General features: G+C 45.2%; 4 protein-coding genes, 2 long non-coding RNA genes and 1 pseudogene across 20 annotated transcripts in view, besides 38 other annotated features; 4 read left to right on the top strand and 3 right to left on the bottom strand.

Moving 5' to 3' along the window:
- Window positions 1–97,459, bottom strand: part of MYHAS (myosin heavy chain gene cluster antisense RNA) — a 242,409-nt gene extending 144,950 nt beyond the window's left edge. Inside the window, exons 1-2 of the long non-coding RNA NR_125367.1 lie at window positions 97,384–97,459; window positions 74,353–74,443 (exon numbers count right to left, since the gene is read on the bottom strand). This is a non-coding gene — a long non-coding RNA (myosin heavy chain gene cluster antisense RNA). The remainder of the gene's footprint in view (window positions 1–74,352; window positions 74,444–97,383) is intronic.
- Window positions 11,032–37,328, top strand: MYH4 (myosin heavy chain 4). Of its 2 annotated transcripts, NM_017533.2 has the most exons (40): window positions 11,032–11,054; window positions 11,255–11,303; window positions 13,807–14,049; window positions 14,175–14,318; window positions 14,993–15,149; window positions 15,883–15,910; window positions 16,005–16,119; window positions 16,948–17,040; window positions 17,190–17,253; window positions 17,403–17,501; window positions 17,623–17,726; window positions 19,537–19,675; window positions 20,270–20,388; window positions 20,490–20,639; window positions 21,170–21,340; window positions 22,862–23,171; window positions 24,036–24,106; window positions 24,690–24,777; window positions 24,860–24,977; window positions 25,296–25,419; window positions 25,514–25,650; window positions 25,781–26,036; window positions 26,706–26,948; window positions 27,263–27,439; window positions 27,659–27,804; window positions 28,085–28,175; window positions 28,261–28,650; window positions 29,139–29,265; window positions 29,696–29,814; window positions 29,942–30,138; window positions 31,544–31,727; window positions 31,808–31,973; window positions 32,071–32,195; window positions 32,465–32,773; window positions 33,375–33,578; window positions 35,229–35,354; window positions 35,445–35,615; window positions 35,692–35,796; window positions 35,892–35,987; window positions 37,064–37,301. In NM_017533.2, exons 3-40 carry the CDS (start codon window positions 13,846–13,848, stop codon window positions 37,214–37,216), a joined length of 5,820 nt encoding a protein of 1,939 aa, NP_060003.2. In that variant the 5' UTR covers window positions 11,032–11,054; window positions 11,255–11,303; window positions 13,807–13,845; the 3' UTR covers window positions 37,217–37,301. The 2 variants fall into 2 exon arrangements, with proteins under 2 accessions (NP_060003.2, XP_016880165.1); XM_017024676.2 differs by lacking the exons at window positions 11,032–11,054; window positions 11,255–11,303 and having other exon boundaries at window positions 13,648–14,049; window positions 37,064–37,328.
- Window positions 28,859–30,058: an enhancer, noted in NCBI's record as "CDK7 strongly-dependent group 2 enhancer chr17:10353850-10355049 (GRCh37/hg19 assembly coordinates)". NCBI's record gives its function as "activates an origin of replication core promoter dependent on BRD2, BRD4, P300/CBP, MED14 and CDK7 cofactors, with strong dependence on CDK7, by STARR-seq in HCT116 cells {active_cell/tissue: HCT116}" and the evidence as "EXISTENCE:reporter gene assay evidence [ECO:0000049][PMID:35650434]".
- Window positions 32,553–33,752: an enhancer, noted in NCBI's record as "CDK7 strongly-dependent group 2 enhancer chr17:10350156-10351355 (GRCh37/hg19 assembly coordinates)". NCBI's record gives its function as "activates an origin of replication core promoter dependent on BRD2, BRD4, P300/CBP, MED14 and CDK7 cofactors, with strong dependence on CDK7, by STARR-seq in HCT116 cells {active_cell/tissue: HCT116}" and the evidence as "EXISTENCE:reporter gene assay evidence [ECO:0000049][PMID:35650434]".
- On the top strand, window positions 58,641–90,269 carry MYH8 (myosin heavy chain 8). The gene is made up of 40 exons (NM_002472.3): window positions 58,641–58,661; window positions 58,885–58,928; window positions 60,334–60,573; window positions 61,561–61,704; window positions 61,790–61,946; window positions 64,883–64,910; window positions 65,011–65,119; window positions 65,207–65,299; window positions 65,412–65,475; window positions 66,107–66,205; window positions 66,296–66,399; window positions 66,551–66,689; window positions 67,863–67,981; window positions 68,072–68,221; window positions 69,644–69,814; window positions 71,003–71,312; window positions 71,427–71,494; window positions 73,612–73,699; window positions 73,784–73,901; window positions 74,194–74,317; window positions 74,414–74,550; window positions 76,006–76,261; window positions 78,806–79,048; window positions 79,140–79,316; window positions 79,400–79,545; window positions 79,632–79,722; window positions 79,812–80,201; window positions 80,922–81,048; window positions 81,705–81,823; window positions 81,951–82,147; window positions 83,605–83,788; window positions 83,873–84,038; window positions 84,137–84,261; window positions 85,150–85,458; window positions 86,139–86,342; window positions 87,381–87,506; window positions 87,590–87,760; window positions 87,945–88,049; window positions 88,614–88,709; window positions 89,988–90,269. The coding sequence occupies exons 3-40, from the start codon at window positions 60,364–60,366 to the stop codon at window positions 90,135–90,137; spliced, it is 5,814 nt and encodes a 1,937-aa protein (NP_002463.2). The 5' UTR covers window positions 58,641–58,661; window positions 58,885–58,928; window positions 60,334–60,363; the 3' UTR covers window positions 90,138–90,269.
- Window positions 78,883–80,082: an enhancer, noted in NCBI's record as "BRD4-independent group 4 enhancer chr17:10303826-10305025 (GRCh37/hg19 assembly coordinates)". NCBI's record gives its function as "activates an origin of replication core promoter dependent on BRD2, P300/CBP, MED14 and CDK7 cofactors, and independent of BRD4, by STARR-seq in HCT116 cells {active_cell/tissue: HCT116}" and the evidence as "EXISTENCE:reporter gene assay evidence [ECO:0000049][PMID:35650434]".
- Window positions 87,434–88,633: an enhancer, noted in NCBI's record as "BRD4-independent group 4 enhancer chr17:10295275-10296474 (GRCh37/hg19 assembly coordinates)". NCBI's record gives its function as "activates an origin of replication core promoter dependent on BRD2, P300/CBP, MED14 and CDK7 cofactors, and independent of BRD4, by STARR-seq in HCT116 cells {active_cell/tissue: HCT116}" and the evidence as "EXISTENCE:reporter gene assay evidence [ECO:0000049][PMID:35650434]".
- A 10,125-nt stretch (window positions 97,460–107,584) lies between the features above and the next one.
- Window positions 107,585–179,726, top strand: MYH13 (myosin heavy chain 13). The gene is made up of 41 exons (NM_003802.3): window positions 107,585–107,612; window positions 109,332–109,382; window positions 116,049–116,264; window positions 118,088–118,231; window positions 118,317–118,473; window positions 120,403–120,430; window positions 120,520–120,631; window positions 122,764–122,856; window positions 125,444–125,507; window positions 125,598–125,696; window positions 125,808–125,911; window positions 129,897–130,035; window positions 133,793–133,911; window positions 134,975–135,124; window positions 135,219–135,389; window positions 136,482–136,791; window positions 140,190–140,263; window positions 140,354–140,441; window positions 147,400–147,517; window positions 148,369–148,492; window positions 150,068–150,204; window positions 152,470–152,725; window positions 156,327–156,569; window positions 158,883–159,059; window positions 160,095–160,240; window positions 160,348–160,438; window positions 161,412–161,801; window positions 164,566–164,692; window positions 164,780–164,898; window positions 167,237–167,433; window positions 167,834–168,017; window positions 168,515–168,680; window positions 169,364–169,488; window positions 170,761–171,069; window positions 171,154–171,357; window positions 173,527–173,652; window positions 173,962–174,132; window positions 177,093–177,197; window positions 177,300–177,395; window positions 178,888–179,022; window positions 179,626–179,726. Exons 3-41 carry the CDS (start codon window positions 116,061–116,063, stop codon window positions 179,638–179,640), a joined length of 5,817 nt encoding a protein of 1,938 aa, NP_003793.2. The 5' UTR covers window positions 107,585–107,612; window positions 109,332–109,382; window positions 116,049–116,060; the 3' UTR covers window positions 179,641–179,726.
- On the bottom strand, window positions 139,133–188,772 carry LOC107985004 (uncharacterized). Of its 2 annotated transcripts, none has more exons than XR_007065617.1 (5): window positions 188,678–188,772; window positions 162,724–163,093; window positions 162,042–162,136; window positions 160,079–160,199; window positions 139,133–139,527 (listed from the first exon to the last, which is right to left on the bottom strand). It is a non-coding gene; the product is annotated as an uncharacterized LOC107985004 (long non-coding RNA). The 2 variants fall into 2 exon arrangements; XR_001752791.3 differs by lacking the exon at window positions 139,133–139,527 and adding an exon at window positions 155,250–155,748.
- Window positions 151,681–151,899: a silencer, noted in NCBI's record as "fragment chr17:10232009-10232227 (GRCh37/hg19 assembly coordinates)". NCBI's record gives its function as "represses an EF-1alpha promoter that drives an FKBP-Casp9 reporter gene in an ReSE screen in K562 erythroleukemia cells {active_cell/tissue: K562}" and the evidence as "EXISTENCE:reporter gene assay evidence [ECO:0000049][PMID:32094911]".
- Window positions 170,659–171,173: an enhancer, noted in NCBI's record as "H3K4me1 hESC enhancer chr17:10212735-10213249 (GRCh37/hg19 assembly coordinates)". NCBI's record gives its function as "activates a minimal SCP1, AML or CMV promoter by ChIP-STARR-seq in primed H9 embryonic stem cells {active_cell/tissue: H9 hESC(primed)}" and the evidence as "EXISTENCE:reporter gene assay evidence [ECO:0000049][PMID:30033119]".
- Window positions 186,645–186,939: an enhancer, noted in NCBI's record as "tiled region #3410; HepG2 Activating DNase matched - State 9:DNaseU". NCBI's record gives its function as "activates a minimal TATA promoter and a strong SV40 promoter by Sharpr-MPRA in HepG2 cells {active_cell/tissue: HepG2}" and the evidence as "EXISTENCE:reporter gene assay evidence [ECO:0000049][PMID:27701403]".
- Window positions 187,274–188,473: an enhancer, noted in NCBI's record as "P300/CBP strongly-dependent group 1 enhancer chr17:10195435-10196634 (GRCh37/hg19 assembly coordinates)". NCBI's record gives its function as "activates an origin of replication core promoter dependent on BRD2, BRD4, P300/CBP, MED14 and CDK7 cofactors, with strong dependence on P300/CBP, by STARR-seq in HCT116 cells {active_cell/tissue: HCT116}" and the evidence as "EXISTENCE:reporter gene assay evidence [ECO:0000049][PMID:35650434]".
- Window positions 188,725–189,019: an enhancer, noted in NCBI's record as "tiled region #11916; HepG2 Activating non-DNase unmatched - State 24:Quies, and K562 Activating DNase matched - State 3:PromF". NCBI's record gives its function as "activates a minimal TATA promoter and a strong SV40 promoter by Sharpr-MPRA in HepG2 and K562 cells {active_cell/tissue: HepG2 | K562}" and the evidence as "EXISTENCE:reporter gene assay evidence [ECO:0000049][PMID:27701403]".
- Window positions 221,329–221,878, bottom strand: RPS27AP1 (RPS27A pseudogene 1; annotated as a pseudogene).
- Window positions 229,127–229,176: a silencer, noted in NCBI's record as "silent region_8200". NCBI's record gives its function as "represses an Ori minimal core promoter by ATAC-STARR-seq in GM12878 lymphoblastoid cells {active_cell/tissue: GM12878}" and the evidence as "EXISTENCE:reporter gene assay evidence [ECO:0000049][PMID:35858748]".
- Window positions 268,918–269,636: an enhancer, noted in NCBI's record as "H3K27ac-H3K4me1 hESC enhancer chr17:10114272-10114990 (GRCh37/hg19 assembly coordinates)". NCBI's record gives its function as "activates a minimal SCP1, AML or CMV promoter by ChIP-STARR-seq in primed H9 embryonic stem cells {active_cell/tissue: H9 hESC(primed)}" and the evidence as "EXISTENCE:reporter gene assay evidence [ECO:0000049][PMID:30033119]".
- Window positions 269,637–270,356: an enhancer, noted in NCBI's record as "H3K27ac-H3K4me1 hESC enhancer chr17:10113552-10114271 (GRCh37/hg19 assembly coordinates)". NCBI's record gives its function as "activates a minimal SCP1, AML or CMV promoter by ChIP-STARR-seq in naive and primed H9 embryonic stem cells {active_cell/tissue: H9 hESC(naive and primed)}" and the evidence as "EXISTENCE:reporter gene assay evidence [ECO:0000049][PMID:30033119]".
- Window positions 274,289–275,488: an enhancer, noted in NCBI's record as "MED14-independent group 3 enhancer chr17:10108420-10109619 (GRCh37/hg19 assembly coordinates)". NCBI's record gives its function as "activates an origin of replication core promoter dependent on BRD2, BRD4, P300/CBP and CDK7 cofactors, and independent of MED14, by STARR-seq in HCT116 cells {active_cell/tissue: HCT116}" and the evidence as "EXISTENCE:reporter gene assay evidence [ECO:0000049][PMID:35650434]".
- On the top strand, window positions 281,985–569,985 carry GAS7 (growth arrest specific 7). 13 transcript variants are annotated; one of them, XM_005256831.5, is made up of 15 exons: window positions 443,934–444,157; window positions 446,354–446,480; window positions 460,694–460,814; window positions 498,707–498,787; window positions 510,829–510,914; window positions 521,336–521,389; window positions 533,608–533,697; window positions 537,355–537,470; window positions 540,391–540,465; window positions 546,347–546,425; window positions 553,822–553,950; window positions 554,992–555,115; window positions 560,886–560,965; window positions 562,492–562,590; window positions 563,250–569,985. In XM_005256831.5, the coding sequence occupies exons 3-15, from the start codon at window positions 460,703–460,705 to the stop codon at window positions 563,361–563,363; spliced, it is 1,239 nt and encodes a 412-aa protein (XP_005256888.1). In that variant the 5' UTR covers window positions 443,934–444,157; window positions 446,354–446,480; window positions 460,694–460,702; the 3' UTR covers window positions 563,364–569,985. The 13 variants fall into 13 exon arrangements, with proteins under 13 accessions (NP_958839.1, XP_011522346.1, XP_047292911.1 ...); NM_201433.2 differs by lacking the exons at window positions 443,934–444,157; window positions 446,354–446,480 and adding an exon at window positions 281,985–282,383; XM_011524044.4 differs by lacking the exons at window positions 443,934–444,157; window positions 446,354–446,480 and adding an exon at window positions 365,997–366,149.
- Window positions 299,493–300,035: an enhancer, noted in NCBI's record as "NANOG-H3K27ac hESC enhancer chr17:10083873-10084415 (GRCh37/hg19 assembly coordinates)". NCBI's record gives its function as "activates a minimal SCP1, AML or CMV promoter by ChIP-STARR-seq in naive H9 embryonic stem cells {active_cell/tissue: H9 hESC(naive)}" and the evidence as "EXISTENCE:reporter gene assay evidence [ECO:0000049][PMID:30033119]".
- Window positions 306,463–307,288: an enhancer, noted in NCBI's record as "H3K27ac hESC enhancer chr17:10076620-10077445 (GRCh37/hg19 assembly coordinates)". NCBI's record gives its function as "activates a minimal SCP1, AML or CMV promoter by ChIP-STARR-seq in primed H9 embryonic stem cells {active_cell/tissue: H9 hESC(primed)}" and the evidence as "EXISTENCE:reporter gene assay evidence [ECO:0000049][PMID:30033119]".
- Window positions 308,116–308,941: an enhancer, noted in NCBI's record as "H3K27ac-H3K4me1 hESC enhancer chr17:10074967-10075792 (GRCh37/hg19 assembly coordinates)". NCBI's record gives its function as "activates a minimal SCP1, AML or CMV promoter by ChIP-STARR-seq in naive H9 embryonic stem cells {active_cell/tissue: H9 hESC(naive)}" and the evidence as "EXISTENCE:reporter gene assay evidence [ECO:0000049][PMID:30033119]".
- Window positions 308,942–309,768: an enhancer, noted in NCBI's record as "H3K27ac-H3K4me1 hESC enhancer chr17:10074140-10074966 (GRCh37/hg19 assembly coordinates)". NCBI's record gives its function as "activates a minimal SCP1, AML or CMV promoter by ChIP-STARR-seq in naive H9 embryonic stem cells {active_cell/tissue: H9 hESC(naive)}" and the evidence as "EXISTENCE:reporter gene assay evidence [ECO:0000049][PMID:30033119]".
- Window positions 323,213–323,432: an enhancer, noted in NCBI's record as "active region_11730". NCBI's record gives its function as "activates an Ori minimal core promoter by ATAC-STARR-seq in GM12878 lymphoblastoid cells {active_cell/tissue: GM12878}" and the evidence as "EXISTENCE:reporter gene assay evidence [ECO:0000049][PMID:35858748]".
- Window positions 352,624–353,341: an enhancer, noted in NCBI's record as "H3K27ac-H3K4me1 hESC enhancer chr17:10030567-10031284 (GRCh37/hg19 assembly coordinates)". NCBI's record gives its function as "activates a minimal SCP1, AML or CMV promoter by ChIP-STARR-seq in naive H9 embryonic stem cells {active_cell/tissue: H9 hESC(naive)}" and the evidence as "EXISTENCE:reporter gene assay evidence [ECO:0000049][PMID:30033119]".
- Window positions 360,073–361,031: an enhancer, noted in NCBI's record as "H3K4me1 hESC enhancer chr17:10022877-10023835 (GRCh37/hg19 assembly coordinates)". NCBI's record gives its function as "activates a minimal SCP1, AML or CMV promoter by ChIP-STARR-seq in primed H9 embryonic stem cells {active_cell/tissue: H9 hESC(primed)}" and the evidence as "EXISTENCE:reporter gene assay evidence [ECO:0000049][PMID:30033119]".
- Window positions 361,206–361,733: an enhancer, noted in NCBI's record as "H3K27ac-H3K4me1 hESC enhancer chr17:10022175-10022702 (GRCh37/hg19 assembly coordinates)". NCBI's record gives its function as "activates a minimal SCP1, AML or CMV promoter by ChIP-STARR-seq in naive H9 embryonic stem cells {active_cell/tissue: H9 hESC(naive)}" and the evidence as "EXISTENCE:reporter gene assay evidence [ECO:0000049][PMID:30033119]".
- Window positions 362,264–362,793: an enhancer, noted in NCBI's record as "H3K27ac-H3K4me1 hESC enhancer chr17:10021115-10021644 (GRCh37/hg19 assembly coordinates)". NCBI's record gives its function as "activates a minimal SCP1, AML or CMV promoter by ChIP-STARR-seq in primed H9 embryonic stem cells {active_cell/tissue: H9 hESC(primed)}" and the evidence as "EXISTENCE:reporter gene assay evidence [ECO:0000049][PMID:30033119]".
- Window positions 362,794–363,323: an enhancer, noted in NCBI's record as "H3K27ac-H3K4me1 hESC enhancer chr17:10020585-10021114 (GRCh37/hg19 assembly coordinates)". NCBI's record gives its function as "activates a minimal SCP1, AML or CMV promoter by ChIP-STARR-seq in primed H9 embryonic stem cells {active_cell/tissue: H9 hESC(primed)}" and the evidence as "EXISTENCE:reporter gene assay evidence [ECO:0000049][PMID:30033119]".
- Window positions 365,278–365,337: a silencer, noted in NCBI's record as "silent region_8199". NCBI's record gives its function as "represses an Ori minimal core promoter by ATAC-STARR-seq in GM12878 lymphoblastoid cells {active_cell/tissue: GM12878}" and the evidence as "EXISTENCE:reporter gene assay evidence [ECO:0000049][PMID:35858748]".
- Window positions 372,820–373,361: an enhancer, noted in NCBI's record as "H3K27ac-H3K4me1 hESC enhancer chr17:10010547-10011088 (GRCh37/hg19 assembly coordinates)". NCBI's record gives its function as "activates a minimal SCP1, AML or CMV promoter by ChIP-STARR-seq in primed H9 embryonic stem cells {active_cell/tissue: H9 hESC(primed)}" and the evidence as "EXISTENCE:reporter gene assay evidence [ECO:0000049][PMID:30033119]".
- Window positions 411,712–412,211: an enhancer, noted in NCBI's record as "H3K4me1 hESC enhancer chr17:9971697-9972196 (GRCh37/hg19 assembly coordinates)". NCBI's record gives its function as "activates a minimal SCP1, AML or CMV promoter by ChIP-STARR-seq in primed H9 embryonic stem cells {active_cell/tissue: H9 hESC(primed)}" and the evidence as "EXISTENCE:reporter gene assay evidence [ECO:0000049][PMID:30033119]".
- Window positions 419,108–419,609: an enhancer, noted in NCBI's record as "H3K4me1 hESC enhancer chr17:9964299-9964800 (GRCh37/hg19 assembly coordinates)". NCBI's record gives its function as "activates a minimal SCP1, AML or CMV promoter by ChIP-STARR-seq in primed H9 embryonic stem cells {active_cell/tissue: H9 hESC(primed)}" and the evidence as "EXISTENCE:reporter gene assay evidence [ECO:0000049][PMID:30033119]".
- Window positions 420,700–420,799: an enhancer, noted in NCBI's record as "active region_11729". NCBI's record gives its function as "activates an Ori minimal core promoter by ATAC-STARR-seq in GM12878 lymphoblastoid cells {active_cell/tissue: GM12878}" and the evidence as "EXISTENCE:reporter gene assay evidence [ECO:0000049][PMID:35858748]".
- Window positions 432,615–432,784: an enhancer, noted in NCBI's record as "experimental_47688 CRE fragment used in MPRA reporter constructs". NCBI's record gives its function as "activates a minimal promoter by MPRAs in K562 erythroleukemia cells, with activity observed for the introgressed 17:9951209 variant allele {active_cell/tissue: K562}" and the evidence as "EXISTENCE:reporter gene assay evidence [ECO:0000049][PMID:34662402]".
- Window positions 433,283–433,462: an enhancer, noted in NCBI's record as "active region_11728". NCBI's record gives its function as "activates an Ori minimal core promoter by ATAC-STARR-seq in GM12878 lymphoblastoid cells {active_cell/tissue: GM12878}" and the evidence as "EXISTENCE:reporter gene assay evidence [ECO:0000049][PMID:35858748]".
- Window positions 446,356–446,855: an enhancer, noted in NCBI's record as "H3K4me1 hESC enhancer chr17:9937053-9937552 (GRCh37/hg19 assembly coordinates)". NCBI's record gives its function as "activates a minimal SCP1, AML or CMV promoter by ChIP-STARR-seq in naive H9 embryonic stem cells {active_cell/tissue: H9 hESC(naive)}" and the evidence as "EXISTENCE:reporter gene assay evidence [ECO:0000049][PMID:30033119]".
- Window positions 446,856–447,357: an enhancer, noted in NCBI's record as "H3K4me1 hESC enhancer chr17:9936551-9937052 (GRCh37/hg19 assembly coordinates)". NCBI's record gives its function as "activates a minimal SCP1, AML or CMV promoter by ChIP-STARR-seq in naive H9 embryonic stem cells {active_cell/tissue: H9 hESC(naive)}" and the evidence as "EXISTENCE:reporter gene assay evidence [ECO:0000049][PMID:30033119]".
- Window positions 453,538–454,042: an enhancer, noted in NCBI's record as "H3K27ac-H3K4me1 hESC enhancer chr17:9929866-9930370 (GRCh37/hg19 assembly coordinates)". NCBI's record gives its function as "activates a minimal SCP1, AML or CMV promoter by ChIP-STARR-seq in primed H9 embryonic stem cells {active_cell/tissue: H9 hESC(primed)}" and the evidence as "EXISTENCE:reporter gene assay evidence [ECO:0000049][PMID:30033119]".
- Window positions 454,043–454,548: an enhancer, noted in NCBI's record as "H3K27ac-H3K4me1 hESC enhancer chr17:9929360-9929865 (GRCh37/hg19 assembly coordinates)". NCBI's record gives its function as "activates a minimal SCP1, AML or CMV promoter by ChIP-STARR-seq in naive and primed H9 embryonic stem cells {active_cell/tissue: H9 hESC(naive and primed)}" and the evidence as "EXISTENCE:reporter gene assay evidence [ECO:0000049][PMID:30033119]".
- Window positions 498,940–499,441: an enhancer, noted in NCBI's record as "H3K4me1 hESC enhancer chr17:9884467-9884968 (GRCh37/hg19 assembly coordinates)". NCBI's record gives its function as "activates a minimal SCP1, AML or CMV promoter by ChIP-STARR-seq in primed H9 embryonic stem cells {active_cell/tissue: H9 hESC(primed)}" and the evidence as "EXISTENCE:reporter gene assay evidence [ECO:0000049][PMID:30033119]".
- Window positions 521,578–521,771: a silencer, noted in NCBI's record as "fragment chr17:9862137-9862330 (GRCh37/hg19 assembly coordinates)". NCBI's record gives its function as "represses an EF-1alpha promoter that drives an FKBP-Casp9 reporter gene in an ReSE screen in HepG2 liver carcinoma cells {active_cell/tissue: HepG2}" and the evidence as "EXISTENCE:reporter gene assay evidence [ECO:0000049][PMID:32094911]".
- Window positions 554,608–555,534: an enhancer, noted in NCBI's record as "H3K4me1 hESC enhancer chr17:9828374-9829300 (GRCh37/hg19 assembly coordinates)". NCBI's record gives its function as "activates a minimal SCP1, AML or CMV promoter by ChIP-STARR-seq in naive H9 embryonic stem cells {active_cell/tissue: H9 hESC(naive)}" and the evidence as "EXISTENCE:reporter gene assay evidence [ECO:0000049][PMID:30033119]".
- Window positions 568,925–569,094: an enhancer, noted in NCBI's record as "experimental_47676 CRE fragment used in MPRA reporter constructs". NCBI's record gives its function as "activates a minimal promoter by MPRAs in K562 erythroleukemia cells, with activity observed for both the introgressed and non-introgressed 17:9814899 variant alleles {active_cell/tissue: K562}" and the evidence as "EXISTENCE:reporter gene assay evidence [ECO:0000049][PMID:34662402]".

Below are 570,654 nucleotides of genomic sequence, written 5' to 3'. Positions count from 1 at the left end.
AGGTCCTTTAAAGAATTAAAAATAAAACAGCAATTCCACTTCTGAGCGTACAAAGGAGATTAAATCAGTATCTTAAAGAGACACCAGCACTCCCATATTTACTGCAGAATTATTCACAACAGCCAAGATATGGAAACAACCTAAGTGTCTATCAATGGGTGAGTGGATAAAGAAAATGTAACACACACACATACACACACAAATGTTATTCAACCATATAAAAGAAGATAATCTTGCCATTTACAATGACATGGATGAACCATAAGGACATTATGCTAAGTGAAATAAGCCAGTCTCAGAAAACCAAATACCACATGATCTCATTTATATGGTGGAATCCAAAAAGTTGAACTCACAGAAGCAGAGAGTAAAACAGTGGTTGCCAGGGGCTGAGAGTGGGGGGAATCAAAAAGATGTTGGTTAAAGGGTAAAAAATTTCACATATAAGAGAACTAAATGCTGGAGATCTAACATACAGCATGGGTAGTGATGGATGTGTTAATTTAATTGATGTAATCATTACACAATGTATATGTATAGCAAATCATCAAGCTGTACACCTTGAAAATATACAATTTGTCAATTAAATATTTTAAATTAAAAAAAGAAAAAAATAGATGTCACCAAAAGGAAATGGGCTCACGTTTATACTGCCAAGCCATCTTGCTCAAAAGGAAATGGACTCACATTTACACTGTCAAACCATCTTCCTCCTTCCAGTGAGGAGGTGTCTCCTCCAATTTAAGGCCATCTTCTCTGCTTGGCACTAAATCTCCCTCCCTCCCTCCTTTCTTTTTTGGAAGATTTATATAATAGACTACTTCTCTTTCATTTTCATCCCCAATATCTCCCACTGTACTGGATCCTTTCTTAAACTCTCTCTTGATCCTATTTCTTTCTCCAGATTTTGTCTCACTTCTCAACTTTACAACAAAGTGTCTGAAAAGAATTGTGTATACACGCTGTTTTCATTTCCTCACCTCCCACCTACTCTTTAATTCATTTCAAAATAGTTTTTGCTCCCTCACTGAAATGGATCTCACTATGATTCAGTGATTCATTTGTTGCTAAATCAAATGGACACTTCTCAAGCCTTAACTAACATAACCTTCCAATTACATTTTATACATCTGACAATTCTTTCTTTCTGAAATTGATCTCTTCACCTGATTTCCAAGACTTTTTCCTGCCCTGGTTTTCTTCAGAGCTTTGGCTATCTAGTCTCTCCTTCTCTCTCCTTTGTCAGTTCAACTTCCTCTCTATAACCTTCAAGTGTTTATGTGAGCTCAATGTGATATGACTCAAGGTCCCATCTTAGACCCCCATCTCTTCTCACTTAACATTTTCTCCCTAAATGATTTCATCTACTCCCTTAGCTTCTATTGCCATTCATAACCTATGAATTCCAACTTTATATCCCAAGCCTAATTCTCTCCCTTGAGAGTCAGACTCAATCTCACTACTAATAGGCACTTCAAACGCAACACAGCCAAGACGAATTCATGACCTTACCCTCCTCTCTTTAAAACTTGCTTTTGTTCCCATACCACTCTATCATAGTGGATGGCAACATTATCTACATAGTTGGCTCAAGCTAAAAGCTAGGAATCAGCCTTGAAATCTACATGTCCTTCATTCCCCCATATCCAATCAATCATTAACTTTTTTTTACTACTCCTAAACATCTTTCAAGACCATCGATTTCTCTTTATCTTTACTGTCATCTTCCTTGTCCAAACTACTATCATCTACTGCCTGGTCTTCCACATACCTATTCTTACTTCACAAATCTATTCTAAACTGCAGGCAGAGAGAGCTTTTTAAAAATAATAGGCTGATCACAACACTCTGTAGCTTAAAACCATCCCTTTGCTCTTAGCATAAAGGCCAAAACCCTAAAGAAGTCCTTTCGCACCTTGGAAGCTTCGCCTTGTGATACTCTTCACTTCCTAGTCCCTCCAGAACAGTTAAGATGTCCCTGTTATATGATATCATCATTTATTACTTATAATAACTATAATAATGTCTTTCTCTCTGATTAAAATACAAGCTACATGAGTGTAAATTGGGGGTCTTACTTGTTCATTCTTGTATCCTTCCACTTGGGATTGTGCCTTGAACAGTTTATGCTCAATACTTGTATTTTGAAAGTATAAGTAAATGAATGTCTCCAATTTTTACCCAACTTTCATGCTTTCTGTAGGCATCAAAGTATTCACTTTTATAAATTCTATGATACCCAGGTAGACTGAAGTGCTGCCTTTCCCATATTTTAATATCACAGTCATATTCTTCTTTCTCCTGTTGTAATGCTTTTTCCTCCTCTTTGCAAGTCCACCCTACTCATCCTTCAATGTTACCAGCTTCAGAAAGCATTCCCTAGTAGGAAGGAGAATCTGTCTGTAATAAGCTAATATTTTCCCCCTTTCAGTTATTACTTCCTATCTTACATCTCCTATTGATTTACTCCATCCTGATTATCTGTCCTGTTCAGTTATTGCATCCAGTCTTATGTCTCCTGCTTAGTTATTGCATCCTGTCTTAACTTTCCAATCCAGATATTCCACTCTTTCTTATTTCTCCTGCCCTTTTATTGCATCCTATCTTATCTTTCCATTTCACTTACTGCATCCTGTCTTATCTCTTCTGACCAGTTACTCCTGCTTGTCTTATCTTTCCTATTTAGTTATTTCATCCTGTCTTATCTTTCCTGCTCATTTACTACATGCATCCTGTCTTATCACTCCAGTTCACTTACTGTATCCTGTCTTATCTCTCTTTTTCATTTATTGTGTCATGTTACCTTTCGCATTGAGTTATTCCATCTTGTCTCTTCCACTCATTTTTGTAACCTGTCTTATCTCACCTGCTCATGTACTGCATCCTGTCTCACCTCTCATATCCATTTATTGCATCCTGTCTTCTCTCTCTTTCTCTCTCATTTGTTGTACCTGTCTGATCTCTCCCTGTCATTTATTACATCCTGTCTTGTCTTTTTCATTTATCACATCCTTTCTTCTCTCTCCTCTCCAATCCCTGTATCTTGTCTTATCTCTCCCATTCAATTATTATATCCTGTCTTATCCCTCCTGTTCAGTTATTCCATCCTGTCTTATCTTTTACCTTCAGTTATTGCATCCTGACTTGCCTCTCCTCTTCAATTATTGCATCCTGTCTTATTTCTCCTGTTACTCAAGGCAAATCCAGATTTCAGATTGATACATTCATTTTACTTGTTCAAAGAAAAATATCTGTATTTATCCACATTTTACTTCTGCATTTTCCCCAGCTACAACCTATGTTTAAGAAACAATTATTTTTTTCAATCTTTTCTCTTAGTTTCAACACTGTCAAAATCAACAGGCTACTGTTTACCCAGTAAAATTTATAAAAATCCAAAGTACTCACAAACAACTAGTACATGAAAAAGAAAACATTTAATCCATTTTCCCAACATAACTGCCTCTTATCTTTTTACAGTTATCTTTCATTGCTATCCCACAACTTGGAAACAGAGTGTATTCTCTTCCTATCTCTAATGCCAACTCTACAGGAGATGCTAGCTGTTGGCAGGAACAGCAGTGACTTCCCGGTACTTCTTTTCTTGATTAAAGGTATCTTAGCGCCATACCCAAAACTTGAACACAAATAAAATTCTTGAAAGGAAGCATGACTTTTAACATAAAAGTCTACCTCCTGGAGCAAGATGCCTAAGCAAGTCTTGCTCTCTAACTGGAACTGAGGAAGAGGTGAGAATTTAAGGAAATCGAAGATATAATTAAATTTGTCCACTGATTTATTTGTACTACTGTTCATCAATACTTGGAAAATCAGATTCTCAAATAGTAAGTATTAATGTTGCCTGAGCAGTGGAGCTAGCATATGATTTTTCATACCTTAGGGTAGAAATGTCAGATAACAACAAGGAAGGAAAATAAGAGTAAGCCACACAAATAAGTATCGACCCTTGGGAATCCAGGTCCTAAATAATAACACAGAATAACTAGAAAGAGTTGAAAGATTCTATCTCTCCAATTTTTTTCCCACTGAGACTTGCTTGCCCAAGAAAATGTGTGCCTCTGAGTTATTATAACATCACATTTACACTTCTCTATTCATACAATGGAAGAAGTAAGAGGAAAGGTGTAGACAGCCAGGAGGGGTAAGTGGTGAGTGAGCAAAACTGTTTCGTGTATTGGGGCCAAATGATGAATATGTCACCAAGATAGAAGTTTTGAAAAACAGGTTCAAGTCTCTACTTATATCCTGTAGTAAAGAAAACATAAGTCTCTATACGTTTCTATCTTTCAGAGTCATGTAATTTCCATATTTCTATGTGTCATGATTTTAATTTATTTGTGGCATCCTGGTTTTGAATATGTCTGCTTCTGGTGGATAAGAATTATGGTATGTTCAACAACTGGATACCATAACATCACATGAAGTTCCCATACATGTAGGTTTTCATAAAGTGTAAGTCATTTTACAGGAGGTCCCTCACTTATTATCCTGTTAGCTTTTTACTTCTGGCATTGCCTTTACTGTGTCAATAAAATACCACATTAGATAAATATAGAATCTTTGAGTTGGAAGGGCCCTTAGAGGCCATACAGTAAAAGGATAGGCAAAGCACCAGGCATGGTGGCTCACACCTGTAATCTCAGCACTTTGGGAGACTGAGGCATGTGGATTGCCTGAGCTCAGGAGTTCAAGACCAGCCTGGGAAACTTGGCGAAACCCTGTCTCTACCAAAAATACAAACAATTAGCTGGGCATGGTGGTGCGTGCCTGTGGTCAGCTACTCAGGAGACTGAGGTGGGAGAATCGCGTGAACCTGGGAGGCAGAGGTTGCAGTGAGCCGAGATAGTGCCACTGCACTCCAACCTGGGTAACAGAGTGAGAGCCCATCTCAGAAAAAAAGTGAGGGGAAGGGAAGGGAAGGGGAGGGAAGGAAAGGAGAGGCAAGGGGAGGCAAAGGGAGGGGAGGGGAGGGGAGGGAAAAAAGGATATGCCATGGTCTCTGGGATAAACCTGCCTGAGCTGAGCACTAACTCTACCACACACCAGAGTTATGTGGCCTGGGCAATTTACTTACTCAGACTGTGGCTCAATTCCTTTTCAGTATATGGTAATAATAGTACTTTCTACTCTTCGGGTTTGTGTGAGGATAACATGAAGCAATGTATATCAAATGTTTAGAATACACACACGGTTTGTAGTAGGCATTCAAAATACGGAGCTATTTTTTTCTCACTCACTTCCCCCAAATTTTCCCTACCTGGAATGCTCTTCATTTAGATTTTTGCATGGCTAATTATTTCACATTATTCAAGTCACAGCTGAAAGAAGCCTACCTCTTGTGGTCCTCTCCCCACATCAATCTCTATCTCGTTACTCTAATTTATACCTTCCATGGTCTAGCACTTGGAATATGAAATTCTTCTTTAAGTATTTTTATGAGCATATTGTCTCCACTACCACCCCCATCAAAATGTAAGTTCTATCAGAGCAAGCACTTTGGTTTTTAAACCATTGTATATCTGCTCAATAAATACCAATTGAACGAGTGAATACTAACATGGAAAGAAGCTCAAAATACAGTATAATGAAAAAAAAATCCGTGTAATACAATCCCATTTGTATAATACAATCCCACTTGTATAACACAATCCCATTTGTATAAACACCATCCGTATAATACAATCCCATTTGTATAAATATATACACTATATATGTGTGCACAAAAATGTGTTTGCATGTATAGAAAACGGCCTCTGGGACTCCCCAGAGTTTAGATTCAGCACATAGTCATCCTTGACTTAATCATCATCACTATGTGTGTACCTTCTCCAAAACCTCAATTTCAATCATACTATTCAGCCTCTGCACAAACTTGCATAAGGAGAAGCAGATAATCTAAATAGGACTATATCTATTGCAGAAGTTGAATCAAGAATTCCCTAAAAAAGCACCAAGCTCAGATGGTTTCACTGGCGAATTCCACGAAACATTTAAGGAAGAAATAATACTAATTATCCACAATAATTTCAGGAACATAAAAGCAGAGAAAATATTTTCTGACTCATTCTTTGAGGCCAGCATGACCCATACCAAAACCAAATAAAGATGTTATGAGAAAGAAAAAATACACACCAATATCTCTCATAAACATAGATGCAAAAATCCTCAACAAAATCTTAGCAAATCAAATCCAACAGTGTATAAAAAGAGTTACACATCTCAACCAATTGGGATTTATTACAATCAATCTCTATCCAATACCTTCTGTTCTTCCAGCTCACCTACTCCAGATTTTCATCCCTACAATTTCTTTGATATCATCAAGACCTTCTATCCATTGATGCCCCTCCACTTTTTCATTGTTCTGGTGTGTCCCCTCATATTCTCACTTCCTTCCTTATTCAAGCTTAAATTTTATGGAACATTATTACAATTACACACTTGAAAAGATTCTTAGCTCCCTTGCCCATCTCTCCCTCTATTGCACTTACCCGATAAACTCTTACCTTGGTTAAACCCAAATATTCATCTTTTCTGTGGACACATCCAAGCAAACAAAGTTGTGGGAAAAAAGCATGTAACTTTGCTAAACAGGTCTCACTTTAATTTCATGATTATCTCTCAGTACTCTGGGGACATGTAGTATACCTTTCACTCTCCAAAATGAACACTTCACATCTTCTCTCTATATACCCACTACATCTCCTCCCCTGCCTTCCACTCAGTCAATGACTTTGCTGCGTACGTCACTGAGAAAACAGAAGCAAGCAGAATTCCTTCCTAAAATTCTCAATGGCTTCCCATATCACTCAGATTAAAAGCCAAAGTCCCTACTGTCCCATAAGTACCAACTCCCTCATCTTTTCAGCATCAAATCTACTAAGCTAAAACTTGCCTTCACTCTCAGTCTTCTTTCCTAATACACAAAGTGTTCCTGTTCCCATCAGAGTCCAACCCTTCCATTTAGCCTCTGGATTCTAGCCCCTCCATCTTTTGCATTATCAATTTGTTTAACTCACAGAATTTTTCTCCCCAACACAAATATATTTAATCTTGCCCATCTTTTAACAATATGCTTAGTTTTTCCTATCTTGACCCCATGTCTGCCTCCAGATACCACTTCATTTATTTGTTATCCTTCTCAACAATCCTTTTTTTCTCTAATCATTATTATAAGTACTTGTCCCTAGGTGTTGAATCACCCCCAGGATTTGGGATCTTAGGGGCCCCAGATATTGGAGAACAGAGAGAACACTGTGTCCTTTCCAAATTATTGACCCACAGAATGCATGTGCCTTCTAAAATGGCTGTTTTAATCCACCATATTTCGGGTAATTTGTTATGCAGCTATAGTCACTAGGACACAGTCCAAGCCATTACTCTATTCCATCTGCATTGTGGCAATGCCTATCTATCCTTGGCCCTGCTGCCCACTGTTGGCCTACCCTTGATGCCTGCAGTCTACACTCAACATAGAAAGCAGAGTGATTTTTACATTCTGTCAGATTTTATTGCTTCTCTTCCTAAAATTCTCACTGGCTTCCCATATTACTCAGATTAAAAGCCAAAAAGTCCCTATAGTCCCATAAGGACCTACATTACCTGACCCTTCCTAACTCATCTCCTGCCACTCTCCTCTTTGCCCATTTTGCTCCTGTTACAGGTTTTCTTGCTGCTTTTTTAAATTGACAAATAAAAATTATATATATTTACACATATCATGGTGTACAACATGATGTTTTAAAATAAGTATACATTCTGGAATAGCTTAATTCAACTAATTAACATATGCATTACCTCACATACTTATTTGTTGTGGTGATAACACTTAAAATCAACTTTCTTACCAATTTTCAAGTATACAATACATTGTTATTAATTATAGTTATGATGCAGTACAATAGATCTCTTGAACTTATTCCTCCTAACTGAAATTGTATATCGTTTAATCAACATCTAATTCCTTCTCCCAACCCTCAATCCCTGGTAATCACTATTCTATTCTGCTTCCGTGAATTCAACTTCAGATTCTACTTATAGGTGAAATCATGTTGTATGTGTCTTTCTGTGCCTGGCTTATTTCACTAGTATAATATTCTCAAGGTTCATACGTGTTATCACAAATTAGACACTTTAGGCATACTCCTACTTTAGAGACTTGGTACTTTGTGCTCCCTCTGTCTGAAAATTCTTCTTCCAGATATTCATATGGCCTGCTCCTTCACTTCTCTCAAACTTCTACTCAAATGACACCTTAATACAGAAGCCCATCCAGGTCACTCCCCTTGGTGCAGTATTCCCTTTACTCCTTACTCTGCTTTATTGTTCCTTTTATAGTAGTTAATACCATCTGACATACTACATATTTACTTGTTTATTTGTTTATGTATATCCACCCCTGCTGACTGAAATTGCCATAAGGGCAGGGCTTTGCCAGTTTTTTGCATTATCCCCTGTGCTATAACAACAGCTGACACATAGCGGACACTCTGTAAGTATGTATTGAGCAAACAAGTGAGTCAATGACCTACCCACATGATGAAATATAACTATGTAGAATGTAATAAAAGTAGTTGACTTGAAAGTGACTATACAACCTCTTTTCAGTAGTGATGGCCCTTTGGAGTCTCAGAGAAATTTAAAAGAAGACAAACACCAGTCTGACTTGCTGAATCTTAAGGGTTTTTTAAATTAATGTCATGCTGCCACACTGGACACTATAGAAGCTAAGACATGAACATCTCCAACCTAGGTCCCAACTGTATTTTTAAACAAAATTTTTAAAAGAAAAAAAATAATCTTGTTCATTAGACATTTCCTATCTACCATCTGTCTTCAGCTCTTTACTACCACTTTAACTCCCTGGGTATATTTGGGAGAAATACCAGCAAGCCATTGTGACCTTCATCTCTAGTGAAGAAATGTTTGCTTCAGCTGCCCCTGGTGACACTATCCTAAGCAGTTTACATACGTGCATGTATGAATTACATAAGATTGCATATAATAAAGTATACATAATCTCCCATATGTGATATAATAATATAATTTCTGATACCTATATATATAAAATCTAATTTAATTCATACAACCCCGTAAGGTGAAGGCAGTATTTGATTTTCACCACATTTATGTTTTTAATAGATAAGGAAATGCAAGGTTATAGAAGCCTATAATATTTCCTAATCTGAGGAAAGTAGAGAGCGAGCAGCTTTTACACAGACTGCTTAAAGACAGTTTCCAAAATAATTCTCCTTATTTAGATTGGAGCCATTCTTCCCACTCATATCTAATCACAAAGAACCATACAAATACAAAAGCCTTCGCATTAATCTCCTGTGTTTTCTATGTAGACAATCCTTTAAGAGGCAAGTCTAAGGGAAATGTGTACTCCCTCACCCAGTGCTGCTTCTCTTCTCTCCTTGTCCAAGCTCTGCAAGGTTCTCTGATCCACTCCTGGTGGCCCATAATAGGGGTCCCACTAGAATATTATGGTCTTGTTTCAGAGCTTTCAAAATCTGAGTGATCAGTCTATCTGTAATTGATCAGAGTTTTAACTATTATGTAAAGAGTCCTCACTATCTGTAATCCTATAACTCATCTATGTATCTTGGTCTCATTCATATTTTCTTCTTTCATCTTTCAACTTCAAATACAGTAAATATAATACATACTTATTATGTCTGCAAGTCAGATGTTAAGTTCCAAAAGAAGTAAAAATAAATGAGTTGTGAAAATCTGAGAGAAAAAATAGAACAAGTTTCCTTCTGGCCTAGAGCCTAGCACTTTGGGTAAGTCGCTAGACTTCGGTGAGTTATTTTCATGGAGATTTTGTTTTTAACGCCTGATGACCTATTTCATAGAATTTTATCAAAATAAATTTTTAAAGTATAAAAGATTCAATCTATCAATGTGTCAAAGATAAATTCTAAGTCAACAGAATTATAAAAACAGTGATCTCATTAATTGGTAATTTAAGCCAGCTAATGATAGTTGAAAATATCTCACCAGAGCTCAGTTAGGGTCACACTTAGAGTAGGTATATTTCCTGCCATATTCAGTAACAGCTGTGTATGTAGCAAAACCATCAAAAGCCAATTTATGAGTATTATGGGCATATGTGATGGCCCATCCATCTTTTCAATCCACAGGGAGAATATCGTGGATACCATGACTTTCCTCCCACCTTAAATAAAAATATGTGGTTCCCACCTCATTAGAGCTATAGCTAGTCATGAGAGTCTGCCCATGAACTAGGAATGCATGTTTGTGTCTCCTTCCATTATGCAGAGGAAACATGCATGGAACATCACACAGCATCCTGTTGTTCCTTCAGTGAAAACATACAAGCTGGAGATATCCATGGAAAGTCCTCCAGAAAAAGAACAGAAGTGTTTATATCTATTCTAAATCCCTTATGCCTCCCCCAGTGGTCCATCACCACTGCCTAATCTGAGAATTCACTTTCACCTTCATATTTAGACTTTCAGACTTTAAAAGAATCTATCGCCAGTCTTTCTAAAATCCAGACTGTGGCTAGGAATGTTGTCTTAAAATCCATCGCTCACTGCTTCCAATCATAGTGTCAGGTCTAAAATTCATTCCAGACTCCTTAATGGCTCTAAGAACCAACAAATTAATTAATCCTAAATTCCTCACATCAGACTCATTCTGTTGGACCAATTTTATAGGCAGAGGAGTAAGTGGGAATCTGGCTTTGAATTCTGTGATGAATGATGCAACAGCCAAACTGGAGAAACAGTGTTAGAAGCCCTGAATCCCCATCCCCTATCAAATGCCTATAAAGAACCCTAGATCATCCTCTGTTAAATTATTTATGGGTGTCAAGAAATATTTCTAATTATATCCATTCACAGCCACAGTCAGTGAATATTGTGCAAAGAGATTGCCAAAAACGGTTTTGCCAAGTAGGTTCCCAGCTAGGACAGCTGAGGTGGCTGCTGTGTTTGCAGAATGGTCTCTATAAAAGTGGAGCTGAGATGCCTCTTTCCCATCCTTCCTCAAAATTCTTGAAGGTATGTATATGTGGAAGAACACTTACTTTTACATTCCTGATGATGATGATTTTTCATTTAAGGGATGTCTACTGCTTCCCAAATTTTAATTATTCTTTCCAACATTCTTAAGGACGACATTGTAGACAATATAGTTACTAGTATTTTGTGATTAAATGGGGAAAAAAAAGCATCCCACATTCTCTTTTTTCTTTCAACAGTAGTTGTCTGCTTTGAGCCTGCCACCTTCTTCATCTGATAATACAAGAGGTAAGAATAATTTATTATTACACTCTAAAGAACAAAGGAATCTCTATATTGCTACATCTTAATGAGCTACCATTTTATTTCCTAGTTTAGTATTGGGAATAGGATATCGGGGCAGCTGTTCTTTAAAAATGCCTTCTCATAAAATTTTGACTTTTCAGGCCACTTAATCAAACAAAACTTAATGAAACTTCTCTTTCACATGTTGTTAGAACTACAGAAAGAATGCAGCCATCATATGTAATATTTAATGTGAACTACTACTCCAACTTAACCCATAAAGATATATCAGAGAGACCGCATGATAAAATCAAGGTGTGTTTATCTGGAAGTCGATATTTCTAGGTGCCAATCCAGGCTTTTCACTGATTCTATTTGCCTGGGTCAAGCCAGTTAGCCTTTATGTATCTTGAAATACAGTGTGTTGCAAGTGGAATTAACAAACCTGCATTTAGCGGAACAGGACTCATGTCCCAGTACCGCCACTTATCACCCACCACTATGACACTGAATGACCCTGAACCTTTCTAGGCCTTAGTTTCCTCATCAGTAAACGAGGAGGCTGGATTCTATTGACTGCTAAGGTCCTTCCAGCTCTTGCCAACTGTGATTGACGTCAGTGGTTTTCAAGGACTCCTCCACAGAATCAAAACATTTAATGGAACCCTGCTAATGGAGAATCAAAACTAATGGAATCCTGCTAATTGTTCATGTGGAGACATGTACTTTTAGTATGATGTTAAGGATATATATAATCATGAAAACCTATTCTACACTTAAGAATTATTTTAAATGAGTTTATATTTAACATAGCAGCTATATTCATTTAGAAAAGAACAGAAAACACTGTTCATGTGGAAATGTTCCTTCCTTAAACTTGAGGCAATGATCACTGTGTGGGTGGATTCAAGAACCCCCTGCAACAACCTGAGGCTCTATTGGGGCTTGATCCCCAAGTTGGGAAACAATTAATCTATAATAAGACAGGAGATGGGAAGGGTAGCAATCATCTTTCTGTGTTTCCTGGATACACTGCATTATAGTAACCTCCACGTGGTAGTGTGTTGTTAATTCAAGTTGCCTGGTGTAAAAACAAACACAGAAACAAAATATAATGTAATATAAATAACATTTCTTCTTCAAAGAAAAAAAACCTGACATTAAATGTTCCAATATATATCCCCTGAAAATATGTCTAAGTTTCACAGTGTCATCAGGACACTTTTACAGATAAGACTGATTTTGAAAATAGAGTATGTGGAAATTCCATAGCTAACATTTTAAGTTGAGGGAAAGTTAATGCTGATGACAAAAGATCAAGACTCTGGAAAGCCTACAGAAGGTGGTGGCTATTGCTGTTGTCGCCATCATTGCTGTCATTGTCATTGGCAACCAAGACACTTCTGCTCCACAGAGGTCACCTTCTTTTATTCTGGCCACTCACCCTGTCCTTGCCATCAGGACAGCAGGACTTATTTTATTTTCTCATAATTAATTTGTCAGTAGGGAAAATTTTTTAAGTTCATTTTGGCTTGAAACTTTATACTGGCTATCCATTTCAGAAAAATATTTAGAAGACTGGTTGGTATTTTTAAAAAGAGGAGAAGAAAGAACGAGATTATAAACCTAAGAAAATAAGAATCAGATTTTAAAATATGTTAGGTTGAAATCCAACTAAAAACAAAGAGAAATACAGATCAACACATACAATCACTATAAAATTTTATTAAAAATTAAGAAGTTCCTTTTCTCCAAGAATCTTTTAAAGTTGTTTTTGGTTTAGATACTACTTCTGACTTTCAAACAATTTCAAAACTAATAAAGGAGATTTTAATTTTAACTTAGGGCAAAATTATATGTTGGATATTCAGCTTTCATTGTAGTTATTTTTTCCTTTACTTACCTAATACCTGTCAGTTAACTAGGTGTTTATTTGTAATGATTAGATCTGGACTTATGTCCGGAAAGAACAGGTGTATCTGTCTACATTCAATTTTAGTAAATCTGACATCCAATTTTAATAATTTGGGATGAGAGGAAAATTTGCATAAAGATCTGTATTTGAGTTTTTAAGACAGGTTCATTTATATTGTAAAGCCAGTGGAAACAGTTATTGTCCATTTCTTTGTATCATCACGATGTTAAGAGGGGGAAGTTGGAAATAAGAAAGAAAAGAAAAGTAGCAAGAAAAAGAAAAAATTCTGAACATGCTTGGAGCATCACAAATGTTGCTGATTGAATGTTGATTCCTCCACATTTCTCAACTAAGGTTTACAACATAGAGGATGGAACTTAGGCTTAAAGTATCACAAAAATTAAGCTATCAACATAGTGCTTTCAAATCAATGAGCTGATCTCTCAGCTCCTTGACATAGTATACAGGAGTGGTCCCTAAAGGCAGGGGTGAGGAAACAAGCATGGAAAATTAAGCACATTAATATGAAATCAACAGAACAATTCTCCACCCCAACCCTGAATCATCATTTGGCTCTGTTTCTTCCTCTAGGTATACCTAGTCCAGTACTGCCATCAATAACCTGCAGCCATGAGTTCTGACTCTGAGATGGCCATTTTTGGGGAGGCTGCTCCTTTCCTCCGAAAGTCTGAAAAGGAGCGAATTGAAGCTCAGAACAAGCCTTTTGATGCCAAGACATCAGTCTTTGTGGTGGACCCTAAGGAGTCCTACGTGAAAGCAATAGTGCAGAGCAGGGAAGGGGGGAAGGTGACAGCCAAGACCGAAGCTGGAGCTGTGAGTAAAAACACCTGGAGCTAATTAGACTCTGCCTCATTTTGGGTTAATTTAGGTGATATTTTTTTGACCTGGCTTTTTCTGCTACTTATTTGATATGCACTTGTTTTTTCTTTTCTTAACAGACTGTAACTGTGAAAGAAGACCAAGTCTTCTCCATGAACCCTCCCAAATATGACAAGATCGAGGACATGGCCATGATGACTCACCTGCATGAGCCTGCTGTGCTGTATAACCTCAAAGAGCGTTACGCAGCCTGGATGATCTACGTGAGCACCCTTTCAACGCTATTTCTCACTCACTCCACATTCTACACATGTTAGCTAAAATAAATTAAGGGGTTTCAATACATTTGGCTATTGAACTGTTCTTTTATGACCAATTGTTTGGTTAATGTTGTAAACTCTGATATGTTTTAAAATGTACATGTGGAAAACCATTTACTTAACTGAATTAGTTGAAAAACTGGGCCGGGCGCGGTGGCTCACGCCTGTAATCCCAGCACTTTGGGAGGCCGAGGCGGGCGGATCACGAGGTCAGGAGATCGAGACCATCCCGGCTAAAACGGTGAAACCCCGTCTCTACTAAAAATACAAAAAATTAGCCGGGCGTAGTGGCGGGCACCTGTAGTCCCAGCTACTTGGGAGGCTGAGGCAGGAGAATGGCGTGAACCCGGGAGGCGGAGCTTGCAGTGAGCCGAGATCCCGCCACTGCACTCCAGCCTGGGCGACAGAGCGAGACTCCGTCTCAAAAAAAAAAAAAAAAAAAAAAGAAAAACTGAAGCATTTTGTGCAGCAGCAATGATGGAAGGAGGCAACAAATGAATGAAACTTTATGAGAACTAACACAGTACTTAGGTCCTGCTCTACTTGCCCTTAAACAGTATTTCCAAGATAGATAAACAAGGTGATTGCTGATCGAGGAACCCCGTCCTTTCCCACAGACCTACTCGGGCCTCTTCTGTGTCACCGTCAACCCCTACAAGTGGCTGCCGGTGTACAACCCTGAGGTGGTGACAGCCTACCGAGGCAAAAAGCGCCAGGAGGCCCCACCCCATATCTTCTCCATCTCTGACAATGCCTATCAGTTCATGCTAACTGGTGAGTGAGAATTACAATTTCCATAGCCATTTGTAAAATAGTTGTATACTGATATCAGAAAAAACATAGGGCTAGTATTCTGAGAATAACTGTTCAGCACAAACATGATAACAGAAATAATAAAATTAGGGAAATATATTTAGAATAAAATGTACTAGTTCCAAACATAGAAGAAGTTTTGCTTAGATTTCTATGCTAAGCACTAGTTCCAAAAATAGAGGAAATTTTGCTTAGATTTCTATGCTAAAATCCAAATTAACTAATGCTAGTTCCACCTCAAAATTAATTAAATTTAGGCATCAACTCTGCATTTGGATTATAGATAATACATAATCTCTCCTAAAAAGTAAGTTTTGAAGACTCACAGTGACAAGTTATCACAAGCACAGTACAAAACTTTAAATTGGACATTGACATAATTTTGTACTATGAACCAGGTGACTGGATGGGACACAAAATTGTTATTAATCTGATATTGATAGATTATTCTCATGGACAAAATGGTAAAATGATGCATTACATAGTCTATACATTAGAAAGGTAATGGGATTATTAATTAGCACATCTTTGATACTTATTTTTAGAAAAACCTTATGAGAAGCAAAGCACAAATTCATATAGTTATTTTTGCAAATGGGGAGTTTTAAAAGACAATTTTGAGTTTATAAGTACTGCGTTGACCTATGTGTTAAGTGTGTTTTTCTAAATATTATCTTTGGCTTCTCTTTTACAGATCGTGAAAACCAGTCAATCTTGATTACGTATGTAGATTTCGTTACTTTCTTTCTGTTTTGATCATTGTAGTGGCTACTACTACCTTAGATTCTGACCTTTTCTTCTGTTTGAACTTGATAGTGGAGAATCTGGTGCAGGGAAGACTGTGAACACGAAGCGTGTCATCCAGTACTTTGCAACAATTGCAGTTACTGGAGAGAAGAAAAAAGAGGAACCTGCCTCTGGCAAAATGCAGGTGGGCATGATATTCATCTAAGGACAGAATAACAGATTTTAAAATCTAACCACGTGCACATCAACAGTAGACTGTATACAGAAAATGTAGTACGTATACACCATGGAATACTATGCAGCCTTAAAAAAGATCAAAATCATATTTTTTGCAGCAACATGAGGAGGCCATTGTCCTAAGAGAATTAATGCAGGAACAGAAAACCAAATACAGCATGTTCTCTTATAAGTGAGAGCTAGACATTGAGCATGAATGGGCATAAAGATGGGAAGAATAGACACTGGAGACTACTAGATGGGGAAGGGTAGGAGGGAGGCAAGAGCCAAAAAACTACCTATTGGGTACTATCTATGCTCATTACCTGGATGACAGGATCATCCATACCCTAAATCTCAGTATCATGCAATATACCCATGTACAAACTTGCACATGTATCCCCTGAATCCAAAATAAAGGTTAATTTTTTTAACTGACTGTGGTGCTTCAAAATCATAGCAGCCAATTGCAAGTGATGCCAGAATTTGGAAAATAACTCTTGGAAGAGCTCATGAGAATGAGATGAATAGGGCAATGTATTGGCAAGTATAATAGGCAAAAATTCTCACAATCATTTTTTAGGTGCTTTTCTGGGCCTGGGGGATGCAGAAATCAAGACCACATCACTGGAGTGTCCCACTCCCCTTCCCGATTTACCTTCTTTTTAACTCATTTTAGAAAGCCTTTCCCAAAGTTACAGAATACTGTGCAGGGGCAATGGGGAAGGGAAAGAGGTCAATGGGAAATTATTTACTGCAACTTTTTTCTTTGTCTGTCTTATTCATTTCTCTTAAGGGGACCCTTGAAGATCAAATCATCAGTGCTAACCCCCTACTGGAAGCCTTCGGCAATGCCAAGACCGTGAGGAATGACAACTCCTCTCGCTTTGTAAGTCTCTTGATCTTCATTTTCTTGAGGATCAGCACTGATTCTTGTGTGCATGTGGTGTCAATATTTTTTCCACCTGTTTGGTCCACAGCTAAAGAAATAGTTTCTGATTTTAATGTGTATAATAATCCCTCCTTTTCTTTTTTAAGGGTAAATTCATCAGGATCCATTTTGGTGCCACAGGCAAACTGGCTTCTGCAGATATTGAAACATGTAAGTTAATAAATATTAGTGATTGAGAATCTTTTTCTTTGTGGGTACATATTAGAAAATCTTGTACTTATTTCTGTTGTGTGAAATTTTCAAACACTTAATTTTTCACTGTGGCATCTTCTTTTAAATGAGCTTAATCTGACTTCCAGATCTGCTAGAGAAGTCCCGAGTTACTTTTCAGCTAAAGGCTGAAAGAAGCTACCACATATTTTATCAAATCCTGTCCAATAAGAAACCAGAGCTCATTGGTAAGACACATCTTTGATTTATTTCTACCAAAGAATAACAGCCCTTCTAAGAAGCCTCTCTGAAATGTTTTTGATGACCAAAGCAATGCTGTCTATATACTGTTCTTTTCCATGTGTTCAGAAATGCTTCTGATCACCACCAACCCATATGACTTCGCATTTGTCAGCCAAGGGGAAATTACTGTGCCCAGCATTGATGACCAGGAAGAGCTGATGGCCACAGATGTAAGTAATAGGTACAAAGTAGTAAAAAGTAAATTCATTTTCCAGTGTACAACACTCTCCTCTATTAGGGTGGAAAGCAGTGGCAGAAAGACTATAAATAGGTAATACAACCCTTTGGGCTTTCTTACTTTTGGAAAAAAATTGTAGGATATTTCAATACCCTCCCCCTACATGTGTTAAAAAGCTTTCACTGCCTGTAATAAATGTTGGGTCTTTAGTATTCCTTAGCTAGTAGGCTCCTTTCATTCTATCTTTCTTATTAGTCATTTTTGGTTGATATTTATGCTCCAATATTAATGTTTCTCTGCTATTTTATGCCACACCTCACACCCAAGATTCTGGGAAGGAGCTGCAATATTATTACAACTAAACATGGAACTCCCACTGTTCTTCTACAGTCACATGTAAACATAAGCCTTATTTTGAATAAACCTCTGTGGGCCAATGATATATCCCTCTCTACTCCCTAAGCAGCATTAGAAGAAGTGGGTTGTCTACTTCAAAAACACTCATTTTGGGGACTCCATAAGCCTTTATATTTATTTTTGAAACAACGCACTCTCTCCCCACCATCACCTCTTTTTTAAGGATTATTGCTTTTTGGCTTACTTTCTTTATATGTAAACTTTATGTATATTTCATGCTTTCTTTTGATTTCTGAATAATCTTCCTTATTTTTAACTTTAATATCAGTGGGACTATCCCAATACCCCCAAGTTAGAGTTGACAGTGCTTGCAAAACTGCTTTTTCTATTAAAATATTATTTTCAAGAAGTCAATAATTCATTTGTGTGGCTTTATATTATAAATATCAGCTTTAACTCTCTATAACTTATTATTATCTTTGTATGTCCAAAAGTGATAGGGAGTTAAGAAACACACCCTGGTCTGCGAGGTTAAAAAAATGTAGCAGTCTTGCTCTAAGACTTCCGTAATAATGTCTAGTTTCTGTAAATAGGTAGAGTTAGTGAGCTGGAAGTGGAAGTCAATAATCTGGGGAAAGAGTCTTAGGTAAGAATGGTAAATAAACATATTTTCCTCTGCCTGCTCTGAATCCTGCCCCCATTTATAAGCCTTTTCAAAGCCTATGTGGGCAACTAAAAAGGTAATCAAAATTCGATAGAGAAAAAAGACACAGAAATATTATACTAAATGGCAAAATTCCTTCTTTTCATAAATGTCTCTTCTCTGCATGAGAAATAAATAACTAGGTAAAGTTTGCTACCCCAGGCATCTCGTGGTCGCTGAGCTGTGGCTTGCTATCAGAGAGGCATGTGGAGAAAGACTCACAACCATTGCTGTTCTCCTCATACCCTCTTTCCAACTTTATCACTCATGCCCATTAGCAGGGGAAGGTAGACTGGGATTATGCATTAGGATAGGACAAATAGGAGAAGAAGGAGCAACAGAGAGACTCGTGAGACTGGAGAAAAGAAACAAAAATAGCCAAAAGACCAAGAGGAGCATGTGCCTGAGAAGCAAAGGGGGGCTGGGGTGGAGAAAAGGGGCAAAGCACTGGCCTTGGCATCAAAAGTCATGGCTCTTAGTCCTGGTTCAGTGAGTGTGGACAAGTCACATCATATGCTGTGACCAAATGGACTCATGACTCAAATGGAAAGACTGATGCATACCTCTTCGTGTTGCCATGTGGATCAAAAGGTAAAGCATATGAGTACCTTTTGAAGATGGCAAAGTGCTAGTCAAATATAAGGCAAGGCGTGATGAGAAAAAAGTGGGAGACAGCCCCGGTGTTCTGAGGGATTCTTCCATGGTGCTAATTGGGGATGAGCAAATTCAACTCTTTTGACAGAGTGCTGTGGACATCCTGGGTTTCACTGCTGATGAAAAGGTGGCCATTTACAAGCTCACTGGAGCCGTGATGCATTATGGGAACATGAAATTCAAGCAAAAGCAAAGGGAAGAGCAGGCAGAGCCAGATGGCACGGAAGGTACCACCCCCTGTTGGTATCTTCCACTTGACAAAGCTGACATAGTGAACTTTTCAGAGGCAGGGACCGTGTTTTTACTTTCTCTGACCTAGCTCGTGAAGGGCAAAAGTATTACGAGAAGGAAATTACACACTGCCTGACGTTTTACATTATTTAGCAGATTTGTGATTTCTGCTCATTCCATTATTCATTGGCTTTTCATAAGCTCATATTTGCTATTTGACTAAAACATATTTTATTTCAGGATAATCTGTGTGCCCACAGGCACTGAAAGAAACAGAGATCTGAATATTTCTGTCACTACTCCTCTAGGTTAGGGTTTCTCAAATTATTTTTATCTGTGGTCTACTTTTGCCAGGTTAAATATCACAGACAGCATCGATTCCCCAACCTCCAATTTATCATCACAAGAAATGACTAAAATTAGTGCAAGTGGTGGCAATGCTTTTGAGGCAATATGAACAAATGAAAAGGTTTCAATGACATTTGCACATCTTACTTTTTGAGTGAAACCTTTTTTCTTTGTCATCATCATTTACATTTTAAATTGTGTAAGCCATGGTCAGTTTCACCATTCTCACCTTGTTCACACAGTTGCTGACAAAGCTGCTTATCTGACAAGTCTGAACTCTGCTGACCTGCTCAAATCTCTCTGCTATCCCAGAGTCAAGGTCGGCAATGAGTTCGTAACCAAAGGCCAGACTGTGCAGCAGGTAAACATGACTTAAATTGTCTGATTTATTTGAACCGCAAGTGACTCAGGAGTTCATCACTGTTTTCAATTTAAAAAACTAAACTATCACTTCTGTTGAAGGTGTACAATGCAGTGGGTGCTCTGGCCAAAGCCATCTACGAGAAGATGTTCCTGTGGATGGTCACCCGCATCAACCAGCAGCTGGACACCAAGCAGCCCAGGCAGTACTTCATCGGGGTCTTGGACATTGCTGGCTTTGAGATCTTTGATGTGAGTAGTGAACTGACAGAAAATTAGCCAGTGCAAATCCTCTTGTTAGAGCATACAAAATCACATTTACAAAATGTACCTTACAAAATATACAAATGTAATTCCTACTGAAAGGAGTCTTTGAAAAGATATGAAAAGTAAATAGGTATAAATAGGAAAAGAGAAAATTCTATTCTTTTGAGTCTAGAAGTCTCAAAAGTTGATCCCTGAGAGGTTAAAATAGTCAAAATCTATCCTGGATCCAAGCAGATGAGCATGAGAACACCTTTTTAAAATTACTCTAAGGAAATATTTCAGAGTCCTCATTTAACAGTATTTTGCCTAGTATGCATGATCTCATGCAGTTACTTGGAAAATAAGTATTCAAAGAATCAATTCTACTTTGTTTAGAACTATATAATAGGAAAACAATCTGAAGGTTTATAATTTAATAAACCAAAATGCCTTAAATTCAGAAGAAAATACTAATAGATACTCTGTAGATAGAATACTTGTTATGCGTAATTTCCTATATTTATCTTGTTCTGTAGTTCAACAGCCTGGAGCAGCTGTGCATCAACTTCACCAACGAGAAACTGCAACAGTTTTTCAACCACCACATGTTCGTGCTGGAGCAGGAAGAGTACAAGAAGGAAGGCATCGAGTGGGAGTTCATTGACTTCGGGATGGACCTGGCTGCCTGCATCGAGCTCATCGAGAAGGTTCATATGACTTTTCTAGCTTTCAAAACATGAAAACCAAATTGCTTGCCTCCCTGTGCTTAATCACACTCCCTGTTCTCAAAGAACAAGCAGTGCTGTTTCCTGACACACTCGTATATTCTGATTGGTTGTGAGGTATGTTCCAAGTGATCTGTTATTAATAAGTAGAGCAGTTTGTAGAAAAATGTTTATCACTCACACACATATGGATTCGCATTTATCCCTCTAAAAACTTAATTCTCCCTCACTTTTCTTCCTACACTATTTCATGCATATGGGAGAAAGGGATGAAATTACAGCTATTCCTCTGGGTTGTGTAATTAACCCTGGTGTACCCATGACAGTGTATTGTGCATTTATCATCATCCCTCATGTGTAACAAGGCAGGCTATGTCAACACGTCTTAAAGATTGGAAGGTTAGTCCTTCAACTGTTGCAGTCATTAAGTCTTTCCCCGTTCATGATAACTACTGAATAAACACCAAACCTCTGTATCACTTACCTAGAAAATGGGCCCTGAATTCCCCATTACTAAGGGGGTGAAGCAATAGTTACATCAGATCTAGATATGTTAACACTCATCAAGCAATCGTTAAACACTTCCAAAAGTATCTTGGGAGCTTGTCATATACTTATTGATATCAATAAAGTGTATGTGTGAACCCTACCCTAAGCAGTGGGAAAGGAAGCGTAAATGCAATTGCCACCTAGGAAAACTTAAAATACTCAGGTTAAAATTCACAAAAATATGAAAGATAAGAGTTTAAAAGCAGACTAGGTCTGCACAATTTGGGGAAAAGATACGTTAATCTGGTGATATAATATCTCTACTATTCATGAAAACTTTATGGTCTTCAGAAAAGGCATTTATTTTATTCTCTAGTATTTCAGTTTCTGTATCACCAAAATAGTCTTAGGGGTACAATTTGTGAATTTGTTAAATCATCAATGTTGAATTTTCTTTCAGTCTTTCCTATCAAATACATTAAGAAAAAAGCCAAACTCTTAGAAAGCAAAACCAAATTACTATCACTTAACTCCACAGTGGTAGAGAATATAGGTTAAAGTACAGAATTTTAATGATACAATATAAGATGCAATTTCCTCCTAGGAATGGATCATTTTTAGTCCTTACACATAATCTCTCTTCCCTTCATACTTCTGTCACCTCTAGATTCGAGGTAAAGGAAGTTATATTGTCAGTAGGAAAGAAAGTAGTCAGATATATACATTTATGGAATAAAGAATTCAATTTTGAAGTGATGTTTTCAGAATCTGATTTTATACACTGAACATAAAGTGTGCCAAATAGTTCAGATGTATTTTTTTTAACTGAGTCTTTCTAGCAAGTATATTTCCCATATGTTCTGGGTACATAATGACTGCTTCACATGTCATGCCTATTTAATTTATCATTCAAAGTCTTCTTTTGAAACATTGTATTTTCAGTTTTCCATCAATTACATGGAGCATAACTTTCTGAGGGACTCATCATTATCATCCCTTTTTTCCTATTCTTAGCCTATGGGCATCTTCTCCATCCTAGAAGAGGAGTGCATGTTCCCCAAGGCAACAGACACCTCCTTCAAGAACAAGCTGTATGAACAACATCTTGGAAAATCCAACAACTTCCAGAAGCCCAAGCCTGCCAAAGGCAAGCCTGAGGCTCACTTCTCACTGGTGCACTATGCCGGCACCGTGGACTACAACATCGCCGGCTGGCTGGACAAAAACAAGGACCCCCTGAATGAGACTGTGGTGGGGCTGTACCAGAAGTCTGCAATGAAGACTCTGGCTTTCCTCTTCTCTGGGGCACAAACTGCTGAAGCAGGTCATGTTTAATAGCACTAATATGTTACAAGAGTCACAAAATAGATATACACTGTTCAACAGAGACAAATGTAGTTACAGCAAAACCTGACACAAAAACACTGGCCAATACATGCCTAATGAAAGAAAGTGTATTTAATAACTGTGATACAGTCTTACAGTCACAGACTTTCAGAGCTAAGTGACACTATGGAGCATTTAGCCCACAGCCTGATTTCACTCATGAGAAAACAAGAATCTCAGAGAGGTTAAGTGATTTGCTCAGGATCATAAAACTCATTTCTATCATTTTAATAGTATTGGTTCTTTCAAGGTTCTCCAGCTAGGCTGGAGATAAGGAAATCCTTTGTCAGGGCCCTAGTGCTTGGGGAACTGAAGTTCTGTTCTCTTAAGTGTTCTAAGACCAGATGTGCAAGTAACACCATGGAAGCACAGGCAAATGGGAGCCAGGATTTCCCTGCAGGTGAGCAGAGGCTCACCTACCTGGGACCAAGTGTGCAACTCTGCCTGTTGTCCAAGTGAGGCCTGCACTAACAAGGCATTACTACTCTGTCTCCTTGGCCCTTCCTTCAGAGAACAGACATTGCTGACTTGGAGTAGGGGAGTCCCATCCCCTACCCACATCTACCCCTTACACTCACAATTCTTTTGTTGTTGGTTTTTTCATGAATGACTATAAAGTCAGCCAAATCTTAGACTTTCTTAATCTACAATTGAGGGAGGAGAGATATGGAAAGAATAGGAATGATGCAAGTGAATGAGTGCAAATTTAAATTCTAAAGGGAATTTTGGCAGTCCTGATGTTTATGGATAGTACTTAAAAGGCAGTTGCAAATAACTTTATTTTTCCCATTTTGTTTTTTAGAGGGTGGTGGTGGAAAGAAAGGTGGCAAAAAGAAGGGTTCTTCTTTCCAGACAGTGTCAGCTCTTTTCAGGGTACAGTATATTCTTGAATTACAGATAAATACTTTCATTAAAAAACTAAACCATCAAAACAGAAAATTTTTTAAAAGATATTTATGGTGAAAGTGAATAAAGTAGTACAGTATACTTTTTAGTATACTACTAAAGGTTTTGTAAACTTTTTAAATGGCTTAGGAAAAAAAATTAGCACAAAAAAACAAACTACATATCTCTTCACATCAATCTTTATGATACGTGAACCATTGCCCCTGAGCCCTACATCCAAGAGATCTGGTATTGTACAAATTTCACATGAAATCAAATGCTCTTTTAAAAATAACCACTGTATTCAATTACATCTCCTTCATGTGACAAAAATCGCAATACAAAGTTTCTCTGACTGGTGGTGCTTGAGAATAACAAACTGAAATTAACTGATTTTGTGTAATCTGTAATTTCCTACCTGTGCTCCACTTATATGATTCCTCTCTGTTATGATAATTTGTTTTTCCTTGAGACAGCTCATTAAAATGTGAAATGAAAGACAAATATTGATAGGGACTCTCATGTCGATGCAACTAGAAATGATTTTAAAACTTTTCATATGGTTCCACAGGAGAATTTGAATAAGCTGATGACCAACTTGAGGAGCACTCACCCCCACTTTGTGCGGTGCATCATCCCCAATGAAACTAAAACTCCTGGTAAGACATTTCTGATATCCAGACAAGCTCCAGTGTGTGTGCGATAGACCACGAAGTATGGCATGTGGATTCATTCTCTTAGGTGCCATGGAGCATGAGCTTGTCCTGCATCAGCTGAGGTGTAACGGTGTGCTGGAAGGCATCCGCATCTGCAGGAAAGGCTTCCCAAGCAGAATCCTTTATGCAGACTTCAAACAGAGGTTTGTGTCTCATTATTTTTCCCTTCCAATGTCTTAGTCTACACAAAATCACTATATAATTCCAACATTTTTAAACTTTTCCTTGAAAAATGACATGCAATTATTTGAAAATTGATCATAAAAGAAAGAAGCTTAGGTTTATATTATCATAAGTTTTTCATCATATCTTCCGAAGTTTTAAATAAAGCACTGACTTTTTAAATGGCATTTTGTTCACCAAAACTTAATCTATCATCTTTTCAATGATAGCTACCAAATGTTCTACTGTTTTTTTCAGTGAAGAAAAACCACATTTTTATATTCTTTTTATTCTGACAGATACAAGGTTCTAAATGCGAGTGCTATCCCAGAGGGTCAGTTCATTGACAGCAAGAAGGCTTCTGAGAAACTTCTAGGGTCTATTGAAATTGACCACACCCAGTACAAATTCGGTCATACCAAGGTATCACCAGTCCAAATTTCTATCTGTCATAATTCTATCACTTTTAGACTTTCCTGTAAGTGGAAATAACATATTTAACTTGTTCTTTCATAAGGTTTTCTTCAAAGCTGGCCTGCTGGGAACTCTAGAGGAAATGCGAGATGAAAAGCTAGCTCAACTCATCACGCGCACTCAAGCCATATGCAGAGGGTTCCTGATGAGAGTGGAGTTCAGAAAGATGATGGAGAGGAGGTGAGAGCCCACACACAAGTCTTCCTGCTCCACACTTTCATAAATGAATCCACTGCAGTCATTACTTTTGTTGAGTGATGATCACTTTCCACATTATTCTCCATTTGCATCTTTTTTTCTTTTCCTACAGAGAGTCCATCTTCTGCATTCAGTACAACATCCGTGCTTTCATGAATGTGAAGCACTGGCCCTGGATGAAGCTGTATTTCAAGATCAAGCCCCTCCTCAAGAGTGCAGAGACAGAGAAGGAGATGGCCAACATGAAGGAAGAATTTGAGAAAACCAAAGAAGAGCTGGCTAAGACAGAGGCAAAAAGGAAAGAACTAGAAGAAAAGATGGTGACGCTAATGCAAGAGAAAAATGACTTACAACTCCAAGTTCAAGCTGTAAGTATTATACATTGCAGTTCAGCCACATCTTATTACTTTTAACGTTTTAAAATGAATGGTTTCCACTGAAACATTTGTTCTGATTGTTTGCTGTTCAAAAACACCAAGACTCGGGCATAAAGAAGCAATAGATGCAAAGTCACATATCATGCTGCACACGTTCATATGTGCATTCACACACAGTTTGGTCATCAGTGAGCAAATTCATAAAAATATCAATAGACATTTTCCTTTATTTATGGAACTTTCTCTCAGATCAGATTATTCTTTCTTTAGTGTATTTTTGTGCATAAAATAGAAGTTATGTTGTTTTTATCAGGGCAGAGAAATGGCTAAGTTAATCCCCTCTTAAATGTGAGAAAACTGAGTCCTACAATGAACAAGCGATTTTTCCAAAGTTGCAAAGGTTAGTAAAGTGGCAGATTTTTGCCAAAGGGCTAGTTTTCCTGATTTGGCCTGCCACACATGAATATCTGAAGGAAATTTGTTATTATACTTGATCAGTAGATAACAGTATTAACATTTTGTCTGTTTCATTTTAAAAGTTAGCAACTGGTATACATGTTGACCAAACAGGTAGTCACTGAAATTTCCACCTTATAATAAATTATTGTGTGCTTATAGATATAGCTCAGACAAATGAAAATGCTTAATTTCTCCCTTTAGGAAGCAGATGCCTTGGCTGATGCAGAGGAAAGATGTGATCAGTTGATTAAAACCAAAATCCAACTTGAGGCCAAAATCAAAGAGGTAACTGAAAGAGCTGAGGATGAGGAAGAGATCAATGCTGAGCTGACAGCCAAGAAGAGGAAACTGGAGGATGAATGTTCAGAGCTCAAGAAAGACATTGATGACCTTGAGCTGACACTGGCCAAGGTTGAGAAGGAGAAACATGCCACAGAGAACAAGGTACAAATCATGATCCATTTTAGAATATTTATAAGCACCTTGATACTGAAGTATTTTAATTAAAAATTTAATCTTAAGATGATTGAATATAAAAAATACCACTGTCATAACTATTTCATCTCTTTAGTCTTCACCACCTCAATGTACTTACTTGACCTTTACCTCCTATTTTTTCAGCCATTATAGGCCTGGGTTAGCTCCTGGTTCTCATTTTCCATCTTACGCTGACATTATCCTAAGATACTACAGCATCATGTTTTTCATCAAGATAATACGTTGTCATTGACATTCTGGTCATCTGTTCTAATCTAAAGGTGAAAAACCTCACAGAAGAGATGGCAGGTCTGGATGAAACCATTGCTAAGCTGACCAAGGAGAAGAAGGCTCTCCAGGAGGCCCACCAGCAGACCCTGGATGACCTGCAGATGGAGGAGGACAAAGTCAACACCCTGACCAAAGCTAAAACCAAGCTAGAACAGCAAGTGGACGATGTAAGTGTGAAAAAGAAAATGTTTCCCCTTGCAATGAAATAAACAATTGTGACATGAAACCAGCACTGATAGTCATAAGCCTTTAACGCTTGGTCTGTGAATAAAGTTCTTGTGCTATTTGTTGTATCTTTAAATTTTTTTCTTATGTATCTTTGAAGGCTACTAGCATAGGGTTCAGTGCTTAAGAGCTGAAATAAATAAAATGCATCATAAATTTAGCTTGAAGGATCTCTGGAACAAGAAAAGAAACTTTGCATGGACTTAGAAAGAGCCAAGAGAAAACTGGAGGGTGACCTAAAATTGGCCCAAGAATCCACAATGGATACAGAAAATGACAAACAGCAACTTAATGAGAAACTCAAAAAGTAAGTATGGTATAATTCAGCTATAACCTGCTTGTTGTATGTCAATGCAAATGAAACATACGCTAAAAAGATCTCCAAAATGTTACATCATGACATATGGAAAAAAATAATGACATCTTTGACCTTTTTATTTAATTAAACTAATACAATTATTAATCTGTAAAACATTGTACTACTCACTCCTTCAACACCAGCAGTATAAAAAAAGTCTTAGATTATACATAGAAAAGAAGATTGGTAAGAGAAGTGATTATAAGCTAATGTGTTGCTCTTCTAATAGGAAAGAGTTTGAAATGAGCAATCTGCAAGGCAAGATTGAAGATGAACAAGCCCTTGCAATACAGCTACAAAAGAAGATCAAAGAATTACAGGTAAGTTATAACCTCCACCTTTTCTGGGCATTACAGGAAACAAAACTGACATAAATTCACATTAATGTTGACATATCACAACCAGGCCCGCATTGAGGAGCTGGAGGAGGAAATCGAGGCAGAGCGGGCCTCCCGGGCCAAAGCAGAGAAGCAGCGCTCTGACCTCTCCCGGGAGCTGGAGGAGATCAGTGAGAGGCTGGAAGAAGCCGGTGGGGCCACTTCAGCCCAGATTGAGATGAACAAGAAGCGGGAGGCTGAGTTCCAGAAAATGCGCAGGGACCTGGAAGAGTCCACCCTGCAGCACGAAGCCACGGCAGCTGCTCTTCGGAAGAAGCACGCAGATAGTGTGGCTGAGCTTGGGGAGCAGATTGACAGCCTTCAGCGGGTCAAGCAGAAGCTGGAGAAGGAAAAGAGTGAGCTGAAGATGGAGATCAATGACCTTGCTAGTAACATGGAGACTGTCTCCAAAGCCAAGGTCTTCATTAACTTGTGCCCTTTTCATCTTTATTTGCAACAATTCAAAATGACCAAGTTTATATATGACTATTTTTAGCCAAATTACACAAACATTAGATGGCATCTGAAGCTTAAACTTACTCCTAGTACACATTATTGTATTGAATCACTTAAGTTCTCTTAACTTCTTTGTAGAAAACACTTTAACCTTTGATACTATTACCATGAAAAAAAATGTAATTACAAAAAAGGTTTATCTAAAAACCATACTCTAAATGATGCAGAATTTAAATGATGTTCACACTTTCAAAGAGAATATAATTTTGATAATCATGTGTTCATTATTTAGCCAAATTAAATGCCTCTACTACTTTATAGCCACCATGCAAGATTGATAGAAAAGTAAATAAAAATCAGCCCCTTTCCACAGGTAGTTACAGATCTCTAAATCCCAGCCTCTAGAATAAAAATGTATTGTCTCTTCCTGTTTTCTACCTCTCACCCCAGGCAAACTTTGAGAAAATGTGCCGCACCCTAGAGGACCAGCTTAGTGAAATAAAAACAAAGGAAGAAGAGCAACAACGCTTAATAAATGAGTTGTCAGCCCAGAAGGCACGTTTACACACAGAATCAGGTCAGTAAATAAATAGCATCAACCTTCGGAGAGGTGACGAATGAAAGACAAGCCTTTACCTACCTATCAAATACAAGTAATTTCTCAAGCTCTGTACATTCATTTATCATGTCTTACTTATTCCTCCATCTTTTTATTATGAGACAGTAAAATGCAATGATTCTAAGCGACAATTGGGGAAAAGAATTAAGCTCCCTGGGCTCAGGAGATTTTTTGTGACTCAGCATTACTCAAAAGTTCTCGAATTCTAAAATATCAAAGAAAACTCATACATTTTTTAAAAAGCAAGAAATAACCTTCTCAACATCACTGAAAATCTTGAGGGGTTTTTTCATCATATGAAATAAGAGGGTTACAATGTTATTCCATTCTTTAAATTATTGTTTACCTAGACAACAGAACTAAATCATTGATGTTTTGTCTTCCACAGGTGAGTTTTCACGACAGCTAGATGAAAAAGATGCTATGGTTTCTCAGCTATCCCGAGGCAAACAAGCATTTACACAACAGATTGAAGAATTAAAGAGGCAGCTAGAAGAGGAGACTAAGGTGAGAATTCTCCAGCTGATACTTTCAATCACTTGAACCGTGCAACATAACACACTATTGAACTTTGCATAGAGAATTTCAATGATCAGAAGATAAACTTATATCACATAGTTTTTGGTTGGTCTAGGCCAAGAGCACTCTGGCCCATGCCCTGCAGTCAGCCCGCCATGACTGTGACCTGCTGCGGGAACAGTATGAGGAGGAGCAGGAAGCCAAGGCTGAGCTGCAGAGGGGAATGTCCAAGGCCAACAGTGAGGTTGCCCAGTGGAGGACCAAGTACGAGACGGACGCCATCCAGCGCACAGAGGAGCTGGAGGAGGCCAAGTATGTGCTTTTAGTGCAGGGGAGCAGGAAGAAATAAAAGTAAAGGCAGTGAAGGAAAAATAGAAGAAAGAGAATATTCCGGGCTTGGGGACACATGAAAGACTTCAGCTTATTTTATTATAGGTTGGTGGATTCCACCATATTCTTCTTCTTAAAGCCCAGTGTATGTCCACTGGAGAATGGAATGAGACCAGATCCCTCCACCCATTCTTGTCCAGAAGCATCTTAAATTTCTTTCCACCAAGATGGATTATTAATTATCAGAATATTATTTATGAATTAAATAGAATTAGTATCTTTTAATAGAAGGAAAAATTGAGACATTGAGACTCTCTGGTAAATTATTATGAGTATTACAATTAACAATAATCAGTTTTTCCTCAGATGGAGTATTGAATGTTTATATTAAGGTTGTCATATGCTGTCATTATTTCAACTAACAACCTATATCAATGGATGTATTCACTAATTACACGTACTGTTTGCGGACTACAAGTCATGAGATTTACAGATTTACACATAGAAGGAAAAAAAGCATTATACTCCTAGTGAAAGAAGCCTTTCTAAATTTAATTTATCTCAGTAGTTGTTAGAATTAAACAGGATGAAAGAGTTTGTAGCAAGCATTTCCAGAGAGAGTTCTAGATAAGAGTGTGGGCTGGGAAAGGTCATGAATTACATAGGTTGGTGAAGAGTAGTAGACAAGATTTTAGAGGAAATTTGGGAAATGCAATAATGCAGTAATATTTATTATCAAAGGCCACCAAATCCAGAAAGTTACTGATTCATTGTATGACCTTGAACATATCACTCTGGGCCGCAGTTTCCTCATTTGCAAAATAAACAGAACCATACTAGAAAATGCTTAAAGATACTACTCAATGCTACCATTCCTTGGTGATATGCTTCCTGTTCATGGTTGCCATTTCTTCCTCAAAGTAAATAAAACTCAGCCCTTTTCCACAAGTAGTTACAGATCTCTAAATCCCAGGTTTCAAAAGAGAAATGTACTGTCTCTTCCTGTTTTCTACTTCTCACCCCAGGCAAAGTTCAAGAAAATGTGCCACACTATAGAGGGCCAGCTTAGTGAAATAAAAACAAAGAAAGAGGAGCAAATTTTCACATTGCTCACTCAGCTCTAGTGCTAACTTATATTCTCTTTCTCTCATACACACACATACACACACACAGGTGCTTCGTAAATATGTTTGGCAATACCTGAGATGGATAAAAATAAGAACTCAACAGGGAAAACAGAATTCTAAGAGAGTGAAAATGTTTAGAAAAATTCAACAACTTGTAGACAACTCTTGGGGAAATATGCTTTCCTAGTCAGCAGCTTTATAAAGGGCACTGTGGTGACTCTGAGTCTGCTCTTGGTCACTCATACTGACCCAATTTTCAGGAAGAAGCTAGCCCAGCGTCTGCAGGATGCAGAAGAACATGTAGAAGCTGTGAATTCCAAATGTGCTTCTCTTGAAAAGACAAAGCAGAGGCTACAGAATGAAGTAGAGGACCTCATGATTGATGTGGAACGATCTAATGCTGCCTGCATAGCTCTCGATAAGAAGCAAAGAAACTTTGACAAGGTGGTCCACAGTACCAGCTCCCCTTGGGGGAAACTGACATCATTCTTGGTTTCAAAGGCTTATTTTCTATATACTTCCAGGTTCTGGCAGAATGGAAACAGAAGTATGAGGAAACTCAGGCTGAACTTGAGGCCTCCCAGAAGGAGTCGCGTTCTCTCAGCACTGAGCTGTTCAAGGTGAAGAATGCCTACGAGGAATCCCTGGATCATCTTGAAACTCTAAAGCGAGAGAATAAGAACTTACAACGTGAGTCACTGTAATCATTCTATTTCAAAAATGGTAGGGAGACATCTTTTCAATTTTTCTTTCTACTTAACTGAAATTTGGTACTTTATTATTACAGAGGAGATTTCTGACCTGACAGAGCAAATTGCAGAGGGTGGAAAGCATATCCATGAACTGGAGAAAGTAAAGAAACAACTTGATCATGAGAAGAGTGAACTACAGACTTCCCTAGAGGAAGCAGAGGTACATTTTTCATTTGCTTAGCTCTGCATTATAAATAAATTGAAAATTAATAGCAACTGAGATCTCTATCATGTTGCAAATCTTTAGGGAATAACACAAGTAATTCAGTGAAAAATACTGAATTGTACCTTGAGAATGCAGAGCTAATAGGCTACATTAAGACGTATGATAGTTTATGGGTTTTTTAATGCCTTCTTGGGGAAATTATCATAATGTGAAAGAAATAAAAAGCTCTTTAGGTAACCTAAATAAATGTTGCTTTTATTAAGGCATCTCTTGAGCATGAAGAAGGCAAAATTCTTCGCATTCAACTTGAGCTAAATCAGGTGAAATCTGAGATTGACCGAAAAATTGCTGAAAAAGATGAAGAACTCGATCAGCTAAAGAGGAACCATCTCAGAGTTGTGGAGTCAATGCAGAGTACACTGGATGCTGAGATCAGGAGCAGAAATGATGCTCTGAGGATCAAGAAGAAGATGGAGGGAGATCTTAATGAAATGGAAATCCAGCTGAACCATGCCAACCGCCAGGCTGCTGAGGCACTAAGGAATCTTAGAAACACACAAGGAATACTGAAGGTATGCTGGGGTAAATACACATAGTGTTGTACAGTCTCAGTGCTACTGTGTAACTCAAATTTTAATGTTTTACGAGGACTATGTGTCATAAATCACCTAAGCAACATGGTAATCAGTTCAAAGTTCAAAGTTATACACACACAACTGAAAAAGAGCTTAATTCTGGAAGGCCCAGGACAGAGTTTGCTTTGTTATCTGCAGAGAAGCACTGTGGTGAGGGGTAGGGAGATAGAGGAAGTGATGAAAGAGTTTGGCTACATGCCACTGCTTAAATCACTTCATTAATCTGGACTTCATTTGCTTAATATGTAAAATAGCACCACTGGACTCGCTGAAGTCTAAGGATACTTTCCTGATCCAAAATTTTGTAGAGCTAGCCATGGTATTTTTTAATGATTCAGGGTCTAAAATAATAAAACATCATGTTCTTTTGAGTAGAACTGCAACCCTCAGCTACAAAGAATTTATTATTAAAGGTACTTGCCGATTGCTCCTATCTAATCATACTCTAAGTCATTAAGATCAAAGAGTGTACATGACCATAAGTTTGCATTTGCTTTAAGTGCAGCATGAGTAAGAGGCTTTTTCTCTTTCTGTGTAGGACACTCAGCTACATTTGGATGATGCCATCAGAGGCCAAGATGACCTTAAGGAACAACTGGCAATGGTTGAGCGCAGAGCTAACCTGATGCAGGCTGAAGTTGAAGAGCTCAGGGCATCCCTGGAACGGACTGAGAGAGGCAGGAAAATGGCAGAGCAAGAGCTTCTGGATGCCAGTGAACGTGTGCAACTTCTGCACACTCAGGTGAGGTTCAAGACTATGGTTTAGAAAATGTACTCCCTGAAGCTGAAGATAATTTGAGAAGATAAGCTTGTTTATAAAGTAAAAAGTAATCTTCGTCCCTTCCTGGAGCTCTGGAAAATGTACAGGGTGCTGTAAGGATTTACTGGGACCTAGCTGGTTCACGAGTATATTTATGGGCTGGCATAATCATGTTGAGTTGAAATAATCTGGAATTCTAGAAACTTTTATTTAAAAAGCACAGAAGACCATCTACAAATAAACATACACACAACATTTGTAGCTGTCTTGTCTTATGCAACTCTAAGCTACAAAAAGATAGGCAAATAAAATAGAGGAGAAAAACAAAAAGCCACTAAATAATATTTACGTATCACATATGCACAGAATGCTAACCTCATGGGATACAAAGAGAAGCTCTTTAGTTCAAATTCATGGAGGCCATTATTAATACTAGTTAGCATTTGTTGTATATAGTGAATTTGTTAAATAAATGGTGGTATATCCTCACAATGGCTAATATGTAACCACTGTAGTATGAATTTATTGCCATGGGAAGATGTTTATATTATAGTAAGTTAAAAAAGCAACTTAAAAATAATATAGGCTGTGTGATCTTTTTTCCCGTATAAACATATAGGAAACATCCAGAAAGATAAATAAAAGTTTATCCTTTATCTCTGGTGAGAGCACAGTAATTATTTTTTGTTTCTTGTCTGCTAATTTGTATGTTCTACTATCTTTTACAATAAATATATAGTACTGTATACTTCAGAAAGTTGCACTATATAAACATAACTATTATAGAAGTGTTAAAATTGCATGCTTTATATAATTTTAAAATCAAATTAATATGCAACATTTTTCTTATTAACAGTATCTGAAGTTGACTATTCCAAACACCATCAACTTGCCAAAAACAGAAGGGATTCTTGGCTCATTTTTATCCCAACAAGACTACTATTTTTTTTTTTTTTTTTTTTTTTTTGAGAAGGGGTCTCACTCTGTCACCCAGGCTGGAGTGCAGTGGTGCGATCTCGGCTCACAGCAAGCTCCGACTCCCATGTTCACGCCATTCTCCTGCCTCAGCCTCCCGAGTAGCTGGGACTACAGGCGCCCACCACCACACTCGACTAATTTTTTGTATTTTTAGTAGAGACGGGGTTTCACCGTGTTAGCCAGGATGGTCTCGATCTCCTGACCCCGTGATCTGCCCACCTCGGCCTCCCAAAGTGCTGGGATTACAGGCATGAGCCACTGCGCCCAGCCAACAAGACAACTATTTATGCATTTATAAATATGGAGTCAACCAACATGAGTTAATAGCTAAAAATTACTGATTCATTTTAAATGAGCTGTGGTGTGGTGCTCCATGGTACAGCACTTTGAGTTTTGTGGGCTGTGTTTCATGCTTACAAATGGCAATGGTAATAGTTGAATATGTTTGACATCAAAAATTAAATTTAGAAGTTTGATTAAAGAGCTATATATAGAAAGGAGAAAAGGCATAAACTTAGAATTATCTTCTAATTTGGTTTTTATTCTAAACATTTCTTATGATCAATAATTTTTGCCTGTGTACACTAGGTAAAATGACAATGTGAGTTGTTATAAGTAAATGTGCTTCTCTTCTCTTTCATTAATTTGAAACAGAACACCAGCCTGATCAACACCAAGAAGAAGCTGGAAACAGACATTTCCCAAATCCAGGGAGAGATGGAGGACATCGTCCAGGAAGCCCGCAATGCAGAGGAGAAGGCCAAGAAGGCCATCACTGATGTAAGCAAGATGAGCATTTGTCTTACTGACACATGCATGCTGCCTGCTATCATCAGAATTCATTATTTTCAAAATTTATTTGCTAACTAGGCTGCCATGATGGCTGAGGAGCTGAAGAAGGAACAGGACACCAGCGCCCACCTGGAGCGGATGAAGAAGAACATGGAGCAGACCGTGAAGGATCTGCAGCTCCGTCTGGATGAGGCTGAGCAGCTGGCGCTGAAGGGTGGGAAGAAGCAGATCCAGAAACTGGAGGCCAGGGTAGGTCTCCACAACTTCACTCAATTCCTTGTGGCCAGTTACAGCCAAACTGGTAAACGTCTTTGTTCCCTTCCAGGTGAGAGAGCTTGAAAGTGAGGTGGAAAGTGAACAGAAGCACAATGTTGAGGCTGTCAAGGGTCTTCGCAAACATGAGAGAAGAGTGAAGGAACTCACTTACCAGGTGACCAGTGTTTTCATATCTTCCAGGCCTATAGTTTTCAAGAAAATCATGAGTTGTTTTAAAATAATGGCACCATCTACTTGCACCTCTTTCAGACTGAGGAGGACCGCAAGAATATTCTCAGGCTGCAGGACTTGGTGGACAAATTGCAAACCAAAGTCAAAGCTTACAAGAGACAAGCTGAAGAGGCTGTGAGTATCTCCACAGTGGAAATGAAAGGTTCAGATGCACATCCAGGTTTTTTGGGGCCTAAAGTTTATAGAATTTAGGGGGTTTTCTTTAAATTGGGAATACATAATTAGGTATGAACATGAATATTTAGAATGAGAAAAATGAACCATAAATTACTGGAGCCTTATAGATTTGAGTTTATTTCTTCTGAGACCTCTTTAAGCAATTTTCCAGACATGTTAACATACAAATGTTTCTTAGTTGCAATCCACTTCCCTCCCTATCTAGAACATTCTACAACCCCCAGCACTCATATGGACCTGTGCAAATGAGAGTATGAATTCTAAGCTTCATTTAACTTCATGATAAATCCATCTTGGGACTTTTTTTTTCAATTTGGCTGCAGTTATCTTTTTCATTCTGTTAATTCTGAAACCTTCCTTAGGGTTCTTGGCACCAAATGCCACTACTGCACCTATTTTTTAAAGTTTCTTTTTTAGAAACAAGATTGAATTCAGATCCCTGCTACTTTGTTCTTCCAGTTATCACTGCAGCCTCTTCAGTTTGCCAGAAAGAGAGTCAAGTGAGAGAGAGACTTGAGGAGGGTCATAAGCACATTCATTTACATAGGCGAGTTTGTGGGATGCCTTGCTCTCAAATAACTATGTTACTAAATAATAAAGCCTTTTTCTCTTCTTTTTTTTTTTTTCGAGGCAGAGTTTTGCTCTTGTTGCCCAGGCTGGAGTGCAATGGCACAATCTCAGCTCACTGCAATCTCTGCCTCCTGGGTCCAAGAGATTCTCCTGCCTCAGCCTCCTGAGTAGCTGGAATTACAGGCATCCACCACTACGCTGGGCTAATTTTAGTAAAGATGGGGGTTTCACCATGTTGGCCAGGCTGGTCTCGAATTCCTGACCTCAGGTGATCCACCCGCCTCAGTCTCCCAGAGTGCTGGGATTACAGGTGTGAGCCACCATGCCTGGACAACGGAGCCTTTTTCTTTCTCATTCATGAGGCAAATCCTGAAGTAACAAAAGCAATAACAATCAGGAAATGTCCAATTTTCTTGTTATCTCAAATGCATCTCTGTTCTCAGGAGGAACAATCCAATGTCAACCTTGCCAAGTTCCGCAAGCTCCAGCACGAGCTGGAGGAGGCCAAGGAACGGGCTGACATTGCTGAGTCCCAAGTCAACAAGCTGAGAGTGAAGAGTCGGGAGGTTCACACAAAAGTCATAAGTGAAGAGTAATTCATTCTAATGAAAGAAAATGTGACCAAAGAAATGCACGAAATGTGAAGTTCTTTGTCACTGTCCTGTATATCAAGGAAATAAAATCTTTAGATAATTTTGCATCTAAAAATACATTTGTCTCTTAATTATAAGCTCTTTAGTGCTATTAGAACTAATTCCTTTATTCAACATTTGTGGAGTTCCTAATATGTGCAATCAGAGATAATAACAAAAATGAATGTAGGCAGTGAACCCAACTTTAATGGAAGGTAAATGAAATAAGGTGCTCTGAGAAGACATGAAGGTGACAAACGCACTCTCAATTCCATTCAACCAATTTTACTGAGTATCAACTATATGTCTGGTACAGAAATGGACACGAAAGATGTGACAGTTATCCCTGTCTTTGAGAAGTTCAATCCAGTGTGGAAGACGGCAGTTCAAAAAGATATACGCTGTATGTATGTGCAACATACATACTCTGACATGAGTGTGAAAAACAAATGTGGCAATAACATAGAGTGAGCTGCTAACTTTGGAAATCCAGAAAGGCTTCTCAAAGGAGACTATGAGCTGATTCCTAAAAGAGGACCAGACAGTTATCAGGTGAAAGAGAAAAAAAATTATGATCATTCTAAGAAAAGAAAACAAGCATGAGATTTCAGCATAGTTTTAGCACAGGCTTCATGAGCAAAGGGGAGCAGATGAGGCCAGATATGGAAGATAAGGCCTGATTGTGAAGGGTATGTCCTCATATGTAGTGCTAAGGAACAAGGACACACATCAAATTGGTCCAATTTCTTGAAGAGGAGAATTGACACAATTATGGCAGCAGTATGGAGGAATGAGTAAGGTGGGAAAGATCAAAGCCTTCAAAGACTGTTTAGGAGGCTATTAAAATGGTCAAAATTAGAGATGATGGTGATGGAAATAAACAAGAATGCAGAAGGAAAGCACAGTTCTAACACAGTATAAAGAAAAGGGCTTGAAAGAATGGAAGAAGTTAAACAGTTTCACAGCATTCAAACATCCCAGTTACTTTGTGGTTACAGATTTCATTTCCTTTTGGAAGAAGTTATTTTCCTCTGAACTTTCTCCTTCTACAAGAAAAACAGAACTTTTTAGATAAATCTTTCTGTTGACCTTCTAATTCTACATACAGTTCTGCTTACTTATGAGGAATACTTCACCTAGGCCATGATGAAGATGAAGTTCTGTTTACTGTAAGGTCAACAGAAAGATTTATCCAAAAATCTAACGGTATGTAGAATTAGAAGGTCAACAGAAAGATTTATCCAAAAAGTTCTGTCCATTTTTGCTCCAGAAAAGGAGCCTGACTTTTCTCAGTATCTTGCATATTTTAAGGAGGAACCATAAAGGAAATCTAATTCTTAATTTCAAAAACAGTATTTCCAAAATTTTATCATAGCCATTGCCATAGTGTTCTTTTCTTTGATATTTTCTTAGTTTAAAATTTTGCTTCTTCCAAAAATAAGAGAATACCAATTTATTCTTTATAGTGGTGCTGTCTTTTCAAACTTAGTCTTTTCTAATGGAGGAGCTGCTTTGGGAAATCTCCTTCCCCAATGTGGGAATCCTAACTAGTAGTGAGAAGTTTGCTTCGTAAGAGGAGAATTTTAAAGGGCTAGAAAATAATTATCAGGAATACTTCACCCAGGCCATGATGAAGACTAATGAAATATCCTCCCTAGAGCAAGCATTTATTATCGCTTTTTAATTAAGCTCTGTAGAGTTAATCTACTGACCTCAAAAGCACTGGGCAATTGCTTTATTATTCTGACTCCTAACTTAAATAATTGCTTATGTAGAGAGTCAAGAGTGTATTCTATTACATATGGGTCAATTATTACGGGTTTCCTGATTAAAGGAGCAAGCATATAGAGTCACAGTTATTCTGGTCAATATTCTTCCTCATCTTCCTCACAGACTAGCTGATTTATAGACGTATTTCCTTATCTACTAAAATAAAGCCACACATAATAATCTAGGACAGCTTATAGCACTCTTCAACTTTCCTTTAATTGATACGAGGTATTAGTGAGATTTGGTGACTGTTTCTAATCTAGTGCTGCTGGATCTGAGAACCTAAACAGGATGCATGCAAGGAGAAGGCAGAGGCTGTCTCCAAGAACACACAAGTCTGAATTAGGACAAATAGAGGTAGTTTAAGTTCAATTCCTACCTGATTGTAACACTAACACTTAGTGTGACAGAAAGAAAACGAGACTGGAAAAAGACTTTGAAATGTTAAAAAAAAGCAAGGGACTTCTTCTCTAACTTACAGATAAAACTATTTAAAGTGTACACACAGAGAACTAGGCAAAGATGACCACACCCTAGTGTTTTTGGTAAGTCAAGCATCATGACGCTAATAAAACCTAAAAATCTTGGCCGGGCGTGGTGGCTCACGCCTGTAATCCCAGCACTTTTGGAGGCCGAGGCGGGTGGATCACGAGGTCAGGAGATCCAGACCATCCTGGCGAACACGGTGAAACCCTGTCTCTACTAAAAATACAAAAAAATTAGCCGGGCGTGGTGGCAGGCGCCTGTAGTCCCAGCTACTCCCGGAGGCTAAGGCAGGAGAATGGCGTGAACCCGGGAGGTGGAGCTTGCTGTGAGCCGAGATCGCGCCACTGCACTCCAGCCTGGGCAACAGAGTAAGACATCGTCTCAAAAAAAAAAAAAAAAAAAAAAAAAAAAGAATCTGTAATAAGGCCAATCCCTTTTTTTCTCTATGTTCTGAGAACTTAAAAACCATGGTTACTAGAAGCAAATTCTGTGACTGATACTGGAAATATCATAAATCTTCTTTCCACTCCATTCATAAGTGTTCAAATAACCAAACAGGTGTTAAGAATAGGAGAAATCTCAGGATCCTTCTACTCCAGAGCATTACCTCTTCTATGTGTCTTATATCCAAATCTATTAGAATCTGAATTCTTGGGACCCTAAAGGATGGTCATTTTATTTACTCTCTTATTAATCTGAAGATGTAGTAATTTCAACTAACACCCTGACTAGAGTTATTGGCCAAACAACTAAGAAAGCATCTAAGGAAAGAGGTTCCTTGAGATGTGCCTGAAGAAAAGGTAACCCTGAAGCAGGAAAAGAGGGAAGATTTTTAAATGCCCCTACAAAGGCCATTTAATCACAATTTTGCTGAAGGCTCACCCTGGGCATTAAATTCTCCAGTGTCATTCTTTATGAGTGAAGGGGTTTGTGAACCTCCCTATTAATCAATGGTTCTTAAATTTAGCAAGCACCAGAATCATCTGGAGGGCTTGTTAAAACACAGACTGCTGGGCCCCATCTCCAGAATTTCTGACTCAGTAGGTATAGACTGGAGCCAAAGAATGTGTATGTATTTCTAACAATTCCCTACGTCATGCTGATGCAGGGACCACATTCTGAAAACCACAGCTTTATATTACCATTTTTTTTCACAAAGAAATCAGATGCTGTATTCTATAGCCCCACATTTACATCTATAAATTAGGCTGCAGCTCCTCTGGGCTTGTTTCTTTAGCCATGAAATTAGGAGGTTGAGCTAAAAATAATCTCTAAAATCTAATCTAAATGTTTTTGATTCCAAGTTAGATAGCACTGGCAGTAATAATGATGCAATCATAATATCTTATATCTATAGAACCCTTTGCTTCATTTGTAAAATGCTTTTTCATGTGCAATTTGTCAGTCACTGAATTCTCACAACCATGTGAGATAACAGAATCCTTTGGAAAATGAGGTACAAAGAAGATTGTGCTTTGTCAAAAGTTGTATGACTAATAGATGCGAAAGCCAGACCTAGGGCATGATCATCTAATTCTTCCTTCTGGAAACAATACACTGTTCTGAGTTCCACCATACCCTGACAAGCAAAAGGTTCTGATGACATTCTTCCCTTACAAATAAGGTCAGTAATCTGTCATTTCACCAAAGCAGAGGCTCTTCACCCAGATATCCATGTGGCTTGCTCCTTAATGTCTTTAGGATTCTGGTCAAATTACACCTTATTAGAGAGACCTTCCCTGGCCACCCAGTATAAAAAAACAACCATTTCTCCCTACCCTGCCAGTTATGCTTCTTATCTCCTTGATTTGTTTCATATCTGTCCATGGCACCACTTAACTAGTAATTTATTTGTTTAATATCTGTCTCCTTCTGCTAAAATATAAGTTCCATAAGGGCAGGGACTTTGTTATGCTCACTGTTGAATATCTGATGAACATTGCCTGACATGTAATGGTTGCTCAAGAAATATCTGTTGGGTGAATGAATAATAAGAACTTAACCTGTGCCATGCACAGTGCTAGGTATCTTACACATACGATCCATAAGTAAATCCTAAAGCAGTGTATATTTTAACACCTTTTCCTCAGTAATTGATGGAACTACAAAAAAAATCTACAAGGAATCTTCCACTTCTAGGAAGATAGAGTATTTGTACTTTTCCCTATTCCTCTCATTAAGTACAACAAAAAAACCCTGGGCATTATACATAAAACTTACATAAGAGATTCTGGAAGATGGAGAAAAGATGGAAAAGCCAGGGACCTGATATGGTTTGGCTGTGTCCCCACCCAAATCTCATATTGAATTGTAGTTCCCATAATCCCCACGTGCCATGGGAGAGAGGTAATTGAATCATGGGGGTGGTTACTCCCATGCTGCTGTTCTTGTGATAGTGAGTGGGTTCTCATGAGATCTGATGGTTTTCTGAGGGGTTTTCCTCCTTTTGCTTAGCACTTATCCCTGCTGTCACCATGTGAAGAAGGACATGTTTGCTTCCCCTTCTGCCACAATTGTAAGTTTCCTGAGGGAAAAATGGTTTCCTGGACTGGGTCCAGGGCCCTGCTGTGTGCAGCCTTGGAACTTAGTGCCCAGTGCGCCAGTCACTCCAGCCATGGCTAAAAGGAGCCAAAGTACAGCTAAGGATGTTGCTTCAGAGGGTGCAAGCCCTAATCCTGCAGAACTGTGAGTCAATTAAACCTCTTTCCTTTATAAATTACCCAGTCTCTGATATGTCTTTATTAGCAGCATGAGGATGAACTAATACAGGACCTTAGGACCCAAAGAATGACATAAATTCCCTGAGTTTTCTTTTTGACTTATATGCCCCAGACTTGGAACTGAAGAAGCAGACAATAGAGAAACCCAAGTGGATGAAGATTTTTAAAGCCCAACAAAGGCCTTTCTCTTTAGCCAGAGGACAAAGAAACAGGCAGCCTAGCAAGACAGAAAACTTAGACAATAGCTTTTTAGACAATAGCTTCTCTAGTGGAATCAAAGAAAAGAGAATAAGACTGTGACCCCTCCCCACCCCCAGCAAAAGATGAGTGGAAAGCCTATACTTCTGCCTTTAGGAGGCTATAATAAGATGCCCAACACCTGCACTAGAGGATGATGATGCCAACCAAGCAGGAAAATGGGATTTTCATCCCTGCTGGTCAGTAATGCCCTCCTACTCTATATCAGTAGTGACAACATTGGGATCTTTGACTCCCATGCACTGGGAGTAACAAGGCACCCCTTGTCCTTCCCACCATCAGAGGAGGCCTAGAGGAAAGTCAGCACTTTCACTGTTGCTCAGTAGTAATGAGCTTACCCCCATGCAACAGTAATGAAAAGATACTCCCCATTCAAGTGCTAACAGAAGGGAAACTGGACTTTCAACTCTATCTGGAAGCAGTAAGGTAGCATCACCAGCCCTGCTTCCTGTATTAGTCTGTTCTCACATTGCTGATAAAGGCATACCCAAGACTGGATAATTCATAAAGGAAAGAGGTTTAACTGACTCACAGTTCCACGTGGCTGGGGAGGCCTCACAATCATGGCAGAAGGCAAATGAGGAGCAAAGTCATGTCTTACATGGCAGCAGGCAAGACAGTTTGTGCAGAGCAACTCCCATTTATAAAAACCATCAGATCTCATGAGACTTATTCACTACCACAAGAACAGTATGGGGGAAACCAACCCCATGATTCAATTATCTCCACCTGGCCCTGACCTTGACATGTGGGGATTATTACAATTCAAAGTGAGATTTGAGTGGGGACACAGCAAACCATATCACTTCCCTTATTAGAGAAGTGTAATAGAAAGCCAATTAAAGGGTTTAAATAAGATCCAGATTCCAAGAACAGTACAAAAATGCCCAAGTTTCAACTGAAAATCACTCATTATGCCAAGAAAATCTCACACTGAATGAAAAGAAGATAAATGAGTTAAAAAAGCCAAAACCAAGATGATAGAGATGTTAAATTATCTGACAAAGATTTTAAAACAGACATAACAAAAGTGCTTCAAAGAGCAACTATGAACATGCTTGAAACAAATGGAAAAACAGAAAGCCTCAGCAAATAAAAAGAAGACGTTTAAAAAAGTGGAAATTTTAGAACAGAAAAATACAATAACTGAATTAAAAAGCTCAGTGGGTGGGCTCAACAGGAAAAAGAAGAGGACAGAGAAATCAGTGAGTTGGAATAAGAATAATCGAAATAATCCAACCTGAACAACTGAAAGCAGTAGATGAAAAAAATAGTAGACAGAACCTTAAAACAAATGATCTAACACTCATTAAAGTGCTAGAAGAAGAGGGTGGGGCTGAAAAGTACTTAAAGAAATAATGGCTGAAAACTTACAAATTTGCTAGGAAACATAAACCTACAGATTCAAGAAGGAGTTTATCTACACAAGATAAACTCAAAGAAATCGACACCCAGGCATATCATTAACTTCTAAATACTAAAAGTAAAGCAAAATCTTAGAAGCAGCCAGAGAAAAATGACATCTTGCCTATAGGAGAAAAACAGTTTAGATGACAGGGGATTTCTCATCAGAAATCATGAAGGACAGAAATAAATGGTACAATATTTTTCAGTAGCTGAAAAAAAAAGTCAACCCAGAATCTTATGTCCAGAAAAAATAAGCTCCAGGAATGAAAGGGAGATCAAGACATTCTTAGATTAAGACTATTTTAAGTCTTAAACCTAAGTCTTAGATCAAGACTATGAGAATTGTCACCAGCAGACCTACCCTAAAAGAATGGCTAAAGGAAAGTCTCTAAGCAGAAAGGAAAAAAGTGAATAAAGAAACCCTAGAACATCAAAGAGGAAAAAAATATATAAGCAAAAATAAAAGTAGGTATAAAAGGTTTTTTGTTCTTGAGTTTCCTAAATTATGTCTGATGATTGAAACAAAAATTATATCACCTTCTGGTGTGGTTCTAAAAGTATACAGAGGAAATATTTAAGACAATTACAAACTGGGAGGGTAAAAGGACTTCCAGGGAGGTAAAATTTCTATGTTTCACTTGAACTGATAACATGACAACAGAAGACAGTGATGAGACACACATAATGTAATACCTAAAGCAAACTACTAAAAATGACATACAAAGAAACACACACACACATACACACACGTGCTATAAGGAGGATTGACTTCCAGCATGACAGCATGAGGAGCTCCACCGATCCTCTTCCCAGTGAAATAGGTGAAAATTATCTTAAACAAAACAACATTTAAAGTCTCTGTAAATGGTTCTAAAGAAACAGAAAAGGAAAAAACATCTATCAAGAAAATCCATGCAAATTCAGTAAGAAAGGAAAGGTTCTGTGGTATTGAACCAAAATCACTTCCTGCCTCTTACCATCCCAGCACAGAGAGGTGGGACTCCACTCCAGATTGCTACAGCCAACCACAGGATTTCCTTTCCCTCGAGCTCCCAGTCAGAGGGCTTTCTTTCTAAAAAGCACAAGACATTAATATTTTTCATCTACCTCCAGCTACCCGTTTCTGAGGCTAAGACCCGAGCAAATGTGATTGAAAGGCTTAGGCTCTCTTTTCTGCCCAGCTACCACTCAGGGAACAGAAGCTCTACCCCGGGTGCTGAGAATATTGGGGCCCTGATCACCCTTGACCTGACTTATGAGGTGGAGGTTCCACACCAGGAGAGACAAGCCAAGCGGGCCTTAGGCTGCTGCTCATCCCCACCAAGTGCTCAGTTCCCAGAATGGAGGTGTCAATCAGAAGATTAAAATTGTCTCCACCACCAGCTCCAAAGCCCTGGCTCGGATTTTGCCTGAGGGGAGAAGTGAGTCATAAAACAGAGCTCCTAATCTTTGCCCAAAGGAACTGATTTCATTTGCAACAGAAGGCAGAGAAATTAAAACCCAAGTGCACTTTCAACAACAGGGCACATTGTGGTAAAAACAAATTGCCATGCAATTAAAGATATAGGCTAAACTGTATGCCAGCTAGTTTTTAGGAGAGAACCAGGTAATAAGATAGCTGGGAGAAGTCCCCCTGGGATCAAAACAAATATTAAACACTGACCTCAGAAATTATGTTTTCAAAGGAGGCAGAATTTGATTGGATTAGTTCATAGAACAATTTATGCCCAAAGGAATTATTAAAATCAATAAAGCTATCGGCCACCAAGTAGTGGAGTTTGACATCTGGGTGTGGTCAGAGAAAGAGAGGAAGAGAGCCCTCTCAAAACCACTGTCATCACAGGGTGGCTGTGGGCATACCAAAGCTGCACCTCCCTGAGGAGCAATATCAGAAGCTTTAAACTGTGGGTGGGAAACAAACTTCACTAAAATAAACCAGCCAGTTAAAAACAAATATTCTTGTGCTGACAAGAATAAGTTCCAGTGTTTGATAACAAAGGAGGCTGACTCTAATTAACAACAGTATACTGTATATTTCAAAATAGCTAGAATAAAAAAATGGAAATGTTCCTAATGCAAAGAAATGATAAATATTTGAGGTGATGGATATCCCAAATACCTTGACTGGATCATCACACAGTGTATTCGTGTATCAAAATATCACATGTACTCCATAAATATGTAAAAATATTATGCACTAATTTTAAAAATAAAATTTTTAAAAATAATAAAGGTAATAAAGAAATTGTTTAATAACAAATAAGTAAGAAAATAAAACTGACGATCCCTGGAGAGGGCAACACTACCCAAGGTTGCTATAATACATTATCTAAAATGTCCAGTTTCCAACAAAAAATTATGATACCTGCAAAGAAATAAGAGAGCATAATCCATACGCTGAAAAAAGCAGGCAACAGAAACTGCTTGTGACAGCAATCAATGTTGAATTTAACAGAAAAAGATATCAAACTAGTTATCATAAACATTTTCACAAAAATAAAGAGAATATGATGAAAGATGTAAAGGAAGGCATAATGACAATGTCAGATCAAATAATGTCTATCAATAAAAACGTAGAAATTACTTTAAAAAAAACAGAATTGTCGAGTTGAAAGTATAATAAATGAAATTTTAAAATTCACTAGAGGAGCTCAACAGGAAATTTGAACTGGCAGAAGAAAGAATAAGTGAATTTGAAGAGAGATTGATAAAGCTTATGAAAGCCAAAGAACAGTGAGGGAAAAAAGAATAATAAAAAATGAAAGAGCCTCAAAGAAATGTAGGACACAATGAAGTACACCGATATATACACAGTGAGAATACCAGAAGGAGAGGACAAAGAGAAAGGAGCAGAAAAAATATTCAAATGTATAACGGATGAAAACTCCCTGAATTTATTGAAAAACAATTATCTATACATCCAGATAACTCGATGAACACCAACTAGGATACATGCAAATAGATCTATAGATACATCATAGTAAAAATGCTGAAAATTAAAGACAGGGAGAAAATCTTGAAAGCAGTGAGAGAAAAATGACTCATTACTTGTAAGAGAACAGTATGATTAACAGCTGACTTCTCAGCCAAAATAATAGAGGCCAGGAGAAATAACATATTCAAAGTGGTCAAAGACACACACACACACACACACACACACACACACACACACACACACACATCAACCAAAAAATCTTATATCCAGCAAATCTATCTTTCAAAAGTGAAGGTGAAATAAACAGTTTCCCAGATAAAAACTGAGAGTATTTGCTGATAGCAAACCTGCTTGATAAGAAATACTAAAGGAAATTCTTCAAGCTGATGGCAAGTAACTCCAGACAGGAATTCATATCCACACAAAAAAAGGAGTACCAGAAAATGTAAGTATGTAATTACAAGACAGTATAAATGCATATTTTTTTCTCCTTTCTTCTCTTAACTGACTTAAAAAGCAATTGTATAAAATAATACATATACATTGTATGGTTGGGCCTGTAACATAAAGAAATGTAATATATGTGTAACATACTTGCCAATACAGCATAAAGGAGTTGTGTGGGAACAAAGCTGTATTGGGCTAAGGAAATGACTATAAATAGTAAAATAATAACTTTAACAATGTACTGCTGGGTTTGTAACATTAAAAGCTACAGGTAACAGTAATATGACAAAAATGGGGAAAAATGGAGTAGAGCTATGTAGAAGTAACTTTTCTATATGTCGCTAGAATAAAACTAGTATGAATCTGAAACTGGTTCTGATAAGTTAAGGTTTACAGTATATGGTAAACTCTAGGGTATCTATTAAAAAAATACAGTGAAAGGAGTGGGCATGGTGGCTCATGCCTGTAATCCCAGCATGTTAGAAGGCCAATGCGGGAGGGTTGCTGGAAGCCAGGAGTTCAAGACCAGCATAGGAAATAAAGTGAGAACCCATCTCTATAGAAAAATTTCAAAATAAAATAAAAATATAGTGAAAGAATTACTAAAAAGTTAAAATGCTACATTAGAAAATTTTCAATGCAAAAGGAAGCAGTAAGAAAGAAAAGTGGAACAAAAAAGGCATGGGACATACAAGAAATAATTACAACTATACCAATAACAGCACTAAATGTGAATCAATGTGAATGTGAATTAAGCAGTCCAATCAAAAGCCAGAGATTGTCATAATGTATAAAAATATATGGTCAAACTATGTGCTGTCTACAGAAGCCACAAATATAAGTAAAAAGATGAAAAAATACATTATCTTGCAAACAGGAACCATAATAAAATGGAATGGCTATACTGATAGGAGACAAAACAGACTTAAAAAAAAGTTACCAGAGATAAGGAGAAACATTTTATAATGAAAAAATAATAAAAGGATAAGCCCATCAGGAAGACATAATACTTATACATATATTTGCGCCTAATAGCAGAGGCACCAAAACATATGAATCAAAAACTGACAGAAATAAAGGGAGAAACTGACAATTCCACAATAATGATTGAAGATGTCAATAACCCACTTTCAATAATGGATGTAACAATTAATGAAGATCAATAAGAAAAAAAGGAAGACTTGAAAAACACTATAAACCAAATAGACCTAACAGATATCTATAGAACACACCACCCAGTAACAACAGAATATACATCCTTCTCAAGTTCAAATGTAACATTCTCCAGGACAGACCACATGCTAGGCTATAAAACAAACTTCAGTAAACTTAGAAGGATAGGCATGATACAAAGTATGTTCTCTGACCACAATGGAATGAAATTAGAAATCAATACTAGGAAAAAAATTGAGACAATCACAGATTTGTGGAAATTAAACAACACACTCCTAAATAATCATGTGTCAAAGAAAAAATCGAAAGGGAAACCAGAAAGTACTCTGAGATGAATGAACATGAAGATACAATATACAATATACAAAAACATATGGGATGCAGCTAAAGCAGTGCTTAGACAGAACTTTACAGTTGTAAATGTCTATATAAAGAGAGAAGAAAGAGCTCAAATAATAACCTAATTTTCCACCTAAGGCACAGCAGGTGGGAAAAACAAATGAAATCTAAAGCAAGTAGAAGAAAGGACATAATAGAGGCTAGAGGAGAAATTAATGAAATCGAGAATAGAAAAACAATATAGAAAATTATAGTCCAATATCCCTAATAGATGCAAAAATCCTTAACAAAATTTTGGCAAGTCAAATCCAACAACGTCTAACAATACAATCGTGTGTTGCTTACCAATGGGGATATGTTCTGAAATATGCATCATTAGACAATTTCCTCATTGTACAAATATCACAGAGTGTACTTACACAAACCTAGACAGTATAGCCTACTACACACCTGGGCTATGTGGTATAGCCTACTGCTCCTAGACTACAAACCTGGACAGTATGTTGCCGTACAGAATACTGTAGGTAACTGTAGCAGAATGGTATTTGTGTATCTAAACATATCTAAATATAGAAAAGGTACAGGAAAAATACAGTATTATAATCTTATGGGACCACCATAATACATGCAGTCCGCTGTCAACCAAAATGTCATTATGCAGTGCCTACTATATATGAAAACAATATTAACAACAACAATAATAATAATAAATCATGACCAAATGGAATTTATCACAGGAATGCAAGGTAGGTTTAATATTCAAAAATCAGGTAATTCATAACATTCACAGAATAAAAAAGAAAATCATATAACTATCTCAACAGATGAAGTAAAGCATTTGACAATATCCAACACCCATCCATGAAAAAAAAACCTCTCAGCAAACAAGCAATAAAAGAAAACTTTCTCAATCTAGTAAGAGGCACCTACAAATAAAGCACAGCTAAGATATCTTGCTTAATAATAAAACAGTGAACACTTTCTGTCAAAAAATGGGACTAAAAGAGAGAGGAGAGAGAGAGACACCATGTTCTTGGACTGAAGTCTCAATATTGTAAATCTGTCAGTTTTCCACAAATTGATCTATAGTTTTAGTGTAACCCTAATCAAAATCCTATCAAGCTTTTTTTTTTGGTAGAAGTTGGCAGTTTGATATTAAAATGCATATAAGTATATAAAGTACCTACAGTAGCCAAAGAAGTCTTAAAAAGTAAGTAGTATAAAATTGGAGAACTTACTCTACAGACTTTAAAATTTATTACAAAGCTACAGTAATTAAGATAGTGTGGTATTAGTGTAAGGGTAGAAGAATACTTGAATGGAACAGAATAGAGTAGAATGGAGAGTCTGGAAATAGATCCAATATGTATATAGTGGACTTTTTACTAAGTTGCTAATGCAATTCAATGTGGAAAGAAAAGTCTCTGCAACAAATGATGATGGATCAATTAGACATCTGTATGGAAAAAAATAATAACGCATACACAACAATTAATTCAAGGTAGACAACAGATTTAAATGTAAATACTAAAATTATACATCTCCTAGAAGAAAATATAGGAGAGTATCTTTGTAATCTCGTGCAAAATTTCTTAAACAGAACACAGCAAGCACTAAATATGAAAGAAAAAATGATAAAACTGGTCCTCTTCAAAGTTAAAGCTACTGCTCATCAAAGTACTGTTAAGAACACAAAAAGGCAAGCCACCTACTAAAAAAAATATATGCAATACATATACTGAAAAAATGACTTATAAAGAACACAAACAAAACAATATTCTTTAAAAATAATCCAACAAAAATGGGCAAAACACAGACATTTCATCAAGAGAATATATGAAAGCTTAATAACAAAACTAAAAGTTGCTCAATATCATTGTCTAGGGACATACATTTTAAAACCACAAAGAGATTCCACTACAAACCAACAAGAATGGCTAAATTTATAAAGACTAATGACACTGAGCAACCACATTGCTCATATATCACTAGCGAGGATGTAAAACAGTACAGTTACTAGACACCTACCTCTTGATCCAACAATTCCACTCCTTGTTATTTAACTGAAAGAAATGAAAGATATGTCTATAAAAAGATAAAAAATATATACCAGCAAGAGAACAGATGAATAAAATATGGTACATCCTCACAACGGAGTACTACTCCCCAATAAAAAGAAATGAACTACTGATACATGCAAGAATGTGGATGAATCTAAATAACATTCCTCTTTGGCATGAGTCATATGAAAGGTCAGTTGTTTCCTTTGGTTGAAGAGAATATAATTACAGAGTTTTAGAAAAGGTAGAGATGTCTTAAAGTGGCTGTAATTCATCTGCTTTTACTCACTGCAGAGAGAAAATAGAGGAACTCTTAGGGCAGAGGAAATCTTAGGAATTGTAAGCTAATTTCTGGCAAGGACTCTTAGAGCAGAAGGGTCATTGGATACGGTAACTTAATGTTCACCCTCGGCTTAATTGTAAGTGGATACTAGCGAAGAAGAGCAAGGACAAGGGATGTAAGCCAGACCCTTGGAAGGGCCTTTACTCTAAGTTAAAATAAATGAGTTGTCACACAAGAATGGTAGAAGAGATATCTGTACATTACAGAAGGGTTGAAATATACCAATAATTAGGCTTTAGCAAAATATATCTCCCAGTTTAGTATTCTTATATATGTTACCTATAAAAACTCTTTACTTCATTGTTTATTGTTATTTTAAATAAGATTTTCAGTTTTCAGTATATCTCAAAGAGAACCAGTGGAAAATGCATTATGCTGATCCAAATCTTAGATTAAGGCGAGTTTCAAGTTTCAACCACTGACCACATCATCGGAGCACCACCACTTAACAGGTGGCCACTTAATTAACTTACAAGTAACTGAATTGACAGTTGTTTCCAAAATTTTGCTATTAGAAGAAATGTTAAATGTACACTCTTGAGCATCCTTCCTATTTCAGTGTGCTTCTGCAGGAAAGAAAGTGAGAAGTGAAATCACTGCAATTTTAAATTTCAAAAGATATAACAAATTGCCCTGGAAATTTACACCTTTACTCACAACATATTACATTCACCTCTCTGCACCACCATTTGCTACCATTATTATTTTTTTTTTGCCAACTTGATGGGTAAAATACACTAGCTCTTTGTTATTTTATTTTGTACCTCTTGAGATTGAGCATGTTTTCATGTTTATTAGCCATATGTATTGCCTCTTCCATGAATTATCTATTTCTATCTTTTGGCTATTTTTTCCTACTTGCTTGTATCTCCCTTTCTTTTCTATTTGAAAGAGATGTGTGTGTGTGTGTGTGTGTGTGTGTGTGTGTGTGTGTGTGTGTGTGTGTGTTGAATATAACTTCTTTATTTAAGTTGCTAATAGTTTGTCCAAGCCTGCCACTTGTCTTTCAATTTGTTTGTGTAGATTTTTTTAATCATTGAGAAGTTTTACATTTTGATGTGGTCAAATGTCTGATCTTTTTGCCTTATTAAAGATCTCCCCCTACTCCGACAGTATCAATATATTCTCCTATAATTTCTTCAATACTTCTTTGTTTTTATGCCTAAGATGTTAATTCATCTAGAACTTATTTTTATAAATGGTGTCAGCCAAGGAAGTAATTTAATTTTTTTTCAAATTGTTAAGTCTCAATTTTAATTCACTGAATTGTTCTTCCCTTCCTCTAGTGAATCAGAAATGCACCTTTATCTTATACTAACTTGCTATACATACAAGAGTCCATTTCTGGACTATATTATGTTCTACTCTTATACTTATCTACATTAATTATATATTGTTTTAATCCCATATTTTAAAGATGTGTTTTGATGTCAAGTAGGATGGCCTGTTAATTCATTGGGTGGTAAAAGCTTTTTATTCCTGGAAACTTGCTTTCTTTTACTTAGAACTCCACTACTGCAATTCTCCAACCAGAATAGATGCAATATCTTTTGTCTGCTATTTCCCAGTCTGGCCATTTCTTATAATATCCAACATCCATTCCTGGAAAACAAACCAATAAAAACAAATGTCTGAACAACAACTTATGTGGAATGTTAATAACAGCATTATTTATAAAAGCCAAAAGCTAGGAAGAATTCAAATGTCCATCAACTGGTTAATGGATAAACAAAATGTGGTACCTCTAGACAATGGACTACCACATATACATTCATAAAAAGAAATGAATTACTGACACATAAAACAGCATATAGATGAAATTCAAAAAATTGAATTTCCTTCTAGGATACGAACACACAACAACCAAACACACTCACAAAAGATAAAAAGTTAATAGCTAGATAAAATCTGCCTCCCCAGCAACCAACTTTCTACACCTGGAAGTTTAAAAAATAAAATAATTTGGGAGTTGAAATGAAAATGCTAAGGGAAAGAAGCCAGACACGAAAAATTGCCTATTGTAGGATTCCATTTCTATACGATTTCTTAAGAAGGCAAAATTGTAGAGACAAAAAGCACATCAGTGGTTCCCCAAGGTTTGGGGTTGAATGGGAATTAACAGCAAATGAGCAAAAGGAAACTTTTTGGATTGATAAAAGTATTCTAAAACTAGATTGTGGTGATGACTGCACAATTTTATAAGTTTACTAAAATTCATTAACTGTATAATTAAAATGGATGACATTTAAGGTATGTAAAATTCTACCTAAATAAAGATGTTTAAAAAAAATACCCTGATCTATGAACAAAGCCACAAAAGAAATGTCAACTAATTCTAAAATGAGATATCATACAGGTGACAGTCACTGTTCATCATGCAATCAATCAATCAATAAACTACAGCCAAAAACTGGGAACAACCCAAAAATTTGTCTGCAGTAGAATGAATAAATAATCATATTATCAGACAAGGTAATACTGTACACAATGAATATAAAACACAGTTACATGCAACTTCATGGAAAAATCTCACAACAATAATTTTGGGCAAAAGAAGTAAGATACTAAAAAATAAATTCAGTTGTATTCACATGAAGTTCAAAACCAGCAAAACTAAACTAGGGATGCATATACAAATTTTAAAACATTAAGAAATGCAGAGAAATAATTATCATAAAAATAAATTCATAGTAACCTTTTAAGGAAGGAAAATATGAGTTATAATACAGAAGATCATGAGAGTTTCGTGGGGTATTGGATACTATTTGAATTGTTTTATGACTTACATCCACACACACAAACACAATCACAGGAACCATAATCCTCATTCCCATTGGGCGTACTAGGATATGAACACACCACAACCACACACACTCACAAAAGATAAAAATAATTAACGGCTAGATGAAATCCGCCTGCCCAACACCCAAATTCATACACCTGGAAGTTTAAAAAACAAAATGCTTTAAATAATTTGGGAGTTGAAACAAGAATCAAAATTTTAAACTAATTATAATTAATCAAAACAAATCTAAGGAAATAAAGCAATTGATAAAACTAAAAGAAAATAATAAGCTAGAAAATAAAAGCTATCAGTAAAACTAAATGAAAAAGATAAAACTTTGGCAAATATGATTTAAAATAAAAAGAAGAACAAAATTAATATAAATAATGAAACAGATTACTAAACTGAGATTTTTTATTATAGAGATATGCACAAAAAAGACCCAAAAATATAAAAACTCACACAAAATAAGTAATTTTATAGGAAAATATAAATCATCCAAATGGGCCAAAAGACAAGTAGAAACTCTACAAAGACTAATCAATAATCATAAAAAAAACTCAATAAGAGTAAAAAAATTATATTCCACAAAGGCTAGAGGTCAAAAGAATTCCATGGAGGAACTCTATCAAACCATCATGGAACAGATAATTCACATCTCAAACGCAATGTTATAGAAAACACAAACAAATGGGAAGCTGCTCAGTTTATTTTACAAGACTAATATGATCCTAATATCAAAACAAGAAAATGATAGCACAAGAAAACTTTGACCTAGTCATATATGAACTCAGATTTTAAAATTCCAATAAAAAATTCGAAAACTGAAAGCAGCAGAGAATTAAACAATATTATATCAATAGCTTTTATTTCATGAATTCTAGGGTGGTAAAGGTGAGAAAAACCTACCATATAATTCACTCCATTGATAGGTCAGGGGAGAAAAACAGTAATCTCAACAGATATAAAAAATTTGGTAAAATTCAACCCATTATTTGTAGACATAATTTACATACCATAAAATTCACAATTTAAAGTGTATAATTCAGTGGTTTTTATTAGATTCACAAAGTTATGCAACCATCACTATTAATTCCAGAATGTTTTCATCACCCCAAAAAGAAACTCCATGTCCATTTTCAGTCACTCCCCAATTCTCTTCTCTCCACATCCTCTGGCAATCACTAATGTATTTTCTTTCTCTATGGATTTGCCTATTCTGGGCATTTTAGATCTACAGAATCATCAAATATGGGCCCTTTGTGTCAGGCTTCTTTCACTTAACATAATATTTTTAGGTTCACCCATATAGTAGCATCTAACTTCACTCCTTTTTATGGCTGAATAATATTTCATTGCATTAATAGAGTCCATTATAGGATAAACAGGATTTTGCTTATCTACCTGTTGCCCGATGGACATCTGATTGTTCCCACTTTTTGGCTATTATAGATAATGTTGCTATAAACTTTATGTACAAGTTTTTATATAAACATGTTTTCAATTCTCTCGGGCATATACCTAGAAATAGAACTATTTAACTCATTTTTATGATCAAAATGATTAGCAAACTAGATACAAAGTATACAGTAAATATTATGTTTGGTGAAACATCAGATGCAATCCAATAAAAGTCAAGAACAAGATAAGGATGCCCTTATCTTGCACAGGATATGTACACAAGTATCTCTGTATTAATACTATATTAATACTATTCAACACTGTCCTAAATGTCATAGACAATGTAATAAGAGAAGGGAAAAAAATAACATATAAATGACAAGAGAAAGAAGACACAAATTGTGATTATTTGCGCATGACACATTGAAAATCCAAGAGCATCAAATAAATTATTAGAGGTGGTAAGAGAGTTCGGCAAGAGGGCCAGATAACGGTTAACACAGAAAAGTCAGTAACTTTCTGAAACGCCGTGTATGTTAGGGATTGTGTTTGAATGTAACAAAAAAAACCTGAGTAAACAATGCCTCAAAAAATTAGTGCTTTACTTTTTTCTTCACACAATGAAATTCAGCTCACAGGTGTCAAGGCTAAGGTCTCCAAAAATCTCTTGACCTTTCTTTTAAGGCTATAGTTCTAGCCATTACATCTGTGTTCTACGTAGGAGAAAGATAGAGATAGGAAAGAAAAAGGTAGTATGAGCAAAGTCTACCCTCTTTTAGAAAAGAGCTTTTCTGGAAGCTCCACCCAGCAACTTCTGCTTGCATTTCATTAGCCAAAACAGTGTCATATGGTTACCCTATGCTGAGAGTCTGAATATAATAATATATAGTTTGGCATACTACTGCCACAAACAAAAGTGAAGCTCTGATTATGCAAACTTGTCTGCCACGTGCCAGTAGTAACCAAGTAGAAAGTGTAATAGAAAAAATAATCCTATTCAACATATCAACAGAAAACTCTAAAATTTGTAGGAATACACCGAACAAGGAATATAAGATCATTATGGAAAAAACTTTTAAAAATGACTAAAAAGTATTTTTGAAAAGGACTTGGAATAAACAGGAAAATATATCATCCTTATAAACTGAAAGACTCACTTTTATAAAGCTATCAACTCTTATCAAATTAATCTATTAAATCAATTTAATCAAAATCAAAATCCCAATAGAATTTTCCATAACCTGAAGAACATGATTCTAAAACTCATATAGTAGAAGGTAAAAATTAACAGGACAACTTTGAATAATTAGGGAAAATTGGCCCTACTGGTCATCAAAACCTATGCTATTGGCATAGAAATACGGTACAAAATATGGAATCCAGAAACAGATTACATGCACACGAACACACACACAGCTGGATTACAAATCTCACTATTTTTTAAGCATCAGATTGAAAATACAGGATTACACATCTCACTATTTCATAAGCATTAGCTTGAAAATACAGAAGAATATATGTATGACTCTGAGTTCTTGAGTTAGAGAAAGTTTTTCTTATACAATACACACAAAAAACCAAAAATATAAAAGAAAATTTTTTATAACTCTGACTACCTAAAGATGTAAAACTTCTAGAAGATTGAGATCGCATAGTAAAGATCATTATTAAATCAGGAGAAACTTTTTAGAACTTGTATAAACAAAATTATTACAATCTTAAACCTACGGAATTTTACACAGAAATTTAAAAATGAGTAATATCAAAATAATCCAGTGATAGAGGGAATGGTGAGAATATATAAGAAACAAGACTGACCATGAACTGATAATTATCAGTGCTGGATGATGAATATACTAGGTTCATTATGCTATCCCCTCTACTTTTGCATATGTTTGAAATGTTTTCATATTATTATTTATGTACTAACATGGCAAATGATCCAAGAGTGTAGAATGAAAAAAGAAAGTTTGTAAATAAATAATCATACTATCTATATTTTAAACATCTATATTATATATTATAAATTTTCTATGGCCCAATTTCCTTAGACCAGTTTTACTAATTTATATTTTCCCAGAAAATACATATGTAAATGTACAGAAAAGGTCTGCAATATTACAAACTAAACGGGTATCCGTAGTTACCTTGGGAGAAAAGGGAGATACCAGCATTGTGAGTGTTCATCAAAGGGAAAATTTAGCCTAATCTCTAAGGCTTTAATTTTTATGTAATTACAGTGTAAGAGGTTACACACCTGCATATATTTATCAAACCCATAGGCCTGGAATTGTTCTGCATCCTATCTGTGGTGGTGGCTACATGAATCAATACGTGTATAAAAACTCATACAATCATACAACAAAAGAAGTAAATTTTATTATAAAGTTTAAAAATTTTTAAAAATAAAAGCAAAAAACCTCATAAAACTGTCACTTTAAAAGGGTGAATTTGACTCTATGTAAATTATACCTCAATATATCTGACCTTAAAAAAAGGAAAGAGTTTAATTAAAAAAAATCATAATTTATTTAAAGAATAGGGTATAAATTACATTAGTGATATGATATATTAATTATTAAAGCATATTACAAGGCACACATGTACTATATATGCATCTATAATATGATCCCACTTATACGCCTCTATCTTATTTCTGCATTAGAGATTACAGAGACTTTTTTTACTTACCTGTATTTTTTTCTGTAATAAACATATTATTTTCTACTAATAATGTTTTTCAAAGTTAGATGAGTGGGCACTGGCCCAATGGTGGAGACTCAAGGTAGAATCTCTGCTGTCTAAGCCTGGACTTCAAGAGTGAGCATCTGTAGTGGCCCAAGGGAATGCAGTGGGGGGTTCCCGTGGTAGCAAATAAGGAAACGTGCTTAAGGCCCTGACAGCCGTGTGCCCCGGGTATCTGATCATTTGGCTACCACAGGCGTGCATGAAAGAGTTTGCCAAATTGAATATAGCTCTTAAGAACTTACTCTGAGGCCCCATCAGGCACTGTCAAAGATTCCCTTCCCAGCACACTAGAAAGCATTCTCTGCTGGCAGATCGGTCTCTGTCAAATTATTTATAGGAGATTGGTTTGCATACACAAAATGATATGAATACTTCTAATTATATCCAAACATGACAAATGTCACTACAAACTATGCTGAGGGTTCATGTTGCCAAATGTCTTGCCCTAACAAAGAGGAGGTAGTTGCAGCATCAGCACATTAGTTCCTATATAAGCAGGACTGCCCCTTGTGCCTTATTTCCACCAAGAACCCAGAGGTAAGTGATGAAGGCCTTGGAACTCGAAAAACCCCAGGTGGGGAAAAGAGCTGACCTCGTAGTTATCTGTGAGCATTAAACTGCTCTCTCAATCTTAACTTTTGTCTTCATAGAACCAAGCTTTGGGGTAGGGAAACTTCAATTCTGTAACTATAATAACAATTCTGTAACTATAATATTGGAATTTCGGAGCATCACTAATAAGAAGCTTGTTGTTTTACAGAGTGGAACACTTCTGAACCTGCATTTTTATCTGGAACTCCAGAGGTAAGACTTGGCTTTATTAATTTATTGATGACAGAGGGGATATAGTCTAATGAAGCTGTGAACAATCCTGAATTATACACCATTTCCATGTTTTTGCAGTTATATCAGGAAAGAGTGTTTCCGAGTGAGTGTTTATAAATGCTAGAAAATAACTTTTTCAAAATGTCTTCTTCTCAGAGACTATCCTCATTTGGGTTCCAAGATTCAAAGACCGTTTAGGACAGAATTAGCTTCAACAGTGAGTTCTCAGCTGTGCTTAGAACTGTCCAGTGGCAATAGACTAGTCCATGCCAGTCTTCTTCTATGGCAAAGCATTGAGGACTTAGGACATTTTATAGACATTTTTAAAGACTCCAGAAAGATTTTTACCTAGAAATATAAATATAAATATTTTAGCTACCTTTGATTATTTGTTATTTGTTGTTAGAAAGACTTATTATTATTTACTTAACAGGTCGCAAGTATTACATCCACCGGGTGTTAAATACCATGACTAATTTAAGAGGAATCCTGCCCTTCCCTAAGTAACTTTCTAATTGAAAATAAAGGAAAAACTCAACCAATCTAACATGTCCACATTGCAGAGGCCTATCTATTAATCAGAAGACAATGGCTTACATGCATGTGATGTACTCTTAAAACTTTTTTCTCTGTTTTCTGGGTGGAAAGAAAAGAAACCCATGGAATTTATGTGGGAAGAAGGGCCTTTGTGCTGAAGCTCTCATTCCTCTGTGGTTAGATCTGTTAACTGACAGCTGAAATCTCTCATGTCAAAAAAGATTTTGGAATCAAGGCAATGCTAAGTCTGTTGGGAACAACCCAAATTACAAAAAATCCAGAGTATTAGAATGTATTATGTTCTTCTAACAATCCACTGAGAGATACAACACCAAATATCAACATAAAGATGTTAAAAATAATTATTTGCTTTATGAGAGAAAATGGCCATCTTAAAAGGCAAAGATTTTTTGATAGCTTTGAAAATATGAACCTTCATTTGAACAAGACAAACTTTCTTTTCTCACCATATGATTGTCCTGGCATATGGCATAGACAAACATTATGCAGAAAGAGGAGAGGAAATTAAATAATGACAGTTGCTATAAAACAATCCATCAATAGTTTTAGCTGTAGAGGTTTCATTCTAATTCAATTGTAGGTACCCTATCCCTGAGGATCAAGATATGTGATCTGAAAAGGAAATTCACAGTCCTAAAAATGAAATCTCAAATTACAGTCTCACTCCATACTTGTCCTTTAGACTATGTTAGAACACTGGGGAGTGCCAGTTTGGAGGAATAGTTACAGCACAGGCTATGTTCAACATTTCTTTCATTTCAAATCCTAACTCACATTTGTGACTTCTGCTTTTTATATCTCTCTCTCCCGTTTCTCTCCTCCCTAGGCAGAATCCTTTGCTAAATAAATCGCAGCCATGAGTGCGAGCTCAGACGCTGAGATGGCTGTTTTTGGCGAAGCTGCTCCCTACCTTCGAAAATCAGAAAAGGAGCGGATTGAGGCCCAAAACAAGCCGTTTGATGCTAAAACATCTGTCTTTGTGGCGGAGCCCAAGGAATCCTATGTGAAGAGCACTATACAAAGCAAAGAAGGAGGGAAAGTAACCGTAAAGACTGAAGGTGGAGCAGTAAGTGAAAACAGGGAGAAAATACTCCCCATTTTATTTCTTGGTTCAAAAGTTGAAGCCTAACTTACTGGGAATCTCCAAGCCTGTTGCCAATGCAAACACCCTTCTAGTCAGTGTTGAGACATTAGATGTGGAAGGCAAAAGAAATTCACAGCAGTACCTTCATGTCTTCCCTTCCCAACTTCGCACAGGACCTCACCCCACTATGTATGGCCTTCACCATTTCCCTTCAATTCCCCACTTCCTAGTCTGAATGTCCAAACTTGAGGGAAATGAAAACAAGCTCCTCCTATCAGAAGTTAAATATTTACTTAGTTAAATAATGTATTAATATCCCCATTACTTCCAAAAACATGAAGTTTCTTAATGAATGAAAGAAAAAAATAAAAATTTAGCCTACTAAAATAAGAAAAAAAGGATATAAACTGATAAATCTGGGATAAGAGAATGTGGGAGGAAAAAATCTTTTAAAAAGATAGTGTCCTAGCTCATCATAGGAAACAGGTTTTCTTAACATTAAACTCTGAAATGAATATATTTCATGCCTTTTTTAAGAGGACATTAAATAATATAATGAGAAGTATGTGTGATTATAGTTTTGTACCAAAATATACAGGCAAACATAAACCCTACCTCCAACCATTAAAACGAACTGGTCTTAGCCAGGCGCAGTGGCTCACGCCTGTAATCCCAGCACTTTGGGAGGCTGAGGCAGGTGGATCACCTGAGATCAGGAGTTCGAGACCAGCCTGGCCAACATGGCGAAATCCTGTCTCTACTAAAAATACAAAAATTAGCTGGGCATGGTGATGGGCACTTGCAATCCCAGCTACTCAGAAGGCTGAGGCAGGACAATCACTTGAAGCAGGAGGGCGGAGGTTGCAGTGAGCTGAGATCGCGCCACTGCACTCCAGCCTGGGCAAAAAAAGCAAAACTCTATCTCAAACAAACAAACAAAAACGAACTGGTTTCTTGCTTACTCACCAGACTCTAACTGTCAGGGAAGACCAAGTCTTCCCTATGAACCCTCCGAAATATGACAAAATTGAGGACATGGCCATGATGACTCATCTACACGAGCCTGGAGTGCTGTACAACCTCAAAGAGCGCTATGCAGCCTGGATGATCTACGTGAGTGTCTGTAAACACCTTTTTATTTCATGTCTCTCTCTGAGTAAAAACGAGATCCAAATGATAAATGTTCTGATCTTCCCAGACCTACTCAGGCCTCTTCTGTGTCACCGTCAACCCCTACAAGTGGCTGCCGGTGTACAAGCCCGAGGTGGTGGCTGCCTACAGAGGCAAAAAGCGCCAGGAGGCCCCGCCCCACATCTTCTCCATCTCTGACAATGCCTATCAGTTCATGTTGACTGGTGAGTGAGTGAGGCATCTATTTACAGAAATGTGTAAATAGAATCTTTGCAGAACAGACAGACCTCTTCCGAGCCTCTTTATGTTATGATAATACATTCTAGCCACATGGGGCTTCACTGTTTTCAAAAAACTTTCACAGCTGTGACATCTTATGCTCTTCCCAGCAGCTACCTCCATTTTACAGATGAGTAAAGTGAAGCTCACTGAATTCACTGTCCTTCCCAAGCTAACACAGATAGTTAAGTGGAAGCCTAGCTGAAACAATTACTAGACCACTGTAAACATATTTATTGTTTTCCATATTTTGTTACTTTCCAATTTGGATAGAAAAAAGTGTTCAAACAGACTTTTTAAAAATACCCAGGCTCACAGCAGTCAACGAAAAGAGTTATCAGCCACAGCTGGAAAACTTTGTGAATTCTTATGTTTATTTTTGAATGACACAGCTAATATTGCCAGCCTTTAAGGGTAAAACATGAGTAAAGAAAGCTATGATTTTCCTCCCAAAGATTTGAAGCACTTTCCTATTACAATGAAAGGAAAAAATCTTTTCTGAGAAAAATGTTTAAATTGTATCAAAGTCTGTTACTCCTGCCTTATCAAGGCATAAACAACCAGCTTTGATACGCATTATAGGCCCAAATACAGCATTAAAACCTTTTATCTTCACACACCAAATGCACTGCCTTTGGAAATACTTTCTATTCCTGAGTTTCCTGTTGTTCCATGGAATTTTGGAAACTAAGGTGTTTTTTCTTTCTTTTTGGTTTGTTTTTTTGCACTTGTTTTTAAATTGTCTTTTCGAGGGGGAGAATAAAGAGGAAGGAATAAAATAGGAATCTCCCATTACAAATTGGCCATCAATTCTACAAGGATTCTATGCCAGTAAACTGTTCTTTGATTGTCAACAGAAGCTAACTACCTCCCAGAAATTATCCAAACGCTGGCTCATTTCAGAGGTTTTAATACTCAACAGCTGCATTTACACAGCTATGTACACCACCCCTGTCCTCCCACTCAGCAAGCCCCCCGCTCCCCAGGGTTTGGGGCTGCTCCAAATTCAAGGTTACTTATGGCTCCCAAACATGATTTTTGTACAAAATGGTACAGAGCTCTAGCCTTTGAGCTGGTGAGTGTTATTTTAGCATTGCCAAGAGACCAGAACATTGTTTTCTCATCTGTGCTTCCACTAGATGTGATATAATCTTCCACGGTTTTACTTATACTAGAAAACAAATCTATCTGAATAGGATGCAAAATCTGCATCGACTTCCCTGAAGAGAAGGCTAAAGTTTTCTAAAGTCTATGTCTATATCTACATCTAAATAACATCCAGATTTATATCTATTTTCCCTGAATAGATTTTTAGGTTTTAGAATTCTCTAAAATCTATAATCTAACACTATAGAATTAGAGATTTAACAAATCAGCAAATTGATGTAAATACAACATATCAGTCACATAATTAGTGACATTTGTTTTTATTATTTAGAAATGCATATAAGATTAAAAGGAAAATAAAACAGATGAACACAAATATTCACAATTCCAGACCCCTTCCTTATTTAGTATTGCCAGAAGTCAAACTAGTGACATCAAAAGCTGGGAAGAGGCCAGGAGGATATATTTGACCTTAACTAGCTATGTACTTAATATTAGAAAAGTCACTTCCTCCTTTACAGGTCTCAGTTTCTTTATCCCTTAAATGTAAGAGTTGGCCTAAGCAATTTCTAAGATCTTTTATGCCTTCAAAATTCTGTAATTCTAATTGAAGTATTTATAAATACAATTATAAGATTCTGGGATTTTCTTTAAAATAATTCAGTGAGATTGGGATGAGGTATAGATGATATAAAATTGGCCAAATATTAATAACCATTGCATCTGTATGATGGGCACATGGGGATTCATTATATTATTGTCTCTACTTCTGTATATGTTTGAATTTTCCATAATAAATGTTTTAAAAATTAATCAAATATGTACCTTACACTCGTTAGGATGTTTACTATCAAAAAATCAGAAAATAACAAGTTTTGACAAGAACTGGAGAAATTAGAACTCTTGTACACTGTTAGTGATCATGTAAAATGATCAGCCACTGTGGAAACAGTATGGTAGTTCCTCAACAAATTAGAAATAGAATTACAGTATGATCCCACAATTCTACTTCTGAGTATATCCCCAAAAGAACTGGAAGCAGGGTCTGGAAGAGACATTTGTACAACTATGTTAATAGCAGCATTATTTACAATAGCAAAAACATGGAAGCAACCCAAGTGTCCATCAACAGATGAATGGATAAGCAAAATGTGGTATATACATGCAATAAGATATCCTGCCTTTAAAAGGAAGGAAACTCTGACATATGCTAAAATATGAATGAACCTTGAGGACACCATGCTGAGTGAAATAAGCCAGTCACAAAAAAGACAAATACTCTATGATTCCTCTTACATGAGGTACCTAGAGTAGTCAAATTCACAGAGGCAGAAAGTAGAATGGTGGGCGCCAGGGAATGGGAGGAGTAGGAGATGGGGAGTTAAGAGTTTAAGGGACACAGAGTTTCAGTTTGACAAGGTGAAAAGAATTACGGAGATGAAGGGTGATGATGATTTTACAACTTTATGAATGTACTTACTGCCAGTGATCTCTACACTTAAAAATGGTTAAGATGGTAAATTTTATGTTATGTGTATCTCATCGCAATTAAAAATTAATAAATACAAAAAGGAAGAGATGATTCTTTGCTTTCATTTTCACAAATTTTACACTGAGAAGCAATTGGCTATTTTGGAGGATAAACACAAAATCAAAACCAAAGGTGACATCTTCAAAAAGTTAAAAAGAACAAGCTGTGTTTGATCTGAACTGATTCAATACTCTTCATATTAAATATGCATTTTTTAACGGATGATTTTGAATTCTTTCACAGATCGAGAGAATCAGTCCATCCTGATCACGTATGTGATTTTTTTTCTTCTCTGATTTGCAAGGATTGTCTTAGATGTTGACAATGCAGGCCATAGTTCTCTGATCTCTTCTCTGATTTCTGTTTGACAGCGGAGAATCTGGTGCCGGAAAGACTGTGAACACCAAGCGTGTCATCCAATACTTTGCAACAATTGCAGTTACTGGAGAGAAGAAGAAGGATGAATCTGGCAAAATGCAGGTAGGTCTGATAGCCAGAGTCAAAACCTCTGTCAAGGCTCTCAGACATCTGGAGTCCCAGATGTGAGAACTGCTCCTTCCTTTGCAGGGGACTCTGGAAGATCAAATCATCAGCGCCAATCCCCTACTGGAGGCCTTTGGCAATGCCAAAACTGTGAGGAATGACAACTCCTCTCGCTTTGTGAGTCTCTTGGTCTCAACCCCTAACTTCCAGAGTAGCCACGTCTGAATTATTATTTCATTTGCATCTCTCTTTGTGTTTCAGTTTTCTAATACTAAATATTCTTTTCAAGGGTAAATTCATTAGAATCCACTTTGGTACTACAGGGAAGCTGGCATCTGCTGATATAGAAACATGTGAGTAACAGGACCATTGAAAATCAAAACAGAGAGACAAGTGATTTCATTTGCAGGGATATTTTGCCACCCTTGCTGTGCATGAAGCCTGTTAAAAGGGTAGTCTGCTGCCAGTACTGCCTGTAAGCTAATGCTAGGCTTACCCATAATCCACTGAGTGCTCCCTTTATCTCAATCTCAGACTTGATGATTCTGTAACACATCCTAGAGAAATTCCTGCCTCAGAAGCAACTATGATTTTTTTCCAGGACAAAAACTGGGCTACTTATGGGTTTCCAATACATCTCTGTGGTTTGCTCCTGATCTGAGTTTTGGTAGATGTTTCCAAGGTAGGCCCTCACCACCCAGAGTGAATCCTAGGTGATCCAAAGAAGGAGGGGATATTAGGGATCAACTAAAATACAGAGGTCATGGATCCTTCATGTGAAAAATATATTTGTCCTAGAGCAGGTATGCTTCAGTTGCTGCCCTTAGACAGTGAGAATCACTGTCTATCTGCAATTGGTCATCAAGTTGAAATCTCATTGGAGCCAAATGTAATGCTCCAAATTTGACCAAAGACGTGAGGTTCATTTACTATCTCAGAAGCATTGATACTTTTTTCAAACTCGATATCTATTTCCCTCTCCAGATCTTTTAGAAAAGTCCAGAGTTACTTTCCAGCTAAAGGCGGAAAGAAGCTACCATATTTTTTATCAGATCACTTCCAATAAGAAGCCAGATCTAATTGGTAAGAAAGAACTTAAAGTCATAGATAGAAGTTAATATTTTTATTAACAATGTCTAATGTAAAATGTATGCCCTGAATTCTGTGACCCAGAAATGCTCCTGATCACCACCAACCCATATGACTATGCCTTCGTCAGTCAGGGGGAGATCACAGTTCCCAGTATTGATGACCAAGAAGAGTTGATGGCCACTGATGTAAGTCAAAAACACTAATTTTAAAAATCCATTATGTATGGAAATGACAATAGCAAACTACTGTAGGTGTGGTTACCTTAGGATATGTATAAATTCTCTTATAAGTTAGTCTCTTCAGCCCTAACTTTTGTCCTCTCATTTTTCCTGGTAGAGTGCCATTGACATCCTGGGCTTCACTCCTGAAGAGAAAGTGTCCATCTATAAACTCACAGGGGCTGTGATGCATTATGGGAACATGAAATTCAAGCAAAAGCAGCGTGAGGAGCAAGCTGAGCCAGATGGCACAGAAGGTACCAAATGAAACTTTATCTGGGTTTAATGAGAGAATGTAGCAAAAAAAAAAATCCTATTTTACACTCACATCTCCTTTGTGGCTGGACTTGCGACTTGTGAAGGGCATATACACATTTACACACACTGCATGCTTTCCTCACCCCCTCTCTTCCTTACATCTCCATGTCTCCATCATTTCCATCCAGCCCAAATAAGTCACAAACAAACCCCAATAGCCACTTATAAGCACAAACTATGAGATAGAATGAGATATAATAGTGCTCCTGGTTGGCCTTGGCAACGAAGGTGGGTATATGTAGATAACTGTAGACTGCTCTATTTCAGCACTAGATAGGAAGACCCTAGGAACTGACAGCAGAGAATCTGCCCAAATACAGGGCTGGGGAGAAAGATACCCCTAGAGTCATCTGTAAGCAAGTGTGTATTGTCTGTATATAAATCCATAGACAATATAGGCAGCAAGTAAGAGTTAAAAAAAGGAATTGAGAAAAAAGATCATATATTCTACGTATGGAAAGAGCACGCAATATACAGGATCTACCCCAGAAAGACAGTTATCGCTCCTTAAAGCCTTTCCTGACCACCTCGAATTGACATTCTTTCTTCCTCCTCTAAATGTTTCAGCAGTTACTGGTGTACCTGACATGTGGCATTTATTTACGTTATAGTCACCGACAGAATTTTAGAAAGGGATTCTGTAGGGATCATGCAGTAAATTTTAATCTCCACATTTGTAGATAAAGAAATTAATCCAGCAAGGTTTAATAGGGAGGTGAAAAACTAAGATAAGAATCAAAATATTCTGACTTTTACCCTCTCTAACAGTGAATATTTATCTTATCCTTCCAACTACACCTAATGTGTCTTAAAAACAGGGACTATGGCTTTTACTTACAAAAAACTGCAAGACGGCAATAAATACTACATATGTTTACAGTTGATGAAAAATTTCTTAAAAACTACTTGAAATAAATCACTAAAGATCAGTATAACCAATCAACCATTTACTGGCAACCACATGCTCTAAGGTTAGAAAACCTCATTTGGCCTTTTATAGAATTATTTAAGCTTTTTATTTAAATAATAGATTGAATTGGAGAAAAATGGAAAGATTAGGTAAAAGAGGATATCCTTCATGAAACAACATGTCCTGAACTGTGTCTCTGCAGTCGCTGACAAGGCAGCCTATCTCCAGAGTCTGAACTCTGCAGACCTACTCAAAGCCCTCTGCTACCCTAGGGTCAAGGTTGGCAATGAGTATGTCACCAAAGGCCAGACTGTGCAGCAGGTAAGTGCATGACCTCAATGAATCACACACATCTCAGGCCTTCATGGCATGTCTTTAACAATACCAACAAACATTACTCTATCTGTGAAGGTGTACAATGCGGTGGGTGCTCTGGCCAAAGCCGTCTACGAGAAGATGTTCCTGTGGATGGTCACCCGCATCAACCAGCAGCTGGACACCAAGCAGCCCAGGCAGTACTTCATCGGGGTCTTGGACATTGCTGGCTTTGAAATCTTTGATGTGAGTTATATTAACAAGAATTAAGAAGGAGGCAATTGTGGGCTTTGATATATTAGGTATTATCATTATTCATCCACATTTATAGCGTCCATATTACTTGCTCCAACACTGCACCTAGAACAAAGGTTATCTCCAAAATAGGAGGTAACATAATGTACTACTAATAATAGCTAACGCTCACTGGGCCAGCAGTGTACACTAGGGACTTCAAAACGTTACCATATTTAATCTTCAAAACAACCCAAGGAGTAGCTAATATTCCCCCAACTTATATAGAAGAAACTAAGATGCAGGGAAATCAAAACACTAGCTAAAGATCCCACAGGTGCATAAGACAAATCCAGGACAGCAACCCAGATCTACAGCATTTGATCCATACACAAGGCTTCTTCATAGAGAAGAAAAGGCCCAAAGGTAGAAGCCTAGAGACAGATGATAGTCTGTCTCTCCTCTTCCAGATTTGTCTTACATAAACTATTTTACCTCCAGGGCATCAGTTCACCATCTATAAAATAAAGGAGTAAATTATTACAAAGACCTTTTAGATCTTCAACTGCTATACTATATCAGGTCCCTGCTTTCACACACCTGACGAGGGGGATTTGCTAAATGTCTGATATAAATAGAAGAGAAATTACCCTAATGATTTCACTTTATACACCAAGACCTTTATATTAAAGGTCTTAAGATCAGCTTTCCTTAATAATGTAACAGCCAAAGGTGAAAATGTGAACTTTATTTTGAATTGGAGAGTGGGAGTGGTGAAAGAAGTGAGAATTTCCAATCAACTCCTTTCCCTTTTACCTTTGAATCGAAACCATAACACAGGACCATGGTTGAACTTTTAAAGTATATTCTTGCCCATGCAATCTTAGAGGAGAAAAGGTAAATTCTACCAGAATTCTTGTTCTAACATTGATATCTGGGACCCTCAACAATGCCTGGGATTCATGAGAAAGGCTCACGTGAATAATGATTTTTTTTTTTTTTTTCTGAGACAGGGTCTCGCCCAGCCACCCAGGCTGGTGTGCAGTGGCGCGATCTCAGCTCACTGCAACCTCCACCTCCAGGGTTCAAGCAATTTTCCTGCCTCAGCCTTCCGAGTAGCTGGGACTACAGGTGCACGCCACCACACCCAGATAATTTTTTGTATTTTCAGTAGAGACAGAGTTTCACCATGTTGGCCAGGATGGTCTCAATCTCTTGACCTCATGATCCACCCACCGCGGCCTCCCAAAGTGCTGGGATTACAGGTGTGAGCCACCGTGCCCGGCCAATGATCATTTTTTGAGGGAGCAACGTTAGTTTTAACTGTATCTCATTACTACATTCCACATTTTTTCAATAAAAGAATTTTTTCAGTAATGAATTTTACTACTATAAAACTCATTTGATGTTGGAAATCTCTATTATTTTGTGTAGTTTAACAGCCTGGAGCAGCTGTGCATCAACTTCACCAACGAGAAACTGCAACAGTTTTTCAACCACCACATGTTTGTGCTAGAGCAGGAGGAGTACAAGAAGGAAGGCATCGAGTGGACGTTCATTGACTTTGGGATGGACCTGGCTGCCTGCATTGAGCTCATTGAGAAGGTCGGTTTGGTTTCCAAAGAAGGGCAGACTGTGAGGATCACTTTCCAGAAATCTTAAGCAATTCTAGAAAGTATTACTGTAATCTCAAATGGTTTGTGATCTGAACAAACTGGAAAATTACTATTTAGAAATTACTTCCTCTTTTTAACTTCTACATAAGAAAGATCTGACAGTGTTTACTTTTATTCTGTTCTAACCATTCTTATTCTGACACTGGATCAAATCCAACTTTAACACAGCACTGAAAACTCTATTTGAGATGTTCTGCTTTACTACAACTACTGTCCTCATTAGTTCTTGATCTATCTCCATTATGATCCATGATGTCCACAATAAAAATATTTTTCTATATAAAAATTAATGCACACATGACACAGTTAGTGCTTTCATGAAAGCCAATCTGTTCAAAGTCAAGAAGTCAAACTGCATACGCTACTTCATAATCTATTTTATTTATTTATTTATTTATTTATTGAGACAGGGCCTCACTCTGTCGCCCAGGCTGAAGTGCAGTGGTGCAATCACAGCTCACTGAAGCCTCAACCCCAAGGCTCAAGCGATCCTCTCACCTCAGCCTCCCGAGTAGCTGGGACCACAGGCATGTGCCACTATGCTTAGCTAATTTTTGTATTCTTTGTACAGACGGTGTTTTGCCATGGTCCCCAAGCTGGTCTTGAACTCCTGAGTTCAAGTGATCCTCCTGTCTTGGCCTCCCAAAGTGTTGGGATTACAGGCATGAGCCACTGTGCTCAGCCTATAATCTATTTTAAAGAAATTAAATACCCAAAATATCTTGAATAAAATTTGGTTGTTTATACTGTTTAATTACTGCATAGAGTCAACATCATAAGTCAGTAAGCTATTTTCATAACGAAGAAAAACTCTGACAATAGATTTATTCACTGAATAGGAAAAAAGTATAATAATACATAACATTTTAACATGCGGTGTTGAGGAAGTTTGTATCCAGCTATTCTTTTAATTGAAAGTAATGCTACAGATTGAATGTGAGAAGAATAGTGGAAAAGTCATTCTAGTGATAACAAGGGACTTCTTCGAGCTGTGACCCTGGTTTATTTCATACATATATTTAATTGGGGTGCTCATAATTCAATCAAATGACAGCCACCATGTCTCTATCTTTTGAGAGAAGTTAGGTTGACACCAATGTTACTTTTCTGAATTCAGCCACTGGGCATCTTCTCCATCCTGGAAGAGGAGTGCATGTTCCCTAAGGCAACGGACACCTCCTTCAAGAACAAGCTGTATGACCAGCACCTGGGCAAGTCTGCCAACTTCCAGAAGCCCAAGGTGGTCAAAGGCAAGGCTGAGGCCCACTTCTCTCTGATTCACTATGCTGGCACTGTGGACTACAACATTACTGGCTGGCTGGACAAAAATAAGGACCCCCTGAATGATACTGTGGTTGGGCTGTACCAGAAGTCTGCAATGAAGACTCTAGCCAGTCTCTTTTCCACGTATGCTAGTGCTGAAGCAGGTACTTTCTGTGTCCTTAATCTAAATTAAATCCATTCTCACATAATGTTATAATACATGTTCATATAAGCCTCTGGTATTCTATTCTTATTCACGGGTTTTCTTTTTACCTCAGATAGCAGCGCGAAGAAAGGTGCTAAGAAAAAGGGCTCTTCTTTCCAGACTGTGTCTGCCCTTTTCAGGGTAAAGTACAAATTTAATTTGAAATATCTACTCAGTTTCTATGAATTATCATAATTAAGGATTTAGAAAAAATTATGAGGCAATAAAATGTTAATAGGAATCACTTCAAATATCAGCTCTCGTCAGAGTATAGCCAAAGAAATACTACTCCTGTAGGAACGGATGCTTTACCCATTATTCCTTATTACGATTATCTAATGTATTCAGGATTGCCAAAATGCCCTTAGAAACTTTCTCATTATATAATGAGGCTGATTTCTAAAGAAGTATAGCTAAACTTCAAAGCTGTCCCTGTGGAAGGTCATATTCTTATTCCGCTTTGAATGCTGCCCTTTGAAAATGTTCCTGAGTTCCTCTTTGAGAATGAGCCTCAGATACACTCTTCATAACATCTTTCACCAAAACATATCTTTGTCCTCTGAGGTGAATTTAATTTTTCATTACAGCTGAAAATCATCTAAAGCCAAGCCCAGTGACTTAAATGGATCATTAAGATACGAAATATCTCTTGAGATTAAAGAATAATAATTTCACTACAAAGTAATGTGATTTTCCTATGTAGCTTAAAAACTTGTTCTTATATATGGACTAATAATGGCTTTTTAATCAAAATGTGTATGGCTAAGTCTCATTCCTTATAAAACTAAAATACAGACACGACATACGACCTATGATCTAAACAAGAAAACTACTCTTGTTCTTTTTCTTTCTCACAACCAATTTGCATTATCTTACCAAATAGACTTTTGTTTTATCAACTTGTTTTCATACATGTTTTCAAAATTAGGAACTCACATTACTTATTTTCTTCATTTCCTAATGGTTAACTGAGCTGTGGGAAAAAAAATCTGCCTTCTTGGCCGGGCGCAGTGGCTCACACCTGTAATCCCAGCACTTTGGGAGGCTGAGGCGGGCAGATCACGAGGTCAGGAATTCAACACCAGCCTGGCCAATATGGTGAAACCCCATCTTTACTAAGAATATAAAAATTAGCCGGGCATAGTGGTGCACGCCTATAGTCCCAGCTACTCGGGAGGCTGAGGCAGAAGAATCGCTTGCACCCAGGAGGTAGAGGTTGCAGTGGACCGAGATTGCACCACTGTACTCCAGCCTGGGCAACAGAGCGAGATTCTGTCAAAAAAAAAAAAAAAAATCTGCCTTCTTAAGAGTATATCTAGTCTCAGGTACCCAACACCCACCAACCCAAGGTTATATAGTTTCATAATTTTATTTTATTTTATTTATTTATTTTTTTTTCGAGACAGAGTCTTGCTCTGTCACCCAGGCTGTAGTGCAGTGACACAATCTCAGCTCACTGCAAACTCTGCCTCCTGGTATCAGGTAATTCTCCTGCCTCAGCCTCCCAAGTAGCTGGTATTACAGGCACCCGTCACCAGACCTGGCTAATTTTTGTATTTTTAGTAGAGATGGGGTTTCACTACGTTGCCCAGGCTGGTCTCGAACTCCTGACCTCATGATCCGCCCGCTTTGGCCTCCTAAGGTGCTGGGATTACAGGCGTGAGCCACCATGCCTGGCCAGTTTCACAATTTTAGACTCTTCAAAAATCAAAAGAAAACAAGAGGGTAAGAGGTCCCAGGAAATATTACACTCAAGGAAGGAAAGGCAAAAGTTAGGACAATTGCTAACTTAGGTTACCACTGTAAACTGCTACTGTGAAAATTATTAGCACTGAGAGAGATGAAAGAGACCTCACAAACAATCTCAACTATTCTCAGATAATGCCCAGAGAAAAAATGGATTTTATACAGTCAGGCAGTTCATTAGTGGCATAGCAAAGCCATCATGTTTTGTCTTGTGATTCTCGGTTGAGAACCCTTCCTTGTACATCACAAGGTTACTGAATTGCAATTTGTTTATGAGACAGATCCCTGGTGTTACAAAGGAATACCTTGGAGATGTGCATTCCTTCCAACCACTTTGGCCTTTTTGTTATTTGGCAGGCTAGAACTCTTGAGACCCTCAAAATACAGAGCAATTGAAGCCTCACAGATGCATGCCTAGTAGTTAAAGGACTGTCTAGGTTCATTCCATATAATTACAAAAAACAACCTGAAATAGAACTTTTTCATCAAGTCCTTTCTGTCTGGTTTTCTAGGAAAATTTAAATAAATTGATGACGAATCTGAGGAGCACACACCCTCACTTCGTACGGTGTATCATTCCCAATGAAACCAAAACTCCTGGTAAGACACAGAGAGTGAAATAATCAAACGGGCACAGGTTTGAAAGTTAAATGCCCACTAATAAGTACTGTTCTATATTTTTAGGGGCAATGGAACATGAACTTGTGTTGCACCAGCTGAGGTGTAATGGTGTGCTGGAAGGCATCCGCATCTGTAGGAAAGGATTCCCAAGCAGAATCTTATATGGTGATTTCAAACAAAGGTCAGTCTTCTTTGATGTATTTCATTAACACTGTGAATTAGTATGTATTAAAAAATTAAGAAGTCGAATAATATAGTCTTGTGGTGGTAGGATAATACAACAGGTTAGAAGGATAACAGGAAGCAGGCATGCAACAGAAAATCATATTGTTTTACTATCTGTCCTTAAACGGCAGTTGGATTTTCCACTTTTATTTCTACTCTCAGATGTTTGTTGATATTTCTTTTTGGTGTCATTTTGTTGGCATGTGGTCACATTTTCCTAACCATTCTTTCTTTCTTTAACTGAGCAGATACAAGGTTTTAAATGCAAGTGCTATTCCAGAGGGACAGTTCATTGACAGCAAGAAGGCTTCTGAGAAACTTCTTGCATCTATTGATATTGATCATACTCAATATAAATTTGGACATACCAAGGTATATCGTTATTTATTTACACCTGATCCAAGTACCTTCTGCCATTTCTGCATCTCCTGCAGTATGGAGATGATTTGTGACTCTCTCTTTCTCCAGGTTTTCTTCAAAGCTGGACTTCTGGGTCTTCTGGAAGAAATGAGAGATGAAAAATTAGCCCAAATTATAACAAGAACACAAGCTGTCTGTAGGGGATTCCTAATGAGGGTAGAATATCAGAAGATGTTGCAAAGGAGGTAACAATCATTCAGAATATCAGAATTATAAGGTCCCTTAAGGACTATCAATCAGTCTTGTTCATTCATTAATTCTTTCATTTGGTGGCTAATAGTTCCTCTCACCCAATTCAGAACTCACTCCTACAACACAGCAGCCTTTGCTTCAGCTCTCACACTTGGATTCCTTTCAAAACTTCTCTCCTACCTCCAGCCATCTCACATACAGCCACAGGAATAGTTTGCAGTAAGCAGTATTTTCATCAAGCTAGTTGCTTGCTTGCCTGTCAAGGCCCTCTCTATTCCCCACCTCATCTATCATTTCCAAGCACATAGCCTTTTCCAGCCAGGCTAAACAATTTGCTTATCTACTAATCTCTCATTTGCTTATCTTCTTATCTCATCTCTCCCCTCATCCTAATTTATCTATTTACCAATTTAAAACTTTAATTTCCCCTTTCTGTAACTAATCTCACCCAGTTTATCTACCCAACACTATTGCATTCCCTCTACTTACACACACACTGTGCATTCATTTTTCTTATCTGTAATCATTTAGGCCTGCACTGGAAGTGTTCCTGAGTCTTTCCCATGTGTGAACGTTATGGTTTGTGTCAAGGTATCTGCTTTCATAGAGTTACAAGTCTTAAAAACTGGACCTATAGAGATAGAATTTCCATTTTAACAAGCTTGAAGAAACATACACATTGCTACAAGTAGTCAAACCTAGCCAGTCTATGGCTATAGTTTGCAGTAGGGGTACCTTTTATTACTATTTTTCACTTTATTTCAATAAAATAAATTTTAGAGCTCAACAGATGCTGAATGCCTCGCAAATATTAACAATCCAATTAATCAGTTAAGACTGAGGCACTTGAAAGAATTTGAGATAAGCCAGTGTATTATCTGAAGAAGCTAGCAAAAAAAGTTTATAGAGTGGATAATTCAGTGTTGTTCAAAATAAGAGGAGCAACTTCAAGGAAGAGATGACAAATCATTCGCTCAGTTTAGGTGGGCCATTCAGAAGGCAACCTATGTCATTTCACAGTTCTCATCCATATGCCCACAGACAGGCAGCACAATCAACATGCAATCACCATGCCCACCCTCAAATCACTAATACTGTCATATGTCAAATGGTATGTGCTGATCATACATTCAAAATATTCACCCCTAAAGTCACTCTCTTGGCTAGTTTGATAGGGATTGAGAACACAGAAGATGTGCTCAATATGAACCGTACTCATATTAGCAAAGTGGTTATACTGAGGGCTACTGACCATGAGTGTGAGCGCGAGAATGTGTGTACATGTGTGTGTGTGTGTGTGTGTGTGTAAAGCCTGCATATAATATATAGAGAATGTGACATATTTATTTGTGAGCGGCATTCATTAAAAGGGAAATTTGTGTGTGATAAGTAACAATAACATTGGCTCTGATGGATTAGTCTACACTGATATTTTCATGTCATCGCAGAGAAGCACTTTTCTGCATCCAGTATAATGTCCGTGCCTTCATGAACGTCAAGCACTGGCCCTGGATGAAACTCTTTTTCAAGATTAAGCCCCTCCTCAAGAGTGCAGAGACCGAGAAAGAGATGGCCACCATGAAGGAAGAATTCCAGAAAACCAAAGATGAACTCGCCAAGTCAGAGGCAAAACGGAAGGAGCTAGAGGAAAAAATGGTCACTCTCTTAAAAGAGAAAAATGACCTGCAACTCCAGGTTCAATCTGTGAGTACTCCATATTCTGAATGCACCATGTTACTGAAGCTTTTTTGAAACACACATATACTTTGGATTTACAAATGATCTCTACTTGAAAAAAAATCTCAAGTTGCTGTTTTTAATACCTCATTTATCTTTTAGTATTCTATGGGGAAGAAAAGGCACAATTATTTCCAAGTTACAATGGGAAAAGGAAAGATTGAAGAATTTGTTTAAATAATATCACAAAATTTAACAGCCATGAAGGAAGTAGCTTAAAGCCAATCCCCCAAGTCTCAGTCAAATATTTTACCCCTTTGCCTGGGCTACTTTAGCCCAGCATTAAAAGTATAGCTCTATTTTCTAAATGCAAGTCTATGAGATTGTATTTAAATTCAAACTTATTTATTTCTGTATCTCCTTTCCCCAACCCCCAAGATTTAGCTCAATAAATCTATCTGTATTTAATGGAACTGAACTACCAGCATGTCAGGCAGAGCAATGTGTCCTCCTGATTCTTCCTCTGATACAAATCTCTAGTTCCTAGAGTCTGTTTATTGGTGCAGGAAGGAGGGGCAGTTGGGGTGGGGAGTAGGTTTGGCATGAACACTTTGGTCAAAGGTAACCTCCCATTTCCTTGGTTCAGCAAACCTAACAATATCATAAACTAACCTGTGAAAAGGATAGTTTTCCCACTTTTTTTCAGCAACTTTCAATTTTTCCTTCTGATACCTTCATTTATATGAAGGTTACATTTTTCCAAAAGCACAGGACCATAGCCTCTCTATCTTACCATCTTTTCACAGTTATCATTAGTCAGTGAGTAAATATGTATTGAGTGTATCACTATTAAAAATAAATATATTAAGCAGTAAAGCTCAAAAAAAGAAAAAAGAAAAGAATCCCCCAATAAGTTCCCATTATATTCCATTTAAACGTTTTTTAAACTCAAGAACAAAACAAACACTGGGAGTTAAAAAATATTCCCCAGGCCAAGGTAACCTAATAAATTAGACTGGATTGATTTTTATTTGAATCCTTTCATTAGTCACTTATAAAAACTTTATTGAGCTATACAGTTTCTGAGAATTACATTTTCTCATATATTCTAAAATTCATTTTGATAATTATTGGGAGAGGGGAGAGGGCCACAAATGGAATGGACAAGGCAAATGTGGCATAACTTAGCAACTGGTAAATCTAGGTTCATAACATATCACTGTTCATTCTATTTTTTTTTCCTAACTTGACATATGGGTTTGAACATTTTCAAAATTTCAGGGGCTCAACATAGACTTTCCACATTAACCAGATTTAGAAGGGAATGGGAAAACAAAAGCAAACAAAAACACAAAAGCAGAAAGGGCTAAGAACAGTTCATCAATCTTTCCTTAACTAGAATTGTCCTGGGCATGAGAACCTCTAGCCTAGTCAATGGTACAACTCTCTGAAAATTATGTTGCAGTTTAGGCCTATTGCCCATGTTGTGTATAAAAATGAAACAATGAAACCACAAAACTTAAAGAACATTTTTGTTACACTGGGGAAATCTGAATATAGACTGTATATTAGATAATATTATTGTATCAGTGATTAATATTTTCATTTGTAATAACAGTATTGTAGTTATATAGGAGAATGTTCATGTCCTTAGGAGAGAAATGCTAAAATATGATATCTGCCATTTACTTTCAAATGATTTAGGAGAGTGTGTGTGTGTGTGTGCGTGCACATGTGCCTATATATGTGTCTATGTGTGTGTTTAGAGAGAGAAAAAACAGTAAAATGTTAAAAATACGAGGATTTAGGTAAATGGTATATGGCAATTTATTGTATTATTCATACAGCTATTCGGTAAGTTTAACAGTTTTCAAAATAAAAGTTGGGGTAAAAGTTCCAAAAAATAAAATTCACCTTAAGACTAATGGGTAATTCTGTAAATGGAAATGTAAATTTTGAACAATTATAGCACTGTATGAACTACCAGGAAGGTTTTAGTGTATTAAAAAATACTACATGGAAATGTATTTAAATTATTTTTCTTCTTTTTCTTTCTTCAATACAGCCTAGCAATTATTGGTTTGAGGGGGACAGGGAATGATCAAAACCAAAACTAACCAATTTAACTAAATCAAAATCTTTAAATATTACAGCTGAAAAGCTCTTGGCAATCATTTATTCCAACCCATATATATATATACACAAAATTGAGAATGAAAGGAATAAAGCAATTTGCCCAAAGTCATACATATGCAAACAATATTGGGACAAGAACCCAGGCTTCCTTTTGCCCGATTTAGAGGTCTTTCCACTCTTCTACAAATTATTTTTTAAATAATCAATAGCTCCAATCCAATAACTTTGCAAACTAGTTTGCTTCTAAAGCTATAGTCTCACTTCCAATAAGCTGCATTTCTCCAGACCATGTAATAATGTTCGATTAAATTAAATTTATATTCATACTGAAAAATTCAACAGAATTCAATAAAACACTATTATTTTTGCGCAAAAAAAACACCAAGTTTCAAAATAAGTAACAGACTCTAAGTATCTGAATGAATCTCTCCATAGGAAGCAGATAGCTTGGCTGATGCAGAGGAAAGGTGTGAGCAACTGATTAAAAACAAAATCCAACTTGAGGCCAAAATCAAAGAGGTGACTGAAAGAGCTGAGGAGGAGGAAGAGATCAATGCTGAGCTGACAGCCAAGAAGAGAAAACTGGAGGATGAATGTTCAGAACTCAAGAAAGACATTGATGACCTTGAGCTGACACTGGCCAAGGTTGAGAAGGAGAAACATGCCACGGAGAACAAGGTATCAGTCATATTTTACAATACTGTATAGAGGTTCTGCCACCAACTAAATTGCTTTATAGGAGAAATAATCTCTTTCTTAACCTTTGTAGGTGAAAAATCTTACAGAAGAGATGGCAGGCCTGGATGAAACCATTGCAAAACTGTCCAAGGAGAAGAAGGCTCTCCAAGAGACCCACCAGCAGACCCTGGATGACCTGCAGGCAGAGGAGGACAAAGTCAACATCCTGACCAAAGCTAAAACCAAGCTAGAACAGCAAGTGGATGATGTAAGCACATTTTAAATATCCCTTTGAAAGATTTTTTTAAAAATATATACTTTCAATTTTTACCATATTTACTTTCTTATTAGCTTGAAGGGTCTCTGGAACAAGAAAAGAAGCTTCGAATGGATCTAGAAAGAGCAAAGCGGAAACTGGAGGGTGACCTCAAATTGGCCCAAGAATCCACAATGGATATGGAAAATGACAAACAGCAACTTGATGAAAAGCTTGAAAAGTAGGAGCCTTTTAGAAAAAAACTTCTATGTGATATCATCTTTCAATTCACATGAGTATTAATACGTCTTGCTCTTCTGTCTAAAGGAAAGAATTTGAAATCAGCAATTTGATAAGCAAAATTGAAGATGAGCAAGCTGTAGAAATTCAACTACAGAAGAAGATCAAAGAGTTGCAGGTGAGTCATCTCACCTCTATTTTTTCTGCACACCAAAAAAACACTGAAGTTGAGATGAGTTTATGTTTATGTGCTTCTTTCATTCCCAGGCCCGCATTGAGGAGCTGGGGGAAGAAATCGAGGCAGAGAGGGCGTCCCGAGCCAAAGCGGAGAAGCAGCGCTCTGACCTCTCCCGGGAACTGGAGGAGATCAGCGAGAGGCTGGAAGAAGCCGGTGGGGCAACTTCTGCTCAGGTGGAATTGAACAAGAAGCGGGAGGCTGAGTTTCAGAAACTGCGCAGGGACCTGGAGGAGGCCACCCTGCAGCATGAAGCTATGGTGGCTGCTCTTCGGAAGAAGCACGCAGACAGTATGGCTGAGCTTGGGGAGCAGATTGACAACTTGCAGCGGGTCAAACAGAAGCTGGAGAAGGAGAAGAGTGAGCTGAAGATGGAGACTGATGACCTCAGCAGTAACGCAGAGGCCATTTCCAAAGCCAAGGTACCCAATACTGTCTCTAAATGAAGGTAATCATCTGTAAGAACACCCATTATTCTCTATCACTAAACATTGTTTGCAGGCATTTTACAGCACTACTCAAATATTTTCTAACCAAATATATCCCATTCTATGGTATTTTTTAAAATGCTGGTTATGATCGATTAAGATGATTTTTTTTTGGAGCGGGGGGATGGAGTCTCACTCTGTCGCCCAGGCTGAAGTGCAGTGGCGCAATCTCGGCTCACTGCAAGCTCCGCCTCCCGGGTTCACGCCACTCTCCTGCCTCAGCCTCCCCAGTAGCTGGGACTACAGGCGCCCGCCAGCACGCCTAGCTAATTTTTTGTATTTTTAGTAGAGACGGGGTTTCACCGTGTTAGCCAGGATGCTCTCGATCTCCTAACCTCATGATCCGCCCGCCTCGGCCTCCCAAAGTGCTGGGATTACAGGCATGAGCCACCGCGCCCGGCCTATTAAGATGATTTCAAAATCCACTTTAAGCAAGCGTCAATATCATTGGAATAAATGGTCTCCAACAATGACCAGTTTAGGCACACTATGCACTCGCCATGCCTAAATTCTTGCATGTTCCACAGAGTTGATGTCCTAACTTTCTACTCACACTTGACATGAATTTATTTACTCTACAAATATTTTAAGAATCAAGTTTTAACCTTTTTATTGCATTCAATGTCTCATCTTTCATTGCTACATATCCTGTAGGGAAACCTTGAAAAGATGTGCCGCTCTCTAGAAGATCAAGTGAGTGAGCTTAAGACCAAGGAAGAGGAGCAGCAGCGGCTGATCAATGACCTCACAGCACAGAGAGCGCGCCTGCAGACAGAAGCGGGTAAAGACATCTTCTCTGGGTCCCAACACCATGGACTAAATAAAATGGATTCTAGGGGTTCTAATAAATAGCAATATTCCCACTTTAGAGAAAGATAAACAAATGATCAGAGTTTGCTAAGAAGGTCAAAAAGGAAAGAAGTCAAGACTGAGCAGACAAGTTTACTTACAACACTTCTATGGCAATGCTGCTTTTAAATCTCCGGTTCTAACCAGTGCTAAAAAAATACTTAGAAGCAGATGAAGTGTAGATTAAACACATCACACACAAACAGACACACACACACACACACAGGTTGAGTATCCCTAATCTGAAAATCAAAAATCTGAAATGCTCCAAAATTCAAAACTGAGGGCTGACATGATGTCCAAAGGAAATGCTCACTGCAGCATTTCAGATTTTAGATTTTCGGATTAGGGATGCTGAACTGGCAAGTGTAATGCAAATATTCTAAAATCAAACAAAAATCTGAAATCTGAAACACTTCTGGTCCCAAGCATTTCAGGTAAGGTATATACAACTTGTATATATATATATATATATATATACACACACACATATATACATATATATATACACACACACATATATAAATGTAAAAGGTTTAGGCTTATTTTTATGCCAGTAAAAAATTCCCTTATGTCTATTATTCCTAGGTGAATATTCTCGACAATTAGATGAGAAAGATGCTTTAGTCTCTCAGCTTTCAAGGAGCAAGCAAGCATCTACTCAGCAGATTGAAGAGCTGAAACATCAACTAGAGGAAGAAACTAAAGTGAGTTTTGCCAAGGATTTTTTTGACTAACCAAATCTAAACCTGCCCAGTTAGGCTCTACTTGGGATGTGTAAGTTAAATATCACTGAATACATGAATTTATGTCACTGAACTGCTACTTCTGCAGGCCAAGAACGCCCTGGCACACGCCCTGCAGTCCTCCCGCCATGACTGCGACCTGCTGCGGGAACAGTATGAGGAAGAGCAGGAAGGCAAAGCTGAGCTGCAGAGGGCGCTGTCCAAGGCCAACAGTGAGGTTGCCCAGTGGAGAACCAAATACGAGACGGATGCCATCCAGCGCACAGAGGAGCTGGAGGAGGCCAAGTATGTGCTGTGAACTCTAGAAGAGGAACTCCCAGAAGCAGCTGTGATATTTATGATGATGATAACATAACAATAGCAAAAGCTAACATTTATTGAGTGCATACTGTGTCAAGTATTATATATATATAATGTATGCATGTATATCAGCTTATTTACCTTCATAACAATATTATATTGGTATCATTATTCTAATCCCCATTTTACAGATGAGGAAGTTGAGGCTGTAAGTTGTTAACCAACTAACCCAAAAGTATCTGCTTAATAAATGATACAGCTGGGTTTGGAGCCTGTCATTCTGATTCTACAGCCCACCTTCTTAAGCACTGAGTAGAAGACATACCTCTTAAAACTCATGTTGGAGGCCACCAAACCATACATAATGTTTAGGGTTGGCCTAAATAAAGTGAAGCCTTAGTCTGCATATAGACAAACGGAGACCTTCAAGTAGATCTCCCTGGGCATCAAGCCAAAGGTTTTTCACTACCATAAGGATGTGTACTTGGCACACAACTGAAAATGAACTGAGAATGTAGAGAATTCAGGAGGGAAAAAAAACCTGCCTTTGTTTAAACTGCACGAATTGTCCTGATTTATGTATCAGTTTCTTTCCCAGGAGAGATTGTCCAACTATAATGATTAGAAGAAACTGGCTATTCTCTAGGAAAAAAACACATAAAATGGAATGAAAAGTCTGAGAAAGCAAATGAATATGCTCAGTATATTTCTGGCCAGTAAAATATCTAGTTAACCTCAAATCCATATTGGAGTGAGAATGGATATATAAGTCAAACAACAAGATTGTCCTGGCTAATAATTTTCCACAGTCATACTCAATCAGAAGTCTTGAAAATCCTGAGTTACTTAGGTAGTAAGGCGCATACAATGGCAGCACTAACAGCAGCCTCTTAGAATTCTATAATATTCCCAGGACTTGTTTCCAACTCTTCACCACTTTGGATCTTTCCATACAGTTTACCAATCTAGAAAGCAGTTCTGGCTGCCACCGTTTTGAAAATCATATGCCATTTGCCAGTATAGAAACAGGACCGTGGCCAGGCACAGTGGCTCACACCTGTAATCCCAGCACTTTGGGAGGCCAAGGCGGGTGGATCACCTGAGGTCAGGAGTTCAAGACCAGCTTGGCCAACATATGGTGAAACCCTGTCTCTATTTAAAAAAAAATATACATATATACAAAAATTAGCTGGGCATGGTGGTGCACATCTGTAATCCCAGCTACTTGGGAAACTGAGGCAGGAGAATCGCTTGAACCCGGGAGGTCGCAGTGACCGAGATTGCACCACTGCACTCCAGCATGGGCGACAGAGCGAGACTCCGTCTCTCAAAAAAAGAAACAAAAGAAAAGAAAAGAAATAGGACTGTGAAAAGGGACCAAGGAGGTTATCACTTTGCTTCTGGTCTTGGCCATTCTCCTGACTGCCTGGCTAACTTTTCAGGAAAAAGTTGGCCCAGCGCCTGCAAGAAGCTGAGGAACATGTAGAAGCTGTGAACGCCAAATGTGCTTCCCTTGAGAAGACGAAGCAGCGGCTCCAGAATGAAGTTGAAGACCTCATGCTTGATGTGGAAAGGTCTAATGCAGCCTGTGCAGCCCTTGATAAGAAGCAAAGGAACTTTGACAAGGTGGCCCAGACTGCTTAAACTTTAAGAGTGTTTTACTCGGTCTTCCTTTCTCCTTGGATCAACTCATGATTTATTGCTTTTCAGGTCCTATCAGAATGGAAGCAGAAGTATGAGGAAACTCAGGCTGAACTTGAGGCCTCCCAGAAGGAGTCACGTTCTCTTAGCACTGAGCTGTTCAAGGTGAAGAATGTCTATGAGGAATCCCTGGATCAACTCGAAACGCTAAGAAGAGAAAATAAGAACTTGCAACGTGAGTCCTCACAGTCCTCCCTACTCCATATATCCCTGGGAGGACCTTTCCATGTTGCCATCTTTCTGACCATTTCTCTCCTGTCTGTTCAACCACAGAGGAGATTTCTGACCTCACTGAGCAGATTGCAGAGGGAGGAAAGCAAATTCATGAATTGGAGAAAATAAAGAAGCAAGTAGAACAAGAGAAATGTGAAATTCAGGCTGCTTTAGAGGAAGCAGAGGTACATATTACCTTGTATTATGTTATGGAAAAACAAAGACAAACATCAGTTAAAAAAAAGTGGGGCTAGTGATAATTTAAACTCACAGGATCTTTATGAAGGACAACTTGGCAATAGTTATCAAAATCCTTAAAAATGTAAATACTCTGACCTATCAATTCTATTTCTAAGATTTTATCACCCAAAAGATGTCAAATGGAGTAAAGCTTTAAGGCAAAGATGTGCAATCTAAGAACAAAAGTAAGCAAATCACAGAACAGTCATGTGATGAAATTTTATATAGCCATGAAATATGATTATTTTGGAAAAATATTTTACGGTAGACAGTAATTTTAAAGACACAAATTTGCATATACAATATAATTTTGATTATGTAAAAATATATAGAAGTAGGAAAAAAGACTAGAAAAAATACACCATATTAAAATGTTTTTCTCTTTACTGGGGGAACAACAGCTAGGTTTTCTTTTGGTTTTATGTATTGCCTCCACATTATACAATGAACATTTATTATGTAATCGGAAAAAAAATTAACATTTTAAAACTGATAGTTTCTAGGTCAGGGGCTAGTATATCACACAAGAACATTTTAATTTCTAAAACAGATTGAGAATTTATATTTACTATACATGAATTTAATTATATAATTTTATTAGTATTAATATGAACAATATTTGTATAGCACAATGCACCTTTATTGCAGAGCTGCCCTATATAATCTGTCACTAAATAAACAAAATAATGATTTACCTAGAAGATTCCCAGAACTACTGTATTATACTTTGTAAAATTAGACAAACTGATATTGACAAGAGTTTGGCTCACGAGGGAATATACTCCAAATACTCAGGTTCTTCTCCATTATTAATTGATCACTGTTTTGTTAAGGCATCTCTTGAACATGAAGAAGGAAAGATTCTGCGTATCCAGCTTGAGTTAAACCAAGTCAAGTCTGAAGTTGATAGAAAAATCGCAGAAAAGGATGAGGAAATTGACCAGCTGAAGAGAAACCACACTAGAGTCGTGGAGACAATGCAGAGCACGCTGGATGCAGAGATTAGAAGCAGAAATGATGCTCTGAGAGTCAAGAAGAAAATGGAAGGAGATCTGAATGAAATGGAAATCCAGCTGAACCATGCCAATCGCTTAGCTGCAGAGAGTTTAAGGAACTACAGGAACACCCAAGGAATCCTGAAGGTAAACGGGTCCACATTCGCCTCCCAGATGAAGCAGGGAAAGTACCTGTCTTCCATTTCCCAAACACCTTGTTAAACGATCCTTTTTTTCTCTTAACAAATTATACAGCTGACCGCACAAAGGTAACTGAATTAAATACACATAGAACATATTATTTTTAAGAAAATGTTATGTAGAAGAACAAACAGATGCCTAGGCATTACAGTATGATATGAAAGAAAGTGAACAGACTTGGGCACCAGACAGGCCTGAGGTTGAGTCTTAGTTTTGTCATTTACTAGCTGCCTGATTTTAAGCAAATTACTTAACCTCTCAGAACCTCTGTTCCTTCTTCAAAATAAGAATGAAACTACCCACCTCACTGAGTTACTGTGAAGATCAAATGAAATAACAGATGTCAAGTCCTGATAGAGCATATGGAAACTGCTCCACAAATGACAGACATTAGTGACTCACACATGACACAGTAACCAGTTAATGGTAGAAATAGAACAAGAATCTATGTCTCCTGATAATTCTCTCTCACCCTAAGCAAATGACCTAACCATAATCAGATGCATTCAAATGACAGGCATATGTCATCTTCTGTTCCTGTCACCAGTACAATCTCCCAGTTCATCTCCTGGGATCTTCAAATCCTCTTCAGAACACTTAAGGCCTTTCTGTTTTTCACTTATTAGGAAACCCAGCTCCACCTGGATGATGCTCTCCGGGGCCAGGAGGACCTCAAGGAACAGCTGGCAATTGTGGAGCGCAGAGCCAACCTGCTGCAGGCTGAGATCGAGGAGCTGTGGGCCACTCTGGAACAGACAGAGAGAAGCAGGAAAATCGCCGAACAGGAGCTCCTGGATGCCAGTGAGCGTGTCCAGCTCCTCCACACCCAGGTGAGACCCTCACATCAAACAAATGCTGGTGTACTGGTAGCTGATGCATTCGAATTATAACATGAAAGTACTCAATTTGTATAAATATGTGTATGTAAACATGGATGGGGGATATGCTCAAAAATACTCATTGCTATTATCTTAGGGTAATTGGTGGATTATGGGTGATTTTTTTTTGTTTTTTTGGTGTGTGTTCCTGTTTCTTTCTTGGGGTTTCTACCCCTCACCAAAAAAAAAAAAAAAAAAAAAAAAAAAAAGCTATTACTTTTTTATTTAAAAATAAGATTTGGCTATTTAGATTATTTTGGAAACCATGAGGTAGAATACTATTGAGTAAAGATACCTGTTGCCTCCAAAATCTGAAAATGTTCCATGCAGTGTTTCTCATTGGTAGCACTTAAGCATTTAGCACTGCTGTGTTCACTGTCCCCATGCCTTACAGCTCATTTAGCATTCCTAACCTGCCCAGGCATTAAATGCAGTAGCACCCCCTAGTCATTTTGACAACCAAAAATATCTGCCCCTAAACATTTTCAAATACCTGTTGAGACGATATTGCTTCTCTCTAGAAACACTGAGTTGAAATCTTAAGAACATGTTTTCATAAGACAAATTCAGTGCTCTCCGACAGAACAAATCATAAAAATTCAGAGAGAATAGATTCTTTCAAAGCAAGAAACTCTCAGTGCCTGCCACTCACAAAACGAATCTATTCTTTTCTATTTCCAACCTTCCAGAGATAGAATAACTAGTGATGTCTGACTGAAATATAATTAAAAGAACAATTAACTAATGTATGCCAATAAAGGCATTCTCAAACCTCAGAAGTCCTTATGCATAAATCAGGTGGACACTGGGGAAGTTGGGGGAAAGGAGTTCCTACCTTGCAAATAATTAACATTTTCCACTGAACAAATAATTAAAGTTTAGTGAAATGTTGCCAGCAGATCCCCTGCACGAACCAACAAGTAAGACACTTGTAAAATCCCAAGAGGGCAAACTGCAAATTTTGTAAATTTCCACGACTACTTTTAACAGAATACCAGTCTCATTAACACCAAGAAGAAATTAGAAAATGACGTTTCCCAACTCCAAAGTGAAGTGGAAGAAGTAATCCAAGAATCACGCAATGCAGAAGAGAAAGCCAAGAAGGCCATCACTGATGTAAGATGAACATTTGGCCTACTGACACGTATGCACCTGCTATCATCAAGTTTCATTACTTTCTTAATTTATTTCCTAAATAGGCTGCCATGATGGCTGAGGAGCTGAAGAAGGAACAGGACACCAGCGCCCACCTGGAGCGGATGAAGAAGAACCTGGAGCAGACGGTGAAGGACCTGCAGCATCGTCTAGATGAGGCCGAGCAGCTGGCGCTGAAGGGTGGGAAGAAGCAGATCCAGAAACTGGAGGCCAGGGTGGGTGTCTCAATCTCTCTAAATCTGGGAAGGGAAAAAGGGCACTCTCTCTACCCTTCTCTCTTCCTACACAAGACTCCCATCCTGTCCTGGGGCTGGGAACACCCACCCCATGCCTTCAGTAGGTCTTGGGCTAATTAATATCCCCCAAGACTGACTGCGTAAGTATTTTTCTTGGCTGCAGGTACGTGAGCTTGAAGGAGAGGTTGAAAATGAACAGAAACGTAATGCAGAGGCTGTTAAAGGTTTACGGAAACATGAGCGACGAGTAAAAGAACTCACCTACCAGGTAAAGGGAATAGCCTTCCAGAATATCCACTCTTCCTGCCCAGAAGGAAATTGAAAACCTTATGACTATTTATTTATATGCCACTCACAAACAAATACGCATTAACTTGGTACATGTAAGGAGTAAAGACAGTTGCTTATCACAGACCTATACTAAAACTTAGGGAGGCCTTCAGATTTCTAAAGTTTAGAAAATAGCATGACAGTAAAGAACACAGATTTTAAAGGCAGATTAACTGGGTATTAGTCCTAGTTTGGCCTCTCTTGCTTCTTGAACTTAACACTCTAAACCTCAGTTTCTTCACCTGTAAAATAGAGATAACAGTGTCTATTTTCCCGGATGGGGAGGTAAGGACTGGAGAGGATGTGTGCAATTCTCTAATACAGTACCTGCACAGTGGAAACATTTACCAAGAGTGCTACTGTTAATTCTATGAAGAAAATCTCAGAGTTGATCAAGTTTACCCCAGGCCCACCTGCCATCATGCCAAATGATTTTATTTTAGTACCCAGAGTAGCCTTATCTCTTCGGAATGAATGCAGATTATTTTTTTCAAACTTTCAGACTGAAGAAGATCGCAAGAATGTTCTCAGGCTGCAGGACTTGGTAGATAAATTACAGGCGAAGGTGAAATCATACAAGAGACAAGCTGAGGAGGCTGTAAGTATCTTTAAGCCCTTGAGGAAAGAAGGAAATTTCTTTTGCAGTAGAAAGTGTTTTAAGAGAATGCGTCAATAAGGAAGAAGACAAAGTGAAAATCTACCACTCATTTTAAGAGGGATGATTTTATAAATATGAATTTGTCCCGCCAAATCCAAATTACAGAATAAGACTTCAAAAGATTTATTTATTTATTTATTTTGACACAGAGCCTCGCTGTGTCACCCAGGTTGGAGTGCAGTGGTGTGATCTTGGCTCACTGCAACCTCTGCCTCCCAAGCTCAAGTGATTCTTATGCCTCAGCCTCTCCAGTAGCTGGGACAACAGGCATGCACCACCACACCTGGCTGGTTTTTGTATTTTTAGTACAGACAGGGCTTCACCGTGTTGGCCAGGCTGGTCTCAAACTCCTGGCCTCAAGTGATCCACCCACCTCGGCCTCCCAAAGTGCTGGGATTACAGGCATGAGCCACCACGCCCAGCCGAGATATTTTTATTATTAAGCAATTTGTAAGGGTTGAGGGGGGCAAGTTCTAAACAGCTCACTTACTTGATAGCTACAAATGATATACAGTAGAAATTCTAATTAATACCATCATAAATATTCCTCTCCCTCTAGACATAGAAAAAATCAAGTTCTCAAAAGCCAAACATCAATCTTTTACCCCACCTGACTTCTTCACTCACCACTAGTGTCATCAGTGGGGGCTCTTGCCCCCACATTTGCTGTAGCTAATATAAGAACATGTTAGAAGATTCTGTACCTATACCCTTCCTGGTTATCCCTCCACTCTTCCAGACACATGTGATAGGTAGGAAGTAAATAGGAAGAAAAGGAAAGAAAAAAGGGAGAGGCATAAATGGCAATGAGTCAATTAACAGAGGAGACTTTCTGTCTAGTCCCATCTTTTCCCTTTCTTTATATACTAGAATCAAAATATATATTAAGTGGTATTTCCCCAATTATAATTTGGCCTTACATTTACTTACTGATGTCTATAAGTGTACATAGGTCTCTTCCTCCTTTCCACACAGAACATAAATCATAAAAGGATGTATGGGCTTTATATGAGGCTGTCTCCTCCACTTCAAAACTCTCCTTTCATTCTTTAAAGTAAAAATTGTAGTTGAAGTTATAAACTCTGTTTAGATTTAAAGTCGGATATGCTAAATAGACCATAAGAAGGAAATACCTGATTTGAGGAACTAATCCTGTCTGGTGATAAGTGCAATGAGAACCACACAGTCTAATTCTCACAATTTTATCTCTATTCTTAGGAGGAACAATCCAATGCTAATCTATCTAAATTCCGCAAACTCCAGCATGAGCTGGAGGAGGCCGAGGAACGGGCTGACATTGCTGAGTCCCAGGTCAACAAATTGCGAGTGAAGAGCCGAGAGGTTCACACAAAAATCAGTGCAGAGTAAACACACCTGCCTGATGCTATCAAGAGGCTGAAGAAAGGCACAAAATGTGCTATTTTTGGTCACTTGCTTTATGACGTTTATTTTCCTGTTAAAGCTGAATAAATAAAAACTACAGTAAATGTATACATTAAACCGGACTTTCATTTTTTCACTTGCAAAGCTATTCATGCTCACAGTTCTCACCTAGCTATTAATATCTTAATATTATATATGGCTTTGCAGAGCATTCAATATTTTATACCTTCAGCACCACCCAACAGTCCCTTTCCCACCTCTTCACCCCCCACCAACACACACACAAATATCTTTTGCTGAGCTTGTTTTTATTATATCTCTCTAGATTGTTACAAATTACTAAGAAAAACACTCCCTGAGGCTGCCCTCTGTATGGGCCCATTCATTTACTCCACAAACGATATTGAGCATCTACTATGTGCATCAATATAATAAATCAATAAATAGTGCCAGCCACTATTTAAGTTTTGTGTGAACAAAATATAGTTTCTGCTCTCTAGAAGCTTATATTCCACAACGAAAGAAAAGCAATAAATAAATTCATAACTATGTAATGAGCCAGATTATAAGTACTAATGGGAAATTAGAAAGTAGGAGGGAAGCATTTACTATTTTTTTTTTTCCGAGACAGAGTCTCACTCAGTCGCCCAGGCTGGAGTGCAGTGGCGCGATCTCGGCTCACTGCAAGCTCCGCCTCCCGGGTTCACGCCATTCTCCTGCCTCGGCCTCCGGAGTAGCTGGGACTACAGGTGCCTGCCACCACGCCCGGCTAATTTTTTGTATTTTTAGTAGAGACGGGGTTTCACCGTCTCAGCCAGGATGGTCTCGATCTCCTGACCTCGTGATCCACCCGCCTTGGCCTCCCAAAGTGCTGGGATTACAGGCGTGAGCCACCGCGCCCGGCCGCATTTACTATTTTATAGACAGTAGTCAAGGAAGGCATCTCTGGTAAGAAGACACTTGAGCAGTGACCTGAAGGAGGCAAGAGGGTAAGCCAAGTGAGTATATGGGCGCACAGCACGTCCAGGCAGAGAAAACAGAAAATGCAAAGGCCCTAAGGCAAGGGCAGGTAGGGAATGTTAGGGGGGCAGGGAGGAGGTCAAGCAGGGCAGGAAGAGACTGAGCAAGATGAGACAGTTAAGGCATAAGAGAGGAACTGAGAGACCAGATCATGTAGGGCCCCTTGGCCACTCTAAGGACTTTTGCCTTTACTCAGAGTGAAGTGGGAAAGCTTTGGAGGGTTTTGAGCAGGGTGATATTAACAAACATTTTAAAAGAATCACTCTGGCTGCTGTGTTGAGAATAAACTAAGGGAGCAAAGATGGACACTGGGAAACTAGTTAGGAGCCTACTGAAAAATAAAGGTTAAAAGATGACAGTGGCAGTTGGGCGCGGTGGCTCACACCTGGAATCCCAACACTTTGGGAGGTCGAGGTGGGCAGATCACTTGAGCCCGAGAGTTCGAGACCAGCCTAGGCAACATAGCAAAACCCCATCTCTACTAAAAATAGAAAAAAAGAAAAAAATTAGCAGGGCATAGTGGCACATGCCTGTAGTCCCAGCTACGAGGGAGGCTAAGGTGGGAGAATCACCTGAGCCCGGGAAGTCAAGGCTGCAATAAACCAAGATCGCACCACTGCACTCCAGCCTGGGAGACAGAGTGAGACCCTGTCTCAAAAAAAAAAAAAAACAAAAAAACTAACAACAACAACAACAATAAAAACCATGACAGTGGCTTAGGGCAGAAAAATAACAACGGGAGACAAAGAGAAGTAGATGGATTCCAGATTTATTGAAGGTAGCTAGCATACATAGGATTGTCAGAGAGATTGGATGAGAGACAAAGTGAAAGAATGAACTTATAAAAGAGGGACAGAAAATAAGACCAAAAAAAGGCTTGATGGAGTAGAACCTCCAGAAAGAGAGGAAGCAGCAGAACAAAAATGAAATCTAGACAAAGACTGTACTTTATTCACTCCTTCCTCTACCTTCTAACATTTACTCTCCCCCAACCTCTAAACCCCTATCACCCTCAATCTTTTCATTATAAATTGTGTAGACCGCAATCTCAAATGTGTCTAAGTTAATAACAAAAGTTTAAAACAAAAAAGAGAAAAAAAAAGTTAAATAATCTCCAAAAAACAAAATTTTGGATCAAAGAGGAAATCAAAACTACAATCATAAGAACATGTAGAAAGAAACAAAAGAAAAAATCTTTGTGACCTCAGCTTAGGCAAAGATGTCTTAGATATGACACCAAAGACACAGGCCACAAAAGAAAAAATTGATCAATTGTACATCATCAAAATGTAAAGCTTCTGCTCTTTGAAAAACACTGTTATAGAGAGAATGAAAAGACAAGCCACAGATTGAAAGTATTTACAACTTATATCCCTGATGAAAGATTTATATTCAGAATATATAAACAAATCTAAAAATCCAGGGAAAAGGTAACAACATAATACTTTAAAAGGCAAAAGGTTTAGACAAACATTTCACTAAACATACAGATGATAAAAAGGCATCTGAAAATCATTCAACATCATGAATCATGAGAAAAATATCAATTAAAACACAGTAAGATACCACAACACACTTACTACAATGACTAAAAGACCAAAGTGTTGGCCAAGAGTCATAATGTAAAATGTTACAATGACTTATGAAAACAGTTTGGCAACTTCTTTAAAAGTTAACAAATTATCTATATGATCTAGCCATTCTATTCCTAGGTATTTACCAAAGAGAAATGAAAGCGTATGTCCACATGAAGACTTGTACACAAATGTTTATGGCACATTTATTTGTAATAGGGGCAAAAACCAAAAAGAAAAACCAAAATATCCATCAACAAATGAATGGGTAACAAATTATGGTATATCCATACAATGAAATACTACTCAGCTATCAAAAGAAACCATTAACACTAAAAAGGGTGAATCTCAAGATAATTACGTTGATTGAAAGCAGCAGCCCCTCCAAAAAGTACATACTATATTATTCTATTTATATAAAATTCTAGAAAATGAAAACTACAGTGATAGAAAGTGGACCAGCAGTTGGCTAGTGATGCAGAGGGAGGGTTTGTAGGGGGCACAAAGAAAGGGTGGAGGGGATTACAAGGGAGCAGGAGGAAATTTGGGAGGGGGGTCCATGAACATGTTCATTATCTTGATTGAGATGATGGTTTCACAGGCATCTATGTATGTAAAAACCTATCAAACTGTGCACTTTTAATATGTGCACTTTTAAATGTCAATTATACCTCCATAAATTTAAAATTCTGCATTAGGGGAAATATCACAATTACAGTACTCTGGGAAGATAATTAGTAATTAGAATACTATATGCCAAACTTTAAAGCCAGAGCTATACTTTTTCACAGAAATTGCATGAAGCCTGTTTATCAGTTTGTTGACATATTTACTATGTTGAATCTTCCAATTCTTAACTACAGTCTGTTTCATTTAATTAGATCTTCTTTTATTTCTTTCATCAGTGTTTGGTAGTTTTCAGCATACAAGCCATATATAAATTTTGTTAGATCTATGTCAAACTTTTTTTTTTTTTTTTTTTTTTTGAGACGGAGTCTCACTCTGTTGCCCAGACTGGAGTGCAGTGGCACAATCTCAGCTCACTGCAACCTCCACCTCCCGGGTTCAAGCCATTCTCCTGCCTCAGCCTCCTGAGTAGCTGGGATTACAGGCGTGCACCACCATGTCTGGCTAATTTTTGTATTTTTAGTAGAGGCAGGGTTTCACCACGTTGGTCAGGTTGGTCTCAAACTCCTGACCTCATGATCCGCCCACCTTGGCCTCCCAAAGTTCTCGGATTACAGCCGTGAGCCACCGTTCCCGGCCTGTCTAACTTCTTTCTTTTTTTAAGTGACTGTAAATGGCATTATATTTCTAATTTTGCTGTCTACATGTTCACTGCTAACATACAGAGAAACAATTGATTTTCTCTTTTTTTCTGTTTTTGTTTTTTGTTGTTGTTGTTGTTGTTGTTTTTGTTTGAGACGGAGTCTTACTGTGTCACCAGGCTGGAGAGCAGTGGCTCACTGCAAACTCCACCTCCCAGGTTCAAGTGATTCTCCTGCCTCAGCCTCCTGCGCAGCTGGGATTACAGGCACGTGCCACCATGCCCAGCTAATTTTTGTATTTTTAGTAGAGACAAGGTTTTACCATATTGGCCAGGATGGTCTCAATCTCTTGACCTCGTGATCTGCCTGCCTCGGCCTCCCAAAGTGTTGGGATTACGGGCGTGAGCCACGGTGCCCAGCCTTCTGTTGCATTTCTTAAGATTTAGATCATAATTGCAACTCTGCTATTCTTAGAACAAAGAATGAGTAAATGTTGCAGTTGGGACAAAAGGGACAGATTTCTCACAGTCATATGTGATAACATAATATGACATCCTTTAAGTTTTGCAATGCAATAATAAAATACATCCTTTTTCACAAAAATGCATGACTTCATCAATATTTTTAAGAGCCTTCCTAATCCTTTGATCCTGAATTCATTCTCGGGAAACATCTATTGGGTCATCATTTTTGTCCATTTTCAGTTCTTCAATTGTTAACTAGTTCAACACTGCTGAATGCACGCTGGTCAATGGCTTTGCAAAACTCAAGCCAATTTTTTTTACTACTTTCACTGACTTCACTAAATTCTGCAACTGTTCCAAGATTTCTCATTTTACTTTGCATTCAACTTAAATTGATTATTGCATATTTACAATACATAATGATCAACAAGATCGTTAGTGAATACTTTTTGTTTTCCTATGCAATATCATTATTGTGAAGGCTCCAATAACAGGGACTCCACTGTTGCAAACTGAAAACTATCTTTAGCCTTTGCCCAGAAAGTCTATTCTATAGATTTAACAATTAAAGATATGCATAAGCATTTATGTACACATATATACTTAGCAGAATATTTTAAAGAACAGAAACTTAGAGCACCCTAAATGCCCAATAATAGAAAATTTGTTATATAAATTATGTTATCTTCAAAGCATGGTACACTACGTAACTATTAAAAATCATAATCTAAAAGAATAGTTAATATCATGAGAAAATTTTAAAATGTGTTCTAAAAGCAGAATACAAAACAGTGCTTGCAGACTGATATCTCAATTGTGTATGTGTTTAAGAATACATAAAAATTGGCCAGGCGTGGTGGCACATGCCTGTAATCCCAGCACCTTGGGAAGCCAAGGTGGGCGGATCATGAGGTCAAGAGATCGAGACCATCCTGGCCAACATGGTGAAACCCCATCTCTACTAAAAATACAAAAATTAGCTGGGCATGGTGACACACCTGCAGTCCCAGCTGCTCCAGAGGCTGAGGCAGGAGAATCACTTGAATCTGGGAGGCAGAGGTTGCAGTGAGCCGAGATCGCACCACTGCATTCCAGGCTGGCGACAGAGCGAGACTCCATCTAAAAAAAAAAAAAAAAAAAGGAGCTGGATACCATCCTGGCCAACATGGTAAAACCCCGTTTCTACTAAAAAATATTAAAATTAGCTGGGCATGGTGGCACTCGCCTGTAGTCCCAGGTACAGGGGAGGCTGAGGCAGGAGAAACACTTGAACCCAGGAGGCGGAGGTTGTAGTGAGCCAAGATCGCACCACTGCACTCCAGCCTAGCAACAGAATGAGACTCCGCCTCAAAAAAAAAAAAAAAAAAGAAAGAAAAAAGGATACATAAAAACATGGAAAAAAATGTGAAAGGATTTAAACCAAAATTTAGGTAGAGATGACTTCTATGCTAAAATTTTAGGCAAGATTTAAAATTTTCCTTCAGTATGTTTGATTATGTTTTTCAATGTGTGTACTATTTTTGGAATTCTTTTAAAGGCTCATGTTTTTAAAATAAATAAAAGTAACCTGCCTCTTAAGATTTCATATCCACTTCTCATCAAAGACGTGGATATAACTGACAACAGTAAGGTGAAGAGAGGGTCGTTTGATGGATGAGATCATTAGCACAGCTGCTAAAAGCTGTTGCCTGTCATCCAAGCTCTCTGTAAGGATTAACATTCCAGGACTGACACACAGCAGCTGTCAGTAAGCAAACTTAAATTCTGCCTCCTGGCTGTGGCAGAGGTTTGGGCACATGTTCCACATATCGGTGTCCCTAGGAACCGTCATCGCAGACTCCATCGGTCACATTTTCCAAAGCGAGAAGCTGAAGAATCAGCCGTGGGCAGATGGAAAGAACCTTGCTTAAGGATAGAATTTGCCAGCCTGATTCCTCCCTCCTAGTTCCAAGGGCCACTAAGATGCCGCTTCCGGAGGCCGCAAGAAAAAAGAAAGCCTCTCCATGGTGAAGGAGAAAAACATCTCCCTTGGGGAACACACCCAAAACAGGGCTTCTCTTAGATTCCAATAGGCTGACCTTCACAAGAGGGCAAACTATCTTCTCAGCTCCTCACAGAAACTATGGCTTGTGGCTTTCCTGGGGAAACTGAGGTACTGCGCAGTGTGAAGGCTCAAAGTATGAGAAATTATGTTTAAAACATGGATGGGAAAGGTAGTACCTTCTGAGCAACAAAATCATCACTTTTTCCACTATTTGGAAAAATAATTCAATTGGTACCCACGGATTTGAGTATCTGAACCTGACTTTATATAAGAATATATGTGTAGCCGGGTGCGGTGGCTCATGCCTGTAATCCCAGCACTTTGGGAGGCCGAGGCGGGCGGATCACCTGAGGTCAGGAGTTTGAGACCAGCCTGGCCAACATGGCGAAACCCCGTCTCTACTAAAAGTACAAAAATTAGCCAGGCGTGGTGGCGGGTGCCTGTAATCCCAGCTACTCAGGAGGCTGAGGCAGGAGAATCACTTGAACCCGGGAGGTGGAGGTTGCAGTGAACCCAGATCACGCCACAGCACTCCAGCCTGGCGACAAGAGTGCTACTCCGTCTCAAAAAAAAAAAAAAAAAAAAACAGGAATATTTATGTGTACCACATGTACAACATAATAATATGGCTATGTATGCACTGAAAATTTTCAAACGGGCTTTGTTGACAAGAATTTTAAATTTTCTGTCTGGCCCAGTCAGTCATGGGACTTGCCCTCAAATGCCCTCTCCACACTCAATTTCATACCCTCCCCACCACACAGTCCTTCACGGATCTACTGTCTGGAATTACACAGCACAAATAAATCGCGGGGACGAACAAGGTCCTGCTCACTCGCAAACTCTTAAATGCACACTTACTGGCCAGGTCCCAGTACGGCCTCCAGGCCTGCCGCAGCTACGGCAGGAGTCACTTCTGGCCTTTCCTTCCCACAGACTGACCCTTCCCATGATGCCCTGGGACGCACCGGAAGTGACTCCCCTCCTCTCTGGACAATTGAAAACATCGTTTCTCTCCTGTAGTGCCAGGGTGTCTCCTTCAAAGCACACTGTGGCTGTCTTTTTTTTTTTTTTTTTTTTTTTGAGACAGTTTCGCTCTTATTGCCCGGGCTGGGGTGCAATGGCTCGATCTCGACTCACCGCAACCTCCGCGATTACAAGCATGCGCCACCACGCCCGGCTAATTTTTGTATTTTTAGTAGAGACTTGGCGTTTCTCCATGTTGGTCGGCTGGTCTCGAACTCTCGACCTCAGGTGATCCGCCGCCTCGGCCTCCCAAACTGCTGGATTACAGGCGTGAGCCACCGCGCTCGGCGCACTGCTGCCGTCTTTTGACGCATTATCAGCACTTTGACCCACTCCCTCCCCCCCACAACTAGATCATAGTTGTTGAGAAAACAAACTTTCTCTTCAGTTCCCGAAAAAATGTCTTCATTAGCCTTCTGTTGAATGAAGAGCAGACATTCAATAAATTTTGTTGGACAGAATGAACCAATATTGAGTAGAAAAAGAGCAGTTAACAGATCCAACACTCAACACAGAAAAAGGAGGAAAAAAACAGCCTTTATAACAACAGCTGACATTTGAAACCCGAAGTCCTTACCTTAATTTCCAAGGCTCTAAACCATCTGGCTCTTGCCTACCTCTGCCACTACATTCCCTACTACTGGTTCACTCTGCCCCACTGGCCCACCATCTCCCAGAGCGTTTGCATTTGTTTCCTCTGCCTGAAATACTGTCGCCCTTTGATATTTTCATGGCTTACTCATTCACTTCACTAGGTGTCTGCTCAAATATCACCTCTTCAGAGAAACTTCCCCACACAGCCACTGTTTCCTTATCCTGCTTTTCTTTCCTTCAGAGCATTTATCTTTAATTGATATATCTGTTTGTGACTTTATCTATTTTGTTCTCCAGTACTTAAAATCCTCCCAGCATATGGTAAGGTTTCAACGAATGTTGAATGAATGAATGCATGTTTACCATGTTGCTAGCTCTCTGCTAAGCCCTATGTATGTATTACAGTTTTGCAATTAACAGTTCCAGGTGGGAATTTCATCATCATTGTAGCTTGGATCATTCTAGAAGATCTCAAACTGATTCCATCTATCCTTGTCTTGGTCAGGCTTGTCTTGTCAGGAGGTTGCAGTGAGCCGAGATCGTGCCATTGCACTCCAGCATAGTGACAGAGTGAGACTCCGTCTCAAACAAACAAACAAAAAAGAATACATAAAAACATGGAAAAAATGTGAAAAGATTTAAACCAAAATTTAGGTAGATATTTTGAGGACTTTGCCATGATACCCTCCAACAACCTATCAGGTATAGTGATGAATTTACCACCACTTGCCCAAGACAGTCCTGGTTTTAAAATGGAAAGTTTCAAGAACTCCCTTAGCCCCAAACAAATTGGCATGGTTGGTCACCTACTTTCAGATATCCAGGCTCCTATCTTCCCTGTTTTGTTTTACTGCTATGTGGGGAGGAATGAATCTACACAGAAAATTGGCTACATATACTGGGTAGAATGAGAGGACTAAAAAGACAGTGGACAGGCTTTGGCAGCTGGTGGGCCTCACCAGACAGCAGCATCAAAGACATGAACAACATTGGAGACATTGACTTGGCTCCCAAAGCCCTCTGCCACTGTCAGTGGTTGGTGCGTTCACCGAAGAAAGCTCATGTTTTTCAAAATCACAAGGTTCTCTGTTGACATAGCCTCAACCACTCTCCCCTTTCCCAAACTATCATGTCACATCCAAATAGTAACCTGCCATGCATTCATTAATTCACTTAATTGCCACAAGAACCTCCTGAGTTACTGTTAACATTCCCATTCTACAGGTGAGAAAACTGAGGCTGACAAAGATTAAGTAACTTGCCCAAATTCAAGTAGCTTAAATAGTGAAGTCAGAATTTGTGACCCAGCATTCTGATTGTCAAGGTCCATTCTTAGTGACTGCATTATCATGCAGATTTTAATGATATAAGTACATACTTTTACTGCATCCAACAAGCTTTTTTAGGACACATTAAGACCTCAGTGGTAGTAGTTAAAAGTAATCAATCATGCTTTCCTTAGCTCTAATGAGGTTTTAAGCAGCTGAAGTAACCAAAACACAGCAAATAGACCCCAAGGTAGGAAGCAAACAGCAGGAGATCCTAACTCTCACAGACATGAGTCAAAGCTATGAAGCCAGGCTGGAAAGTCTCCAGTTTACTGAACAGACCTAGCTGGTAGGATTTTTTCTCTGAACACAATGTTCTCAGGTCATCCACACAATCTCTTCATGTTATTTTCGGTGAAGGATGCCTAGTTTATGTGTAATTCTGAGAAGCATGTATAATTCTGATAGCATTAGTGTCTTACAGGATCTTGTAAAGCCAGAAGCAGCTGTCTTCAAGTGAAAATACAAACTGGACTTGGAGTCAAAAGATGTTTGTTTTAGCTCTCACTCTGCCACTTATTAGCCGTATGGTTAGTCATTTATCCTCACCAAGCCTCAGTTTTCCCACCTACAAAACTGTGATAAGTCTCTTTTCTCATTGACATTTAATAATCAATTTAAATAATGCTTTTGATAACCCCTATGAACTTTTTGCTTTGCACATTTTCAGTATATAAATACCAGCAGTGAAGAAGTTTATATATTCTATTTGAAAGAGTTCCAAACTTGCTCTGTTGAGTTTGAGAGTAGAATGGAGAGGGGACTAATTTTATGCTTAGCATGAATTAGATAAACTGTCTAGAACCTCAATTTCTGATTCTGTAAGGTAGGAGTTACTTTAGACAATATTCAAAGCCTCCTTTAGTTCCAGAATCTATATTATCATTCAAATCTTTAGTTAGGCAATTCAAATATGAATGGGGGCCATTCACCAATGTGACTTTCACTCAGAAATTTCTGTTCCTGGCTGGAAAACGTCCTGCTGCTTTTTGAAATTTCATCTGTTACATAAGCCCTGAGATAGCCTGAGTTGTAAGGGGTGAGGTATGATCCCACTATTAGCACAATTAATTGCCCTTTCTTCTCAAGTAGCCTTCTGAGGAGTGACCTCAATCACACTTTTTTTCCTAGTCTTATTTGGCCTTGCTACTGCCTCCTTCTTCCCACTGCGCTATCCACATTGACATTTCCTCTGAAAGCATCTTAAATAGTGATTTGTGAAGAGATGTGTCCCTAGGAAAATCAGAAAAACTTTTTCCTCCTCCTTAACACCTGCTCATTCCTTAATCCCTTCTGCCACCCCCACCATCCTGCTGACATTGCTGTCAGGATCACCTCCCTGGCCAATCCAATGCCCTGTTCCTGGTCCTCTCTTTCTCCAGCTTCTCTGTAGCACTCTTCATGATAGCCTCTCTCTTGAAAATATCACTTCCCTTGACTTATTTTGACACTAATAATAAAGTTACCTTCACTTTTGAGTAGACGAAATGATTTTGTAATAAGACTGAAGAAAATTTCCAGTCATAGAACTCCTCTCAGGTTTGAGAGAGGTGGGCTGATAGTGTGGGGTGGGAGCTGTGGACTTGGGGGAATAGTGATGAAATAGAGATGATGAAACCCCAAAACAAGGAATCTCTCAGAGGTGATGGATATGACTATTACCTTGATTATGGTACATGCATATGTCCAGACTCATAAAATTGTGTGCTTAAGTGTGTATAGCTTTTTGTATATCAATTATGCTTCAATACAGCTGTAAAAAAAAGAAAGAAAAAGATGAGTCCCTTTCCCCCTGAAAAAGGGCCTATATGAATAAAAATAGGTGGTGACCAAACTTGTTTCTAAAGATGAAAGTGGTCTTCTTTATTTGATGACTTTTATGTTGCTGAGTAACCAGAAGAGTAGAAATGCATGTCTATGGCAGAGCTAAATGATTCCACATAATAGAGGATCAACTGAGTACCCTAGGGGTGCAGAGAAATTCCTGAAAGGAAGAAAGGAAAAGACATCCAGCATCAGTGTAAAGAAAAAATGGACTTTGTAGAACAGACATTTCTGATGGAAACAGATAATGTATTCTGAGGTATGTAATATAATCCTCTTCTATGTCTCCCCTAAAATATCTTTGGTAAATTCTGCATTGCTCATTTAGATTTTGGGGGATGGTGGATTATATGCTGAGACCAGGTCAGGGTGGGTGGACATGAAAATGTACAGTTTGGGATGGGATAGAAGCAGACTGCACACAGAGATAGCCACATCTAGATGGCATAGACAGGATTTCATTAGGTCCCTGCATCATTCTCGTGACTTGGACAGAAACAGAAAAATTTTTTCTGATTTTGCAGCTGAAGGGGAAAGACTCCAGAGTTGCTAAGAGAAGGGAGGGGGGCTCACCCCAGTCAGAAAATGGCAGAAGTAAGCTGGGGACTCTCTCAGGTCTTCTGACTCCAGCAAGATCTTACTGCTTCTCACTTGGTATTTGCTTACTTGCAGAATGAACCTCGTTTATTTTTATTTACTTTTTTCCTCCTTTTCTGTTTTCATTTCCTCTTCCCATGTCCGCAACACCTAGCCTTCCTGTGAGCGCTAAACTTTCACAAGAGTTTAAATTATCACCTCTAGACAAATGATATCCCCCAACATAGAGGATGACATCTCTAGCCTTGACATCTCCTTTAAACTTTGAACCCTTATCTCTGCCACATCATCTCACGCTCAATATGTCCAAAATCGACACTCATCTTTCTCCAGTTCAGTGTCTCCTCTGGGCTGGTGTCGTGGCCCTAGATTCCAGGCTGAAATGAGGTCTGCATGACAGGCAGGATCCTTTGACGACTCCTCGCCCCCCAAACTCGGCAGTCATCAAAGCCCTTTGGGTCCTGCCTTTAGGGGACCTCTTGAGTTTTCTCTCCTTCCTTTTGAACTTCATTTTTATTCTCTGTAATTGAGGCCCTCTTCATTTTACACCAATTTTTTAAAAATTTTTTCTGCAAACACTTAACTATGATGACTTAACCATGATTTTTTTTTTTTTTTTTTTTTTTTTTGAGACGGAGTCTCGCTCTGTCTCCCAGGCTGGAATGCAGTGGCGTGATCTCCACTTACTGCAAGCTCTGCCTCCTGAGTTCACGCCATTCTCCTGCCTCAGCCTCCTGAGTAGCTGGGACTACAGGTGCCTGCCACCATGCCCGGCTAATTTTTGTGTGTGTGTATTTTTAGTAGAGATGGGGTTTCACCGTGTTAGCCAGAATGGTCTCGATCTCCTGACCTCGTGATCCGCCCGCCTAGGCCTCCCAAAGTGCTGGGATTACAGGCATGAGCCACCGCACCTGGCCGATTATTTTTTATATTCAGTGTAAGTGATTGTTAATATACACTGAGTAGATTTTAATATATTGATATAATATGGGGTAGAGCCTCAAAAAATAAGCCTAGAACTCACAAAGGTCTTAAATGGGCCCTAATATACACCTCTTTTTTTTATTTTTTTGAGATGGAGTCTTGCTCTGTCACCCAGGCTGGAGTGCAGTGGTGCAATCTCTGGCTCACTGCCACCTCCATCTCCCAGGTTCAAGAGATTCTCCTGCCTCAGCCTCCCAAGTAGCTGGGATTACAGGCACTTGCCACCATGCCCAGCTAATTTTTGTATGTTTAGTAGAGATGGGGTTTCACCATGTTGGCCAGGCTGGTATCGAACTTCTGACCTCAAGTGATACACCTGCCTTAGCCTCCCAAAGTGCTAGGATTACAGGTGTGAACCACCACACTTGGTCCCTAATACACACTTCTTTTACCACTTGGGGTTTGAAATTTCACTGTTCCTGCTTTGCCTAAATGGGACAGTGTAGAAGAAAAACTACAAGCCCACGCAATGCTCTTCTCCCTGACTCTGCATGGCAGAATCAGAGCCACCAGGGCTGGACTCAGAACCACCAGCCACCAGGACTCACAACCACTGCGAAAGCCACCCTGCGGTGCTGTGGGGAATTTTAACACAGATCTGAAAGCGCAGGGGCATTGAGGGGTAAAGTCTAAGCATCTAACAGCCTGCCTGCCCCCACGAGTCATCAGAACCTGTCCAATCATCTAGGGAAGTTTTACACCAAGATTTTTTCAATAGTCACAACTTGCTTCTAGGCCGCCAGGTTCTCTTGCCACCATTACATCATATCACCAGTTCTAGACTCATCTTCAAATACATATGTGTGTGTGTGCGTGAGTGTGCATGTGTGCGTGTGTGTGTGTGTGTAATCTGCCCACTTTCCTGCTCACAAACCTCAAAAGGCCTCCCAGTGATCTCGGAATAATGCCTGACTCCTTTCCTGGGCACTGAAAATCCATCACAAATAAGCACAGCCCACTTCTGCCTTCACCTCCGTATTACCCCCGACCCCACCCCAGTCCTGTGCTGTGGCCTGGCTCTCCCAGTTGACCTTCCTAAAATATCCTGGGAAGACTTGTTTCCAAGCAATGATCCCTCAGTTCCCTAAGCCTAGAACCTCCTTCCTGTTCCCCTCACCCAGTTAAAAGTCTGCCTCCTTTAAGGGACAGGAGAGACTAGGGGAAAAGGCGTGGCTTTGGAATCAGAAATCCTGGATTTCAGTTCTGGTTCAATTGCGTACTAGCTGTGGGGCCTTTTAGCCAATCCTTTACCCTTTTAGGCCTCAGTTTCCCCATTTAGACCGTGGGAATAATAATAATATGAATCGTATAAACCTCTCAGCCTGGTAGAGAAAAATAAACATAATAAAATATATAAAATCGTCATCTAAACCAAAAAGTACTAAAAGATTATTATTATCTACAGTCACTACTTCTGTCCAGATCTTTTCCCTCCTTCAAAATAAATAAAATGTTATTATTATAACAATTCTGCTAATATTTTATATATACAACACACTTTATGGTTTTTCAAATACCTTGTACATACGTCGAATCCACTGTCCACAATCCAATCAGTTTAGGATAGTTTCATCTGGGAAAGTGATTTATCCTTTTCATGTCTATGCACTTCTCTTCCCATCTGCATTGTCAGCTCCTTTGGGGCAGTGATCTTAGCTCATACCCCTGTTCCCCATTCCCAGCACAGAGTCTAATACCAAGTAGGCACTCAAACATGATGCATTTCCAAAAACGAGATGTTACAGGCATAGGCTCTAGAGCCAGAGAGCACTTGAAACTCATTTCAGCTGCTGACTAGTTGTATGGCCTTGGGCAGATTGCTTAAACTCTCAGTAGTTGTATAATAGAAATGATATTAGCACCTACCTCACAGGACTATTATAAAGCTTCAGTGAATCAATATGGATAAAGCCTGGCATGTGGTGAGTTCTTAAGTCTTTTTTCTTTTCTTTCTTTCTTTCTTTTTTTTTTTTTATGTGAGATGGAGTCTTTCTCTGTTGCCCAGACTAGAGTGCAACGGTGCCATCTTCACTCACTGCAACTTCCACCTCCTGGGTTCACGCGAGTCTCCTGCCTCAGCCTGCCAAGTAGCTGGGAATGCAGGTGTGCACCACCACGCCTGGCTAATTTTATTGGTATTTTTAGTAGAGATGGGGTTTCACCATGTTGGCCAGGCTGATGTCAAACTGCTGACTTCAAGTGATCCACCCGGCTCGGCCTCCCAAAGTGCTGGGATTACAGGTGTGAGCCACTGCACCCAGCCTAGTTCTTAAGTCTTAATTATTACCATTAAATGAAACTCAGAGTCTGATTCCATTCTTTTCTTATCACTTCAGGCCTTTCAACACATGAGTCAGGATGACTCCCCTATGAGTCATCTTGATTCATTTATTCACCAGGACGAACATTTACTGAGCATCTGCTACATGCAAAAGGCTGCACCTCAAATAAAAGCAACTGTGCTTAGGGCTGATCACTCTCGGTTGCTTTCTTCTGGGCCAGAACTTTGCTATGGATTATGTCCTTCAGCCTTTCCTCTCTTGTTTTCTGGAACAGGAAATAAATAAGTTTGTGTTCCAACATCAAATCACCTAGGGAAGTTCCAGGTCTAAAAAAAAAGTATTCATATTTCTTTACTGAAGGGCTTCTCACATCCCTTAATATGCTAATATTTATGATGAATCTCTAACAGGAGGGAATAGAGTTTAACACATTTCTTAAGCTCATTTAACCACAGGACCATTTATTTCGAAGCGACCCTCCCAATCTGCATTCTGTCAAATCTACTTTAGAAAATACTTTGTGGAAGCCAGGCTCATGCCTGTAATCCCAGCACTTTGGGAGGCCAAGGCAGGCGGATCACCTGAGGTCGGGAGTTCGAGACCAGCCTGACCAACATGGTGAAACCCCGTCTCTATTAAAAATACAAAATTAGCTGGGCCTGGTGGCACATGCCTGTAATCCCAGCTACTCGGGAGGCTGAGGCAGGAAAATCGCTTGAACCCACAAGGCGGAGGTTGTGGTGGGCGGAGGTCGCGCCATTGCAATCCAGCCTGGGCAACAAGAGCAAAACTCTGTCTCAAAAAAAAAAAAGAAAGAAAGAGAAAGAAAGAGAGAGAAAGAAAGAAAGGAACGAAAGAAGGAAGGAAGGAAGGAGGGAGGGAGGGAGGGAAGGAAGGAAGGAAGGAAGGAAGGAAGGAAGGAAGGAAGGAAGGAAGGAAGAGAAAATACTTTGTGGAAGTCCTATCTCTACCTGCTCCTCCTCTGGTCTAAAATTCACTTTGATTAATGCAAACTATCTTTTGGAAATGCCCTACCTACATGAAATTCTACCCACTGGAGACTGATTAAGGAAACTTTGATTCAACAAACACTGATTATATACAATTTAAACAGATCACACTGTATTGCAGTAAATGGCTCTAACTTCTACATATACAGTTGTTCCTACATAGTCAAACATCACTTATATTTTAGCAAAAAATAAAAAAACTCCTAAGTAACTATAATTGTCACAAAGTCCACGTATTTTCATTAGAACCCACTAGAGCTGCACTCAGAACTTATTTACTCTTACTTTAGCCTGATCTTAATTTTGTAATCTCTTTCCCAATCAATAATACAAAATCAGGCTAGTAAAGACAAACTTACCACAGAAAGAAATTATACCTGAGAGGCTGGCCATGAAGGCAAAGACAGAAAATCTAAAAAGTAAGGCCAAGTGTGGTGGCTCACACTTGTAATCCCAGCATTTTGGGAGGCCGAGGCGGGAGGATCACTTGAGGTCAGGAGTTCGAAACCACCCTGGCCAACATGGTGAAACCCTGTCTCTACTAAAAATATAAAAATTAGCTGGGCGATTATAGCACATGCCTATATATAACACATGGGATTATAGCACATGCCTATAATCCCAACTACTTGGGAGGCTGAGACAAGAGAATTGCTTGAACCTGGGAAATGGAGTTTGCAGCGAACCAAGATCACGCCACTGCACTCCAGCCTAGAGGAGAGAGCAAGACTCTGTTTCGATAATAATAATAATAATAAATAAAAGTATACACCAAAATTCACAGCAGGAACAATTAGTGCAGGCATGATCCACTAAGAACCAGATCCTTGATGACTTTATTATATCATCTCCCAGACCCCCAGAGTGATCAAGAAAAACTTAAATTCTATTCAAGATAGTAGGTTACACAGAGCAGGATAATGTAAAATACATTTTGGAAAGCTTTTCTTCCAGTAGATTTTTAAACAAACAAATACATAAATAAGACTGGATGTGTTAAAAGGTCAACCTTAAATTTCCAGAGATTTCTGAGATGAGAAGCACACCATCCCATACCAATGCTGGGTAAATGAGGTGTAGTTACTGTCCACACTACTGATCACCCATTGCTTGACAAAGCATCCTGTGGTTCTGCCCTTCAGTGACCTTCTTAGCACACTCTGCTCCAGTTCCACTCAGCCCCTAGGACTCTCTAAGTCTCAAAGATCTGTGTCCAACGTCAAAATCCCTATGCAGCTGACTTGGCATTATGCAGCCTCCACTGGTCATTTATCCAAGTAACTTAACAAGAGTGAGAGATCAGGGCTACGACGCATTTACATCTAACAAGTAAATGGTGCTCCCCCAAATATAGCCAAGTTAGAGTGCTGGGCTGGCAGATTTGGGAGTATAAAGAGAGCTGGGGGGTCACACTCCTGAAATTGCTGTGACCGCAGCATCTCTAGGTAAGTGCTCACAAGTGCTCACTTTTTTGCTCCACGTAGCTATAGTTGCACCTGATCAGGTTACCAGTCAAGGGGGGAAGACAATAAAGTAGCCTTTACGGAGGGCCTACTAAGTGCAAGGTCTTGTGTTGAGGGCAAGGTTGGAGACAAGATGGAAAGACAAGACAACTGCCTTTCAAGAAACTTTTACAAGGGGTGAAAAGACAAGAATATAAGCAATTATAAGACAAAAAATATTCACCTGCAGAACAAAACTGAGTATAATGCATGATTCCTCCTCTGATTATTTAGGTCAATGTTATACTGTTCAGTTAGCAAATTAACTTGGTAACTTGTGGTATCTCTTCTGTGATTGCTTAAGCTATTATTTGAAATTTTTATGTTTATTTAATTTGTTTCCCATGTCAGGATTTCTGAAAAATGGTTGTGGGAGGAAATAATCCCAAGCATCTTACCCATCTTACAAAGTGTCATAGTCTGATATGAATTGACTGGTTTGCAGACTGTTCTCACATGGCATATTTTATGGACTTGGGACTGGACTGTGTCTGACAGTGCAATAGCATCCCTCAGAGATTTGTGATACTTTGAATTCAGGCCACCATCTCTACGGAGAACTGTCTGTTATAGACTCATAGGGCTGAAAGGAATCTTGGAGATTTTCTGGTGCATCTGATTCATTTTACGGAAGGAAACAGAAACCCAAAGAAATCATACCAGCTACTTAACAGAACTGATATTAGAATTTCTGTAGCTCTGCCTCCATATTTTTTTAAATTGAGGATTCAGAATATAGTATGTAATACTTTAATTTTTTAAGAAATTGTGAGAATTTTAGGATATAACTGGAGATTATTTAAGATGCATTAAAGACGGAGAAGGAAGGAGGCAACAAGGATAGTAAACCAAATCCTAAGTGTCTGTTCCTGCCTAAATAGGGCTTCATGAAATATTCCCCTGGCTCCATAAAAGCACTGAATGGTAATTGGGAAGTTTGCTTAGATTACATTTGATATTGAAAATTTTTCAGACACTCATGCCTCCTTGAGATAGCCACGTAGTTTATAAACTCCTAGAGCTGAGATTCCTTAGTCCCAGGTGACTTTTCAGCTGCCCTACCTTCATCATCTGCAGGAGGAATTTAGAGCATTGAAGAGAATAAAGAAGTCTTTGTCCACAATTTATAACTTTTCTCCTATTGCCAAAAAAAGGTGACTGCCCCTAAGCATCCAAGCTGCAATCTGGAGCATTCCCCTCCCTACTTTCTTTCTTCCCTGACCCCTCACAGCCCCCCAGTCAGAAGCGGTTTCTCTAAGTTCCCATAGTACTTTGTTTAGACTCCTTAAAAATTTGTCTTAATCCTGTTCAAAGACTTACTTGAGCATTCTCTTATCCCTTACTAACTTTTGCATTCCTATAGGGCAGATACTGTACTTTCCTCTTCATACCCCCTTAAGGAGCTGACACAGTACATTGTACACACAGAAGTTTCTCAAGAGAGTATTAATTAAATGTTGTAATTAACCAACTATTTAAAGAATAATGATTTTAATCAAAAGTAAAAATTCAAAACAGCAAATTTATTTCATTCCACACCATCTACTGTGTATCTATTTAAGGTAGATAAACTGGAACAAACATGGTTTCTATATTTATTTAAACTCTTTGTAGCTCATTTGGGTTTTTTTGGTTTGTTTTTTTTTCTCAAATTATCCCCAGGAAGACGCTTTATTCCTGAAGGACACTGACTGTCACTTGGGAACCAAGAAGGTAAGGGTTATTTTCAGCTTGATCATGAATGCAATCATTGAAATTAGCAAACATCATTTTACACGTTCTCATTCTTGCCACACTCATAAGAAGACGAAATTGATGAGTTTGAAACCAATAACTTAACTATTCTTAAAGGTAGATTTTAAAATATATACAGGTTTTACCAAAGGAAGAATGGCTTCTCCTATTTGCTCATTACACTGAAATGTACGAAATATAATGCAGAATTTTGACATACAAGCTCCAAGTCAATACACAGTACTTAGTTGGCACAGAACATGATGTTCATAGGGTCCAAATGCAGTCTTCACACAAAGGCTAACTTTGCTGCTCCTTGAGCAGAGTCTGCACCCATGAATCCACACAGCTGCACCTTCCCTCACGTGTAATACTGAAGGAATGGGGAGGGATCCGTTCAATCCTATGCCCGGTGCGGTAATAAAAACCCTATCCCCTTAAAACGTGTGTTTATTAGAGGTAGTTCTAGATGAATTGGGACCAAAAAAGCCAAGCTGTCATTGAATCATGAGCACATCATTGCTGACAAGACACAGTAGCGGTGAAATTCCCAGGAGAGGGATGAAAGTTGAGAGTAGTGTCATGGTACACAGAGGGTAAACAGAGAGAGAGGAGCCCTCACAAGTGGGTGATGGAGATTAGGCAGGCGGGGGTAGTCATCTCAATTAGAAGGCCCTTAAAGACAGGAACAGAGTGGTTGAAGGGGCACAGCTATGCAACGTTGGAAGCAGGTCCTGCTCTTGGAACAGAGAAGAGGCTAATTAAGGAAACTCTAGAGGGTGGTGCTCAGTGGGCAGCATGAGTCATGCCTAGAGACTTGGGTCAGATCTAACAAGGTGAAGTTTATCAGTCAAAAATGAATGGTCTTCCCCTGGGTCCCAACTCACAGTTGCACAAATATAGGGAGAAGATCTGACTTAGCAACTGCATGCACGGAGAGGATTGAGGGGCTTTGCTCGACACGGAGTGGTGCGTCAGCAGTGTGAGACGTGGCTGCCAACAGGCAATCACCACCTCAAGCATGACACCTAGGTCAAGAGAGGTGAGGGCACACTCCAGTGGAGGGTGACATGTGGTTTGGATATCACACTTTAAAAGATTAACAGGAGTGGGTTCAGGGAAGAGTGACTGAGATGGTAAGGGATTCAAAAGCACATCATAGAAGAACCAGTGGAAGTTGAGGCTATTTAGCATGGAGAAGATAAAGCTAAGCAGAACACAGAACAGCCATCAAAAGGGTGAAGAGTTGTCACGTAGGAAGGTTTGAACTCTTTCTGCTGTTCAAATGGAGAACAAATGGAGAGCCAGATTTTAATTTAAAGCAAGAAGAATCTTTGGCCTATCAAAGGGAAAAGAGTTGTGCCTAAAAGTATCCAACTAGGTTAGATGCACCATTGCAGGAATATGGAGGGATAACTCAAACATCATCTAGGTAATACTACTAGGAGATACTGGGTTCTGAGTCACGGTTAGAGTAAATGAAGGGAGAAAAAATCTCTACTTGAAAACTGTCAGTGAGGCCCACAGGGAAAAGCCTTGTTTTTCCAGGAGGACTAAAAATATGGCTCAACTATCAGCTATGGCAGCCTTTCCCTGACTTCAGACTTTATTCTCCTATTGCCATCACAAGTTTTGCAATAGCCATGTTAACACCAATACTGTCAATTTACTTAATATTTGTATTTACATTGATTCATTTTCTTTTCTTATTTGTTTTTAAAGTTACCTTATATTCTTGCTGTATCAGCATTAGCTGAGAAATTTGTAAGATATTTAAAAGCTCAAACCCAACTCCAGACCTAGTGAATATTCACAGTAGGATTCATATGCCCATTTAAGTTTGACAAACACTGATTTATATCATAGAATACATGGATGTAGCACGCTTCCTAAGTGTTAAACAAATATTACCCTATTTCCATCAATTCTGATTTTTTTATATTTTTTACAAATTTATCCCTGAAATGAGGATGCATATTACAATCTATGAAAGAAGCATTGCAGTTTAAATTAGCTGCATTTTTTTATTTGTGGAAGTTATAATTGATGGCAAATTTTGATAAAATAAGGTAATAGGCTTTAAAATAAGCATACAAATATTAAATTAAGAAATATTTGCCTAAAATTATTTTGTGTACAAGCAATGAGACTGTGCCATGGTTTTGGCTTTAGAAAAACAGAGTAGTTTCATACAAGCAAAGTAATGCTTTAAATCAGTAGTTCCCAAACATCTCTCTGAGGACCTTATCAAAAAATCAGATTCCCTGGTCCCAGCCATAGAGATTATGTTGCAGAGGGTTTTGAAGTAAATCATCTTCCAACACTTTTGGGTATCATGCTTAACGCTAAGTCAAGCTACATATTATAAGGTCGTAAACCTGTAACCAGTCAGGATTCCCTTATGCAATAGGGCAGCCATTCTCAAAGTGTGGTCTGTGGGTTCTTGTAGAGTCCCAAGAACTTTTTAGGAGGCACTTGAGGCTAAAACTCTTTCACAATAATACCCAGCTGTTATTTGCCATTTTCACTGCATGAGTGATGCAAAAGCAAGGATGAATAAATGGCTGGTACCTTATTACAAATCAAGGCACCGCACCAAACTGTATTAGTAATTACTGTATTCTTCACTACCATACACTTGCACTAAAAAGTTTCATTAACAATTTTATGTGATGAAATGGGAAGTCCACCAAAGTTTGATGGTTGTCTCCTGGAAAAGCACATGTGCATTTGTGTGAGTTGCAAGCTGAACTGGCCATTTTATTCATAAAGCACCATTTTTATTTAAAAGACCAACTAGCAGACAAGCTATGGTTATTCAGACTTGGATATTTGGCAAACATGTTCTCCAAAAGGAACAATGTGGTTGTCGTCTCGAGGAAAAAACTGACAGCATTTGTTATAAATCACAACTTTGAGCCTTCAAGTATAAATGAGAATGCATACAGGAAAACATGTATTTGCCACCATTAGCTTGACAACTTCCTAGTACTGAAAGAATTTTCAAATGATATCACACTGGTGATATTGATGATTGTAATTTTTTTAATATTGTGTAAGAAAATGTGTCCACATTTGGAAGTACTATATAATTCAGTGAACCAGTATTTTCCAAACAACCACTGTATGAAATTCACATATGGGAAAAGAAGATCCACTCAAAATGCAAGACAGACTAGTGGATTATAATGTAACAGAGTACAAAATGTTTATTGATATGGCTTCAGATTCCGCATTGCAACTAGCCTTTAAGAAACTACCACTTGTCAAGTTTTGGTAGAGTATCTGAGAAGAAAATTCACAATTATTTGAAAAGGTGACTAAAATACTCTTTCCTTTTCTGAATTACATAGCTAAATATTTTATATTTACTTTCACCAAACATACAGCAATGGCATGAATACAGAAGCAGATATGAGAATCCAACAGTCTTCCATTAAGGAGACATTAAAGAGATTTGCAAAAAATGAAAACACTACCCTTCTCACTAGTCTTTTTGTTTTGGAAAATATGGTAATTTTTATTAAAATATTTATGTTGGCCAGGCACGGTGGCTCATGCCTTTAATCCCAGCACTTTGGGAAGCTGAGGCGGGAGGATCACTTGAGGTCAGGAGTTCAAGACCAGCCTGGCCAACATGGTGAAAACCCGTCTGTACTAAAAATACAAAAATTAGCTGGGCATGGTGGTGGGCACCTATAATCCCAGCTACTCAGGAGGCTGAGGCAGGAGAATCACTTGAACCCGGGAGGTGGAGGTTGCAGTGAGCTGAGATTGCGCCACTATACTCTAGCCTGGATGACACATTGAGACTCCATCTCAATAAAATAATAAAATAAAATGTTTATGTTAATGTAATGAATTTGACAGTAATTTTTAGTTAATGAATAAATATTTTTTAATTTCTCAATTTTAATTTTCAATATGGTAAATATCAATAGATATGACTTACATAAACCAAATCTTATGGGGCTTTCAGTCATTTAGTTTTAAGAGTGCGAAGGCGTCCTGAAACCACAAAGTTTGAGAACCGCTGCTGTAGCGAAATCCACCTAAGCCATTACATTAGGGACTATCTTCAAAGAAATGAGAGAAGAAAGCCATGTGGATGAATTCTTTCTCATCCTCCAGGTGGTAACTGAGAGACTCTAAACCAGCATGATGGCTGCAGGCCAAGAGTCTTATTTGTGGGTGCTGCATTTGAATTCCAGTCCCTTACTATGAAAACCTAACCATGAACCCACAGATGGTTCAGCAGAGCCACTGAACAAAGTATAACTAAAATGCAACTTATCTGAATAAGGCCCCATGGGAAGTGGATGCTTTTCTTTCTGTAAGACAGAACCCCACAGAATCACAGGAAAGGATATTTCAACAATGGCCAGTTACCAATAAAGAGAGCAATTTCATAAAGGCTAAGATGGGGGAGAGAACTATAACATGTTCAACTTTCCCACTATAAAAAGAGGACATAAAAGACCTTATTCAAAAAATATGACGTATTTCAGGCGGGGCATGGAGGCTTACACCTGTAATCCCAGCACTTTGGGAGGCCAAGGTGGGCGGATCACCTGAGGTCAGGAGTTCAAGACCAGCCTGACTAACATGGCAAAACCCCATCTCTACTAAGAATACAAAAATTAGCCGGGTGTGGTGGTGGGCGCCTGTAATCCCAACTACTCAAGAGACTGAGGCAGGAGAATTGCTCGAACCCGGGAGGTGGAGGTTGCAGTGAACCGAGATTGTGCCATTACACTCCAGCCTGGGAGACAGAGCAAGACTCCATCTCAAAAAAAAAAAAAAAAACAGATTTATTTCTTAAGAGAGATATGGAGAGATATGTGTGGGTGTGCGTGTGTGTGTGTATGACTTGACTCCATTTTATGTCAGTTATAGAATTAAGTGGGAAGGAAAAGAGGAGAGAAGGGAAGGAAAGAGGAAAGAGACTTGAGGAAAATAGGTAGTGGAGTAGAGGGAAGAGGTGCCGAGGGGGAATGAGAGAAGCAAATTCTGAGAAGAGGAACAGTCCACACAGGACTTACGGGAACCTTAGACAGGAGTGAGGCTGGCTTCTCCCTTATAAGTGGGAAGAGGCTGTGGACCAGAGAGCTTAAGTGGTTTGATCAGTGCTAGGACTTTAAGATGAATTTTCTGCATTCTAAGCAGGGACAATACATTACATAAAAGAAGGAAAAAATACATAAAGAGAAGAGCAAGAAAGGCAGCAAAGGGAGATAGTTTAGGAGAAAGTGATACAAGGGATGAGAGAGACCAATACCCCCTACACACACACAGCCCCATACACACACACACACACACACACACACACACACACACACACACACACCATGCAGCAAGTTCTAAGGTGGGTATTAATCTAACTAAACAATATTTGTCACACCCTGACACCGCCACGCACAAAGTTTAGAGACCGCGTTTAGAGTTTAGAGGCCCAGTACTTCCCCATCTCCTATGCATAGAAATTACCTGGGGATCTTGTTAAAAAGCAGGTGCTGATCCCATTATCTTGGGTGGGTCTGAGATTCTGCATTTCTTAATGAAGTCCTGCATGAAGCTGCTGCATTTCAAGGACCACCCTGGGAACAGGAAGGCACTATGCCAGCCATCCTCAGTGTGGTCCCTGGATCAGCAGCATCTGCATCACCTGGGAACTTGCTAGAAATGCCCATTTTTGGGCCCCACTTCAGGCCTACTGAATCAGAAACCATGGGGATAGGGCCCGTAATCTGTGCTTTAACAACCCCTCAAGGGGATTCTGGCATGTTAAAGTTTGGGACCATTGCCCTGGGCCATTTTGCCTCCCATCATCTTGTTATTTAAACAAATGTGACAAATCTTCATGTTCAAGTCATTCACTTTTCACGGGGCTAACCAAAATGTCTATTAAGAATTATCAGCATTCCAGTGACGATTTTCAAATATTCTTAAGATTTTAAACTGACACTGAGATCACAGGCTCAAACACGATGAGCGATTTAGAAAGTGCTTCCTAGGATGGAGGCGGTGGCTCACGCCTGTAATCCCAGCACTTTGGGAGGTCAAGGCGGGCAGATTACCTGAGGTCAGGAGTTCAAGACCAGCCTGGCCAACATGGTTAAACCCTCTCTCTACTAAAAATATAAAAAAAATAGCTGGGTGTGGTGGTGGGCACCTGTGATCCCAGCTACTCAGGAGGGGAGGGAGGAGAATCGCTTGAACCTGGGAGGCGGAGGTTGCAGAGCCGAGATCGAGCCATTGCACTCCAGCCTGGGTGACAGGAGCAAAACTCTGTCTCAAAAGAAAGAAAGAAAGAAAGTGCTTCCTGAAGCCTCTTTTATTGAGTTCACCATGGCTCTAATTGATTCAGACATGCACACATGGGACTGAACTAAAATATTCCCAAAATCGACACTCAGAGGATAAAAAAAAAAACCTTCATACTTTTTTGTTAGAATAAAATATCCCCTTTAGCTTATTCCCACTTGCACACTTTAAGCTCCTAGACCTGGCCATAGATCCCTCAGGACCTATGTTCAATCTAGGAGCCTTTGAATCTGGCCCCGTTTTAATAGAATAAGGGTAGGGGCCCTGCAGCTTCAGCAGTCACCCAAGCACAAGACTCAGCAGTCCCTCTGGTCTTCCCAGCCCTCTGCAGTCATGAGCTCTGACGCAGAAATGGCCATTTTTGGAGAAGCAGCTCCCTACCTCCGGAAACCAGAGAAGGAGAGAATCGAGGCTCAAAATCGTCCATTCGATTCCAAGAAAGCCTGCTTTGTAGCGGATAATAAGGAAATGTATGTGAAAGGCATGATCCAGACTAGGGAAAATGACAAAGTCATAGTCAAGACCCTCGATGACCGGGTGAGTGTTGATTACAGATGTCTTTGATAATATGGGCATGCTCATTTTTCTTTGGAGTAGAATATTAGAAATTGCATGCTGGTCCTTCGGAATCTGAAGACAGAACAAAACTTAGTTTATCTGTTCTGCGGTGAAGTAGCAGATGAAAGCTGCTATTACATGCACCTTCACTCTTGCCTCTTTCCTTCTCCAAGGACTTGGGCTTTGAGGGGTTTTGTGGTGTTTGCTTTAGAGGAAAGCAGCAGGTGAGGGCAGAAAAGGTTGGTCTATTTAAGGAAGAGGCTGATACTGGATGGGCCGACCAATTATACCTCTCTGGGCTGCAGAGTGGCTGCTACAGAGGAAGCTCAGGAGCCATTGACTCACTTAATGTGGAGAATTATCATGTACCATTCAGTACTTACCGGACATCTACCAGGTCTAGGTCATAGCATTGATCGCTTTGCAAATATAAGCATACCTCTGCACCTGCTTTCCCAAAGTTTCCCAAAGATGTATATGGCAGGTATGAATCTCATTTCACAAACTCAGGCATATGAGAGAGACCTTGCTTTTATTTTTTGTTATTAAACTTAACCTCTAATTCCAGTCCTTTTTCAGTGGGCTGGGGAAAAATGTGTTCAGTCACTCTTGGGGTGCCCTCACCACCGCCTCAGGAATATGTCACATTTTCAGAACCTTACACAGCACTACACGGGGGACTCACAGCCTCCCTGGAGGATTTATTCAGAAACAAGTCCCAGTCCTTAAAGATTCAGGATACATAGACTTTTCTACCTCCCCTTTGGCTACCTTGGGTGTCTGTTTCTCTTTTTCTAGTCTTGGGTGGTGGAGTGGAAGGCCTTTCCTTCCTCAAAAAATTTGGTCTATACCAGCAAAACTCCTTCCTTTTATCTTTTCTGTGAAACCCTCAAAGTTTTCCTAAGGACTTAGGTTTTTGGAAAACAAAATCCAGGAAGTATTACAAGCTCTTTTTCTTTTCTTGCCCTATTTTTTTTTTTTTTTTTTTTTGAGACGGAGTCTCACTGTGTCGCCCAGGCTGGAGTGCAGTGGCGTGATCTCGGCTCACTGCAAGCTCCGCCTCCCGGATTCACGCCATTCTCCTGCCTCAGCCTCCCTAGTAGCTGTTCTTGCCCTATTTTCTGTCTCTCCTGAGCCATGGAGTGCAGAGCCAGCTTGAATGGGGGAGAGAGGTGGGAAAAAAACAGAGGGAAAAAAAATTAAATAATATTCTGAAAATATTCAGCAAAGAACCATGATGCACCCCCAAATGTCTGAACTATTAGAGCAGAGGTACAAATAATTATGGGAGCCTTGAAGCAATAGGGGAGAGAGGAGATGGGTCGTGGAAGAGTTGGTGCTAGAGCTGAGCTTTGAAGGTTTCTAAACAAAATTTTCATGAAGACATTCCAGCTGAAGGAAACCTCATGAGCAGAGATTTTGAGGTGGAAAAACACAGAACACTTTGGAGCAGTTCTTTGTAACCTTCCAACCTTTGTCTCATCACAGCACTCACAACAAATAGGGTAAACAGAGGCAAAGGGCTCCAAAGCTCTGCACACCTGTAACCCACTCCTGGTACACACGACAGCAGGATGACTGAGGGGCATCAGACCAGAATTGGTTACATAGTTTGACCAGAATCAGATTCTTCAAGAACTGTTATTTATGGATCATGTTGGGGCATGGAAATGATCCATGAAATTATCCATCACAATGCGGTAATTCCTCCACAATATCTCACTACTTCCACCACACCAGTAAAGTGCAATGTGGGCACTTGGCTCACCAATTTATTACCTGCTTTTCCTCTCAATACCCAGATGCTCACTCTGAACAATGACCAGGTCTTCCCCATGAACCCTCCCAAATTTGACAAGATCGAGGACATGGCCATGATGACTCACCTGCATGAACCTGCTGTTCTGTACAACCTCAAAGAGCGCTATGCAGCCTGGATGATCTACGTGAGTGTCTGTAAACACCTTTTTATTTCATGTCTCTCTCTGAGTAAAAACGAGATCCAAATGATAAATGTTCTGATCTTCCCAGACCTACTCAGGCCTCTTCTGTGTCACCGTCAACCCCTACAAGTGGCTGCCGGTGTACAAGCCCGAGGTGGTGGCTGCCTACAGAGGCAAAAAGCGCCAGGAGGCCCCGCCCCACATCTTCTCCATCTCTGACAATGCCTATCAGTTCATGCTGACTGGTGAGTAATTTCTTTGATTCATATTTTTTGAAGCCATCCTTAGTTAATTTTTCAAGCTTTTGATGGGCGTTGGCCATCTGAATGGTGCAATAATCAAAGGATCTTCGGAGAGTCAGATGATTTGGGGATGAAAAGCAAAGGGTACAACATCTTCCATTGCCAGTCACAGTGCATGACAAGGCCTGTGATTATGGCTGAAGCTACACTGAGCTCTTGCTTATTTGGGAGAATGTGGAACACAAGGAGATGCCCTACCTTTGTCCCCAGGGAACCCCCAATCCAGGTGTACTTTGAAGAGAAACCATATCAGTAGCCACTCAGGGAATGCTACGTTGGAGAAATGGGTAAAGCAGTGTTCCTGCGTTCTTCCCCAAACTCAGGCTCCCCTTCACCTCCTTTAATTTCCAGAATGACCTGGGGAGTAAGGACATGGTAACACTGTCATGCCATGATGCCTAATATCAAGTCTGTCTGTTCAACCTTCACCTGACTTGACTTGGAACAGATGCTAGAAGTAGAAGCAAGGCTGGGTGCGGTGGCTCACACCTGTAATCCCAGCACTTTGGGAGGCCGAGGCAGGTGGATCACCTGAGGTCAGGAGTTCGGGGCCAGCCTGGCCAACATGATGAAACCCTCTCTCTAGTAAAAATACAAAAAAATTAGCCAGTCATGGTAGTGGGTGCCTGTAATCCCAGCTACTCAGGAGGCTGAGGCAGGACAATTGCTTGCACCTGGGAGGAGGAGGTTGCGGTGAGCTGAGATCTCGCCACTGCACTTCAGCCTGGGCAAAAAGAGCAAAACTCCGTCTCAAAAAAAAAAAAAAAAGAGTCTAGCATCTGAATCTGAGACCTGTAGATGCTTAAAAATCATCTAATGCAATGGTGTCCAAACTTCTGTCATTTCTGTCTCACAATCACAATCCTTGCCATGTCTGCAAACTTAATATTTTTCTTGAAATTAGTTCATGTTACATTAATTTTAAAGGGAAGACTAATACCACAATTTCTATTAGTTTGCTATGGCTGCTCCAGTATCACAGACTGGGGGGCTTACACAATAGAAATGTACTTTCCCACAGTTCTAGAGGATTGAAGTCCGAAGTCAAGGTGTCATCAGGATTGGTTAGTCTGAGGACGCTGAGAGAGAATCTGGCCCATGTCTCTCTCTCCTAGCTTCTATGGTTTGCTAGCAGAAATCTTTGTTGTTTTTTATTTGTAGAAGCATCACCCTGATCCCTGCCTTAATCTTCATATGGCATTCTCCCCATGTGCTTGTGTGTCTCCAAATTTCTTCTGTTTATAAGGATACCAGTCATATTAGATCAGGGGCTTGCCCTACTCCAGCATGACCTCATCTTGAGTAATTACCCCTGCATCTTGTTTACATCTTATTTCCAAATAAGGTCATATTCTGAGGTACTAGGGGTTAGAAATTCAATATGTGAATTTTAGGAGGACACAGTTCAATCCATGCTCTATTGTAAATGAAAAACCAGTATCACTTTTCACAAGTAGAAGGTAAAGGTAAAAGAAAAATGCAATGAAACCAACCAGCATCTATAAATGCTGATGAAAAGCTGTGGCCCCACAAGCTCTGAACCTGACACTTGCTTTCTTTATGGAAAAGGGCGATGGGAAAGGACTAGCAGGGAGTTAAAGATCTATAAACATGAGTAACTTCTACACTGTGGGATTCACTACAGTGAGTAGAGAATCATTCACCTCCCAGGCTGGTCATGTTGCACATCCCACATTTGAGAAATCTGCCTAAATTGTCCCAAAGAAGATTAGACATGCCCAAATCATACCAGTGGTTAATGGCAAAGACATTAACTAGAGCCTATGTTCTCCAACCACCCCCAATGTTACTTTATTTTAACATTCTGTTTGTTGTTTATTTGTTTTGTTTTGCTTCCCTCTGCATTTCTAGATCGAGACAACCAGTCTATCCTCATCACGTGAGTAACACCTCTTTGTACCATCATGACTTGGAAACCAGTGCCCTCCCTTCCACTCTCCTTTATCCCGTTTACTTTTAAATTGGCAGCGGAGAATCCGGGGCTGGGAAGACTGTGAACACCAAGCGTGTCATCCAGTATTTTGCAACAATTGCAGTTACCGGGGACAAGAAGAAGGAGACACAGCCAGGCAAAATGCAGGTGAGCAGCCCCACCTGCATCCGGAGGCTTACTGGAATAAGTATACTTTAAAGCGTGGATGAGCACCAAGTGTATGCAGGGTATGCGCTCAGTAGAAACGGCAAATAGGAAAAATTCTTTCTTTCCTCTCTGTATCCTCACACAGAACGTGTCTGCCATCAAATGTATGGGGTTTTTCCATGCCAAACAATTCTCTAATTCTCTGCAGACACCAACTGGGTGTCCTACAATTCAATTCAATTCTGATACTAACTACCTAGAGAAAGCATCAAATCACACAAGTTAAGGGCTCAGTCCTGCAAAACTGACCCCACTTTGGATACCAGGGACCAGTCCGGGCCTCCTGAACTTCTAAGCAAGCAGCTATTAATTGGGAGGAGCTCACGACCCCCGTCTCAGGTTTGGTAATTACCTAGAGTGCTTCACAGAACTCAGAGAAACACTTTGCTTACATTTGCCAGTTTGTTATAAAGGCTGTTACAAAGGATGCAGAGGAAAAGCCAAGTGGAAAAGATGTCTAGGGCAAGGTATGGGGGAGGGGCAGGGTCTCTGCAGGTGACATCCTCCCAGTACCTCTAGGTGTTCATCAACCTGGAACCTCTCTGAAGCCTTCTGTGTAGGGTTTTTATAGAGGTTGCATTACATGAGCATGATTAATTAAATCACTGGCCATTGATGATTGACTCAACCTCCAGCCCTTCTTTCCTTCCCAGGGGTCAGGAATAGGGCTGAAAGTTCCAACTCTCTAATCACGCGGTTGGTTCCCTGGCAGCCAGCCCCCATCCTGAGCTGTCCAGGACCCCGAAGCCACCAATCATCTCATTAGCACACAAAAAGACATTTATCACTTCAGATATTCCAAGGGTTTTAGGAGCTGCGTACCAGGAAACTGGAAAAAGACCAAAATATACCATTCCTATTACATCACAGTATCACATGGAGCAAAGCAGGAAGTGGTTCCACCAGAATGGACTTGAGTTCTAGCACCAGCTCCATCACCTACAGTTGAGGGACCTTGACCAACTCCACATCCTCCTCTGGAGAAGGAATGTTTACACCAGTGGTTTTCAAACTGGAGTACACATCAGAATCAACAGGAGAGATTCTTAACAAAGGGCGGCAGAACCCAGGCCCAGAATTCCTGATTGTGTAGATCTAGGGTGGGACCTCATAGTTTGCATCTTTTTTTCCTTTTTATTTTGGAGAGACAGGGTCTCACTCTGTCACCCAGGCTGGAGTACAGTGGCACACCATCATAGCTCACTGTGACTTCAAACTCCTGGGCTCAAGCGATCATCCTTCAGCCTTCCAAGTAGCTAAGACTACAGGAACCACCATGCCTGGCTAGTTTTTTTTTAATTTTTTGTAGAGATGGAGTCTCACTATCTTTCCTAGGCTGGTATCAGACCGTTGGCCTCAAGTAATCCTCCTGCCTCAGCCTTCCAAAGTGCTAATTACGAGTGTGAACTACCATACCTGGCATTTCTCATATATTCCCAGGTAGTGTTCATGCTGCTGGTCCAGGGACCACACTTTGAGAACCACTAGGTTTGACAGTAGTTTCTAAATTGCTCTGGACCCAGAAGGATAAAGCAGTCATGGAGGTGAAGGTGAAAACTCTGCTTTCTGTAGTGGATTTCTGAATAATCATTCTCATAAGTTTTTGCTACATAAAAAACCTTTTTGAGAACCACTGTTGTTATTGTATCATCCCCTGGGTCGCTTGCTTTGCTCACATTCTATTTCTCCTTCTGAAGACAAATATCTATATTAGGTGGGTCATATTACATGCAATAACAGAGGTGCATGTTATAAAAATCCATGATTTATAATGAAATGTTATCAGAAAGGCAGTCTGGATGTTCTGATGGAGGGAGTAATATTCCTGCCTAGAACCTGGCATGACCAGAAGTCACTTCAATGCTATGCTAATAAGAACCTGTCTAAGATGGTACCTTGAAGACGCCTCAGGTCTGGTGGGGGTGGGGGCGTGGGTGCTGCACTGACCACCAGGTGGAGCTGGTCGACATCTCTACCTGAACCTGCCCAGAGTACCCACCGTTTTAGTCATCAAGGGGCTACTTTAGAAAACCATCCAAAGTCCTCTTTTTCCTCTTCTTGTTTATTATTAGGGAACCCTAGAGGATCAGATCATCCAGGCCAACCCACTGCTGGAGGCCTTTGGAAATGCCAAGACTGTGAGGAATGACAACTCCTCAAGATTTGTAAGATCCGGCCCAATTTTCAAGTATCCTCCCAAAAGCATACCCTCTCCTGAAATGCTGGATATGAAAAACTGCCCCATAAACTGGAATATATGGGGGCCTTTTTCTACCCCCAAGTGATTGAGATCAATCTACCCACCTGGAATATTGTGATACACTTTGAGGAAGGTGTTGGCTTGGTCCTGGCAGAGGGAGGATTTGCCGTCCTACCCTAACTAGGCAATGTCACCTCACAGCATCCTGAAGTCACTCACATGATTCAAATCCCACAATTAGAGATCAACTTTATGCTAAAATGGGTCTCTCTGTGTGGAAACATTTTAAAATGTTAACGTCCATTAAGCCATATCTATTGGTCTAGCCACGGAAACCTTAGTGTGAATTAAGTTAGCAGATTTGACCTCTTCCAACTCAGTAGGGACTGGGAGCAGGGAAAACCTAGTGAAGGCAGAAGAGCTCAAAAATTTGAAATAGTCTGGGCGCGGTGGCTCACGCCTGTAATCCCAGCACTTTGGGAGGCTGAGGGGGGCGGATCACTTGAGACCAGGAGTTTGAGACGAGCCTGACCAGCATGACGAAACCCCATCTCTACTAAAAATACAAAAAATTAGCTGGGCATGGTGGCACATGCCTGTAATCCCAGCTACTTGGGAGGCTGAGGCAGGAGAATCGCTTGAACCCGGGAGGTGGAGGTTGCAGGGAGCCGAAGTTGCAACACTGCACTCCAGCCTGGGCAACAGAGGGCAACTCTGTCTCAAAAAAAAGAAAAAAATATTGGAATAGATTCATACTGAAGATATTGAAGGATATATGCCATCCTTCAACTTTTTACTTAGGTTTGGCTTAATCAAAAAGACATTTACTTCCCATCGGAAATAAACACACATCCAGCCCTCTATTTCATTTCACTGGCCAGTGGAGCAAGTACTCAGAGGCAAAGCCATCATTTGTGCCTATGGTTGCAAAAGTACATTAAAACTTCACACATCTTAATAGTTGGATAGTCTCAAACTTGTATTTCGTCGCCTGAAAGATAAAATGGTTATCAATGAGGAAGTAGGTAATCCATCAAGGACCATGGCTCTGAGCCTTGACTTTTGTTTCCTTGGATATGTTCTTTGTACCCTGTGCACTGCCAGTTTGCACCTGTATCCTCCCCAGTGCCCAAATAAACTCCTCTTCCTTGTGGAAGATCTGGGCACATGTTACATGGCAGAGGTATGTTACCCATGCCTGGACCAAGTTAGTTATTGCACTGGCCTGACACCAGCTTAAAGTGAAAGACAATACCTTCAGGCACTCCCTCTTCTCATTCCCATTTACTTAGTTCATGGGCCTCTACTCTTAGCCCTGACCCAGAAGTCACAATCATTCTAATTATTTTGTCCTCTTTCCACCCTCCAAATATTTGCAGGCTAGGGATGACTTCCATTGTCTTCTGTTAAGCCGCTAAATATACTGAAGACACAGCACTTACAGTGCACATGTGCCTTTACTGATCCTTCACTAACTTTTCCTGGGGTTCATTCAGAAAATATTGAGGCTAGTACTAAGTACCATCCACATTTCAGACACTGTGGGTGAAAAAGCAAGAAAACATTTTTTGTCCTCAAATTTGCGCACAGTGTCGTTGAGGACCAATTAAGCAGATAATGTATGAAGCAGGTGCATACACACAAACACGCATATGAAATTTTACCTCCCACTCCCCAGAAAGTGGGCCACCTAGACCCTGAGTTGTTCTTTTGGCAGCCAGGGAGCCAGGCCTGAGCCTGAGCCCGGGCCTCTGAGCCAGATTTGTCTGTAGTCAGCCATATGTGAAACTCAGGCAAGAAATCTCAGAAGTAGCATCTATTAAGATACAAGCAAAAAAAAAAAAAAAAAAAAAAAAAAAAAAAAAAAAAAAGTCAGACAGAACAATCCAACCAGTTACAATTAAAAGGTGTTATGAAGATTTAAGAATCCAGGTATAAGAGAACAGGATGAAAACCAGGCAGGCAGTCAAGAATGGAGTAGTCCCAAGAAGAGAGCTGGAGAAGGAGCCTGTGGGCATCCCCTGAGTTGTGGGAACAGGGACAGGTGCTTGGGTAGAGCTACCTGAGTCCTTGCTGACCCAGCTTGGGAGCACTGGGCACCCGGTGGAGAGGTGCCCATGTTCTGGCATCCCTTCCTTCTGAGCCAAGGAGAGGTCATGGTGGCCAATATCAATGACAGTGAAGAATTGTTGGCGACAGATGTAAGCATGCCATTTATTTGTTTGTTTACGGACAGAATTATTGAGTTTATGAACTGAGAGACATGTTAGTGAGCTAATGGGAAAACTGAAATCCAGGGATACTAAGTGATTAGACTCAAGATCTCAGACATCAAGGGCTCAGAGAATCAGCACAGATTGGCCCCTCCCTACTCAGCTCCTCCTCACAGCATTCCAAAATGCAAATCCAGAAGGTTCACCAAAGCAGGCCTTCAGTTCTGTTCTCTAGCATTTTTGCATTTATAATTTATCTGTGGCAGCACCTATCTAAGGCCAGCCACAAAACCATATAAATCAAATAACCGTAACATTTGTCCACCTGTTATTGGACAGGGGAAGTTCATTCGGATTCATTTTGGAGCCACAGGAAAGCTGGCATCGGCAGACATCGAAACTTGTGAGTCCAAACACTCTATAAATCCGTTGGTGTTTTGGCCACAAAAGCATCTCTTGGGAGCCTGAAATCACGTTATTTTTGTTACCTTAGATCTGTTAGAAAAATCCAGAGTGACGTTTCAATTATCCAGTGAGAGAAGCTATCATATTTTCTACCAAATTATGTCAAACAAGAAGCCAGAACTAATTGGTAAGCTCTTGGAATACCTTTCTTATGTTCCAAATCGGTGACGTTGGGAAAAAAAAAACAACCCAGAGTAAGTTATGCATAAGCCATTAAAGGGATATCTGTGTTTCACAGACCTGCTTCTGATCTCCACCAACCCCTTCGACTTCCCCTTCGTGAGCCAAGGAGAGGTCACGGTAGCCAGTATCGATGACAGTGAAGAACTGCTGGCGACAGATGTAAGCATGCCATTTATTTGTCTGTTTATGCACAGAATTATTGAGTTTATGAACTGAGAGACACGTTAGTGAGCTAATGGGAAAGCTGAAATCCAGGGATACTAAGTGATTAGACTCAAGATCTCAGAGATCAAGAGCTCAGAGAATTAGCACAGATTGGCCCCTCCCTACTCAGCTCCACCTCACAGCATTCCAAAATGGAAATCCAGAAGGTTCACCAAAGCAGGCCTTCAGTTCTGTTCTCTAACATTTTAACTGGAATGCATTTTTGCATTTATAAGATCTTTAACCTAACATTCGTTGAAAGTTTTCATGTTGCAAAACCATCTACATGGTTCTTCAAGAAAATTTAGAAAATATAAAAATGTATAAAGCAGAAAACCAAGCCCACTCTGTAATAGCCTCTCCATTTTTCTTTCTGCCTTTCACTTTAGGCTCACCTTAGACACTCAGCTCCTCAGTACACCTGTCAGGCCTGTGGTGTTTATTTTGGGGAAGTACCTGTAGGATTAATAATCTTAATAACAATAATAACCAAATATATTGAGCACTTACATGTGCCAGGCACTGAGATAAGTGGCTTTACCTGCATTGTCTCATTATAGTCTCAAAATTATGTCATTATTGTCTCCATTTTACAAATGTGGAAGCTGATTCTTAAAATATATATAATTTTCTGGAAGACACAATTCGTCAATGACAGAGTCTTTCCCTTCCTTCCTTCCTTCCTTCCTTCCTTCCTTCCTTCTTTCCTTCCTTCCTCTCTCTCTCCTTCTTTCTTCTCTTCTTTTCTTTTCTTTCTTTTTTCAGACAGAGTCTCGCTCTGTCGCCCAGGCTGGAGTGCAATGGCATGATCTCAGCTCACGGCAACCTCCGCCTCCTGGGTTCAAGAGATTCTCTTGCCTCAGCCTCCCAAGTAGCTGGAACTACAAGGCATGCACCACCATGCCTGGCTAATTTTGTGTGTGTGTATTTTTAGTAGAATTGGGGTTTCGCCATGTTGGCCAGGCTGGTCTCAAACTCCTGATCTCTGGTGATCCACCCAGCTCAGCCTCCCAAAGTGCTGGGATTACAAGCATGAGCCACTGCACCAGGCCCAATGACAGAGTATTTAAACACAGGTCTGCCTAACTACAGAGCTTACATTTTTAATTAAAGTATACCGTCTGTGAGCAATTCATCTCCACCCTTGTTGGCTCCACCCATACAAAAGCTTCAAGAGCTTGCGAAAAGGGGTCTTGTCCATCATCCTAGAGACACTGCCCCATGACCAGCTTCTTAGCCTTCATTTGGTGACATTTCCAGCTGATAATAATTGTTTTAACACAAATAGAAAAATTTTCATGATCAAATAAACTTGTTATCTTAGGTCTAATAGTGTTAAAAGAAAAATTTGAGACAAATTAAATTTAGCAGAGTTTATTTGTGCAAAGAATGATTCATGAGTTGGACCACACTCAGCACCTGGAGAGGCTCAGAGAGCTCCACCCAGCAACATGGCAGGCAGTATTTATAGGCAGAAAAAGGAAGTGACATACAGAAACAGCTTGATTAGGTACAGGTCTGCCTTTGCCTTATCTGCAGGTGGTGTGATGAAGCATTTGTGTTATATGCACAATGGCCCATCAGTTTGGCAGCCTGTGATTGGCTGAAGCTCAGCTGCTGTGATTGGCTGAGACTCAGCTGCTGTGATTGGCTGAAGCTCAGCTGCTGTGATTGGCTGAAGCTCAGCTGCTGTGACTGGCTGAGACTCAGCTATTTGTTACAAGAATATACTCTTAGGTTGCAGTTTGTTTACATACTAATTTAGGTTATAGTTTGCTATGTATGGAGGCAGTTTTAGACCAAATTTAATTTAAGTTGTTATATATTTTTAATGAGGTTTCCCCAGTCTTCACTAACTTGTAAGCACAGAAAGGGCCAGGCTAATGACTGCTACAAGGCCCCCATCCACTGAGAAAGGCCCACCTAAGGAATTCTAAAAGTCACCTTACCTAAGTCATGTCCTCACCAAGATGCCTTCTGCCAGATGCGGCTGTTGCTCCTTCCTCTCACGGAGCCTTTTTTTGGTTTTTTGTTTTTTGTTTTTTTTGAGATGGAGTCTCGCTCTGTCCCCAGGCTGGAGTGCAGTGGTGCGATCTCGGCTCACTGCAACTTCTGCCTCCCAGGTTCAAGCAATTCTCTGCCTCAGCCTCCCAAGTAGCTGGGATGACAGGCACCTGTCACCACGCTCGGCTAATTTTTGTATTTTTAGTAGAGAAGGGGTTTCCCCATGTTGGCCAGGCTGGTCTTGAACTCCTAGCCTTGTGATCCACCCACCTCGGCCTTCCAAAGTGCTGGGATTACAGATGTGAGCTACCGCGCCTGGCCTCACGGAGCTTTTATAGCCTGCCTGGTATAGTCTCCCTTTTTATGAACTCAAAGTCAACTGATTGGTAACTTCATAATGGGAGTGACATCCCATCATATACCCAGGTTCCACCTGCACCCCTTTGGAGATGACATTCTCCAAAAGGGTCCCCAGGCAGTGACGCTTTCACCTGCTCCTTTTAGTGTTTTTGAAAGAGTTCTTTCTCTTTTAACCTACAACGACCCTTCCCTAGGACAGAGATATGCAACCCTGAAATGGGATATGGATTCAAGGGATGGCCATCATGGCCTCGGAATCTCTCCTCCCCATATATCCCAGCTCCTGGCATAGGCTCATTCTCCACTAAAGGGGGTGCCACTCCAAGAATGCTTGACTCTCCAATATCATCCTGCTGGTGTTGGCCTATTGGGTCTATCCTACGTGCTCACCAAACACGTCCAAACATGTTTCAATCCTACCAATGGACACTCTACAGGCTCAGGCTGCAAACCCTACTGCATAATCAATATGTGTACCCCAGAGAAGGATTTCTTTTTGTTGAAACCTTTGTGGTGGAAGACAGGCAACATGATTATAAAACCAAACCAGCAATGACCCTAGGTTTTGAAGGGACCAAGACCTAACTCCAGTCCCAGTCTTATCACACCCTCCCTGTATGACAGGCTACTTACCAACTAGACCCTCAATTCTTCATCCAGAAATCTGGAAAAACCTGCACAGCTAAAGGGGCTTCATGGGGATTTAATAACATACAGATGATGCCTACCCAATGTCTAGCACATAGAAAGAGCTCTGCAAAAGCTTGCCCCTTTCTCATTTGGGAAATGATGATGCCATCTTTGATGATCTTCCCTTCCAGATCTAATATTCCATAATGCATATTGTCTTGAGTCTGAACAATGCTGGAACTCCTGGATTACAATGCCAAACTCTTAAGCCATTAAACATTATTTCCCAGTCATTCTCCATGACATTCCCAGCTCTCAGTATCATACAATGGTTCCCAATCGCCTCATCCAGAAAACTGCTCCCCCAAATCTATGTACAGTGAGAAAAGATCATAATCAGTTCTCTTTTTTTTTTTTTTTGAGATGGAGTCTCACTCTGTCTCCCAGGCTGGAGTGCAATGGTACAATCTTGGCTCACTCCAACCTCCGCCTCCCAGGTTCAAGTGATTCTCCTGCCTCAGCATCCTGAGTAGCTGGGACTACAGGTGCCAGCCACCATGCCTGGCTAATTTTTTGTATTTTTAGTAGAGATGGAGCGTCGCCATGTTGGCCAGGATGGTCTCAAACTCCTGACCTCGTAATCTGCCTGCCCTGGCCTCTCAAAGTGCTGGGATTACAGGCGTGAGCCACCGCGCCCGACTGTAATCAGTTCTTATTTGATGGAAGGAAACAGACAATTCACATCTTTTTCCCATAGTCTTCACCCACCCACACAAACACGTGAAACAAATGGTTTCTAATTTACCACATCCCCACCTGTCATCCACTTATTTGGGCAAATGCTGTCTCATATGCTATACAAAAAAGAGGTAAGGTCTTTGCCAAGAAAAGGCTGCATATGGATCCCTGATTCCTGCTATGACAGTTGTCCTTTTTTTCTTTCCAGAATGCCATTGACATCCTGGGCTTCAGCTCAGAGGAGAAAGTCGGGATCTACAAACTGACGGGAGCCGTGATGCATTATGGGAACATGAAGTTCAAGCAGAAGCAGCGTGAGGAGCAGGCGGAGCCAGACGGCACCGAAGGTAACTGCATCTGGGAAAGGGATGCGATTGGGTCCATCTATGTTCATGTGCGGGCGAGGCCGTGTGAGATAAACTGCATTCATTTCAAGAGCTGTTCTTCCAAAACTGCATAAATCAAATCTGGGTTTCCTGAAGCTCATTGTAGCATGCACTAGGAAGTCTGCTCACTCAGTCAAGGACTCCCAGAGTAGTGAATTCTTGAAAAACAAAAAGCATCATTCTTGTAAATGAATAATCACCACGCACTCCACTATCTTTCACCATCTAAATGTGCCTGTTTTTTTTAAGGTGGACTTTTTTGAGACAATATTGTTAGGTGAACTTCTCTTCTCTCCACCAGAATGCAGTCTTAATTACTCAGGCCTAAAATGAGGCCTTTGGTAAAGTGGGAGCCAAGTTTTGTTCCTCCCATCGCCTCCACCCCAGCGTCTGTTGAACTTGACCCTGAACCAAGAATGGTGAACGGTTCTTCCTCCCCATAACTCTCACCTAGCTGATCCTACTGCCACCCTCTGCCCCATCCCTAAGAGGCCTGGAACTAGAGCACAGGGCAGCAGGAAGGGCTGAGCAGTGACTGACTCCCCACCATACGTCCTGCTCATTAGACTTCTTAGCTCTCACGATGCTTCTTACAAGTTCCTTGAATTAAAGCCTGGCAACATGGATCGTTCTTGATAATTCTGCCTTTTGATTACAGCCCCACAGTATGTGAAGCAGTGCGCTTTAAACTCTCAAGTAATAAAAAGGAAGTGCAGCCATAAATTAAAGGGTGGGAAAATCTACATAACCTTATCAGTGTCCCATAAATGCTTACCAACCTTCTATCCTAGGCCTGCCTGGGATAATTCTCCCTTTTTGTTAACTCAAAGTCAACTGATTGGTCACCGCATCATGGGAGTTGTACAGGTTCCACTGCACTCAAGTAAAGGAGGTTATACAAGGCATGTACACCAGGGGGCACACCTTGGGTGCCATCCTAGAATCCTGCCCATCACAGTGGAGGGGACTCCAAGTCTTCACACAGGAAACACTTCTGACTGGGGCAATCAGGGAAGGCTTCCTGATAGAAGGGGCACTGACTTGGACTTTGAGGGATGAATAGGATTCTGAAAAATTGGGGGAGAGATCAGTTCAAGCAGAAGAAATGTCATGAGCAGGCTGGGCACAGCAGCTCACGCCTGTAATCCCAGCACTTTGGGAGGCCGAGGTGGGTGGATCATCTGAGGTTATAGGTCAAGACCAGTCTGGCCAACATGGTAAAACCCCTTCTCTACTAAAAATACAAATTAGCTGGGCATAATGGTGCCTGCCTGTATTCCCAGCTACTCGGGAGACTGAGGCAGGAGAATCACTTGATCCCGGGAGGTGGAGGTTGCAGTGAGCCAAGATTGTACCACTGCACTTCAGCCTGGGTGAAAATCGTGAAACTCCATGAAATAAAGAGAAAGAAAGAAAGAGAAAGAGAGAGAGAGGGGGAGAAGGGAAGGGAAGGGAAAGGAAGGGAAGGGAAGGGAAGGGAGAAGGAAGGGAGAAGGAAGGGAAGGGAAGGGAAGGGAGAAGGAAGGAAGGGTCATGTGCAAAGGGGCAGAGGATGAACTGTGATGGGGATGGAGGCACAGTGAGTGGTCCACTTTGGCTACAGAACAGGATATAAGCAGTGGATTTGTAAGAAATGAGAATTTTAAAGTAACAATTTTTGCATCAGTTTGGGAAGATCTTGAGTGTCAGGATGAATGGTTTAGAATATATGGCAGGCCACGGAAGCCGCTGTCCAAGTAGCAGGGGAAGTACATGCAGACAACCTGAAATTAATCTGTCAGCAGCCAGGCTCACCAAAAGTGGGAAAACTTGAGAAGAAAAAAAAAAGAGTATCAGGCTCCTCAGCAACAGTGGACTGCATTGATACACGTATTGATATACCTCAGTAGGGTCCCAGGCCCTCTTCCAGCCCTAGCAGCTGTGTGTGTGCAGTGCTTAGGAGCAGAAAGTGGAGGACTATAATCAAGGCCAGTGCTCCAATGATATCAATGACGATACCAACCCAAGCTAATATTTGCTGGGTGCTCACTAGTCACCAGGCATGCTTCACGACAACCGTATAACATGAGTATTGTCACTGTCTCCCATTTTACAGACAAAACTGAGGCACAAAGAAGCAAAACCAAAACCTAAACCTAAACCTAAACCTAGAGCAGTCCGACTCTAGAGCCCAGGCTCTTGGCCACTATAACTGCTGGAAGCAGTGGAGAGGCCAGGCATTTTGAGAGTGAAATAAGCAGGACTTGGTGCCTGTCTGAACAAAGGAATGTCAGGGGCAAGAGAGAGAAGGATGTATCACCCCTTTCAAGTTTAAATGACAAGAAGAAGAATAATGGTACCATCTACCTGAATGGGCAAAGCAAGAAAAGGAGATAATTCGAGGAGAGAGTAAAGCACGCATCTGGCCTCTGATTAAGTACTTAACATAGACTGCCCTAGATTTTTATTAACTCATCTCCCCACCCAGCAATGAAGCAAGGGTCCCAACCAAGAAGTTATCCCTGGGGGCTGGGCAAGGTGGCTCACACCTGTAATCCCAGCACTTTGGGAGGTGGGCAGATCACAAGGTCAGGAGATCAAGACCATCCTGGCCAACATGGTGAAACCCCATCTCTACTAAAATAAAAAAAAATTAGCCGGGCCTGGTGGTGGGTGCCTGTAATCCCAGCTACTCGGGAGGTGAGGCAGGAGAATGGCGTGAACCCAGGAGGCGGAGCTTGCAGTGAGCTGAGATCGCGCCACTGCACTCCAGCCTGGGCAACATTGAGAAACTCTGTCTCCAAAAAAAAAAAAAAAAAAAAAAAGAAGTAGTCCCTGGGGAGCAGCATTTCTCTGCCTTTTTGATGAGCTCAATGCAGGCCCCCAGGTCCTTCTCAAAGTCAATGAACGTCTGCTGAAATATATGAAAATATATAACCCATGAACTGTAGGAAACAGCCAAAAGTCAAGTGCTTTTGACCATCTCCAAACATTTGAAGGGAGGGTCAAGTTTTGTACTTCTCTTTCAACTATGAGCATGGTACTTTGCTTAAATTAGGAAGGTGCCTCATGTATATTGTCAACTGTCCAAGTGGTGGCTCCTTTACTCATATAACATTTTAACGTATTGTCAGACTCCAACATAACTATGTAATTAATTAATTTTTTTTTTGAGTCGGAGTCTTGCTCTTGTCACCCAGGCTGGAGTTCAATGGCACGATCTTGGCTCACTGCAACCTCTGCCTCCTAGGTTCAAGTGATTCTCCTTCCTCAGCCTCCCAAGTAGCTGGGACTACAGGCGCTTGCCACAATGCTTGGCTAATTTTTGTATTTTTAGTAGAGACAGGGCCATATTGGCCAGGCTGATCTCGAACTCCTGACCTCAGGTGATCCACCCGCCTTAGCCTCCCAAAACGCTGGGATTACAGGCATGAACCACCGTGCCTGGCCTGTAATCAACATTCTTTTATGAAATCGAAATATCAGTAGGTCAAAATTGGCCACGGAGTATCTTATTGTTAAAACTGCATCTAGGAGGCAAATTGGAAGTTCCTGAGAACCATGGGCCCCTGGATATGGGATTAAAGCTTCAGTGAACAAGTCCAGACCTGGTACAGATATGACAACATGAAAACATTTAAGAAAATTACAGAAAACACTTCTGGGAGAAGCCAGGGGCTGACTGGACACTTTAGCAGCTACTGTTTTTGCATGATGCCATTTTTTTCTCTTCCTTCAGTGGCTGACAAAGCCGGATACCTGATGGGACTGAATTCTGCAGAAATGCTGAAGGGCCTGTGCTGTCCAAGGGTGAAGGTTGGCAATGAATATGTCACTAAAGGGCAAAATGTCCAGCAGGTAATGGAGATGCTCTGAATCCAGTTGATTGAGATCTTTTGCTATTTGAGCCATTATCTTAAAGCTCCTTCAGTTGCAGGTATCAGAAATGCACATGAAATCAGCTTTCACATTAAGAGGAAGTTCATTTTTAGGCTTCAGAGGCAACTGAAGGAATGCAAATCATTAAGTGCCCATTGGACGCCATGAGGACCTGGAATTAGAAAGTGAAGAGCCCTCTGGAGCCAGGCAGCCTCCCTCCAGCTCCTCTGGGATTCATGGGCTGTTGAGTCTCTCCTCTGTTGTGTCCTTGCTAGGCAGATAAGTTTCCTGGACCTCTCTTGCCCGTGGCCACCCCATAGCTCCCAAGTTTATATCTCTGTGTTTCCAGCCTCACCCTGAGACTGAGACCAGTGTCTTTTGATCCCTATTCCAAATTCTTAGGAGAGATACTCAATTAATCCAATCTGGATCAAGTGTTCACCTCTGGTCTAATTAAGTGTGGCCAGGGGCTGGAGTCATGTGCTATAACCATGTTGTTAGAAAAATATCTTTGTGAATAGGATAGTTCTCAAAGAAAGGTGAACAACATGAGCTGGGCAAACACCTCATAAAATATTTAATATTGCATTGAATGATCTGAAATTGCCAATATTCAACTGCTTTTGATTTTCTTTTTTTCTTTTGTTTTTTTTTTTTTTTTTTTTTTGAGACAGAGTCTCGCTATGTCACCAGGCTGGAGTGCAGTGGCACGATCTTGGCTCACTGCAACCTCCACCTCCCAAGTTCAAGTGATTCTCCTGCCTCAGCCTCCCGAATAGCTGGGACTACAGGCGCCTGCCACCACACCTGGCTAATTTTTGTATTTTTAGTAGAGACGGGGTTTCACCATGTTGGCCAGGATGGTCTTGAACTCCTGACCTCGTGATCCGCCCGCCTTGGCCTCCCAAAGTGCTGGGATTACAGGTGTGAGCCACCACGCCTAGCCAACAGCTTTTGATTTTCGAGTCAATTTCATATGTTTCAACTTAATGCAGCCATAGAAACACTAACTCAAGGGTTGAGTGGGTGATCCTTTTTCAAGGTGACCAATTCGGTGGGTGCTCTGGCCAAAGCCGTCTACGAGAAGATGTTCCTGTGGATGGTCACCCGCATCAACCAGCAGCTGGACACCAAGCAGCCCAGGCAGTACTTCATCGGGGTCTTGGACATTGCTGGCTTTGAGATCTTTGATGTGAGTTGTGACCTTCTACTTTCTTGTCTGCTTTGCTGAATCTCCAATGTATTTTCCAAGCTCACTCAAATTCTTTGGTATTTGAATCACCCAGTTCAACAGCCTGGAGCAGCTGTGCATCAACTTCACCAATGAGAAACTGCAACAGTTTTTCAACCACCACATGTTCGTGCTGGAGCAGGAAGAGTACAAGAAGGAAGGCATCGAGTGGGAGTTCATTGACTTCGGAATGGACCTGGCTGCCTGCATCGAGCTCATCGAGAAGGTAGAGAGATACTGCTGCCTGGGACAGCTCCTCCTTATTGGGGGCCCTCCCCTTCTTGCTCTGATTCTTTTCTGCTCACAGATTGGGGCCCCTAGCCCCCAGGCTGCAAGCCTTCAGATAGATAACTGAATGCCTATTTGCAAAGAGAATGAATGTCCTAAATCTGTTCTGACACTTAAAGAGGTTTACGGGTCATTAAAATCCAAGGGCTCAGTTATCTCCAAGAATGTGATGGAACCCCAGTAAGGACTGTGGCATTTCTTACCTATTTGACTTACCCAAAGACCCAAGGAGGCGGAACCATGGAGCAGTGTGGCTCTTGGAGGGATGTTAATATGAAAACAGGAATAGATATTAACTTTTTTTTTTTTTTTTTTTTTTGAGACGGAGTCTTGCTCTGTCACCCAGGCTGGAGTGCAGTGGTGCAGTCTCGGATCACTGCAACCTCCACCTCCCAGGTTCAAGCGATCCTCCTGCCTCCACCTCCTGAATAGTTGGGACTACAGGTGCCCGCCACCACGCCCAGATAATTTTTTTTTTCTTTTTTTTGTAGAGACGGGGTTTCACCATGTTGGCCAGGCTGGTCTCAAACTCCTGACCTTGTGATCCACCCACCTCAGCCTCCCAAAGTACTGGGATTACAGACGTGAACCACCACGCCCGGCCGACATTAACTTTTTAAAAAGGAATTCCCATAATATTTGAGCACTGCTCATGTTGGAATGAGTATATCTTCCTAAGGTGGCTACTGAGAAATTGGGACATTATTGTTCAAAATATTACTCACATTACTTTATGGCTATATATGAAACTTTACTTTTTTGTACACCTATTGAAAAAAGTATGCTAGGTTTATACACACATAATTTTATCCTATATTCTTTTGTTCAGCAAATATTAATTAAGCACATACTCTATGCCTAGCACTTTCTGGTCATCCCCCAAACAGACCAAGAGTCTTGCTCTCACCGAGCGTACATGCCAGCATTCCTGGTACCAGAGTGAAAGCACCAAAGAAGGTTTTTTGGCTTCTCCAGACCATGAAGCATGGGTATGCACTATTATATGTAGACTCTGTTATCCTCTTTCCAGCCTATGGGCATCTTCTCCATCCTGGAAGAGGAGTGCATGTTCCCCAAGGCAACAGACACCTCCTTCAAGAACAAGCTGTATGACCAGCATCTTGGAAAATCCAACAACTTCCAGAAGCCCAAGCCTGCCAAAGGCAAGGCTGAGGCTCACTTCTCGCTGGTGCACTATGCCGGCACCGTGGACTACAACATCGCCGGCTGGCTGGACAAAAACAAGGACCCCCTGAACGAGACTGTGGTGGGGCTGTACCAGAAGTCTTCGCTGAAGCTTCTCTCCTTCCTTTTTTCCAACTATGCTGGTGCAGAGACAGGTAAAATTCTATCATTTCTTTCCCTCTGTGGGACGTTCTATGTAATGACTCCTAACCCAGAGCTGCTTGTGAAGAACCAGTAATCAGACATGAGCTTCAGCTGAGTATGATGTTTCTCTTTCAGCTCCATTTTTCTTCCTCCTGCTCTTATTCTTCCTCTTCTGTAAGAGACTGGGCTCTATGGAGGTAAACAGGACCTCTCAGTGGCCAAGATAGTCAACATCACATTGTTTAATAGTTTTCTACTGAGGTATAATTCACATATAATAAAATTCACCCTTAAATCTATTTAGTGGTTTTGGCCAGGCATGGTGGCTCAGGCCTGTAATCCCAGCTCTTTGGGAGGCCAAGGCGGGGGCCGATCACTTGAGGTCAGGAGTTTGAGACCAGCCTGGCCAACATGGTGAAACCCCATCTCTACTAAAAATACAAAAATTAGCCGAGTGTGGTGGCACATACCTGTAGTCCCAGATACTCAGGCAGCTGAGGCCGGAGAATTGCTTTAACCTAGGAAGCAGAGGTTACAGTGAATGGAGTTTGCATCACTGCCCTCCAGCCTGGGTGACAGAGTGAGACTCTATTAAAAAAAAAAAAATTTAGTGGTTTTTAGGATATTCACAATGTTGTGTGACCATCACCACTGTGGAATTTGAGAACATTTTTCACACCCCCGTAACCCATGAGCAGATTTTTTTTTTTTTTTTTTTTTTTGAGACAGAGTCTTGCTCTTTCTCCAGGCTGGAGTGCAGTGGTGCAATCTCGGCTCACTGCAGGCTCTGCCTCCTGGGTTCAAGCGATTCCCCTGCCTCAGCCTCCCAAGTAGCTGGGACTACAGGCGCACGCCACCACGCCCGGCTAATTTTTTGTATTTTTAGTAGAGACAGGGTTCCATCATGGTGGCCAGGATGGTCTCGATCTCCTGACCTTGTGATCCACCCGCCTCGACCTCCCAAAGTGCTGGGATTATAGGCACGAGCCATCATGCCTGTCCCCATGAGCAGATTTCTATCCCTAGCCTCTGGCAACCACTCATCAACTTTCTGTCCCTGTAGATTTGCCTATCTGGGCATTTCATGTGAATGGAATTATATACTGGATGCTCTTTTGTGTCTGGCTTCTTTCAGGTTACTGTTCTCAAGGTCTGGCCCTGTTGTAGCATGTATCAGGACTTTGTTCTTTCTTATGGACAAATAATAGTTCATTGTATGAATATATCACATTTTGTCTGCACATTCATCAGCCGATGAACTTTCTGGCTACTGTGCATGATGTTGCTATGAACATTTGTATAGAAGTTTATATGTGAATATATATTGGCAATTCTTTTGGGTATACACGGTATATATATACGGTACCTAGGAGTAGAGTTGCTGGGTCATATGATAACTGTGTTCAAAATTTTGAGTAACTTCTGAACTCTTTTCCAGAGTGGTTACACAGGGGCCAGGCGTGGTGGCTTACACCTGTAATCCCAACACTTTGGGACGCTGAGGCAGAAGGATCATTTGAGGCCAGGAGTTCAAGACCAGTGTGGGCAACATAGAGATCCTGTCTCTAAAACAAAATAAAATAAGATAAAATAAAATAATTAGCCAAAAGTGGTGGTGCACACCTGTAGTCCAGCTACTTGGGAACCTGAGCTGGGAGGATCACATGAGATTGGGTGGCTGAAATTGCAGCGAGCCATGATTGGGCCACTGTACTCCAGCCCGGATGACAGAGTGAGACCCTATCTCAAACAAATAAATAAGTAACACAAGCCAGTAACACTTTTTAAGATTACCAGTAAATATACTTTTAAATAGTAGCCAACATAGAGTTTTAACATTATATGCCATTTTAAATGCATACATTTAATAAATTAATAAAATATATGAAATATAATTATTCATTAGATAATGAGATCATTTTTTAAAAATGAAAGCCTAATGTCCTCTGGGCCAGGGAATGTAATAAATAGGAAATGGGCACATGCGTAAACTTCAATGATGAAAATCATTTTCTTTGAATCTAATCACAATGTCTCTGTAACTACATTGCATAACCTCGCCTAGAGATAACATCAACTCTAACATAAGACCCTGTGTGGATGCGGATTTGGGGAAGCGACTTTCCTGCCTTCACTTCCCCAATCCAAACACACAGTCATGCTAGACCCCGGGGACAAAGTGGGATGAAGGGAAAGGAACATGGGGGAGACTGGGACATGACATTTTCCCCCAAGGCTGCATCTTGATTAAGTATCAGAGAAAACTGAGTCATTCAGAAAAAGTAGACTCCAAATTAAGATGGCAAATTGGGTTGTTTCCTGTAGGAAAGAAAAAGAAATCAACTTATAAAATATTGTTGAGAAAATTCCGTTTTATTACTTTCAGTTACTTACTCTTTAGAGATAAGCAGGGATTAAAGAATAAAAGGAGGTAAATTCATGAAAGAAACTACAAACATTGCCAGGCACGGTGGCTCACGCCTGTAATCCCAGCACTTTGAGAGGCCAAGGTGGGCGGATCCCTTGAGGTCAGGAGTTCAAGACCAGCCTGGCCAATATGGTGAAACTCTCTACTAAACATCTCTACTAAAAATACAAAAATTAGCCAGGCATGGTGACGCTCGCCTGTAGTCCCAGATACTTGGGAGGCTGAGGCAGGAGAATTGCTTAAACCTGGGAAACGAAGGTTGCAGTGAGCCAAGATTGCACCATTGCACTCCAGCCTGGGCATCGCAGCGAGACTCCATCTTAAAACAAACAAACAACAACAACAAAAAGAATGAAAAAAAAAAAGAAACTACAAACATTAAGAGGGACATCTCAATCTTGCAAATTATTCAGTTTGCTTTCAGCTCTGATTTCTAAAGGAAAGGACTCCCCTTTTCTACTGAGAGTTTAAGTTATACTCCCAGTTAAATGCTATCCACACCCCATTCCCACCCCATTCCCACAATGATAAAGCTGAGGGTTCTTAATCCTGGGTAGTTTGGGGGCATTTTAAAAACAAACAGGCCAGGCAAGGTGGCTCATGCCTATAATCCCAGGACTTTGGGAGGCCAAAGTCAGGAGTTCGAGACTAGCCTGGCCAACATGGTGAAATCTCATCTCTACTAAAAATACAAAAATTAGCCAGGCATGGTAGCACACGCCTGTAGTCTCAGCTACTTGGGAGGCTGAGGCAAGAGAATGGCTTGAACCCGGGAGGTGGAGGTTGCAGTGAGTTGAGATGGTGCCATTGCACTCCAGCCTGGACAACAGAGCAACACTCCGTCTAAAACAAACAAACAAAACCTCAAGTCTCTTATGTCAAAAGGAAACCAGAACTCGGGGCTGGGAACAGGTGGTTCAGGAAGCCCACTGCTGGGTCCTCTGGGATGCATCTAACACGCTCTTCTGTGTCTGTCTCCAGGCGACTCCGGAGGAAGCAAGAAGGGCGGGAAGAAGAAGGGCTCCTCTTTCCAGACCGTGTCGGCCGTGTTCAGGGTTGGTGTTTTGGCAGCTTCCATATTCACTTGTTTTTCTCCCCAGTGAAATGGCAGTTGCTAAATGTGCTTGTTTTGGTTTATGTCCCAGGAAAATTTAAACAAATTGATGACTAACTTAAGGAGCACCCACCCTCACTTTGTACGATGTCTGATTCCCAATGAGACCAAGACTCCTGGTGAGTACCAGCAGATCTTGCCAAGTATTTGAACAGAACAGGACGCCCTGAGATAAATGCAAAATTCTGTGGGTGTGCGTTTGGAAAGAGTGATGGTCTGTATCACTTCTGAAAGTAGTCTCTGAAATAGGGTTGCCAGATTTAGCAGATAAAAATACCGGATGTACCCAACACAAAGAAATGATAAATGTTTGAGGTGACAGATATCCCAATTATGCAGATATGATCTTTGCACATTTCACGCTTGTATCAAAATATCATGTGTACCCCATAAATATGTTCAACTATTATGTAACCACAAAAATGCTAAAAACCAAATGCCATATTAAATGTTATTAAATTTCAATTTCAGTTAAACAATGAAAAATGTCTAAGTGTGACCTATGCAATATTTGGAATATACTTCCTCTAAAAAAGTATTCATTGTTTATCTGAAATTCACATTCAGCAGGGCATCTGTATCTTATCTGGCACCCCTACTACGAAATCATATTCAAAATATTGTGTGTATGTATATAGGCACATCAGAGCCACAGCTTTCATAAGATAAAGGCTCTGTTTACCCCAAAGTTAAATACCACTACATTTGGCAAATAATCATCTTGGGTATCCCATAATCAAAATAGCATCAATAACAACTGTTTGAAGCCATACTGCATGTCAATCACTTTGTTATATTACCTCGAATCCTTGCAACAGTTCTCTGCAAGATACGCGTATTGATCTCCAGTTTATAAATGAGAAAACTGAGAATCAGAGACTATATATAAATACAGAACCCTGTGCAATACAGACTATATATAAATATAGAACCCTGTGCAATAGAGGACTCCTTTAACTGTCACTTCATCCTGATTTGCGAATATTCTTGGAGTCTAGCTTTTTCAGTGTCATTTGTCACAAAAAGGAAAACAAACTGTCACACGGAGCTGTGGCTATGGGGTAGCTAACTCACCAGCTGAGCTGTTCTATGCCCAACACGGGCCTCCCAGCTCAGGATTAAACATTCTGCCTCTGCAACATTATGAGTGAACAGAGGTATACGTTGTCGGGGGGTTGGGGGGGAAAAGTTCACCTATTACCACGTGATCCTAAGCAGAGTATTTGAGCACTTTCTGCCTCAGCTTTCTTGTCCATAAAACAAGGATAGGCCGGGCACAGTGGCTCACGCCTGTAATCCCAGCACTTTGGGAGGCCGAGTCGGGTGGATCACGAGGTCAGGAGATCGAGACCATCCTGGCTAACATGGTGAAACCCCGTCTCTACTAAAAATGCAAACAAATTAGCTGGGCGTGGTGGCGGGCGCCTGTAGTCCCAGCTATTCGGGAGGCCGAGGCAGGAGAATGGCGTGAACCCGGGAGACGGAGCTTGCAGTGAGCCGAGATCGTGCCACTGCATTCCAGCCTGGGCGACAGAGCGAAACTCCGTCTCAAAAAAAACAAACAAAAAAAAAAAAAAAACAAGGATAAAAGTGGCATTTTAATCTATTATTTACTTCTTTAATAAGCACTCATAAAGTGGTTACTCACTTTGCAAATATTAGCTCATTTAACCCACCTTAGAGGGTTGTCGTGAGGGTTCAATGAGTAAGTGCAAGTCAAGCATTTACAACAGGGCTGAGCACATTGTGAACACCCAGCAAATGTTGGATGCTAATTATTATTATTATTATTATCACTCAGAACTATAAACTTTAAATCCCCAATAGCCAGGTGTGTTATAGTTAGTGAAACTGCATCTTCCATGAAAGTTAGGTTCTAAAGTCTAAGTCAAAAGCAATAACCAACTACATCATTGTGATATATGCATTATCTGGGGCATCCTGCAGCCTCCTGACCAATGAGCCGGCTTCTCCAGTGTTGGGAAGAGTGGTTTCTTTGGTTAAGAATCACACGAAATCATTGGCTTGTAGTAGGTCTTGGAAAATATCCATTTCTGTTACTGTCGTCGTTGAGTACATGTTTGCATAAATCAAACATGCTTGTGGCCTGACTCCTCTCTAAGCAGATGGCCTGCAAGGTGGTGGGGGATGGCTTCAAACTGTGCCTCTGGGAGGAATGCTTTTGGTAATCCACTGGCTTACTTTTTTTTCTTTTTTGAGACAGACTCTCGCTCTGTCGCCAGGCCGGAGTGTAGTGGCACGATCTCGGCTCACTGCAACCTCCAACTCCCTGGTTCAAGCTATTCTCCTGCCTCAGCCTCCTGAGTAGCTGGGACTACAGGCACACATCATCATGCCCAGCTAATTTTTGTACTTTTAGTAGAGATGGGGTTTCACCATGTTAGCCAGGATGGTCTCGATCTCCTGACCTCGTGATATGCCCACCTCAGCCTTCCAAAGTGCTGGGATTACAGGCGTGAGCCACCGCGCCCGGCCCTACATTTTCTTTGGGAAGGTAAATGTTGCTGAAATGTCTGTCCTTTCCTGTTGCATTTGCTTCTCCTTAGCTCTGGCACCTACCTCTCTGTTTTCATGTCAATTTCTGGGAATAGCCCAACACGAATACAGAAGCCTGGTGACACCTTAGAAAGCAGCTAGTGTGCCCTCTTTATTTTCTAGAAGACTAGAGACTATGGAGATTTCCATGCCTTACCCCAGGGCACCTAGAGCAGGGGCTGGGAGTCACGATCCATGATCAAATCTCAAGTCCCTCCCCACCCACAGGCACATACGGGGCTTGCTAGTTGTTCTCCCAAATCCTCTAGGACTTCACGGGCACAGGTCCTCTGCTCGCCTGCTGAACAAGGGCCCCTCGGGAGCAGGCTCCAGCCTCTACTCCTCTCGTTCTCCTCTTGCAGCAAACCTGGAGCCTGCTAAGTCTGTGCTGCTGACTCACCAAAAGCTGGCTTGCTGCTGTTTTTAAATGTAGGTTTTATTATTGTTAAGGGATGGTGAGGCCAACAGACCAGAAGATGGTTACCATTAAAAAGACAGTCACGCCCGGGCATGGTGGCTCACGCCTGTAATCCCGACATTTTGGGAGGCTGAGGTGGGTGGATCACCTGAGGTCAGGAGTTTGAGACCAGCCTAACATGGCGAAACCCTGTCTCAACTAAAAATACAAAAATTAGCCTGGCGTGGTGGTGCATGCCTGTAATCCCAGCTACTTGGGAGGCTGAAGCAGAATTGCTTGTACCCAGGAGGCGGTGGGTGCAGTGAGCCGAGACTGCACCACTGCACTCCAGCCTCAGTGACAGAGGGAGACTCCTTCTCAAAAAAAAAAAAAAGACACAGTGCTCAAGAGGAGGGGGCCTGCCACAGAGGGCCACGAGGGGAAGCACCAGAGCTAGGTTTGGGGTTGGGGGAGTAAGGAGAAATCACAGGCCAGAGCCTCGAGGGTCATTCCCATGGGATGGAGCAGGCGAGGTAGCATGAACAGGCCAAGCAGGTTCAGCATTGCCAAGTTTGAATGGTTTCAGCAGGCTTCAAAATGTAGGGACTTTCTCAAGTTGGCCGGTACCTGGGGCCCTGAGGTGACCAGGACAGGGAAGTATTGGCCCAGAGTGTAAGAGCCCTGTGAGAGCCTGATAAAGGTAGGGGTCGGGGGTTAAGGGCTTTGGATGGCTGGTTTGCATGTGAAAGACGTGCTTGCAGGAGGCTTTTTTGCCATCTCCTGGAATGGCTAGCCCCGGGAAGGGCAGTCTCTCCTGAGCCAGCGAGGAGGCCCCATGATGCCGGATCATCATAAGATACAGCATATTTCAAAAGCATGGCTAATACCACTGCCCACAGAGGCCAAGATGGCTGGAGAAAGGAGTGGGATGGAAGTGATACACTTGGAGAAATAAAGAGGAAAAACCCTTCAGCGGCTGGAGCAGAAGGATGAGAGAATAGCTCAGGGGAATTTTTAGAAGTTTTACGCATTGGTACAAAAGCAAAGGAGGCCCTTTACGTGGACCTGATAGAAAACATCTCAGGCCGGGTTTAAGGAAAAACAAAGCAAGCCCTAAGAGAACTCAGCTCAGGATTCTGAGTCTGCACAAACCAGAGGGGCCCTGTGAGAGAGAAGAGTGGCGTCTCGGCTCTGCTACAGCTTTGCAAAGCCCTTCACCTCTCTGGGCCTCAGTCTCCCCCAGTGCCCCGCCACCCCATAGGATGCCTCTGCGGGAATTAGAAAAGATCTCCCAGTCCAAGTCGGACACGACCCCTAACAGGATGGACAGCCTGGCAAGCATGGTGGCATCTCTGGCCTCCCCACTGTAAAATGATGGTCCTTTCAGCTTTCTTCTGGCTCTAGAAGCTTCAATTCTCTTGTAACTATGCCTTTTTCTCTCTGCTCCCGGTGCTTAAGAAGAAAGAGGCCTCAGCCACATGGTTAAAGCAAGTGTTAATCATGCCTGCTTTCACCATTTTAACCTTTGTACTCATCTTTTCTCTCTCTCTCTTTTTTTTTCAAGACAGGGTCTCACTCTGTCGCTCAGGCTGGAGTGCAGTGGCGCCATCTCAGCTCACTGCAACCTCTGCCTCCCCAGTTTAAGCAATCCTCCTGCCTCAGCCTCCCGAGTAACTGGGATTTACAGGGACGCACCACCACACCCAGCTACGTTTTCATATTTTTAGTAGAGAAGAGGTTTCACCATGTTGGCCAGGGTGGTCTCGAACTCCTGACCTCAGGCGATCCGCCCACCTCGGCCTCCCAAAGTGCTGGGATTACAAGCGTGAGCCATCGCACCGGGCCTGTACTCATCTTAACTCATGTAATCCTCAACCACCTGATGAAGCAGATACTACAGGTTGATTATCCCTTTATCTGAAATGCTTGGGACCACGAGTGTTGTGAATTTTAAATTTCTGTGGATATTGGAATATTTGTATGTGCCTAATGAGCTATCTTGGGGATGGGACCAAGTCTAAACACAAAATTCATCTGTTTCATATGGGTCTTATACACATAGCCCTAAGGTAATTTTATACAATATTTTAAATAATTTTGTACGTGAAACAGTTTTGGCTGCGACCTGCCTCATGAGGTCAGTCGTGGAATTCTCCACTTGTGGCATCAGGTTGGAGCTCAAAAGTTTTCAGGTTTTGAGTTTTCTGAATCGGGATGCTCAACCTACATTATTATCCTTATTTTACAAATAAAGAAATTGAGGCAGAGACAGGCCAAGTCCGCGAAGCTAGTAAACAGCATAGCTGGGATCTTAACCACTCAGAATCATCATCTGAGAGCTCATGGGAGTCGAATTAGACCATTGCTAAGGTTCTCTCCACATCGGCGGTTCTATGAATTTTTTAATTATTGTATTTATTTATTTATTTATTTATTTGAGACTGAGTCTTGCTCTGTCACCCAGGTTGGAGTGCAGTGGCACAATCTCGGCTCACTGCAACCTCCGCCTCCTGGGTTCAAGCGATTCTCTTGACGCAGCCTCCCGAGTAGCTGAGACTACAGGCACCTGCCACCACGCCCGGCTAATTTTTGTATTTTTAGTAGAGATGGAGTTTCACCATGTTGGCCAGGCTGGTCTTGAACTCCTGACCTCAGGTGATCCACCCACCTCGACCTCCCAAGTGCGGTGATTACAGGCATGAGCCACTGCACCTGGCCAGTTCTCTGAATGTCTGAGACATTTTCTCCTTGCTCTCAACCATGTTTTCTCTAGAGAATCACCACCTGATAGGACTTTCAGAAATGATTAAATGCCCCATGTCTGCACTGTTCAATAGGGTGGCCACCGTTACATGAAATGTTTACATTTACATGAAAAGTTTTAAAATGTTAATTAATTTTTAATTTTAATGAATTTAAATGTAAATAGCCACATGTGGCTGGTCACTACGGTATCTGACAGTGCAGCTCTACCAAAGCCTTAAAAATCATCTAATTGTATAGTGATGTCTCCCCACAGCTACCAGGGAACCACGTGGGCATTCTAGAAGCTTCCCTAAGGTTAAGTCAAAGCCAGCCTTGGCCCCACCACTCCCACCCCGGCAACTTAGGGAGCCCACAAAGAGAAGCCATCAGGTTGCCGTAGCCCCTGTCCTCTAACCCCTCACGCAGACCTGAGACAGAATTTTCTCCATCCTAGTTTGATTTGTGCCTGACCCAGGCTGGTTACCACGAGCACCCACATTACCTCCCCAAAGGGGCTTGCCCCTCTAGCTCCTCTCCTTCCAGCCAAGCTCCATTTCTCCCCCAATTCCTATAGCAGGGGCTGAGTGGTCAGCAGATGACCGCCGCCCTACCTTCAACCCCCTTCTGGGTCCCCTCCCACGGCCTCTTCTTTTTTTTTTTTTGAGGTGCAGTTTCACTCTTCTTGCCTAGACTGGAGTGCAGTGGCTCAATCTCAGCTCACTGCAACCCCCGCCTCCTGTGTTCAAGTGATTCTGCTGCCTCAGCCTCCCAAGTAGCTGGGATTACAAGTGTGTGCCACCACATCTGGCTAATTTTTGTATTTTTCTGTAGAGACTGGGTTTCACCATGTTGGCCAGGCTGGTCTCGAGCTCCTGACCTCAGGCGATACACCCACCTCGGCCTCCCAAAGTGCTGGGATTATAGGCATGAGCCACCGCGCCCAGCCGGCCTCCTCTTCTTTGCTGGGTTACTCTTCTGCAGCCACAGCCTGCAGATTTTTCCATCCCCATCTTTGTGTAGATGCAAGAAGACATCTCGGGTTATCCCATGGGAAGCCCAAGTGCACCCTGTACTCACTCTGCAGCTTTTGCAGCCTTGCTGCAGAGTCAGGGCTGAGGACAGAAAGCACAATGCTTTGGCTCTTACTGCCACGGTTATGGGGTGCTAGCATCTCCCCAAGAGGGTGGGATTATTTCACTGCGGGACCTGCAGGCAGGCTCTAGCCACCCCCAGCCCTCTACCTTGGAGCTGGCACTGACTCTCCCACTCACTGACTCTCCCACTCAAGTGTGGATGTGTTGGAGGGTCTCATGGTGCCTCAGACCATCAACAACAAATGAAGGGGTCACAGGCACACCCCCGGGACGTTCTCTCTCCAGGTGTGATGGACCACTACTTGGTCATGCACCAGCTGCGCTGTAACGGGGTCCTCGAGGGCATCCGGATTTGCAGGAAGGGATTCCCCAGCCGGATCCTCTATGCTGACTTCAAGCAGCGGTAGGTTCCCTCTCTCCTGTGCATCTCTCTCCTTCCGAGGGCACCTTTTGCATTTCCCTAAGACATTTCTTGACCTGGGTATTTGGTGAGCTCCCAAGTCCCCCAGAGTTTCCACAGACTTCATCTCTTGCTAGAGGAACTGATCCCATGCCCACAGTGAGTGGGCCAGCCCAAGTGGTTCCAAATTCAGATCCCAGACCCTCTAGCCTGATTGTGACTCTAGACCAGGATGTCTCAACTTCTGTACTATGGACACTCAGGCTAGATCATCCTTTATTGTGGAGGCTGTGCTGGGTGTGGGAGGATTTTAGCAGTAACCCTGCCCTCTACTCAAGAGATGTGGTAGCAAACCACACCCCTCCCCACTGAGCTGTGACAATCAAAACTCTCTAGACATTGCCAAATCACACCCAGCTGAGGCCCGCAGCTCTAGACTAACTCTCTCCTCTGAGCCACCATTGGGTTGCACAAGTCCGGGCCTTGTCCAGGATGGAGGACAGGAGAGGACCTTCCAGAAGTAGGAGAACCACGGCCTACAGGTCACGGTTGATTTCAAGGCCTCTTTTAAGCCAGAGAAGAACCATTTCCTCTGAAAGCAAACTTCCCGCCATGCACTCAGCTGGGCTCCCTTCTTTCATGCTTCTCTCCCACCCACCTTGCTTCTCTCCCAAGGGGGCTGATTCAAGCCCCCTTGCTAGAATCAGTCCCTAGCTATTCCCATCTCCCAGACCAGCTGTACAGTATTCCACTTCCTCCTAAGGCTTGAGCAGGAGAAGATTCTAGAAGGCTGGTCTCAGCTATGAAGCCTTTCGGGGATTGGAATCCATTTGGGAAATGTCCTCTCTCCTTAGGTACCGGATCCTCAATGCCAGTGCTATCCCTGAAGGGCAGTTCATTGACAGCAAAAATGCCTCAGAGAAGCTCCTCAACTCCATCGATGTGGACCGGGAGCAGTTCAGGTTCGGCAACACCAAGGTGAGCACAGGCAAGGCTGGGACTCCCCTAGTAACCCCACAGCCCTGGGCTGCTTCTTAGCTGATCAGAAAAAGGGTCCCCTTCTCCTTTTGGTCCACCTGACCGTCCTTGCCCAGTCGCCCAGGTAAGGGGAGCTCTGTGTCTAGGTAGACAGAGCTTGTCTCCCTGTTGGTTTGTAAGTGGCTGAAAGCTTAGATTGGAAGCCTGAGCCCCACCATGCAGCAAGGATAGGAAAAGCCAATGGGGAACTCTAGTGTCCCAGAGGTAAGAAAGAGCTGAAGAGAGAGGAGAACATAGAGAGGACTCCAGGGACACTGAGGCCTTGAGGAGAATGACTATAAACAATAAAATCAGCTACCAAGCGGGGCGCAGTGGTTCATGCCTTTAATCCCATGCTTTTGGGAGGCTGAAGTAGGATTTCTTGAGGCCAGGAGATGGAGGCTGCAGTGCGATTGATCATACTACTGCACTCCAGCCTGGGCAACAAAGTGAAGCCCTGTCTCAAAAAAACAAAAACAAAGACAAACTAGCTGCCATTTATTGAGCACGTGAGTATCAGCCCTGTGAGAAGCCTCCTGCACGTACTTCACTGACTCCTCACTAACCAGCGAGGTGGGAGTGATGGTGATAAGGGTGGCACTTACTCATCAGGTTCTTGGGAGGTCGAGAAACTTACTCAAGGTCACACATGGATAGATAGTAAGTGGCAAAGGTCAGCTTCAAATCCTGGCCTGCCTCCAAAGATCCACATCTCAGAAACGGGCAGGCTGGGGGTCTCCAGCAAGGAAGAGCCTGCTGGCCCCAGAGGGTGCTTAGTTTCCCTGGAATGTTATGGAGGGAGTGGGCGAAGTGGGCCTGAGCATGGGACCAACCTTCCCAGATGGACAGAAGAAGAGGGTGAAGCCAACGCATCTGTGAATCTCTCTGATCTGGGCACAATTGCGTCCCATGGTTTCTTTCTGGACTCATCTTTGTTTCCTGTATGTGAGCTCTGTCAGAACTGATCTCTGTGGGTTGGTGGGGCCTGGAACACACGTTGTTTTTGTCGTTGTTGTTGTTGTTTTGTTTGTTTGTTTTGTTTTGAGACAGAGTCTTGCTCTGTCACCCAGGCTGGAGTGCAATGGTGCAATCTCTGCTCACTGCAACCTCCACCTCCCAGGCTCAAGTGATGCTCCTGCCTCAGCCTCCTGAGTATCTGGGATTACAGGTCCCCACCACCACGCCCGGATAATTTTTGTATTTTTAGTAGAGATAGGGTTTCACCATGTTGGCCAGGCTGGTCTCGAACTCCTGACCTCAAATGATCACCTGCCTCGGCCTCCCAAAGAGCTGGGATTACAGGCATGAGCCACCATGACCAGCTTGGAACAGACTCTGGACCAGGCTGCCTCACTGCCCAGGAGGAGCCACTGAGGAGACCAGAGCCACCGAGAAGCAAGTCCTGGAAACAGAATTGCTGCCCCTGCCGTGCTCTGAGAGTTGAGCCTCAGAGTTGAGCAGAAACAGGCCCCCTCAAGGGCCCGGCTGAACGCCTGCTGGGGAAAAAGATCAAGGCTCCTCTGTCTTTTAATGCAGGTGTTTTTCAAAGCTGGGCTCCTGGGACTTTTGGAGGAGATGAGAGATGAGAAGCTGGTGACGCTGATGACAAGCACGCAGGCGGTGTGCAGGGGGTACCTGATGCGGGTGGAGTTCAAGAAGATGATGGAGAGGAGGTGACACAGACCCTCACCTCCACCTTATCCTGCCCTCTCTGCTTAGCAGCTGATTGTCACTTCCTGCTTTTAGTCTTGGGATTTCCATGTGCTTGCTCTCTTTCCTTCATTTGTTTAACCCACATCTACTGAGCGGCAATCCTGGGCTGGGTGCTCTGCATGGCGCTGGGGAGACAGAAATGAACCCTCCCTCACAGGGTCACAAAGGAGTGGGAAGCAGACGCATGTATGGCTGGTTTTAATGCCTGTGACAAGCTCAATGTTCGAGTTATAGTCGGGGGATAGGGAACTGGCAAGAATAAGCCCCCAGCCTGATTAGGGGGTTGGAGTTGGCATGAAGGTGTCAGCAAGAAGAAAGCACTTTCTTTTTTCCTTTTTTTTTTTTTTTAGACAGAGTCTTGCTCTGTCATCCAGGCTGGAGTGCAGTGGCACAATCTCGGCTCACTGCAATCTCCAGCTTCCAGGTTCAAGCGATTCTCCCGCCTCAGCCTCCCTAGTAGCTGGGATTACAGGCATGCACCACCACGCCCGGCTATTTTGTTTTTTGTTTGTTTGTTTTGTTTTGTTTTAGAGATGGGGTTTCACCATGTTGGCCAGGCTGGTCTTGAACTCCTGACCTCAGGTGATCCGCCCGCCTTGGCCTCCCACATTGCTGGGATTACAGGCGTAAGCCACTGCGCCCAGCTGACGAAAGCACTTTCTGAAGCAAGCTCTACACAACCTGAGAGTGGGTGGTCTGGGAGGAAGCCCGACAAGCAGGTGGCTGTCATTGGAATAGAGAGCAAGAGGCAGGTAGTGGAGGTCCCTATGTGTCACATTCAGAAACCCAGGCTGCACCCTGTCATTGATGGAGAGCTGTAGAAGGTGTGTGCAGAGACAAGGGGTAGGATTGCATCACTCTGGCAGCTAGGAGAGTGAACACAAAGGCTATGACGGGGCAAGGCCACAGTGTGGTAGAAGTCCAAGTAAGGGATGACAAGGACCTGAAGTAGGACATAGTTGATGGGTGAGAGAGGAGGGCATGGATTAAAGGAATGTTTAAGTCTTTTTCCTTTGATAATTCAAGAGAAGGAATAGCAGCATTGATGACTAGTCACCTGCAGGGATTGGAGGGAGAGGGGAGTGTGGGAGGGAGCCTGTTCTCCCTGGTTCCCTGATCCCCTGTGTGGCTCTAACTGTCAGAGCCATAATGAACCGCCACCATGTATGCGTCAGGAATCACTCCCAGGCATCGAGCTTGGTGAAGCACATGGAAGCCAGCACGGAGATGAAAAGAATCTCAAGAAGGGAAAGAGAAGCCAGTGTTCAGGAATCCATAAGCTATGTAAATATAAAGCTGTGGAGGGTGAAGGGGAGGAGATCATGTGGGTGACACTGGGATGAAAACAGCAGCAGAAATTAGGAATACAGGCTGGTTGTGGTGGCTCACGCTTGTAACCCTAGCACTTTGGGAGGCCAAGGCGGGCAGATCACCTGAGGTCAGGAGTTCAAGACCAGCCTGACCAACATGGTGAAACCCAGTCTTTACTAAAAATACAAAAATTAGCCAGGCGTGGTGGCGCATACCTGTAATCCCAGCTACTTGGGAGGCTGAGCCAGAAGAATTGCTTGAACCTAGGAGGCGGAGGTTGCAGTGAGCCGAGATTGCACCATTGCACTCTAGCTTGGGCAACAGAGCAAGACTCCATCTCAAAAAAAAAAAAAAAAACGAATAGAAAAGAAAGAAATTGGGAAGACAGATCAACTCTACCAGGGCAAGAGACTGGGAAATGACCAAGGACAAGTCCTGGGTTTCTCCAGCAGGAAGAGGAACCCCATATGGCAAAATGCAGTGAAACAGGGAAAATGTGGATGGAATTTAAGGCAGAGAAAGTTTCAAAAGTTAAGAGCTGATTAATACATCAAACATGGGAGAAAGACCCAATAGAATAGGAATGAAAGCTATTCCTTGCATTGAGCATTAGGAGGTCACGGACGCCCTCAGGCAGGGCACTCTCAGTAGGGTGGTGGGAAGGGCAGCCAGGTGACCAGGAGCCCGCAGGTAGCTCCACGCCCTCTCCTACCTTCCAACCTGTGCACGTACCTCTGTTTCCTCTGCCCCTCATTTGCAGACCTACTCTGGATCCAGAGGATCTGCCAAGCTTGGCTGCACCTCCTTCCCACCTAACCGAGAAAGACGGAGGATGGGGTCCGTCGGGGACAGGTTGGGGGTGCAGAGACCAGACCTTGCTGGATTTATTAATTTGAGTCCTAATGGGTGTACAGGGACTCCATCTTCTGCATCCAGTACAACATCCGCTCTTTTATGAACGTCAAGCACTGGCCCTGGATGAACCTGTTCTTCAAAATCAAGCCCCTGCTGAAGAGTGCAGAGGCCGAGAAGGAGATGGCCACCATGAAGGAAGACTTTGAGAGGACCAAGGAAGAACTGGCCCGATCTGAGGCTCGCCGGAAGGAGCTGGAGGAGAAAATGGTCTCCCTCCTGCAGGAGAAGAATGACCTCCAATTGCAGGTCCAGTCTGTAAGTACCTTCTACTTGAGAACGCAAAACACAGACTCTGGAGGACAGAAAAGGGGGAGGAACATTGAGGGCGCCATCAGGTGTCTATTCGAGAGACAGTGGTGCCACCCAGTGGTCATGTGGAGTATTGCAGCACCACCTTGCTCGTAAAAGGATGCCTGGTCCCGGGCTTAGCAAAGCAGTGAATGCCGGAAATTATGTCTGCAAAGAGAATTTGTGCTCTCCCTGATTTCTCCCCGTCATCGCAGAGTTAGATATATTTTGCTGTGGGCATGAGGGATATATATGTGTCATATGTATATGCACCACAGCTTTTAAAAATCAATAAAAATAAAAATAATCAAAATTAAATAACCCAATTCAAAGTAGCAAGAGTAATTTTCTATATATTATTTACAATAATATGTAAAAAGTGCTTTAGGCCGGGCGTGGTAGCTCATGCCTGTAAGCCCAACACTTTGGGAGGCTGAGGTGGGAGGATCGCTTGAGCCCAGGAGTTCAAGACCAGCCTGGGTATCATGGCAAAACCCCATCTCTGTAAAAAAATTTTTAAAAACTAGCAGGCGGCCGGGCGCGGTGGCTCACGCCTGTAATCCCAGCACTTTGGGAGGCCGAGGCGGGAGGATCACGAGGTCAGGAGATCGAGACCATCCCGGCTAAAACGGTGAAACCCCGTCTCTACTAAAAATACAAAAAATTAGCCGGGCGTAGTGGCGGGCGCCTGTAGTCCCAGCTACTTGGGAGGCTGAGGCAGGAGAATGGCGTGAACCTGGGAGGCGGAGCTTGCAGTGAGCTGAGATCGCGCCACTGCACTCCAGCCTGGGCGACAGAGCGAGACTCCGTCTCAAAAAAAAAAAAAAAAAAAAAAAAAAAAAAAAAAAAAACTAGTAGGCATGGTGGTGCATGTCTCTAGTCCAAGATACTCAGAAGGCTGAGGTGGGAGAATCACCTGAGCCCAGGTAGTCGAGGTTGCAGTGAGCTGAGAACATGCCACTGCACTCCAGCCTGGGCAACACAGTGAGACCCCGATCTCAAAAAAAAAAAGTGCTTTAAAGATACATAGTTTTATCAAAGAAATGGGGCAGTATAGGCTGGACGCGGTGGCTCACACCTGTAATCCCAGCACTGTGGGAGACCGAGGCGGGCAGATCACAAGGTCAGGAGATTAAGGCCATCTTGGCTAACATGGTGAAACTCCGTCTCTACTAAAAATACAAAAAAAAAAAAATTAGCCAGGTGTGGTGGCACACGCTGGTAGTGCCAGCTACTCAGGAGGCTGAGGCAGGAGAATCACTTGAACCCAGGAGGTGGAGGTTGCAGTGAGCCGAGATCGTGCCACTGCACTCCAGCCTGGCAACAGAGCAAGACTCCGTCTCAAAAAAAAAGAAAAAAGAAAGAAAGAAAGAAAAAGAAAAGAAATGGGGCAGTATAATTGTCTCTTTCACAGAGTGAAGGCATTTATAATTTTCCCTTTTTAATAAATCCCCAAATACTTTTACCTTTTGTTTTTATACAGAGCATTTTCCGCTCCCCTTTTCACTTTCCCAATCACTATAGTGAGTTAATAGGAGCACTTTCCCAGGTACAGCGGACAAGAGAACAGCTCTTGGAACAAGATAACTGGGTTTCTATCCCAGATGCTCCACCTGATAGCTGTGTGACCTTGGATGAGCTACATATCCTCTTTGTGCTTCTGTTATCTCGTCTGTAAAATGGGCATAGTCAGAGTACTCACCTCATCCAGCTATTGAAAAATCAGAGTGGTTAATGCCTGTAAAATGCCTGGCACACAGCTCATGTTTATAGATGTTCAGCAAACATTAGCATGCAGGCTTGCCAGTCTCCTCCCATGCATTACCCTGCAGTGTGTGTCTTAAAATACTCTTATATGGGCCGGGCGTGGTGGCTCACGCCTGTAATCCCAGCACTTTGGGAGGCCGAGGCGGGCGGATCATGAGATCAAGAGATCGAAACCATCCTGGCCAACATGGTGAAACCCCCTCTCTTCTAAAAATACAAAAATTAGCTGGGCATGGTGGTGGGCACCTGTAGTCCCAGCTACTCAGGAGGCTGAGGCAGGAGAATCACTTGAACCCAGGAGGCAGAGGTTGCAGTGAGCCGAGATCGCGCCACTGCACTCCAGCCTGGCAACAGAGTGAGACTCCGTCTCAATAAATAAACAAATATATAAATAAATATTCTTATATGGGAAGATATAGCCCGATTTAGAACAGAAGTAGCTGATCTTGGTCTGTCCAAGAGACTCACTGCAGCATCTTCTGGGACATATGTATTCAATCACGAATTCTTGGGTGTTTTTAATTTTCTGTTCTGTGGTTCGAGGAGACACAGCTAAGGAGACATAGGTAGAACTTTTCTGTTGAAAGGACCAGGCCTGGTGGCTCATGCCTATAATCCCAACACTTTTAGAAGCCAAGGCAGGAGGATCACTTGAGCTCAGAAGCTCGAGACCAGCCTGGGCAACATAGTGATACCTTATCTCTAGAAAATAAATAAATCCATATATTTAAAAATAAATTTAATGAAAGTTAAAAGATAGTAATGTTTTGAAACTATTTTGTCAGCTTGAGATAACATAGAGTAGATGAGTCATTTTCCAACTGGTGGTAGCAGGAAGAGTGAGATAACCAGCTGTTCAAATGTGGCAAATTTCTAGAGGCTTCATTCTTTAAAATGAACTTGTAATTTCACAAACTCCTCTGTTTGAAATTATTATAAGTGAGGCCAGGCATGGTGGCTCACACTTGTAGTCCCAGCACTTTGGGAGGCTGAGGCAGGAGGATCACTTGAGGCTCAAAGTTTGAGACAAGCTGGGAAACACATGGAGGCCCCATCTGTACACACACCAAAAAAGAAGCCAGTCATGGTGGCACATACCTTGTAGTTCCAGCTACTTGGGAGGCTGAGGTGGGAGGATCACTTGAGCACAGGAGTGTGAGGATGCAGTGGGCTACACTCACACCACTGCACTTTAGCTTGGGCAACAGAGCAAGCCCTTGTCTCTAAAGAAATAAATGAACAAATTATTATATGCAAATTTCTATAAGCAATGTTCTTGCTAGTTAAAAAAAAAAAAAAAAAAAAAAAACATGTATATGGACCAGGTGCAGTGACTCATGCCTGTAATCCCAGCACTTTGGGAGGCCGAGGCGGAAGGATCACCTGAGGTCAGGCGTTTGGAGACCAGCCTGGCCAACATGGTGAAATCCCATCTCTACAAAAAAATACAAAGATTAGCCAGGCATGGTAGCACATGCCTGTAATCCCAGCAACTCGGGAGGCTGAGGCAGGGAATCGCTAGAACCTGGGAGGCAGAGGTTGCAGTGAGCAAAGATCATGCCGCTACACTCCAGCCTGGGCCACAGAGAGAAACTCCATCTAAAAAGAAAAAATGTGTTTATGGGTGATATCTAAGTTTATGTACACGTGTGTGTGCAGTGTGTGCACATGTGCGTGCATGTGTGTGCATGACCCATTTCTTGGCTTAGGTGTAGATAATAAGCTTTTAGAGGGTGATACCCTTTCTTTGTAGCATTTTCAAAGAGGCCAATCAAAACATAAAATGACCTGGTTCTTTCAGGAAACAGAAAATCTGATGGACGCTGAGGAACGGTGTGAAGGACTCATCAAAAGCAAGATCCTACTGGAAGCAAAAGTCAAGGAGCTGACGGAGAGATTGGAAGAGGAAGAGGAGATGAATTCTGAATTGGTTGCCAAGAAGAGGAATCTGGAAGATAAATGCTCCTCTCTCAAGAGAGACATTGATGACCTGGAGCTGACCTTGACGAAAGTTGAAAAGGAGAAGCATGCCACAGAGAACAAGGTGAGCAAACCCAAGGGACTCCCACAGTGTCTTAACAGGCTTCACTCTCTCTCTCTGTAAGGAGGAGAAAGGGTGGCGTAGGAGTCCAGTCAATATAACATTGCCCAGAAATGAGAGGCTGGCGTCAAGGTGAAGGGTAGTTAAGTCCCAACAAGTTCTGTCCTCTGGTGTCTTTTCTACCCATAGACTCTTCTTCTTCTTCTTCTTCTTCTTCTTCTTCTTCTTCTTCTTCTTTTTTTTTTTTTTTTTTTTTTTTTGTGAGATGGAGTCTTGCTCTGTTGCCCAGGCAGATCTCGCTACAGTGGTGCCATCTCAGCTCACTGCAACCTCCGCCTCCCAGGTTCAAGCAATTCTCCTGCCTCAGCCTCCCAAGTAGCTGGGATTACAGGCACACACCACCATGCCCAGCTAATTTTTTGTATTTTTAGTAGAGACGGAGTTTCACCATGTTGGCCAAGCTGGTCTCGAACTCCTTACCTCAGGTGATCCACCCACCTCGGCCTCTCAAAGTGCTTGGATTACAGGTGTGAGCCCGGCCCCATAGGCTCTTCTCAACCCTCCCTGGCTGTATCACAAACTTCTAGCATTTCTTTGAGAGGAAGGACTGTTTCATATTCTTCTTCAGTTCCCATAGCACCAAGCACAGGGATTGCAAACAAGAAGGCCTACAGGGGTCAGGCAGATAGTGAAGGAGGCAGAAGACTGGATAACACCAAGGATTGACTGAGAGGAGCGGGTACCGGCAGGACAGAGACTGATGCAGCCTTTGGGAAAGTTATTTGGAATTACTCAGTCAAATTAAGAATCCAGATACCCTACGACCCAGCAATTCTGCTCCTGGGTGTATAGATCAAGGAATTCTTCCACCTGTCCATAAGGCGACATGTCCTAGGGTGTTTGTAGTGGCATTGCTTGCGGGAGACAGCTGGAGGCAGTGCCAGGGTCCACCACGGGGAAAACGGAGAACTAAAATGTAGTAGATAACACAGCAGGGAGCACTACGTAGCCATTAGGAGCAATGGCGTGTGCACACCAAATATTAAATACCTACTGCTAAACGGTGGAAAAATGTAAGAAAATGAAATATAGGGCCAGGTGCGGTGGCTTATGCCTGTAATCCCAGCACTTTGGGAGGCCAAGGTGGGCAGACCACGAGGTCAGGAGATCGAGACCATCCTGGCTAACATGGTGAAACCCCGTCTCTACTAAAAATACAAAAAATTAGCCGGGCGTGGTGGCGGACGCCTGTAGTCCCAGCTACTCAGGAGGCTGAGGCCGGAGAATGGCGTGAACCCGGGAGGCGGAGCTTGCAGTGAGCTGAGACTGCGCCACTGCACTCCAGCCTGGGCGACAGAGTGAGACTCCCTCTCAAAAAAAAAAAAAAAAAAAAACAACTGTAACATTGTAAATGATAACATTGTAAACCACTATGTGGACTAAAGAAAATATGGCCAGATTCAGCCCATAGATTAGGAGTTAGCAACTTCTGATCTGGAAGCCTGTTGGATGTGGAAAAAGGTTTCACTTACTTCCTTCAAGTTCCGTGTTGGGTGCCCTCCTCCTGCTTCCTGATAACACAGCACTCCCGTTCTGAATTTTCTTTCTTTCTTTCTGTCTTTATTTTTGAGACGGAGTCTCGCTCTGTCACCAGGCTAGAGTGCAGTGGTGCAATCTCAGCTCACTGCAACCTCTGCCTCCTGTTTTCAAGCGATTCTCCTGTTTCAGCCTCCTGAGTAGCTGGGACTACAGGTGCCCACCACCATGCCTGGCTAATTTTTTTTTTTTGTATTTTTAGTAGAGACGAGGTTTCACGATGTTAGTCAGGATGGTCTCGATCTCCTGACCTCATGATCCGTCCGCCTCGGCCTCCCAAAGTGCTGGGATTACAGGCGTGAGCCACCGCGCCCGGCGTGAATTTTCTTGCGTAGGACCTCACGCCTCTCCTCCCCTTCCTGCCTCATTCTAAACCCTATTCAGCCAACCTAACAAACACATTTCCACAGACATATTATGAGCGAATATAGATTGATGTTTTACCCTTCAGAGGTAGCACATTTGCATTTTAAAAGCGCCCTTCCTTGTAAAATATAATGCCCTCCTTAAATGAATAATCCTAATGGGAGAATTTGAGGCACCATGATAGACCGTTAAGGAAGATAAAGAACTGAGAGTCTGTCAATTCTAGGAGGTAAAAAAGTAGTAGCCAAAAAGAAAAGGGAAAAAGGAAAAATGAGCAAAGAAGCAATAGCTTTTGTTGATGGAAGCTTCTGGCATAATCGTTTCCATATTAAATCGGTGTTAATATTGTCCCAGGTAAAGAATCTTTCCGAAGAAATGACAGCACTTGAAGAAAACATTTCCAAATTGACCAAAGAAAAGAAATCTCTACAGGAGGCCCATCAGCAAACACTGGATGATCTTCAGGTGGAAGAAGATAAAGTCAATGGTCTAATCAAAATAAATGCCAAGCTTGAACAGCAAACAGATGATGTGAGGATATTTTACTACTATGCTTTAGCATTTATCACTTGTGGAAGCACAGACAAGAGACAGTCTAACTAGGACACAGGGCTTGAGAGGTCAGACTCTGGAATCAGCATCCCTAAATTCAGATCTCAGCCCCACCCTGACCCTGAAGGAGTCTGGGATACTGAGCAAGCTGCTTACCCTTGCAAAGCCTCAGTTTGTGCCTTGTGAAATGGCGATGTAAATAGCTCCATCTCAGAGGGTTTTCACAGAAAGCTCAGCACACAGAAAGTGTTCAGTAAAACATAGCTGCTACTATTGCTATCATCACCATCATCATTATTATTAGCATCCACTTGTAGGTCCTTTGGGTTCCAAAACCTCCAATCCTGTTGTAACGTTACTAAAGATGAGTTCCATTTGTGGCCATGAAAATTACTATTTCTGCCCCCGTCACATGACATTATTGTTCTTGATGTAAGAGCCACGTTTGAAGTTTTCAGGTTTTACTCACTATTGTGGCTAGAGATTTTCTAGATAACTTTAATGTTTCTGAGCCCAGGGTAGGTGTGCTCCTCCTCTACACCCTTTTCCTGTTCCTATGTATGCATGTGTGTATGTGCACACACATACACACACACGAATTCCTTGCCTCCCATGGTTGCATAATGTTAGCAGGCAAGGCGTGATGGTGTGTAGCACAGACCTTCACAGTGCTGTCCACAGAAGCCCCCATTTGTATTGTCTGTGCAAGAGTGTGCACCCATGGGTACCATACCCCTACAGGGAACATAGTCTGGGCCAGGCCAGGTGGGAATCAGCTGAGAGAGGCACCAGGAGGCCCCTGAGGGATCCAGCCCCACCCTGGGTAGTCTTTTCTGGAAGACAGAAGAGAGGGGAGGTAGGGGCAAGACTTGCTTCCTCCTGGGGCCAGAGGCTTGCAGCCAGCACCCTACAGGAGCCCCAGGAAGCCCCAGGCCACGTGTATGGCTACACTGGATAAACGGGGCAAACACTTCCCCAGCAGGGGCTTAATTTTCTACCTGTGTGTCTTCTCAGCTTGAGGGTTCCTTAGAGCAGGAGAAGAAACTGCGGGCGGACTTGGAAAGGGCGAAGAGGAAGCTGGAAGGAGATCTGAAAATGTCCCAGGAATCCATTATGGATCTAGAAAATGACAAGCAGCAAATAGAAGAGAAATTGAAAAAGTAGATATTTCTTTTACCACCTCTGTGTCTCAGCCTAAAAGCCAACTTTCACCCCCTCCAAGAGGCTTGTATTTCATGTTCTTTATTTTTTTTTAATCTATTTGCAGGAAGGAGTTTGAACTCAGTCAGTTACAAGCCAAAATAGATGACGAACAAGTCCACAGTTTGCAGTTTCAAAAGAAGATTAAAGAACTGCAAGTAAAAGCATCAAAACCTTCCCAATCATGACAATCCCTTTGCAAGAGCGCCCCTCCTCACTCCTTCCCCCTTGTTTCTTTAGCTGCTTCTTTCCTTCCTCCTGCTAAAGCTAGAGAAGATGTCCTGTCATTTCCTTTAGTTTTTGAAAATAATATTTTAATGTTCTGAATAACCCATAAACATACTTCCTTGCAAAGGCTCAAAATAGGCCCAGTAAAGCTAAATATTATTGTTAAGGGTGCTTTGATCGCCATCCCTAAGCCCAGTGCCCTCCCCGTCTTCTGAGAATTAATTGCCAATTTCACTGGGATGTGCATCTTTCTGCCTCTTTTGCTATGTGTTTTTGTACACATTTAAGACTCCCCAAAAAATATATAGTACACATGCAGAAAAGGTTCTTGTTTCTTCATATTCTTAGCATATCACACTGAGAGTATCACTCTGCAATTTGCTCCTTTCTTTTGGCAACATGATCTGCAGAGCTATCCATGATAGACGTGGATTTGTGTCTACCTGCTCCATAGACTTCTAGAACAAGTCTCCATCACAATCGATTTGTGCATTCTCTTATCCATGGACACTTAGGTTGTTTCCAAGTTTTTTCACCAATTTAATGTTATAATGTATTCTTCTTTTTTTTTTTTGAGACCGAGTCTTGCTCTGTCACCCAGGCTGGAGCACAGTGGCACAATCTCAGCTCACTGCAACCTCCACCTCCCAGGTTCAAGCTATTCTCCTGCCTCGGCCTCCCGAGTAGCTGGGACTACAGGCGCCCGCCACCACACCCGGCTAATTTTTGTATTTTTAGTAGAGGCGGAGTTTCACCATGTTGGCCAGGCTGGTTTCAAACTCCTGACCTCAAATGACCCACCCACCTCATGCTGCCTACCCGCAATTCCTCAACACCCAGCCCCTCTCAAAGGGGGCTGCCCCCTCCTCCACAATAACATTCCTGATAGAGTAATCCTTTCAGGCCCGCATAGAAGAGCTGGAGGAGGAAATTGAAGCGGAACACACGCTCAGAGCCAAGATTGAGAAGCAGCGCTCAGATCTGGCCAGGGAACTGGAGGAGATCAGCGAGAGGCTGGAAGAAGCCAGTGGGGCCACTTCAGCCCAGATTGAGATGAACAAGAAGAGGGAGGCTGAGTTCCAGAAAATGCGCAGGGACCTGGAGGAGGCCACCCTGCAGCACGAAGCCACAGCAGCCACCCTGAGGAAGAAGCAAGCAGATAGTGTGGCCGAGCTTGGGGAGCAGATTGACAACCTGCAGCGGGTGAAGCAGAAGCTGGAGAAGGAGAAGAGCGAGCTGAAGATGGAGATTGACGACATGGCCAGCAACATCGAGGCTCTCTCCAAGTCAAAGGTACCTGACTGGCCCTTCTGCTCTTGGAGAATGCAAGGCAGCCGACGGCCACCTGCCCCTGGGCACGTGTAATTTGATGCCTCCAAACCACTGCATGTTCTACACTGAAACCCTCTTCCCTATTTCTGCCTGTTTCTAGTTCCTCAAATTTACTCACGTCCTTTGTCTTATCCATTTGTGCTTCTGTAACAAAATATTTTAGACTGGGTAATTTATAAACAACAGAAATTTATCACTCACAATTTTGGAGGCTGGGAAGTCCAAGATCAAAGTGCCAGCAAATTCGGTGTCTGTCGGAGGCCTGTTCCTCACAGATGGTGCCTTCTCATTGCATCCTCATGTGGTAGAAGGGGTGAACAAGTTCTCTCAGGCCTCTATTATAAGAACACTAATCCCATTCATAAGGGCTCCACCCCCACGACCTTATCACCTCCCAAAAGCCCCACCCCCCAACACCACTGGACTGGAAATTATGAATTTTGGGGGGACACAAACTTTCAGACCAAAGCATCAAGATCACTTGATTCAAGCACAATTGGATGATCTGGCACCACTGTTTCGCTCTTGTTCCCCAGGCTGGATTGCAGTGGCGCCATCTCAGCTCACTGCAACCTCTACCTCCCAGGTTCAAGCAATTCTCCTGCCTCAGCCTCCCAAGTAGCTGGGATTACAGGCACACGCCACCAGGCCTGGCTAATTTTTGTATTTTTGGTAGAGTTGGGGTTTCACCATGTTGGCCAGGCTGGTCTTGAACTCCTGGCCTCAGGTGATCCACCCACCTCAGCCTCCCAAAGTGCTGGGATTACAGGCATGAGCCACTGTGCCTGGCCGATTGGGGCTCTTTAAGAAAAAAGTATACAAACTTATAAAAATTAGGCATGAAAGTTGATATTTAAAATGAGACAAAAAAGTCGCAGGTTACCTTGAAGACTCAAGTTCTTTTCTCCTGAGGCCTCTTTGGGCCATTTGCCAGAAATGCCTTCTAGAATATTCTGCTTGTGATGGCTCCTCTTCCCTTGAACCTTCTGCAGCTCCCAGACTCTCTGTGGCCCATGCAAATGCGGGCCCTGAAGCTTATTTCACAAGCTTCATAGTGAACCCACCTCTGTGCATGGCCTCAAAGCAAAGAATTCCTCGTGGAGCATGTGTGCTCCTCGATTTAACACGTGCCCTCCTTGCAGGGTGCTCTGAGCTGTACTAGGAGCTGTTTGGCTAGACTGGAAGAAGCAGTGGTGACCCTAGAAGCGAGGCTGTGGGCCTCTCACCGAGGGTTTCCCGGAAGGTCAGGGCATCTGTCCAGAAAAGGAAGGGAGATATGAATCAGAGAACTAGAGTGGTCTCTCCAGCGCCCCCTGCTGCCAGTGTTTAGGGTCTGCGTCCACGCAGCCCTGTGCCTCCTTGATTGCTTCTTCACTCCGCGACTGCAGCCTCTGGCTCCGGCTGATGACTCCTTTTCTCTTTCTTTCCTGCTTTCCCATGTGTTTGCCCTTTTTCCCTTGGTTTTCTTTCTTCCTCTAAGAACTTGGTTCTGTAAATGTTCCCCTCCCACACCTCTCTCTCGGCGAGCCAGGCCAGCCTGCAGGGGTAGCTGGGTAGGAAGGGCCTCCAGCATCCCCCATACACTATGCCTATAAACAGCCCCCACTCCAGCCTCCCTATCTCCAGAATTGCCGTGTGCTGCTCTCTGTTCTCAATTTTAACATCCAGGGGAAGCAGCACGTCATGTCTCTTAACGCTTTTTCAGTTGTCCCCTTTGACGATTCTCCTTGCAAGCTGCCATCGCGTTTCAACTCTCCCTGCTTTGATTCCTTCATGTTTGCGTGTCATCTTCTCAAAGAGATCCTAAGCTCCTCCAGGACGCCCGTGGAATTAGTGTCCCTGCTTCCTCCACTGCCATCTCATACTTACCATTCTAAAGAAAAACATATGCTCTATACATTTTATTTTCTATTTTATGGAGCAGCAGGAGGAGAGAAAGGTCAACACACACAAGGGTTTTGAACAAACTTCACAAAAATACAGGCCAACTGGAAGCCAGAGAGGTGAATCTCTTCATACGGCCTGCACCATGGGGAACCTTCTGTGTTATTGAATGAAATGCTTAACACTGTCATCTGAATATATTGCTTGCAAATATTCACAGGCTTGTATTGCTTGCAATTATTCACGAATCACTTATATTACAAGAGGATCCCAAAGATCCACTTAAAAGTGACATCTTCTCAAAGGGTTGTTTACAAATCATTAAATACTTATCTACCTGATGTTCCAAGTGATTGGTGATTGAGCTGCATTCACAAATCTGAAATAATTATGATTTTTTTTTTTGAGACGGAGTTTCACTCTTGCCGCCAAGGCTAGAGTGCAATGGCATGATCTCGGCTCACTGCAACCTCCGCCTCCCGAGTTCAAGCGATTCTCCTGCCTCAGCCTCCCGAGTAGCTGGGATTACAGGCATGCACCACCACGCCTGGCTAATTTCTGTATTTTTAGTAGAGATAAGGTTTCACCATGTTGGTCAGGCTAGTCTCAAACTCCTGACCTCAGGTGATCCACCCTCCTCGGCCTCCCAAAGTGCTGGGATTATAGGCGTGAGCCACTGCGCCTGGCCGATTATGATTTTTTTGAAACTGAACTTTTTTTTGTTCTGTACTTTTATTTTTATTTTACCTGACAAGAAACTAAATGATTACACTGTTCAGTTCAATGCTGGGCACTAGGAATCCATTTCTTCCCATTCGTGTTGACTTTCTGTTTGTTAAAGAGTAACATAGAAAGAACGTGCCGGACGGTAGAAGATCAATTTAGTGAAATCAAAGCCAAGGACGAGCAACAGACACAGTTGATCCATGATCTGAACATGCAGAAAGCAAGACTGCAGACCCAAAATGGTGAGAATGGGCAGGGCTCTGGGTCCAGCCGGGCCATGGGAGAGGGTGGTCAGTAACACTGACGTGGGGGCCACATCTGTTTGGTAGGGGAGCTGAGCCACCGAGTGGAAGAGAAGGAGTCTCTGATTTCACAGCTGACCAAAAGCAAGCAGGCCCTCACCCAGCAGCTGGAGGAGCTTAAGAGGCAAATGGAAGAAGAAACCAAGGTAAAGATATAGAGTCAGATTGAACCTGAGAAGCCAGGCTATATGACCACTTCACCCGTGAAGCTGGTCAGAGCAGTGCTACATCAAGAAATCTGCTGCAGCTGGGCACGGTGACTCACACCTGTAATCCCAGCACTTTGGGAGGCCAAGGCAGATGGATCACGAGATCAGGAGTTCAAGACCAGCCTGGCCAAGATGGCGAAACCCCGTCTCCACTAAAAATACAAAAAAAAATTAGCTGGGTGTACTGGCAGGTGCCCGTAATCCCAGCTACTCGGGAGGCTGAGGCAGACAATTCCTTGAACCCAGGGGGCGGAGGTGGCAGTGAGCTGAGATCACGCCACTGCACTCCAGCCTGGAAGACAGAGCGAGACTCCATTAAAGAAAGAAAGAAAGAAACCTGTTGCTTCTCCTGTCTGCCTTGCAGCATGGTGGGAACCTGTCCTTTAAGGTTAGAGGACCTTGGCACTGGATCTCCTTCTTCAGGAATAGAAAACCGTACCTATGGTGGTCCATCCCCTGGCCTCCTCTGTCCCCCGCAGGGTGGTCTGAGAAACTCCCCTTTCCAGCCAGGGCACCTCCTCCCCATCACTGCACACACTTGATCATTCTGCCCAGCAATTCATCCTGGCCACCTGAAATCCCCCTCCTCTTTCTTCTTCATTATTCCTGATGTGTCACCTCCTATACCACCTGATTTTAAGCTCCCCTCCTCCAAGAAGGCTCCATGGTTTTGGGAGCACCCTTGAGACAGTCGCATAAACATGAACATCATCACCTTCTTGATTTCAATGTCTAGATATTGTGTTTATAATACATGTCTCCCCACAGATCTATAAACTCATGGAGGGCAAGAATAGTTTGTCCCCACTGTACCTACTGTGCCTAGCAGAACAGTGCACACAGTAGGTACTTGGTGCTGCCAATTCATATTCAAGTATCAGAATAGGGGACTAAGAGTCCAAAAAACTGCATGAATGGAATTCCGAGGTTGCTGTACGCTGGCTAAGACTTATAGGGCAATCTTTTGGAATTTTCCCAAGCTCCACCTTTTTCTTCTGAAAAAGGACAAGCGCCATATTTGTCTCCCATCTTTCTGTTGTATGGTAAAGATCTTTGGTAGATGAGGGGAAAGGGGAAGTGGTGAGAACCCAAGCCTGAACAAGTACTGAGAAGAGCCACTGCAGGAGCGGGCTGTCCTTTGGCAAGAATACAGCAACAGCTGAGTTTTCCTTCTTAGGCAAAGTGTGTCATTTATTGCCTTTTTTTTTTTTTTTGAGATGGAGTTTCACTCTTGTTGCCCAGGCTGGAGTGCAATGGCTCGATCTTGGCTCACCACAACCTCTGCCTCCTGGGTTCAAGTGATTCTCCTGCCTCAGCCTCCCAAGTAGCTGGGATTACGTGCATGTGCCACCATGCCCGGTTTTGTATTTTTAGTAGTGACAGGGTTTCTCCATGTTGATCAGGCTGGTCTCAAACTCCTGGCCTCAGGTGATCCGCCCATCTCGGCCTCCCAAACTGCTAGGATTACAGGCATGAGCCACCACGCTTGGTCTATTGCATTTTTAAAAAGATGAAAATGTACAAATTACTGAAGTGGGCTGACAGAACTCTCTCTTTGATGGTGGCACCAGAGGGCGTCTTGTGGCCATTATAGTCGGAGCTAAACTGTTGCCCTTACATCCCTCCAATGGGAGGGAGTGAGGGATGGAGGCCTCTAGGCATGTCTTCTCTGCCTAGGAGGAGGAAGTCCAGCCGTGGAAACAGCGAAGCTCACATCAGCAATCCCCAGTGTGGGGACATAGCCCAGTGGTGACATCAAAAGATGCTTTCAGGCTTCTCCTGGTCACAGCATTCCATACCATTGCATCAAGTAGTGAGAAAATTATTCCCTTTTTAATTGTTCCAATCCTTCTGATTATATCAAGGAAAAGGCCTCAGTGTGAACCACACTTCCTTAGCATTTGCTTATTTACCCTATTAAGAAATAGAGGGTAGACCCCAGGCATGGAGTCCCAGCAGGCAACAGTACCTAGCTAGACATGATAACATTGCTTTATTTCCATTGCACTTATGGTTACCTTCTGTTTATGGCAAATGTCAATGGTTTTCCACTTACTTTCCTGTGACAGTTTACTCTTTTGTTAAATATATTTAAATATAATTAAGGAGTCCACTTGAAAAAAAATTAAATAAACCAGGTGATATGCTGATATGGCAAAATTGGTGAAGACAGCATAGGGATAATTCAAGTTGGGGGAAAGCGATTTAAATGAAAATACCTGAACTTGGAAAAGGGTCAAATGTTTTTGCAATTTGTCACCGCTGTCATTCCCAGGCCAAGAACGCCATGGCGCACGCCCTGCAGTCCTCCCGCCACGACTGTGACCTGCTGCGGGAACAGTATGAGGAGGAGCAGGAAGCCAAGGCCGAGCTGCAGAGGGCGCTGTCCAAGGCCAACAGTGAGGTTGCCCAGTGGAGGACCAAATACGAGACGGACGCCATTCAGCGCACAGAGGAGCTGGAGGAGGCCAAGTAGGGGCTCCAGGGTGGCAATAGCAGAGGGGGCCCGAGGACACAAGCCAAGGGACCAGGAGTCTTCATATCTTGAGAGATTCTTTCCTGCCCACGCCTTTGTGGTTTCTGAAACACTCGGATTGTACCCCCCACCCTCTGGGGGTCTCCCTGTCCTTCTTCTCGGGAACTGTCCATTCCACCTAGCTCCCTGGAGGTGCTCCTTAGGGACCTGCTTTGCCACCAAGCATTTTGAGAATCTCTCGGTGACACTTGGATCCTCCCCACTCACCAAATCCTAGGTCTTGGTCTCATCAAACACCAGTCCCTTCCACGCTATTCATTTCTCTTCCCATCTGACAGTTACCTACTGAAATATTCCACCTTTGCGAAGGGGAAAAAAAAAATCTGGTTTTCGTAGGAAAAAACTGGCCCAGAGGCTCCAGGAAGCAGAGGAGAACACGGAGACGGCGAACTCCAAGTGCGCATCGTTGGAGAAAACCAAGCAGAGGCTGCAGGGAGAGGTGGAGGATCTGATGCGGGATCTGGAGCGCTCCCACACCGCCTGTGCCACACTGGACAAGAAGCAGAGGAACTTCGACAAGGTCCTTCCCCAGCCGCTTTCTTTGTGAAGATGGCATGAGGATAATTCAAGTTGGGGAAATGCTATTTACATGAAAATACCTGAATTTGGAAAAGGGACAAATGTTTTGCAGTGGCAGTGGTGAAAACAACAGTTTCACGCTTAGATGTGTGAGATACCTGCACATCCTAGAAGGCCCCCAGTTGGAGCATCATTTCCCAGTTTCAGGGACTTGAGGTGTCTTCTTGACTACTGTGACAGTCCCTCCAAAGGCAATTTTATTTTTAGTGAAAGCTAATTCCGTTCCACTGAGATTATAATGTCTGTGAGAATGCAGCAGAGGGTCTGCAGGGATATCACAGTTTGGGGTCCCTGATCTAGAACAGTGCTCCTCCTCCTTCTTCAGTCCCTAAGGATGGAAGGGCAAAACGTTGGTGTTACTGACAGCCCTTGTTTGCATGAACTCTTCTGAGTCACCCCTGCTTTCTGCTTCTCCCATGTCCCTTTGTCATCTCCCAGGTCCTTGCAGAGTGGAAGCAAAAGCTGGACGAAAGCCAGGCTGAGTTGGAAGCTGCTCAGAAGGAGTCCAGGTCACTCAGCACTGAACTCTTCAAGATGAGGAATGCCTATGAGGAGGTGGTGGACCAGTTAGAGACACTGAGGCGAGAGAACAAAAATCTGCAAGGTGAGCTGTCTCCACCACTGGTGTGTGCTATGTCCCCCTCTCCTCCTGCCAACCCCTTCCCCATTTGGCCACAGCCATCTCCAGACACCTCCTTCCCACTGCCCCACACGATCCTCACCCATCATGCCTCACATTGACTCAGTTTGCCCCAAGGCCCAGACCTTTTTAATGTAAGGCACGGCAGCAGCTAAGTCTCATTTTTGAGAACTGAAGGAACAGTGGGTTGCTGAGCCCACTGCTCCGTTAGAGAAGACCCTTCAGTGATTCTGTCTCTAGGTGGCTTTGTATTCTTGCACATGCCACTGAATCCCTTAGGACCTCAGATTTCTGATCTACAAAATCAGAAGACCACACCCAACACTTTCCAAAGCCCCTTCTGGTTCTGCAGACTATGATTCTATGCGTTTTCCCCACAGTTGTTTTCTCTGGTCTTCTCTATGACCGTTTTGTATATGGTACTTTTGAAGTTTTAAGTTTCTATTCTTTACTTGTGGTTCCTGTCTGCCTAGTGCAGGTGAGGCAACACATCCCTGTCTTGCCAACACCTCATCTGAACGGCTGCCCTGTATTCTCTCCTGTATAAATGTCATGAATGAATCGCCCATCCCTGAATTGCCTGGCAAATGCCTATACTATAAACTGGAGCCTGTTGAAACAGCCTAAATCAAGCCTGTCCTTTGCAGAAGAGATTTCCGACTTAACTGAGCAGATTGCAGAAACTGGCAAGAATCTTCAGGAAGCGGAAAAGACCAAGAAGCTAGTGGAGCAGGAAAAGTCAGATCTGCAGGTCGCCTTAGAAGAAGTGGAGGTAAGTGTCTAGGATATGACATTCAGAAATTCAGGAGGACAGGGAACTGAAAGAGGCTGCCCTTCACCACCCCATGGGGCCTTTCCTGCCAGGAGACCCTGAGTCTCCATTGGGAGTAACATTCAGCCATCCCAGGGGCTGAAACATCCACGGGCTGCTACTTTATCTCCTAGGCGTTCTCTGGCACAGTTCCCCTTTGAAAATAAATAAATGTGTTCATTATGTTCTTCAATGTCTTCCTCTCAGGAAGCAGAAAATCAATCACCTAACATCCTGAGAGCAGCGCAGAATCTCTCAGTTATGTTTAACATAGAGGCACAGACAATCATTTTTGGCTATCAAGAATCCTGTATAATCCAAACACACCCAGCATCTCCCGATGCAGTAATCGGTGGTGGTCAGGATGGCTGGTGGTTTCTAGGGAAATACGAACCGACACAGGATAACAGGAGAGCAGTTGCCCTGTCATTTTAGAGAATAGGTTGACTCCTGATTTATGGTCACTATTATAATAGATACCCTCAATAAAATTTTCACTAATTAAGAAAGATACTCTATCTCAAGTCATAAAATAATTTGTTCATGAGCGATGCAAAGTTTTAGTCCCAGTTTCATCACTATTAGGGATATTTGGGAGCAAGCCAAATACTCAGACCTCTCTGAATATTGTTCTCTTCATCTATAAAATGGGTATAAGAATACCTATTTGCAGCCGGGCATGGTGGCTCACAACTGTAATCCTAGTACTTTGGGAGGCCGAGGCAGGCAGATCACCTGGAAGGTCAGGAGTTCGAGACCAGCCTAGGCAACATGGTGAAACCCTGTCTTTACCAAAAATACGAAAATTAGCCAGGCACAGTGGTGGGCACCTGTAATCCCAACTACTCGGGAGGCTGAGGCAGGAGAATCGCTTGAACCCAGGGGGTGGAGGTTGCATTGAGCCGAGATTGTGCCACTGCACTCCAGCCTGGGCAACAGAATGAGACTCTGTCCAAAAAAAAAAAAAAACACAAAACCTATTTGGGCTCTGGGCACCATGGCTCACACCTGTAATCCCAACACTTTAGGAGGCCAAGGAGAGAGGATCACTGGAGCCCAGGAGTTCAGGACCAGCCTGGGCAACACAGACCCTGTCTCTACCAAAAAAAAAAAAAAATTTAAATTTAATTTTTTTAAAAAAACGCATACCCATTTGATCGTATGGGGATGAAAATACCCATTCATGAAGGTGGATGTCCACGGCACTCTCAATCACTCCTTTGCTTTCGTCAGGGTTCCTTGGAACACGAGGAGAGCAAGATCTTGCGCGTGCAGCTAGAGCTGAGCCAGGTGAAATCCGAGCTAGACCGCAAGGTCATTGAGAAGGATGAAGAAATCGAGCAGCTAAAAAGAAACAGCCAGCGGGCAGCAGAGGCCCTGCAGAGCGTGCTGGATGCTGAAATCCGCAGCCGGAACGACGCCCTGAGGCTAAAGAAGAAGATGGAGGGAGACCTTAATGAGATGGAGATTCAGCTGGGCCACTCCAACCGCCAGATGGCAGAGACCCAGAAGCATCTGCGCACGGTCCAGGGCCAGCTCAAGGTGAGCACGGTGGCCGCCTCTGCGTACCTGGACGGGCCCCAGCCTGCCAGGCGGCTCTGGCCTCACTCTGGGTCTCCCCTGCAGGACTCCCAGCTGCATCTCGATGACGCCCTGAGGAGCAATGAGGACCTCAAGGAGCAGCTGGCCATCGTGGAGCGCAGGAATGGCCTCCTGCTGGAGGAGCTGGAGGAAATGAAGGTGGCCCTGGAACAGACGGAGCGGACCCGCAGGCTGTCAGAGCAGGAGCTGCTGGACGCCAGCGACCGCGTGCAGCTCCTGCACTCCCAGGTGCGTCGGCCCTCACTCCTCCGCTGAAGGTCCACCCTGGGGCAGATAGCGCCTCCTGCACCGTGCAGCTGCTTCCGCTATCCCTCCACTCAGGGCCCACGCCGTGGGAAGGAGCACCCGGTTTCTCCCAGACTAGTGGTCAAGACAAATTTTCTTTTAAGCTTGCTTCTTGGAATAACTGACTCTTGATTGACAGATTTCTGAGCTTTCTCTCATCCAAACATTAAACATCTTGCACGTTGTGGGGAAATCAGAGCAACGAAGGATTAATTATTACGTAAGGCACCTGGAAGTACTATTTAAGTGGAAACCTTAGAATATTAAGATTTTATTTCAAAATAATTATTTTTGACCCGGCTCAGCGCCACACCTATAATCCCAGCACTTTGGGAGGCCAAGGTGGGAGGTTTGCTTTAGCCCAGGAGTTGAAGCTGCAATGAACTATGATCATGCCACTGCACTCCAGCCTGGGCAACAGAGGGAGACCCTGCCAAAAAAATAAACAAACAAACAACAACAACAAAAACACAAAATAATTATTTTTATAAAAGTTTTTAAAACTCCTTTGTTTAAAAAAATAGAAAAAACAAGTAAATACATGGAAGAAAAAAGTCAAGCATATTATTAACATTCTGGGGTCTCTCATTCTTAGGCCCATTGTGAATTATATAAATATTATATTTTTGCCTCTAATCCCAGGAATTTGGGATTGTTTGATCTCAGGAGTCTGAGACCAGCGTGGGCAATATGGCAAAACCTTGTCTCTACAAAAAAAAAAAAAAAAAAAAAAGTTTTAATTAAAAATAAATACATATATATATAGTCAAAGTATGAGCAATCTTTTGCAACCTCTTTTTTGAATTTAACAATCATGAACATATTTTGACATCTTTTTTTTTTTTTTTTGAGACAGAGCAGAGTCTCTTTCTGTCGCCAGGCTGGAGTGCAGTGGTGCGATCTCAGTTCACTGCAATCTCTGCCTCCTAGGTTCAAGCGATTCTCCTGCCTCAGCCTCCTGAGTAGCTGGGATTACAGGTGCTTGTCACCACACCCAGCTAATTTTTGTATTTTTGTAGAGACGGGGTTTCACCATGTTGGCCAGGATTGTCTCGATCTCCTGACTTCAGGTGATCCGCCCGCCTCAGCCTCCCAAAGCTCTGGGATTACAGGCATGAGCCACTGTGCCCAGCTTCGACATCTTTAAATAGTCTTCTATATGATTTTTAATGACAGAAAAGTAGGCTATTCTACTTGTATATTATGGCCCTTTCATTTAATCAGTCTTCTGTGGTTATTTTAGATTGTTCTCAATAAAAATTTTACTTTTAGAAAGACTATTTTGATGAACTTCCTCATAACTAAATTTTCATATACTTCTATGATTACTATAATCTTAATATTTCTAGAAGTAAATAAATTTCTAAAAATGAAATTTCAAGGTCCAAACAGCAAAAGTATTTGTAATATAAATTGTTCTTTAACAAGGTTGTCCCAATTTTTATTTCCACTGGGGAAACGTGTGAGAGTTCTCTTCTATAAATTCTCAAATACTCTAGCTCTTATTTTAAAAATCTTCACCAATTTTATTGCTGAAACATACCTCACTGAGTTTTTAGTATTTTTTTTATTGCTAATGAGGTGGAACATTTTATCACATTTGTTGGCCATTTGAATTTCTTCTAGTATTTTACCCATTTGTAGTTTTTGCCCTTTTTTTAATTGATTTGCCTTATTTGTATGTTAAGAAAGGGAATATTTTCTTCTGTAATGTACATTGCAAATGTTTTCCAGTTTGTCGTCACCCCTTACAATTCTATTTATGGCATATTTTGATTATTTAAATTATTTTTCATTTCATATAGTATGTCTATCATCATTTCCTTGTTCCAAGACTTTTTACTGAATAATCTATCCATCCTCAAATATTTGAAATTCTACTTTTATCATTTACTGAATTCTTTCATGTACAATTCTTGGGTCTGTTTCAGGACTTTCTGTTCAGTTAAGAATAAAGAAAGAATGTACAGTACTGTACCCAGCAGGTCACCCATGTGAAAAATAAGAAATGGAACAGGATCACAATTTACTTCCCTCCCCAGCCAACCCTCTCCCAATTTTTTTAAGCGCCCCAATAGAACCCACACCCCTGATATCTAATTCTTCTTGTAGAACACAAGCCTGATAAATACCAAGAAAAAACTGGAGGCTGACATAGCTCAGTGCCAGGCAGAGGTGGAGAACTCGATCCAGGAGTCCAGGAACGCAGAGGAGAAGGCCAAGAAGGCCATCACGGATGTGAGCTCTGTTCTTCCTTTTCAGAGATGGGGTTTGGAACTGAGAAAGTGGGGCCTCTGAGCCAGGGTGTGGCAAGTATGTTTCATCTCTTATGACAACAATCGGTTAGTGGTGGCTTCCCAGACAGATGTAATGAGGTACAGTCTCAGCAGTGGCAAAGTGGGAGGGGAGGCTGTGGGGAATCAGCAATGACTGGCCCCAGTCAGACAGGGGAGGCTCAGCACCATGATCCCAGCCTTCGCCTCTTCTGCAAGCTCTGGGTAGGGATGGGCGGACAGGGCCTCTGATGTGTCCTGTGAACTTAACCAGGCTGCCATGATGGCTGAGGAGCTAAAGAAGGAACAGGACACCAGCGCCCACCTGGAGCGGATGAAGAAGAACCTGGAGCAGACGGTGAAGGACCTGCAGCACCGTCTAGATGAGGCTGAACAACTGGCGCTGAAGGGCGGGAAGAAGCAGATCCAGAAACTGGAGAACCGGGTAGAGTTTTTGAGAGGACTGTTACTCTGAAAGTGACAGCCTCGGACAGAACCACAGTCCAGAAACTGAGATGGTGGGAAAAGGCCACTGAATGAATAGATTGCAAATTCAGTTTCAGGACTGCTTGAAAAATTCCCTGTGAGCTTCATTTCTCACCTCTTTCTGTTTCACCTGTTCCTATGCCCCAAAACACACACACACACACACACACACACACACACACACACACACACACACATCTATTTTGGTATGCTCACACCTCAGTAAATGTAATATAATGATGTATGTTAATGTTCACATTCCATTTGCTATGCAGATTCAGATGCACGCACATACATGGAAAAAACTATTAACATATACTCTACAGTCATAAAATTACTCATTTTGATGCATTTACATTTTGGACCAAGCTTCACTTTGATCAACACAGCCCATCCTACATAAAATCTGCAGTTTCCGTTTTCTCCCAATCTCAGGTTTCCTTCCCTCCCCAGCTTTTCTCATCTGTCAGTGCAGGCTGCAATTCTGGCACAGGTATGTCTCTTGCTCCAGCCCCAAAAGAGGGCGATCGGGGCTTCTTCCTTTAGCTTGATGCACCAGCAAAGTTCAACCCCCCGACACCTGGACATCCCTGCTCTTTCTTTATCTGGGAGCGTATCCTGCAGTTATTATTCAGTTTCTTTGCTGACTGTTCCCTTTGTTTCCTGTCTCCCTTGCTTTTCCTTTTAGACCCATGTGGTTTATTTCAATCATTTTAAAATGGGCTCCACTAGTGGTTGACATTTTGGAGGAGGGCTCTGCGGAGGAGGCTGTTCGAATGTCTCTTGTCCCAGGGAGACAGGAAATGAAAGAGAGGGAGGAAAGGAGGATGAGGAGGAGGAAAAGAGAAGGAGACAACTTTTCCCAGCAGGAAAGCCTCCAAATACTGTCATTCTTTATGCAAACCACCCGAGGATATCCTCCCCAGGCACATGGTCCCATTAAATGTGAAAGGATTTTTTTTAGGGAGGTGCTAAAAACAACAAGGCCATAGACTTTTTGAATAACAAAAGTAAACACCAGGGAAGTTAGAACTTCCCCCAAAATTCTTTAATGTTTATTTTCAATTATCCCCAGTCCTATTCCACTACAATGAGTTTAGGCCTGTTCTTCTCATGGATCCCTCCTATGGGAAAAGGATTAGATCTCATGACACCTTCTGCCATACTTTGATTCCTGGGTTGGCGGGGAGCCCTCGGCCACCCTCCCCCTCCCATGGTGAGGCACCTTGACTGTCCTCCCATCCCCTGCCCGGTTATGTGACTTCCATAAACCTTACAGAAGCCTAGAAAGAATTCCCAGGAAAACAAATGTTTTGTAGAACCTGATGGAAGACATTTCCTGGGTCCAGGAGGTGGAGGGTGGGGAGGTTTTGGGAACAGCACCCAGAGTAAGCCTGTCCGATTAGTAGTTTTCAAGGCTGATCTAGTGAGTCTCCAAGCCCAGAGTTGGCCCTGCTCTGCAGCCACTGGGATTCCCAGTGGAGTGGAGCATGCAGCTGGCTGCTGCCCCTCCCTGGCTTCAATCTCTGGATTGTGGAGTTGGGACCACAGTTGGTGACTTATGTCCTCAGTGGCTGCCCTTTCCCCTCAAGACTTCAAGAAAGGCAGAAGCAACTATGAAATTAACAACACCTGTGTAGTGCTTTGTCATTCTAACAATACTTTCACATACTTTCATTTGATCTCCACATTTGAGGTAGGCTGGGCAGGAAATATTATCTCCATCCTAAATATACAGAAACTCATGCTCAGTGGTGGCGACTGACTTGCTTTGGGTCTATCAAGTGGGCCTGGAGAGTGCTTTGACTACTCCTGGCCCAGGTTCTCTTCGTGATCCCTGCTGCCTTACTTGATCTGTAAGTTCAAGTTACTTGATCTGCTGTAAGTTCAATGAACAGTTGGGCAGGTTTCACCTGCAAGGACAAGTCAGGTTAGCTTTTGCTGCCCTTGCCAAACGACCTGGCTCCACAAAAGGGAGCATCTAAGCAAATCCTGACCCACCAGCTATGCTCTGTGCACCTGAGGCTGCCTCTGCCCAGTAAGGGCATCTTATTCTCACTTGCTCAAAGCACCTGCATTGTCAATAAAATGTGGCTCCTAAGACCTAGGAGGAGACATCTTGGCAAAATCCCATTAGGGGATCGTTTTTTGTTCTAACTTTAAGTTCTGGGGTACATGTGCAGAACGTGCAGGTTTATTACATAGGTATAAACGTGCTATGTTGGTTTGCTGCACCCATCAACCCATCATTTACATTAGGTATTACTCCTAATGCTATCCCTCCCCTAGCCCCCTGCCCCCTGACAGGTCCCAGTGTATGATCTTCCCTTTACTGTGACCATGTGTTCTCATTGTTCAACTCCCACTTATGAGTGAGAATATGTGGTGTTTGGTTTTCTGTTCCTTAGTTTGCTGAGAATGATGGTTTCCAGCTTCATCCATGTCCCTGAAAAGGACATGAACTCATCCTTTTTTATGGCTGCATAGTATTCCATGATGTATATGTGCCATATTTTCTTTATCCAGTCTATCATTTATGGGCATTTGGGTTGGTTCCAAGGCTTTGCTATTGTGAACGGTGCCTCAGTAAACATATATGTGCATGTGTCTTCATAGAATGATTTATAATCCTTTGGGAATATACCCAATATTGGGATTACTGGGTCAAATGGTATTTCTAGTTCTACATCCTTGAGGAATTGCCACACTGTCTTCCACAATGGTTGAACTAATTTACACTCCCACCAACAGTGTAAAAGTGTTCCTATTTCTCCACATCCTCTCCAGCATCTGTTGTTTCCTGACTTTTTAATGACCATTAGGGGATCTTGAGTTCACTCTAGAATGATTGGCCCATGAGTCCATGAGAGAAGCCTGGGAGAGGAGATTTGAATTCTGTGTTCCTTTCATCCTACTCAGGTGCGGGAGCTGGAAAATGAGCTTGATGTGGAACAGAAGAGGGGAGCTGAAGCCCTGAAGGGAGCCCACAAGTACGAACGCAAAGTCAAGGAGATGACTTACCAGGTAGGGGTCCCAAAAACCTCCTCAGTGAATGCTGTATGGACCAAGCCCCATCAGAAGTGACCATAGGTTTGCGGGCCCCTGCCACGTGTACTCTGTTTGCAGGCTGAGGAGGACCACAAGAATATCCTTAGGCTCCAGGACCTGGTGGACAAGCTGCAGGCCAAAGTGAAGTCTTACAAGAGGCAGGCTGAGGAGGCGGTAAGCACAGGAGGTCCCCGGCAGTGCCCACAGACAGACAGTCCCTGGGGCATCCTGGGTGTCCCCGCCATCCTGGTTGGTAAAGTCCCCTGAGCCTCAGGCCTGAGTTTGTATTTGCAGGCTATAAACACAGAGACAACTGCCCTCTTCCTCTCCTGGTCCATGTTAAGCCTTCACGACCTTCACCATCTCTGTGCCCTCTTGCCTCACCCTACTTGGCCAGCCCCCTCCATCCCCTTCATCCTGCCCACCGTGACTCACTTGACACCCCCTAGAGCATGTTAGCCTACTCTGCTGGCGTTGGATCACCCTGACTCTCCCGAACCACCCCAGTCTACCCTCAAAGCCATTCCTGCTCCCATGACCTGACCTGAGATACCTCATCCTAATTCCCACCATCCCACCACAGCCCACCCTCCTAGGCATCTCCAGCCTTCCTCAGCCCTCCCTAACTCCCTCCACTCCATCCCATCCTTTTTCATCCACCCTTTGATCAAATAGGTGAAATCAATAGGAAAGAAATGGAATGGGCTAAAATCAGTGTTTCCCAAAGTGTCTTCTGAGGACACTGGTTCTGAGGGATGTTAATAGCAGGAAGGTGGGGCTGCCATGGGGAGGAGCTTATCCTTTTATAGAAAAGAGATCGTTTGGGAAAATCTGAGTTAAACAAAGTTACCCTGGTTGCTTTACTTCAAGGATATCTCAGATTTTGTAGATGTTGTAGAGTTTGATATGTCATCAACTCTACAAAGTGGAAGAAGGGTTCCAGAATATACCATTTCTCACTCTTCATTGACTTTAGAACCTTCTTATTGTATGCAGAGCATCCCTCAGGGCTACTGTTCTGAGGACCAAAATTTAGGGGAGTCTGCCCTGGACAAATGACTGAGCTTCTCCCATTGCTCTTTTTCCTCCCTTCCCTGGAGCCTGGTTGGTTCAATCCTGACCTCAGGGAAGCAGATTTGAACTGGTTCAATATTGAGAGCAATTCACGCACATGGGATGAGTACAGTCCCAGCAGGATCGGCAGGCTAGAGGGTGCCCAGGAGGACATTTTAGTCAGGAATCCTTGACATTCCCCCAAATAGACCAGTACAGTGGCCTGGCCTTAGACAGATGGTGCTGGGCAGAGGCACAGGACGAGGGAGACTTGGGCCATTGGTCTCTATACCTTCAGGTGCCTTGGGAGAGCTCTGGACTTAGGTCTCCCCCGAAGATCTCTATGGAGCAGATACCATATAGAAGAGATTCAAGGGAACATGTGGAGGTCCTAGAAGGGACAGTAGCACCTGCAAGGTGATCCGAGGCAGTACACATGGTCGTGAGCTGGGAGCCTTGTCCTCACACGCTGGAGAAAGCTTCCCTGCCCTCTCTGCCATCAGGGAATCCAGGGCCCTGGTTGCTTAACTCCTCAGAGGCCTTCAGAGACAGGGCACCTCATAATCGGACTGAGAGGCTCTACAGCGTCATACCCCCTCTGTCTCCTGTGCAGGAGGAGCAGGCCAACACGCAGCTGTCCAGATGCCGGAGAGTCCAGCATGAGCTAGAGGAGGCCGCGGAGAGGGCGGACATCGCTGAGTCCCAGGTCAACAAGCTGAGGGCCAAGAGCCGAGACGTGGGCAGCCAGGTAAGAGCAGGTACCTGAGATATAGGGGCCAGCTAAGAACAGATATTGAATATGGGGGCCAGGTAAGAGCGAATGCCTGAGTGTGGGAGGCCAGATAAGGGCAGGTACCTGAGATGTGGGGACCAGGTAAGAGCAGGTACCTGAGATGTAGGGGGCCAGGGAAGAGCAAGTACCTGAGTATGGCTTCTTCCCAAGAAATCCCAAGCCCCGGGGGAGTCCCATGGACCACCCAGGGAGAGCTTGGAAGATGACTGTTGATCCTCTCCTTCCTGCTGCTGGTTGCACACTCCCAAATGCTACTGTTTGAGCAAAGACTCCTGTGGTTCCAGGCTCTTGAAAGAATGAGCAGTGAGGCACGACACTGTCATCCCTGTCTGTCCCTGTTGCTACAGATGCTGCCCATGAAGCCCCTGTTTTGCAGGGCGTTTGTCCTGTCGCCAGTAGCTAGATTGATTTGCTTTTACAATGTTCAAAGGGAAACAACGCCATTCCTTAATATTCCTCTGAAGTTCCAGATTTTCCAGCTGCTTCACTTCAAGATGATGTTCAGTCTCCCATTTAGTTGACTCATTTCCTATGTACAATTATTTTTTTCTCCCACAGAAGATGGAAGAATGAGGCTCACCTGATGCTCGTTGCCATGGGACACCTCCGAGAGAGTGGAGGGAAAATGTGTGAGAAATAAATTCTCCTAAATACTCGGATTCCCGGCTCTGCTGTGTTTATTATCATGGTCCATTCCTCTTCTATGAAGCTGATATTTAGATTCTTGCTGCTCTATCGTAAATATAAAATAAGGAATGTGAAAGTGGAGGATCTTTGCTCCAAGTAGAAAACATGGAAATCCAACCCATGGCCAGGTAAATCACTAGCTTCCACAAACATTTAAAAATAAAGACCCTATATCACTCTACATCTCTCAGAATAGCTATTATCAGAAAGACAAAAGTGTTGGTGAGGACGTGGAGAAAAGGGAACTCTTGTGCACTGCTGGTGGGAATGCAAATTGGTACAACCTAATAGCAGTTTTTCAAAAACTTAAAAATGGAACTACCATATGATCCAGCCATCCCACTACTGGGCATATATCCAAAGGAAATTGAATCAGGATCTTTTTTTTTTTTTTTTTTTTTTTTTTTTTTTTTTTTTTTTTTTTTTTTTTTGAGACGGAGTCTCGCTCTGTCGCCCAGGTCGGACTGCGGACTGCAGTGGCGCAATCTCGGCTCACTGCAAGCTCCGCTTCCCGGGTTCACGCCATTCTCCTGCCTCAGCCTCCCGAGGAGCTGGGACTACAGGCGCCCGCCACCGCGCCCGGCTAATTTTTTGTATTTTTAGTAGAGACGGGGTTTCACCTTGTTAGCCAGGATGGTCTCGATCTCCTGACCTCATGATCCACCCGCCTCGGCCTCCCAAAGTGCTGGGATTACAGGCGTGAGCCACCGCGCCTGGCCTGAATCAGGATCTTGAAGAGATATCTACACTTCCATGTTTATTGCATCACTCTTCACAATAGCCACAATGTGGAAACAAACTAAATGTCCATCAATGGATAAATGGATAAAGAAAATGTGTATATACATATATATGTATATATATATACACGTATATATCTCGTATATATGTATATATATACACGTATATATCCATATATACGTATATATATGTATATATCTCGTATATATGTATATATCACCACAATGTGCATATATATGCAAATGTACATATATATGCAAATTTGAATATATATATTCATATACTATTGGGAATACTATTGGGCCATAAAAAAGAAGGAAATCCTGCAATTTGTGACAACATAGGTGAACTTGGGGGACATTATGCTAAGTGAAATAAGCCAGATGCAGAAAGACAAACACTGCATGACCTCACTTCTATGTGGAATCTAAGATAGTCAAACTCATAGAGGCAAAGAGTAGAATAATGGTTGCCAGAGGCTGGGAGTAGGAGGAAGTGGGAAGATGTTTATCAAAGGGTACACATTTTCAGTTATACAAGATGAATACATTCTGGAGATCTACAGCACCAGGCCTATCTATAGTTAATAATGTATGCATGTATTAAAACATCAATTTGTGTACCTTAAATATATACAATTCCTTTTGTCAATTATACTTCAATAAAGCTGAAAACATCCAAAAGGAAGGAAGAAGAGAAGGAAGGAAAGAAAATAAAGATTCTTTCAGATAACTGTAGTACATTTTCCTCCTAGGAACTCATAATTCTTGCAATTTACTTCCTCATTTTCTCTCTGAATTTACAGATAGGGACACTGGGGCCCAGATGGATTAAGCACTGTGACTATAGTTGTCTAGGGCAGAGTGGAAATTACACCCTGGAGATCCTAGACTTGCAGGCTGCCAAGCAACTCTGCTTTTCCATCCCATCCCTTTTAAAGGCTTTGTCGTACAATTCTCTCATGCCCACCCACAGTTCCCCTTAACATCTGAGAAGGTAGTAGGTACTGTCAAACTCATTCACTCCTAGGAAGACAGATGCTTTAGAAAAGGTTGGATAGGGGCTCAGGTACCACCTTGCTCCTCCTTCCAGCTAGGGTAACTCCTCCCCACCTGCATGGAGCCTCCTCAGGGTGTTCAGGGCCAAAAGGAAAAGGGAGCAGCTGGGTCCAAAGAGATGTTAACTTTCCAAGTCCAGGACGAGACTGGACCCAGGCACCATTCTCCCTCCCCAATGGGAAAGAAAACTACTGCTAGTTTCACATCTCTCTCTCGGATCTTAAGGATCTCATCCATTCTGATTATGTTGATTTGCTTACCCTGAAGGGGCACAGTAAAATGGAATAAGGACACTTATGGGTGGATTAGGAGCCAAGTCTAAATGTGAGCCTCATCCTGACCACTTAATAGCTGTAGCTGTGTGGCCTTGGGTTGATCACATATATTCTCTGAACCTGAGTTTCCTCATTGGTCAAACTGACCTGTGTGGACAGAAGCACAGGCTTTAGGTTCTGGCAAACCTAGATGGAATCCCAGTGCTGTCACATACCAACTGTGTGGTCATGGGCAAGTTATTCTCATTGCTTAGTCTCAATTTCCTTATTCTGTAAGGTGTAGATAACAATAAAAATCATAGCTTTGCCAGGAGGGATGAGGCGGTTGGGGTGACAGCAAGAGGCACAGGGTTTCTTTTGGGAAAACGGATGTTCTAAAATTGATTGTGGTGGTGGCAGCATAACTGTGAATATATTAAAAGCCATTCAATTTTAGACTTTAAACAGATAAATTGTATGGTGTATGATTACATCTTAATAAAACTGTTTTAAAAATTCATAGCTTCTATTACCTGATAGTGAGTACTGGCTTACTATGTACCAGGCACTGAGATAAGTACACTATTCTTTAACATCTTAGATTATTCCTTCTCTCTGGCCTTCTAGATTCTCCTTTTCATCTCATCACCAGCCCACCCCAAATGCCTTTGACACAGTGGGGTTGGAAATTGAGGAGGATTGGCAGCAGCGGTGGCAGCAGAAAATGATTCTGAGGTCACCTTCCTCTAACTTCACCACTACCATTATTATGACTGTCATCATCACCATCATCATCATCATCATCACCGTCATCATTATCACCATCATCACCTTCATCACTATTAAAATCACCACCATCACTATCACCACTATCACCATCATCATCATCACCATCACCATCTTCTCAAGATCACCATCATCACCATCATCATCATCACCGCCACCTTCTCAAGATCACCATCATCACCATCATCATCACCACCACCACCTTCTCAAGATCACCATCACCATCATCATCATCACCACCACCATCACCATCATCATCACCACCACCTTCTCAAGATCACCACCATCACCATCATCACCACCACCACCACCTTCTCAAGATCACCATCACCATCATCACCACCACCATCACCATCATCACCACCACCACCACCTTCTCAAGATCACCATCACCATCATCATCATCACCACCACTATCACCATCATCACCATCACCATCATCATTGCTGAAAGTGTCCACTGAAATGATCTTTTCAATTGCCTCAATCTTCACAGTCAAAAAAATCCAAAGTCAGGAGGGAGAATAATATTATTTCGAACACACAGAACAACATTGTATGATGCTAAGTTGTCACAGGCCCATTTTTCTCTTTTCCATTCCATCCTCCCAACAAGCCTATTAGAAGACCAAGCAAGTGTAATACCCTCATTTTCTGGAGATGATGCAGACAAGTTATGACTTGCCCAGTGTTTGAGGAGGAGATAAGATTGCAGCTCTTCAGTCTCACTTTGGTGGCTTTTCCCTCTGCAAGGACAGGTGGTCAGGATCCTGAGTCCTAACCTGTCAGGGTCTCAATTCTGCTACCACTCACTAGCTTTGAGACCCTGGGCAAGTTACTTCATGACTTTAAGGCTCTGTTTCCCCAGATGTGAAATAGAGTGTAACAGTTTACTTTACAGGGTTGTTTTGAGAAGCAAATAAGAATACGCAAGAAGCACAGGTGGTATAGAGTGGGTCACACCGTACGCACTCTGATAACCTGTTATCGTGATGCGGAGGGTTGAGACCTGGCCCCAGGAGGTAGGTGGAGTACAAGACAGGGATTCAGTTGGACAACAGTCTGGGGTTTTGGCTGTGTCTCTAAGGGGTTTTCTCTGGTTTGAGAAGTTAACATATGGAGTTGGGGGTCATTTTTTAAATCCTGTGGATTCACTTCTCCCTGACACGCCAACAAAACCAAATCTGAATTCCATCTCCTCAAGAACTCCCAGTTCAGTGGGGGCTCTCTAGGATTAAGATACCCCCAAGAAGCTATGCACTTACCTGGCTCCCATATCCCAGCTCCTGACCCCCAGATCTCTGAGTCAGAAGAGAAAGAACCTTCCTATATCCTTCACAGTACATAACAGAGTCTTACACTTCATCAGAACTCTGATTATTGAAGGAATGAATTAATGAATGAATAAGAGAGACACCAGGTACACCCTGATGGTAAGTAACTAAAGATACATATCTTTTTTCTTTTCTGGGGACTAGAAGAAAGAGAAGAGAGTGAAGCTGAGGTTTGTGTGCTGAGTTTTCTTTCCCAGCTTGTATATGTCAAATTTCATCTGGCAGCCGGAAACCAGTCTTAAGCCCTCAGGCTGAGCTGGGTACCTCTGGACCCTCCTACTCTCTTGCAAAATGGAAAAGGAGGTAGAGGGGACCTTGCCTTGGGTCTTCCACACCATAAGATAGGGAGTGCACAGAACAAGAACAAAAGCAAGAAAGCTTGGGTTCCTATCCTGGCACATCAATACTTTCCAGAGGGCCTCGGGCAAGTCAAGAAATGTCCCTGAGCCTCAACATGGGGCTAAAAGTCCTGGCATTACCTACCTACAGGATGCAGTTGTTAAAAGGTTCCTATGCGATGCACAAAAATGTTTCCTCAACTATGCAGCATTGCCCAAATTGAAGATGGCATTGTTGCTTCTGTTTTACTAACAATAATGAAAATAATAATGCTGTTGTTGTTGTTGTTGTTATTCAGGAGTAAAACCGAGCCTCCAAACCTGAACTTTCAGCTCTAGGGAGTTGGAGAGCAGTACCTACCCTGGCCTAACGCCCCCTTCAAAACAGAGCTTTGCTGCCACCTCCTGGCTGTGGAAAGGCATGCTTTTCATTACACAAATGACCTAGAGATGATGAAACTCATAAAATCTTGGATTCGCTCTTCAGAGTCAGAGGTGTCACTGGGAATCATGTTCATCTGGAACAGCCCACTGATTTTGCAAATGACAAAAATCCAGACTAGTGACATGATCTGGTAACCCCTCAAGATATAGCATCAGAATCAGATATCCCAGGTCTTTTGGCTCCCAGACCAGGGCTTCCTCAACTGAGTATCCACAGAAAAGGACCTTGCAGAATCTTGAGATAGGGGGCTAAGACTCACTGGACAGACAAAGAGTGGTCCCTAGTGATGGCCTTGGCAGTAAAGAGTACGACATGGCCAAGGGTCTCTCCCCAAACCTCATGCTCCTCATGCCAGGCTGGAAGAGAAGTGTTGGTCCCAGGGGAGAAGCAGTATATCTACACAAATAGCCTCCTGCCCTTCGCAGGAACAGGTGACCAGACCCTAAATGTTTCTGGGATGAAGGTGGCCCATAGCAATTCCAAAAGCAAGGTTCCCTGGCCCTTTTTCTAGCCCAACACAAAGGACAGGATGTGCACTCCATGGCAGGATACTCAAGGTGCCATTTGACCCGTGAGACCCTTTCCACCTTTCTCCAACGTGCTCAATGCCCCAAGAGGTTGACATCAATGGGATCCCTTGCCCTGGCCTTTGGGTGGGCCTAGCCAATGGGGAGCTGGGCTAGAAGAGCAGAGGGAAGGAGGAGATTGAGAGCAGTATTTATTCCGCATGTCTCTCCCTGTAGTCCAAAATCCCATTCCATGTCAGGTATCCCAGTCCCCCAACCCTTCTGTCTCCAGGTTCTGGTAACCGAGTCCCTCTTACCCCCAGCTTGTACCTCCTTGCAGGCCTAGGGAAGATAATGGAGCCCTGTTAATAGACCTGGAATTCTACTGTATCTCTGTGGTTTTTCTATACCTGCCCACACCTTTGTAGAGAGTCTGTTCCTCAAACACTCCTCATATTATGCTAATTTGGATGTTGACATGGTTTGGATTTGTGTCCCCGCCCAAATCTCATGTCAAATTGTAATCCCCAATGTTGGAGGAGGGACCTGATGGGAGGTGATTGGATTATGGGGGTGGATTTTCCCCCCTTGCTGTTCTTGTGATAGTGAGTTCTCATGAGATCTGGTTGTTTAAAAATGGGTAGCACCTCCCACTTCTCTCTTTTCCTCCTGCTTCAGCCATGTAAGACATTGCCTGCTTCCCCTTGCCTTCTGCCATGATTGTAAGTTTCCTGAGGCTTCCCCAGAACCTGTACAGCCTGCAGAAACATGAACCAACTAAACCTCTTTATAAATTACCTTGTCTCAGGTAGCTCTTTGTAACAGTGGGGGAACAGACTAATACAGATGTGCTATCTGTTTTCTGCAGGTTCAAATTGCCTGATACAGGACTCCTGCCCTACACATCTATTTTACTGCTTTATGGCCCCTTCTACAGAGCAGGACCAGCTGACCATGCAAAGTAAGAGTGCTATCTCACAGCTATTTGTGAATATCTTCAGGTCATAAATTCCATTCAGTAGACAGTAATGTATTCAGTTTCACTGCACACTTCAACTTGGTACTGACCTTTACCAAAATCAAGCTTTCAAGATTACTTTCAGGTCTGTTTTTTAATTCAAGCCAGAGCTTACACTCCTAACTCTTGAAGAAGCAATCATTTCTACCAGGGCACTAGATGAGATCAGTGGTGGCCTAGAACTAGCTCATTCCAGCTCGGAAGAGCCAATTATAAAATTTTCAGGAATTTTGTGAGCCAGTTGTTAAACAGAGATGCTATCAAAATTAAATTATGTAACTTACAATTAAATAAATTATATTAATAAGAAAGGTACTAAATAGTCAAAACTTACAACTTCTTAATTATTTACTACAATGTATCTATAATCTCTTGCAGTTACCTACAACTATTAAATCTGTGTGGTGAAAATACTATCTAATCATGTGCTCTTTGTACCTCTTTCCATCTCTGCATTCAGTGTTGTTATGTTGTTAGCTTGGGATTAGCCATGGCTGGAATATTTGCACCACAGAAATTGGCAAACACTACAGAACAGGTTTTTTTCCTTTCTTTGTTAAACATTTACCAGCACATTACTGAGTGGACCCAGTGAAATCCTAGTAAAAACACAACTGCAGCTCTGTATATAAAAAACTTGGAGGCCGGGCGCAGTGGCTCACACCTGTAATCCCAGCACTTTGGGAGGCCGAGGCAGGTGGATCACCTGAGGTCAGGAGTTCGAGACCAGCCTGGCCAACATGGTGAAACCACATCTCTACTAAAAATACAAAAGTTAGCCGGGTGTGGAGGCACACGCCTGTAGTCCCAGCTACTCAGGAGCCTAAGGCAGGAGAATCACTTGAACCTGGGAGGCGGAGATTGCAGTGAGTAGAGATTGCGCCATTGCACTCCAGCCTGGATGACAGAGTAAGACTCTGTTTCTAAATAAATAAATAAATAAAATTTTAAAAGATATTGGAATATGTAGGGCCACCCACTCTTCCTAACCACCACAAGTCCAACTAGGTAAGCTTATACAAGGTAGCAAATTGAGAAATCTTCTCAGGACTAGGGATTTACATACTGCACAGTGCAGGGAAGGGAGGGAAGGCAGAAAGACAAGCACAAACTCTGCTGACCAAGTCTCAACTTCACTGCTATACTCTATGATAAGAATTCCTTCAGCTGTAACAGAAAGTCAGCTACAAGTCTTTCCGGGGGAAAAAAAAGGAAAATGTATTGGTTCACCTAAATGAAAATTCCAAGGGTAGTCAATTTTCAGGCTGACTGGATCCATGGATTCATGGTGAGATCTGGGTTTTAAAATGATTTCTTAATTCTTTCTCTCTTTCCTTCTCTCAGTTCTGCTTTCCTCTAAATTAACTTTATTCCCAAGAAGGTGACCCCTTTAGGATGACAAAATGGCCAGGCCTCTAACCTATATCTTAAAATCTTAGGAGCCTAAAGATAGTTCCAGCAAAACCCTAGGGCTGATTCTCATTGGCTCTAATTGCCTAGCATGGTCATGTGCACCTGGTCAGAAGTTGGTAGGAGGATGTGGTACTTTCATGAATCATATCTGATTCATGAGCCCACCTCTGAAGCTTTGGGTGGAACCAGCCCCACCCAGACTGCATGAACTGAGAGTCAACAGGGGTGTTTCTTATCCCTCCCACTACTAGGTCAAGTTCCTATTCCCAGAAGAAACAGTGTGGAAAGAGACAAGGAATTCCATGATGAGGGCTCACTAGACTGCACTGAGTCTATTTCTCACTTTTAAATTTCAGCTGGTCATGCCTTCCCATTGGATTACTGTGTAGACAAAACCACACGATGGCTGCAAACGCCCTCCACCCCCGCCCAAAATAAGCTATCTAAGAATGCCAGTAGGCACTTCCCCCTTTTCTGTACTTATCCTCACTTGTCTTTTTCCCACGAAAGAGACAGCGCTGCTAAGATTCTAAGATGCAGGCCATATCTCTTTCTTCCCTTGCTGTTGAACCAGCTGGCACTCAGACCCAGCAGACACCTCTCGTCCTTCAACTCCTGCTAAGAGTCCAACTTCTCTTAATGAATATCATTCCCCACCCCCACCCCCATGACCCAAATTCCATGAGAGGCCTCTCACTGCTGACAGGAGGAGAAGGAGACCATTGCTCAGAGCCACTGCCCCCAGCCAGGAGTTTCTCGTCCCATGACTCAGGAAGCAGAGATCCGAGTGGCGCCAGACAAAACATCTGGACTTTAAAAATCTGGACATGGCTGGGATCCGGACCCAGGGCCGCCCACAGCAGGTTGGCGGCTCCTGCTGAAGCTAGCAGACAACTCATACTTTCAACCAGGAGCTGACAGAGGACCTATGATGTGCCAGGAGCTGTGTATTAAGTCTGTTTGCATGCTGCTGATAAAGACATACCCGAGAGTGGGCAATTTACAAAAGAAAGGGGCTTAATTGGACTTACAGTTCCACGTGGCTGAGGAAGCCTCACAATCATGGTGGAAGGCAAGGAGGAGCAAGTCCCATCTTACATGGACGGCAGCAGGCGAAGAGAGAAAGAAGACGCAAAAGCGGAAACCCCTGATAAAAGCGTCAGATCTCGTGAGACTTATTCACCACCACGAGAACAGTATGGGGGAAACCTGCCCCCGTGATCCAATTCTCTCCCACCGGGTCCCTCCCACAACACGTGGGAATTATGGGAGTACAATTCAAGATGAAATTTGGGTGAGGACACAGAGCCAAACTATATCAAGCTGTTCCAATCACAGAGAGCACCATAGTGAAATAAATAACAAGAATTTGAAGTGCCTTCCTCTGAAAGATATCCCAAATTCATCTCGTCCATCAACTGCCCCCCTCGACTGGTTCGATTCTGATCTGCCTCACTTGCTCTCTCCCTTCCCTAGGAAATGCTTCCTTTCTGAGCCCTTTGCTGATTGTAATCATTCTCTTCTCAGATTATCTTGGCATTGTCATTATCATCTTAATATCTTCTAGTAGACAAGGCAATCCTTACATGGCTACCAGAAAGGATAAAGGTTAACAACAACTTTGTTATAATAAAAAAAAACTGCAAATAACCTAAAATGCTTAGAAACAGATGACTGCCTGAATATACTAGTAATAATTATAATTAGAGCAGCTAAAGTTAATTGGGTGCTTATAAGGGGCTAGGTGCTATTTTAGGAGTTTTTGCATGCCTCAGCTTATTTAATTCTCACAAAAACTCTATGCTGTGGGTTCTTATTTTATCCTCATTTTACAGGTTGTGCTCAGAGATGTTAAGAATTTGCCCAGCGTCGCGCAGCTAGTAAGTGATGGGGCCTGAGTTTACAACCACCATGCTACTCTAGGATTACTTGGAGGGTTATGTACATGTTAAAGGGCAAAAGCACATCCAACGTTTGGCTGCCTTGAGATGTATATATTAACGCATGCTAAAAGAAGTTAAATGAAAGAAGTCTACATTAATATACTCACACTAATCATAACCATGTGAAATGTATGGACATGTCAGAAAAGCCAACATTCAGGGGAACAAAATGGAAGTTCTAATCTACTTAAGTCTTCATTTCTCTGTAAAGCTGTGTATAATTTTTTTAAGTTATCTACCTATGAGTTTTATGCCCTCTGGGCTAGGCAAATTATTCACTAATTTGACAGATGAATCCTTGCTGAGATGTTAACGAGTGAGACTGGCTCAATCCCTTCACGCCTTCCCAGAAAAGACATTTTATAAGAACTTCTGAAAACAAAGCCTTGGCTCAAGACTGGCTTTCGGGGAGTGAGCTTGGCTCTGGGCAGTCCTGAGAGATAAAGAAGAAACATTGGGTTAGTGAAGATGGGGCATCCTTGTGAAGGGTCTTGGCCTCGTCAGAAGCCCCTCTCCAGAGCAAACAAGCAACCCCTCTCACCTCTCTATGCTATCCTCCCTTCCCTTAAGTTCCCCAGGATGCTTTAAGGAGTGAGTGGAGGAAGGAAAGCCCAGGTTACTAGAGTCAAATTGAGGTGACTCTAGATGGGGCAGGCAGGGGTCCTCTGAGAGATCAGTGAGAGCAGGAGGCACACCAGGGCAAGAGTCCAGGTTAGGCAGATGCACATTCCACTGTCCAGCTCTGGGGTAATTTCCTTCCTCCAGCTGCAAGAGCTTCCCAGAAGCCTGAGCCATCTGAAAATCCCCCAAGGGCTGGAGCCAGCCCAGGAAACACTGAACAAAACAGCTACAAATGCTGGTGGCGAGGGGTAGGGGGAAGAATGAGAAAAAAGAAGAGGAGAACTGGCTTTGGGGCAGTGAAAAGATAGCATCTATGGGGCCAGCATGTATGGTGTGGGGAGCAGATCTGGAAATATTGCGGATGTGGAAGAGTTGAGAGAACTGGTCATATTTAGCCTAGAGAAGAAGCTTGGAGAATGGGAGGATGATGATTAGCTTCAAATATTAGGTAGACACTCATGAGAAAAGATATCAGATGTATTCTGCACTGCTCTAGTCTAGAGCTTGCTATTCTAAGTGTGGTCCATGGACTAGCAGCATCAATATCCCGTGGGCACTTAGAAATACAAAATTTTAGGTCCCTCCCAGATGTAGTGAACTCATCCTTCACAGGATCCCCAGGTGACTTGTGCCCACATTAAGTTTGAGAAGTGCAGATCTGGAGCACCGCCACTCAAGTCATGGTCCGGGGACAAGTGCTCATCTCCTGAACTGTTTGTTAATGATCTTCCATGGGGTAAGTATAGAAATTGAGAGCGTTTGGATGCTTTTTCTTTTTTTCTTTTCTTTTCTTTTTTTTTTTTTTTTGAGATGGAGTTTCACTGTTGTTGCCCAGGCTGAAGTGCAATGGTGCAATCTCAGCTTACTGTAACCTCCTCCTCCTGGGTTCAGGCAATTCTCCTGCCTCAGCCTCCAGAATAGCTGGGATTACAGGCATGTGCCACCATGCCTGGCTTATTTTTTGTATTTTTAGTAGAGACAGGGTTTCACCATGTTGGTCAGGCTGGTCTCGAACTCCTGACCTCAGGTGATCCGCTCGCCTCGGCCTCCCAAAGTGCTGGGATTATGGCGTGAGCCACCGCACCTGGCCATTTGGACACTTTTAAAGCAATTTAATGCTGTGGTGACATCCAAGTTCATGGTCAGCAGACACATCCCATTGAACAGAATGTATTTTCAGTGTTGCAGAACTGGTTGTACCTGGAAGGTCCACATGGATGGAGGTGGGAGGATCCTTTACCACAGAGAGTTTGAGAAGCTGTGTACAAAACAGTGGTTCCCAAACTTCATCAAGTCTCCGAATCACCAGGAGGGCTTATTAAAATGCAGACTGCCGACCCCATCCCCAAAGTTTCTGATTCACTAGTTCTGGGGTGGGGCCTGTGAATCTGCATTGCTAACAAGCTCCCAGGGGTGCTGATGCTGGTGGTACTATAACCACACAGTGAGAACTACTGATCTAGATTAAAAGACAGGTCCAGAGCAGTAGATAAGAGTTATAGGACCCAGACTCTAGCTCAATATGAAGAATATTCTAAGAGTATTAAACTAACCCCAAAGCTAGCAGAAGCAAAGAAATAACTAAAATCAGAGCAGAACTAAATGAAATTGAGACCCAAAAATCCATACAAAGGGTCAACAAAACCAAAACTTTGTTTTTCAAAAGGATAAACAAGAGTGATAGACAACTAGGTAGATTAAAAAAGAAAAAAGAGAGAAGATCCAAATAAGCACAATCAGAAATGACAGAGATGACATTACAACTGATCCCACAGAAATACAAAAGATCCTCAGAGGATACAAAGGCATAAGAATGATTTAATGAACTTTGGGGACTCAGGGGGAAAGGCGGAGGGTGGTGAGGGATTAAAGACTATACACTGGGTACAGTATGCACTGCTCAGGTGACAGGTGCACCAAAATCTCAGAAATTACCACTAAAGAACTTATCCATGTAACAAAAAAACTATCTGTTCCCCAAAACTATTGAAATAAAAAATATCCTGTTTTTCCCCCAAGAACTATTGAAATAAAAAATAAAATCTTGAGACTGTAATGAACACCTCTATGCATATAAACTAGAAAATCTAGAGGAAATGGATAAATTCCTAGAAACACACAACCTCCCAGGATTGAATTAGGAAGAAATTGAAACCCTGAACAGACTAATATCGAGTTCTGAAATTGAATCAGTAATTTAAAAACCTACCAACAAAAAAAGCCCTGGACCAGATGGATTCACAGCTGAATTCTACCATACTTACAAAGAAGAGCTGGTACTAATTCTACTGAAACTATTCCAAAAAATTGAGGAGGAGGGACTCCTCCCTAACTCATTCTATGAAGCCAGCATCACCCTGATATCAAAATCTGGCAAAGACACAATGAGAAAAGACACCTACAGGCCAATATCCCTGATGAACATAAGCACAAAAATCCTCAACAAAGTATTAGCAGATTGAATCCAGCAGTACATCAAAAAGTAAATTCACCGCAATCAAGCAGGCTTTATTCCTGGGACGTGAGATTGGTCCAATATACACAAATCAATGAATGTGATTCATCATATAAATAGTTAAAAATAAAAATGATATGATTATCTCAATAGATGCAGGAAAAGTTTTTGATAAAATCCAACATCCCTTTATAATAAGAACCCTCAACAAACTAGGCACGAAAGGAACATACCTCAAAATAATAAGAGCCTTCTATGACAAACCCACAGCCAACTTCATACTCAATGGGCAAAAGCTGGAAGAATTTCCCTTAAGAACAAGAACAAGGCAAGAATGCCCAGTCTCACTACTCCTATTCAATGTAGTTGGAAGTCCTAGCCAGAGCAATCAGCCAAGAGAAAGAAATAAAAGGCATCTACATAGGAAAAGGAAAAGTCACATTATCTCCCTTAGCTGACAATATGATACTATACCTAGAAAACCCTAAAGACTCCAGCAAGGCAGGGCGCGGTGGCTCACACCTATAATCCCAGCACTTTGAGAGGCTGAGGTGGGAGGTTTACTTGAGGTCAGGAGTTTGAGACTAGCCTGGCCAACGTGGCAAAACCTTGTCTTACTAAAAATACAGAGCAGTTTGGAGATTTATCAAAGAACTTAGAACTACCATTCAGCCCAGCAATCTCATTACTAGATATACACCCAAAGGAAAATAAGTTGTTCTACCAAAAAGACACATGCATTTGTATGTTCACTGCAGCCCTATTCACAATAGCAAAGACATGGAATCAACCTACGTGCCCATCTATGGTGGATTGGATAAAGAAAATGTGGTACATATACACTATGGAATACTACTCAGCCATAAAAAAAGGCTCAAAGATTCAATGCAGAAGCAGACTTGAGAATCAGCTATCTTCTGGTAAGCCAGAAATTTTAAAGATTTGCAAAAATGTAAGACAATACTACTTTCAACTCACTATTTTTTGTTTTGTTTTGGGAAATAGTCATTTTCATAAAAATAGATTATATTAAGGTAATGCATTAATTATTGCTATCTTAAATGAATTAGTAATGTTTGTAATTTCTCAGTTTTATTGTCTAGTATGGTAAATTTCAACAGATAGGACCCAAATAAATGAAAATTCTTTGGAGTCTTCAGTAATTTTTAAGAGTGTAAAGGGGTCCAGAGACCAAACTTTGGGAAACCTTTTAGCTAAATCTTGAAGAAGTCTATTGTGGCCAGGAGTTATCTCCTTCTACTCCTCTCTCAGCATAGCCTCAACCTGTCCCCAGTGAAGTAAACATGCCCAGGGTTCAGTGGAGGAAAAGGGAAAAGGAAACCTCCCACTTCCTTTCCTGGAATGTGCCCTGGACAGCTCCCCTAGAATGCCAGGGGAAGTGTCACATCCTGTTCTCCCGAACAAATGACTGTAGAGGTCTCCCCATCACTGAAGGTGCTGAGCATGTCTGAGCCAGTAGGGAGAAAAGAGGGATGGAGGGAGACTCCTAGAACTACAGAACAAGGAGAACTCCTTACACACCCACACTACTATGCTGATCCTGCTCCCAGCCAATATGTCCACTAATAGCTTTGGAGGGAATGTGAATTTAGCTGCTGTCCTGGTTTTAGGGGCCCTGTACCTTCGCTTTCTATAATCCCCTGTCTTCTTCCTCCCCTGAAAAAAACAAGCACGTGGGGGCATCCCCCCATCGCATATCCTGCAAGCTTACAAAAACTAGTTATCCACCAGGCTTAAGGGAAGACTGGTATAAATGATCTGCGGTTTCCCATTGCTTCCAGCATTACAGAGCCCAGCGCGGAGAAGCTGTCATCTGTGCTCTATTCATTACTGTAAATGACTAGTGTAATACATGAGGAGATGCTTCGCGGCACTGGAAAAAAACAGTGCAGTGAAGATGGTTGTGAAACACTCATGTCAGGATTGCTATATTTCTTTTTTTTAATTTAATTTTATTTTATTTATGTATTTATTTTTGAGACAAAGTTTCACTCTTGTTGCCCAGGCTGGAGTGCAATGGTGCGATCTCGGTTCACCAAAACCTCCGCCTCCCAAGTTCAAGCGATTCTCCTGCCTCAGCCTCCTAAGTAGCTGGGATTACAGGCATGCGCCACCACACCCGGCTAATTTTGTATTTTTAGTAGAGACGGGGTTTCTCCATGTTGGTCAGGTTGGTCTCGAACTCCCGACCTCAGGTGATCTGCCCGCCTCGGCCTCCGAAAGTGCTGGGATTACAGGCATGAGCCACGGTGCCTGGCCGGGATTGCTATATTTCTTGGCTTTAAACACTGATGAGAGTGAAATGTTTAAGGAAGAAATAATTCCAGTTTTACCCAGACTCTTCCAGAGGAGGAATGCGGACAAGAAAGTCATGCCCCAGCTTATTTTATGAGGCCAGTATTATCTTGATATCAAAGCAAAAATTATAGGTCAATTTCACATAAGAACATCGATGCAACAAATCCTAAAAAACATATTAACAAACTGAGTTCAGCAATATATAAAAAAAATAATATAACCTGATATAAGGTTGGATTTATTCCAGGATTTTAAATTTAATTTAACATTAGAGAATCTATTCGAGTTAATACACTACATAAACAGATAAAAGCAGAAATTCATGTGATCATTTCAATAGATGCAGAAAATATATATTTGATAAAATTCATAGCCATTGATGATTTTTAAAAATGCTTTCTCTTAAACTGGGAATAAAAGGGAACTTCCATGATGTGAGAAAGAGTCTCTAGAAAAGTCTTACAAAAACATCATATTAAGGAAATGTTGAAAGCTTTTCCTTTGAGATCAGGAATAAGATATGAATGCCAACCATCATTATTTCTATTCATCAAGGTACTAGAAGTCCTACCTAATACAATACAGCAGGAAAAAGACACTTAAAATACAAAGACTGGGAAGGAAAGAACAAAATTATTATTTGCCGATTGTATACAAAGAAATTTCCAAAGAATCAATATATAAAATATTAGAATTAATAACAGGGTTCCGCAAGGTAGCTGTTTTCAAAAATCAAAGTACACTAAATGCAATGAGGTATACTGAATTGGCTCTTGGAAGAGAAAAAAAGACTAGTGGAAAAACTGGTGAAATCCAAATACAGCCTGGAATTTACCTGTTAGTAATGTACTGATGTCGACCTGTTACTTTTTGACTAATGTACTGTGGTTACATAAGATGTTAGCATTAGGGAAGGCTGTGTTTGGGGTATACAGGAACTCCCTGTACCATATTTGCAATTTTTCCATAAATCTAAAATTATTCCCAAGTAAAAGGTTTATTTATAATTTTTGTTGGTTTAAAATTTTCTTTTTTTGGAGACAGGATCTTGCTCTGTCACCTGGGCTGGAGTGCAGTGGCATGACCACAGCCCACAGCTGCTTCGACCTCCTGGGCTCAAGCAATCCTCTCACATCAGCCACCCAAGTAGCTGGGACTACATGCACACACAACCAAGCCTAGCTAGCTAATTTTTTTGTTTGCTTGTTTGTCTGTAGAGACAGGGCTCTCACTATGTTGCCCAGGCTGATCTCAAACTCCTGGCCGCATATGATCCTCCTACCTTGGCCTCCCAAAGTGCTGAGATTACAGATATGAGCTACCACGCCTGGCTATAAAATTTTTTTGACTTAAAATACAAAAGTAAATTGTACTTGTATATACAAGCATCAGATAATTTCAAAGGTTGAAAATTATTTTTTAAAACTATGCTGTTTCTAATTAAATAAAATGAATCAGGTTCTTAAAAGTAAATCAAACAAAGCATGTATAAGACCTCTATGAGAAAAATCATAAAACACTCTCATTAAGAGTGTTCTGAGGTGAGCAGGTCTATGCAAACCCACACCCAAAGGCCAAGGGAGCTGAGAAGCAAAACAAAGAGCCTGACCAATCCAGTTTCTCAGGAAGAAATATTTAATGGGGACTTATGAACAGAAGTGATGTCTCTGGTGGCCATGACACAGTGGATCCCCATACCCACCCTTCAGAAAATATCTTTTCTATAGCAAGTTTCTATGGTAAAACAGGTGCAGCTGGTCATATCTCAGACTTTCTTATTGCAACTCATGACCACTGGAAAGGTTAGGTGACCATCTTTATGATGGGTTGTCTGTGCTACAGGTATTGTTTTAAGACCTGGCTGCAAACCACCTTGGTATGCAGGAATTAAACATTGGTCATCATTGCAGTTTAGCTTCAAGATGCCTCTTGCCATACAAGAGGCTTTTTTCCTACACAGAACTATTTGATTAAAAGACCTAAAGGTATACCACATTCATCAATTAGAAGACTCAATAGTATAAAGGTATCAATTCCTCCCAAAATGATTTATTCAGTGCAATCCAAATAAAAAGTCTCTACAGAGTTTTCTTTCTTCCCTCCTTTCCCTCTCTGTATACATCTCTCACTCTGTCTCTCTCTATCTCTGCCTTTCTCTGTCTCTATCTCTGCCTTTCTCTGTCTGTCTCTCTCTTTCTTTTTCATTGACAGAGCTTAACAAGATAATTCCAGATTTTATAAGGAAATGTAAAAGATCAAGAATAGCTAAGACACTATTGGCAAGGTGCAGTGGCTCATGCCTGTAATCCCAACACTTTGGGAGGCCGAGGCCGATGTAATGCTTAAGTCCAGGAGTTCAAAACCACCCTGGGCAACATGGCGAAACCCCATCTCTACTAAAAATACAAAAAATTAGCCAGGCATGGTGGTGGATGCCTGTAATCCCAGCTACTTGCTGAGGCACGAGAATTGCTTGAACCAGGGAGGCTGAGGTTGCAGGGAGCCGAGATTGCACCACTGCACTCCAGCCTGAATAACAGAAGGAAACTCTATCTCAAAAAAAACAGCAAGAAAAAAAAACAGCTAAGACACTCTTAAAGAAGAACAAGGCAGAAATGTTTGCTCTACAAAAAGACTCATGGGGCACTGAGAAGAACATCTCTTTTAAGATAAAGCAGCTGGATTTCAACAAATAGTATGCCACAGTAAATAGTGAATATTTGTTGAGAGTGCTTGTTACGTGCCAGGTACTGCTCTAAATATTCTTGTACACTCATTCCATTCCTCACAACATTCCAAAGAGATAGACAGCATTCTTACTCCACTAACAATATGGGAAAACTGAAGTATAGAGTTTAATTGACATGCCCAAAGAGCTATTGACAGACCCGGAATTTGAACCTAGATTGTCAGAGTCCCACATTTAGTCATAATGATATAGTTTAGAACACGGATGAACTTATTGGTAAGGTGAGACTTAATAGTTTTTTATTTGTTTATTTATGTAAAAGAAAGAGAAATGTAATTAGAAACTAAAATCAGAACCAGAACATTTCTATTCAAGTATGAAGCAAACTAAAATATGACATGATTTTGATGGAGTGTAAAGAAAGAGTGTCCATTTGACTTTGACACTTGGGAATTTTCCATCAAATGGAACAGAGTTAGTGAGATAGGATTACATTTCCTCTTGTTATGGGTTGAATTGTGTCCCTCAGAAAGGATAAGTTGGAGTCCTCATCCTCAGGACCTCAGAATATGACCTTATTTAGAGATAGACTCTTCACAGAGGTAATTAAGTTAACATTAAGTTAATTAGGGTCATTGGGGTGGTCCCTAATCCAATAGGACTAGTGTCCTAATAAAAAGGGGAAATTTGGACACAGACATGCACATAGGGAGAATGCCATGTGAAGATTGCATTTATGCTGCCAAAAGCCAGAAGCTAGGAGAGAGGTCTGGAATTGATCCTCCCCTAGTCCTTGCCCTAGAGAAGGATGACTCTGTCAGCATCTTGATCTTGGGCTTCTGGCCTGCAGAACTGTGGAATAATTTATTTCTCTTGTTTAAGTCACTCAGCTTGTGGTACTTCATTAGGACCACACTAACAAACAAATATACCTCTCTACAGTTCTGATTACACTGCTTGGCTCAACAATGAAAAATAGTTAATGTCTTTTGTTGGTCTTCACTTTTTAGAGTCAATCTGTAGACAAGGCACAGAAAACTTAATTTGATTCATATGGACTCTTGAGGGACATCGAATAGCTGAAACAATTTTGAAAAGAACAGAGTTGGAGGTCTCATACTTCCTGATTTCAAAACTTACTACAAAGCTACAGTAATCAAAATAGTATGGTATTAGCATAAAGACAGACATATAGACCAATGGACTAGAATAGAGAGCCCAGAAATAAACCCTCACATATATGTCAATAATTTTCAATAAGGGTACTGAGATGGTTTGGCTCTGTGTCTCCATCCAAATCTCATCTCGAATTGTAATCTCCATAATCCCCACATGTCAAAGGAGGGACCTGGTGGGAGGTGACTGGATCATGGAGGCGGTTTCCCCCATCCTGTTCTCGTGATAGTGAGCAGTGAGTGAGTTTTCTAAGTGTTTGGCTGTTCCTCCTTCACACACTCTCTCTCGCCTGCAACCATCTAAGACGTGCCTCCCCTCCCACCATGACTGAAAGTTTTTTGAGGCCTCCCCAGCCATGTGTAACAGTGAGTCAATTAAACATCTTTTCTTTATAAACTCTCTAGTCTCAGGTATTCTTTATAGCAGTGTGAAAATGGACTAATACAGGTACCAAACTATTTAATGGGGAAAGGGTGGTTTTTTCAACTAATAGTGCTGAGTAAACTGGTTAATTCACATGCAAAAGAATGAAATCGCATTTTTGCCATATACCATATACAAAATTAACTCAAAATGGATCAAAGATCCAAAATTATAAAACTCTTAGAACACATAGGGAAAAAGCTTTATGATATTGAATTTGGCAATAATTTCTTGGATAAGGTACCAAAGGCCCAGCCAATAAAAGTAAAAATAAACTGGACTACATAAAAATAAAAACTTTTGTACATCTCACAACACAATCAACAGAGTGAAAAGGCAACCTACAGAATGGGAGAAAATATTTGCAAATCATATAATTGGTAAGGGGTTAACATCCAGAATATATAAAGAACTCCTACAACTCATTAACAATAAAACAAATAACCTGATTTTTAAATGGGCAAAGGACTTGAGTAGACATTTCACCAAAGAAGATATGCAAATGGCCAACAAGCACAGTAGTTTTGATTTGCATTTCCCTAATGATGAAAAGATGCCAACATCCCTCATCATTAGGAAAATGCAAATCAAAACTACAATGATATATCAGCTTACACTCATCAGATGGCAACTATCAAAATAAAATAAGAAACTAACAAAAGTGGGCAAGGATGTGGGAAAATTGGAACCTTTGTGCACTGTTGGTGAAAATGTAAAACAATGTAGTTTCTATGGAAAGCAGTATAATGGTTCCTCAAAAAATTAAAAATAGAATTGCCATGATCCAGCAATTCTGCTTCTGGGTATATGCACAAAAGGATTGAATGCAGAGTCTCAAAGTGATAGATGTACAGTCACATTCATAGCAGCATTTTTCACAATAGCCAAGAGGTGAAAGCAATTCAATGTCTATGGAGGAATAAATGCATGAGCAAAATATGGTATATCTACACAACAAAATATTCTTCAGCCTAAAAAGAAATGAAATTCTGCAATATGCTACAACATGGATGAACCTTGAGGGCATTATGCTAAGTGAAATAAGCCAGCCACACAGACATGCAAAACTGTATGATTCCACTTATATGAGTTACTTAGAGTAGTCAAAATCATACTGACAAAAAGAATAGTGGTTGCCAGGGACTTGGAGAATGAAATGGAGTGTTGTGGGGGTTTTTGTATTTTTCGTTTGTTTGTTTTTTGAGACATGGTCTCACTTTGTCACCCAGGCTGGAGTGCAGTGATGCAATCATAGCTCACTACAGCCTTGACCTCTTGGGTCAAGTGATCCTCCTACCTTAGCCTCCTGAGTAGCTGGGACTACAGGCATGCACCACTATACCTGGCTAATTTTTTTTTTTTTGAGATGCGGGGTCTCCCTGTGTTGCCCAGACTGGTCTTGAACTTCTGGGCTCAGAAATTAGCCAGGCATAGAGGTGCATGCCTGTGGTCCCAGCTACTTGGGAGGCTGAGATAGGAGGATCACTTGAGCTCGGGAGGTCGAGATTATAGTAAGCTGTGATCCCACTATTGCACTCCAGCCTCCCATCTCAGCCTCCCAAAGTGCTTGGATTACAGGCGTGAGTCACTGGACCTGGCCTGAATTGTTTAATGGTTACAAGGTTTCTGTTTTACAAGAGTTCTGGAGCTGAATGGTGGTGATGGCTGTACAACAATGTGAAAACTTAACACTGAACTGTACATTTAAAAAAATGTTAAGATGGACGGGCGTGGTGGCTCATGCCTGTTATCCCAGAACTTTAGGAAACCGAAGCAGGTCGTCGCTTGAGGTCAGGAGTTCGAGAACAGCCCGGCCAACATGGTGAAACCCTGCCTTAACTAAAAATACAAAAATTAGCTGGGCATGGTGGCAGGCACTTGAAATCTCAGCTATTCAGGAGGCTGAGGCAGAAGAATCACTTGAACCCGGGAGGTGGAGGTTGCAGTGAGCCGAGATCGCACCATTGCATTCCAGCCTGGGTGACAGAGCAAGACCCCATCTCAAAAAAAAAAAAAAAAAAAAAAAAGGTTAAGACAGGAAATTCAGCACATTTTATGTTATGTATATTTTATCACTGTTTTTTTAAAATCACAGTTTCAGTTACAGAACAGACTATAAATATTATAAACTCTGACAGGCTAAAACTGAGCATCCAGTGGACAGATGTCAGGAGTTAAGGTGGAGGGGGCAGAAGAGAGGCGAAAGATGAGTGACAGCACTGATCTTCTCATCCTCCAGAAGGGAAAGTTCATTGATACCATCTAAAGTTGGATAACACACGCAGCAGAGGGTAAGTGTATTATTTAGAGTGGTAAAGCTAGCTACAAGTGGGGCTAAAAACAATCACGTAATTGAAAAGAAAAAAAAAAAAAGCGAGTGCAAGCCAGATTTCTTCCCGAGCAAATTCCAAAGTCAATTTTATACCATGTAAAGTTGATATCCCCAGAAGAAGAAGCAATAAATATATGAAGGGAATTACATTGGTAAAAGAAATTCCAAAATACATTAACAGCTATTCCATGGTGGCAGAATAGTGTCAGTTTCGAGGTGGGATCAAGCTTCGACGAGATGCAGTGCCTGTTCCTGCCTCATTGGCACCCCGTGTACCCAAACCGTATCTCAGTAATTCCCGCTTTCCCGTCCACCAACTCCATTTCCAGAACTTTCATTATTTGAAATAACCCATCATCCATCGCCAGAACTCTTTTCATCATGTAAAACTGAAACTATAACCATTAAACAACTCAGGCTGGGTCTTCAAGACCTGCCAAATTATTACCTTTTTGGAGAAGTCCCTTCAAGACTCCCTCCTGCTCCTTTGTCAACCTCAGTCCTGTATTCCTCAATCCTAGAACTTGCCTTACTCTGGTAGCTAAGTGTATTCTTCACCGGCTAAAAGCTATCCTTGATAGCTAAGGCTGCGTGCCTCCTGGTGTGAGGGGCGTGGCTTCAGCCTCACAGTCTTCTATGACTTAGGAATAAGCACCATGTCAGGGAGTTGTAGAAGTGTGAAGTGTCCAGTTTTACAGGAAGACAGTTTGAAGATAACAGATCCACAATGGCTGAAGAGCTCTTTGTGTGGTTGGATTACAGATTAATCTTTTCTATATTATTCTCATTATTTTTTCAAATTTCCTACAGTGATTTTTTTGTATTACTTCATTTAAAAAAGTTACGCTCCCTCCAAAACAAACAAACAAAAAAACACACAAAAATTTAGTATAGCCCCTGGCACAGAATGGCCTCAACAAATGCTAATTCAATCTTCTTACCCCTCCATACAGGTGGGGGTTTCTTTGTTTGTTTTTGTTTGCTTTTGTTTTTTTTTTTACTCTTTGGGGTCAGGGACACCTTTGTCAACCCCATGAAAGCTGTAGACACCTTCCCCATAAGCAGTTGTGCACACAAGCAAACACATACACACAAAACGTTTTTCATGTGATTATTTTAGGGTAAAATAAATAAATGAGTGAATGAATTAATTAACAAATGAATAAATGAAGTGGTCTACAAAGCCACAGAAATAGCATTCCGTCAGACTCCCCCAGCATAACCTTAGGTAGCAGAAGTCAAGGCCAGCTAGGTGCCGTTTCCAAGTACTTTGGGAGGCTGAGGCAGGAGGATCACTTGCGTCCAGGAGTTTGAGACCAGCCTGCACAACATAGCGAGACCCCCATGTCTTTTTTTTTTTTTTTTTTTTTTTTTTGAGACGGAGTCTCGCTCTGTCGCCCAGGCTGGAGTGCAGTGGCGCGATCTCGGCTCACTGCAAGCTCCGCCTCCCGGGTTCACGCCATTCTCCTGCCTCAGCCTCCCAAGTAGCTGGTACTAAAGTCGCCCACCACCACGCCCGGCTAATTTTTTGTATTTTAAGTAGAGACGGGGTTTCACTGTGTTAGCCAGGATGGTCTCGATCTCCTGACCTTGTGATCCGCCCACCTCGGCCTCCCAAAGTGCTGGGATTACAGGCGTGAGCCACTGCGCCCGGCCGCGAGACCCCCATCTCTACAAAAAATAAAAAATTATCCAGGCATGGTGGTGCGTACCTGTGGTCCCAATTACTCAAGAGGCTGACTTGAGCTTGGGAGGTCAAAGCTGCTGTGAGCCGTTATCCTGTCACTGCACTCCAGCCTGGGTGACAGAGTGAGATGCTGTCGCAAAAAAAAAAAAAAAAAAAAAAAAAGGTCAAGGCCAAAGGATACAGGTGAGAAAGAACGTCCAAGCCAAGGTTTAGTGGAATCCCTCATGCCCTGGTTCCCAGAAGGCTCTGGCTGTCAACACACTCCACGGAAGATTCAGACACACTCTGAGCTCACCTCCTCTGTAAAGATTCTCTCTCTCCTGAGGTGAACCCAAGGGAACCACCAGGACCCATAAGGGCTTGCTTCAGACTCAAAATAGCCCCAGGCATTCAGAAAGTTCAGGAATGTGTTCAGAGAAAGGTGAAGGATGGGCTGAAGGGGTTCGGGATGCAGAGAAAAATCTTCTTAGTGAACTAGAATTCCTGTCTGGTGCCAAGAACAAACAGAATTCCCAGAATACTTCCTTTTGTTTTTTCCTCTTCAGTATCCATGCCCTTCCCAAGAACCCTGGCATCTGACAAAAGCTGCCAAAATTCTATTTTCAGATGTTATGCAAATCATCTCCCCGCCCCTGCCTCCCCTGGAGAGCCCAAATGAGCAATGAGCAGAGAAAAAGTGAGGAGTGGGGAGGCTGCCCTGGCATAGCAGAATCTAGAAGGCAGCGAGAGTGTCATGGGGTCAGGGGCTCAGCTAACTACTACCATATCTGCCTATAATAAAGAGCAAACTGGGAGGAGGTGGGCAGCAGACGCCCAGATCACCTAAACTAATGTCATTCAGCTATTCTAATTTCTGCAGAGCCCTGTCAAAGTGAGCTTGTTTGTTTCCAGGCACAACTCCTGGCAATTATTACCCCAGGGTTATTTACTGCCACGAAGGACAAAAGAGGAAGGAAGTGGCAACTAAGAGGCCTGGAACTTCAAGGTTTGCTCCTGGACTTCATCCTGTACCAAAAAATTGTGGTTGTCCCTGAAACTCAGGGATAAGGGGAAATGGTGTATTCCAAAGAGCATGTGCCCTTCACGTACCAAACAATCCCCAGAGGCAAAAATAATACTCATAACTACCACTATTTATGTTTATTGAGTGCCTACTCGGCTCTCCACACCTTCCTAAGCTTTTCACCCCACTACAATCCTGTAAGGGAGATACTATTGTACCCATTTTGTAGATGCAGAGACAGGGGTTAAAATTTATCCAAAGCCACACTGTAGAGAGGGAAAGAGCCAGACTCTCCCCCGGGGATGGGGTTCCGGAGCACTTCACTGTACTGCCTCACTAGTAGCAGGGATGGCAAGGAAAGCAGAAAATCCTGGGCTGGTGTTCTCTGCAGCCCTCCCAAAGGGTCCCTGGTCCCTCTCCAGAGGCTACCTGGGTCAGACCTTAGGATCTACACGGCTTTAGGAGTCACAGGGGCTCCATCAGGGCAGCTGTGGTCCAGAGGCCACCCGTTCTCCTACTCAGAGGCTCTTGGGGCAGGTATTGGGGGCTGCAGTCAGTCCTCTTTCTTCCTCCCTGTCACATCCACACCTCCACCACGTTGGCTCTGGGGACCCAAAGCAGGAGCTCCATGCCCAGCTGCAGATCCTGCGTGCTAGGCTGGCTCACAGGTAGTCATTTACCGTGAGGCAGGGCCAAGCCTACCTCCCATGATCCCCACCCCCAGGCCCGGCTTCCTCACGCAGGTCCCTGTGGGGGCAGTTGCAGCTCCTCCACTCAGGCAGGTGCAAGGAATAGAGTGGACACTGACAATCATTCTGCATTTGGGGCAAGGAATTCCCCCTCCCCACTCAGTCGCACACATATACACGCACCCAAGAACTCCTTATTTCCTGGGGACCACAATGGCTCTCCTTATCCGACAGAAGAACAAAACCTTTTTAAGCCTCAGCCTGTAAGATCAGTGCCAGCCTATTTCCAGGCACTTGTAAGAATCCCTTTCATTACCATCAGCTCCTCTTTCTGCCATGGCCATGTTGTAAGGCTTTTCTTGAGCCTCCCTTTTCTCTCCCTGCACCTTGGACTTGTGCTTCTCCAACCCCCTGTCGCTCTTTCAGTTCGCCTCTTCCTGCTTTTGTCCTTCCTTTCATGGTTAACATTGATCTCTGCCTGGTGGGTTTTGTGAAGTTTCCTGGTATGAATCTTTCATCTTCAACCTCCCTTATCTGTGGTTATTTTAATAGTAGCACCTTGTGGGAGGATCCATTCTCACTCCTCAGACCTAAAAAGTTCCTTTCTGATGTATCAGACCTGCCCAATTTCTATAAATATCGATTCATCAATTTGTTTACTTTGTTGACTTTATCCTTCTTCCAGTCTTGTTCAACGTTACATCCCTAGGCCGGGCGCGGTGGCCCACGCCTGTAATACCAGCATCATCTGAGGTTAGGAGTTCGAGACAAGCATCACCTGAGGTCAGGAGTTTCAGACTAGCCTGACCAACATGGCGAAACCCCATGTCTACTAAAAATACAAAAATTTTCCAGGCGTGGTGGTGGGCACCTGTAATCCCAGCCACTCGGGAGGCTGAGGCACGAGAATCGCTTGAACCCGGGAGGTGGAGGTTGCAGTGAGCCAAGATTATGCCACTGCACTCCACCCTGAGTGACAGAGTGAGACTCTATCTCAAAAAAAAAAAAAAAAAAAACACCGACAACAAAAAAATTACATCCCTAGTACCCGGCTGGGACAGTGCCAAGCATATAGTAGCCACTCAATAAATATTTGCAGAATGTGTTAAATCCTCTTCTGTAAAATGGGGTTCTCAGTAGTATCTACCTTGGGGTTATTGGGAAGAGTAAATGAGTTAATACATGTAAAGCACCTAGAACTGTGTCCGGCATGAGGTGAATTTTCTATAAATGTGATCTACGGCCATCATTATTCACCACAAATCCAGTGTGTACTAGAGGGGAGAAATGGGAAACACGTAATTCCAGCAGGTGAGGCAGCCTGACAAGCTTCTACAGAGAGGCAGGAATGAGAGACTGTAGGATCTCCAGGATTACAGCAACGATCCCCACCTGGGGGAACTGGGAAAGGCCAAGCTAGGAATTGAGGGCTGACTTGGAGACGGTTAGATGAGAAGTGGGAAAGGGCTTTTCAGGCATGTAACCGAAGTGCAGAGAGGGAGGCTGAGGAAGGCTGGAAGGGTACTTTCAGACCAGACAGGTAAAGACTAAGCACATTACACTGAGCGTACAATTAAAATAAAACAGAGGAAGCTATCCACATGGGCTATTCAGGACTCTGTCCTCAAAATATCCCTAAATTAGACTCTCCCTTTCCTGGACTAATCTCAAGGTCCAGTAGAACTTCCTCTTTTCAGAAGCATGGCTGGAATTTCACAAGGGAACAGTCATTTTTTTCTAAACTGCTCCCTAAAACTGGTGATTTTTCAACTATTTTTAAGGTATATATTGACATGACAAAACTTAAGACTATTATTAAAAAGGATTTTAGGCAAAGCAGAGTACAGTCCACAATCAAAGCAATATGGCCAGATTATAAACATCATAGATATTCATTTGCCAAACTTTCTGCCTTTCAAACTAAGGGCGTCTTGAGACAAAGTCTCAATAATTCACTTATTCAACAAATATTTAATGACCATCTACCATGTGCTAAGCACTATTCTGGAATTTGGGGCTAAATAACTGAACAAAACAGCAAAAAATCCATGCCCTTATGGAGCTTTATTCTAGGGGTAAATCATTTTTAACTTACTACTGATATAGGCATATGTGGGATCTTTGCCACAACAATATCTTGAATTTCCTATAAAGAGAGTTAATGCATTAAAACTTAAGCCAAGGCCAGGTGTGGTGGCTCACATCTGTAATCCTAGCACTTTGGGAAGTGGAGGCAGGAAGATCACTTGAGGTCTGGAGTTCAAGACCAGGCTGGGCAACATAGTGGGACTCTGCCTCCCCAAAAAAAAAAAAAAAATTAATTAGCCATGTGTGGTGGTGCACACCTATATAGTCCCAGCTATCCAAGAGGCTGAGGAGGGAAGATCCCTTGAGCCCAGGAGTTCAAGGCTGCAGCGAGCTGTGATTGCACTAGTGTACTCCAGCCTGAGCAACAAAGCAAAACCTTGTCTCCAAAAACAAACAAACAAACAAAAAAAACTTAAACCAAGAGGCATATGGAGGGTAGAAGAAATTAAGAAAACTTGGCCAGGCATGATAGCTCCCACCTGTAATCCCAGCACTTTGGAAGGTCAAGGTGAGCGGATCGCTTGAGCCCAGGAGTTCGAGACAAGCCTGGGCAACACGGAGAAACCCCATCTTTACAAAAAATACAAAAATTAGTTGGGTGCAGTGACATGTGCCTGTAATCCCAGCCACTTGGGAGGCTGAGGCAGGAGAATTGCTTGAGCCCAGGAGGCAGAGGTTGCAGTGAGCCGAGATCGCGCCACTGCACTCCAGCCTGGGCAACAGGACTGAAAGCCTGTTTCAAAAAAATAAAAAGGAAAACTCAAGTAGGAATACGGCAAGATGAATCCTTTCATCAACCCATTCCCCCATTTCTGGTTTCCCATACTTGGCTCTATCCAAAGTCAGATCCATATTCTCACCTTGTTCTTCACAGCATCCTTCAGCCAAACACTGGCAGACCGTACCAGTTAGGATGTATTCAGCTGCAAGTATCAGAGAACTCAACAACGAAGTTTTAAACCGTGTGGACATTTATTGAAAGTGGTCTCCGTTTGCCTGAGCAGCCCAACTATGTCATCTTGGCACATTTTTTCTTTTTTCTTTCTTTTTTTTTGAGACAGAGTTTCACTCTTGTTACCCAGGCTGGAGTGCAATGGCTCAATCTTGGTTCACAGCAAACTCTGCCTCCCGGGTTCAAGTGAGTCTCCTGCCTCAGCCTCCCAAGTAATTGGGATTACAGGCATGTGCCACCACACCCAGGTAATTTAGAATTTTTAGTAGAGAAGGGGTTTCTCCATGTTGGTCAGGCTGGTCTCGAACTCCTGACGTCAGGTGATCTGTCTGCCTCGGCCTCCCAAAGTGCTGGGATTACAGGCGTGAGCCACCGTGCCTGGCCTTTCTTTCTCTTTCTTTCTTTCTTTCCTTCTCCTTTCTTTCTTTTCTTTTCTTTCTTTCTTCCTTTCTTCCTTCCTTCCTTTCTTCCCTCTTTCCTTCCTTCCTTCCTTTCCTTCCTTCCTTCCTTCCTCCCTTCTTTCTTTCGTTCGTTTGTTCCTCTTTCTTTTTTTCTTTTTTTTTTGACAGGGTCCTGCTGTGTTGCCCAGGCTGAAGTAGCTCACTATAGCCTCAAGCTCCTGGTCTCAAGCAATCCCCCTGCCTCAGCCTCCTGAGTAGCTCAGACTAAAGGCACACACCACCATACCCGGCTAATTTTTAAAATTTTGTTGTACAGGCAGGGGCTCACCATGTTGCCCAGCTCGCCTCAAACTCCTGAACTCAAGCAATCTTCCCCCTCAGTCTCCCAAAGTACTGGAATTACAGACATCAGCCATCATGCACAGCCCAGCCTGCATCTTTTTACCTTTCTACTCTTCCATTCTTAGTGTTTTGGCTTTCCTTCCACATACTTGCAGCATCATGGCCACAGGGTGACTGCTGTACCTTTAGACATTACCTCTGCATTCCAGATGGGAAAAAGAAGAGAAAGGTAACATCTCAATTTATCTCCTACATAAGGAAAAAACATGTTCCCAGAAGCCCCAAGTAGACCTCCTCTTCTCACTGGCCTGAGTCAGGTCACATGACCACATCTAGCCCAAGGGAGATTGGGAAATTCTGTACTTGGATTTCCTCCTTCCACAAGCAGAGGTAGCAAGATAAAGAAGCGGGTCAGAAATGGGTTGTGTAGGTAACAAACAGTGTCTGCCAGAAAAGCCCTCACAGAGAACCACAAGACATCAAGCTGAAGATTGCGCAAGCCATCTTAGGCTGGGAAATTTTTTAAAAGCTTTTAAAAATTGGCACATTTTAGGCTGAGTCCAAACATCGTGAGTTAGACCAGAATTAGGCCAGTCTTGGGAAAAAGTCTAGGCTGGAAACTCCCAACTGTAGGAAAAGCCTCTGTGTTCAGATGCATGGCTGCAGGCTCTGCAACACAGCCAGAAATTCAGGGAACACAGATGATGGGTTATATTGTGGAGTAAGGCAGAAGTATTATGTTAATGTGACTCATTAGTTGTTAAAAATTAAAAGCTAGAGGCCAGGCATGGTGGCTCACACCTGTAACCCCAGCACTTTGGGAGGCCAAGGCAAGTGGATCATTTGAGGTCAGGAGTTCGAGACCAGCCTGGCCAACAGGGTGAAACCCCATCTCTACTAAAAATACAAAAATTAGCCAGGCGTGGTGGTGGGCACCTGTAATCACAGCTACTCAGGAGGCTGAGGCAGGAGAATTGCTTGAACCTGGGAGGTGGAGGTTGTAGTGAGCCGAGATCATGCCACTGCACTCCAGCATGGCCGACAGAGCAAGACTTTGTCTCAAAAGGAAAAAAAAAAAAAAGCTAGAGGAAGACCAACTCAACTCACATCTCATCTTGATCACATAAGACCGTTGACTCAGGATACAATTTCATGAGATATAAGAATGGGATTGAGGAATAAAGTTCACTTTCCCATCAAGTGTGATCATTTCCCTGACCAGCTGAATAACATCTTTTATCCCAGTCACATGAACAGTTGCCTCCACCATCATTATGAGTCAAAGTGTCTCATTCATGCCAACTCATGGGGCTTTGGGCTCCCACACATGAAAAGTTGGAAAGTGACAATCCAGTCAAAACAGAAGTTTGGCATCTCACAGTAAAAAGGAAAATAAAAACCTCAGACAAAGTTTTGTTTGTGTCTCTTCACATGTGTTTGTGAGAAAACACACCCACACATAATGTCGAAAGGCCACACTGGCCTGATTGCATCCTAAGCCCAGGCATTTCTCTGTAGCTCTGACCACATTCAAATGTTTTAATTCAACAAGTGTTTATGGATTTCTACAATGCCTTTCTTTCATCTGGACAAGTTAAACCAAGCTGTTCTGTAAAGAGAATACAATTCATCATGATGCTGCTGTGTTTGGAGACAATTTTGGTAAAATGAGCGCCATCCTCTACAAGCTGTGAATTTACTCCTCTGTTCATCCATCCACGCATCTACTCATCCTCCTATCCACCTGTCTTTCCACCCATCTATCCATCCATCTACTCATCCATCCATTTATCCATCCATCTATCCATCTATCCATGCCACAAATATATCCATTCATTTCCTTGGGGCTTTCACTATCCTATCTTCTTCCTTGCTTAGCAGAGAAGGAGTTGCACCCTGTTAAGACTTCACTTTTCACATGGAATGCCTTGCCCACTTCTTCATTTTGTGAAATCCCACTAATCCTTAAAATCCAAGCTGGGCTCTCTTTTGGAAGACTCTTCATGGACCTCCACTGTCAGACCATAGTGTTCCATCTTAATTCTTATGGTACTTATGTTTTGTGTTCTTTTATTTTTATTTTCATTGTTTTCTTTTTTTTTTTGAGACAGAGTCTCGCTCTGTTACCCAGGCTGGAGTGCAGTGGCGTGATCTTGGCTCACTGCAAGCTCCGCCTCCCAAGTTCACGCCATTCTCTTGCCTCAGCCTCCCGAGTAGCTGGGACTACAGGCGCCTGCCACCACGCCTGGCTAATTTTTTGTATTTTTAGTAAAGACGAGGTTTCACCGTGTTAGCCAGGATAGTCTCGATCTTCTGACCTAGTGATCTGCCCACCTCAGCCTCCCAAAGTGCTGGGATTACAGGCGTGAGCCACCGAGCCCGGCCTGTGTTCTTTTATTATGTAGTAAATTGCTGTCTTCAACATCTCTTCACTGTTATTTTCCAGTGCTCTTGTCTCTTTTAATGGAAATATTCTGCATGATTTCTTACCTCCGCAAGTAAATTGTAAACACTGTGAGAAGGGAGACTCTGGTTTTTACTTCTTTGCAAGCTTCCTTCACAGCTGGCTTCTTGCCCAGTATTATGCAAATTATAGGCATCCAACCAATATACATACATTAACTGGGTGCCTAGTTTCCTCATCTGGGAAGTGGGGACAACGTTGGTGTTATAGAGATATTGTGGGGCTGGGCATGACGGCTCATGCCTGTAATCCCAGTAGGAGGCCAAAGTGGGCAAATGGCTTGAGCCTAGGACTTTGAGACCAGCCTGGGCAATATAGTGAGACCTCATCTGTACAAAAATAACAAATTAGCCAGGCATGGTGGCATGCACTTGTAGTCCCAACTACCTGGGAGGCTGAGGTGGGAGGATCACTTGAGCCTGGGAGGCAGAGATTGCAGTGAGCCGTGATGGTGCCACTGCACTCCAGAATGGGCAACAGAGCAGGATCCTGTCTCAAAGTAAATAAATACATAAATAAGTATTTAAAAATAAATACTGTGTTAATTGAGATAGCGTATAGTAAAGAGCTTCATGAACTGCAAAATCCTAAAGACATTATTACTGACAATAATACTGCTTTATTTGTAATAAAAATAAATAACAGTTAATAAGCACATGCTAAGTTACCTGCAATCTGAACGAATTCATGAACATTTCATTAGTACTTACAGGATCATTTTGTCCGGTACAAGGCACAGGCACTAAGCTAGAAGGTGGATGGAACATAGTCGTTGTCTTTAAGGGGCTCATGTTTTAGCAAAGAGGCAGAAACATAGGTGGCCTGTGATTGTGTATGAGGCTGCAGAAAGCACCATAACACAGACACAAAGTGCTCAGAAACGCTTAAGAGATTCCTTAATTCTGCCTGGAGGGATTAGGAAAAAATTTGTGGAAGGATTGTCAGTTGAGCTAAACTTGAAAGATGAGTAGAAGTATAGTAGATGGAGAAGGAGGAAAAGAATGTTCTAGGAAAGAAAGAACATAGATATGCAGGTGTGTATGGGGAAAAGGAAGCAGGATTGTCTGATGACGACCTGAAGTTCCTTGGGGAAAAGGGTAGACAGCAGATACTGAGAACCACGCCTGACCAGTAAACCATGAGCCCATCGGGAGCTTTGTGAACTGTATTAAGGAATGTGAGCTTGATTCCAAAGACAATACAAAACCACAGAGGAGGAAAATGATTGGATTTGTATTTCAGCTAAATGACTAGCAGTGGCAATGCTCTCTGCTGCAAATAGTAGAAACTCAATCACAAACCATAAGAACGCATATTGTCTCACCTAACTGGAAGTTGATGGGGAGGCAGGCTGCAGGCACAGCATAATCAACCCCTCTAATACGCATGCTCCTTTCACGACACTTACTATTGGCTTATTCTTGGATGGTTGTAAAATGGTCATTCCAGTAACACATCCAGGCACAACTAAATTCTGATGCATCCACCCAGGAGACACCACTCTCCCGTCGCCACCCAGTCTCATTAGGCACACAGTCCTGGGACAAGACAAAGCCATTGGCCATGGCTATACTCAAGGAGAAGACAGGAGGCAAGGAGATGAACTGAGAAGACAGTGCAGATCACTGGCATAAAGTAATAAAACCCAGACCAGAGATGTGGCTGTGGGCACGAAGAGGGAAAAACAACTTGCAACTTATCTGATGTGGAAGAGCCAGGAGTTGAGAATGCTCAAAGCTTCCAACCTTGGGTGTCAAAGTGCTTAGTGTTCTGTTGCCTGAGGTAGGTGTCTGGGTGGTCACTTGGTGATACGGTTTGGTTGTGTCCCCGCCCAAATCTCATCGTGAATTTTAGCTCCCATAATTCCCATGTGTTGTGGGAGGGACCCGGCAGGAGATAATTGAATTTTGGAGTCAGTTTCCCCCATACTGTTCTCATGGTAGTGAATAAGTCTCACAAGGTCTGATGGTTTTTTTTTTTTTAGACAGCCCAGGCTGGAGTGCTGTGGCACGATCTCTGCTCACTGCAAGCTCCACCTCCTGGGTTCACACCATTCTCCTGCCTCAGTCTCCTGAGCAGCTGGGACTACAGGCACCCACCACCACACCCGGCTAATTTTTTCTGTATTTTTAGTAGAGACAGGGTTTCACCGTGTTAGCCAGGATGGTCTCGATCTCCTGACCTCATGATCTGCCTGCCTCGGCCTCCTAAAGTGCTGGGATTACAGGCATAAGCCACTGCACCCGGCCCCTAGATCTGATGGTTTTATAAGTGGGAGTTCCCCTGCACAAGCTCTCTCTTGCCTGCCACCATGTAAGATGTGACTTTGCTCCTCCTTGCCTTCCACCATGATTATGAGGCCTCCCCAGCCATGTGGAACTGTGAGTTAATCAAACCTCTTTCCTTTACAAATTACCCAGTCTTAAGTATGTCTTCATTAGCAGTGTGAGAACATACTAAAACACTTGGCATGCCCCCCAAGGCCTGCCAGACAAAGACTGCGAAAGAGGCTTCACCCAACATCCCTCTTTCCTGAAGAGCCAATATAGTGCTGTGGTTAAAGGGCTGACTCATGTTATGCCACCTGTTTTCCATGCCTTATGAGCTGAGAACCCGGGGTAAATTCTCATTTCCTCATTAGTGAAATGAGTATAATAATGCTTAGCTCATAGGTTCTTATGTTGAGGGGTGAACATAGAACCTGGCATAGACAAGACATCATGAAATGATAAGGAAGGAGACCAGTTTTAGCCATTGTTCAGTCACTTACTCACTGTATGATCTAATCCAACTACTCAGCCCACCAAACCTTAATTTACTCATCTATAAAACAGGGGAAATACCTACTTATGGGGTTGCTGAATTAGGGAAATATGGCAAGTGCTAATGTGGAATTTTGGTGGTTTTTTTGGCTGTCCAACTGAGAGAGACAGAGCCCTCTTCCAAGTGGAAAACCCTGGCTACTCCTCTCCCAGCCTCCCTTGAAGCTGAGGCATGGCCAGGTCACCTAGACTCAGTCAATCATATGTACATGCTCCTCAGCCTTGAATGAGCGTGGAGAGGGGAATTGGAGCAAGGAAAGAAGAACCAGGTGGTGTTAGCAGTGACAGTAACATGCAGTTTCATGGCCAGAGTGGCAGTGGTGCCAGCCTTAGTGTCCAGTGTCCAGGCCTGAGAGGTCTGGACTGAGCGCACAGTTTGGTTTCTAGTGCTATCTTTTTTTCTTTTACTGAACCAGTTCTGTGGCGTGATTTTTGCTGTTCTCTGACTGTAGAGCACCATTTTGTTCCTGCCTATTTGCTCCACCTGGTTATCCAATCTTCCTGAGAAATCTATGAACTACCCCAATAGCCTTAAAACGGGTGAGGATTTTTTCTGCTTTAATCAGCTTCAGTCATTTTCTGTGCTTGTGACTAGGAATCCTGACGACACCAGGGCCCAGCATAATGCCTAGAACATAGTGGGAGTTTAATATTGGTTCTTTTTCCCTCTTGACTCCTTATTCTGTGATTGTTTCCTTGCACCCAAGTTTTGTCCTAACTACATGGTGCAATAATCAGGGGAAAGAAAACCTCTCCTTTGTAAAGAAAACACTCCATTCCATAATCATTTGCTCACTGTTTCCCATGAAAGTTCATTCCACAGCCTAATAAACCTGAGTTGGAGAGAGTGAGCAGCAAGATAATGTTTTTAAATGTTTAAAGTTTCCAGGGCAAACATAAACTTGATCACCAAGTCCCAAAACAAAGACAGTCAGCGGACATCTGTGAATGGTTAGAAGCAGAATTGGGGGGAGGAGGGGGGACTAAGAAATAGAATGACTCATTTGCATGATAATGGTCTCTAGGATTCATAAACTGATGGATCTCATTACCCAGAAGAGGTAGAGTATAAAAATATAGATGAGTTCATGAAAGGTTTGTTTAATTCATGGGTACTGGAACCATATTTGGTGTTAAAGAGGACACTGGGGAGTTCTAGGGGGCACACCTTTAATCTTGGGTGAAAACTGCCACTGGTTTTCACAAAACACACTAAGTATGACTCAGAGATGGAATATTGGGCTGACTGTTACTGAGGAACCACAGAACTCATTTAGTCTACACCTCCTTCCCCACAATCCCCACCAGTCTAACATGGGGATCTCCCCACAGCAGCCTAGGCAAGGAGTTATCAATCCTTGACCATTCAGCCTCTGCTGAAGTCCTTCAGTGATGAAGCAAACGGTCGGCCTGGCAGAGTGAAGTGGCAATGTGTTGGCATGTGTTGTTTCTGGCTCCAGAATTCATTCTCCATCTTATAGAAGCAGCTCTCTCATTCACTTTTGCTCTCTCTCTGAAATGATCTCTTCCCCACTACATAAGATCTTAAAGGGGCCAGGCACGGTGGCTCATGCCTGTAATCCCAGCACTTTGGGAGGCCGAGGCGGGTGGATCACGAGGTCAGGAGTTTGAGACCAGCCTGGCTAACACGGTGAAACCCCATCTCTACTAAACATACAAAAAATTAGCTGTGCATGGTGGCAGGTGCCTGTAATCCCAGCTAATTGGGAGGCTGAGGCCAGAGAATAGCTTGAACCTGGGAGGCGGAGGTTGCGGTGAACTGAGATCGCACCACTCCACTCCAGCCTGGACGACAGAGTGAGACTCCGTCTAAAAACAAAATCTTATAGGGACTGTCAATGAAGTAGTCCTGCCTTCCCTCGGCCAAGCCAGGTTCATCACACTCTTACTCCGTTAACTTTGGACGTTGGGTGCAGTTATGTCAAGACCTTTTGAAGAGAAGTAGGGCTAATTTTTGCCAACAGAAACATCCCATTTACTTGTTCCTTCTATCTGGAATCCTAGACGTCTTTTGCTTCTGTGATTTTCCAAACCCAAGTCCCCTCTATGAGCTGCTCCAAATTATAGAATAATTCAAATTATCCTTGAATAATTGTTTTCCTGAATATGTTAACTGGAGTCTATTTCTATTGTTTGCAACCAAAGAACCCTAAGATATTTAACTCATAATGGCAATAGTAACAGTGCCGAGTAGTTAGAAAGTTGTTTCCTATATCATAATGAACTCTTCCTCCACGGGATTTCCAGCAGTTTATTCTGGGACTTTTTGCTAGAGCAGCTCTTTGTCAATAGTCTTCATAAGACTGCCATTGGGACATTTGAAGACAGAGTACTTTTCCTTAATTATCTCCTTTTAAAAACATAAATCATCATGATTTCTCAACAGTTACTTGTAGAACATAGTTTTCAAATCCAACAACATCCTGGGGTCTCTCCTCTGAACCCTTAAAATGTGATTCCTATTAGGAGCATATGAAGAGTGTAATGGGATCATCACTTCTTCCAGTCTCCTAATGTCATAAATGATCACTTTTTAGCATCAACATTATTACATTGCTGGATTAGATGAAATGTATTATCAACTAAAACTCATTTTTCTAAATCCATCGCTGCTTCATCATGTAAGCAACACATAATCTTTGTAGAAAATTAGAAAATCTAGGGACGAGTGTGGTGGCTTACACCCATAATCCCAGCACTTTGGGAGGCTGAGGCGGGTGGATCACCTGAGGTCAGGAGTTCGAGGCCAGCCTGACCAACATGGCGAAACCCCGTCTCTACTAAAAAATACAAAAATTAGCCGGGCGTGGTGGTGCACACCTGTAATCCCAGCTACTCAGGAGGCTAAGGCAGGAGAATCGCTTGAACCCGGGAGGCGGAGGTTGCAGTGAGCCGAGATTGTGCCGCTGCATTCCAGCCTAGGCAACAGAGTGAGACTCCGTCTCAAAAAAAAAAAAAAAAGAAAAGAAAATTAGAAAATCTAAATAAACAAAAGACAAATAGAAAACTCTTACAACCCAATCTCCAATGGTATTTACTATGAACATATTATTTTGAAACCTTCCAGACCATTTTCTATGCTTATTATAGTGTCTTTTCTTTTTTTTTTTTTTTTTTTTTTTTGAGATGGACTCTCGCTCTGTCACCCAGGCTAGAGTGCAGTGGTGCGATCTCGGCTCACTGCCAGCTCCACCTCCCGGGTTCATGACATTCTCCTGCCTCAGCCTCCCGAGTAGCTGGGACTACAGGTGCCTGCCACCATGCCTGGCTAATTTTTTGAATTTTTAGTAGAGACGGGGTTTCACCATATTAGCCAGGATGGTCTCAATCTCCTGACCTTGTGATCCGCCCATCTCAGCCTCCCAAAGTGCTGGGATTACAGGCGTGAGCCACGACGCCCGGCCTATTATATTGTCTTTTCTATTGGAATTATAATATTCCAATGCATGTTGTATATTTTGCACCCTCTGGAGAGACATGTGGGTTATTTATGGGTTTTGCATGCTTTATTTCATTTTTGCTACTATAAACAATGATTGGATAAACATTCTATACATATTTTTACATATATTTGTCTGATGATTTCTTAATAACTGAGAGATAGACTTGCTAGGTCAAAAGATGTGTTTTGTTATGAAGCTTTTGATTGTATTTATACCAAATTACCCTCCAGAAACCAATTTAAACTCCCATCAACAGGTTATAAAAGGCTAAGACTCCTAGAATTTTCACAGGAGATCTTGTCAACCCAGCTGCCCTTATCCTATAGCAATAATTGATTTTAAGATAAGTGTAATACTGTGAATAATGCAAATAAAGGTGACTCACAGACCCAGTGACAGCTTGGGTAACAACCTCTTGAGAGACACTAGAGCTACCCAGATAAGGTACTGCCAAATTTCTGAACTACTGTGAGATAACAAATAATTGTTTAAAGATGTTGTATTTTGGCTGGGCACGGTGGTTCATGCCTATAGCCCAAGCAGTTTAGGAGACCAAGGCAGATGGATCACTTGAGCTCAGGAGTTTAAGACTAGCCTGGCCAACATAGTGAGATCCCATCTCTAAAAAATAAAAATTCTTTTTAAATTAGCCAGGCGTGGTTGCATGCACCTGTGGTCCCAGCTACTCGAGAGACTGTGGTAGGAGGATCACTTGAGCCCAGGAGGTCAAGGCTGCAGTGAGATTTGATCATGCCACTTCATTCCAGCCTGGGCAACAGAACAAGATCTTGTCTCCAAAAAAGAAAAAAGAGAGAGAAAGATGCTTAAGTTTTGGGGTAATTTTGTATGCAGCAACAAATAACTAAAACAACATCTTCAGACTTTTTGTATTGGGTTGTTTTTCTCCTTCTTATTAATTTATAGAATTTTAATAAATATTCGAGACACTAATCTTTTGTTAGCTATAAGGGACACAAGTATATTCTCCCAACCTTTGGCTTGTCTTTTTACTTTATTTATGGTGTTTTTTAACATAATAAAGATTTAATGTTTAAGGTAATCAAAATTACCAGGTTTTTTCCTTTATAGTGTATGCTCTTTGAAGCTGATTTACGAAATCCTTCACTACCTTGGTGTAAAAAAGATAGTCTTCTAGACCAGGCGCCGTGGCTCATGCCTGTAATCCCAGCACTTTGGGAGGCTGAGGTGGGCAGATCGCCTGAGGTCAGGAGTTCAAGACCAACCTGCCCAACATGGTAAAACCCCATCTCTACTAAAAATACAAAAAAAAAAAAAAAATAGCTGGTCGTGGTGGCAGGTATCTATAATCCCAACTACTTGAGAGGCTGAGGCAGGAGAATCGCTTGAACCTGGGAGGCAGAGGTTGCAGTGAGCCGAGATCGTGCCATTGCACTACAGCCTGGGCGACAAGAGCGAAACTCCGTCTCAAAAAAAAAAAAAAAAAAAGATAGTCTTCTGTGTTTTCTCTTAAACATTTTAAAAGTTATCATTGTACTTTTCATTCTTTAATCAGTCTGGAAATAGTTGTTGAATTGATTTGGCCAAAACCCTTTGCCTCTTTAATTGCTCCATACCCTGGAATTGTCATTCCTATGACCCACTAGTCATTCCTTTTTGTGGATCAGCATCTCAACTCGATCTGTATGTCTTGAGAATCCTCATTCCCATAAGTCCCGGTAAAGCAGTGCCTGCCTCTCACTGTGGAAGCTTTTCACTGTTGATAATCTTTCCCAGCCTCTCTTGCCCCAAGGCGGTAAGACACATGACTTAGGATCTGTCAATCAAGACACATTCCTCTTGGACTTTGTGTTTTTTGTTTTGTTTTGTTCTTTGCTATTTGTATGTGTGTTTTTTGTTTGTTTGTTTGTTTTTTGAGATAGAATCTTGCTCTGTTGCCCAGGCTGGAGTGCAGTAGCACAATCTTAGCTCACTGCAACCTCCAGCTCCTGGGTTCAAACAATCCTTCTGCCTCAGCCTCCCTAGTAGCTGGGATTATAGGCACCCACCACAACACCTGACTAATTTTTGTATTTTTAGTAGAGACAGGGCTTCACCGTGTTGGTCAGGCTGGTCTTGAACTCCTGACCTCAAGTGAGCCACCCCCCTTGGCTTCCCAAAGTGCTGGGATTACAGGCATGAGCCACCGTGTCCAGCGTCCTCTTGAACTGTGAATGATGCAAAGTGATAACTGATGATGCAAAGAATCATCAGTGATTATGAAGCAGTGCCTTTCCAGCCTGGGTGCCCTTTGCAATCACCTTAAAGTCTTGTTGAAGTGCAGGTTGCTAGGTCCCACCCCAGAGTCTGATTCAGTAGGTCAGGGAAGGGGCGTGAGAATGCGCATGTCTAAGACTCTTCCAGGTGATGCTGAGGCTGCTGAGTGGAGGAATACCCTTTCAGTAGAGTCACATCTCTGGTGACGATTGTGGCAGGGGCAAGACCAGGCTCCCAGGACAGCAGAGTTGCTGCTGTACCCAGTGTCAGTGGTGGAAGCTGGGTCAGTTCTGTGGTGGGATTTGGGGCATTGTTTCTGGCTGGGTAGCTGTTGACATGGGTCCTCCAGCCCTCCTGGCAATTCTGTGAGCTACCCCTGTACTCTCTAAATAGATTCCCTTGCTGCTGAAATCAGCCAGTTAGTTTCTGTTGCGTGCAACTAAGAATGCTGGCTGATTCAGGACTCGTTTTGTTGTCTTTTAAAACTTCCCTTGAAACCTAAACCATCCTTGAGTCTTTCCTTTCTCTTCTAGATTTGCACTGTTGTTTTGCATCCCTGGGATTTATGCCACTTAATGCATCTTTAGTACATGTCTGTTAAAATATATATGTTATTTTTTCTTATTTCAAGAATAATATATGCTTACTACAAACATATTTGGAAAATAAAAGAAGGCTCAAAGAAGCAAATTTAAAATCATCTTTAACCTCACCACCAGAGACAATCGTTATGAATATTTTGTTATACTACTTCCAGGTTTTTTTATACATATACATACTTTTTTATATATTTGGGATGATACTATACATATTGTTTTATAACTCCTCCCTTTTAAAATTCCAACTGTATAAGTAAATATTTTCCTCTGTCAAAATGTATTCCACAAGATGGTTTGCAATGGGGACATAGCTTCCAGCTTATGAAGTACTGTGATTTATTCAGCTAATCCCTGACATTTGACATGCAGGTTGATTCAAATGGGTCACTATTATAAATAACACTGCCAACTTCTGATTCAAAATGGCACATTTTGAATTGGTTAGCAATTCCTACTATAACCTCTCCAAATTCTCAAAACTTTCTTCATTCAACAAATATTTCTTGAATGTCTACCATGTGTCATGCACTGTTCTAATTGCTGAGGATAAAGAAACGAACAAAATAGAGAAGAACCCCTACTTTCATTGTAGCTTACAATGCAGTGGGGTGAACAGTAATAATACTATGTGTCAATAATACATACACAAACATACAATATGTTAATAATATACTAATAATAAAATAATAATGATGACAGCTACCACTTATTAAATGTTTGCCATCTGCCAGATATTACGCTAAGCCCTTTCTGTGCAGTTAATCCTGAGGCCCTATTATCATCTCTGTTTTTCAGAAAACACCCCTGATTCTTTAACTTACTCCCACCCCACTATTAATGCAGGCAGACGTGGTGCTGAGTCAGTTAAATCTGACCCTTCCCCCAAAGCCTATGATCTTAACTGGTGGCTGCAAGAAGATGCTACATCATGGAGCAATAGAATCCCAGGTGAGCCTGATTTTTGTTTTTTTTGTTTTTTTAGTTCATGTCTTTTATTAACTCATACAATTACTTGTCTTCTGGTTTGTTGACGCAGTAAGTCAGACAACATTTGCCACAATAATGTCCGTCAAAGTGGCTTGCTGTAAACACTCCAACACCACATTCATCAGAAGGGCACCCACGACGAAGGCAACTAATTTTTCCATTCTCAACCACCTTATGATATTTCAGGACAGCCAGCTTAACCTTCTTTCTCTTGTGCTTATTCTTCTTGGGAGTGGTGTAAGACTTCTTCTTCCTTTACTTAGCACCACCACGCAGTCTCAACACAAAATGAAGAGTAGACTCTTTTTGAATATTGTAGCCAGACAAAGTACATCCATCTTCCAGTTGCTTGCCAGCAAAGATCGGTCTTTGCTGATCAGGAGGAATTCCTTCCTTATCCTGGATCTCGGCCTTTACATTTTCTATCGTATCCAACGGTTCAACCTTGAGGGTGGTTGTCTTCCCCGTAAGGGTTTTCACGAAAATCTGCATTTTGGTGGCGGCTCCACTGCAGATGGCGGATCGAAAAGGAAAGGAGAACCTGTTTTAATGAAGGAGGTAGACCACGATCTGTGCTTGTCAAACTTCACTTCAGCTGTAGACTAAGAAGGCACAGGACTATTCACAGGCAATTTGCCTTCTACCTGTTGATAAATATCAGATCATATTTTGTGCATGAGTGAATTAAGAGAACAAAACCATCATGAGATCTATAAAAAAATACAGAAAGAAAAAGATGCGTGATTGGGACGCAGAGAAAGAGCAAAGCACTGGAAACCATCCATTGTCAGATCAATAAGAACATGTCAGGAAACTTTTTTGCATAGGGCACCAAAAGACATGGCCTTTCTGAAACATAAAATCATTAGGAGAAAACAAACTCAGATGAAAAAGCGGCAGGCTTAGATAAATGAAAGTAGCATTAAAAGGGTAATAAAGAAGGGTTATAAGGAAACTAAAAACAAAAGCAGATTAAAATTCGTAATTCCCTTATAAAGGGTAGAATTGATGCTGCCAAAAAAAAATACGATCAGACAATACCTTATATTGGTGAGGACCTGAGACAGCTGGAACTCTTGCACATTTGTTGTGGGAAACAATTTGGCAATATCCACTACAACTGAAAATGCACATACCCTATGGCCACGCAATTCCACTCCCAGACAGACACCCTAGGGCAGTGGGTCCAAATATTGTTGAATGTTAGCATCCCATGATGGTTGGTTGTTTTTTTTCCTCCCCCCGAGACAGTCTTGCTCTGTCTCCCAGGCTGGAGTGCAATGGCATGATCTCGGTTCACTGCAACCTCCGCCTCCCGGGTTCAAGTGATTCTCCTACCTCAGCCTCCCGAGTAGCTGGGATTACAGGAACCAGCCATCATGGCTGGCTAATTTTTGTATTTTTGTAGAGACAGTGTTTCACCATGTTGACCAGGCTGGTTTTGAACTCCTGACCTCAGGTGATCTGCCTGCCTCGCCTTGGCCTCCCAAAGTGCTGGGATTACAGGCATGAGCCAATGCGTGTGGCCAGATTCCCATGCTTTTTTTCTTTCTTTTTTTTTTATTGTTATACTTAAAGTTCTGGAATACATGTGCAGAGCGTGCAGGTTTGTTACATAGGTATACAAGTGCCATGGTGGTTTGCTGCATCCATCAACCCGTCATCTACATTAGGTATTTCTCTTACTGCTATCCCTCCCCTAGCTCCCCATCCCTCAATAGGCCCCAGTGTGTGATGTTCCCCTCCCTGTGTCCATATGTTCTCATTGTTCAACTCTCACTTATGAGTGAGAACATGCAGTGTTTGGTTTTCTGTTCCTGTGTTAGTTTGCTGAGAATGATGGTTTCCAGCTTCATCCACATCCCTGCAAAGGACATGGATTCATCCTTTTTTATGGCTGCATAGTATTCCATGGTGTATATGTGCCACATTTTCTTTATCCAGTCTATCACTGATGGGCATTCAGGTTGGTTCCAAGTCTTTGCTATTGTGAACAGTGCTGCAATAAACGTATGCATGCATGTGTCTTTATAGTAGAATGATTTATAATCCTTTGGGTGCATGTGTCTTTATATTTCATGTGCATGTGTATATACGTGTGCATGTGTCTTTTTAGTAGAATGATTTATAATCCTTTGGGTATATACCCAGTAATGGGATTGCTGGGTCAAATGGTATTTCTGGTTCCAGATCCTTGAGGAATTGCCACACTGTCTTCCACAATGGCTGAACTAATTTACACTCCTACCAATGGTGTAAAAGCGTTCCTATTTCTCCACATCCTCTCCAGCATCTGTTGTTTCCTGACTTTTTAATGATCGCCATTCTAACTGACATGAGATGGTATCTCATTGTGGTTTTGATTTGCATTTCTCTAATGACCAGTGATGATGAGCTTTTTTTCATATGTCTCTTGGCCGCATAAGTGTCGTCTTTTGAGAAATGTCTGTTCATATCCTTTGCCCACTTTTTGATGGTTTTCATTTGTTTTTGTTTTTGTTTTTGTTTGAGGCAGAGTTTCGTTCTTGTTGCCCAGGCTGGAGTGCAATGGCACGATCTCGGCTCACTGAAACCTCCACCTCCCAGGTTCAATCAATTCTCCTGCCTCAGCCTCCTGAGTAGTTGGGATTACAGGCATGCACCATCACGCCTGGCTAATTTTGTATTTTTAGTAGAGATGGGGTTTCTCCATGTTGGTCAGACTGGTCTTGAACTCCTGACCTCAGGTGATCCACCCTCCTCAGTCTCCCAAAGTGCTGGGTTTACAGGCGTGAGCCACTGCGCCTGGCCAATCCCATGCTTTTTAAAATCCAGACTTGGCCCGGTGCAGTGGATCATGCCTGTAATCCTAACAATTTGGGAGGCCAAGGCAGGAGGATCACTTGAGTCCAGAAGTTTGAGACCAGCCTGGGCAACATAGCAAGACTCTGTCTCTGAAAAAAATAAATGTGTTTGAAAAAAATCAAATAAAATCCAAACACCAAAGTTAGACTCTGAACCAATTAAATCAGAATGTCCTGGGGGTGTGAACCACCTGTCAATAGTTTTTGAAGATCCTCACATCATTCCAATGTGCAGCCAATTTGGCAATGACTGCTCTAGAGAAATCTTTGCATGTGTGCACCAGATAACATCTTCTAGAATGTTTACAGAAGTATTGTTCGTAATTGCTGGAACTCAGAAATGTCTTAATATCCATGGACAGAACTGACACAATGTGGTGCATTTATACAATGAAATATTATACCACAGTAAAAAGGAATTAACTGGCGGGGCGTGGTGGTTCACCCCTGTAATCCCAGCACTTTGGGAGGCCGAGGCAGGTGGATCACGAGGTCAGGAGTTTGAGACCAGCCTGACCAACATGGTGAAACCCCATCTCTACTAAAAATACAAAAAAAAAAAAAAATTAGCCGGGCGTGTTGGTGCATGCCTGTAATCCCAGGTACTCAGGAGCTGAGGCAGGAGAATCACTTGAACCCAGGAGACGGAGGTTGCAGTGAGCCGAGATCGCGCCATTGCACTCCAGCTTGGACAATAGGGCGAGACTCCATCTCAAAAGAAAACAAAAAGGAATTAACTGCACCCATGCCCATCAATAAGGATGACTCTCACAAACATAATTGGGGTGGGGGGCAATTCACAGGAGAGCATATACAAATTGATGTTATTTACAGAAGGGAAAACTTTGCATAACTAAACATCACTAATCATCAGGGAAATGCAAGTCAAAACCACAGTAAGATCATATATCGCTCTAGTTAGGATGGCTATTATGAAAAAGACAAAAAATAACAAATGCTGATGAGGAGATAGAGAAAAGGGAACGTTTATGCACTGTTGGTGGGAATGTAAATTAGTACAGCTATTACGGAAAACAGTAAGGAGCTTTCTCAAAAAGCTAAAAATGGAACTACCATATAATCCAGCAATCCCACTACTGTGCATATATCCAAAAGAAAAGGCCAGGCGTGGTGGCTCACACCTGTAATCCCAGCACTTTGGGAGGCAGAGGCAGGTAGATCACCTGAGGTCAGGAGTTCGGGACCAGCCTGGCCAACGTGGTGAAAATCTGTCTCTACTAAAAATACAAAAATTAGCTGGGTGTGGTGGCAGGCATCTGTAATCCCAGCTACTTGGGAGCTGAGGCAAGAGAATCACCTGAACCCGGGAGGCGGAGGTTGTAGTGAGCTGAGACTGCACCACTGCACTCCAGCCTGGGTGCACAGAAAGACTCCATCTCAATAAACAAACAAACAAACAAGGTATTTTATAAGGATACACAGGCCATATGTGTGTTCATATATATCAAGAAATGCAAGAGGATGATAAGCACAAAACTCAGGATAGTAATCACCAGAAAGGAAGAGAAGGCTTCTAAGATGCTGGAAGTGTTTGATTTTTTAAGCTGATAATGGTAGCTTATTCCTTATACATATGTTATAAATATTATTTTGTGTATTTTAATTATTTAATTAAACCTTGAGAAAAGCATTTAAAAAAATTTTTTTTGAGACAGGTTCTCACTCTGTTACCCACGCTGGAGTGCAGTGGTACCATCATGGCTCACTGCAGCCTCAACCCCCTGGGCTCAAGCGATCCTCCCACTTCAGCCTCCCAAATAGCTGGGATTACAGGCATGGAGCACCAAACTCAGCTTGTGTGCGTGTATGTGTGTGTGTGTGTGTGTGTGTGTGTGTGTGTGTGTACACAGGATTTCACCATGTTGCCCAGGCTGGTCTCCAACTCCTGAGCTCGAGCAGTCTGCCCACCTTGGCCTTTCAAAGTGCTGGGACTATGGACATGAGCCACTGCACCTGGCAAAGTTTTTTAAAGATAAAGATTCGGCCGGGCACGGTGGCTCACACCTGTAATCCCAACATTTTTGGGGGCCAAGGCAGGCGGATCACCTGAGGTCAAGAGTTCAAGACCAGCCTGGCCAACATGGTGAAACCCCATCTCTACTAAAAAATACAAAAATGAGCCGGACGTGGTGGCGTGCGCCTGTAATCCCAGCTACCTAGGAGGCTGAGGCAGGAGAATCGCTGGAACCCGGGAGGCAGAGGCTGCAGCAAGCCGAGATTGCACCATTGCACTCCAGCCTGGGTGACAGAGCAAGACTCCATCTCAAAAACAAAAAACAAAACAAAAAAAAGATAAAGATTCATGCATAGGAGCCCTACTTGAAAAATTCTTCTAATATTCAAAGAAAAGAAACAAACAGAAAAAACAGTGATGAAAAGTGTAGCTATAGAAGAGAATAGCCATAATTATACATTTTCTGTCTGCAAGGAAAAAAATTTTAAATTCCTACTTCTTAAAATTAATTTATGTAATATTAGATTTAGATAAAAATTTTGTGAGCCAGGAACCATAAAGAAAAATAGTTTTAAGGCTGAACTACAAACAAAGATAAAATGACATCAAGGTTATTGAGTAAACACATTGGGATAAAGTGGTTGTAGACGTTTTCCCATGGCCTTGAATATTTCCTTAAGTAAGTTCTTGGAAGTAGCATTACTGACACATAAGAGATGTTCAATAAATAGTTGTTAATGCCAGGTGTGGTGGAAAATTTTTATAGTCCCAGCAATCAAGAGGCTGAGTTGGGAGGATCACTTGGCCCTCGGAGTTTGAGTCCAGCCCGGGCAACATAACAAGACTTCATCTCTATAAAAATAAAAATAAATAAATAATTGCAATTAGCATTTATGAATGAACATAGAGAATTCTGTAAAAATATACACCAAAATGTTGTCAGAGCTTACTTTTGAATGGTGGACTACACGGATTACTTCCTTTTGCTTTTTACTTTTCTCTATTATTTTCTTTTTCTACAATTCATACATATGACTTGTGTGATAGTAAAAAGAAAATGTGCTTTTATAAATACAAGAGCAAAGACTCAGACCCTTTCTGGGTCTTCCCTGGAAAAGCTCATGCTCACTGAAAACAGCTTGGCTAAATTCTAAACAACAAAGCTAAAAAGGATCTCTACTCCCAGGTTAGATTCCCACAATCTATGAACCTCCTTGTGGTAGCCAGCCTCCATGGCCCTCAAGGATCCCCACCTCCTGTTATCCATCCCCCATCCCCCTGTGTAACCCCTTCCATGTTGCATCCAGATGGTCGGTGAGACCAGCCCAGCAAGGCAGAAGTGATGGTATGTCACTTATGAGACTAGGGTTTTTTTTTGTTTTTGTTTGTTTTCTCTTTGAAGGCTTATTGTTTTATTTAAAAAAAAAAACTTATACCTTTTATATTTTACATTCACCTCTCAGAATATTTAATAGTACCCATTAATGATGTTATAAAAAAGACCACCAGCTGCTTGAAATGGCTGCAAATTTACCATGTTCTGGCATTAAAATGATTTCAACTCTTTGGAAAAATTAATGTAATAGTAAGTACCAAGATTTCAAATTCCCAGAAGAGAAAAAAAATTTTAAATCAGGAGGAAATTATTTAGTAAAAATTCAAGGATAAAAGGAAATGTTAGAAGGAAGCCAAAATCAAAAAAACTGTAAAAAATAGCATCTTTTCTCCAGAACTAGATTAAAAAATACAGTCAACCCCGCACTAAACCCACTCTGACTTCCATTTTTATTGTCCTCTCCCTGTCAGATCAGTCGCTCTGGGGGAAGCCAGCTACCACGTTGTGAACAGCCCTAGGGAAATGTCCATGTGGTAAGGAATGGAGCCTCCCGCCAACCGCCATGTCAGTGAGCCATCTTGGAAGTGGATTCTCCAGCCTCAGTCAAGCCTTCAGATAATGCAGTCCCAGCTGAGATCCTGACTGTGACCACATAAGAGACCTGAGCTAGAACCACTCGGGTTGGCCACACCCAAATTCCAGATCCTCAGAATCTGTGAGAGATAATAAAAGTTGTTTTAAGTGGCTACGTCTTGGAGTAATTTGGCCTTTCAAAAATAGATACCAAAATACACATCTAAACTGGGTTAGTTGCTTTTAGCACCAGGAAGAGATAAGGAAAAAGAAGAGAGGACAAGAAGGGATAAGGGCTCATCTTTGAGAGGGAGCAAGATTCCTTCTGAAGTAATTATATCGTCAATCATGTGCTACGGGGACCCTTGACCTGTCCCTCAAAATTGGAGAACTCCAAGGGAAGTGCCTATGAGGTAGAAGAGAGTCTGAAACCCAGAGCACATACTCCTTCATTTTCTTAAAGTACATATTAATAGTTGTCAACTCAACTATAGTGGAGCCCAGCATGAAGCTTGTGTGAGCAGTTGTGGGGTGGCACATCTGGGCACAACAAGTATCATACCGCATCCTCTGGAACATCATAGAAGGGGGCCTATGAAGTTTCCACCATGAACTAGGTAAAGTTGGGTAACTCAGGATAGTTACGCCAGTTGAGTAAGAAAGGGAATTGCTTGATGGGAGTTAGAGTGGCTGCGGCTCTGAAAACGTGGCCACTAGCCTTTGAAGGTCCACTGGGCTTAGGACCTTGGACAGAGACACATCACCTGGGCCACGACTTATACTGAGCATGACATCACAGCAGAATCCTACCTGGGACATCACCTAGGTAGAGCCAATCAAGCAACCAAATAACACTGAGGACCCAGTCAGATAGAGAAACGTGGCCTGGCCAAGAAAGGAGAGGTCTCCCTTCTCCACTTCCCACTAGGGGACACTTGGAGCAGCTATTGAGGGGCTGCAAGGAGGAAGAGAAGAGACAGCAAAGGACAAAGCTCTCCTCTGATGCCCAAGCTCGGAGTGGGGTTCTGAACCAGACAGTGGTGGAGGATAAAAATACCTGAACGGCGTGAAATGTTTACTCGAAATGAAACTATTTTAAACTGGAAATGACTGGACAGGGCTGGTATTTATAAGACTGGGCTAACTTCAGTTTTTCCGCTGCTGAGTGTGAAAAGGGATTTTTTAGCAAAAAGGAAGTGAGTTACAAAAATAACGCAAACTTCTTGTTGGCACATGGCTAAGTGGGGCCTGTTCAATTAAAGCAGTTAAATAAATAAATAAGCAATGAGACTTGAGCTGTGTGCTCCACCTCCTCTTGAATGCTAAGCTGATCAGAGGCCTCTGTGATCAGAGTGGCAGCTGCACTCCTCAAGCCCTTTGACAATCACAAATGCAGACATTTTTTGTGTAGGAATCTCCTGCCTCTTGCAAATACTATTCCTTCTTAAAGTCTAGACCAGCTACATTCAATGGAACTTTTTGTGATGGTGAAAATATCTTATATCAGCCAGGCATGGTGGCTCATGCCTGTAATCCTAGCACTTTGGGAGGCAGAAGCAGGAGAATTACTTGAGTCCAGGAGTTTGGGGCCAGCCTGGGCAACACAGTGAGATCTCATCTCTATAAAAAATAAACAAAATTAGCCAGGCATGGTGGTGCATGCCTGTGTAGTCCCATATACTCAGGAGGCTGAGGTGGGAGGATTGCTTGAGCCCCAGGAAGTCGAGGCTACATTGAACCATGATCATGCCACTGCACTCCAGCGTGGGCGACAGAACGAGACCCTGTCTCAAAAAAAGAAAAAAGACAGAATAAAATAAAATAAAATATCTTATATCTCCACTATCTAATATGATAGCCACAAGCCACATGTGGTTATTTAGGGACTGAATTTTAAATGTTATTTAATTTTCATTAGTTTTGATGTAAATAGTGACATATGACTGGTGCCACTACGTGGAACAATACAGTTCTAGGTGGAATTGTACATCTTTCTTTCTACTGAACTTCTGGAAATCTGGTTTCCTCATTGTGCAGTGCAGCGTTTTCTGTTTGTTTGCTACTGCAAACTCCAAAGTGACAGGGTCACTTTGGCTCAAAGCTTCTAATACTTCCACATCACCCACCAATTCTTCCGTAAGTATCCTCAGAACCAAATTTAGAATAACATTTACAATAATGTTTACATCTGGAAAGTTCGAGCACAGATTGGATACCTCAGAATATTAAGGAATAACTAAAATTACATATTGATATATTTACAGATAAAATGGTACAATGTCTGCAATTTGCTTTAGATAATAGAGTGAGGAGTGGATAGAGGAAACAAGACTGTTTGGTAATTGTTGAAGCTGTGATAGGTCCATAGGCATCCCTTAGAGTAGTCTACTTTACATAAGTATAAATATTTTAATTTTTAAAATTTAAGAGTTTTTGACAAAATGGGAAATTGCCTATATTATAAAATTAAGTGAAAGGGAAAAACAGGCTACAAAATTATAAATATACACTATAACAAGGAATTTATGTAGGTGGAAGCACAAATACAGAATGTAGTATAGTGGTTAAGAGCCCAGATGGCTTAGTTCAAATCCTGGCTCTAGCACCAACTTGGCTCTGTGATCTCAGAGAATTTTTTTTTAGCTTTACTAAACCTCAGTCTTCTTATCCACAAACTAAGGATCATACAAGAATGCACCTCTTAATGCTGTAGAGATTAAATGAGCCTATTTATTAAATACTTAGCCAACATCCGGCACACAGTACAAATCCAATTGCTTATCTTTGAGGAATAGATGTATGAGTGTCACCACTGTATTATCGAATCTTCCACCAGAAGTATGTCTTTCTTTTATGTTCAAGGGAAAAATATAGTTTTTAAAAGAAAGGAAAACAGAACAGCTTACTCCATTGCTACTTCCGTGTTCTGAGAAACTGTTAGCAAAGTAAGATAATAATTTATCAGATGTTCTAAACTTTAGCAAAAGAAGAATTCCAGCTTATGTCTGCATAACTGGAATTCCTAATGAAACTCTTTCATGGCTTGGGGATGTGTGTTAGGAAAGCATCTTCTCCAGGCTTCCTCTGGCCCCATGTTGGGTGGAGTCTTGTTTCTGTGGTTGTCCTCCCTATTCCTGACCCCAAAGCTTTCCATACTGACAGGCAGACCACTTAGTAACTTCCTCACAGATAATGCTATACAATATTCCCTTTCTATTGGACTTGCATCTTTCAAATAAAATACATCCTTCCATTGTCACTTTCCAGTTATGATTCCCCTCCTAAGTAGCAATGATGCTAATGAAATTATAGCTTTCTTCTTCTTTCAGTAGTATGAACATCTTACCTTATCCATTTCCCCCACACCCTTTGCACTGGGAGATGGATGTGTAAGACCATAAATAAAGTTCCCATCCTGTTGCCTTTATTTTTGCCCAAGAATAACTGGGCACTGTATCTTTCTTTTCTTTTTTTTCTTTTCCTCTTTCTTTCTTTCTTTCCTTCTTCCTTCCTTCCTTTCTTTCTTCCTTTCTTTCTTCTTTCTCTTTCTTTCTTTCACAGAGTTTTGCTCTTGTTGCCAAGGCTGGAATGTAGTAGCATGATCTGGGCTCACTGCAACCTCTGCCTCCCCGGTTCAAGCAATTCTCCTGCCTCAGCCTCCCGAGTAGCTGGGACCTACAGGCACCCACCACCACACCTAGCTAATTTTTTGTATTTTTAGTGGAGATGGGGTTTCACCATGTTGGCCAGGCTGGTCTCGAACTCCTGACCTCAAGTGATCCACCCGACTCGGCCTCCCAAAGTGCTGAGATTACGGGCATAAGCCACCGCGCCTGACTCATCCTGTTTCTTTCTAATCACAAAGACTGTTTTACATTTTCTCAACTATCATTGTACATTACAGTAACCAAACTGAAATTACATTAAACCAGATTGATGGGAGAGAGAGAATTTAAAGGTATAGATTCACATAACTAAAAAGTCCAAGAGGTACGGTTAGCTTCAGACATGGCTAAATCCAAGTGCCCTAATGTTTTCAGGAATTTCTGTCTCTCCATCATTAGACTCAGCTTTCTGCTGTATTCATTTCATTCTCAGTCTCATTCGAGCTCGGTCTCACGCTAGCTATCATCGTAACAACTCTAAGAAAGCATATCTCATTCCTAATCATTTGAGCAAAGTCCCAGAGAAAACTCTCATTGGTCCAGGCTGAGTCACGTGTCCACCTCTGAATAAATCACTGAGATTTTGATAGACTCTTACCAAGTTGCATATTCACCCATGAAGCCAAAGGATGTGTCGACCCTCTTCAGCTGCATAGACTATGAAAATGCCTGGTTTTCCTTCAGAAATAAAGAGGTTATTAAAAGAAGATGGCAAAAGAATGCTGAGCAGACAAAAACAACAGCTGTTTACTATGTAGCCCACAGAAATCTTTTAAGTGTCCTTTGATGTCATTGGGTAATCTGCCCAGCACATTCTTCCCCGACTTTGCGGTACTCTCTGTGTTTTGCCAGTAGCCTTGTACTCTAGCATCTTGGGCTCTGGCCCAGGAAATGAAATCCTCACCAACACCATCAACATCTTTTGCTCACCAGCTGCTCACTCCCAACATCTTTTCTCTTCTCCCCAAAGTCGCAGCCATCAGCCAGATGAAAAGATGGAACGGCCCCAAATCCTTCAATGTCCTTCTCAGAACTTTAAAACTTCCAGACACATATTTCAAATTTATTTGGACTGTGCCATTTATCCGCACATGAGTCAGCAGAAGTGGGTAATGGCTAGAGACTCAGTGCAAATATTCCATCACCTCACATCCAGAAACATGGTGCCCCTCTGAGCATGCCCCAGCTGGTCTCAGGAAAGAGTCAATGCATTCTGGGAAAGCACAAAGGTTGGGGTTTTGTTGTTGTTGTTGTTGTTGTTGTTTTCTACCTGGCTGTGGCTGCTTCTTCCATATGTATACATCACAGTACCTGGCAAAATATTGAGGACATATGAGAGGTTCAATGATGTATGTCCTGTTTCCACTTTGCCCTTTCCAAGTGCCCTTAAGAAACAAACAAACAGGCTGGGCGTGGTGGCTCATGCCTGTAACCCCAGCACTTTGGGAGACCAAGGCGGGTGGATCACCTGAGGTCAGGAGTTCGAGACCAGCCTGGCCAACTTGGCAAAACCCCGTCTCTACTGAAAATACAAAAATTAGCTGGGCATGGTGGCTGGCACCTGTAGTCCCAGCTACTTGGGAGGCTGAGGCAGGAAAATCATTTGAACCCAGGAGTCGGAGGTTGCAGTGAGCTGAAATTGCGTCACTGCACTCCAGCCTGGGAGACAGAGCGACAGAGCGACACTCCATCTCAAAAAAAAAAGAAAGAAAAGAAAGGAAAAAAGAAACAAACAAACAAAACAGAGCAAAACAAAATAAAGTTAAAAACTCAGCAGAAGTGGCCAGGCGCAGTGGCTCACACCTATAATCGCAGCACTTTGGGAGGCCAAGGTGGGCGGATCACGAGGTCAGGAGATCGAAACCATCCTGGCCAACATGATGAAACCCTATCTCTACTAAAAATATGAAAATTAGCTGGGCGTGGTGGCATGCGCCTGTAGTCCCAGTTACTTGGGAGGCTGAGGCAGGAGAATCGCTTGAACCCGGGAGGCAGAGGTTGCAGTGAGCTGAGATAGTGCCCCTGCACTCTGGCCTAGTGACAGAGCGAGACTTTGTCTAAATAAAAAAAAATTAAAAAAAAAAAACTCAGCTGAAGATGGGATCAGGAAAGAAATGCTGGAGACTTTATCTGCAATGTGTTTTTCAAGCTAGGTGGTGGGTGCATGAGCGCTCATTGTATTATTAGCCAGTCTTATGAAACATTTCATACATTTTAAAATCTGCAGCTTGTCTTAGTCCATTTTGTGTAGGGAATACCCAAAGCAGAATAATTTCTAAAGAAGTAGGTTTATTCAGCTTCCACTTCTGCAGGTTGTACAAGAGACATGGTGTCGGCATCTGCTTGGCTTCTGGAGAGTGCTTCTGTGCTGAGTTAAAATGTGGCAGAGAAGGTCAAAGCGGAAGCAGACGTTTAAGAAGAGAAACTAAACCTGAAGGGCATCCTGGCTTCATAACACACCCCCCTCCCCAAGTGCAATCTCATGAGACCGAGAACTCACTACCTCAAGAATGGCACCAAACCCCATGATCCAAGCACTTCCCATTAGGTACCATCTCCAAAATAGGGATCAAATTTCAACATGAGGTTTGGAGGAGACAAATATGTAAACCATAGCAAACCTTAGCACAGGTTGCAACCCAAGCTGGCAAAACAAAAAGGATGTCAGTGCCCGACTTGATTTCCCACAGTCCAGTGGATGATATCCAGGCTCCATGCCTGGCATCCAAGGTTCTTGGTGACATGGCCCACATGTTATGGACTGAATGTCTGTGTCCTCCCAAAATTCATGTGTTCCAAGTCCTAAATCACAATGTAATGGTATTTGGAGTGGGGGTGGGGATCCTCAAGATGAGATTAGTGCCCTCATAAAAAGAAGAAGAGACAACAGACCCCTCCCTCCCCTCCCCTCCCTCCCTTCACCCTCCATCCCTCTCTCCACCATGTGAGAACATAGCAGGAAGGCAGCCATCTGCAAGCCAGGAAGAAGGCCCTCATCAAGAACAAAATCTGTCTGCACCTTGATCTTGGACTTCCAGAACTGTGAGAAATAAGTGTTTGGACTGGGCACCGTGGCTTACGCCTGTAATCCCAGCACTTTGGGAGGCCGAGGTGGGTGGATCACCTGAAATCAGGAGTTTGAGACCACCCTGGCCAACATGGCGAAACCCCATCTCTACTAAAAATACAAAAATTGGCCAGGTGTGGTGGCAGGTGCCTGTGGTCCAAACTACTTGGGAGGCTGAGGCAAGAGAATCACTTGAACCTGGGAGGTGGAAGTTGCAGTGAGCCAAGATCACGCCACTGCACTCCAGCCTGGGCAGGAGAGCAAGACTTTGTCTCAAAAAAAAAAAAAAAAGAGAGAGAGAGAAATAAATGTCTGTTGTTTAAGTTCCCCGGTCTATGGTGTTTTGTTATAGCAGCCTGAGCTGACTAAGTCACCACTCTCCCTCCCGCAGCCAGAGTGTCAAGCATCTTGAACCATTCCCAGTTCCCTGAATATGCCACGTTCTCCCTGGACTGGGCACTTTGGAGTCTGCCTTCTCTTCCTTTTTTTCGCTTAATTAACTCCTGTTTGTTTATTGTATTTGGTCAAGTAGGCTAACGAAAAACTCCCATAATGCAGTGGCCTGAAAGATATAAATTTTCTCATGCCTGTAATCCCAGCACTTTGGGAGGCTGAGGCAGGCGGAAGGCTTGAGCCTTGGAGTTCAAGACTAGCCTGGACAACATAGTGAAACCCCATCTCTACAAAATAGACAAAAATTAGCTGGGCATGCTGGCACGCTGGCACGCGACCATGGTCCCAGCTACTCAGGAGGCTGAGGCGGGAGGATTGTTTTAGCCTGGGAGACAGAGGTTGCCGTGAGCTGAGATCACACCATTGCACTCCAGCTCGGGTGACAGAGTGGGCCCGGCCCCCAGTGCTTCGCATTTTCTACACTGAATACATTTTGAGTAAAAGTGTGGAGTACCCACTGCATAACTGCAGGGGCCAGGGAAAAATGAAAATATGAGACCCCTTTTTCAAAACTGAGAATTTTAAGATGGTAACAGCGGAGCATTACACCAAGCATCAGGTCCTTCTGCATGCAGGGCCCTCTACACCTGCACAGGTCGCATACCAGAAAGCCAGCCCTGAAAGCAGGAGTAAATAAAGGAGTGTAGTTTAGTAACCTGAATCATCCTGCATAAGAAAAGCTACGTATCTGTTGTGTATCCCTATGCAGTGCATGGAGATGAATCAAATCGTGCTTGTAAATATTTGGGAAAGAACTCTTTGCTACCCTACAGGCTACGTTGAATAGAGGTCATCCCCACGGTGAGGGCATTTCCCATTTCCCTTTGCCTTGTCATTTGCAGGGTAGGACACCACAGCTGGTGGGTTGCTAGCTCCTTAACAATCCAGATGTGTGGCGTCTCATCCTCCATTTGCCTCCTGCAGGATCCTCCTTTCAGTGAGTCATCGAAGCAGCAGTAGTCATCACAGTAATTTTCTTATAGCCTCAGAGACTCTTGGGGTTGGGAGGACCTTAGAAATCATTGCCAAGTTCTTCTCTGGCATCTGCTCAAACACCTCTAGCAACAGAGAGCTTCCTACCTCCCCAGGCAGCTCCTTCTGTTTTTGACAGCTCTGCAGATAGAGTTCTTCCTAAAGTTGAGCCAAGATCTACTTCCTCGTGACTTCTACCCACTGGCTCGGAGCCACACAGGGGAATTGTAATACCACTCCTGGGCCCTTCAGGTGTCTCAAGAGCTCTAATGTTCACCCAAAAGCAGAGGATGTCACCAGGCAGCACGAGGTGGAACACGGGCCACAGAAGTACTGTGTTTGGCCCAGACAAGGTTAAACTTTTGTTTTTTTGGATTGGTTACCAGCATTGAAAAATCTGGAGAGTTTATATTAAATGTAGAATTCAAGTCTCTAGAACTTGGAAGCTCTAGCAATACTTGGCTCATCTAATCCCACAATCCTATTTGCCACTAAGAGGACTAAAAATCGGTAGTGGGTGGCCAAGTGGCACCCTGCACCACAGCCAGCTGCCTTGGCTACTTGATATCCACCATGCATCCTCATTTAATTTAATGTTAGGACCCTTGTACTGATGAATATGTTAATGTACCCAGCCTCCCTACTACGGGAATAGCCAATGGGTTATAAACTCAAGTGTTTAAAGGCCGGGCGTGGTGGCTCATGCCTGTAATCCCAGCACTTTGGGAGGCCGAGGCAGGTGGATCATGAGGTCAGGAGATCGAGACCATCCTGGCTAACATGGTGAAACCCCATCTCTACTAAAACAAATACAAAAAATTAGCCAGGCATGGTGGCGGGCGCCTGTAGTCCCAGCTACTCAGGAGGCTGAGGCAGGAGAATGGTGTGAACCCGGGAGGCGGAGCTTGCAGTGAGCCGAGATTGCACCACTGCACTCCAGCCTGGGCGACAGAGCGAGACTCTGTCAAAAAAAAAAAAAGAAAAAAAGAAAAAGAAAGAAACTCAAGTCTTTAAATTAGCTTCGGGGAAAAGTTGTTCAAAGGGATGACTCTCCTTCTCACCGCTCCCCAACCCCCGGCTTTTTTTTTTTTTTTTTAACTTTTCTTCTTCCTGCTCAGAATGCAAAGGTGTTGCTGGTGCTCCAGCTACTACATTGTGACCATGGTAACCTTGAGGATAGATGCCACATGTAGGAATGTTGCAACAAACAGATAGTAGGATTCTGGGTCAATAACAATTATAGATAGAATAGAATGGCCGTATCAGCTCTGCCTACTTCTGAACTTCTTTTACTTAAAGTGAATAAATTTAAAAACCAAACGTAAGAGTGCTAAAAACACTCTTATTTAGGTAGAAGTCATTAGCAATGAAAAGCAGTTCCTACCTAGTATGTAACTTTTTTTCAATGCCTTTTCTTTTCTTTTCTTTCTTTCTTTTTTTTTTTTTTTTTTTTTCCTTTGAGACAAAGTCTCGCTCTGTTGCCCAGGCTGGAGTGCAGTGGTGCGATCTCTGCTCACTGCCACCTTGCCTCCCAGGTTCAAGTGATTCTCCTGCCTCGGCCTCCCGAGTAGCTGGGACTGCAGGCATCCACCACCAAGCCCAGCTAATTTTTGTGTTTTTAATAGAGGCGGGGTTTTATCATGTTGGCCAAGCTGGTTTTAAATTCCTGACCTCAAACGATCCACCCACCTTGGCCTCCCAAACTGTTGTGATTACAGGCGTGAGCCACCATGCTCAGCCTGCCTTTTCTTAAGGTTTTATTACGGGAAGCCTCACCATACACAAACATAGATAGATTAATATCTATGCGGAAAAGAATTAGTTAGGACCCTTACATTATGCACAAAAATTAACTCATAATAGATCACAGACCTTTTTATACGTGCTAAAACTATAAAATTCTTAGAAGAAAACATAACAGTATATCTTCACAACATTGGTGTAAGCAATGATTTCTTAGATAAGACACCAAAAGCATAAGCAATAGAGGAAAAAATAAACTGGCCTTCAACAAGATTAAAAACGTTTGTGCTTCAAACAATACCATCAAGAAAGTGAAAAGACGACATATGCAAATTATATACCTGATAAGAGACTTGCATTCAGAATAGATAAAAAAGTATTACAACTCAAATTAGAAGATTTTTTAAAAATCACTTTCAAATGTGCAAAGGATTTGAATTGACATTTTTCTGAAGAAGGTATACAAATGGCTAATAAGCACATGAAAAGATCCTCAACATCATTAGCCATCAGGAAAATGCAAATCAAAACCACAATAAGATACCACTTCACACCCACTAGGATGGCTAGAATCAAAAATAACAAGTATTGGCAAGGATGTGGAGAAATTGGAACTCCTGTGCGTTGCTCGTGGGAATGTAAAACGGTGCAGCTGCTGTGGAAAACAGTTTGGCGTCTCCTCAGAAAGTTAAACATAGAATTACCATGTGATCCAGCAATCCCACTTCTGGGTATATACCCAAAAGAATTGAAAGCAGGAACTCAAACAGATATTTTGCACCAATGTTCATAATGGTATTATTCACAATAGCCAAAAGGGGAAAACAACTTGTGTCCATCAGCAGATGAATGAGTAACATGTGTTATATAGGTAATGTGGAATATTATTCAATCATGAAAAAGAATGAAATCTTGATACATGCTGCAACATGGGTGAACCTTGAAAACATTATGCTAAGTGAAAGAAGCTAGACACAAGAGGACAAAGATTATATGATTACACATATCTGCAGTACCTAGAGTAGGCAAATTCATAGAGACAGAAAGTAGAGGGAGTGGGGAGAAAGGAGAATGAGGAGTTATTGTATAAAGCGTACAGTGTTTCTATTTGGAGCAATGAAAAAGTACTAGAAATAGAGAGTAGTGATTGTTATACAAACAATATTGTGAATGTACTTAATGCCACTGAGTTGCACAATTAAAATGGCTAAAATAGACAGGGTGCAGGAAGCCGAGGCAGGCAGGTCACTTGAGGATAGGAGCTCAAGACCAGCCTGGCCAACATGGTGAAACCCTGTCTCTACTAAAACTACAAAAATTAGCCGGGCATGGTGGCACACACGTGTAATCCCAGCTACTCAGGAAGCTGAGGCATGAGAATTGCTTGAACCCAGGAGGTGAAGGTTGCAGTGAGCCAAGATGGTGCCACTGACTCCAGCCTGGGCAACAGAGCAAGACTCCATCTCAAAAAAAAAAAAAGGTTAAAGTAGTACATGTTAAAGTAGTACGTATTTTACCATATAAAAAAATAAAAATTTAATAAGAGTATAACAACTGTTGGTAAGAATGTGGAGAAACTGGAACCTTCATACATTACTGGTAAGAATGTACAAAATGGTGCAGCCATTTTGGAAACCAATCTGGTAGTTCCTCCAAATGTGAAACATAAAGTTACCATACGACGCAGCAATTCCACTCCTAGGAATATTCAAGAAAAATTAAAATAAGTGTCCATACAAACATTTATACATGAATGTTCCTAGCACCATTATTCATAATAGCCAAAAAAGTGGAAACAATCCAAATGCCTGCCAGCTAATTAGTGGATAAACAAAATGTGACATACATACAACTGAATGTATTTATCACACAACAGTCAAAAAGAATGACCTACTAATACACACTACAACATGGATGGACCTAGAACACGTGTTAAGTGAGAGAAGCCAGTCATGAAAGACCACATATTGTAAGTTTCCATTTATAAGAAATATCCCAAATAAGCAAATTTATAGGGACAGAAAGTAGATTACAGTTTTCCCTTGGCTGGAATGAGAAGGAATGGGAATGGCAGAATGGGAATACCCATACTGCTAATGGGTATGGGGTTCCTTTTGGGGGGTGATAAAAATGTTCCAAATTTAGATTGTGGTGATGGTTACTCGATTCTGTAAATATACTAAAAACCATTGAATTGTACAGTTTAAAATGAGTAAATTTTAGAGCATATACATTATATCTCAACAAATCTGTTTTTCTCTTTCCCCTTTTAAAATCTTATTTGTAAAATTTTAAGGAATACAAGAGCAATTTTGTTACACGGATATACTGCATAGTGATAAAGTCTGGGCTTTTAGTGTAGCACTAAATGTCCGCTGTACTCATTAAGTTATATCTCAATAAATTTATTTTAACAAAATAGACCAGTGAAAAGAAACCTCGTGCACCTGTTTTAGCTTCAATAATTATTAACTTGTGTCAATTTATTTTCATCTGTACCCCTACTCTCCATTTCCATATTCTTTTGAAGCAAATTCCAGGCACTTTTTTTTTTTTTTTCAGACAAGGTCTTACTCTGTCACCCAGGCATGATCTTGGCTCACTGCAACTTCCACCTCCCAGAATCAAGCGATCCTCCCACCTCAGCCTCCCAAGTACCTGGGACTACAGCTGCACGTCAGAACGCCCAGCTAATTTTTCTATTTTTTATAGAGACGAGGTTTCATCATGTTGCCTCAGCTGGTCTCGAACTCCTGAGCTTAAGTAATTCACCCTTCTTGGCCTCCCAAGTTGCTGGGATTATAGGAGTGAGCCACTGCACTCAGTCCCAAACATCTTCCAATACAGAATTTAAAACCAGAAAAGTGCTATGACATGGTTGGCGGGCTGCATTGTTCCTGGCCACGTGACATCCAAGCTTGGTTCTCCAGTCTCCCCGGAAATATTGAAAATAATACAATATCTGGTAGTAAATCCCTTTTTTTTTTTTTTTTTTTTTGAGATGGAGTCTTACTCTGTCACCTAGGCTGGAGTGCAGTGGTGCAATCTCAGCTCACTGCAACCTCTGCCTCCCGGGTTCAAGCAATTCTCCTGCTTCAGCCTCCTGAGTAGCTGGGATTACAGGCGTGTACCACCAAGCCCAGTTAATTTCTGTATTTTTAGTAGAGACAGGATTTCATCATGTTGGCCAGGCTGGTCTTGAACTCCTGACCTCATGTGATCCACCCTCTTCAGCCTCCCAAAGGGCTGGGATTACAAGTGTGAGCCACTGCACCCAGCTGTAAATCCCTTTCTGCTCAAACTTTTCTGCAACTAAGAAACTTGACTGTTATGGCTACAATTGGCAGTGATCTTTAGTATATATACATCCACAGAGAGTATTTTGATCGAGCTGTGGTAGCTAAAAAATAGTGTTAGAGAATTGTCCATCCAGGGTGGAAACCTCTTTAGAAGCCCAGAAGCCTTCTGGATACTAGACGTAAAATTAGGTCTGTTCATGGGTGAAAATGCACTGGAGGAGAGATTATTCCTTCCCAGGGGAAACTCAAATATTAAAGAACTGATACCTATTAATAAGGTCCAAAATATTATTGTGTTGGTTCTTCACTATCTTGGATTCTGACTCTGATTTCCTAAGGAGAAATATGTTTTCTTTCCTGAATGGTAATGAATGAAAACATCATTCTTTTGCCCTTGGGAGTTGACTGATTCCTTGGCTCCTCTTGTCACATATTCTGCAACCTGGACTCACTCTTCAGCTCCTCCCTATGTCATGAGTAAGCTGTGTAGGCTCTGGTTAACATCTCCACCCAACCATGTTAACATAAAATAGGATCGATGGCCTTGGGATTTGGAATCCAACTGGCCTGTATCAAATGTCCACTTCTATCTCCTATTAACTGTGTGACCTTCAGCAACTCACTCAACTTTTCTGAGTCTCTGTTGCTTCGTCTATAACATGGGAATACCAACTCCACTTTTGCATGCTGGTTGAAAGGATGGCATGAAGTTAGCTTTACAAGGCACCTAGAGCAATGCCTGACATGAAATAGCCCTTCAGCAATTGTGATTCCCATACTGCCTGCCACCCTTTATTAGTAAATAAGAAATTGGGTTAAATTTTGAATTGGCATCTTCTCAATCAGAGAATATTAGGCTCTTGTTGATGGTGTTATTTTGATTTTAAGGTTTGCATTGTTTTTCCCCTAAATATATTACCTTTATATAATAAGAATTATAGCAATAATAAACATTTATTGAATGCTTGCTCTGTAGCAGACACTGTACTAAGATTTTAGTATCCTATTCCATCTTTGTCAGCCTTACTATGAATTGAGGATTATTCAGAGAACAGAAAACTCAGGTTTAGAGTCAATTTACTCACCTAACACCACACAACTAGTGAGTAGCTGGGCTGGCATTCAAAGCCCACCTGTCTGTTTCTAGAATCTTCCCTGTGCTGCTTCCCCATTTGCTCTGAGCTCTGTCTCTAGGATGCTCAATTCTCACAGCTTCCTAAAGAAGATCACTGCTCTCACCTCCAGGCCCTAGAACTACCAGGGTCTGGGGGCAGTTTTTATCAGGGAATTGGCTTCCTGGCTGACAAAGCCATTACCTAGCTTTAGAATCTTCCACCAGGCATGGTGGCTCACGCCTGTAATCTTAGCACTTTGGGAGGCCGAGGTGAGGGTGGATCACGAGGTCAGGAGATTGAGACCATCCTGGCTAACATGGTGAAACCCCTTCTCTACTAAAAATGCAAAAAAAAATTACCTTGGCGTGGTGGCGGGCGCCTGTAGTCCCAGCTACTCGGGAGGCTAAGGCAGGAGAATGGTGTGAACCCAGGCAGTGGAGCTTGCAGTGAGCCGAGATCGGGCCACTGCACTCCAGCCTGGGCGACAGAGCAAGACTCCATCTCAAAAAATAAAAATAAATAAATAAATAAAAAGAATCTTCCTACCACTGTAACTCATCTCTGTTGCCTGGGCTGCTTGGCCAGGGATTGCTCCCAGAGTCCTTGGTATCCTCCTTGACTTGACTCAGTGCCTTGCTTGGAATTCGGACTCCTGTTGACCACTGATTCCATGCCACCTTTCTGCTCTTGGCCCATGGATTTGCCTTAAGGACAGGTCCTGGCTGCCTGCCCAATTGTTGATCATCCACCCAACCTAGACCACCAATGGTTTTTGTGACTTGTGTGTTTCCTGACTTTGGCTTGACCATCATGGTAGGCAGCTTCTGAAAGGCTCTCAGTGATGATCCTGCCTCTTGCTATTCACACCTTGTGCAATCGCCTCTCCAGAGTGCCTTGCTTCTAAAGACTGTGACTTCTGTCTTGGTCAAATTCCCTCTCTCCTTCTCTCCCTCTGCTGCTTTCCCCATCCCTATCTCTCTTTCTCTCCATTCTCTCCCCACTCTCATTCACACTGATGAAGCAAGTTGCTATGTTGCCAGCTGCCCCACGGGAAGGCTCATATGTGAAGGAGGGACTGAGGACAGCCTGAAGACAACAGTCAGCAACTAACTGAGGTCCTTAGTCCACTCACCTATAAGGAACTGAGCTCTGCCAACTACCACGGGGTGACCTTGAAAGCAGACAGACCCTCCCCAGTTGAACTGACGGACACCTCAATTGCAACCTGTGAGACACCCTGAGCATGAGCACCCAACTAAACCATACTAAGGTTCTTCACCCACAGAAAAGAGATGATGTGTGTGCTACTAAGCTTCAGGGTAATTGTTATGAAATGATAGAGAACTGATCCAACCATTGACTTACAGGCTTCCATTAGGTGTACCCTTCATCCATGCTGTAACTTTCCAGCTAGCCATGTCACTGCGACACCACCACAGCCACCAGATTAAATGGATCAACTAAACATGCCTCAGAAATGATTTAATGGCTTTACACGAAGAGCATAGCTACCAGAGTCCGAATATTTGCATCTCCCTAAACTTCATATGTTGGAACTTAACCCGCAAAGTGCTGGTACTAAGAGGCCTATGGGAAGCGATTTAGTGCTCTTGTAAAAGGAGGGATCCTAATTGTACCCCTTTTGCCCTCCTGCTAAGTAAGGACTCAGCAAGGCACAGTCTTGGAAGCAGAGAGCAAGCCTTCACCAGACACCAAATCAGCTGGCACATTTTTTTTTTTTTTTTGAAACGGAGTTTTGCTCTTGTCACCCACGCTGGAGTGGAATGGCATGATCTCGGCTCACTGCAACCTCTGCCTCTGGGCTCAAGTGATTCTCTTGCCTCAGCCTCCTGAGTAGCTGGGATTACAAGCATGGGCCACCACCGCCCGGCTAATTTTTGTGTTTTTAGTGAAGACGGGGTTTCACCATGTTGGCCAGGCTGGTCTTGAACTCCTGACCTCAGGTGATCCACCTGCCTCGCCTCCCAAAGTGTTGGGATTACGGGCGTGAGCCACCACACCTGGCCCAAAGCAATGCCTGCTGGCACCTTGACCCTAGACTTCCCAGCCTCCAGAACTCTGAGAAACAAATTTATATTATTTATAAATTACCCAATCTGAAGTATTATGTTATAGCAGCAGGAATGGACTAAGAAAATTGGGCTTATTCTTTTAGAAAACTACATTCTCAGTGGGGGGAAATATTGCCACCAAAGGGACAGAAATTGGTTCTTGGGAAGTAAAAAATTGTACTTTTCGTGTATAAAGCACAGATGTATGTACAATAAGCAAACAGACATACAATATCTCTGTGGTATTAAAATTTCACTGATGTGGCCGAGTGCAGTGGCTCAAACCTGTAATCCCAGCACTTTGGGAGGCTGAGGCGGATGGATCACCTGAGGTCAGGAGTTCGAGACCAGCGTGACCAACATGGTGAAACCCTGTCTCCACTAAAAAAAAAAAAAAAAAAAAAATTAGCCAGTCATGGTGGCGGGCGCCTATAGTCCCAGTTACTCGGGAGGCTGAGACAGGAGAATTGCTTAAACCTGGGAGGCGAAGGTTGCAGTGAGTTGAGATCACACCACTGCACTCCAGCCTGGGCGACAGAGCGAAATTCCGCTAAGAAAAAAAAAAAAAATTTAATGATGTGTATTGAGGGGGTAGTAATCATGGAAAAAATCAGGTTGAGAAAACTCTGCTTCAGGATGACAAATCTGGCTGCCCCATGGAGGTTGGCATGCGGTAGGGAAATATGAGACAGCAGAAGCACTGTAGAAAACTGGTATGAAAGGTTAGGCATGCTCTAATAAGACACTTCCAGAATCTTCCCCAAGCCCAGTTAGATGCCTGGCCCTCCTGGAGGCGCTCTTCATACCCTGCACTTCCCCCACCATAGTGCTCAACACGCTGTTTCTTTTTTTTTTTTTTTTGAGACGGAGTCTCACTCTGTCGCCCAGGCTGGAGTGCAGTGGCGCAATCTCGACTCACTGCAAGCTCCGCCTCTGGAGTTCACGCCATTCTCCTGCCTGAGCCTCCCGAGTAGCTGGGACTACAGGTGCCCGCCACCATGCCTGGCTAATTTTTTTTTTGTATTTTTAGTAGAGACGGGGTTTCACCGTCAACACGCTGTTTCTAAGCTCCTCTCCCTTGTCAGGCAATCTGTTGACACGGACCATGCCAGCCAGAGCCTGGCACACAGTAGGAGGTTGAGAAGAGACTTTTGTCCACAGCTGGTTGTGCACCTTGCACTGTTTCTCCCCAAGCTCTGGGACACTCCAATGGGCACCAGCAGCTGCTTTGCTCCAGGCATCGTCCCAGGTCTGCTCTGCTCTGCGCCGAAGTGCTGAGGTTGCTTTTGTTCTCCAGGGAGGTTTAGGAAGGTCCCCCTCTCCTCACTGCTCTACTCCCTTGGCCCTGAGGTCACAGTCAAAGTGCTTCTGTTCCTCAGGGACAGGGCCAAGTAACAGCCAACAAGCCACACCCAAAACCTTCAGGCCGTGTGGCTGAGCCCAGCTCCTTGTGCCAGGCTCGTATTCTCTCCCAAGTGCCCTGCGGTCCATACTTGGGGACTTCCTTCCAGTAGCCTCCCTGCCCAGTTAACAAAGCATAAGATAAACCCTGGTTGTGACCACAGCTTACCACCCGCCTCTCTGGAGAAAATCTGTCAGACCCCATGGAAAGTGATGGGCACAAATCAGTCCTGATATGGGCCCAGGTCACTGACCTTGTGGTCCAGGTAAGCCTGAGCCTTGAGGCCTCCACTCCACAACAATCATCACAATATGAACGTGTAAATAAATTTAGGAACAGTTTAGGAGATCTCATGACTTTATGGAAATGTTTCACAAACATACTCATCACTAAGATACACAGGTAGAAACTCAAATCCACTTGAGTTCGAGGTGAGAATCAGAACAAACAAGACCTGAGAAGTGAGATAGGCATCCACCTTTGACCTAGTTTGAAGACTCAACCTGCTCTGACTCAGGTGTGGATATCTTTGTGCCAACTCACTAGTTGCATAGCCTTGAGCTAAAGTGGATGAAATTTTCTGTGCCTCAATTTCCTTGTCTATAAAACAAGGCTGGCTGGGTGCGGTGGCTCATGCCTGTAATCCCAACACTTCGGGAGGCCAAGGCAGGTGGATCACCTGAGGTCAGACGTTTGAGACCAACAAGGAGAAACCCCGTCTCTACCAAAAATACAAAATTAGCTGGCTGTGGTGGTGCATGCCTGTAATCCCATCTACTCGGGAGGCTGAGGCAGGAGAATCGCTTGAACCTGGGAGGCGGAGGTTGCAGTGAGCCGAGATCACACCACTGCACTCCAGCCTGGGCAACGAGAGCGAAACTCAGTCTCAAAAAAATAAAACAAGGCTAATAGTAGTACTTTCTCAAGGATTGTTGAGAGGATGAAATGAGGTGATCCCTCTAAAGGTCTACAAACCATAGCTGGCACACAGCTGGTGCTCAATGAATGTTACTCCATTGACCATGGGGCCCATCACGGTAGACACTCCACATCCATTACAGGGGCAGACCCAGTGTGTTTCCCACCCCAATGTCATTTTTCTCCCCCTTTTTCCCTGCTGCTAGAGGTGGCTCTTCATGCTAGCTTTTGGAAATGCTGGGTATTTATTTCCCCAGGCTCCTTCCCAGCAAAAAATTGCCATGGTTCAGTTCTGGCCAATGAGATGTAACAGAAAATGTGTCGGGGGAGCAATGTTCTCCTCCTTGATAAGAGAGATGTGTGGAAAAAACTCTTCTCCTTTCATGCTTTGGGCACTCTGGTGTGAAGACCTGATGCTTGGAGCTGATGCAACCATCTTGCCACCATGAGGGAGGAGCCACATGGGTTGCAGAGACTTAGACTCAATGCCTTGATATTACTCATCACTGATGTCATTGATCCTACCCTGGAATCACTTACCTTCTGCTTTCTCATTAGCTAGAACAACTCAATACATTTTATTTTACTTTATTATTATTTTGAGACAGTCTTACTCTGTTGCCTAGGCTGGAGTGCACTGGTGCCATTTCGGCTCACTGCAACCTCTACCTCCTAGGTTCAAGAGATTCTCATACTCGGCCTCCCGAGTAGCTGAGACTACAGGCATGTGACACCATGCCCCAGCTAATTTTGTGTGTGTGTGTGTGTGTGTGTGTGTGTGTGTGTGTGTGTGTGTGTGTTAGGGACTGGATTTCACCATGTTGGCCAGGCTGGTCTCCAACTCCTGACCTCAGGTGATCCGCCCACCTTGGCCTCCCAAAGTGCTGGTATTACAGGCATGAGCTACCGTGCTCAGCCAATACATTATATTTTAAAGCAACTATAAATCCCACTGTCTGTTACAACCAAGAGTATCTTAATTAGTATCATAAGCTAAGGAATCCTTACAACCTAACCCTCTTATGCAAGTATTGCTCCAATTTTACAGGTGAAGAAGCCGAAAGCAATGTGGCAGGAGTTTTGAAGATATATTACCTAATTTAATCCTCATTAAAACTCTGGAGGTAGGTTTTATCTCCATTTCAAATTTGTGTCCACATTTAGGAGATTCAATATTGCCCAGTCTCACACAATGTATACATGGACTAGATAGGACTTCTACCCAGATCTTCCAATTCTAAATAGAATGTTATTCCCAACATTCTTTGGTACTTTGATTCAGCATCAAAATCCTTTTGGACATTTTACTTCACTGCTGATGTCGAATAAATAAAAATTCAGCCACTCTAATTTAGGTCATGTCAACCTGAACATAATTATGTTCATTGCTTAGAAAGTGCATTTGCTAACGAAATATTAGTCATAGTGAGAAAGAATGGTGGCTACAGCTGGATGAAATTCACAGCCCTAAGACCCATGTGCCAATGTATATTTCTGTCTTTAGGCGCTCAGAGAATTTATATTCCCCATCCGCACTTCAACTGGTAATTGCCCAGCGTCTGTTCTTTTTAAGTCTTTATTATATTTTATTCTCTCCCAGATGTTGAGTTGGGCTGCAGTGATTTCAGGATTTCAGTGAGAGGTCCAGCTGCTGGGTTTGGGAAGTATCCATGCTTTGTTCCTTTTCAGTCCTTCAACTTGAATTTATGATGAGGTTTTGATGAATGGTTCCCTTCTCCCAGCCCTGCCCTCTTTGCATGTGTCTGCGTCTGTGATATCTTTGGTTTAATTATGCGGATGTGTCTCTTGTTAGAAAATTTATGTGATGACTGTTGTCAAGATCCAGGAGCCAGAACCAGGGGTTTGTGATCTAAACACCCTTGACTCCACTCTGCAGTACATCCAAAGTGAAGCTGGGAAGACCAGGTAGCTTATTAATTTAAGGCTCTATCAGGTTGAGAGTTTGAGAAAGTGTCAGCCCTGCAGTGAATTGCAGACATATGATGGGAACCAAGGATTTGAAGGACCAAGGCAAGATTAGGGGCAGAGGTAAGGGAGCATGGATAGAGATGAATGGGAGAGAGAAGATGGGGATGGATGGGTGAGTGTATTTATGGTATTCGCATAGATAGAACCATACAATTTGGACCTTTGCCATCCAGAGACTGCTGGCACCATCCAATAAACTTGGTTAAATTCACTCACGTCTTGACTTTCCAACTCAATTTTTTTTTCAAAAATAGAGGCAGGGTCTCTCTATATTGACCAGGATGGTCTTGAGCTCTGGACTTAAGTGATCCTCCCACCTTGGCCTCTCAAAGCACTGGGATTACAAGCATGAGCCATCATGCCCGGCCTCTAACTAGATCATACATTCTTTGAATTCAAATCTATTCTAGTTATTTCTTGCTGTGTAACAAATCACCCCCAAATTCAGTGGCTTAATGCAACAAAAGTCATTTCACTATCTGTCATTGTTTCTGTGGGTCAGGAATTTGGGACAGTCTCATCTGGACAGTTCTGGCCAGTGGTCTCATTTAATTGCAACCAGACAGTGGTTGAAGCAGCTGAAGACTGGCAGGACATCTTTCTTCAAGTAGGTTCAGGGCTTCTCTATCTAGGGGAGTTTGAGCTTCCTCACAGCATGGCGGACTTGTGGGCAGCCAGACTGCCTCCATGGCCGCAAACTTCAGAAGGGAGTATTCCAAAGTAAGGGGACAGTGGCATTGTTTGCTATGACCTTTCTGCTATATTTTATTGGTCAAAACAGGTGCAAAAGCTCACTTAATTTCAAAGGAAAGGGACATAGACGGCACCTCTTGATGGAAGGAATGTAAAGGTTACGTTGTAACAAGTGCTCCTAGGATGGGAGAGCCCTTGGTGGCCATATTGGAATACATGCCTTCACAAGACTTAACCTTTCCTATCTGTTTATTGATTATTCATTTTTTTTACCTCTCCCATAGTTCCTATCATTGAGCTACCATTACCAGAAGTGCTCTATGGGTGCTGACAACCTAATGCAATTCAATGCAACAAATTATTTATTGATTCATTTTACAAATTGCTCATTGAGCACATACTAGTGCCAGGTACTGAATCAGGCACAGGGGATACCATAGTGGGCAATTCTGCCTGTCCTCATGGATCCTATCACCTACTGAAAGAGATGTGCCACTGATTATTGAATAATCAAAGAAATATTATATGTTAGGACTGTATTAATCTGTTCTTATGCTGCTAATAAAGACATACCCAAGACTGGGTACTTTATAAAAGAAAGAGGTTTAATGGACTCACAGTTCCACATGGCTGAGGAGGCCTCACAATCATGGCAGAGAGCAAAGGAGAAGCAAAGGCAGGTCTTACAAGGCAGCCGGCAAGAGAGAGCAAGTGCAGGGGAACTCCCATGTATAAAACCATCAGATCTTGGGAGGCCGAAGCGGGCGGATCATGAGGTCAGGAGATCGAGACCATCCTGGCTAACACAGTGAAACCCCATCTCTACTAAAAATACGAAAAATCAGCCAGGCATGGTGGTGGGCGCCTGCAGTCCCAGCTACTTGGGAGGCTGAGGCGGGAGAATCGCTTGAACCCAGGAGGAGGAGCTTGCGGTGAGCCAAGATCGCGCCACTGCACTCCAGCCTGGGCAACAGAGCAAGACTCCATCTCAAAAAAAAAAAAAAAAAAAAAAAAAAAACAACCATCAGGTCTCATGAGACTTATCCACTACACAAGAACAGTGTGGGGGAAACTGGCCCCATGATTCAGCTATCTCCACCTGGCCCCACCTTGACACGTGGGGATTACTCCAATTCAAGGTGACATTTGGGTGGAGACACAACCAAACCATATCAGGAATAAACTATAGGAAGGAAGAAAACCATGGGGTTCTGGCCGGGCACAGTGGCTCACACCTGTAATACCAGCACTTTGGGAGGCCAAGGCAAGAGGATCAACTGAGGTCAGTAGTTCAAGACCAGCCTGGCCAACATGGCAAAACCCCATCTCTACTAAAAGTACAAAAATTAGCCGGGTGTGGTGGCAGGCGCCTGTAATCCCCCAGCTACTCGGGCGGCTGAGGCAGGAGAATCACTTGAACCTGGGAGGTGGAGGTTGCAGTGAGCCGAGATCATGCCACTGCACTCCAGCCTGGTGACAGAGCGAGACTTCATCTCAAAAGAGATGGAGACTCCATCTCAAAAAGTAATAATAATAATAATGAAGCTCTAAGTTAAGTGCTTAGGAGGGCATGGAGCTGGTCACAGAGAGGGCTGGGCAGAGCCAGAGACAGCTTTCCTGAGGAACCCACTTAAGGATGGAGATTAAGAGTTATGAGTTATGTGCCAGGCAGGGGCACTGAAGGAAGGCCAGGAAGGCCTGGGCATCAGCAGCCAGAGTGCACAGGGCTGGCTGACAGGCAGATGTCCTGTGCTGGTGAAGATGCTGAAATCGTGACTCATGGGAAGCCTACTCTTTCTCATGGGGGACTGGGGAAGTGTGTCTGTCAAGGCTCAGCCTGGAAAGTAAATGCCACTCCAGGTATTTAGGAGACCAAAACGTTTATTAGAGGGAAATAGAGGCTTGGAAAGTGGCAGTCAGGAGGGCTGCTTCAAGAAATGACAGAGCATGGGCATCCCGAGGAAGGGTCTCATGACATTCTCAGCAGCTAGTGGCACCAGTGAAATGGGTGAGCTCAGGAAGGTGACTCGGGAATGATGAATGTTGCTGCCAAGCGAATTCAGTGCTGCTGGATAATGATGGCTTCTTCTGCTCTTCTCTCTTCCAAATGCCATGCCAGTGCCTCGCAAGGTACAATCTAACTCAGCGCCATACTGGCAAAGCATCTGGGGGCACAAAGCCCCTGAGCTTGATGTTCCTGCATGTCTTGGATCATAGCCAGGGCCAGGACTAGGGTGGAGTGCAGGAGGCTCCTAGGGTGTAGAATGTAAGGAGACACTCTCAAGTGGCCCCTACACTTGCATGACCCTGAGAGTAACTGGCTCCTGAAAGCTTGCACCCTAGTCCCAGACCTGTATAAGATGAATTTGGAACTGCATTCTGACTGGTGGTGGCAACCCTCAGCAAAAACTTCTGGGTCAAGAAAGGATCTATGGAGAGAGCCATGTCTAAGCTAAGACTAGAGTTACCTGGGTGGAGGGAAGATGTATTCCAAGAAAAGATAATAGCATGTAGAAAATCCTAGAGACCTTCGGCCGGGCACGGTGGCTCACACCTGTAATCCCAGCACTTTGGGAGGCTGAGGCAGGCGGATTGCTTGAGCTCAGGAGTTTGCGACCAGCCTGCGCCACAGGGTGAAACCGCGTCTCTACTAAAATACAAAAAAATTAGCCGGGCGTGGCGGCGGGCGCCTGTAGCCCCAGCTACTTGGGAGGCTGAGGCAGGAGAACTGCTTGAGCCTGGGAGGCGGAGGTGGCAATGAGCCGAGATTGTGCCACTGCACTCCAGCCTGGGTGACAGAGTAAGACTCCATCTCAAAAAAAAAAAAAAAAAAAAAAGAAAGAAAAGAAAATCCTAGAGACCTTCAAGCGCCTGGCTCAGTAGCAGGATTGAATGACAGAAGTCATTGTAACAAGATGATGAGTTCTTCTAGCATTTGCTTGTGTCTTCTAAATGTTTTGGGTACAGACTGGTATTCTTCTGGGTCCTGGTGAGTGACACCGTGGGATTGCAGAACCACACGCTAACCATGAAGAATTGGGTGGAGCAAGGTAAAGTTGAAGGAGACCCATCAGTTCCAGAAAAAATGGCTCAGGCTACAGCCTGACGGGGCTACAAGGCTACAACCAGGGACTCTCAGCCTCAGTTAGAGCAGAAATGAGGAAAAATGGGAGACAGAAGATGCTTTTTATATACGAGAGGGGGTTCAATTCTGTGGTACCAACCACTTCTTTTTTTTTTCTTTCTTTCTTTGTTTTTTCTTTCTTTCTTTTTTTTTTCCAGACAGTTTCGCTCTTATGGCCTAGGCTGGAGTGTGATGGCGTGATCTCGGCTCACCACAACCTCCGCCTCCCGGGTTCAAGCGATTCTCCTGCCTCAGCCTCCTGAGTAGCTGGGATTATAGGCATGCGCCACCACGCCCGGCTAATTTTGTGTTTTTAGTAGAGATGGGGGTTTCTCCATGTTGGTCAGGCTGGTCTCAAACTCCTGACCTCAGGTGATCAGCCCACCTTGGCCTCCCAAAGTACTGGGATTACAGGCGTGAGACACTGTGCCCGGCCGGTACCAACCATTTCTAATCATGATTACTAAACACCACCCTGGTCCAGCGCACCCTAATCTCTCACTTGCATCAGAACAACAGCCTCTTAATGGCCTCCCCACCTCTGCCCCTGCCCTCTACTGCAGGGGTCCCCAACCCTCGGCCCCGGACCAGTACCAGTCCATGGCTTGTTAGGAACTGGGCTGGCCACGCAACAGGAGGTGAGCAGTGAGCAAGCCAGCGAGGCTTCATCTGCCAGGGCTTCTGATTTTGCAAGAGAAATCACATGTCTGGATTTTTATGTCAAATCCAACGCTTATGTATTGGCAAGTAAAGTTTTTCTTTAACATGGAGCTGGCCAAATAAATTAGAGGCACCAAATCTCTCATTTGTGGCCCCTGGTTTTGTGGAAAGGAGTGGTGCCACATTTGGAAAGTGGACTCCAAAGTCTGATGATGAGGCCCTAAGAGTCTTGCGTGGAGTGGGGGTGGGAGGTGGGGCCCGCAGCCCCCAACCTGGGCCTCTGGTTTACATGCCCGGCCACGGCCACTAGGGGGAGCTCAAGGCTTCCTCCCCTCTGATCACACCTGGGCAACTCTGCATCCCCTAGGAGCCAACAGCCAGGAACTCAGTCGCTCTGCAGGGCGAGGGGAGGTGCACAAGCAAAGTGGCCCAAGACTCTCAGGCCCACATGGCAACTTCTCTTTGGACTTCCCTTGGGATTTCTCTTGGGAGCTCCCTGTGTTGGAATTGTTCTGGCTCCTCTAGTTGTATTCCTGCCTCTCAGACCCTTGGTATCCAGATGCACTTGAGCAGCGTCCACCTGCAATAGCCAAGCAGGAACAGGCCAGGAGGAGAGGAAGGGAGCAGGAAGGCCCAAGCTGGGGTTATGACCAGAAGCTTCAGCACACACACTGGGGAGGACTGAATATCTGTTTCCTTAACCAACATTGGAGGACAGGCAGCTTATCAAGAATAGGGGGACTTGGAGGTGGGCGCACTGGCTCACACCAGTAATCCTACCACTTTGGGAGGCAGAAGTGGGCAGATCATCTGGGGTCAGGAGTTCAAGACCAGCCTGGCCAACATGTCGAAACTCCATCTTTACTGCAAATATAAAAATTAGCCAGGCGTGGTGGTGCATGCCTGTAGTCCCAGCTACTCGAGAGGCTGAGGCAGGAGAATTGCTGGAATCTAGGAGGCAGAGGTTGCAATGGGCTGAGATCATGCCACTGCACTCCAGCCTAGGCAACAGAGCAAGACTCCTTCCCAGGCAACAGAGCAAGACTCCTTCCCAAAAACAAAAACAACACCAAAAAAAGAATAGTGGGACTTGGCGACCGGGACTACTATGATCTGAATGTTTGTGCCTCTCCAAAATTCATGTGTTGAAACCTAACCCTCAATGTGTTGGTATTAAGAGGTGGGGCCTTTAGGAGGTGATTAGGTGATTAGGAGGTGAATGAGGTTGGTGCCTTTATAAAAGAGACTTGAAGGAGCTTGTTCGCCTTCCTCACCATATGAGGAAACACAGAAGGTGCCTTCTATGAGGGATGGGCCCTCACCAGACACTGAGTCTACTGGCACCTTGATCCTGGGCTTCCAGCCTCCAAAATGTGAGACAGAAACATCTTTTGTTTATAAATTACTCAGTCTGTGGCATTTTGTGACAGAGACTTGAACAGGCTAAGACATGGCCCAGTATCCTCTGTCTCATAGTTACTAATGCTCTCAGGAGGGAGGTGGTATCTCTGTTTTTGTAGACAAGGACAACAGACTTGGAGAAATGACAAACCCAAGGCCACATAGCTGTGAGTGGTGGGATTTCGTTGGAACCCAGGGCTGTGTTATGCAGGAAACTGCGTTCTGTCTACTCCACAGCTCAGCCCAGGAAAGAATGCCTAAGTGAACCATAAAAGCACAGGGTCACACCCGTGGTACTAGAAGGGAACTTTAAAGTCACTGAATTTGATGTCCCTTCAGACCTGACACCCTTCTTTATTGCTTCTAACTATTGGTCACTAGTGAAAACTCTCATGAATAAAACCAGCAAGGTTTCCCTCCCCTCCTGGCTGTCACCCACTTGGATTAGAATTTTTGTCTCTCTCTGTCTCTCCCCAGCCTGTGGGGCCTGACCACTGATAGCTTTGTCCCCTCTCCTTGAGAAGGTCTGCTCTGTGTTTGACTAAAGACCCCATTACAGAAATGAAACCCTCCTAGCTTCTCTAACAATGCATCTTTTATTTAAAAAGACCCCATTTAGCAAAAAGACCCTATGCTGGGATTTGAATCAAAGATCAGGAGAAGCAGAAGCCGGGAGCAAAAATGATGCGCTCCTTTGTTGTCGATCAGAGCCAGGCCCAGGAGGAGCATGTTAAAGAAAGGTTGTCAGGCCACAACTTTGGGGCACCTTGAACCAGCTTCCCTGCAAAGGTTCTCCGGACATTGTTCTGAGAAAGAGTGAGCTGCCCCCCAGCTTCCTCTCCTCACCAGCTGCAGACTGGCATCCCTGTCTCCCGGAGCTCTCTGGTTCCTTTGGTCTCCTCTTGTCTGCTTGGCCAAAAGAGACATCACTCACTGGTGCCATGAAGTCAGAGCAACAACAGGCCTGTGCAGATGTGCAGAGGGTGGGCGGTGCACGTGGGGGTGGGGAGCAAGCCTGGGTGTCATCAAAGCTGATGCTGATATGAGATTTAGTTCCTCTCTCCCACTCACTTCATTTGCACACTTTAACGCAACTTGCTGAATTACATGAGTTCAGTTGATAAGCCCTCCCTCCAGAAAGTCTTCCAAGAGAAAGCTACTCACTGTGAATGCACTAATCAGATCCAGCAAGAAGTTATTACAGCACCTTTCCCTGAAATGCGATAATCCCGTTTCTAATTTACTTATTATGCAATAAGAAAATGCCTTCGTTAATTTCATGAGAAAAGCACATTAACCTACTTACAGATCTCATGTTTCTTCATGAAATCATGAATAGCATCAGTTCCCTTTAATAAATGGAATGCTTAAAGAAAATCAAGAATAATTACTTTGTTTATTAACATTTGGTGATTCACATTTCAAAAGCAATTTCAATAAATACAGTGTGAATCTGAAATGGGGCCTTAAGCTAGTGATCCGCATGGAGTAAAACAATGTTCCTTTGAACCCGGGGCAATTTAAAATTCGTGTTTTCTAAGGTGTGTGTATCACCAATGTATGCACCAGTGATTCAAATTATGTCCAAGAATCCAAGGTTATGGTGAATGCATCCATTTTTTTTGTGTTTACTCTTCAAGGACAAGTGTTTTTGTGTTTACTCTTCAAGGACAACAGGAACCTGCCTGGAGTGCATGGTCCTTTTTTTTCTTTTTCTTTTTCTTTCTTTCTTTTTTTTTTTTTGAGATGGACTCTTGCTTTGTCACCCAGGCTGCAGTGCAGTGGTGCGATCACGGCTCACTGCAACCTCCACCTCCAGGGTTCAAGCCATTCCTCTTGCCTCAGCCTCCCAAGTAGCTGGGACTACAGACGCGTGCCACCACGCCCAGCTAATTTTTGTATTTTTAATAGAGACGGGGTTTCACCATGTTGGTCAGGATGGTCTCGATCTCTTGACCTCGTGATCTGCCTGCCTCAGCCTCCCAAAGTGCTGGGATTACAGGCGTGAGCCACTGCACCCGGACTGCATGGTCCTTTTCTCTGCACACCCCACTCCTCCCACATCTTCAGTGAGCTGGAGGCAGAAGCAGAGAGCAGACTCTTTTCTTTGATGATCGCTGGAGACCTTTGGGATATGGATTCTGGCAACACAAGTCTTATTTCTTCACCTGCTCTGTGCTTTCCAAACTTCCTCTGCCACTGTGGTAGGCTGAATAGTGCCCTCCTAAAAGCTGCCCATGTCCCAATCCCTGGAGCCTGAGAATGTGTTACCTTGTTTGGCAAAAGAATAAACAAGAAAAAAAAAAAAAGACTTCGGAGATGTGATTGCATTAAGGATCTTGAGATGGGGGATTATCCCGGATTATTCAGGTGGTCCTAAGTGCCATCACAGGTATCCTTATAAAAGGGAAGCAGGCTGGTTTTGGTAGCTCACACCTGTAATCCCAGCACTTTGGGAGGCCGAGGCAGGCAGATCACTTGAGGTCAAGAGTTTGAGACCAGCCTAGCCAACATGGCGAAACCCCGTCTCTACTAAAAATACATGTAGTAATCTCAGCTAGTCAGGTGGCTGAGGCACAAGAATTGCTTGAAGCCAGGAGGGGAAGGCTGCAGTGAGCCAAGATTGTGCCACTGCACTCCAGCCTGGGTGACAGAGTAAGACTCTGTCTCAAAAAAAATAAAAACAAACAAAACACACACACACACACACACACACACAAAAGAAGCACAAAAAAACAGGGAAGCAGAGATATATTTGTATACACACAGAAGGAGAGGAGTTGATGTGACCATGGAGGGAAAGATTCAAGTGATGGGGCCACAAGCCACAGAATGTGGGCAGCCTCCAGAGAAGCTGGAAGAGGCAAGGGAAAGGGTCCTCCCCTAGAGCCTTCAGAAGGAACACAGACCTGTTAGCACCTTAATTCCAGCCCAGTGAAACTGATTTTAAAGTTCTGGCCTCCAGAACTGTAAGAAAATAAATATGTGTTATTTTAAGTCACCAAGTTTGTAGTGAGTTATTACAGAACCACAGGAAACAAACAAAGCCATCTTCATGATTTCTGCCGTATCTGTGTACCAATAGCATTTTTGTTTACTGACATGTTTCTTTCAATCAAGTCTGAGCTAACATAGCTATCTATTTTCGCTTTGTCCTAGCAATAATATTCGTGAATCATACAAGTTCACTATACATAAAATAAATATTCAATTTAACTCATTTATTTATTATTTTATTTTATTTTTTTGAGATGGGAGTTTCTCTCTTGTTCTCCAGGCTGGAGTGCAATGACACGATCTCGGCTCACCGCAACTTCCACCTCCCGGGTTCAAGCGATTCTCCTGCCTCAGCCTCCCGAGTAGCTGGGATTACAGGCATGCACCACCACACCCAGCCAATTTTGTATTTTCAGTAGAGATGGGGTTTCTCCATGGTGGTCAGGCTGGTCTCAAACTCTGGGCCTCAGGTGATCCACCTGCCTTGGCCTCCCAAAGTGCTGGGATTACAGGCGTGAGCCACCTTGCCCGGCTCAATATAACTCATTTTAAATACACATCTCTATGTCCTCTACAATTATTGAGTGAACCATCAGACCACCAATAGAAGTGATCAACTTTCTGCGAAACATTAACCCAGCTCCACCCAGCTCAGGAAGAATCTATCATGCAGCTGAGCTTTCAAAACTGCTCTATTTCATTCAAATTTCACTTGAAAATGATCAGAAGAAAGAAAGAATCAGCCCCTTTAAAAATAGAACCCATTTCTCCTGCAAAATTTCACAGAGCCAGATTTTTAAATGCAGAAATGAGCAGAATCTTAAATTCTTCTTGATAGAGTTACTATTACTTTGAAATGGCAAAAACCGCAATTCTTTTTGCGTCAACCTAATACCATACAGATAAGGACCCTTAAAGGGGAAGGAGGGAGCCATTGAGTGTGCTAGCAGGGAGCTGGGTCTGGTGGCAGACTCTAGCTAATAGAAGTCTTCTCTTCCCAGCCTGAACTGGAATTGTGGGTGCCCAATGTTTTCCTCTCTCTTTTCTGCCTCAGGACACAAAAATACATAGGCAAAGCAGGAATTACTGTGCAAGGGAGATGCAAAGATTTTTAATTAGTTTTTTTGTTTGTTTTTGAGACAGAGTTTCACTCTTGTTACCCAGGCTGGAGTGCAATGGCACGGTCTTGGCTCACGGCAACCTCCACCTCCCAGGTTCAAGCAATTCTCCTGCCTCAGCCTCCCGAGTAGCTGGGATTACAGGCATGCACCACCATGCCCGGCTAATTTTGTATTTTTAGTAGAGATGGGGTTTCTCCATGTTGGTCACGCTAGTCTTGAACTCCCAACCTCAGGTGATCCACCCGCCCCAGCCTCCCAAAGTGCAGGGATTACAGGAGTGAGCCACTGTGCCTGGCGGTGCAAAGATTTTTAATGCTGAAGAATGGTGAGGTAGTAGAATTGAAAAGGCCCCTTGCCCCTCCACTGGAGAAAGATACGCTGATTGTAAAATGCTTTCCCAGACTCAAGCAGAGGAATGGGCAAAGCAGCTTTCACCCCAAGAATTGGAACTGCCAAAACAGGCACAACCAGGGGGATCTTCAACTCCGAAAAGAGTCAGAGTAGTACTGCTTAAACCTGGGAGTAGATATCGATGAGCAATGGTTACTGAGAGTTAAATCTAAAAGAAGCCAGTCCTGGATTTGCACTTACACTTCCCCATTTTAATTATTTATTTATTGAGATGGAGTCTCGCTCTGTCACCCAGGCTAGAGTGCAGTGTCGTGATCTTGGCTCACTGCAACCTCTGTCTCCTGGGTTCAAGCAATTCTCCTGCCTCAGCCTCCTGAGTATCTGGGATTACAGGCACCTGCCACCATGCCCGGCTAATTTTTGAATTTTTAGCAGAGATGGGATTTCGCCATGTTGGCCAGGCTGTTCTCAAACTCCCAACCTCAGGTGATCCGCCTGCCTCAGCCTCCTAAAGTGCTAGATTACAGGCATGAGCCACCATGCCCTGGTCATTTCCCAATTTTTTAAAAAAACATTGTTTCATCACGAGACATTATGGCATGTGGGAAGTGCTCCAGACATATTTGAAGACTGATAAATGATGCCCAGTTCTGGTGGCCCACACCTATAATCCCAGCACTTTGGGAGGCTGAGGCAGGAGGATCACTTGAGCCCAGGAGTTCAAGACCAGCCTGGGCAACATAGACCCTGTATCTAAAAGAATAAAATAAAATAATTAGCCAGGTGTAGTGGCGCATGCCTTAGTCCTAGCTTCTTGGGAAACTAAGGCAGGAGAATCACTTGAGCCAGGAGTTTGAGGTTGCAGTGAGCTATGATTGTACCACTGTACTCCAGCCTGGATGACAGGGTGAGACTCTTCCTCTTTAAAAAAAAAAATAATAATAATGAATGAATGATAAATGATTAGATCCTCTCCTTTAATTTATACATTACTTCTACTGTTGAGAAAAGTAATTTGAAAACAAAATTCTACTTTTTAATTCTAAAAGGTTGATAGCTTGGATCACAAGTCTATGATATGGGGCTTCACCTACCAAGCCTAGGGACAGCCAAGCCCTCTGATTACACCTAAGGCAACAGTCACAGGTATTCTTCTTTCCCTCTGGACCTAGGCACTGCTCTGGTCCATCTTCTGATGGCCAGCATCCACCCCAAGATTCTAGCACTGTCTTAGTTTGTTTCCTGCTGCTATAAGAAAATGCCACAGACTCTACAATTTATAAACAATAGAAGTTTATTTGGCTTATGGTTCTGGAGGCTGGCAAGTCCAAGAGCATGGCACTGGCACCTGGCGAGTGCCTTCATGCTGTGTCATAACATGGCAGAAGGGCATGCAAGCATGAGCAAGACAGACAGAGAAATGGAAGTCAAACTTCATCCTTTTATTTATCCTAGGAACCCACTCACGAAATAACAAACCCATAACTAATCCACTGGCATGATAGGATTAATTCATTCATGAGGGCTCTGCCCTAATCATTAAAGGTCCAACCTCCCAATACCATTACACTGGCAATTAAATGTCAACATGTGTTTTGGAGGGGACAGTCAAAGCATAGCAAGGAGGAATCTTCTCCCTCCAGAGTCGGTTGAATGCTGACTGACTCTGGGCCATGGTGAACCACTGTGATGTTTGCCCTTCCAGGATCATTGCTCTTTCTTTTCTTTCCTTCTTTCTTTCTTTCTTTCTTTCTTTCTTTCTTTCTTTCTTTCTTTCTTTCTTTCTTTCTTTCTTTCTTTTCTTTCTCCTTCCTTCCTTCCTTCTTTCTCTTTCTTTCTTTCTTCCTTCCTTCTTTCTCTTTCTCTCTCTCTTTCTTTCCCTTCCTTCCTTCTTTCTTTCTTTCTCTTTCTTTCTTTCTTCCTTTCTTTCCTTATTGGTTACTAGTATCCAACTCATTCCTTTAGAAGAAATCTTCAAAATTGTTGGGTTAGAATTGAGCCAGCCCTATTTTCTAGGGGTGGCTGTACATCATAGACTAAGCCAATCAACATATTTCATGTCCTTGGCCACAGTGAATGTGCAAGGGAGGAGTCAAAGAGAATGGGGCTGAGAACTTTTTATTCCAAATGCCTCAAGGAAGAATCTTCATATCTGGGCTGAACCTGAGAGTCAGAAGGACTAGAGCAGCTAGGTGCCATGGTAATAAGAGAGCTTTAGGAGAGTAAAGTTGACATGGAGTTAGAGCATATCAGAGGAAACCAGAGGTGAGATAAAGAGAGAGGTCACAACATTGTTTGAGACTCTAGGTTCAGCCATACCTGAAGCACTATCCCCCTGCACCCCTCAATTATATGACTCAATACATTATTATATTTTCTTTTTTTAAAGTTAGGTTTTCTGTTACATGCATTTGAAAATATCCTGAAAAAGTGGGGCTGAGGCACAAACTGCATCTTTGTAAGAACAGGGCATGTACCTCTTCTAGAGAGGCACATTATTAAAAGGTGGCTTACACCTGTAATCCCAGCACTTTGGGAGGCTGAGGCAGGCTGATCACAAGGTCAAGAGATCGAGACCAGCCTGGCCAACATGGTGATACCCCACTTCTACTAAAAATACAAAAATTACTCGGGAGTGGTGGTGCACACCTGTATTCCCAGCTACTTGGGAGGCTGAGGCAGGAGAATTGCTTGAACCCAGGAGGCGGAGGTTGCAGTGAGCAGAGATCGTGCCATTGCACTCCAGCCTGGTGACAGAGTGAGACTGTGTCTCAAAAAAAAAAAAAAAAAAAAAGTGGGGGGTATACCCACTTGCTTTGGCTGGGGGCATGGCCAGACATCAAGTTCAGCCTGGATTGAAGTCCCCTTCTTGCCCCATCTGCTGGGTTTCCTTGTACAGGGAATAACCTCCATAATTATACTTGGCAGTGACTGAGAAAGAATTTTCTCCTTTAAGTAGCCAGCCTCCAAAATGGCCCTCATGATACTCACTTTCTGGTATTCATACCCTTATGTATTCCCTCCCAGCCCTGTATAGGGCTGACATGTGGATCCAATAAGATGTTGTAGCAATAAAATGTGAAGGTCAGGCGTAGTGGCTCACACCTGTAATCCCAGCACTTTGGGAGGCTGAGGCAGGAGAATCACTTGAACCCGGGAGGCGGAGGTTGCAGTGAGCTGAGATCACGCCATTGCACTCCAGCCTGGGCAACAAGAGCAAAACTTTGTCTCAAAAAAAAGAAATAAGATGTGTAACTTCTGACAGTGAGTCATAAAAGATATTGCAGCTCTGTCTTACTGGCTCTGGGATCACTCTGTCTGAGGGAAGCCAGCTGCCATGTCATAAGGACACTCAAGCAGCTCTATGGAGTGCTACACATGTGAAGGAACTGAAACCACCTGCCAACAGTCATGACTAGCTCACCAGCTGTGTGTGTGCCATCTTGGAAACAGCTCCTACAGCCCCAGTCAAGTCTTCAGATGATTTCAGCCCTGACTGACCTGTTGACTGGAACCTCACAAGAGACCTCAAGCCAAGAGTACCAAGCTCAGCTGCTGTTGACTCAACAGACCCACAGAATGTATAAGATAAGAAATGTAGCCAGGCCAGGTGCGGTGGCTCACGCTTGTAATCCCAGCACTTTGAGAGGCTGAGGCGGGCGGATCACAAGGTCAGGAGATTGAGACCATCCTGGCCAACATGGTGAAACCCCGTCTCTACTAAAAGTACAAAAATTAGCTGGGTGTGGTGGCGGGCGCCTATAATCCCAGCTACTTGGGAGGCTGAGGCAGGGAAATCGCTTGAACCCTGGAGGCAGAGGTTGCAGTGAGCCGAGATCACGCCACTGCACTCCAGCCGGGTGACAGAGGGAGACTCTGTTTCAAAAAAATAAAAAATAAAAAGAAATGTAGCCAGGCATAGTGGTGTGTGCTTATAGTCCCAGCTATTGGGGAGGCTGATGTAGGAAGATCACTTGAGTCCAGGAGTTCCAGACCAGCCTGGGCAACATAGTGAGACCCTACCTCTAAAATGTAATTAATTAGTTAAAATCAATATAAACAAGAATAGCATCGATTTTTTTAAAAAAGCACTATTTATTGTTGTTTTAAGCCACCATATTTTGAAATAATCTGCAATAGACAACTAGAGTACTCTATATCAGTCTTCTCTTTTCCAGACCTATTTCCTGGCCAAATTCTCTACCAGGGGTCCTCCTTGATTTCTTTATTAGTCTACCCAGCCCTGCTCCAGGCAGCCTCAATCTCATCCTCTTTACTCAATGGCACTTTTGTAGAAATCACCCTTTGATGCCTCTGCTGTGCTTCCTCTGCTTTATCCCTGTTCCTGCCTCTTCTCCACCTGAAGAGAAACCGCTCTTTCTCCTTCATACATTCCCCGTTTTTCTCTTGACAAACATCATGACAACAAGTGCAGTGGATAATCCTTGTGATAAGAAAATAGGGAGTGAGAGGCAGTGGCTCACGCCTGTAATCCCAGCACTTTGGGAGGCCAAGGCGGGTGGATCGCCTGAGGTCAGGAGTTTGAGATCAGCCTGGCCAACATGGCGAAACCCTGTCTCTACTAAAAACACAAAAAATTAGCCGGGCATGGTGGCACACTCCTGTAATCCCAGCTACTCGGGAAGCTGAGGCAGGAGAATTGCTTGAACCCGGGGGAGGGGGAGGAGACAGGCTGCGGAGGTTGCAGTGAGCCGAGATTGCATCACTGCACTCCAGCCTGAGTGATAGGGTGAGACTCCATCTCAAAAACAAACAGAAAAAAGAAAAGAAAATTGATTTCTTTACGTATCTCAATAAAGTGGGAAAATTGCATTTTTGTTTTGAGGCTGTTGTTCCCTCCTCCAGCTTTGCAAATGGCACAGAGGGGAGAAAGCTCCCATAACCCTTTCCTGTGGAGAAGTCCAGGCAGTCAGAAGAGCCCTGTGAGTTCTGATTTTCCACGGGGCTTTTACGGTGGCAGAAGGGGGCTGGGGAGCAGGCTGCCACCATCGTCATGGCAACATGCTCCCTGGTGGGTCCTGGGCTGCACTCCCAGGCAGGGGAAGCAGCTCCCAAGCGCATATCCCTCACGGAGTGGGCAGCGGAAGGCGGGGCTGCCCAGGAAACCGTGGGGGCTGGGGCAGTGAGGCCCAGCAGGTGTTCCATCCCTGGAGGCAGGCAGCCAGGTGGGCCAAGCCAGCAAGTCCAGCCCTAGAGAACAGGGTCAGCTTGTCCCAGGACCTAACCAGAGTCATCCATGTGGGCAGATCTTTGCCCTCCTGTGCTGGTCCTACTCCCTGATGACGTGCTCAGGTCTGGGCTACAGGTGACCCTGCCTCTGGAAATGAAGGTCAACAAACTGTCATTCACTGTGACAGTGGTTCCCAAACTTGGCCGCACATTGACATAATTGGGGGATCTTTTAAAAATGTGGATGCGGCCGGGTGCGGTGGCTCAGACCTGTACTCCCAGCACTTTGGGAGGCTGAGGCGGGCAGATCACTTGAAGTCAGGAGTTCCAGACCAGCCTGGCCAATATGGCAAAAACCCATCTCTACTAAAAACACCAAAATTAGCCTGGCGTGATGGTGGGTGCCTGTGGTCTCAGCTACCTGGGAAGTTGAGCCATGAGGAATGATTGAACCAGGGAGGTTAAGGCTGCAGTGAGCTGAGATCGTGTAACTGCACTTCAGCCTGGATGACAGAGCGAGACTCTGTCTCAAAAAAATAAAAATAAAAATAAAAATAATAAAAATAAAAATATGGATGCCTGTCACTCCCAGCCATTCTGAAATTGCCAGGTGATGCTAACATGCAGTAAAGCGTGGGAAGCATCGCACTATGCTAAGGTTCTGGGCCGGACCCGTGCATAAAAATCACCTGGGAAACAAGAATACAGACACCCAGATCTCCTTATTTCAAAATCTCCTGAGTTGGTCCCAGGTATCTACCTTTTTCACAGGCTTTCAGTAATTCTGGAGAGCAGCTGGCGGTGCATGTCACTCATCCAGCATAACATAAGGCAATGCTTTGTGGCGTGGGTGGTAGTAAGGAATGTGGCAGGGACTGGGTGAATTGGAGACTTCCATAGGCCTCACTTTATCCATTGGGGTTCACTGTGGATGGGGATGTTGCATTGAAACTATTAAGTTAGGCCGGGCATGGTGGCTCACGCCTGTAATCCTAGCACATTGGGAGGCCAAGGCAGGTGGATCACCTGAGGTCAGGAGTTCGAGACCAGCCTTGCCAACATGGCAAAACCCCATCTCTACTAAAAATACAAAAAATAGCCAGGCATGGTGGTGGGCACCTGTAATCCCAGCTACTTGGGAGGCTGAGGCGGGAGAATCACTGGAACCCGGAGGCTGGAAGTTGCAGTGAGCCGAGATCACACCATTTCACTCCAGCCTTGGTGAAAGAGCAAGACCCCGTCTCAAAAAAAAAAAAAAAAAGAAAGAAACTGTTAAGTTAAACTATGCATGTAGACCAAAAATGATCTGGCATTGATATTTTTGCATGATTTAATCTAATACCAACTCACTAGCAGACAGTTGTTCCTGTAGGACAATCGCTTTTGTAAGATTTTTACGTGAGCCAAGAGTCAGAGTTTAAGGTTACAAGTCACCGCACAAGAATACTAGGATGACAGTAGGTTCAGATCCCATAAAGAGAGCGGAGGTGGACGTTGGAACTCACCATAGGCTTAAGTATCTTGATCTCCTAACTAACCTGGTGAAGGGCCACAGGTACAAAAATCTATGTTCATTATTTCCTTACTTATTATGAATACTTAATTTCCCTTTTAATCTTTTTTAGATTGCAAAAGTAATATGAGCTCATTGTAGCTAATGAAACAATGCCAGGATATTTTCCTCTCACCCGCCCCCTCCACGCCCAGCCTCTTCCCCCAGGTGACCAATATTAACAGCCATCTCATTTCATTTTAGTTAGAAAATGAGTTGTTCTACACAAATGAATTTGTCCAAGAATCAAAACTGTTCCTTTCACTTATGTTTGTAATACATGATCAGCAATAACTAGCAATAATTTCTCCAGTAGCAGCTTTTCTTCAGAATTATTTCCATCCCCAGTTTACCCCTAATTCCTGAAGTTCTGCCCAGGGCAAATGGTTGCTCACAAGTCAGGGTTATTATTATTTTTTTTTTTGAGACGAAGTTTCACTCTTGTTGCCCAGGCTGGAGTGCAATGGCGCGATCTTTGCTCACCACAACCTCCACCTCCCAGGTTCAAGTGATTCTCCTGCCTCAGCCTCTCCCAAGTAGCTGGGATCACAGGCGTGTGCCACCATGCCTGGCTAATTTTGTATTTTTAGTAGAGATGGGGTTTCTCCATGTTGGTCAGGGTGGTCTCAAACTCTCGACCTCAGGTGATCTGCCCGCCTCAGCCTCTCAAAGTGCTGGGATTACAGACATGAGCCACCATGCCTGGCCAGGGTTATTCTTTTAGTGAGTGCCTTAAAGAATATATGCTGAGATTTCTAGGGTGGCTGCAGTGAGGAGGCCAGTAGGAAGCACCTAATATGCACAAATTTATAGGAAGCCATTGGTTTGCACTAGCTCCTGTACCAGGCCCAACAGACCAAACCAAAATGGAGTCACTCATGCTAAAGTTCCACGCTACCAAACAGAAGCTAAGTTGTTTATCTGACCTTTTGAGAAACCGGGAGAGAGAGAGATAATCCCCTAAACAGGCCAGTTTTAGCTGGCATGATAAACAAGAGCCCTTGGCTTTAATCTTTATTTATTTTTTTGGAGGCAGGGCCTCACTCTGTTGTGCAGGTTGGAATGCAGTGGCACCATCAGGGCTCACTGCAACCTCACACTCCTGGGCTCAAGCGATCCTCCTGCCTTAGTCTCCTGAGCAGCTGGGACCACAGGCGTGAACCAGCACACCCAGCTAATTTCAAAAAAAAAAGTTGTAGAGACGCGGTCTCACTGTGTTGCCCAGGCTGGTCTGGAGCTCCGGCCTTCAAGTGATCCTCCAGCCTCGGCCTTCCAAAGTGCTAGGAGTTACAGGTGTGAGCCACTGCACCTGGCCTAACCTTTAACTTTTTTTTTTTTTTTTTTTTTTTTTTAGATGGAGTCTCCCTCTGCCACCCAGGCTAGAGTGAGTGCACTGGCAAGATCTCAGCTCACCGCAACCTCCACCTCCCAGCTTCAAGTGATTCTCCTGCCTCAGCTTCCTGAGTAGTTGGGATTATAGGCATGTGCCACCACGCCCAGCTAATTTTTGTATTTTTTAATAGAGATGGGGTTTCGCTATGTTGGCCAGGCTGGTCTGGAACTCCTGGCCTCAAGTGATCCACCTTCCTCGGCCTCCCTAAGTGCTGGGATTACAGGTAGTGAGCCACCGTGCCCGGTCTTTTAACTTTGAAATAGCAGTCCACATTTTGTTTCTGCTTTCCCCAGCTCTTTTCTGAATATAAAACCAACCTCCTCTGCTCAGCTCGTGGGAACACTCATTCTGTTTTACAGAAGGAAGTGGTGCCCAATTCTAGAATCACAAATAAAAACCAATTAAGATCTTTAAGCTAAATTTGTTGTGCTTGTGTCTTTGGACACTTACAAACACTTGAAATAACTTGAAATCCTTTAACCACTATGGGTGAAGATTATTCAAGAAAGTATTACACACTGCCTTGACTGTTAAAATGGAATGATTGAGGGTCATTGTCATTCTTATAGTACTTTATATTTGCATAATGTTTATATTTGAAGAGTAGCGCTCCGTCTTTTAATGAATATTGATTACCAACATCTTAAAGGGCTCTTGATGGTTGCTAAATAGTTCTGGTTTAGACACCTTTTGTTTTCTTGAGTCTTTTAAAATGATTCTCTCTGATCCCTATCCCCACCCCTCATTGCCAGTGTCAATCTGTTGTCAGCTGGTGCTCCTTCCTGCTGTCGATATCTTCTTCCATACATTATTGTCAGAGGCGTTTGAACCAGAGCAACTCCATCTTGAATAGGGGCTGGGTAAAATAAGGCTAAGACCTATTGGGCTGCATTCCAAGGATGTTAGGCTTTCCTTTTTTTTTTTTTTTTTTTGAGATGGAGTCTTGCTCTGTTGCCCAGGCTGGAGTGCAATGGCAAGATCTCAGCTCACCGCAACCTCCGCCTCCCGGGTTCACGCCATTCTCCTGCCTCAGCCTCCTGAGTAGCTGGGACTACAGGTGCCCACCACCATGCCCGGCTAATTTTTTGTATTTTTAGTAGAGACAGGGTTTCACTGTGTTAGCCAGGATGGTCTCGATCTCCTGACCTTGTGATCCGCCCGCCTCGGCCTCCCAAAGTGCTGGGATTACAGGCATGAGCCACCGCACCCAGCCAAGGACTTTAGGCACTCTAAGTCACAGGATGAGATGGGAGGTCGCCACAAGATACAGGTCATAAAGACCTTGCTGATAAAATAGGCTGTGGTAAAGGAGCTGGCCGAAACCCACCAAAACCAAGGTGGCGATGAAAGTGACCTCTAGTGGTCCTTCCTGCTCATTATACACAAATTATAATGCATTAGCATGCTACGGGACACTCCCACCAGCGCCATGACGGTTTACAAATGCCATGGCAACATCAGGAAGTTACTCTATATGGTTTAAAAAGGGGAAGAACCCTCAGTTCTGGCAATTGCCCACCCCTTTCCCAGAAAACTCATGAATAATCCACCCTTTGTTTAGCATGTAATCGAGTAATACTATAAGTATCCTTAGTCGAGCAGCCCAAGCCGCTGCTCTGCCTATGGAGTAGCCATTCTTTATTTCTTTTTTAATAAACTTACTTTCACTTTACTCTATGGGCTAATCATGAACTCTTTCTTGCTTGAGGTCCAAGAACCTTCTCTTGGGGTCTGGATTGAGACCCCTTTCCGGTAACATTATTATCTGAAAAATGCTAGATTAAAAAGATCTGTTGTTAGAATTGTTTGAAAACTGTGAGTGGATAGGCTCTAACTGAGATTCTGATGGTCTTTCAGAGGAGTAGGTATATGGAGTAAGCTAAGATGCATATATTTCCTTTTTTTTTCTATTTCCCAGGCTGGAGTGCAGTGGCAAAATCTCGGCTCACTACAACCTCAAACCCCTGAGCTCAAGCGGTCCTCCTGCCTGAGCCTCCCGAGTAGCTGGCACTATAGACACACACTATCATGCCCGAGTAATTTTTAATTTTTTGTAGAGAGATGCGGTCTCACTAGGTTGCCTAAGCTGGTCTTGAACTGCTGAACTCAAGCAATCCTCCTGCCTCAGCCTCCCAAAGTGCTAGGATTATAGGCATGAGCCGCCACGCTTGGCCTTCCTTTTTTTTATTATGAAAAATTTCAAACCTATAAACAAGTAGAGAAGATAGTCTCATGAACCCCATTTCCCTACTGCTCCCTTCAACAATGAACAACATGATACACACTTTTCACCTTGTTTATTCAAAATTCCTTTTGCTCAGTCGTCACTGAATTCTGGATTTTTTTTTTTTTCTTAGACGGAGTCTCCCTCTGTCGCCCAGTCTAGAATGGAATGGTGTGATCTTGGCTCACTGCAACCTCTGCCTCCTGGATTCAGTGATTCTCCTGCCTCAGCCTCCTGAGTAGCTGGGATTATAAGCACATGCCATCACGTCTGGCTAATTTTTGTATTTTTAGTAGAAACGGGATTTCACCATGTCGGCCAGGCTGGTCTTGAATTCCCGACCTCAGGTGATCCACCCGCCTCAGCCTCCCAAAGTCCTGGGATGACAGGCGTGAGCCACTGCGCCCGGCCGAATTCCAGATTGTTGAAGCATCTGGATATTGGCCTCTGGGAATGCCAGGCTTCCCTGTGTTATTATTTTAACTCTGACTGCCCAGAGAGGCCCCAGCCATGTGCCCTTTCATTTCCAAGATGGTTCTCATGAAGCCCTTTCTGCCCAGTGTCCAGGCTGCCCCACAGGTCCCCATGAACTCGTTCCTGCTTCTCAGCCTCTGACCTTCAGGTGACCGTGGGAAGGGCTTGGGAAATCCTCCTTTGTCTGACAGGGAGATCCTGCTGGGGAAGTCCACAGGTATGTAAATGTGCGTTCTATTACCTCATCCAGGTTGTACCCAGAGGCTCTGGAAGGAATTTTTATGAGTCTACAGTGTAAATAAGCATTCCCTCTACCTCCCTACTCCCTGTGATACCAGGCCTGGAAGTTTCCACAGAACATGCTGGCTTCTGAATACATCAAGTCAAGTTTCTTCTGGTCTGAAGCCAGTTCTCTGCAGAAGGCATGCTGTACATTCCCCACAGCTGGACTCTCGGCCAACCACATCCCCCAGACGGCTTTCTGCAATCTTTTCCACGGCCTAATGAAATAGGTCCCCCCATCCCTGTCCTGCAGATGAGGAAATTGAGGTTTACAGAGGTGAAACCCCTTTTCTTAGGTGTGTAATTACCAAGCAAAACAGTTGGGACTCGGATGAGCCTAATCATTGGAGTCTTCATTAATAAATGGAGAACTAATTATAGTCATTGAAGACACTGTTCCTTTTCTGTTGTGATTAATTCCGAATTTATTTTTATCTTCAAAAGAATGAAGACTCGTGCCGGGGATTTGTTCTGAGAAAGAAATGTGCTATTCCTGACAGTCTTCCTTGGCCAGCCCCTTTGTCCACAAAAAAGCCAAGAACCCGTGGCCAGGTCATTCCTGTGCGTTTTGTTTGTTTCTGAAGCTCAAGATTCCCCAGGGATTTATGTCAGCCTAAGCTACTTTTTTTTTTGATGGAGTATTGCTCTGTCACCCAAGCTGGAGTGCAGTGGCGCGATCTCGGCTCACTGCAACCTCCGCCTCCCAGGTTCACGCCATTCTCCTGCCTCAGCCTCCTAAGTAGCTGGGACTACAGGTGCCCGCCACCACACCTGGCTAATTTTTTTGTATTTTTAGTAGAGACAGGGTTTCACTGTGTTAGCCAGGATGGTCTCGATCTCCTGACCTCGTGATCTGCCCGCCTCGGCCTCCCAAAGTGCTGGGATTACAGGTGTGAGCCACCGTGCCCGGCAACCTAAGCTGCTTTTAATGCGCACTGGAGAACCATTTCTACACAATAGAGGGACACCACCTACAAATGAAAACCTCAGTTTCTGCCACAACGCTGGGGAAATTAGGATCTGGCTTGTCTTCGGGGCAAGAGAAGCAGACTGGGTGTGTAATCAAGGGTAGTTCTGCGTGCGTGCCTGCATGTGTGTGTGTGTGTGTGTGTGTGTGTGTGTGTGTTTCAAGAATGAAGGGACCGTGTGGCCCTGGGCAAAGGAGCCACAAGGAGGGATAACACTGAGCCAGGGAGGGACAGCAATTTTCGTAAACTTCTTTTCTAAGCTTTTCTTAGACAGCCCACCCTTCTTTGGGTGGATTTTTCCAAGCTTCAGATATGTTAATAGCGACATCACATCGGAGTTGGGTCCTGGCCCTGGAGACTTTCTGCCTTTCTGTCTCTTTCTGTGGCTTTGCATATCTCTGCTCAGCCTCGCTCCTCCGTGGATATTTTACTGTTATTTACTCCCAAAGGGCAATCTCATTTCCATATTTCTGTGCTGCTGTTAGGGAACAGTGAGGATGGGGCTGGAACTCCTTTCCACACCCACCAAGCAATAGCAGTGAAAAAGCAGACTTCAGTTTGTGTTATTTCTGGTCACACAACTTATTTCTTCCCTTCTTCTTTTCTCTTGCTTCATGCTGCTTCTGCAAATGAAACCTTTAGCTTACACCAGGGAAGCTGTGTTTGTGAGGGAGTGGGTGGAGATCTTGGAAGACCTGGGAGAAGGCTGGGCTTTGTTTTCTCTTTCTTCTCCACGCTCCCACCTCCTTCCCCTCTCTCGCCCCTTTCCCTTCTCTTTTCTATCCTACTCTTCTTTTCTTATTCTATATTCTCTGTCTCCTGTTCCCCAAATTGTTTCTTTCCTCTTTGATCTATTACTGTTTTCTGTCTGCCTCTAGCTTTGCTTCCTCTTCCCTTCTCTTTTTTTTCTTTACCTTTTTTTTTTTTTGTTTGAGACAGAGTCTCTGTCACCCAGGCTGGAGTGTAGTGGTGCGATCTCAGCTCATTGCAAGCTCTGCTTCCCAGGTTCAAGCGATTCTCGTATCTCAGCCACCCAAGTAGCTAGAATTACAGGCGTGTGGCACACAGCCAGCTACTTTTTGTACTTTTTAGCAGAGAAGGGGTTTTGCCATGTTGGCCAGGCTGGGCTTGATCTCCTGGCCTCAAGTGATCCACCTGCCTCCAGCCTCCCAAAGTGCTGGGATTACTGCTTTGAGCCACTGCACCCAGCCTCCTTCCCCCCTTTTTAAACATTGGTGGGCCTGGCCAAACAAGATGCCAACGTAAACCCTTCTTATAAATGAAGACACTCTAGGCCAGGCGCGGCGGCTCACACCTGTAATCCCAGCACTTTGGGAGGCGAGGTGGGTGGATCAAGAGGTCAAGAGATCGAGACCATCCTGGGCAACATGGTGAATCTCCATCTCTACTAAAAATCCAAAAAGTAGCTGGGCATGGTGGCGGGCGCCTGTAGTCCCAGCTACTCGGGAGGCTGAGGCAGGAGAATTGCTTGAACCTGGGAGGCGGAGGTTGCAGTGAGCCGAGATGGCGCCACTGCACTCCATCCTGGGCAACAGGGCGAGACTCCATCTCAATAAATAAATAAACAAATACACTCTGAGAGTACGAATAATACCTGAAAATAAAACCCCCCCTTGTCCTTTGAGATAGGATCTTGCTCTGTCATCCAGGCTGGAGTGCTCTGCTACAATTGCAGCTCCTAATTTTTGTATTTTTGTAGAGATGAGGTTCACCATGTTTCCTAGGCTGGGCTCAAACTACAGGGCTCAAGTGATCTGCCGGCCTTGGCCTCCCAAAGTGCTGGGATTACAGGTGTGAGCCACTGCACTCGGCCCAACAACCTTTGAAATACAGTCTGAAAACCCCACAGTACTCTGGGGATTTTGTTGAAAACACAGATTCCCGGGTCCCATCCCAGACCCACTAATCTCTGGGAAGGTGGCCTAAAAATAGGCATCCTTTCTAACATGTTTCTCCAGTGATCCTTATACATGTTTAAGTTTCAGAATCTTTGGCTGGAACTCTGGCTGAGATTCTGGATGAGAAAATCAAGGAAGGGATGGATAGAACTCTTCACACTTCCTCTTCCATGGAGGCCCAACGCCAGGTTTCTTCCGGACTGCAAGGGGAGAACTGGACCCATTTATTTCTCTGAAGTCATGATTCCAAAATGCTTATTTTCAGTATATTAACTTTCTTTCCCTTCCCAGTATCTTCTTGAAACCGATTCTCAAGATCACTGAGAAGTACATAAAACTTCCATTATGGTGCAGGAAGACAATATTAGAACAGCTATTTGAATATTACATCTACTTCAATATAACCTTTTTAAATTTTTAATTCTATGATAATATGCTTATTAGTTTAGTGGTTCATCTATTTAATTCATAGATAAGAGAAGTAGATATCTCCGGGAGTTTTACTGATAGGGGTGTAGAGTCAAAAAAGTTTGGAAAGCATCTCTGTAGAATTTAGACTACAAATTCTTTGAGATTAGAATACCATTGTGATTATTATTTTTTTTTTGAGAGAGAGATGAAGTCTTGCTCTGTCACCCAGGCTGGAGTGCAGTGGCATGATCTCAGCTCACTGTAACCTCCACCTCCCAGGTTCAAGTGATTCTCCTGCCTCAGCTTCCCAAGTAGCTGGGATTACAGGTGCCCGCCACCATCCCCAGCTAATTTTTGTATTTTTTTAGTAGAGACGGGGTTTCACTATATATTAGCCAGGCTGGTCTCAAACTCCTGACCTCAGGTGATCCACCCACCTTGACCTCCCAAAGTACTGAGATTACAAGCGTGAGCCTCCGCACCCAGCCAGAATACTATTACTATTATTATTATTATTATACTTCAAGTTTTAGGGTACATGTGCACAATGTGCAGGTTAGTTACATATGTATACATGTGCCATGCTGGTGTGCTGCACCCATTAACTCGTCATTTAGCATTAGGTATATCTCCTAATGCTATCCCTCCCCCCTCCCCCCAATACTATTATTTTTTAACAAACCATATTGAAAAATAGCATCCACACAGAGAAGCGCACAAATTAGTATACAGACTGGAGAACAGCTCATGTAACTAGCAAGAGGATCAAGGAATAGATTATTATCAGCAACCTAGACACCCCTGTGCCGTCACTACCTTTCCCCAAAATAACTCCTCTCCTGACTTCTAGGAATGTCATATAAATGGAATTGTTACAGTCTCGCCAATGCACCCAATGTAGCATTGGTGTACCTTGGTGTTGCCCAAGGTATCACCTGAAGTTCTTTGTCTCATGACCAAGAAAATTAAGGAGCATAGACACCAAGGGTGAGGTTGGAGCAAAAGTTTAATAAGTGAAAGGAGAAAGCTCTCCATTGCAGAGAGGGGGCCTGAAAGAGGGTTGCCGTTTCACAGTTGAATACAGAGGCTTTTATAAGAAACCAGTGAGGGCTGGGCTTCTCATTTGTATAAGGTGTGAATTTCTGGTAGCTCCACCTCATCCTCCTAGTGCACATGGGGCTCCTTAGCTTGAATTACTCCACATTGCTTTGTTCCTCTTACTGCGCATGTGTCAGGGGGTGGAATTTTCCATTGTGGGCATGTCTGGGCAAGTCCCCTGTGTAGCCTTTCTTATCTATGTGGCTGTTGGCATGTCTTAGGCAAGCCACCCTGTGCAAGTTCCCTAATCTGTGCCTGCAGTTTGATTTTTCAGGCTGTTGTTTTGTTTGAAATAATTTTACCAAGGACCCACCCTAACTGCCTGCCTGACTGGTTTCTTCCTTCCTCCTCTCTCAGAATCATGATGTCTCTGCTCTTTAGTGTTTGGCTGCTTTTGCTCTTTGCTCCACATTACATCTATGGGATTCACTTATATGTAGCAATAGTTTGTTTATTCTCTCTCTTTTTTTTTTTTTTTTTTGAGATAGGGTCTTACTGTGTCACCCAGGCAGGAGTACAGTGGTGTGATCTCAGCTCACTGTAGCCTCGACCTCCTAGGCTCAAGCGATCCTCCCACCTCAGCCTCTTGAGTAGCTGGGACTACAGGTACATGCCATCATGCCTGGCTAAATTATTTTATTTTATTTTATTTTTAGTAAAGATGAGGCCTCACTGTGTTGACCAGGCTGGTCTCAAGCTCCTGGTGTCAAGAGATCCCCCCACCTCAGCCTCCCGGTATTCTAGGATTACAGAGGTGAGCCATTGTACCAAGCCTGTTTATTCTAAGTGTAGAGTTTTCCATTGTATAAATATGTCATGATTTATCAATTCTAGTTTGATGGATATTGGGTTGTTTCCAGTTTGGGGCTGTTATAAATAGTGCTGCTATGAACATTGTTATACATCTTCTGTTGGACATATCAACGTATCTTAGTTGGTTATATGCCTAGAAGGGGATTAGATGAGTTATGGAGAACACTCAATTCCACTGTGCTAAATACTGCCAATTTTCCAACAGGCTCTCACCAGCAGTGTATGACAGCTCCGGGTGTAGCACAGCCTCTCCAATATGTGGTATTTTCTGTTCTGTTTTTATCTTCATCACTTCTGAGTGTATATTGATACCTTCTTATGATTTAATCAAAATCAAAGAAAAGCAAATCATGCTTTCTTGATGATTAATGATGTCGTGCATCTTTTAATATGACCAATAGGTCATTTGGATATCTTCTTTTGTGAAATGCCTGTTCAAGTTCTTTGCCCATTTTTCTGTTGGGTTGTCTATGTTTTCTTTATTGATCTATAGGAATTGTTTTCTTTTAAAACCTATTTTTCTTTTTTTTTTTTTTAGAGACAGGGTCTTGCTGTGACACTCAGGTTGGAGTGCAGTGGCACAATCATAGCTTTCCTAGGCTCAAATGATCTTCTTGTTTCAGCCTCCCTAGTAGCTGGGACTACAAGCACATGCCCCCATGTCCAGCAAATTTTTTATAGAGATGGGGTCTCACTATGTTGCCCAGGCTGGACTTGAGCTCCTGGCTTCAAGTGATCCTCGAACCTCAGCCTTCCAAAGCTTTGGAATTACAGGCATGAGCCACCATGCTCAGCCAGTATTCTTTATATAGCTGTCATAGTTATCTCTCTATCCCTAGGCCCAGCACACTGTCCATTTTCTAATATGTGTTTAACACCTCTTCGAGCTGTTGTTGAATGAAATAGCACACATGAGTTGAAAAAGATAACTCTTGTTGGGTGATGAAGATCATTATGAATTTTGATTTTTGCTCAACACTAACAATTTTTTGAGGTATAATTTATATGCCCCGAATTTTACTTGTTTTATGTGTACAGTTTCGTGACTTACTGTGTTGTGTGATCATTACCACAAACTAATTTTAGAACATTTACATCGCCTCAGAGAAACCTTGTGTTTGTTTCTTTCTTCCTTGTTTGCAGCTCCAACTCCAGGTGACCACTAATTTTTAAATTGTGTCTATGGATTTGCCTTTTCTGGACGTTGCATATAAATGGAATCATATAATACATTGCCTTTTGTGTCTGGCTTCTTTCACTTAGCACAATGTCTTTGAGGTTCATCCATGTTGTAGCGTGAATCAATATCTCCTTCTCATGGCTGAGTAAATATTCCATTGTATTGGCATACTACATCTTGTCTATCTATTCACCAGCTGATGGACATTTAGATTATTTCCACTGTTTGACTTCTGTGAATAATACTGCTATGAACATTCACTACAAGTTTTGTGTGGACATATGTTTTCATTTCTCTTAGGTAGATGCCTCGGAATAAATTGCTGGGTCATTAGGTAAATTTATATTTAACTTGCTTTTTCTTCCTTTTTCTTTTTTTTAGACAGGGGCTTGCACTGCTGCCCAGGCTGGAGTGCAGTTGTGTGGTCATGGCTCACTGCAGCCTCGATCTCCTAGGCTCAAGTGATCCTCCCACCTCAGCCTCCTGAGTAGCTGGGACCACAGGGATATGTCACCACGTCCTGTGGCTAAATTATTTTATTTATTTTCTATTTTATTTTATTTTTTGTAGAGACAGGGGTCTTACTATGTTGTCTGGGCTGGTCCTAAACTCTTGGCCTCAAGGGAACCCACAGCCTCAGCCTCTCAAAGCATTGGGATTACAGGTATGAGCGACCACGCCTGGCTATGTTTAACGTTGTAAAGAAATGGAAACCTTTCCATTTCTCTGCCATCCATAGGCTGATAGAAAGGTGTATAAGGTTGTCTTGGGTAGAAATGAAATACCAGCCACCACATAACTAACAAATGCACAGTGTCTAGAGAAAGCTCTGACACAGGTTTATACAACAACTTAGCAAGTAGAAAATCTAAATATGAACAGGGTCCAAACAATCTATGCAAAAGATCAAGAAGTACTGAATGCCTGCTTTTTGTATGAGTCAACGTTAGGCTTTAAGAAGGATAGATAGGCTAGGCATGGTGGCTCATGCCTGTAATCCCAGCACTTTGGTAGGCAGAGGTGGGTGGATCACCTGAGGTTAGGAGTTCGAGACCAGCCTGGCCAACAGGGCGAAACCCCATCTCTACTAAAAATACAACATTAGCCGGGCGTGGAGGCGCATGCCTGTAATCCCAGCCACTCAGGAGGCTGAGGCAGGAGAATCACTTGAACTTCGGAGGTGGAGGTTGCAGTGAGCCAAAATCATGCCATTGCACTGCAGCCTGGGTGACAAGAGTAAAACTCAGTCTAAAAAAAAAAAAGATAGATGGAAATTTAAAACAAAGATGCTATCCCTCTCCTGAGTTACTAACAGTCTAACCAGTAAAATAAGACTTAATAATAATTATTATTTTTTTAAAAAGCAAAAGTAGGCTAGGTGTGGTGGCTCACGCCTGTAATCTCAGCACTTTGGGAGGCCGAGGCGGGCAGATCACGAGGTCAGGAGATTGACACCTGCCTGGCTAACACGGTGAGACCCCGTCTCTACTAAAAATACAAAAAATTAGCCGGGCGTGGTGGCAGGCGCCTGTAGTCCCAGCTACTTGGGAGGCTGAGGCGGGAGAATGGCATGAACCCAGGAGGCGGAGCTTGCAGTGAGCCGAGATAGTGCCACTGCAGTCCAGCCTGGCTACAGAGCGAGACTCCATCTCAAAAAAAAAAAAAAAAAAAAAGCAAAAATAAATTAGCCAGGCATGGTGGTGTGCACCTGTAGTCCCAGCTAGCTTCTCTGGAGGCTGAGGTGGGAGGATGGCTTGAGACGCGAGGCAGAGGATGCAGTGAGCCAAGATCACACCATTGCACTCCAGTCTGGGCAATACAGCCAGATCTTGTCTCAATTTAAAAAAAAAAAAAGCAAAAATAATTAAAGATTTAAATACAATTTCAAGATAGTAATATAAATCAGAGAGGGAGAAGGCAGGAGGGAAAATTGATAAGGGAGGAATTTATCTTTCCTTCAAGATCCTGGGAGAAAACAGAAAGCCAAAGTGTGTTTCTACAAAATTTGTGGCATCCCAAAGATGTAAGAGTTCCTCCTTCTATTGTTGCTCTAGAAATCTTAGTTAAAAAAGAAGTGTTACGTAATAAATCACCAGGACCCTTGAACTGGATAGATAAAAACAATCGCTAACATAGGGGCATTTAATGTGCCAGGCACTGCTCTAAACAGTTTACATGCTTCCTCACTTAATCTTCTTAATAACTCTATGATATTAATACTACTGTTGTCTTCTTGTAGTGATGAGGAAAATGACGCTCAGAGACGTAAGTAAATCACCCAATGCCACACAGCTAGAAAGTGGCAGAAATGGGGTTTGAATAAAGGCAGTCCAGAGCCAACATATTTAACCACTAACTACATTTAACCATTTAAATTCCCATATTCCAGTTACTGGATTCGATCTCCAATTACAGACGGGGAAATAGACCCAAAGGTATGGGAAGACTTGAGGATTTGGAGGTTACCTGATTGATAAGAGATCAGCAACAGGAGTTCCACTAACTGCTAGTCCAGTCTTATTTCTATGAAGACTGACATTGGGTATCACCAGAGAGTCTTTTCTTTTCTTTTCTTTTCTTTTTTCTGAGATGGAGTCTTGCTCTGTCGCCAGGCTGGAGTACAGTGGCGTGATCTCGGCTCACTGCAACCTCCACCTTCCAGGTTCAAGCGATTCTCCTGCCTCAGCCTCCTGAGTAGCTGGGATTACAGGCACGCGGCACCACACCTAGCTAATTTTTGTATTTTTAGTAAAGATGGGGTTTCACCATGTTGGCCAGACTGGTCTCAATCTGCTGGCCTCGTGATCCGCCCGCCTTGGCCTCCCAAAGTGTGGGGATTACAGGCATAAGCTCTCACAGGCTGTGCCCAGCCTAGAGAACTTTCTCTTAAGATGCTATTTGTGGGTGAGTCACTAGGATACCTGCTTTCTGACTGGCAGGGGGGACGACAGAAAGCAACACCAGTGTACAATAAGCTAGAATTGAGTTCAAAGCTGATTCTGCTGTTGACCAGCTGTATGATGGTGAGCAAGTCACACTCTTTGAGCCCAGTTTCTTTACCTGAAAACTGGGACAACAGTCACCTCATCAGCTCGTAGGATTACAGGAATGAAATGAATTAAGTGGAGAAATTAACAGCTATTATCATTTTTGGTTGCTGCAGGAATGTTTGAGGTGGGTCAGGTAGAACTCAAGTGTATGGCATGCTGTGTAGGCTGCGATTTCTCAAGTCCAAACTGGATCACAGTTCCTCACGGGCATGCAGAGAATTAGGGTTGCAGGATGGCTGGAAATCAGTTGTCCTACCTTGATTCAGGCCACATCATCAGGAATGAAGCCTCAGAACAGCCTGCTGGAAGTCACATATTTTCCTGATACAAGGAATTGTATCTCTTTTAAAACTTCATTGGGCCAGCTATTTTTAATGACTGTTTTTGATATGAAGTTATGCAGCTCCGCTTTAAGGGACTCTTAGTGGTGACTGTGGTCAAGAGTTTGTTTCTTTATATTTCCGGCCAAGCGAATGTTCAAGACTTTGCAATTGATGGACTATTACAAATAATCTGCTTGTGTCACTTTGCCCATGGCCAGAGAACAGATGGAGGCTGCTCAGGTGAGATGGCTTAGCTGCAGACTAGGGCTCAGTAGTGACTCTTAAAACCTGGGCATGAGTATTTTTAAAAAGTTGCATAATGACTGTAATGTGCAGCCAGGATTGAGAACCATTGAACTAGGTGAAAGGCTCTGTGCCAGGGTCTGATTCAAAGCATAGACAGGTGCGCAAGATCTTCAGGCTCTTGGAGCCCGGCCTGACTGGTTTTGTAATGGATATCTAGGCAGTCATAGTAAGAGGTGAAGCTAGAGGAGGCGTTGTGGAGGGCCTGAAATGTACAGGCAGAGAAGTTTGTACCAAATTTAAAAGGCAATAGGGAGCCACAGAAGGTGACTGGGGGAGGGGGGAAGGAGTAGACAGAGGTATACAGGCGTATTAAAGGGTCCAGCTTTTTTTTTTTTTGAGACGGAGTTTCACCCTTGTTACCCAGGCTGGAATGCAGTGGTATGATCTCCGCCCACTGCAACTTCCACCTCCCGGGTTCAAGCCATTCTCCTGCCTCAGCCTCCTGAGTAGCTGGGATTACAGGCACCCGCCACCACGCCCGGCTAATTTTTGTATTTTTAGTGGAGATGGGGTTTCACCTTGTTGGCCAGGCTGGTCTTGAACTCCTGACCTCAAGTGAGCCATTCGCCTCAGCCTCCCAAAGTGCTGGGATTACAGGCGTGAGCCACCGCGCCTGGCCGAGTCCAGCTATTTACAGGCTAAAAAATGTACTTTATTTTATTTCTTTAAAATTTTTTATGGAGTAGACTAGCAAAGAAACCAAGCTTTCTTTTACTTCTGTACGGTCAGTTCAAGGTCAACATTCTGCAGCACTCAGGTTCACTGGTCCCTGGAGAGCAGGGACTGGCCCAAATGATGTTTGTAGTACCTGGCACATCGCATGGAACATGGCAGCCTCCTGGTAATGTTTGTTGACTGACTACATGAGTGTAGACTCTTTAGCCAACCCATCTCGATTTCGGGAGGGCTGGTACCCTGGGCCGGCCTTCCCTCTGCAAGTAAAAGCATTGGTGCTGTTCCTCTCACCGTTCGCCTTTCCTCCATTTATCCCCATCGACTGTTTCCAATTCTATCAACTCCGACCCCGTCTTCTCTCCATTCCGTCCCTCCAGCGTGCCACGCTGCCACCAGGCTGCTGGGCTCAGGCGCCAGGCTTCAAACCTGTCTTTCACCCATTGTTCAGTTTCCGGTGAGACAAGTTCAACCCCAGGTTCAACCACTACAATGACAACCACAAACGATCCCTCGCAGACACCTCGAAGAAGCCGCCCGCACGCCACGGGCCGCCAGGCCTACAAAGCAGGCACAGAACAGAGGGGCGTTTCCATTCCCGCGGTCCCCGGCGGTGGGGGCGCGAGTGGGAGCCCCTCTCCCCAGTGACAGGCCCCTCTGCGAGGGAGCGCGCAGCCCTCCGCGGGCGTGGCCGCCCTGGCCCCGCCCCGGCCCGCCCCCTCGCCAGTGAGCTAACCCCCGCCCGGCCACCCGGCCGCCAGCTCCTCTCCACGGCCGCCCGCCGCGGAGTCCTGCCGCGGGGGATGCTCCGGGTCCCACCTCCCGGGGGAGCTGCGCATTTCCGCGCGCCAGGGCGGCCCCGGCCCCGGTCCCGGCCCCGGCCCCGGCCAGCCCTCGCGGCGGCAGCCCGCGTTCCGCGTTCCCGGGAAGTTGTCTCCGGAGCCCGCGGCGCCTGGGTCTCCTCCCCCTGAGCCCCGCCCCCCAGCCCAGAGCTAGGATCCGCGAGCTGCCCGGCCCGGGGGCGTCGCCGCTCGCTCTGCGAAGCCAACGAGTCTCTGCTTCCCGGCGCGGAGCGCGCGTCCCCCGCCTGCCTGAGGACCCCCGCGCACCCCAGAGACGGCGCGCGCCCAGAGCGCGGGAGCCCGGAGCGCCGGGCGCCTGGGACCCCGCGGAGCCGCTGCCCAGCCCGTGGGGCTCGGCGGGAATGCAGGCTGCGCTGTGAACCCGGGCGCCAAGGCCATGTCCGGCGCTCGCTGCCGGACCCTGTACCCCTTCTCCGGGGAGCGGCACGGCCAGGGGCTGCGCTTCGCCGCGGGCGAGCTGATCACGCTGCTGCAGGTCCCGGACGGCGGCTGGTGGGAAGGCGAGAAGGAGGACGGGCTCCGTGGCTGGTTCCCGGCGAGCTACGTGCAGTTGCTGGAGGTAAGGGGCGAGGGCCGGGGCTGTAGGAGCCGGGGCTGCGGTCCTCGGTGCGCTCGCGTACCTGTTGCCCGTTCCGGGGATGCCGCAGCGTCCCGGTCGGAGGGGCGCCCCGGGGGGCAGCCCTTGCCGGCGCTACCTGTAGCTCCACGCTCCTGGGGGGCAGCGACGGCAGCGGGCGCCCCTCGGGGCGTGGGCAACGCGGACTCGCGGGGAGCTTCCACCTTGCGCCGGGCCTCCGGAGCACACCGTGGCTGCTCTGAGGAAGCGAGAACTTGTTGCCTGTGTGAGTTAAGGAGCAGGCGGGAGCGTTCCCGGCAGTGGCAGGGGCCGGTGAAGGGTCTGGCGGTCTTGGGAAGAGGCACGGAGGATCAGGGGTGCGAGAAAGTGGCACCGACTCGGTCCCGCAGCCCCGCGTCTCCACCCCGGAGTCTAGAGCCTGATGACCCGTGGACGGTCGTGCTGCCTTGGGTCAGGCTGCCTGGCCGCCTCGGGACCACCCACTTGCTGGTCAGCCGAGCCTGCTGGCCACCAGCCCGAGCCCCCTCAGCAGGCTTGATCCTGGGGTGCCGTAGCACCCCCCGCCACTGCCTGCTCCCCTGGTCCAGCTCCCCGAGGCTAAGGCTCAGAACCCGAAAGTGGCTTGTTCCTGGGGTTCTGGCCTGGCCCCAGGGCTGCACAGGACCTGCTGAGGCAAGGCGGCTGGCTGTTTATTGTCTATGTGACAGGCTGTCCTCTAATCACTGAGCTCGCAGTCACAGCCTGAGTGAGACCCGAAGTTTCTAAAGTCCTTTGTGTGTGGGGGGGTGACCTTCCAGGACATCCCCTTTACTAGAAGCCCGCCTGCCCCCAGGATTCTTGTAAAGACTAAATTAACAGTTACCTTCAATGGTGTCAGTATTCCTAAACATTCTGGTAAAACACTGCCGGAAGAAATCATGGAGGCTGAATTTATTTATTATTTAACTCTTGACCTACTTCACAGAGAAAGTAGCAAATTTTGACTGAGAATGCTCAGTGCAATTCATCGGGGGCGGGGGGAAGAAAGAAAGAAGTGAAATGGTTACAGGGTGAGTCCGCCTGAGGATGTATCCTGTGGCAACATTGTCAGCAAGAGCCTGGCCTTATAAAAGTACATTAGATTGCTTTCAGGTCCAGAGAACAACAAAATCTCTCCTAAAGGCATCAGTAGCATTTGAGCAAAGTTTAGGGGCTGCTGGAATGAGCTTTCATGGGCTGTCAGCAGAGTATGTTGCAGGAACCCTCTTGGTTCTGTATCTGGAGAATCCGGAGATACCCTACTTGTAGGAGAGGCTCAGGTGTGCCCTGCCCTGGCTTTTCCAGTTCCTTTCCCGAGATTCGGATGTAAAAGAAAGCGAACGTATTGCTTCTTACATGAGAAGCAAGGGGCCTCCTTGTTTCTAGCTTGAAGCCCTGGGATAGATACGTATTTTGGGAGTTCTTCGGGTGGTCACCCTTTTCCAGGAAATTCTGATGTGGAAATTTGGCTGATGGATGTCTGTCCGGTGAGGAGCATCCCTGGCTGGACTGAGCCAGCTGTGTTTTGTGTAGGGGTGAGGCTGGGTAGGTGTTAGTTAGCAAGAGTGGAGTGCTGCTTTTTCTTCCGGGAAAGGGACGATGGACCAGGGCCAGGGGACAAGCGGAATTAACAACTGGGACAGTTTTGGGTGTGTCTGTCCCATCCTCTGGCATATACAAAGGTAAGAGATCTCTGGTGTCTCAGGGCCTCTCAGACCATTCCTGACTAGTAACTTGCAACAGAAGCATCCATCTGCGTGAGCAATACTTCTGAGCACCTGCTTGGCACAGTGTGTGCACGTTATCACCAGTTCCCTGACAGCTCTGTGAAGGGTGAGGTACTTCCCCCATTTTATAGACAAGCAAGCTGAATATGAGAGAGGCGAAGTCAGCTCCCCAACTAGTAATGCTTGCGTGTTTTGTTAGCAGCTCAGATGACTGAGTATCACCCCCTGCGCCTGTGCCTTTTTTAAACATGATAGCCCGGGCTCAACTATGCCAAACAGCGTGTGAGCGAAGGGTCTGGATCCATGGGGAAAAGGGGCATGCGCAGCCCCTGAGGTCAGCATGTTGGTGACAGCACCGCGAAGGGGAGGCTGAACCTCTAGGGCTAAAACGAGGACAGCTGCATCCAGGAGCAACTTGGAGGATCTTCCCTGCTAACCCCAAAGTGTGACTTTACTCAGAACCAGCTGGGGGTCTTCCCACAGTGGGCCCGAGTCCTGTATCCTAAGTACTGGGTGGGACTCTTCTCAGGGCCAAAGCAGATGCAGTTTCAACAGGGGGGCATGTGGGTCAGGTGCTTGGCATCTGGGAACCTCCTACATGAGCAAGTTGGACCTCAAGGCTGAAGGCTAGGTAGAGATAGAGGACATGCAAGCAGAGTTGCTTGGGATGGGGTGAGTCCTGAAGGGCAGACTCAGAGAATGCAGAGGTCCCCAGGCTGGTGGGTAGACTGGCCAGCATCTGGACTCATGAGACTAGAGAGGGGGCCCATAGATACTGGAGATGGCGAACCTCATGAGATGTCAGCCAATGTGGTGCTGTCACTCAGCTTGCTTGGGAGCATGGAGTTCAGAAGGCCAGGGCAGCTGTTGGAGAAACAAGTACAGACAGATGGACTGTACTAGCCTCCTGGCCTAGGGATGGGATTGTGGGTACACAGATGAATATGGCATCTCTAATGTGCTCCCTACTCCAGCGGAACTTTCACCCTGATAGAAAGAGTGATACTAGGAAACCCCATCTTGGTGGAGGGGAGGGAGGCACTGAATACTGTGTGCACACTGGATACTTCCCAAGGAGATCTTCCTTGTTCAGATGAAGCAAGGGGAACCGAGAGACCCAGCCTTTGCAGGAAGCATACACGGGGGAGGGGAGTTGGGAGCTAACTCCAAGAGAGTCACCAGATCTGACCCAGTGGCCAGCTAGCCCTTGGGAGGAGGCCAGCTTGGAGGAGGTCTTGGTTTTTGGGGCAATCTCTTTGGTCAAGACTCCAAGGAAATGGTATAGCACATACTTGGCTTCCAGAGAGCAGCTTCCAGGAAAACCTCAGCACAGGCAGGGAAGTGTAGAGGTCTCTGGTAGGCCCAAGGACTCTGGCCACAAGGGTTCTTCCTACTCGGGGTGGTGCAGCTCTTCAAAGGATGGGCAGAGGGAAACACCTACCTCCAGAAAAGGAATAGGCCTTACAGCCAAGGCCCACAGCTGGTTATTAGATAAAATCAACTAGAAAAATCTTTCCTGAGGGTTTCTTCTGCTATGACGAGGGACAGGAATTAAGAAGTCTTTTTTTTTTTTTTTTTTTTTTTTTGAGACAGAGTCTCGCACTGTTGCTCAGGCTGGAGTGCAGTTGTATTTTGAGTAGAGGTGAGGTTTCGCCGTGTTAGCCAGCATGGTCTCGATCTCCTCACCTTGTGATCCACCCGCCTCGGCCTCCCAAAGTGCTGGGATTACAGGCGTGAGCCACTGTGCCCGGCCGAGAAGTCTTTTTAACATCATTTGAGAGATATGGTAGAGGAAGAGACCTGAGACCAGAGATAGGAGCTGTGGGAGCATGTTCTGCCAGCTCCAAGCTAGGCCTGAGATTGCCTCCATAGACCTGGGAACCCCACATGTGGGAATATTTCCACCAGCTTTCTAGGGTACATCAAGGCTGAGAAATAGCTCCTGGGGAAGGTGGATAGAGAATCCTAGATCTCCATCCTGGGGAAAATTTGGAGAGAAAGACATGGTACCAGGACAAGCCCAGTGGCTGGACAGGTCAGTGGTTGGAGGGTTTAATAGGGTCCAGGAATTCCTGTGGCCTGTACTTTCCTTGAATGGAGAGAAGAAATTAGGGACCTGGGGAATGTTGTAAGGCATCTACAAAACTTCCCAGAGCTTTTGGGAAATAATTCTGGGGGACAATGGGATTGGAATGCAAACAAAATAGAGCTTTCTTTGAACTAGGTGGTATTCTTAGAATCCAGGATCTGGCTGGATAATCTGGACCTTTTCTCTTTCCTAAAAAGAGCCTTTTCCTTTCTTTCTGGGTTACTAACAGAATATGACACTGTTTGCTGGCACAACTAGAATGGCTGCTGAGGGTCACCGTTAAACTTGATTTTCTTCACTCTACCCTTTGTTCTCCCATTTTGGGTTCATGCAGTTGTGCTGCAGGAGTTGATAAGGAGTGTCTGTGGGAGAGAGTGGGCTGTGCTATGGATAATTAAGGAATGATGTTTTATCTATTGCCATGTAACAAGCCACTCCAAGATTTAGTGTTTCAAAGCAACAATTTCTTATTATCTGGCATGGTTTTGTGGATTGACGGGGCTCAGCTGGGTGGTTCTTCTGCTGGTCTGTCTCAGTGTCTCTCATGCAGTTGCAATCAGATGGTGGCTGGGGCAGAGTCTTGGAGGCTCAACTAGACTGCAGCCTCCAAAATGTCATCTTCACTCACCTGTCTGGTGCTTTGATGTTCTTCCATGTGGCGCCTTTCTCCATGTAGTGTTTCATTCTCCAGGGCCTTTCCACATGGCCTTTCTCTTCAGGAGTTATGTGGTAGCTGGCTTCTAAGAATGCAAAGGCATACATTGCCAGGCCCTCTTAAGGTCTGGGCCCAGAACTGGCATATCGTTTCTGCCACATTCTATTGGGAAAGTAGTCACAGGTCTGTCCAGAGTCAATTTGGAAGGGAGGTGGGTACAGGTGCGGTTATGAGGGAGGCGTGGTTCATCGAGGGCCATATTGCAGACTAGCTCCCTCAGAAGGCTAGGGAGAACATACATGGGACAGATGATCCATTAGTGAGGAGGTAGTGCTGGGCCAGACTGATGAGAGAGAGAACCCCAAGAGGGAGGTAAAATGCAGAGACTTGGCAGTTCTACCTCTATCGCAATCCTTGGAGGGTTTTTTTTTTTTTTTTTTGACTCTAGAGGTTTCTTTCTAAAGGCCACATGATAAACGATGCAGCTGGAATTTGAAATCAGATTTGCCTGGCTCTGGGCCTGTCCACTAAGCCATTGACATACCAGTCCAGCTTTTTTTAGGCCAGGGCTGTTCAGTGCTGATGATTCATAGACATAGTGGATCTGAGCTCCCTGACATCTAATAGATGTTTGCTATATTACACAAATTGATTTTAATACAGAGCCTTTTCCTTTCTTTCTGCAACATGAAAATCACCCAAAATGAGTGTGACCTTGTCCCTCATGCTAGTATTTTTCAGTCAGTCATCAACTCTGTTCACAAAAGGTGCAATTAGGGCTTGTGGCTCGGAGGGGTGGGTAATTGTGACTGAAAAGACCAGCGTGCTTTCTGACATCTTCACTAAATCACCCTCCTCCTTGGTATGGGGGCTGTGGCCAGTATTTGTAGCTCCTGGTGTTAGAAAATGACCTTTGGCCCACCACTCTGTCAGCCTCAGCTCAGAAGGAACCACCTCTTTTGTCACACTTGTGTGCTGGACTGGTCAGTGGCTACCCCACAGGACTTTAAAGCAATGAGCAAGGCTTATGGATTGAGTGGATTCAGGGCATTTTCACAAAAGTTCCCTTAGCAACAAGTCGGCGGGAATCCCTGACATCTGTTCACCGCTCTGTGGATCCCTGATGTCTGTTACCACCTAGAAACATGAATGAGAGGCTGACCTTCACGTACTCTTCTCAGTCTGGAAAAGCCCAGCTTTTTTCTGATGGTGTGGTAGACCTTGTCTGTGAACACGGATACTGATCCTCACTTCGCTGGTGAAAGAAAATGTTTTTTGGTAAACCAGGAAACCTTGTGTACATGTAAGGTATTTTGACTATTATCAGGCCAGCCCAGGGGACTGTGCTGTCTTATTACTCACAGCAGCAAGGCGACACATGACAGGCTTTCTAACAAAATGTCAGGAGGGATTCCTCTGTACTTAAATGCAAAATTAGTATATTTCTCTGTCTCCCTGCAATGGCGAGGCTTCTGGGGTGGTATTTATGCCTATGGCGAGAAGAAGAAGTGGCGGCTGGCAGATCTCTCTGGCTTTTCCTTGGCTGACCAGAACATGTTGTGACGTTGTGAAAGTTTAGTTGCAGTAGGTATATGAACTGTGAGAAGTTTTTGAGGAGTCTTAAGAGGATCCACCCACCTCCTTTCTTCACGTTTTCTGTCTTCCCTACCATCTTTAAGAATTTGTTTTTAGTTTAACTTCCTAGTTCTCCGTCTACTACTCTTCTTGAGCTTGGAGCTGGTTTTCAGATTCAACCTCTAGGTACTCAAATTTCATATGTCAAAACTAAACTCATCATCTCTCTCCTCTTTTTTTTTTTTTTTTTTGAGATGGAGTCTTGCTTTGTTGCCCAGGCTGGAGTGCAGTGGCGTGATCTCGGCTCACTACAACCTCCGCCTCCTGGGTTCAAGTGATTCTCCTGCCTCAGCCTCCTGAGTAGCTGTGATTACAGGCTTCCACCACCATGCCTGGCTAATTTTTGTATTTTTAGTAGAGGTGGGGTTTCACCAGGTTGGCCAGGCTGGTCTCGAACTCCTGACTTTGTGATTCACCCGCCTCAGCCTCCCAAAGTGCTGGGATTACAGGCGTGAGCCACCGTGCCCAGCCCTCTCTCCTCTCCTTACTGCCTTTTTTTTTTTTTTTTTTGACACAGGGTCTTGCTCTGTTGCCCAGGCTGGAGTATAGTGGCATGATCATGGCTCACTGCTGCCTTGACCTCCTGGGCTCAAACGATCCTCCAAGTAGCTTGGACTATAGGCACCTGCCACCATGCCTGGCTAATTTTTGTATTTTTTGTAGAGACAGGGTTTCACCATGTTTCTCAGACTGGTCTCAAACTCTTGGGCTCAAGTGATCCTCCCACCTTGGCCTCCCAAAGTGCTGAGATTACAGGCATGAGCCACCGTGCCCAGCCTCTTCACTGCCTTCTGTTCCCAACCTCTAAACCAAGCTTGTGGAACATGTGGCCCAGGATGGCCTTTGAATGGGGCCCAACACAAATTTGGAAACTTTCTTTTTTTTTTTTTGAGACGGAGTTCCGCTCTCGTTGCCCAGGCTGGAGTACAATGGCGTGATCTCGGCTCACTGTAACCTCTGCCTCCTGGGTTCTAGCGATCCTCCTACCTCAGCCTCCTGGGTAGCTGGGATTACGGGCATGCGCCACCACACCCGGCTAGTTTTGTATTTTTAGTAGAGATGGGATTTCTCCATGTTGGTCAGTCTGGTCTTGAACTTCCCACCTCAGGTGATCCACCTGCCTTGGCCTCCCAAAGTGCTGGGATTACAGGCGTGAACCACCGTGCCTGTTCTTAGGTTTGTAAACTTTCTTAAAACATGAGGGTTTTTTTTTTTTGTGAGATATATATTTTTTAGCTCATCAGCTATAGTAGCGTTAGTGTATTTTATGTGAGGCCCAATATAATTTTTCTTCTTTCAGTGTGGCCCAGGGAAGCCAAAAGATTGGACACCCCTGCTCTAAACTTTAGTGAATGTCACCACCATCTGTCCACCAAGTTCCCTGATATCTCTCCCCTTACCTTTCCTCTCCTGTTCAGTAGGCTAGCAAGCCTCGTCCCTTCCCTTCTTCCTTAGAAGCATTTCTTTTTTTCTTTTTTTTTTTTTTGAGACGGAGTCTTGCTCTGTCGCTCAGGCTGGAGTGTAAAGGCACGATCTTGGCTCACTGCAACCTCCACCTCCTGGGTTCAAGCGATTCTCCTGCCTCAGCCTCCTGAGTAGCTATTACAGGCACGCACCACCACGCCCGGCTAATTTTTGTATTTTTAATAGAGATGGGGTTTCACCACGCTGGTCAGGCTGGACTCAAACTCCTGACCTCATGATCCGCCCGCCTTGGCCTCCCAAAGTGCTAGGGTTACAGGCATGAGCCACTGCGCCCGGCCAGAAACATTTCTTAAAGCCTTCTCCTTCTTAACTTGCGTTGGCAAATCTTTCTGTAAAAGGCCAGGAAACATTTTAGGCTGTGTGGGCCATGAGGCAAAACTGAGTTACGGCTGCATCGGTGTGATCTGTAGTGCGCCAGAGGCAGTGACAAGCAGTGAGAGCATCCCATATGGTCTCTGTCACAACTAATCCACTCTGCTGCTGTAGTGCAAAAGCAGCCAGAGATAATCCGAAAGCCAATGGGCGTGCCTGTGTTCCAATAAAACTTTATTTATGGACTGAAATTTGAATTTGTTATAATTTTCATGGGCCGTGAAGTATTATTCTTCTTTTGATTTGTTTTCAACTTTTTTTTTTTTTTGGGAGATGGAATCTTGCTCTGTTGCCCAGGCTGAAGTGCAGTGGTGTGATCTCGGCTCACTGCAGCCTCTACCTCCTGGGTTCAAATGATTTTCATGCCTCAGCTTCCCAAGTAGTTGGGACTATAGGCACCCGCCACCACAGCCGGCTAATTTTTGTATTTTTAGTAGAGATAGGGTTTTGCCATGTTGGCCAGGCTGGTCTCCAACTCCTGGCCTCAAGTGATCCACCCTCCTTGGCCTCCCAAAGTGCTGGGATTACAGGCTTGAGCCACTGTGCCCAGCCAGCCATGTGACTATTTGGGGGAAAATAATTTGAGGCTGAGGGGGACTGCAGATGTACATAACCCTGAGTAGAGGAGTGTGTTTGATAAACCTGGGAGAGCCAGAATATTCCAGAATGGTTAGAGTGGCAAGTAGGGGGAGAGGGGTTGGGGGTGTGCCGGGGAAGGAGATAGAACCTGGGGAGATGGGTCATTTTCTAAATGCAGTGGAAAAGCCTTTGGTTTGATTGAAGTGGGTGGCATCTTCGGATGCGTTCTGGAAAGCTCTTCTAGACTGCAGGGTGGAGAATGGATTTGAAGAAAACAGGGAGGGGAGGCAAGGAGACCAGTTGGGAAGCTCAGAGCAGGGTGGTGGAAGTGGAGATGGTGAGAGGTGTGTGGATTTGGAATGTATGTTGCAGCTAGTGTCAACAGGTCTTGCTGGTGTGTTGATCGGAGGGAGTAAGGGAACCTCAGGGGGTCTCACTTCTTGCAGGTCACTTGTAATGCACTTTTTCCCTTTTGTATTTTCCCCATCTGTCCATCCTTTATTCTGCCACTAGAAATCTCTTCCCAAAAAAAAGGAGGTAAAAGGCAAATACAAATTTGGAAAAAGTTCCTTAATGTAGAAAGTGCTTTTATAAATTAAAACAACAAAACCCAAAACAAAGAGGAACATATCAGTATAAGAATGGGCAAGGAACTTGGATAGACACTTCATAATAAAACATATACAGGCTGGGCATGGTGGCTCATGCCTATAATCCCAGCACTTTGGGAGGTTAAGGTGGGCAGATTGTTTGAGCCCAGGAGTTCAAGACCAGCCTGGGCAACATGGGGAAACCCAAATTTTTTCTCTATAAATACAAAAAAATTAGCTGGGTGTGATGGTTCATGCCTGTAGCCCCAGCTACTCAGGAGGCTCAGGTGGGAGGATCGCTTGAACCCGGGAGGTCAAAGCTGCAGTGAGCCAAGACTGCACCACTGCACTCTAGCCTGAGTGAAAGCGTGAGACTCTGTCTCTTAAAACAAATGAACACACACACACACAAAACCATATAAAAAGTCCTCAACTATTTAGTCTCGCCAGTGATTGAATAATTGCAAATTTAATTAAAAAACAGCTTGAAGACAGAAATATGTAAAAAAAAAATGGTATTGGCAGGGTGTAAGGAAATGGTCCTGAGCTTCCTGAAGGACCATTTGGCACTGTACAATTCCACTTCTAGAAATTTCTTCTCAGGGAGCATCTGATATATCAGGCAAGCTGTAAATATCAGCGTATATTACATCACAGCCTCTGATAGCACAAGATGAACAACAACCTCAATGTACACCAGAAGGAACTAGTTAAAATCAGGTTTACCTGCGCTTAGCAGGTCAGAACATGCGGAAGGGGTTCAGTAACTATATTGAAATGGATTTTTTTTTTTTCTTGAGGTGGAGTCTTGCTCTGTCACCCAGGCTGGAGTGCAGTGGCGCGATCTCGGCTCACTGCAGCCTCTGTCTCCTGGGTGCAAGTAATTCCCCTGCCTCCGCCTCCCGAGTAGCTGGGATTACAGGTGCCCACCACCATGCCTGGCTAATTTTTCCATTTTTAGTGGAGATGGGTTTCACCATGTTGGCCAGGCAGGTCTCGAACTCCTGACCTCAAATGATCCACCTGCCTCGGCCTCCCAAAGTGCTGGGATGAAACTGAATTTAAAAAATAAAAATATTGGTTAATGATGCTAAATGTCTTTGTGGAGCTAGCATAGTTCACATTTCTCCTCACAGTGAGGCAAAAAGAGATGGTGTGTCCAGAAAAGAATTACTTTTCAAAAGTGGGAACTGTGTGTACCAAACATTCTGTAAGTATCCTTTTGTGGGAAGAATAGGTAGAAGGAATACATGCTGGCCCGGGACTGCATTCTTATAAATATCCTCAGTAACAGCAAATCTTTGTCTTTTGAGGGGTGGATTTGATTTTTTTTGGAAACAGCCAAAATTCATTCAAAGCCAAGTCTGGTGTGTCTGTTCATGTGACTGTCTGTCTGTCACCTTGTGGCAAATAGGATTTAAGGCAGCTTACCAAAAAGCATACGGTACAAAAAGATAAAAGCATAAACACATGAGGAAATCTGTGGAAAAGAAAAACTCAGATGATTCCGGAGTGAAGTTTGATGAGCAAAGCGAGTAACTGAGTTAAGTAATGCCGTTCAGGGCTAAAAAAGAGGTCCTACCTTAAAGTAATGATGAATTTGAGCAGTGAATGAGGAGTAACAGAAATATTCTGAAAAAGGTAGCATTGTGGGGGTGTGTGCTATATGGGTCAGGATGGGTTACTTTATGCCACCACAGCAATCTCAGTGGTAAAGCAACATGGATTTGCTTTTTGCTCATGTTGTAAGTCTATTGTGAGTTGGTCCAAAGCCGCAAGACCTCCAGGACCCAGGATGATGGAACGCCCAGTGTGTGGAATGCTCAGGGACTGTGTCAAACAGCACATGGTTCTTAAAGCTTTTGCCCAGGAATGACACATGACACTTCTGCTGGTATTTTATTGTCTAAAGCACAGCCACACCTAACTTTAAGACAGTGAAAAAATACAATCCTGCCGTGTGTTTGGAAGGAGAAAAGGAGCAAGCTGTATCTATGTAGATGGCCCTGTTGACCACCACATGGGTAACCACTCATGGGGACACCCCAGTTCCTGTCTGTTTCAGTTTCAGCATTTTATCATCGCACCTAGAGCAGTGCTTCTCAGACTGAATTCAGTGCTGCTACAGCAAAGTGGTTTCTGTTTTTTTTTGGAGACAGAATCTTGTTCTGTCGCTCGGGCTGGAGTGCAGTGGCACTGTCCTGGCTCACTGCAACCTCTGCCTCCCGGGTTCAAGTGATCCTCCTGCCTCTGCCTCTCAAAGTGTTGGGAGTATAGGCATGAGCCACTGTACCCAACCCAGTCTAATATTTTCATATTATAAAGAAGGCTTTGGGCCGGGCACGGTGGCTCACGCCTGTAATCCCAGCACTTTGGGAGGCTGAGGTGGGTGGATTATCTGAGGTCAGTAGTTCGAGACCAGCCTGGCCAATGTGGTGAAACCCAGTCCCTACTAAAAATACAAAAAAATTGGCCTGGCTTGGTGGCACATGCCTATAATCCCAGCTACTCAGGAGGCTGAGGGAGGAGAATTCGTTGAACCCAGGAGGTGGAGGTTACAGTGAGCCACCGAGATCGCACCACTGCACTCCAGCCTAGGCAACAGAGTGAGACTAGGTCTCAAAAAAAAAAAAAAAAGCCTTTGAATACGTGGGGCCTGGCTTCTGGTGTAGGGACATCAGAGCCTAGCTGTACAATATCACTATACATGGTGTGAGATCTGTGCTTCTCCAACATGAATGGGTGTGCATATCACTCGAGGCTCTTGTTAAAATGCAGACTCTGGCCACGCGCGGTAGCTCACACCTGGAATGCCAGCACTTTGGGAGGCCGAGGCAGGCGGATCACAAGATCAGGAGATCGAGACCATCCTGGCTAACGCAGTGAAACCCCGTCTCTATTAAAAAAAAAAATACAAAAAATTAGCTGGGCATGGTGGGCACCTGTGGTCCCAGCTACTCTGGAGGCTGAGGCAGGAGAATGGCGTGAACCAGGAGGCGGAGCTTGCAGTGAGCCGAGAATGCGCCACTGCACTCCAGCCTGGGTGTCAGAGCGAGACTCCGTCTCCAAAAAAAAAAAAAAAAAAAAAAATGCAGACTGATTTAGTAGTCTGAAGTGGAAACCTGAATCTGAAAGAAAAAACCAAACTCTCTGCTCACACTCCATCCTGTTTCTCCACACTCACACAGCACCAGACACTTCTGTGACTTGATTGGGGGTGGCGAGTGTTTTCCCACACACCAGGCGGGTTCTTCAGTGGACACCAGCTGAACCTCTTATATTTCTATTGGGTTGTGACATTGTCTACCTGGTGTTGGAGTCAGATCCTACAGGCTGAGAGCGCAGTCCCACAAGAGTGCCCCACTTCATATGTCAAGTAGTGTCACTTATATTTCTGATTGACCGGCTGTAAATTGGGTTTCCCACTGCTCCCTGCTTGGGTTTGATTAATTTCCTAGGATGGCTCACAGAACTTGGGGAAACACGTTTACTGGTTTACTATAAAGGATACAGATGAACAGCCAGAGGAAGGGGTGCATTCTGCAAGTTGAAGAATTTTTCTAAGTTTCCCAGGATTGCTCTGAGGGCCAGGAGAAGCTGGGAGAAGAGCTTGGCACCTTGTACACACTCCATAAGTGGAATTCATATTTCTGCATGCTCTAGTGATCATAGTTGAATGCTGGGGGCTGCCTGTTCAATGCCAGGGCATATGGGGGTAGGGGTGTGCAGCTTCCATGCCCTCTCTGGACTCTCCTAGCACCTCCATGTGTTCAGCAACCCAGAAGCTTATCAAATCTTGTTCAAGAGTTTTTATAGGCTGGGCAGGGTGGCTCATGCCTGTAATCTCAGCACTTTGGGAGGCCGAGGAAGGTAGATCACCTGAGGTCAGGAGTTCAAGAACAGCCTGGCCAACATACAAAACCCCGTCTCTACTAAAAATACACAAATGAGCCTGGTGTGGTGGCACGCGCCGTAGTCTCAGCTACTCAGGAGGCTGAGACAGGAGAGTTGCTTGAACCTGGGAGGTGGAGGTTGCAGTGAGCCTAGATCACACCACTGCACTCCAGCCTGAGTGAGACACAGCAACACTCCGTCTCAAAAAAAAAAAAAAAAAGAGTTTTTATAGAGCTTGGTCTCCAGCCTCCCATGGCCCCCCTTTTCCTGGAGGTCAGCAGGTGGGGCTCAAAAATCCCAACCCTCTAATCCTCTAATAACTTGTTCCTGGTGACCAGCTCCAACCTGGGCTATCTGAGGGCCCCCACCCTAAGTCACCTTATTAGCATCCACTGAAGTGTGATCAAATGGGCTCATTATGAATAACAAACAACATTCCTATCAGGAAATTCCAAGGGTTTGAGGAGCTATGTGGCAGGACCTGGGGACAAGGACCAAATATATTTCATATTACACCACACTGGGATTCTGCATTTCCCGCCAGCTCCCAGGTGATGCCACTGCTTCCAGTCTGCCGGCCACAATTTGAGTAGCAAGGCATTTGAATACCCTTAGGGGTTTTCAGTTTGTCTGCAAGACTTGTTAAATCCTGGAATTAGATTGGATTTAGTTTACTTTCATTCTTTCTCTTTAAAAGTGGATTATATGAGGCTACCCAGGGTCATGGAAAGAACACAGGTTTTGGAATTAGACCTCTGTGAGTATATTTAATCCGAGGACAGAGATATGGTGGCTGGTGTTCCTGTTTGACCAGAGGAGTTTCCTTGATCATGAGGTGGAGGTGGGCCTCAGGGAGGCTTTCCTGGGGCCAATGCCAGGAGCCTGGCTAAGGAGGAAGTGCAGGATTCAGCCGCTGGAAAGGCTGGGGGGCAGGGTCTGGACTGCAGTATGAACCAGGACGATGGAGAGGCAGCCAGGGATGGTCTTGCCAGATGCCAACAGTGTCAGGAAAAACATATGCAACGGGGACATGGTCTCTACATCTTGAGACAGTTTATCAGTTCCAAGGGGATAACTGGTTGTTTTGTGTGGTTTGGTTTGTGAACTGGAATGTGAGCCCTGCAGCTGCTCCCAGTATGGACAGCTTAGACAACAACGTTCAAGGGTCGGCCAGAAACCCCTGGGAGGTGGGGGCAGCAGAGTGCTTGGCAAGAGGGTGGCAGGTCTGCGTACAAATCCCAGCTCAGCCCCTGCTACCTGTGTGAGAGCCCAGGCAAGTTGCAGAATCTTTTTTTTTTTTTCCTGAGACGGAGTCTCGCTCTGTCGCCCAGGCTGGAGTGCAGTGGCGCTATCTCAGCTCACTGCAAGCTCCGCCTCCTGGGTTCACGCCATTCTCCTGCCTCAGCCTCCCAAGTAGCTGGGACTACAGGCACCCGCCACCACGCCCGGCTAATTTTTTGTATTTTGTTTAGTAGAGACGGGGTTTCACCGTGTTAGCCAGGATGGTCTCGATCTCCTGACCTCGTGATCCGCCCGTGTCGGCCTCCCAAAGTGCTGGGATTACAGGCGTGAGCCACCGCGCCCAGCCAGTTGCAGAATCTTTCTAAGTCTCCCAGGGCTCCTCTGAGGATCAGGAGAGCCTGGTAGAAGAGCTTTGGCACTTTGTACACACACACTCTGTAAGTGCAGTTTACCTTCCTGTATGCTCTGGTGATCATAGTTGGATGCTGACAGCTGCCTGTTAACTGGAGTTTCATTGGGGCACACAGGGCGGATGGTGTTGGGGAAGTAGGGGGACCCTTTTCCAAGGGCCTCTCTGAGGTCGTACTGCAAGACTGTCTGGTGCAGCATTATCGATGAGGCACAAATCACTTGTGAGTCTTATGAAATGCAGATTTGGATTCAGTAGGTCTGGGGTGGGGCCTGAGATTCTGCATCTCCAGCATATTCCCATGGGATGTTGCTGGTATTGGGATAACACTTGGGGAGTTGCATACAAGATGGTATAGCATTTTCCTGAGGGTTTTCGGGGCGTAGGTCCTACAAGTGAAAGCAAGGGAAGCTGCAGCGTCTGGCCATTGCTAGTTTATTTGAAACTGCTACATAATGGTTGCTGCTCCTCAGGCTGGGCTAATTAGTCTTAATGGCTTCTTACCTGGGTTTGATGGGCCTCCGGCTGCCTGGGCACTCCCACACAAAACTCTTTTTGTAATGAGGAAAAGGCTATTTATTGGGAGAGGTGAAACTCAGGAGACTGCTGAAGGACTCAAGCATTCGTTTTTGTCTTTTTGCCTGTTGCTGGGGCAAAGGAAAGGTTTGTTTCAAGGGGCTGGATGGAAAATCTCTTTTTAAAGTGTTGCTGTGGAGCTCAGAATCTAATCCTGGGCCCGTGTTGTAGGGCTGTACACTGCAGATGGTGGCGGTACCACAAAGCCGGTGTCTCCTGCAGCCCCTAGATGGAACTCTCAGGTCCTTGCTGTCGGAGACTTAGTCTGGATTTCTGCCGTGTGCCCTAACAGGAGTGGCTGTCCATTTTATCCCCCTAGTGATGTCCATCTGTCACAGGGTGAACCCCAAAATTGGGGCTGAGCCTGGGAGGCCACATGGGTTCTTGGCTTCACACAGGAAATAATTCAAGAGTTAGCTGACAAAGTAAAAGCAAATTTATTAAAAAGTAAGGGAATAAGGCCGGGTGCGGTGCCTCATGCCTGTAATCCCAGCAGTTTGGGAGGCCGAGGTGTGTGGATCACCTGAGGTCAGGAGTTCAAGATCAGCCTGGCCAACATGGTGAAACCCCATCTCTACTAAATATGCAAAAATTAGCCGAGCGTGGTGGTGGGCGCCTGTAATCCCAGCTACTCGGGAGGCTGAGGCAGGAGAATCGCTTGAACCCAGGAGGTGGAGGTTGCAGTGAGTCGAGATCGTGCCATTGCACTCCAGCCTGGGTGACAAAAGTGAAACTCCGTCACACACACCAAAAGTAAGGGAATAAAAGGATGGCTACCGCTTAGGTAGCAGTATGGGCTGCTTGACTGACTATACTTACTGTTATTTCTTGATTATATGCTAAACAAGGGGGAGATTATTCATGAGATTTCTGGGAAAGGGGTAGGGAGCTCTGGGAACTGAGGGTTCCTTCCCCTTTCAGACCATATAGGGTAACTTCCAGTCATTGCCATGGCATTTGTAAACTGTCCTGGCGCTGGTGGGAGTGTCATTTAGCATGCCAATGTGTTATAATTACCCTATAATGAGCAGTGAGGATGACCAGCGGTAGCCTCTGGCTGCCATCTTGGTTTTGGTGGGTTTTGGCCGGCTCCTTTACTGGATCCTGTTTGATCAACGGGGTCTTTGTGACCTGTATCTTGTAAAACAAGTCCTGCCAAATTCCTATCTCATATCCTCCAGAGTGATGGTGCAGTGATTTTTGTAGCCAGTTTGATCACGGAACTCTGCTGTTTAACATTTTTCATAGGTTCTTCATTGCCTTTACAATATACCATGCCTTAGCCTTGTTTACAAGCCCTTCATGACCCAACCCCTGTCTATCTCCTGAGCTGCATTTTAGCTATTTATTCACGTGCATGATGTTATCAGAACCACATGGAACTACCTGATTCTTGGGTACAGCTTTGCTTTTTTTTGCTTCTGTACCCTGTGCATGCTGTTCCTGTTCCTCGAAGTAACCCTCCTCCCCCATCCTCTTCTTTACCCTTACTCCCTTTTCTTTCTGTTTGACAGCTCTATTGAGATATATCCCCATTCTATTCTATTCTTTTTTTTTTTGAGGTGGAGTCTTGCTCTGTCACCCAGGCTGGAGTGCAGTGGCTCAATCTCAGCTCACTGCAATCTCCACCTCCTGGGTTCAAGCGATTCCCCTGCCTCAGCCTCCCGAGTAGCTGGGATTACAGGCATGCACCACCACGCCCAGCTAATTTTTTGTACTGTAGTAGAGACAGGGTTTCACTGTGTTAGCCAGGATGGTCTCGATCTCCTGACCTCGTGATGTGCCCGCCTTGGCCTCCCAAAGTGCTGGGATTACAGGCGTGAGCCACCGTGCCCCCACCGCCACCCCCGCACTGCCACCCCCCACCCCCCGCCACCCTCATCCTTATTCTAGACCCCTTAACACTTACCCTACTGGGTTGGAATTTTGTTGCCACCCACTACATTGTGGAATCCTTGAGCTCAAGGATTGGGTCTCTGATCTTTTAAGCCTTTAGCGTCCTTGTACAACCAGGCTTAGGGACTTGATAAGAAAACAAAGGGTTATAGTTCCCTCATGCTGACATTCATGGTGCCGATGAATACCAGATTCTGAGTTTGCTGCCCATGGTAGTTACTTGGCTTCACATGGGGAAAAAAGTAACAATAAGGAGTTACAATAAAATAAATACAAAACAATAAAAATCCCATGCAGGCATCTTACACATGCATAGGATAGGTAACAAGATTGATTGGGGAACAGAGTGTGTGTGACTCAAATAGAACATCCCTGCTGCAGGGCAAATAACTCAGATTCCATGAAGTCATTGTATATATAGGGCAGCAAACCATTATTATTTCGTGCTGGAGAGAAAAACAGGCGTTGAAGAAATCGGCCTCCCTTGGGATTGATTTGATTATTGGGTGACTCCTTGGATGGGGGTGTTCTCGATTTGTGGGCATCTTGGCAGGCAGTTTGGTGCAATGGTGATGAGCGTGGTGTTTAGAGCTGATCAGACCTGGGTTTGCATGCTGGCTGTATGAGACTTTAGGCATATTATTTACCTTAACTTCTACCTCAGTTTCCATAGCTTTTTTTTTTTTTTTTTGAGGCAGAGTTTTGCTCTGTCCCTCCAGGCTGGAGTGGTCTTGGCTCACTGCAACCTCCGCCTCTCGGGTTCAAGCGATTCTCCTGTCTCAGCCTCCCAAGTAGCTGGGATTACAGGCACCCACTACCATGCCTGGCTAATTTTTGTATTTTTAATAGAGATGGGGTTTCCTCACGTTGGCCAGTCTGGTCTCGAACTCCTGACCTCAGGTGATCCACCTGCCTTGGCCTCCCAGAGTGCTGGGATAACAGCCATGAGCCACCACGCCCAGCCATTAGTTTCCGTATCTTTAAGTGGGAATAATAAGGCCCACATCAGAGGATTGTTGTGAAAGTTACAATTGTTTTCCTAAACGTAAATGCTCCACTGAGAGCTTGACACCAGTTCTCAGTATTTGCTGATGGTCACTGCCATATTACGTATTTTGCATCCATTGCTCAGAATGCTGGTCATTACTATTTGCCTTCTTTATTAATAAAAGAAACCTGCTGTCTCGGAGCGTCCTTCCCAACCTCCTGGTCACCATTTTGGGTGGGGACCTTGTCTTTCTGACCCCTGGCCACTGTCACCTTAAGTCAGTTTCAATCTTGGTTCTGTTTGTCTGGTTTTAGCACCATCAGGTCCCTGTTTGTCTGGTTTTAGCACTGTCATTGAAGACATTTTTGCCCAAGGAAGTCACAGCCCTTCTGTGGATCTCTGAGTTTGTTATAGTGTATTTGGACCACAAACTTAAACCAAAAATTCATGTTCATAGTCTCAGTCTCCTCCTATCCAGATCCTCCCTGCATGTGATAAAATGTGACCAAGAATCTTAAGAGGTTAAGGGGATTGAAGGGGAGGGGAATCTTAGATAAGGTGACAGATAAACCAGCTTGGAAACACGGAGTTTTCTGCAACAGATTGCATCCAAGATCTCCTGAAATATCTCCCTGCTTGGTATAAGGGAAAATACTCTCCTCTCATTTGGTGTCACAGGACCTATGAATTTTTTTTTTTTTGAGATGGAGTTTCACTCATGTTGCCCAGGCTGGAGTGCAATGGAACGATCGATCTCGGCTCACTGCAACATCCGCCTCCCAGCTTCAAGCGATTCTCCTGCCTCAGCCTCCAGAGTAGTTGGGATTACAGGCATGCACCACCACGCCCGGCTAATTTTGTATTTTTAGTAGAGACCGAGTTTCTCCATGTTGGTCAGGCTGGTCTCGAACTCCCGACCTCAGGTGATCCGCCCACCTCAGCCTTGCAAACTGCTGGGATTACAGGCATGAGCCACCGTGCCTGGCCAGATGTTTTCAAGTTGATGTGTCTTGTGACATGGCAGAGGGGACATTGGTTCTCTCAGCCAGTCGACTACAGTTTTTGAGCTCTTTCTGTGCCCCAGCACCTGTCTGTCCTGGCCGTATAATCGGATCCTCCAAGGTGGTGGTTGTAGGGCTCTCTCTGCTCACCTTTTTTCTCTAATTCCCTCTGTTAACCAGCGAACAAAGAAAAGCCCTCCGCTGTCTGCCGTGACAGCCCACACAGGGAAGAGGGCAGAGATCTTCCTGTTTCTGATGACTTCTTGCTTTGAAAAGAGGAGGCAATTTTTGCTCATCAGCAAAAAAAAAAAAAAAAAAAAAAAAAAAAAAAGGTGGTGGGGGAGGGAGGGGAGTTGAGTTGGTGGTGAAGCTCTTTCAAAGATTTGCCTGTCCCTCTAGCCAGATTACTAATGCATGCTGATTAGAATGTGTGCTGGGAGAGACAGTGAGCTGGGGTTTAGGGATGTTCACAGGAGAGGTATGAGACAGGCTCCGTGTATGGTTTTCTGGAGCCCTGTGGTGGGCGTGGCTGTCAGATCCTGATAGGGTTTAGAATTTCAGATGGGCTTCTTCTGCCTCACCTGGGAGAAAATAGCCGGAGTGGACATGAAGCCAGACTCCTTCCTCATCTATGCAGAGTCCTCTATGTGGAGTCATTCAGAGAGTGTGGGGGTGGGGGCGGCGAGTTTGGGAGATGTTGGTATGGACTTGCCAAGGCATTGCCAAGCATTCCACGGGCACCACAGAACCATCTCTGGCCTAAGCCCTTCGTCCTGGTCCAAGAAGCCAGCGATACTTCTTGGCATTGCTGAATGGGAGAGGCAGGGGAGCTGAGCTTGCCTGGAATCCCCCATCTCCCAGCCCTGGTGCTTGCTTCAGGGGCCTGGATAAAGCAGCTGCTCATTCTGCCACATACACTCCCAGGGGACTGTGACTCAGGCTCTGGATCACTCCCTCCAGGAATCCCTCCGGCTCTGTAGGACCCAGTTTGAAAACCCAGTGTTATGTGATGCTAAATGCTGACATTCCTTCCCTGCCTGTCAGCTTTGCTCTCGGAGGTGCCTAATGGCGCCAGTGCTGACCTAATGCGGCCGGTGTTCTGGTTTGTTTCTGAATTGCGTGTTGAGGTAGTTGGGGGGCTTTGTTACTCTGGGTGGCTGGTCTGCTTTATTATTAGTCTTGGGGAAATGATTTCTCTGAGAAGCAGTAGAAGGTGTAAATTATGCTTCACTGCAAATCATCAAGACTATATATATATTCAGCTACAGCTGCAAGTCTCTTGCAAATGAGGACTGATGTGAGATGCAGCCAAGTTGGAAAGGGTTACGGTGCAGACAGGCAGCTGACATGATTGATAATCATGCAGTCACCTGTACTTGGCTTTCTATGGCTTGTGGTCTGGGGAGAAGAGCAGCAGTCATGCTTAGAGGCTATACTCCATCTGAGAAGGCTGGAGGGCAGCAGTGAGAAGGTAACACCTCCATAGGAGCAGACACAGTCTCCATTAACCTGGTCCTTAGTAAATATCTCTTGGGTTTCCACCGAGCCAGGGACCCCACACATGGCGTCAGCAGCATCCTCTCCACACCTGATCTCCACTGGCTCCCCATTGCTTGAAGTGTCAAGACACTCCTCATCTGGACCTTGCACAAATATGGACCCTGTACAAACTGCACCTGGCCTCACTCCTTCTCCAGCCTCCTTACTTTCCCTCTCCTGGGGAGCGGGAAGCAACCTGACACCTCTGTGCCTTTGCTCGGCTGCAGCTTCTGTCTAGAGGCCCTTCTCATCCCTGTCGAGGGAATGATGATCTTTTATCAAGATCCAGCCCATGGACCCCTTCCTCTGTGTGGCCTTTGCTCTCCCCCAGGCAGAGTCCTTTCTTCTGCTGGCTTGCATGGGGATCTCCTGCTGGGATGGCACCAACCACATGGGACTGCGATGCCTTATTTATTTGACTGTTTCCTCCATTACACTCTGAGCTCTGCAGGGCCAGGAACGCCACTTCCTAAACTTTTGTAACTACTCTGGTCTGGCATGGTGCTTGGTGTCTCTGAAGTCTGGCTCAGTAAGTATTTGATGACTGGATGGGTGAATCAAAGAGGATAAAGGGAGAGCTTGCCTTAAGAACTGGGGACATCTTGTCTGATTTTGGCTCACGGCTTAACCAGCTTGGGGTCACGGACGGCCAAGGTTAGAAGGAGTATAGCCAGGTCATCTTGGAGTGCTGACTATTAAGGGAAGGCCACTGGCTCCTGGAGAACAAGGCCATTGAGCCCCAGGCCAGGACTCCCAGGATTGGCAAGTGAAAGGCAGCTGGATGCTTGGAGTGGTCCTCTCTCCTCATCTCCTTCTCAGTAGGGCTGCTGCAGGGACAGCTGGGTGTAGCTGAGGGCCCTGGGTTTTAACTACGGTACCTTCCAACACCCCTTCCACAGAGTTATTGGCTCTTTGGCCTTGCAATGTTCATGTAAGATCTCTGACCTTCAGTTTTTTCAGCTGTCAAAAGGGTGGTGACACCCATTCTGCTGCCCATTCAGGGTGACTAGAAGGATTTTGAGGATGACTGGAAGGATTTTGAAGGTGATGGTGGCTGTGTACGGGATTTGAAGTTTACGGGTGATGAATGCAAGCGGTGCTAAGAGACGCTGTGCAGGGAGGAGAGTGGGGGAGTCTCTCCCCAGCTCTTGCACCCAGCTGTCCCGACTCAACCAGGTGGCTTGGTCTAACCCCTCACCTCTCTGCTGTGGTCATCCTTTCTCCTCTGGCCTCTTTGAAGTTGCTTCTGAGGCCTCCTCCTAAGACCTCCTCCCTGTCCCTGCTATCCGATTAGGAAAGCTGTTGGAATTCTTGGCCCAGACAAGCTTTAATCATTTGCAGTAAGAGCTCTGTTGCCTCCTTCATCCTTCCCTGCCTTCAGTTAAGCCCCTCTAAGGCTCGAGGTGTGTTCTCAACCCTGGGATATAGCCGAGAATGAGATGGAGTGGACAGGACTCAGGGGTCCCTAGGATCAGAGGGTTCATTGTCCGTGGGGAACCAGACCGAGTGATAACGGGGATGTGCCCAGCACAGTGAGGGGCCCCAGGGGACAGTCAGGGCTGTGGGAGTGCTCAAGAATACCATGGGCTGAGTTTGGACCCACTCCCCACTCGTATTTGAAGTCCCAACCCCTAGTACCTCAGAATGTGACTGCATGTGGAGAAAGAGTCTTTAAAGAGGTAAGTTAAAATGCATGGCCAGCTGTAGTAGCTCATGCCTGTAATCCTAACCCTTTGGGAGGCCAAGACAGGAGGATCACTTAAGGCCAGGAGTTGAAGACAAGCCTGGGCAACATGGTGAGACCTTGGCTCTACAAAGTACAAATAAAAAGAAAAAGAATTTTTGACCACACTGTTGTAGGTCAAGGAAAATAACTAACTAACTAACTAACTAACTAAATAAAATGCGGTCATTAGGGTGGGCCCTCATCCTGTATGACTGGTGTCCTTTTAAGAAAGGGAAATGAGGACACAGATACACACAGAGGGAAAACCGTGTGAAGACATAGGGAGAAGACGGCTGTTTGTAAGCCAGTGGGGAGAAGCCTTACAAGCAACCTTGAGCTTGGATTCCCAGCTTCTAGAACTGTGAGGAAATAAATTTCAGTGGTTTAAGCCACCCAGTCTATGATTCTTTTTTGTGGCAGCCCCAGCAAACTCACACAAGCCCCTTACCCTGGGCTTGGGTAGGCAACTTATTTACATAGTTCCACATGGGATCAAAACCTTGAAAAAACATAGGGACCTAGGGACAGTTTGCTTGTCCCATTTTTCTTACTAACATGTATTCCTAGCTGAAGGGTTATATAGTTCACTTCTTTACCTTATTATCATTAGAATGTGAACTCCAGGCCGCGCGTGGTGGCTCGTGCCCATAATCCCAACACTTTGGGAGGCCGAGGCAGGAGCATCACTTGAGCCCAGGATTTCGAGACCAGCCTGGGCAACATAGTGAGACCCCCATCTCTATAGAAAATAAAAAATTAGCCAGGCGTGGTGGCATGCACGTGTGGTCCCAGCTACTCGGAAGTCTAATGTGGGAGTATCGCTTGAGTCCAGGAGGCCGAGGCTGCAGTGAGCTGTGATTGTGCCACTGCACTCCAGCCTGGGTGACAGAGTGAGACCCTGTCTCAGAGAAAGGAATGTGAGCTGCATGAGGGCAGAGCTGCATCAGGTCAAAGCCCGTGAAGGCACTGGCACGTGTCTTTTGGAAGAATTCTGTCTGAACCTGGGGCCTGAAGTCAAATTCCTCACTCTGGGCTTCAATCCAGAATTGTTTTTTATTTTTTTTAATTATTTTTTTTGATACGGAGTCTCGCTCTGCCGCCCAGGCTGGAGTGCAGTGGTGCGATCTCAGCTCACTGCAAGCTCCGCCTCCTGGGTTCACGCCATTCTCCTGCCTCGGCCTCCCGAGTAGCTGGGACTACAGGCGCCCGCCACTGCGCCCGGCTAATTTTTTGTATTTTTAGTAGAGACGGGGTTTCACCATGTTAGCCAGGATGGTCTCCATCTCCTGACCTCGTGATCCGCCCGTCTCGGCCTCCCAGAGTGCTGGGATTATAGATGTGAGCCACCGCGCCTGGCCAGAATTTTTAATTAAAATAGCTGGTTTTCTGCATCCAGGTCTCTGTTTAGTGCTCACCCTGCAAGGTGAGTTGCTGTTTGTTCTACAGACTGCATCCCCTATATCCCTCTAATCTCTACTCAGTCCCCAAATGTGATTAACATGTGTTAAAAATCAGAGAAGAAAGATTCCTTTATTAGCTTTTGTTTACACTGGGTGAATTGAGCCACAGACTATATTACACTAAGTCCTAGCAGCCTATGAGTTTGAACGTTGTCACCCTCCAGAGGGTTTGCTTAATGAGGCCAGGGATTCCATCATTAGTGTCCTGAAACGCCTATGACAGTGCCTGGCCCAGGGTTGGGCACTTACTCATGTTATTCACTTATTCATATGTGGGAATGAACAGTTCAGCCAGTATAAAGGACAGGTGAGTACACACCAAGGAGATCTTCAGGGAGAGATCAGCTGGTTTTCCTGTGAAGATGTCAGCTTCATCCCTCCACCGTCTCCCTGTGCTCATGGCTCTGTTCCCTTTCCAGGCTGCTGCTGCTGGTTCTTTGGGTCTGCAGCCACCTCCCACCCCCATGAAGGGCAAACCCAGCATTATGTTACCTCCTCAGTATAAAAGGAGAGAGGGTCTCTTTTTTTTTCTTTTTTTTTTGAGACGGAGTCTAGCTCTGTCCCCCAGGCTGCAGTGCAGTGGCACGATCTCGGCTCACTACAAGCTCCCCCTCCCGCATTCACGCCATTCTCTTGCCTCAGCCTCCCCAGTAGCTGGGACTACTGGCACCCGCTGCCACACCCGGCTAATTTTTTGTATTTTTAGTAGAGACGGGGTTTCACCGTGTTAGCCAGGATGGTCTTGATCTCCTGACCTTGTGATCCGCCCATCTCTGCCTACCAAAGTGCTGGAATTATAGGCGTGAGCCACCGCGCCTGGCCGAGAGAGGGTCTCTTTTTATACCTCAGAGCTCCTCGGGTCCCTGATTTCGGGAAACTCATTACTTACCTAGGAATCATTCCTCCTTCTCTTCATTTTTTTTCTCTCCCTCTTCCCCGCCTCCCCTTCTACTTTTAAAAAAAGTTGTGTTAAAATTCACATAACATGAAATTCACCATTTTAATGTTCAGTGGCATTTGGTACATTCACAGTGTTATACAGCCACCACCATTATCCAGTTCCAGAAGTTTCATCATCCCGAAAGTAACCCATACTCATTAAGCAGCCACTCCCCATTCTCCTCCCTTCGCCCGCCCCCAGCATCAGGCGACCACTCATCTGTTTTCTGGTTCTATGCATCTGCCTATTCTAGGTGTTTCACAGAAATGGAATCAGAATGGGTGGACTTCGTATTTGGTTTATTTCCGTTGACATGATGTCTTCAGGGTTCATTTGCGTAGTGACGTGTATCAGTACTTCATTGCTTTTCATGACTGAATAATACTCCATTGCATGGATATACCACATTTGTTTATCCATCCATCAGTTGATGGACACTTGGCTAGTTCCCATGTTTTGGCTGTTGTGAATAACACCATCCACTTCTTTTTCTGGTCTTCAGTTCTGCCTCCAGATGCTGAATCTTTAGTCTTTTGTTGAGACTGCATGGGTTACTGGCAATGGAAAAGGCACTTGAGAAATAAGAAGGTAGGCAGTGAGGGGCTCTGGCTACAAAGCGCTTCATTAAAGTCTGTCAAGCCTTAGTTTGCTCATTTCCTAAATGGGTGTAAAATTCCCTGCCTTGCTTACTCAGCCCTGCAGAATGTTGTAAGAGGCGCAAGCCACAGAATGTGAGGTTAAGCCCTTCCTAAGCTATAAAGTCAGATGTCAAGTGATAGTTCTGTATGTTCCTCATTTTTTCTTTGATTGTCTCCCTTTCTGTTTCTTTTTTTTTCTTCTTCTTTTTTTTTAATCTGCTTCCTCATTTCTCCTTTTGCTAATTGCTCCATTTGAATTCTGTTTTCCTTTCTTCTTTCCTCTGCTTTCAGCTGGCCTGGGGGCAAAGTTGAGAGCAATACAGAGTGTTATGCACAGTGCTGTGCTGGAGGTGAACAAGATGATTGGCTGCCCCCTGGGGAATCCTTGGGCAGGGCCGGACATGCGGCAGAGGAAGGAGGTTAGCTGCACTGGCTGGTGGGTGATGAGGTGAAGTCAACCAGGACTGGACCTGAGGAGTGGAATGAGGGCTGCCATGGCAGGCCATCCTATCTGGCTTAGATTTAGAGACTTCTTTTACACATAGCTTTGAGGTCTTTTGCAGTCCAGGAAGTAGCCAGATTGATGGGTAGTTAGGCAGATATTAGAATCCAAACAAGCAGACCCGAGGGACACTTAGGGGAAAGCAGCAGATGGAGGTGTATGCTTTTCTTAGTATGTTGCTTTTGCGAATGCTAGATCATCCGCTGTCCTGTGTGTGCTGTTTTCCCAGCTGAACTTGAAGCTTCTTGAAGACAAAAGTGATGACAGTCTTTTATTTTTGTGCTTGCTCCTGGTGCCCCTCAGAGAGTTCTGAACTTAAGTGGCATTTCCTGTGTGTGTTGAAACGTCACTTGTTTAGTCCTATAGCGGTTACAGAGGGCTTTCATGCAGGATTTCTCATGTAATCTTATCAACAGCCTGGCGAGGTGGATTCCATTTCTCAGATAAAGGCTCAGAGAGGTCAAAGAATTTGCTCAGGACACACAACCAATCAGAGGTTTCAACACTGCTTAGGACCAGCGTTCTTCACTGCTTCACCCGTCCCTTACACGGACTGCCTGGTTTTTATGGCAGATAAGAAGCATGTGGCTGTGATTATTTAGGGAGATGGGAAATGAATCCTTATGCATTTGGATCTTGTTCATTTTCGAGATTTCTTCCCCCTAGCGTCTTAGAATTTTCAAGTCCAAAAGAAGTTCTGTAAAAGTTGCAGGTGGTCTTTCCTATTACTCAAGCACTGTAGATTCCTTTTGTCTCAACAAACTTCAGAGACGCTTCAAGGGAAGCCGATTTCCTGCTAAATTGATGTGTTCCTCATTTGTTACCCGAAGACCTGATTTAAGGAGCTATTCTTGGTGACAGGCAGGGAGCCAGCTGTGAATGGGGTTCTGGGTTCGCTGTCAGAGCCCTGCTTGGACCAAGTTACTCAAAAGTCTGGCTCTGACTGGGTCTGGCAGGAGGGGCTGGTGTGTTGGAGTAAGCGAGCTTGGGGAAAGCTTGCCCGGAGGAAATTCGGTCAAGATGTTCAGTTTTAACACCTCTGGGTTTCTTCCAAACCAAAAGAGGAAAAGATTCTGACTGAAGGGATGAAGGAAGTTTTAGGATTTTCCATGAATGGAACTCAGAGCTTGAGGGATCCTGGATTCTTTGCGGCTCAAGTGAAGCTACAGAGAGAGAAATGGTGCCTGGGAGTTAGGAGGACTTTTGCCCTTGGCTGGGACTTAGGCAAATTGCTGAGCTTAGAAGACAATTGATCCCAGTGGTTCGCTGGCTCAGCCACAGAAAGTGCCAGCTGGCCTTTGAGTTGTTCAGGGATCTGTGATGGTATTTATGTGTGGCAGAGGGATACTTCTAAGCTCAGAGACCACCTCCGAGGTGACAGAGCTGCTGGGCAGAAGATGTAAGTTTAAAAGGCCACTTTCTTTCTCATTGGAACCTTTCAGCAGATTAACAAGATACGGGGCTCATTCACTGAACAAACGCTCGTTCAGTGCCAGCCGTGTGCAGGGCACAACCTGGAAAGTAGGAGATGTAGTAGTAGTAAAACCACAGACATCCTGACTTTATAGAGTTTACATTTTAGTTAGGGGTGACAGATAGCAAGGAAAACTAAGCAAACTGCATGGTGATCTAGAAAATGTGTCATTTTAAATGGGATGGGCAGAGAAGGTCTCATTAGGAGAGGGCATCTGTGCAAAGCCCTGGAAGATACGATGGAGTAAGCACGTGGATTGCTGAGAGAAGAGCATTCCAGCCAGAAAACAGAACAGCATGTGCAAAGGCCCTGAGGCCAGAGCATTCCTGGAGTGGTCAGGGAACAGCAAGGAGGTCAGTGTGGCTGGGGCAGAGTGAGTGTGTGTGGTGTGGGGAGTGTTGGAGATGGGGACAGAGAGGTGACCAGACTGAGGGGTGGGTGGGGCCAAAGCACGAGGGCTTTTGAGACCCTCACAAGGATCTGACATTTACCCTGAGTGTCAGGGGAGCCATTGAGCAGAGGAGTGACTTGAGCCAGCTGGATGTTTACAAGGATCACTCTGCTGCTCTCTTGGGAATGAATGATGGGGGGATGGAGGGGGGAGCAGAGGGTAGAAGGAGGGAGACAAGTAAGGTGGTTATTGCAGTAATATAAGCAAGAGCTGATGCTGGCTGTGACATGGCTGTCACCACTGGATTTTGGATGTATTTTGAGAGCGAGACCAATGGGATTTGGTAATGGGTTGCACGTATAAGGTTTGAGAGAGAACTCAAAGCGAGTTTCAAGGTTTTTGGCATAAGCAAATGGGAGGAAGGAGCTGGTTTGAAATGAGAAGGTGAGGAACGGAAGCAGCAGGTTTGGGGAGGAAATCAAGAGTTAAGTTTGAGATTCCTATATATGTTCAAGTAATGATAGTGAGTAGGCATTTGGAAAGAGGACTCTTAATTCAAGGTAGGTATAAATTTGAAGTCGTTATGGCGTAGATAGTCTTCAAGCCGCTGTACTGGATGAGATCACCTAAGGAGTGGGGTGGATGGAGAAGAGGTCTGGGGATGGGGCCTGGAGGCACCCCAAATTAAGAGGACTGGGCAGAGCAAGCCAACTGTAAAGGAGAAGGAGCAACCAAAGAGTGGGCGGAAAACCAGGAAACCAGACAGTTCTCCCTGGGTTCAGTGAAGGCAGCCATGGAGTCATCGGGACATTGACCTTATCTGCAGCTCTCAAGGAATGGAAAACCATCAGGGACCATCTGAGATATGGTCAAAGCCTCAGGGATGACGCACCCTTCCTGGTGTTGTTAGCATCTGTTTCATTACAAACAGCATAAACTGTAGCATGGCTGTGTTTGCCTGTCCGTAACCCCACCCAGACTTCACTGGCAGGCTTAACCCACAAGAAGTTTTAGGGAAGGAGGTACTGTCTACAAGGTTTTACATTGTGCTGAGTGTAAATGTGAACTTTTAAAATTATTAATTAATTTTTTTTTTTGAGTCGAAGTCTTGCTCTTGTTGCCCAGGCTGGAGTGCAATGACATGATCTTGGCTCACTGCAACTTCTGCCTCCTGGGTTCAAGTGATTCTCCTGCTTCAGAGTAGCGGGGATTACAGGTGCGCGCCACCATGCCTGGCTATTTTGTATTTTTAGTAGAGACAGGGTTTCACCATGTTGGCCAGGCTGATCTCAAACTCCTGACATTGTGATCTGCCTGCCTCGGCCTCCCAAAGTGCTGGATTACAGGCGTGAGCCACTGCACCTGGCCTAATTACTAATTTTTTTTTTTTTTTTGAGATGGAGTCTCACTCTGTCGCCCACGCTGGAGTGCAGTGGCGTGATCTCGGCTCACTGCAAGCTCTGCCTCCCATGTTCAAGTGATTCTCCTGTCTCAGCCTCCCAAGTAGCTGGGATTACAGGTGCATGCCACCATGCCTGGCTAATTTTGTATTTTTAGTAGAGATGGTGTTTCACCATGTTGGCCAGGCTGGTCTCAAACTCCTGACCTTGTGATCCGCCCGCCTCAGCCTCCCAAAGTGCTGGGATTACAGGCATGAGCCACCGTGCCCAGCCTAATTATTAATTTTTTAACCACACAATTAATATACAAATTAGACCATACATCCTCACTAGGGGCAATATCACCCTGCAGGGGGAAGAAATGGGTTCTGAGGTGCTAACAACATCCTAGGGCCTACAGCGGTTTGTGGCTCTCCAGCGGTCCACAGTACGTAAACAGACATACAGCCTGACTGTGGTATTAAAATTTCATGGTAGTGGGGGAGTGATTAGGAAAGAAATATCTTAAAAGGCTCCTTAGAGAGGGCAGTAATGAAAAAAGGTTGAAAAACCCAGAATTATTCTAAAGCCACCTTCAACTACTTCCCTAGGCCTCTGTGGAAAGATACTCTGATGATTTGTGGGTTTAGTTCTTTTAAATAAAGAAAACCAAGCTATTATTTCTTAACTTCTTTTTTTTCTCACTTGATAATGTATCTTGAAGTTATTTTTTTTTGTTAGCACATATACATCAGTGGTTATTTATAAAAACTGTGTGGTATTCTATAGTATGGATGTAGCATACTTTATTTTCCGTTCCTTAGTTGATGGATATTTAAAGTGCTTCTAATTTTTTCTTTTTGCTATTAAAAGTACCATGGCAAAGAATTGAGCCTGTAATCCCAGCTGCTTGGAAGCTGAGAGGTGGGAGTACCTTGAGCCCAGAAGTTAGAGTCCATCAACCTGGGCAACATGATGTAGTGAGAGGCCAGGTGCAGAGGCTCACACCTGTAATCCCAGCACTCTGGGAGGCTGAGGTGGGCAGGTGGCTTGAGCCCAGGAGTTCAAGACCAGCCTGCGCAACATGACAAAATCCCGTCTCTACAAAAAATACAAATGTCAGCCAGGCATGGTGGTGCATGCCTGTAGTCCCAGCTACTCGGGAGGCCCAGGTGGGAGGATCACCTGAGCCCAGAAGGTGTCGGCTCCTGTGGGCTGTGATTGTGCCGCTGCACTCCAGCCTGGGTGACAGAGCGAGACCTTGTCTCAAAACAAAACATATTGAGACCCTGTCTCTAAAAAAAGACACAGAAAAAAAAAGAAAAAAAAGACCTTCGCAATGTTTGCACAAGTGCCTGTGTTCGATGACTCTTCTCAAAGGTGGCAGAAGAAGATGACATGCTTGGTTATAGGGCCAATGCCCTCTAAACAGGTTGAAATCTTACGAAGGGGATATGAGCCAAGCCACCATCTCACCCCAGGCTCAGTAACCGGCCCTTACAGCCCAGCCCATTCTCTCCTTAATCTTTTTGACACCCACGTGAGGTTTATATTTTTTTCATGTCCTACTCTAGCTATGAGAAAACCGAAGTTTACAGATATAACTTTAAACAAGTTAGAAATAGACAAGCGGAGGCTGGGCGTGGTGGCTCATGCCTGTAATCCCAGCACTCTGGGAGGCGGATGGATCACCTGAGGTCAGGAGTTCGAGAACAGCCTGACCAACATGGAGAAACCCTGTCTCTACTAAAAACACAAAATTAGCCGGGCGTGGTGGTGCATGCCTGTAATCCCAGCTACTCGGGAGGCTGAGGCAGGAGGATCGCTTGAACCCAGGCGGTGGAGGTTGCGGTGAGCCGAGATCACACCATTGCACTCCAGCCTGGGCAACGAGAGTGAAACTCTGTCTCAAAAAAAAAAAAAAAAAAAAAAAAAAAAAAGACAAATGGAAATAGTAGATTGGTTTAGTCAAGTTAGAAATAACTAGAAGGCCACATGGCAGGTAGTGGCAGAGTGAAGTCCCAGAGCAGGGTCTCCACCCATCAGCTCGTGAAAGGACAAGTGATAGACTTTTGGGGATCTCTGGAGCCTTTGATCGAATGTGCCTGCGGGGGCTGTCCCAAGGCCTAGCTCATGGAAACGTAGGTCCTGGCTTTATCAATATGCTGGTCTTTTTAAATCAGTTATGAGTTCCTTATTTTGCAAACACAAGAGTGCTTGAAATTGTTTTTATCATCTTGTATTTTCACTGACTAAGCAGAATAGGGAAAATTTTTACTTAAAAAATTAGTTCATAGTAAGTAAAGGCTGCAAAATACCATGTATAACAAAATTCCAAATTTGTAAAACCAACAACGACAAAATGTGTGTGTGCACATAAAAGAAAGTCTGGAGGAAGATTCATTGAGAGGTTAATGATGGTTTAGTTTCTTGTTTGGATTTTCTGTGGTCAGAAGAATGTAATACATTATAAAAGGAAAGCATCAATACATATTTCATTGAAAAGCTAAAGGAAGAAAACTAGAGAAAGTGAAGGATATTTTCCTAACTTGGTATTTGCAAACTCTGATGCCTGTTTATCAAATTGGAGTTCTCCTTGGGAGTGAGTTGAAGGAGGTCCCTTGGGGCCCCCATCCCCTGGAAAGGAGCTGGTGTGGAAAGTCACCTGGTGTGGTGACTCACGCCTGCAATCTCACCACTTTGGGAGGCTGAAGTGGTAGGATTGCTTAGGCCAGGAGTTCGAGACCAGCCTGGGCAACGTAGTGAGACCCTGTCTCTACTAAAAATTAAAAAATTAGCTGGGCATGGTGATGTGTGCCTGTAGTCCCAGCCACTTGGGAGGCTGAGGCAGGAGGATCTCTTGAAGCTCAGGAGCTTGAGGCTGCAGTGAGCTAGGATTGCCCCACTGCCCTTCAGCCTGGATGACAGAGTGAGACCTTGTCTCTAACAAAAGAAAAAGAAAAAAAAAAAAAAGAAAAAGAAAAAGAAAGCCAGGAGTCCTGGGTTCCTGGTGCCTTTTGCTCTGAGACCTCTGCGAGGCCGACCAAGGACAGAATGACCTTCCTGTGTAATAGGGAGGCATCCTGAGGCCTGGGTGGGACCCTCTGGGTGTTGCCTTTGGATGGGGCAAGGTGAAAGGATGTCTGAATCAGTGCACACAAGTGTCCCGTTTCCAGATCCTGAGAGCCACTGGCTTTCCTCCAGGGGAGCCTCAAGTCTCATGCCCCCTTGGGAGCTGCAGGGTGGGAGGCTGGAGTAGGGGAGCCTCTATATAGGAGGGGTAAGTATGGTGTAAAAATGCAAGCAGTGGGTCCTCTGCTTACATTTACTTTGGGGGTGCAGTTTTATTTTAAAATGTCCAGAGGGAAAAGAAAGGCTTGACTTTTTAAAGACACTCTTGGCAAAAGCCAATGTTTTTCAACCATTGGACGAAGCTTGCCTGCCTAATGAGCAATCTGTAGAAATTGATGCATAAAAGGCATTGCTAAGTAAAGAAGAGGAGGTAGAGATCGATGAGGGCACCAAGCTGGTGCCACAAGAACTCCTTAGTCAAGTTGAAACAAAAGCTCCCATAGCAGCACATGTGCTAGGCTCCTTTTCTGTTTGAGAAGCAGCAAGATGAAATCATGGTACATCTCTAGGGCATGAAGAGTTAAACTTTTCTTTTGTTTTCTTTTTTTTTTTTTTTTTTTTGAGAAGGAATCTCGCTCTGTCGCACAGGCTGGAGTGCAGTGGTGTGATTTCTGCTCACTGCAAGCTCTGCCTCCCGGGTTCACGTCATTCTCCTGCCTCAGGGTCCCGAGTAGCTGGGACTACAGGCACCCGCCACCACACCCAGCTATTTTTTTTTTTTTTGTATTTTTTAGTAGAGACGGGGTTTCACTGTGTTAGCCAGGATGATCTCGATCTCCTGACCTTGTGATCCGCCTGCCTCAGCTTCCCAAAGTGCTGGGACTACAGGCGCTCGCCACCACGCCCAGCTAATTTTTTGTATTTTTAGTAGAGACGAGGTTTCACCATGTTGGCCAGGCTGGTCTCGAACTCCTGACCTCAGGTGATCCGCCTGCCTTGGCCTCCCACAGTGCTGGGATTACAGGCGTGAGCCACTGCGCCCAGCCTTTTTTTTTTTTTTTTTTCCTTTTTTCATTATTATTTTTAGAGACAGGATCTCACCATGTTGCCCAGTCTTGTCTTGAACTCCTGGACTCAAGCAATCCTTCTGCTTCAGTCTCCCAAAGTGCTGAGATTATAGGTGTGAGCCATTATGTCTGGCTTCTTTTTCTTTTCTTTTTTTTTTCATTTTTAAAGAGAGATGAGGTTTTGCTATGTTGCCCAAATTGGAGTGCAGCGGCTATTCACAGGTATGATCATGGCTCACTGCCACCTTGAACTCCTAGGCTCAAGCAGTCCTCCTCCTGCTCAGCCTCCCTAGTAGCTTGGACTATAGGTTCACACCACCACACCTGGCTAGTTAAACCTTTTCTAGGACAATTTTCTCTGAAGAGAAAGTCCAGTCATGGCCATATTTCTTTTTTTTTTTTTTTGAGACAGAGTCTCACTTTGTCGCTAGGCTGGAGTGCAGTGGCGTGAACTCGGCTCACTGCAACCTCTGCCTCCCGGGTTCAAGCGATTCTCCTGCCTCAGCCTCCTGAGTAGCTGGGACTACAAGCGCGCACCACCAAGCCCCGCTAATTTTTGTATTTTTAGTAGAAATGGGGTTTCACCACGTTTGCCAGGGATGGTCTCGATCTCTTGACCTTGTGATCTGCCCGCCTCGGCCTCCCAAAGTGCTGGGATTATAGACGTGAGCCACCGCGCCCAGTCCATGGCCATATTCCTAATCCTGGCTGCACAGTGCAAAATTAACGGGGCAGGGAGGCCCAGACCACAGCCAGACTGATGACGTCAGACCAGGTGAAGCTCCCCAGGTGACTGTAAGGGGCAGTCAAAGGTGAGAAACTGAGAAATCTGAGCTGGGGCCTCATGGGAGCCTGGGGGATTGTTAATGACAGCTGTCATGTCCCAAGCGGTTTCTTTGCACCAGACAGTGTGCTAATAAGTGAGCACGTTATCTGCGTTCTCTAATGTAATCCTCACTCCATGAGCAAAGTGCTTTGAATTTGTTCATTTGACAGGTGAGGACTGGAGTAACTGACCTAAGGGCACCCAGATAGAAAGAGGTATGTATCCCAGGTCTCTGTAACTCAACATGAGCTCTAACCCTCAGGGTAAAGCCGCCCCATGGGGAAAGTCTTGGGGGCTTGCTGGGAGAATGGGAATGCCAAGGATGGATTGGAACCAAGAGCTTGTCAGCACTCAAAGTATGGCCCTATCCCCCAACCCAGGTGGAAGAGCTGAGGTAAGATGCAGGAGTGATAAAGAACAGACAATATTCAGGAGGTACTAATTTAAAATATGTTAGATGCCTTTTTATTTCTTTCAACTTTAATCTGTATTTCTCTCTCAAGCATTTTTGTAGCCAGATATTTTGATTTCTTTAAATCTTATTCCAATCTATGTTTCCCTTTCTTTTTTTTTTTTTTAAATTAAAAATTTTTTGGCCCAGCCTGGTGGCTCGTGCCTGTAATCCCAACACTTTGGGAGGCCGAGGCAAGCGGATCACTGGAGGTCAGGAGTTCCAAAACCAGCCTGGCCAACATGGTGAAACCACTCCCCCGCACCCCGTCTCTACTAAAAAAATACAAAAATTAGCGGGCGTGTTGGCGCATGCCTGTAATCCCAGCTCCTCAGGAGGCTGAGGCAGGAGAATAGCTCGAACCCGGGAGGCAGAGGTTGCAGTGAGCCGAGATCACGCGACTGCAGTCCAGCCTGGGTGACAGAGTAAGACCCAGTCTCTACAAAGAAAAATAATTTTTTTTTCTTTGTAGAGACAGGGTTTCTGAGCCATCGTGTCTGGCCTGTTTCTAAAATATTTTTTTGTTGTCCTTTTTACATTTATTTTTTAAACTATGATAAATCACATATAACAAAATTTACCATCTTAACCATTGGAAGTCTATAGTTCAGTATTAAGCACATCACATTGTTGTACAGCCTTCACCATGATTTAGCCCCAGAGCCTTTTTCATTTTGCAAAACTGAAACTCTGAACCCAGTAAACAGTCACTCCCCATTCCCTCTCCCCGCCAGCCCCTGGTAACTCCATTGTCCTTTCTATCTCTATGAATTTGACTATACTAGGGACCTCATATAATTGGAATCATATACTTCCCCTCGTGTGATGGGCTTATTTAGCTTAGCATTTGAACATTTTTAATAGGCAACTAATTTCTGCTCTTCTTTTATGACAAGTTATTGATTCATAGAAAAATATGGACTGATCAGATGTGGCTGTTTTTTCTCACTTAATACATCTCTGGAAACTTAACACAGTAAATAGCCAGTGACATGAAAAGATCAAACTTTTAAAAAGTGACTCGTGGAGCAAACTGGGACTTCGGCAATCCCTTGGTATTTTTTTCCTTCTTTAAAAAAATCAAAAGATACAAGCTCCCCCAGAGTGCTTGTCAAGAATGAGTGGGAGGGGGGACCCAGGAAACTTGAAGGATACATTAAATTCTTTAAATAAATTCAGGAAGTAACATCCAGGAGTGGTTCACACCATTCATAAAATATACAGCTCCCTCCTAGAGAGAGAGGATTCAGTGTGATGTTTTTCCCCCTGAAATAAGCCCGCCCAGCTTCTCAGCACAGACTGTGTGATTCTTACACTGGGCAGCGCTGCTTCTTCAGGCCGGGCTGTCAGAGCAGGGACAATCCCAAGCCAAGTCACTGCTTTCAGTTTATCTCAGAGGGACCAGCATGTGCCTGGGCGATATTAGCACCTTCAGACTGGGAGCCTTCGGAAGGGTTCTGCCAGCATTCTGGGAAGGCGATTTTTTTTTTTTTTTTTTTTTTGAGATGGAGTCTTGCTCTGTCGCCCAGGCTGGAGTGCAGTGGCACAATCTCGGCTCACTGCAGGCTCCGCCTCCCGGGTTCACGCCATTCTCCTGCCTCAGCCTCCTGAGTAGCTGGAAATACAGGCGCCCGCCACCACGCCTGGCTAATTTTTTGTATGTTTTTTAGTAGAGACGGGGTTTCACCGCGTTAACCAGGATGGTCTCGATCTCCTGACCTCATGATCCGCCCGCCTCGGCCTCCCAAAATGCTGGGATTACACGCATGAGCCACCGCACCCGGCCTGGGAAGGCGTTTTTGTAAGGCAGATTGGCAACTGGACATTTGCATTTGGCTTCATCATCCATCATTGTATGTTTTTTGGCTTGGGCTGGAGGGCATATTTGATTTAAATGTAATAGTTAATGACTGAGTGGAACAACTGAGATCTGTCAAGATTAACTGTTGAGCAGTCAGCTGAAATGTGTGGGAATGTGAGTCTGCAGGAAGCTCAAGTTCAAAGTCTGCGACCTTCCTTTCCCGTTGACATGGTAAAATCCTGTTACAGTGCTCGAGTCAGAGGACAAGATGGCACCTACTGTAGTGGATATTTGTGGTCTGTTGTCTCTGATTCTCCTTCTTCTGGTAACGACACTTCCATTTTTCTTTGGGGAACCACAGATGCAGTGGGTTCATTGGAAAATGAGTGAACTATTGGTTGGAGCTGGTTTGAGTTTGGTTAGAACCAGGCCTCTCCTAAATCCCTCTCACTACAGTGAACCAGAAATGGACATGTCACCCAAGCTGGGTTCATGAGCTTCTTCCCTCCCTAGGACCTTTTGCTGTATAGTTTGGCAAAGAAATGCTTTCTTCCCCTGGGGTTGTTAAAGCTAGGAAGATTATAAACTTGGAGCTGCCATGACCATCTTTGGTAATACTTGGGAAGCACCTGAGAATGAAGCTAGCAAAAAACAAACAAAAACCGCAAACAAACAAACAAAACGGAGCCGCGACCCTTGTTCAAGTGCTTGGATCCATCTGCAACTGAAGGCCAGACACTCTTGAACTTCCAAGTTATATGAGCCAATAAATACTGCCATGCCTTCGTCTGTGTGTGTGTGTGTGTGTGTGTGTGTGTGTGTGTGTGTATGGTTTCAATTTCTATGGCTTCCAACTTACTGCATCCTGTCAAAAACAGCCATATTATGACCAGGTGTGGTGGCTCATGCCAGCAGTTCCCGCTACTTGGGAGGCTGAGGTAGGAGGATTGCTTGAGGCCAGGAGTTTGAGGTTTTAGTGTTTTATGATTTTGCCTGTGTGAAGCCACTGCTATTCAGCCTAGGCAACATAGTGAGACCCATCCCTGAAATAAACGACAAGCAAAGCACATACTTCCTTAACTTTCTATATTATAGTTAGAGGAAAATGTCATATTGCGCACCTGTGATGTGATCTGCCTGGTGGCAAGGGTGAGCCCAGGCAGTCATGGTGAGATTACAGAGGTTTGGTATGCCGTGGAGAGACCACTAGACAGGGAGCTGGGATTCACAGGCTCTAGGTGCCTTTCTTCTTCCTGGCTAGGTAACCTGGGCAAGTCTCTTAAGCTTTCTCAGCCTCAGCTCTCAACATCTGTAAAACAGAGGAATTAAACTAGGTGATCTTCGAAGTCGCTTTTAGCTCTATATGGTCCTGTAACTGTTTTATTTAATATCTGTGTTTTAAATGGGCAGTAGAAATAGGGACAAAATCAAAGAGAAACAATTAAAAATACCCCCTAGATCTCTACGAATTGCTTGAAGATCCACCTTTTTTTTTAATACAATTTTTAGTGTAAATTTTTTAAGTTGAAGTGTAACCTACATACAGAAGAACGGTCATACCTGGCCAGACAGGGTCGCTCATGCCTGTAATCCCAGCACCTTGGGAGGCTGAGGTGGGTGGATCGCTTGAGCTCAGGAGTTCAAGACCAGCCTGGGCAATATGGGGAAACCCTGTCCCTACAAGAAATTAGCTAGGTGTGGTGGCACGCACCTGTAGTGCCAGCTACTCAGGAGGCTGAGGTGGTTGGATTACTTGAGCTCAGGAGTTCAAGACCAGCCTGGGCAATATGGGGAAACCCTGTCTCTACAAAAAAATTAGCTAGGTGTGGTGGCATGCACCTGTAGTCCCAGCTACTCAGGAGACTGAGGTGGGAGGATCACTTGAGCCTGGGAGGCAGAGGTTGCAGGGAGCCAAGATCGTGCCACTGCACTTCAGCCTGGGCGACAGAGTGAGACACTGTCTCAAAAAAAAAAAAAAAAAGGTCACACTTCATGTGTATAGTTTGATGCGTTTTCATAAACTGGGAACACTCTTGTAATGAGCATCTACGTCAGACACGGAACTTACCCAGGACCTAAGAAACCTTCTCTCCAAGTCAGTACTCTCTTCCAAAGGTGACCCCGATCTTGACTTCTAGATTGTGTAATAATTTTGCTTGGTTTTAAATTTTACATAAACTGAGCATAGAGAAGTTATTCTTTTTGGTGATGGAGGTTGGGGGGGGTGCATCTGGCTTTTCTCACTTAACACCTTGTTTGTGAGATTCACCTATATTATGGGTGGCAGTAGTTCATTCTCATTGCTGTGTAGTGTGTCACCCTATGAATAAATACACCATCAATTATTTATCCTACTCTTGGATCTTTGGGTTCTTTCATACTATTATGAACAGTGCTACCTTGAACATTCTCGTACATGTTTTTGGTGGACGAAAGCTCTCATTTGTGTTGGGTATTCACCTAGGGGTAGGATTGCTAGGTCATAGAATATGTGTATCATATGTTTACTCTTGGGAAATACTACCAAATAGTGTTCCACTCCCACTGGCACTGTCTGTGACTTCTCATAGTTCTACATCCTTGTCTGTGTGTGCCATTGCTGGTTTTACAGATTTTAGTCATTTGGGTGAACGTGTAGGGGTCTCACATTGTGCGTGTGTGTTATCTTTAATATATATATATATATATATATATATATATATGTTTTAGAGACAGTGTCTCACTCTGTTGTCCACGCTGGAGTGCAGTGGTGTGATCTTGGCTCACTGCAGCCTCCACTTCCTGGGCTCAGGTGATGATCCTCTCACCTCAGCCTCCCGAGTATCTGGGACTACATGTGCATGCCACCATGCCCAGCTAATATTTTGTATTTTTTAGAAGAGATGAGGTTTCACCATGTTGCCCAGGCTGATCTTGAACTCCTCAGCTCAAATGATCCTCCCACCTTGGCCTCCCAAGGTGCTGAGATTACAGGTGTGCCCCACTGTGCTTGGCCTCTTTACCTTTTTAATTAGCAATTTTTCAGAATTTTATTATGAAAAATTTGAAGAGTTGCAAGAATTACAGTGCACACTTATATACCCATCATCAGATTCCGCCATTAACATTTTCTTATACTTGTTTTATTGCATATCTAACCTTCTATCCTTCCATCAATCGTATTTTTTTGGAAACATTTCAAAGTAAGTTGAGAACAGCAGTATACTTCATTCTAAGGAGTTCAGTATACAGAGCATTAACTTACATACAGTGTAATGCACATATCTTTTTTTATTTTTCTTTTTATAGAGGTGGGATCTTGCTATGTTACCCAGGCTGGTCTTGAACTCCTGGCCTCAAGTGACTCTCCTACCTCGGCCTCCCAAAGTGTTGGGATTACAGATGCGAGCCCCCTGCACCTGGCCTTGTTTTTTTTTTTTTTTTTTTTTTTTACCAAAAAAAGAAAAAACAGGATTGGCCGGGTGCGGTGGCTCACGCCTGTAATCCCAGCGCTTTGGGAGGCCGAGGTGGGTGGATCACAAGGTCAGGAGATCGAGACCATCCTGGCTAACACGGTGAAACCCCGTCTCTACTAAAAAAATACAAAAAAATTAGCCAGGTGTGGTGGCGGACGCCTGTAGACCCAGCTACTAGGGAGGCTGAGGCAGGAGGATGGCATCAACCTGGGAGGCAGAGCTTGCAGTGAGCCGAGATTGTGCCGCTGCACTCCAGCCTGGGTGACAGAGCGAGACTCCGTCTCAAAAAATAAAAATAAAATAAAATAACAGGATTTTGTTCTGTTGCCTAGGCTGGAGCGCAGTGGTACGATCATAGCTCACTGGAACCTCAATCTCCTGGGCTCAAGCAATCCTCCCATCCCAGCCTCCTAGAGTAGCTGGGACTGCAGGTGGATACCACCATGTCCAGCCTACGAGTACCTATATGCTTACTGGCCATCTGGGTTTCACATGTGTGTGAAATTGTGTGTGTCTAAGGGTGATATGCCTAAGGGTGATATGTCTAAGGGTGGCTTTTAAATTTTTTGCGGGGAGGGTGAAGAGTCCAGTTGACTGACGGGAGGACCAAGGGTATATTCATGTGACAAACCTGGTTCCAAAGTGTCTACTATTAACTGGAAGCAGATTCTCACACCTACAAGGCTTCCCAGTGTCAGGAGCCAGGAAATGCTGGTTTGTTAAAACTCAGCCCAAAATTGGGCAGAGCAGTGAAATTTCCAAGCATGATGCTCAAAGCCTTATCTTCTAATCATTTCCAGTTATGTAACTTTTTTTTCCAACGAGTGTCAGTCTAGCAGGATAACACAAAATCATTAGCAGATTTATAAAGCGGTTTGACCAACGGCTGCCAGAGGAAGTGTGACTTTGAGTTCCCCACGTAGGCGTCAGACTTGTCTTCATATTGAAAGGCAGGGGAGTTGGTGCAAAGAAGGGTGTTCCCGGGGGCAGTTGACAGTAATGGATCTTTAAAAAAATTATTCCCCTCGTCAGCTCCAAGGTTGGCAGGCCTTGCACTTCAGGGTGTCAGGCCCTGTCCCCAGCCCCTTTCCTAGGCTGAGGACTCTGGGTTTGCTGCGGGTTTGTAAGCCGTGGGTGTTTCCTCCTTCTCCCAGGGGTCCCATGTGTCAAATCCTGTGACTGGGCATGTGTGGCCTTGTCATGATGCATGGGTCTGTGTCCGGGGAGGAGCAGGGCCACCCACATCCTCATTTGGCTTTCTGTTTCTTCTCAGATGTCATTTTGTGAAGGAGCCACCGACCAAGGCCTGGTTAGGAGGAAGTGGTCACCAAAATACTTTGGTGTCCAGGGCTTGCAGAGAGCTTGTCCTCAGTGGCTGTGTCTGAACTCCACTATTGAGGGTGCCTGGAGGGGGATCTTGATTGGGAAGGCAGTGGGGAGTTTGAAGGAGGGGCTGTTTATAGAGGCTTGAGCAGGGTAGAGGATGGGGAAGCACGCCCAGAGAGGGGAAAAGGGAGGGAGGCCTGCAGCAGGAGGGGGCCGACTGCTCTAAAGAAGCCACTGCTACTCCCAACCCCAGCCTGCAGCCTGCAGCCTGCTAGGAGGGAACTGGTGAAAATACCCCAACCTCGCTTTCCTCATGAACCTTCATCTCCTACCTATGACTTTCAGTGGCCAAATTGTCTTTCACTGTAGCCAGAGGGTGCGAGGGTCCCTGGAGTCCCTGTGGGTCAGCCTTCTGGTGCAGGAGCTGCAGGAGAAGGGCCAAAGCTAGCTCCCGACAGGCAAGTGGAGAGTCACCAGCCCAGAGATGTTTCTAGAGCTTTGTCCCATGTTAAAACACAAAATTATTTGCTCTGGGAGAATATATTTAAAACTTCTCTTGACGAGTTTGGAAGAGAGCTTTGGCCTAGGAACTGATCTGAAATTAAATGCAGACATATGGGGTGGGGGATCTTGTTCATAAAGATCCTCCTCCTGCCTGGCTTGAGTCAAGAAACAGGCGAAGGGCACCCATGGCTGTGGCATGGAGGGCTAGGACAACAGAGACACTTTGCAGGAACATGGGTTTAGGAGGTGGAATGCCAGAATGGGCTCCCCAGGGTAGAGGTTTGGAGAAATCTGCTTACGAAGGAAATATTATCAAGGACCAAAAAAGTGATGGAAAGAGAGGGACATTGTGGCGGAGCTAAGGATGGGTGGAGCAAGAAGAAAAAGTCAGAGTTGGGAAAGAAGCTAGGTCGGAGTTAGAGAATCTCGTCTCTAGGCTGGGGCAATGGAACAAGTAAGGAAGTCAGTTGCATGGTTGGAAGAGAATGTATTCCCTTCGAACCTGACTCTTGGTGAGGGTTGCTCATCCATGCCTGTGTGGCATAGTGGTTCAGAGAGTGCGGGGTGTCAATGCCAGCTGTACTACTTACTAGCTGTGAGTCCCTGGGCAGATTACATAACCTTTCTGTATCTCAGATTTCTCATCTGGAAATAGGACCATTATAATACATGTCTCTTAGGGTTATTTTAAGGATCAAATGAGTAAATACAGGTAAAACTTTAAACCACTGCTGTATATTTAACCCTTAGGGTCTCCGACACTGTCATGAAGGCTGCCTCTGAACAGGAGAGGACTGAGTGGACCAGTTTTGGGATGGGAGTGGGAGGACCAGAAGAATGGTACCGCCAGGGAAGAGAAAATGGGAGGGAGGCCATGGTCTAAATTGATCCCTGACATAGCGGTGGGAAATGAGCCAAGGAAACTGGCTTGAACTAGCTTCTATTTGGAGGCTGGCCATTTGCTGCAGAGACAGTTATTTGAAGCTCACGAGTCATTCACACATTATTACAAATACTTTTATGAGGACCTTTGGTTTCTGAATAGGGCAGAGCTGGGGGTGAGCCTGAAAACATGGCTATCAGAAGGAAGAGTCTTGGGAGAAGGGAAGTGGAGGGAGAGGAATTGTTTTTACTTTAATATTTCTTGTCTTAAAAAGAGTTATTGGTGGCCGGGCACGGTGGCTCACACCTGTAATCCCAGCACTTTGGGAGGCCGAGATGGGTGGATCACCTGAGGTCAGGAGTTCGAGACCAGCCTGGCCAACATGGTGAAACCCCATCTCTACTTAAAATACAAAAAATTAGCTGGGTGTGTTGGTACGCACCTGTAATCCCAGGTACTCGGGAGGCTGAGACAGGAGAATCGCTTGAACCCGGGAGGCGGAGGTCGCAGTGAGCCGAGATCGTGCCACTGCACTCCAGACTGGGGGACAAGAGTGAGACTTTGTCTCAAAAAAAAAAAAAGAGTTATTGGTTTAGTAGGATTTAGGGATGGAGGTTCCCATGCAGACTGTGGACATGGGTTTTGTGTGTGTGTGTGTGTGTGTGTGTGTGTGTGTGTGTGTGTGTAGCCTGGGGTTGGGGATTGGGGTAATGGTAGCTCCACCTTTATGAAGCGTTTCTCCAGGACACACTTTTCCTGAACACAGTGCAGTGAGCACCACTTTTCACCTATAGTGAAGGTGTTTTCTAGCTGGCTGGGGAGCATCACCCATAGACAGCATGATACAGTTGTTAAGAGCACAGGGAAACCAGTGGGTTTGGACTGAGTTTTGAATCTCTGCTCAGTCACTCTGTTTTTCTTTCTTTCTTTTTGAAAAATAGAGATGGGCGGTTGGGCGGCAGTCTCACTATACTGCCCTGGCTGGTCTCAAACTCCTGGCCTCAAGTGATCCTCTGGCCTCAGCCTCCCAAAGTGATGGGATTACAAGCGTCAGCCACTATGCCTGGCCTGTGAATTTTTTTTTTTTGTTTTTCTTGAGACAAGGCCTCACCCTGTCATCTAAGCTGGAGTGCAGTGGCATGATCACTGCTAACTGCAGTCTCGACCTCCTGGGTTCAAGCAATCCTCCCACCTTGGCCTCCTGAGTAGCTGAGACCACAGATGTTTGCTACCATGCCTGGCTAAATTTTTAATTTTATTTCTTGTAGAGACAAGGTCTCTCTATGTTGCCCAGGCTGGTCTTAAACTCCTGAGCTCAAGTGATCCTCCTGCCTCGGCCTCCCAAACTGTCTGGATTACAGGCATGAGCCATCAGACCCAGTTTGGCCTGTGTGAATTTTTAATATGTATATTTTAATATATATTTTAATCAAAGACTACAGTTAACCAGCATTTATATTCTATTTGCCAAAAAGGCAAGAGTCTCAGCATATTTTTACTTTCCTTTCTATCTTTTCTCTACCATGTCCCATGATGAAATTATTTGGAATTATAGATCCAGATTACATTATTATTGTGTTTATTACCTCAAACTCCTGGGCTCAAGCAGTCCTCCTGCCTCAACCTTCCAAGTAGCTGGGACTACAGGTGCATACCACCACACCCAGCTAAATTACATTTTAAAACTTGTTGTTTTTATAGAGATGAATCTTTTTATGTTGCCCAGGCCGGTCTTGAACTCCAGGCCTCAAGTGATCCTCCCATCTTGGCCTCCCAAAATGCTGGGATTACAGGCATGAGCCACCTCACCTGGCCTGCTTGGTCACTCTGACCTGCAGGAAGTTGCTCAAACCTTTTGGTACATCAATTTCCTCATCTGTAAAATGGGCATGATAGTGGGACTTATTTCATAAAATAGGAAAAGTAAATGAATGATTTAATACATGTAAATAATTTAAAAGAACAATACTAATTTAAAAAACATTATTATTTTATTCTTCTACTCATTTCTTACGGATTCCTTCTGTTCCAGCCAGTCAGGCTTCAGGTTTCTCATTGATTTCTTTTTTTTTTTTTTTTTGTGAGTCAAAGAGTCTCACTCTGTCACCCAGGCTGGAGTGCAGTGGCATGATCTCAGCTCACTGCAACCTGTGCCCCCTGGGTACAAGCAATTCTCCTGCCTCAGCCTCCCAAGTAGCTGGGTTACAGGCACCCGCCACCACACCCGGCTAATTTTTGTATTTTTAGTAGAGATGGGGTTTCACCATATTGGCCAGGCTGGTCTCTTGGCCAGGCTGGTCTTGAATTCCTGACCTCGTGATCTGCCTACCTCGGGCTCCCAAAGTGCTGGGATTACAGGCGTGAGCCACCACGCCCAGTGTTTTTTTTTTGAGACGGAGGCTTGCCGTGTCACCTGGGCTGGAGTGTAATGGCGTGATCTTGGCTCAGTGTAACCTCCTCCTCCTGGGTTCAAGCAATTCTCCTGCCTAAGCTACCCTGAGTAGCTGGGATTACAGGTGCCCGCCACTATGCCCAGCTAATTTTTTTTTTTTTTTTTTTTTGTATTTTTAGTGGGGATGGGGTTTTACCATGTTGGTCAGGCTGGTCTCAAATTCCTGACCTCAGATAATCCACCCGCCTCCCAAAGTGCTGGGTATTACAGGTGTGAGCCACTGTGCCCAGCCAGGTTTCTCATTGATTTCTGAAGAAGTGTAAGAAATGGCCACGCACCTACCCTTGCTTGGCCTGTCTGGCCCTCCTCACCATCTCCCTGCATCCTGCAAAGTCCTCCTCTAGAAACTCTTGCTCATCTTCAGCTCTCAGGGCCTTGTCTTCCTTGGGAGGAGGCACCTAAGCGGCACCTGCACATGCCACCCTGAATTGACAGATTGGAGCATTTATGTTAATATAGAGAGGCCTTGAAGGCTGCGTCTCCTCCTCTGCCATCTTGCTCTCCACCGTCATGTTTAACATGGCCCCTTGCACACGGCAGCAGTGGACGAGGCACTGGACTGGGGGAATGTCTATCTGGAGTCACATCTTGGCTGTGTGACCTTGAATGAGTCACTCGGTCTAGGTGGGTCTCCTTTTGTCATGTGTGAAATTAAGCTAAGTACTGGGAACTCTAAGGGTTAAGAGCTAATGCACGCACAGTCAATTCTTCACTGGGAAGTGATGCTTTACAAAGTCAAGGTATTGTGATGAATCCTTCTGTGTTCCGCCTGCATGCCTTAGACGGTGCTGAGCACAGAATCGTTCCTCAATAAGATTCTCTTGGGGAGTCGATTGCTGACTAAAGTGGATTGGTACAGCTTCTGTTTTGATCTGCCTGTCATAATGTTCTATCTCCCATCTTTTCGGGGAACTTCCCTATTCTCACCCCGCCATGTGACTTTGGTGGGGCTTGTCAACCAAGATACGTTGCTAAGTTGGGAGGAAGTTACCAGTGGCTCTCTAGTTGGGGCAGAGTCCACCTACACGTGACAGCCAGTCAGAGGTGAGAGAAGATGTCCTGTAGACATTGTGTGAGTCCCTGGAACCAGGCATCACTGAACTCCAGTGATGCATGCTGATAAATCCTCCTTTGTGTTGGCTTAAACTTGTGGATTGGATTTCTGCCACTGGCAACTGAAAGTCCTGGCTCTCTTTTCCTTCCATTTTGGAATGCAGCAGTGATTCTCTCTCTTCTTCCATTAACAAAGGGAAACTGAAAGGGTGTCAGAAGTAAAAGTCAAAACTGGAAAACTTTATTTAGGTTGGGTTATGGTGGCTCGTGCTTGTAATCCTAGCACTTTGGGAGGCCGAGGCAGGAGGAGCGCTTGAAGCCAGGAGTTCAAGACTAGCTTGGGCAACATTAGGGAAACCCTTTCTCTGTAAAAAATAAAAAAAGTAGCTGGGCATGGTGGTGTACACCTGTAGCCCTAGCTATTCAGGAGGCTTAGGTGGGAGACTCACTTGAGCCAAGGATGTCAAGGTTGCAGTGAGCCATGATCATGCCATTGCACTCCAGCCTGGATGACAGAGTGAGGCCCTATCTGTAAATAAATAGATAGATGGTAGGTAGGTACGTAGATTGATGATAGACTCTTATAATCACATTAAATGCTGTCATTAAATGACGTAGAATAATATTTAATAACAAGATAAAATATCACCAAGAAAAATGAACATGTGACAGTTTTGTTAGAAAACAGTATTGTTAGAAAACAATACTTAAAAGAGGCTTCATCTGAGCTTCATCAGTGACAAGTATTTAAAAAAAAAACAAAAACAAAAACAAGCAAACGAAACCCTTTAACTTGGTATGTTGGCCTGTGCCTATAGTCCCAGCTACTAGCAGGGCTGAGGCAGGAGAACCACTTGAGCCCAGGAGTTTGAAATCAGCTTGGGCAACAGAGCAAGACCCCATCTCTAAAAAAAAATAACCAAACTTAAAAAAAGAAGAAGTCTGACATCTGGAAATATGCTTTTAAGTCAGGTCCAGGGAACCTCAGAACCAGCCTCAGTTCACAGGCTTCTACTTTTTTGTAGAGCACTTGCTGGGTGTCAAGCTTTGTTCTATTCTTTTTAATCCTAACAACAACTTCATGCGTTAGGTTCTACTATTGTCCCCATTTTACAGGTGGGGAAACTGAGGCACAGAAGTAAAGTGACTTGCTCACTTATGGTCACACCATGATGATGCCTGGATTGAATGAAATTTAACAGCCTTGGCCAGGTGCGGTGGCTCACGCCTGTAATCCCAGCAGCTTGGGAGGCCGAGGTGGGTGGAGCATTTTAGGTCAGGAGTTCGAGACCAGCCTGGCCAACATGGTGAAACCCTGTCTGTATTAAAAATATAAAATTAGCTGGGCGGTAGTGATGCATGCCTGTAATCCCAGCTACTCGGGAGGCTGAGGCAGGAGAATTGCTTGAGCCTGTGAGGCAGAGGTTGCAGTGAGCCGAGATCGTGCCACTGCACTCCAGTCTGGGCAAGAGAGTGAGACCCTGTCTAAAAAAAAAAAAAAAAGAAATGTAACAGCCTCATTACTGAGTCCAGATGACTCCAATTTGCTGCCTCTCATAGGTGTTCATTCAACAACTTCTATAGGCAAGGAGAAAAGTTACATTTCAAAAGCCCACTACCTTCACTGTATCCATTTACACTTTGTGTGTGTGTGTGTGTGTGTGTGTGTGTGTGTGTGTACTTAACCAGTTGAGAGAAAGAAAGAAAGAGAAGAAAAGGAGAGGAAGAAAAGGAAAGAGTCAAAGGGGAATGGGCGGAAGGGAGAAAGGAAAACGGAAAGTTGAAGTGTGCAAGAGAGTGCCTGGGGTTTGAGGTTGGAGGTCAGATGAAATCAACGTAAATGTCACAACCACACTTCCTCTTGGGAGTTGGTGAATGAGTCATCACCTGGTATGCTGCCCTTTTAATTCCTGATTAGTTGGTTAACCACTATTTCTAGGTCTTTAAAAAATAGTTAATATTTTTTTCTTTATTGAGATGTTATTCACATAACGTAAAACTCAGCTCTCTACAGTATACAGTTCAGTGGTTTATAGTATATTCACTGTGTAGTATTCTAATATATTCACTAACTGCAGAACACTTCCATCACCTCAGAAAGAAACCCCTTCCCTGTTAGCTGTCACTCCCCATTCACCCCATCTCCTTACCCCTAACAACCAACAACTACTAATCGATTTCTGTCTCTGTGGATTTGCCTATTCTAGGCATTTCATAGAAACAGAATAATGTTACATGATATCTGGCCTTTTGTGTCTGGCTTATTTCACTTAGTGTAATGTTTTCGAGGTTTATCTGTATTGTAACATGCATCAGCACTTCATTCCTTTTCATGGCTGAATAATATTCCATTATCCCGATATGCCACGTTTTACCTGTCCATCAGTGGATGGACATGTGAATTGGTTATACTTTCTAGCTATTGTGAATAATGCTGTGACAAACATTGGTGTACAAGTTTTTTTGTGGGACATGTTTTCAGTTCTCTTGGGTCTCTAGCTAGGAGTGGAATTACTAGATTGTATGAGGACTCTGTGCTTAATAAAGAACTGCCAAACTGTTTCTACCTCTTTTCCACCTCTAATCCTCAAATGGAATTGATGGAAAGTCACAAAAATATAAGTTGGTTTTTGTGTTCTTCGGCTGCAGTATCCTAAAATTCTATAAGGTGAGATATGTTATTTCAAAATGGGGCCGGGCGCGGTGGCTCACGTCTGTAATCCCAGCACTTTGGGAGGCCAAGGCGGGTGGATCAACTGAGGTCAGGAGTTTGGGACCAGCCTGGCTAATGTGGCAAAACCCTGTCTCTACTAAAAATACAAAAATTAGTTGGGCATGGTGGCGGGCACCTGTAATCCCAGCTACTCTGTAGGCTCAGGCAGCAGAATCGCTTAAACCCAGGAGATGAAGGTTGAAGTGAGCCAAGATCGCACCACTGCACTCCAGTCTGGGTGATAGAGCAAGACTCTGTTTCAAAATAAATGAATAAATAAAACAAAATAAATACATAAAAATGAACAAAAATGGATCCTCTTCTATTTAGGCTGACATGCCTTGCAGCAACCTTCTGGAGCAGGAAGATGGTTTATTGGATCATATGGGCCAGGGTTCTCCATCATTTATTCATCATCCAGTTGACCTGATACCGTTCTGTTCAAGAGAGGATTCTTTTTTTTTTTTTTTTTGAGGCGGAGTCTTTCTCTGTCGCCCAGGTTGGAGTGCAGTGACACCATCTCTGCTCACTGCAAGCTCCGCCTCCCAGGTTCATGCCATTCTCCTGCCTCAGCCTCCGGAGTAGCTGGGACTGCAGGCACCCGCCACCATGCCCAGCTAATTCTTGTATTTTTAGTAGAGATGGGGTTTCACCGTGTTAGCCAGGATGGTCTCGATCTCCTGACCTCGTGATCCGCCCACCTCAGCCTCCCAGAGTGCTGGGATTACAGGCGTGAGCCACCGCGCCTGGCCTTTTTTTTTTTTTTTCTTGAGTGTTTCTCTGTTGCCCAGGCTGGAGTGCAGTGGTGCAATCTTGGCTCACTGCAACCTCCGCCTCCCGGGTTCGAGTAATTCTCCTGTCTCAGCCTCCAGAGTAGCTGGGACTACAGGCATGCACCACCACGCCTGGCTAATTTTTTTTTTTTTTGTAATTTTAGTAGAGACGGGGTTTCACCATATTGGCCATGCTGGTCTTGATCTCCTGACCTTGTGATCCACCCACCATGACCTCCCAAAGTGCTGGGATTGCAGGTGTGAGCCGCTGCGTCTGGCTCTTAACTGAGAGAGGATTCTTAACCAGCAGCAAACAGTTATCCAAGGGATGCAGGTGAAGAAAGGTCTAGGTTAACCGAAACCAACGAGGCAGCTTTTCACCCCACAAAAATAACCTCCAACACCAGAACACAACCAAGAAACATAAAAGTGCAAAAAAACTGTGTTCTTTTTTTGACTCCCTCTTTCTCAAGCTCCTAAATCAAAAATGCCTGTGCTAGCCAATAATTGATGTTCACGTGTGCTTTATGATTTTTCAGGTGCTCTCACATGAGATACATGATCGGCTCTCACAGCAGCTCCTTGAGCTCCAACAAGCAGTTACTATTTCCATCATCTTGATTTTTCAGCTGGGGACATGGGAGGTTCAGAATTTGTGATTTGCGGCCAGGTTAGGAAGTGGCAGTTGGTAAAAGACAGACTTGGCATTCAGACCTTTTGACTTGGAGTTCTGTACTCTTTTTATTATGAGCTCTTGGCAGTGTTCACACCGTTTTAAAAAATCTAGATAAAGGTACTCTGATTTTTTCCCCCAAGATTCACATTAATAGAGTTTGAGCTTGGCTTTGGGAAGCTTCGATAAACATCATATTTGGATCTTTGGCATGAGAGAGAAATGCCGTGTTGTACCCTTGATCCCAACACGTGTGTACAAGCCCACTTGCCCAGTATATTTTTACAAGTGTATTTTCTGTGTTCATGCATGTGAGGTTTCTTAGCCCCCTTGGCTGATCTAAAAGCCTTACTTTTGAGCTGTAAGAGGCAATATTAGGATGTTCCTGTTATTTTGAGTAGCTAGTAAATTCCAGACTGGTGGAGAGGCTCAGCTGTGGGCTCAAAAACCGTTTACAGAAACTTTGAGGATGTTTCCTTTTGTCTGCGTATTTTAGAAATCAGCTTAATTGAGGTTGTCTGAGCATTTTTGTAAATTTCAGAGAGGCAGTTGTGTATTATACTTCGCTGTGATTAAACACGCAGACACATACACGCCACCCTCTGCCCCCACCCAAGCCCCACTGCTGGCTTTGCCTGGAAGTATGAAAACACCTATTTGTTTATTCAAAAGCCATAAACCAGGCACACAGTGGAATATGTGCAAGTATGTTGAACAAAGTACTTTTCAGTGCTTAAAAGCTAATTGAGTAGGTATGGATCAGTAGTTTGTAATTAACATATTAAAAAAAATGGCAAACCATGTGACTAAGCATTTGAAGAGGGCTTTTGGCTTCTTTCTTGCTTACTGTAATTCTTGACTTAATAGGTAAATCTCAATTTCGAATGCCCACAGGAGTACAGATTCAGAGACAGTAGGTCCTAAATGAAGGAATTTTTATTGTCTAACTACAGGAAGACAGAGATCGTTTTTTTTATGAGACGGAGTCTCGCTCTGGCGCGATCTCAGCTCACTACAAACTCCGCCTCCCGGGTTTATGCCATTCTGCCTCAGCCTCCCGAGTAGCTGGGACTACAGGCACCCGCCACCACGCCCGGCTAATTTTTTGTATTTTTAGTAGAGATGGGGTTTCACCGTGTTAGCCAGGATGGTCTCGATCTCTTGACCTCGTGATCCGCCCGCCTCGGCCTCCCAAAGTGCTGGGATTACAGGTGTGAGCCACCGCGCCCGGCCAGAGATCTTTACGCTGTTAACCCTTGAGCATGGTTTAGCCTGTTTCATACTGAGGTGGTCAGTTTTGAAAGCGTCCAAGCTGAGAGAGCATCACAGTCTCCTGGAGGGAGTGTTTAAACCCTGATTGCTGGGCCTCCTCCCAGAGCTGCTGGTTCAGTAGGTTTGGAGTGGGGCTTGAACAACTGTACTTCTGGCAAGTTCCCAGGTGATTCTGGTGCTGCTGGTCTGTGGTCCACACTAAGTGGCGAGGCTCTGGAGGATTCACTCCCTGACTCTTGCGGGGACTTTGCCTTGTAAAGAAAGATGTGAAATGCAGTCATAATTGGGAAAACTTGGCCAGGACTTGCTCTCCAGGGCTGTCTTTGAGTGAGACATCTTTTCTAGGGTTGCCCCGGGAAGAAGGTGGGTTTGATGGACTGGTTGGGCACACTGGGCTATAAAAAGTGAAAACATTCCATTTCTTATCTGCGCCTTCAATTTAATACTAGTTTTGGGCCCAGATACCTCAAAGTTCTGGGATTATCTAACTTGGTTCTGTGGAAGTTCAGGGTGCCTTGGTGCTCGATGTGGACAGTTTTACCCCCGAGTTTGGGGAGAACCAGATGCTTCCTCTGCCTTCTTGCATGTGTGTGGATGCCTTTTCTGGATTTGTCCTCTGTAGCCACCATTCTCTCAAGGTCCATCAGCGCAGGACCTGATCCATGACAAGGGTCTGCTGGTTCAGAGGGCCTGGGCCTCACCCTCTGGAACCCTCCCACGAAGATCCTGGCTTTGGGACTACGGGGGCAAGTTCTCATTGTTGAGATGGTTGTTCTTGCTCCCACAAAAACAAAATAATGAGCCATTCCACTTCATTGAACTCCAGGGTTACTGCCCTTAGAGAGCTGGGAGGTGTCTCTCATTTCTGGGGGGGTCTTAGAATATATTGCTGTTTCCCCCTTCCCTCAGTTGACTCCTGGGCCATCTGCCCTGGCCCCTAAAGCCCACCTCCCCCACCTGGCCCAGCTATACTGTCCGTTCAGCAGCAAGCGTGGTTGTATCCCTGGCAGAAACAGCGGAACTGCCAATGCCCCCTGAACCCATGCCAGGATTGGGGCACAGATCCGGCTGCTGCTGCTGCAGGAACTCAGAACTTGGTCCTGGGGGGCCTGAGTGCTGTTTATCCTCAATGTTGCCCAGGACAGGCCACCAGGGCCTGGTTCTAGGGCCTTGTAAGGTTTCATCCAAGCCTCTACTGCCTCCTTCCTAGAGCTAACTTTTCTGACAGTGAGCGCCTGGAGAGCTCTTCGGGTCTTACACACTGCCTGAGCTTCCTCCAGTCACCTTTTCTTTAGATTCACCCAGGCATGACTTGCTCCAGAGGAACCCTGAAGTTCCATTTTCCTTCCTGTGTACTTTCCCCCGTGCTTCTCTGATATACAGAGAGTGTTTTCTTTCCTTTTGATGTGCACTTGAGCATTGAATGCAGGCGTCTCTGCGGTTCTTTTCCTTAGCAGTACCTGCCCCGGTGCTGCTGGCTGTCAGCCCCAGACACCAGGGCGTCTGCAGCCCTGAGCTGAGCCAGGCTGTCTGCCAGTGTGGGGCTGTGGATTTCTGTTGGTCTTCTCCTTTCTGCCTGGGGGCAGCAGCCATTCCTGCACCATGGCCCAGCCACCGTTTGGAACCTACTAACTCCTTCTGTCATGTATTGTTCCGTCCTTCCTCATCCAGTTGCCTGTCTCTGATTATGGTTTGGTTTCTAGAAGGTTCTAATCAGAGACGGGCAGGAACTATTGATCTGGCCTGTTGTACCTGCCATGCAGTTCTTACCTAGCTCAAAGACATAAAAGACTTTTTTTTTAGAAATGTAACAACTGGCCAGGCGCAGTGGCTCACGCCTGTAATCCCAGTGCTTTGGGAGGTCAAGGTGGGAGGATTGCTTGAGCCCAGGAGTTCAAGAACAGCCTGGGCAACATAGCAAGATCCTATCTCTAGAAAAAATGTTTTCCAAAATTATCTGGGCATGCTGGTGCATGCCTGTGGTCCCAACTACTTAGGGGGCTGAGGTGGGAGGATTGCCTGAGCCCTGGAGGTCAAAGCTGCAGTGAGCCGTGATTGCGCCACTGTACTCCAGCCTGGACGAGAGAGCATGTCTGTCTTAAAAGAAAAAAGAAAAAAAAGAAATTAACATCCACAGAAAAGGATTTGTGTAATAATTTACCAGATCCTTTCTTACCTGATACTGGGGATCTGCCGAGATTGGCCACTCATTTTGGGTTGATCTTAAAACTTTGATAGAATTTAAGGGCCCCAAAAATGCCTCTTGGGGCCTGTCCTGCTCTGAGCATGGTTGTTCCCCTTCACTTTGGGATAATATCACGGGCCCGACACTGCCTATGAGAAGCAGAGGCTCACCTGTCCTCCTGGGCGTCTTTCGGCAGCCATGGTCAGAACACATACCTGGCTCTGTTTTAGGGAGAGTAAAACTAGCAGGTGGGCACAGCTGCAAAGTCCCCAGCTTTGAACAGGACCCCAAAGGGGAAACAGTCACTAGCCTTCTCTGTACCCCACAGTCCTTGAGTTACTAGAGTCTCCTGCAATCACATCTTGCCAGCAGGCCTTGCTTTTCTGCCGCTCCGAGTCCCCCGTTCCCTGCTCCAAGCTGCTGGAATATGGAGCCCACTGCCTGGCAGAGCTCTGAGTATTCTTAGCTCTTCCTGCCAACAGCTTTGAGGCTCTGGGCTAGGTGGGGAATGGGTGGGGATGGGCCTACCTTAAGCCCCCTCCTTGTCACTTCCATTTTCCAGCACACTCACATGCTTGGCACTAACTGTGACACCCTCCTTGCCCATGCAACCTGACAGACACGTGTGAGTTTGCTAGGGCCACCTTAACAAAGTACCATGGATTGTGGGGCTTAAACAACAGAATCTGTTTTCTTGCAATTCTAGAGACTACAAGTCTGAGACCATAAATGTCAACAGGTTAGTTTCTTCTGAGGTCGCTCTTCTTGGCTTGTTTTCTCCATGTGTCCTCACGTGGTCCTCCCTCTGTACCTGTCTGTATCCTGTATCCTAATTTCCTCTTCTTATAAGGACACCAGGCATGTTGGATTAGGACCACTCTCATGACCCCATTTTAACCTAATTACCTTTATGTCCAATTTTTTTTTTTTTTTTTTGAGACGGAATTTTTCTCTCGTTGCCCAGGCTGTAGTGCAATGGCATGATCTCGGCTCACTGCAACCTCTGCCTCCTGGGTTCAACTGATTGTCCTGCCTCAGCCTTCTGAGTAGCTGGGATTATAGGGGACACACAACATACCCAGCTAATTTTTTGTATTTTTAGTAGAGATGGGGTTTCACCATGTTGGCCAGGCTGGTCTTGAACTCCTGACCTCAGGTGATCCACCCACCTCTGCCTCCCAAAGTGCTGGGATTGCAGGTGTGAACCACCACGCTTGGCCGCCTATCTCCAATTATAGTCACATCTAGAGTTACTAGGGGTTAAGACTTCAACATACAGATTTTTTTTGTCTTTTCTGAGACGGAGTCTGTCTCTGTCGCCCAGGCTGGAATGTAGCGGCACAATCTCAGCTCACTGAAACCTCCGAGTCCCGGGTTCAAGCGATTCTCCCGCCTCAGCCTCCCAGGTAGCTGGGATTACAGGCACCCACCATTATGCCTGGCTAATTTTTTTTTTTTTTTTGTATTTTTAGTAGAGATGGGGTTTCGCCATGTTGGCCAGGCTGGTCTCGAACTCCTGACCTCAGGTGATCCGGCCACCTTGGCCTCCCAAAGTGCGGGGATTACAGGCTAGATTTTTTGTTTTTTGGATTGGGAGGACACAGTTCAAGTTCATGACACACTCCCTGTTACTGATGTCTGAACCCCCGTGAGTTCAGCCTGCATCCTCATATAGAACTGTTTGGGTGGATCAAGGTTGCAACCAATTAAAAAATTATCTAAGTTTGAAATATATTGGGGATACCTCAGAATCTTTTTCTGTAAGAGTTATGATTGGTTTTAGTTCTGTCATTTTATGTTATGTTTTCTGTTTTTAAACCTTTAATAGGCCAGGCACGGTGGCTCATGCCTGTAATCCCAGGACTTGGGGAGGCCGAGGCGGGCTGATCACCTGAGGTCCTGGCGAACATGGTGAAACCCCGTCTCTACTAAAAATACGAAAATTAGCTGGTAGTGGTGGTGCGCTCCTGTAGTCCCAGCTACTCGGGAGGCTGAGGCCAGAGAATCACTTGAACCTGGGAGGCAGAGGTTACAGTGAGCCAAGATCGTGCCACTGCACTCCAGCCTGGTCAACAGAGTGAGACTCTGTCTCAAAAAACAAACAAACAAACAAAACCTTTAATAATATGTTATTTACTATATGATCAGTTTTATTGACTTTGTGTGTACATTTCTTCCAATAATTTGAAAGATTTACAATCTGCTTTTAGTTCTGGTAGTTATCTTTGTAACTACTATGTACCTTTTTTTGTTTTTTTTTTTTGAGACAGAGTCTCGCTGTGTCGCCCAGGCCGGACTGCAGTGGCCCTATTTCGGCTCACTGCAAGCTCCGCCTCCCGGGTTCACGCCATTCTCCTGCCTCAGCTGGGACTACAGGCACCTGCCACCACGCCCGGCTAATTTTTTGTGTTTTTAGTAGAGACGGGGTTTCACCATGTTAGCCAGGATGGTCTTGATCTCCTGACCTCGTGATCCGCCCACCTCGGCCCCCCAAAGTGCTGGGATTACAGGCGTGAGCCATTGCGCCCGGCCTACTATGTAACTTTTTAATATATGCCATCCTCAACTTTTTAGGCAGTGCCTACTGACTCATCACCATGAGCTTGACAGAGTTATTCTGAAAAGTGTTAATCTTAACAAAAATAACATTTATTATACTTTATTTTTAAAGAAAATGTAAAAGTTTAACCCTTTCCACAGTGTTGCATTGTATGGTATCTATCATACACATTTTAAAGGTGGGGAATTCAAGGTGTAGAGAGGTACCAGAACTTGCCCAAGGCCATTTATGTTAGTATCTGGCAGAGCTGGAATGTGCCCTGGAGTCTGTGATTCCAGAGCTTTGGCCTTGATGCTGCCTTGTTGGGCCTGCACATTTTAGGAAACTGCGTCTCCTCCCTCTTTGGAGCCGGGCTCTGTGGAGGGAGTAACTGAGAGCTGCAGGTCTTAGTGGGACTTGGATCTACCCTGGGAATCTGGGTGTGTCTCTTCAGGGGTGCTCAGGCACTCATTCAAGCAGTGGCCTTTTTTTTTTTGGCACAGTCTTGCTGTTGCCCAGGCTGGAGTGCACCGGTGCGATCTTGCCTCACTGCAAGCTCCGTCTCCCGGGTTCACACCATTCTCCTGCCTCAGCCTCCCGAGTAGCTGGGACTACAGGCTCCCGCCACCACGCTAGGCTAAATTTTTGTATTTTTAGTAGAGACGGGTTTCACTGTGTTAGCCAGGATGGTCTCAATCTCCTGACCTCGTGACCCTCCTGCCTCGGCCTCTCAAAGTGCTGGGATTACAGGCGTGAGCCACCGCGCCCGGCCCCTAAGCAGTGGCTTTAATATCCCCTTGATGTGACCTGTGAGCAGCTTCCCAAGGCAGGAAATTCCAGAAGTGAGTCAGGGCCAGGGCCCTGGAGCCACTTCCCTGGGTCCCCAGAAGCAGCCTTTCTGTGGCTGTCAGAGGGGCATAGCTGGGTGCACACCAGGGTGGGGCCAGTCCAGAAGCTGGCAGTATTGATGGAGACCCCTCTGTGTCCCACTCCCTGCTTGGGGGAGCCATTGAGGCATAGTGGCCAGTGTGGGACCCTGCATCTTTAGCATTTGTATCTGCAGTGTTGTGCACATACAAGTGACTCTTTTTGTTTTAATCTGTTAGCCTAGAGGGGCAGAGTAGCAGACTGAGTCTCCACGGCTTTCCACTACCCCAGCCTTCAGCATTCCATCTCCAGCTTCTCTAGGGACACTCCCACTCCATGACCACCTATTCTGTGGACTTACAGTGAGGAGCAATTAGCTGTGTCAGTCAGGGTTTGCATGGAGAAGCAGAATGAGTAGGAGAAACAGACAGAAACGTAGATGTAGGCATATTCATGTACATAAACACACATGCAGTTGTAGACACATACACTAGCTATATAGACATACGTGCATATAGCCACAGACACACATGTATATACACACATAGACATAGACACACAGGTACACACACACAAATGCAGATATACACATTTTTATTTATTGACTTATTTTTGAGACAGGGTCTCGCCCTGTCACCCAGGCTGGAGTGCAGTGGCAGTCACGGCTCACTGCAGCCTCAACCCCCGGACTCAAATGATGTTCCCACCGTAGCCTCCCAGGTAGCTGAAACCACAGGCATGCCCCACCATGCCTGGCGAATTTTTAAATTGTTTGTAGAGATAGGGTTTCCATATGTTGCACAAGCTGCTCTTGATCTCCTAGGCACACGCAGTCCTCCCGCCTTGACCTCCTAAAGTGCTGGGATTGCAGATGTGAGCCACCATGTCCAGCCCCTGCATTTTAAAAGAGAGTTTTTACAGAATATTAGTCTTATGTCATTGTGGGGCTGGCTAAGTAGTCTCTGTTGGGCTGTCATTTCAATGTCTGATGCTGGAGCTTGAAGTCTACGGGAAAGGTGAAGTTAAGAAGAGAAGATCATGAGCAGGCTAGAACCTGTGGGCATGAGCTGGAACCCCACAAGGATGGAATAAAATTGTCTTTGACTTTGATAGTGTGGGTATCCTGCAGAATCTGGGGCCCTGTGTCATGGACCTAACCAATGTATCCTGGCTCAGGGGTTGGATAAGCTGACAAAAGCTCCAGGAGAGGGTGGAGCAGTTGTGGGCCTAGCCACTGCTTTATGCCAGTGAGGCAAGTCAGCAGATCAGCAACAATGTGTTTGAGCTGCAGAATCTCTGCTTCTTCCCTTTCCCGCACCATATCTCCCAGAAATCTTCCTGTGGTCTACGCTAAGCAGAATGTATAAGGAAAGGAATTCTGGGAACTGAAGTTCAGCCTAGCCATGTTGACACAGTAGAAAGCCATCACATTGCTAGAAGATTGAGTGAGCTGGTAGGAAGACAGTAGGCTTGGGAGTCAGAACTATTTAAATTGTAATCCTGACTTCCTTGCTGTGTGAAATTATCTGATCTGTGCCTCTTCATTAGTGGGGAATAATAATACAAATTGCAGAGTTATTAATTAGATTAAATGGAATTAAGAATGTTGAGTATCTCACTTTGCTCCTGGACCTGGGATAAGAAATCTCAGACCTTTCACAGTTCTTGATACTAACCAGGAACATAATATCTCTACATAATTAAGTTAGACTCTGTCCCCTGGACAAATGGTTTCTTCACGTAGGGCTTGTATGTTCCTTGTGTTAGGTTTATTCTTAGGATGTTGATAATTTCTTCTTGTTATTGTGAGTGAAATTTAGTTATGTTTTAAAATTGGTTATAGATGATACATGGTTCCAGAATGTTGCTAATAAATAGCTGTGTTCCTGTCTTTAGTGGGAATTCCTCTGGAGTTTCCTCATAACTCCGATACTGGCTGTTGGTTTTAGATAGCATTTATATTTTCTATTTAGCATTTTAATGTCCTTTTTGTGTCTGTTTTTCAGTGTCTTCCTGGAGAATATAAAACTAGGCTGGCGCTAATACCAAGAAGAGGTATTTTTAAAGGCACAAATAGATGTGGGATTTTATCAAATGATGTCTTGTCAGCATCTCTCAAGATGATCATATATTTTTTTCATTTTTGAAATATTAATATGATTAACAATATGAATAGACTTTCTAGCAGGATAGAATATTGAAATCCAAGGTGACTTGATGGAAAGAGCATAGGACAGAGTACCTGGAAACCTCGATTCTAGTTCTAGGTTTGTTTTTTTTGTTTTGTTTTGTTTTTGTTTTTTTTTGAGACGGAGTCTCTCTGTGTCGCCCAGGCTGGAGTGCAGTGGCACGATCTCGGCTTACTGCAACCTCCACCTCCCGGGTTCAAGCGATTCTCCTGCCTCAGCCTCCTGAGTAGCTGGGATTACAGGTGTGCACCACCATGCCTGGCTAATTTTTTTTGTACTTTTTAGTAGAGACGGGGTTTCACCATGTTGGTCAGGCTGGTCTCAAACTCCTGACCCCATGATCTGCCCACCTCGGCTTCCCAAAGTGCTGGTAATACAGGCGTGAGCCACTGCGTCCAGCCTCTAGTTTGGTTTTTTAATTTCAAATTTGACCTGGACAAGCCAGTATGTTTTATTATTCCCTTTAACAAATATCCCACATTCATATTTCCTTTTCTGTAAAATGGCGATAGTTATGCATGTCCTCCCTTCCTTACTAGGGAGTTGGAAGGATAATCATGAGTTAAGAAGTCCTTCCTTTACATTTATTTAAGTGCCTTCACATCTGTAAAAGAACTTTGGCCGGATGTGGTGGCTCACGCCTGTAATCCCAGCACTTTGGGAGGCCGAGGCGGGCGGATCACGAGTTTAGGAGATCGAGACCATCCTGGCTAACATGGTGAAACCCGGTCTCTACTAAAAATACAAAAAAAAATTAGCTGGGCGCTGTGGTGGGCGCCTGTAGTCCCAGCTACTCGGGAGGCTGAGGCAGGAGAATGGCATGAACCCGGGAGATGGAGCTTGCAGTGAGCCAAGATTGTGCCACTGCATTCCAGCCTGGGCAACAGAAGCAAGACTCCGTCTCAAAAAAAGAAAAAAAAAACCTTGAAAAAAGTATAAAATGAAGGGACCTGATCTTATTTACTGTACCTTGGTCAACCAAAAACTCTTTCCTTTCCCTCCCTCCCTTCTTCCAACAAATATTTATTAAGAAACTTCAATGTGGTCTGGCGCGGTAGCTCACGCTTGTAATCCCAGCACTTTGGGAGGCCAGGGTGGGCAGATGACCTGAGGCCAGGAGTTCGAGACCAGCCTGACCAACATGGCAAAACCCCGTCTCTACTAAAAATACAAAAAATTAGCTTGGTGTGGTGGCATGCACCTGTAATCCCAGCTACTTAGGAGGCTGAGGCAGGAGAATTGCTTGAACCCAAGAGGCAGAAGCTGCAGTGAGCCAAGATCCTGCCATTGTACTCCAGCTTGGGCAACAAGAGTGAAACTCTGTCTCAAAAAAAAAAAAAAGAGAAAACTTCACTGTGCTAGGAATTGTTCTAGACACAGGGAATACAGCAGTTACAAAGTAGGCAAATTCCCTGCACTGTGCAGCTTACATTCTAAGAAACAAACACTCATATACATGTCAGCTAAGCTATATATACTATGAAGATAAATAAAGTGGGGGAGAGGGGTGAGGGTGAGGGGGGCAGGTTGTGGGGAAGTTTACTTTAAATGGGGTAGTCAGAAAAGACCTCTCTGAGGTGACATTGGAGCAGAGAACTTAATGGAGAGGGAATGAGCCATATGGAAATCTGGGGAAGAAGGTTCCAGGCAGAGGAAACAGCAAGTGCAAAGACCCTGAGGAATGGCGGTGATGCCCACGAAGCTCGAGTTGGGTGAGCAGGTAGGAGAGGGAGAGTATTTGCGGTCTCTCTCTCTCTCTTTTTTTCTTTTTAAGCTGGGTCTCGCTCGGTTGCCCAGGCTGTAGTGCAGTGGCGTGATCTCAGCTCAGTGCAACCTCTGCCTCCTGGAATCAAGTGATTCTCCCACCTCAGCCTCCTGGGTAGCTGGGACTACAGGTGTGCGCCACCATGTCTGACTAATTTTTTGTAGAGACGGGGTTTCGCCATCTTTCCCATGCTGGTCTTGAACTTCTAGACTCAGGTGATCCTCCTGCCTCAGCCTCCCAGAGAGCTGGGATTTTTACAGGCGTGAGCCACGATGCCTGGCCAGATTTGAGGTCTAAGAGGTCAAAGAGGGTCAGATAATGGAGGAATTTGTGTCCCTCCCACTGTTTTTTTCTAAGCGTGAAGGGAAGCCTTTGGAGGCTGGTGAGCTGTAGGCGACACAATCAGTCTTCGTGTCTTGCAGGATCACGCTGGCTGCCCCATGCAGAATAGGTTGAAGCTGGTTTTAAATTGAGGCAGACGGACAGATGCGAGGGGTCACTCAGTCTGGGATGATAACAGTGGAGATGGTGTCATGTGGAGGATTTGAGTCCCTTTTTGCAGGAGGTGCTGTCTGGATTTGCAGTGCATTGAAGATCTCATCTTTGGGACAGCTAGTTGGCTTTTCCTGTGAGAAGAAAATGCATCAGCCGCGCTGCCTTCCCCAGTCTGGAAAATCTGGCTTGCCTTTTCCACAGCACCGTTGATGCGGAGTTGGGAGAAACCCCGAGCTTAGCCCCAGCAACTCTCCAAACCTCTGGCTGGACTAAGTGTCAAAAATAACTAAAGGGTTTGGATGTCCCCAGGAGAAATTCTTTTCTGAGGCCCAACCCAGAAACAGATTTCATGGTTTGATCTGATACCCAGAGGAAGTGGCTCCCCACTCACCCAGCCTCCCCCGTGGATCTGGGGAGGCTTGTTCAGAAAGGAAGATGAGCAAGTTGGCCTCATGCCACACAGTTACAGTTTGCATTAGTCATAGGACACTTCGCCATGGGGACATTGTGATTAATTAATAGAAGACGGAGACAACATTTGGGAGGCATTTGTTTTTATTCGGAGTGTCTGGTCCCTTCAGACGGTCCTTGGTGTTGTTCCGAGCTGAACCACCCCCCTGCTCAGTGGGGCCAACTCGCTAAGTCATGCTCTTGTTCTTTAAACTGTCTCCCCACATCTGAACTCCAAAAAGTCTCGTCTTCATCTCTCCCTAATATTACAGCCTCAAGTCTTCCCCTACTGTTTTCTGCTAAGTTGAGTTCTCTGTTGATCTTCTGCTGACAATTTATTTCCTTCTCAGAGCATAGGCATCCAGGCCTGAGCATTGAAAACATCCTCCTTTGCTGGTGGGTACCCCCCTCCCCCCAGTTCGGAGGTCTGTGGATGTCTGCAGTGGGTCTCATAAGCTTATTGGACATGGAGCTCAGAGGTGGTACCAGAGCTGTGGGTGGATAGGAAAGAAAAAGAAGGCATTGTGCCCTCTCTGCTGGCTTATTCCCACCACGTGGAGATGGGAAACCACACATTAAAAACAACATTAAAAGACGAGATCAGGAACTTAAACAGATATAAACCAGCAGAGCGTGATGGGGGCATTTATAGCTGCTCACCCCCTTAATCGAAGAGAAATCTCTCGGGCGGGCTCAGTCCCTGGACTTTCTGGTGAAGAGCCAGTCTGAGCAATGGACAGAGGGACAACATTGCAGAGGTCTGAAAAGCTGGTTTTGAAGCAGAAGGTGGGACTTGACTCTGGAGGTGGGCCTTGGACACCCAGCCAAATTGAAGACTAGCTAAAACAGAGGCAGGGTGGAAGCAGCTTTCCAAAACACACACCCACCACTGCGCCAGGTCATTTTACCATTGCCATGGCAACACCTGGGGATTACTGCCTCTTTCCATGGCACTGACTGAGGACCCCAGAATTACCACCTTTTTCCTAGAAATTTCTGTGTAAACTGCCCTTTAATCTACATGTAATTAAAAGAGGATGTAGGCCGGGCTGCGTTGGCTCACACCTGTAATCCTAGCACTTTGGGAGGCCGAGGCAGGTAGATCACAAAGTCAAGACATCAAGACCATCCTGGCCAACATGGTGAAACCCCGTCTCTACTAAAAATACAAGAATTACCCGGGCGTGGTGGCACGCACCTGTAGTCCCAGCTACTTGGGAGGCTGAGGCAGGAGAATCACTTGAACTTGGGAGCCGGAGGTGACAGTGAGCCGAGATTGTACCACTGCACTCCAGCCTGGCGATAGGGCGAGAGACTGTCTTAAAAAAAAAAAAAAAGTGGATGTAAATATGAGTGCAGAACTGCCCCGAGCTTCTACTGTCTGCCCAGGGGGTAGCCCTGCTCTGCAGCGGCGGTCACAGGGCTATAGTCACAGGGCTATAACCCTGTGGCTTCAATAGAGTTGTTTTCTTCCATCCTACCACATGGATTGCCCTTGAATTCTTTCCTGGGGGAAGCCAAGAACCCTTATGGGGTAGGCCCCACTTTGGGGCTCACCTGTCCTAGATCAATTTCAGGATAAGAGAAAGGGCCAGTCCTTGTAGAGCAAAAGGGATCTTTGCACAGTGTTGGTGGGGAATATAAATCAGTTCAGCTATTACGGAAAACAGGATGGAGGTTCCACAAAAAATTAAAAATAGAATTACCATACTATCCAGGGATCCCACTACTGGGTATATATCCGAAGGAAATAAAATCTATATGGAAGAGGCGTCTGCCCTCCTGTGTTCATTGAGTCCTGTTCACAATAGCCCAGAGAGGGAATCCACCAATGAATGAGTGGATAAAGAAAATGTGGCTCACACCTGTAATCCCAGCACTTTGGGAGGCCGAGGCGGGCGGATCATGAGGTCAGGAGATCGAGACCATCCTGGCCAACATGGTGAAACCCCGTCTCTACTAAAAATACAAGAAAAATAGCTAGGCGTGGTGGATGGTGCCTGTAGTCCCAGCTACTCGGGAGGCTGAAGCAGGAGAATGGCATGAACCCGGGAGGCAGAGCTTGCAGTGAGCGGAGATCGCGCCACTGGACTCCAGCCTGGGCGATAGAGCGAGACTCCCATCTCAAAAAAAAAAGAAAAAAGAAAATGTGGTACAGGTCAGGCATCCCAAATCAGTGCTGTCATGATGCTCAAAGAAAATGGTCATTGGAGCATTTTGGTTTTGGATTTTTGGGTATGGAATGCCCAACCTGTATATATACACAATGGCAAACTATTCCACCTTAAAAAAAGAGAAAATCCTATCATTTGTGACAACATGGATCAACCCAGAGGACATTATGCAAAGTGAAATAAGCCAGGCCACAGAAAGATAAATACCATGTGATCTCATTTATATGTGGACTCTAAAAAAGTTGAACTCATAGAAGCAAAGAGTAGAATGGTGATCACCAGGGGCTGGGTGGGGTGGGGCTATGGGTTGCGGGTGGGGAATATGCTGGTCAAAGAACACAAAATTTAGTTAGGAGGATTAAGTTCAGGAAATGGTGACTATAGTTAATAATAGCGTATTATATTTTAAAAATTGCTAAAAGAGTGGATTTTAATTGTTCTCACCACAAATAAGTATGTGGAGTAATGCGTAGATTAATGAGCTCAGTTGAGCCACTCCACAGTGTATGTACACCATAAATATATGTTGTACACCATAAATATATACAATTTTAATTTGTTAATTAAAATAAAATCTGGCGAGGCGCAGTGGCTCACACCTGTAATCCCAGCACTTTGGGAGGCCGAGGCAGGCAGATCACTTGAGGCCAGGAGTTCAAGACCAGCCTGGCCAACATGGTGAAACCCTGTCTCTACCAAAAATACAAAGTTTAGCTGGGTGTAGTGGCACCTGCCTATAATCCTGGCTACTTGGGAGACTGAGATAGGAGAATCACTTGAACCCAGGAGGTGGAGGTTGCAGTGAGCTGAGTGCCACTGCACGATCTCAACCTGGGCGACAGAGCGAGACTCCATCTCAAAAAAGAAAAAAAAAAAATATAAAAATATATAATCTAATTATAAAATTTGAAAAAAGTAGACAGGACTGATTTTGAAGGGAGGGGTATATGTGAGAGAGTTGGTCTGTCTGTTGGTCTGTGTGTCTTTCAGAGAAGGATGCCTGCAGGGGAGAAAGACCAAGTCAGAGGGGCTTGGGAGGAATTTAAAGTCTTTCGGTGAAAAGAAGGAAAGGGATGTTGGGGTGGAGGTCGGAGGTGCAGCTGCTAAGCCTGTGAGTCAGTTTGAAAGAAGGGGATGAAATTTTAAATGTTGCTACATGTTATGAATGAAGCCCCTCCCCCAGCCTTTTTAAAAGAGACTTTAAAGATTAAATTGCTTTAAAAATGATTTTTTTTTTTAGTTGAGACAGGGTCTTACTCTGTCGCCCAGACTGGTACAATCTTGGCTCACTGCACCCTCCGCCTCCTGGGTTCAAGCGACTCTCGTGCCTCAGCCTCCCAAGCAGCTAGGACTACAGGCGCGCACCACCATACCCGGATAATTTTTTTGTATTTTTAGTAGAGACGGGGTTTCGCCCTGTTGGCCAGGCCAGTCTCAAACTCCTGGCCTCAAGTGATCCACCCACCTCGGCCTCCCAAAGTGCTGGGATTATGGGCATGAGCCACCGTGCCTGGCCAAAAATAATTTTTGAATGATGCTTGAGTGATGTTTCTTTAAATGTGATACCACATGGAGACGGAGTCAGGCCCGAGTAGACAAAGACTGAGATGATGGGTGTGCACGTAGGGTGGTGGGGTGAGGTTGAAGATCAGCAAGTTAGACCAGGTTTAAAAGGAAGAGGCATTCTTCAGGGGAGAAGGTGCCAGCTATCATCACCTGAGCAAAGATCAGGTAAATCTGAATAAGAAGTATTTAGTTATGGGCACCAGATGTTTAGGAAACAAAAGGGGTAAGTGAAAGAATTGTGAGTACGTGAGCACGTATCCATACGTTCACGAGTACATGTATTCATACATTCATGCGTACATTTTCATGCAGTACTCATGCAATCATTGAGTACATTTTCATACCTTCACGAGTACATGTATTGAGTACATGTTTTTATACATTTGTCAGTACATGTATTCATATGTTCATGAGTACGTTTTCATGCATTAACATGTTTTTATACGTTCATGTTTTAATACACTCATGAGCACATGTATTCATTCATGAGTACCTTTTCATGCAGTCAGTACATTTTTATACATTTATGACTACATGTTTTCATGCATTCATGAGCACATTTTTATACATTCATGTCATGTTTTAATACACTCATGAGCACATGTATTCATTCTCGAGCCCGTCTATTTATGTATTCATGAGTACATGTTTTCATACATTCATGAGTATATACATTCATGAGCACATGTATTCATACATTCATGAGTACATGTATTCACTGAGTACATGTTATATGTTCATGAGTACATGTATTCATACATGCAGGAATACAGGAATACATGAGACTTTGTTTTGTTTTCTTTTGTTCTTTTGAGACAGAGTCTCGCTCTGTTGTCCAGGCTGGAGTGCAGTGGTGTGATCTTGGCTCACTGCAACCTCCGCCTCCCGGGTTCAAGCGATTCTTGTGCCTCAGCCTCCCAAGTAGCTGGGATTACAGGCATGTGCCACACGCCTGGCTAATTTTTGTATTTTTGGTAGAGACAGGGTTTTGCCATGTTGGCCAGGCTGGTCTCAAACTCCTGACTTTAAGTGATCTGCCTGCCTTGGCCTCCCAAAGTGCTGGGATTACAGGCGTGAGCCACCACACCCTGCCCAGGAATACATGAGACTTTGAAGTTCTGATTGCTAACCCAAGCAATGTTGGCTGTAATTATCAGGCCCCGCTGTGTTCAGAAACTTAAAGTTTAGGTGGGAAAGTAAAACTCAGTAATCATAGGTAAACAGAGACCAAGTAAGCGCTGCTCTTCGAGGTCTAGATATAGCTGTGGCAAGAGGCACGCTGGGGAGGAAGAAAAGTTCTGGGTAACCTGGAGGGGTCAGGGAGGAGTTTCAGAAAGTAGTCGTGGCCTTGGCTTGGGTGTGGAAGTAATAGCAAACTCAGCAAGATACCTTTTATGTTTTGATAACGGCTTTATGGAGATATAATTTGCATACCATTCAATTCACCCCTGTAAAGTGTATAAATCGGTTTTTAGTACATTCATGGAGTTGTGCAATCATTACCATCATCAATTTTAGAACATTTCCAGCACCTCAAAAAGCAATGCCATTCCCATTAGCAGTCACTTCCCGTTCCCCCCAACCACGCCTTCCTTAGGCGGCCACTTATCTATTTCCATCTGTATAGATTTGCCTATTCTGGGGATTGCTTATAAATAGAACAATATAATATGCAGCCTTTTGTGTCTGGCTTGTTTCACTTAGCAGAATGTTTTTGAGGCTCTTTCTCCTTGTAGCATGTATTAGGACTTCATTTCTTTTTATTTCTGAATAATGGTTCATTGGTTTGGATAGATCACGTTTTGTTTATTTGCTCATCAGTTGGTGGGCATCATTTGGTTGGTTTCTACTTTTTGGCTCTTTAGGAGGAATCCTGGTATGAACGTTTGTGTACATGTTTTTGGGTGGACATGTGTTTTTAATTTTCTTGGATGTATATCCAGGGGTGGAATTGCTGGGTCACGTGGTAAGTATGTTTAACCTTTTGAGGAATGGCCAGGCTGTTTTCCAAGGCTGCTGTACCACCAGGATCGTATGAGGGTTCCAATGCCTCCATATCCTTGCCAACATTGGTAATTATCTACGTTTTTTTTTTTTTTTTTTTAAATCATAGCTGTTCTAGTGGGTGTGAAGTGGTATCTCACTGTGGTTTTAATTTGCATTTCCCTGAAGACTACTGGTGTTGGCTGGCCATCTTTTCTTGTGCCTTATTGACCATTCATGTTTTTTTGTTGTTGTTTTTTGTTTTTTTTTGTTTTTTTTTTTGAGGCTGAGTCTTGCTCTGTCATCCAGGCTGGAGTGCAGCAGCACGATCTTGGCTCACTGCAACCTCCACCTCCCGGGTCCAAGAGATTCTCCTGCCTCAGCCTCCCAAGTAGCTGGGATTACAGGCGCGCGCCACCACACCTGGCTAATTGTATTTTTAGTAGAGACGTGGTTTCACCATATTGGCCAGGCTGGTCTTGAACTCCTGACCTCGCGATCCACCTGCCTTGGCCTCCCAAAGTGCTGGGATTACAGGCGTGAGCCACCATGCCCTGCCTCATGTATCTTCTTTGGAGAAAGGTCTATTTAGAGCTTTTGCCCATTTTGTAATTGAGTTACATTATCAATGTCTTTTAATTATTGGGCTGTAAGTGTTCTTTATATATTCTAGATAAAAGTCCCTTATCAGATACGTGGTTTGCAAAATTTTTCTCCCATTCTGTGGTTTGTCTTTTCACTTTCTTAATGATGTCCTTTGGAACACAAAAGTTAGTAATTTCAATAAAGACCAGTTTACCGATTTTTTCCTTTGATTCCTTGTGCTTTTGGTGTCATATCTATGAAGGCATCACCTAGTCTAAGAAGGTCATGAAGATTTACACCTATTTTTTTGAAGAGTTTTTTTGTTTTGTTTTTGAGATGGGGTCTCACTGTCACTCAGGCTGTAATGCAGTGGTGTGATCATAGCTCACTGCAGCCTTGACCTTCCGGTCTCAAACAATCCTCCCACCTCAGCCTCCCAAGTAGCTGGGACTACAGGCATGTGCCACCCTGCCCAGCTAATTTTTAAACCTTTCATAGAGATAGTGTCTTCCTGCGTTGCCCAGGCTGGTCTCAAACTCCTGAGCTCAAGTGATGCACCTACCTCAGCCTCCCATCGTTGCTGGGATTACAGGCATAAGCCATGGTGCCTGGCCAAGAGTGTTCTAGTTTTAGCTCTTACATTTAGTCTTTTGATCCATTTTGAGTTAATTGTATGCCGTGTGAGCAAGGAGTCCAGCTTCATTCTTTTGTATGTTTGTATCTCTCATCGCAGCAGTTTGTTGAAAAGATGGCCCTTTCCCCCATTGAGTGGTCTTGGCGTTTTTGCTATCAAGGCTCCTCTTACCTATGTTATTTATTTAAGTCAAAGGGTGAAAAAATGTCTTCTCATATATGTCTGCTGACCCACAGGGAGATACCAAATCAATCAGGATTATTTAGGTTAAAAGATCATTTGGTTTGGAATTTGAAAAAAGAAAAAGCAGGCCGGGTGCAGTGACTCACGCCTGTAATCCCAGCACTTTGGGAGGCCGAGGTGGGCAGATCACGAGGGAGGTCAGGAGATCGAGACCATCCTGGCTAACACGGTGAAAACCCATGTCTACTACAAATACAAAAAATTAGCTGGGCGCGGTGGTGGGCGCCTGTAATCCCAGCTACTCGGGAGGCTGAGGCAGGAGAATGGTGTGAACCCGGGAGGCGGAGCTTGCAGTGAGCCGAGATCACGCCGCTGCACTCCAGCGTGGGTGACTCTATCTCAAAAAAAAAAAAAAAAGAGAAAAGAAAAAGCAAAACGATCACTTATTTCACTGAAAATGAAAACAGGCAAGGGATGTTGTTGCATAAATGTAAGTAATGAAATGCTGGGTTTTATGTTCTGGCCTAGTTAAGGGGGTGAGAGGGGGAGGCATTTGGCCTCAGCTAGCTTTGGAATTCAATGATCTGTGGATTGATACTCAGAACTGATTGTATCAAGTATGGAATCCCGGGCTGTGGGTTTGTGGGTCTCCCATCCACCCCTCCCGTCCACTCCCTCTAATGGCTCCTGGGAGCAGCCAGAGGTCAGCACAGGGACAACCAGGCAGAGGGAACAGTCGTCTGTGGACTCTCCACAAGTTGTTTCTTGGCCTTGATTTAGGAAGGGGATTAGGAAATTGTTTCCTCTCGAAGTCTGCACCGCAGAGTGGAATCCTGGAGCACTGTGGCCTCCACCTCCCATGTGTGGGTTGGGCACTGGAGCCGCCCCGGAACTGCTGGTGAGGGCTGGGGAGGATGTACGCATGGCCTCCGTGTGTGACTCGGGGGCCCCAGCCGGGGTAGGGCCGAGCCCTGGCTCCCAGGCCTGGCTGGGCTCCCTGGAAACTGGACTGAATCCCTCGCCGGTGCTGCCTCCCCTCGGAGTCCATCCAAGCTGAACGCCTGAGAGCAGAGGATTAGCTAAGCCCCAGATGTTTAGGGGTCTGACTCAGTGTGTGTGTGTGCTCCGTTGAGAGCTTATGTGGCCCGAGTGGTGGTCCTGGAATTTGCTCAGATCTTTGCGTGGGTTCTGGTGTTTAATCAGCATTTCCAAGGAGATGCTTGGGATTCCAGGATTTACTCGATTTACTCAGAGATTCCTCTCCTAGTCCACTTCGCCTGGTTGGAGCTTGCCCAGTCTTGGGGGTTTAGGGGGACAGAGACTGGGGTCGGTTCACACCTTGGAGGGGGCCTTCTGCCCCTGCTTTCCATCAGAGCCCTGGAATCGGGGGATTTTCTGCGCAAGATCTGGTGTTTTCCTGGTTCAGATTAGTATCTTTAAAATTAAAATTCTTGAATGAGGATTGTGTCCTGCGGCCCTGAGTCTGTCCCTCTGTGAGTGCACAGCTAAAATACTTTCAGGGCTGCTGGGTGGGACTGTTTGATGAGGTGCTGGGGCAAAGAAAAATGGAGCGTTCCCCACAGGAACTTGAGCCCAGGTCTCCTCCAGGCCGTGGACTCGGTGTGCAATACTCCCCGCCTCCTGACCTGCTCATCCCCAGCTGGCACACTCACTTCCTGGGCCATGTTTGGTTCATCTTTACACAGCAGGCTGTGCAAAAGTGAGAGGGCAACATGGGGCCCCTGGAAACCAGGCGTTCCCCTGACGCAAGCTGAGGCTGCATCTGAGGAGGGGCTCGTGGAAGCACTGCTTTCTTCTTCCCAGGGCTTCCTGTTAACTCACTGTCCAGAGCCGTGGAAGGTTAAACTAACTTGATTTAGGGTTCAAAATGCAGGGAGCATCAGCCAGTCATTGGGAACACATGGCCAGCTGGAAATCCACACTCTCCCAATTGTGTAATGTTGCCAATTGATTTAAACTAACAACAACAACAAACAATGTAAGGTGCTGGCCAGCACCTACCAGCAGGCTGGCTCCAACCTTCAGGCCAGTAAACAGCCTGCACTCACACCCAGGTTTCTAGACTCCCAGCCTCTGATGCAATCTCCCTTCAAGGATACCAGGACTCTCTAGGGGAAGAAACAGAGACCCAAAGAGGTTAAAAAAGGTCACACAGCTTAAGCGGCAGAGCTGGGGTTTGAAGCCAGAACTGGTTCACTGTCTGCTGTGCTCTCACTGGGACTAGAGTCAGAGCCGGCTTGGTTCCGGAGCATAGTCTCTTCCCCGTGCCCCACGCTGGGACTGGCTCCTAACCCTCAAAAGAAGGCTGTTGTTTAACAAGTGAGTGGCTTCCCCGAATTCTGGGCACTTCTCAGGAGCAGGAGGAAGATCTTGAGAGAGAGAATATGTGTGTGCGCGAGTGTGTGAGTGTGTCTGCATGTGTGTGAGCGTGTGTGTGTGAATGTGTGTGTTTTCGAGAGTGTGTGCATGTCTGCGTGTGTGCGCTCTTTGTGTGTGTGCTTGTGTGTGCGTGTGTGATACGTGTTTGTGTGTATGTGAGTGGGTGTGAGTGTGCGTGTGTGCATGAGTGCGTGTGCGCGCGCGCGTGTGTGCATCTGCGTGTTTGTGTGTGCGTGTTTGCACGTTTGTGTGTGCATGTGCGTGAGTGTGTGGGTGTGTGTGCAAGAGTGTGTGTGAGTGTATGAGTGTGTGTGTGAGCGTGTGTGTGTGGCATGCACACATTCATGTGCATGTGATTTCTCTTTCCCTCACACCATTCATTAAGGGTTTCTTCCCTGAGAACTCCAGGAAGTTCCAGGAGAACGGACAGGATTAGAGCAAATACTTTCTCCTGTCTGAGAAGCGACTCCCCCATTTAACCCTTCCCCTTCCTTGAGTCCCTGGGACAATCACTGCTGGAGATTTGGTGGCCAGGGAACCCAAATAGTGTGGCCACCACCCCCGACCCCTGCTGTGGGTCCCTGGCAGGTCAGAGGGCTGCTCTGCGATGGGGGCCAGGGAACACATCAGCGCAGGCTTCATACTGCACAGATGGGTTGCACCCGTGGTGGTCAGAACGCACATGGAGCCAGCCTTGTCCAGCTCTCTCTGGCTCTGCTGATTCCAAGTCTGTGATAGGAATCGGGGCGGGTGTATGTGAGGGTAGAGAGGAGTGGAAGGGAAGTGTTTATATAAATAACACAGGGTGGAGGGGCTTCTGAAAGATTTACTAGCTAAATATTTTCCGGATGTTTTCATCATCCTTTAAGGCCCTTCCAGAGGAAGGCTAAACAAGACTTAGTCTAATTCCCCCAGTGGCCAGTGGCTCCCACCCACAGCTGACCCCCTCACACCCGGGCCTCATTCTCTACACCACCCTGCCCTCCTCCCTCCTCATCTCCCCATCACCCTTTACTCCCCTCTTTCATCCAACTGGGAAAGAAAGAACAATCCCCATTTTATCCTTTTATGATCATATTATACACACAGTTGTTTGACCTTTTTTTTTTTTCTTTTTTTTTTTAAGATGGAGTTTCGCTCTTGTCACCCAGGCTGGAGTGCAAGAGTGCAATGGCACCATCTTGGCTCACAGCAACATCTGCCTCCCATGTTCAAGCGATTCTCCTGCCTCAGCCTCCCGAGTAGCTGGGATTACAGGTGCACACCATCACACCCAGCTAATTTTGTGTTTTTAGTAGAGATGGGGTTTCACCATGTTGGCCAGGCTGATCTTGAACTCCTGACCTCCAGTAAGCCATCTGCCTTGGCCTCCCAAAGTGCTGGGATCATAGGCATGAGCCACTGCGCCCAGCCTTGACCTATTTTTTTTAAATTTAATATTCTCAGAATATATTTCTATCATTAAATATATTTACAGGTTTGTTTTAGTGTTTGTTAGTCACAATTTGGATAAACTATTAATTTGCAATCCCCTTATGATGGACACTGAGGTTCTTCCACACCCCCCCTTTTTTTTTTTTTACTGCTATTAAAAATTACTGAAGATAACCATTCCTTGTGATGATATCTTTTTGCACGGAGAGTAATTTCCAGGAAATGTGGACCACTCAAGTGCACATTTTGACCCATGGTGTCATACTGCTCTTTATTTTTATTTATTTATTGAATTTTTTTGAGGATTCTCACTCTGTCACCCAGGCTGAAGTGCAGTAGCGCGAACTCGGCTCACTGCAACCTCCACCTCCCGGGTTCAAGCGATTCTCTTGCCTCAGCCTCCTGAGTAGCTGGGATTACAGGTGCGCACCACCATGCTCAGCTAATTTTTGTATTTTTAGTAGAGACAGGGTTTCACCATGTTGGCCAGGCTGGTCTCCAACTCCGACCTTAGGTGATCCACATGCCTCAGCTCCCCCCCAAACTGCTGGGATTACAGGCGTGAGCCACTGTGCCCGGCCCCACACTGCTCTTTAGAAAGGTTGTACCAAGTCCTTGAGAATATCCAGTGCCCCATTCGCTGGCTAAGCCTGGCATTTGCAGGCCGAAAGAGAGCCAGCAAATCATGAGATCTGTAGCCACCTGCAAATGGTGTGCTGTGGGAGCTAGGCAGGCCAGAGCCCCGATCTGCCAGTGGGGATTTGTGCGCATGTGTGGGGTGCCTAGGATGTCTGGGTTCCTTCCTTCGAGATTTAGTAAGGAACTGTGTTGTGTGGAGGCTGCGCTTTCCTTTAGGAGCCCGTCCCATTGGGTCTCTCCAGGGAGTGAGTGTGTGTTTCTGGTCAGGCCTCACGGGCTCAAGTCTTGCAGAGTGAGGGAGGGGCAGTTTGCACTGGGCTCTGGACTGTCATTTCCATGTCCACCTTCAGCTTGGCCTTTTCTTGTTGAGTGCAAGGCCCCGCCACGAGGGGCTGGTTGGAGCTGGGAGCCGCGCGGGGAGCCCGCCCAGGCACAGTGGCGGCTCTGTTTCCCACTCCGCCTCCTCAGGGGCCCCCATTCACGGGAAGGAGAGTCACACATTCCCCCTTGAGATAAGAATAGAGCACGACTGTGCCCCAGGACAGAGTCCAGCTTCTTCAGCCAGCCCTGCGAGGCCTGGCAAGGGCTCCCAGATGGTACTGGCATGAGTGGGCCCTGGCTGCCTGCCCCACTGGCCTCTTGTGCATTGTGTGGCCCGGACACTGGGTACAGTGTGTGTCTGTCCGGGGCCCCCCTCCAGGAAAACCACTGTCTCCAGGCTCTGCTCAAGATGGAGGGGCTTGTCTCAAATCAGCTGTTCCAGGGCTCTGCTGCGCCCCTCCTCTTACCTGTGGGCCTTGGACTCCAACCTCCCTGCCTTGATTCCTCCAGCCACTGGTGTCTATTCCTGGACGGGCAGAATGGAGCCCACGTTTGTTGGGGGAGCAAGCTCTAGGTGAGGGCTGGTGGCTGGAGGTTGGAGGCAACAGCCTGGGGACCCCAAAAGTGCTGAGAGATGATAAACAGGACCAGTAGGGGCCACAGATTGTTTGAGTGATGATCAGAGTTTTGGGGCTTTCACCCTTAGCCCTGCCTGTGTCTGAGGCTCAAGATGGAAGAGCTGAGAGTCAGATCAACAGCAGGACTGGACCAGGCAAGAGGCATGGGTACATTCTGGCTCCTCTTGGAACCATTCTGGGTGACCTTTAATGTACTTTCCAGCCTTCAGATTCTAGGGTAGGGCTTCTTAAAGTGTGGTCCCTGGACCAGCAGCAACAGAACCAGCATCTCTTGGGAACTTGTTGGATGGAGCTGCATATTCCCAGGTCCTGCCCCAGACCTGCTGGCTCAGAACCCGGCAGTGGAGCCCAGCTGTCTGTGTTTTAACATGCTCTGGACCACAGCTCTAAGTAGGATGACAAACAATGCTTTCCAGAGTCTGACAGGTGACTCCAGTGAGTCTTGAGGCCCACCACAACCTGGAGAGCACATGCCCCACCTGAAGGCCGGATGCAGTGGCTCATGCCTGGAATCCCAGCACTTTGGGTAGGCCAAGGCAGGCCGATTGCTTGAGCCCAGGAGTTTGAGACCAGCCTGAGCAACATGGTGAGACCCCGTCACCTCAAAATCTAAAAAAATCAGCCAGGCGTGGTGGTGTGCACCTGTAGTCCCAGCTACTTAGGAGGCTGAGGTGGGAGGATTGCTCAGAGCCCAGGAGGTTGAGGCTACAATGAGCCATGATCACGCCACTGCACTCCAACCTGGGTGACAAAGTGAGACTCTGTCTCAAAATCAATAAATAAAAATATATAAAAACTTCATTTTATTTATTTTATGTTTAAACATGGGGTCTCCCAGCCAGCCTTAAAAAAAAGATCTTCAGCTTGCACTGTTCTAGATATTTCAGTTAATTGTACAACTGTCTGAGGTAGTGTTTTGGGTTTATGGGTAAAAAACCAAGGCTCCGTGGAGGTAAATAACTTGCCATATGGAGGAGTTGTGATTGAAAGCTGGGGCTTTTCACCACAAGTGGGGGTAGGCTTTCAACCCCCCTCTTCATGGCTGTTAATCAAACCAGCAGTCAGCCAGGGAGGGTGAGGGAGGGCGCCAGGGAGGGCGAGGCTCCTTCTGCTAGGGAGTTGTTGTTGAGTCGGGTCCCAGGGGGCCTTTCTCGCTTTGTTCTGAGAAAATGGGTGTGTTTTTGAGTATTTGAATAGGGCCATCACATAAACTGACTGGGAAAGTGCCTAGAACGGAGGCTGTCTGGGTCTCGATCTCAGTGTGCACGTGTCTGGGAGGGAGAGGAAGGATGAGGGTTTCTAGAAGATGCTGGCTAAAGACAGAGCTCTGTTTGCAACCCCTCAGTGGGAGGGAAGGATGAATGAAAACACAGGGGCTGGCTGGTTTTGGGGCCTTAGGAGTTTCAGAAGCATCATCTCCTGGGTGGGTACCACCGGTGTGCACAGATAAAAGTGTGCTCCCGGGAGATGCAGGTCACACTGTACGAGGAGGAGTGAGTCGTGTCCTCCCTCTGTTTACATCTCGTTGATGATGGTGCTGATGCTATTTTGGGCCTTGGTGTGTGCCGTTTGAGTGTGGAAGTTGTATGGCTGGCCTTCGGATTGTGCCTCAGTGCCTTTGTTGGAGGCGAGGCACGTGTTTTTGGAGGTTCCAGGTAGCCTGGGCCCACTACCTTCCAAAGTCCCCCATGAGAACTGGTCTCAGTGGTTTCTGAGATGACTGTGGGAGGGGGTGCATTCCATGCTGGGGTACTGGTGGCACCCAGGCATCTTCTGAGCTTGTGAGACTTTTTTGGGAGGCTTGGGGCTGGGGAAGCCCAAGGGAGAGGTTGACGGGGTACAGGGAAGCATGCTTGGTGGTCTGAGGTTGCATCTTCAATACCCCATGCTTTTACTTATCTCCTCAACCCACAGGTGAACAAATCGTTTCGTGGGTGGAGAGAATTTTTAAAAACAGATCTGTCGATTCAGGAGCATTTAATAATAATAGACAGCATTTACATAATATGATTTTCCAGACACTGGCCTAAGCACTGGACCTTCATTCACTCATTTAATCCTCACAATAGACCTGTAAGTAGTATTCTTATGCCTGTTTGACACATGGGGAAACTGAGGCACAGAGCAGTTTAATAATTTCCCCAGCATCACCCAGCCAGTGAGTAGCAGAACCAGGCCATCTCTCTCCAGAGCCCAAGTTCTTTTTTTAAATTTTTAAATTTTTTATTTGTTTTTTGAGGCAGAGTCTTGCTCTGTTGCCCAGGCTGGAGTGCAGTGGCCCAGTCTTGGCTCACTGCAATCTCTGCCTCCCGGGTTCAAGCGATTCTCCTGCCTCAGCCTCCCAAGTCGCTGGGACTACAGGTGCATGCCACCACGTCCGGCTAATTTTTGTATTTTTAGTAGAGACGGGGTTTCACCATGTTGGCCAGGCTGGTCTCAAACTCCCGACCTCAGGTGATCCACCCTCCTCGGCCTCGCAAAGTGCTGGGATTACAGGCGAGAGCCACAGTTCCTGGCCTAGAGCCCAAGCTCTTAACCACTGGCGGCTGTATACATTCCAATCTTCTGCACCCCAGCCCGTAGAGAGGAGATGGAGGACCGTTGCAGCTCCTGCAGCTCTGCCACTCCTGCCATCCGAAACTCATCTGCGTGCCCACCTTGGGGTTCCAGTGGGCCTTTGCTTTCATGTGGCAGTTGTGAAGGAAGGAAATGGTGAGAAAGGATGAGAGGAGGGGTGGGGGCAGCTGCCGTAGCTGCCGTTCTCCACCCTCCCTCCCCCTAGCAGCCTGCCCTTTCCTCTCCCCCGGCTGCCCACGTGGGAAGCTGTTGGAGGGTGCAGGCTCCTGAGCAGCCCTCCTGAGAATCTTCGCTGTGCTTTTTTGTTGTTGTTGTTGTTTTGTTTTTGAGACAAAGTCTCACTCTTGTCCCCCAGGCTGGAGTGCAATGACGCGATCTTGGCTCACTGCAACCTCCGCCTCCCAGGTTCAAGCGATTCTACTGCCTCAGCACCCCGAGTAGCTGGGATTACAGGCACCTGCCACCACACCCAGCTAGTTTTGGTATTTTTAGTAGAGACGGGGTTTTCGCCATGTTGGCCAGGCTGGTCTCGAACTCCTGACCTCAGGTGATCCACCCGCCTTGGCCTCCCTTCACTGTGCTTTTGAGAACAGACCTTCTACTCGTACTCTTAGGATTGAGTCCGTCCTGGTCTCGTGGAACCATTTGTGGGAGACTCAGCAGAGGAACCAGGAGGAAAGGCAGTGGCCCCCCATCCTCCACAGCTAACACTCTGGCTGCTCTCAAATCCTCCCAACTTTTGAGGAAGATGAGAGCGGAAGCATTTCTGCAAGAATGGAGGGAGGTGGCCGGTGGCTGGCCTGGCTCCTGGTGGCCGTACCTTCTGTTGGTAGCTGTGTCTTCTACTGGGGCCTGGACCAGCACTTCCAGCTGGATATGGAGTGGGAAGAGATGGGCGGGTCCAGAGCTGGGGGGGGATTGTCACGGGGCGGGGGCAGGGGGACAGGCATGAAGGCCAGCCTTGCATTTCTTCCCAGCAGGAAAACCCTTGGTGCTCTGCTCACTAGCAGTCCTGCCTGTGGTTAGCACTTCCGAAAGCGAGTGCCAGCTTGTGGTCAGAGGCTTGAGCTGCCAAACAGGTTTGGCCTCCTGGTGTGCCTGGGTGTGACATCCTCTTCTGCTCTTCCTCTGTCCCCAGGCTGCCTGGCTCTGGGCGTGAGAATAGTCAGGCAAAAGGAACCAAACTCGCCCAGCAGGTGCTTGGATCAGCACTGCCAGGAGAAGACAGCCTGAAGGACCCACTCGTTGAACTTGGTGCTTCTAAAGAAGATATGCTGGGTCTGAAGCATGGAATGTCAAGTTAGCTGAGGAGGCCTAACACCAGCAGGTGCTTTGGGGTGGCACCAGGCAAGTTCTAAGGACAGTGGGCAGCTTCTAGAGAAACCACTGAGTTGTGATTTCCTGTAGATGAGAAGACAGCAGTTCTAACTAACTCAGGGTGTGGTGTGTTGGGAGAGGAAGGAGGAGAGAAGTGGGCCTTGGACCTTAAACAAGAATCAAGGACACTCTTGGGAGCATCCCCCAGCTTGTTTAGCATGTTTCGTCATGATTGGCATGGTCGTAGGAATCCCCTGAGACATGCTCTTTTCTAACCTTTCTATAATTAGTTGTCTTAACCTCTGTCTCCTTAAATAAAATGTCAGCTTCATGAGAGCACTGAGGGCCTGGGCCAGGCCCACGGTGAGCACTCAGTAACTACTTAATGAAGGAATAAATCAATACAGTGAGCAGAAGAGCTAGAAAGATCTTTAGCAAGGGTAACATCTTGAACTCTCTAAAATTGCCACCCACACTCCAGTCTACCCTGAACTCCTGATTCCCTTTACCATGTTCTATTCCCCCGATCACCTTCTGACATTCTTTAGAATTCACTTTTTTATTGTGTTTAGTGTCTGCTCCCCGCAACCCATTCCCACCTCATGCTGGAGCCGTCACTCCAGGAAAGCAAGGGTTTATTTCCCTTCTGCTTTTTTCATTGATGTGCCCCCAGATACTTAGAAACAGCGCCTGGTGCATGGTATATGCTCCATAAGTATTTGTCAAATGAATGAATGGCTGAAAGTGCCCGGAAGGCACTCAGCAGTGCCATCTGTCCCTGGGGACAGATGTAAGAATCCTCTTACAGTGCATGTCACCATGTGGCATGTGTACGTTGTGCTGGTGTCCAGTGGGAGGGGAACACTTGCCTCCTCTGGGAGGTGCTGCACAGGCTGGCCACCTGCGCTGGGCCTGCTTGGTCCTCATGGTTAACTGGGCCCCGGGGGTAGGACCACCCCCCTGATAAGTTAAGACAGCCCAGAGATACACAAGGGCTTTTTTTTTTTTTTTTTTTTTTGGAGACAGAGTCTCACTCTGTCCCCCAGGCTGGAGTGCAATGGCGCAATCTCAGCTCACTGTAACCTCCGCCTCCTGGGTTCAAATGATTCTCCTGCCTCAGCCCCCAGGGTAGCTGGGACTACCTCCATCACACCTGGCTAATTTTTGTATTTTTAGTAGAGACGGGGTTTTACCGTGTTGGCCAGGCTGGCCTCAAACTCCGGACCTCAAGGGATCCACCAGCCTTGGCCTCCCAAAGTGTTGGGATTACAGGCGTGAGCCACTGCGCCCAGCCCACGAGGGCTTTTTGGAATTGACTGGCAGGGCAGTGAGGGCCCCCAGGGCAGGCCGGAGAGGCTGACCAGGTAGTGAGTGGAGCTGTTCACAGATGAGGATTTTGAGCCTGTGGTTGGGCTGCATTCCAGAATCCAGCTGTGCTCCCATGACTTCCTTCCCACCTTATGCGCTGTGAGAAGCGGAAAAATACCTGGCTGAGAAACCGAGGGCTCAGGCGATATCCCTGTTTACTCCATCTCTATCATCTTGTCTTGCAACGAGTGACTGACTTAGAAATGTAATCCGGGATGGTCTTGGCTGTCTCCACGCCCTGGAGAGCAACAGGGTCCTGGTGCTGCCTGTTACCCTCGGGGAAAAGTGCAGACCCAAGTAGGTCCAGCTGTGTCCTTGACATCTCCACTTGTCCTGTCCAGGACGCAGTTGCCTAGCCCAGGTCTGGGCTACAGTGGCTTCTCACAGCTCAGTAAATGGCTAGTTTGTCCTTCCAGCCGCTGGAGGCAAAAACCTTGACTCCCCTTTTTTTCTCACATTCCACATTCAGCATGTTGAGAATGCAGGTTGGCCCTTCTTGCAAAACAGATCTTTAAACACAGGATCACTTCTCACCACCCTACCACTGTAGCCTTGGACTGAGCCACAGCTGCCACCACAATGCTGCCGGGCTGTTGCAGGCGCCTCCTGGCTGCTCTGCTGGTCCCTAGTCTGTTGTTTTCACAGGAAGGGTCTGAACACATCGTGCTTCTGCTTACCACAGTCCAGTGGTGCCCCATGTCGGCAGAGTGAAGACGCGGAAGCCCTACAGTGGCTGATGAGGTGCTACATAATTGGGTCCCCATTGCTGTCCTGACCTCAGCACCTGCTCCTCCCCGTTGGTCTCACTCCTGTGTCACTCCTGCCTCTGTCCTCCGCCTTCCGTGGTGTTTCTTTAAATGTTCCAGGCATGCTTCCTCATCAGGGCCTTTGCAGCCCAACTCCCTGTGGGGGCTGAGTAATGGTCCCCTGAAGATGTCTACCTTCTAATCTCTGGAGCCTGTGAATATGTTACCTTCTGTGGCAGATGGGATTTTGCAGTTGTGATTAAGTTGAGAACCGGAGATGGGGAGATAATCCTGGATTATCCACGTGGGCCCAGTGTAAGCCAAGGGTCCTTATGAGAGGGAGGCAGGAGGGCCAGAATCAGTGTTAGGAGATGTGATGTTGGAAGCAAGAGGCTGAGTGACGAGAGGAAGGGGCCGAAAGCCAGGGAAAGTGGGTGGGCTCCAGAAGCTGAGAAAGGCAAAGAAATGGATTCTCTCCTAGAGCCTCCAGGAGGAACCAGCCAGCCCTGCAGACATCTTGACTTTAGCCCTGTGAAACCTGTTTCAGACTTTTGACCTCCAGAACTGTAAGATAATAAATTTTCATTGTTTGAAGCCCGTTAGTGTATGGGAATTTGTTACAGCAGCCTCAGGATATGAATAGACCTCTTTATCTCCTTTCAGTCTCTCACTCACTCTGGCAGGTCCACCCCTTTGCTCTGTTTTTTCTTTTCCCCCCCTCATCATTTATCACCTTCCAGCAAAACTGGATCATTGACCTGTCTGTCTGGCTTGTTGTGGGTTGTGTATCTCCCCTGCTAGAATGTAAGCTCCCTGAGGCATGGATCTTTGTCTTGTTAACTGATGTATCCCAGTGTCGAAACCTGCGTCTGGTGTATAAGAGGTGTTCAAGAAACCTGTGTCGAATAAATAAATGAATGAATATGAATGAATGATTCCTTGGTCTGGAATACCTTCTCTTCCCATTGTCTCTGCCAGCTGCCCTCTAAGTCCACTTCAGACCCACTCCCTACCCGCAAGAGCTCTCCTGTAAGTGACTTCCCTGGCAGGATGCGGCTGGTGCTATCTGCTGGTCACCTTTCCTGAGCACCCAGTGGCTGTGAGCAGCCCGGCCAGTTGCAGAGACCCGCTCAGCCCAGGGCACTCTTCTTCAGCTTGCATTCCCCGGGGTAAGCCCTGCAGCAGCCAGGTACTCTGGAGAGTATTCATTTTGTTCCATGCATTTCTTACAGATGAGCACTGTCAGAGTCTAAGGGACCCAGCTGATCTCTAAACCCAACATTTTTTTTTTTTTGAGGCAAGAGTCTCACTCTGTCCCCTAGGCTGGAGTGCAGTGGTACAATCTCAGCTCACTGCAACCTCCGCCTCCTGGGTTCAAGCAATTCTTCTCCTGCCTCAGCCTCCTGAGTAGCTGGGACCACAGGCACACGCCACCACACTCGGCTAATTTTTGTACTTTTAGTAGAGATGGGGTTTGGCCATGTTGGCCAGGCTGGTCTTGAACTCCTGACTTCAAATGATTCACTTCCCTTGTCTTCCCAAAGTGCTGGGATTACAGTCGTGAGCCACCATGGCCGGCCAACCCAACCTCATTTTGATGATGATCTGGAGAGGTGAGGGGTCCCACCAAGGTGCTGAGCAAATTTCTAGGGCTTCTAAGTCTCAGAAGTCCTGGTTGGATGATCTGTTTGGGAGAGCTCCTTCTCTCCACTGCCACCCCCAGGGACAGCGTGCCTCACTCGTAGAAGGTACTAAGAATTTGCCTGGATATTGGAGCTTTGGAATCTGTCATGGCTGGGGAGGTTGGTGAGTGGGGCACGGTTTTAAGGGAAGGTATAAGGTTCTCCCCAGGGACTAGGGGCGGGGGAGACCAAAGGATTTGTCTTGTTGTTAACAACAGTAGTATGGAGGATGGGGAGTTTGGAAAAAGGAAAGGAAGAAAAGACAAGAAATGGTAATAAGTATGGGCAAGAGTTGTGTGCCCACAATGGACACCTCATGCTAGGGGACCCCCAAGTGTATGGACACTGCCAAGAAGGGGCAAGGAGGGATGAGAGAGGCCTTCTCTGTGCTGAGGTGTGCTTCCCCGGGGCACAGCTGCAGCCTGTAAAGGGTGAACAGTTAGGAACACTTCTTTCTGCTGTCTTCTCTGGGGAGGACACGTGTTGCAACACTTCCTGAGTTGGGGAGGAGGTGACACTTTGCCCCCCACCCTCCTTCAGACTGCTGATGAAGTGTGCTTAGTTATGAACCTACAGCTGTGTTTTTGCAGCGTTCCCCCCGCCTGTGCACCCGCCAGTCCCACGGGGGGCTCCCCTCCCTCCTTCCGTCCCTGGTCCTTCCCTCTGCTGGCTGGTGACTCACTCAGCTCTTGTGCAACAGCCCAGGCTCTCGCTCAGAGAAGAGCTGTTTTCCTCCATCCCATAAGCCCCCGTCCTAATTTATGTCTTTTCATTTGGGTTAATGCTTTCCACATTTAGGTCTGGAGATTAGCGTGTGGCTCATTGATGCAACCACCAAAACCCCAGTGCCAGCTTGGGTCTGGCACAGAGAGGCAGCCAGCCAGCCAGCCAGACAGACAGACAGACAGAGGACAGCTTGGAGCATGACCCCCAGCCTGTTGGTCTGCAGCTGGCCCAGCCCTGCCAGCCACAGAGGCAGAGCGAGGAGGCAGCCCTGACTCCTGGCTTGCCAGAGAATCATTCTCATGCCAGTTTCCTGTGAAGGACACGCATCTTGGAATGGCGTGAAGAGGAGATTGCCCCAAGCCTGTGACTTCTCATTGAGGAAACTGTGTGTCGGGAAGTGAGAGGCACAAGTTCTAGGGTGTGGAAAAATGCGATCTCTGTGGCTTTCAAAGCTGTCACACAACACAGTGTGTGTGTGTGTGTGTGTGTGTGTGTGTGTGTGTGGTTTTTCTCTTCTCTTTAGAACAATAATATTACCTTTGTTGCTATGGTGTTGTTATGGGGGTGGCTAATTGGACACAGCCCTGATGCTGGCTGGTGTGTGGTGTCCATAGTGATTATCAGACGGCAGCCATGGGACCTGCTTTGATTTTCTTCCCTGGAGTGAGAAGCAGGCAGAGGATCACTCGGTGGCTGTGTATACCCTGCCTTTGGTGGTGGCACCCCAGTCAGAAACGGGACCCTGAAGCTGGGATTTAGGTAAGGGGAGGACCTTTCCAAGGCTTGTTTACAGCTCAGATTTGCAGAGGACCAGGTATTTGGGAACTCCTCTTCTGAAGAACCAGATTGCAGGGCAGGGCACAACGAGGGGCCTGTTGCATCTTGGGAGCACAGGGCTGTGTGCTCTGGTAACCTGGGCCCACTCACCTGGCAGGCACTGGCTTCCTTCCCAGTGAGACTGTAGCATTGACGGAAAAGTGCATGGTGGCTCATGCCTGTAATCTCAGCACTTTAAGAGGCTGAGGCAGGAGGATTTCTTGAGCCCAGGAGTTTGAGATCAGCCTGCGCAACATAGGGAGACCCCCATCTCTACAAAAAATAATGAAAGAAAAAAAAAGATTAGCCAGGCGTGGTGGTGCATGCCTGTAGCCCCAGCTACTCGGGAGGCTGAGGCAGGAAGATCACTTGAGCCCGGGAGGTTGAGGCTGCAGTGAGCTGTGATCACACCACTGCACTCCAGCCTGGGCAAGATAGCAAGACCCTATCTTGAGAAACAAAAGAGACAGAAGTATGTTTGGTCAGTATGTATACCCAAAAGTATATCTGTTAATTTTATACTTATCAAATAGGTAATATATGCTCAGGTCTGATATCTGAAAGGTACAAAAAACGTAGAGTGAAAAGTTGGTCTCCTTCCCATCCCTGTCCTCAACCTATCAGTTCCCTTCCCGAGTGGCAAACAAGTGATCAGTTTCTTGTGGGTACTTCCAGAAGTAGTCCAGGAATTTCCAAATATGTTTCATTTTATTTTCCTTAACCCAGGAAACCGTGTGTCGGGAAGTGAGAGGCACAAGTTGTAGGGGGCGGAAAAATGCGATCTCTGTGGTTTTCTGAACACAGGTATCCCCTCTATACTTCTGCACCTTGCTGGTGCTACTGATGCTTTTTGTTAAATCATATAACATATCTTGGAGTTTAGTCAATAGGAAGAGCTTCCTCCTCCTGTTTAATGCCTGCCCCACTCATTTCACCAATGGGCATAAAGGTTGCTTCTAATCTTTCTCTGTTACCTTTACCTGTTGCTGCTGTGGATAGCCTCGTATATCCATCATTCTGCACGTGGGTGAGGGTCTCTGAAGGGCAAGTTTCTGAGGTTGAAAGGTTGGAACAAAGAATATATGTGTTTGTAGTTTTGACAGAAAGGGCCAGATTGCCTCTAACAAGACTGTTCTAGCTTACACTTCTGCTAGCAGCGAGTAGGAGTGCCTGCTTTCCCATAGCCTTGCCAGCATCGTGCACTTTCAGATTTTTTTTTAATTTCTGCTTGGAAAAGTTTGTCTTTACTTTCTGTTGAATTTCTCTCCCATGGCTCCCCCACTCTATTGCAGCCTCCCATGCAGGCAGTGAGTGGATGGGGTCCCTCTCTGCTTCCCTGGGCCATAGGGAGTGGACCCTCAGAGGACCCTCTGTCTTGCAGATCGTTGGGTGGACTTGGTCTAGCCTCTCTGCAGGCCAGTCGGTTGTTTTACATATAGATCTTAAGGGAAAGAATCCTTTGCAACACTTGAATTTTCTACTTGTGATGACACTACTGGACTCTCTTTTCTCTTTTCTTTTTCTTTTTTTCTTTTCTTTTCTTTCTTTCCTTCCTTCCCTCTTTCTTCCTTTTCTCTCTCTTTTCTTTTCTTTCTTTCTCTTTCTCTCTTTCTTTCTTTCTTTTTTCTTTTCTTTGTTTGTTTTTGAGATGCAGTTTCACTCTCATGGCCCAGGCTGGAGTGCACTGGTATGATCTCAGCTCACCACAACCTCTGCCTCCCAGGTTCAAGCAATTCTCCTGCTGAATTCAGCCTCCTGAGTAGCTGGGATTACAGGCATGTGCCACCATGCCCGGCTAATTTTGTATTTTTAGTAGAGTTGGGGTTTCTCCATGTTGGTCAGGCTGGTCTCGAACTCCTCACCTCAGGTGATCCACCCACCTCAGCCTCTGAAAGTGCTGGGATTACAGGCGTGAGACACCGCGCCCGGCTAGACTCCATTTTCTACATGCTACTCCTATTATCTTTTCCTACTTCCCTCCTCTCTCTCATCTCCATCTGCCCTACCTTGCTCCTGCCTGAGTCTTCCTCTTGTTTTCCAGTGTTCTGTGTCTTCTGCCTCTCCCTTTCCAAAGATAGAGTCTTTTCAGTGAAAAGCCCCACACGTGGGCAAACACCCCTGGAAAGCATCCCTCGCTGTGTGTCTTCGGTCACGTGCTCGAGGATGCATCCACGGTGGAATTGGATGCAGTGACAGCATTTCTCTGCTCCCAGGCTTTTCTAAGTCAGGGAGCTGGAGGTGAAGCTGTAGCAAAGAATGCCTGGAGAGATGCCCTCAGGCAGCACAGCCCAGTAGAACTCTCTGAGGATGGCAATGTTCTACTTTTGTGACGCCCAGTACGGTAGCCACTAACATGTGGCTGGTGCAACTGCGGAAGTGGTTCTTTCATTTGGATTAATTTATATTGAGGGGCTGTATGTGTCCACTGACTACCATATGGGAGAGCACAGGTCTAAACTGTATGCTTTTAGCATGAAAATAAGAGTCTAAGAAGCAGAGTGTATCTGGTCTAGGTTTCCTCAAGTCGAAACACGGCAGCAGTTCTTCATCAGGGTATCCAGGCCCCATGACCTGGTCCAATTTTGGAACTCCCGAATTTCGCCTATTGGAAACACAATTGGGGTTAGGCTGCCAGACCCACCAAGGAGGGTCGCAATTCCCTTGGAATATAGGCCTCCCTTAAAGACTTATTTATTTATTTAGAGACGGAGTCTTGCCCTGTCTCCAGGCTGGAGTGCAGTGGCGTGATCTCGGCTCACTGTACCCTCTGCCTCCTGGGTTCAAGCGATTCTCCTGCCTCAGCCTCCCAAGTATATTTCTGGTTTTTTGTTTGTTTGTTTGTTTGTTTTTTTGAGACAGAGTCTCACTCTGTCACCCAGGCTGGAGTGCAGTGGCACAGTCTTGGCTCACTGCAACGTCCGCCTCCCGGGTTCATGCCATTCTCCTGCCTCAGCCTCCCAAGTAGCTGAGACTACAGGTGCACGACACCACGCCTGGCTATTATTTTGTATTTTTAATAGAGACGGGGTTTCACTGTGTTATCCAACATTGTCTCAATCTCCTTACCCATCATCCGCCCACCTCGGCCTCCCAAAGTTGTGGGATTACAGGCGTGAGCCATTGCGCCTGGCCATTTCTGTATTTTTAGTAGAGACGGGGTTTCACCATGTTGACCAGGCTGGTCTCGAACTCCTGACCTCAAAGGATCCTCCCATCTCAGCCTCCCAAACTGCTAGGATTACAGGTGCCAGCCAAGACACCCGGCCCCCTTAAGGACTTTTGATATCCATAGATGTACACAGCAGTTACTGACCTACAAGTTGTGGACACCAAAGCAAACTAGCCCTGTCTAAATAGAGCATCTTGTGTTATTTTACTTTTTAATCGACGCGTAATGTTTTACATATTTATGGGGTAGATGTGATATTTGGTTGCATGTATAGAATGTATAATAATTGATAAGTCAGGGTATTTGGGGTATCCATAACCTTAGCGTCAGTCATTGCTGTGTGTTGGGAACAAACATTCTTCTAGCTGTTTCAAAATGTGTGATATATTGTTGCTAACTATAATCCCTCTGCTCTGCTATCCAACTTTAGAACTTGTATCTTCTGGCTGGGCGCAGTGGCTCATGCCTGTAATCCCAGCACTTTGGGAGGCTGAGGCGGGCAGATCACTTGAGGTCAGGAGTTCGAGACCAGCCTGACCAATATGGTGAAACACCGTCTCTACTAAAAATACAAAAATCAGCCAGACGTGGTGACATGCACCTGTAGTCCCAACTACTTGGGAGGCTGAGGCTTAGACAGGAGAATTGGTTGAACCCGGGAGACGGAGGTTGCCGTGAGCCAAGATTGCGCCATTGCACTTCAGCCTGGGTGTCACAGCGAGACTCCGTCTTAAAAAAAAAGAAAAGAACTTATATCTTCTGTCTAACTGTATGTTTGTACCCCTTAACCAAACTCTCTTCATCCCCCCTCTTTCCCACACACCCTTCCTAGCCTCTAGTTAACTATCTACTCTCATCTCCACGAGAGCAACTTTTTTAGCTCCTACATATCAGTGAGAACACTGATCTTTGTCTTTCTATGCCTGGCTTATTTAACTTAACATAATAACCTCCAGTTCCGTTCATGTTGCTGCTAATGACATGATTTCTTTCTTTTTCATGCTGAATAGAATTCCACGGTGTATATATACCGCATTTTTTTATCCACTTGTCCATTGATGGACACTTAGGTTGATTCCATAATTTTGCTATTGTGAATCATGCTGCAGTAAACGTGTGAGTACAGGTATCTCTTTGATATCTTTTTTTTTTTTTTTTTTTTGAGACGGAGCCTTGCTGTGTCGCCCAGGCTGAAGTGCAATGGCACAATCTCGGCTCACTGCAACCTCCACCTCCCGGGTTCAAGTGATTCTCCTGCCTCATCCTCCCGAATAGCTGGGATTACAGGCGCCCACCACCACGCCCAGCTGATTTTTGTATTTTTAGTACAGAGGGGGTTTTACCACGTTGGCCAGGCTGGTCTCAAACTCCTGACCTCATGATCCACCCGCCTCTGCCTCCCAAAGTGCTGGGATTACAGGCGTGTACCACCGCGCCTGGCCCTGTTTTTGTATTTTTAAGTAGAGACGGAGTTTTGCTATGTTGGCCAGGCTGGTCTTGAACTCCTGATCTCAGGTGATCCACCTGCCTTGGCCTCCCAAAGTGTTGGAATTACAGGCGTGAGCCACTGCTCCTGGCCTGATGTCTTTTGATATCCTGATTTCTTTTTGTTTGGATAAATACCCAGCAGTGGGATTGCTGGATGGTATGGTTGTTCTATTTTTAGTTTTCTGAGAAGTCTCTGTACTGGTTTCCCCAGTGGCTGTACCAATTTGCATTCCCACCAGTAGTGTACAAGAGATCCCATCTTTCCTCATCCTTGGCAGTATCTGTTATTTTTTATCTTTTTAATGATATTTTTTATCTTTTTAATGATAGCTGTTCTAACGGCTGTCATTAGCAGCAACATGAATGGAACTGGAGGTTATTATGTTACCTTAAGTTAAATAAGCCAGGCATACCCGTTCTAACTCTGGCGTAAGATGATAGCTCGTTGTGGTTTTAATTTGAATTTCCCTGGTGATTAGTGATGTTGGGTATTTTTTTATATGCCTGTTAGCAATTTGTATGTCTTCTGTTGAGAATGTCTATTCATGCCCTTTGCCTACTTTTTAATGGTTATTTTATTTTTATTTATTTTTATTTTTTTAAATTTTTTTTGCTGTTGAGTTCCTTGTATATTCTGGCTATTAGTCCCTCATCAGATAAATAGTTTTCAAATATTCTCTCCCATTCAATAGATTGTCTTTCCACTTTGTTGACTGTTTCCTTTGCTTTGTAAAACCTTTTTAGTTTAATATGGGCCCATTTGTCTATTTTTGGTTTTGTTGTCTGTGCTTTTGAGGTCTTAACTGTAAAATCTTTGCCTAGACCAATGTCCTGAAGTGTTCTTTCTAGTAGTTTTATAGTTTCGAGCCTTAGTTTAAGTCTTTAATCCATCTTGAGTTGATTTTTGTATATGGTGAGAGATAGGGGTCCAGTTTTATTCCTCTACGTATGGATATCCAGTTTCCTCAACACCCCTGATTGAAGAGACTGTCCTTTCCTCAATGTGTATTCTTGGTGCTTTTGTTGAAACTCAGTTGGCTGTAAATACATGGATTTATTTCTGGATTCTCTATTCTGTTCCATTGGTCTACGTGCCTGTTTTTATATGAACGTCATGCTATCTGGTTACTCTGCAGTGCAATTTTTAAATATCTGAGCTAAATACAAAGACAGATCCTCCAAAATCTGAAACTTTTTCAGGACTATATGATGCTCAAAGAAAATGCTCACTGGGGCATGCATTAAATAGAAAATCACAGTGCATGGTAGACACACTTGACAGCAATAAGTTAAGCATACCCTGAGAACGACCCTGTGTGGTAGATGCACCAGAATGTGTGTGTGGATTTCCATGCTAAAGAATCAGGCAGTGGCCAACTCAGAGATTCATTCCTTACCTATGAGAAACATCTGAGCCCTTGGCCCGTCCAGTGGAACACAGGCCATATGGAGGACCAAGGCCCTTTCTTTTGGGTTAAATGAAGGTTGCCAGGTGGAGGTTGTTAGGGAGAGGATGCAAAGCAAAAATGCTCTATAAACTGCATGCTTCAGGCAAGTGCTTGCAGTTCTCCTGCCTAGCTGGCCACGCTGGGCCATGTGGTTCTCCAGCCCAGCCCGCCACTGGACTGTGGTACAGTGATTCTCTTGCCCAGACCCCCTCTGGACTATGGTAAGGTGGTTCCCCTGCCAAGCCCTCCACTGGACTGTGGTAAAGTGATTCTCTTGCCCAGTCCCCCACTGGGACTGTGTGTAAGGTGGTTCTCCTGCCCAGCTCCCACTGGACTGTGTGTAAGGCGGTTTCCCTAACCAGCCCACCACCACTGGACTGTGTAAGGCAGTTCCCCTGCCCAGTCCCCTACTGGACTGTGTGTAAGGTGGTTCTCCTACCCAGTCCCCTACTGGACTGTGTGTAAGGCGGTTCTCCTGCCCAGCCCCTCACTGGACTGTGTGTAAGGCGGTTTCCCTAACCAGCTCACCACCAGTGGACTGTGTGTAAGGTGGTTCCCCTGCTCAGCCTGCCACCACTGGACTGTGTGTAAGGTAGTTCTCCTGCCCAGCCCACCACCACTGGACTGTGTAAGGCGGTTCTCCTGCCCAGCCCCCCACTGGACTGTGTGTAAGGCGGTTTCCCTAACCAGCTCACCACCACTGGACTGTGTGTAAGGTGGTTCCCCTGCTCAGCCTGCCACTGGACTATGTGTAAGGTAGTTCTCCTGCCCAGCCCGCCACCACTGGACTGTGTGTAAGGCAGTTCTCCTGCCCAGCCCGCCACCACTGGACTGTATATAAGCTACTTCTCCTTCCCAGCCTGCCACCACTGGACCACTCTGTATGTAAGTTTCCAGCTGATAAAACCCTGTGTCTCATTGGCTGGCTCTGTGTCTCGTCTTTGGCCTCTTGAACCTGGGGCCGTTCCTATAAAGGTTAATGGAGGCCCAGCAAGACAGACAAAGTAGAACTTCACCTTGTAGTGTTATGTAAGAGGAAGTGTGTTAGTTTCCCATTGCTGCTGTAACGAATGCCACAAATGCAGTGACTTAAAATGCATTTATTTACTCATAGTTCTAAGGATCCAAAGTCTGAAATGAGTTTTACAAGGCTAAAAATTAAGGTGTCGGCAGGGCTGGTCCTTCTGGAAGCTCCAAGGAGAATCTGTTCCTTCCTGTTTTCATCCTCTTGAACTCCTTCCTTGGCGCCTGTTTCCACCTTGGTGTAAGGAACCACCTTACCACAGTCCAGTGGGACTGTGGCATCAGCCTCTTTCTTCTTTGACCTTGTCTTCCTCTTAGACCCTGTGATTGCATTTAGAACCTACCCAGATAATCCAGAATAACTCCCCCACCTCAAAATCCTTAAGTCAGTCATGCCCTACAAAGTCCCTTTTGCCATATAAGGTAACATTCACAGGTTCTGGTGATTAAGATATTAATATATTTGGGGGGGGGGGCACTTTCAAGCCTACCACAGCGGGTATCTTTTAATAATTGAAGAAGAGCAGGTTTGTGTGAGAGGACGTTATTCGCCAAGTCGGTCACTCCCCAGGAGTTCTGAGTTGCTGGAATTGGTTAAGTGATCTTTAACTAGAGGCTGGGAAGGGTGTGTGGGTGGGAGCGAGGATGAAGAGAGGTTGAGCTATTCATGTTGAAGGTCTAATGCTCTAAAGATGCAAATCTCAAATCTCCTAAGGAAGGTGGAAAAAGTACAGAGATTCAGACTCTATCCTGCTTCCGTGAGCCTGGACCTGTGTGTTCTTCATTAGCTCTCCCGGTGATTCTGATCCTCAGCAAAGTTTGAGACTGTTGAATTTTAGACATGGTCTTGGGGATTATCTGTGTGCCTGCACATGGGATGTGAGACTTCTTGAGTAAGAGCCAAAGCTGGGCTGCAGACAGGTGCTGGAGAAGATCAGAGGAGGGGCCGGTGTCTGCGGAGGAGCCGCCACCCGAGCCACACCTGGAAGGTAAGAGAAGGTGTGGCCTTCCCTGAGAAGCAGGGCAGGTGCTCCAAGCAGAGGGAGAGGCCTTACCAGCAGCACCGAGGTAGGAATACGCATGGCACTTTTGGGGATGTGGAGGCTATTTGGGACCAGAAGATGGAGGAACCGGGAGTTGATATGACAAGAGGAATGTTAGTAGGAGTAACGTGCTAATGTTTGCAGGGTTGACTGGAGGGCAGAGGTAGGATTCTGTTTATAGTACTGCCCAGGAGGAGAGGATAAAGGCCCCGCCTGGGTGGTGGCAGGGATAATGATGAGAAGGTGATGGTTGTGAGAGACTCGAGAGGAAATACGAACATGGCAAGGTCTGGCAGTCCACTAACACTTACTGAGCAGAGTCATCGGGCAGATGCAGGAGGAGGAGCTGGAATGCAGTGGTGAGTAAGACTACCCAGGTCCCTGATCTCACGAGTATACTTTGGGGTGGAGAGGTGGGGTAGAGTTGGGGAATAAGCTGACAGACGCAAACAAGAAAGGCATGAGCTAGTGATACGTGCTCTGCAGTTACACGGGCTCATGCGATTGGGAGGAAGTGGGTGGCTTCTTTGGATTGGGAGCTTAGGGAAGGCCTCTCTGGAGCGGTGACGCTTAAACTGTTGTCTGGATGACAAGAAGCAGCTGGCCACAGGGAGGGGAAGGGGAACAGCATTCCAGGCAGAGGTGACAGCAAGTGCAAAAGTGTCATGCAAGATCAGACCTGCCTCATCCTGGGAATGCTAGAACAGCACAGTCCAATAGAAATTTCTGCAGGGACAGGGATGCTCTAGGCCTGTACCATCTAACATGGTAGCCACTAGTCACATGGGACCGCTGAGCACTTGCAAAATGGCTAGTGAGACCAAGGAACTGAATTTTATTTGAGTTTGAATAAGAGTCAAAGCTGGGCTGCAGGCAGGTGCTGGAGAAGATCAGAGGAGGGGCCGGTGTTTGTGGAGGAGCCACCACCTGAGCCACACCACACCTGGAAGGCAAGAGAAGGTGTGGCTTCCCCCTAAAAGCAGGGCAGGTGCTCCAAGCAGAGGGAGACGCCTTACCAACGGCGTCGGGTAGGAATACGCATGGCATGTTTGCATTCTATTTGAGTTTCAATTAATTTAATTTTAACTTTAAATAGCCGTATGTGGCCAGAGTCTCCTGCATTGGACAGCACAGAGCTAGAAGGTCAGGGTGGCTGGAGGGGAAGAGCAGAAAACAGTGTAAGGTGAGGTAGTCAGAGGCAGGCTTTATTGCTTTATGAATTAGGGTAAATGGTTTGGGTTGGTTTTTCTAGGAGTAGTGCAAAGCCTTGGGATGATTTTAGTTACAAGGCTGACATAATTTGATGGATGTTTTATAAGTTCCCTCTGGCTGCAATGTGAGAATGAATTGGAGGGGATGAAAAGTGGAACAAGAAGATCATCGTAATAATGTAGGGAACAGCATGGCAGCAGTGGAGAAGGAAAATGTGGATGGATCAGGATGTTTTAGAGATAGAACTGATAGGTGAGAGGAATTGGATGTGGAAGGTGTGTGGACTTGAGAATCCTAGATTTTGGGGTGTAAGCAACAGGATGATAGATGGTGGTACCATTTATTAAAATGAGTTATGGAGAGCAGGTCTAGTTTTGTTTTTGGAAGTGAAGAAAATGAGTCATTAGATTCGTTAGATTCCTCCTGAGCATCAGCATAGGGATGATAGGTAGCCAGGTGGCCATGGGTCTGGAGAGCTGGGACAGGTCAGGGCTAGAGATATTAATTTAGAGTCATTGGGAATAGAGAATGTCTGAAGCTATGGAACAGGGTCAGGCCACTACAGGGAGTGAGTAGATAGAAAAGAGGTGGGGCAGGAGTGAGCTCTGGGCACTGTGACATTTAAGAACACACAGAGGATGATCCAAAAAGGTGACTACTTGAGAAAACCCATGAGATGTCATGGGAGCCCAGAGCAGTCATGGTTTCTGGAAAAAGGGGACATTGAATGTTGCTGGCTGGCCAACGACTCTAGAAGAGAGACAGATGCCCTTGGATTTGGTGACAACATGGAGGTCACTGGTGACATTGTGGAGAGTAGGCTCAGTGGAGTGGGAAGGAGGGAATTAGAGGTAAAAGATTCGAAGCCGTGACTACAGGCAACATTTTTGGTGAAAATTTTTTCTGTTAGGAGAAGGAAATGAATAAAGGAATGGAGAACTGGGGTCAAAGGATATATTTATCTTTAATTTTTTAAATTTAAAGGTAGGTATTATGTGCTGATCGGTAGAAAGCAGGTAAGTTGCCTTTGGTAGGAGGAGTTACTGTTGTGGGAGGGAAGGCTGCGAGCGTGGGCTCTGATGTGGGTAGGATAGGATGAATTTGGGCTGTGGGTTGATGAGCAGCTACTATGGGTTCTATGGGTTTGCTTCTTTTTTTTTTTTTTTGAGATTTTTTGAGATGCAGTCTTGCTGTGTCACCCAGGCTGGAGTGCAATGGTGAGATCTTGGCTCACTGCAACCTCTGCCTCCCAGGTTCAAGCAGTTCTCCTGCCTCAGCCTCCCTAGTAGCCGGGATTACAGGCATGTGCCACCACACCCAGCTAATTTTTGTATTTTTGGTAGAGACGGGGTTTCTCCATGTTGGCCAGGCTGGTCTTGAACTCCTGACCTCAGGTGATCCGCCCACCTCGGCCTCCCAAAGTGCTGGGATTACAGGTGGGAGCCATCGCGCCTGGCCGGGTTGTTCCTATCTTTCTAAGTGAAGTGTGAGAGAAAACATTTCCCATCATCTGAGAAATGAAATCGTTGTTTTGGAAAATGGAAAACAGTCTCACTGGGCAGCTAGAGTAGGGTCGCTAGATGGCATGAGCTGTGCTTCTCAAATTTAAATGTGCAAACCAACTACATGGGGGTTGGTTGGTTGGTTTGTTTGAGACAGGGTCTTAACCTATCACCCAGACTGGATGGAGTACAGTGTTACAGTCACAGCTCTCACTGCAGCCTCTACTCCCCAGGCTCAGGTGATTCTCCCACCTTAGCCTCCTGAGTAGCTAGGACCACAAGTGTGCACCACCACGCCTGGCTAATTTTTTTAGAGGAGGGGTTTTGCCATATTGCCCAGGCTGGTCTCAAACTCCTGGGCTCTTAGCAATCTGCCCACCTCGGCCTCCCAAAATGCTGGGATTACAGGTGTGAGCCACTACGTCCGGTCAGGGTTTGTTAAAATGCAGATTCTGCATTTCTAACAAGCTTCTAGGCGACAGGAATGCTGCTGGTGCCTCCCTGGATCCCACTCTGAGGATCGAGATTCCACAGCCCTTCCTCAATGGGAAGTTTAGGAAGAGACAGTTTCCTAAAATGTGTCCAGGATATGCCTAATTACTCGCCTATTGAACATTCATTTGGGGCAGAGTAAGCAAGAGTTGAGTGCCTGTTTGGGATTTGTGGCTCTCCGTTTAAAATGGGTCTTGTCAATGTTGGAATTATCTGGGGAACATAAAGACCCGGAAACCAAACCAAAAAAAAAAAACAGGGCCTGGGTATTTTGATTTTGATGGAGGTTGTGAATTAATTGGTATAGAGTGTGTCCTGGGTACCCTACTTTAAAAAATCTCCTCTGGTAATTCAGATGCTCATCCAGGCTTGAGAAGTCTGGATTTAAAATACCAGGTCAGGGGATGACCACTGGAATAGGTAGCCAAGGTGGTGTGGAGGCAGGGCTGCCCCTAGAACGTGTGGGCACTTGTCTATGTAAGCAATGTGGGTCACTCAAAATCAGCATGCGGAGGCCATTCTAGCTGCCCAACCTTGCGTAGTCCCACCAAAGAAATACTTAGTCAGCTAGCCGACTAAGAGATTAGACTACTATGCTGGAAACTCTGATTTTCATGGCTGGGACAGTAGGAATTAGTTCTCCTTGAAAATTCCAGACTCTTTGTACAAATTACCCTTAATTTCAGCTGAATTGGTGTAGCATAATTCAGGGGTCACCTTGTGCTCCCCTCTGAATTAGAAGGCTGAATCTCAGTGGTCAACAATGGGGAAGATTCTTTTTTTTTTTTTTTTTTTTTTTTTTACGGGCACTCTTTCTTTTCTTCCTTCTAGATCAATCAGATTTCTTTCAGTGCGTTTTCAAAACTCATTCAGCTTAGATCTGGTTTGTTTTCTTCCTTGAAAAAAAATGTATTAATATAATACCACAATCTCTGAGCTAAACAATGACCCTATAGGCCCACTGTTCAGAGCTCCTTGGGGTGTCTGGATTACCTTATGCATGGGCACTATTTGGGGAGGGAGTTGCTTAGATGGTTCTGCCAGTCTCTGCTGGTCCCAGACCCCTTAGAAAATTTCATAGAAGACAGGCAGAGGGCAGGGCCCCATGTACCAGGCAGCCTGGCCAAGAACCAGGGCAGAAGCACAAAGAGCGTGAAAAACTGAGAAGCCAACTTAGATGGGTCCTGGCATCCCTTTGCCAAAACGCATGGTGGGAACAGTGATAGAAGTCAGGGGCTAATGCTTCTCTTTAACCAATGAGAGGGAGTGCCTGGAAGAGTCAGCCATGACTGTAACAAGGAGTTGTGGTAAAGTCCGAGGGACCCTGGGTTTTAAGTGGTAGCAGCCCAAGTCAAACCAGCTGAGCGACAGTCACAGAGTGTGGGGTGCAGGGATTTATTGGCCCTCATGAATGAAAAGCCCACAGGCGTGTGGCTGTAGGTACCGCCTGTTCTAGAGATGTGTTAGGTGGCCTCTAAGATGGCTTTCTGTGCTCCCTGCCTCCTGGTCACTCTTGTGTAATCCCTTCCCCTTGAGTGTGGGCGGGACACAGTAACTTGCTTCTAACAATAGATATGACAGAATGTCACTCCTGAGAGCAGGTAACAAAATGGCCGTGGCTTCCGCCATGCTTGTTTTCTCTTGCCTGCTTGCTGGTTGGCTGTCCTAGGGAGAGACGCATGTGGCAAGAAACTAACAAATGCCTCAACAGCCTCAACATGAATGAGTTTGGAAGCAGATTCTCCTCTGATTGAGACTTATGGTGACTACAGCCCTGGCTGACATCTTGATTGTAGCCTTGGGAGAGACCCTGGGTAAGGCTCGGGGTCTGGGAAAACCATGCGTGGATACCTGCTCCCCAGAAACTGAATCCATAAGTGACCATATTTGGTTTTTTTTGTTTTTGAGATGGGGTCTTGCTATGTTGCTTAGACTGGTCTGGACCTCCTGGGCTCAAGTGATCCTCCTGCCTCAGCCTTCCGAGTAGCTGGGATTACAGGCATGAGCCACTGCACGTGGCCAAATGACTGTTGTTTTAAGTCGCTAATTTTTGGGCAAATTTGTTACACCCAGTAAATAACCAATAGAAGAAGCAAAGGCAGTGTCATCAGAAATCTCCATCTCTAGGCTTTGCATCCCTCTGTTTTAGCTTCATTTTCTAGCTTAGCAATCTTCTCAGAAAACCCTTTTTATCCCGCTTTGGAATTATGAAGTTTTTAGAATCTTTCTGACTCTAAAAACTTTCTGATTCTAAAGACTTTAGAGTCTTTCTGATTCTAAAAACTTCGTAATTCCAAAGAGGGGAAAAAAACCAGGAAAGTCACCTAGCAGCTTTCAGATGGAGCCTGGATGGGGGGGTTGGGAGGTGGATCAGCCCCATCCTCACCACCTGGGCTGAGAAGGGAGCAAATGCAAGTCAGCTGATACCTGAGGGAGGAGAATGGATGTCTACCCACAATGGTAACTGGTAAGATATGGTAGTGATGGAATCCTTGCTCTCACCTGGATGGGATTTGAGAGATCCGGTCTAGCTCTCAGGCAGAGATGGAAGCAGGATGGTTAGTGTTAGAGAAGTTGTAGAGACCTGAAGGAATAGAGGGCAGAGAGGAGACCTCTGGGAAGTGGCATTCTGTGCTGAACTTTGTGTGAGTCCATGTGCCTGAATCCACACAAAGGGAGAAAAAGATGCTGAGGAAATCAAGATGAACAGATACAGATCATTTCTTTGAGTGTCCGGCAACATGTTTTTGATCATCTGTGCTAAATAGGAGATAAGGTTGCAGGTTGAGCTAGAAATATAATGAAATCAACCACAAAAAGTCAAGGATGTAAAGAGCCGTGTATCAATTGTTCAGTTCAATTATATTTTAAATCCGAATAATTCCACTGAGTCTTCTTTTAACCCAAAGTTTTCATTTCCTCTTTCGGAGCCTTTAAACTCCTAATAAGGAGGATAATAGATGGATCTCAACCTCCTCTTTTCTTGTCTCTTTCCATTCCTGATCTTCTATGTAGGTGCTAAGGGAACTGGTCTAAGAAGCTAAGAATATTTCTTGAACCCATTAGGACAGAAGAGTGTTCTGGCCTTCCACTGTCCACTGTCCCTGTTATATGCTTTTAGAGATTGACACAGTCTTAAGTCTTAAGTGAATTTGGAAGAAAGGTAACGAATTACACTCTTAGGTTTTGAATATATTAGGTTGGTGAGAGGGTATACCTTGGGGAGAAGGCCAGGGCAGAGGGCACCTAAGGACTGGGACACTTAGGTGCTGCACCCAGGGTGACTAATCTTGCAAAAGTCACAGAGATTCAGCTTCCCTTTCAAAATGAAGAGTTGTATATGTACACACATTTGCATTGTTATATCTGGCTATGCCTTGCCCAGGATGGGTCTCTTTCCTATTGTGTGGAATGTCTCCACTCCCCCGCCGTCCAAAAAAAAGTACATTGGAGGAGAAATTAAGCAATGTAATTCATTCTTCACTTTCGGCACCCCCAGTGCAGGGTGCCCTGCCAGAACCACTCCAGGGCGGTGGAAAGATGCTGCTCTCGGATCACTTAACAGCATGACGGTGTTTAAACTTTTCACCGGCCAGAAAGATTTGCAAAGTCCCTGCCTGCTCTGGTTGTACCCTGCTGCAGGCAGATCTGCCTCTTTCGGCGTCTGTGGTAGAAGCCTCACAGGGCCATGTGGAACCTGTTTTGGGGAGGGCTCCCCAGGAATGCACCCTAAGCTTAGCAGTGGGCTGGTGGAACAGGCGCTGTTTGGTAAATGGGTGGGCAGAGGGAGGGTTTGGATGGGTGTGTCTCCACCTCTCCATGCATTTTCTGATGACTCACAGGCTTATTACTGGAAGGGGCCTCTGAGATAGATTATTAAATCCAGCAGGCCTATTTCACAAGCATAAGGAGACAGGGCTTAGAGAAAGTCCTGCTACTAGCTAATGGAGAGCTGACATTCGGTACCCATCTCTCACCTCCATGCCCATGGCCACAACTCTGCCCTTCATCTAACCTGTGTTATCTGCATTCTTTTTTTATTTTCTTTTTTTGAGATGGAGTCTCGCTCTGTCATCCAGGCTGGAGTGCAGTGGCACGATCTTGGCTCACTGCAAGCTCCGCCTACCGGGTTCACGCCATTCTGCCTCAGCCTCCCAAGTAGCTGGGACTACAGGTGCCCGCCACCACACCCGGCTAATTTTTTGTATTTTTAGTAGAGACAGGGCTTCACCGTGTTAGCCAGGATGGTCTGGATCTCCTGACCTCGTGATCCGCCCATCTCAGCCTCCCAAAGTGCTGGGATTACAGGCATCAGCCACCGCGCCCGGCCACCTGTTTTATCTGTGTTCTGAAGGAGAGTGCCTGGCTAGGGATATGCCCACTTCCCATGGCTCTGAGCCAATCCTTGTAGCTCCTGTCATACCTATTGTAGCATATAATCCCACTTTACACTCTTCCTCTGCTGTCTCGGCCACTGGGACAAGAAGGTCTGACCCACCTTTGGCAAACAAAGGCTTCTTTCTTGCTTGGAGCCTGAACCACCTCATCACCTCATCACCCTGCATCCTCGTTAGGTTCATTTTGTGGTGGATGGAGAGATCTGGGCAAAAGCAGCCACTACAGGACAGCGTGGAAGACAGCAGTGGGCAGCCCTGGCTGCATGGGGTGAGTGGAGAGTTGTGGCTGGAGGTGTCTTTTGGCAGCAGCTGGGGAAGCCACCTCCTGCTCTCCTGGCCAGGCTAGTCCTAGAGGGAGGTCCCCACAGCTGTCCCTACCCCTTGTAGCCCGCGGCTCCAGCTCACTCTTTATTCCATGTGCTCTGGGTGCCCAAGAGTCTCCTGGAGAGAAGAAAAGGGTGGCATAAGGTGAATGGGGGCATGGAGTGGCACAGAAGTTTGGGGACACCCCAGGGTCTCTTGGGCACAAGGAGGCGAGTCCCAATGTACACTTTTTTTTTTTTTTTTGAGATGGAGTCTTGCTCTGTCACCCGGGCTGGAGTGCAGTGGCACGATCTTGGCTCATTGCGACCTCTGCCTCCTGGGTTCAAGTGATTCTCCTGTCTCAGCCTCCCAAATAGCTGGGATTACAGTCGCCTGCCACCACCTGTGGCTAATTTTTATATTTTTAGTAGAGACGGGGTTTCGCTATGTTGGCCAGGCTGGTCTCGAACTCCTGACTTCAGGTGATCTGCCCGCCTCGGCCTCCCAAAGTGCTGGGATTACAGGGGTGAGCCACCGTGCCTGGCCCCCAGTGTACATTTTTTACCACCCACCCCCTGACCCAGAGCGAGGGCAGAGGTTGCCTAGTGTGTACCTGTCGTGCCTGCCATACCTGCCTGCGGATTCCGATAGAAGCACAGAGCCCACATGGGTTATTACGGCTCTGAGGTCCTGAGTTTGTAAAAATGTGAAAAACTCAGCAGCCTGGAAGGGATCTCATGGAGGCCAGGGCTTTGTGCTTGTGCCCTGCAAGAGCTGCTGCACCTGCTTCACCTGATTTGTGTGTCCAGTGTGTCCTGCTCGCCCTGCTTTTTTGGAGGTGAGCTGTGTGCCCCGGTTCCTCTCGTCACCCTGGGAATGTGGCTGTGTGTAAGATCTATACCTGGCAGAGCCCCGAGAGACTGAGTAACCCCATCCGGGGAGTCTCTCTTCTGCTCTGCCATCTTCCTCCCATTCAGTCAAGCAAGTATTTTTTGAGTCACCTTCTGGGTTAATGCAGAGATGTTGTGAGTGGGCCCTGACCACTGCCATAGGAGCTTGCGGTCTTGTTGGAAGAGCCGAGTTTAAGCAGGGAACTGTAGTAAATGTATTCAGAATGTTATGGGGGCTCAGAGAAGGGAGAGGAAGGTGAGGAGGCCTTACAGAGGAGTAGGATTCCCCAAGACTAGAGAGGGAAGGCAGCCCAGCGCCAGAGATCGGCGTGGGCAAAGGCACAGAGACATCAGAGGAATGCTTGGGAATTAAATAAGGCAGCTGGCTTGAAAAGTTTTTTGGGGTATTTGTTGTGTTTTTGATTTAGAAAATGTCTGGCATAGCTGCAGGGTGAGGGGATGGTGAGATGATGAGGGAAGGAAGGAAATTGCAGCCTCGGATGGGACCCTTTCTATTGCAAAGGCTAGAAAACCAGCCCAGTATGGCTTAAGCCAAGAAGGGCGTGTTTTGGACGCCACTCGTGGATCCGTAGGTTCTGTGGCTACAGGATCCAAAGATGTCAGGATGTGCGCTTTCTCACTTGAGCTGCACGTTGGAAGCTGGCAGCTCCAGACTGGTATCCTCCCTGCGCTGAGACCATTGGCAAAAGACAGCTCCTTTTCCATAAGATGAAGCCCCATGAAATGGAGTGGCTTGTCAGAACCAGGTGCTGGTTCTGAATTGACTGGGTGATGGCCTTAGGCCTGGGTCTGTTGGGTGGGTAGTGCTGTCCATACCTGAGAATGGAGAAGTGTGGCTCCCCACAGGAAAATGGAGTGCCATCCTTGGAAGAAGGCCACTGTGGGGTATGCAGGCCCAAGTGACAGATTCCTCATTGGCTTACCACAACATGGAAGCTCCCTGAAGGACTTGTGCTTGGATTTTGCCTGTAGGGCCCATTAGAAGTTATTTTGAGTGAGGACACCCTCCCCTGGCAAACAGAAGAGGGGAGGCATTTGGAGGCACAGAAAAAACTTGGAGAGATCTTGGCAGTTGAGTACAGGGGATTTGGGAAGTGGTTGACTGTAGGGAATTTGATAAATTGAAAAGTCTGATTTTGGTTTGGCTTCTAGGGACTATAACATAGAAAATATATATATATGTGGCAGAGACTGGTTGGGGCAAACAGAATTTGCCTTTGCATATCCTGAATTTGAGGTGTCAGTGGCCTGTGATTCTCAGACTGAGTGTGCTTTATCAGACAAGTTGGGGCCTTGGCGCAGACTTGGGAGTGATCTGCAGAGACGCTGCTGAGGGAGCAGATGAACCTGGCAAGAGAATGCTGTGGGGGAGAAAGCAGGACCAGGGATGGAGCCCCAAGGAACATACCCGCAATGGGCACAGCCAGGTTGAGGAATGAGGAGGAACAGGAAGGTGGATCAGTGACTTCAGAGAACACGTCATTCTGCAAAGGAAGGGAAAGGACTGGGTTAAAGAGGTTTGTGCTGTTTGTAGGGGATGGAGCACACGGGCAGAGGTGTTAAGATCTGAGAACCTTATTTTTTTTTTTTTTTTTGAGATGGAGTCTCGCTCTGTCACCAGGCTGGAGTGCAGTGGCATGATCTCAGCTCACTGCAACCTCTGACTCTCCTGCCTTAGCCTCCCGAGTAGCTGGGATTACAGGCATGCACCACCATGCCCAGCTAATTTTTGTATTTTTGGAAGAGACAGGGTTTCACCATGTTGGCCAGGATGGTCTCGATCTCCTGACCTTGTGATCCGCCCGCCTCAGCCTCCGAAAATGCTGGGATTACAGGCATGAGCCACTGCGGCCAAGATCTGAGAAACTTACACATTTGTCATCAAACTGGACCTTCAAAGGATGAATTTTATTGTCTATAAATTCCACTGCCACAGGCCAGCCGTGGTGACTCACGCCTGTAATCTCAGCACTTTGGCAGGATCACTTGAGCCCAGGAGTTCGAGGGCCCAGTGATTTCTGGAGAATTTGGGATAGCAGTTCCTTCTGGAATAAAGAATGGTCAGATCAGGAAGGGACACTCAGAAAGCTTCATGGAGTTTACTTTATTATGCTACACATTTATGTGTTATGCAATTTTTGTGTATATTATGTTGTCTAATCAAAGTTTAGAAAATAGATTTCAGGGAATACCAATATACCTTCCTATGTGCCAGGTGTAATTTACACTTCTTGGCACATTCAGCGTCCATAAGAGCCCTGTAAGGAGGGTCCTATTATCATTGTCAATGCGTGAGGAAACCTAGGCACAGGAAGTTGTGCAGCTGGGACTTGAACCTAGGCCATCTGGTTCCAGAGCCCTTTTTGTTAAAGGCCGCGTGGAAAGATTGCATGTGGCGATCTGGAGGCCATCCAGTTGAGTGCTGAGGGGTGGAAATCATATTGCGGATGACAGAAATGGAAATGAAGGGAGAGTAAGGCAGTGAGAAGGTTGTTAAAAGACGGGATGATAAACTGTATCTTCTTGCTCTGCCTGAATGGTGGTTACAAAGACTTACTGTTTTATTAAATTCTGTTAATCCCCTCGTGAGGCAGGTTTTTAGCATCACTGTTTTAAAGATCCAGAGAGTGGCCGGGCGCGGTGGCTCACACCTGTAATCCCAGCACTTTGGGAGGCCGAGGCGGGCGGATCATGAGGTCAGGAGATCGAGACTATCCTGGCTAACACGGTGAAACCCTGTCTCTACTAAAAATACAAAAAATTAGTCAGGCGTGGTGGCGCGTGTCTGTGGTCTCAGCTACTTGGGAGTCTGAGGCAGGAGAATTGCTTGAATCCAGGAGGCGGAGGTTGCAGTGAGCCGAGATCGCGCCGCTGCACTACAGCCTGTGCTACAGAGCAAGACTCTGTCTCAAAAAAAAGAAAAAAAAGAAAAAGAAAAAGAAATATCCAGAGAGTTCCCATGGCTCGCCTAAGGACAGAGGTAGGCAGTGGAAGGGACCTGGAGCTCTGGCCTTATGACCTGTATTCTTTTAACTCTTGTGTTGATACTGTGACTGTGAGGTCCTGACAGCTGGCAGCTGAGCTCATATCCTTCAGGAATGACCCAGCTGTGCATTCAGGGAGATACCAGGTGTTTTCTCTCTGCTAAGTAAGTGGGTACCACACAGGGCACAGCTGCTCAGCTAACTGCCAGGGCTTGCTGAGTGCCTGGGGCCTGCAAGCTGCTGATCTTGGGGTCTTTGCCTTAGGTTAGCGATTAGCAGTCTGTAACCCATGGACCATTGGTCGTATTCCTTAGGTTCATGGCAGCTGCCATAGGTCTGTGCTGAGGAAGAGGGATAAGCAGCAAAGAGTTGTCCCCTATTTGCAAGCTGATTTGATGTACCCATCACTTAGTCCATGGGTTAAGGAAGTTCCCACATCTTTGCTTCTTATGCCAGAAGGGGACCTTGATGGCTGTCTCCTGAGAGGGTGCTGAGCCATGTCTGATTTCTTGGGAGTGGCTAACCAGCAAAGGATTTAAAATGAGAGGTTTCAATAACACGTATTGAAATACGTAGTAGTAGATGAAATACATAGTAGATGAAATACGTAGTAGTGTTCAGTGAAAAAAATGGGGTCAGCTGAACATAGAGTCTAATGTCAACTGTATTAAGAATAAATTTCGTGAAATACTCATAGCAGGATTGTAGGTATTTGATTTTTTCCCCGCATAACAACTGTTCGTAGGATTGCAGGTGGTGGGAGGGAAGCTTTTGGCCCCTCTTTCCATGGGAGCTCCTGATTTTGATTCTTGTTTTAAGCCCTCAGCAAGCTTTTCAGCTTTTTTTTTTTTTTTTTTTTTGAGACGGAGTCTCACTCTGTTGCCAGGCTGATCTTGGCTCACTGCAACCTCTGCCTCCTGGGTTCAAGCGATTCTCCTGCTTCAGCCTCCTGAGTAGCTGGGACTCAGGCGTGTGCCACCATGCCCAGCTAATTTTTGTATGTTTAGTAGAGACTGGGTTTTACCATGTTAGCCAGGATGGTCTCAATCTGTTGACCTTGTGATCTGCCCGCCTCCCAAAGTGCTGGGATTACAGGCGTGAGCCACCATGCCCAGCTGCTTTTCAGCCTTTTAAAAAACTCAATATAAAGGCTCAGGATATTAGATATGAATGGACTCATAGAAGCAACAGCTTCCTTATAAAGGTGAGATAGTGGGGGCTTGACAAGGGGTTGGTCTTGTCCAAGGTTGTGTAGCATTGGGACTAGAGCACAGTCTCCCGAACCCTTTCCTAAAACCCTAAAACACAGCAACGACATTGACATAAGTGAGCAGCAGCACAGTTAGCGAGTATGGTGGACTAAAGACTGGCTCCTACAGATATTCAGGTCCTTATCCTTAGAGTCTGTGAACTTACCTTATATGGCAAGACGGATTTTGCAGATGTGGTTAAGTTAAGGATTTGGGGACTAGGAGGTTATTTTGGATTATCTGGGTGGGTCCTAAATGCAATCACAACTGTGCCTCTGAGAGAGAGAGGGAGATTTTGCCAACACATACAGAGGAGAAGGTGATGTGACCATGGAGACAAAGATCAGGGTGATGCAACCACAAGCCAAGGAATGCTGGCAGCTACCAGAGAATCTGGAAGAGACAAGGAACAATTTTCCCCTAGAGCCTCCAAGGGGGGCGTGGCCCTCCTGACACCTTGATTTTTGACTTGGTTTTGGACTTCTGACCTCAGAATATTGTAAGAGAAAACATGTGGGTTGAAGCCAAGAGGTTTGTGATTGTTACAGCAGTCATATGAAACTAATGCAGCAAGCACTTGTCAAAGTCAACCTGTTGAACGCTCACCTGCCAAGATGTCCCTTGGGGAAAAAATATCCCTGGACAAATAACTTTGAACCTTAGGGAACATCTGCATGGACATTCATTCATTTAACCTGTTTCTATTGAACAGCAGTTGTGTGTCAGGCTCTATTTTGGGTGCTGGCCATTTCTAACACAGTCCCTGCCCTCACTGTTTAGATTCTGCTGGGGAAAGCAGACCACTAAAAGCCACTAACTGTATAACAAAATATCAGGCTAGTAGTGTACTGTTTTCCTCTCTCAGAGCAAAGGGTGGCAGGAGATGGTATTTTAGATGCGGTTGGCAGGGACAGTCTTGGGTTGGTAACATTTGAGCAAAGACTTGAATGAAATGAGGGAGCAGCCTTGTAGGTGTCGGAGGAAAGAATGTTCCAGAGAGAGAGAGAATACATGTGCGAAGTCAGAGAGGTGGACACCGACTTGGCCTGTGTGAGGACTCAGAGGAGGCCATTGTGTCTGGAATAGGGGGAGAAACGGGGGAGACTGTTTAGGCCACTATAGACATGGGATTTTACTTTGAGGAAGGTGGGTGTCCACTGAAGATGTTTTAGTCAGGGCACATTTTTTTTTTTTTAAATTGAGACAAAATTTTATGACACAAAAAGTTTCATGATGGCTGGATGGATCCCAGGAGTTTGAGACCAGCCTGGGCAAACATGGCAAAACCCTCTCTCTACAAAAAAATTACAAAACTTAGCCAGATATGGTGGCATGTGCCTGCAGTCCCTGCTACTCAGGAGGCTGAAGTGGGAGGATCACTTGAGTCCAGGAGGTCGCGGCTGCAGTGAGCCGAGATGGTGTCACTGCACTCCAGCCTGGGTGACACAGCTAGACTCTGTCTCAAAAACAAAACCCCAGCTGGGCGTGGTGGCTCACACCTGTAATCCTAGCACTTTGGGAGACCGAGGCAGGCAGCTCACGAGGTCAAGAGATCGAGACTATCCTGGCCAATATAGTGAAGCCCCATCTCTACTAAAAATACAAAAATTAGCTGGGTGTGGTGGTGGGCACCCGTAGTCCCAGCTACTCGGGAGGCTGAGGCAAGAGAATCGCTTTAACCTGGGAGGCGGAGGTTGCAGTGAGCTGAGATCCCACCACCGTGCTCTAGCCTGGGGACAGAGCAAGACTCCGTCCCAAACAAACAAACAAAACCCAAAAAAGTCACCACTCTAAAGTAAACAGTTCGGTGGCATTTGGTACATTCACAATGTTGTACAACCGTTACTTCTCTCTCATTCCAAACATTTTCATCATCCCCAAAGGAGACCTCATGCTCATTAAGCAGTCAGTCCCCAGCCACTCAGCCCCTGACAACCACCCATCTGCTTTCTGTCTCTGTGGAGTTTCCTGTTGTGCTAGATTTTTAATGGGTCTTTTTGGAAGGATCACTCTGGCTGCTGGGTAGAGGATGAATGGGAGGTAAAACATGGCCACAATAAAAGCAGGGAGAGCATTGAGGGGAGCAGGAGCCCTGGGCTGTGCGTGGCCCTTGGTAGGGGTGGAGGAGAGAGGCGGTGAGAAGGGTTGGGAGTCAGGATGGGTTCCATCATTGCCTCTGAGAGTCCTGTGGGGAGAGAAAAGCCTTCTTGGCTTGGTTTCATCCACATTTGACAGTGGAACCCCACTTTTCAAGCGGCTCTCCAGCATGTCGAAGTGTTCAGAACACACACTGATGTGGTGGAAGGAGTGCTGGATTGGACTTGGAGTAATCATGTTCTGAGGTTGCCATCCCGTCGTTTTGAGACTTTGGGCTAGTCACTCCCTATCTGGGCACTCCACGTCCTCATCCAAAAACTGAGGATGTTAACTGGCTTCAGTGATTTCATGCCCTGGCATGAAATTGATGTCATTTGTGAAATGCACTGGCATTGAGGGAAAGCAGGTGTTTTTTTGCAACACCACAACCTGAATTTTTCCCTCTCTGCCAGGCTCTGAAAGCCACGAGTGAGCTGCAGAGAGGGCTAGCATGATGGAGTTTGAAAGAGTTCAGGATTTTAAAGAGCCGTTTAGATTTGCAGTTTCCCATTCTGACGGTGTAGTATGCTTGTGTCTCTGTCGGCTGTGAGGTGTGTTGCAGAGATCTGTTCTTACTAATTCTGAAGTTTGTGAGAGATCTCCTTTTGTGTATAAATCAGGACAAACTCAAGGTTATTCCTGTAACACATACTCTCATTTACATTGCATCCTGGTGTGTGTTCTTTCCTCATTTTCCATGCTGTAAACTGAAAAGCCTTAGTTTTTATTTTAAGCGAAAGGAATAAAATGTCCATCGTTAAAACCAAAATCAAATTGTACTGAAGGACTTAGAATGCAAAACAGCACACTCACACCTCACTCCTCCCCTTTCCAGCCATGCTGCTTTTTTTTTTTTTGGAGACGGAGTCTCTCTCTATTGCCGAGGCTGTAGTGCAGTGGCACGATCTCGGCTCACTGCAACCTCTGCCTCCCGGGTTCAAGCCATTCTCCTGTCTCAGCCTCCCGAGTAGCTGGGATTACAGGCACTCGCCACCATGCCTGGCTAATTTTTCGTATTTTTAGTAGAGGCAGGGTTTCACCATGTTGGCCGGGCTGGTCTCGAACTCCCGGCCTCAAGTGACCTACCTGCCTTGGCCTCCCAAAGTGCTGGGATTAGAGGTGTGAGCCACTGCACCCGGCCTCCAGTCACACTTCTAAGGGTTTGCTTTTAGTTCTCCTGGTGGTTGCCTCCAGAATTTTAAATACAACAATTGTATGTTGTTTCTCGATTTATTAACTTTGAAACTACCAGGTTCCTGTTATAACAGACAAGGAATGACTTCTTTACACTAAGCACTGCCTCTCCTCCTTACCTTTCTCCCCAAGTGTGATGGTTCTCTTATTTTTACTCCTTCTGTGAGCAGGGCCTTTACTGACAACTAGGTTGTAGGAACTGTAGCCAGAATGTGATACCCATGGAATGCTTCTGAAGGACTTAGTTCAAACTAGGGGTTAAAATAAACAGCACTATGAAACTCATGGTCTTTAAATACTTTTTTTTTTTTTTTACTGTGTTCTCTTTCTCTGAACCCGTAGGAGGAATTTCTTTTGGTGTTAGCACAGGAATGGTTGTGCTTGCCCGGAGCAGGTGGTTTATTTTATCTTGAGGACACTGCAGACCATGTAGCCAAGCACACTTCTCCTTTGGTGCTGGCTGCAAAGCTCCATGCCAGATTTGCGGGCTTGCATTTTGTGCTGGAGGATTGGATTGAAGAGGTCTCCAGTTCACCCTGACCTTATCTTTTTTTCTACTGTTATTTTGTCTTCATTTAGTTTTTCACTCTGGGTGACTGGATGGGGGAAGACAGTGCATGGGAACTTTCACTAATTCTTTTTTCTTTTCTTTTCTTTCTTTTTTTTCTTTTTTGAGACAGAGTCTGCTCTGTGGCCCAGGCTGGAGTGCAATGACACGATCTCTGCTCACTGCAACCTCTGCCTCCTGGGTTCAAGCGATTCTCCTGCCTCAGTCTCCTGAGTAGCTGGGATTACAGGCACCTGCCACCATGCCTGGCTCATTTTTTTTGTATTTTTAGTAGAGATGGGGTTTTGCCATATTGGTCAGGCTGGTCTCGAACTCCTGACCTCAGGTGATCTGCCTGCCTCAGCCTCTCAAAGTGCTGGGGTTGCAGGCATGAGCCACCATGCCCGGCCTCCTAATTCTCTTTTCAAATCCTGCTTGTCTCAGAGAAGCTATGGTTCAGCTTGAACCCCCCTCTCCTCCTAGCTTTTCCCTGCTCTGAAATGGGCCCTTTGAACTTGACATCCCTTCCCTGGGTTTTTTGTCTACATTGCATTTTCCCTCCCTTCCAGCATGGGAAGCAACCGCTCCAGAAATAGAGACAGCATGGCAGCTCGCCCTGTATAATTGGGATGATTTATTTCCCTGTTAAAGACACCAGGCTGTGTGAGGATTTACCTTGAATCCATTTAGATGTCATGGCTGAGCCTCGTAAAAAGATGCTTGGCAATTAGTGCTGCGTGGAACTGCCCCTCCTGCCCGGGCTGCACAGATTTAACAAGAGTCAGAGTGGCCAAGGAACTTTATGTTGGGATGCTCGAGTCCCCTTTTCCTGAACCCCTCATTGCCTCAGCCTGGAGGCTCAGAGTATTGGAGTGTTAGAGCCAAAAATGATGGTTGTTGGCAGCCAGCTGCCTGGGGTTTTGTACCTGCCCCTCTATCCCTCCTAAGGTCACCCATGGCCTGTCCCAGTGGTACCCCTAACAGAGCCAGGGTTGTGCTAGCTCACTCCTTATGCATATATACATATTTATTATTATTATTATTATTATTATTATTATTATTATTGAGATAGAGTCTCGCTCTGTTGCCCCGGCTGGAGTGCAGTGGCGCAATCTCAGCTCACTGCAACCTCCGCCTCCTGGGTTCAACTGACTCTCCTTCCTCAGCCTCCCGAGTAGCTGGGATCACAGGCATGCACCACCATGCCTGGCTAATTTTTGTGTTTTTAGTAGAGACAGGGTTTCACCATGTTGGCCAGGCTGCATCCATATATTTTTTAAAGCAGCCCAAGCCCTTCTTCCCTTTTATTTACTGAAATTGTGTAGCACCCTAGTGCACATTTGAGGTGAAGTGGGTCTTCCCTGGCTGGAGCGAGGATGGGGGCACCAAAGGCTCCCCTGCTGACTCCTCTGCTCTTGGGGTCTCCCTCCCCTCCTTCCAAATATGCCACTTTGTAGACAGTTTCCTTATTTTCGCTTACTTTCTTAGAGGATTCTGAGAGACCTGTGGATTTTTAGAAGTGAGAAGGGCCTTGGAATTCAGCACTGCTTCCTTTTCTCTATGATAAAGAGTTCAGAAATGTTCAATCTCCCCCAGGACCCCATTGCAGCCTTCTTTTCAGAGTTCAGTGGTAACAGTCCTGGCTGTGTTCGGGGAACCCTGACGCTTACTGCTTCAGTCCCCTGTGGTAAGGAAGGCTTGCAAACCATTTGAGGAAACTGTCCAGAAAGCCTCCCCTGCCTCCTTCCTTCCTTTCTTCATTCATCAGTGAACTCAGTGAACCTTTATTGACTGTCTGCAGCATGCAACCATGGCTGCTGGCTGCTGTGGACAAGGAAACTTGGCCCTTTGTGTCCCAAGAGCTTACAAGCTCATCGTCCACCTGGGACACACATGCCATACTCCCACCTAAGGAAGGCCTTTGATGATAAGAGCTACTGAGTTGGTGTTGATCATGAGTGTGCCTCAGAAAACATGCTGGGCCAGTTCTTCTCTATCAGTGATCTGGTCATTGTGGGGAGGGCTACCTGCTTAGCAGAAGTGGGGGTAGCTGAACCCATGTGCTCTTGTGAGTTTGCGTGTAGAGCTCTCCCGGCGAGCTCAGGCTGAACTCACCCTGAGATCTCAGTCTCCTGGTCTGGTGGATTGTCCCTTTGGGGTCTTCTCCATGCACACCAGAGCTTTACCACCTTCCAAGGAATTAAGTGGGAACCACATGTTTTCACAGACCCTGATCAGTCTCTGCTGATGCCCAGTAGAGGTCCTTTGTCAAGTTTGTGACATTATTTCATAACTGGGGAGCCACTCAAGATTTTCTAGGTTGATCTGATAGGCTCCTTGCAGCCTCTGGACCCCCTCTTTTTGTAGGGACACTGGGGTTGCTTTGGCTTGTATGACACGGCTCTTCTGCCCTGACCTCAGCTCCCTCCAGTATCATTATCTGTGATGCGTTCCCGTGAGCTGGTGGCTAAGTAATGTCTCTTCCAAGATTCCTCTTCCTCCTCCCTGGAAATGCCTAGGACTGAACCAAATCACTCTGAGATTATACCTGACCCATGGCAGGATCTGCCAGAATTATTTCTTCCACATGCCACCCTTCAAGGTGTATTAATGAATAAGCTTTGGTCTGAAATCAGAATTCTGCACCTCCCAGCAGTTCCTAGTGATTTTAACAGCTTGTACAACCCCAATTTCTTCCCTTTTCATGCCATGTTTCATTCCCTACCCTACCTTTGGCTTTCACTCAAACTCTGTCACCATTCTTTCTGCCGATTGAGGAAGCCCAGAACAAACCCAGATTCCTTAACAATGGTTCGGTAACAGAGACCATGCCAAGGATCGGGAATGCCGGGTGAAAATGAAGGAGACATAATCCTGGCCTTCAGAGTTGCAGGGGGACACTCATAGACCCCGCTTATCTCCCCAGATATGATCAGTGCTGTCATGCACACATTCCAGGCTGATTAGCTAATGACTGTGGACGGGACTCCTGCACTGCCAAAAATGAGTCACACAGTTCCAGGTATGGACAACAGTGAGCATGCTTTGTTGCCATGGGAACACGAACATGTATTCATCTCAATGCAGAAAGAATTCACTTCCACTCCTCCAGGGTAAGGATGTTTCCTACACCATTCCTCAGGCACCAAGGCTGCTCCTCACCCCCACCCTCTGCGCCCCCATTCATGGTCGCGCCTGCCTGGGTGGGTGCCCTGGCTCAGTGTACACAGTTGACCCCCCTCAATATGTTGTAGGTGCAGCCAACATCCAGTCATGCCTCTGACACCTCATTGAAGTCTCAGTGACTGATTGTTTCTTGAGGCGAGGCAGGAGGATGAAGTGACAAGAGCTAGGCTTTTTCAAGTTAGACAGATTTGGCTCCAATTCTGGCTCTGTCACTCAGGAGCTCTGCCACCTTGGGAAAACATTTTTCTTGCTCAGCGTCAGTGTCTTCATAGGTAAATTGGGATAATCCCTATGTTACTAGGCTGTTGGAAGGACTAAATTAAAATGTGTCAAAGTGCTTGTCACATCACTCAGTAAGGGATGGTTCCTCTTTCTTTCTTTCTTTCTTTCTTTTTTTTTTTTTTTTTTGAGACGGAATCTCGCTCTGTCGCCCAGGCTGGAGTGCAGTGGCACGATCTTGGCTCACTGTAAGCTCTGCCTCCCGGGTTCATGCCATCCTTCTGCCTCAGCCTCCTGAGTAGCTGGGACTACAAGCGCCCGCCACCATGCCTGGCTAATTTTTATTTTTTTTGGTATTTTTAGTAGAGACGGGGTTTCACCGTGTTAGCCAGGATGGTCTCAGTCTCCTGACCTCGTGATCCGCCCGCCTCGGCCTCCCAAAGTGCTGGGATTACAGGCGTGAGCCACTGCGCCCGGCTGGTATGGTTCCTCTTTCATTCTGTCTCCCAGCAGGCCTAGGGGATGGAGGTGGGGAAATCGAGATCCTGAGAAGTTGGCTTCGTGGCTGACACTCCCAAGGACAGGTGTCCACACTCCAGAACTCTGGGCTGTGGGCTTGGTCTCCCTTGGGCTGGTTGGGTGATGTGTCACTCAGGGTTCTTTGATTATAAATATTAGAAACTGATTCTGGCTGATGTAAGCCAAGTGGAATTTATTGCAAAGACACTGGAAGGTTATAGACTGGGCAGAGACCGGGGAAACCTCCTGAAAACAGATAGAAACCAAGGTGCTCAGCAGTGTGAGGCCAGGAAGTAGGAATAATAAGAACAGTCTTATAGCAAAAACAGCATGGTCAGGCCTGTGGGTCAGGATGGATGACTTCCATGCATCCCTTTCTTGCTCCTCTTACCCATAATTTAAAGTATCAGCACGAAGTGTCCTGAGGGGGCCATCGGTCACACACCTGTACCCTGTGAAGGAGCCACCGGGGACCGCTTGGCGTTTGTTGTGGAGAGCTGGCACCTGGATTAATAGCCCTACAGAGAAAGTGCCCAGCAGGGGAGAGAGAATCCCCTTAAAAAAGAGCGGGCTGCTATTAAGATATAGGGAAAGGGGCCGGGCACGGGGGCTCACGCCTGTAATCCCAGCATTTTGGGAGGCCGAGGCACGTGGATCACCTGAGGTCAGGAGTTCAAGACCAGCCTGGCCAACATGGTGAAACCCCATCTCTACTAAAAATACAAATATTAGCCAGGTGTGGTGGCAGGTGCCTGTAATCTCAGCTACTTGGGAGGCTGAGGCAGGAGAATCACTTGAACCTGGGAAGCAGAGGTTGCAGTGAGCTGAGATTGCACCATCGCACTCCAGCCTGGGGGACAAGAGCGAGACTTTGTCTCAAAAAAAAAGATAAAGGGAAGGGATACTGGGCAGCTGAAATAACAGGTATCTGCTGTAGTGATCTTGGACAAATCTCACTTGGGGCCTCTTTTCTGAAAAAGAGACGCCAGGACCAGCTGATCTCAACGGACCCTTTGACTTCTAATAGGACCACTATGATTATTAAATAGACAACTCTACCACTGGGAAGAAATGAATTAACATTGTAAACCACCTTAGTTTTTTATTCTCCCCCTAAAAATTCCTGCCCCCACCAATATAGGCCATTGATAACCCATATTTTTAAAGTCTGTTTATATTTATTTTTATTTTTTTGAGATGGAGTCTCGCTCTATTGCCCAGGCTGGAGTGCAGTGGCATGATCTTGCCTCACTGCAAATTCCACCACCCAGGTTTAAGCAATCCTCATGCCGCAGCCTCCCTGTGAGAGCAGCAGGAGGCAGCCAATGCCTAGGTAGGCAGGGGCAGGTCCCTGTGAAACCTCACCTCCAGGCCGAAGACAGCTTAAATCCTGAAAGCCAAGCTACCATTTAAATCCTTGGACCAGACTGAGAACTTGTCTTCCTGTTTGGTGTGCTTTCCTCTGATTGATCCCTACCCTTCACCTATTTTATGTATACCTACCCTTTCCTAATTGGTTTTCTGTACTGCCAGGCCCACTTCTGCGTGGTGTCTTTGCTTTAACCTTTTTTGCATACTCACAAACCAATCAGCATGCACTCCCCATTCTGAGTCCATAAAAGGCCCTGGACCCAGCCACATGGGGGACTTTCCTGCCTTCAGGTAGGGGGACCACCCCTGTGTCCCCTCTGTATTTAAAGCTGTTTCATCATTCAATAAAATTCTTCTCTGTCCTCCTCACACTTCAATGTTCAGTGCATCCTCATTCTTCTTGGATGTGGGACAAGAACTTGGGAATCAGTGCACAAGCCAGACTTGGCCTGGGAAGGCCAACTGGGCAGGGCACCTCCTGCGGCAGATAGCATGCCCTGGGCAAGGCCTCTGGCATCGCCAGCCAGAAGTCCCTGACTGGCAAAGGGACCGAGAAAAATCCTGCATCACCGAGTCACTGGGATTACAGGCGTGCACCACCACACCCAACTAATTTTTGTATTTTTAGTAGAGACAGGGTTTTACCATGTTGGCCACGCTGGTCTTGATCTCCTGACCTCAAGTGATCCACCCATCTCAGCCTCCCAAGTGCTGGGATTACAGGCATGAGCCATCACACCTGGCCTAAAGTCTGTTTAATTTTTAATAAAATATTTAAGTCTACAGAAAATTACAGAGATGTTAACAAATGTATCTGCCATTCGTATTTTTAAAATCAACTTTACTGAGCTATAATTTCTCATGAAATTTATTACATGCGTACAGGCCAATGAGTTGACAAATGTATACACCCTTGCAACCACTACTTGAATTAGTCAGTGTGTAAGACATCTTCCCAGAAAGCTCTCCTTTGCCCCTTTGCAGTCAGTTTCTCTCCTCTGTACCCACTCATCTCTCCAGGTCACTTCTGAATCTGATTTCTATCCTCTAGGTTAGTTTTGTTTGTTCTAGAGTTTCACAGAAATGTGTCATGCAGTATGTACTCTTGAATGTGGCTTCTTTTGCACAGGATAATGTCTGACATTCATCCTCATTGTTGTACCAATGGTTCACCCCTTTTTATTGCTAATGAGAATTCCATTAGTTGAATTTACTGCAATTTGCTTATCCTTTTGTCAATTGATGGACATTTAGGTTGCTTCCATGATTTAGCTATTATGAATAAATCTGCTGTGAACATTTGTGTATAGGTTTTTCGGACACATTTTCACTTTTCTGGCATAAGTACGTAGGAGTGAAATTGCTGGATCATATGGTAAGCATGCATTTAACTTTATAAGAAATGGCAAAACTATTTTCCGAAGTCACTGCTTCAATTTCCTCATCACAGCAGCGTATGAGCTTCTGTTGTTCTACCTCCTTGCCAGCATTAACAAAAATTCTTTTAGCCATTCTAGGGAGTATGATGTAGTTTCCCATGGTGCTTTTATCTTGTATTTTCCTGAAGGTTGATGATGCTGAACATTTTTCATGTGCTTATTACCATCTCTGGATTTGACAAGTATTAACATTGGCCACATGTCAGTCAGAAATAACACATTATTTGACATTAAAAATCCTGTGTGTTCTTCCAATTCCTTTCCCTTCTTTCCTTCTCTTCCTGGAGGCAACCACTGTTCTGGGGTTGGTATGTGTTTCCCATGAGCATGTTTAAAATCTTTATTAACGTGTGTATATCCAAAATACTGTTTAGCAATGTCTTGTTTTGAAACTTACATGAGATGTGCCATACGATATTTATACCTTGGTAATTTACTTTTTTCACACAATGTGTTTTTGAGTTTTTTTCGTGTTGGTGCATGTAGAGCTAGTTCATCTTAACTGCTGCGTACTGTTCTAGCATGTGCATGGGCCACCTTTATCTCCATTGGTGGACACTTTAGGTCATTCTAAGCAATGGTGTAATGCTTATCCTTATGCCTGTCCCCTCGTGTACCGGCCTGGGTATTTCTTGGGTCCATATACCTAGAAGGAAAATATCTGGGTCTGAGAATGTACATCTGGACTTTCCTAAATAGTGTCAAATTGTTTTTCTGAGAGGTTTTGCAAATGCAGACTGCCACCCACAGAGTATCAGAATTTCCATTTGCCTTGCCAACACATCAGACTTCTTATTTTTGCCATCCGAGGGTGTGAAATACCACACCTTGGATTTAACTTGCATTTGCATTTCCTTCATTGCTAGTCAGGTCGTGTCTGTTTTCAAATGTTTATTTACCATTTGAATTTCCTCTCTTGTGGGTTTCCTGTGCATTCTCTGCTCATTTTTCTATTTCGCAGTCTTTCAGTCATTGCTTTACCGCTTCATTTTCTAATGATGTATTTTGTCATGCAAAACTTTTTTGTTGCAATCTAGTCAAATTTATTAATCGATTACTTTAGGGATTTTGCTTTTTATGCCTCATTTAAGAACTCTTGGCTGGGCACAGTGGCTCACACCTGTAATCCCAGCACTTTGGGAGGCCGAGGCGGGTGGATCACAAGGTCAGGAGTTCGAGACCAGCCTGACCAACATGGTGAAACCCCGTCTCTACAAAAAAATACAAAAATTAGCTGGGTGTGGTGGCACATGCCTGTAATCCCAGCTACTCAGGAGGCTGAGGCAGGAGAATCGCTTGAACCTGGGAGGGGAAGGTTTCAGTGAGCTGAGATCGCGCCATCGCACTCCAGCCTAGGCAACAAGAGCGAGACTCCGTCTCAAGAAAAAAAAAACTCTTATGGTGAGGTCATATATGGTCTTAACTTTTCTGAAAGTTTTAAAGATTTTTGTTTGATGTTGAGATCTTTGATCCATTTGTAATTTCCTTTTATTGTTTGTTATAAGGCAAGAGCCCAATTGTACTCTTTTTCTGAGGAGCCTGTCATCTTGTTATTACTTATTTTAAAAAATCCCTCTATTCTCACCTCGCTGATTTGATGACCACCTTTGCTGTATGTTTTTATAAATGTGTGTTCTGTTGCTGGGGTCTTTCTTCTGGTTTCATTGGACTATTTGTCTATCTGTTCACTATTTTAATTGTAACTTTGCAAGAAGTTTTACTATCTGATGGAATAAGTCCTCATTCTTCTTCAAAATTGTCTTGGATGTTCTTGGCCCTTGACTATTTCCTGTGAATTCTAGGATTACCTCCTTGAGTTCTATGAACAACTATTGCATTAAAATGGCACTACGTTTTGAGATTAATTTGAGAAGAAAGATCTCCTTGGTAATATTGGGCTTCCTATCTAGAAACAAGTTGTATATTCCCATTGATCTAGATCTTCTTTATTGTATCTCAGTGTTACTGGAAAGGGGTCCTGAACCAGACCCCAAGACAGCGTTCTTGGATCTTATGCAAGAAAGAATTTGGGGAGAGTTCATGGAGTAAAGCTAAAGCAAGTTTATTAAGAAAGTAAAGGAATGAAAGAATGGCTACTTCATAGGTAGAGCAGCTCTGAGGGCTGCTGGTTGCCTATTTTTATGGTTATTTCTTGATTATATGCCAAATAAGGGGTGGATTATTCATGAATTTTCCAGGAAAGGTGGCAGGGGCAGGGGGCAGTTCCTGGAACTGAGGGCTCCTCCCCTTTATAGACCATATAGGGTAACTTCCTGGCATCTGTCAACTGTCATGGTGCTGGTGGGAATGTCTCTTAGCATGCTAATACATTATAATTAGCGTATAATGAGCAGCGAGGATGACCAGAGGTCAGTTTTGTTGCCATCTTGGTTTTGGTGGGTTTTGGCCGGCTTCTTTGGCACAGCCTGTTCTACCAACAAGGTCTTTATGACCTGTATCTTGTGGCCACCTCCTATCTCATCCTGTGACTTAGAATGCCAAATCTACTAGGAGTGCAGCCCAGTAGGTCTCAGACTTATCTTTTACCCAGCCTCTATACAAGATGGAGTCACTCTGGTTCAAACACCTCCAAAGTCAGTACATTACATTGTCTCCATATAAGTCTTTTACTCTTTAGTTATATTTACTCATAGCTCACTTATAGTTTTGTTGCCATTGTGCGTGGTGTATTTTTTTTCTTTAAATTTGATGTTGTCAATGAAAAGAGTGAAACTCTGTCGAATATTTGAAGAGTTTTATTCTGAGCTAAATATGAGTGACCATGACCGTGTCACAGTCCTCAGGAGGTCCTGAGAACATGTGGCCAAGGTGGTCAGGGCGCCGCTTAGTTTTTATACATTTTAGGGAGATATGATCAGTCAAATACATTTAAGATATACATTGGTTTGGTCCAGAAAGGTGGGACAGCTTGAAGCTGGGGTTTCCAGGTTATAGGTAGATCTAAAATTTTTCTAATTGGCAGTTGATTGAAAGACTTATCAATAGAAAGGAATGTTGCAATAAGAGACCAAAGTTTCATCATTTAGATGAAGCCTCCAGGTAGCAGGCTTCAGAGAGAATAGGTTGTAAGTATTTCTTATCAGACATAAGGTCTGTGTTGAAGTTAATGCTGGAGGGTTGTAATGAAGCATGTCTGATCCCCATTTCCCTTCATGATCTGAACCAGTCTTTCAGGTTAAACTTTAGAGTATCCTGGCCAAGGAGGATGTCCATTCAGATAGTTGGAAGGACTTAGAATTTTATTTTCGGTTTACAGTGTTTATGTTTATTTTTATCAAAGTAATAGAGTTTTAAAAGAGCATTCTCCTACCATACTCCACCCCAAATGCTTCTCAGAGTCCACCACTTGTAACAATGGGGCTTTATCTCCATTTGGGGTTTTTGTTATTTTAGAGAGAAGGGTTTGCTGTGTCACCCAGCCAGGAGTCCAGTGGTGTGATCATAGCTCACTGCATCCTCTGCTTTGGTCTGTCGCTCTTCAAGTCTGAACAGTTGTCATCTTGATCTTTCTTCACCATCATCTGATTACTTTCCTTTCTTTCTCTTCTTTCTCTGCTCAAGCGATCTTCCCACCTCAGCTTCCCAAGTAGCTGGGACTACAGGAATGCACCATCACACCTGGCTAATTAAAAAAATTTTTTTTTGTAGAGATAGAGGTTTTGCTATGTGGCCCAGGCTGGTCTTGAACTCCTGGCCTCAAGCAGTCCTCCCGCCTTGGCCTCCCGAAGCACTGGGATTATAGGCATGAGCTGCTGCACCTGGCCCTTTTTCTAAATGATATGTTTATACTGTTGTATATCCCCCTACCTACCAATTTTACACACTGTCTATTGAACTTCTTATTGCAGAAGATTAGACCTGGCTTTTCCACCAACACTTTACTTTTTCCTTTCCTCCATATATAACCTCTTCCCTCACCTCCCACAATGGTGGTCCTATGGTGATATCAGGGTCTGGTGTTTATATTATTATGCCAGTGTAAATTACAACTGAGCTACTGATTGCCTTCTACTTCTTTGGTGGAACAACAACAAGAAAGCAAATAAATAAAAACAAAAGCAATTGGTTTTATTTACTTGGTTTTCTCTGTCCCTTGCACCAATTCTTCTCTCTTCACTAGCCCTTTAAAAACTTCCACAGGCTAGGTGCGGTGACTCATGCCTGTAATCCCACCACTTTGGGAGGCTGAGGCAGGTTGATCTCTTGAGCCCAGGAGTTTGAGAGCAGCCTGAGCAACATGGCAAAACCCCATCTGTACTAAAAATACAAAAATTAGCCAGGCATGGTGGTGCACGTCTGCAGTTTCAGCTACTGGGGAGCCTGAGGTGGGAGGATTGCTCAAGCCTGGGAGATCGAGACTGCAGTGAGCTGTGATTGCACCACTGTACTCCAGCCTAGGTGACAGAGTGAGATCCTGTCTCCAAAACAAAACAAAACAAAACAAAACAAAACACACACACACACACACACACACACAACAGAAAAAACAACAAACTTCCGCATGTACTGTCACCTATCACCACATAAAATAATCTATCAGGTCTGTTTTTTCATCTCAATAGAAGCATCTATTTGCTCTGTTCTGGTCTGTTGCTCTTCAAGTCTGATAAATAGTTGTCATCTTTATCTTCCTTCACCATCATCCTATTTCTTTCTTTCTTGTCTGCTTTTTGGTCATTTCTTAGATCTCATGTCTTCCCCTTTTCTTGGTTTTCTCCCTTGTTTTATTGGATCACACCCTGCAGTAGCTTCCTGAAAAAGGAAATTGGTCTGATCTTAATCTGCAGTATGTAAACAAGTTGCCTCATTGCCCTGTTTTCATTATGGCTTGTTACCTGTCCTCTAGGTGTCTCTGAGTCCAGAAGCTCAGGACTAGTTTGCCTTGAGAGTCAACCCGTTGTTTTCTGCCATTGGGATAGGGCAGTCACTTAGTTGCTGAGGGTGTGGAGGAATCTGTAAGCTCTCCTCCAGCCTCCTTTTTAAGTCTTTACCTCATAGATACTTTGTGCTGTGAGCCTTCCTGGGCCTTTCTGAGCTTCTGCATTATAAACTGCTGATTTCTTGTCATACAAGAAGACATACAGGTTTCTGTTCACTCATCTATGCTAAGTCCTTGCCATTTATCCATTTGTTTTCCATTGTCCAAAATTATGTTGACATGTCTCATTTATTGTCAACTCTTACTTTTTTCTTCTTTGTGGCTTTGTTAATGGGGTTTTAGGAGGGCATGGATATAAACAGCCCGTTTTCAATCAGCCATTTTAATCATAAGTATTTATTACATTTTCTGATTATTGTCGTTTACTGTAGTGTAAGGGAACCAGAGATCACCTCCAACCTCCTTGTTAGCTCTTAACGGGCTCTTTGGCTGGATCTGGAAACCAAATTGACATCAGGCAGATTAACATGAGAAAAGTATATAAATTTTATTAGTTTTATGTGTACATGGGATCTTCACAAGACAGTGAAGCCCAAAGAAGTGGCCAAAGCAACATATCTTTATACTTTTTAGATAGAGTGATAAACTTGATCAGAAATAACAAAACAAAATATGGCAAAGGGCAGTCAATTTTCTGGCGGAGTCACTAGAAGTTGTATTAGAGGTGGGGTAAAACAGGTGAAATGTAAGAGTTATTCTGTTCATGATGTTTAGTCAAGTCCATTGCAGGCTTGATTCCGGCTCTGGTGATATGCGCTGTTTTCTCGCCCTGGTACTGGGAGGGCAGCCCTCGTACAGGATTCTCTATTGCTTGGTGCATGCAGGAAGAGACAGTTCAGCTCGTCCGTTCTGAAACTACAGTTTCTCCAATGTTTTCAACTTGAAATCATCAGTATAACAATCTGGCATGTTTTGTGATGGCATATCCTTTACCCCTTCAGTAGTTAGTTACTGTAGAATATTGGTAATTTTTATCACTAGATCTTGAACTGTCTTATTAGTTCTGATAGTTTGTAGAGTTTCTTGATTGGAGGGGTAGACAATTATAATGTATGAATATGTCAGCCGTTTCTTCCTTTGCAATCTCTTTTCTTTTTTTTTCTTTTCCTTTCTCCTTTCTTTTCCTTTCCTTTCCTTTCCCTCCCCCGACTCCCCCTCCTTCCCTTTCCGCCTCCCTCTTTTTCTTTTTTCTTCCTTTCCCCTCCCCCTTCCCCTCCCCTTTTCTGTCCCCCTTGCATTTCTGTCACCTCCCCCTCCCCTCCCTTCCCCTCCCCTCCCTTCTCCTCCCGTCCCTTCTCCTCCTCTCCCCCTCTCCCCGTCTCCCCTCCCCTTCCCCGTCCCCCTGTCCCTCTCCCTCTCCCTCTCCCCTCCCCCTCCCCCTCCCACTTCTCCCTCTCCCTTTCCACTTCCCTTTCCCTTTCCCTTTCCCCTTCCCTTTCCCATTCCCCCCCTTCGTTTTCCCTTTCCCTTTCCCCTCTCCTTCCCCTCCACTTTCCCTTCCCTCTTCCCTTCCCAAGGCTGGAGTACAATAGTGCATTCTTGGCTCACCACAACCTCTGCCTCCTGGGTTCAAGTGATTCTCATGCCTTAACCTCCCAAGTAGCTGGGATCACAGGCATGTGCCACCACGCCTGGTTAATTTTTGTATTTTTAGTAGGGGTGGGGTTTCACCATGTTGGTCGAGGGGTTGGTCTCAAACTCCTAGCCTCAAGTGATTTGCCCACCTCAGCCTCTCAAAATGCTGGGATTACAGGAAGGAACCACTGCTCCCAGCCTTTTTTTTTTTTTTTTAAAACTGAGATAAGGTCTCACTCTGTCACCCAGGCCAGAGTGCAGGGGGACAGTCATAACTCACTGAAGCCTCAATCTCCTGGTCCCAAGTGATCCTCCTTCTTCAGCCTCCTGAGTAGCTGGGACCACAGGTGTGTGCCACCACACTCATCTAATTTCTTAATTTTTTGCAGACGTAGGGTCTCGCTATATTGCCCAGGCTGGTATTGAACTCCTCAGCTCAAGTGATCCTCCCACCTCGGCCTTCCAAAGTGCTGGGATTAGAGGCTTTATTTCATTTATTTATTTCTTTTTGTTGCCTCACTGTGTTATAATATATTCAGTGCAGAAAGGAAACCATGATGGTGAATGGCATTGTCTTATTCCTGACTTTAACAGAAAAGCTTCCAGGGTTTTCCATTAAGTATGAAGTTTATTTTAATTTCCTTTTTCTTTTTTTTTTTTGTGAGACAGTGTCTTGCTCTGTCACCCAGGCTGGAGTACAGTGGCACAATCACAGCTTACTGCACCTCTGCCTCCTGGGTTCAAGCGATTCTCCTGCCTCAGCCTCCTGAGTAGCTGGGATTACAGGTGTGTGCCGCCACGCCTGGCTAATTTTTGTATTTTTAGTAGGGGTGGGGTTTCACCATGTTGGTCAGGCTGGTCTCAAACTCCTGACCTCGTGATTTGCCCACCTCAGCCTCCTAAAGTGCTGGGATTACAGGTGTGAACCACCGCTCCCAGCCCTTAATTTTCAATAGTTATAATTTATCAGACTTTAGTCCTGGTGTGTGTGTTTTAATCACAAATGAGTGTCGAGTTTTGTCCGGTGCTTTTTCTGCATCCAGATTATCCTATTTTTTTTTTTTGTAGTTTCTTTTGATATGGTGAGTTTAATAAGTTTTCTGATATTTCAATATCTCTGCATTTCCAGGATTTGCTAATGTTTATTTAGAATTTTTACACCTATTCTCTAAGTGAGGTTAGGAGCTTTTACTTCCTTTCTTCTCCCAATTGTTTTTCTTTGAACTTGATATCAGGGTATTATAAAAAGGAGCTGAATGTTTTCTATTTATGGAAGAGATTGGATTAAGTGGTTTTTTCTTAACGATTTGAGAAAACTTATCAGTAAAACCACACCGACAGGTACAGTTTTTTAAGGTAGGTTTTAGACTGCCGAATCAATTCGTTTGAAGGTTATAGACCTATTCAGGTTTTCTATTTCCTCTTGAGTCAATTTGGAATTTTTATTTTCCTGGAAAATTGTCAGTGGCAGGAGAGAACAAATAACCAGGGAGTTCCAGAACTTGGGGGAAAATAGCATCTTTGTCTGATTCATTGCTATCCAACACTGAGAAGGTAGGAGGGAGGAGATCGAAGTGAAACCCTTCCAGGGTTTTGTATTATTCAGAAGGAGAAAAGAGCTATTGATTAGCTTTCTGCTTGAAGTCAAGTGTACATGTTAAAAATGTCAGTGTAACCACCTAAGTAGTATAAATAGACTCTATAAATGCAAAGTTTGTGGAGGGAGGGGGAATAAAGAATATGCAATCAATCCAGCAGAAAGCAAGATGGGAGGGAGCAAGAAAAGCAGAGAAAAGCCTGGCAAGGAGAAAGCCTGTCCTTACGATGACCTTTGGGCAGCACCCCCCTCCCAGGAACTTTCTGGACGCCCACTCCTTTCTCAGCACCTGCTTTCTCCTGTTATCGTTGCATACGTCCATCACACTGCTGCGTGGCTGCCTGCCATCTTTCTCTCTTCCAGAAAGTAAGCTCTGCCTGGGACAGGGCTGGGGTCATTCATCTGCATATTCTCAGCGCCTGACATATAGTAGGTGCCCAATAAATGTTTGAGTAAGCATGAAGCACAGATAAATAAGTAAACAGGTGGATAAATACATCCTGAGATGTTACTCTGCCAGGCTCAATGGCTATGGGAAAACATTTTCATCTGAGATTGCCTTGGTTGATAAGTGAGTTAGAGAACTGAGGAAGTAGCTGCAGCCTTGAATTCAGTTGAGAAAAAAGTCAGGGTGAGATGCCTCGACTGAAACTGTCTCGAAATTCCTCAAGCGCCCGTGTAGCTGTCACGCACTTGATCAGTACCTAGTAGTACCTAGAAATTCCCTTGTGCACTGGTAAAATAGCTCATAAGCTTTAAATTAGTGCTGCTCAAACGTTAATGTGCGCACGATTCACCTGAAGCACTTGTTATACAGTCTGATGTAGGAGGTCTTGAGGGGAGCGGGGCGCAGATGCTGCATTTCTAACAAGCTCAGTGTTGCTGGTCTATGGACCACGTCTTATATAACAGCAAGGCTTTCAGTAGCAAGGTGTAGATTGTCACCTGCTCTCCCCAGGTGCTTGAGGACAGCAAAATGATCCTGTGCTTGGAGAATAAGTCCTGTGTTCTGACTTCCAGGATTGTTACCAGTGAGTGTGAAGGATCCAAGCCTGCACTGGCTGGGGAGGAGTGCCCCTTGACTTTAAACTGTGCATCCCGAAACAGGCCTGTCTCCAGCTGTGTCAGAGCCCCTGGGGTGGAATTAGTTCACTGAGGTACCTGCATAGTGATTACATCTGCCCTCATTTTCTTGTTTCTCCGGCTGAGCCACACGGCCTGTTGGGACACGTCGAGTCCTGGGAAGCCCTCATCTGTGTGATTCACATGTCACTTGTCACTGTTCTCTGGCTGTGCCACGCTTTGTGTATGCAATCAAAATCCCATTTCCTTGCCTCATTCCAGCGAGCCTTTGCCTTGCTGTCACTCTGGTCCTGGGCCGGGGAGGGCCACCTTTTCTATTTCCATCGTGCCACCTGCCCTGGGTTAGACATAGACCACTTTGCTCCATTTACTTAGAATGATGGAATGGACCTGGGAGTGATGACACCACTTTCTTGTTTTTTTGTTTTTGTTTTCTTTTTTTTTTAGTTCCCCATTTTTAGAGAAATGGCACAAAACCAGTGGGAAATACCCCAAATTGCAGATAAGCCACTAATGCACCAATCCTGGGGCCAGACAGACTATGGGCGCCAGCACTTCCCTGAGCCTCTCTCCCCATCACGTCTCGGAAACGGTGCTGGCAAGCCGTCTGGTCTGTTCTTTACCTTACATTTATATTGACTCCTGTGGATCGGGGTAGGGTTGTGGACAGATAGATGCTTCTATCAGAGAGGGATGGAACCAGAGGTTTCTAAGGCGATGGTGTGGCTCTAGGGTTTTACAGAAAGCATATTTGAAGGCAGAAGCATCTGTTAGACAGCAGGAGAACCTGGAACTTGAATGCTCATGGGACTCCTGCCTTGGCTCTTCTCTACACAGAGTCTTGGCCTTCAGGAGCTTTGTCCTTCTCAGGGTGGACAGAGGTAATGCAGCCATGGGCGAAGGCTGGGGGAGGGGAACAGGGATGCCAAGCCAGCTCCTCATCCCCTCCAGTGAAGACATTGTGGAGTGGACTAAGTTAAAGCTGGGGCTGCCAGCAGGGGCCTGGGTGCTGGGTTTGTCTTCTGGGGCCCCAGTCTTTCCTTATTCCTGAATCTTGCCTGAACCAGGTATCGGGGCAGATAGTGTCTGGGCCCGGCAGGTAATAGCGCTGAGTGAGGCAGGTAGAGGTGCTTCCTCAGGGCCAATGACTTCAGATCAGCCCCCTACCTCCAGCCCTAGGGATCCTGGTTTAATGGGACAGGGGCTTCCTAGGGCATTTCTAAGCTCTCAGGTGATTCTCATGGGCAGCCAGGGTTGCAGACTACTGTGATAGAGAATGGTGGAGAACGTGGCAGCATTTCTCCTCATCCTGTCGATAGCACCTGCAGTATGGTCCACCTGACTTTTCAAGAGACAACTGAATCTTTTCTTTTTTTTCTTTTCTTTTTTTTTTTTTTCTTGAGATGGAGTCTCACTCTGTTGCCCAGGCTGGAGTTCAGTGGTGCGATCTTGGCTCACTGCAGCCTCCGCCTCCTGGGTTCCAGCGATTCTCCTGCTTTAGCCTCCCAGGTAGCTGGGATTCCAGGCACGTGCCACCATGCCCAGCTAATTTTTGTTTATTATTATTATTATTATTATTTGAAGGGGTTTCACCATATTGGCAAGGCTGGTCTTGAACTCCTGACCTCAGGTGATCTGCCTGCCTTGGCCTCCCAAAGTGCTGGGATTACAGGCATGAGCCACTGCGCCTGGCCTTTATTTGTTTTTTCACAAGACCTGTCTTGGTTTTTGTATGCTTGAAGCTAAGTCAAAACTTTTTTTTAAAAAGGTCTGCAGGTCAAGCAAAGCACATCCAGTGGTCCTGTAGGCAGCCTCTGGTCTGCAGGGTGAGCCCTCGGCTGTCTGCGCTGCCTCCGATTGCACCCACCTCCTCATGTCTGGCTGTTCTCTGTGACATGGGGGTGACTATACTTGTACTTTGCCTTCACCCATTTTCTGTTCTTGTGGCCCCAGTCCTACAGCCAGCTCTGGGAAAATAATGTATCCTGGGCACAGACCCAGGGTGATTCGCATCTTCCCACAACAACCCTGAGTAGTATGTGATATTTTTGGTTCCATTTCTCAGATGTGCAAAGCCACTTGCCCAAGGGGATGGTGGAGTCGGGACTCAAACACAGCTCTGTTTGCCTCATGAGCCTGAGCTCTCAAGTCGCCTCACTGGCTCTCTCTGCTTGGAGTTTTTTGGGGTCCTGCTGGCTGGGAACACCCCACCAACTGGCTTCTGTGTGGGACCCTCTGACCCAGTCAGGTGGCTCCTTTGAGTTCATGATTGGGCTGAGCAGGTGTTCCAGATGCCAGGCCAGAGGATTGTGTAGGAGTCAGACAGGGATGGGGATGTGGGAGTCCCTGGTTTCTAGAGAAATATTTAGGTTGGTGCAAAAGTAATTGCTATTTTGTCCATTTTTAATGGCAAAAAACGCAATTACTTTTGCACCAACCTAATAGCACATTTCTGACTTCTACTCTCTGTATGCTCTTCCTTCGCCACCACCCCAACCTCTGTCCCATAGGTTGTGATGTCCCCATTCTGCCTCTGCCTCCCTCTCCCTAGACTCTAGATTTAGAATAGGGCAGGAGGGACGGCATCTTTGCTGGCATTTTCTCTCTGCAAGACCAGGCTAGTAGCCTGGTAAGCTGAGCAGAACCCATGAAAACAGAAAGAGAATGAAGGGAGGCCGGGCACAGTGGCTCACGCCTGTGATCCCAGCACTTTGGGAGGCTGAGGCAGGCAGATCACCAGAGGTCAGGAGTTCGAGACCAGCCTGGCGAACATGGTGAAACCCCGTCTCTACTAAAAATACAAAAATTAGCGAGGCATGGTGGCGCAGGCCTTTAGTCCCAGCTACACTGGAGGCTGAGGCAGGAGAATCGCTTGAACCTGGGAGGCGCAGGTTGTAGTGAGCTGAGATCGTGCCACTGCACTCCAGCCTGGGTGACAGAGCGAGACTCCATCTCCAAAAATTAAAAATTAAAAAAAAAAAAAAAAAAAAAAAAAGAAGAGAGAGAACGAAGGGAGAGCTGGGCTGGGAGGCTGGGCAGCTGACCCAGGCTGGTGGCTGGATGATTCCCAGGACTTAGTGGCCACAAAAGTTGGCGAATAAATGAGAATGAATGAGAGAGGAAGGAGATGGAACAAACCTCAAGACTGGGGATAGAGGAGTGGGGTGCATAGAAAGCTAGGAGTCCCTGCTGGGACTAATGAGCTCAACAGGGCAGGTCATCTAGTGCCTATGGTCTAGTATAGCATTTCCCGAGATGCTGTGCCAAGATGGGTTTAGGTGGTCTCTGGACGAGACTTTCAGTACCAGTGAATCACATCAAGAGAAGGGTATTCCTTTTGCAGTTCTCTCCTTGCTTCTGATTACATTGAGGAGAAAGTTTTGGGAGGTGCCGGGTGAGGGCAGGCCTCAGCAGGTAGCAGTATCCAGCAAAGATTGAATAACATTGCTTGGTGTTTGTTGTGGTTATTTTTATGGTTATTATAGATTTCTGGCAAATGTCACTAGTTTTCCATTCACAGACTCACATCAATTTTCTGTTCAGTGCAATTTTTAAAAGAAAAAAGTGAGTCAACTAAAAATATTAGCAAATAAGAGGAAAAAGTGGTATGAGAGTATGCTGAAAATTAGAATGGTGATCAGTGAAAGATAGGCTCCCGGGAGATACTGGGTGTGGGAGGTTCAGGGTCTCCGGCTGTGGGGTCAAATGGACCACAGTTCAAACCCATTAACACTGTGACCTTGGGCAAGTCGCTTTGCGTCTCTAAGGCATAGTTGACTCCATCATAAAACATTAATATTAAATGAGCTCATGCTTGTCATGTGCTTGGCCCAAGGCCTGACCCAACATCATAGTAGTGGTGGTTATTATGTGAAGTGTTTATTGGCATGAAATACTGAACTCAGAGGCTGGTGTTCCTGGACTAGCAAGGATCACAGGCCAACATGGAAGAGGAAGCTTTGTGAGGGAGTGAGCTCTCTGTCCGCACAAGTGTTTGAGAGGCTTGTCACCTGTTGAGGATTTAGTGGCAGGATTCTGCCACTGGATGGGCAGACAAAAGGGGAAATCCCTTCAAGTAACCATTCCACGGACATGGTGCAGAGAGAGTCAACGTAGCAGGCCGGGGAGCCCTCCTTAGAAAGGCCTGCTGGCAACATTGTTCCTTGGCTGGTGTCTGGGAACTTGCATTTAGGAAGGGCTCCCACTATTCCCTGAATAGTAAGGGTGGCTGTTCTCTAAACTGTTCATGTGAGTAATACGGTTTGTGCTGAATACCTGGATTTCTTCAGGGAGTCTGCAATTCATGTTTGTGCTAGGCAGGGGATGCCTACATGACCAGCTCCTTATAAAAACTCTGGGCACTGAGTCTGTAATGAGCTTACCTGCTAGACAGTGTTTTACACATGCTACCAGGACTCACTGCTGGAGGAATTAGGCACATCCTATGTGACTGCTGGGAGAGGACTCCTGAACTTGCGCCTGGTTTTCTCAGGACCTTGTCCCAGGTTCTGTGTCCCTTCACTGATTTTGCTTTGTATTTTTTTGCTGTAATAAGACCCTTAAAAAAAAAATAGAGACAGGATCTCACTCTGTCACCCAGGCTGGATTGCAGTGGTACGATCCTAGCTCACTGCAGCCTCAAACTCCTGGGCTCAAGCAATCCTTCCATCTCAGCCTCCCGAGAAGCTGGAACTGTAGGCGTGTGCCACCATGCCTGGCTAATTTTGTGATTTTTTTTTTTTTTTAAGAGACAGGGTTTTGCTATGTTGTCTAGGCTGGTCTTGAACTCCTGGCCTCAAGTGATCCTCCTGCCTCAGCCTCCCAAAGTGCTGGGATTACAGGTGTGAGCTACTGTGTCTGGCCATAAGTCTTTACCAGAAGTAAAACATATGCTGAGTCCCATGAGTCCTTCTGGGAAACATCAGAGCTGAGGGTGGTTTTGGGAACTCCCAGCATAGCCTGCCTCTGTTTTCAGGTCAGGGAAGGAAACCCAGGGCTTCATCTGGGTCAGTGGGTCATCCTGGTTCAATGGGTCAGGGGCTTTCTAGCAAAGGTTCCGCAGAAGTTCTCCTAGGATCAAACTTAGGGAAGCGCCCTGAAGGAGTTGATGATGCTTCTGGGAAGAGCCGGCCTATCAAGTGCATATGGGGGTGCCTGTCCCTCTTTGGGGTGCTGTGTGATGTCACTGTGCTTCGTACAAAGCAGCTTAAAAGGTTTGGGAGGAAGTATTGGAGTGTGTTTATGTGTGGCTGAAGTCTCAGGTATGGTTTGTGTTAAGCCTCTGAAGGACAGAGCACAATCCCAAAATAGTTTTCATGGGAATGACCAAGGTAGAGACCATTGGTTTGGACCTATAATATCAGAGAGGCCACACCCCGATTCTTTACAAAACGTAACAGTGACCACACCTCAGTGGTTAGTGTCAAGGTTAAGGAATGTTGATATCAACTTTCCTCCGAAGGACCTGATTCAGTTATGTATGAATCTATTTCTCCCGGTCTGAGCCTCTGTTTAGACTTACAGGAGATGGTTGATGGTCTCCGATCAGGCCCACCCTGAACCAGGGCTGGGCAGGGTTAATGGAGAGTGTCTGGGATGTATTTTCAAAGAACTGTCATGGTGTAGGGGGACTAGGACAGGTGTTTGCAGACATTCCTAGCTTGAGGTTGGCCTGATTATTCTGTGTGAATCACCAGGCAGGTATTCAGCATTGGTCCTATTGGTCTTCCTTCTGATTACCCCCTAGCCAGAGGGGGTGGGGGTATAGGGCTGAGGTAAGCTCAGAAATGGGGCACTTGGCCAGGTGTGGTGGCGGGCACTTGTAATCCCAGCACTTTGGGAGGCTGAGGCAAGATCACAAGGTCAGCAGTTCGAGACCAGCCTGGCCAACATGGTGAAACCCCGTCTCTACTAAAACTACAAAAATTAGCCAGGTGTGGTGGCATGCGCCTATAGTCCCAGCTACTTGGGAGGCTGAGGTAGGAGAATCACTTGAACCCAGGAGGCGGAGGTTGCAGCGAGCCGAGATCGCGCCACTACACTCCAGCCTGGGCAACAGAGCGAGACTCCATCTCAAAAAAAAGAAGTGGGACACTTGTCTGCATGAAGAAGTGAAGGGAGTTGGAATAAAATGGAAGGCAGAGGAGCCTCTGCTGTGGTGGGCTGGAAACTCCACTCCCGCCACCCCATCCCTCCCCCATATTTCATCAGAGCCTTTTGTAAAGGATGGCAGAACCATGGAGCTGGGAGAAGGAGCTATCACTTGCCTGCAGTGTCAGCAAAGAGAGGCCAATTTTTAATGCTTTGTGTACATTATTAACTCACTTGATCCTTGTAACAGGTATTATTATTAATACTTACATCATCATTATTATTTTTTGTCTTCACGGGAATTGCTGACTTGAGATTGTCCAGCTAGATCAAGCAACTTGTCCTGGGAAAGCATGGATTTGAACCCAGGCAGTCTGGCTCCCAAGTCTACTCTCTTCACCACTACACTGTCAGGACTTGGTGACCTAGAAATGCTCCCCCTGACTCCAAAATTCAGTGACCCCAGGAGCCAATCCAAGCAGAGAAAGGCTGTCCTGATGTCCTGCAGAATGACAGTCACATCTCAGGCTTTCAAACTACTTATATGTTTTTTCCTAATTAATAGACCTTGAAATAAACAGTTAACTGTTTTTAAAAAAATTGACCTTGTAGGCCAGGCACAGTGGCTCACACCTGCAATCCCAGTGCTTTGGGAGGCTGAGGTGAGGGGATGGCCTGAGGCCAGCTGTTCAAGACCAGCCTGGGCAATATAGCAAGAGTCTGTCTCTGCAAAACAAAAAACAAAACAAAAAAAAGTAGTCTGGCCAGGCTGGGTGTGGTGGCTCACACCTGTAATCCCAGCTCTTTGAAAGGCCGAGGCGGGCGGATCACCTGAGGTCGGGAGTTTGAGACCAGCCTGACCAACATGGAGAAACCCCATCTCTCCTAAAAATACAAAATTAGCTAGGCGTGGTGACGCATGCCTGTAATTCCAGCTACTCAGGAGGCTGAGGCAGGAGAATCGCTTGAACCCGGGAGGCGGAGGTTGTGGTGAGCCGAGATCATGCCATTGCACTCCAGCTTGGGCGACAAATTAGCCTGGCCTTGGCTCCTTGTCACAGTCTCTCTTGTGCTTCTTCAGTCCCTACTTTCCTCTCCCTCCCATTTCCACTACAGATGGTGCCTTCCTACCCTACGCCATAGCAATCTGGTCACTGGGGAAATGGGGTTATGGAGAGGGGTATACTGTAATTCCCTTCATCTTATCTCAAGGTCAAGTTACATTTTGGCCCCAAGCATACAGCCCCCTAACTTGAGCTCCGGATAGACCTCCTTTGGGGCTCCCAATCCTGCTGAACCTCCCTGGCACTCTGTGCTCTTGCATATCTTCCACTCTGAGTCCAGCTCCAACATTCTGGCTATTTCTTCTTCCAGTGTTATGTGACTGGCACAGTTGGCCCCAGAGGTCCCAGCCAGGAGGACCTGGGGAAGCATCAGAGGTATTGACAGCAACATTTCTGATCCATGGTCCAACTTGGCCTGATGAGGGCAGCTGATAGTGGCTCTCCAAGATTGTCTACGTCCTAATCCCCAGAACCTGGGAATGTTATTTTATTTAGAAAAGAGTCTTTGCAGGTACAATGACGTTAAGGATCTTGAATTGAGAAGGTTTTCCTGGGTTATCTGAGTAAGCCCTAAATGTAATCACAAGCATCTTTATAAGAGAGAAGCTGAAGGAGATTTGACTGTAGATAGAAGACAAAGGGTATGATTGGGGAAGTAGGATTTGAGTGATGCAGCCACAAGCCAAGGAATGCCAGCGGCTACCAGGAGCTGAAAGAGTCAAGGACTGAGTTCTCCCCTTGACCCTCTGGGAGGAGTATGGCCCTATCAATACCTTGATTTCAGCTCAGTGATACTAATTTTTGGAAGCTTGGCATCCAGAACTGTGAGAGAATACATTTCTGTTGCTTTAAGACACCAAGTGTTATAGTGGCCAAAGGAAGGTTTTTAGAAATGCAGATATCTTTGGAAGAGAAGCTTACCCACAAGTGCAGGCTCAAGAAAGGAACCAAATCTCTAAATTCTCCCTGCTTTATGTTCTTTAGTTTTGATTGTTGCTATCTGTATACCTTGCCCTTTACCAAGGAACTATTAGCCAGGACTCTTTCTATTAAATGTTACAGAAATCCTATTCAGGCTTAGACCTGTAATCCCAGCTCTTTGGGAGGTCAAGGCAAAAGAATCACTTGAGCCCAGGAGTTTGAGACCAGCCTCAGCAACGTAGTGAGACCCCCATCTGTATAAATAAAAAATAAATTCACTAGGTGTGGTGGCACACACCTGTAGTCCCAGGTACTTGAGAGGCTGAGGATCACTTGAGCCTAGGAGTTTGAGGCTGCAGTGAGCTATGATTGTACCACTGTACTTCAGCCTGGGGACAGAGCGAGATCCAGTGAAAAGAAATCCCACTCAAATTGGATTCAGACAAAAAAGGAACAGTCCCAGGAAGTTCAGCTTCAGGCATGGTTTGATCAAGTGGCTTAAACAAACAGTGTCAGCAGTCTGATGTTTCTCTATCTCTGATTCCCTGTCTTCCTCATCAGCCCTCTTCCTTCTGCATTGGCTCCATTCTCAGTGAGACTTCTGCGAGTTGTCAGCGTGACCATCAGCAGCTTCAGGCTTGCATCTTGTCATAGTAATACATCTTTCCCCAGTAATTCCAAAACCAAATTCCAGGTATCCAGCCCCAGATGGGTAATATGCCCCTTCGTGAACTAGTACCGTGGTTGGGGAGAGGGCACGTGCTAATTGGCCAGGCAGGAGCCACTTGCTCCCGGAAACCTCGAGGGCTGAGAATGAGGTGAGGTGGTTCCACAGTAGAAAAATCAGGGTGCTTCTTTCAGAAGCCGGGGTACGTATGGCCTGCTGGGCAGGCCCACACAGCATACAGATGCTACGAGAGCCTGCTGTGCTTTGTAGGTCACAGACCCCCACGGTGTGCTTGGAAATGCCAGATCATGCTGTGAGGCTTTTCCTCTGCCCCAGCCTCTGGCACGAGACTCCCACGTGTGAAAAGCAGACTCACAGTCCCTGCGTGTCGTGGAGCCCGGGAAATGAAAACGTCAATCTGGGAGGCCCCAGAAGGTGTAGGGGATTGAGTGAGAGAGCCAAGAAGCTGCAGCAGCCGCCGCTGCTGGGACTTCGTGTTTACAAATCACATTATCGGAGCATCTTTGAACTTCTGTTGGCACGTGTGTGACTAATGTTCGAGCTGGTGAGGGCCATGTTGGGAAATGGAAAAGGGAAGTGGGGACGAGCGCTCGTGCTAAAATGGTGCTCTCTTTGGCAATGGCCTTTGGAGGAGGTGACTCACTAGGGGCATTGAGGCAACAAAGAAACTGCTGTGGCTGGATGAAAAAAAGATGCTTCCTCTGCCCCCCTCACCACCCGTGCAAGGGGAAGCCCATGACCTGAGTGTCTTGAAGGAAGCATTTGACCAGGGAGGGTGACCCAGGGTGGAGCCATACTAGACGGTGGTCAGGAAGCTGCCGTGGTGAACAGGTTAGAGTGGAGGTGATGAGTTAAGAGTTCCAGAGCCAGATGTGCAGGGCTGAGCCCTCAGTGTCGTATCTTGTTAGCAGCCTGACCTTGGATGAGATCCTCACCCTGACACCCTGATCTCGGCACCGCCATTATTAGCTGTTTAAGTGTATGCACTCTGCCCCAGTTTGCCTGGGGCAAACTGCCGAACTGTTTGAACCTTGAATTCATTCTCTGGAATAAGCATAATCATAGAAACTAGATGATTTGTCAGGGTTTTGCCGGAGCTGCTGCTTCTCTGCTTTGGAGCAGAGATGGTAGCTTTGGCAGAAAATGGTGGATCATTGCAACTGAGAAGTTAAATAAGAGGTTTCCTCAGCAGAGAGAGCAGGATGGAAGGGGTCCTCCTGAGGTGTAGGACATGGGGACGTCTTTGTGAGTATCATGCGCACGCACACACACACACAGACACACAAACGCGTGCGCGCGCACACACACGTGCCAGGTGCCACCATGCCGTTGCCTATTATTTTGATGGAGGTAGGCAGGAGCAGGAACTCCTTTTGCAAGAATGACAAAGAAGTGGCATTAGCAAGTTCTGCCTGTCTGTTCCTCTAGGGGAAACCCCATGAAACCACCACAGAGCCACTCTGCTTCCCTTTCTTGGCCCACTCTGGCAAACCCAGCCAGCAGGTAAGTGGGAGCACAGAGCGAGGCAAGGGTTGCCTTTGCTGTGGGGAGGGGTCCATCCTACTGTGTGCCCCCTGATGTCTGCACAGTGTGGATGGAGCTCCCTGGACATCCCTGCCTTCCCCTGGGCTGCCCCAAGTACTGCAGGCCTCACTCACGTGGTGCAGGACTGCTCGGCTACCCACAGGATCCTGGGGGGTGAGAGGGCATTTGCGGTGGGAGCTGAGATCTGCAGGGTCATTAGGAATTAGTGTCAGCTAATGGTGGCTCAGCACTCCTGGGGGAGAGAAGAAAGGAAAGGGAGAGAATAGGGATGTGAGCAGCCCTGATTTGCTGGTTCAGGGATTTCTGAGACCAAAAAGCAACCCACCAGCAAAGCAGAATTAGCTGTGTTATTTAAAGTTATTCACATCAGGATATTTAAATGATCTGTGCCCACTGTGTTCGTGTGGTTTCTATGGGCAAGATGTGTTTTATGTTTTTAAAGTTTGTTTAACTTTTCTCTATATCCATGGAGAATCATTGGAAGATCAAATGATATCTCGATCAGTTGTAGAACTTATTTTATTTTCTATTTTATTTTATTTTTGAGACAGAGTCTCACTCTGTCGCCTGGGCTGGAGTGCAGCGACGCAATCTCGGCTCACTGCAACCTCCACCTCCCGGGTTCAAGTGATTCTCATGTCTCAGCCTCCTGAGTTGTCGAGATTACACGTGTGCACCACCATGCCTAGCTAATTTGTGTATTTTTAGTAGAGACGAGGTTTCGCCACGTTGGCCAGGCTGGTCTTGAACTCCTGACCTCAAGTAATCCACCCGCCTTGGCCTCCCAAAGTGCTGGGATTACAAGCATGAACCATTGTGCCCAGCCTAGAATTTACTTTAAAGTAATTACCAGAATGGTAAATTTCCTCCTTCATGTAGGTCAGAACTTGTCTGTGATCTCTAAAAGTCCTGAGCTTGATCCCTCCGTGGACATGCACCTGGGTCGGGGGCACCGGGAACCAACTGAAGCCTGGTCAGTGTGTCTGTACCAGGGTTTTCGGCCATGTTACTGTTGACATTTCGGGTTGGATGGTTGTTTTGTTGTGGGCGGCGGTCCTGTGCATTGTTGAGTGTTTAGCAGCGTCCTTGGCCAGTAAATGTCACCAAGTATTGCCCCATTGGCCCCTGGGGAAAAAGCGCCCCTAGTTCAGAAACACAGGCTACACATGGAGTGCCATATTGTTCCCCTAGAAACCAGGAGAGGAAAGAGTTCCTCTGTTCTGGCCTGAGAGGGAGGCTGGGAGTGGGAACGCCCAGCACAGTTCGCTGTGGGAGAAATGAACCAGGGGCCTGAAAGGGGGTGGGTGCCACAGCTGCCCCTTCCTACAGCTTCCCCCCAGAGGCTCCAGAGCTGTCACACTGTCATTAACGACACCGCATTCCTGTCGGTGCTTGTGTGCATCTTTGGACGAAGCTAGAAAAGAAGCTGAACTATCTTCAACTGTGCCATAAAAGAGGATATAAAAAAACTCAATAAAACACGAAAATGTCAGCCGAAGCAGGATTGCTTGCTGGGGCCTTGGCAAGGAGGGGCAGACAGCAGGCTGGACGCCCCTGGCGCTGTTTGTGGGAGTCATGGGTGGGGAGGAGAGGCCAGGAGAGCCCAGCCCATGCTGGGGGCCACCAAGCCTGGGCTCTGGGCCAAACACACAGTCCCCTGGTTTCTTGAGCCCAACCCCAATGCTGTAATTCTGTTTATTTTGCTGAATATGAAATCCATATGGTTCTGATTTCTTCCTTGTAATCCGTCATCTCTGTGTGGCTTCGGAGCCAGCAACCACGCAAAGTGGCTTTGAAGTTGTTGTTCTGGGTAAGTAGGAAGTTGTGTTCTTCCAGGGTTCAGTGGGGCAACCATGAGGTTTGCATTTGGTTTGGGAACTGCTCCAGGAGAGGGAAGCAGATTGGCACAGTCAGTTTTGGTCCTGGCTTAGGAGCTTGGGCTGGGTCAGAAGGGAGACCATTTACAGAGCCTTCGGTGGATTTGCACAGCCAAGGCCACTCTCTAGCCCTCAGCTTAGGTCAGAGATACTCTTGGTTCTAGGTGTCTCTTTGGAAACAACAGAGGTCTCTGCAGGGAGCTAATGCACTCACTCAGCCTCTCCCACCTCCGTCATGACAACCCATAAATGTGTCCAAGGCTTGCCAAATGTCCTCAGGGGGGACAAAGTCGCCCCTGGTTCAGAAACACAGGCTACATGTGGGATCGCTGGGCCACATGGTAAATGTATGTTTAATGTTACAGGAAACTGCCACACTGCTCTGCAGAAGGACCATACCATTTTGTGTTCGCACGAGCAACGTGTGAGAATTCCAGTTGCTCTGCATCCTTGTCGGCACTTGGTATTGTCATTCTTTTTAATTTCAGTCTTTCTAGATAACACTTGATTTTGACATTTAGAAATGAGCCCCAGAAAGGTCCAAGATTTGTTCAAGGCCCCTAGCTCCTTGAAGACCAGAATCTAGGCATTCTGTCTTGGGGACTGCGGGCTTTCTGGGTGGTGGCCAGGTGTACAGAATGAAAGTGACAGGGTTATTCCATGTGCCAGACCTGGGAATCAGTAACTTCTGTCTGGCCCTGGGGCTTCAGCAATATCCAAGAGGAATGTAGAAAAAGGAGGTGGTGGTAGCAGGGAAAAGTTGCACATCCCGGAGTCATGAGGTTGAAGACCCTGCGCTGCTGCTCCCTCCTCCCACTCCCAGCTCATTTTAAGCTGGAAGCTCAGAGAGGTACAGAAGCCTGCCCAGTGTCACTCGGCTAGCTGGTGGCCTCTCGACTCTTCGTTATGGCAGGCAGTGGCAGAAGGCCAGCCTTGTTTCCAGAAGCACCCTTACTAAAGCACCAGGGCTGCTTCTCCTCGGCGCTTTAAGGAGTAGAGTTTTTGCAAATTGCTCTACCTGGTTGGATTATCACACTCCCTCAGTGTCTTGGCCTTGGGTCCACTCTAGACCGGAAGGAGCATGTGCAGGGGATGATGGCTGCTGCTGAAAGCAGAGTGGGTGACCTAATGGGGAGGTGGAGGTTCATCAGGACCAGGCACTTCTCCAGAGGCATCCCACCCACCCTCAGGGGGAAAGGGCCCAGCTGCCCTGGAAGGCTGTGGACATGCTTTCCCGATTGCAGAATACTTCTCTTTCATTTTGAATATCATTTGTTTGGTTGCCACGGCAACGTCAAGTCTCTATTTTAATGCTAACCTGCGTGGCTGCAACTTTCTATATATAAATGCTGCTTTGCACAGTGAATTAGCCGATGCCACGGGGAAGCAGCGGATGTGGGGATGGTGGCAGAAAATGACCAGCGTGTCAGATTTGCATAAGGACACACCACAAGGCTGAGGTGAGTTGGAACCAGGGCTCTGCTGGTTATCTTTGATGCAGATGCTCGAAGCTAATTGGACCAGGTTGAGTGCGAGGCAGCCGCCACTCCTGCAGGAGGAGAAATCTTCCTTGGATGACCTCTTGCTTGGCTAGGGTTTGGCTCTGCTCTGGGGGGGATTTGGGGGATTCTTCTGTCTTCCCGTGTATCAGTCCTCCTCATGCATCCAGTGAGTCTGGGTCGCACCATGACCCAAGGGTCTGGAAAGAAGAGAAAGCCACTTGGGCAGGGGAAGTATCTGAGATGAGCTCTGTGGGAAGTGAGTTTTTCTTGATTTCCGGGGATTTACCTCAGTTTCCTGTTTTGGATCTTCTCCTCCTCAGTTTGCCTTTTCTTAATTCCCCAGTGTAGCGAGAATTTGTAGAGGCCACGTGGCTCCAAGTAGCATAATAGAGTTCTCAGGAGAAGCCTGAAAAGGCCCTTGGGAACCAGCAGATACAGTTCCCCCAGGTTCTAGATGAGGGAGATGCTCAGAGAGGTGACACGCTCTGCCAGATGTCACACAGCTGCCCTGGGGAAAGTGGGATGGGAAACCAGGTCCACACTGGTCTTCTGACTTACTCATGCATGCCACGTTTGTGCGCATTCTGTCATGGGACCAGGCAGCGTGTGGGTGTACACAACAGTGAAAGGGGATACAGCGTGGACAGCATACCCTGATGTTCCTTTCTGGTTTTGCAAGCCGGAGACGTGTAATGAACACAGGATTGTATAACTTGATCTGGATCGGCCTCTGGAAAGAGCATGGAAGTTTGAATCTACAAAACTTGGATTTGCGTGGATTCAGCCACTTTCTACCTGTGTGACCATTTTGTCAACTTTTCTGAGGCTCTATTTCCCCACCTAACCTCAAGATGTGCTAAATATCTTCCCCTGGCATTGCAATGAGTCAATGTTACGGCCAGTGTGAACCTATTGAGGACTGTGATAGGGGTGTGATGTGTCTGAGAGCAGAGTGGGTTGCAAACTATAAGGCATCTCACCATAGCAGGCCACAGCTCTGTTCTCCTGAGTCTGGGAGAGGATGGCACCGGTATCAGAACACTGGCCCAGCCAGAGGAGTTGTCCGAAGATGGAGTTCTTCAGACGGCTCCTCTGATCAGTATGGTGTGAAATGTAGTACAATTTTATTGCTGTCAGAATATGTCATTCGGGCTTCTCCTATAACATCAAACATTTGACAGATTTTTTTTTTTTTTTTGAGACGGAGTCTCGCTCTGTAGCCCAGGCTGGAGTGCAGTGGCGTGATTTCGGTTTACTGCAAGCTCCGCCTCTGGGTTCACGCCATTCTCTTGCCTCAGCCTCCTGAGTAGCTTGGACTACAGGCACCTGCCACCACACCTGGCTAATTTTTTTTTGTTTGCTTTGTTTTGTTTTGTTTTTGTTTTTGTTTTTGTTTTTAGTATTTATTGATCATTCTTGGGTATTTCTCGCATTGGGAGATTTGGCAGGGTCATAGGACAATAGTGGAGGGAAGGTCAGCAGATAAACAAGTGAACAAGGGTCTCTGGTTTTCCTAGGCAGAGGACCCTGCGGCCTTCCGCAGTGTTTGTGTCCCTGGGTACTTGAGATTAGGGAGTGGTGATGACTCTTAACAAGCATGCTGCCTTCAAGCATCTGTTTAACAAAGCACATCTTGCACTGCCCTTAATCCATTTAACCCTGAGTGGACACAGCACATGTTTCAGAGAGCACGGGGTTGGGGGTAAGGCCATAGATTAACAGCATCCCAAGGCAGAAGAATTTTTCTTAGTACAGAACAAAATGGAGTCTCCTATGTCTACTTCTTTCTACACAGACACAGCAACAATCTGATTTCTCTATCTTTTCCCCACATTTCCCCCTTTTCTATTCGACAAAACCCCCATCGTCATCATGGCCCGTTCTCAGTGAGCTGCTGGGTACACCTTCCAGACGGGGCGGTGGCCAGGCAGAGGGGCTCCTCACTTCCCAGAAGGGGCGGCCAGGCAGAGGCGCCCCCCACCTCCCGGACGGGGCGGCTGGCGGGGCGGGGGCTGCTCCCCACCTCCCTCCCAGACGGGGCGGCTGGCCGGGCGGGGGCTGCCCCCCACCTCCCTCCCTGACGGGGCGGCTGCCGGGTGGAGATGCTCCTCACTTCCCAGATGGGGCGGCTGCCGGGCGGAGGGGCTCCTCACTTCTCAGATGGGGCGGCCGGGTAGAGACGCTCCTCACCTCCCAGACGGGGTCGCGGCCCGGCAGAGGCGCTCCCCACATTCCAGACGGGGCGGCAGGGCAGAGGCGCTCCCCACATCTCAGACGATGGGGGGCCGGGCAGAGAGGCTCCTCACTTCCTAGATGGGATGGCAGCTGGGAAGAGGCGCTCCTCACTTCCCAGACTGGGCAGCCGGGCAGAGGGGCTCCTCACATCCCAGATGATGGGCTGCCAGGCAGAGACGCTCCTCACTTCCTAGACGGGCTGGCGGCCAGGCAGAGGCTGCAATCTGGGCACTTTGGGAGGCCAAGGCAGGCGGCTGGGAGGTGGAGGTTGTAGCAAGCCGAGATCACGCCACTGCACTCCAGCCTGGGCAACATTGAGCACTGAGTGAACGAGACTCCGTCTGCAATCACGGCACCTCGGGAGGCCGAGGCTGGCAGATCACTCGCGGTTAGGAGCTGGAGACCAGCCTGGCCAACACAGCGAAACCCCGTCTCCACCAAAAAAAAAAATATGAAAACCAGTCAGGCGTGGTGGCGCGCGCCTGCAATCCCAGGCACTTGGCAGGCTGAGGCAGGAGAATCAGGCAGGGAGGTTGCAGTGAGTCGAGATGGCGGCAGTACAGTCTAGCTTCGGCTCGGCATCAGAGGGAGACCGTGGAAAGAGAGGGAGAGGGAGACCGTGGAAAGAGAGGGAGAGGGAGATCGTGGGGAGGGAGATCGTGGGGAGGGAGACGGGAGAGGGAGAGGGAGCTAATTTTTGTATTTTTAGTAGAGACGGGGTTTCACCGTGTTAGCCAGGATGGTCTCGATCTCCTGACCTCGTGATCCACCTGCCTTGGCCTCCCAAAGTGCTGGGATTACAGGCGTGAGCCACTGCGCCCGGCCCATTTGACGGATATTTTAAGTGTTGGAGCCGAAGACTGAGACCTTGTTCTTTTTTTTTTAATTTATTTTTATTTTTTATTTGCTTATTTTTTCCAGAGTCAGAGTCTCACTCTGTTCCCCAGCCTGAAGTGCAGTGGCATGCTCATAGTTCATTGCAGCCTTGAATTTCTGGGCTCAAGCGATCCTCCCACCTCGGCCTCCTGAGTAGCTGGGACTACAGGTGTGCACCATCATGCCTGGCTAATTTTAAAAGTTTTTGTAGAGACAGGCTGTCACTTTGTTGCCCAGGCTGGTTTCGAACTCCTGGGCTCAAGCAGTCTTCCCACCTCAGCCTCTCAAGTAGCTGGGACTACAGGCACACACCACCATGCCTGGCTAATGTTTACATTTTTTGTAGAGATGGGGGTCTCACTATGTTGCCCAGACTGGTCTCAAACTCCTTAACTCAAGCGATCTCAAAGTGCTGGGATTATAGATATCAACCACTGCACCCGGACATTGGACACTGTTCTAGAAAAGAGAAAAATTATATGACTATCATCTAAGTGCCCGTGAATGATATACAGTCTGCAGGGGCTGGGAGATTCAGAATTGGGGATAATTCACTTCTACCTGGCGGGTCAAAGAAAGTATCATGAAGGAATCCTTTATAGGGGTTGTTGATTGAGATGGAGTTAAAAAAAGAGATTCTAAAAATGGAGATTGGGACCAGGTAAAGCATTGTTTTCCAAACCATACATCATGAGTCACACAATGCAAGCAATCAGTGTCAACCTGCACAAAAACCAGAGCGGAAAAATATCAGAGCGCGTTATGTGTGGCAAGGGCAAGCATTGTTCCATGAAACTTTTGCTTTGTTTTTGTATATTGAGTTGTGAAGTAAAATGTGTTTTTTATTGTGAACCAGACTTTGAAAATAAAGTTTGAAAACTGCTGGCCTCCAGCGGTGGCTGAATGGGCCTGGACTGTCTCCGGGAGATGGCTGCTGATTTCCTTGTGGGGGAAAACCTGGCCAACCTGGAAAGGGAGGGGACGGGTTTTCAGTGGGGTGGGGATCAGGATGCAACGTCATTTTGGGAAGCTGATGTGCAGTGCGGTACAGACAGGGATGAACAAGCCAACTGGAAAGCAGGAAGTCTGGGAACAGGGAGGTGGCCAGGGCCTGAGGTCCGCCAGGGGACAGCTTCTGTGGGCAGAGTGAGGATGCCTATGGCCACATCACCGTGCATTCTTCCCAGCGGCCCCAGAGCACATGTTCCTACTCTCCCTACCTCTGCAGGTTTGGGTACCTTACATCTCCCACGAGGCATGGATCCAACCTTCCTTCCCACCATGCCCCATGTTCCCAGGTGCTAGCTTCCAGCGCTTGGGCTTGCTACCCATGGGCATCTCTCTGCTCACCATGATGGCTGTGTCATTTCACATTCAGACCTGAGGATGTGCACTATCCTACCCCAGGCCACTGTGCCTGGCTGGCTTCCTCCTCCGTTCCCAAATTCCTGCTCTTCTATCAGCCTGCTTGATGTGTGGTGTCGCCCCTGACTGCTTTCTCCTGGTGGTGTTTGCCTCATTCCTTAACCTGTTTCAGCTTTCTTACGCACCTCCTCCACTTCCAAACCTTCTCAGCTGATGGGCTGCTCCTCTTTCCAGAGACTGAGTAGGACAGGCTTTCCAGGGTCCCTTCTGCCTCAGGAATCTTGTCTTGTGCTTCCTTTCCAAAGAAGGTTAGGCCCAGGCTCAGGGAGCCCAGTTCTCGGGTGGGTGGGAGCAGGCCACACATTTGCAGCCCTTGGAAGGGGTTCACAGATCCCGTGGAAGCTGGCATCCAGCTGCACCCACCAGTGTAAGAGGTCCTGGCTAAAAGGATGTGTGGTATGGAGCAGACGTGCTGATTGGTACTTTAGTCTAAGGTGGGTGGTATTCAATTCGTTAGAACCAGGGAACCCCCTCTTCAAACGACTGCTTATAAAGGCCCCCGACAGTTACAATCAGGGGTTGCACACTGGTAGCCGGTGTGCAAAATCAAATACAGAATCATGGGGGGTTTTTAGTGGTTGTTTTGTTTTTGGTTGCCCATGGTTTCACTTAAAAATGTTTCAGTTGGTTGCCAACATCTTAAAATCTGCAGGTTTTCCATTAAAAATCCAGATTTCCAGCTTCTCTTGCAAAAACGAGATGCTCTAGCAACACCAAGCCTGCCGCCCTGCTTGGCAACAATATGCTGATGATAAGTAGTGGGTTTCCAATTTGCGCAGTCTCCACCCATCTCTGCTGTTACCAGCGCTAAGGCCAATAGTGGAACAGTTGCCATTATTCATTTCATTTGGATTCCTTTTCTTATGGTTAGGGAAAGCAGGAAATATTCCCCGCACCCATGTCTATGAAAAGAAGGAAAGTAAGAGGGCCATGCTTTTCAAAAAAAAAAAAGTTAAAAGAGTCTCTTTCTTTCTGAAAGTGAATTTATGTTTCCTAAAGATTAATCTTCTAGGTCCAGAGGTCGATTTAGAACAGACCGTCTTTGTTTTTCTCTTGAAACTAGTGATTCTCAAAGTGGAGTGCCTACGTGTGCAACAGCTGCATCAGTTGGGGGCTTGTGAGAAATTCAGATAGTTGGATGGTACCCAAACCTACGGATCCAGAAGCTTGGAGGGTGGGCCCGGCAGACTGTGTCCTAACAGCCCTTCTGATGCATGCTGAAGCTTGAGAATCACCGCTCTGATGCTCAGGGGATGGATAGGACGCCAGCACCTCTTATTGTCACTTTCTCCTCTCCTTTTAAGACCCATGGGGGAGAGAGGTGAGGCTCCCTAGCCAAAGAGGAGTTAAGGATCTCACTGCCGTGCCCCTCCAGGCAGAGTCGGTACCTGCGGAGAGGGCTGGAGGAGTTCTTCCAGATTTTGAGATCTCAGCAAATCTCAGTCCCGTTTTTTCTAGACGATTCAGCACTTGCATCTGTGGGCTCCACAGATGCCACATCGATGAAGAGACCTGGTGCCTTCAACTGTTCTGGAGAGATGGTTCCTGGGCTCCCTTCCCATGGGGCTGGTGGTGTGTGACCCTACAAACAAGGGCTTCTCCAGGGTGACCAGGCATTCAGGCGCTGGGGGTCCTTGGGTGAAAATATGCCAGTTCTTTAAAATCATGTAGGTAAAGAGCCAGCCACACATGTACATTTCAGATCTAGCATTGGTAACTCAGACTGCTGTTTTCATAGAAGATCACTTGGCCTCCTTCAGCTTTCTCTCTAATGGCTTTAGTTACTTTAGTGGGCAGTGCACGTGAGCCAAGAAACCACGTCTTTTCCAAATGTATTTACTTGGAGGGCCCCAGGCTCGCGAAGCCGTTGTTGATCTTTTCCCCTTGGTCCATTTTATTCATTTGTGGTTTGGGGACCCCTGAGAGCATTTAAGTAGCCCAGACTCCTCCTAGGGTAAAATAGATAAATGTGTGGGTAGTGCTTTCATCTCTGCCTTCTTGTTTCCCTCTCTTCCTCCACCTTGCTGCCTGGGTGACCACAGGAAAGTAAGAAACCCACTTTCTAGGTGAGCTGAAAACCCTACTCAGAGACCAGGAAGAACTCCATGTAGCCAATGTGTGTTTATTGTGTACATTTTCTGTGCCTGGGGATGGATTTGAGTATGACACTATTGTTGTTCTCAAGGAGCTCCCATGAGTAAGGGATGAAGGCCGCTTATCTCAGGCCACCCAAAGGAGAGCCGCTGTGGGGGTGAGGTGTGGCTGTGCACGGGGGAGGAGAAGCTGGGCAGGGGCAGGGGCTAAATTGCCCAGGAGAAAGCCCCAAAGTGAGGAGCCTGGCCCACTAGACAGAGCAAGGTGGTTCCCCTTCTGGGCTGGAGAGTTGAACTCAAGCTCCCAGAATTCAGCCTACACGAGAGGGGCTTTCTGGTGACTGAGCGTGAGTGCGTGAGGGTGAGGACGGAGCCTCTGGCAGCCTGTGCCGCTTACTTGCTTTGCATGGGTGGGCAGGGGGTGCCTTCTGGGACTCCCAGCTCTGCCAGCTGAAAAACAAAACTGCTCACAGCTACGCAGTGTGTGGCACTCAGTTGGCATCCTTCTAGGGTGTCATTTCACTCGAGGGTGCTGGTCACGGCTCTTTGCTGTGGAGATGCTTCTCTTGGTAGTTTCCTACCCACCCTCTTAGACCTGTTTCTCCCCGCTGGGACCCCTCCCACTAGTTAATGAGGCTTCCCACTGGCAATCTCCTGTTACCTTCTACCTGATTATCAATTTGACAGTTGATGATCAAGGCCTTGGCAGGTCATGGCTTCGACTGTAACTTCAACCCTGGAGTATTTGCCTTTGGATATTGGATTCCTAGACGCCGCAGAGGAGTCTCAGGTATGATGGGAAAGTGTTTTGGGAACTGCCTTTTGCAGTTCTCGGTCAGGGACCAGGTTTGTTTCTGGGGCTCGTTTTCATTCAGCCCATCAGCTTTCTATGATTGTAAATGGAGGAATCGGGGGACAGTGTGGGGTGAGATGGAACTAGCACCAGTCTTGGAGACAGACTACTGGGTTCAAGCTAGCCCGATTATAAAATGAAAATAAATACTTCCCTCCCAGGGTTTTTATAAGGGTCAAATAAACTACTGTATATCAAGTTACTGGTCCACAGTAGTCCTTTAGCTACTAAAAACAACAAAAAGATAAGATCTAATGGTGAGATAAAGGCAGTGAATGTGATTTGGGGGATATCCAATGCTGGGGAAAAAGGGAAACTTAACCCGTTTTTCCTGCCTGTTATCCAGCCTGTCTCATTTTTGGGAGCTTGAGCGATCGATCTGGGGTACGAAATTTTCTTGGAGTGCCCTTGCCCATGTTCAAATGAAGGCACATGAGGCCATTTTCAGAAGTTTGCCAGGGTCTTGCACTGGTTTGTTTGCAGTTCTTGGTCAAGGACCATGTTTGTTTCTGGGTCTTGTTTTCATTTACCCCAGCAGCTTTGTATGGTTGTAGCCCTCGTGGACTTGCGTGTGTTCTCCGCCCTGTGAGTTTTACTGGCAGGGTCTCCTTCAGCTTTCTCTTTGTCTAATGGCTTTAGTTACTTTAGGGGACAGTCCATGCGAGCCAAGAAACCACGTCTTTTCCAAATGTATTTACTTGGAGGGCTCTAGGCCCGCAAAGCCATTGATGAGAACCTATTCTGATGTTTCTTTGAATTCTAGTCTCGTCATTCACGTGCTCTTTCCTTCAGTCAGCTCAGTTTATGTCAGAATGGTTAGAAGGTATCATTCTGGAGAGTTTAGCCGTGCTGTTGGGAAAGTCCGGGCAACATGAGTGACTCAGCGTTGGTGACCTCAGTTGATGGCTTTTCTCAAGGGGATGGAAAAGTATGGGATGAAGCTAATATGTACCTACCATTGTTTCTACTGTCTTATTTAATCCCTGCAAAAATTCTATGAAGTAGGTGGTGGCATCTGCATTTTCCTATGTGGGAAAGAAAAAAGATGAGGTTTGTAGAGGTGAAGTGCCTTGGCCAGGGTTATATGGCTGAGAAGCTGTGGAACCTGCATTTGAGCTTCCTCTCTGCTTGGCTGAAGGGCAGAAGCTGGGTTTAGGGGTAAGCACATGGATGTCTGTGGTCAACTGAGTGGTTTGCAGGGCATCTATCTTCTGTTCTTAGCCCCACCCACACCCCAGTGCAACAAGACATACCTTCTTTTGAGAATCTCTGTAGCAGAATGGAAGTTTTGGTTTCTAGAAGCTGCTGGAGTCTTCCAGGCCCCCTTGTTTGAATGGAGCTTTGCATCTCAATGATGTAGGGGAAAAAAAATTAGGCAGAAGAGGATTTGCCAAAAGGGAAAGTCAAGAGGGCTTATGACTTCACCCCTCGTGTATACACAGATGTTTCCTCCCTGGGCCCTTCCTTTCGTGGGGTTTGCCTGGCTGCTAACAGACGGGAAGTAGCTTGTGCTTCAGGAGAAGAGAGCTGGGCCTGATGGAGAGGGTCACCTTTTCCAGCAGTGTGGAGGTCATCTTGGGGAGTGGTCCTGAATGGGGCCTTGGTTCTGCTGTGCCATCTGACCATGTGCTAGCCCTCTAGTCATGGGGGTGACATCTGCACCCAGGTTTAGGGTGGGCAGAGGGCAAGGAGAGGGCTCTGTGTGGGTACTGGGGAGACTCGGTGTCCAAGCTCTGTCTCCAGGCCTCAGTTTGTCCATCTGTAAAATGATGAGATGTGATCAGATGATTACTAAGGTGCCTTCTGTCTCTAATTTTTGTGTTAGCGTTGCATTGGTTGAGAAAGTCATTTTGTCTCTGTTTTCTTAAAGATAAAGCCCCCCCACCCCACCAACTGTCTTGCCATTTGAAAGATAATACAATAAACCCTACCTGATAAATAGTACTCATTTTAGGGGATGTCAAATGTGATGGGATATGTCAAGGAGGGTTTTATTGGACTTGTTTAAATAATTTTAGTAAGGTGATATTCATGTACTAGCTGATAATAGAAAATAAGCTTAGAATTTTTAAAAGGCATTAAAATTAATATGCTCATTATAGAAAACATGGAAAATATAGAAAAACAGAAATAAGAAAATAATTAGGGGCATTCTTTTTTATGTTGTGTATATTTTTCTCCACAATTGGGATCATATAGTATATTTAGGATTGTATATGATGATTTGCTGATTGTAAAACTAATTTCAGACCGGGCGCGGTGGCTCACGCCTGTAATCCCAACACTTTGGGACGCCAAGGTGGGTGGATCACAAGGTTGGGAGTTCCAGACCAGCCTGGCCAACATGGTGAAACCCTGTCTCTACTAAGAATACAAAAAATTAGCTGGGCGTGGTGGCAGGCACCTGTAGTCCCAGCTACTCGGGAGGCTGAGGCTGGAGAATGGCGTGAACCCAGGAGGCGGAGCTTGCAGTGAGCCAAGATCGCGCCACTGCACTCCAGCCTGGGCGACAGAGTGAGACTCTGTCTCAAAAAAAAAAAAAAAAAAAAAAAAAAAAAGAAGTAATTTCAAAACACGTTTTAAAAATCAAAAAATTATTTTAAAATATTTTTAAATAAAGTAAAATTTTAAAATTGGTGAAAGAAATAGAATTGAAACAACCGGAGAATCCCCCAATACAAAGATAAGCTTTGTTAATGTGTCTGTGTCTTTCTTTAGTACTTCATTTGGGTGAGGGAGTGCTATTTTCCATATTGAGATCATACTGCATACTTTGATTTCTAAAGCAGGGACAGCTTTTAGAGGGAGGATGATATAAAGAGGGCTTTGATGACAGAAAGCATTGCCATGGGGTGGTTTATTGGTCTTACCCAAATTAAGGAAGAAAACAAGACTTGGTCCATTCAATATGAGTTTTTAACATGCAGAAAATAAAGACTGAAGTTCCACGGCGAAGAAAATGGCCACTGTGGTGCCTTACATAGCACAGTGTTGCTTTGGTGGACACGAAAAACAAAGACTTCTTGTTTCTGGATCCTCCCAGCAGAGTGTCCCTAAAGCTTGAATAGTCCTCATTGTTGGTATGCGCCTGGACAGAAAGGGAACATCAGTTATGCGTGCTCCTCACACATGGCCCATTGCTTCATCTGCACTGGCCTTGTAGGAGAAACTCGTATCCTGGTTCTGGGATGGACAGGAGCAGAAAAGGAGGTGAATGAAATACTAAGGCACTAATCTTCCCCCCCGCAATGAGCTGGAAAATCCACCAGGCAGCACACAGTTCTCTGGATTTTTGCATTGGGAGTTTGTACTGAGCAAGAAATGACTTACATATGCATTGTATTTGTATTATTACTTCCCCATGGCTGTGTTGTCTTCCTAATTTTCTCTCTCAGTGCCTGGAGGGTAAGGAGATGGTGTCTTCACTTGCATGCCTCTAACAGAACCTTCCTATTTCTTTCACTTGAAATACTCATACAACTTGATGGATTTGTATGTCTTGAATTACAAAGTTTTGGGTAAAAATTCACATTTGCAGTTTAGCTTCAGCAAATATTTATTGAATACCCACAGCAATGGACATAACAATGACTGTACCCCGTGAAGCTTTAAACTCAGTGGGGTTTGTCTTCTAGCACTTTCCAAGGGGTGATGCCAGGCCCTGTATGCACCGTGATAGAGCAGTGAGCAAAACAAAATCCCTGCTGTATGGAGCTTTTATTCTAGTAGAAAGAGCTCTCTAGCCATTGGTAGGGAGGGTAGAGGAGAAGTCTGAGGAAAATCTGATTTCCTGGGTAACCCTTTCTCTTTTTGCCTGTTTATATGAATGATTTTTTGTTGTTGTTGTTTTGAGATGGAGTTTAGCTTTGTCGCCCAGGCGCAACTGCAATGGCGCGAGGTTGCAATGGCGCGATCACCGCTCTCTGCAACCTCCGCCTCCTTGGTTCAAGCAGTTCTCCTGCCTCAGCCTCCCAAGTAGCTGGGATTACAGGTGCGCACCACCATGCCTGGCTAATTTTTGTATTTTTAGTAGAGACAGGGTTTCACCATGTTCACCAGGCTAGCCTTGAACTCCTGACCTCAAGTGATCTGCCCGCTTCACCCTCCCAAAGTGCTGGGATTCCAGGCATGAGTCACCGCGCCTGGCCTATATGCGTAATTTTAGATTATTTTTGCAATTCATTATTAATTTTATTAATACTTGATAATTTTAATTGCAATTGGTTATTAAGTTTAACCTATTCTGGTCTTTAATAATGGAATATTTTTAAACATATATGTTACATAGACTCTTGATTTCCTTGCTTTTTGTCCTTTGCAATTTGGGGACACTTTTCCTGTTAGCCCCGCAAGTCACTGATTTAAATGTTTATATTTGCAGTTACCCACAACTACAACTAAATATGGATTTAAATGAGCAATTTTTATATAATCCTCACCTCGTCCACTATCTTCTTTGTCATCCTTTTTATTCGAACTGCTTTTTTTTTCCTGTTATGATTTGCTGTTCCTCTTTCAAAGAAATCACAGCTTCTTACATTCTGACAGTTTCCTGACAGTTTTTCTTCTGAATGATTTTCTGAGACGTGCTCTTCCTTTGTGCTTTCAGGATGGTGTTTCCTCACCCTGCTTTTGCATATTTCCCCTCTTTATGCATTCTTGACACGGCAGGATCTATGTAAACGTGGCATGTACCAACAGAAAGTATCGACTGTCACTAGCCTTGGCACACTGTCGGCTTGGGGGAAGGTTGACTTCCCCTCACAGCTACCTGCCTGTAGGGTTCGATGGTGCACCCATCTCTCAGTCCAGTTTCTGTTTTCGAATTGGCCTTTGCCTGGTGAACTGTCACGTTACTATCTGGTCCTCTGATACTCCGAATTGATGGAGAACATGAAAACTCACAGTTCCTGGGGTCTCTTCTCAATGCCCTGCAGCCAGGGCATTGGCTGGGCTTGGCCTGTAGCATCTGTACCTTTCCGAACAGTGAGCACCCCTCCCACGCCCCTTGTTCTACCCTGCACTTCCTGCTCTCTTGTTTTCTGGGACTTGCTGTACCTAAATGGATGATGGGCAGTCCTCTCAGACAGCATCTGTGCTGAGAGGAGAGGGCTGGCTGCTCAGTGTTCAGGTCAGTGCAAATCCTGCATCTCAAATTAGAGACATGGAGTGGCAGAGGCATGAAGTGCAGCTCAGATTATGGGCAGAGAGTGGTGAAGGTGTGAAGTCTTATTTCCCCTTTTACAACTCATCTTGGTTTGCAAGATTTTCTTTTCTTTTCTTTTCTTTTCCTTTTCTTTTCTTTTTTCTTTTCTTTTCTTTCCTTCCTTCCTTCCTTCCTTCCTTCCTTCCTTCCTTCCTTCCTTCCTTCCTTCCTTCCTTTCTTTCTTTCTTTCTCTTCTTTCTTTCTTTTCTTTTCTTTTTTTTTTTTTGAGACAGAGTCTTGCTCTGTCACCCAGGCTGGAGTGCAGTGGCGTGATCTCGGCTCACTGCAACCTCCGACTCCCAGGTTCAAGCAATTCTCCTGCCTCAGACTCCTGAGTAGCTGGGACTACAGGTGCCCGCCATCAAGCCTGGCTAATTTTTGTATTTTTAGTAGAGACGAGGTTTCACTATATTGGCCAGGCTGGTCTGGAACTCCTGACCTCATGATCTGCCCGCCGAGGCGGGCAGTGTGCTGGGATGACAGGTGTGAGCCACCGCGCCCAGCGGTTTGCAAGATTTTCTGCATTTCCTTCATTGGCCTCATGGTTCTCGAGTTTTTTTTTTTTTCCTCCGATTCTGTTTGTCATTTTTGGATTTTGTTTTTAAGATTGGATGAGTTATTTCCTGTTCTTTTCCTCTTATTGCTGGTTTGATAGGCAGTGTCCTGGGGCAGCTGTCAGATGCTTCTTACAGGGAAGTCCCCTGCATCTCCTTTTGCCATGCCCTTAATCTCCCAGAGATTCAGTCACACGCCGGGTACCGTGTTCCTGTCGTTGTGGGGACGTAGTCAGTAGAGAATTCAAGTTCAGTTTTCTGGATTAAAAAAAAGAATCTCCAGAACCACTTTGTGGATGCTGCATGGTGACTTGATGTGTAGCCAGAGACAGTGTTTCTCAAAGTGTGCTGAGTTTCCAACTAAGGATCCGTGAGATAATTTTAGATCATGTGGAGATGACAGTTTTAAAGTTATATTTATTTTAGTGTGTAGTAGAAAGAAACCAAATCAAATCTGTGATTTCATAGATATTATTGCTTAGGGCCAGACTACATTTCAGTGGGATATAAGTCAGTTCGAAAAAAATATTGAGTAAATAATAGTGCGGCTGGTACACAGTGATGGATGGAACAAGGTGTCACAGTGGGATATGAATGACTGCAGGAAGGGGAAACCAAGCTGTGGGATCTCTTAGAATCAGGGCTGTTTGGAGGCCTTTTCAACTGGGTGCCGTTTCTGATATGTCCACTTGATACTTGGGAATTTTTTTTGAGATAGCGTCTCACTCTGTCGCCTAGGCTGGAGTGCAATGGCGCGATCTCAGCTCACTGCAATCTCTGTCTCCTGGGTTCAAGCAATTCTCCTGTCTCAGCCTGCTGAGTAGCTGGGATTACAGGCGACCACCACCACACTCAGCTAATTTTTATATTTTTAGTAGAGACGGGGTTTCACCATGTTGGCCAGGCTGGCCTTGAACTCCTGACTTCAGGTGATCCACCTGCCTCGGCCTCCCAAAATGCTGGGATTACAGGCGTGAGCCACCACACCCGGCCAATACTAGGAATCTTTTATGGGGTGGGACACATAGAAATTTTATAAGGGTCCTAGGACTCTACCATGATATGTACAAGAAACTGGCTGCAGTCACCTCACGGGAGCCCTCTGCCCAGCACAGCCCTTGGTCTGGAGCCAGCCACAGTCTATGGCCTGTCCTCTTTCTTGTTCTCTTCTTTAATGGCATCTTATCTAAAGATCTTGCTTCCCTTTGCATCCTATGCTCATAGGTCCTTGTGTGCCTGTGATCCAAGTCTACACCCATCACTCTTCCATATTTCTCTTTCCAAGATAAATGAGACACACCCTTTCTGTATTCAGCGAGCATTTTCTTTGGCATCTCACTTGGACACTTTTTTTTTTTTTTTTTTTTGAGATGGAGTCTCGCTCTGTCGCCCGGGCTGGAGTGCAGTGGCACGATCTCTGCTCACTGCCAAGATGAAGTGATTCTCCTGCCTCAGCCTCCCTAGTAGCTGGGATTACAGGTGCCCACCACCATGCCCAGCTAATTTTTTGTATTTTCAGTAGAGATGGAGTTTCACCATGTTAGCCAGGATGGTCTCCATCTCCTGACCTCATGATCCGCCCGCCTCGGCCTCCCAAAGTGCTGGGATTACAGGCGTGAGCCACCGCGCCTGGCCGGACACTCTTAACTACAGTTGACCCTCAGACAATGGATTTGAACTGCACAGATCTACTTATATGTGGATTCTTTTCAATTAATATATTGGAAAATATTTTTGGAGATTTGTGATAATTTGAAAAAAATTGAAGACAGACTACCTAGTCTAGAAATACCAAAAAAATTTAGAAAATGTTAGACATGCCGTGAATACATAAAATATATTCGATACTAGTTTATCATTTACTACCACAAAATACATACAAATCTACAGAAAGTTAAAATTTTTAAAATTTTACCCACACAAACACTCAGACTGTGTATGGCACCATTCATATTTAAGCAAAATGTAAACAAAGGCAAAGATGTAGTATTAATCATAACTGCATAAAACTAGCCATAGTATATACTGTAGTAACTTCATGGCCACCCCTAGTTGTTATTGCAGTGAGCTCAGGTGTTGAGAGCATCGGCTTGTCATGTGATGCTGATCAGCCCTGGATGAACAGTTCATCACTCCAGTAAATTGGGTATCGCAGTAAAATGTAAGCCCTCACTGTTCTATGTATTTTTCATCATGTTTAGTGCAATGCCATAAGCCTCGAATAACACCATGGGACCCATAGAGTGTGCCACTAGTGATGCTGAAAGCATTCCCCAGAAGCAGAGAAAAGTCCTGACATTACAAGAAAAAGTTCAATTGCTTGTCAGGTACCGTAGACTGACGTCTGCAGCTGCTGCTGCCACCATTTCAAAGGTTTCATCTTTTAAACAGATGATGTAAACTTATGGCATCAGTAAATACAGTACAGTACTGTAGGTGTATTTTCTCTTTCTTATGATTTTATTTATTTATTTAGAGACAGGGTCTCACTCTGTTGCCCAGGCTGGAGTGCAGTGGAGCAATCTTGGCTCACTACAGCCTCAACTTCCAGGGTTCAAGAATACTCTTGCCTCAGTCTGCCTAGTAGCTGGGTCTACAGGCATGCACCATGCCAGGTTAATTTATTTTTATTTTTTATCTTCACTTATTTTTGTAGAGATGGGCTCTCACTCACCAGACTGCCCAGGCTGGTCTCGAACTCCTGGGCTCAAGCCATCCTCCCACTTCAGCCTCCCAAGGTGTTGGGATTATAGGTGTGAGCTACTGTGCCCGGCCCCTTATGATTTTCTTAACATTTTATTTTTCTCTAGCTTACTTTAGGAATAAAGTCTGTAATATGGATAACATACAGAATACATGTTTATCAACTGTTTAGGTTATCGCTAAGGCTTCTAGTCAGCAGTAGGTTGTTAGTAGTTAACTTTTGAGGGAGTCAAAAGTTAGGTACAGATTTTCAACCACATGGGGAGATGGGGGTTAGCACCTCTAAACCCTCGTGTTGTTCAAGGGTCAGCTGTACTTATTTCTTCTTGTATCCCCCCTCTTCATTTGGTTTCTCTGCCTGATTCTCAGAACTCACATCGTTCATTCCCCATGTAGCCCCTGAGTGTTGAGCACTAGTCTGGTTAGAGGTGAAAAAGATGAAGACCTGGTTCTTGCCTTTGAAAGTCTTGGAGAGGGGCCCTGGGGGTGTTGCATGCACTAATGAAAGGCACAGGAGAGGGAGGGATTGGGCCTGAGGCATGCTGGGGGAGAATAATTCTTCTCCCACTGCTTAAGCAAGAGCATGCCCCAAGGTTCAGCTCAAGGTCCTTTCTTTCTCTGTGAACTCCTTGTCAGCCTGTAGGATCTCACCACCATCTCTGAGCAGATGCCTCCAGCTCCAGCTCCATGTGCCAAGGGCCAGACTCACCCCTACTCCCCACCGAACACTTTGAACTTGGATCCATGGTCAACAGACTCTACTGCATCCCCCTAAACTGGCTGTCACCATAGCCACATCTCTTCGAGTTACTGGTTCGAACTTCTGTCATTTCCTTCCGAATCAACTTCGCTGTCTCTCATTTCCTTATGTCCCGTCCTTTATCAAACCTTATTCTGCTTCGTACATCATGTTCCTCGGGCTCCAGTCAAGCCCTTGTTTTTTATCCCTGCTGTGAGGCAAGTTCTTTATCTTTTGGGAAGCCTCCCTGTACCATCCCAGCCAAGAGTGACCTCGCCCTCCTCTGGATTCTGAAAGCTCTTATTGTCTGCCAGCTTATCACATAGCATTTGGCACTGTTGAAGACTCCTTTGATACTTATTCCTTTTTTTTGCCCATGTTTGCGACTTAGCTTCCGAATTTTAGGAGTCAGGTCCTACATACAATACCTGCCTGCATCCCACACAGGATTCAGGAAAGGGTAGTTAGTAACTATTAGTTGGTTGATTGATCATGCAGACAGGGGGCCACGTATGGAGGAAGGGGGCGTCCCTGAGACCCTGTACCCTAGAGACTGCTTGGGCTGATGAATAATTTTTCCGTTCATGACTGTGAAGCAGTTACAAAAGTGAGTCATCACCCTACCCAGATGTGTTTTCTTATTAATTATCTTTTTTTTTTTTTTTTTTTTTTTGACGGAGTCTCGCTCTGTCACCCAGGCCGGAGTGCGGTGGCACTATCTCAGCTCACTGCAACCTCTGCCTCCCAGGTTCAAGTGATTCTACTGCCTCAGCTTCCCAAGTAGCTGGGACTACAGGCACGTGCCACCACGCCCAGCTAATTTTCGTATTTTTAATAGAGACAGGATTTCACAATATTGGCCAGGCTGGTTTTGAACTCGTGACCTCATGATCTGCCCGTCTTGGCTTCCCAACGTGCTAGGATTACAGGCATGAGCCACCGTGCTCGGCCTATTAATTATCATTTTAAGACAACCCAATTCATCCTACAGAGGACAAGGGCCTACAGCAAATAAGGCCTATTTTGGTTGACAGTTTTCAACTTGACTGAAACGAAAAAAATAATAAGAGGGTTGGTCTTATCTGATGCCGTTGAACTCAGGAAAACTCAGGTTGGTGGAAATATCATCAGTCTTTTTGCTTTGGGATCACGGATTCTCTGCTGTCTGCCGTTCGTGTGTGTGGCTTCATATGTAGCAACCTATCTATTTGCAGAGGCCACAAGGAGAGACCAGTAGCGTGTTTTTCACGGCCAACGCTAATCACTAAGGATGGTTAATAAAGGAAAACCAAAGTGACTTCTGGATTGAGATGCTAGGATGAACCCAAACAGTAAACCCTTAGAATGTATTCGTGAGTCTTCCATACTCTGAGAGATTAACTTTGGGGAATCCTAAAGAATTAAATGTCTGCAGGACTAGTGTGTTCTGCTGAGGTCAGGCCACAGCAGATCAGCCTCCTGGTTTGTAATGGCCCGGAAAGGTCCCTTGCCCTTGGCTGGGGGCCCTACTGGGATTTGCAATGACAGTGATTTCTGTGTGTTGCCTGGAGTGATGCATTGTTGTCTGTGATTGTATCTGTTCGTCTGTGTGATGCAATGTCAAAGTGGTGTCGGAGACGGCTGTTAATGTTTAACAGCATCAAAACTGTCCCCTCTTTGCTGTTACAAAACTGAGGAGTCACAGGCTATGAAAGCTTTCATGGCCATTTTAATTTCACAAACCTGTAAGGACTGAAGGTGAAGGTCTTGGCCATCTAGGTTCAAATGAAGTTTTGCTTTTACCTTCTTCTTTTTTTTTTTTTTTTTTAGGCAGTCTTGCTCTGTCACTCAGGCCGGAGTGCAGCTGCACGATCTTGGCTCACTGCAACCTCTGCCTCCTGAGTTCAAGCAATTCTCCTGTCTCAGCCTCCCTGGTAGCTGGGATTACAGGCGCACACCACCACGCCTGGCTAATTTTTGTATTTTTAGTAGAGGTGGGGTTTTGCCATGTTGGCCATGCTAGTCTCAAACTCCTGACCTCAGGTCATCCACCTGCCTCGGCCTCCCAAAGTGTTGGGATTACAGGTGTGAGCCACCGTGCCCGGCCCGCTTTTACCTTCTTATGGGTGAGAGCCCATCTCCAAGAACAGAAAAGTATCTTGGTCCTGTCTATTTCTGTAGCATGTCTGACCTCAAAAGCGAGTGTGTGGATTCGTCACCCGGCCTCTCCTCCCACACTGCAGAGAGAAGATGCAAATAACTCAGCTGCCGGTGGGGGACTCCCCACCGCTGGATGTGATGCTCTTGCCTCCTCTTCATGGCTGGTTTGGGACCATTTTGCAAGTGTAGGCTTGAGCATTGCCTTTCTCTTGTTTTTATGATGGGTGAGAGGGGGGAGAGAGAAAGAAGGTGGGGGGGATTCTATAGCCGGTTTCCTCCCTCTAGTTTCTCCCTCACATTTGACCTTTTTATACCCTGGTATCATGATGATTTCTACAAAGCACAGCCCTGATTGTGACTTCTCCCTGGCTCAGAATCCACTGATGGTTTCTTCTCCTTTATAGAATCGAAATTTCTTAGTTCTTGGTGTCCTCATGGCCTCCCATGATCTGATGCCATCCTTCACTACTATATTTCTCACCTCCCATGCCTCTTAAACTCTAATGAATGGATCCACCTGCTTTTCCCCCACAGCCTCTACCCACACGGTTTCTCTCTCACCTTGGCTCAGGCTGGCCCCATGGCCTAGAATATTGCCCCTGTGGCTTGTTCTTCTGACCCATCCTGCCCAATCTCTCGCAGGAGCCTCTGTTTTCCTCTGTTAAATGAGGGCGATCATAGAATTTTCCTTTTTGGTTTGTTAGAGGGATTAAGTGACATGAAACATGTGAAGCATAGAACAGCGCCTGGTCCAAAGTGAGTGCTCAGTACAAGATCCTCACAGCCACTCCTGCAGCAGATTGAAACCCAGCAATTAGAGAGGGAGGAAGAGTCCCCCCAGCAGCCACGTCAGTAACTTTAGGAAGGAAGAGATGGGCCCTGCTGTCAGGCATGTAAGAGAAAAGACCAGGAAGGTGGGATGCGGACACAGAAGGAATTGATATGTCCAAGGGAAAGGCACATTGTCACCCCCTCTGGGAGCCCCAGAGGGTGCCACACCCCTAAACGGAAAATCCCTCGATTGACATTAGGATGCTGGCTGTGTCACCTCGGTCTCCCCAAGATTGAACGCAAGACGAGCCATGGTGAGTGAGTCCTGCTATAGGTGGCCAGCCTCGTCGTCTTTATTTATTTATTTATTTTTGAGACAGGGTCTCACTCTGACGTCCAGGTTGGAGTGCAGTGGCATGATCTTGGCTCACTACAACCTCTGCCTCCCGGGTTCAAGTAATTCTCCTGCCTCAGCCTCCTGAGTAGCTGGGATTACAGGCGCCCGCCACCATGCCTAGCCAATTTTTTGTATTTTTAGTAGAGATGGGTTTTCGCCATGTTGGCCAGGCTGGTCTCGAACTCCTGACCTCAAATGATCCACCTACCTCAGCCTTCCAAAGTGTTGGGATTACAGACGTGAGCCACCGTCCCTGGTCCCACCCTCATCTTCTAGGTGGGCTTTCTCTTCACCATTGCCAAGAGGCTGGGGCAGCTTCCCTCTGGGTGTACATGGAGAGCCTGAGGTGGTGTATCTCATGAAGCGGCTTATGGGTCACAGGGTCTTTTGATCTAAACTATCTCTGTGGGTCTTGGGGGCTTTTTTTTTTTAATCATGGCAAAATATGCATGACATGAAATCCACCATCTCCATCAGTTTTAAATGTATAGTTCAGTGGCTTTGAGTATACCCACGTGTTTGTGCAGCCATCATCACCACCATTAATCTCCAGAATGCTTCCATCTTGCACCAGTGACACTCTGGACCCATTAAACACAAACTTCCCATCATTCCCTGCCCACAGCACCTGGTCACCTCCATTCTGCAACCTGTCGCTATTAATTTGACTTCTCTAGGTGCCTCATAGAAGTGAAGCAAATGGTATTTGTCCCTTTGTGTCTGGCTGTTGCACTGAGCATAATGTCCTTAAGGTCCATCCACATGGTTGCATATGTCAAAATTTCCTTCCAATTAGCCAGGCATGGTGGTGCGCACCTGTAGTCCCAGCTACTTGGGAGGCTGAAGCAGGAGAATCGCTTGAACCCAGGAGGCGGAGCTTGCAGTGAGCCGAGATTGCGCCACTGCACTCCAGCTTGGGTGACAGAGCAAGACTTCGTCTCAAAAAAAAAAAAAAAAAAAAAATTCCTTCCTTCTTAAGGCTGAGTAATATTCTATTGTGTTTATTTTACTACGACTTGCATTGTTTCCACCTTCTGGCTCTTGTGAATAATGTTGCCATGAACAGGCAGCAAGACCCTCCCTTCAGGACTCTGCTTTCAGTTCTTTTTGGTATATACCTATTAATGGAATTGCTGGACCATATGGCAATTCTTTGTTTAATTTTTTTGAAGAATTAACACACTATTTTCCACAGGGGCTGTACTATTTTACATTCCCACCAGAAGGGCACAAGGGTTCCAACAGTTCTCAATCCTTACTAGTACCTGTTCTTTTCTGTTTTGTTGATATTTGTTTATTTGTTTGTTTTGAGACAGAGCCTTGCTCCGTTGCCCAGGCTGGAGTGAGAGTGGTGTGATCCTAGCTCACTGCACCCTCCGCCTCCTGGATTCTCCTGCCTCAGCCTCCCAAGTAGCTGGGACTACAGGTATACACCACCACGACTGGCTAATTTTTGTATTTTTAGTAGAGACGGGGTATCACCACGTTGGCCGGGTTGGTCTTGAACTCCTGGCCTCAAGTGATCCACCCGTCTTGGCCTCCCACAGTGCTGGGATTACAGGCATGAGCCATTGTGCCTGGCCTTGTCTGGTTTTTTTTTTTTAAGAACCTGTCCTAATGGGTGTGAGCTAATATCTCACTGTAGTTTTGATTTGCATTTCCCTCATGATTAGTGATATTGAGCATCTTTAAATGTGCTTATTGGTCATTTTTATATCTTCTTTGGAGGAATATCTTTTGCTCATTTTTTTAAATTGGGCTGTTTGCTTTTTATTGTTCAGTCTGGACTCTTTTTGGACCCGGGGTAACTGCAGTGCCTACCTTTCAGCCACTGGTGATAGTAACAACAAAAATCCTAGCTTTCATTGAGCATTTACTTCGTCCACTAGGTGAAATGTTTACATGGATGCCCCACCCCCACCCCCTTTAATCTCTCACAGCAATCTTTTGAGAAAGATACTGTGATCATCTGCATTTTACACTTGGAGAAATTGAAGCTGGAGCCGTTGCCCAGGGTCTTGGAGCTAGTATGTAGTAAAACAACAGCTTAGCTCTGGTCTGACTCCATCCTTAGACGATTGTACTTATTTTCTTCCCCCGACCCAAGGAGCTGGCATTGAAACCTCTTCATAAATAAGTTTATCCATTTGCTTAATAGGGAACCACTCGGTCCTCAGGATCTTGGTTTCTCTAGAAAACCATATTTAATTCTATATAAAGAATCAGTTCCTAAAACCCCAAAGGTTTGCATCTGAAAGCAAACACAGAAATATGCGGCATTTTGAGTGCTAAATAGTCAGCTGCTCCAAAAACCTTTCTAAACGGAGTGATAGGATATATTCATGAAGGATCCAAGCCCTGCCCAAGCTCATTTAGTTGGTGGCTGCAGTATTGCTCTTGGGGTCCAATCCTTTCTCCACTTGTAACTAATGACTTTGTGATCCTCAGGCCCCTTTCAGTGGAGACCTCACATGAGCCTGTCTTTGTTCGTTATCTGTCCAGGTTTGATGGTGGCGAGGGCAGAGTGAAGGCAAGAGACCTTCATCTCGCCCCTCTGGAGGCACCAGCTTTCCACACAGTGGTTCTTTGGGGGAACATTCTCCGTTCTTTTTATGTTGGTTTTTATCTGGCCTTGGGTTCACACAGCTGGGGCCGGGGCCGGGGCCAGGACCAGAGCTGTGACTTAGGGTTGGGAGGAAGTTGGCCAAAACATTCTCCAGCAGGGCTTGGGCAGGCCCAGGAAGTCCCGCCTAAAACACAGTGGACAAAGCTGCCCTTGTCCACAGGCCTGGGGGTGGGAGGCATCTGCTCAGTGACACAAGCTTGGCCATTGTTTGTTGTGACCTCAGCCAACGTTTTTTAGCTGAGAAAGGGGAAAAAGAGGGAGAGTGGGAAAAAAAGAAAGGCCTCCAGAAACATTGCATCTGGAAAGTCCAGAACAAGTTGTTAATTTCCCAGCAAGCACTGGAGCGGATTTGGAAGGAACTATGCAATGTAGTGGGTTCTTTGTGAAAGAACAGCAATGAGCAAAGCCACAGGAACCTCCGCTGGGGTGCCCAGAACACTGGCCCTGGGCTAGCGACTTGCCTCAGCCCCATTTCCCGGAGAGGCTGCCATGAAGAGGAAGCCGGCGGAGTCTTGGTGCTGAGTCTGAGGGCTTCAGGCAGGACCCAAGACTCTCCTCTGAGGTAGCAGCCCCCAGAGAAGGTTAGCTGTTCTCTGATGGTAAGAATTGATTTTTCTTGCCTGCAGATGTATGCTCCAGTTTGCTTTTCTCTGCATGTTTCTAAAATGACTGTGCCATGGTAAAGAGGCAGCTCTGAAAACTGAGATTTGGGGTCTAACTGCTGAGCTGTGGTGGTCTGGGGACCCTGTGTGCTAGGGGGCACCTTTCACAGATCCAAGGCATGAGCAGGGAGGAAAAAAAAAAAAGACGTGGGTCATTGTGTGAGAGATCAGGAAAAGCGGATGGGAGGAGGAGAAAGATTTATGAAGGATGTCTTGGAGAGAAAGGAAGTCTTGGCTCCCCTAGTTACCTGGGGAGCAGTTTCGTAGTTGGAGCTGTGTGATGGAGAAGCAGAGTGGTGATGTGATTTTAATGGAGTCCAAACCTTGCTTCCTCCATGTAACTTTTTCCAAGTAAGAAACTTGGATTCTACCCACCTATCTGGCTTTTACCCCACGGCCCAGTTCTAGCTGGGGCATTGTAAGGCAAAAGCCATTTGAGGACTATAAAACTTTATGAAGGTAAGTGGGAGCTCCTGGGGTCATGGCTCCCTAGCAGAAGTACCTGCCCAGTAATGCACTGTGCTTCCAGGCTTGGCTGAGACATCTTTCCAGCTTGGTGGTGGAGGCTGCAACAGTGATGATGGAAGCTCTTCTGATACTTAGCAGTACAACAGCCTTGTTTCACCAATCTTTCCACCCCCAGAAGTTACGCATCCATCTTCTTTCTTTGCAAAGGAGGACCTCCAAGAGAGTGGTGATCACTCTCTTGAGGCTCTGTACAGCTGTGAGAGGTCCAGGTTGCATGGAAAGGCTGGCCTGTTTTGGTACATGGTCTCCCTCCAGGATATGCTCTCCCACCTCCCTGGGCCCATCAGCATCTCTGATTCTGGCATGGCTTCCTGTTCCCACAGTGCCAGGGGAAGGGAGATGGTGCTTGTTATCCAGGAGCATCTCTAACGGGTTAGTTGACCTAGGACCGTCCACAGCAGTGCTTCTCAAAGGTTAACGTGCATCTGAACTACCCGGGAACCTTTAAAATGTAAGATCCGGTGCTGGGGCAGGACCTGGGGCTCTGCATTGATAGCCAGATCCCAGAGAACTTCATGCTGCCCGTGCGGGGGCCACACTTGGAGATTTGCTGCTGTGAGGAACCCAGACCAATCACTCAAGTTCTGACCAAGGTGTGGCTGCCTTGGGTCTGACTGTAGGGCACAGGGAGTTCTGGCAGGCCTGTGTGTGGATCGTGGTTGGGTGCTTCATGGGGGTGGAGGGAGTAGCAGAGAAGAAGAACACTGAAGGGCATGCAAGGAGCTGGGAAGAGCCGAAGTCAAGCTCTTGGGAAGAGGGCGTGTGGGGTGCAGAGGCTGTTGGTGGGCTGCCCCCAAGCTGAAGTGGGCTGTGTGTTAGGGGTGTAATGTGAGCAGTCAGCCAGAAGTGCTAACTGCTAACAGGCCCAGAAAAATTCCACTGGAACCCGCCTTTGGTGCATCCAGGGTGATGCAGAGACAGAAGCCCAGGATTCCAGGGCAGAAATCCAGTTGCTAGGCAAATAGAGCTAAGACCACTCACGTGGCTCGGAGGAGTGACAGGGAAGAGGTGGACGCATCAGGACAGAACTCAGTGTGGTGAGAGGTGGAAGCACAGAATCCTGGGTGCAGTAAGGCAGGATCCTTGGTGTTTGGGGCACAGCCCACGTTTCAGGAACAGTCAGATGCCTCCTAGACATGATGCCCATGTCTACACTTGAATGTGACTTTTTTTCTCCTATTAAAATGGCATGTCCTTAAAACATATATACTAATGCTGACATTTAGAATTATTGGGCCGGGCGCAGTGGCTCACGCCTGTAATCCCAGCACTTTGGGAGGCCGAGGTGGGCAGATCACCTGAGGTCAGGAGTTCAAGGCCAGCCTGGTCAACGTGGTGAAACCCCGTGTCTACTAAAAATACAAAAATTAGCCAGGCGTGGTGATAGGTGCCTGTAATCCCAGCTAATTGGGAGGCTGAGGGAGGAGAATCGCTTGAACCTGGAAGGCTTAGGTTGCAGTGAGCCGAGATCACGCCACTGCACTCCAGCCTGGGTGACACAGCAAGACTGTCTAAAAAAAAAAAAAAGAATTATTAAGTATTAGGCTATATATATGTATATATGAAAGCCCTTGGAGACCATCTGGTCCAACTTCCGTGTTTTAGAGATGAAGCAATTGAGGCCTCCCAGCAGAGATGGAAGAGGTTGCTCAAGATCTGCCAGCGAGACTGCTGCAGCTTTACCAGCTCCGATTCCCATCCTGTGTTCTTCGCACGGTGGCACAGAGCAGTGGTAGGTCTCACATCTCCATAGCAAGGCCCTTGGCTGTCACCATTTGCCTACTTTATATGTGCCAGCGGCAGCAGCTCCAGAAATGTTAGTTGAATCGGGTTGGTGAGAATTGCACCCCTTACTGAGTCTTGGAAACGGTTCCAGCCCTTATTAGACTTCATTTCCCTCCAGAGCTCAGGGTTCAGACCTCATCAGGAACCATCTCTCGGAGTCAGAAGTCTTTGATTAGAATCACTTGGAGCACAGGCCGTAGGCACTGCAGTCAGTGGAATGAGTCTCCGTGTTGGGGAAATGAGCTGCTTCCATTTTCCTTCAGTGCCTGCAGGCCACTCCAGCCAGCAACTGGTGGCCACAAAGCCAGGCCAGCTGGATCGCAGGTGCAGGCGGGCCGTCAGAGGCACCTACTCTTATACCATAATGAGCTTCAGTCTGCCTTCTTTACAACAGCACTAATTCCCCGAGGAAGCCAGCTTTTGCCCCCCGGTGCATCTGCGGGCAGCAGCTGTGTCGCTTGTGCTTGAAGATCCTTTCTGGTGAGCGGGCTGCTTTGCATGAGATACTGAGCCTGTTACTGATCCAGCTAGCAACTTTGGACTCCCTCCCTTGCTTCTGAACTTAAATCCATTTTGAATGCAATAGGACGCTTGGTAAATTTGGTTCTGGGGTTTTCCTCAGAAGTCTAGAAAGTGCCCAAAACAATGACATAAGGCATTTGGGGGCTTTGCAGCTTAATACTAAAGGAAGGCTAGGGAGGATAGTCTCTCTGTCTCTCTCTCTCTCTGGGCCATACCAAGTTTGGCAAAACTCTCTTGTTCCCAGGCTTTTTCTGCTGCAAAGGGAAGTTGACCAGCAATCCTTTAGAGGGGCCCTCACCCTTCCAGGAACTCCCTAGGGAGTCTGTTAGGTCAACAATCTACAAAATGTCCTTCAAAAGTGTTTTCTAGGTCAGGACAAGTGATATCGTTATAGATATCAACTAGCATAGAAAACCTAGGATGCATGTCAAGATCATTAATCTTTAGGACGAAGAGAAAAGTACTAGCTCAACTCCTTCCTTTGACAAATAGGGACGTTTCAGCATTAATTGGCCGTAACAGGGACCTGTGGCAAAGGGGAAGAGAATCCCCAACTGTTCAGCCTCCCCATACAGACCTGAGGTCATGTGCACTATCGCATACCGTGATTTGGGCATGCATTTCATTTCCAATTTTTGGTATATCACTTCGCTTTGTTGGTGTCTCAGACAAGCCTTTCTTTCCCACCGATTCTAAGTCAGATTTGGTTGAGTAAATGAAAGGGTATCTAGACCAAAAGAGTTTGAGACCTCTTTCTCTTTAGAGCCCAAAAGTGTTTGGAGGGAAGCTTGCAGCGAGCAAAGCAATATTTCATCAAGATTTGTGTCTTGTCAGGCCTCTGTCGTCTCTTTTGTTTATGTGGCTGCTGTTTTTGGAAGCTGAGCTGGACATTTAACTGCCTTGATATTTTCCTTGTGGTTTTAGGCTGTGTTACAAAAGCCGTCCCATGCATGGGTTATAGGACCTCAAGGCTAGCAATCCCCCCATTTCACAGATGAGGAAACAGAGGCCCAGAGAGGCTAAGATAATTGCACACATCACAGCTTGCTGTCTGGGAACACAGCACCTCTTTATGCCTAGGCCTTTGTGCTGTCTCCTAATGCTTTTGTCATCCTGAGTTGGGGCTAGGATATCAGAATGGCCCACACTATTTTTATTCTGCTAGGGAAGGGGGAGGAGGAAAGAAGCAACATTCCTCAACAGTTCATCAGGAAATGGAGAGTTTGAATAAAATGTCTCTGTTAATCAAAAGCCAGCGAGCACAGTCATTCAGGTTTTCTGGCTTGGAATCCAGAAGCTGGAACCGGCTATTGGGAGGAGTCTACCTTGTCATTTAATAATTACATTTTTAATTGTGCTGAAACATCAGGACCAGAGAGACCTTGAAATGGAACAAAATGTAGGGTTTTTTTTTTTTTTTTTTTCTGAGGTTCCCCAACCCCTCCAGGCTTCAAGGCGGGGAAGCAGTCCCTGCTTCCCTTGTTATTTCTGGAGCTGTTCTCTGTATTTCAGGGGTGCTTGTGGGATGACACTCCAGGTCCTCCACCCCAGATCCTGTGGTTCTAAAACACAGTCATAAGGCCTTTAGGCACCTGCTCCAAACCCGTCTATCAGAGGCCAAAAGAGTGACTCTGATATTTGGTGGCACAATTATGCTGGTTCGTCAATGCCGAGATTCTTCCAAAACATGCTGAAGAGTGGGCGTCTCTCAGATCCCCATCATGCCGTATGGCGCCGCTGGGGAGATGCCACCAACGAAAAGGACGGGCCATCTCAGATGCAAGAAACATGCTCACATTCAGAGTTTTCCTCATTTCTTGCATTGTCTCCTCTGGAACCCTATTAACTGGCCCTTCTGTCTTACATTCGTACAGCAGGTGCAACGACCATAAAAATCTCATTCTCCAGAGTCAGAGGAGGAAGGGTCATGCAGGAATAGGGGTTCTGCAAGGCCCACGTGGAAGGCATTTCTTTCCTACCCTCTGCCGACAGCTTGATTCTCAGATGCTGCAAGGCTGTGACATGACTTCTGACCCAGGAGGGGCCGTCCAACTCATCCTTGCAGTTTGCAGGATCATTTGCAAATCTTTTCATCAATCCTTGTCCCCCCGGAGACTCCATATTTCCAGCTTGGCAAGTTTCCCTGTGAGGGTTGATGGGTGAACTTCCTGTATCCTTGCTGCAGGGACTGCGTTGTAATTATGTTCATCAAAATTCCTGGTTAACCAGATCACTCCATTTCTTTACAGGGTCAGAAAATACAGAGTCTATTGTTCTGTGTCCTCTCCCTGCCCAGTCTTGACAAACATACCCAATGAATTGACTGGCCCTCAGGGATGTGCTGGGGGTTTGCAGGGTGGCTGTGACCCTTGCCAAGCCTACCAGGAGCTGGATAGGTCTGGAGTGTCCCAAGTGGTTCAGCCTTCAGGCCCATGGCTGGGAGAAAACTCCCATGGCCCTAATGTCTACCTCTTATGATGGGTGCCAGTGACAGCCACAGTGTGAGGCTTCCTCTTGCCACTTCGTGGACAGAGGACAGTGATGGTGTTGGGGAGGAAGTAGCTAATGCAGATGAAGAAGAGTATGCCGGACACTCCATGGCGACTGGAGTTGCAACCTGGTTGGGGAGCCCAAGCGAGTCACTTTTGGATTCGTCCAAGGAGGCTGGTGGGGGTGGGCGTCTGATGTGAGCAAGTGGGATATTCAAGCCAGCGAGGTGCTGATGATTGCTGCCACATACATTGTCACCCCATTCATCTATCTACACCAAGTAGTGAGGCCTGAGGACACTTGGATAGTGCCAGGTTTGGAAGAGGCCGGAGGACATTTGCATCTACTAAAGCCTCATTTGAGAAGTTTCTTTTAGGGACTCAAGGAGGCAGCCCTGCTCACTAGGTGATTTCTAATAAGAAGGGTTTGAGGTGACACACAGAGGACTCTGGTAATACCTCCGACAAATTTTGCAAATAGAAAACTGGGAGAAAGGAAGGCGACCCTCCTGGCTCTTGTGGCTTCTTGCTGGTGAGAACTGCAGGTGTGCCTCATGCACCTGACCCCCTTTTCACACGGGTCCAACCACAGTTCCACAGGACATGGTCATGCTCAGGCCCAGGCCCGAAATTAGCCGCATGCTCTTCTCTGTATTTTGGCCCTGAGAACCCTTTGAAGGCTTACAAAGCCAAACAGGTGTTTCAGATGAGGTCTTTGGAAAGCCCTGGGTTCCTACTGATTTTTCCTTCATCCACAAAGTACTTTGGTCCCAACCTATCCACCTGAATGGATTCCAGGGCTCAGGATTCCCCCTGGAAGCTGACTGCCCCCTCGGGGCCAATACAACCCGGTAGAGGTAAGACTCAAAAGACTCACAGCACCAGGGATTTGGGTCTCCAAGGCCCCTTCCCTCTGTTGTGTTCCTTCAGGTTGAGAACCTGTCAGTTTCTAGGAAAAGACAAGAGTGGACATGAGAAGCAAGGACAGAGGATGGATGCCAACTGGTCAGGTACCTGATACCTGATATTTGGCAGGAGGGACAACAGGACACGGATGCTTCACTATGGGGACGGGAGGAAGGTCAGCGTTTTGTTTCCATCTCCCTCGGTGTTCTCATGATCTCAGTGTTCCTCCTGCCTCTTGATCTCTTCTAGTATATATAATTATAATTATTATTATTATTGTTTTTTTTTTGAGACGGAGTCTCGCTCTGTCACCCAGGCTGGAGTGCAGTGGCATGATCTCAGCTCACTGCAATCTCCGCCTTCTAGGTTCAAGCAATTCTCCTGTCTCAGCCTCCCTAGTAGCTGGGACTAAAGGTGTGCACCACCACGTCTGGCTAATTTTTAAATTTTTTGTGGTGATGGAGTTGCTGTGTTGCGCAGGTTGGTCTTAAACTCCTGGGCTCAAGTGATCCCCCTACCTTGGACTCCCAAAATATTAGGATTATAGGCATGAGGCACCGCACCCAGCCCTTTTCTAGTACTGTCTATATTTGAGACTCAGGTTATAATTTCATTTTTTTACAGTATATATTGAGAATAGCAACATGTATACATGATTGTATAACTAGAAATGCATAATTACGTATGCATTTCTGTAAGCTGCTTTCAGCGTTCAGCCTGGATCCTTTTGTGCCGTGATTTCGTCATTCTTCACCTTTATTTGTCTTGCTCTTTCAGGCAGTTGAAGTACATCTCTTAAGTACTTCTGCTAAGGAGGACATGAGTACTTGTCTCTAGAAGAATATGTTTCTGTTGCCTTCCCTTGTGAAAGACAGCTTGGCTACCTTGAAGTACAATGAAGGTCGTGGTATTTTCCCCATCATGCACCGGAGATGTCTTTTGAGATGTGGCTACAGAGAAGTTTGAGACCAGCCTTCTTTTTATTCTTGCACTGGTCTTCCCACGTAAATGATTACAGGACTTTTATCCTTATCTTTGCTGTGTAAATATGTTGTTAGGGTATGTCTGCTGGTTGGTTTTTTGAAATCCACTTTGCCTTGAACAGCGTAGGACGTCCCGTGTGGCCCAGCTCTGGAACTTTCCTCCCCATCAACCTTTGTTTATTCTTTCTTTTCTGTTAGAGCTTTTCTGCTGGTCTCCTCTTCAGGAACACCCAGTATCCATGTCTTGGTTTGCTGTTCTGTCCTCACGTTTGCATTTTTCCCATTTCCTTTGCATTCTGGGGAAAAAACAATTCTCGTTTGTTCTGTACATAACGAATTCACTTTGTTTTGCAGTATTGATTCCATGTTTTATTGCAACCAATGTGCATTTTCCTTCTGTTACAACCTTTCAAACTTCCCTATAATTTTTATCATTTCCTGTTCCTTTTTTATATCATTTTGGTTTTTTTTTTTCAAACCAACTTGCCTTGTTTTGTTCTCTTCTTATGAGTTTTTGTTCTTGTATCATAATGTCATATCTTCCTGCCCTTTGTTGAGGTTGCTAGATACTTTTCTGAGATGTTTCTTCTGGATACTATGTGAGATCCTGATGAGAAGTTTGTGTTTCTCTTGAGGCTTCTAGGCTTCTGGATGTTCTTCCTCTATCTATTTTCTGCAATAAAATAAACAATACATATTATCTTGCCTCCCCCTTCCCCATTTGTGCAGCTCTTACAAAATACCTGAGACCAGATAATGTATGAGGAACAGGAATGTATTTATTTATTTGAGACAGTATCTCACTCTGTCGGCTGGAGTGCAGTGGCACAATCATAGCTTACTGCAGTCTCTAACTCCTGGGCCCAAGCAGTCCTCCCCCCTCAGCCTCTCAAGTACCTGGAGCTACAGATGCGTACCACCATGCACAGCTAAATTTAAAAAAAAGAAATGTTAAGGCCGGGCGCAGTGGCTCACGCCTGTAATCCCAGCACTTTAGGAGGCCAAGGTGGGTGGATCATGAGGTCAAGAGATCGAGACCATCCTGGCCAACGCGGTGAAACCCCGTCTCTACTAAAAAGCAGAACAAAACAAAACAAAATACAAAAATTAGCTGGGTGTGGTGGTGCATGCCTGTAATCCCAGCTACTTGGGAGGCTGAGGCAAGAGAATTGTTTAAACCTGAGAGGCGGAGGTTGTAGTGAGCCGAGATCGTGCCACTGCACTCCAGCCTGGCGACAGAGTGAGACTCCGTCAAAAAACAAAACAAACAAACAAAAAACCTTTATTTTTGGAGAGATGGAGGGGCGGTGGGGTCTCACTATGTTGTCCAGGCTCTCCTTGAACTCCTGGCCTCAAGCAAACCTCCTGAGTAGCTGGGATTATAGGCACAAGCCACGATGCCTAGCTCAAGAACAGGACTTCCTCACAGTTCTGGAGACTGGGAAGTTCCAAGATCAAGGTGTCGGCAGGTTCTGTTGTCTGGTGAGGACTGTTGTCTGCCTCCAAGATGGCACCATGTTGCTGTGTCTGCCAGATAAAGGAATAGCGTGTCCTCACATGGTGGAAGGCAGAAGGACAAGCTAGTGAATACCGCGTGAAGCTGCTTTGATAAGAGCCTCAATCCCACTGAAGGAGGCGCCCTCATGGGCTGATCACCTCTTAAAGGTCCCACCTCTTAATCCTACCATGTTGCCAACGCCTGAGTTTTGGAGGGGACACATTCAAACCATAGCAGAGTCCATTCAATAGATCCATTAAGAGCTGGGATTTGTTCACAGATGGGGCACACACACTTTCTCTAACTCCCACTCCCATTCCCTGTCTGCTTATTTGGTAAAATAGCCTCCTCAAATATTTCTGAAGCCTAGTTCCTACTATAATTCTCAGTTTTCATTCACTCATTCATTCATTCATTCATTCATTCATTCATTCATTGTTCTGGGCACTGTGCTGAGATTAAAGCTGTGAAAAGAGGGATAGGGACATGGCCCTGTCTTCCCGAATCTTATAGTCTGTTTCTTTGTTGATATGGCAGCTCTCCCAACCTCCTCCTTCCAGGCCAAGTCTCTGAATCTCTGACCTTTAGAAGAAAATGAAGACTCTGCCGGGGTCCAGCCTGTCTCCTGCATAACTACTGGGTGAAGACTGCAGTCCTCAGGATGTGTTGTGACGTTGCCAGGGGTCCCCTACTATTTTCTGTGCACTGAAATTTCTGAGTATGGCTAGAAAGGCTGCTGGAGTTGGGGAGCGCAATACTTTCACCTGTGAGACAGGAAATGCGCCCAGTATTCTTAGAGACAGACTCTGGGGCTGGTGATGTCACTGTTGCATGATTTGTGTCTTAACCCAGAGCTGGAGGAGAGTATCCTTCTCGGGTAGCTGTTCCCAGCTCTGTGTAGGAGTCTGCCCACCTAAACAGGTGTCCACCAGGAAGGCATGACGTGGGAGTGAATTGCCAGTCTCCAGCCCTGCTGGGTCTTGATCTTCCTGGTGGGCTCTGGCAGCCCCATTAGTAATTGGTTGACTCCCTGAGGAGTGCAGAGCTGGCAGTGGGGCCACTCCTGGCTGCTGAGTCCAGGACTACTCCGGGACTCAACCTTCCCAGGCGTGCCCAGCCATGCCCTGGCTGCTTCTGGGTGTCCAGCTGCCTCCGTGGTTGGGGAAGAGAGAACTTGCTGGAGAGTCCTTTGTGGAGGAGCCTTCAAGCAGTGCCAATCACGGCACTGGGCTCATTAGCAAGCATTGCCATAGCAACGGGTCTGCCAGAAAGTGGCTCGTTAGGCTGACAACTTCAGAGCTGTTATATATAGATCTGGGTGTGGGGGGAGTGGGGGTGTGGGGCCCTGTGGATATGCTTTTCTTTAGAGCTCCTATTGCTTCTGGGTTTGGGGTGTGAGAGGATGCAGAGTGGGAGACCTTAAAACCGTCTGATCTGGCTGCTAAAGCGAGTGTCTGACGACCACCCATTAACACCAGCGAGTAGCGTTTGCTCACGGCTTTAGGATAAGGTAAGAGTCAGGTGTTCTCAGAAACCTCCGGAGGGGGAGAGAGTCCCGGAGGTGGAGGTGGCATCCGGGTTGAACTTGAGCTTGAAGCATGGTGGGAGCGGTAGGGAGCGGAGTAGCAGGGTCTGTACTGCCTGGAGGCTGCAGAGACAACCTCCACCGTCTGTTAAATAGTTTATTTGAAGGGTTTGGGGCAATGGAACAGAATCTTTTTCTTTAATAAGTCACTGTGCAGCCCAACACTGTCTTTTTACAAATCATGCTTATAAAAATTCTATGATCTCAGTTTTCATTTCAGAAGTGATGTTTTTTCTCAGTTGCTGCCTCTAATGCTGCAACGGAGTGGCTTTAGAGCACAGGACTCACCCAGGATCACTGTGACAAATGCAGCCTCCCAGGCTGCTCTGGAGATTGAGTCAGGCCCCAGAGTGTGCACTTGAACTCACATCCCAGGTGACTGCTGGGGTGGCCCACGGTGACCATACTTTGAAAAACACTGCTGTGGGGGGATTTGTTTTTGATCTCTGTAATCTCTGGGTGACTTTGCTTGCCTGCTTTTTTTTTTTTTTAAAGGAGGAATCAGTAGCCACCATTAAGGGGAAAATTTTGGGGGTTGCGTTGTTTTTTTAAATAAAGAGACAAGGAAGTCAGCCTACAGCTAGGGAACGTGACGGCCTGGACGCGGGCGGTGATATTTTTGCACATCATATGCTCACTTGGGGACTGGGAGACAGGAGGATCAGGCTTGAGTTGTCATCCTCCTTGGGAAGGAGCTGGGGTGTCAGGTGGTCTCAGTGAGGAAATGGAGCTGAGTAGGTGTAGCTGGGGAGAGATGTGGCCCAACTTTAAGGTAACTGGATAGAAGTCTCTAGAACAAAGCTATTATTTTAATTAATTAATTAATTAATTTTGTGTAGAGATGGGGTCTTGCTCCATTGCCCAGGCTGCCCTTGAACTCCTGGCCTCAAGCAATCCTCCTGCCTCGGCCTCCCAAAACACTGGGATTACAGGCATGAGTCACTGCATCTCGCCAGCTGATATTTTTAAGCAGTTTGTTTTTACCATTAACCGTGCCACACTGGGCAAGTTATTAAACTCTCTGCGTCTCAGATGCCTTGTTTTAAAGCGGGGATAAATGCCATCTATGAGGCAGGCTTGTTGTGACGAGTAGCTGATTGTCTAAAGCACCCAGTCCAGTCTGGCATGCATTATAGATATTTGGTGACTGGTAAAAAGTCATTATCGATGGGTACAGATGGACCTGGGCTCAGATATTTCTCGAGTCCTTTCTAGAGTAGGGTTCTGAAGTAGTGTAGAAACCTCCTGATATTACTTATGAAATAGCGTGTGTGTGTATGTGCACCCATTTTAGGGGACAGAAGATCCATAGCCTTCCTCAGATTCTTAAAGGATGCTCTTTCCATATATATCATTGAGCAGGTTGCCTACTGAACAAGGAGGCCCAGGTGAGGGTGGATGGAGAGGGACTGAAGCCTGTCCTTGCAATCTGGCCAAGGGATGGTCCCTTCCAGAGGAAGAGGCCGCGTTTTATTATTCCCACAAAGACACCCTGTATTAGGTAAAGAATTTCTGAGTTAGAAAGAACTTCCTTCGTTTTCCCCCACCCCAAATCCTGCTACCTCTGATCTTGTTCCTTCCAGGTGGGGTCTGTCCCCAGCCCCCGGGCCTGTGTCACCTCTGCTTCCAGTACAGTTCCCACGGGAAAGTGCTGACAGAATTGAAGGGAAAAAGCCACAGGACTAAGGAAGAGAAGGGAAGGATTTAACTTGGAAGGAAACTAATTAGAAGAATAAGATTGAGAGAGACCTTAATTATTGGGTGGTTATGCACACTGTGTCCTCTGGATGCCTGGGGGCCGGCTGCTCTTGCCCCTCTGTGGCCATGAAGGGTGAGGTAATGCTGGTGCTGTTGGCCCTTAAGTGAAGACTTGAAGGTAGGAAGGTCTAACTTCTGCCTTCGCAGAAGGCAGAAAAAAGTTTTTTTATTTTTTTATTTTTTCTTTATTTTTGAAACAGAGTCTCACTCTGTCACCCAGGCTGGAGTACAATGGCGCAGTCTTGGCTCACGGCAACCTCCGCCTCCCAGGTTCAAGTGATTTTCCTGCCTCAGCCTCCTGAGTAGCTGGGATTACAGGCACCTGCCACCATGCCCAGCTAATTTTTGTATTTTTAGTAGATGCAGGGTTTCACCAGGTTGGCCAGGCTGGTCTCGAACTCCTGACCTCAGGTAATCCACCCACCTTGGCCTCCCAAAGTGCTGGGATTACAGGTGTGAGCCACCGTGCCCAGCCAAAAAATTTTTTTTTAATTGTGGTACAATACACATGACAAAATATTTACCATCAGTGATATATTTATGTATTCATGATATTGTGCAACCATTACCACGATCCAGTTCCGGAACAGTGTCATTACCCCAAAGGGAAAACGTGTACCCATTCTCCCCTCCCCAGGCCTCTGGAAAAGACAAATCTGTTTCTGTCTCTATGGCTCTGCCCATTCTGGGCATTTCATATGCATGAAATCATACAATATGTGGTCTTTTGTGTCTGGCTCCTTTCACTTAGCATAATGTATTCAAGGTTTATCCATGTTGTAGCATGTATCACGGCTCCATTTTTTTTTTTAATTTCTGAATAATATTCCATTGTATGGCTGTACTACACTATCCATCCATCTGTTGATGGGGGATTTGAGTTGTTTCTACTTTTTGGCCATTACGAATGATATTGCTGTGAGCATCCATGTACCAATTTTTGTCTGACTGCTTGTTTCTAGGTGTTTGTGTCTATACCTGGTTGTCTCCATGTCTTTTGACTTTTAAAGTCAGCCATCAGGAGGAACTCCTTTCTAAGAGAACAGAAAGGTGATGGGACTGTGGCTGCCTCGGGAGATGGAGGCAGAGTGCGGCCCTGCAGGAGGGAGATGTGGAGACCATCTTTGCCACATCAGCCACATTAGGAGATGGGCCTGGTGGCCCCAGTGCCCTCCTCCCCACCTCTTTCAGCATCTCATGGCCCTTCACGGCTCAGTATCAGGGTGCCTCCCACCTTCTGTAAGGTCCTGAATTTCCTCGTTGCGGGAGACCTCGTGGTCATCAGTGCCTTGCGGAGAAGGGACGGCATCATTATTGCTCTTTCCTGGGTGGGACACTGAGGTTCACAGGTTGGGTCCACTGGCTCTCCAGCTCCTGTAAGGAGTGGTCTCCTCACTGCCCAGCCCTCTCACCAGAACGCACTGGCCAGCTCTCAGGCTGTTAACCTCCCCAGCAGGTGTTTGCCGTTCAAGTCGGGTAGTATTGGAAACAGAAACCTCAGAGAAGTGACTGTTGATGCTGACATTTCAGACAGAGGGATGGTGAGGCTAGGGTGGAGGTCCGTATCGCCGTAGACGGACTGTGTGAAGCCCTTCCAGTGGAAAACCCCATTCATTGCGCATCCCTCAGGACAGGCGCTGCCCTAGGTGCTGAGTTACGTATTGTTACCCTCTCCGTCGTCTTCCACAACTGGGCTCATATTATCACCCTTCGTTTCACAGATTCGAGAATAGCCTGGTGAGTCAGTAGCCTGTGGTCACATGGCTGTCAAGCGGTCCAGGCAGGATTGGCACTGAAGGCTGTTTGAGCCTGAGGGCTGTTTTCGCTGTGCCTGTGGGTTCCTGTCTCCTGCACCCCTTTTCTGACCATGTCAATATTTGATCCTTCCTATTTCCTCCCAAGTTATTTGGATAAGTACCAATATGGCTTTCCCATGTTTGATTGAAGGAGAAACTAGAATATTTCACTCAAGGGGAGGACACCTGGCATCTTGCCCCTCTGGTTCTAGAATCTCTTTCATCAAACACTCATGCCTGTAGTTGTATTTTTTTGTTCTTTGTTTTGAGACAGGGTCTCACTCTGTCACCCAGGCTGGAGTGCAGTGGTGCGATCACAGCTCACTGCAACAACCTCCTAGGCTCAGGCAATCCTTCCACCTCAGCCTCCTAAGTAGCTGGGACCACAGGCGTATGCCACCACACCCGGCTAATTTTAAAAATTATTTGCAGACGGAGTCTTCCTATGTTGCCCAGGCTGGTCTCAAACTCCTGGGCTCAAGCCATTCTTCCACCTCGGCCTCCCAAAGTGCTAGGATTACAAGCGTGAGACATTGCACCTGGCCCTAACCCTCAGTTTTAATCCCCTGACCCCCCACCCATGCCGACTTTATTTCTAATCCTATTGGACAGAATGTTCATCTCCTGTGCATGGGATACTTCTCTTTCTCTCAACATGCACGCGCGCATGCACACGCACACACACGCACACATGCACGTTGTTATAATCCTATTTGTCTTGCATATATTTTGGCTATCTTCCAATCCTGGAGAGTCCAAAGCAGTGAGAGGGCCCAGGTAAACCTGCCCAGATGTGGGCTTGTGCTTACTGGACATGCTGGTGAGACAGCAACCTGCGACCCTGGTGGGATGCCACACCGTGTTGATCCTGGCTGCTGTCCACCTCACTGTCTCCTGCTGTCTTAGAAGACAGTCTTCCATACGGAATCAAACGGGCACTGCAGGTTAGCAGGTGTAGGAGATGGAGCGTCCAGGGCATAGGGGAAAGCTTTTAATTAAGTTGTGAAAATGCATTGTGAAACTTACACCGCAGCTACGCAGAGGGCAGAAGGGAGGCTGTGTTTACTCAAAGTCCCCGAGCAGCTCAGATTTACTCGTTCCCTCCAATGACATGCAGGGCACTACGGGAAGCCACGGCACGTGGTTTTGCAACCTTCACAAAGCGTGAGAGTAGCCTGGGAGCTGTGTGTCTCTGCTGCTCTCTTTCATTCTGTTATCTTGTTTTCCTAAGCGGGGGTCACCAGGGACCACCACTATGGGCACAGCTGGGGGATACTGAGGACATTTGGGAGCCGATTACCTTTACTGTTTGTGAACAGTCCCCTGGCTTTGCTGAGAAATTCATGGCTACTCTCTTCGTATGGCTACAATTCTGATTTTAATCAATTTACTTCAAAAGGCACAGCAATCTTACGGGCTAATTTGGACTCTCTGTCCTAATTTTAAAATGTTCTTTAGCTAACAACTTTTATTTCTGTGTTTATGGGAGAAAATTTAGGGGGAACAGATATGTAGAAAGGAGAGTATAATAATTGCCTGTAATCCCAGCACCCAGGGATCGTGGCTGTTTTTTGTTTGTTTGTTTTTATATTTTTGTTTGTTTGTTTTGAGATGGACTCTCACTCTGTCACCCAGGCTGGAGTGCAGTGGTGCGATCTCTGCTCACTGCAACCTCCGCCTCCTAGGTTCAAGCAATTCTCTTGCCTCAGCCTCCCGAGTAGCTAGGACTACAGGCGCACACCACCACGCCTAGCTAATTTTTTGTATTTTTAGTAGAGGTGGGGTTTCACCGTGTTGCCCAGGCTGGTCGCGAACTCCTGAGCTTAGGCAATCCGCCCGCCTCGGCCTCCCAAAGTGCTGGGATTACAGACGTGAGCCACTGCGCCCGGCCATGGTTGTTTTTTTTTTAGCATCTGTCTACTAGATATCTAGTTTCTTTGTATGTCATATACATTTTTCTCTGATTTGTTTTTTAACGAAAAGTAATTCTATACATGGTTAAAAGAATTAATTGCACATAAATGCATACAATGGGAAGTCAGCGTCTGCTCTGTCTCCGAGTCCTCGTTCTTTTTGCCAGAGTGATCTGGACCCTTGGCGAGAGAAGCTCCATCCAGCTCTTCATGGATTCTCAGCATTATTATAGAATGTTTTGCATCTGGCTGTGGGATGACTTGCATTAATTACTTCTGCTAGGTTTGCACAGCAAGCCTGGGGCCTTGTCTGCTGCTGTGCTTCGTGGTCTGGGAATTTCAGGCTTCAGATTTCACAATGGGAGGTGGTGGAGTGACAGGGCCCCCTTGCAAGCTCAGCACCCCGTGAGTGATTTTCTAGGGGGCCGTGGAGAAAGTCTAGCTCCATTAGCTGAATGGCATTTTCCTCTCTGCTCCCAGAGGAGCTGTCCTCTGTGCAGGGGCTCTGAATGCTCAGGTGCTTCTCACTGCTCATGCTCACGCAACCCCGGAGGTCACGTGTGTGCTGCCTCTGACCTCAGGGGTTTATGGGCCGCAGACTTCCCAATGTCACGCTACTGTAGGGTGAATTCATCAGCCTTTGCCTTCCTGGTTTAAAAACTCTTGCAAAAATGCCAAATGGGTGTGACCTTTTCTTTCTTCTCCAACAGAAGCCTGGAATGGTCCCCCCTCCGCCGGGAGAAGAAAGCCAGACGGTCATCCTTCCACCTGGCTGGCAGAGCTACCTGTCGCCTCAGGGCCGGCGGTACTATGTCAACACGACCACCAATGGTGAGTCCCGCTCGGGGGAGAATCCTGCACCAACCCCCTGGCATTCTGGCTCTCTAGAGGGGCACGTTTTTTCTCCCTTCTTCGCCTCTCTGTTTGGGGGTTTTTTCTTCTTAAGTCTATGCTCAGGGGCTACAGTAAAGTCTTACTCCTCCCACTGTGCTGGGTGGTAGGGGTGCAAGTCTGGGTCTGTAGTTCTGGGAGTATCTTGGAAGGAAGGCTGCCCTTTATGGTTTGAGTCTTCCTTGGACCCTGACGTCCACCCTGGGTATCTGTGTTAAACCCAACCTGTTCGTCTGGGGCTGGGTTTTCTGAAGGGTGTCTCAAAAGGTTCTATGGTCAACAGCTGGCTTGAATAAAATGAACGAGGCAAAGTCACTGCATGATGTCTTGGAATTTTGAAGGTTTTAATGATCTTGAAGCTTCAATACAGGGGTTGCAAATGCGAGGTTTCCCTAATTTCACTACAACGTCATCTTTTTCCTTAAGTATCTCACTGGCTGGCATTTCTCCAGATGTTTTTTGGGAAATGCCGGGGGTGCTTATGGGTTATTTATCCCATCAAATAGTACAGGTTCCATGTGCATCTGAGTTGAATAGGACCACACCTCAATGACCCCAATAATTAGGGACCTCCCAGGCCTTCAAATGACCCCAGGATCCCCAGAAGTTTGCTGTGGATGGTTTATAAAAGGGGATGCACCACGTGGCAGGTTCTGTAACAAGGTGAGCAAAGGGCACTGTTGCAGGCTGTGGTCTTGGGCAGGGCAGGACAGGGTAAACCAGCTGAACAGAGCTGTGTCTTGACCTCCGTGACTCCCCAGAGAAATTGCCATGAGAGAACTGAGAGGATTTAAACCAAGGAAAGTTAGATTTAGTGGGAATCACAGACATGCGTTCCAAGGCAAAAGATGAAAATCGTACCCAAGTCCACTGCTGGCTCAGCCTTGGCCTCTCACTCCTCTGTGCCTGCCTGACTACATGACCACCCCTTCCCACCTGGGGGTATCGTTACTACAGCTGATGTTTATAAGCCTGCACCAGGAGGGGGTCCTAGTGACAGGGGAGCCAGCTACTGTTTAGCAGAGACACAAAGAAGGCAGCTGGTTTATTCGTATCCCCTGGCAACCTGACCTTCCACAGGCTCAAGAGGGGTGTTCTAGCGCAAGAGGTAATGAAGTTTCTAGGAAAAGGGAAGTAGGACTATTTCTGACCGTTCTAATCTTACACTTCCTCAAAACAAACACATGAACAGCTTTGCACTGTTACCGGAGACTTGAAATTTCAGAGGAGAGTGTGTCTATGTATGCAACACCCATCTGCCAAACACAGAATTTGGACCGTAGGATCATGAGATCATCAATTATTTGGGACAACATTGGATCCAAATTATTGGAAGGTCAGGTTGCTAGGGGATATGAATAATTTGGATCCGTTATTGTCCCAAATAAGCTACTCTATTGCAAAGGGGCATGGGGGGAAATGGCTTTCTGAATTTCAGCATCTTTATCTTTTTTTAAGTTAGAGACTAGTTTGTTTTCACGGTAAAAAATTCAGTAAGTACAAAATGATTTCAAATAAAAAATAATCCCCGGTCTCACCTTTTAAACATATGTATACTTATTCTTTTAAAATAAATTGGAAAATATTGTCTATGTTGTCCTTTAAGTTACTTTGACAGTGTATGTGGACATCTTTCTATACTTTGTACATTTCAGTCTAACCCATTCTTTTAAACAGCTGTGTAGTAATCCATCGCATGGGTATGCTATTAATTTCACCTGCACTCTATTAATTTAAGTCATATTTTATATCAATAGACAGTGTCTGGCAGCTTTTTTCTGGGACTCAGACTTTAGCAGATGCCACTGGTGACAGCTTTCTTATGGGTCCTGAGATATTGTGATCCCACAGAGGCTCCAGGCCAGGGGTCAGTGAACTTTTTCTGTAAAGGGCCAAGTAGTCAGTATGTAGGCTTTGAGGGTCACATGGTCTCCATCCCAGCCACTCAGCTTTACTGTTTCAGCATGAAAGCAGCCCTGGATGATAGGTAAACAAATGAGTGTAGCTGTGTTCCAATAAGACTTTATCTATGGATCCGAAAATAGGAATTTCAGATGACTTGTGTGTGTTATAAAATATCATCGTTCTGGCCAGGCATGGTGGCTCATGCCTGTAATCCCAGCACTTTGGGAGGCCGAGGCAGGTGGATCACTTGAGGTCAGGAGTTCCAGACAAGCCTGACCAACATGGTGAAACCCCGTCTCTACTAAAAATATCAAAATTATCCGGGTGTGGTGGCGGGCGCCTGTAGTCCCAGCTACCCGGGAGGCTGAGGCAGGAGAATCGCTTGAACGCGTGAGGTGGAAGTTGCAGTGAGCCGAGATCACGCCATTGCACTCCAGCCTGGTGACAGAGCAAGACTCCGTCTGTCTCAAGGAAAAAAAAAAAAAAAAGTGGAAGATGATTTTCGTTGGCAAGTTCACTGGGCCATATGATAGTTGGTTTGACCAGTTGGTCCCTTGGACCATAGCTGCTGGTCCCTGCTTCAGGCTGTCTGTTGGCTCCACAAGGACTTGTCCTATTTGCCCTTCCTCTCTTTATTTATTTATTTATTTATTTATTTATTTATTTATTTATTTATTTTTTTAGACAGGGTCTCACTCTGTTGCCCAGGCTAGAGTACAGTGGCACAATCATGGCTCACTGCAGCCTCAACCTCCTGGGCTCAAACACTCCTCCCATCTCAGCCCCCTGAGTAGCTGGGATTGCAGGCATGTGTCATCACGCCCGGCTGATTTCTTTATTTTTTTATATTTTTTATTTATTTGAGACAGGGTCTCACTCTGTTGCCCAGGCTAGAGTGCAGTGGCACGATCATGGCTCACTGCAGCGTTAACTTCCTGGGCTTAAGTGACCCTCCCACCTCAGCCTCCTGAGTAGCTGGGATTACAGGCATGTGCCACCACACCTGGCTTTTTGTATTATTATTATTATTATTATTATTATTATTATTATTATTATTATTTTTTGTAGAGATGTTTTGCCATGTTACCCAGGCTGGTCTTGAATTCTTGGCCTCAAGTAATCTACTGGCCTTGACCTTCCACAGTGTTGGGATTACACTATGCCTAAAAACAGTTTTTTTTGTTTTGTTTTTTTTTTTTTTTTTTTTTTGGTAGAGACAGGGTTTCAGTATGTTGCCTAGGCTGATCCCGAACTTCTGGCTTCTACTTCTGCTTCCCAAAGTGCTGAGATTATAGGCATGAGCCACCGTGCTCGGCTCTCTCCTCTTTTATGCTAAAAATAATTCCAGCACCTACCTTGGTCTTACATTCTAGATATATGCCAGTTTTATTCATTACTTGTTTAACTCTTTTTTTTTTTTTTTTTTTGAGACGGAGTCTCGCTCTTTCACCCAGGCTGGACTGCAGTGGCGCGATCTCGGCTCACTGCAAGCTCCGCCTCCCGGGTTCATGCCATTCTCCTGCCTCAGCCTCCCAAGTATCTGGGACTACAGGTGCCTGCCACCACACCTGGCTAATTTTTTGTATTTTTAGTAGAGATGGGGTTTCACCGTGTTAGCCAGGGTGGTCTCGATCTCCTGGCCTTGTGATCCGCCTGCCTCGGCCTCCCAAAGTACTGGCATTACAGGCGTGAGCCACCGTGCCCGACCTTAACTTATTGTTTATCTGTTTGATTGAATCATTCCTTCAACACATAGTTTGAGCCTCAAATATGTACCAGGCAGAGTGAGTCTTGGGATACTGGGGATTTAATAAGAACAAAGTCTCTGCCCTGCAAGTGTTTATCTTCTTATAGTGGGAACAGATTTTAAGTGAAAACCTATTTGATCAATCAGGAAAGGGTTGTGAAGCAGGAGTCCAGGGTGTTTTAAGAGCATGTCACAGAGAGACCCTGGGGAATCAGGGGAGGCTTCCTGGAGAAGGAAGCTGCAGGATGGGAAGGGTAAGGAAGGGCTAGGGGATGGGGAGTGTCTTACTGATGGCAAAGAGTCAGCTGTGTTTGTAGGGATCATGCAGCCCATGAACATCATATTAATAATTTTGCTCGGCAGTCTAAGGGAGAAGGAAAGCAGCTATCTTTCTGATTCTCCTCTGGAATCGTTTCTTAGACTTGTTTTGTTTGGCTGTAGGGATGTTTTAAATATATTTTAATCTGCCTGCCTTTCTGCAGGAAGGCATCTATGAGAATAGCCACTCATGTTTTTCTTACCTCCTGACTCCTGGAGGCACCTGAGCTTGTGCCTCCTCACTGCTGGGCCAGCTGCATCTATCTGCCTTTCTGCCTGGCCCCTTGCTTAAGCATCTTTGCTCTGTCGCTCTCCAGGTGGCATTTCATCCACATGCTAGCCCAGTGCCCAGAAAGTGCAGTCCCGGTTCTAAGCAGGCCATTCTTCTCTTCCTCTTTGTCTGTCTACCTTTCTTCCAGACGCTTCTAGTCTTTCTCCCTTAATCCCTAATCTCTTCTTTTCCAGAGGGTGCCTGGGGATAATAGGTGTTCTGTCCCCATTTTTACACCTATAACCAGTTGAAAGTCTAATTTACATTTGTATTACCTTGCCTTGGCTAATCTGCTTCTTTTCTTTTCTTTTCTTTTTTTTTTGAGACAGAGTCTCGCTCTGTCGCCAGACTGGAGTGCAGTGGTGCGATCTCGGCTCACTGAAACCTCCGCCTCCCCGGTTCAAGCGATTCTCTTGCCTCAGCCTCCTGAGTAGCTGGGATTACAGACATGCGCCACCACACCCAGCTATTTTTTTGTATTTTTAGTAGAGACAGGGTTTCACCATGTTGGCCAGCATGGTCTTGATTTCCTGACCTCATGATCCACCCCTCCTCAGCCTCCCAAAGTGCTGGGATTACAGGCGTGAGTCACCGCACCTGGCTGGCTAATCTGCTTATTTTCACATCCATTTAGGATTTTATGGATGAGGTTGTCACTGTGCTAGCCACTGAGCCGGGCTCTGGGGATCCAAAATCAAACTAGATGCTGTCTGTGATCTCAGAACCTGCAGTTCTAATAGGGCCAGAGACACATATAAACCTATAAGTGTTACAGGTATTCGTGTGGAAATCTGGGGGCTCGAGGAAGGGAGTAGTCAGCTTGATCTGGGTATTAACCAAGTCTTTGCAGGGGGAGGGGGCGGCCTTGACTCAGGCATTCCAAGCCAAGGTTACAGCATGAGTAAAGACCAGGCAGGAGAGAAAAACAGCGGATGTGTTTGGCATTGGTTAAGGAAGAAAGAGGTGAGAGAGAGAGTCAGGGGCCTTGGGGCATTTTGAGGAGTCAGGTCTTTATCCTGTAGGCAGCGGGAATCCATGGGAAATTTCCAGGCGGTGGCGTGACATGATCAGAATATTGTGGCAAGGCTGCTTGTGCGGCAGAGCGAAGGCTTTAAGGCCGGTAAGCGTGGAGGCCGACAGACTAAATGAGAGGAGAAATAATGAGGTCAAACACCAATTCTACAGCAGTGGCTGGAGAGGAGGAGGTAGAATCTGTCAGACAGGATGTGGCTGTGGCAGGTCAGGGATTGGAAGTGCCTGGATTCCTCCGGGTTTTCTGCCTTGTGTGATGGGACCATACAGTGAGTATAGGGTATTCAAGGGAGGAACAGGTTAGGAAGAAAGAAAAATGAGTCCATGCTGAGTGTGTGGTTCCCTGGGGTGCGTTCTGGGAGAGATGGCTGGCATTTGGATGGCTACGGTGTGACTTAGAGGACTTCTGAGCTAGAGATGGGAACTTGGTGAGCCATGTGGGTACATGGCCTGGCCACTGTTGCGCAGTGACCAACCTGCCCAGCCACAGAGGGTGGCCCAGGATTTGTGTTTCATCAGCAGAGAGGTGAAGTGATGAGGATGTAGAAGATCACCCGGGGCCTTGCAGCACAGGTGTAAGGCAGCAGCCAAGGAGACCTTGAAGGAATTGTCAGAGATACAAGGAATCCAGGAGAAGGTAATGTCATCAAAGGCAAGGGAGAATAGATAGGGAGGGGTAGTCAGGGACAGACTGAAATATAGATCAGGTTTATGATAAGAGTGTTGTTTTAAATCACTGGGGAAAGCATGGATTATTTAGTAAACGGCGTTGGGCCAGATGGCTAACAGGAAGTTTCAGTGGTTAATGCAGTAATGCCGTTGCTTTCATATAAACTTGCCAATGCCATCAGAGCATGCTCCGTGGACTTTGGGAAGTCCCCATCTTTCTTGTGGCTCTCTGGAAATTTCATCATGCAGAGTGGCCTTCAGTTCAGCCCCAGGAACTCCCAGGGTTTTGGTATCAGGAAATTGCTTGTCTTGTGCTGTCCAGGGAAGCTCTCCATTCCCACCAAAAGTTGCCTGTGTTGCTAACGGTTTGGGATAGTGAGCTATTATCAATAGCCTACCCCATCCAGGGACCTCAGCTAGTGTTAAGGAGACTGTCTTAGTCTGTGCAGGCTGCACTAACAAAAAGCCATAGACTGGATGACTTATAAACAATGGAAATTTATTTATCACAGTTCAGGAGGATGGGAAGTCCAGGATCAAGGTGCTGGCAGATTTGGTGTCGGGTGTGGGCCTGCTTTCTGGTTCATAAGAACAGCTGCATTCTGACGTGGTGGAAAGGACAAACAAGATCCTCTGGGTTTCTCTTTTTTTAATTTTTTTTTTTTTTTTTTTGAGACAGAGTCTCGGTCTGTCACCCAGGCTGGAGTGCAGTGGCACGATCTCGGCTCACTGCAACCTCCATCTCCTGGATTCAAGCGATTCTCCTGCCTCGGCCTCCCGAGTAGCTGGAACTATAAGTGCCCGCCACCACGCCCGGCTAATTTTTTGTATTTTTTAGTAGAGACGGGGTTTCACAGTGTTAGCCAGGATGGTCTCGATCTCCTGATCTCGTGATTCACCTGCCTCGGCCTCCCAAGGTGCTGGGATTACAGGCGTGAGCCACCGCGCCCTGCCTGGGTTTCTCTTTTAATGGCACTAACCCCATGATGGTGGAGCCTGCATGACTTAGTCACCTCCTAAAAGTGCCGCCGCTTCATACTGGCACATGGGGAATTAGGTTTCAACACGTGAATTTGGAGGGGACACAAACATTCAGACCACGACAGGGACCTCTTATTTATACAACAAATAATTATATTTCAAGAGATATAGCACAACATTTTTTGCTCCATTTATGATTGAAAGGTCGGCTGGGTGTGGTGGCTCTCACCTGTAATCCAGCACTTTGGGAAGCCGAGGTGGGCAGATCACTTGAGCCCAGGAGCTCAAGACCAGCCTGGGGACCATGGTGAAACCCCGTCTCTATTAAAAATACAAAAATTAGCCGGGTGTGGTGGCGCACACCTGTAGTCCCAGCTACTTGGGAGGCTGAGGTGGAAGGATCACTTGAGCCCAGGAGGCAGAGGTTGCAATGAACCGAAATCACACCATTGCTCTCCAGCCTGGGTGACAGAGCAAGCCACTGTCTCAAATAAATAAATAAAATAAAAATATAACTGGAAGGCCAGGCATGCATGCTTCTTCACTTAATATAGTCATAGGTATTCAGGCCCTCTTTTTGGAGAGATGCTGACCTTTTAGATATGTTTAGGATACATTTTACCATTTGGACATTAGGGATATTTGAAGCCAGTATAGATAGATGGCCAAGATTAGTTTAGTTTAATGTATTAGTCAAGATTTTACTTCTTATTTATTAATCTTTTTATACTCTAAATCCAGTAGTTTTATCTGTGCCATTCTTTTTTTTTAAACAAAGAGTACCATTTGAGATGGTATCTTTTGTTTTTTTTTTTTTTGAGATGGAGTTTCACTCTTGTTGCCCAAGCTGGAGTGCAATGGTGCAATCTCGGCCCACACAACCTCCACCTCCCAGGTTCAAGCGATTCTCCTGCCTCAGCCTCCCTAGTAGCTGGGACCACAGGCATGTGCCACCACGCCTGGCTAATTTTGTATTTTTAGTAGAGACGGGGTTTCTCCATGTTGGTCAGGCTGGTCTCGAACTTCCGACCTCAGGTGATCCACCCGCCTCGGCCTCCCAAAGTGCTGGGATTACAGGCATGAGCCACCGCACCCGGCCTTGAGATGGTATCTTAACCCTTTCTCCCCCACTATAAAGCAGAGCCTGATGCAAGGATTGAGTGTTAACACCTTATTTAGGAGGTATCAGTACAAAGTGGTGAGGGTAGGTATGCAAGGGAAGGAAAGCCAAAGAACAATGCCAAGTGATGCTGGCTGGTGTTTGACAGTGAAATGCAGAGTCCCAGCCGGTCACTTAGTGGATATGTTCACTTCTGGAAGGGCTGCAAGGAGGAGCCGTAGCCTGGAGTAGTCTGCAGGAAAGCAGAGATGTTTTATCTACTCACCTCTGTCTTGTCTCCTATTTCACACTGGCCAAGCCCCTCCCCTTGCACAGCTATTTCCCTACACATTTGGTTTGTACCATCTGACTCCTACCAAGCTCTCAGAAAGCCAGATTCCACCATGCAGAGTGATGCTTCATCCAAGCCCAAGGCAGTGGTCAGCAGAGCATGAGTGAGGTACCAAGCAAAACAGAAGGTGGCTGTTGATGGAACTATGAAGAGTCCAGTGCCTGTGTCCCTAGGCAGAGACTCTCCTAGAACTGAGTGCTGTGGTGAACATCTGTTTCCACCCTCAGACCTTGATAACTTGATCTTTCATAAAAGTGGGTTGCAGAGGCTAGTGATTTTGCTTCATAATCATCCTAGGAGGAAACTTCTAAATCCTCTAACTCAGGGGTTGGCAAACTGTGGCCTATGGGCCAAATTCAACTCACAGCTGTTTTTGTAAATGAAGCTTTCTTTATTGGAACACAGCCATGCCCTTTTGTTTACATATTGTCTATGGCTGGTTTTGCACGGAGATTGTAGAGCTGAGTACAAGCTGTCTCCAACTTAAAATGGTTGGACTTAACGATCTGACTTGGTGTAAAAGTGATACTCATTCACTAGAAACTGTACTTTAGTTCAGTATTCAATAAATTACAAGAGATGTATAACACTTCACTACAAAATAGGCTTTATGATAGATGATTTTGCCCAACTGTAGGCTAACGGAAGTGTTCTGGGCACGTCTAAGGTAGGTGAGGCGAAGCTATAGTATTCAGTAGTTTAGGTGTAATACATGCATTTTTGACATACAATATTTGCAAGTTACAATGGGTTTCTCAGTATATAGCCCTGTCATAAGTTGAGGGTATCTGTAGTTGCAGCAGAGACCACGTGGCTCACAAAGTGAAAATATTTACTCTCTGACCCTTAACAGAAAAAGTTTGACAATACCTGGTTTAAGAAATAGAATCAGGCTGGGCGCGGTGGCTCATGCCTGTAAACCCAGCACTTTGGGAGGCTGAGGCGGGCGGATCACCAGGTCAGGAGATCAAGACCATCCTGGCTAACACGGTGAAACCCTGTCTCTACTAAAAAAACACAAAAATTTAGCCCGGCGTGGTGGCGGGTGCCTGTAAGTCCCAGCTACTCGGGAGGCTGAGGCAGGAGAATGGCGTGAACCCAGGAGGTGGAGCTTGCAGTGAGCCAAGATCACGCCACTGCACTCCAGCCTGGGCAACAGAGGGAGACGCCCCCCCAAAAAAGAAAGAAAAAAAAAAAGAAATAGAACCTGTTTGTTTTACATATATAGAAATGAAGTCCCTGCATGGTAAAGGGACTTGATCCAAGCTATCTGGTCATTTATAAGCCAAGCTGTGACCAGACTGCCCAGTCTTCTAATCTTTTCTTTTTTGCCTCAGTATTTGGAGGAATGGGCATGGGTGGCAGTGACTTAAGTTGGAATGAGAATAACTGAGTTTGTGGATTAGTAGATAAAGAAAAATAATCTGAAATAACAATTTTTTAAGGGAAACCTATGCATCTTTTTAAAGCATGAACCCAAGTCCAGGAGAGTTGAAAATTGTTTTTAAGCTTTTTTATTTTATTTTATTTTTTTAGTTGACTTCCTGGGCTCAAGTAATCCTTCCACCTTAGCCTTCCAAGTAGCTGGGACCATGGGCATATGTCACCACACCAGGCTACTGGAAAAAAAAAAGTGTTTTATTTTTTGTTTGGTTTTTTTTTTTTTTTTTTGAGAAGGGGTCTTGCTATATTGCCCAGGCTGGTCTTGAACTCCGGGCTCAAGCAATCCTCCTATCTTGGCCTCCCAAAATGTTGGGATTACAGGCATGAGTACCACACTCAGGCTTTTAAGCTCTATAGATTTATAGATCTATATCTATAAATGTGTTATGTTTGTGAGCGAAGCTTGGAGGACTAAACCAGGATGTGAGCTTTTGGATTCCTTTGCCAAATAGTAATTTTCTTGATTTCTTGCTTTAATTTTTCTTTAAATGAGTGGATTCCCATTTAACTTTATTATGCCAGGAACTAATGTGAGTTTCTGGATAAGTTTTCCAGTAGAACACTTTTTTTTTTTTTTTTTTGACGGAGTCTCGCTCTGTCGCCCAGACTGGAGTGCAGTGGCGGGATCTCGGCTCACTGCAAGCTCCGCCTCCCGGGTTCACGCCATTCTCCTGCCTCAGCCTCCCAAGTAGCTGGGACTACAGGCGCCCGCCACTACGCCCGGCTAATTTTTTTGTATTTTTAGTAGAGACGGGGTTTCACCGTTTTAGCCGGGATGGTCTCGATCTCCTGACCTCGTGATCCGCCCGCCTCGGCCTCCCAAAGTGCTGGGATTACAGGCGTGAGCCACCGCGCCCGGCCCCAGTAGAACACTTTTAACTTTTCTTTGTTACAAATAATTGGATCCTTTTCTAACTCCCCAAATAGAATGAATGGCCCTGATAATTCCGTGTTAATAAAAGTTCCTCTGAGAAGGTTCTGTACCCAAAAACATACATCTATTTTTTTCTGTCCATCTGTGTTGAGCAAATGTGAGACTAAAAAGATGTGCATGTGGTACATTTGGTTGATTAAATTAGGGTTGCGTGCGTGTGCGTGTGTGCGTGTGTGTGTGAGAGAGAGAGAGAGAGAGCGCCAGCCTAATTTATATAAAGCCTAATTTTGGCTTTATTATTTTTCTTTAATGGATTCTTAGTGGAAGGCTGTTAGAGCTTAAAGCTTCCTATTAATCCGCTTTGGTGTGGGTTTTGTTTTCTCTTCCAGGATATCCGTTCTAACATGTAATGTTTAGGTAATACTTACGTGCATAACACACCCCTCATTTTTCACCAGTGTTTAAGGCCAATAATCTCCCATTTGTGGCAAATGCCAAGTGGCTTAAAGTCAGTCACACTGCTAGTATGAAGTTGAAGACCCACACAAGTAAAAAGACAAAAGAGACAGATTTTGTTGTTTGCTCTATTCTAGGAAGTTGAGTTACTTTGCAAGACTGTTTACTGGTAAACAGTGTGAGAGCGTTCCTCACTGTCTGTTAGCTGGAGTCAGTGATTAGCAGCATGTGGTTCAGATATGGAAGTGGAACAAAAACAAATGTGTAGAATAGGATCCAGAAATCTTCTAGAATATTCAGTGACCCAGAATATTCCACTCCTAGCTGTATACCCAAGAAAATTAGAAACACACGTCCACACAAAAAGTGTGCATGCATGCTCAGTTCAGAGGAGCATTATTTATTATGGCCAGCAGCAACCAAAATGCCCATCAACTGATGAATGGATAAACAAAATGTGGTTTTAGCCATACAATGGTATATTATTCAGCCATAAAAAGGAATGAAGGTGCTGGCTGATACATGCTACAACGTGGATGAACCTTGAAAACATCACAGTAAGTCAAAGAAGCTAGACACAAAAAGCCGTGTGCCATATGATTCTGTTTATATGAAACGCCTAGAATAGAGAAATCCACAGAAAACCACCCTGGTGGTTGCGGGGGGGAGCTGGAATTAATGGCGAGTGACTGCTGATGGGTACAGGGTTTCTTTTTGAGACAATAAAAATGTTTTAAAATTAGGTAGTGGTGCAGGTTATACAACTCTGCAACTACACCAAAAACCATTATATTATATGCTTTTAGAGGGAGAATATAATGATATGTGAATTATATTGCAATAAAAGTGTCATTAAAAACAGGCTTGTGTGGGCATGGTGGGCGTTTATGACTTTCTTGGCATCCTTTAGAAACTGTTCTTTTTTTTTTTTTTTTTTTTTTTTTGAGACAGAATCTTGCTGTGTCTCCCAGGCTGGAGTGCAGTGGTGCGATCTCAGCTCACTGCAACCTCTGCCTCCCGGGTTCTAAGGGATTTCTCCTGCCTCAGCCTCCCGAGTAGCTGGGATTACAGGTGCCCACCACCACGCCTGGCTAATTTTGTATTTTTAGTAGAGATGGGATTTCACCATGTTGGCCAGACTGGTCTCAAACTCCTGACCTCAGGTGATCCACCAGCCTCACCCTCTCAAAGTGCTGGGAATACAGGCATGAGCCACCGTGCCCGGCCTAGAAACCATTCTTTAGACGTCTTGGTTAGGGAGTCTTTCTGTCTGATTGCCAAACTTTGGTGGGTGTCAGAAATACCTCGGAAATTGAGTTTGTTTAAAAAACAAAACAATACGCAGATTCTATCACAGACCTTCAGAATCTATTTGGAAAGAGAAAAAATGTCAACTTTATATTTTTCAAAGTTTTCTAACAGTCACCACCTATTTTTATTTGCAAGGACACTGTGTAATAATAAAATGGTGGAGGCATAGTCAAATATGATTAAGTTGAAGAACAAATTTAAATCCAATTTCCTCTTATAGAAATTTAATGAGAAAACACAACTTCTTTAAATAGGTAAACATGTATCGTAGCCCCAAGGTTAAAGGTTATATAATCATAAACAATTGTAGAATCTCATGGTGGAGCTATTGAAGACAAACAACTCAATTTTATGGTGACAAGACTTAGAATGAGTATAAAACTGCCAAGAAAGGCCCTTCACCTGGCCAGTGTTTATATTCTTAAGTGTCATCAGCGTGGCTGACTTGTGTATATTTTCCAGCCTTTATTCCTGTCTGTATAAGAGGATGTAATGGCAGGTCTTATAATTTCAAAGCTTTAAGGTCAATAGCTCAAAAATTGTTTGGATCTCAGCATTTTTGCTATTAAAAAAAAATACGCATGCACTCTGCTTTCAACTTAGCTGAGGCTAAGTCAAAGAATTTGGGGCGGCCGGGCACGGTGGCTCGCGCCTGTAATCCCAGCACTTTGGGAGGCCGAGGCAGGTGGATCACGAGGTCAGGAGATCGAGACCATGCCGGCTAACATGGTGAAACCCCATCTCTACTAAAAATACAAAAAATTAGCCGGGCATGGTGGCAGGCGCCTGTAGTCCCAGCTACTCGGGAGGCTGAGGCAGGAGAATGGCATGGACCCAGGAGGTGGAGCTTGCAGTGAGCCGAGATCGCGCCACTGCACTCCAGCCTGGGCAACAGAGTGAGACTCTGTCTCAAAAAAAAAAAAAAAAAAAAAAAAAAAAAAAGAATCTGGGGCTTGTACTGTTTTCATTTGTACATTCTGCTTAGCACCCTGGCATCCGGACAAGATGAACAGCATTCCTGCCTTCAAGGAACCTAGAGTCTCGTGTGCAGCAGTTCAGGCCTTGGAGGTTTGGAGGAGTTGTAAAGTTTCTTCTTTCATTTTTCTCTTCTATGGAGATCTTTAGACTGGGGCATCCTAATTTGCCTCTACTTTGGTTAGGATGAGTGTGCTGGCCTGTAGTCACTTGTCTCTTTACCATTCATTACATGGCAGAGCCCAGTGGCTTAGTGGAGTCCAGGCACTAATCCCATAGCAGGATCTCTACCAGTCATTAGATCAACCAGTACTCGTTAATTACAGGCCAAAGGAAGTACAGGTCCACTGTGCATTGTGTACCTATCAGGAATGACTTTTGCTTGATTTGAACTCTTTTTGAAAAGTGCTGGTCTGTGATTACTGGACTCCTAGGGAAATGGCATTATAATGTTTTGGGGATGGCAGGGAGGTGGCAGGCAGGCAAGGTCAGGACCTCTGGAATCCAGGAGAGCTGTCTTGCAAAGACACAGGGAGGGTAGATGTCACTTGCTGGATTGTCATTAGACTAGAGACTGTCAACAGAAGCTTCCATTCTGTGAACACAGTGCTTAAAAATGTTGTTAGTTTTCAACATTGAAAAATTGGGAGTTTTTTTCGTAAACATCTGGATATCTATCTTCTTTCAGAAAATCGTGAGGTGTGGCCCCACCAGCCCCACCTTCCTGCATGAACACAGCTGGTTGGGGCTGAGAAGGTTACCACTACCTGCCATTTTTTTTAATACTCAACTGGGCTTCATGCATGTGTTTTCCGTGTTTAGTTCTGTGGGTGTCTGAGTTTGGGCCCGATGAAAAGAGGGTGCCTGGTGATTTTACATCAAGTATTGCGGGTGAGGGTGGCATCAGACACAAAGTCAGGAAGATATATATATATATGTGTGTGTGTGTGTGTGTATATATATATGTGTGTGTATATATGTGTATATACATGTATGCATGTATATACATATACATACATGTATGTGTGCACACACATGCATGCGCGCACATACACATACATGCACACGCGCACATGCACACACATGCATGCGTGCACATACACATACATGCATGCGTGCGCACACACATGCATGCATGCGTGCGCGCACACATGCTGGTATGCGTGCACACGCACACACATGCATGTATGCGTGCACACACGCATGTATGCGTGCATACACACATATATGTGTATATATATGTATGTATATATAGAGAGAGAGAGCGAGAGAGAGAGATGAAGTCCTGCTCTGTCGCCGAGGCTGGAGTGCAATGGCGCGATCTCAGCTCACTGCAACCTCTGCCTCCCGGGTTCAAGCGATTCTCCTGCCTCAGCCTCCTGAGTAGTTGGGATTACAGGCATGCGCCACCACACCTGGCTAATTTTTGTATTTTTTGTAGAGACAGGATTTCACCATGTTGGTCAGGCTGGTCTTGAACTCCTGACCTCGTGATCTGCCCTCCTTGGCCTCCCAAAATGCTGGGATTAGAGGCACGAGCCACCGTGCCCAGCCTAGGAAGACATTTTATGAATGAAGTTGGAAATGAGAGATTATGAAGGGGACCAAGCAAGAGAATAAAAAATCTAGGGCGAGCAGACTTATTAGTCAACAGGTATGAAGCACCAGTTTCGAGAGGGATCTTAAAACCCATCCTACTCTGCCTTTTTTTCTGGGGCTTTTATGTGTGTCCAACATTAGCGCAGGAAGCTCTGCCATTCTGGGGCTTGTGTGGAGCCTGTGGGGTGGGGTGTGGGAATGGGAACCTGTGGTGCGGCGGGAAGTTTTGGGCTACAGGGAGGATCTGTCTGGATGGACATAACCAGAGTGAGCTTTTAAAGGGTTAGGTCCCAGCGAGTCAGTGAAACTCCTAGTATGCATTGAAATGATCTGTAGGTTATATTCTAATAAGTGAGTGGGCAAGGACCATGTGAATTGATTATCAAGTAACAAGTATTTGCTAAATACCTTCCCTGTGCTGGGCTCTAATTAACCACTTGGATGGCTTCTTGCGGGGGTGGTGTGGGCGAACACAATGCGAATGGCTTCTTGTTTGCAAAGACAGAATGCTTCCTGAAGTGGATATGAGATTGTTAAAATGAGACTTTCCTTTGGGTTGGAGTTCATTTCCTTTCCTGCCTGAGTATTGTGCTGAAAGTCCTTTCCACCTCTAAACACCCTACGAGGCTGTGAGTTGCCACTCCTACGAGCTCATCACCCACCAGTGTTTGAGACGGTGCCTCCCTATGCAAAGCTGGCATGAGGTCCCATCGATGAGATTGTTATTGTTGGAGGAAGACCTTGGAGTGGGGTAATAGCTTTTTTGTTACTTCATTCTGAGTTGGATTCCAAAGTAGGTAGCACTCATCCAAGAGGTGTAGGAGGAGGAAAATGGGGTGAGAAGTTAGTCATGCAGGATGCTGTTGTTTACTACCTGCCCACTCCCTGTGAGCACTGTGCCCAGTGGCGCAGAAGGGGAGCAGAAGGGGCACTGAGATGGCATGAGGGTCTTGTCATCCTTGGACAGATGATGCGCCGTGCTGTGCAGGTAGCAGGCACCCTGGATATTTCTGTGGCATGAAGCTTCTGCCCTCTTGCCAGCTGTGGTTAATGCCTATCTGCGTGCCCAAAGATACCCTCAGCCCCAAAAGAGTCGCTTCTGTGAGGTCAGTCGAAAGCCAAGCCATTTATTGAGTGGTCTGCCAGAGGGATGAACTATTGGAGTAATATGTTGGGATAGGGTCCTGCTCCCACTCTGAAAGCTTGGCCAGATTGTGGGGACCCCATGGGGGGCCTTGGTGGCTGGTGACATATGGAGTGGGAAGGTCGGAGCAAAAGCAGTTTTCCAACTGGTACAGACAATGTCACTGTTTTCATAATCAATATTACTGTACTCATGGGCTTTGGGTGAACACCTGCATGGACTTGTGCTGTGGTTGGAGTATGGCTATCCTGTGCTTTCTTTACTGCCCCTCTGGGCCATGCCAGACACCTGCGGTCTCTGCTGCGGAACCCCCAGGCTCCTCTGTTTCTCATTTGTCCAGACTTTCTCATCCCCAGATCAACTTCCAGGTGTTAGGTGGACCTCTATCCAAGCCTCCTATCACCCCCAGCCAGCCCCAGCCTTCTGCTTCATGTTACGGGTTGAGTTGTGTCCCACAAAAGATGTCCAAGTTCTAATTCGCCAGTGCCTGGGAATGTGATCTTATTTGGAAATAAGATCTTTGCAAATGATCAAGTTAAGATGTGGTCTTCCAGTGTGGCAATTCCTCAAGGATCTAGAACTAGAAATACCATTTGACCCAGCCATCCTATTGCTGGGTATATACCCAAAGAATTATGAATCATGCTGCTATAAAGACACATGCACACGTATGTTTATTGTGGCGCTATTCACAATAGCAAAGACTTGGAACCAAGCCAAATGTCTAACAATGATAGACTGGATTAAGAAAATGTGGCACATATACACCATGGAATACTATGCAGCCATAAAAAAGGATGAGGTCATGTCCTTTGTAGGGACATGGATGAAGCTGGAAACCATCATTCTCAGCAAACTATCGCAAGGACAGAAAACCAAACACTGCATGTTCTCACTCATAGGTGGGAATTGAACAATGAGAACACTTGGACACAGGGAGGGGAACATCACACACCCGGGCCTGTTGTGGGATGGGGGGACGGGGGAGGGATAGCATTAGGAGATATACCTAATGTAAACGATGAGTTAATGGGTGCAGCACACCAACATGGCACATGTATACATATGTAACAAACCTGCATGTTGTGCACATGTACCCTAGAACTTAAAGTATAATTAAAAAAATAAAAAGATGTGGTCTTCCTGGAGTATAGTGGACCTATATCCAATATGTTGGGGTCCTCATCACAAGGAGGAAATGTGGACTCAGAGACAGACACTCATGGAGGGAAGACGCTGCGAAGGCACAGGGAGAAAGCCATCTACGAGCCAAGGAATGCCCAAGGCCACCACAAGCTAGGAGAGAGGCCTGGGACAGATTCTTGGAAGGAGCCAACCCTGCCAGTATCTTGATTTCAGATTTCTGGCTTCCAGAACTGTAACAATACGTTTCTGTTCTTTAAGCCACCCAGTAATGTGGCATTTTGTTATAGCAGCCCCCTGGAAACTGACACACTTCCCCCGCCCCACACTAGTGGTTATCTTTGAGCACTGATAGCTAAGCAGTGGTATCGTGTCCGCTAGGATGCTGTAAACAGGTTGCAATCTGTCCCCTACATTTCAATACCCGGCATGAGGTTCAGGTGGCATGAGCAGCAGGAAGGGTGGCTTGTTTTCCCATTGCCTTGCCAGGCCATCGGTGAATGTGGGGTGCAGGCTCTTGCTTAGAAGAGCTGTCTTGGTGGCAGTTCCAAGAGAGATGGATTTTTTTAAAATTATGTGTTTTTGTTTTTTGGTACAAGCTGCAGAAAAGAGGGACTTAAAAAACAATTAATTTCCAAATACTTTTGATCCTTCTCTTGGCTGCTCTGAACCATACCAGAGAGGACTTGGCTGAAGGTCTTGCCTGCAGCTGTGCTGTTTCCTGGTTATGTTAAGCTCTTCCTTGCATTTCCAGAATCCTGAAATTGCAATTCCCCCATCTCTAAAAGAGAGAGTTGGGCTAGTTTTTAAAACCTTTCAGGCTCTGTATTTCCCCTGAGAGACAACCCTGATGGCCGCTGCAGGGGAGCGCTCAGCTCCTGCCTCCACTTCCCTTTTTTCCCCGATTCCTGCTGGCTGGGTGTCTCCCGGCAGTGAGACGACACCTCATCAAGTTGGGGAGAAGGTGCTTGTTCACAGTGCTTCTTTCCAAGGCATGGGATTAGGGAGGGTTTTATTTCCTCTTTTTACTTTTCTGTTTTCCAGTGTTTCTTCCCTGGACCTGTATTACGTTTATAAGTAGGATAAAAATAATTTCTCTGAAATAGAGGAGAGGGCTGGAGCTTAGCACCAAGACTTTCTTTTGCTTCCCATTCCCTAGCATAACCCTCTTGCTCCTCTGTTTCTCTTGATCTTTCTCAGATTTCTGTTTTTATTCGTGTCCTCTTCCCTCTTTCCTGCTCGAATCTTCTAGTTGTATTTTGGGGTGTTGCTACGTTAAACAAGTGGTCTTATGTTCTGGCCATCAGGGGTTTGTTCCAGGGCCAAGCTGTGTGAACGTGAACCTGAGCCTGAAAAGGCCCAGGGCTTTGTTTGTTTGTTTGTTTTTATATGATACAAGGAGCATCCAACAATGCCCAGCCCGTGTGCTCTCTGCCACTGGAGAAGGAGTGTGCCAGGCTGGAAGGCAAGGAGATGATGACTCCTTGTCTCAGACCAAGACTTCGCTTGCTTTCTGCTCCTGGTATATACAAATGGTATGTGCTGATTGGGTAGATGGGTGCCACTGCAGAAAGGTACGGAGAAGACAGAGCAGACGCAAAGCCTTGGGAAGCGGAAGAACAGAAAGGGCCAGGGGCACATGGTGATTTTTGAATGCTGCGATCCCACCTAGCTGGCTCCACTCTTTCGTATGAAGAGTAGATTCTTATAACAAGGTGTGCAAACGCAGAACTTTCTTCACTAGCAGAATTTAGAGACAGAGATGAAAATCTCAAGGAACTTTCATGACGACCTGAGTATCTGGGAACCTGGCTGATTTCATGACTCTCAGTGAATCTGCCCTGTTGCGTTCACTCTTCTTTTCCTAGATCTCTCTGACCAACCTGATGTCATTTCTGTAGTTTTCATCATTACCACCCGTTTGGAGGAAATGGTGCAGGCAGAGGGTGCTTTCAAGTCAAGAGTAATTGGTGGGTTGTTTTGATTCTTATGCCTTTCTTTTAAAGGGTCCTACCTCCAACACCTGGATAAAGGTAGCACCTGGTGCAGAGAAAACCCTGCCCTTTGTTGCCTTCTAGACCAGTGTTTCTCGAAGTGTGGTCCCCAGACCAGCAGCATCAGCGTTACCTGGGAACTTGTTAGATGTGCAATTTCTCAGGCCCTACCCCAGACCTACTAAATCAGAAACTCTAGGGGTGAGACCCAGAAATTTGCATTTTAATGCTGCCTCCAGAGGACTGTGATGCTTATATCACACAGCATCATAGGACTGGCTTGAAACTGACCATCTCAGTATGAAACAGACCAAGTCTATGAAACAGACCAAGTCTTAGTCAGTGCCTAACAGCTGCAATCTGTTTTAACCAGTCCTTCAAGTGATTCTGATGCGCTCTGACGTTTGAGAAGCGCTCCTTTAAGGCTGCCCCTGTTCCTAGCATCTTACCATTCCTCTGCATGGATGAAGTTTTCAGTCCTCTTTGCAGGGAGGTTTTTAAACCTCCTGCAATTTCCCAAGGAATCTTATTTCCTTATTTCCTTCAACTATAAGATGCTGCCTAGTTCTGCTTCATTTTGTGTGATCTTCTCTATCCTGAATGCCATTTTTGACGTTTGAGAATAGCTTTTTTTGCCCAGAATTTCTATACATGTTTTACAGTGCTGGTTCATGATAAGGACTTTTTCTGTGTGCCTGAAGGAGCCGTGGGGCTAAATGGCCATCCTCTTCCTTGGGAATCCAGCAAGTTTACAAGTGGCTTTGTGGCCACACCTGAGAGATTATTGCTGATTTCTATTTTCCAGAATAGCCTCACCTCTTTCTATTTCCCCCAAGTCCTGTGAAAAGCAATACTCAGTGATTTTGAGCATAATTTTTTTTTTTTTGAGGCAAAGTCTTACCCTGTCACTTAGGGTAGAGTGCAGTGGCACAATCTCGGCTCACTGCAACCTCTGCCTCCCCAGTTCAAGCAATTCTCCTGCCTCAGCCTCCCAAGTAAGTGGGATTACAGGCATGCACCACCACACCCAGCTAATTTTTGTATTTTTAGTAGAGACGGGGTTTCACCATGTTGGCCAGGCTGGTGTCGAACTCCTGACCTCAAGTGTTCCACCTGCCTCGGCCTCCCAAAGTGCTGGGATCACAAGCATGAGCCACCGTACCTGGCCTTTAGCATAATTTATACACATAAAGTCACACCTTTTACTGGAAAGTCTTCTATATACAGATTAGTTATGCGAGCAATTGAAGTTAATAAAGGCCGAGTTTCTCAGAAAACAGCAACAAAAAGTTGATGCATAAGCGGAAAAATGCCATTTATGGGAGAAGTTTCGAAGCAGTTGTGTGGTATGATTTTCCATGGAGAGATTATGGAAGCACTGCTTGGAGCCTGTTAAAAAGCTACAGTTCAACATGGTCACCGAAGAATTTTCCAGATGTCAGTCTAATGGCCTCTGGGCCTGTGTTTGCCATTTACAGGGCAGTGTGCTTTGATGGATGTCCTTGGGCAGGGAGTGTCTTGTTATAGGACTAGAAACCCGCTCATACTAACTTATGAAAAAAGGGCATTTATTAGAGGGATATGGGGGCATCTCACAGGAATGCAGGCGTAAGGATGGGAAAATCAGGTGCCAAGATTGATTGTCCTAACTGTGGGACCTGGTGATGTCTGATGCTACTTCTTTTCCTTCCCTTCCCTTCCCTTTTCCTTTTCCTTTTCCTTTTCTGTCTTTCTGTCTTTGTCTGTCCTTCTTTCTGTCTTTCTGCCTTTTTTTCTTTCTGTCTTTTCCACTTTTTAAAATAGAGACAGGGGTCTCACTATATTGCCCAGGCTGGTCTCGAGCTCCTGGGCTCAAGACACCTACCTTGGCCTCCCAAAGTTCTAGGATCACGGGCGCGATCTTTCTCTGGGTTCTCTTCATGCATCTTTCTCTCCGCAGTCTTGCCTTTTCTTCTTCAGCAGCCATTTGGCAGAAGTGGCCACTCATCGTGGAAGAGGACCACCCCAAGTCCTGTTCTATACAACTCTTGGCAGGTCCAGTAGCAGTAGCCAAGTAGTCACGCCCATAGCATGTGTATCCAAACTGGGATTTGGGCAGTTCTTAGAGAAGAGTCTTGAACATGTGTAGTTGGATATTGTGAAATATATATTTGGTCTTCCATCCAGCTCCCTGGCATAAACCTTGGAATCTCCAGAATGTTAGTCTCTTGTTTGCTAATGAGATGATGGGTGTCTGGGATCCCCTAGGCAGCTTCAGGATGGCAGCTGGTCACAGGAAAGACCAAGGCATGCTTAGAAGGTTGGAACTTCAGCGCCTACCCCACAAACCTCTGGGGAGAGGAAAGAGGCTGATTATCAATTCCCAGTGATGACATCAATCGTGTCTATGTACTGAAGCCCCCGTAAGAACCTAGAAAAACAGGGTGTAGAGAGCTTCTGGTCAACTGACCACATGGAGCCTGGGGAGTGGTGCCAGGAGAGGGCATGGAAGCCCTGTGCCCCTTCCCCCATCCCTGGCCCTGTGCATCTCTTCCATCTGCCTCTTCATCTGTATCCTTTGTCATAGCCTGTGTAATAAGTGGGTAAAGGTTAGTAAAGCGTTTCCGTGAGTTCAGTGAGCTGCTTTTGCAAAGGAATCGAACCCGTGGAGGGAGTTACAGAATCCCTGATTTATAGCCTATCTGTCAGATGTGTAGGTGACAACCTGCTGCTTGTGATTGGTGTCTGAAGTGGGGAGTAGTCTTGTGGGAATGAGCCTTCAGCCTGTGGGATCTGATGCTATCTCCAGGTAGATAGTATCAGAATCGATTTAAGTTGTAGGACACTCTGCTTGTGTCCGCTGGAGACTTGCTGGCTAGTATGGCGGGGAAAACTCCCATATACCTGATGTCAGAAGTGTTGAGTGATGTTGGGTAGAGAGTAGGAGAAACAGTTTAGTTTTTCCTATGTTATCAGATGTAGCAAATGGTTGTCATTTTTTATGTTTTATTATTCTGACTGTGATTTTTAAAACTCCACTTAATAGATAAATATGCCAATCTTTTCCTTTTGTGATTTCTGCCCTTTGAGGCCACACTTTAAAAGGTCTTTACCAATAAAAGATGGTAATATTTTCTTCTAGCAGTCTTATGGACTGTTTCCACCGCCCCCGCCCCCACCCGCCCGGCCCCTTTAAAATATTAAGCCATATGGAATTTAATTTCTGAAAATGAATGAGAAAGGGACCTACCTCAATATTTTTCAAGTAGTTCTCCCATCGTTCAAATAGCATTGACTGATTCAGCCTTTCACCATTGCCTTGAGAAGCACCTCTTTACCATACGCTAAACTAGTCTGGCTGAGTCTGTTTCTGGTCTTTTTCCCCTTGGTCTGTCTCTCTGTTCCTACACCAAGTTTTGTCTGTTTTCTATCATGGAAATTTCTCATAGATTCAAATGGGATATACTATAAAAATATAGTCTTCTGGCCTGGCGCGGTGGCTCATGCCTGTAATCCCAGCACTTTGGGAGGCCGAGGTGGGCAGATCACCTGAGATCAGGAGTTCGAGACCAGCCTGGCCAACATGGAGAAACTCTGTCTCTAATAAAAATATAAAAATGAACCTGGGTGTGGTGGCGCATGTCTGTAATCCCAGCTACTCAGGAGGCTGAGGCAGGAGAATCGCTTGAACCTGGGAGGCGGAGGTTGCAGTGAGCCAAGATCACGCCACTGTACTTCAGCCTGGGCGACAGAGCGAGCCTCTGTCTCAAAAAATAAAAAATAATAAAAAATATATATATATGTGTGTATATATACACACACACACACACATATATATATAGTCTTTTTTTTTTTTTTAAATTATACTTTAAGTTTTAGGGTACATGTGCACAGGTTAGTTACATATGTATACATGTGCCATGTTGGTGTGCTGCACCCATTAAATCGTCATTTAACATTAGGCATATCTCCTAATGGTATCCCTGCCCCCTCCCCCCACCCCACAACAGGCCCGGGTGTGTGATGTTCCCCTTCCTGTGTCCCTGTGTTCTCATTGTTCAATTCCCACCTATGAGTGAGAACATGTGGTGTTTGGTTTTCTGTCCTTGCAATAGTTTGCTGAGAATGATGGTTTCCAGCTTCATCCATGTCCCTACAAAGGACATGAACTCATCCTTTTTTATGGCTGCATAGTATTCCATGGTGTATATGTGCCACATTTTCTTAATCCAGTCTATCATTGGACATTTGACTTGGTTCCAAGTCTTTGCTATTGTGAATAGTGCCACAATAAACGTACGTGTGCATGTGTCTTTATAGCAGCATGGTTATAGTCTTCTTACTTTGGTTTCATTTTTAAGAAAGAACCAGCATCAAATGCTTCATGTGTATTCTTTCGGCACATTTGCCTTGCATATACAAGCACAGACATTTTATTTATGCCCTTTTGTTAAAGTGAGAACCTTTTGTACACGTAGTGTGTTTTGGAGCCTTTCACTCCAGCACTCATGCACTTCAGCAGCTCCACAGGATGCCACCCTGTCGATACATCATTGTCCCCTGTTGGTGAACATTTAGGTCACTTCCCAAGAGTCTTTTCCCTCTAATGAAAAGTGCTCCACAAAATACCTTCATACTTACATTATTGCACACCTAAAGCTATTGTTAGGTCAAAAGACACGTGCATTTGGGCTTTTGATGGATATCTCCAAATTACCTTTCACAGACAGGCATTCTCACCTGTTTTTGCAGATCCTGGTTAGATAGGGGTTATCAGTCACAAAGGAGGTTATTTTCCCCATGGGTGAAAACATAGTATCTTACAGTCTTAACTTGTATTTCTCCAATTTTGAATGAGAATGAGTATCTTTTTTTTTTTTTTTTGTTATTGATCATTTGCAATTGTTTTTTCTGTAAATCACCTGTATATGTTCTTTGCTCTTTTTAAACTGGGCTGCTCACTGATAGGTAGTTCATACCACACAAAGGGAATAGAGGCTTTATCTGTCTCCCTGGCCCCCTTCTTGGTCTTTCCCTCGTCTCTTTATCTTTCTTTTTATCTACATGCATATACACATGTATCTTTAAAAATCAGCCATCAGCCATGTTACTGAACATAATTCTAATAGTTGATTTGAGCTGAGTCTTCCTTCATTTATCAATTACTGAGTGTCCTTGGTGCCCAGGAGACAGGTCCACATTTATTCAATACAGTCACAACCCTCAGAATACATCTGGTGGGAGGGATAGGTATGAAAGCAGGGGATGTAGCTGAGGCAGAAAGAGATTCTTCTTCCAGCCAGCCTGTTAGCTCCCTAGGGCAGAGACGATACTGTGAGCCCCCCTGCTGCTCCCCAGTGCTCAGAAAGTCTGAATGAATTGACAAGGAGCACAGGGACTGGACTGTTAGGCCACCTGGACTCTTCCGTTGCCACGTCACGGTGAGAATAGCTGGCTGCCTCACTTTCCCTGTCAGCTCCAAACACCTGGGAACAGGATTGCTTGAAACTTGTCTTTCCTGCCCTCTAACTCAGGACTTGGCCCTCAGGGGCTTAAGATAAGACTTTGGGAAGGGGTTGTTTGTTTTTTTTCTTGTAAATTTGTTTGAGTTCATTGTAGATTCTGGATATTAGCCCTTTGTCAGGTGAGTAGGTTGTGAAAATTTTCTCCCATTTTGTAGGTTGCCTGTTCACTCTGATGGTAGTCTTTTGCTGTGCAGAAGCTCTTTAGTTTAATTAGATCCCATTTGTCAATTTTGGCTTTTGTTGCCATTGCTTTTGGTGTTTTAGACCTGAAGTCCTTGCCCATGCCTATGTCCTGAATGGTAATGCCTAGGTTTTCTTCTAGGGTTTTTATGGTTTTAGGTCTAACGTTTAAGTCTTTAATCCATCTTGAATTGATTTTTGTATAAGGTGTAAGGAAGGGATCCAGTTTCAGCTTTCTACATATGGCTAGCCAGTTTTCCCAGCACCATTTATTAAATAGGGAATCCTTTCCCCAATGCTTGTTTTTCTCAGGTTTGTCAAAGATCAGGTAGTTGTAGATATGCGGCGTTATTTCTGAGGGCTCTGTTCTGTTCCATTGATCTATATCTCTGTTTTGGTACCAGTACCATGCTGTTTTGGTTACTGTAGCCTTATAGTATAGTTTGAAGTCAGGTAGCGTGATGCCTCCAGCTTTGTTCTTTTGGCTTAGGATTGACTTGGCGATGTGGGCTCTTTTTTGGTTCCATATGAACTTTAAAGTAGTTTTTTCCAATTCTGTGAAGAAAGGCATTGGTAGCTTGATGGGGATGGCATTGAATCTGTAAATTACCTTGGGCAGTATGGCCATTTTCACGATATTGATTCTTCCTACCCATGAGCATGGAATGTTCTTCCATTTGTTTGTATCCTCTTTTATTTCCTTGAGCAGTGGTTTGTAGTTCTCCTTGAAGAGGTCCTTCACATCCCTTGTAAGTTGGATTCCTAGGTATTTTATTCTCTTTGAAGCAATTGTGAGTGGGAGTTCATTCATAATTTGGCTCTCTGTTTGTCTGTTATTGGTGTATAAGAATGCTTGTGATTTTTGTACATTGATTTTGTATCCTGAGACTTTGCTGAAGTTGCTTATCAGCCTAAGGAGATTTTGGGCTGAGACAATGGGGTTTTCTAGATATACAATCATGTCGTCTGCAAACAGGGACAATTTGACTTCCTCTTTTCCTAATTGAATACCCTTTATTTCCTTCTCCTGCCTAATTGCCCTGGCCAGAACTTCCAACACTATGTTGAATAGGAGTGGTGAGAGAGGGCATCCCTGTCTTGTGCCAGTTTTCAAAGGGAATGCTTCCAGTTTTTGCCCATTCAGCATGATATTGGCTGTGGGTTTGTCATAGATAGCTCTTATTATTTTGAAATACGTCCCATCAATACCTAATTTATTGAGGGTTTCTAGCATGAAGGGTTGTTGAATTTTGTCAAAGGCCTTTTCTGCATCCATCAAAAAGTGGGCAAAGGACATGAACAGACACTTCTCAAAAGAAGACATTTATGCAGCCAAAAAACACATGAAAAAATGTTCACCATCACTGGCCATCAGAGAAATGCAAATCAAAACCACAATGAGATACCATCTCACACCAGTTAGAATGGCAATCATTAGAAAGTCAGGAAACAACAGGTGCTGGAGAGGATGTGGAGAAATAGGAACACTTTTACACTGTTGGTGGGACTGTAAACTAGTTCAACCATTGTGGAAGTCAGTGTGGCGATTCCTCAGGGATCTAGAACTAGAAATACCATTTGACCCAGCCATCCCATTACTGGGTATATACCCAAAGGACTATAAATCATGCTGCTATAAAGACAGATGCACATGTATGTTTATTGCGGCATTATTCACAATAGCAAAGACTTGGAACCAACCCAAATGTCCAACAATGATAGATTGGATTAAGAAAATGTGGCACATATACACCATGGAATACTATGCAGCCATAAAAAATGATGAGTTCATGTCCTTTGTAGGGACATGGATGAAACTGGAAATCATCATTCTCAGTAAACTATCGCAAGGACAAAAAACCAAACACCGCATATTCTCACTCATAGGTGGGAATTGAACAATGAGAACACAGGGACACAGGAAGGGGAACATCACACTCTGGGGACTGTTGTGGGGTTGGGGGAGGGGGGAGGGATAGCATTGGGAGATATACCTAATGCTAGATGATGAGTTGGTGGGTGCAGTGCACCAGCATGGCACATGTATACATATGTAACTAACCTGCACATTGTGCACATGTACCCTAAAACTTAAAGTATAATAATAATAAATTAATTAATTAAAAAAAATAAATAAAATTACAATAAAAAAAAAAAGACTTTGGGAAGGAGGCCAGGCCCTGCTAGAAACACCTCCCCGACTCCTGCTGCCTGTGCCCACACACTGGAACCTTCTCCCCGGAACCTTTTCCCTCCGGGCTTCCCTCACTGCAGCACTCACTGCTTTTGTGCCTTCTCCTTTCTCCTCATCTTCACCTATTCTAGAAAGACTCTGAGGACTCAGTCATGCTCATGGGTTTGTGGCAATCTCTTCTAATTCATATAGCACCCCTGGGAACTCAAGTAGGTAGCAAAGACCCATGTCAAAGCCGCGGCTCTTAGAAGGTTGGGGTAACATCTGGGGGGTTCCTTAAATTACTCTACATTGCTACCATGTACCTTGCCTGATCCTAAGTCTAACCCACTCCCTGGGGCTTTTGTCTGGGCCCAGGTACCTCCTGATCCTTGGCTGGGTTCCGTGACCGTCCTGCTATGGACTATACTAGTTTTCCCGACATGTGGTTAGTCACTGAGATCGCTTGATAAAAATGATGAGTTGAGTTCCTCCCAGCCTACTCAACCAGAAGCTCCAGGTGTGAGGTCTGGGCACCAGTATTTCTAACAAGTGGCTCCAGTAGTTCTGGTGAGTAACTGGATTGGGAAATGAGACCAGAGCTTTGCCAAACACCTGTGCTTAGGTTCTGGATCTGGAGCATCCAGGCTTTGGATTCGATAAGGTGTCTTCTCAGTTTCTCAACCATAAGATGGGAGTCATATGCGTGAGCTGGCAGTGGGTTACCAGCACCTGTTGTCTCGGTGACAAGACATATTTCTCCAACATTGCAGTCAACCTTCCTTGCCCTTCAACCCAAGTTTGGGTCAGTGATCGTCTTTTAAATGCTCACAGATTCCCGGTGTGTTTGCACGGGTCTACGCTCTGTAAGGAGGCTGGTAGATCAGGGATCCTAATGGGGATTGAGAGACAGGCTTGGACAGCTCCAGGCAGCACCCCCTACTCCCTGCGACCCTTCGAATTCCTTGGCTATTCCTGGATTCCTGGCCCTGCTCTTTCACAGGCCCTCTGTGCAGGCTGGAGCCAGACCAGAGCTTGGTTCTGGCAAATATCAAAGGGCCAGGACACTGACGGGGCCTCTGCTTCATCCCATCAGTAACACAGTTTCTGTATCATCTGTGAAATGGGCACAGGAGCCCCTGCTCCCCACCAAGATTGTAGGGCTGCCCTAAGAATTTTGTAAGCAGCTGTGAGTGGGAAGTTGGGGACCACTCATAGTGATGTTTCCCTGGTTAACTAAGGGATAGCCTGACACTGCAGCAATGCTAAAGAAGGCATTCTAGCCCCCCTTCACCCCTAGCACCCCTCTTTTGGGAGATGTGCTCCTTGTAGGCATCAAAAGGAGGGGTGAGGCAGGGATCCAGCTTCTGGGGTAGAAGTTGGGAAGCAAAGAAGAGGAAGGAAGGAATGGAGGTGGTTTTAGTTTTTTGTTTTGTCTTATTGTTGTTCTTAGTGTCTGTGAGTGCTTACTCTGTGTCAGAAACTGTGCTAAGAGCTGTATGTACCTCACTGAGTCCTGTCCTCAACACCAGGAAGCTGGGACCCCTATACTGCTATCCCGTACTTTACAACAGGGAAACCGAGGCCAAATAACATGGTCCTTGTTAAAAGGAATAGATCTGGGATTTTTGAACATCTGTCTGTAAGATGCCAGCGCCAGAGCTCTTAATAACGGATTCTCAGACCTTAGAGTATACCACAATCACCCAGAGGGCACCCAGCAGGTTCCAGATAATGCTGATGTTGCTGGTCCGGGAACCATACTTTGAGAACTACTGCCCTGGATGATCCAATCTGGCCCCCATTACCTCTGAACTCATCTTCTATTTTCCCTTCCCCACAATTCCTCTTCAGCCACACTATCCTCCTTGCTGCTCTCTATGATGAAGGACATGCTTCTGCCTCAGAACATTTTTATTTTATGTTCCCTTCATTTGGGATTCTCTTCCCTCAGATATGTGTGTGGCTTGCTCCTTCCCTCTGTGATAGGAGCCTTCCAAGATGGCCCCCAACACACTCACCTCCTGATACACTCCTGTGTCATCCCTTTCTACCTTCCCTCCTGGGTGGTCCCTGAGACTAATAGATTGTGGCAGTCATGATGGAGTGTCACTTTTGAGACTAGGTTGTAACAGACATTGTACCCTTTGCCTTGCTTTCCCCTGGCTCGCTCGCTCTGGGCGAAGTCAGCAGCCATATTGTGCAGAGCCCGTGGCAAGGAACTTTGGCTCCTGCCAGCATCCGTAGGGCGAGCTTTCTTCTTTTTTCTTTTTTTTTTGAGATGGAGTCTCGCTCTGTCGCCCAGGCTGAAGTGCAGCGGTGCGATCTCGGCTCACTGCAAGCTCTGCCTCCCGGGTTCATGCCATTCTCCTGCCTCAGCCTCCCCAGGAGCTGGGACTACAGGTGCCTGCCACCACGCCCGGCTAATTTTTTGTATTTTTAGTAGAGATGGGGTTTCACCGTGTTAGCCAGGATGGTCTTGATCTCCTGACCTCATGATCCGTCCACCTCTGCCTCCCAAAGTGCTGGGATTACAGGCGTGAGCCACCATGCCCGGCCAGGGTGAGCTTTCTTACAAGTAGCTCCTCCAGCCCCAGTCAAGCCTTCAAATGAGGCAGCACCCACTGACTTCCTGACCCCAAGCTCATGGGGGAACCTGAGGCACAATTGCCCAGCTAAGCCACTCTCTGATTCCTGATGTGCTAAAACAATATGAAATAATGAATGTTTGATGTTTCCAACTGTTAAATTGGGGGTAATTTGCGATGTAACAATAGATACATAATACATTTCTCTCAGATCTTCATTCTGTGTTCCTTTCTTGGTGAGGCCTTCCCTGGCCATTCTTAAATTACAGCTTCGTTCTCATAACACTTTCTATCCCCCTTCCTTGCTTTATTCTCCTTAGTGTGTACCAAGAGCTAACCTGATATGTTTTGCTTATTTTTTGTCTCCTGGCACAACTCCCTCCCCCAATCCCATTAGAAAATTTTTAAGTTTTCACTTATGGAAAATTTTATACACATACACATTTTATACACATGTGCATGTGTCTAAAATTAACTAAAGATGGAATGGCATAATGACCACTAGAATTTAAGCTGAAGGAGGAGGAGTTTAACCACTTATATTTCCTGCAATATAACCCCGTGTCCAGCACAGTGCCTGACACAGAATAGGCCCTCAAATATGTGTTGAATGAATAATAATAATATTCATATTGAGGATGATTCTCAAATAAAGGGTTGTTTATAGATTAAAATACACTGTTTTGCTGCAGCTCCCAGAGTCCCAGCCTAGAGCTCAGACACGGTGAGTGTGGCCAGAAAATGGTGGTCTTTGTTGTCAGACTGAGTTCCAGAGATGCCACTTCTCACTGAGGCCTCAGTTCCTTCCATTAAAAGTGGAAATGGGCCGGGCGCGTAGTCCCAGCACTTTGGGAGGCTGAGACAGACGGATCATGAGGTCAGGAGATCGAGACCATCCTGGCTAACACGGTGAAACCCTGTCTCTACTAAAAATACAAAAAAATTAGCCGGGCGTGGTGGCAGGCTCCTGTAGTCCCAGCTCTTCAGGAGGCTGAGGCAGGAGAATGGCGGGAACCTGGGAGGCGGAGCTTGCAGTGAGCTGATATCGCGCCACTGTACTCCGGTCTGGGCAACAGAGCGAGACTCCGTCTCAAAAAAAAAAAAAAAAAGGAAATGACAGCACCTATCTCATAGGTGTTTTGTGACCGCTGAAGGGGATGCCAGATGTGGAGGGGCTTGGCGTGACCAGGCGTAAATGGTTCTTCAGAGAGTAGTTTCTTTCCTGCAGAGAAACTGTGGTTGTGATTTAAATATCATTTAATTTTTTTTTTCGAGATGGAGTCTTGCTCTGTCACCCAGGCTGGAGTGCAACGACGCGATCTCTGCTCACCACAACCTCCGCCTCCTGGCTTCAAGCAATTCTCCTGCCTCAGCCATTTACTTTTAAGAGGGAATTTCAAATGTCTTGTAGCAATGGCTGTACTGGAAGGCATTGAAAAACCAGAGATGGAGGAAACTCTGGTGCGCAGGAGGGAACCAGGTCTCTGTGAACTGCTGCTTTTGTATTGGCCAAGGGAGATAAGCAGGGGCCTCCAGGAGAATGTGGCCTGATTGCAAATTCTGCATCTGCCTGGACCAAGGCAATGGGGCTCGCTTGGAGGACAGGGCAGCATAGCCTGGGGGCAAGCCAGCTTCTGGGTAGGAAGGGAGAAGGGCTGAGAAACGGAGTGGCAGGGCTGCCATCTGACTAGAAAAACCTGGCCATAGCTAGGCAGACCCTCCTTGTGAGGACTACAGGGCAAGGAGAGAAGCCATGGGTAGAGAGACCGCCAAACCAGGGCAAGGAAGAAAGAAAATTTGGTGGTGGGGGAGGAGGAGATAGAGCAAGTAGCACAGAAGGGTGAGTATAAAGAGAGGCAAAGAGGAGAAGACTGCAGGAATCTCAGATCAAAGTCAAGACCCCAGAGTCCATTTCCTTCTGCTCTGGTATCTGTGGTTATTTTACCTGATAACCACAGGGGGCAGCAGAGAGCCGGCACAAGCCAAGAAAAGTGGACGAGCCCCAGCAGGAGGCCACTGGGGGCCAGAGGCTTGTAGGTGGGCCCATGGCCAGTCACCATAACCAGTGGCTTAGGTCCAGGGGCTCCTTGTGGCTTTCCCACTGGAGCCCAATATTGCTAATGCAGGCAGGATGCAGCCTTAACAAGGGGAAATGAAGCCCGGAAGTGACTATTTAAAATTAATAACTTCCGCCTAGCTCACTGTTTTTAAAATTTATTATTATTATTTTGAAGAAGGGGCATCTGTGCTTTGAAACTCAGATTTACATAGTCTTCAAGCTTTCAACTGGTCTCTCACTTTACAAATTATTCATTCACTCACTCATCCATTCATTTATTCATTTATAGAGATAGGGTCTTGCTGTGTTGTCCAGGCTGGACTTGAACTCCTGGATCCTATTGCATCAGCCTCCCAAGTAGCTGGGACTACAGGCGTGTGCCACTGTGCCCAGCTGTCTTTATAAGTTTTATTCTATGTGGGGTAGACACTGGCATTCGCTGAGGAGAAGATTAACATCTTTGGCTCTTAGCATTAATGCTAAAATAGTACCTCCCTTAGACTGGTTTCATCCATGGCCAGTATATGGCTCTCTGGGTCTCAGCGGAAGAGGTCTGAATGGAGTTCTAGTTACCACTAGGAAAATATGTGTTTTGTGTGAATTAGGTGGGGTGGGAAGAGGCTCCCCGGGGCACATCTCACTTCTTCCACTCTGACCGCACTGTTCCTCCTAGAACCTCTGGGGCCTGTGTGGCCATGGCTCTGTTAGTAGAGTGTGGGCAGTCATCCGGGATGACCTAAGACCACAGGGATGGACGTCCAGAGAATGCAGAAGGGTCTCAATCCAGCATCTCTTGAGGCCTGGAGCTGCCGCTTCAGTCTTACTGTGACTTGGTCAAGGAGCCAGATGTGTTGTAAGCAGATTAGGGAATCTTGTATTGGAAAAGACCTGGACACGGCTTCCTCCCTGTGGGTAGTATGGTCCTCTGGGGTGACTTGTCCTGCTGCTGGTGAGGTCACCCAGCCAGAGCCCCAGTGGCTCTCTCCAGATGTCTGCCTGGCCTGGCCTGGCCTGGCTCAGCACCATCCCTGCCCCAGGCTCACAGTGTCTTTGTGTTATGGGTTGGTCAGATCTCGCCAAGACAAGGAGATGGACTGGGCTGAATCCTTCAGGCAGCTGCATCGTCCCTGATGGGGCCCATTTGGAGGTTAGAGGGGAGGGATATGGTACTTACGGAGACTCTAGCTTGTGGGGGGTCTGGGAGTTGACCAGGCCAGTGAGGGCAGGGAAAGGGGCCTCCCATCGGGTCCCCACATGGACAGCAGCATTCAGACTGCAGGCCAGCGTCCACCTAGGGTTTCAGAGCCTCCTGCAGCCCCCGGAGCTGCTGGCTGCTGTTCTGATTGCCTCTGTACTGGTAGTTCCCTTCATGGAGGGCTCAAGGATGGGGGATGGGGAGAGGAACGGGGACCAGCAGCTTCTCTGTTCAATAGTCCAGATGTTATTTTGGGTCCGCAGTGGTTGGTGATGGCTCGCAGGTAGTAGGCAAACAGTGATGGATGAATGGGTGCAAGGATGGAAGGAGTAGTCAGTGCATGAATTGTGACCCTCTGCCCCAACCAGAAGATCAAAGGTGGTGTCTGCACATCAGCTGGTGGGACTTCCTTTTAAAATAAGGTCAATGGTGTCAGCCACCAAAGGGGTGGTGGCAGCAGCACAAAGGGAAAGTTTTCTGGGACCTTTTCCCTGCTGTTTATTCCTGGAGAGCACATCAGGTGGGAATCTCTCTTGTGCTGTCACAATGTCCGTCTTTCTGTTGGCCCATCTGTCCTTGCATCCTTCAGGCCAGGTGCCGTATTTGAGAGGGCGAACCAGCCGTGGCTTCGACCCTCAAGGAGATAAGGTGTCAAGGTTAGGATCTGAGCTGTCTGAGGGATGGACAAAGTGCTGATTTCCTAGAAAAAAGCTGGATGGAATGTGTGTGTTGCAGGACTTAGGTCAGGTTCTCAAGAAGACTTGAGGCAGATTTACATGCAGGAGTTTCAGTAGGGTGTGTGCTCCTGGGAGCAACCCCCGGGGAAGGAAGGAAGCAGCATTGCAATGCGGCCACCAAGGAGGCCTCGGCAGCGCCGTGGGGAGCTCTGAGCTGGGAGGGGCCTTCAGAATTGTTTGATTTGAGACAAGGGGATTGGTGGGCCGTTGATCCCCTCTCACCCCAGTCATTAGATGTGCACCCTGCACCCCTACTCTAGGCATAGCCTTGGGCACGGCAGCTCTCTTTGGCTAAGGGCGGTTCCCTGAGAGGGACTCAGCTATGAGCCTCTGCAGCTAGAGAGATTTGGGTGGTGCACTACAGCACCCACTCTAGAGAGTCTGGGGAAGAACTCTTTGCAGGGAAGAAGAGCAATCTTGATAGGCTGCATGGTGGAAGAGACATTTTAGTTGAGACTTGATGAGTGAACAAGGTTGTGATATCCAGGGATGGGGGAGCAGGAGGCGGCAGGTATGGGTGAACAATACGGGAAAGGCGTATTTAGAGATCGGCGAGGCAAGTTAACTGGGCCTGAAGTGAAGCCAGTGGGATGTCAGTCTGGATGCAGTCAGGGTTGGGATCCTGGAGCACTTTGCCAGGAGGCCAGTGGACTTCGGAATTGATTCCGTGTGCCATGTTGGAAAGGAGCTAGCCAGGGATTTTCGCTGTGAAGTGACCTCCGGCGAAAGCTGGGCTCTAGGGTGAGTGGTCCACTAGCTGTGAGTGGACGGATTTCAAAAGGCAGGGAGACTGGCTCTGGAGTGACATGGAGAAGACAAGAGGAACGTGATGGAGGGGCATCTCCAGGCCCTGGGAACCAATTAGATATGAGGGATGGGACATAGGGTGGAGCTGGTGATGGTGAGTGAGCCCTGTCCCTGGTTGTCCAGGGGCCAGGGAACCCAGGAGACTCGGAGGAGAGGGTGGAGAGGGGAGCCCGGTCTTGACTCTGTGGATGTGAAGGCAACAGTGCGGCCTCCAGGCAGGGCTGATTCAACGGGCAGGAGAGAAGAGAAGCCTGCCTAGGAAGGAGCCTGAGGCTGGATGGTGCATCTGCTCCTGGGGATGCCCACCTCGCTGCTTTTGCTCATCGAAGCTCCACCGGGCTTGTCTGTCTGTTTTATTTAGTGCTGAGAAAGCACATACCATGTGCCCGATGTTATCCTAAGTGCTTTGTACAGGTGAACCCAATTAATGCTCTTTCCCAGCCTACTTAGGTACCATTTTCATCCCCATTTTATAGTTGAGAAAAACAGAATATAGAGTTCAGATGATTCCAGAGGTCACTCAGCGTATGAATGGCTTATGACGTGGGCCCTAAGCAGGGCAGTGGTCTTTGAAGTAAGTTCTCCAAGGCTTCCTGCTCTTGCCAGCCAGTGGGTCCCTTGGAGAAGCTCCTAAGCCTGCTGGCAGCCTCTCTCCTTGTCACTCCTCATAAAAGACCCTACTACTGTCTGGTTTATGTTCACACCGTCTCTGCTTTCCAGATCACCCTCAATTCTGTTTTCTCTCCCTTAAGACATGAAGGGACCATATTACCCCTGTTATGCCTGCCCCTGGAGTCCAGGTTCACCCTTCCTGAAACCCAAACCATGGGCCTTGAGACCACCAATCACACCTAGAGAGCGGGAGTATTGGGGCCTACGAGACCAAGTAGCCGAACCTCTTTATTTTGGATGAAGCATCAGAGGACCAGAAGGGTGGTGCGATTTGCCTAGGGCTGCACGGTAGTTTAGGAGCAAAGTTGAGTCAAGAACCCAGTTTTGTTTTTATTGTTTGAAACAATTGAATTTTCAGTAATGGAATTTTTAACTAAATAATGTTATATCCTCATATCAGACTAACTTTAAAAATGACTTAGCGCTAGAGGCATGTATGTGGGCCTTTGGTATTGGTACAGTATCTCCCTTGGGTGGACACCTTATTGAACTCATTTTACATAGGAGGAAAGGGAGTCACAGAGAATAAGTAGCTTGGCCAAGGATAGTGGTGGTGAGAGGCAGAGCTGGATTCCAACCCAGGCAGTCTGGGTCTAGAATCACCACACTAAACAGAGCCTAACTACTTTGCTATACCGCCCCCTTCAGTGATTTTGGAAAGTTTTTAAAATTTATTTTTATTTTATTTGTTTATTTATTTTTGAGATGGAGTCTCACTCTGTCACCCAGGCTGGAGTGCAGTGGCATGGTCTCAGCTCACTGCAACCTCCACCTCCCAGGACCAAGCGATTCTCGTGCTTCAGCCTCCTGAGTAGCTGGATTACAGGCACACACCATCGCGCCCAGCTAATTTTTGTTATTTTTAGTGGAGATCGGGTTTCACCATGTTGGTCAGGGTGGTCTCGAACCCCTGACCTCAAGTGATCCACCCGCCTCGGCCTCCCAAATTGCTGGGATTACAGACATGAGCCACCGCGCCCGGCCTATTTTCATTTTTTGAGACAGGGTCTTGCTCTGTCACCCAGGCTGGAGTGTAGTGGCGCCATCATGGCTCACTGCAGCCTCGACTTCCCAGGCTCCAGTAATCCTCCCAGCTCAGCCTCCTGAGTAGCTGGGACCACAGGCACGTGCTACCACACCTGGCTAATTTTTGTATTTTTGGTGGAGATGGGGTTTCACCATCTTGCCCAGGCTGGTCTCAAACTCCTGAGTTTAAGCAATTCACCCACCTCAGCCTCCCAAAAGTATTGAGATAAGACGCATGAACCACTGTGCCTGGACAGATTTTGGAAAGGTATTCACAAAAATTTATACATAAAAAGAATCTATAGTTTGATTTTGTCTCATTTTAAAGAGAAACATATGCTTAGAAAACAAATCAACATATGGATACCAAAATGTTGATGGTGATGACCTCTGAATGGTGGGATGATGGGTGATATTTATTTTTGTGTGTTTTCCTGCATTATCAAATTGTATGTAGTGAGAAAGTATTATTTTTATCACTAGATAACTTCATAAGAAGTCTCTGCTCATGGCAGTGAAATGGGTAAAGTAGTGTTTGGGGGACAATACTATAGCTTGCAGTATTAGTTTTCTCTCTTTCTTTGCTTTCTTTGCTTTCTTTCTTTCTTTCTTTCTTTCTTTCTTTCTTTCTTTCTTTCCTTTCTTTCCTTTCTTTCCTTTCTTTCCTTTCTTTCTTTCTTTTTTTTTGAGGCAGAGTCTCATTCTGTCTCCCAGGCTGGAGTGCAGTGGCACAATCTCGGCTCACTGCAACCTCTGCCTCCCAGGTTCAAGGGTTCTCCTGCCTCAGCCTCCTGAGTAGCTGGGATCACAGGCACGTGCCACCACGCCTGGCTAATTTTTGTGTTTTTAGTAGAGACAGGGTTTCACCATGTTGGCCAGGCCGGTCTCGAACTCCTGACCTCAAGTGATCTGCCCACCTAGGCCTCCCAAAGTGCTGGGATTACAGTTGTGAGCCACTGTGCCCGGCCAGTTTTATTTCTGATTAGAGCCTGTAGCAGGGCATTGGAAGAGAGAGAGGTGACCAGGCAAATTCAGCAGTTACAGCTCAAATGAGACTTAGAACTGCGAAATCAGGAAGAAACTTGGAAGTCACCACCAGGTGGCAGAGGGCCCCTGTCTCTTTACAGGCTCCTGCACCTCTGTGCTTTGGAGTTTCAGGTAACAGTGGACATTTGGGGAGAAATACCTGGTTGGCAACTTCAGGGTTCCAGGAGAAGAGTCCAGAGCCCCGAGACAAAGTAGGGGTGAATGAAGAGGCAGGTTGGGGCAGAGGATATTTTAGAGGATCTTGACATCTCAACAGGAAGTCCATCTCCTTCTGGCCCCAGCCTCATCAAGAAGGGCCCCCAGCAAAAACAAGCTCTGTGGTCATGGGATGGTGGAAGGGGGCAGGGGCCAGGAAGGGAGATGGATGGATATGGGAGCAGAAAGCAGGGTCCTGTCTGGCCAGGGTTGGGGAGGAGGGCGATTGGCTGTCTCTCTTTTTCTCCAGCTCTGAGCATCTCCTTCTGCTCTGTGAAACTCAGGTTCTGCCCTGTGACATTCTCAAAGTGATTTTCTTTGCTCTTCTTTCACCAGAGACCACCTGGGAACGTCCCAGCAGTTCTCCTGGGATTCCAGCCAGCCCTGGCTCTCACAGGAGCTCTCTGCCTCCAACAGGTAATGTCCGCTGTCTGCTTTGGGGCAACTGGGAGGGCCCTGATGCCACATTCAGTGGAGAGGCTGAGATGATGGGTCCTGGGTCTTAAACCTGGCTGATGTAGCAAACCCAGGGAGGGGTTGGGCCTGGGAGAGGGTCCCTTAGGCCTGCTGCCAAGCAGGTTGGTGTCTCCCTGGCAGTGCCAGCAGCAGCTCTGGTGGCCTCCTGCACACTCCTCCTCAGGCGCTTAGTGGGAGGAGATGGCTGGGGGAGGTGAGGTGTCAGAGCTCTTTCCTGTCTGTCAGGGGCAGGAAGACCTGAAGTGTGGACAGAACCACCCTATGTGGCTCTTGTGGACATCACGGAGTAGAAGCTAAAAGGAGGTAGATGTTTACAAGGCAGCTTTCAAATAAAACACCTGAAACAGTGTGAGGGAGACCTTTTGAGGGTGTGAGTTCCCCATCTGCAAAGGTAATCAAGCAGAGGCAGTTGAGATGGACGTTCTTTTTTGTTTGTTTGTTTGTTTCTCTTTTGAGACAGGGTCTCATTCTGTCACCCAGGCTGGAGTGCAGTGGTGCAGTCTCGGCTCACTGCAACCTCCCCTTCTGGGTTCAATGGATTCTTGTTCCCCAGCCTCCCGAGTAGCTGCGATTGCAGGTGCGCACCACCACACCCGGCTAATTTGTGTATTTTTAGTAGAGACGGGATTTCGCCATGTTGGCCAGGCTGGTCTTGAGCTCCTGGTCTCAAGTGATCCACCTGTTTTGGCCTCTCAAAGTGCTGGGATTAAAGGTGTGAGCCACCGCGCCTGGCTGAAATGGACATTCCTATAATAGGTGGGAGGTTTGTTCAGGGGCCTCTTGGGAGACATCTAGGTCTGAGATTCTGGAAGGCAGGTTATGGGACCCATCAGCAGGGAGAACAACATCTCCTTTCATGTGGCTTTTTAAAAATGTCACCTCCTCCAAGAAGCCTTCCCTGACCACTCAATTTTGAGCCCTCATGCAGTCACTTTAGATCTCAGCCGCATGCTATTTTAATGTCCCCATCATCCTGTTCCTAGTTGACCTTCACTCTCCCATGCTAGACTGTAAGCTCCCTGAGGGTGGGGACTTTGTCTGTTTCTTTTGTGATATCCTCAGTCCGCAGAGCCTGGCTTCCGTGTTGAACTAATTCACCAATGTCTCCACCATCCTATGGTGTGTGGAGCACACTTGTTGGTTTTCGACTTCAGGAGTCAATCTGGCAGCAAAGCATGAAAGTCAAAGTTGTGGTTGGGGCTGGGAATTTAATCTTCCAATGCCTTGAGCGTGACATCCTCAGCTTCTGTGGAAGGGAGGTGAGAGCCTGTGTAAAGTTTTCAGAAGAAAAAGTAATCCCTGGTCTAAATAGTTTACCTGAAGCAGCACAGGGAACCACAGGAAGGACCAAAGGTAATCACAGGACTCTGGAATACTGGATCGGAAGAGGGAGGTGGGACGCAAAGCGAGTGGCCAGATCCTCACCTTTCAGAGCAGGGAGTCTTTGGATATTGTCTAGCATTGAGACCTGAAGACATGAAAGTGCACATTCAAAGCATATTGCTTAGGCATATGACAGTTGCCAGCAGAAGAGCTCAAAACTGGAAAAGATGGGAAAATATTACCTCTAGAAAATCAGCTGAGGCGTGGGAGAGGTGATAGGAAGGTGGGTGTTTTCTATCAAAAATTATTTTAGGTTTTCAAAAGCACTTTATTTATATTTATATTATTAAATTTTTAAAAAAATAAGAAAGGAACCCCCTGTGTGGGAGGGACATGGGGCAGCTGTGACGGATTTCCTAGGGAGACAGTGAGTGCTGCCATCTCAGACCAAGTCCCCAGAAATGGGCCCGTTCGTACTGTAGCTGCCGTGTGACAGCAGGCAGTTCTGAGCCCACTGGCTTCTCTTTCAATGTTGTTCTTGTGTTTTTTTTTTTTTTTAAAACAATCAAAATGCCAGTGCGAATGACGCAAGGTGTGTCCTTTTTCCTGGCTGGCTCCAGGCCAGCCAGACACTAAAAAGGTAACCCAGCTGTCTTTTCCAGCCAGAGTGGTCGGTGAAGGAGGACAGGACAGGGAGGCCGGCAGAGGGAGGCTCGGATGTGTAGAGACAGCACGTGTGACTCGCAGCCTGCCCCGTTGGTGAGGCTGGTCGAGACTTGCCCTTTGAGTCATGGGGTCACTTCTCCAAAGCCTGCTCTCCTGGGACCCTCCACAGGCAGCATCTTGTCCTCTCTGCTGTTGATGGGGGCTGTCCTGCAGAAGGGATGCTCACAGGAGCTGCCTCCGGTCCCTGGCTTAGAGGCCTGGGTTTAACAGGCTCCCTTCTTTACCCTACAGGTGCATCAAGAGCCTCTCTCTGTCCAGCGCTGCACTGTGTGCTGGGCCCCTAAAGGGGGCTGAGAAAGGTGGGGAGATGGGTGGAGAAGGTCAGATATAGAGATGAGAATTGCCCGCATGGCCAAGGCTAGACTGAGTGTGTTGACAACTCCTGTCCCCCTCTGCCCCCATCCCCAGGGTGCTGGGGTAGTATTTCCTAAGGTGGAATCCTTGGGATCCCAGATGTATCCGTGCTCCATGAAGGAGGATGAAGAAGGACAGGCACATTAGCATTCTGAAGACTGCAGGAAGGCCTGAAATGAAGAAACCTATTTAACTCAGTTCGTTTGTGCTTTGTTTCTTTGTTTGAAACATACCACATATGTGTTAAGCTTTCCTCCCTCTTTTGGGTGGTTTTGCCTACCAGGGGACATTCGGCAATGTCTGGAGATATTTTTGACTGCCAGCACCGGGGGGAGGGGCTACAGGCATTTAGTGGGTAGAGGCCAGGGCTGCTGCTGAACATCCCACAATGCACAGGCAAGTCTTCACAACAAAGAATCACCTGGCCCTAAATGTTTACTAGTGCCGAGGTGGGGAAGCTCAGTTCTAGAGTGACCCAGAGCCTCAGTTCAGCGCTGCTCAAGGGTTCCCAGACCATGGCCCATTGAAGCAAGAAGCAGCAGCTCCCTACGTCAGCATGAAGAGTCCTGTGTCATTGATTCTGAGACATACATTTTCCCCTGACATATTAATATCTTGGAAGTCAGATGCATCTTACAATCAATAGTATATACTAGTTTATTAGAGACATGGTCTTGCTCTGTTACTCAGGCTGGAATACAGTGTCATGATCATAGCTCACTGCAGCCTCCTCCTCCAGGGCTCAAGCAGTCCTCCTGCCTCAGCCTCTCAAGTAGCTGGAACTACAGGCGTGTGCCACCACACCCCGCTAATTTTCTTATTTTATTTTCTTCTTCTTATTATTATTTTTTTCTGTAGAAACAGTGTTTTGCCATATTGCTCAGACTGGTTTTGAACTCCTGGTCTCAAGTGATCCTCCCAAAATTACCCAAATTACAGACATGAGCCACTGCTGGCCTCAATCACTGGCATCCTAGATTTGTGAAATTACAAATGTTAAACTGGGGCCTTGGGCATGTTTCTCCTTGCCAGGCCTCATTTTCCCCATTCATAAACTTGAGGGCCTGGAGAGAGATAAAACGAGGCCCTGCCCATCCATGCATGCTTTTGGATTATTTTGTTTGTTTGAGGTGGGGTCTTGCTCTGTTGCCCAGGCTGGAGTGCAGTGGTGTGATCATGGCTCACTGCAGCCTTGACCTCCTGGGCTCGAGGGATTCTCTCACCTCAGCCTCCCGATTAATTGGGACTATAGGCACATGCCACCTTGCCCAGCTAATTTTTAAAGAATTTTTCATAGAGACAAGATCCCACTATATTGCCCAGGCTGGTTTCAAACTCAGAATCCAGTGATCCTCCAGCCTCAGCCTCCCAAAGTGCTGGGGTTACAGGCATGAGCCGCCATGCCCAGCCAGCTTTACTTTTGTGTTGTAGCTTTGTTAACTTCTAGAGAGAGTTTGAAGGGCCACCCACAGAGCTGGTTCATTCTTATTAGTGCAGGTTTGTTGGATACTGGTAAGCAGAGGCAGCCAGGTTGCCAACTGGGAAGAGAGTTCTAGAAACATGCCTAGAGTCCTCCCCCAACCCCCCCCTTCCCCACCCCCGCACAAACTAGACTCCAGTCTTTGAATGTTGGGTGCTACTTAGGATCAGACCTGGGCTGGGGACTTTGCCTGCATTCCATCCTTTAATATCACCAGAGTTATGGAAGCTGTGTTTATTCAGTAGCTTTACTAGAGGTGTTTAATGCCAGGCTTTCTGGGTGAGACCCGCATGAGTAAGAAATAAACTTTAAACCAAAACAGAACACCTAAGACGCCATTCAGTAACTGCTGCAAATATTGAAAGTCCTCTTTGGGCTGGGCTTAACGTGCAGTGTGGAAATACTGATTTGTAGAGAGAAATAGTAACAGGCAAAGAGAAAGAAAATGAGTGAAAAGGGAGATGCTGGGAGTTTCATGTATGAGTCATTGGGTAGAATGAAGACAGTACAGGGCAGTGTTGTCCAGTAGAACCCTCTGTGACAGTATAAGCATTCTTTCTCTGTGCCTTCCAATATGGTAGCCACTAGCCATGTGTGGCTCTTGAGTACTTGAATGGGGCTGGTATGTCCAAGGAGCTGAATTTTTCATTAATTTAATACCTTGTTAAAATTTGGGGAACAATTTTTAATTTACAGAAAAGCTATAAAGACAGTAACTTCCTGTGCCTTCTGTACTCAGTTCTCCCGGTTGACATCTTACATAACCACGGTACATTTGTCAAAACCATGAAATTGACATCGTGCATTACGAGTAACTGAATGTTAGACTTTATTCAGATGTCATGAGTTTTTCCATTCATGTCCTTTTTCTGTTCTTGGATCCAGTCCTGGAAATCATATTGCATTTAGATTTTATTTAAATTTGATTTGTTTAAATTCAAATAGGCATCTGTGGCTTTTGTGTCAACAGTGCAAATGTGGAAAGTGAATACCTTTCTGAGCCTCTGGGCCTGGGATATGCATTGAACTTACGTGTTTTTCTTAAGGATAAAAGAAATCTATTATTTTTTGAGGTTGTCCTGGTGGGCGGTTGTGGGAGTGTTTCAGGAAACATGGGTTCAGGATCTGGCTTTGCTCAGCCTTGGGGCTTCAGCCCACTGAGGGATCATCCTTAGGCCTCCAGTAGCCTCAGGGAACCTAGATTAAAGGGGAGAGAGTGAATGCCTTTGCAGAGGCTGAAGGGCAAGGAGGACCTTCCTTTGAGCCTGAGGAGCCGGCCAGGGATATGGTTAGGGAGGCAGCTGTGCTTCCTCTGAGCAGGGGCTCTCTGGGGAGGGGGCTCCTGAACCCAGAGCCTCACCCTCGCCCACACCTTCTTCTCCAGATCAGGAAGCCTGGGACAGCTCTCCTCTCCCCTGCAGGAGCAAAGGAAGACCCTCGCTTCTTGCGAAATTAGCCAGTCTCAGGTTCAAAGCAGCTTCCCCAGCACTCTGACTTAGACCTCACCCCTGACTCCAGGGAAGGCCCTGACACCTTCTGCTGGAAGAAGTGCATGTTCCCCTAGAACCAGTGTTCTTGCTGGCTGAGGCTCCTGGGACCTTACAAAGGCCTGTTTAACCTCTGATGTCCTGGAAAGCAGCCACAGGTGTTTCACTATTCACAACCATGTGGGAAAATCTTTTATCAGTCTGTCTTTGGGAACGCAGTTCACATCTTAGACAACTAGGAGAGACAGTGAGGACCAGGTGGCCAGAGAGAAATTTCTGGAACAGAAAGGTATTTATGTAAAACTGCTCCCCTAAATGGGCCATGGTGGACAGTGGATCCTCCTGAGAAGGTGAGCATGGTGACCAAGGAACCTGCGAGGCCTTCCAGGATGTGGTGGGAGGAAGGAGGCTGTAATTGTGCCCTATGTCATCAGACCGGATGAGCACGGAACTGCCCCACTTCAAACCTTGCATTCTGTGGCCATGACTGTGTGTCCCAAAGTGGATTTCACGGTAGCCCTGCTGTATTTCCCTCAACGGGTTCTGCGTCTGTGTGCGCGGAAGGATGCTGCATGCTGTTGCCTTGTTTGAGATTTCAAGCGCATGTCAGCATATTCTAAAAGGCCTACTGTAAATAAACTCAATCTGAATAATGGGGTGTTTGTCCTAAATTCTTTGGACCGTAACACTGACCCTTTACTATCACTGCATAACACTTACAATACACATCTGGCAGAATTGCTATCCTGTTTAACACACCTGGGGAAACATTAGGCTGTACTATGTTTAATATGTGATAGATGAGGAAGGAGAACGGGTGGAAGGAAGGAAAAAGGGGGGGGTGAGAAAGAAGGAGGGAAGGAGGATGGGTAGAAGGAAGGGAGGAAGGAAAAAGAAGCCCGAAGGGAAGGGAGGGAGGGAAGAAGAGAGGGGAAGAGGAAAAGAGGGAAGCGAGGATTTCAAGAACCAGGGCTTCAGCACTCCGGGGTTCCTCAACTTTGTTTTTTTTGGTTTGTTTTGGAGACAGTTTCGCACTTGTTGCCCAGGCTGGAGTGCAATGCCAGGATCTTGGCTCACTGCAGCCTCCACCTCCCGGGTTCAAGCAATTCTCCTGCCACAGCCTCCCAAGCAGCTGGGATTACAGGCGTGCGCCACCATCCCTGGCTAATTTTTTGTATTTTAGTAGAGATGGGGTTTCACCATGTTAGGCAGGCTGGTCACGAGCTCCTGACCTCAAGTGATCCGCCCTCCTCAGCCTCCCAAAGTGCTGGGATTTCAGGCGTGAGCCACCGCTCCCAGTCACCAGGTTTCCTAACTTTGAGGAGTGAAATTACTATGTTTATTCCAGAGAGAGGAGAAATTAGGCCAGACCTACAGGAGGTATAATAAGAGAGTGTTCATGGCTGATTTTCTTATGTTCTTTTGGGTTCCTCAGGGAACAGGAACCTGGAGAGTAGGGCTCTGAGGATGCGACTTTTTCCCTCAGGGATCGGTACTGAGATATGGAAGCCGAGCTGTGGGTGGGGGTGAGCCCTGGGTGGCGGAGCTGCTGGCGCTTCTTTGTTGCTTGGCCTTTCTCGATAACTTTTCATATTCGCCTTTCTTTTCTGTTTCTGTTGACTTCTCCCTACCCAGACCTCCCTCCTCTTTTCTACCCAAATATCTGTCCCCTCCTCTCATTAGACACCTCCTAAGCCCTCTCAAGTTGCTTAACTGCCTATAAGGGAAATGAAGTGTGTGGGTGCCTGTGTGTATTATTTATATTTGAAGCTGCTAAGGTTACTAACTAGATAGAGCTTTTAGTTCCCTTTTTAAAAATCTTAAAAACAGATGAGTGTGACATTTGCTTTTTTTTTTTCCTTGTATCTCCAGACTGAATTATGTTCCCTTTATGAGCGATCCTTGACCAATTTCATTTTTCTTCCCCCAGAGGCTGGAGGCCCCAGAAGCACCCACTTCTCGCCTCATTTGTTTTGTGGCTGACCCTGGGTGAGCCGGGAGCCCCCAGGACAGGGAATAGCAATGAGGAATGCCGTGGGTGAGGGTTGCCAGGATCTTGTGGGCTATAACTGTCTAGATCTCCACTGAGACGTATTCTGAATGTGCCCGGGAGACTTCAAGTGATAACGCAGCCAGACAGGGTGTCCGAGGAGAGCTGCTACGTGGGGAGAAAGGGTCGAATGGAAAACTGTGTTTTCTTTCCTCGTAATTGTTTTGACATGAGCAGTAATTAGCCATCAGCTGACAGACCAGAACTGAAGTGGGAACAAGGGATTGGATTAGGGGCAAAATGTCTCCTCTTTAGACAGTTCCTGGCGGCTGCAAGTGTGGGGAAAGACTGGGGCAGAGGAGAGGCAGGACCTGGGCATGCATTTGGAGGGTCTGGGGAGGGAGGGAGTCAGGGTCTCCTCAGGAGCTGGGACAACCTTGGTTCATGGGGACTCAGCATTATCAAAGATAGAGATTTATTACCTACTCAGATAAAAACTTGTGCATTTCATTTTCGAAAGCAGACTAAACATGGTTCCCTTGTGTATTGTTTGATTTTAAGACCAGGGTCATGTTGACTTTGTAAAATAGACCTGGAAGCCTGCCACATGTTTCTATGCATGGATGTGTCTTTCTGGAGTGTGTGAATGAATTTGCCCATCAAACCATCTGGGTGCAGTGCCTTTTGCGGGGAGGTCATTTTTCAAAGGTTTCACTTCTTTTTGGCATCTCTTGAAACCCTTTTGATAATTTGAATCTCATGGAAGGTTTGGTGTTGAAGATACAGAATTATAAGTCATATGTTCTTGCATTTAAAAAGTTTCTACTATAAGTACAGCACGGTGGCTCATGCCGGTAATCCCAGCACTTTGGGAGGCTGAGGCTGGCGGATCACTTGAGGTCAGGAGTTTGAGACCAGCCTGGTCAACATAGTGAAACCCCGTCTCCACTAAAAATACACAAATTAGCTGGGCATGGTGGCGGGCGCCTGTAATCCCAGCTACTCGGGAGGCTGAGGCAGGAGAATCACTTGAACCCGGGAGGCGGAGGTCGCAGTGAGCCGAGATCGCCCACTGCACTCCAGCCTGGGTGATGAAGCAAGACTCCGTCTCAAAAAAAAAAAAAAAAGTTTCTACTATATTTGTTGTGCCATTGTTTTCTTTCTAATCCCTAATTCTGAGCATTTGTGTTCTCTTTCCCTCTCAAATTACCCTGGCTTATCTGCTGTTTTTATTGTTGTGATGCACACACACAGAACCAGCCATGGTTTGCTAATGGTCTCCCGTTTCCTGACTCGTTAATTTCTGTTACCACTTTTCTATTCCGTTCTCCTGTTTTCTTTTGGCGTATGTTATTGGCCTTTAAAATTTTTTCCCCAGATCTTAAGTTGAATGTTTAGTCCATTTATTTTTGTTCCTTTGGGTTTGGTAATGAAATAATTAAGGCTGTGGATTTTCCTCCAGGTATACTTCAGACTTTATCCCATTTGTTTTGATATATTCTTCTTTATTATTTTCTAAATATTGTGTAATTACAGTTTTAAATTCCTTTTTGATCTGGCATTATTTAAGAGGGCAGTTTCTTACATTTCTAAGTGTTTAGGAGTTGGGGGGATGGGGATCTTGTATATTTATTCTTTCATTATTAATATCTACTTTTATTGCTTTCCTGGTCAAAGAATGTGGCCTGTGTTTTTTATACCTTTTGCCATTTATTGATAGTTTATTTGTGGCTTAAATGTGACCAAGTTTTTACATGTTCCAGGGCTTCCTGGCAGAAGATGTTATCTTTGTTTGTAGGATATGATGTTTACTACATCTATTTCAATCAGCCTTTTAAATTAAATTATTCGGGTCTTCTTTATCCTCCTTGTTTTTGTCTGTTAATCAGTCCTAAACTGAAAGCAGTGTCCTGAGGTTTTCTTCTGTTGTCTTTAGGTTTTTCAGCATCTGTGTTTTATTCAGATAGTTCTATGCTATTTGATAAAATTTCTCCACTCTCATGCCCTCGTTGTAGGGTGTATTTATCATCAGGCTCATGTCTTTCCTGGCATAGCTTGATGCCAGTCAGAGTGGATTCTCCTTGGCCCCCTCAGCATTTTCCCTGATGCTGTTGGAATCCTGTCCTTGCCTCTTAAGCTGCCTTCATAGCGGGTGGATGGTATCTGCACTTGGCCAGCTGCCTGAGGGATGTGGGTGTGGCCCAGGCTTGTAGCTGGCCCTGCAGGGTGGATTTGTTGTTTCTTGTTGCTTCCCTCAAGCTTCTACTGTACTAGGGGCCTGCTGTGGATCAGCTTGCTATTTCCTTGGGATGTGTGCAACCACCTTATTCTGGAACGGGGGGTAAACCCTGTAGCTGGGGGAGAAGCCCAGCTGCGCACAGGCACTCAGCTGCATGTGGCCCTGCTTGGCCCTGGAGTGTTCACTGCAAGTGGTGGAGAACGGGGCACCACCTGAGCAGGAGACGGGTTCTCCGTGGAACGGGCTTCATCATCCCATTGCCCAACGCTTGCCTCCAGTCCTCGTCGCTCCAAATGAGTAGGTGTTGGTGGTAACTTTCAGCCATATTCTCCTGTGCTTCCTGCCACGCTATAGAGTTTTCTCTAGAAGAATCATGAGTTGGACATCAGTGTGTAGATCTTCCTCCAGTCTGACCTGCATTGTATATATTTATTGGCAATTACTTGAAGCCTGGGTCACGGGATGGCGCATCGTCCTGGTCTCCTGAGATCACGCAGGCTTGTGGTTCCTGGGGACTCAATTCAGGAACAAAAGCAAAGACCTTCCCCTTCTGGATGCCTCTGCTCCCCCACTTTTTTGATACAGGGTGTCACACTCTGAAGTGTGGGCTGGAGTGTAGTGGTACAATCACAGTTCACTGCAGCCTCCACCTGCCAGGCTCAAGCTATCCTCCCACCTCAGCCTCCCGAGTTACTGGAACTACAGACATGAGCCACCACACCCAGCTAATTTAAAAATATATATATTTTGTAGAGATGAGGTCTCACGGTGTTGTCCGGGCTGATCTTAAACTCCTAGGCTCAAGCAGTCCTCCCTCTGCCTCCCAAAGTGCTGGGATAACAGGCATGAGCCACTGCCCCCTGGCCATTCCTCCCTTTTTAATTTTTTTTAAATTTTTTCTATTTTTAAAAATAGAGATGGGGTCTCACTATGTTGCCCAGGCTGGTCTGGAACTCCTGGACTCAAGCGATCCTCCCACCTCCACCTCACGAAGTACTGGGATTATAGGCGTGAGCTACCGCACCCTGCCTTTCATCCTTCCCTTTTTTAAATGAAGTGCTTTATGACTACTTATAACTTTTGCTATTATCGCTTTGTTGGATTCTCACACCAACAAAGTAGGTCAGGAGAATACGTAGAATTATCCCCATTTTACAGGTACAGAAGCTGAGGGTCACTGAGGCGAAGCTGCTCGTCTAAGCTTATGTAGTTATATTTCTACAAGAGCGGTACCACCTGGGAACCGAGATCACGTGGGTCCCAGTGTGAATTCGTGATGTCAGGAGCGTGCGTGTAGCGGCGTTGGGGCTTGAAACCGTCCATGCTGGGAGTGTCTTTGGCACAGAAATCGACAGATACTACATATCAGGGCTCCCCCTGTTCCTTGGAGAGCAGGTTTATCAGCAAGTGTTGGGAGCATGAGTGAGTGTCCCCCAAGAGACATAAAGTTATAAGGGTAGAATTTTAGAGCCTCAGATAATGTGTTTTTTTTGTTTTGTTTTGTTTTGTTTTTTGATGGAGTTTTGCTCTTGTTGCCCAGGCTGGAGTGCAGTGGTGCAATCTCAGCTCACTGCAACCTCTGCCTCCTGGGTTCAAGCGATCCTCCTGCCTCAGCCTCCCGAGTAGCTGGGATTACAGGTGCCTGCCACCACGCCTGGCTAATTTTTTTGTATTTTTAGTAGAGACAGGGTTTCACCATGTTGGCTAGGCTGGTCTCAAACTCCTGACCTCACATGATCCGCCCACCTCGGCCTCACAAAGTTCTGGGATTACAGACATGAGCCCCAGCTCCAAGCCAGATTATGTATTTTTAATTCTAGGAGAACGGTGACTCAAGAATGAAGTGCATATGATCACCTGACTATTAATTGACAGAGCCTAATTTCACGGTGACCAGTCAATCCAGTCCTCTTTCTAGTATATTCACACTCCGCTGCTCTGAGTTTGAGGGTGGAGAAGTTACTAAGAAAGCTGAGGGAAATTGTTGGAAGGTGGTGGAGAGCCCCCCGCCCCGACTCTACGGAGGGAGATTGGACCCGTGACTGGCATTTGTAACTACAACTGATGTGGTATTTGTAGCAAAGGCAGCTGGACCATAGTGACCTCCCCTCCTGTTAGGCACATTCCTTTTGCTCTCGGGTTAAAAAAGAAACTCAGTCCCCTAAGAATTCAGTAATTTGGGTGCTGAGGATTAGAGAGATGCCTTCAACCCATTTCCAGCTCTGCAGATACAGATAAGATCAGATCCTGAGGGATGGTCTTCGCCACGCAAGACCTCTCAGAGCCAAGGAAGGAGGTGGGAAAAGGGGCTGCAGTGGACGAAAGGCGGGGGTGCCCATCTGTGGCCCACACAGCATCTGAGCCGTGTCTCTGTCCCTGCAGTGAATGGATACCACGCATCAGGGACCCCAGCGCACCCTCCAGAGACTGCCCACATGAGTGTCCGAAAATCCACCGGTGATTCCCAGGTAAGGGGTCCTGTTGAGGGAGGTATAGCGGTCACTGCTTCTGCAGGCCTAGGAAACTGCATTACAAAGTCCATCATGGGAGTCCAGGTGGCTGCAGCCCAGTTCTGCCCCCAGGTAGAAAGTGGTTGCTGTGTCTGGGTTGTTTCAGTGTTCCCTGATGGGGAGAGGGTTGGATGATTGTGGTCTGTTGGTTTTCTAGAAGTCGAGGGTGGTTTGGAGGAGGGGTTGACGGTGATGGGGTTGAAACCATTAGGACAGAGAGTTCCATTCTCTGGTCTGGATTCCTGATACCTGAAGCCTGTGTTTCTCACCACTTTAAGAGTATGGATGTGCCAGACAATTTTCCTTTTCTCTACCCTACCCCTCCCACGGACAGATTACCCAGAATGGAATTTAGTAAAATTTGATCATCTCATTTGATAAAGTAGCATAGAGAGAGCTATGAGATGGAAGGAAATGGGAGTATGTTGTACGATTTCCAAACTGTTTTCTCAGTCTCCATCCTACTTGATGTTTATGCAAACATGTGAGTTAGGCGTCAGTAACAACTCAAGGTATGCATGAGGTCACCGAGGCTCCAACTGGTTTTGTGACCTGTGCAGGCTCACAGGATTACTCAGTGGTTAGACTGGACCTTGATGTCAGTGCTTACGGCTTTTCTAGTTGCGTGAAGCTGTGCCTAAAAAACTGAGGACTAGCCTTATTTAGTCTACCCATAAATTATCAAGAAGATGTTCTTAATGAAGCTTCCAAACTCCAGCAGCCTTTTCCAGGAATTAAAATGCCAGAATCCTGGAGGTGATAATGAAAATGATGACAATAATGATCATTGATGATGATCATGATGATAATATTGATGATGTTGATGATGACAGTAGCTGCGTGTGCAGTGGATTCTATGTACCAGTCACTGGAAGAAGGAAATCTATACTTAACATAAGGAAAAAATGACTGGAAGAAAAATAAACCGGAGGATTGATTATGGTTCTGTCTGCATCTGAGACCGTGGTTCTTAATCAAGGGACATTTGGCAACATCTGGAGACCCATTGGCTGTTAGTATAATCAGCTGAAATGTGACACTCAGCTTTATCATGGACAAGAGTGTTAATTTGGGGGAACGTTATTAAGTCGTTCTGTTAGGATGCTGAGTGTTGGGCTTCGATTCAGTTCAGTTAACTCTGGAAAAGAATTTGAACCTCAGTGTATGTCAGGACTTCTTATGTTTTGATGGACTTAGAGTGAGCTGGGCCTCTTGTTAAAATGCAGATTCTAATCCAGGAGATCTAGGGTGGGGGCTGAGGTTCTGGGTTTCCAGCCAGCTCCGAGGTGACGCTGATGCTGTAGGTCTGAGGACCACTCCTGAGCAGTGGACTAGCAGTCAGTAGCACACAGCTGGCCTATCGGTCTCCTTCTCTCCTCTGCTCATGTCACCCATCATGAATCAACCGTGGCTTTGTATGTTTCCTGCTGAGCTCCCAGCTTGCCTTCTCAACACAGATTCTGTTATCCTGTTTGAAGTGAAACTTACTTTTGTCTCCTGATTTGAGACTGTTTTGGAAGACATCAGCCTAAATTCTGATGTGGTTCAGCAACGATGACAGAAATCTGGTGTTACCCTGGGCATCATCAGGAAGAATATGAGAAACAGCTCCCCATCCTCAAAATCATTCTTTCTTCCCTGATAAAACATAATCCCTTCTGAAATACTGTGAAGTTGTTACTCATCTATTTTAAAGAATGGACACTGGTATAACTGATATCTCAGAAGCTGATTTAACACTGTGCATTATAAGCCATCGACACAGGGATGTCTTGTCTAGTGTCTGTTCTTGGGGTATCTTGAGGGGTTCTGATTTATGTGCAAGGCTATTCACTCACACATTATTTACAGCACCATAACACTAGACCCAGCCTAACTGTCCTGCAACAGGGGATGGGTAAAAGGGATGATGGCGCTGGAGGTTAGCCAGTGATACTATGCAGCCATTAGCAAGCATGCTTCTGAAGAAAATGCAATAATTTGGGAAAGTACTCACAACATAAAATAGAGTAAAAAAAAAGTAGGACACACATTGCATATATAGTCAGTCTTATTTGGCAGAAGGAAATCTATACTTATCTATACTTAGGAAGAAGGACTAGAAGGAAAACTGGAAAACGTACGGTGGCTCTGTCTGCGTCTGAGATCATGGCTATCAATTGGGACTTTTGACAATGTCTGGAGACGTTTGGATTGTCACGCCTGGGGAGGGGGGGTGCTACTGGCAACTAGTAGGTGACACCAGGGATGACGCTGAGTATCTCGCAAGGCATGGGACACCACAGCAAAGAAGTGCTCAACTTGAAAACATGAATCGTGCTGAAGTTGAGAACCTTTGGTCTAAGATCATGGGTCATTTTATTTTCTTTACACTTGTTGTTATTTTTCAAATTTCCTAAAATGAACACATTTTACTTTTATAGAAGGCAGATACAATTTTTTACTTAAAAAAAAAAAAAAAAGCTACAAAGTAGGTACCAGTATGGGGAATTCAGGAGAGGCGAGCTCTGGAGATGCAGGCCCGGGTAGATAGTGGCTGCCTAAAGACAGGCGGATTGAGTCAGACTCTTTTTGGATGGTAACCTTGGGAGCTGAGGTGTCATCAGGGTAACAAAAATAAATCATGTAGTATATGGAGAGGGCGAACGTGCGTTGTTCACCAGTCCCAGGATCAGGAGGTAGAATGTTATTCTTTTAGGCTTTGAAAGGGTAACATTTGTATATAAAAGCTACTACTTTTTTAAGTTAAAAATAATTAGGAAACAGGGTGTCCCTGTGTTGCCCTTGCTGGAATGCACTGGCTGTTCATGGAGGTGATCGTAGATCACTGTGACCTCAGCTTGGAACTGCTGGGCTCAAACAATCCTCCCGCCTCAGCCTCTGGAGTAGCTGGGACTGCAGGCGCCGGCCACCACGCCCAGCTAGCTACTACTTTTTGTCCTGGTTTGTGAGCCTGCAGGCTGGTTATCCAAAAAGGTGCCAAGAGTTAAACATACAAATAGGTTAAGAAGGTTTGGTGTTTACAGAGAGCTCTACCAACAAAGGGTCCCCAGGTATAGACCCCACTCCAGCATGCAGACGAGTAGATTCACCATCCCTGCTGTCAGTTATCACTCATGATAACTACACTTAAACATCAATAAATGAATAAATGAGCAAAGGAACACTTGAGATGCGGCATGTGGGGTGGATAAAGTGGCATGTTCAGGGTTACAGTGACGAAACCTAGACTGGAAAGCCCCAGATCTCAAAACCCGGTTGTGATCTCTTTCCGCCCCCTGCTTAGCTGCCCCTCCTTGAGCAAGCTGATCAGGAAGATTAGAATTTTGGGGGGAGGGGGCGGTCGTGGTGGCTCAAGCCTGTAATCCCAGCACTTTGGGAGGCCGAGGCAGGCAGATCAGGAGGTCAGGAGATCGAGACCATCCTGGCTAACACTGTGAGACCCTGTCTCTACTAAAAATACAAAAAATTAGCCGGGCGTGGTGGCGGGCACCTGTAGTCCCAGCTACTCGGGAGGCTGAGGCAGGAGAATGGCATGAACCAGGGAGGCGGAGCTTGCAGTGAGCCGAGATTGCACCACTGCACTCCAGCCTGGGCGACAGAGCGAGACTCCATCTCCAAAAAAAAAAAAAAAAAAGAATTTTGGGGGGTGGGTGTCGGGGGATGGGGAAAGGGACTTTCCACGGACACCAGTAACGTGTCCCCACCATACTATGTCATGGGGAGGACTGATAGTGGGTGCCCCACAGTTCCTGAGGGTGCCTGCCCCGCTCCTTCACTCAGCCCTTGGAGACCTGGATGGGTGGGCACAGGAGGTGGTGATCTGGTGCCACCCAGTGGAGGGTTTCAATTCTGCAGCCCTGGGGCAGTCGGCCCAGGTACTGGGTAAATGCAGCCCACCTGATTCGGGGGCAGAGGCGAGGGATCAAAGGCGAATCATCTTTTTTTATTTTTTATTTTACTTTAAGTTCTGGGATACATGTGGAGAACGTGCAGGTTTGTTACATAGGTACACATGTGCCATGGTGGTTTGTTGCACCTATCAACCTGTCATCTAGATTTTAAGCCCTGCGTGCAGTAGGTATTTGTCCTAATGCTCTCCCTCCTCTTATCCCCCACGCCCCGATAGGTCCTGGTGTGTGATGTTCCCCCACCGGTGTCCATATGGTCCCATTGTTCATCTCCCACTTATGAGTGAGAACATGCGGTGTTTAGTTTTCTGTTCCTGTGTTTGCTGAGAATGATGGCCTCCAGCTTCATCCATGTCCCTACAAAGGACATGAACTCATTCTTTTTTATGGCTGCATACTATTCCATTATGTATATATGCCACATTTTCTTTAGTCTATCATTGATGGGCATTTGGGTTGGTTCCAAGTCTTTGCTGTTGTAAATAGTGTAGCAATAAACACGTGTGCATGTGTCTTTATAGTAGAATGACTTATATTCCTTTGGGTATACTCAGTAATAGGATTGCTGGGTCAAATGGTATTTCCGGTTCTAGATCAAAGGCTAATAGTCTTGCTGCCTTTGCAGAATCGCGTCCTAGTGGGTCCCTTCCCTTCCTGCCCACCAGTGCCTGGGCCTTTTTGTGATCCACCTTTCAATTGTTCTGGCTTCTCACGAACTTCCCAGGAAGACCCTCTAGACACAGGAGAGAGGAAAGAGAATGGGACGAAGGGCTTGGAAACTTGAGGGACCCATTGGAGCATGGAGTTCAAAGTGGAGAAAGAGGTGAGATGTTTAATCTCCACCACCTCCTACCTACCTCAATAATTCAATAACACATGTTCTTATTGAGCAATTTCGGTCTTTGTCAGGCACTGAGACACAGGTGATATCTATAGCCCTGCGTTGATGGAGTTTTATGGCTGGTGTGGGAGAAACAGTAGATAAATAATGGTGCAATTTCAGCAGTGACAAAGGCTGGAGGAAGTGGATGCTGTGAGAACCTAGCCTGGTGCTGGAAATGTCAGGAATTAAGGTACCTTAAGAAAAGATACCTATTCTAAGACTGGAATGATGAGCAAGGGTTTCACTTGGCAAAGAGGTGGGGAAAGAATAGCTTTCCAGGGGAGGGAATAGCATCGTGGATGCCTGGAGGCAGCAAGGGGGAACCGTGTTTACGCATAGAGACCCAGTGTGGCTGTGGCTTACTAAATCAGCAGGAATAGGGAGGGTGGGAAATGAGGCTGGGGTAGTCTGCGCAGGCCTGCCACGAGGAGCTCAGGGGTTATCCTAACTGCACTGGGAAGCCATTGAGGGGTTTTGTACAGGATCCCACCTGCTGAAGGGATGGGACCCAGATTATTTGCAGGGGGGGAGGAAATGGGCTGAGAAGACATTTGGAGTCGGGGGCCTGCTGAATCACTTGTGAATGACCCACTCCAGTTTACCAAGCACTTCCTGTGTGGTATCACCCCCTGCCAGGCCTCAGGGTGATGCAGAGATGCCCAGGTGGGGTGTCCTGACCCCTGGGCAGGCCTTTACAAAATAAATGGAAGGGAAGAGTTCTCTGGAATCACAGGCAAAGGAAATTTAAAACAAATACTCTTATTATAGGCATTTGCAAACCTTTGCAAAAGTAGAGGGAATATATAATAAGGTACCACAAATCTGTTAAGCCCAACGATTACCTGCCTTTGTCCAATCTTGTTTTATTTGTGCTCCCATCCCCTCCCCCAATCCCCTTGCCCTCCACCCCCTAGATTATTTTAAACCACATTTCTGACTTACTGTTTTAAATGCAAATATTTCAGAATGTATCTTCCAGGAAGAAGACATAATGATAATACCATTATCATATTTAAGAAAACATTAATTCAATAATGCCGCCTAATATATACACTCCAGATTCCTCAATTGTCTCAAAAAATGCCTTTTTTTAAGAAAGAAAAAAGAGAGAGATGGGGTCTTGTTCTGTACCTCAGGCTACAGTACAGTGACACCATTATAGCTCGTGAATTCTAGAACTCCTGGGCTCAAGCGATCCTTCCACCTCAACCTCTCAAAGCCTAGGGTTACAGGTGTGCGCCACCATACCTGGCCCCCAAATCCCTTTTATGGCTGCTTTTCTCCCCAGTCCAGGATCCCTTCAGGTTCACACACAGATACACTGGTTGCTGTGTCTCTGTTGTTTCTCTCTCTCTCTCTCTTCCCCCACCAAAAAACTGCTTTATTGAGCTGTAATTCACATACCCATACAATTCACCCATTTAAAGTGTATACAATTCAGTGTTTTTTACTATATTTACAAAGTTTTACAACCATCATCAAATCTATTTTAGAACATTTTCATCAACCCAAGCAGAATCACCTGAAGACTTAGGCAGCCCCTAATCTTTCTGTCTCTATGGGTTTGCCTCTTCTGGACATTTCATATAAATGGTATCATACTATCTGTGGTCTTTTGTGTCTGGCCTCTTTCACCTGGAATTCCAAGGTTCATTCACATCGCGGCATGGATGAACACTCCATTCCTTTTTATGACAGAAGAATATTCTGTCGTATGGATAGAACGTTTCATCCAAGTTGTTGCCTGTCTCGTTGCCTCTACACTCAATCCCTTACACCTTTTTTTCTTTTTTTTTTTTTTCATCACCTTGACGATTTATTTTTGAGGAGTCCAGGTCAGGTGTCTTATAGAATAACCTGCGTTCTTGGTCTGACTGTTCTCTTATGCGTAGGTTCAGGTTCTGGAGTTTGGGCAAGAATAGCTGGACAGGGCATGTGGGGTTCTTTTTACTGCATTTGGGGGCACAACCACCCAGGTTGGCACCCTACTCATGAGGCTCAGTTTGCACTCTCGGTTAAGGTGCTGACTGCCAGATTTCTCCTTTGCAGGGGTACATTTTCCCTTTCTAATTTGTCAGTCATCTGTGAGGTGCCAGTGTAAGACCCTGTGAGTATCCTGTGCCCTGGCAGTCTTTCCATCCCCTGCTTTCAGCATCCTTGAGGATCATGGCCTGAGTCCCCTTTGAGGCTGGGGTTTGCAAATGGTGGTCATCCAATTTCTTGTACATTTTTTATTGGCATTCTTCTGAAATAAATGTTCTCTCCCTTCCCCTTTGGAGTTAGTTAGTTAGTTGCAGTCATTCATTCATATTTGTGCTCAAATTGTCGCAGATTTGGCCTGTGGTAGCCCTTTAAGTTGTTTATGTTCTTTTGTTATCTCTCCATTATTCTCTGAATACTTTCTTACCTCTTGGTACAATAGGATATTCCAAATACCTGCCTTTGAAATTAGTACCAAGGAGCTTCCGGTAATATTTGGAAACCAATTTCTAGCCAGTAGATGTTGTCACTGTGATGAGATGTCATTCCTTCTGGGCCCTTTCAATGGAGAATTATGATAGTGTGTGTGTCACGTGTGTGTGTGTGTGTGTGTGTGTGTGTATAAAATGCACGTGATATGTATATGAAGTTGGAGCAGTAGGCACAGGTTATCAGCAGCACAGGCAGAGCCTGAGATTGCCTGTGATCTACCTTGGCCCTCAGTGGTTGAAGTAAAACACTGCTAATAGAACAGAGACCAGGGAAGGTGCTGACACCTAACACGTGGAACACCCAACCTCAATGCCATTACTTGTATTCCTATCCTAGCCAAGTTATAAGGAGGAGGTGCGACCTCTGCGTCAAGCCTTATTCTACAGAGATTTATACACAGTGGTCCCAAAATATATGTTTGTGGTTGATGGAAATCTTTTTTGCCTTCCTGCAAAGACACATGGAAAACAAAATATTGTCTCAGGTCTCAAAGTGGAGAGATGGCGGAAGATAGAGGAAAGAGTTATGCAGGCTTGGATTCTAATTTCCACTCCTCTGTTTACTATAGCCTTGTGACCCTGGACAGTTTTACTTCTGCAAGCCCCAATTTCATGATCTGCAAAATGGAGTTGATGCCATTTAACTTGCTGGGGTTGTAAGGATGAAATGAGATTAAATATGTCAGATGGCTAACCTGGAGCCTGCCGTAATAAGCAAGCACTCAGTAGACAGTCGCTCTTGCACTGCTTCTCCCCTTAGCCCCCTCATCACCAACATCATCAGCATCCATAGGCAGACTCGAAGGCTGTTGCCAAGGCTGCTGGAGTGCTGGTTCCCCTCTCTGGGGGGCTGCAGTGGGAACGCGGTGGTGATGGTGGTAATGTGTCCATGACAGGAAGACAGACTCCTGCAGACTGCAGAATCCATCCCATAGGCTACTCTTTCCCCTTCCTGCCATGTATTTGCTTGGCTAGAGTCTGTACGTGAATGAACCTATGGAGAGAGAGACTTCTATCCCTGTCTCTTCTCCTTGGTGACTGGTACCTCCTGCCATGTAGCCTCCGTCTGCCTTTCTCCCTGTGCAGTTTTGTCAAGTGGGAAGGTATAGGGTGGGCCAGCTGGATGAGATGATGCACTAAAAATGTCTATGGAAGCTGTAGTTGGCCATAAAGTTGACGTTGGCCAGGAGCCCGTTGGGGTCACTAGAGGAGTTGCCATAAGTAGAGGTACCTCAGTGAAACCACAGTGTAGATCAGATCCATGTATCTCTGAGTGAGGTCCACAGATTCTGCAAATCAGAGGTGCTGGCACCACCTGGGACCTGCTGGATCAGGCCCAGCAGCTGAGAGTGCAGCTGGGACTCTATTTTGGACACTTTTTCCTCAGTTGATTCTGATGCACCTCAAAGCTTGAGGACCAGTGATAACCATCCATTTGACAGATGGAGAAATTGAGGCTCAAAGAAGTCAGATTCTCTGGCCAGGGTCTCAAGGCTAGTAATCATTTTCTTGTCTGTGAAATTAATGCTCTGTAAGGTTCATTTTTGCTAGACACCTTAAGGATATCAGTTTTCCTGAGTTGACTTTAATTAGCAACCCAAGTAAGACTGTATGGGAGTAAGGGTATGCGACCTTAGCAGGGGCATAGTCAAGCTCCCTGGTTTGCCTAATTTGCTGACGGGTTTCTGAGGCAAAGGCTCGCCCTCACCTGCAGATGGTCATTTGGCCAGGTGTCCAGGGTCGTGCTGGCCTGAGGGGCGGGGTGCCCCCCACTCCAAGCCGGTGGTTCCTTCTTGTTGAAGCCCCTCCATCCTTTTTCTGGCCTTTATCTATAAAGTGACAGCCACTTCCTTACATTCTACCAAGGAAGAGTAAGGCCAGACTGGCCGCAGTGGCTCATGCCTATAATCCCAGCACTTTGGGAGGCCGAGACAGGTGGATCGCCTGAGGTCAAAAGTTCGAGACCAGCCTGGCCAACATGGTGAAACCCTGTCTCTACTAAAAATACAAAAATTAGCTGGGCGTGCTGGCGGGCACCTGTAATCCCAGCTACTCAGGAGGCTGAGGCAGGAGAATTGCTTGAACCTGGGAGGCAGAGGTTGCTGTGAGCCATGATCACGCCACTGCACTCCAACCTGGGTGACAGAATGACACTCCATCTTAAAAAAAAAAAAAAAGAATAAGGTCATGCACAAGTCCTGGGGCACAAGTGTGATGGCCACCTGCGGTGCCTTAGGGGTAAGCCTGCTTCCCAGGTTGCTGTGTGGCTCAGGATAGGAGACATCCCAGGTCCTGCTTGGGGATCTCTGGTATTGAGCCCCCAACATAATTGCTAATAGAACAACAGAGACCCAGAATCAAACATTCTTTGGAGTCGTAGGCTCTTAGGACACGTGTAGCATTTTGCACTGGCAGTCCTTAATTTTCTCTGCCAGAACGATCCCAGGACTTTGGCAAACTGCTGAGGACCCCAGGCTCAGAGGTACTTGGGACTCTGGTTTTCTTACTGGCGGTGGAAGACATCAAAAGGCAATATAAAGACTGAGTGGAAGCTGGAAGTCGGTTTGGCTGAGAAATCCCTCCTGGCTCACGGGGTTGGGGGAGCGGGGAGTCAGGGAGGTGACCGAGCAGCGCCCCAGTGCACATTGTGTGTATTTAGGTTTGACGTTTTGGACCCGGGGGGTTTCAGAATAAAATGTCGTGTGCTGATTCCTCAGTGCCAGGAGGTGGTGGCCTTAACTCTCTTCTCCCCAGTGGATTCCGCGGCTTCAGGCAGCAAGCGGCACGCGGAACGTTCACCAGCAGAGGGCAGCGGAGGGGTTAACTCCCCAAATCACAGACTGAGAGAAGAGGAGGGGAGACCTGGTTTGGAGCAGTTCTCTCAGAGCCTGTGCAGGAGGCTTCCTTAATTCGCCTTCAGCCCGAGAGCTGGGCGTGGGAACAGCGTGGGGTCAGGGAGACCCCTGCTTGCCCTGGCCCAGAATATGGTGACTTAGGATTCAGACTGAGCATCCCTGATTCCCCAGCGCCTCCACCCTCAGGGAACCTGAATGGGGGGAAAAAATGTCCAATATGGAGAACAGCTTTGACGATGTTTCTTGCCTCTCTCCCCAGAACCTGGGATCCTCATCGCCAAGCAAAAAGCAGAGCAAGGAAAACACCATCACAGTAAGTGGCTCCCGAGGGGCGCCCTCAGGGTGGGCTGCGAGCTGGGGCATTTGGCTGGGCTGTTGCCATGGCGATGTGGACCGCCAAGCAGAAGTGATGCCCAACCTGGAAACGGGGAAGTTCCAAAGCTCGGATTTCACTCAAGTTCCCCATCCACATGCCCCTCCCACCTCCCCTTCTCCTGTCAATTTCACATTTCACTTCTCTCCTGGTGAACAAGTGGAAGGAGGATGGCTGGGATGATGCAGAAGCCGTTTTTTCAGGGCAGGAGGGGAAGGTATGCGTGCGGGAGTGGGTTGAAGGGGGTGGACTGTGCTCAGCGCAAGTGATGTGACGTGTAAATTACAGCCACGGCAGGGTTGCTTTTGTGCGGGGTAACTTCTGGAAGATGTCAAAGTAAAAAGCAAGAGAAAGCGTCCTAAGAATAGAGTTCCTAGGAGTCCCTGAGGGGAGCAGGCAGCTTCTGCCTAGAGTGGCCAGCCTGCCTCCCAGGGCGCTTCGAGATGCCCAACCCCATGTGGAGATGAGGGGGAGCCCACCCCACCCACCCCCATGCAGAGATGAAGGGGAGCCCCACACTCCACCTCTGCTCCTCAGCCCTGTGTTTGGGGCAGCTGGGGCTGGACATCATTGCCCCCTGAGGGGCACAGGCCTGAGAAGTGTGGTCGCAGGTTTGCTATTTTGGCACAAGGGCAGGAGAGCAGGGAACGGGGTATTGCTCTCTTAGGCTCCAACTCACACAGCTCTGAGCCATTCCGACCACCCCTGTGGAGACAAAACCAAGAGTGGGTGCATTTCCCTGCTTCGTCCAGGCTGCACATCCTGCTTTGGGAGAAAAAGTGTAGGTAAACAATTAACAATAACAATTGCTGCAACTTTTGTGTGCACTTATTATGCACATGTAGTGATCCAAGTGGCTCATTTAATTGTCCATTAGCTATATGAAGTGTCAGTCGTGGAATCAATATAGTATAACGATGATGAACGTGGACTCTGAGGCCAGAGTGTCGGTTATATTAATGACAGTGCAACAGCCTGGGGCAAGTTTCTTGACTTCTTCCCGTCTCAGTCAATAACTGTCAAGTGGGGAAATGGGGGGTAGTGGGTGGTCTCTGCCTTAGGGATGGTGTAGGGACTAAATGGGTCCATCCATGGAAAGCACTTAGAACAGAGCCTGCATATAGTAAGTGCTCTGTGCACACTCATCACCCTGTTTACAGATGAGGAAACTGAGGCACAGAGCCGCACCTTGCTCACGGTCACCCAGCTGGGAAGTATCAGGATTTGAAATCTATGTCCTTACCACAGTGCCCCTTCTGGAGCTGGCTTGGGTTCCTTGTGTCATGAGCTCCTTTGGAGTGCCCTGTGCTGATGGACGGTGTCTCCAAGGGCTGGGCAGAACGACTCAGCCTGCTTGGACTGTGGGGTAGCAGCAGCCTCCCTGTTACCGGTGGAGTTGATGGAGCTGGTGGGTAGGGGGTGTGGGCAGGCTCAGGTGCAGAGTTCCAGAGGGTACAGTCCCCATCTTCAAATTGTCACAAAATGCCCCAGAATGCTGGGGCACAGCAGGAGCTCTCCAGAGTCTTCTGAAATACATAAAAAGGAGGGGGAGGAGAAAGGGGGGGAGGTCGGAGTGGGAGACATATTTGAATTCTAGAAGAAAAACAAAAATGCAAAGTGAAAAGCAGAGTGTTATGTCGTGGAGGGTTGCCTTAAAGGCGCTTAGTGATGGTGCCCAGGCCACAGGGTGGGGCACCTGCTGGAGTCCATCTTACAGCCAGGGCTTCGGGTGTGGCCGGAGGGGGCTGATGGCGGCCCTTGTTGGGCCCCTGATGGGCAGCACACCTCGCCCATCCCTGCCTTCCCTGTCGCTTCCTGCTGAGCCATATCATTGCTTCTCATGAGGGAGTCTGCAAATTGTATTCTCAAGCCTCCAAGACCTTTTTTAAAATGCAGATTCCTGGATGGCACCCCAGACCTTCAGTTGTTTTCTCTGGGGCCAGACTGGAAAATCTGCATTTGAGCCAGTGTTCCCCAGAGGTTTTAAGTAAACACTCATGCCTTGGAGAATTTTTTTGCCAGAGAAACTGAGCAAAGGAGCGACTGGCCAGAGGTCACAAAACAAGTGAGGAGCAGAGCCCAGGACTTGAACCCAGGTCTCCTGGCTGCTGGCCCAGGACACTTCCCGGTGTACCACCTGGCCTTGGCCCACAGGTCTCCAGGCCTTGGTGCCTTTTCCCTTCCACACAACACCGCTCTCCCATGCCCAGCCTCTTCCTCTGGGTTCTGATCCTCCAGAGTTCATGGTTTCCCAAGAAGGAGATGCTCAGGGCGAAAGGGATGGCTCAGGTCTCAGGAGGCTGGGGCGTGAACTTCCTTTTCTGTGGTGTGTAGGGATGAGGTGAGCCGCTTCCCGTGCTGTCTGATCCCGCAGAGCAGAAATTTCCAGGCCTGGGCAGCAAAGGGTGGTGGATCCAGAGAAAGAATGGAGCTGGATTCTGACGCTCCTTTTTCCCCAGGCTATGGGTTTTCAGGGGACAGACACATGGGCCCCCTGACAGCAACGGGCAGGGGCTGGCAGCCTTGCTGGGTCTTGTTTCCGCTGTCCCTGGTGTGGGGCTGGCAGGTGGAGTGTGCTGTTTGATTGGGAGTGACGGGTGCTCATGGCAGCTCACAGCCCTTGGCAGGAGCATGAACGCGTCTGAATCTAGAGGGTTTCAGAAAAGATGACAGCAAAGCCACCCGGCCACACTCTCACCTGGAAAGAGGAATTTGGGGACACCTGTGGTCCTCAGCTTCAGGGCTTCCCAGCGTAGCCACAGAACCCGGGGTAGGGGCTGGAGGTGAACCCTTGGGGTCCTGTCTACTCTTCTTCTCTGTTCCACAGAGCTCCGGGGCTGGCTTGTTCCTCTCCCATACCCTCCCAGATCAGCTTTCCTCTGGGAGAAAATTCAGAGCCTGTTGGACTTGAACCCTCAGTTGTCAAACCATTTTCCCTTCTCTGCTGCAGGCAAGGTGGTCAAACAGGCCGTGCAAGAAGCCTGTGGCCTCTGTTCCCCACAGGCTCCTGCTGGGCCAGGACTTAGGGGAGGGGCATGCCTTGGGGCCTCCGTATGTCAGCCCCCTTGGTCACACGTGTGTTCAGTGGCTCTCACACCTCAGCCAGGTGGTTTTCTGGCTGCTGTGTCCCACTGCGTACCCCTCAGAGAGCTTCTGGGAGGCAGCCCATGTGCTTCTGGCTGCTCCTGTGCGGAAAAGCCCTGCAGGAACCCCAGCTGCACAGTGGACCCCAGCAGCTGGGGAGCGATGGGGGTGTCACTCCATTTACCTGAGGGTTGGAGAAAACAGAGTTGGTGCAAGAGCGAAGACGCGGCTTTGTTGAGGACACTGGTCTCGGGGGAAGTGAGGGTGGGACTGCCTGCTGGAACTTGCCCTGAGCAGTACACACGGGGAGGCGTGCCCCTCTCTGGCTCCCTCTTGAGCACCCTTCCTTTTTGAGCCCCTGCCTTTGGTGGGGACCTGGCACATTTATACCTCAGTGTGTTGGAAAGGTAGTGTGACAGAGGCTAAGAGCCTAGACTGAAGCCGGCTTGCGTGGGTTCAGAGCCTGGGTCCACCTATTCCATGCACAAACTGTGTGATCTTGCATAAGTGACTTAGCCTCTCTGTGCCTCAGTTTCCTTATCTGTAAAATGGGGATAATAATAGCACCTGCCTTGCAGGGCTGTTGTGAGGATTCAATGAGCTAATACGTGTAAAACGCTGAGAACTGTGGCTGGCACATTATTTGCTTTTGTTGAACAAACAGAAAGTGGATCTTTAGGATGGCAGTGAAGCTCCTGCTATGCCTGGGAGGCCTTGGGAGGAGGATGAGGTCTTTCCAGAGGTGTAGCTGGACCCTGGTATTAACCATCAGGAAAATGTAACCGGGGGGAGGACAGGAATCCACATGCGGAAAGTCCTGTCCCACCTTCTCTTCCCTCCTTGGGCTTTGGAGCACCGCAGGGTGGAGCTGTGTGGCCCTCTCAGCCCTTCTGATCCAGGGACCTAGGAGCCTTGACTTTGAGGTCTGGATGTCACAGAAGGACACAGCAAGGATAAAAGTGGTGGCCCAGGAATTAGGAAGCTGGTTCTGGACCCTGCTCTGCCACTTATAGTGAACTAGAATTAAACATTCTGTGTCTCAGTTTCCTCATCTGTGCATGAGGTTGCACTAGACCATTGCAAATAAACATCGAGGCTCCAGTTGCTTCCAGGACATCTGCGCGCACACACCTCTCACCATGCCCCTCTGCTGCCACTGCCTCCCTCTCTCCGAAGGGACTGTTCTTCCATCTTCCATCCCAATGGATGGAAACATGCTTCCTCTCCACCCAGGTCAGTCAACTCAGGGTTTCTCAGCCTCAGCACCATTGATCTTTTGGGTTGGATAGCACTTTGTTGTGGGGAGCTGTCCCGTGCATTGTAGATATGTATCACCTTCCCTGGCCCCTACCAACCAGAGGCTAATAGCATCCACCCTCGACCCCACACAGCTGTGACAACCAAAAATGTCTCCACGTTGCTAGATGTTTCTGGGGTGGGGGAAAAATTGTCCCTGGATGGGCATCACTGAATTGACTTCATGGTGCTGTCAAGGGCTACCTGTAGAGTATCCCAGGCTTCTTCTAATCCCCTCTTGACTATGCTGCTCCCAGCTGCTATCATGACCCCCCACCCCCCACCCCCCATCCCCCATCACTGCAGACTGCCCTGATGGCCACAGTCACGTTCTCCCTCCAGTGCATCCTCTATGCTGTAGTGGGGGTGCTCACCCCAGACAACAGCCTGATTAATTGTTACTCTCCTGCAGGGTGCTTCTGTGGCCCCCGCTGTCCTGCTGCCTTCAGGACAGACCTTGGCACCCCTGCAAGACCCCCTCTCAGCTCAGTCTTGTCTACTCCCTGACTCAGGAGCAGCCAGAAGCACAAGGGCTGCCTCCCAGAAGCTCTCTGAGGGGTACGCAGTGGGACACAGCTCAGCCAAACCGAGCAACGCGGTCCCCACCTGTAGGGCATATCCTCTCATCCTGAGTCCTTTCCCTTCCTGCAGTACCCTTCTCACCTTCCCACCCCTCTGTCTGCCTGGGCCCTACTATTATTACCTAAATCTAAGATTCCTCCCCTGGACCCTCAGTCCTTCCAGTAACCTCAGCACCTCAGGCTTACTCCACTGGCAGGTTTATCCCAAAGAATTACAGTGACTTATTTACGGAACTGTTGAGAGCAGAGATGATGCCTTACATTCCTAGCCTCCGGCCACTGCACCAAGAAACATCTCCTGAGCACCCACTATGTACCCAACACTGCACCAGTCAGGAGGGAAATGGCAGGGAAAAGATGGTCCCCATCCCCTTGTAGAACAGGCTGTCTGGCAAGGAGGAGAAACATTAAATAAACCATCACGAGAAATATCATTACAAATGTATGCATGCAGCTTGCTGGGAAGAGCTAGCGTAGCACGTGGCACTGAGCAGCCTTTCAACAGATGTTCGAATGGAAAGTGAACGAGCAAATAGCCCATCACATAGCTTCGTGGTCGAGGCTGGAGCTCTGCAGTCAGCTGGATCTGGATTCGGATACCTCGCTTCTGTGATCCTCAGTTTCCTCATATACGATGAGGCTGTTCTTCCTCCCCTGTGGAGTTGCTGGGAAGATGAAATGAGAATACATGCAAAGCCCTAAAGAGGGTGCCTGAGTCAGGGCTCCCCTGCAGGAGTGAGGATTTGGAGAAATCCCAGTGGGCTTCCTGGGAGGGAGAAATCCCAAAATGAGAGAGGACAGAGACAGTGGCAGGCACCTCGGGGCTCCATCTGAGGACTGGTATCCTCAAGGAGTGGCAGAAGCAGCAGGGTGATGAGTCCTTAATGAGTCCTCACATTCTACTGCCTTTACTCTTCTGCCCCAACCTGTTTTCTGTTCCTGCATTCGTTTGCTAAGGATAATGGCTTCCAGCTCCATCCATGTCCCTGCAAAGGACATGATCTTATTCTTTGTTACAGCTGCATAGTATTTCATGTTGTATATGTACCACGTTTCCTTTATCTAGTATATCGTTGATGGGCATTTAAGTTGATTCCATGTTTTTGCTATTGTGAATAGTGCTGCAATGAACATATGCGTCCATGTGTCTTTATGTGGAAAGATTTATATTCCTTTGGGTATATACCCAGTAATGGGATTGCTGGGTCGAATGATAGTTCTGTTTTTAGTTCTTTGAGGAATCACCACATTGCTTTCCACATGGTTGAACTAATTTATGCTCCCTCCAACTGTGTATAAGTGTTCCCTTTTCTCTGCAACCTTGCCAGCACCTGTTATTTTTTGACCTTTTTAATTATAGCCATTCTGATTGGCATGCCATGATATCTCATTGTGGTTTTGATTTGCCTTTCTTTAATGATTAGCGGTGATGAGCATTTTTGCATATGCTTGTTGGCTGCACATATGTCTTCTTTTGAAAAGTGTCTGGGCCGGGCGCGGTGACTCACGCCTGTAATCCCAACACTTTGGGAGGCCAAGGTGGGTGGATCACCTGAAGGTCAGGAGTTCGAGACCAGCCTGACCAACATGGTGAAACCCTGTCTCTACTAAAAATACAAAAATTAGCCGGGCATGGTGGCAGGCACCTGTAATCCCAGCTACTCGCGAGGCTGAAGCAGGAGAATCGCTTGAACCCGGGAGGTGGAGGTTGCAGTGAGCTGAGATCATGCCATTGCACTCCAACCTTGGTGACAAGAGCAAAACTTTATCTCAAAAAAAAAAAGAAAAAGTGTCTGTTCATGTCCTTTGCCCACTTGCCATGTAGGATCTTAAGAGCAGGGCTCTGTGGCTTGTTTATCTGTGTGTCTTCCATTGTGGTGGGCACAAGGTCTCCCCCAGGGGCTGTCCCTGTCCCTGCTAAATGGATCACGAATGCTGGTTCTCAAAGTGTGGTCCCTGGACCTTCAGCATCACTTGAGAGCTCAGACCCCATCCAGAGCTCCTGAATCAGACAGTGGGGGGTGGGACCCAGCAACCCATGTCCTCTAGGTGACTCTGAGGCATGTTCATCCTCGACTCTGGGACAAGAAGGGGACTGAGTGGTACTTAGGTGGGTCTCAGTCCTCCTCAGGACTTCCATGGCCTTTTAGGTGGTTGGCTTGGAGCCAGCCAGGATGCATCATTGAAGGGGCTGTCCTTGGTACCGTCTCCTCTTCCGGCTAGCAGTCTGTCTGCACAGGCCTGCTGGGGTGCACGGTGGCATCCTCACTCTGAGGGTAAGTCAACTCAGGAAGATTCTGGGGGGAACAAGACTGGCCAAGACCCATTTCTCCTCCTGCCTGCCCCACGTTTTGGCCAAGCCTCTTCCTGACATGGGAAAGTCCTTTCTTCTTGTTTTTTTTTTTTTTTTTTTTTTTTTTGAGACAGAGTTTTGCTCTTGTTGCCCAGGCTGGAATGATGCAATGGCGCAATCTTGGCTCACCGCAACCGCCACCTCCCAGGTTCAAGCGATTCTCCTGCCTCAGCCTTCCCAAGTAGCTGGGATTATAGGCATGCGCCACCAAGCCTGGCTAATTTTGTATTTTTAGTAGAGATGGGGTTTCTCCATGTGGGTCAGGCTGGTCTCCAACTCCCGACCTCAGGTGATCCACCCATCTCGGCCTCCCAAAGTGCTGGGATTACAGGCATGAGCCACCGCACCTGGCCAGGAAAGTCCTTTCTTTGTAGGGAAGTGTTTCCCCGACAAGAGGGCAAGGCCAAGAGCAGTTTGAGTGAGGAAAGACGATGGAAAGGGGAGAGATGCCCGCAGGGCAGGCCACTCCAGAAGCATTCAGACCCGCCTCTGAGTACCCACAACTCTACTCGTTCCATCATTCTTAATGCTCAATTTACTTTAATGTCATAGTTAATTTATCATTAAATTTGATTGAAATTTTCATGGACTGCATTATTCAGTAACATAAAGATGGACTGTGATGACTGTGATTTGTTGAAATAAGAATAATTGGAATACAAAATAAGGAATCTGTGCACTTTTGAAACCCGTCCCTTGTTTTCATGATTGCCTGCTTGGCAGTGGGTTGTGGAGGCACAGGAAGGAAGGAGACTTGTCTCTGGACACACCTTGGGGACTCGGCCCGAAACCAAGGCTTGGGGCTTTCTGCTGCTGGCCTCAAGAACTGGCCCTCCCTTCTCTCACTGAGGCTGCTGAGGCCTGGGAGAAAACTCCCCAGCCTCAGCTGATCTTCATCTAGCCTTTGTTTTTTTAATCCATCACAGTGCTAATTTTTTAGAGTTCAGGAAGCTGTGCACCTTTTTTTTTTTTGAGACACAGTCTCGCCCTGTCACCCAGGCTGGAGTGCAATGGCGCGATCTCGGCTCACTGCAACCTCCACCTCCCGGGTTCAAACAATTCTCCTGCCTCAGCCTCTCGAGTAGCTGGGATTACAGGCGCCCACCACCATGCCCGGCTAATTTTTGTATTTTCAGTAGAGACAGGGTTTCACTATGTTGGCCAGGCTGGTCTCCAACTTCTGACCTTGTGATCCGCACACCTGGGCCTCCCAGATTGCTAGGATTACAGGCGTGAGCCACCACACGCTGCCACAAGGTGCCTTTTAAAAAACTATCTTGATTTTCCCCACTTATCATTAGATTCAGATTAAATATTTTTGACAGGATTTTTTTTTAACTTAGGCTAAAGTGCAGTGATATAATCATAGCTCACTGCAGCCTCAACCTCCCAGGCTCAAGAGATCCTCCTGCTTCAGCCTCCCAAGTAGCTGGGACTACAAGTGTGTGCCACCATACCTGGCTAGTTTTGTTTTTTATTTTTTGTAGAGACAAGGTTGTGCTATGTTGCCCAGGCTGGTCTTGAACTCCTGAGCTCAAGTGATCTGCCCGCCTTGGCTTCCCAAAGTCTTGGGATTACAGATGTGAGCCACCATGCCCTGGCCAGGAATCTTACATAGATAATGTTGTATTCTTAGAAGTTACACATTTTGAAAAGGAGAAAGAGGCCCAGCACAGTGGCTCATGCCTGTAATCCCAGCACTTTGGGAGGCCGAGGAGGGTGGATCACTTGGGGTCAGGAGTTTGAGACCAGCCTGGCCAACGTGGTGAAATCCTGTCTCTGCTAAAAATACAAAAACTAGCCAGGTGTGGTGACATGCACCTGTAATCCCAGCTACCCGGGAGAGGCTGAGGCAGGAGAATCACTTGAGCCAGTGAAGCAGAGGTTGCAGTGAGCCGAGATCGTGCCACTGCACTCCAGCCTGGTGACAGAGCAAGATTCTGTCTAAAAAAGAAAGGGAGGGAGGGAGGGAGGGCAGGAGGGAAGGAGGGAGGGGAAGAGGGAAAGAGGGAGGGAAGGAGGGAGGGGAGGAGAGGAGGAGAGGAAGGGAGGAGGGGAGGAAGGGAAGGAGAAAGAGAAGAAGGGATTATCCTTGGCAGAATTTGGTGCAGCCCTGTCATCTCCAGGGTCGTCCACGTCATTCCTGCCTCTGATCCTTCTGCTGAGTTGTGTTTCCCTCTAGGGTGGTGGGGACCTCAGCCCTCACCTTAACCACATGTAAGGATCTGGGAGGAGGAGGCTCCTTCTTTTGTTGGGGACTTCTCCCCAGACTGCGACTGAGGTCTGTGCCCTGGCAGCTGGGGAGGGGGTGTGCGCTAGATTTACTTCTAGCCACCCAGGAGCTTCCTGAACCAGAGGTCACAACGGGAGGTCCATGGGCCTGACTTTGCTGACAGAAGAGTTTGTTGGGCCTACATGGTGTTATTGTGTTTATTATTATTGTTTTTAACCTTGAATTAATTGCCAACACTTAAAAATGGAGACACTTTGCATAAAAGTCCCCATTTTCAGCTTCCCTCGAGTCATCACATAATCCGTCAGCACTGGACTCCTCAGAAGGGCTTGACGACACTTGGCAAGAGCTGAGCAGGATCTGCCCCTTGGACGCATCTCTGCAGCCTCTGGCCCCTGCCCAAAGAGCTGAGCAGGATCTGCCCCTTGGACGCATCTCTGCAGCCTCTGACCCCTGCCCAAAGCAGATGCTGTCCGCCCTCCTATCCCAGCTGCAGTTTCTGTGACGCTGTCCGCCCTCCTGTCCCAGCTGCAGTTTCTGTGACGCCTGGGTACCTCACTGGCTTGCACACCCCGCCTAGCATTGGAGTTTGTGTCCTGGGCCCAAAACCTCAGGGCTGCATCATTTTTTAATGTGTGACATTTTCCACTTCAGCAGGTGCTTGGGCTGCAAGAAGGGGTTAAAGACTTATAAGGCTCAGGCCTTGCTCCCACAGAGGAAGCAAATTAGCCCGCGTCCTAGGAGAGGTGGGAATCTGGGGCCTGAAGCCACCTCCACACAATGGGGAAAAGCCAGGCAGTATTGCAGATGTGCTCGGGCAGAAAAGGCTGAGATGACCTGAAAATTTCTGTACTTCACGCTCCTTAGCTAGGGCCAGCCTTACACGTGCAACCCAGATTTTTTTTTTTTTTTGAGGGGGAGTCTCACTCTGTCACCCAGGCTGGAGTGCAATGGCACAATCTCGGCTCACTGCAACCTCTGCTTCTTGGGTTGAAGCGATTCTCCTGCCTCAGCCTCCTGAGTAGCTGGGATTACAGGCACATGCCACCACGCCTGGCTAATTTTTGTGTTTTTAGTAGAGAAGGGGTTTCACCATATTGGTCAGGCTGGTCTCGAACTCCTGACCTCATGATCCACCTGCCTCGGCCTCCCAAAGTGCTGGGATTACAGGCGTGAACTGCCGTGCCCGGCCCCCCAGATTATAATTTTAAGGTGTATTTGTTCGTATGATACACATCGTGACATAAAATTTGCAAGGTAATCTCTCACCCCTGACCCTCACCCACACAGTTCCTTTCCTTGGAAGCAAACAATGTTATCAGTTTCCAGGAATATTCTATATGCAAATAACCAGATGTGTATTATACAGGTGACCCTTGAACAACATGGGAGCTAGGGGTGCCCCCTCCTCACCCATAGTCCAAAATTGACATATAACTTTGAACTCCCCAGAACTTAACTACTAATAGCCTCTTGTTGAGTAGAAGCCTTACTGACATGAACACATATTTTGCATGTTTATGTGTATTATACACTGTATTCTTACAGTAAAGTAAGCTAGAGAAAATAAAATGTTAAGACAATTATAAACAAGAAAAATATAATTACTATTCTTTAAGTGGAAGTGGGTCATCCTCAAGGTCTTCATCCTCAACATCTTCACATTGAATGGGCGAAGCAGGAGGAGGAAGAGGAGGGGCTGGTCTTGTCTTCCTTTTTGAAAAGGAACTATAATACTCTGCTTGCTTTTTTTTTTTTTTTGTTTTTAACCTTCACCTAACCATATATCCTGGCACATTTTCCTTGTTAAATTTTCTTTTTTTTTTTTTTGAGACATAGTTTCGTTCGTACAATGGCATGATCTCAGCTCACTGCAAGGCTGGAGAGCAATGGTGCCATCTCGGCTCACTGCAACCTCTGCCTCCCGGGTCCAAGTGGTTCTCCTCCCTCAGCCTCCCGACTAGCTGGGATTACACGCATGCGCCACTACGCCCAGCTAATTTTGTATTTTTAGTAGAGACGGGGTTTCTCCCTGTTGGTCAGGCTGGTCTCGAACTCTCAACCTCAGGTGGTCCGCCTGCCTCGGCCTCCCAAAGTGCTGGGATTACAGGCGTGAGCCACCGCGCCCGGCCGCTTTCCTAATTAAATTTAAGAACTTCATCACCATGTCCTTTCTGATTTCCATAGATGTCTATCTCATACTTTGTTTAACCATTCCCCCACTGATGGACATTGGAGTTGTTTTCCAGCCTTTAACGGCCATAAATAGCGCTGTCGTGAAAAAGCGTGTGTGGATGTCACTGCCCCCATGCAACTGTATCTGTATGATAGACTCTTGTGCAATTGCTGGGTCAAAGGCACCTGAAGTTTGCAATTTTGATCCTAGTAAACTGCCATCTAGAGAGGTGGTACTGGTTCACAGCCCATTTGGGGTGGGGGTGAGCACCTGTTGCCGCTCATGTGAAATGCTGGCCCCTGGAGCACGGGAAGATCCCTGTGCGTGTTCTGTCAATAGGGAGGCTGCTCCAGTGCCGTGTCCCCCAGGAGCCGAAGCCTTCCTCGCTATTCCAGTCTCCAGCGGGGTCATTCTTTCTTGTTCTGTGCCCTACAGATAAACTGTGTGACGTTCCCTCACCCAGACACGATGCCGGAACAGCAGCTGCTGAAACCAACCGAGTGGAGCTACTGCGACTACTTCTGGGTAAGCAGCGCCTCAGTTTCCCCCACAGCGTGACCCCGGTGACCGGGAGTGGACACCCAGGATGGGTAGGAGGGACCTGGATCTCAAAGTGGAGGGGCCTTTCTCGTTGGAGCGTGAAGGGCTGGTGTTAGAGTTTGCATCTGTGACAGGAACTTAGGACCCTCTTGGGGTCCAGCTCATTCCATGAATCTCAGGGGTTCAGCAGGACTTTTGTTCACATTACAGACACTTCAACCAGAATGTAGGTAAGCGGGGGGCCATTTTCTCCGATGCTCAGTGAAGGCAGGAGACTAGAATCTGCCTCAATAAATGAACGTGGGCTCCATACCTGCTTGTCACTTACGTGAGTGACGTTGGACAAGTGCTTCACCTCCTTGGGCCTCAGTGTTCTCATCAGAATTGTGAGGCAGTTGGGCACAGGATCTTCAGAGAGCTCCAGCTTGGGTAATCCTGTAGTTTTAAAACGTTTGCAGATCACTTAGCGAACACAGAGTTTTAGTTTTGCAAGATTAAAGACAATTTTGCAGGTGGATGGTGGTGATGGTCGCACAACCATGTGAATGTACTTCATGCCACTGAACTGCATTCTTAAAAATGGCTAAAATGGTCCGTTGTGTGCTAGATGTATTTTTTTCACCATTCAAATAAATAAATTTGTAGAAATGCAGAGTCCTGTACCTCAGAATATCCTGGGAATGGTCCTGGGCCATTTGCATGTTAAAGTCATAGTGACTTTCAGAATTAGATCACCCCTTTCTGGAATCAGATAGTGGGGATGGTCACAAACCCTGTGAATGTATTGAAAACCACTAAATTGTACATTTCAAAAAAACAAGTGTCCAAAGACTCCAAGGAACAATAAATAAGTAAAAACTTTGTTTTCACCACTTTGCAAGAATGGATTTTTTGAGACAGAGTCTCACTCTGTCTCACCCAGGCTGGAGTGCAGTGGTGTGATCTTGGCTCACTCCAGCCTCCACCTCCCAGGTTCAAGCGACTCTCCTGTCTCAGCCTCCTGAGCAGCTGGGACTACAGATGTGTGCCACCACACCCAACTAATTTTTTGTATTTTATTTTATTTTTTTAATAGAGACAGGATTTCATCATGTTGGCCAGGCTGGTCTCAATCTCCTGACCTCAGGTGATCCACCCACCTTGGCCTCCCAAAGTGCTGGGATTACAGGCATGAGCCATCGTGCCCAGCCGGATTATCTACACTTTTTTAGATTTGCTAACCGAATACTAGATAAAAGTGCTTTTCTCTTTCTACAAAATCGCTTGTACCTTAGAAGATATACAAAGATCCCTGTTGCCTACACCTCTCACCAAGGCACAATTTCTGTAGCTCCAGCTGTGCTGTGTCCAGGGTAGAGATCTGTGCATTGGTTGAGGAAACAGTATAAAGGGGCTTATCTTTGGCATCAGACAGACCTGGGCAGGTGAGCTCAGAGGGCGGGGTAAGCAAGCATCGGGGTAAGCAAGCATCAGAGTGCGTAAGACTTTCTAGGCCCCAGTAAGTGAGTTTTATTCTGCTTGTGGAAGGAGGGTGTTAGAAGGTCTTAAGCAGCAATATGATGTGATCTGATTCATAGGCATTGTGCAGGTGGGGGTGGGAAGTTGACGGGTGAGTGGAAGAGACCAGGAAAGATGGTGGTGGCGGCAGAGAGGGAGAGATGTACCTGGGTTTGGAAACATCATCTCTCAAGAGGGGTGCAGTAAATGGAGGGTTCAAGGAGAGAGTGGTTTGAGCCCTGGAAATGGGTATCCTAGTTGCTGGAGGTCAGCGTGTGGGGTCTCAAGCCTTGGAAAGCTGGTAGGAATGTCTGATGCCGCCTGCATCCAGCAGCATCCGGAGGGCGACACTTGTGAGTTCTTATCTTAATTCGAGCTCTCTGGGGACTCTGATACTTAATCTGCAATCCACTTATCCCCCTGACCATCAAGGCCTTTTCCATTAATAGAAATTTCTCTCTCCTGACACAGTCATTAAAGCCTGTTTCTTCTGGCTGGTTTTCCCCAGAGTGCATAGCTCAGCATATCCATCCTAGAAGGGAGGCAGATTTGAGCTCAGTATTTGGATAATTTTCCTTCTGCTTTTTCATCAAGATGTAGCATTCGTAGAGTGAAGCACAGAGATCTTCAGTGGACATTGCTTTTAAACTGCAAGAACAGCCCGACTGTGACCCCGTAGGATGGTGATCTCCCTGTCATCAGGGATGTTAGCAGCGTGGCCGGAGGCCTTTGAGTTATGGCACCCGAGGGAGGGGTCCCACACCGGGGGAACTGGGAAGGTGTCCATAAAATCCTTCATCTACTTGATGATGGTAAATGGGGTTCCCTGCAGGCATCAGCAACCCCTTTTCTTTCCCCTCTCCTAAAATGTCTGATCTGGATGGGATCTGAGAGATGCAACCCACCCCTATTTCAAGGGGGTGGTCCGGGGAGATACTACCTAGGATTGGACACCCTGCAGCTGAGCAGAGACAAGAACCTGGGTCCTACCAGATGCTGGGACACTGTTCTCACCAATGCACCTCTCTCTCTGGGATATCAAAAACCTGTTCTGAACACCTTCCATTAAGTATCAAAGTGTTTGACCCTGGGTTCCTGATAGGGAAAAGCTGTAAGGAGGAGGACACTTTTAGACATGCCTGGGATGGCCCTGGGAGCTGGTGCTCCAGCAGCCACGGCCGTGCGGGCAGATGTGTGGGTGAATCTCAGGCAGGGGAATGGCAGGGAAGGGGCATTTGGTATGCTTGAAGAAATGCAGGTAAAATAAAATAAATCATTTAATTTTGAAATTTTAAGAATATTTGTTTGCAAAATTAATTGGCTGCTAAGTACTTATTTCATTGACTTGCCCATCCTCCCCAAGTTTGGACTTTTATTTAAAAGTAACTAATAACAGATGCCATTTATTGGGTACATAGTATGTGCTCAGCAATGTGCTCAGATATATACATAGGTCATTTACCCTGAAATGACCACATGAAGGTGGGGCTGTTATTTCGTCAGTTTTGCAGATGAAAAAGCTTAGGCCTGGAGTGAGTGAAGAACTTGGCCAAGGTCACCCAGCTAGTATTTCAGGGCAGCCTGTCCTGTTCTCTCCTCCGGCCTCCCTTCAACCCACTTTCTCTCTATGATTTACTTTTCTCTCCTGTGATCTTGTATGAATGTGTGGTTAGAGGGTGTCACTGCCCTACCAGTGTAAGAAGTTGGTAGAAGACAGGATGGCTTAAGGCTGGGGGTACCTGCTCCTGAGCTCACACATAGTCCAGCTTGGAGTCAGGATGCCAAGATTCGCCGAGGGCCAAGCCAGATCTGCAGCCACCTGGTTGGAAGTCGTAGGCCGTTAGGCATCACAGCCGGTGCTCTTGGACACTTGCCCTTCTTCCTCTCAGTTCCCAGGTTGGGAGAGTTAAGGGGCTTGGATGTGGGGATGCAGCAACTGTAAGAGCCTGAGCATCAGAAAGCGCTGTTGGGAGTGGGGGCACCAGGAGAGAGATCCGAGTTAGGGCAGCAGAGACAGCTGCTCCCGCGTCTTGTGCTGGACTGGGATTGCCAGGCACATCTAGGAGCCGTCCTCCCTCTACGCCATTCTCCCTGGCTCCAGACTCAGACGTGCCCTAAACTCTTGTGCTTCTGCTTCCTTTGTAGGCTGATAAGAAGGACCCCCAAGGCAACGGCACCGTGGCTGGGTTTGAACTACTGCTCCAGAAACAGCTGAAGGGCAAACAAATGCAGAAGGAAATGTCAGAATTCATCCGGGAAAGGTGAAGCCTGGGCCCCTCCCAGCCCTGGGGCCTGGCACCAGTGTTCCCCGGGGCCCCGTGGCCGGGGCGGGGCGACAGCACAGGACTCAGTACTGCACACTCAGCATTGGGCTGGTTAGCGCCAGGCGGCAAACTCATGGCGCCTGGGATGGATCTGGTCAGCAGTTGTGTACCTTTGGCCGATATAGTGTTTTTAAATATTGAAAGCAACACTTAAAAAAATGGGTAGATTTCATATTAAAATCTGGATATTTAGCACACCTTGAAAGAGCAGAAGCATTGGCAGGATTGCCTCCACATCCCTCACGCGACACTTGGCTGGAGCTGAGTAGCAGCTACTCTTGTAGAGGGGGTGTGTGTTCCCATTTTGCCAGTCTCCACCATTCCGTACTGTCTTCCCCCGCAGACTCCTTCACTCCTTTACTTATGTACCTGGCCATCATTTGAAGCACAGCCCTTTACCGTAACCAGTGGGGGGGATGTTACAGTTCAATTCATCGTTAGCCAAAACCTGTGTCCCAGGGCAGGAGATGTTGAACCCTCCTCCTACCCCATCCCTGCCTCAAGGATTATAACAGTGTTTTGTCTAAAGAGCTTGGGAACACAGATGAAGAAACAATAAATTCAGCCCAATGGAAATGGAGAAATCGACAAAGAGAAAGAGAAGTTCCTTCTCTATCTCCTTCCTCCTCTCTCTCTGTCTCCAAGTTCTGAGGCTCTGTTCAGCACACACTCACATACCCACAGCTGCACATACCCACCTATCACCCATGTGCACACACACACAAACACACAACTTTCCACCTGGAGTTGGAAATATAGCAAATTGCAATATCTTTTTAAAATATTTCTTTTTTTTTTTTCTTTTAGACAGAGTCTCGCTCTGTCATCCAGGCTGGAGTGTAGTTGCGCAGTCTTGGCTCACTGCAACCTCCATCTCCGGGGTTCAAGCGATTCTCCTGTCTCAGCCTCTGGAGTAGCTGGGATTACAGGCATGTACCACCACGCCCAGCTAATGTTTTGTATTTTTAGTAGAGGTGGGGTTTCACCATGTTGGCCAGGCTGGTCTCGAACTCCTGACCTCAGGTAATCTGCCCGCCTCAGCCTCTCAGAGTGCTGGGATTAGAGGCATGAGCCACTGTGCCAGACCAAAAATATTTCCTTTTTAATTATAACAGCAATAATCAAGTAATAATGCTTCGGCGTTTTGAAGCACCCCTTTCCCTTAGAGGGCCTATTTTCATATGAGATCGGATGTGTTCAGGGTGGTATGGGCATAGACAGAGGGCCTATTTTCAATTTGTGTAATCAAATCCTTATTTTATGACCCATTAAACTGGTGGGAAACGGAGAGGTTGCACAGCTCGGGTTTGAGAAAACAATGGTATAAAATAGGCAAATAGGAAAATTGCTGTAAAAGCCAAAGCTTGAACACGCTTATGGTTTATATTTCCATGACAACGTCTTGTTAGCAAATAATTGGAAACTGCCATTTCAGGACATTCCGGGCTTCCTAGAGAAAACGCATACACCATCCACCTTGGGATCTCATAGGGAAGGCCCTTTAGTGCCAGGAGAGGTGAGAGCTGAGGCTCAGAATTGGGAGCTCGCCTGGCTTGAGGACAGGTGCTGGCTGGTTTGCTGGGATCTTGGTTTAGAGAAGTGGGGCAGAGGTAGAGGTGACGCACGCTGTCGTCCTGGAGGTGAGACACAGGAGGCAGACAGCGTATGCACCTCGTGTGTCTGGTGCATGCTGTCGGCATTGAGGAGCCGGGAGCGTGGCATGGATAGATCTACTTTCTAGATATCTCTCTTGACCACAGTCTGGAGGTGAAGGTAGGGGGATGGAGAGGAAGTGACAGAGGCAGATCAGTTGGAATGAGACTCAGGAGGACCTAGAGACCAGTTGAAGGTGGAGGTGAGGGGAAAGCAGTGCAAGAAGGAACGAGATTGTGAGTCTCCTGATGCCAAGTCATGCAATTATTATTACTCGGAATGCTGCCGCCAGACTTTGTCAGCCGCCCTCTCTCCATCATCGCACCCTTTGGGTGCCAGCTGCTTGAGCAGCTGGGAAGCAAACGCTGTGGTCCCAGCATCTCTGGAGCTTCTCTGTTCACCGTGTGGTGGACCAGGGGCTCTCCGAAGCCTGGGCTCTGGCCAGCTCTGGTTGGCATAAGCATAGCTCTTCTGTCTCCCACTGTGGCCCAGAGGACCACTTAGGTGGTGAACAATACCTCTGACAACATGCTTAACATGGACGTGCCAGATAATACAGGACACTCCCTGGGGAGTTGCCTTGCAAATGTGTCAAAGGCCTGCCTGCCGGAAGCTACATCCAAGGCAACTTTCCTCTCCAGGGAAATAGAATCTACCTGCAGCCCTGGGCACTGCTAGGTTTCCGTGGAAGTACTTGTACCCAGCAGGCTTGACAATCAGAGGCATTGGGGGTGTGAGACAGTAGGGAGATGTTCTGTTCTGCTGCTGAGGGTCCGAGGCCACCTGGGAGTTCTGGGGCTGGAAGGGAGAGGGGACAGCACTGGGGATTGCTGGTAGTCCATCACGAGTTGCAAACGTTCATTTCTTCCTTCATTCATTTATTGGTTCAGGGGTCTTATGTTTCCCGTTCTGTGCTAGGAACTGTGTAAACGACAGCTCTCGTCTTCACAGCTCTAGGAGACCGGAGAAAATGTCCTACTTTGCAGATGAGGAGATGGAGGTCCAGACAGTTTTGTTCATTCATTTATCCAACAAGTATTTATTAAGCACCTACTGCATGTCAGGTAGACAGACAAGAGCCATGTGGTCTCAGAGCTTATGGTCTAGTGGGTTCCTTTCCACGGCTGAGGTGTGCAGGGCAGCAGGGCAGACCCACGATCTGGCACTGGAGAGCTGATGTGTGTTGGGTTTTCTCTCTTTGCAGGATAAAGATTGAAGAAGACTATGCGAAGAACTTAGCTAAGCTCTCTCAGAACTCCTTGGCTTCACAGGAGGAAGGGTGAGTGGGTAGGAGAGAGGTGGGAGTGGGGAGGATGGGGGGTCACTGAGGAAGGGAAATCAGCCACTATCACTGATCACTGGCATGGCCCCACTTTGGATGGGGAGCTCTCCATAGGCCTGGCTCAAGGTGGGCACTCATGGCTCAGGTAGGTGCTCATGACTTGGGTGGGCACCCATGACTCAAGGTGTGGGCATCCACACTCAAAAGGGCACTTCCAGCCGGGCGGGTGGCTCACACCCATTATCCCAGCACTTTGGGAGGCCGAGGCGGGTGGATCACAAGGTCAGGAGTTCGAGACCAGCCTGGCCCACATAGTGAAACCCCATCTCTACTAAAAATACAAGAATTAGCCGGGCATGGTGATGAGTGCCTGTAGTCCCAGCTACTTGGGAGGCTGAGGCAGGAGAATGGCGTGAACCCAGGAGGTGGAGCTTGCAGTGAGCTGCGATCGGGCCACTGCACTCCAGCCTGGGCGACAGAGCGAGACTCCGTCTCAAAAAAAAAAAAAGGCACTTCCACATTGTCTTCTCTTTAGTGACCAAGAGCCACGTTCCAGATGTTGAAGTATGTCAGAATCCCCTCTGGTCTGACCCCTGGTAGCTGGGCAGCAGCCTCTAGATGCCCACTCCAGCCTCCCTTTGTCTAGGGGCAGGCTGGGAGGAAGCTGCGTATGAGAGGGTATTGTACCTGGCCGCTTTGTCTGGAGCTCTCTCCTGTGGGCTTGAGGCATAGGCTCCCTTCCCGCTAATGCTGTGACTGTCCAGACCTCCTTGAGTGGGACCTGGGCTGGGAGAAGCTTAACCCAACCCTCCCAGCCACAGAAGGACTCCTAGTGGGTAAAAAAGTCTCAGCCCTTATGCACCCCTGGGGGAAATGGAATATGGTACAGCCGCTGTGGAAAACAATCTGGTTGTTCCTCAAAAAGCTAAACATAGAATTACCATGTGACCCAGCAATTCCATTCCTAGGCTTATACCCAAAAAAACTGAGTACAGGCACTCAAACTAATACATGTATACACATGTACACAGCAGCAATATTCATAATAGCCAAAAGGTGGAAACAACCCACATTCCACCCAGGGATGACTGGATAAACAAATGGTGGTGTATGCACAATGGATACCCATGGATAGACAATGGAATATTACTCAGCCATGAAAAGGAATGGAACACTAATACATGCTACTGTGTGGATGAGCCTCGAAAACATTCTGCTAAGTTACAGAAGCCAGGCACAAAAGGTCTCATAGTGTATGATTCCATTTATGTAAAATGCCCAGAACAGGCAAACCCATGGAAACAGAAAGTGGATTGTCATTTGCCAGGGGCTGGGGGAGGAGGGGAATGGGTTGTGACTGCTTAAAAGTTACCGGGTTTCCTTTTGGGGTGTGTATTCATCTGCTTGGGCTGCCACAAGATGTCCCAGACTGGGTGGCTGAAACTACAGACATTTATTTTCTCGTGGCTCTGGAGGCTGGGAAGTCCAAGATCAAGGTGCCAGCAGGGTTGGTGCCTGGTAAGGACTCTCCCATTGGGTTGCAGATGGCCGCCTTCTGATTGTGTGTTCATGCAGCCTTTCCTTGGTGTGTGCTCAGAGAGAGAGAGAGAGGGAGCTCTGTGATGTCTATTTTTTTTTTTTTTTTTTTTTTTGAGACAGAGTCTCGCTCTGTCGCCCAGACTGGAGTGGCCTGATCTCAGCTCACTGCAACCTCCACCTCCCAAGTAGCTGGGACTACAGGCATGTGCCACCATACCTGGCTAATTTTTTGTATTTTTAGTAGAGACGGGGTTTCACCATGTTGGTCAGGCTGGTCTAGAACCCCTGAACTCAAGCAGTCCACCCTCCTTGGCCTCCCAAAGTGCTGGAATTGTAGGCGTGATCCATCGCGCCTGGCCAATGTCTATTTTTATAAGGACACTAATCCTATCAGATCAGGGCTGCACCCTTATGACCTCATTTAACCTTAATTACTTCCTTAAAGGCCCCATTGCCAAATGCAGCCACATTGTGGGTTAGGGTTTTAACCTAAGAATTTTGGCAGGACATAAACCTTTAGTCCATACTAGCATGACGAAAATGTTTTGGAACTAGATAGAGGTGGTAGTTGCACTCACAAAACAGGCGTTTGATTTGGTCTCGTCCTAAATGCGCCTGGATCGATCACTTTTCAACGGTTAATTTTATGTTATATGAATTTCACCTCTGTAAAAAAAAACAGAAAGACTCTCAGGAGGTTAGAGTTGAAAAGGTCCCCAGAGGTCCTCTCCGTTCTGACCTCCCTCTGGTGCTGGTCTGTTTGAATTCCTTCTCCAAGGGGGAGTGAACCCCCGAGGAAGGAAGACGTTCTGTTGTGGGATGGTTGTGGTCGTCAGCGAGCCATGATGTTAAACCAGTCCAAATCTGCCTTCGTGGCTTGAAATCCTTCAGGAGACTGAGATTTTGCCAACCCAAATGTGGCTTTGATTAAGCCCTCCACATGGGTTGGCTGTGCAGCCAGGCGGCCTCCTTTGAATGGTTCTCACCCTCCCTGCCAGCCACAGACCGCAGGGCGGCCCAGCAAGACCAGCGTCCCTTCCACAGATGTAAATGAGGTTAGTTCATTCCTGGCCTCCTTCTGCTCCATGCACGGGGCCTGAGATAGGGGCAGGAAGGGGGCACATAGAGGAGCAGCTCTTGCTGCCTGGCAAGGGGCTTTCCTAAGTATCCCCGTGCCCTGCAACCACTGTGCCACTCCGGAGTCTTCCGGCTTCCATCTCTCCAGCCTGGGCTGCTGCCAAGGACACTGTGTCCTGGCCAACATGCACAGCATATGCTCCTCACCCGAGCAGTCCAGCTCCATAAGTCAGGCCCACACTACCATACTGTACACACATGCCCGGACAAACACAGAGACAAACACAACGCAAGCTCACATACATGCATCAGGGCCACTGCCTCGTAGGTGTACACATTACTCTGTGTGTGCATGCACGCACAGCAGCCCCATGCACACACTCCTGCAGCAGGCACTGGAACATGAACACATGAGCCCCCTACGTACAACGTGCAAAGACACTGATTTACATTTACACACAGCTTTGGACATTTAACCCTATCTCCTTGAAGACTTTCAAAGCAAAGCAGGAGTCTAGAAATTTGGAGCAGTTGAGGAAGATGCTGCTCAGGGAGGCTGGAGAGGCTTTTGCAATTCAACTTCTGTGTCCAAATTAGATTTCACAGGACATGTGCACATTGGTAAATAAACAGAATTCGGTTGTTTATTCTGCCTTTAGTTTTTCTCTCCTATGTGGAAAGGAAATGCGATTTTGGTTTTCCTAGTTGGCAGTCATGAAAACAACATGCATTTTGATTTGGCGTACCTGAAACTGTATGTTGGAACAGAGATGCACCTCAGGTTTTGTTTTGTTTTTCATTAACCGTTTATCAGATGAAAAATCTCTTTTCAAATGAGAGAATTTGTAAGTAGCTTTTTAATAAATGGTGATGTGACTCCAAAGAGCCTGGAATATTGGAGAGCAGGGAGGCATTCACCAAGGATGCACTGGCTCAGAGGGGCCCCTCTGAATGTCTGGAGACATGTCTTCCCACTTAGCAGTGTCTGGCCTGGAGGTAGAGCTGAGGACGTTGTGTTGGGTGGGGGAAAACCATGGTTCTTCCTTTCATCCCAGTTGCCCAGAGATGACATTCTCAGGCCACCACGACTGTCCCTGGGCCATTTACCTGCCATGTGCTCTGCTGACAGTAGACTGACAGCTCTGTGGAAAGATGCATGTGCTCATACAAAGTCTGGGCACCGCCTGGGGCCTTTTTGGCTCTGTGACTCTTGTTCATACCTCCCACAGGCTGCTGTGTGTGGCTCAGCTGCAGGGGCAAACCCCTCTCACTTCCCTTTAATCCAGTTCCCATTCCTCCCAGGACAACCTTGGTATGCTTCAAATAGTGTTGGCTTTCACCCTAGAGCTAGGAGGCATCTTGAGATAATTTGTGTGTATGGTGTGAGGTAGGGCCGAGATTCCTTTTCCTCCTGTGGATGTACGGTTGTCTCTGCACCATTTGTTAAAAAGATCATCTGTTTCCCCCATGGAAACACCCTAACCTCTTTGCTGCAGTCAATCGGCCCTAGCTGGGTGACTTTGTGTTCTGTTCCGCTGATCTGTGTAACTGCCAGGACTACTCCTGCCACCCCTGGACCTCCTACCCACCTGTTGAATCAGGTGGGGCACCCAAGCCACCCAGAGGGGGTGGAGTGCCCCAGTACAGCTTCCTGGATCTCAGGCCCTTCAGGCAGAGACAATTGTCAACAGCTTGGATTGCCCCGTTTCATACTCCAGTGCTTCTCTGGTGGCTTCCCCTGCCAGGATCACTGAGGGGACCTTTCTTTGCTGCTAGACTCCTAGATAAAATCAGGCAGTCATTTCCCATAAACACCCACCTCGGCCTGAGCCTGCGCCACCACCACACAGGGCTGGCCAGCCATCAGAGGGATCTGCTGTGCACTGTTGGGCAATTCTTCGCTGCTGGCTGCTCTGCTCCAGACCCAGAAGCCTCACCACATGCTGTCTTTTATTCAGCTTTTGCCACTCGACTTTAATGAATTCTCTGGGGGAAGTGGCTTTTGGATGATATTAAGTCAACAGAACATTCAGCCTGGATTTACTGGCTGTGTTGAAGAGGCTGGGAGCAAGAAAGCGGGGGTATCACTTGGAAGGGTCATGCGGTTAAAGAGCTCCAAATCATAGAGAATGTAGCCTGGGGCCTGCATTGGCAAGTCTTAGGGACTTCAGGAGATTTCTTCTACGTGAAGCCTCTCCTTGGAGTGGAGAAGTGATGCTGCTAAGAGGACTTGGCCCTTCTCTAGTAAGCTGTGGGCAGCATCAGGGCTCACAGCTAGAGAAGCAGTGCTAGAGGAGACCGTGCTTCCTAGGATGGCCGTGGGAGCCTTCTCTGCCCTGTGGCTGCATCTAGGTCACTAGACCCACACAGTCCATCTTCCCCACTCCTGGAAGCCAAGGAGCTGGGTTTTTCCTATAAGCAGCGCTGTGTGATACCTGCTGTTTGAAAAGAGCTTCTCCGGCTGGGCATGGTGGCTTATGCCTGTAATCCCAGTACTTTGGGAGGCCGAGGTAACCCCTCCCTGCAGCTGCTCTCAGTTGGTCAGGAGTTCGAGACCGGCCTGGCCAACATGGCAAAACCCCGTCTCTACTAAAAATATAAAAATTAGCCGGATGTGGTGGCACACGCCTGTAATCCCAGCTACTCGGGAGGCTGAGACAGGAGAATCGCTTGAACCCAGGAGGCAGAGGTTGCCATGAGCCAAGATCGCGCCATTGTACTCCAGCCTAGGCGACAGAGCAAGACTGTCTCAAGGAACAAACTAATAAACAAATGAAAAGAGCTTCTCCCTGGAATAGAACCTGTTTTCCTTCCTTGATTTATTAGCAGATGCTTGCACCCCTCATCAGCAAACCAGGGAGGGGTGATGTGAAAGCTCTGGGGACAGTGACGGCCCAGGGGTCAAGGCCCTCACTGCAGCTGAGGCTTTGGAATGTCCCCACACCTGCTTCCGGCACCTTCCTGGGTCCTTTCGAGCCTCTGGATTTCTAGGAATCCCCACCCCCCCCACCTCTTGGCTGTGCGCCACAGTCTGTTTCCTTAGCTCCAGAGGTAAGGTGAGCTCACTTGGACCTTGGTGGCTCATCTGACTCTGTGAGTTGAAACGTGATGCTCATGTCTGGTTTCTGCCTGACTTCTGCCTCATCCGCGTCCACATTCTCAGCTGTCATATACCTCCCCGAGACCTGGGGTGGAGCCCCACCATCCTGCCTCAGGAAGGGCTTTGGCTTGTGACCTGAGTCTCATGGTCTTTGTGTTGCAGCTCCTTGGGAGAGGCGTGGGCCCAGGTGAAGAAGAGCCTGGCGGACGAAGCAGAAGTTCACCTCAAGTTCTCTGCCAAGGTAACCCCTCCCTGCAGCCACCCTCAGTTGGTCTTACACACTGGGGTACTAAAAAATAGTTAACAACTGTCTCTCCAGTTTGCCGTTTGCCATTTTCCCTGGTGTAAACTTCAGGCTATCAACATGAAGTCACGGAATACGGAGTTGGGAAGAGATATCTGCCCAGTGGCTCACCATGAGGTGGTGCATTTTTGTATAGACACAGTAGCACAAATAACCATCAATATCCACCAAGAGCATGGAAAATAGTAAAGTGTAGTTAGGAGGTGGTAAGTGCTAGGTATTTATTGCCTTTGTTTTTTATGTTTTGTTATTTTTAAAAAGACAAGGTCTCACTGTGTTGCCCAGGCTGGAGTGCAGTGACATGATCATAGCTCACTGCAGCCTCAGCCTCCTGGGCTCAAACGATTCTCCCACCTCAGCCTCCCAAGTAGCTGGGACAACAGGTGTATGCAACCATGCCTGGGTAATTTTTTTATTTATTTGTAGAGATGGGGTCTCGCTATTTTCCCCAGGCTGGTCTTGAACCTCCTGGCTTCAAGCAGTCTTCCTGCCTCTACCTCCCAAAATGCTGGGATCACAGACATGAGCCACTATACCTGGCCTATTACCTTCGTTTTTAATATAATTTTTATTCAATTATAAGTTCATATCATTTCCTTTTTGATAATGGCCGTGTTTAACAACCAGCAAACAGAATTCCTGAAAATTTAACATTCAGCTCTTGGGAGCCACTGGGAGCAGGCCTTAGCACACCTGCCCAGTTTCTCAGGGCAGCCCCTGAGTGACGAAGCCCTGCTTTCTTTTTGCCTGGCTTTCAAAGGGATGGAGTAGGATGTCCTGTCTCTTCCTAGTGTCAGGGAACATTAGGTTATGCCAAAGGGAGAATTTTTTTTAAATTTGTGGTTGTTGCAAAATTTCAGAACAAGTAAAGGGTCCTTCTTTATTTATTTATTCATTTATTTATTGATTGATTTATTGATTTATTGATTTTGAGACAGAGTCTTGCTTTGTCGCCCAGGCTGGAGTGCAGTGGTGCGATCTCAGCTCACTGCAAGCTCCGCCTCCCGGGTTCAAGTGATTCTCCTGCCTCAGCCTCCCGAGTAGCTGGGACTACAGGCGCCTGCCACCACACCCAGCTAATTTTTTGTATTTTTAGTAGAGATGGGGTTTCACCGTGTTGGCCAGGCTGGTGTTGAACTCCTCACCTCATGATCCACCCTCCTCCGCCTCCCAAAGTGCTAGGATTATAGGCGTGAGCCACCACTCCCGACCATAAAGCATCCCTCTTTCATTTAATTCTGAAGATACTAGTGCCAGGACTCGAGGGCAGGGTGTTTCTGTCCTATTCCCATCCTCAGGGCTCAGGATGGTGTCTTGCATGTAGTAGATGCTTAATAAATATTTTCTTATTGAGTCATGAATGAACAGAGCCCTCTGACTATCTCCACCCCACCCCCAGTCTTTTCAGGTCTGCTTTCTCTCAAGATTTCTCCATGTTTCCAAGTGACTCTCCCTTCCCCACTCCCTGGCACATACCTCCAGGTTTTCTCTCCGACTCTCAGCTAATTTTTAGATGAAAAATAAACTAAATCTCTCAGTGAAGTAATCCACTCTAAAGTGTACATGATTGGTGGGGCTACCCATTAACAGGCTTGCCTTTTAAAGAAAGGGGCCAGGCGTGGTGGCTCACGCCTGTAATCCCAGCACTTTGAGAGGCTGAGGTGGGTGGATCATGAGATCATGAGATCGAGACCATCCTGGCCAACATGGTGAAACCCCATCTCTACTAAAAATACAAAAATTAGCTGGGCTTGGTGGCGCATGCCTGTAGTCCCAGCTACTCGGGAGGCTGAAGCAGGAGAATCTCTTGAACCCTGGAGGCAGAAGTTGCAGTGAGCCGAGTTCACGCCACTGCACTCCAGCCTGGCAACAGAGTGAGACTCTGTCTCAAAAAAAAAAAAAAAAAAAGCGGGGGGGACCTTTCAGAGTGCACCATCCCAGTGACCCTGGCCTCCTCGCTCTTCCCTCTGTCCTCCCACCATCACTAGTCAGACACAGCAGGGTAAAGTGCCTAAACGCTGAGTCTCCCTTCTTTAAACACGTGCTTGATCATTTGAAGGTAGCATCCCTCAGAGATGGTCGCTCCTTCCTGGGACTTCCACGTTCAGCACTCACTGGTCCTGTCTCTTTCCTAGTGTCGTTCCTACTGCAATTGCAAGTCCCTGCTTTGGGATCCCATACGATGTACCCCGTGGTGGTACTCGGCACACAGAAGGCAGAATGAATGACTCAGATGACTGAGACACGTGAAAGGACTTTCTAAAGAGCTGGGTTGGAAGAGGGAACAGAGCTGCTACAGCTCCCCATGGCTTAGTGTGCCCCAAGATTGAGTTGACACCCAGATGTGAGTGAGAATTCCCAGCCAGTGAAGGCATGCTAACTAACCTCATTACACCAAGCGCTTCAGTAGAAAATTGCTACTCAAGTCCTGGCAGAGAAGGGAACTCCGTGAATGGATCTTTTTCCTGCATTGCATCCAAAACAGCAAGTTATTTTTCAGCTGCAGATCATGAGTAGCTTTCCCCTCAAGGCCTCCCTTCCCCTGTCGGGGCCCCCAGCAGCTCCATTCTCTGCTGTGGTAGAAACTTCCATTGACTGGGAAGATCCTGGGCGGGCTGCCATTGTGATGGGGTGGGGCTGGGAGCCAGAGTTGCGAGCTTTGGAAAGGTCACCTGCTGGGTCCCCGGGAATCTTGGTGGCATTTACTCCCCATCAGCAGGACCCCTGATTCTTGATTGTTTAGAGTGCTCAACAGGTGGCAAAACTCTCTCCGACGTGGTAGTGGTGACATAAGTGGTGTGGATGGCTGTGTGCAGGATATAACTCATTGCCGTCAACCACCACGCGAGATAGCATACACATTTCACAGTGAGAAGAGGTGGGGTGAGATCACAGCCCATGGTCACACAGCCAGGTGGGTTCAGTCACAGAGGAAGCAAAGGAAAGGACTGAGCGAATGGGAGACTTGGTCCCCAGAGCTTTTCTTCCAGCAGCTCCCCTGCTTTGGCAGACCAATGGCATTGAAAACACAGCCTCTTCTTGAGCCTGTGCCTTTCCAGGGGTTGCCAATGGGCTACTGCAGACTGGCCCTGGACAACCACATGCTCAGAACATTTTAAGTTAGTGTTCAGGACACAGGGTGGACCTCACCATTCAGTTGACAGGAAGCTCATGAAGACCCGTCATGCAAAACAGACTTTGCTACGAGAGGCTCTCGGCTGCTTCCAGCCTGTCGGTCAGTGTTGGTGGCCTCAAGCGGTCATCGCAGCAGCCTAGTGGTTTTATGGCGATTCCTTGAGAAGAAAGTGGCTCCAAGGATGTATTTGACTGCCATGAATAATATAGCTCCATATGCCAAAAACCGTTTTTAATGTCTGCTCCAAAAGACTTATTGAAATTCTGCTCTGAATGCTCTGTGTCAGGGGTAAAAGCTCTTTAAGAAATGCAATTTTGTTGCAGCAATTTTTGTGGTTTTTCTGGTCCATTAGCTCAAGCCATTGCTAATAGCAACAGATTGCTAAAGAAATGAGAGAGCCGTATACAAAGAAAGTTATACCTGGCTCCTGCTGAAGAAGGGAGAAGAGCAGAATTCCTTCTGCTGATAGAAAATCTCATGCGGTAGAGGCTCTGCGTTCCATCAGAAGATTTAGGGGACAGGAGTGAGGAGACATGAGTTGTATCTCAGTATTGTCACTAACAAGCTCTGTGACCTTGAGCAAGTCACTTAGCTCCCCTGGGGTTTCATTTCTTCACATATGAAATGAAGAATTCAGACCAGATCAGTCTCTTTACACTTATCTGACAGTGACTTACAATGATGCATTTTATGTGAGCATTCAGAACCTGTCTGTAGGTATCCACTCCGATATCTGCACACAGACATTCACACACATCTGTAGCTGAAACAAACGTTTCATAAAACAGTATTTATCCTCCTACTTAAAATGTACTCTGGTATTTTCTGTTCAAGTCTGGTCTGTTCTCACCAAAAAGCTGGTCCTGGCCCATTAAATCGATTTCACAACTCTCGGCCGCACACCGTCTGAAAAATATCAGACTAGACAGTGTCTGAAATTCCTACCAACTTGGAACTTCTCTTATTCTCTTCTGATGTGTGAGATGAAAAGGAAGCAAAGAGAGCGAGAGTTTTGGAAAGAAAAACTGATGGGCCATGACAGGCCGGCCTGAGTCTGTGAGGACACTTTGAGGAAGGACTTCTGATTCCTGGTTCAACAGAGATGCTTAAAAGTTAAGAATGGGTACTAAAGATACCAGCCTAACCATTTTAAAGGAAAAAAAAAACTGTCTTTTAAAAGTACTTAATATCGTCGGGCACAGTGGCTCACACCTGTAATCCCAGCACTTTGGGAGGCCGAGGCGGGCGGATCATGAGGTCAGGAGATCAAGACCATCCTGGCTAACATGGTGAAACCCCGTCTCTACTAAAAATACAAAAAAAAATTAGCCAGGTTTGGTGGCGGGTGCCTGTAATCCCAGCTACTTGGGAGGCTGAGGCAGGAGAACGGCTTGAACCTGGGAGGTGGAGCTTGCAGTGAGCCAAGATTGCGCCATTGCACTCCAGCCTGGGAGACAGAGTGAGACTCCGTCTCAAAAAAATAAATAAATAAATAAAATACTTGATGTCTGTAGCGAGATGGAGATGCCAGGCATCCTCATCTGTGGAATCAAATCACTTGTGATAGTTAGCAGCGTCACGCTTCCAGAATGTCATTTGAATTTGGGGAAAGCTTCCTGGCATATTGGCAGGTTCATGGGCTTTTCCCCAGACCACAGAACCTGGGGCTGGGGTCCAGGAAACCTTAATGTTGAAAACTCTTCAGGTCATTCCTGGGCGTATTAAAGCCTGAAAGTCACTTGCTTTCCATGTCCTTAGAGACCCCGGAGTTTCTGAGTCAGCAGGCTGAGCTAACTCTCCCAGATTCCCGGAGTCGTACAGCTGCTCCTACTCAGCAAATGCCAAACCTATATACGTGGGAAAGGGGTTTATTTATTCTCGTAAGCTCTCAAGATTTTTGTAGCATCCTGCAAACTGCCGCCAGGTGGGGATGTTTTCCTATACAGGGAAGGTTCCAGGGGCTCAAAAAAAATAGTAGGACATATTTACAACTAACACGAGGAGGAGAGAGGGGTGTTTGGATGGCCAGTTCTCTGTTAGTCTGTGACGGTCATCCAGCGACAAAGCTGTCTTCTTGTCACCCAGGGGATTGAGCTCTGAAGAGTTTGTCATTCTCTCTACAAACACAGAAGGGGCACCCACCCAGCCCCAGCCCAGGTCAGACACTGGGCACAGCAGTGCTCAACCCAGATGGGGCCCCTGCCCGCTTGGAGCTCCCAGCCCCGTGTAAGTCAGTTGCTTAGAATAGGGACACCTAAGTCCTGGTTGTATCCAGAGAAAAAGATATTGTACAGCAAAAACCTGAGGGAGAGGAGAGAAGTCACAGAACCCTCGTTGGGATATCATCTGTCCAGGGAAGTTGAGCTGTGCTCCCTAGAGACACCTCTAAGACCGGTGGAGGCAGATTTGCGGTGGTGGGGTGGTCATAGGTTGAAGAGAGTTGCCTGATTCCAGGCAGTGGGGTGGGAGGGGTGCACAGGGCTAGGGTGCCACCTGGCTTTGACCACAGCAGGTCCCGTTGATCTGTTTTCTTATAAATGTTATGGGCTGGGCACGGTGGCTCACGCCTGTAATCCCAGCACTTTGGGAGGCCGAGGCGGGCGGATCACGAGGTCAGGAGATCGAGACCATCCTGACTAACACGGTGAAACCCCATCTCTACTAAAAATACAAAAAAAAAAAAAAAATTAGCCGGGCGTGGTGGCAGGTGCCTGTAGTCCCAGCTACTCGGGAGGCTGAGACAGGAGAATGGCGTGAACCTGGAAGGCGAGGCTTGCAGTGAGCCGAGATCGCGTCGCTGCACTCCAGCCTGGGCGACAGAGCGAGACTCTGTCTCAAAAAAATAAATAAATAAATAAAAAATAAATAAATGTTATGCTCACAAACAAAAGGAACAAATTTTAAGGAAAAGTTCTTTTAAAGGGGGGTGGGATGGGAAAGAGGGAAGGAATAAAAGAGAAGAAAAAAGCTTAAAACCCTGATGCCACCCAGCTCTTCTGACAGCATAAACCCTTTTCTCTGGCCCCTGGGATACAGGGCGGTTCCCTTTGCCTGTGCTCCAGGCAGCCCAGCAAGCTGAGAATGTCTTTATGAGCGCAATGCGGGACAGTTGCCCTTGTGAGTTTCCAGCAGGTCTCCAACAGTTCCCACCATCAGTTCCTCGAGGTTTGGACCCTGTCTAGCTCACCTTTGTATTCTCAGCACCTGCCATGGAGTAGATGTTCGATAAATAGGACTGACCTGAGACCTTCTAATTGAATGGCATTCATTCGACTGTTCTTTACTGAAGCCGCGTACCCCAGTCACTGTGCTGAGTGCTTGGAGACACAGACGCTGATGTGGTTTCTGTCCCCAGAAAGCTCTCAGTTCGGAAAATAAGGGAGAGAGACATAAGAACAAAGCCGTGCAAGAAGCTGTGGGATAAAATAAGTGTGTGAGGTCATTGATTATTATTGTTTTTTGTTTGTTTGTTTTGTTTTTTTTTTTTGAGACCAAGTCTCACTCTGTCACCCAGGCTGAAGTGCAGTGGCACAATCTCGGCTCACTGCAACCTCCCAGGTTCAAGTGATTTCCTGCCTCAGCCTCCTGAGTAGCTGGGATTACAGGCACCTGCCACCACTCCCAGCTAATTTGTGTGTGTGTGTGTGTGTGTGTGTGTGTGTGTGTGTGTGTGTGTATGTAGTAGAGATGGGGTTTCACCATGTTGGCCAGGCTGGTCTCGAACTCCTGACCTCAGGTGATCAACCTGCCTTGGCCTCCCAAAGTGCTGGGATTACAGGCATGAGCCACCGTGCCCAGCCCATTGATTATTAACTTGATTTAGCCATTCCACAATATATACATATTTCAAAACAGCATATTATAAACCATAAATAGTAAAAAATTCTAAAAATTTAAAAGCTGCAGAAGCTCAGAAAAAAAGTAGTTAACAGATGGGGAAATCAGAAGGCTCTAGTTGCTAACCACTTATCCTGTAGACGTGTGTGGGGGCCTCCTGAGCTAAGGTGACCTGCCTAAGCTGAGACCTGATAGGCAGCCACGTGTCAGGGGGTGTCTCTCACCTTCCTGCCAGGTCGCTACCCCAGACTCATCCTCACTTGCCTGGGGAAGTGGGGGTGCCCCTCCCATCCCTCCTCCCTGCACTGGCTTACAGCTGATGCCCTGGGTCCTGAGTGTGCGTCTCTACTCTCCCAACAGCTTCACAGCGAGGTGGAGAAGCCCCTGATGAACTTCCGTGAGAACTTCAAGAAAGACATGAAGAAGTGCGACCACCACATTGCCGACCTTCGCAAGCAGCTCGCCAGCCGCTATGCCTCGGTGGAGAAGGTGAGAGGCCCAGGACGCTGGGCCAGGGCAGGTGCATGGGGGACTGCCTGGAAGAAGGGGGACTGGGAAGCCAGCAGTGGCTCCATACGCCAAGGCTGAGTCTTTGTCCCCAGGTAGGGGAATAGGGGGATGTCCAAGCCTCGTGCCTACGCCAGAGCACCCCACCCATCCAAGGGCAGATAGGAGCTGCCTCCCTGTGGTGCTGGAATGACCACCCAGAGGGCCAGGGGTGCGAGGAGAGGCTGCAGCTGCAGTGGGCAGTCGAGTGGCTGTTGGCGACCAGTTAAACCCCGAGCCTAGCAGTGCTGCTGCTGGTTCACGTGGGGCCCCGTGTTTAAGCCTCACCTGGCTGAGTCGTCCTGACTCAGTCACCGCCTCCCTGCTCTCCTTCCTGCTCAGGGATGAGGCTGAGTCCTGGGTGGTCTCACCTCCAGGGAACTGATGTTCAGCCTTAGAGGGAAGAGAGTGTGCCCCAGGGACTGATTCCCAGTCCCCAGTGCCTTAGAGAGGAGAAGGGGGCTCAAACTGCTGGGACACCCTGGGCCCAGCCAACTGCCGCCACCCAAGGACCACAGAGATGCCAGTGGTGGCCTGGAGGAAAGGCAGTACAGTGAGGGGAACAAGAGGGCCGAGGCTTGTCCAGCTCCAGAACGGGAGGGCTGTTGCTACATCCTATTAAGTGCTGCAGGGAGGTGACACAGATGGCCTTTGTGGTCCCTTCCAAGCAGAGGGGCTGTGACTTTAGGACTGCCTAGGTCCCCAGTCTTTGTACAGGCTCCATCGGGAAAAAAACGTGGTTTGAGAGATTGAGGTAGGCTGAGTCCAGATGTCACTGGAAGAGGCAAGGACGAAAAGAGTTGGGTTGTAGCCTCTACCTAGCTGGGTGGTGCCACTCTGGCTGCTGGGCCTCTCTGGACCACTGTGGCATCATCCACACAAACAAGGGGCGAAAGGACTCCAAAGGGAAGCTGGGCTGCGTGGCCCAGGAGGCCCACTGGCTCCGAGCTGTATGAGCAGCTTCTCCGTGTCCTTGGACCCCAGGCCCGGAAAGCCCTCACAGAGCGGCAGAGAGACCTGGAGATGAAGACCCAGCAGCTGGAGATCAAGCTGAGCAACAAGACAGAGGAGGACATCAAGAAGGCGCGGAGAAAGTCCACACAGGCTGGTAAGTGCTGGGCACCCGCCTGGCCTGGTCAGTGCACACAGAAGGAGAGGGCACGGGGCTAGGAGATGAGGTGACTGGCGAGGGTGCATCTCTCCTTTGCAAGACTGCAGCGAGGAAATTACTTCCCTTGTTTGCCAGGAGGTACCCCCTCTTCCCTTCTCTCTGACCCACACCCAGAGATCTCAAAGAAAGAGACTTTGGGGGTCAGAGGAAGGACACAGGCCGGGCTAGTTCTGGGGCATGGTAGAGGCTGGACTCCTTACTCTCTCCCTGGTCGTGGCTTTTTTTGTTTTCCGCCCAAGCCCCAGATCTCTGACCAGGAGGTGGACAAACTCCTTCATGCACTGAGAGCTCAGGGCCCTGTCCCTGTTCAGAGCCCACAGAAGCACACAGCTCACCCAAGCTGCCCACTTCCCCAGGAAGCAATGCTCTCTCTGAAGGTTCACCTATGGGGATGGGCTCCTGCCCTGGGAACAGAGGCTGACACTTTGTTTAAAGAAATAACCAGATTTCAGTCTCTTGGGAATAGTCTCCCAATGAGTTGGTTTCTGCTTCCACCTAGTGGTCAAAGTTAGCTAATACACAAAGAGGAAGAGAAGGCCTGGTAGAACCAGTGAAAACCTCGGTAACTAGATCTAAGGGAAGCCACGTTTCACTGCACGAGAGGACACGCATGTTGCCTCTGGAATTAGAATGTGTGCCGTAGTATTAGAGTTTGGTCTGTAGGTCCCTTTCACCTCAATTTCTGGTGAACCTGTTACAATTCCTTCATTATAGAAGAAAGCAGCCACCTTACATTTCAAAATAAGGTAAGATAGAAATAAGTCAATAAAAAATAATGTAATAGAAGGATAACGTTTATTATACAAATCTTATAATGCACAATAATAAATTACAGGATCAAGAAGTAGAGGGCACAGTATATTTATTGGTAGAGAGAAGGGGGGGCACAGAAGGGGAAGAGATCTGTTTAAATTATTAAGTTATTAAAAAAATAACTTATAGGCCAGGTGCAGTGGCTAACACCTGTAATCCGGCAGTCTGAGAGGCTGAGGCAGGAGGATCAGTTGAGCCCAGGAGTTCGAGACCAGCCTGGGCAACATAGTACCTCATCTCTACAAAAAAATTTGAAAAAATTAGCTAGGCATGGTGGTGCATGCCTGTAGAATCAGCTACTCAGGAGGCTAAGGTGGAGGATGGCTTGAACCCAGGAGGTTAAGGCTGCGGTGAACTATGATCACACCATTGCATTCCAGCCTGGGTGACAGAGAGAGACTCTACCTCAAAAAACAATTATATTGCAAAAACAGTATTGGTACATGGCAAAATATTTTAATCAGCAGACAAGAATATAAAATGCTATTCACAGAAATAATCACCATCTCTTCCTAGTGTTTTGATTTTTAAATATTTAAATTTATATACATTTGATCATACAATCTATCTTCTGAACTTATTTAATATATCTTGGAAATACCTCTTTTTCATTTCTGTAAATCTTTTTGCCCATCCATTCATGCATATCAAACTTTTTAATGGCTGGCCAGTGTCCAGTTGTATGATTGTACCCAAATTTGTTTCATCATTCCCTTAACTGAGGTTTAGGACTCTTAGATTGTTTCAGAGTGCTTGCCAGCCAGTGAAGCTGTGTTATTGTACCTGCATCTTTGTGTGTGCCTAAGACCAGATCTGCATATAGAGAGAATATAGTTGCTGAGTCAAAGGGTATTATTCGTCTTGATGGATATTTCCAAATTGCTTTCCAGAGAGAGCACCTATCAACAGCATCTATGAATAATGCCTGTTCTCTAAATGCTTATCAACATTGTGTGTTATCAAGATTTGAAATTGGTAGTGAGTGGGGAAAAATGATATTTTGTTTTTAATTTGCTTTTCTCCATAACCCAGGTTGAGTATGTAAAATATACATATAAATCATTGTTGTACTTTCTGTGAACTGATTAACTCATATCCTTTCCCCACTGACCATAGATTCTTTATCTATCAGGGAGATGAATCGTTTTTCATTTTAATTGCAGATATTTTTCCTAGATTGTCATTTGTCTTTTAGTTTTGTTCTTTGTAATTTTTTTTTTTTGCTTGTTTGTCTATTTTTTCTTGCTGTTTTTCTGTACAGTGATATTTCCCATAAGAAGCCTAGATTTCGGAGCTGATTTAGATCTTTTTTTTTAATCACCTAGAGGGTTTTTTCTTACTTTTTTTTTTTGTTTCAGGTGTTTATTTTTGTTTTTGTTTTTAAAATAGTGAAGGCCGGCCGTGGTGGCTCACGCCTGTAATCCCAGCACTTTGGGAGGCCCAGGCGGGCAGATCACGAGGTCAGGAGTTCAAGACCAGCCTGGCCAACATAGTGAAACCTCGTCTCTACTAAAAATACAAAACTTAGCTGGGTGTGGTGGTGTGTGCCTGTAATCCAAGCTACTTGGGAGGCCAAAGCAGGAGAATCGCTTGAACCCAGAAGGCAGAGGTTGCAGTGAGCTGAGATCGCAGCACTGCACTCCAGCCTGGGCAAGAGAGTGAGACTCTGTCTCAAAAAACAAAACAAACAAACAAACAAAAAAAGACAGTGAAATATGTAACCCACCAGACATTTATTTTTCCTTACACTGGTGGTCTAACCATATTCCACAGGTTCTTATTTGTGGTGGTTTTATTTCTGCTATTTTCATTATGTTTTGCTATTTGGGTTTTCATTTGATCTTCGAACCAAGAATTGTTTCAAAGAAAATCTTTATATGTTTACAAGCAAGGGCTTTGTTGTTGTTTTCTAATCTTGCTATTTTTTTTTACATAGTTTTATTGCATTGTCATCAGATAATACGGTCTCTCATTCCTGTAGTTTGGAATTATTTTGTGACGAAAGTGACAGTCCTTAGACCTAACTCTGAAAAATACCGCCTCTTCTGAGCACTCGCTGTGGCCAGCCTCCATGCTTTAGAGCATTGTCTCTTTTGATCAGCACAGTCCCCCTGCAGGGAGGTATTTTTATACCCTTTACAAATGAGAAGACTGATGGCAGAGAAAATGAGAACCTTCCATGAGGTCCACAGTGGTGGAGCGGCGAAGCCACAATTCAGTCTCCTCTCATTCCAGAGACTCTGCTTGTCGCCATTTTGCTGGACAGCCTGTTGCTCAGGAAATGCCACCTGTTCTTTCCTTCTGTTCCTTTCCTCCCTCTTCCTCATCTTTTCCAAGGCTACTAGAAGGAAAGACATCAGATCCTCAGGGATCATCATCATCATCATCATCATCATCATCATCTTCATCACCACCATAGCCCATATTAATATTTGGCTCTCTACGCCCATCTCTATTCTAAGTGCTTTACATATTTTGACATATTTATTCCTCATAACAACTTGGTAAAGGTACAATCGTTATCTCCATTTTACAGATGAAGACACGGAGGCAAGCGCAGGATAACCGACTTGTCTACGATTACATAGCTAATAAGTAGTTGAGCTGGGATGACAACAAAGGCTTTTTTTTTTTTTTTTTTGAGATGGAGTCTTGCTCTGTCGCCCAGGCTGGAGTGCAGTGGTGCGATCTCTGCTCACTGCAAGCTCCGCCTCCCTGGTTCATGCCATTCTCCTGCCTCAGCCTCCCGAGTAGCTGGGACTACAGGCGCCTGCCACCACGCCTGGCTAATTTTTTATATTTTTAGTAGAGACGGGGTTTCACCGTGTTAGCCAGGATGGTCTCGATGTCCTGACCTCGTGATCCACCCGCCTCGGCCTCCCAAAGTGCTGGGATTACAGGCGTGAGGCACCGCGCCTGGCCAACAAAGGCATTCTTGTCCCACAATCCATGGTCTTAACCAATACTGTTCTAAAAAGTTCCAATTTCAAGCTCTTGGGCTGCCATAGAGAGAAGGTACAGCCCCCTTCACCTACTCTGTTTCCCAATGCTGTGGAAGTTCCTGAAGCAATTTCTCAAAATCAGCATTGACACACAGGGCTCAGGGAGTTTCACAGTGTACAGAGCAGCACGCCGCCCTCCTCCTCGGCCAGGCAGGAGCTCTTGCTAGAAATGCATTTGCATTTCGGAGGCTGAGGCGGGCGGATCACAAGGTCAGGAGTTCGAGACTAGCCTGGCCGATATGGTGAAACCCCATCTCTACTAAAAATACAAAAACTAGCCAGGGGTGGTGGCGCATGCCTGTGGTACCAGCTACTCGGGAGGCTGAGGCAGAAGAATCACTTGAACCCGGGAGGTGGAGGTTGCAGTGAGCCGAGATTGCGCCACTGCACTCCAGCCTGGGTGACAGAGCCAGACTCCGTCTCAAAAAAAAAAAAAAAAAGAAAAAAATGCATTTTACGGTGCAGCATCCACTTTCTTCTCTCCGGTTCAGTGCCTCTTGGGATCAAGGGTCCAGTCATTGGCCTTGGACCAAGAACAAAATGAATAAATGCCTTGGTGTGGGCTCTGTTATTCAAGGCACACTCGCGTCTGGTGTGTGGCATAGCTAGGGGTATGGTTCGCAGCTAGGCCTGGGGCCTGGAGACATAACCTTCCCTGTTCTCTTTGACTTTCCTATCAGAGTACCTATGAGCCACAATGATGATACTATAGGAGTCACTTTGACTCTACTCGAATTACTAAATTCTACTCTAGCATTCTGCTTCTAGAATTACTAGAGAAAATTACTTCACTTTGGGGTTCACTCATGAGCTTTTTCCATCGTGAGCAAACACCATGATGCCTTCCTCTTGCTGGAGCCCTGTGAGGATGAGGAAGCTACGCTGAGACAAAGCCGTGCATGAGAGCTGTGCTGCTCTGCCTGCCACGTGCACACACATTACCAGAGCGTCTCATAAACATGCAGTCTCTGATTCAGTAGGTCTCGGATCTGTCCTGGGTTTCTGAATTTCTAGCCGACCCCAGGGCATACAAGTGCCACTGGCCCACAGACTGTGATTTGTGTAGCAAGGTTCCAAGGTGCTGGTACGCTTAGTAATGTTTGCAATTACTTCGCAGTGTGTTTTCTTTCTAATTACAAAATGTTCTAAACATACATATGATAACAAAGTAATAGAGTAGTCCTAAAGATTGAATAGTTATGTTTGCCTCGGATCTTTCTGTGATGACATAAAATGCAATAGAAGGAGCTGATTCCTGCCCACTCACCCTTTCTCTGTTTCCCAAGGTAGCCACTCTCCTGAAGCTGGGGTGTGCTCCTCCAGTGCATGTTTTAGACTGTGACTACAGATGCGTTCTTTTGTGTTTCAGAAGGACATCTTGCAGTGTGTTCATGCACACACACACACACACACACTTACATGATCTGCAAATTTATCTTCCTTAATTATTCTTAGCACCAAATTGTGTGTGACATGTTTTAACCAATCTGGACTCCCCAGTGTAAAATAAAACTGCCATCTTTAGAGAGGGAAGCATTTCTTGGGCTCATGATAGGATTGGGGGTCCTAGGAATACCCTAGACACACACACACACACACACACACACACACACACACACACACACACAAAATGAGAACCACCATCCTGAATCCTTGGTATCTGGGGTCAGGCTTCAGGGGGACACCTGAGCTGGGTTCTCATGGGGCTGGGTTGCCCCCTTCCTTCCCTGGCTCTGCTTTCTTCTTCTTCCTACTGCCATCCCTTTTCCAGCTTTCCAGCGGCCACCATGACCCCAGGGGGAGGAGAAGGCTTGGCTGTGGGGCTCAGGGTGGGGCACAGAGTCATGGTGAGGATAGGATGCTTCATGATGGTGACTGTGGTCTTTTTCCAGGAGACGACCTCATGCGCTGTGTGGATCTCTACAACCAGGCCCAGTCCAAATGGTTTGAAGAGATGGTGACCACCACATTGGTAAGCGGGCAGGGATGTGTGGACATGGCAGTACAGAGGCTGACACAGAGCAGCCCCTGGTGGTTGTTGGTGGGCGCGGGGATGATGGGGTGGAGTGACCCTGGAGATGGTCATCAAATCTACTTCAGTGTTGGGGTCGAAACCTCAATGTGAGCCAGCTTATGTGGATTCAGATCTCTGCTCCAGCGCTTCCTAGCTGTGTGGATGTGGGCAGGGTTGGGTTGGATATGGCTACATCCTTCTTGGGCTGTCCCCTGAGAGGTCAGGGTCAACTGAGGACTCTCCTCAACTAAGTGGACAAGGGCCTCTTTAGGAAAAATAGCCAAGCTATAGGAAGAGAGGACCGCCCCACACATGCACACACACGAGTTGCAGGTCCTTGGTAGGAGATCCTTGCAAAGTGGATGGATGGGTGAGGATGGAGCTAGGCAGTGGGGTGGGGGAGGCCTCTCACCAAGGGTGAACAACAGGCGGCAGGGCCGATGATGCTCTTGAGTATTTCTTGTAAAGGGGCAGCATCTCCTTATCAGTCAGCACCTGCCTGAGTGGACAGTGAAGTGTGGCTGGTACTTGGGCCAGATGGGACAGGAGGCATCATGCCAGGTGCTCATCGGATCAGCCCACTGCCTAAAGCCACCCCTGTCCATCCAGCACAGGACTAACCAGCTGCCTTCCCCAGGTGTCAGCCCACCAGAGCAGATTAGAGGCCTCCACCAGGGACAGTGACCTAGTTTTCCTCCTGGTTAATCTCCTAATTAAGCCCCCTGCTTTACCCCCCTTTCTGATTAATCACCTGGGCAGTGACCTAGTTGTATGCAGAGTAACAGCCGGATCCCCTAGATTCCAAAGACACAAAACCATCTAGAAACCAGAGGACAAACCCTTTCCACGCTCCCCTTTGACAAAAGCTGTGCCACGTGCAGCCCAGTCTGCCTCCCTGGCCCGGTCTCTATTGCGGCCACAGCACTAGGCATAGGCAGAGGAAGGGAGGCTGCTCAGCAGAGGCCCAGGGACAAGGTCCCAGGAATGTGTGGCATGGAGCTCCCACATGTGCCCCCTTGTTATACCCCATCAGGGCACCAGGGCCAGGGCTGCATGGGTGCATTGCCATGAGTAACAGCCTGATGGACTCTGGTTTAAATCCTGTTCCTCCCATAATTCCGTGTCGCTTTGGGTGAGCTGTGTTGTTGCCTCTCTAGGTGTTAGTTCCCCAGTTCCCTTGCTTGGAGAATGGGGATAATAACAGAAACGATCTCTTAAAATTGTAACGAGGACAGTTAAGGAACGCACGTAAAGCCCTCAGCACTGTGCGTGGCGGAGCAGGATTTCAGGAAGTAAAACAGCCGCTGCTGCTGTCATCAGCTTCACCTTCACCTTAGATATGGGGCACGCTCTTCATCAGACCCCAGAGAGTCAGATGGGACAGAATGTCCACAGCCAGTGACTTGCGTTTTGTGGTCTTGGTGGGGGGACCCCCAAGTGGAGGGGACGTGCTCAGAGTTCTCTGGCCTTTGCTTTCTCGGCAGGAGCTAGAGCGGCTGGAGGTGGAGAGGGTAGAGATGATCCGGCAGCACCTGTGCCAGTACACGCAGCTGCGGCATGAAACAGACATGTTCAACCAAAGCGTGAGTTTCCAGCCCAGCGGGGCTCCCGGGCGACACGGGGCCTGGGGAGAGCCGCCTGGCGCTAGGCCGTGGCAGGTTAAGTGGCTGCTGCAAGTGAATCTGCCCTAAAGGCGGGCAGTGGGCAGGTGCTCTGGCCTGGGGGTGGCCTCGTGGACTGGGCCTCTCAGGATTGTCCTGGACGTCTGTGTGATTCCGACCCTGGCACATGAAGTGGACACACACGTGAGCTGTTACCCTGAGGAGAAAGAAGCTCGTAACAGTTACAGTAGCTGAAGACATTATTAAATTTCTTAAAAAACAAAACCAAAAAAAACAACTTCTAGAAATATTCACAATACCTAAAGCTCAAGTTTTATTTGTCCTGTTCACTGGTGGTAAATGTGGGGTGGAAGGGATAGAGACAGGTTTTAAGGCCCTCCTGGCCTCTCATCCAGGCCTGGGGTCTGCAGGGTGAGAAGCAGGGTCGGGATGCATACTGGGTTCCCCGTTCACAGCCCTCTTCATGTGCTGTCCCTCAGATGGGCCTCCCCCTGGGGCCCCGGAGCCCTCTAGAGAGGCTGCTCTCAGAGACACTAAGGTGAGGACAGCATGTCTCAGAGGAGACCTCCCTGGCTTGGCCGCCGTCTCTAACAGTGTCGCATTTTCTCTGTCTCTTGCAGACAGTCGAGCCCGTGGATCAGCTGCTTCGAAAAGTGGACCCGGCCAAAGACAGGGAGCTGTGGGTCAGAGAGCACAAGACGGGCAACATCCGCCCTGTGGACATGGAGATCTAGATGGGCCTGTGCAGCTTCGGGGGGTCCTGCTGGGGAGGGGGGCTGGGCTCCCACCATGGGGCCCATGCCGAGTGGATGCCCCCCACCCTCTCTCCTGGGCCACTGAGGAGAGGGGAGAGAGCTGGTGATTCCAGAAGGGTGACCCGGACAGCCTAGCTGGGGGCTCCCCCATATTCCCAGGCCCAGAAGACAGACCCACAGCCCTGCCCTTGTCTCTGAGGCTGAAGACCCCCTGACTCCCATGCTGTGCTTGCCGCTCTGAAACAAACAGAGGCTGGAACTTTGTGGTCCTTGCCGAGTTTTGTAGGGGTCACTGTCACATGCTTGTGCCCTGGAAGCCCCAAGGCTCTTCCTCCAGCTGGCTCCCTTGTCTCCAGGGCTTTGGAGGATCAGGGTAGGGAGGGCTCTGTCTCTAAGCCAGGTGTCAGGATCAGAATCATGGGTAGAAGGTGCCATTCAGCTCACAGCCGCACCCAGAATCCTTTGCAGCCCTCCTTCTTTATTTTTTTCCCATTGCATTCTGGGAGTCCACATCTGGCTTTCTCAGCCACTGTTCATCACCAGGGGTTTTAGGAGGAAGGCTTGGCTCCTGTCTTCCCAGACCCACCATGCCTGGAGAGGTCAGGATGGAACTACCTCATTCGGCAAATTAGCCCCAAATTGAGCGCTGAATCGTGTCCCATGAGATCAGGCGCCATCTGTAAAGTCTCCTCTGGAAATGCCAATCCATCCTTCCCCCAGCTGCTTCCTCGGGGAGGCCCCTGCCCCCACCCTGCCAGCCCTTCCCAGTCTCATTAGAGGAAGCTTTCCAAAGTTCTCAGTTATCAAGACCTCATCCAGCTCGTCCAAAGGCTTCAGGGATGGAAACAAACCAGCTCGTCTCAGAGGCCAGCAAGCTGGGGCCTGTCCGCCACGGTGCCCTGTGCACCTTTGGGCTGCCCTGGCCCCCACTCTCCCGGGCCGCCCACCACAGGCTCTTAATGGGGCCGGGTCAGTCCTACATGTGAGATGGGTTAGGGCAAGTCTTTGCCATCCCCCAGATGGCTCTGTCTTCTTGTGTATGGCAGGGCTGGGACTGCTGTCCCTTGTACAGTTTTCTGTCACTGGTGGGCACTGGACAGGCATAGCAGACTCTCTTGTGGCCACACTAGGTTGTCGCCTTTCAGGCAGTGTCCCGCCACCTTTGCTTCCCGCTCCTTCTGGACATTCCAGAGCCCTGCACCAAACCCTTACTTGGTGTCTGCACCTCCTTTCCCTCTCTCCATCTTCCAATCCCTGGAAAAGTCTGGTCTGAGTGTGACTTGGGAAGCTTTCAGTGCTGCTGTTTGGCCCAGCTCATTACTTTCTCCCTTTCTCTACCACAGCAAACACATTCTCCACCATGTCAGTCTAAAGAGTCTAAAGGGGCCGGGAGAAGCATGAGCGAGGGGCAGATTCTAGTCGGGAGCCCATGCCCTGGAAATCCATCTTTCTTCATCTTTCCCATTGACCACTTTGGGTTTGACCTGCACATCTGCAGTGAGGGCAGAATTCAACAAGCACAACTCACTGGTCTTTCAGTCAACGTGCTAGAAACCGATGACTTATTAATCTCTAATTTTTTGGCGCCTCTTTCATTGAATGAGAATTGCTTTCGTATAGTTCACATTAGAAAAATGCCTAATATACTAAAGTAAACCAAACGTTGTCACTTTTCTCTTGTTCTTGAAACATTGCAACCAAAAAGGTCAGCACAAAGGCCTTCACCTACGTGAAGACCTCCTGGTAGGATCTGTCCATGGGATGGAGAACCACTCTGTCCAGATCTGGGGTTGGGTCATGACACCAGCTACCAATTTTAGAATATTATTTCTTGGTTTCTTTATGAAAAATGGGTGCTAGTGGTAATTGCTTTGTGGCTTAGTAAACTACTCTGTGGATGATTTCCAAACATTCAAAGCCAATAGCCTTGTTATTAACAAGATATTTTGAGTACAATATGGCTCATTGACTTTTCCATTACATCTGAGGATTCCAGAGTCCTCTGTTCATCCCTGGGATAGAGTGAGCCCTCTTGCGTCTTCCAGGGTAGCTCAGGTTGGCCCAGTTTGGGCCAGTCCATTTTTGGAGGTCACTCTTTCCCCCCTCATCCCCTCACCTCCTTCTCTTTACCCCCTTCACGTACTTCCTTTCTTTCTTCCCTCTGTTATTCATTCATCAAGCAGGTTAAAGCCATTGTGCTAAGATCTAATCTGAGGACACTATAATGGCCCTGTCGTCAGGGAAGCCCGTGATCGCTCGTTTTCAGGGGTCTTACCGGTCAGCAACCTTGGCATTGATACATAGGCACTCTACAGAATTTAAGTTTTCAGAGGTAAGTCTGTTGTTCTGATTAATCTGCATTCATTCAGCGAATGCTCAAGACAAGCCAGGCATGCTGAGAAGCGGCGCTCTAGTTGTATGTAAGATGGGCATTCCTCTGCTCTCCTCTATTCTCCATGTCGACTGAGAAGAGTATAATAAGAACATTGTACCCTCTCCACACTTAACCCTCTGGGATTCTTTATTATAATATAAACCACCGTCGTGAGGCATTTACCTGTTGGATGGAAGGTAGACAGCAACAAGATTTTAATCACCTGGTCACCAGACCCTCACGGCCCATATCCAATTCGAATTTCAGAAATTTCTCTGTTTGCTTTAAATAACTCTTTACAAATAAGGGTCGGGCACGGTGGCTCACGCCTGTAATCCCAGCTCTTTGGGAGGCCGAGGTGGGCAGATCACGAGGTCAGGAGATCGAGACCATCCTGGCTAACATGGTGAAACCCCGTCTCTGCTAAAAATACAAAAAATTAGCCAGATGTGGTGGTGCACACCTGTAGTCCCAACTATTCGGCAGGCTGAGGCAGTAGAATCGCTTGAACCTGGGAGGCGGAGATTGCAGTGAACCAAGATCGGGCCACTGCACTCCAGCTTGGGTGACAGAGCAAGACTCCATCTCAAAAAAATTATAAATAACTCTTTGCAAATAGGAAAGTGAAGCTCAAGGGTAACCAGTGAGGCTATGAAATTGCCAGTGAATTAAGACCAGGGCTAGAGTCAACAGTCCAGAACCCCTATCCGTATGAACAGGGGCCCGTTTCTGGTTGAAATCAAGGTTAGGATGCAACTGAGAAAATAAAAGACTGCACTTTGGAGAGGCAAGCACGCTATCCGGGTTGTTGTTTTGTTTTATGTCTTGGTGCTTAGGTGAGGACTTAGCTGGGTTTATTCAAAGTGGGCGGGTCTGGGCTATTCTTGAGAATGTCCCTTCCATTTCTGAGAACAAGTCAGCCCCTTCTACCTGCCTCCACCCAGGAGACTGATGCACAAGATCTGTTTGTGAAAGCCTGATTTAAAAAGAAAAAAAAAATTCCTTAAGCCAAATGGTGTTCCAAGTTGGTTGCTGTGACAACCTCCAGGAAGAGCCACTTGTTACCCTCTATTCTTTCTAGTGCTTTCAGTCAGTGGCAACACATAGGCCCCTTGGACCGTGGGGATGGCGGCCCTGAGATTCTGTCAGTGGGACCACCCTGGGCCTCCTTTCTACCTCCACTCAGCACCCTGTTGGCCAAGGAGAATTTCTGCGGTGGGAGGCAGTGCTCTGCTAGTCAGGATTGATAAACAGCTGGGCACACCGAAACAGTGTACCAACGAATTCACCAACCAGGGGTTTCTTTCCCTACCCTTTGTGAAAACCAATCAATTACTAGATGAGTGGATGGATGCAGAAAAATCTGGGCTGAGCCAAAGTCCCTTTTGGAAATACAAGCCATAACATTCGAAGGACATCAGCGACCTTGGCTTGTTTAGGTGATTTTACTTCCAGCTGCAGGTAGTCTTGACAAGGAGTGTTTAAACAGAAGGCTCAAGATGCATTCCTTGTGTAGGTCGGAGAGAGCACTTCTAATGTTAAGTGGGGTACAGATCAGCTGCCCCCCCACGTAGCCTGGACATCGTCTTATCCCCATAATCCTTGCCATCCCTACAAGGCCCATCGCCACCACCTTTTCCCAGGTTTATTGAGGTATGATTGACATCCAGTAAAATTCACCCTTTGGAAATATACAGCTCTGTGAATTTTGACAAATTTAGTGTCTTGTGACCATCACCAAGATCAACCTGTTTTTAACCCTCCAAAAAATTCCCTTCTCCTGCCCTCTTTCCCTGGCAACCCTGATTGATTATCTGATCCTATAATTTTGCCTTTTCTAGAATGTCATATAAATGGAGTCACACTGATGTCGCCTTTTGAGTCTGGCATCTTTCCCTCAGCTTAATGCTTTTGAGTCATTCATGATGTGTGCGTGTGGTTTGTTCCTTCTCCTTGCCGGGAAGTATTTCATTGCATGGGCGTACTACTCTGCTTCTTTATTTTTACACTGAGCCTTTCGCCCTGGAAGTTCTTGGCCCAGGGTCTTCAACTTGTTTGCACGACCACTTCCAGCTTGCTGCTTCCTTCAGTTCCCCAGGCTCCTCCTCCAAATGCCAGCTGTGCCCACAAGCTGTTCTTAGGGCTCACACTCGCCTTTTGGCGCGTGGTGGGTTTTTGGTAGTGCAGAAAGAATCCAGGGATGGGAGGGGAAGGGACGGATGGGTGCTCAATTGCTGCTCACGTCTGCTGCAACCTGAAGCTTGCATCTCAGCCAGCAGATCTGCTCCCTTCTGGGACCCAGGCTTCAGTGTCACACGGTCCTTGGCTATGTATTGGGCGTTGGAGGCTTTGAAAGGCGAGCAGAAGCAGCATGGACAAGAAGGCTGGGGCTGGCCCTGGGGCTCATCATGATGCTTTCCTGGATCTGTTGCTTCATCTGCAAGCTGAGGGTGTTTGTTCTAGATGAGTGTCTCAGGCCACCGGCAACTGCATGTACCTCCTCCCTTTCTCATTTCCAATGATGTACCCTGTACACGTGTTCATGCTGTGTCTGGCTCTCATCTGCACAATCGTGCATAGAATTGCCTCAAGTCCTGGTGAGAGAGATGCCGTGGTACTTTTCCATTTAGATTCAAATGGAGCTAAAATTAAGAGTTTTATGAGCTGTTAAGAATGAGGTAGTTTCTCCTAGGACCCCCCAAAGACAGTGCAAGTAATGACCGTTTGGATCTCATTCGTCGATCTTTGATAGTATGTTCTGGAGTCTACTCCCCAGGAGCCAGGACAGGCGTGAAGATGGAGTCCTTGTCGCAGCTGGAGCCTTGCCTAGCTGGTGATCACACAGCCTGGCCTGTACCTGCACCCCACTGGATGGTGGTACATGGTGGCAGGGACAGGACCACACCCAGTTAAGGCCAGACCAGGCTGAGTGTGACCCCTGAGGTAAACACTCCACTAAGCTGTGTCTTGTTCATGCCCCCTGCTCAGTGAAAGGTGAGTCCCGAGACCAGTTGGGTACCTCTCTATGCGAACCAGAGACATTTCTGGATCCAGGCCAGGTGAAGATTAGGGCCAGGAAGCCTGAGCCCCCGGGGCCTCAAGGTAGGGAGCCGAAGAGGCTGCCAGGACTCTGCTGGGTTGAAATTTGCCGGGGAGGACTCTTGTCTCCCCCTCAGGAGTATTTTTGTTGAGGCTTTCCTGGAGGTGAAGAAGCAATTCCCATTGCAGCAGGTTAGAGCGAGAATCAGACAGAGGGCAAAAACCAATTCGCTTCTCCCCACGTTCTAAATGCTGGGGCATGGCTGTCAGGAGGGCTTCCTGGGAGGTGTCTCTGGGGGTGGGGTGAGGTTGGGGCGATGGCCTTTGGAGATTGCGTGTGGTGTTCAGGACTGTTCCTTGGTGTTTGAGGGAAACTTTAGTGGGATTGCAGTGGAATGTAAGGTCAGGGCACGTGGGTGCTCTCTCGGGGTGGGGTGACTGGGAGACCTAGAGGGAAAGCCTGCTATGCAGGGGGAGAGCACAGGACTGGCCCTGCTCTGCGGCCTCCTTTGTCCCATAACCTGAAGTTAAGTCACATCCCCTGTCGGGACCTCCGTGCACTCATCTGTCAAGTGGGGGCGCTTCCCTTCCAGCATCACCTGCAGCAGACGGGCTCTCGGGAGTCGTGGGTTCCAGGCAGCTGTGTGGACCCAGGGACAGACATTCAAAGGGACGCCAGCCATCCTTAGTGACAGGGGCCCCAACTTAGCATCCCTTCCCTTCCGTTAGGAAGGAGATGACCGGAAGCAACCCCTTCACAGACACGAGCACATCGGCAAACCCTATGAAAGTGGAATTTTCTAACAAAATAAACTTGCTTGTTTGATCTGTTTTCTGTAACTTTTGCTAAATACTTTATACATTTTTCATGTTAAAGAGCCGTGTCTCCCGCCAGCACTCCTCACCCCGGTATGAATGTGTTTCCTCCACATTGTATATCCTTCCACCCTCTGGCTGCCTAGATCAGTAAATAAAATTGATGTAATATAATTTATAAGTAACACTGTTGAAACCCTGATCCCAGTGGAGGCTGTAACCCACCTGCCCCCGCACCACCCCCCTGACCCCTGTTACCGCATTTGTGTGTATTAATGCTGAAGAATTAAATGTTTAAAGAGTTTAAATTTTGAAGGCGTTTGCTATATACAGTTGTCCTGCATTATTATAAAGAGTTTTCAGGAAGTTAAATCCCATCTCGTTTTTTTTTTCTTCTGCTCTGTGTGTATCCTCGAGATGCCTAGATTCATCCCATGTAAAATAAACTGTCCAGAGACACTAGGTCCCCCTAGGCGACCCTCTTTCCTGGAGGGCTGCCACATTCTTCATGTGACCTGTCTTGGCATCCCTCCTAGGCTCTCGAGATTGGTGGTGATTTCACCTCCGATGACTTAGCGGGAGACAAAGGGCATCTGGACACTGGCACCCAAATGGATGCTATGCTCCTGGCCTCAGGCCCCTCCCCCTGGTGACTTCCTGTCTCTGTGGGTTCCAGCCCTTTGCCTCCCTCTCATCTCTGGAGCTCCTGGCTGTTTCTTTTCTCATCCATCCATCCATCCGTTCATTTATATATATATATATAGAGAGAGAGAGAGAGAGAGTCTCGCTCTGTCGCCCAGGCTGGAGTGCAGTGGCACAGTCTCAGCTCACTGCAACGTCTACCTCCCAGGTTCAAGCGATTCTCCTGTGTCAGCCTCCCGAGTAGCTGGGACTACAGGCACGCCCCACCTCAACTGGCTAATTTTTGTATTTTTAGTAGAGACAGGGTTTTGCCACGTTGGCCAGGCTGGTCTCGAACTTCTGACCTTAGGTGATCCGTCCTCTTCGGCCTCCCAAAGTGTTGGGATTACAGGCATGAGT

Source organism: Homo sapiens, chromosome 17, assembly GCF_000001405.40.
Source record: "Homo sapiens chromosome 17, GRCh38.p14 Primary Assembly".
Taxonomy (NCBI): Eukaryota; Metazoa; Chordata; class Mammalia; order Primates; family Hominidae; genus Homo; species Homo sapiens.
This window is presented reverse-complemented; position numbering and strand designations above follow the sequence as displayed.

Excerpts from the sequence above, each read along its gene's own strand:
- GAS7 (NM_201433.2), top strand. The coding sequence starts at position 282,201 with ATGTCCGGCGCTCGCTGCCGGACCCTGTACCCCTTCTCCGGGGAGCGG. Across the intron at positions 546,426-553,821 it reads ACCTCAAGTTCTCTGCCAAG|CTTCACAGCGAGGTGGAGAA; the intron begins GTAACCCCTCCC and ends CTCTCCCAACAG. Across the intron at positions 553,951-554,991 it reads GCTATGCCTCGGTGGAGAAG|GCCCGGAAAGCCCTCACAGA; the intron begins GTGAGAGGCCCA and ends CTTGGACCCCAG.
- MYH8 (NM_002472.3), top strand. The coding sequence starts at position 60,364 with ATGAGTGCGAGCTCAGACGCTGAGATGGCTGTTTTTGGCGAAGCTGCT. Across the intron at positions 71,495-73,611 it reads CTGTGTCTGCCCTTTTCAGG|GAAAATTTAAATAAATTGAT; the intron begins GTAAAGTACAAA and ends CTGGTTTTCTAG. Across the intron at positions 79,546-79,631 it reads CTTGATGAAAAGCTTGAAAA|GAAAGAATTTGAAATCAGCA; the intron begins GTAGGAGCCTTT and ends TTCTGTCTAAAG.
- MYH13 (NM_003802.3), top strand. The coding sequence starts at position 116,061 with ATGAGCTCTGACGCAGAAATGGCCATTTTTGGAGAAGCAGCTCCCTAC. Across the intron at positions 122,857-125,443 it reads ATGACAACTCCTCAAGATTT|GGGAAGTTCATTCGGATTCA; the intron begins GTAAGATCCGGC and ends GTTATTGGACAG. Across the intron at positions 177,198-177,299 it reads TCAAGGAGATGACTTACCAG|GCTGAGGAGGACCACAAGAA; the intron begins GTAGGGGTCCCA and ends CTCTGTTTGCAG.
- MYH4 (XM_017024676.2), top strand. The coding sequence starts at position 13,846 with ATGAGTTCTGACTCTGAGATGGCCATTTTTGGGGAGGCTGCTCCTTTC. Across the intron at positions 15,150-15,882 it reads CTATCAGTTCATGCTAACTG|ATCGTGAAAACCAGTCAATC; the intron begins GTGAGTGAGAAT and ends TCTCTTTTACAG. Across the intron at positions 17,254-17,402 it reads TTCTGCAGATATTGAAACAT|ATCTGCTAGAGAAGTCCCGA; the intron begins GTAAGTTAATAA and ends TCTGACTTCCAG.